This window comes from Phyllobates terribilis, unplaced genomic scaffold (genome assembly GCF_046119375.1).
Source record: "Phyllobates terribilis strain yellow unplaced genomic scaffold, ASM4611937v1 Scaffold_2__4_contigs__length_985480577, whole genome shotgun sequence".
Classification (NCBI taxonomy): Eukaryota; Metazoa; Chordata; class Amphibia; order Anura; family Dendrobatidae; genus Phyllobates; species Phyllobates terribilis.
In genome coordinates this window covers 840,209,217-840,785,932 of record NW_027362762.1, presented here as the reverse complement: position 1 = coordinate 840,785,932, position 576,716 = coordinate 840,209,217, and the positions used below count along the sequence as shown (strand labels likewise).

At 44.3% G+C, this 576,716-nt stretch overlaps 1 protein-coding gene across 2 annotated transcripts; it reads right to left on the bottom strand.

Moving 5' to 3' along the window:
• Positions 1–231,819: 231,819 nt before the first annotated feature.
• On the bottom strand, positions 231,820–560,127 carry WSCD1 (WSC domain containing 1). Of its 2 annotated transcripts, XM_073667817.1 has the most exons (10): positions 559,780–560,127; positions 455,148–455,228; positions 443,898–444,586; positions 413,635–413,749; positions 405,885–406,069; positions 349,382–349,497; positions 262,482–262,659; positions 239,409–239,573; positions 235,058–235,258; positions 231,820–232,571 (listed from the first exon to the last, which is right to left on the bottom strand). In XM_073667817.1, exons 3-10 carry the CDS (start codon positions 444,325–444,327, stop codon positions 232,219–232,221), a joined length of 1,743 nt encoding a protein of 580 aa, XP_073523918.1. In that variant the 5' UTR covers positions 444,328–444,586; positions 455,148–455,228; positions 559,780–560,127; the 3' UTR covers positions 231,820–232,218. The 2 variants fall into 2 exon arrangements, with proteins under 2 accessions (XP_073523918.1, XP_073523917.1); XM_073667816.1 differs by lacking the exon at positions 455,148–455,228.
• Between the last annotated feature and the right edge of the window lie 16,589 nt (positions 560,128–576,716).

The following is a 576,716-nucleotide window of genomic DNA, read 5'->3' as shown; positions in this document are numbered from 1 at the left end:
CATGCCCATGGCCCTGTCTGACACCTGGCACCAATGCAGAGTCAGTGTCAGTCAGGGCTGGGGGCGCCGTTACAACACTGCAGGGGGAATAAAGTTAATTTTCTCCCTGCAGTGTTCATCTAAGTGTAGGTGTTGGGCAGGTTAATAGCGCTATTAAGCTTCATATTAACCCCATATCTGCAAGTTAATAGTGTTTTTTGTGGTGACAGGTTCCCTTTAAGTTGAAAGTTTTGTATGACCTGTGAATTATGTTATAAAAGGCCCATGGCAAAAAAAAAGGTTCTACACCACTGCCTTAGAGTGTCATTGATGTCTTTTCAAGACGATTGGTTTATTTGGAGTTTTTTTTATTCAACACAAATTGATATTTCTGAACTCGTGAATTCAAATTTCAAAAGATTTGCTCATCTCTCATAACATATCATTAGATCTGTGAGCTAAACAGCCTGAATGCCATGGTAACACATTTGTGCCGCTGACGATGTATTTAGCTCACATAATCTTCTCTATAATAAATTAAAACAAACAGCAAATTGCCAAACTTTTATTAAGTAATCAAAATATATATTGCAAATAAATTCCTAGTGTTACATAGAATAGGTTTATGTAATTTTTATCGTGCAATTGACATAATAAAAACCCATAAAGAGCATAGTGCAGCATGAAAGATAAGTGGATAGATATAATACCAGAGATGCCCCCAGAATAATTAGTGTTAAACAAAAACAAAACGAACAAAAAGGTGCTAGAAAAAGTCTCACATAGAAAAAATGCTTTATTAATATAAAGACAATATTTAAATAACAAAATTTGAATAAAAAAGGCAAATTAACTCAATGGAGCGTCACATATGTAAACTAAGAAATATATATAGTTCTATACATCACTTCGTTAGAATAGCAGTGCCTGAGTAGGGATCCAGTTCGTAACATAAGTAGAGAAAAACTCACCCCTCATGGGTTGAGCAGTAAAATAGTGAAAATATTATATTTAGACAATCCAATTGCACTTTATATTTGATGTTTCGGTGTTATATTCCAGACCTTCATCAGAAAGCAGCACAGCACATTTATAAAGATCACATACATAATTTAATGGTGGTAGAACCTGGTTGTAATGTAGCTCTGGCGTCCCCAATGCGCGTTTCATCCTGGCCTCGTCAGGAGTCTTGTCCGGGCCATATTACAACTTGGTTCCATCATCTTAAGTATTTTTTATAAAAGTGCTTTGTGTTACATCATCCACTCTGATTCATATTATAGGCAATAATATACCTTATAGATATAGGGTGTAACCTGTGCTTGCATATGTGGCCCTCCATTGAGTCATTCTGCCTTTTTAATTAAAATGTTATTATTTGAATATAGTCTTTATGCTAATAAAGCATTTTTTCTATGTGAGACTTCTTGTAGCACCGTTTTGTTTGGTTTAATCAGATTTTGATCAGAGTGGCATCAGTTTCTCTCGGACATGGAGAAAAAAAAAAAGTGTCTCAATCTTTCTCCTTTCTGTCAGTCCATGAAAATCAGACTGTGCTTGTATATCAACTCAGTGTGGTCTGTTTTTTCTCACGGACCTATAGACGTGCATTGCTGATTTTGATCCAACACTTTTCAAAATTGAACATGTCTCCGATTTTTTTCTGTAACCACTCAGTCTGAGGAAAAAGTCGTACATGTGCACAGGCCTATAGAATTTTATACGTATGAGTGATATCCGTGAAAACCACGATAGCACTCATATGAGAAAATAGGACTCTCGCACAGCAGACCAAATAGTAATGAATAAAATCTATCTAAAAATGATGGTTTATTTGTTTCTATTAATAAAGATTCAGTTAAAAGCTATGTTATAAATAAGTACCCTTGATAACCTATGGGGGTATTTCTACGCATTTATTTAATATTCATTGGTTTTTATTAATTACTGTACCTTCATGGAAACATAGGTTGCATTTTATTTCACATCTGGTACTTAGTTATAAATGACTTTGGGCTTGTCCGGCCACATCCTTATTAAAACAGGATCACTTTGTGGAATCTGCCAGTGCTTATTATAAATGTGTCTTATTTTTGAGGCTTCATTATTAAGCTGAAATACGAATGGAATAATTTCCTCTAGCTCTCCCATTCCTTCCTGGAAATTAAATTGTAATATACCACCATGTTAACTTTTGCAAGAGTATTTTCCACTACATGGATTTCACACATTTAACCATCCACAGAGTTAAAAAAAAGCTCTCTATATGCAACCCGAAATGTGACTCTTGATAAAATATATAAAAAATTGGAAAATGGTATTTCCAGAATAAATTAATTAATACAAGCAATTTTTATAAATAAATGTCTGTAGCAGGCAGTAAGATTCTTCACATTCCTACAAGTGGAGCAAAAATAAATAAGTGGATATGCAGTACTTTATAGAAATAATTAGTATTAGTTATTATTATTATTATTATTATTATTACATAACCACTATCCAAAATGCTTTCTAGATATGTTTATTTAGGCTAGGAATAATGAGTCAAAGATGGTGGATAGATAGATGATGGATAGATAGATAGATAGATGGATAGAGAGGAAAAATAGAAGCAGATCCAGCAGATCATCTTGGTGCCGTGCCTCCCAGGTAAATACTAAACCTTCAATATAATGGAAAAAAATTAGGCAGCACAACAGTTTGTAGAAAGTGAAAAAGTTTGTAGAAAGTGAAAAAAGTGCAATTTAATAGCCCACAATGGCGACTTTTCAGTTATGACTGAGAACCTTTCTCAAGCAGTAAGCATATGCATAGGTCCACCATAAGTGATTAACATAATATACATAAAAATAGTACATCACACTATATAATACATGATATCCATAAAGTGTATAGCAGTGCTTTACAATGACCCATAAATATAGTGCATTACAGTCTATATAATACCGTAAAGTGCATCACATAATAATTAGGACACAGATGTGTTTTATTATCCACACAATGACTCACACCATCATGTATTTGAGAAATTGACGTCTTAACATGTCTAAAAAAGAAAAAAAGGAGATGAGCGCTTTTTCTAGCATGCGCGATGACGCAATGAAGGTTTAGACGCCATATTGGTAAAGGAAAACATAATACATTACTAGGCATGTGCAGAACACGTTAACCGCGATTGCAATTCTTTAATGGATTCAGTAGATGGCCTAGAAGATGTGCCTACCACGTGTATTCTGTCAATCAAGGCTCTAATTTATTCAGGAATTTATAACCAGCAAACTCTATTAACAAGCCACAGGCTCTAATGTATTCAATGGGGAACTATGGATATAGCTACATCTTAGATTGTTTATAAAATATTTATATGCAAATATCAACACACCCCTGCAATCTTGAGGCTGGTATATTTAATAAGAGTACCAAGAGGATATGTATAATGAACCCTATCTTGAGTATAATAATATATAGGCATATCAATTTAAAGGGGAATTACGCTTCAAAAATAAACAGGAAAAAAATTCCTCAAAGAATAAAAACATGCAAAAAATACCAAAAAATACCCTATTATGGATATCCATAAGAGATGCCATACAAATAAATTGATTTTTTTTATTGTTAGCACAAAAACAATCAATGAAATTATAGAAATAAAGTATATACTGAAAAAGAAGAGGAAGATGGGATGAGCCACGGTCCTGGATCAATCTTCACTGTTCTAAGATCTGAAAAAAATAAAATAAACTTGCTATAACACAAAGACAAAGGGTTGATCCCAAACCAGACAAACGAGGACAAGCAATAACTATAAAATGCTATTGAGTTTATAATGAACATTGAGGCCATGTGGTCTTAGGGTATTCAATCGACGTATCCACTGTAGTTCTTCAGTTTTAAGTAATTTAATCCTGTCGACACCTCTTTTAAGTGGTAATACATGATCAATGATTAGAAATTTCAAGTTCTCTAACATATGGAGATATTCTATAAAATGTTTGGGGACTGGCAAATCTAATCTCTTTTTCCTTATTATATACCTATGATGGTTGATACATGTCTTAAAGTCCCATGTGGTTTCACCCACATACCATAAATTACATGGACAATGCAGTAGATACATCATATATTCAGATGAGCAGATCAGGTAATGGTTAATGGTAATGGGTTCCTCAGTACTGGGATGTTTGAAGTAATCTCCTTCCTTGCTTGTTACCTGTCAACATGAGTATCCCTCCTTACAAATGTTCTTCGAGATAAATGGGCAAAAATTCCTAAAGACATCTGCAAAATCTTGTAGAAATCCTTCCAAGAAGAAAGGAAGCTGTTATAGCGACAAAGCAGGGAACCAACTCCATATTAATGGATTCATTGGATTTAGAAGGAAATGTGATAAAAGCTCCTTTAGGCATAATGTGTAGGAGTCTCAATATTTTAGTCCATATAGTTTATATAGAAAGAAAGATAGAAATACAGACAGAGAGACAAACAGATGGATAGATCGATAGATACTATTATTTAAGTATTACATTACCACTGACAACATTGGTGAGAGAAGAATCAAATTAAAAGCGAGATGTCTAAGTTCTTTTTAAAGTAGAGCGAACAAAACAAGCTTTCTCGTTATTACTATTTAGGTTAGTAATAATGAGTCAAAAAACACTCTAATGGGAAATTAAACTATGAAAACTCTATATTCTTTATACTGTACCAATGTTCCAAATTGAAAGGGTGAATAAGCAGGTGCGAACATATCATTGGTGCAACCTCTGCGGCCGAACAGAGTCCCAAGGGTTAAGGGGGCCCATTTCTACCTCCAATTTTCCATTTTTAGGAGCTCTTGGGCTGCAAAGGGCCCATAAATTGTGCTTGCACAATGGCCCTTTTTTGTCTGTATCCGCCAGTGTGATAAAGGTACTGTAAACTTTCTATTAAACAGAAAGAATCTGTGCTGGCTTATGACTTTGTGCGGTTACAGTGTGAGTCCAGCATATAAACATAGAAGATACGTTTTATATTTATGGAGGTTCATTGTAATTTATATTGAATAATGATGAGCGAGCATGCTCGCTACTGCTTGGTGCTTGCCCAAGCATCTCACCGCTCGAGATGCTCGGCGCTCGCCGAAAATTTCCGGGGTTGCTCGGCGGGAGCTCAGGTCCCCTCCCTGCATGTTTGGCGCTCTTTAGAGCACCAATCAACATGTAGGGATTGCCTGCCACTCACTGTAATGCCATAGCCATGTTGGTTGTGGCATTACTGTGATTGGCTGGCCGCACAGCGTTATCAGGTCTATATCAGACCAGGCGCTGCCATGCTCATCACAGTCACTCTGGAATCAGACAGTGTAGGGAGAGGTCAGGAAGAGATTTGCGTCAGGGAGAGATTTGCTTGTGTATTAGGTAGTGTAGGGAGAAAAACCGTACATTACACATATCCATCTTAACAAACATTCCTTTTGAGGACTAACTAATCCATCTGCAGAGATATCAGGCAGGCAGTGTATATAGGCAGGCAGGGTATATAGCAGACTTCAGTGCCTATAGCACAAGAGGCTCCATTCCAATTCTGCCTTCTGCTGCTGTTAGATATTTCTATACAAAGGCCCAGGTCTCAGGGGCCAGGAATACTTTTATTTGAATCTTAATCCTCATTATTTGCTTAAAGAGCAATCCAGAGAACACCGTTTTTCTGCGCCATTTGCTTGTTGGCACTGCAGAATACAGCCAGGTCCTTTCCATATTACAGCGCTAGAAATCCAGCTATTTAAAACTCTGTTTTCTCCGTCACACGGATCACATATACGTTGTCAGAAAATGCTGCCATTTCTGGCATCCATTAAAAATTTGCTTTAGTGTGTCAGTGAAGCAATTCACAGCAGTTTGCTGTTCAAACTACTTACCTACAGGCCAGATATTTAAAACTCAGTCATTTGTAGTGAGCTTGGAAGATACTGTCCTCCATTTAAAATGGGCAAGGCACGTGGTAAGGGACGGGAAACTGGACGTGATGGTGCAAGCAGAGGCCAAGGACAAGGCTGTGGGCAAGTTGAAATTGTACCACAACAAACACCCACCACATCTTCTCACCTGACCTTCCTGTCCTAATTCAGAGGGGACCGCAGCACACCACTATTGAACCCAGAGCAGTGTCAAAAGGTTGTTGGTTGGATAGCGGATAATGCTTACAGTCACTTAGCCACCACCACCACCACCCTGTTTCCACACGGTCAAGTCTCAGTAGCCATGAGTTTGGACCGCATATTCCTCACTCTGATTCTCCTTCCTCCCACCATGCCGAGTGCCCGGAGACAAATGATCCCACACTTGGACACTCTGAAGAGCTGTTCACTTTTCCATTTATAGATTCGGGCATCTTGCCCGGTCCACTTGAAGAGGGGAAAGAGGAGATCGCGCGTAGCGATGCCCAAAAATTTGAGCAGCCACGGTCACACGAAGGCGACGGTGGGAAAATGTCACAAGAGGTGGACGATGATGAATCACAATTGCCAGACAGTCAGGAGGAGGACCAGGGTGCGGAAGTAGAAGACGAGGTGGTGGATGATATAGTAACTGACCCAGGAGGACATGCAGAGCGAAGACAGCAGCACACAGGGGGAGGGAGGCAAAGCACCCCAACAGGCAGGAAGAAGCAGTGTGGTGGCCCCAGACAGAATGCAGGCATCTGTTCCCCGTAACACCAACATGAAGGAAGTTGCCAGTACAACTGTTGGGTCTTCCCGAGTCTGGTTGTCTTTTAAAGACTCTGCCGAGTACCTCAAAAAGGCCATTTGCACCACCTGCCAGGCCAGCATCAGCAGGGGTGGCAAAATGACCAGCCTGACTACCACCAGCATGATCAGGCACATGGCAGCAAAGCACACGACTTTGTGGGCCGAACCCCAGGGTCCAGAAACAGTGTCTGCAGGTGGCACCATTGCTTCTGCCGCTGTTGTGCATGCAATCCAATCCCCTGTCCATGGTGCATGTGAAGTTGTCTCCTGCCTAGCACCTGTCGCTGCGCACTCTAAAGTAGCAGTATCAGGAAGCACGTCCATGTCCTTGTCCCATCGCAGCGTTCAGTTGTCCATACCCCAGTCCATGGAACGCAAGCACAAAAATGCAGCCAACGCCCCAAAGACCACACTACTAAATTCCCACATTTCAAGACTGCTTACGATCCAAATGTTGCCTTTTAGGCTCGTGGAGACTGAAGCATTCCGCAACCTGATGGCGGCGGCCATCCCTCGGTACTCGATCGCCAGCCGCCACTATTTCTCCCTGTGTGCCGTCCCCGCATAAACAAGCACGTGTCCCAAAACATTAGCCGTGCCCTCAACAACGCAGTTACCGGGAAAGTCCACCTAACCACGGACACGTGGACAAGTGCTTGTGGGCAGGGACGGTACATCTCGCTGACGGCACACTGGGTTAACATAGTGGAAGCCAGGACCCAGTCGGACCATGGGACGGTACACGTCCTCCCAACGCCAAGGATTGCGGGCCCTAGGTCAATCAGGGTTGCCCCCACGGTCTACAGCTCCTGCACCTCATCCTCCTCAGCCTCCTCCTCCTCTTCAGCCTCCATCTCCAAAATGACCACATCAGTCACAAGCTGGAAGCACTGCAGCACTGGCTCGGCCAAGCGGCAACAGGCTGTACTGAAGCTAATATGCTTAGGTGACAAACCGCACAATGCTGAAGCGTTGTGGACAGCTCTGAAAGAGCAGGCAGATCTGTGGCTCACACTGCTGAACCTACAGCCAGGCATAGTCATGTGTGACAATGGCCGGAACCTGGTGGCTGCTCTGAGGCAAGGCGAGCTCACACGCGTACCATACCTGGACTATGTGCTTAGTCTCGTGGTTCAGCGGTTATTAAAATCCTACTCGGAGCTGCCGGATCTACTTGTTAAAGTACGCCGCTTGTATGCCCATTTAAGAAAGTCAGCTACAGTTTCCGCCGCCCTTGCAGTGGTTCAGCAGCGTTTGCAGCTTCCGGCTCACAAACTGGTGTATGATGTCCCCACCAGTAGGAACTCTACACTGCAGATATTGGGAAGGATTTGTGAGCAGAAGAGGCCAGTTGTTGAGTACCAGCATCAACAAGGCCGTCGGTATTCAGTTCAGACTCCACACATAAGAAGTCAGGAGTGGACATGGATGTCAGACATATGTACCATCCTCCAAAACTTTGAGGACTCCACCAAGATGGTGAGCGGCAAAGACCATAATTAGTGTCACCATTCCGCTTCTCTGTCTTCTGAAATGCTCTCGGCTCACAATCAAAGAGGATGCATTCCAGGCGGAGCACGATGAGATGGAGCAAGGAACCATACAGGTTGATTACATCCAACCCAGCCTCATCTCATCCCAATGTGGATTGGGTGACAATAAGGAAGAGGAGGAGGAGGAAGGACAGGAGCTATTTTCGTGCACTATAGACAGTACTACTTGCACAGCTGTCATACCATCTGTTCAGCGTGGATGGCCAGAGGACAAAGAGGAGGAGGAGGAGGAGAGCATGGTCAGTCATCCTCTTGGTGAGGACACGGAAGTCTTGCCTGTTAGTAGTCTGGAACGCATGGCTGAGTTTATGTTGCGCTGCCTTTCCCATGATCCTCGCATTCTCAAAATTTTGGGTGACAGTCATTACTGGTTGGTGACACTTCTAGACCCACACTACAAGGAGAACCTTATGTCTCTTATTCCTGAGGCGGACAGGTCTACAAAAATTGGGCTGTACCAGAAGGCACTTGTTGCGGAACTATTACAAAAATTCCCATCTGAAAACGCTGGTGGCAGAGGGCACACTTCGTTGGACAACCAAGGAGTACAGGCGAGAGAGACACAACTTCAATCCAGCAGAGGCAGGGTAACACTGTCAAAGTTCTGGGAGAGTTTTATCAGACCCTCCCATCGCACAGGCCCTGAGGCGTGGGGTACTCTCACTAGGAGTGCAAAGTTTGGGAAGATGCTGAGGGAGTACCTTGCCTATCGTACCAATGTCCTCCATGATTCCGCTGTGCCTTATAATTATTAGGTATCCAAGCTGGATACGTGGAATGAACTGGCTCTCTATACCTTGGAGGTCCTGGCCTGCCCTGCCGCCAGCATTTTATCAGAGCGGGTTTTTAGTGCTGCTGGTGGAATTATAACTGATAAGCGCATCCGCCTGTCAATTGAAAATGCTGACAGGCTGACTCTTATAAAAATGAACAAGGGCTGGATTGGGCCAGACTTCTCAACACCACCGAATGATAGCAGCGTAACATAAACTCAAATCCATTGTCTTTTCTTGGGAGGTGTATTGCTATGCACCTTTTCATATCCACACATGGGTATACGCTTCCTGATTTTGGCTATTTGCTCTTGTCCTCCTCCTTCTCCTCATCCTCCACCACCATATCACCAGGGTGACCGTGGTACGTGATGCAACACCCACATAATTTTTTTAAAGGGTGTTTATGATGCCCGTAAAAAAAAAAAAATTATACAGTATGTTCATGTATACCCCACAGGTGTAAATGTTTGTCAGCCCATACACTTTGTGCATGGGCATTACCAGAATAGGAGGCTAGCTCCTTCTAATGGGAATATTTTTTTATGAGGCCCTCCTTCACGTCTTTTCCAAGGGGCATTGAAGTGCCTCCAAATTTTTGGCAGCCCTTGCATTCACTACATAGGCCAACACTATGGGAGACTTTCTCCTTTCTAATGGGAATTTGTCGCTACTGTTGCCCTGCTCTATGTCTCTTTAAATTGTTAGTGGGGTTTTTCCTAAATTTGGTCAGCCATTGGACTCACTGCATACCCTATAACTGTATAGCAGACCCTCTCCTTTCTAATGGGAACATGTCATACCTTGTTACTGTGGCCTTGCTCTATGTGTCTTTAAATTATTAGTGGGGTTTTTCCTAAAATTGGTCTGCCGTTGGACTCACTGCATACCCTATAACTGTATAGCACACCCTCTCCTTTCTAATGGCAACATGTCGCACTTGTTACTGTGGCCCTGCTCTGTGTCTTTGAATTCTAGTGGGATTTTTCCTAACATTGGTCAGCCGTTGGACTCACTGCATACCCTATAACTGTATAGCAGACCCTCTCCTTTCTAATGGGAACATGTCGTACCTTGTTACTGTGGCCCTGCTCTATGTGTCTTTAAATTCTTAGTGAGGTTTTTCCTAAAGTTGGTCAGCCGTTGGACTCACTGCATACCCTATAACTGTATAGCAGACTCTTTCCTTTCTAATGGGAATTTGTCGTTACTGTGGCCCTGCTTTATCTGTCTTTAATTTCTTAATGGGGTTTTTCCTAAATTTGGTCAGCCGTTGGACTCCCTGCATACCCAATTACTGTACAGCAGACCCTCTCCTTTCTAATGGGAACATGTCGTACCTTGTTACTGTGGCCCTGCTCTCTGTGTCTTTAAATTCGTAGTGGTGTTTTTCCTAAAATTGGTCAGCCGTTGGACTCACTGCATACCCTATAACTGTATAGCAGACCCTCTCCTTTCTAATGGGAACATGTCGTACCTTGTTACTGTGGCCCTGCTCTGTGTGTCTTTAAATTCTTAGTGGGGTTTTTCCTAAAATTGTTCAGCCGTTGGACTCACTGAATACCCTATAACTGTATAGCAGACTCTTTCCTTTCTAATGGGAATTTGTCGTTACTGTGGCCCTGCTCTATTTGTCTTTAATTTCTTAATGGGGTTTTTCCTAAATTTGGTCAGCCGTTGGACTCCCTGCATACCCAATTACTGTACAGCAGACCCTCTCCTTTCTAATGGGAACATGTCGTACCTTGTTACTGTGGCCCTGCTCTCTGTGTCTTTAAATTCGTAGTGGGGTTTTTCCTAAAATTGGTCAGCCGTTGGACTCACTGCATACCCTATAACTGTATAGCAGACCCTCTCCTTTCTAATGGGAACATGTCGTACCTTGTTACTGTGGCCCTGCTCTGTGTGTCTTTAAATTCTTAGTGGGGTTTTTCCTAAAATTGTTCAGCCGTTGGACTCACTGCATACCCTATAACTGTATAGCAGACTCTCTCTTTTCTAATGGGAATTTGTCGTTACTGTGGGCCTGCTCTATGTGTCTTTATTTTCTTAGTGGGGTTTTTCCTAAATTTGGTCAGCCATTGGGCTCAATGCATACCCTGCAACTGTATAGCAGACCCTCTCCTTTCTAATGGGAACATGTCGTACCTTGTTACTGTGGCCCTGCTGTATGTGGCTTTAAATTCTTAGTGGAGTTTTTCTTAAAATTGGTCAGCTGTTGCACTCACTGCATACCCTATAACTGTATAGCAGACTCTCTCCTCTCTAATGGGAATTTATCGTTACTGTGGCCCTGCTCTATGTGTATTTAATTTCTTAGTGGGTTTTTCCTAAGTTTGGTCAGCCGTTGGACTCACTGCATACCCTATAACTGTATAACAGACTCTCTCCATTCTAATCGGAATTTGTCATTAATATGGCCCTGGTCTATGTGTCTTTAAATTCTTAGTGGGGTTTTTCCTAAAATTGGTCAACCGTTGGACTCACTGCATACCCTATAACTGTATAGCAGACTCTCTCCTTTCTAATGGGAATTTGTCATTACTGTGGCCCTGCTCTATGTGTCTTTAAGTTCTTAGTGTGTTTTTTCCCAAATTTAGGCAGCCCTTGGAGCCACTGCATGGGCATTACCACTATAGGAGACCCGCTCCTTTATAATGGGAACATTTTTTTTACTGAGACCCTCCTCTATATCTCTTCAAAGGGGTATTGGGTTGCGTCTAAATTTTTGGCAGCCCTTGCAGTCACTGGATACGCAATAACAGTATAGGAGACCCACTTGTTAATAATGGGAACAACAAAGCATAGCCGGCTGATGGCTCTCTGACAATAGCGAGGGCCGACTGCTGGCCTTTTAAGAATAGTAAGGGCCGTCTGATGTCCCTATAAAAATAGACTTTATGATTTTCAGAGTCCCTCCATCATAAATAAAACAGGATGTGTCTGATGATGTGTCACACACCACATTGCCAGATAAGGTTGTAAAATGTTAAAATGACATTTCCCGGTGAATGCATTGGTCTTAAAAAATAACGTAAAATAACAAATCAATAGGATATTTCTTTAGTATAAAAACAGAGTCATCAATTAAACCTCAATGTAATCACATTGTTCAGCTCCTGCACCTGCTCCTCCATCTCCGAAATGACCACATCAGTCACAAGCTGACAGCACTGCAGCACTGCCTTGGCCAAGCGGCAACAGGCTGTGCTGAAGATAACATGCTTAATGCTTAATTGACAAACTGCCCAGCACTGCAGAGTTGTTGAAAGCTGTAACACAGAAGCTTGATCTGTGGCTCTCACCGCTGAACATACAGCCAGGCATGGTCATGTGTGACAATGGGCACAACCTGGTAAAGGAGAAATGACAGCCGGAGTTGATACGGTTTCCCTCTGTGCCAGTCCTTTCACCAAGCTAAATACAACTCTCAGCAAAAAAACTTGTGGACTGGCTCCGTACCGTCCCTGGCCACATTCACCTGTCCATGTGTTTGTGGTTAGGCGGTACTTCCCAGTAAGTGCACAGGGGAGCGCACGGGTAATGCTGTGGGACCCGTGCTTGTGGAAGGCGGAGATGATACCGGGAGAAATAGTGGAGGCTGGGGACCGAGTATGGACACCCGGCCGCCGCCGGCATGAGGTTGTGAAAAGCTTCCGCCTCCACGAGCCTAAATGGCCATATTTCAAGTGCAAGCAGCTGCCCAGAAATCTGGCAGCTTAGTGTTGCGGCCTGTCTTGCATACTTGCGCTTGCATTCCAAGTAACAGAAAACTAAGCAGATGGTGGCCTCTATCATCATCATGGCCTCACCTCGGCACTATGAATTCTCCTGAAGGAGAAGCCAGGGCCCACCGGAGGTGTCTCCGGTTCTCAGGTGGGCCCATCCAACCCTGTCGAGAAACAGCCCTGGCTAAGAAAAGTATGGGGGAAGGTTCCCGGACACTCTATGGCTGCTTTTTTAATGTGGATCGGACATGCTTATGCATGTTATTTCTTAATCTGCATTGCAGATCAGGCCATTGTCCAACTCTGTATTCATGAAATGAAATGCGCAAAGAAAGATGTTTGTGTGTCAAAGCACCATCGACAAGTGCGAGTTAATGTTGGATGGGCAAACATTTCTTCTGCAACAAGCTGCATTAGAGGACTTCCTGGGAGAAATGACAACCAGGGTAGATGCGGTTTCCCTCTATGTCAGTCCTTTCACCGAGCTAAATACAACTCTCAGCAAGAAAAACTGTGGACTGGCTTCGTACCGTCCCTGGCCTTATTCTCCTGTCCACTTGTTTGTGGTTAGGCGGTCTTTCCCAGTAAGTGCACTGGGGAGGGCACGGCTAATGTTGTGGGACCCATGCTTGTGGAAGGCGGAGACTATACCGGGAGAAAAAGTGGCTGCTGGGGCCCGAGTATGGACACCCAGCCGCCGCCAGCATGAGGTTATGAAAAGCTTCCTCCTCCATGAGCCTAAAAGGCCACATTTCAAGTGAAAGCAGCTTTAGAGCACTTCCTGGGAGAAATGACAGCTGGGTAGATATGGTTTCCCAAGTCCTTTCACCAAGCTAAAGAATATGGCTGTGGTGAAATACAACTCAGCAAAAAAAGCTGTGGACTGGCTCCGTACTGTCCCTGGCCACATTCACCTGTCCACGTGTTTGTGGTTAGGCGTTCCTTCCCAGTAAGTGCACTGGGGAGGGCACGGGTAATGTTTTGGGACCCATGCTTGTGGAAGGCGGAGACGACACCGGGAGAAACAGTGGCGGCTGGGGACCGAGTATGGACACCCGGCCGCTGCCGGCTTGAGGTTATGAAAAGCTTCTGCCTCCACGAGCCTAAAAGGCCACATTTCAAGTGATAGCAGCTGTCAAAAATTTGGCAGGATAGCATTGCAGCCTGTGAGTGGGTGGGAGGCTGTCTGCATACTTGCGCTTGCATTCCAAGGAATGGGTTAGGGACAACTGAACGCTGCACTGGGACAAGGACGTGGACAGTGATTGTTGCAAGTCTGCAACGACAGGTGCATGGTGGGAGGCATCTTCGCATGCGCCAAGGATCACTTATGATGGGCACACTTTTAGGCTGTGACCTGGGAGTCAGAAATGCTTCCAGAGGTCTTCCCCATGCTGTTCCCAAGTCTTTTCAGCACTGTATGCATGTGTCTGATGATGTGTCACACACCACATGGCCAGATAACGTTGTAAAATGTTAAAATGACATTTGAAAGTGAATGGATTTGGCACAGTTGAAAGCAAACGCATCAAAAACGCTACGAGTGAACATAGCCCGAGGTGTGGAGGAGTATTTTTGGTTTTGGTTATTTATTTTGCCTTATATACAAGTAATTACCCTGGAAAGGATGTTCCTTAATATATTTCCCAGGAAATACATTTTGGTTTTGTATGTTTTATTGTGAATCCATAAAAGTGGCGTAATACTCTGACAACGTTGTTGACAGCAGTGACCTGGGAGTCAGAAGTGCTTCCAAGGGTCTTCCCCATGCTGTTCCCATGTCATTTGAGCACTGTTCCCATCGATTTGGGCAATTTTTAGGCCCTCTGCAGACCGCCGTGGGAGCCGCCTGAAAAATGCTCGAGTTTCCCATAGACTTACATTGAGCTCGTTGCTTGGGTCGAGCACCCGAGTATTCCAATTTGCTCGACTCGAGCAACGAGTACCCGAGCATTTTAGTGCTCGCTCATCACTAATGTTGAATTAACAAGATAGTTTTATGAACAGAAAGCCTTCCTAGAAGAGTGGAAGCTGTAATAGCTACTGAAAGGTATAGATGGGAATGTCAGAAAAGCTACTGTAGGTATAATGTATAGTTGTCCTGATACTTTAGGTCATATAATGTAGATAGATAGATACTGCAGATAAATTCTGTAGATAGATACCGTATTTTTCGGACTATAAGACGCACCGGACCATAAGACGCACCCTAAATTTGGGGGTGGAATATAGAAAAAATATACTGTATATTTTTATAAGATGGGGGTCCGTCTTATAGTCTTAATAGGTACAGTATCTTACCTGAGGGGAGGTGGAGCGAGGGTCACAGGAGGCAGGGTCCTTCAGGAATCCGGTGCTCCAGCAGCGGGGAGTTGCTGTGCAGAGCCCTCCATTCCCTCCCTCAGGAACCTGGCGGCTGCAGAAGAAAGGATGGCTGAGGCCCAATGCCTAGCTGGGGCCCGATGCCTGGCTGGGGGCCGTTGCCTGGCTGGGGGCCGGGGCCTGGCTGAGGCCCAGTGCTTGGCTGGGGGCCGGGCCCTGCTCCTGGCTGAGGCAGGGGCCAGTGTTTGGCGATAGGGGCCTGCCTGCTTTAGGGCCGGGACCAGGGTCTTGCTGCTTCCCACTGAGGCCTGCCTGGGGACCGGTGGAGGTGATGGTGGCGGCTGCGGCAGCAGCAAAGCAGGAGGAGGTGAGATGCTGCGGGTGTCTGGTTGGGTGCTACGGGTGTCTGGCTTGGGGCCGCAGAAGTCTGGCATTGGGCCGTGGGTGTCTGGCTGGGGTTGAACTGGATGCGGGCAGTGTCTGGCTGCGGGCTGGGGCGGTGAGCGGCCCAGGTTTCCAGTGTGCGCGGCCATCTTCCTGAAGCTGTGGTCTACAGGAAAATGGCCACCCGAGGTACAAGTCAGCGCATGCGCCGGTTCGGGCGGCCATTTTCTTGTGGATCACAGCTTCAGGAAGAGGCCACGCACACCGGAAACCTGCACCGCAAACCGCCCCAGCCCACAACCAGACACTGCCCACATCCAGTCCAACCCCAACCAGACACCCGCAGCCCCCAGCCACACACCCGCAGCATCTTGCCTCCTCCTCCTTTGCTGCCGCCACCGCCACCTTGAAGGAGGGAGATTCTGCTTCACCACCACTGCAGGTATGCAATGTTCGGACCATAAGGCGCATCCCCCATTTTCCTCCCAAATTTGGGGGAAAAAAAGTGCGTCTTATGGTCTGAAAAATATGGTAAATATATTTGAAATGATATATGAAATAATTAATGCTTTTATTATTATAACACCTTTAACATTTGTAATGTATTAACTTCTGTTGCTTATTGCAGCTTTGCAGATGTTTGATCTCTGAATATATTCATGAGAGATTTCAGGCAATAATTTGTGTTGTCCTTCACATTGAAGCAACTAGCCCATGGAGATTTTTGCCTTTTCCTTGCAGTACAACTTATCCCACAAGTGCTTAATTTGATGTATGGAATGACCTTCACTTCCCAAGGCAGCAAAAGACTGATCTGTTTCTTGAGGAAGCTGTTTATTTTGTCTTTATTTTTCTAAAATAACCAATTAGTATTTCTTGCATGACTTTTCAAAGTGCTTATAATATGAATACAACTCTGGTTATCTTGAAATTCTCTTTAATTTTTAATTGGAAGAGAACTTTGAGCACATCAGAGTCAGTAAAGATTGTCTAACTTGCTTTAATAAATTTGTTCTATTTCCGGCTGTTCCTCAAAATCCAATTTTTGTAATATAAAAATTAATTTCCAGACTAACTGCAAGGACTCCCACCAATCAAGAAAATGAAGTCTCAATTTATTTTCTCTTGTCCTTGCACTTTGCAGAAGACTTTATTTCAACCTAATTTAACCGAATCTGGCTGAGAAGCAGTATCTGCACAATACAAGCTGTGAGACCAAGAATTCGGAAGGTGCCACAGTGCTCTGGGATGCTTTCATTTTAGTGATAAGGGGGATCTCAGTGGCTGGTCCATCAAGATCAGCGACTGTTGTCATATCCTTCCAATATGCTGTCACTTGCTCTGGCAAGAATACAGTATTTAAACACAATGAGTAATGCAAGGCCATGCATATCATTTCATATTTTATCTAATGGTGACTCATTTAAGATAAAGGCTTCACAGTATGCATGCTTAGATGCCTTCAGAACAATTTCCAACTCTTCTTGTAAATAATGTATTTTTTTATGTGCTGCATCCTGCAGAAAGATCGTGAGTTATCAAAGATAAATCATTGTAGAGAAAAGAATAGCTTAAAAAATAGTCTAAATGATATTTTTTTTTTTACAATACAATAGATTTAAAGCAATTTCCAAATTTTGCCACTATGAATTAACCAAATAAGTCACTTTTAGACATTTTTTTGCAAGACTTTGTAGTATGTGTTTTTCTTAGTATAGTTTTATTGATAAGAGTAGTCAGCTATGTATTTTATACAGCTGATGCACTAAAATGGGAATGTATAGTGGTGCAACATATACCCAACAGCACTATTCTGGCAAACAGTATGTCTGGTTAATGATCTGTAATCAGAAACTATATTGTTGTATGCACAGATGATCAATCCTGCCATTAAATACCTTTCATGGAGTGCCACTAAATTTGCTAAATGTTGTACAGGCTTCTTTTGACTGAGATATGTCCATAGACATAACTAAAGAAAACTCTACATTGCACAAGGCCAAAATTGCTGTCCAAAGGCATACTGTTTTTATTTTTTCATTGTATGCCAGTGCATAAATTGCTGATGAAGTTAATGCTACTCATTATAGAAAGATATCAGGCACAGAATGTCAAATCTGGCTGCAGTTGTACTATGATATTGGATTATTTATTTTTTTCTTTATTTGGACATATAGAATAGATGTGTGTCACGTTGCTAGAGAAGAGAAGGTTCAAGGATGTTTTATGAGAAAAAGGCAAAAAGGCAAGAGTAAGGCCGGGTTACACGAGCAATGATTCTATCATACAAGAAAATTTAATTAATTATGCTAATGACAGATCAAACTCTGTCAGAGTTTGATCCGAGTGTCATCTTAGTGAGATCTGATCATATCGCATGTGAGAATCAGAGCACAGATGTGGAGGAGACGAAAAAGTTAATTTCTCCATCTTCTCCATTGTCTGTGTCCACATAAATCGGACTGCACTAGGACGATGAGTGCAGTCCGATATTTTACACTCACCTGTGACGCCCCTGCGGGTCCACTTGCCACAGAGGTACTGCATCTCAGCCAGAGGTGTGGTACCCAACTCTCAGGTAAGGTGGGAGCCCTACCCATGACCCACACACCTACATCCAACACTACACCACTGCAGACCAGCAGGCGGGGCAAGATGCACTTGATCATTGCTGAGCCCTGTCCCTGGCGGGAAGGGGGGGAACCAAAAGAGAGGGAACCATGTAGTGGGTGTGGGTGGAGAAAGAAGTTCAGGGGAGCACTGAGAGAAGCATATAAAAAGCAGGGTGGAAACATCTAGAAGGAGCTCTGGGAGTTCTGCTCAGGGGAGCAGTTGAAGACAGTTCTGCTCAAGGGAGAATTGGAGTTCTGAGGGGAGTTCTGCTCAGGAGCAGTTCAGTTCAGTCCTGCTCAGGAGAGCAGAGGAGTGGGGCCTAGTGAGAGAGGCCCAGGAGGAGAGTGAGGAGAGAAGACAGGAGCAGTGGGAAAGGCTCCAGATATAGAGGGGATCATAGGGGCACGGCGAGTGCAGGATGCCACCCGTGCGCCCGAATTCACGCTGACGTGGAGGGATCAGGCCCCAGTCTAGTGGAGTACTTTAGTTCTCAGCTAGCAAACCAGAGGTTGCAGCATTTCAGGTGCTGTAGCCACACTCCACACTTAATCGCAGAAAAGGTGCCATAGAGGACCAAGGGGACACAGAGGACGTTGCCTGACAAGGCCCCCGGCCACTGGCTTGGGACACTGGATGTGAGGCGCAGGGCTGGAGGTTAGAGCCAGGGCAGAGAGACGACATGGAGAGGTACACCGAAAGGGGTCCCGTTCAAGTGCTTCCACGATACCTAAGAGTTGGCTGGATCACTTCCCCGAAGGACACAGGACAACGTGGGCGGTTATAACCTGGCCATTGTAACTTGGAGCAGCTTAACAACTGTAAGTAAAGCCTGAAGACTGCACCCCACTGTGTCCTTGACTAATTACTGCGTCACCAGCCCTGCACTACACTGTCCCAGCCGGCAACTTCTACCTTTAAAAATCACCATCTACTGCCCTGGAGCTCAGCTCTGCCCGTGGAGAGCTTAACCATCTCTGCTGCATCACCATCAGCTCCAGTGGATCTGCACCGCAGCGGCGGCCCCATATAGCCGCATACCACGTGTGGCATCATGAACATTATCCCAAAAACTTTATTCCCCCTTTTCTTTAATTATTTGACTGCCCGGGGCCACAGACCGGGTCACTGCCACCATGACTACCCCAGAAAAGGACTGACCCGGCTACCGAGTACCCCACGGCCCCAGGGGGCGCGTCAACTTGGCGTCACGAACAGGATGAACTGACCAGTTATTACGGGTCCCGTGCACCTATAGACTGTGTATAACTCTATAAACCACAGCCATTACTGTAGCACATGCGGAGATAATAATATGTGGGGTGTCCCATCGTGTGCGGAGCCTCGGAAACGGTGCCAAAATAGGCCCCTCACACTTGCATAGACTGTACCAGAGTTGTCTGTCACTCAGGCTGAAAAGTGCCAGCCTTCCCCTTTGCATCAGACTGAGGGGGGAGATTGTCGCCTCCCCCTGCAGAGGGCTGTGTGATCCCATAGATCCATCTGCTGCAGCCCTGTGCTGTGTGATCCCATCAATCCATCTGCTGCATCCCTCCCTGTGCTGTGTAATTCATCCACTCATCCGATGATCCCAGTGGCTGCAGCTATGTGAATACAACACAAGTGTGAGAAGCTGTGCTGCAAGAGTGCGGCTGTACAGTGACCAGCAGAGCAGTCTCAGTGACCGGCTGTGTAAGGAGCAATGACATAAGCATCTGGAGCGGGGAGTCCTACCCCAGCAAGGGTGAACTAGGGGGGAAGAAAGATGCCCACCTTAGGCGAAGCTCCAACAGCGGGTGCTGCCGCAGCCCTCATGATGCCACTCTCAATGCCATACATCCCAGGAGTGGCCTGGTTACCACAATGCTCAGGAGAAAGGGGGTGGTACGCGCTTGATATGTGGAAGGCGAGCACGGAGGATATGCCCCTGACTTCTGGTGTCGCTGACCATGGCCATCCACAAGCAGCTTCTGCTCCGGCTGCTACTAAGTACCCTGGAAACAGGGTCACCTACACCCGTCACCATGGAGAACGTGGGTGGTACGCCGTACATGTGTGTAGAGAGGAGGAGAATGCACCCCTGCCATCTGAAGCTGATGACCCGGCTGGGCCATCCAGTTTTGGACAGATGTTTCCCCAGAGGGAGCACCACCACTGAACTGAACTAAGTAACCATCAGAAAAAAATGTGTATATAGTTACCCGGAAGGGTATTGATGTAATCCTTTTGTGAAAAGTTGTGGTTCATGTTATGTATATCCGGTTAAGAAAAAAAAGGACACTGTGGTTGTGGACGTTGAGCAGCCCGAACTTTAATTGTAAAAAGTTAGCACTTCTTAAGGTGCTTCTTGTTGGTTTTATAGACCACTGAACAAAAACCCATTTGGCGTGGCCGAAGATGTGGTCCGAGTGGATCAGCTACGCCCTGCAGCCACGCCAAGGGCCTATGTTGGGGGTTTGTTGAGGACGGGTCCCCCCACTTTGCACTTACACCAGTGAGATGGACACTCTGATCAGGATCTCACTACAGCCTGTTCACCTTACTTGAAGAAGCGATAGAATGTTTTATGTTTGATAAAAAGTTATTTAAAGTGATCTTATATTGATTAATATATTAAGTAGTTCTATGTAACGTTCAAGAAAAAGTGCCTCCCATAAAGGGAAGAAAAGTTATCTGTTTACTGCTTTACCTGTAAAAGCATTTTAAAATTTGCATGTCTTAAATTTTTGTTTACTCTGTTACAGCCCACGGACATGCTATGTTTAACGGGGGGAATGTGGCGCCCCTGCGGGTCCAGTTGCCACAGACATACTGCATCTCAGCCAGAGGTGTGGTACCCCACTCTCAGGAAAAGAGGGAACACTTCCCTGGGACCCACACACCTACATCCAACACTACGCTACTCCAGACCAGCAGGCGGGGCAAGATGCACTTGGTCACTGCTTAGCCCTGTCCCTGGCTGGAAGGGGGGGAACCAAAAGAGAGGGAATCATGTAGTGGGTGTGGGTGGAGGAAGAGGTTCAGGGGAGCACTGAGAGAAGCATATAAAAAGCAGGGTGGAAACATATAGAAGGAGTTCTGGGCGTTCTGCTCAGGGGAGCAGTTGAAGACAGTTCTGCTCAGGGGAGCAGTGGAGTTCTGAGGGGAGTTTTGCTCAGGAGCAGTTCAGTTCAGTCCTGCTCAGGAGAGCAGAGGCGTGTGGCCTAGTGAGAGAGGCCCAGGAGGAAAGTGAGGAGAGAAGACAGGAGCAGTGGGAAAGGCTCCAGATATAGAGGGGATCCTAGGGGCACGGCAAGTGCAGGATGTCACCCGTGCGCCCGAATTCACGATGACATGGAGGGATCAGGCCGCAGTAGGGGACCTGCCCCAGCCTAGTGGAGCACTTTAGGTCACAGCTAGCAAATCGGAGGTTGTAGCATTTCAGGTGCTGTAGCCACATTCCACACTTAATCGCCGAAAAGCTAGCCATAGAGGACCAAGGGGACACAGAGGACGTCGCCCGACAAGGCCCGCGGCCACTGGCTTGGGACACTGGGCGTGAGGCACAGGGCAGGAGGGCGAGAGCAAGCGCAGAAAGACGACTTGGAGAGGTATACAGAAAGGGGTCCCGTTCAAGTGCTTCCAAGATACCCGAGAGTTGGCTGGATCACTTCCCCGGAGGACACAGCACAACGTGGGCAGTTATAACCTGGCCATTGAAACTTGGAGCAGCTTAACAACTGTAAGTAAAGCCTGAAGACTGCATCCCAGTGTGTCCTTGACTAATTACTGCGTCACCAGCCCTGCACTACACTGTCCCAGCCGGCAACTTCTACCTTTAAAAATCACCATATACTGCCCTGGAGAGCTGAACCAACTTTGCTGCGTCACCATCAGCTCCAATGGATCTGCACCGCAGCGGCGGCCCCATATAGCCACATACCATGGGTGGTGTCATGAACATTATCCCAAAAACTTTATTCCCCTTTTTCTTTAATTATTTGACTGCCCGGGGCCACGAGCCGGGTCACTGCTGCTGTGACTACCCCAGAAAAGGACCGACCCAGCTAGCGAGTACCCCGCGGCCCCAGGGGCACGTCACACCCATAGACTTATATGGGTGCACGTGGTCTGATTTGCATAGAGCCACTTACAGCATGCTGCAATATTTTTCTTATGCCGCATCAGCATGAGAAAAAGGTGGCACTGCCCCATAGTATAACATTGGGCTGAGTGGCATCCAATGAAACATCGAATAGTACTCGGCCATGTTGTACGCTCATGTGAGAGAGCACTTAGAGTGATGCTCTAGGTAATGTTCTGCTGAGAAACCTTTGATCCTGGCATTCTCCTATTTAAACATTGATTAAGCAACTGTTATATTTTCTGGAAAACATTTCTAATCCATAAAGGTTCTACTTACAGTTCCTAACGTCTACTGGCCTGCCAATGTTTTGGTGCCAGATACCACAGGACAACTTCATATGATTTCACTTCCTCATGAATAAGGATTACAGAGACCTATGAAAGAACTCATTAAAGTTTTTGCATGGAGGACTAACTACACAACTCTCTACTGTGAAAATTCTCACTGAAGAATCAATGGTGAGCTTAGATGCTAAATCTTTTGCAACACCTTTTGCTTGGTGTCAATCACCTAATATATACCACCATATACACATATGTATAGCACTGTAATCAAAAGTTGAGCCAGCACTACCAGTCACGAATGTCAGATATGTGTTATAGCTGGCACTATGTTGCAATGGCCACTATCAGCGCTAGCTGTATTGCCCCTTAGATATCATGGTCAACAGAAGTTGCAATATCTATGTGATTAACAAAGGGAGGTTTTTTTTTCTCTATCACATCTTCCCCACACAAAATCCTATCATGGGGTGCCAATGGCTACTATGGCAGCTGATGGACAAACAATGGCCTCAGGTTTTTCCAGGTACGGAAGCATATTAGGCCTAGCTATTCCACAGGTCTAATAGGCTTTATGCCAATGTAACACTTACATGTATAATCCACTGAAACACACTTTCTGGAACACACTGAAAGTATTGCATTGCATTACACTACCAACCAGGCCACTGGATGCTCAAGGTCCTCAGTGGCAATAAGTAAACACGTAAAAAAAATGTTTTATAAAGATGAAAAAAACATTTCAGTAGAAAAATTTTACTTTTCCCCATAAATTATGCTTAACCAATAAACCATTTTTTATTATTAAAACTGTGATTTTTTTTAATCTATTTTTATTTGTTTTTGCAATACTTACTAGTGTGGCGCCCCTGGGGGTTCGACCGCCACAAAGATGCTGCACCTCTTTAATGGGGTGTGGTATCTCTCCTTCGAGGTAAGGATGGTGCAATCGTCAGGACCCCACCTCTACATCCAACACCACACTTCTCCCACAAGGAGGGGGCCAATAGGCACCAGTGTGCTGCCCCATCCGGGATAATGGGAGATTGGGGAACCAAAAGATAGGGGGAACCATGTAGTGGGTGAGGGTGGAGAATGCACATATAGGTTACACTTGATAATTCATATTTAATAAACAGTCATCTTGGGCTTATGGTCTTTTGATTGTGATCTTCATCACTGAACGTGGCTTTCTGTGTGAACCTGCAGTTGATGGGGACACGGTCCTCGTACTCTGGCCTTGAGTCGAGGAGCGGGTGTGAGTTAACGGCTGTCTCAACTCAGTCAAGGTCCCTACCCAAGAAGGCCTGGAGCTTAGGAGTCTAGCTCCACCACAAAAGGATCCCAGGGGGATGCAGACGGAGCAGTGTACGCCACCTGTCCTCGCTATTCTGGCCTAGTCAGAGGGATTCCGGCTGCAAGAGGGGTACCGGCCCCCGACACCTGACTTTGCTACTCTACGTCCTAGTCAGGGAAGCCCGGAAGGCTCAGTGGATCCCACCGGGTAACGGAGGGAGCGAAGTCGCCACCCGTACCCTTGTTCTGCGCGTAGTCCAGAGGGAGACCCGGCCTTTCTACACACACACGAACAGGAGAGGACTCAGTTTGAAGTCTAGGAACACTCTGGTGCGGGGTCCTGATTAAGCACTTGAATTACTCGGAGGTTGTCGGACCCCCGGTCCTGGTGACCGCAGAGCCCCGTGAGGAGCAGGGAGAAGCCTTGCAGCTGCATTCTCTACCGTGAGTAAAAACTCTGGAAGTCAACCCCTATGGCCTCCGGACTCTTTATTTCTGCACCGCACCGCACAGCACCAGACCTCCTCCACTACGACTTCCTCCATCCGCGTCTCTGCCCTGAGGCCCTGCTCCGCCTGTGGGGAGTAGTATCATCGTCAGCTGCCACAACATCCCGCCTCAGAGGACTGCAGCAGCGCTGCTGGCCTTCACCAGGCACCACAGGTGGCGTAGTCGATAGCAACCACTCAACCCTGAGAGCCCATTACATCCTTTTCAATGTGACGGCCCTGGGCACGGGACAGGTCCAGGCCGCGGCTACAACCCATCAAACATCTGACCCGGCTCCGAGTACCCCCCATCTTCCCAGGGTAGGGCTGCGAGCGTCACACTAGTCATACAAGGAGACTTGCACATGCAATTATTTAATTGAATTGATAATACAACCTATGTTGCATAGTGCATTACCTAACCAGTCAGTGTTTGACTGAAAAATCGCCTACCCAGTCCTGCCCCTAGCAGGATCTTATTGGCAGGGTGATATGGTAGATAAGGAAGACCATTGTCAGGCTTCTGGATGCCATAACAACCTGTTGGAACCTCACTACTGATCTTCCTTTGTCAAACTCATTAAATGCCTCTGTCACTATTGACAGCGGCATCTGAGGGCTTAAGGTGCTGGGATCAAACTAAATCTGATCTCATCACACACAGCAGGAGCTCAGCTGTATATAACAGCCGATTCCTGCTGGGATGGCACTGTTAGAACCTTGCTCTTAGTTTTTTTCCTTTGCTGGTCACATGACCTTGTTGGCCTATTTAATCCTGCTCCGCCCTTCTGGCTTTGCTGGACTTCATTGTATATCTACTTTCTAGCTAGCCTGTGCTCTGTGTCTTGCTCTGTTAGTTTGCTTGGTTTACTGACCTCTATGTTCTTTATATTTTGTTTGTTCGTCTGTCTGCTACTATTTCTGTTAGGAGGTGTCCCATATTCCTCCCAGTCCTTAGTACTTGTAGGGATTCCTCCCCCACATCTATAGGTCTTCGTACAGACTAGCTTAGGACTTTAGCAGGTCTGATCGCAGGATCAGGTTCCCTGTTACATCGTAGGGATTCAGCTGAGTTCTATCGTAGGGACAGATCTCCTCTCTTTCCTTAGCTCTGGTAGCAGAACATAACAGTAAGTCCAGCCAGCAAATTCTCTAAGGAAAGATTTTTCTGTTCCATCATGGTGTCGGTTCAGGATTTGGCTCATCGCCTGCAGGGACTCTCTCTGGAAGTGGCCGAGCTCCGTCAGCACGTGAGTAACTGTTCTGGAGCACATTTCTTGGAGCCTAAGGTATGTTTGCCGGATTTATTTTTTGGTGAACATCGAGAATTTTTTTCATTTAAAAATGCTTGCTTATTGTATTTTCGTTTGAGACCCAAGTCCTCTGGGGATGAATCCCAGCGCGTAGGGTTCATAATGTCACTTTTGCGCAAAGAGCCTCAGGAGTGGGCCTTTTCTTTGCAACCTAGTGATACATGCTTCAGATCAGTGGATAGTTTTTTTTCTGCTTTAGGACTATTATATGATGATCCTGACCGTGTCGCATCAGCTGAGACTGAGTTGAGACGTTTAAAACAAGGATCAGGTAATGTCGAAAAATATTGTACACATTTTCGTCGTTGGTCCACTCAAACAGGGTGGAACGATTCTGCTCTGAAAAGTCTATTTCTTGCTGGGCTCAGTGAAAGGGTTAAAGACCTGCTAATTGCTTATCCTACACCTGAGGATTTGCAACAGGCTATGCAATTAGCTATACGGGTGGATAGAAGACTGCGTGCTAGGGTTAATGAGAGCAAATCCTCTGCTATGTCAGTTTCTGGTTATGATAATGTGTGTACTAACAGTGGTGAACCGATGGAGATTGGATCGGTGGCACCTCGCTCTCAAGAAAAAGACCGTCGTTTTTCGAAAGGCTTGTGTTTCTATTGCGGAAAATCTGGTCATTTGATTAAAGGCTGTGAGCTTCGTATGAAGAAAGAAAAAAAAATGGTCAGTCATGCCCGTATTGCCTGTTTAAATTCCAAGGGTGTATTTTTAGCTGCTTCCACGATTGCTCAGGAAAAATTAATGGAATTTCGGGTGTTTGTTGATTGCGGGTCTACACTGAATGTAATTGATGGGGGATTCGTGGAAAAACTCAATTTAAAACCTGAACCTTTATCATCCCCCATTGCTGTGGTTTCTGTGGATGGCTCCCCTTTGAAGAATATTACTCTCAAGGTCTGTGAATTTCCTCTCACTATTAATGGTGTTCACCATGAGAAATTGGATTTGGTAGTGTTGAATAACTTGCCTTCTCCAGTAATATTGGGATTGCCCTGGTTAAAATGTCACAATCCTGTACTGGATTGGTCTACCAGTGAAATTAAATCCTGGAGCCATAAATGTTATGACAAGTGTTGTAACGGGCGTATTGCAGCTTTGGATAGGGGAGAATTGCCTGTTCCTATTCAGGATTTTTGGAGAGTTTTTTCTGAGAAGGAATCGCAGGTTTTGCCTCCCCATAGAGACTATGATTGTTCTATTGAATTTGTCCCTGGAGCGACTCTTCCTAAAAGTCGTTTATTTAACCTTACTATTCCTGAGAGGAAGGCTTTGGAGGAATACATACAGACAAGTTTGGCCGCCGGTCACATTAGGCCCTCTAAGTCTCCTGTGGCGGTTGGATTTTTTTTTGTAAAAAAAAAGGACGGCGGTTTACGTCCTTGTCTGGATTTTCGTGAGATTAACAACATTACGGTACGCAATCCTTACCCACTGCCATTGATTCCTGATCTGTTTAACCAGTTATTGGGGGCCAAGTGGTTCTCTAAAATTGACCTTAAGGGGGCATACAATCTGTTGCGCATGAAGGAGGGTGATGAATGGAAGACTGCTTTTAACACTCCTGTGGGTCATTTTGAGAATCTGGTTATGCCTTTTGGTCTTACTAATGCTCCTGCATTTTTTCAGAATCTGATTAATGACATCCTTAGACCTTTGATCGGTAAAAATGTGGTTGTGTATTTGGATGACATTTTGATTTATTCGCCAGATCTGGAGTCTCATTGGCGGAGCGTGCGTGAGGTATTACAGTTATTAATGGACAATTCGCTTTTTGCTAAGCTGGAGAAATGTGAGTTCGCTGTACAGAGAATTAGTTTTTTGGGCTACATTATCTCCAGCAAAGGTTTTGAGATGGATCCGGTTAAGGTTCAGGCTGTGCAGGAATGGCCTAGGCCTATTGGTTTGAAATCGATACAGAGGTTTTTGGGTTTCGCCAATTACTATAGAAAATTCATAAAAAAATTTTCTAGTATTGTCAAACCTCTGACTGATCTCACCAGGAAAGGTGCTGATGCGGTTCAGTGGTCTTCTGAGGCCATTGAAGCTTTTGTGTATCTCAAGGAGAGGTTCACCTCTGCTCCCATCCTTATGCAGCCTGATGTTACTAGGCCGTTTTTGGTTGAGGTTGATGCTTCCTCTGTGGGGGTTGGCGCAGTATTGTCTCAGGATAACGGGGATGGATTACATCCCTGTGCCTTTTTTTCAAAAAAATTTTCGGAGACTGAATTGAATTACGATATTGGTAATCGGGAATTATTGGCTATTAAACTCGCATTTGAACACTGGCGCCACTTCTTGGAAGGTGCGGAATTTCCCGTTCAGGTTCTTACGGATCATAAAAATCTGATATATCTTGACGCTGCCAAGCGCCTGAATGCCCGTCAGGCTAGGTGGGCACTGTTTTTCTCGCGGTTTAATTTCTCCGTTACTTACATCCCTGGTACTAAGAATGTTAAGGCGGATGCCTTGTCTCGCAGTTTTTCTCCCATAGTCGGTGCTGAGAAAGAGGAAAACATTTTACAAGAAGGTGTTGTGATAGCTGCTTTAGACTCCGTTTTGGAAGATGAGATTCTTAAAGCTCAGGAGAATGCCCCATCTAACACTCCTCATGGGAGGTTGTTTGTGCCTGGGACCTTTAGGAGAGATTTGTTTGTTGAGTGTCACGAATCTCGGTTGGCAGGTCATCCCGGAATCTCTGAGACCAAGAGACTGGTGGGTCGCAGTTTTTGGTGGCCTGGATGGCAGAAGGAAGTCATTAAGTGGGTACGCCAATGTACTGTATGTGCTAGATCTAAGTCCTCACATACTCCTGCTGCGGGGTTGCTTTGTCCTTTGGAGGTCCCCAGTGCTCCTTGGACACATTTGGCTATGGACTTTATAACTGACCTTCCCCCCTCTGAGGGTTTTACTGTCATCTGGGTGGTCGTGGACCGTTTTAGTAAGATGTGTCACTTGGTTCCCTTCATCAAACTGCCCTGCGCTAAAACTCTCGCTAAGGCCTTTGTCAAGGAAATTGTCAGACTTCATGGCGTTCCTACTGACATTGTTTCTGATAGGGGTCCTCAGTTCGTGGCTCGTTTTTGGCGTGCCTTTTGTGACAGGTTGGGAATTCATTTGTCGTTTTCGTCCGGATATCATCCTGAATCTAATGGCCAGACAGAAAGGAAAAACCAGGATGTTGAGCAGTTCTTGCGTTGTTTTGTGGCAGACAATCAAGAGGGGTGGTCTGAGTTTCTGCCACTTGCCGAATTTGCTCTGAACAATCATACATCTTCTTCTGCTGGTTGTTCGCCTTTTTTTTGTTGTTCTGGGAGACATCCGTCGTTTGGGTCGTTCTCCAAGTTGGGATCTGCCGTGCCTGAGGAGGAGAATTTTTCCGGTGATTTGGAAAGAGTTTGGACGGATGTGCGTGGTAATCTTCAGGAGGCCAACAGAAAATCTAAAGACTACTTTGATAGGAAACGACAGGAGGTTTTGTTCGCTGTTGGTGACATGGTTTGGTTGTCCTCTAGGAATCTGCGGTTGAGGATTCCTTCTAAGAAATTGGGTCCCAAGTTTGTAGGGCCCTTTAAGGTGCTTCAGGTTGTCAACCAATCTGCTGTTAGGTTGGAGGTTCCTACCTCCTGGAGAATTAATCCGGTCTTTCATGTCTCTCTGTTAAAAAAAGCTGTTGTGTCGGATGGTGACGCCTCTGCCTCTGTTCCTCCGGTGGTGGAGGACGGGGAATATGAAATTTCTCGCATCCTTGACTCTAGACGGTATAGAGGTAGTTTGCAGTATCTTGTGGCCTGGAAAGGTTTCGGACCCGAGGATAACTCTTGGGTGAGGTCAGATGATGTTTCCGCGTCCAGACTTATCAGAGCGTTTCACAGGAGATTTCCTGATAAGCCTGGTCCTAGGGGATCCGGAGGATCCTCTTAGAAGGGGGGGTACTGTTAGAACCTTGCTCTTAGGTTTTTTCCTTTGCTGGTCACATGTTGGCCTATTTAATCCTGCTCCGCCCTTCTGGCTTTGCTGGACTTCATTATATATCTACTTTCTAGCTAGCCTGTGCTCTGTGTCTTGCTCTGTTAGTTTGCTTGGTTTACTGACCTCTATGTTCTTTATATTTTGTTTGTTCGTCTGTCTGCTACTATTTCTGTTAGGAGGTGTCCCATATTCCTCCCAGTCCTTAGTACTTGTAGGGATTCCTCCCCCACATCTATAGGTCTTCGTACAGACTAGCTTAGGACTTTAGCAGGTCTGATCGCAGGATCAGGTTCCCTGTTACATCGTAGGGATTCAGCTGAGTTCTATCGTAGGGACAGATCTCCTCTCTTTCCTTAGCTCTGGTAGCAGAACATAACAGGCACAGGCACAAGTGCTGAGCCCGAGTCAGCTGTAACTGCATGCACATTTGCAGTAAATTGCTTGCATTATAGATGGATAGTCACGTGTATTTGTGGTAAGAGGTTAATATAAACTACAACATGTCATCAGAAAATAGCACCAAAAGTCACTAGGATAAGTAGACATATTCCAAATGAATTACTACATGCAGTAATACAGTCCAGATTTGAAAATGTGACAGTGTCCAAAAGGTCACAACTGGCTGCATTCTTATGGGTGGTAAAGTAGTTGCAATGGATTTTAACAACTGACCGGTTTCTAAATAGGGCATTGTCTGTCCATGGTTTGTGTCTGGAATTAAAGCTCATTTCCACTTACTGAAGCTGAACGGCAATACCAGACACAACCAATGGACATGTGTGGTTCTGTTCTTGAGGGAAGCAGCTATGTCTTTTTCGAACCCCAATAAATAATGAAATAATTTGTGTGATTTCAAGGGGAAATGACAACAATTTCCATAAATTATTCCCAAATGCCATATCTTCTTGTGGCACAGAATCCTTCAGGTTAATTTACATACAGTATATAGCTTCCTTGGTCTTTCATCTGGATCAATATGTGAGCAAATTTTTACTAAATGCTCCTCAGCCACTTTAAAAAAAAGAAGTAGGGAAAGCCATTAAGAAATTAGATTTGTAGGAAATCAATATATGTAAGTATATAAAATTCTCTTAGACACTAACATGCGGACACATATTGCTTGATGCATGACTGAATTGAATGCATTTTAAGTTCCTATTTGGAGTTTTATTCATAGTACATTTAACATTAAGAATGGGTTTTGCTATTATTATATTAATATAGAATATACCCAATAAATTATGGTTTGGCCATACTGTATCCAGATGTAGCAGAAAAACATGGATTTCTCTGGAATAAGACATCAGATCACAGATATCAAGGTGTTATTTTATTCAGCTTCCTATGACCTACATGCCATATAGACGGCTTAGGAGGGTTGATCCTACAGGCAGAGTCCCTTTAACTGGTAAAGTTATTCTATTGGTTAGTAGGGAAGAAACAGTCAGTTCTTACAGTTTAATTCAGTATGTTAAATAAGGAACTATGCTGTTACATCTCGCCAAATCATACAATATATATTACACGCAGTTTGGACAGATTTCCTTTGCCGTTTCTTCAGATTAATTTGCTTGGATTGAAATACTCTTTGCACCTCACTATACAATTTTAAAAAGAATCTAGAAAGGTGAGTGTCGATTGGAGAAAAGAGGGTATGACTCAACATGTTCTGAGATGTAAAGGAGATATATATATATATACATATATATTATATATATATACAGTACAGACCAAAAGTTTGGATACACCTTCTCATTTAAAGATTTTTCTGTATTTTCATAACTTTGAAAATTGTACATTCACACTGAAGGCATCAAAACTATGAATTAACACATGTGGAATTATATACTTAACAAAAAAGTGTGAAACAACTGAAAATATGTCTTATATTCTAGGTACTTCAAAGTAGCCACCTTTTGCTTTGATGACTGCTTTGCACTCTCTTGGCATTCTCTTGATGAGCTTCAAGAGGTAGTCACCGGAAAAGGTTTTCACTTCACAGGTGTGCCCTGTCAGGTTTAATAAGTGGGATTTCTTGCCTTATAAATGGGGTTGGGACCATCAGTTGTGTTATGCAGAAGTCTGGGGGATACACAGCTGATTGTCATACTGAATAGACTGTTAGAATTTGTATTATGGCAAGAAAAAAGCAGCTAAGTAAAGAAAAACGAGTGGCCATCATTACTTTAAGAAATGAAGGTCAGTCAGTCCGAAAAATTGGGAAAACTTTGAAAGTGTCCCCAAGTGCAGTTGCAAAAACCATCAAGTGCTACAAAGCAACTGGCTCACATGAGGACCGCCCCAGGAAAGGAAGACCAAGAGTCACCTCTGCTTCTGAGGATAAGTTTATCCGAGTCACCAGCCTCAGAAATTGCAGGTTAACAGCAGCTCAGATTAGAGACCAGGTCAATGCCACACAGAGTTCTAGCAGCAGACATATCTCTACAACAGTTGTTAAGAGGAGACTTTGTGCAGCAGGCCTTCATAGTAAAATAGCTACTAGGAAACCACTGCTATGGACAGGCAACAAGCAGAAGAGACTTGTTTGGGCTAAAGAACACAAGGAATGGACATTAGACCAGTGGAAATCTGTGCTTTGGTCTGATGAGTCCAAATTTGAGATCTTTGGTTCCAACCACCGTGTCTTTGTGCGATGCAGAAAAGGTGTACGGATGGACTCTACATGCCTGGTTCCCACCGTGAAGCATGGAGGAGGAGGTGTGATGGTGTGGGGGTGCTTTGCTTGTGACACTGTTGGGAATTTATTCAAAATTGAAGGCATACTGAACCAGCATGGCTACCACAGCATCTTGCAGCGGCATGCTATTCCATCCGGTATGCGTTTAGTTGGACCATCATTTATTTTTCAACAGGATAATGACCCCAAACACACCTCCAGGCTGTGTAAGGGCTATTTGACCAATAAGGAGAGTGATGGGGTGCTACGCCAGATGACCTGGCCTCCACAGTCACCAGACCTGAACCCAATCGAGATGGTTTGGGGTGAGCTGGACCGCAAAGCGAAGGCAAAAGGGCCAACAAGTGCTACGCATCTCTGGGAACTCCTTCAAGATTGTTGGAAGACCATTTCCGGTGACTACTTATTGAACCTCATCAAGAGAATGCCAAAAGTGTGCAAAGCAGTCATCAAAGCAAATGGTGGCTACTTTGAAGAGCCTAAAATATAAGACATATTTTCAGCTGTTTCACACTTTTTTGTTAAGTATATAATTCCACATGTGTTATTTCATAGTTTTGATGCCTTCAGTGTGAATGTACAATTTTCAAAGTCATGAGAATACAGAAAAATCTTTAAATGAGAAGGTGTGTCCAAACTTTTGGTCTGTATTGTATATATAGATAGATAGATAGATAGATATAAATATATACAGTACAGACCAAAAGTTTGGACACACCTTCTCATTTAAAGATTTTTCTATATTTTCATGACTATGAAAATTGTACATTCACACTGAAGGCATCAAAACTATGAATTAACACATGTGGAATTATATACTTAACAAAAAAGTGTGAAACAACTGAAAATATGTCTTATATTCTAGGTTCTTCAAAGTAGCCACCTTTTGCTTTGATGACTGCTTTGCACACTCTTGACATTCTCTTGATGAGCTTCAAGAGGTAGTCACTGGAAATGGTTTTCACTTCACAGGTGTGCTCTGTCAGGTTTAATAAGTGGGATTTCTTGCCTTATAAATGGGGTTGGGACCATCAGTTGTGTTGTGCAGAAGTCTGGTGGATACACAGCTGATAGTCCTACTGAATAGACTGTTAGAATTTGTATTATAGCAAGAAAAAAGCAGCTAAGTAAAGAAAAATGAGTCTCCATCAATACTTTAAGAAATGAAGGTCAGTCAGTGTGAAAAATTGGGAAAACTTTGAAAGGGTCCCCAAGTGCAGTTGCAAAAACCATCAAGCGCTACAAAGAAACTGGCTCACATGAGGACCGCCCCAGGAAAGGAAGACCAAGAGTCACCTCTGCTTCTGAGGATAAGTTTATCCGAGTCACCAGCCTCAGAAATAGCAGGTTAACAGCAGCTCAGAATAGAGACCAGGTCAATGCCACACAGAGTTCTAGCAGCAGACACATCTCTTCAACAACTGTTAAGAGGAGACTTTGTGCAGCAGGCCTTCATGGTAAAATTGCTGCTAGGAAACCACTGCTAAGGACAGGCAACAAGCAGAAGAGACTTGTTTGGGCTAAAGAACACAAGGAATGGACATTAGACAAGTGGAAAGCTGTGCTTTGGTCTGATGAGTCCAAATTTGAGATCTTTGGTTCCAACCACTGTGTCTTTGTGCGACACAGAAAAGGTGAACGGATGGACTCTACATGCCTGGTTCCCACCATGAAGCATGGAGGAGGAGGTGTGATGGTGTGGGGTGCTTTGCTGGTGACACTGTTGGGGATTTATTCAAAATTGAAGGCATACTGAACCAGCATGGCTACCACAGCATCTTGCAGCGGCATGCTATTCCATCCGGTTTGCGTTTAGTTGGACCATCATTTATTTTTCAACAGGACAATGACCCCAAACACACCTCCAGGCTGTTTAAGGGCTATTTGACCAAGAAGGAGAGTGATGGGGTGCTATGCCAGATGACCTGGCCTCCACAGTCACCAGACCTGAACCCAATTGAGATGGTTTGGGGTGAGCTGGACCGCAGAGTGAAGGCAAAAGGGCCAACAAGTGCTAAGCATCACTGGGAACTCCTTTAAGATTGTTGGAAGACAACCTATTGAAGCTCATCAAGAGAATGCCAAGAGTGTGCAAAGCAGTCATCAAAGCAAAAGGTGGCTACTTTGAAGAACCTAGAATATAAGACATATTTTACATAGTTACATAGTTTATAAGGCCGAAAAAAGACAAGCGTCCATCCAGTTCAGCCTATTTCTTGTGCACTGCAGCTATTCCGCTATTCCTATACCATGCGGTATAGGCCAATTTACATCATTGAGGAAAAATTCACTTCCTGACACCAATCTGGCAGTCAGATTAAATCCCTGGATTAATTAACTAAGCATAAGATGTAATTTTATTGTTCTCAAGAAAGGCGTCCAGGCCTCTCTTGAACTCATTAAGTGAGTTGGACATCACCACTTCCTCTCCCAGAGAGTTCCAGAGTCTCACGGCTCTGACCGTAAAGAATCCCCTTCTATGCTGGTGCAGGAACCTCCTTTCCTCCAGACGCATAGTGTGCCCCCTCATCTTTGTCACCATCCTTGGTATAAACAGGTCATGGGAGAGATCTCTGTACTGACCCCTGATGTATTTATACATGTTTATGAGGTCTCCCCTAAGCCTTCTCTTTTCCAACGTAAATATTCCTAATTTTGACAACCTCTCTGGGTATTCTAGTCCCTCCATTCCCTTTATTACCTTAGTCGCCCTCCTTTGTACCCTCTCTAGCTCCAATATGTCTTTCCTGAGCACCGGAGCCCAGAACTGTGCACAATATTCTAAGTGCGGCCTTACCAGCGCTTTATACAGAGGAAGAAAAATGTTCTTATCATATGCCCCTATTCCTCTTCTGATGCATGCCATGACTCTATTTGCCTTCGCAGCTGCTGCCTGACACTGGGCACTCCAATTTAATTTGCTATTAACCAAGACGCCCAGGTCCTTCTCCATGTCAGATTTCCCCAACGGTTTCCCATTTAATATGTATGGGTGACTGCTGTTTTTCTTTCCCATGTGCATGACCTTACATTTATCGGCATTGAACCCAAGACAGACCCTTGAGGCACCCCGCTAGTAACCCTGACAGACCCTGAGCTTACTCCATTGATAACCACCCTCTGCTTTCTATCACTCAGCCAGCTATTTACCCACTTGCACACATTATCCCCCAGACCAAGCATTCTCATTTGATATACCAACCTTTTGTGTGGCACAGTATCAAACGCTTTGGAGAAGTCAAGGTATACAACATCCACTGACTCTCCCCGGTCCAGCTGTGAGCTCACCTCCTCGTAGAAGGCCATCAGGTTTGTTTGGCAGGAGCGATCCCTCATGAATCCATGTTGATATGGAGTTAGACAGTTATTATCATTAAGATATTCTACAATAGCATCTCTAAGAAATCCTTCAAACAATTTACCCACAACAGACGTTAAGCTGACTGGTCTATAGTTCCCAGGGTCACTTTTAGACCCCTTTTTGAATATTGGTACCACATTTGCTTGGCGCCAGTCTAGTGGGACAGTCCCTGTCCATAAAGAGTGATTGAATATAAGATACAGCGGCCTGTCTATCACATTACTTAATTCTTTTAGTACCCGGGGGTGTATGTCATCTGGGCCTGGTGACTTGTCTATTTTGATATTATTTAGGCGTTTCTGAACTTCCTCCTTGGTTAGGTGGGTGATATTTAGCGGAGGGTTTACTTTATCACTCTGCATTTCCTCCGATAAATTGTTTTCTTTTGTGAAAACAGTGGAGAAGAAGCTATTGAGTAGGTTTGCTTTACCCTCATCGCCCTCTATGATTTTACCCAGGTTATTTTTCAATGGGCCAACGCCATCAGTTTTAATCCTTTTACTGTTTATATAGTTAAAGAACAGTTTGGGATTCGTTTTACTTTCCTTGGCAATTAGTCTCTCTGTCTCCTCTTTTGCTATTCTTATTTGTTTCTTACAGATTTGTTTTTTTCCCTATAAGATATTAGCGCTTCCTCGCTGCCTTCTTGTTTAAGTTTACCGAAAGCCCTTTTTTTTGTTTTTCATTGTCCTCTTGACTTCCTTATTTAGCCACATTGGCTTCCTCCTATTCCTAGCCCTTTTATTCCCATAAGGTATGTACCTTCTACAGTGACTATGTAGGACTGTTTTGAAAATTTCCCATTTTCTATCCGTGCTCCTCTTACTGAAGATACTATCCCAGTCTATAAGGTTAAGGGCATCTCTTAGCTGATGAAACTTTGCCCTCCTGAAGTTCAGTGTTTTTGTGACTCCCTTGCTGGGCACCTTACTTAAGCACATGTGGAATTGTATAATGTTGTGGTCACTATTTCCCAGGTGCCCCCCGACCTGCACCTCAGTTATTCTGTCTGGCCTGTTAGTTAATATTAAGTCTAAAAGGGCCGTCCCTCTAGTTGGTTCCTGCACAAGTTGTGACAAATAATTGTCTTTGATAATTGACAGAAACCTGTTTCCTTTCTGAGATCTACAGCATTCGGTTTCCCAGTCTATATCGGGGTAGTTGAAGTCCCCCATAATAATCACCTCGTTATTTTTTGCTACTTCGTCTATTTGTCTCATTAATAGACTTTCCGTGGCTTCTGCTATATTTGGTGGTTTATAACAGACTCCTATGATAATTTTATTATTGTTTTTTGCCCCATGTATCTCCACCCATAAGGACTCGACCTCCTCATTTCCCTCCCATACATCCTCCCATATTGTAGGCTTTAGACACGTCTTTACATATAGACAGACTCCACCCCCTTTCCGACTTCTTCGATCCCTTCTAAACAGACTGTAACCCTGTAAGTTAACTGCCCAGTCATAGCTTTCATCTAACCATGTCTCAGTTATTCCCACTATGTCATAGTTACCTGTAGATATTTCTGCTTCCAGTTCATCCATCTTGTTTGTCAGGCTTCTGGCATTTGCTAGCACGCAGTTTACATGATTTTGTTTTGTTCCAATCTTCTCATTTTTCTCATATTTTCAGTTGTTTCTCACCTTTTTGTTAAGTATATAATTCCACATGTGTTAATTCATAGTTTTGATGCCTTCAGTGTGAATGTACAATTTTCATAGTCATGAAAATACAAAAAAATCTTTAAATGAGAAGGTGTGTCCAAATTTTTGGTCTGTACTGTATATATTTTTTTTCTATTAATATGTACTACAATAATATCACTTTACTGTGATTAATTATGAGCGAGCATGCTCGTTACTCGAGATTTACGAGCATGCTCGGGTGTTTTCCGAGTATCTTCAGCGTGCTCGGGTATTATGTTTGAGTCACTACATGTGAGGAATTCCTAACAAACAGGCATTCCTCACATGTATTAAAGCTGTCAAACAGTCGCAAATCATGTTCACAGAGCGACTAAAACATAATGCCCGAGCTCGCCGAAATGATTAACCGAACATACTCGCTCATCACTAACTACTGTTCGGGCACGGACCCCGAACACGGACTTCACCAGGAAGTCCATGTTACGGTTTGGGTTTAGCACCACGAACACCGAACACCTGGTGTTCTTCTCGCTGTCATCTGCATGACAGCGCAAGAAACACCGGCGGCTCTGATTGGTGGTAATATTAAACCACCGATCAGAGTGCTGCAGTTCCCACGCTATCGGATGACAGCATGGGAACGTGGGGCCCGAACATCGGGTGTTTGCCACACTGTCATCCGCATGATAGCGCGGCAAACACTGCCTCTTTTCGGGGGTAAGATTAACACCGTGAGACCGCAGATGTGACTGGAGTTAAAACATTTACCTTCGGTCACAGGCGTCAGCAGATGGAACTACTACACCCATCAGCCTACGTCTGCTGTCACAGATAACAGCGATAGCAGGTGCGGCTAATGGGTGTATTCATTTGCCCGTGCCTGCGCTATAAATAAATTAAAAAAAAAATGGCATGGGTTACCCTGTATTTATGATAACCAGCCGGTCAAAACTGACAGCTGCGGACTGCAACCCTCAACCGTCAGCTTTAGCAAGGCTGGTTATTTAAATAATTGAACAAAAACTGTATGGGGTCCCCCCCATTTTTGACAACCAGCCAAGCTAAAGCAAACAGCTGGGTTCTGGTATTCTCAGGCTGGTAAGGGGCCATGGTTATCACCCCCCCCAGCCTAAAAATAGCAGCCCACAGCCGCCCCAGAAAAGGCATATCTTTTATCAACTTGCCCTGTGGGGTTCATGTCACCTTTGTATTGTCCGTTGACATCAAGCCTACGCCTGTAAGACACCTCTCCATTATTAATCCTATAGTTATATTGTAGATAAAGACACAGCAAGAATTAAGTATTTTAATTTAAATAAAACACACGCTTTTACTTTTTTACTTAAAAATAACAAACACAATTATACTCACCTAATACCTAATCCTCGATGGCCCTGTCTCCTGTAAGAAAACAAAAATAAAAAACAACTAAATTCCTCACCTGTCCAAAGTTCTGTCCCACCCCGTAATCCAAGTCTGGGATAAATAGTTTTCAACCTGCACAGTGCAAAGATGCGACCGTCCCGGCTGAAAGCCACTGAATAATGAGCTGCTGCGAGCCCAGCCTCAGTGACTAGCACAGTTCATCGCTGGTCATTGAGGCTGTATTCTCACCTGGGATGCTAAGAACTGTGGTAAAGGCTAATCAAACAGCTGTGAGCTGTTATTAAAAGCCAGGAAAATTTTGGGCTAATGGCCCCTTCCCTGGCTAGTAATATCAGCACCCAGTGCTCGACTTTCCCTCTGTTTATTATGAAAATGATGCGGGAGCCCACACAGTTTTTTTTTTATTCTTTATTTTCTACCTAATGTACACTGTTGGTGCTGACTACAACTCCCATCATTGTCACCTGGTTGTGCTGATCTCAGGGAGACCAGGCGACAATGATGTGAGCTGCACTCAGTACCCGGCACTCCGGCATTCAACAGCCCGGCACTAGAGCTACAGTGAGACCCAGTGGCTTGAACTCATGTAACCTTTCAGGTTACCACTGAGTTCAAAGCCACCGGGTCTCCCAGCAGCTGCAAGGCCCAGAAACTGATGGGAAACTTTGAGGGACATTTAAAGTTCACTGGAGTTTACAGCTGCTGGAACACCTGGAGGCTGCGAACTAATGTTACCTTAGGTGTGTATTATATTGTACTTGTTAATGAATAAAAAAAATAATTAAAAAAACGGCATGGGCTCCGGCATAATTTTCATAACTAGCAGAGGGAAAGCTGACGACTGGGGTCTGATATTACTGGCCAGGGAAGGGGCCATTAGTCGTTGCTTAGCGCTTACTGGCTTCATTACAGAGGGGCCCCAGAAAAAAATCAACGTGGGGGCCCCCAATAAAATCTAACCAGCAAAGGCTAGGTAGACAGCTGTGAGCCGACATTAATAGCGAGGAAAGGGATGCTGGCCCCCTCCGAGGCTAAAAATATCATCTCTCAGCAGTCCCAGAAATGGTGCATTAATAAGATGCACCAAATCTGGATCTTAGCCTCGCTCTTCCCTCTTGCCTTGTGGCAGTGGCAAGTGAGGTAATAGGGTTGGGGCTCATGTCAGTCTTGTATTGGCAGCTTACATGAAGCCCAGGTTAGTAATGGAGAGGCATCTATAAGACAACCCCATTACTAATCCCATAGTCAAATTGTAAAAGAAAAAAACAAACACCCAGAATAAAGTACTTTAATTTAAATAATGACACAGACTCCTTTATAATTCTCAATTTACCAAAAACCATTATACTTACCTAACACCCAATCCACTTAAGCCAATGTCTCCCAGTAAAAAATAAAAATAAAAAAAAACAATATTTCTCACCTGTCTGAAGTTATGTCCCATGCCGTAATTCCTGTCTGGGATAAACAGTTTTCAACCTGGACGGTGCCAAGATGCGACCATCCCGGCTGAACACCTCTGAGGAATGAGCTCAGCCTCAGTGACTAGCAGTGATGTCATAAAGTTCACAGCCAGTCATTAAGGCTGCATTCCCAGCCAGGTAGCTAGCGGTGATTCCACTGAAGTCACCGCAGTTCTTAGCCCGGCTTAGCGAGGCCAGAACCAGTCTAGTCGTGCTCTGGTTGGGAGTATACATATCACACACTCGTGGTCACATGACCGCCGTTCCCAGCACTGACAACAGAAAATCCTCACAGTACACAGAGAACGCTATGTGAGGATTCACACTCTATGTGACTGCAGACTTTTCATTTTACATTGGGCAACCCCTTTATAATATGTAAAATAGTGATTTATGAATTCCCATTCTCCATCATAACACATCTAAAGTATTATAGCAGACAAACCATGACAACGTTTTATATAAATGTAGTATAAGGATTATTTTTCCTTCTGCAGCAAAGTAACCCAGTGCTACTGACTCGCCCAGGGTGATGGGGACGACTCGGTACCCGGGCTTTTTGCCTGAGCTTGGGGATGTCGCGGTGGTCGGCTCCCGGGCCCGTACTCTGGGGTCAGCTTTTAAAAAGGGATTGGTTTGTTTATTAGTTTTATGAAAGTTCGTGACGCCACCTGTGGCTTCTGGTGAGAATCACCAGCGCTGCGGCAGTCCACTGAGGCTGGTGATAAGGCAGCTCGATGGTATAGCTCCCCACAGGTGGAGCTAGGCCTCAGGGCAGCGTACGGAGAGGGGGATGCAGGATGGGCGAGACCCAGCCGGGTCAGAGCAAGAACAGAGACAGGCACGATAGTCACTTCAGTACCTTTTACTGGTGGAAATTCAGGCACATCCCAGAGCACTGTAGGGTGAAGGGTGCATATCAGGATCCTCCCCAATGAGCAGGTGTAGGGCCTCCTGTTTCTTGCCTCTGCATAGTAAGTTTCTGACCTGCCTGGAGCTAGGCCTAACTTTGTCTCTGTCCTGCACTGACTGACCTTGCGGTAGGGCCTTTTCTTGGAATACACGCTCCTCAGCTTGCGGGGCCTAAGTGTCTCCCGGCTCTGTTACGTATCAGCACTTTAGCGATCCTGGGACCTGTAGTTCTCCAGGGATTCCAGTTATGCCTTACTGGGTCATAGAGATCCCGGTAAGCTCGGACCCGGTGTCCGGTAAAAGCTTTGGGGTGAGCTGGTTAAGTTCCTCTGCCCCCTATGTACTAACTCTCCACTCGCCTTCGGCCTACTCGGGCCCTCACTAGGCTATACACACTAACGGCAGCTTGCCACGCTTCACCGATCTTATGGCGCCAGCACACCTAAAGCTCACTATTCTGAGCTACAACTGAGTCTGGAATGTGCGCCACTGCAGGCTGACCTCTCTCAGGCTTCTCTACTGCAGGAACTCTCTCAACAGACTCGGCTCTCTGTCGACTTCAGACTCGACTGCCTGGCTCCACCTTCCCTATTTATATCCCTAACGGGCTCCCTCTGCTGGTCTGAGGTGGAAGGTGGAGATGTGTGAATGTTTATGGGGGCCTCTTGTGGAGGAATCCATCAATGCGCTCTTCTAGGATCTGTGATACCAAGCGCAGCTGGGCGTCACATTACTAAGCCTCACAGCCAATAAATGGACAGCAGCATGCTTTAGATTGCAAGTCTGCTGCTAAATTATGAGATATATTGGTAATCTGCCATCATCTGGTGCACATTTTTATCACCAGATCATTTGCATTAGCTGGCACTCTCCATGTGTTGATAAAGTGTTATTTAGTAAGCTACAATAACCATTAGCCAATGTTCAATTGCTTATTCATCACCAAAATGTCTGTCTGCTACAGCAGACGCTATTGCATTCAGATATCTGTGAAGAAGCATTGTGCACAACATCAATATATGACTTTTCCCCGGTCTCTGTTTCTAATGTATTTCCATAATAGACAAGAGAAACACAGAAGAAATTGACACAAAAGCCAATAAGGAAACATTTAAATGATGAAACGTGTTTTGCGCAATAAATAGCAATGTTTCAGTTTATCCATTGTAACATCATTATACATGGGAATTTAAAAGTGAGCTTGTTCTAAATACATTGTATGGTCTAATATGTAACTCCATGGAAAGAAACCCAAATAAGATCTAGCATATGCTGATCAGAGGTAATGTGCCCGTGACAGTGGTGATCTAGCAGTCTCAAAATGATAAGGACGAGGGCTAATTTGGAAGGCAGATTGCACTAACACCATGATTGTCGCATTGTGATCTCACAACCTCTAGAGGCAAAGATCCCAAGTGCTGGAATATGTATTCTAACACCTGTTTCACTCCAAGTTGTCTGATCGCATTAGTGTCTTTCTGATGAAGCGTGATGAACCGCTGCAGTGGAAAAGTGTTACCTGCTGAAAATAAAATTTCCCCTAAGCTGTTTTACTTGTTAACACTTTGAAGATCTCACCTATGAAATAGAACAGTAAGCATGTTTAGATTAAGATTGTCTTTTTCAGTTTTTTTGTTAGAAATATTGACAGTAGAAAAAGACAACATGATCAATTTATTCTTCCTAATTATTATTTTTTTAATCTTAGAAAACATGGATCTGTACCCCAGGTGTAACGTCTGGCTGAGGCCACAGGTTCAAAAGGCTACCTCGGACAGACTTAGCACAAGCCACTCCGTCTGGCAGACTCCAGTGCAATCCCAATACCCTTTAACCCCTGTACAGGGGATCTGGTTTTACAATAGGACCCAGTGGAATGCTACAATGGAAGGGCTGCTGTCCAGAGGTAGGAATGGTCACCAAGTAGGGTCAGAGCCAAGAGGTCACATCAAGGACAAAATCAGGATAGTCAAAATCAAGGACAAAATCAAGAATAGTTTGAAACAATCCAGGGTCAGTAGAGGAATATACTAAACCAAACAGGAGCAGAATACGCACAACTAGCTAGGGAAACACTAAGATATATCTGGCAGCTATCAGCAGCAACCTGGAAGCCTTAGTAGGGTGTGGTGCTCTCCAACTGGCTGGAGCAGGGAGATGACAACTTTAGCTGAATAGCACGCACACTCATACTGCCAGACTGGATGGCACTGCTAGTCCCATCCACCCCAACCTTAGTAGCTGGACAAAACCCACTGTCCAGAGCTTCTGGTCCTGACATCCCTGTCACCAGTAAGGCCTGTACAGTTAATACTATGACACCTGTTGACAGAAGCAGAAGTCACAGAAGTAGGTTCTGGTGGAGATGTGACACCAGGTTTCTGCAAATTCACTTATTATTGACTTTCCAACCATAAACGGGAAGTTTGTTCCAAGCATCTACTATCCTTTCAGTAAAATAATATTTTCTGACATTGTTTCTGATCTTCCCCATCTTTGTGCTTTCTTATATTTCAGTCCAGATCTTTATTTAAGCCTTTAAAACATTAAGTTTCCACAAAACTTATTTACTGCAGACCTCCCACAGCAGGAAGGCATAATTGCAAAGAAGGTGCAGGGCAATGGCACATTTCACCCTTAGCATTGATTGACATCCGCAGTATAAATTTATATGTTGCTGATCTCTTACCTGGTCTCTTATCTCTTTACTCTGCAAATATTTTTCAAAGCGTGTGTATAATTTATTTTTTAAAATCTCATGTACTGTGCTGCCATATGCAGCAGGAAATCCAATGCATTTTTGGCATGTGGGAACATACATGTTTCACAGATCAAAAAATACAATCACTCTTTAATGTCAGACACTAATTTGTTTTTCTGTCCTATAATATCATTGTCACATATCCCTAATTGATTGATGTACCCTGTATAATTCCTCACTTTTTTGTCTATATACAGTACAGACCAAAAGTTTGGACACACATTCTCATTTAAAGATTTTTCTATATTTTCATGACTATGAAAATTGTACATTAACACTGAAGGCATAAAAACTATGAATTAACACATGTGGAATTATATACTTAACAAAAAAGTGTGAAACAACTGAAAATATGTCTTATATTCTAGGTTCTTCAAAGTAGCCACCTTATGCCTTGATGACTGCTTTGCACATTCTTGGCATTCTCTTGATGAGCTTCAAGAGGTAGTCACCTGAAATGGTCTTCCAACAATCTTGAAGGAGTTCCCAGAGATGCTTAGCACTCGTTGGCCCTTTTGCTTTCACTCTGCGGTCCAGCTCACCCCAAACCATCTCGATTGGGTTCAGGTCTGCTGACTGTGGAGGCCAGGTCATCTGGCGTAGCACCCTATCACTCTCCTTCTTGGTCAAATAGCCCTTACACAGCCTGGACATGTGTTTGGGGTCATTGTACTGTTGAAAAATAAATGATGGTCCAACTAAACGCAAACCGGATGGAATAGCATGCCGCTGCAAGATGCTGTGGTGACCATACTGGTTCAGTATGCCTTCAATTTTGAATAAATCCCCAACAGTGTCACCAGCAAAGCACCCCCACACCATCACATCTCCTCCTCCATGCTTCACGGTGGGAACCAGGCACGTAGAGTCCATCCGTTCACCTTTTCTGCGTCGCACAAAGACACGGTGGTTGGAACCAAAGACCTCAAATTTGGACTCATCAGACCAAAGCACAGATTTCCACTGGTCTAATGTCCATTCCTTGGGTTTTTTAGCCCAACCAAGTCTCTTCGGCTTGTTGCCTGTCCTTAACAGTGGTTTCCTAGCAGCTATTTTACCATGAAGGCCTGCTGCACAAAATCTCCTCTTAACAGTTGTTGTAGAGAATTGTCTGCTGCTAGAACTCTGTGAAGCCAGTTTCTTTGTAGCGCTTGATGGTTTTTGCAACTGCACTTGGGGACACATTCAAAGTTTGCCCAATTTTTCAGACTGACTGACCTTCATTTCTTAAAGTAATGATGGCCACTCATTTTTCTTTACTTAGCTGCTTTTTTCTTTCCATAATACAAATTCTAACAGTCTATTCAGTAGGACTATCAGCTGTGTATCCACCTGACTTCTGCACAACACAACTGATGGTCCCAACCCCATTTATAAGGAAAGAAATCCCACTTATTAAACCTGACAGGGCACACCTGTGAAGTGAAAACCATTTCCAGTGACTACCTTTTGAAGCTCATCAAGAGAATGCCAACAGTGTGCAAAGCAGTCATCAAAGCAAAAGGTGGCTACTTTGAAGAACCTAGAATATAATACATATTTTCAGTTGTTTTACACTTTTTTGTTAAGTATATAATTCCACATGTGTTAATTCATAGTTTTGATGCCTTCAGTGTGAATGTACAATTTTCATAGTCATGAAACTACAGAAAAATCTTTAAATGAGAAGGTGTGTCCAAACTTTTGGTCTGTACTGTATTTAGTAATGTATTATATTTCTTCTTATTATGTAGATTGTGCTATAATAAGAGGCCCAAATTATTTGTCTTCATAGATTATTATTAAAGAGCCTCTATCTAGTCTTTGGCAAATAGTGTGTATTTACATCTTTTTTATCTTTATTGCATGTTCGTCATGGATATACAACAAATCAATTTATGCAACAGGTTCAACTTCCGTTGGTTGTTGTTGGTTGGAACGCAGGCAGCGAGTGCAATGACACTCATGCTATTCTATTGACTTTGAGGGGCCTATATGGCAGACAATTTTTATCAACAGATTCCCCCTAAGAGGAAAAAGACCTGATTTAAGGGATTGTATGTAAAACTTGACTTTTATTGTTGAAATTGTAATAAGATTAGAAACTAGCCCTATTATTAAAAATTCAGATGCTATATATACTATTATATATACTACTATACTATACTATTTTACTCACAAAGAGAAGCGAATGCGGCACCACCTCTATTCCAATTTGAATCACCTTCCAGAGTATATGCTCCCAGATCAACGGTGGTGCATCACCAAGTGGATAATCATACAAGTTAAAGAGGAAAATAAAGGTAGCACTCACCGACATATCTGAAGAAATCCTTTTATTGTCACCAGTAAGACATGCTGGTCAGTGGCTAGGGGTAGCAAACCCAAGGGGTATGCGGTGGAGCCATTGAAGCGCCGGAAGGCAGCGAAATGGCCGTCATCCTCAGTCACACTCCCCTGCATACCCCTTGGGTTTGCTACCCCAAGCCACTAACCAGCATGTCTTACTGGTGACAATAAAAGGATTTCTTCAGATATATCGGTGAGTGCTAAATACTTTGGTTTTGCATCTCCCTAACTGCAATGGCTGCAGTCCGTATGTTAGTATAAGGTATTAAGGTAAGTATATTAGAGGTATGTACAGTATATAGCTGCATAAGTAATTTGAAATAGCTCATAGGCTCCCCGGGGAGTGCCCGTACATTGCAGTGCCAAGTAAGTTGTAGTGCTGATACACTGTAGTGCACATACATTGTGCCCAGCTTGTGCTTCTAGAGACATACACCGTAAATTAAGCGGGCTCTCATCGCTACAGAGATACCAAATATGTGGAAGATAAATTGAGTTTAGGCAGACTTTTGGGCTCAAAAGAGAGAGGGGCATTTGGATTTTAGAGCGCATAATTCACTGGATTTCTATTGGGGGGCGTGGAGCCATTTCGCTTTTCCGGAGCCTTTTTGCTACCAGTAACTTGGAAGCCCCTATATTTTGATGGCTAGATGATGGACCTGAGTGGGGACTTTTTTTTTAGATTGAGTTGAAGCTTTTATTGTGAACATTTTGCATAATGAATTGGATCACATATATGTTGTGCTCTACGCTGAACACTTACATCGGTGTTTCCATTTAATTACCTGAATGAATCTCAGAGGTGCATCACACGCTTCAAAAGACAGACAACGTCAGATCACAGGGAATCTTCCGACGGGGGTTCTGTCTGAATCTCGTATTTCAGAGATTTACAAGGAAACCCTGGTGTAAGCACTCAGCGTAGATCGCAGGGTAAATGTGAGCCGAACTTTACTGTGATCTTTGGAAGACAGAATGAACAAATCAACAGCAGGTGAAGAATTGGTTTTATTTATTTTTCACACCGTTCATCATGTAATATAAGTGATTAGACAACTTTATTCTTCGAGTCAGTGCGATTGCAGAGATACTGGGCATATATTGCTTTTTTATGTTTGGCTGCTGTCACACACTAAAAAAATGATTTTTCTGCAAAAACAAGTTTTTCCATAGCCATATTTTGAGAGCTGTAATTGTTCTTTATTTCTGCAAACAGAGTCATGTGAAGGCTTGTTTTCGAAGGACAAGTTAACGTTTTTATTGGTTCCATTTTTGTGCGCATAACATTTTTTGATCGCTTTCTATTCCAATTTTTGGGAGGCAGGATGAACAAAAAAACAGCAATTCAGCAATATTTTTTATGCCATTCACGGAATGGTAAAAGTGATAAGGCAGCTAGATTCTTCGGGTTAGTACAATTAAAGAAATACTGTATCTTTTTTTATCACTTTAACACAATAAAAATTATTTTGTAGAAAAAATAACTGTTTTTGCATCGCTTTATTCTGAGAGCTATAGCTTTTTTATTTCTTCGCTGATGGAGCTGTATGATGGCTTGTTTTTGCAGACAAGATGTGGGCACTGCTCCTGGCAGTGACAGCCAGGGCTCGGCTATAATGCTCCTGTGCTGCACATGATCGCCATGATGTATCCATACATATGACAAATTAAGGGGTTAATGGTGTTCATTGTGGGGTAAAAATTACCTGGCAACATCCTCGTCAGTACATATATGATGATACCAAAGTTATAAGACTTTATTTAATATTTTAGAGGTTAAAAAATTCAGACCTTTGTAAAAAGAACATTTTTGTTGCTCTTTCTGAAACTGTGAAAAGTGGATATGAGTGGATCGATCCATAGAGGATCAACTTCAAATCAAATTTCCTGAAATTAGCAGGTCTCCGCACATTCAAACACTCTGAAATTTGATTTAAGAGGATGGGAAAAAAAATGCCCTTTTACATGCTAATGAAGACTCAGAATGAAGGTGAATGGCATCAGGCATGGCCGCGTAGGCTTCTCAATAATGCCCTGTAGCTATCACATCACATGGTATAGTATAACCAATCAGACGGGCTTTCACAGGCAGTATAAAAGTTGGGGGCTGGCCAAGGAATGCTGTTTTATGCTTGTACAGTGTATAAATAGGAGGTCAGGGCACCCAGAGATGGTGTCCTTCATTAGACATTTGGCTGCCTTGACAATGCCATAGTCACACCGCAATTATGTCGTTTGTCTGAAGGGGTGGGATGGGCATCAGAAGTGACAATGCCCAGATTATAAATTGGCAATGGCATCTGAGAGCTTAAACTATTGTAATCAAAGCTAGCTCTGACCACAGCAGTTACTGTCAGACCTATTGTAAAAAAAAATCACAATAACTCCCTAGCCAAATGTAGATGAAGCGCAACTAGGAATGATGGATTACAGAGTATATTTTGGGTTTTCTTCTTAACTTCTGAAGATGTATGCATATTCTCAAAATGCACATTTGCCTGAGACATCTTCTTATAGAGAGATATAAGATCAGTGGTATTCTAGCTTAACCAATTAGCTATGTCTCCCAGCTTTACCGCCTCCCATCTCCAACTAATTGTTAACAAACTGCAGCTTCATCCCCCACCTATCCCCCTCATCTTTTACTTGAAAAGTAATTCAACTTTTTTTTATGAATTTAAAGCTAGAAATATAATTTGGATACATCTGAATGAATGAAGTTGGTGTATGGATCTACCAACTTCACTGCTCTCTGGCAGTGAGAGGAGTGCAGGGCAGGGGCTCGGTTTGCACAATGCACACACTCTCTGCATATGTGATTTGCTCACAGCCATTCTTTTACATCATGTTCTGTAGTTCTAGCATCATTACAATTGCAGTGAGAGTGAGTGCCTTGTGCTCCTGCTCTCCTCTCACTGTGACTGCTAGGATGTAGATAGGGTTGCCTACCTGACTTTTTATTTTTTCTGGACAAGTTATCAAAAAATAATGGACAGATAATATTTTTTACAGACCCATTTAAAATTCGTAATAAATCATTATAATTATCGGAGATCCATGTCTACAGCTCATAACTCAAAAATAATGGACTCCTCAAATTTTTTTTCAACAGAGCAGGAAAAATATGCCTTATTTTTTCGGACTGTCCAGGAATTTTGTGATGGTTGGCAACCCTGGAGGCAGAGCGTACACATTGTGAAGATTTTGCTCATTGCTAGTAGATCTGGACACAATATATGGTGTATGGATCTAAGCATTTATTACAGCATAGTTCTGCATCTGTTTTCTGTGAGAAGTCAGCAAAATATGGTGACAGGGTTACAATATTTTTGCAAATTATTTATAAAGTATTAAAATGAAAAATTTTATGTTTTTCTCCAGATGGATTACATAGTTGAACAAGGATCCTTTTGAATGCTTAAAGAGAGTTAACAAGCAGAGACTAGAGAATTTTAAGCTGCTGAAAGTTAATATGACATGTACAGTGTTACAAATCGCAAAGTATATTTGCAATTAGGATATTTGAACAGAATAGCACATCCAGGACTATTACATTGAGATCAACAGTGACTTTTATTCTATTTTATCCATATAATGTCATTGCAAGCGTTCATGGAACTGCCAAACTACTTTGCCCTTAAAGAGGACCTGTTACAAATTCAAAAAAGGCTAGGTTTTGCTCTGATCTTATTCCTGCTAATCCCCTGAGTATTCTGTTTTTTTCTGCTTTTAAAATCCTTTTTTAAAATCTGCCATATTGTTCCAGAGACATGGGCCTTTTATTTATCACTAGTTTTTATGGCCTTTATCAAAGGCTTATGGCTCACGGGATACTCATGGGGCGTGTCTCTAGGCCACGGTGCATTACTGCCCTGTGAGCAATGCACCCTTGGTAAAGACTAGTGTTGAGCGAGCATGCTCGACACTGCTTGGTACTCGCCCGATCATCTCACTACTCGGGATGTTCGGCGAGCACCGAGCATTTCCGGGTTACTCGGGCGGGAGTTCAGGTCTCCGCCCTGCATGTTTGGCGTTCTTTACAGAGCCAATGAACATGCAGGGATTGCCAGCCAGTCACTGTAGTGCTGCAGCCATGTTGTTTGTGGGCATTACAGTGATTGGCTGGCCGCACAGGGTCACCTCGAGTATTTAAAACCGAGCGCCGCTATCTTGGAGACAGTTGCTCCGGATCAGCCAGTGTAGGGTCAGTGCTGCTGAGCTAGGGAGAGATTTATACTCCTAAATAGTTAGTGATAAACTTGAGAAACAAAGAGTTTTTTTTGTAGGCATAAAAAATTCAAATTTTATTACAACATTTAAAAGTACATATAGAAAGTACGATATAAAGTGACAGTGTATAGACGGTAGCAAAAAGATCACTGAAAAAGACAGCAAGTTGTAAGAATCTCCATGGTCCCAAAATTCAAAAGGCAGAATGATGCATACAATAAAACAGGTAATAAGACTATTTAATAATATAGGTCATATGCGTATATATTGCTGCATATCAAACATATCCATAGATACACTCCAAAATAGAAGGATAATGGCTGCCAGAGAAAGGGATTCCCAGATGGAAAAACTCTTATATATTGTTTAAGTCATCTTACCCAGTGGGAGGCCGGACATAGATCAGTGAGAATAGACGCGCAGTGGCAAGCCCCGACACGCGTTTCGCAGCCCAGAGTGGCCGCTTCCTCAAGGGGAATTCCCCCCTTGGGTAAGATGACTTAAACAATATATAAGAGTTTTTCCATCTGGGAATCCCTTTCTCTGGCAGCCATTATCCTTCTATTTTGGAGTGTATCTATGGATATGTTTGATATGCAGCAATATATACGCATATGACCTATATTATTAAATAGTCTTATTACCTGTTTTAGTGTATGCATCATTCTGCCTTTTGAATTTTGGGACCATGGAGATTCTTACAACTTGCTGTCTTTTTCAGTGATCTTTTTGCTACCGTCTATACACTGTCACTTTATATCGTACTTTCTATATGTACTTTTAAATGTTGTAATAAAATTTGAATTTTTTATGCCTACAAAAAAAACTCTTTGTTTCTCAAGTTTATCATATGTAATATGAGTTGGCATGTTTTGGCGCTCTGGGTTGGTCTCTCCTTTCCCCAGATGCGCCAACTTAGTTATAAATGGGTTAAATTGTTGATCCTAAATAGTTAGTGTAGGGTCTCTAAAGCCTGACAAATCAAACAAACAGTCCTTCTCAGGACTAATATCCATCCCAGATATCAGGCAGGCAGGCAGGCTGTATAGGAGACGCAGTTATTATACCAACAAACGCTGCATTACAGTCCTGTGTGCTCCTGCTGGTCAAATTGATAGACTTATTCCCCGGTCTCAGGGGTCAGGAAAAATCCCTTTTTTTTTCATCTAAATCCTGTATTTTTTTTCCCTCAGTCAGACTGTACAAATAAGCGTCTTATTAACCTTTTGGTATCCCCCCCCCCCCAAAAAAAAAAATGGAGTGTGTCTGTGACTGTTCAGACACAAATATATCTGTTTAAAAGAGTCTGGTGTAGGCTAGATAACTAGAAATGTGGTTTTGCAGTTCCACGGTTCAAATCTCTGTATTATCCTGCTTTTGGCATTTTTTCCGTAAAAAAAAAATAACAGTAATAGTGTCTCCCTGACTATTCAGACACAAATATATCTGTTTAGAAGAGTCTGGTGTAGGCCAGAGAAATAGAACTGTGGTTTTCCTCCTCCACAGTTCAAATCTCTGTATTATACTGCTTTTGGCAATTTTTCCATAAAAAAAAAAACAGTAATAGTGTCTCCCTGACTGTTCAGACACAAATATATCTGTTTAAGAGAGTCTGGTGTAGGCCAGAAATAGAACTGTGGTTTTCCTCTTCCACGGTTCAAATCTCTGTATAATCCTGCTTTTGGCATTTTTTTCCGTAAAAAAAACAGTAATACTATCTCCCTGACTGTTCAGACACAAATATATCTGTTTAAAAGAATCTGGTGTAGGCCAGAGAAAAAGAACTGTGGTTTTGCAGTTCCACGGTTCAAATCTCTGTATTATCCTGCTTTTTGGCATTTTTTCCGCAAAAAAAACAGTAATAGTGTCTCCCTGACTGTTCAGACACAAATATATCTGTTTAGAAGAGTCTGGTGTAGGCCAGAGAAATAGAACTGTGGTTTTCCTCTTCCACGGTTCAAATCTCTGTATTATCCTGCTTTTGTCATTTTTTCCGTAAAAAAAAACAGTAATAGTGTCTCCCTGACTGTTCAGACAAAAATATATCTGTTTAAAAGAGTCTGGTGTATGCCAGAGAAATAGAACTGTGGTTTTCCTCTTCCACGGTTCTAATCTCCTTTTTATTACCCTTTTTCCATTGATAGTGCGAGTGTAAACTATTTTACTTCATTTACAATGTGCAAGGCACGTGGCAAGGGACGTGGAACTGGACGTTCTGGTGCGTGTAGAGGATGGGGCCGTGGCCAAGGTGAAAATGTGCCACAACCAACAGCCACATCTTCTCGCTCCCACTTCATGATCGAATTACTAGGGAATCACACTACATTATTAATTGGATAGCTGCTAATACTTCCAGTTACCAGGGCACCACCACCTCCGGTCTGTCTTCCACACGGTCAAGTTTTAGTAGCCGTGAGTCTTGACCGCATACTCCTCCTTATCCTGATGCTCCTTCCTCCCACCATGCCGAGTGTCATCAGACAGCAACTGATCCCATGCTTGGACACACTGAAGAGCTGTTCACTAGTCCATTTCCATATTTGTGCCCCTTGCCTGCTCCGCTTGAAGTGGTGGAAGAGGAGATCCCATGTAGCGATGCCCAAATATTTGAACAGCCACGGCCACAGGAAGTCGAAGCTGGCAGTTTTTCACAAGAGGTGGACGATGACGAGACACAATTGCCAGGAAGTGAGGAGGAAGATCGTGGTGTGCAAGTGGAAGAGGAGGAGGTGGTGGATGATCTAGTAACTGACCCAACGTGGCAGGAGGACACGCAGAGCGAGGCCAGCAGCACACAGGGCGAGGGAGGCAGAGTACACCAACAGGCAGGAAAAAGCAGTGTGGTTGCCGCACACAGAAGGCGGGTAACAGTTCCCCGTATCACCAACACGATGGACGTTGCCAGTACAACCGGTAGGTCTTTCAGAGTCTGGAATTTTTTTAAAGACTCTGCTGATAACCCCAAAAGGCCATTTGTACCACCTGCCATGCCAGCATCAGCAGGGGTGACAAAACTACCAGCCTGACCACCACCAGCATGATCAGGCACATGTCAGCAAAGCACCCGACTTTGTGGGGCGAACCCCAGGGTCCACGACCAGTGTCAGCGGGTGTCACCACTGCTTCTTCCGCTGTTGTGCGTGTAAGAGAACACCCTGTTGTGCATTCAAGGCAATCCCCTGTCCATACTGCATGCAAAGATGCCCCCTCCTCTCAGTCTTCACTTGTTATGGCAGTTTCTCAGGAAACAGCATCAACGTCCACATCCACGTCCCACCGCAGCGTTCAATTGTTCATATACCAGACCTTTGAACGAAAGCACAAATTCGCAGCCAATGCCGCACAGGCCACAGTCCTATATTTGCACATTTCACGACTGCTTGCATTGAAAATGCTGCCTTTTAGGCTGGTGGAGACAGAATCCTTCCGCAACCTTATGGCGGGGCCGTCCCTCGGTACTCGGTCCCCAGCCGACACTATTTTGCCCGGTGTGCCATCCCTGCACTACACAAGCACGTGTCCCAAAACATCTGCCGTGCCCTCAACAACGCAGTTACTGGGAGAGTCCACGTGACAACGGACTCGTGGACAAGTGCTTGTGGCCAGGGATGGTAAATCTCCCTGACAGCACACTGGGTAAACATAGTGGAATTCGGGACCCAGTCGGACGTTGGGACGGAACACATCCTCCCCACACCAAGGTTTGCGGGCCCTATGTCTGTCAGAGTTGCCCCCATAGTGTACAGCGCATCATCCTTCTCCTCCTCTTCATGTTCAGCCTCCATCTCAGATATCACCAAATCAGTTACAAGCTGAAAGCAATGCAGTACTGCCTCAGCCAAGCGGCAACAGGCTGTGCTGAAACTCATAAGCTTAGGTGATAAACCTCACACTGCTTGTGAGTTGTGGACAGCTGTGAAAGAGCAGGCAGATCTGTGGCTGAGACCACTGAACCTACATTCAGGCATGGTCGTATGTGACAATGGCCGTAACCTGGTGGCGGCTCTGAGGTGAGGTGAGATCACACACGTACCATGCCTGGCTCATGGGCTTAACCTCGTGGTTCAGCGGTTTCTTAAATCGTACCCCGAGTTGCCAGATCTGCTCGTCAAAGTACGCCGCCTGTCAGCTCATTTTCAGAAGTCGGCTACAGCTTCCGCCGCCCTTGCTGTGTTGCAGCAGCGTTTTCAGCTTCCGGCACACCGACTGGTGTGTGATGTCCCCACACGTTGGAACTCTACCCTCCACATGTTGCAAAGGATTTGTGAGCAGAAGAGAGCAGTTGTGGAGTACCAGCTGCAACAAGGCAGTCGATATTCAGGTCAGAATCCACATATGAGATCTCAGGAGTGGACCTGAATGTCTGACATATGTACCTTCCTGACAAACTTTGAGGAGTCCACCAAGATGGTGAGTGGCGATGACGCCATCATTAGCGTCAGCATCCCACTTGTCTGTCTTTTGCAACACTCTCTGCAGAGAATTAAAGAGGAGGCATTGCAGCCAGAGTATCATGAGATGGATCAAGAAGCCGTAACGGGCGATTAAACACAGCCCAGCCTCATATCATCCCAACATGCATTGGGGGACAATGAGGGAGAGGAGGAGGAGGAGGAGGAAGAGGAAGAACATGAGCTGGTATCATGCGCTGTAGACGGTAGTACCTGTACAACTGTCATACCGTCGGTTCAGCGTGGGTGGCCTGAGGACAGGGGGGAGGAGGAGGAGGAGAGCATGGTCAGTCGTCATCTTGGTGAGGACACGAAAGTCTTGCCCGTTACCAGTCTGGCACGCATGGCTGACTTTATGTTACGCTGCCTTAACCGTGAACCTCGCGTTGTCAAAATGTTGGGTGACAGTCATTACTGGTTGGTGACACTTTTAGACCCCCGCTACAAGGAGAACTTTCACTCTCTTATTCCTGAGGTAGAGAGGTATACAAAAATGTGGCAGTACCTAAGGCCCTTGCTGCAGAACTGTTAAAAAAATTCCCATCTGAACAAGCTAGCAGCAGAGGTCACAATTCGTTGACCAACCTAGGCGTACAGGCGAGAGAGACGCAACTGCAATCCAGCAAAGGCAGGGGAACACTGTCAACATTCTGGGACAGTTTTCTGAGACCCGCCCAGATTACAGGCCCTGAGGCGCGGGGTACTCTCACAAGGAGTGGAAAGTTTCAAAATATGGTGAGGGAGTACCATGCCGACCGTACCAGCGTCCTCCGTAATTCCTCTGTGCCTTTTAATTATTGGGTATCCAAGCAGGACACTTGGAATGAACTCGCTCTGTACGCCTTGGAGGTCCTGGCCTTCCCTGCCAATAACGTGTTATCAGAGCGTGTTTTTAGTGCCGCTGGTGGAATTATAACTGATAAGCGCTCTCGCCTGTCAGCTGACAATGCTGACAAGCTGATCCTTATCAAAATGAACAAGGGCTGGATTGGGCCAGACTTGTCATCACCACCAAATGACAGCAGAGTAACATAAAGTCAAATCCACTGTGTTATTTTGGGAGGTGTATTCCCATGCACCGCTTCACACCCACACATGGATATACGCTTCCTCATTTCGACCGTATTTTGCTCTTCTTCTTATCCTCAGCCTCCACCATCACTATACCACCAGGGTGACCATGGTCCGTATTGCCAGAATTGCAAGTTCCTCCGTCCTAATTTTTGGCTGCTTATGCTTGGAAGGCATAGGCAAAGACTATGGGAGACCCTCTCCCCAATAATGGGAATAATGTTTTGAATATGCTGTACTGCATGGCTCTTGTTTGCCAGCATTGCAAGTTCCTCCATCCTAATTTTTGGCAGCTTTTGCTTCGAAGGCATAGGAAAAGACTATGGGAGACCCACTCCCCAATAATGGGAATAATGTTTTGAATATGCTGTACTGCATGGCTCTTGTTTGCCAGCATTGCAAGTTCCCCCGTCCTAATTTTTGGCAGCTTTTGCTTGGAAGGCATAGGCAAAAACTATGGGAGACCCACTCCCCATAGTGGGAATAATGTTTTGAATACGCTGTACTGCATGGCTCTTGTAAGGGGCATTAAAATAGTCTTGTTAAGAAACTCTCACCTCCACCACTCTTCCAAGGGGCATTGATAATGTATTTTTATTCCACTGTGACCCCCAGATCTCTTCCAAGGGGCTTTAAAACCGTCTTGTTAAGCTACTGTTACCTCCTCCACTCTTCCAAGGGGCATTAAAAGCGCTTTCTTAAACCACTCTGAACTCCACGCCTCTTCCAAGAGGCATTAAAACCGTCTTGTTAAACCACTCTGACCTCCACGTCTCTTCCAAGGGGCATTAAAACCGTATTGTTAATCCACTCTAACTTCATGTCTCTTCCAAGGGGCATTAAAACCATCTTGTTAAGCTACTGCGACCACCACCACTCTTCCATGGTGCATTAAAACCGTCTTGTTAAACCACTCTGATCTCCACGTCTCTTGAAGGGGCATTAAAACCGTTTAGTTAAACCACTCTGATCTCCACGTCTCTTCCAAGGGGCATTAAAACCATCTTGTTAAGCTACCGTGACCTCCACCACTTTTCCAAGGGGCATTAAAACAATCTTGTTAAGCTACTGCGACCTCCACCACTCCTCCAAGGGGCATTAAAACCATCTTGTTAAACCACTCTGAACTCCAAGTCTCTTCCAAGGGGCAATAAAACCATCTTGTTAAGCTACTGTGACCTCCACGTCTCTTTCAAGAGGCATTAAAACAGTCTTGTTAAACCATTCTGAACTCCACGTCTATTCCAACGGGCATTAAAACCGTCTTGTTAAGCTACTGCGACCTCCACCACCCTTCCAAGAGGCATTAAAACCGTCTTGTTAAACCACTCTGAACTCCACGTCTCTTCCAAGGGGCATTAAAACCATCTTGTTAAGCTACTGTGATCTCCACGTCTCTTCCAAGGGGTATTAAAACCATCTTGCTAAACCACTCTGATCTCCACGTCTCTTCCAAGGGGTATTAAAACCATCTTGTTAAGCTACTGTGACCTCCACGTCTCTTTCAATGGGCATTAAAACAGTCTTGTTAAACCATTCTGAACGCCACGTCTTTTCCAAGGGGCATTAAAACCGTCTTGTTAAACCACTCTGACCTCCAAGTCTCTTCTAAGGAGCATTAAAGCGACGTGTTAAACCGTCTTGTTAAGCTACTGTGACCTCCACCACTCTTCCAAGGGGCATGAAAACCGTCTTGCTAATCTAATGCGACTTCCACCACTCTTCCAAGAGGCATTAAAATCGTCTTATTAAGCTACTGCGGCCTCCACCACTCTTCCAAGGGGCTTTAAAACTGGCTTGTTAAGCTACTGTGACCTCCACCACTCTTCCAAGGGGCATTAAAAGCGCCTTGTTAAACCACTCTGAACTCCAAGTCTCTTCCAAGGGCCATTAAAACTGTCTTGTTAAGCTACTGTGACCTCCACCACTCTTACAAAGGGCATTAAAAGCGTTTTGTTAAACCACTCTGAACTCCACGTCTCTTCCAAGAGGCATTAAAACCATCTTGTTAAACCACTCTGACCTCCACGTCTCTTCCAAGGGGCATTAAAACCAACTTGTTAAACCACTCTGAACTCCACGTCTCTTCCAAGGGGCATTAAAACCGTCTTCTTAAGCTACTGCGACCTCCACCACTCTTCCAAGGTGCATTAAAACCGTCCTGTTAAACCACTCTGATCTCCACGTCTCTTCCAAGGGGCATTAAAACCGTTTTGTTAAACCACTCTGATCTCCACGTCTCTTCCAAGGGGTATTAAAACCATCTTGTTAAGCTACTGTGACCTCCACCACTCTTCCAAGGGGCATTAAAACAATCTTGTTAAGCTACTGCGACCTCCACCACTCTTCCAAGGGGCATTAAAACCGTCTTGTTAAACCACTCTGAACGCCACGTCTCTTCCAAGGGGCATTAAAAATGTCTTGCTAAGCTCCTGTGACCTCCACGTCTCTTCCAAGGGGCATTAAAATCGTCTTGTTAAACCACTCTGACCTCCACGTCTCTTCCAAGGGGCATTAAAACCCTCTTGTTAAGCTACTGTGACCTCCATGGCTCTTCCAAGGGGCATTAAAACCGTCTTGTTAAACCACTCTGAACTCCAAGTCTCTTCCAAGGGGCATTAAAACCGTCTTGTTAAACCACTCTGAACTCCACGTCTCTTCCAAGGGGCATTAAAACCGTCTTGTTAAGCTACTGTGACCTACACATCTCTTCCAATGGGCATTAAAACTGTCTTGTTAAACCACTCTGAACTCCACGTCTCTTCCAAGCGGCATTAAAACAGTCTTGTTAAGCTTCTGCGACCTCCACCACTCTTCCAAGAGGCATTAAAACTGTACTGTTAAGCTACTGTGACCTCCACGTCTCTTCCAAGGGGTCATTAAAACCGTCTTGCTAAACCACTCTGAACTCTACGTCTTTTCCAAGTGGCATTAAAACCGTCTTGTAAAACCACTCTGACCTCCAAGTCTCTTCCAAGGAGCATTAAAACGACTTAATAACCACTCTGAACTCCACGTCTCTTCCAATGGGCATTAAAACCGTCTTGTTAAACCACTCTGACCTCCATGTCTCTTCCATAGGGCATTAAAACATTCTTGTTAAGCTACTGTGACCTCCACCACTCTTCCAAGGGGCATGAAAAGTCTTGTTAAGCTACTGCGACTTCCACCACTCTTCCAAGAGGCATTAAAACCATCTTATTAAGCTACTGCGACCTCCACCACTCTTCCAAGGGGCATTGATTTTGTCTTTTTATTCCACTGTGACCCCCACATCTCTTCCAAGGGGCTTTAAAACCGTCTTGTTAAGGTACTGTGACCTCCTCCACTCTTCCAAGGGGCATTAAAAGCGTTTTGTTAAACCACTCTGAACTCCACGTCTCTTCCAAGAGACATTAAAACCATCTTGTTAAACCACTCTGACCTCCACGTCTCTTCCAAGGGGCATTAAAACTGTATTGTTAAACCACTCTGAACTTCATGTCTCTTCCAAGGGGCAATAAAACCGTCTTGTTTAGCTACTGCGACCACCACCACTCTTCCAAGGTGCATTAAAACCGTCTTGTTAAACCATTCTGATCTCCACATCTCTTGAAGGGGCATTAAAACCGTTTTGTTAAACCACTCTGATCTCCAAGTCTCTTCCAAGGGGCATTAAAACCATCTTGTTAAGCTACTGTGACCTCCACCACTCCTCCAAGGGGCATTGAAACCATCTTGTTAAGCTACTGTGACCTCCACCACTCTTCCAAGGGGCATTAAAACAATCTTGTTAAGCTACTGCGACCTCCACCACTCTTCCAAGGGGCATTAAAACCGTCTTGTTAAACCACTCTGAGCTCCACATCTCTTTCAATGGGCATTAAAACAGTCTTGTTAAACCATTCTGAACTCCACGTCTCTTCCAAGGGGCATTAAAACCGTCTTGTTAAGCTACTGCGACCTTCACCATTCTACCAAGAGGCATTAAAACCGTCTTGTTAAACCACTCTGAACTCCACGTCTCTTCCAAGGGGCATTAAAACCATCTTGTTAAGCTACTGTGATCTCCACGTCTCTTCCAAGGGGCATTAAAACCATCTTGCTAAACTACTCTGAACTCCACGTCTTTTCCAAGGGGCATTAAAACCATCTTGTTAAACCACTCTGACCTCCAAGTCTCTTCCAAGGAGCATTAAAACGACTTAATAACCACTCTGAACTCCACGTCTCTTCCAATGGGCATTAAAACCATCTTGTTAAACCACTCTGACCTCCATGTCTCTTCCATGGGGCATTAAAACATTCTTGTTAAGCTACTGTGACCTCCACCACTTTTCCAAGGGGCATGAAAACAGTCTTGTTAAGCTACTGCGACTTCCACTACTCTTCCAAGAGGCATTAAAACCGTCTTATTAAGCTACTGCGACCTCCACCACTCTTCCAAGGGGCATTGATTTTGTCTTTTTATTCCACTGTGACCCCAACATCTCTTCCATGGGGCTTTAAAACTGTCTTGTTAAGCTACTGTGACCTCCTCCACTCTTCCAAGGGGCATTAAAAGCGTTTTGTTAAACCACTCTGAACTCCACGTCTCTTCCAAGAGACATTAAAACCGTCTTGTTAAACCACTCTGTCCTCCACGTCTCTTCCAAGGGGCATTAAAACCGTATTGTTAAACCACTCTGAACTCATGTCTCCTCCAAGGGGCATTAAAACCGTCTTGTTTAGCTACTGCGACCACCACCACTCTTCCAAGGTGCATTAAAACCGTCTTGTTAAACCATTCTGATCTCCACGACTCTTGAAGGGGCATTTAAACCATTTTGTTAAACCACACTGATCTCCAAGTCTCTTCCAAGGGGCATTAAAACCATCTTGTTAAGCTACTGTGACCTCCACCACTCTTCCAAGGGGCATTAAAACCATCTTGTTAAGCTACTGTGACCTCCACCATTCCACCAAGGGGCATTAAAACAATCTTGTTAAGCTACTGAGACCTCCACCACTCTTCCAAGGGGCATTAAAACCGTCTTGTTAAACCACTCTGACCTCCACGTCTCTTTCAATGGGCATTAAAACAGTCTTGTTAAACCATTCTGAACTCCACGTCTCTTCCAAGGGGCATTAAAATTGTCTTGTTAAGCTACTGCGACCTTCACCATTCTTCCAAGAGGCATTAAAACCGTCTTGTTAAACCACTCTGAACTCCACGTCTCTTCCAAGGGGCATTAAAACCATCTTGTTAAGCTACTGTGATCTCCACGTCTCTTCCAAGGGGCATTAAAACCGTCTTGCTAAACTACTCTGAACTCCACGTCTTTTCCAAGGGGAATTAAAAAAATCTTGTTAAACCACTCTGACCTCCAAGTCTCTTCCAAGGAGCATTAAAACGACTTGTTAAACCACTCTGAACTCCACGTCTCTTCCAATGGGCATTAAAACAGTCTTGTTAAACCACTCTGACCTCCATGTCTCTTCCATGGGCCATTAAAACTGTCTTGTTAAGCTACTGTGACCTCCACCACTCTTCCAAGGGGCATGAAAACCATCTTGTTAAGCTACTACGACTTCTACCACTCTTACAAGAGGCATTAAAACCGTCTTATTAAGCTACTGCGACCTCCACCCCTCTTACAAGGGGCATTGATTTTGTCTTTTTATTCCACAGTGACCTCCACGTCTCTTCCAAGGGGCTTTAAAACTGGCTTGTTAAGCTATTGTGACCTCCACCACTCTTCCAAGGGGCATTAAAGGCGTCTTTTTAAACCACTCTGAACTCCAAGTGTCTTCCAAGGGCCATTAGAACTGTCTTGTTAAGCTACTGTGACCTCCACCACTCTTCCAAGGGGCATTAAAAGCGTTTTGTTAAGCCACTCTGAACTCCTCGTCTCTTCCAAGAGGCATTAAAACCGTCTTGCTAAACCACTCTGACCTTCACGTCTCTCCAAGGGGCATTAAAACCGTCTTGTTAAACCACTCTGAACTCCACGTCTCTTCCAAGGGGAATTAAAACCGTCTTGTTAAACCACTCTTATCTCCACGTCTCTTCCAAGGGGCATTAAAACCGTTTTGTTAAACCACTCTGATCACCACGTCTCTTCCAAGGGGCATTAAAACAATCTTGTTAAGCTACTGAGACCTCCACCACTCTTCCAAGGGGCATTAAAACCGTCTTGTTAAACCACTCTGACCTCCACGTCTCTTTCAATGGGCATTAAAACAGTCTTGTTAAACCATTCTGAACTCCACGTCTCTTCCAAGGGGCATTAAAATTGTCTTGTTAAGCTACTGCGACCTTCACCATTCTTCCAAGAGGCATTAAAACCGTCTTGTTAAACCACTCTGAACTCCACGTCTCTTCCAAGGGGCATTAAAACCATCTTGTTAAGCTACTGTGATCTCCACGTCTCTTCCAAGGGGCATTAAAACCGTCTTGCTAAACTACTCTGAACTCCACGTCTTTTCCAAGGGGAATTAAAACCATCTTGTTAAACCACTCTGACCTCCAAGTCTCTTCCAAGGAGCATTAAAACGACTTGTTAAACCACTCTGAACTCCACGTCTCTTCCAATGGGCATTAAAACAGTCTTGTTAAACCACTCTGACCTCCATGTCTCTTCCATGGGCCATTAAAACCGTCTTGTTAAGCTACTGCGACCTTCACCATTCTACCAAGAGGCATTAAAACCGTCTTGTTAAACCACTCTGAACTCCACGTCTCTTCCAAGGGGCATTAAAACCATCTTGTTAAGCTACTGTGATCTCCACGTCTCTTCCAAGGGGCATTAAAACCATCTTGCTAAACTACTCTGAACTCCACGTCTTTTCCAAGGGGCATTAAAACCATCTTGTTAAACCACTCTGACCTCCAAGTCTCTTCCAAGGAGCATTAAAACGACTTAATAACCACTCTGAACTCCACGTCTCTTCCAATGGGCATTAAAACCATCTTGTTAAACCACTCTGACCTCCATGTCTCTTCCATGGGGCATTAAAACATTCTTGTTAAGCTACTGTGACCTCCACCACTTTTCCAAGGGGCATGAAAACAGTCTTGTTAAGCTACTGCGACTTCCACTACTCTTCCAAGAGGCATTAAAACCGTCTTATTAAGCTACTGCGACCTCCACCACTCTTCCAAGGGGCATTGATTTTGTCTTTTTATTCCACTGTGACCCCAACATCTCTTCCATGGGGCTTTAAAACTGTCTTGTTAAGCTACTGTGACCTCCTCCACTCTTCCAAGGGGCATTAAAAGCGTTTTGTTAAACCACTCTGAACTCCACGTCTCTTCCAAGAGACATTAAAACCGTCTTGTTAAACCACTCTGTCCTCCACGTCTCTTCCAAGGGGCATTAAAACCGTATTGTTAAACCACTCTGAACTCATGTCTCCTCCAAGGGGCATTAAAACCGTCTTGTTTAGCTACTGCGACCACCACCACTCTTCCAAGGTGCATTAAAACCGTCTTGTTAAACCATTCTGATCTCCACGACTCTTGAAGGGGCATTTAAACCATTTTGTTAAACCACACTGATCTCCAAGTCTCTTCCAAGGGGCATTAAAACCATCTTGTTAAGCTACTGTGACCTCCACCACTCTTCCAAGGGGCATTAAAACCATCTTGTTAAGCTACTGTGACCTCCACCATTCCACCAAGGGGCATTAAAACAATCTTGTTAAGCTACTGAGACCTCCACCACTCTTCCAAGGGGCATTAAAACCGTCTTGTTAAACCACTCTGACCTCCACGTCTCTTTCAATGGGCATTAAAACAGTCTTGTTAAACCATTCTGAACTCCACGTCTCTTCCAAGGGGCATTAAAATTGTCTTGTTAAGCTACTGCGACCTTCACCATTCTTCCAAGAGGCATTAAAACCGTCTTGTTAAACCACTCTGAACTCCACGTCTCTTCCAAGGGGCATTAAAACCATCTTGTTAAGCTACTGTGATCTCCACGTCTCTTCCAAGGGGCATTAAAACCGTCTTGCTAAACTACTCTGAACTCCACGTCTTTTCCAAGGGGAATTAAAAAAATCTTGTTAAACCACTCTGACCTCCAAGTCTCTTCCAAGGAGCATTAAAACGACTTGTTAAACCACTCTGAACTCCACGTCTCTTCCAATGGGCATTAAAACAGTCTTGTTAAACCACTCTGACCTCCATGTCTCTTCCATGGGCCATTAAAACTGTCTTGTTAAGCTACTGTGACCTCCACCACTCTTCCAAGGGGCATGAAAACCATCTTGTTAAGCTACTACGACTTCTACCACTCTTACAAGAGGCATTAAAACCGTCTTATTAAGCTACTGCGACCTCCACCCCTCTTACAAGGGGCATTGATTTTGTCTTTTTATTCCACAGTGACCTCCACGTCTCTTCCAAGGGGCTTTAAAACTGGCTTGTTAAGCTATTGTGACCTCCACCACTCTTCCAAGGGGCATTAAAGGCGTCTTTTTAAACCACTCTGAACTCCAAGTGTCTTCCAAGGGCCATTAGAACTGTCTTGTTAAGCTACTGTGACCTCCACCACTCTTCCAAGGGGCATTAAAAGCGTTTTGTTAAGCCACTCTGAACTCCTCGTCTCTTCCAAGAGGCATTAAAACCGTCTTGCTAAACCACTCTGACCTTCACGTCTCTCCAAGGGGCATTAAAACCGTCTTGTTAAACCACTCTGAACTCCACGTCTCTTCCAAGGGGAATTAAAACCGTCTTGTTAAACCACTCTTATCTCCACGTCTCTTCCAAGGGGCATTAAAACCGTTTTGTTAAACCACTCTGATCACCACGTCTCTTCCAAGGGGCATTAAAACAATCTTGTTAAGCTACTGAGACCTCCACCACTCTTCCAAGGGGCATTAAAACCGTCTTGTTAAACCACTCTGACCTCCACGTCTCTTTCAATGGGCATTAAAACAGTCTTGTTAAACCATTCTGAACTCCACGTCTCTTCCAAGGGGCATTAAAATTGTCTTGTTAAGCTACTGCGACCTTCACCATTCTTCCAAGAGGCATTAAAACCGTCTTGTTAAACCACTCTGAACTCCACGTCTCTTCCAAGGGGCATTAAAACCATCTTGTTAAGCTACTGTGATCTCCACGTCTCTTCCAAGGGGCATTAAAACCGTCTTGCTAAACTACTCTGAACTCCACGTCTTTTCCAAGGGGAATTAAAACCATCTTGTTAAACCACTCTGACCTCCAAGTCTCTTCCAAGGAGCATTAAAACGACTTGTTAAACCACTCTGAACTCCACGTCTCTTCCAATGGGCATTAAAACAGTCTTGTTAAACCACTCTGACCTCCATGTCTCTTCCATGGGCCATTAAAACTGTCTTGTTAAGCTACTGTGACCTCCACCACTCTTCCAAGGGGCATGAAAACCATCTTGTTAAGCTACTACGACTTCTACCACTCTTACAAGAGGCATTAAAACCGTCTTATTAAGCTACTGCGACCTCCACCCCTCTTACAAGGGGCATTGATTTTGTCTTTTTATTCCACAGTGACCTCCACGTCTCTTCCAAGGGGCTTTAAAACTGGCTTGTTAAGCTATTGTGACCTCCACCACTCTTCCAAGGGGCATTAAAGGCGTCTTTTTAAACCACTCTGAACTCCAAGTGTCTTCCAAGGGCCATTAGAACTGTCTTGTTAAGCTACTGTGACCTCCACCACTCTTCCAAGGGGCATTAAAAGCGTTTTGTTAAGCCACTCTGAACTCCTCGTCTCTTCCAAGAGGCATTAAAACCGTCTTGCTAAACCACTCTGACCTTCACGTCTCTCCAAGGGGCATTAAAACCGTCTTGTTAAACCACTCTGAACTCCACGTCTCTTCCAAGGGGAATTAAAACCGTCTTGTTAAACCACTCTTATCTCCACGTCTCTTCCAAGGGGCATTAAAACCGTTTTGTTAAACCACTCTGATCACCACGTCTCTTCCAAGGGGTATTAAAACCATCTTGTTAAGCTACTGTGACCCCCACCACTCTTCCAAGGGGCATTAAAACTATCTTGTTAAGCTACTTCGACCTCCACCACTCTTCCAAGGGGCATTAAAACCGTCTTGTTAAACCACTCTGAACGCCACGTCTCTTCCAAGGGGAATTAAAAATGTCTTGCTAAGCTACTATGACCTCCACGTCTCTTCCAAGGGGCATTAAAACCATCTTGTTAAACCACTCTGACCTCCACGTCTCTTCCAAGGGGCATTAAAACTGTCTTGTTAAGCTACTGTGACCTCCACGTCTCTTCCAAGGGGCATTAAAACCGTCTTGTTAAACCACTCTGAACTCCAAGTCTCTTCCAAGGGGCTTTAAAACCGTCTTGTTAAACCACTCTGACCTCCACGTCTCTTCCAAGGGGCATTAAAACCATCTTGTTAAGCTACTGTGACCTACACATCTCTTCCAATGGGCATTAAAACTGTTTTGTTAAACCAATCTGAACTCCACGTCTAATCCAAGAGGCATTAAAACCATCTTGTTAAGCTACTGCGACCTCCACCACTCTTCCAAGAGGCATTAAAACTGTCTTGTTAAGCTACTGTGACCTCCACGTCTCTTCCAAGGGGAATTAAAACCGTCTTGCTAAACCACTCTGAACTCAACGTCTATTCTAAGGGGCATTAAAACCGTCTTGATAAACCACTCTGACCTCCAAGTCTCTTCCAAGGAGCATTAAAACGACTTAATAACCACTCTGAACTCCATGTCTCTTCCAATGGGCATTAAAACCGTCTTGTTAAACCACTCTGACCTCCATGTATCTTCCATGGGACATTAAAACCTTCTTGTTAAGCTTCTTTGACCTCCACCACTCTTCCAAGGGGCATGAAAACCGTCTTTTTAAGCTACTGCGACTTCCACCACTCTTCCAAGAGGCATTAAAACTGTCTTATTAAGCTACTGCGACCTCCACCACTCTTCCAAGGGGCATTAATTTTGTCTTTTTATTCCACTGTGACCTCCACGTCTCTTCCAAGGGGCTTTAAAACTGGCTTGTTAAGCTACTGTGACCTCCACCACTCTTCCAAGGGGCATTAAAGGCGTCTTGTTAAACCACTCTGAACTCCAAGTCTCTTCCAAGGGCCATTTAAACTGTCTTGTTAAGCTACTGTGACCTCCACTTCTCTTCCAAGGGGCATTAAATCCATCTTGTTAAACCACTCTGACCTCCACGACTTTTCCAAGGGGCATTAAAACCGTCTTGTTAAGCTACTGTGACCTCCACGTCTCTTCCAAGGGGCATTAAAACCATCTTGTTAAACCACTCTGAACTCCACGTCTCTTCCAAGGGGCATTAAAACCGTCTTGTTAAACCACTCTGACCTCCTCGTCTCTTCCAAGGGGCATTAAAACCGTCTTGTTAAGCTACTGTGACCTCCACTACTCTTCCAAGGGTCATTGAAACCATCTTATTAAGCTACTGTGACCTCCACCACTCATCCAAGGGGCATTGATATTGTCTTTTTATTCCACTGTGACCTCCTCGTCTCTTCCAAGGGGCATTAAAACCATCTTGTTAAGCTACTGTAACCTCCACCACTCTTCCAAGGGGCATTAAAAGAGTCTTGTTAAACCACTCTGACCTCCGCGTCTCTTCCAAGGGGCATTAAAACTGTCTTCTTAAGCTACTGTGACCTCCACCACTATTCCAAGGTGCATTAAAACCATCTTGTTAAGCTACTGCGACCTCCTCCACTCTTCCAAGGGGCATTAAAACCATCTTGTTAAGCTACTGCGATCTCCACCACTCTTCCAAGGGGCATTGATATTGTCTTTTTATTCCACTGTGACCTCCATGTCTCTTCCAAGGGGCATTAAAAGCGTCTTGTTAAACCACTCTGAACTCCACAGCTCTTCCAAGGGGCATTGAAATGTTGTTTTTAATTAACTCTAACCTCCATGACTCTTCCAACGGGCATTGCATTTCCTCCTAATGTTAGTCAGCTTTTGCTTTTCAATGCATAGGCGAACACTAATGGAGACCCACTCCCCAATAATGGGTAGATGGTTTTTAGAACGCTGTAAGCCACGTCTGTTTCAAGGGGCATTGCAGTTCCTCATAAGTTTTGGAAAGCCTTCCATTCACTGCTTAGGACAACAGTGTACAGGAGACCCAGCTGCTATAAATGGAAAAAATGGTTTAGTTAAGGCCCTCTGACCTCCATGTCACTTCCAAGGGTCATTGGAGTGCCTCGAAATTTTTGGCAGGCATTGCACTCACTGTATGCCCTATAACTGTGTAGCCGAGCTGCTCCTTTTGGTACAGAAACATATCCTACAAGACATGTGTGGTTGACTGGCCTAATATTGACGTGAATGGTCCCTGTTCCTCCTGCTCTTTCTCCTTTGCCACCACCTCATCCATCATTCATCACCTGAAGCTTTGTTTTAATGGGAGTCATAGAACTGGGATAGTAGCAGGAAAACATCCAGTAATCCTCGGAGGAGGTAGGATATGCACCAAAACGCTGACCACCTCAGGCCTAACCGCTACTACATACATGCGCTTGCATTCCAAGGAACAGAAAGCTAAGGAGATGGATGGCCTCATTATCATGAATAATTTACTCGTTGTGTAGGAGGCTGACCACTGCTGCTGTCTACCTTCTGAACTTTGTGTTGAAGCCTGATTGACCCAGGACCCAAAATCCTCTGTCTGGAGAACATGTTGCATCCCAGTGTCCAACTGTGTCCCGGCTTCCACAATATTAACCCAGTGTGACGGAGTCAGTCAGATGGACTATCCCTGGCCACATTCACTTGTCCGCGTGTTTGTGGTTAGGCAGTCCTTCAAATAGGGGCGGCTGGGGACCGAGTATGGACACCCGGCCGCCCCCGGGCGGCTGGGGACTGAGTATGGATACCAGGCCACCGACACAGCCATGACATGGTGGCTGGCATCTGCCTCCACATGTCTAAAAGGCCCAATTTCAAGTGCAAGCAAGCTAGCAGTATGGTATTGCAGATTGGGGGTGGGTGGATGGCAGGTTGCACACTTACGCTTGCATTAAAAGAAAACAAAGCAGATGCTAACTTCTATCATCATCATGCTCCTCAAATTGGCACTCTCAACTCCCCTGTTGGAGAAGCCAGGTCCCACCGGAGGAGTCTGGATCTCTGGTGGGCTCGTCCAATGCTGCCCTAAAGCAGGCCAGGCTAAGAAAAGTGTGGGGGAAGTTCCCAGGAGAAATAGGGGTGGCTGGGGACCGTTTATGGACACCCTGCCGCCCCCAGGTGGCTGGGGACCGTGTGTGGGCACCCGGCCGCGGGGAGGCTGGGGCCCGAGTATGGACACCCGGCTGCCCCATGGCGGCTGGGGACCGAGCGTGGACACCCGACCACCGCGCGGCTGGGGAATGAGTATGGATACCAGGCCGCCGATGCAGCCATGGCCGGCGTCTGCCTCCACATGCCTAAAAGGCCCAATTTCAAGTGCAAGCAATCTAGCAGTATGGTATTGCAGCCTGGGGGTGGGTGGGTGGCAGGCTGCATACTTACGCTTGCATTGCAAGGAATGGGGGAGGTAAAATTGAACACTGTCCAGGGACAAGGACTTGCACGGGGATAGTTGCAAGTCTGCATCTTCAGATGCGGCAAGGATCACTTCTGATGGCCACACTTTTAGGCAGTGACCTGGGTTTCAGAGATGCTTCCAGGGGCCTTCCCCATGCTGTTCCCATGTCTTTTCAGCACTGTATGCATGTGTCACACAGCCCATGGCCAGATAAGATTGTAAAATGTTAAAATGACATTTCCCGGTGAATGCATTTGTCACAGTTGAAAGCAATGCAAAAGTGCAAAAATGCATAAAAAATGCTACTTGTGAACATAGCCCAAGGTCTGGAGGAGTATTTTTGTTTGTGGTTATTTATTTTACCTTATACACAAGTCTTTACCCTGTAAAGGAAGTTCCTTAACATATTTCACAGGACAGCCGTTTCAGTTTTGTTTTTGAACGTTTTATTGTGAGCCCGTAAAAGTGTCTTAATACCTCTGACCACGTTGTTGACAGCAGTGACCTGGGGGTCAGAAATGCTTCCTTGGTCGATGCCCATCCTGTCCCCATGTCTTTTGGGCACTGTCACTATAGTTTTGGGCACTTTTTAGGCTTTCTACATACTGCCGGGGGTGCCGCCGCAAAAATGCTTGGGTCTCCCATAGACTAACATTGGGCTCGTTGCTCGGTTCGAGCACCCAAGTATCACAGTGAGCTCGGCCCGAGCTTCGAGCACTCGAGCATTTTAGTGCTCGCTCAACACTAGTAAAGACCCTAAAAAGTAGCACTAAATAGAGAGCACCATATCTCTGGAACCACAAATGGAGGAGTTAAAGAAAAAAAATCTCAATACTTAGGGGAGCAGCGGGAATTGGTTTAAAAACTGGACACTTTTGACTTGGCAGGAGGATTTCTTTAAGTGTCACTTTCTCAAGACACTATAAAGTAGTGGCTGATATGATGATTTATATGGTATGTAATTTTTGTATAACTTGAAAAACAGAGGCCTTGATTTTTGTAAGCTATTACCATAGAAAACTGGCATGAAAACCTCTGAAAAGCTTGCAAAATTTTTGCGGGACATGAGGCTTTGCAGAAATTTTGGCACTTTTGGCATTTTCACAACATTTTCAATTAGCTCCAACAAAGTAGGAGGAGATGGAAACGTGGTGAACACCATTTGTCAAACTTATGATGAGCAGTCGTATTCCTTATTCCATAAATATTACTCCTGTCCCTGACTACAGAAAGATTTGTGGCGAGGCCCACACAGTGGTGCATGTCACTTTGCATCTTGCCTGATTTATTAAGAGGTGAGCACCTCTTAATGAATCAGGTGCCTCACTCTCTACCCCTCCTCTTATCAAGACAAGCATCAAAAATGGCAGCATTGATGAATCGGTTCCCTAAAGTTTCATCATTGAGGTGCAACGTCAGCCTTGTGAAGCACAAGTCTGACATACTCACTACATGGTGGCTCTCCTACTTACTTATGCAGAAAGACCCGACACAGACAACGGCAGCCCTGGCACACAATGCAAACACGCTTTTTTTAGCGTTGCTCAAGGTGTGCTGAGCGGCAGTGGAGAAAATCTCTTTTAGCAGAGGACTTCATCCACTATAAATTCATGCTCAAAACCTATAACTCTGCCCTTCATCTGGCCAAACAATCCTACTTCACCACCCTCATCACTTCACTGTCCAACAATCAAAAACAACTTTTTAAAACCTTGAACTCCCTATTGAGCCCTAATGCACAGACCCCCATCACCAACCTCAGCGGGGAGGATCTGGCCACTTATTTCCTAGAAAAAATCAACCACATCCATCAGGACATCTCAGACCAATCTCCCCAGCACCTGGATCCACTTCCCTGCCGCACTTCAAGCTCACTAGCCATCTTTGAGCCTGTTACAGAAGAAGAAGTTACCCAGCTCCTTATTTCTTCTCGACCTACAACCTGCAACAGTGACCCCATTCCTTCACATCTCCTGCAGTCTCTCTCACCGGTGGTAACCACTCACCTGACTAAAATATTTAACCTCTTTCTTCAGGTATCTTTCCCTCCTCATTTAAACATGCCATCATAACCCCTTTACTTATAAAGCCATCCCTGGACCAGAACTGCACTTGCTAACTACAGACCTGTCTCTAACCTTCCTTTCATCTCTAAACTCCTGGAAAGCTTGGTTCACTCCCGTCTAATCTGCTATCTCTCAGATAACTCTCTCCTCAACCCTCTACAATCTGGTTTCCGCTCCTTACACTCCACTGAAACTGCCCTCACCAAAGTCTCCAATGACCTACTAACAGCCAAATCCATTGGTCATTGCTTCCTGCCCTGCTGATTCTCCTAGATCTCTCTGCCGCATTTGACACTGTGGATCACCAGCTCCTCCTCTCTATGCTCCGCTCTATAGGCCTCAAGGACACAGTTCTCTCCTGGTTCTTCTCCTGCCTCTCTGACCGATCCTTCACGGTATCTTTTGCCGGCTCCTCTTCCTCTCCTCGTCCCCTTACTATCGGAGTTCCGCAGGGCTCAGTCCTAAGCCCCCTCCTCTTCTCTCTATACACTGCCCCTTTTGGACAATCAGCCGATTTGGGTTCCAGTATCATCTCTATGCTGACAACACCCAACTATACAACTCTTCACCTGACGTCACCCCTACCCTAATACAAAATACCAAGGATTGTCCGTCTGCTGTCTCTAACATCATTTCCTCCCTTTATCTTAAACTGAATCTCTCTAAAACTGAACTTCTTGTGTTTCTCCCCTCTACTAACCCAACTCTACCTAACATCAAAATTACCTTGGAGGGTTCAACCATAACTCCCAAGCAGCACGCCCACTGCCTTGGGGTCATATTCGACACTAACCTTTCCTTTAACCCCCATCACTCACTCGCTCCTGTCACCTGCATCTTAAAAACATCTCCAGTATCCGACCTTTTCTCACATTTGAAACTGCAAAAACTCTTACTATTGCTCTTATTCACTCTCGTCTGCACTACTGCAACTCTCTTCTGATCGGTCTCCCTCTTTCCAAACTTTCTCCTCTCTAATCCGTCCTGAATGCGGCAGCCAGGGTCGTATTTCTGTCCATCCGCTTCACCGATGCCTCCATCTTGTGCCAGTCATTACACTGGTTGCCCATCCGCCTCAGGATCCAATATAAACTCATCGCTCTCACCCACAAAGCTCTCCACAGTTCTGCACCGCCTTATATCTCTTCTCTCATCTCTGTCTATCGCCCTACACATGCCCTCCGTTCTACAAATGACCTAAGACTAACATCCCCCATAATCCGAACCTCGCACCTCCGTCTCCAAGACTTCTCTCGTGCTGCGCCAGTTCTCTGGAATGCACTACCCCATGCGATCCGACTGATGCCTAGCCCCCATGTCTTCAAGCGTTCTTTAAAAACCCATCTCTTTAAACAAGCCTACTACCTTAACTACTCAGTAAATTAACTTTCCCCTGTTCCCTCTTTCTAAATATTATTCAGAATATGTTCCCTACTCTTCATCTGTCTCCACACCCTCCATACACAAGATAACTGAACTCGGTACTTGAGTATTGCACTTACACATACTGGCTGATGACCGGATCATGCAGCTTTATATGAAAATCCCTATTTATCATAATTGCCAGACATGAAATAACAAGCACTTTTCACCTATTGTGTCCACCCATTTCCTTGTAGAATGTAAGCTTGCGAGCAGGGACCTCCCTCCTAATGTAACTGTTTAAACTGTCTTAAAATGTATTGAATTTATTGTCTGTACATGTACCCGCTTAATTGTAAAGTGCTGCGGAATTTGTTGGCACTATATAAATAAAAATTATTATTATTATTAATACTTACTCTCAGATTTATCTCCATCATAATTAAACTAATGAGAGGACGAGCAGAAGACATAAATATGTGTCTACATATGTAGTTTGTAGAAAGAATTATACTCATATTAATAAATGATCTGTGATCATATTGAAATGTATGTCTGCTGGATCAATTGGATAGACCACTCGGAAAAGACTCAAACCAATAAGAAAATAACTGATTGAGTGGTCTGAACATAGAAGGATGTAATTCAAAATACTTTTATTTTTACATACAAATGGGTATGTGGTGGCAAGAGAGAGAGCGCACACACAATATATAAAAATATGAACAATACAGAGATATGTACAAGAAAAAAGACCTGTTATAGGACCAACAACCTTACTTAAGATTAACACAAATATTATATAAGATCAATTGTGACCTTCCACCTTCCTTAATATTAGCTCTAAAAAACAGTATAACCTCCCATGGGTATACAACCCCTGGCAAAAATTATGGAATCACCGGGCTTGGAGGATGTTCATTCAGTTGTTTAATGTTGTTGAAAAAAAGCAGATCACAGACATGGCACAAAACTAAAGTCGTTTCAAATGGCAACATTAGGGCTTTAAGAAACGCTAAAAGAAATCAAGATTAAAAATGTGGTACTCAGTAAGGGTAATTTTTTTTCAAACCAAGCAGAGGGAAAAAAATATAGAATCACTCAATTCTGAGGAAAAAATTATGGAATCATGAAAAACAAACACACAAAAGAACACTCCAATACATCACTAGTATTTTGTTGCACCACCTCTGGCTTTAATAACAGCTTGCAGTCTCTGAGGCATGGACTTAATGAGTGACAAACAGTACTCTTCATCAATCTGGCTCCAACTTTCTCTGATTGCTGTTGCCAGATCAGCTTTGCAGGTTGGAGCCTTGTCATGGACCATTTTCTTCAACTTCCACCAAAGATTTTCAATTAGATTGAGATCCGGACTATTTGCAGGCCATGACATTGACCTTATGTGTCTTCTTTCAAGGAATGTTTTCACAGTTTTTGCTCTATGGCAGGATGCATTATCATCTTGAAAAATGATGTCATCATCCCCAAACATCCTTTCAATTGATGGGATAAGAAAACTGTCCAAAATATCAATGTAAACATTTATTGAAGATGTAACGACAGCCATCTCCCCAGTGCCTTTACCTGACATGCAGCCCCATATCATCAATGACTGTGGAAATTTGCATGTTCGCTTCATGCAGTCATCTTTATAAATCTCATTGGAACGGCACCAAACAAAAGTTCCAGCATCATCACCTTGCCCAATACAGATTCGCGATTCATCGCTGAATATGACTTTCATCCAGTCATCCACAGTCCATGATTGCTTTTCCTTAGCCAATTGTAACCTTGATTTTTTCTGTTTAGGTGCTCATGATGCCTTTTGTTTAGCTTTTCTGTAGGTAAATCCCATTTCCTTTAGGCGGTTTCTTACCGTTCGATCACAGACATTGACTCCAGTTTCCATTTGTTTTGTTTTGCATTTCCTGTTTTGGAGACATATTGCTTTAAGTTTCCGGTCTTGACGCTTTGATGTCTTCCTTGGTCTACCAGTATGTTTGCCTTTAATAACCTTCCCATGTTGTTTGTATTTGGTCCATATATTTTAGACACAGCTGACTGTGAACAACCAACATCTTTTGCAACATTGCGTGATGATTTACCTTCTTTTAAGAGTTTGATAATCCTCTCCTTTGTTTCAATTGACATCTCTCGTGTTGGAGCCATGTTTCATGTCAGTCTAATTTGATGCAGGTGTTAGTTTTGGAAATGAAAATTTACAGGGAGATTCCATAATTTTTTCCTCAGAATTGAGTGATTCCATAATTTTTTCCCTCTGCTTGGTCTGAAAAAAATTACCCTTACTGAGTACCGCATTTTTAATCTTGATTTCTTTTAGTGTTTCTTAAAGCCCTAAAGTTGCCATTTGAAATGACTTTAGTTTTAAGCCATGTCTTGTGATCTGCTTTTTTTCAACAACATTAAACAACTGAATGAACATCAGCTGAGCCCGGTGATTCCATAATTTTTGCCAGGGGTTGTATTACAGCCAGGTAGAACATAAAGTGAAAGTAGTGTTGGAAATGATATAATGTAAACATGTATGCAAGAGAGATTATATAATTATTAACAAGTAAGAATATATCAAATACAACACAGTATATATAAATCTCTAATTGACTGCAGATTGCACATCCCCGAACATATTATTGCACAAGCCCTTCATATGCATGTATTAATACATGAGCCCATAGTTAGTATATGTAGTAATTTATCAAGGAGTGTACTAGTTTTATGGTGTAAAAATTTCTAATTTTTGCACATCTTTTTTTGTGCAAAAATGTAGTTTTTACAAATTTATGCCATTTTAAAGTGGTAATATGCGTGGGGTAGCTTTTTCAGCTAAAAGCCCGAACTTTGTAAAATAAATTGAAGATTGGGTAAACAATGAGGTGAATATTTTCTCACCATTTTACCCACTAAATCTCAGTAAAATGGCAGCCATCTAGCCGCCATTTTGCTGAATTTGTGTGAAGTGAATCACAGTATCCATGATATTTTGTATTCCCTTGTGAATTAATAGCGATATTATTACTTTATTTGTAACGCCCCTTGGAAAAAGCACTGGCTAAACAGCGTCGTCGGTGTAGTTTCTCTACTTATGGACATGAACTGATCTTTCATTCTAAGTTTACTTGACTTTATGATATGTTATTAGCATATAACAATATACAATATAACAATTGTAGTGCGGCAGTGTTCACACTGAGCGGTAATGAGGCACTGACCCAAGTACAGTTCAACTTAAATGTCTTTATTTCCAAAACTCTCAAATTGAAGGCAAATGGTATCCTCCAGTTTGCAGCTGGGTTCACAAAGAACAGTCCATTTCCAAACCCGTTGCCGTGGGTGACTACGCCACTGTGTTGCTCTGAGGTGCGTCAGAAGATTTGCCTTCTTGGGCTCTGTGTTCAGGTCACACAGGCCGGAATTGCAGGGCCTCCTGCTCTGCAGCTTGCAAGCGCAAAACTGACACACCCAAACCTTTGCTGCAGGTTTTTAAATCAAAACTGTGGACATGAGCCACATGCAAGACCCGGGCGGGAGGGAGTGGACCGAGCCACTGCCATCCTGTAGTCCACTCCAAGAATAAAAGCCCATGCCGTTTTACTAAATTTCCCTTGGTTAAATAACTTGCCCAAGTTCAAATTTACTTTTATTCTGCACTGCAACCACAGCTATGTCTGTGATTGCAATGCACTCCAGCGGGTTCAGTATGCTTCTATGCGCATTCTGGGGGATACTTATCATCCCTTGCATATACTTCCCCTCACTGCCTCACACAATATAAACAATATAAATACTAATATGCAGATGAATGCCTGTACGATTGCGCTAAACACTTTACTGGTCTAAATTATGTTCTATTTAACTTTGTTGGAACTCTATACTGGCTTTTGATTGTGGATCCAGGTCCAGGTGTTATATTTGATATTCAGATAATGGGAATGTGTTCATAATTGCATTATGCACTTTATTTGAAGCACACTGCACTTTATCTGTTAATATTTAGATATCCCTTACACTTGCATTTTTTCACCCTGATCTTTTTGCACTCTAATTGATATCCAACCATATTTATATTTGAATGGTTCCTTGTTTGTTGCCAATATTTACATAGCATAAGGTCCTTCATGCTATATACTTATACTGCTCCAAATGTTGATTGCTTATGGGTGTTCTCCCTGCTATTTTATGTAGTGATATTCTTTTATATTTCTTGAATAAACTAAATAATTTTAATCTATTTTAAGCATATATCTCTTTTTGAACCAGGGAATACCAGGATCTCGGACTGTGAGGTTATATTTAGTTTGAAGTGGTATGCAATAATCATGATATTAGGAGAAATATGTTAATTTTTTTTGTTAGGTGTGCACACTACTGTTTGTGTTGCTTTTCTAGATACGTAATTATTGCTATAATGTGAGTGTGGCACGCTAGGTGATCAAGCGGGATGTGGACAATGCGAAATCATGAGAAATACCCCTATTTTCTATCATACAATGTGCAAATTGTACACTTACTCGAATTTTTTTCAGTGTTTTCTGCAAATTTCATCTCTATTTTCACAAGGGAATACAGCATTTCAAAACTTTTCAAGTAGCCAAGCTAATACCCTTTAGAGATTCGATCCCATTTACAGATATCAAAAGCATTTATCACATTTTCAAAAACTGTTTATGAACTTGGAAGCATCAAACTGTAGCTGACAGCTGTCTGGAACACTTTGCTTCACACCATTCTTAAATTTTAAATTATTTTAATATTGTGTGAAGCATTAGAGTTTTAAGCCATATAGGCTTGATCACAAGTCTTGCAGTTACTAATAGTCTTAATAGTATTCAGGTCATCTGGATTACAGCCTCATCATGGATTCAAGAGACAAGTGCAAACAGTGCCGATCTGAATCTTTTATATCACACAGAGCACGCTTCAAGACATTCCATTAGCATGGGAGTTAATCATCCACCACTGACAGTCTCATTTCAAGCATTGACATTAAATTTTTCAGTCTTTTTTTTTCTTTGTGATGGTGAATGGGTTAAAAATGATACGTGTCGGCAATACACTTGAATATTATTTTTAAAAAAAATCTCTACTGTGAAAGGTGTTTCGCATTAACCTTCTGTAAACTATATTTACATGTTTTAGTATAATGAATAATGGATCGGGCTCAGACTATAAGGTTATTTGGAAAGTTTTGCTGGGAGAGGAGTTGCAGTAAACTCTAAATTTATGCTTCCCTTGAGTGCCTATAATGTGTAGCATTAATCTTTTGAGAAATATATGGGGACAAGAGCACTTGGAATAGTCTGAAACTTGAAATTGCTAAAAAATTACTCAGTCGTTAATTCAACACACTGATCTTCCACATACATAAAAGTGTGTAGAAATATTATTTCTCATCTAAACAATTGTGGCTGAACAGTATGACTTACTTTTAAAGAGAACATGTCACCACTCCTGACATGTTTGTTTTTGTAGATGCTAGAGATGATGACATTTTTTGAAACTCCAATTTGCCAGCTTTGAAAAATTTTTTCCAAAAAATTTAATTAGTAACAAATCAGATATAGTGCAAAACCTCCAATTGCCTTTAAAACACATGAGTAACATTTTGAGAGACTTAAGATCACTTTTACCTGTGGCATGGTACAACCATCAATCTGTAAACCTTTATTGATTGGAGGTCATTTAAATTCCTTTTTACACTGGCAGACCAAAGCAAACAGTATGCACTGAACAAACTGTAATATATTGCTTAGTGAGCATAAACTGCAATGGTTATTAGCAGTGAGAGTCCTGTTTACACAGGAGATGCATTGCAAAAAATGATAATTTTTTTTGTGCTGCGCTTTGCTTGTTCATTGGGTGATCTGTAGCCAGTTTATACGGCAAGATAATTGTGAAATGAACGTTTTTAAGAACGTTTGTTTATGATTGTCTTTCAGTGTACATGTAGCTTTATAGAACCCTTTGAGCTCTTTAATGCATACACAGCATTAGGAATGTCAAATTGACCTCGACCCATATCTAGCTTTGTGTAAACAGATAAATTAAACAATCTGTTTAATAACTAAAAAAAGGTCCAAAAATTATCCCACTTAGAGTTTTGTCATCAGCCATACCCATGCTTCCACTGCTTGTACATCCACGAAAATCGCTGAAATTTCCTGCATGGGGCCAACTAAGAATTCAATTCACCTACTTAGGTCTTTGGTAAATGCCAAACCTGATTGACCATGCATTTTATAATGTATTCATGTGCAGGTTATAACTTGATGACTGCCTTCCATTCTTGTGGAAAAGACACAGTGTATGTGGGTGCAAACCATACTGCTATTCTTATTATCTCTAATCGCCTGGCAAAGATTAATATAACCCTCTGAGGTCTCCTAGGACTGTATTGAACCACTTTTAAGTCCAAGTGATGTAAATTTATGACTACTAAAACCTGTATTGTAATCGGTGGTAACCAAAAGTTTGTTTAATAACACTGTGCAAACATACTTTTCAACAACTCAAGTTCTGAGTGAAATGTTCAGTGAATTATAGCAAGGTTCCAATCATATTTCCTTCATTAGGTTGTGTATAAGCAAAATTATAGAAACAAAAATATGCCTATTTATCATACTAGATATATAATTCATTAAACATTTTTAATTATGGCAGTCACTTTATGAAAATAAACAAAAATACATAGGCTTAGAGAAAGAGTATGGGAGAATCAGCACATTGGGTTGTGCAAAATGGAGGAACCAACATATATGGAATTGGATCCATATAGGAATTAAGTAGACGCTGAAAAAAGAGAATGGACAGCACCTTCAAAAATCATACATTGATCTAATGTCGCTAGGTAAAAATATATATAACTGAACATAAGGTTATTAGTTGAACATTCTGATCAGACTGTATGAAGCCCACTGCCACGCCAAGGTGAATCTCTCAGTGGGTCCGAACTTATGCCTTAAAGGAGCGGCGTCATACACTAACCACCACTGCAGCCACAATGCACCAGCAAGAGGGTTTCCATTGGATGCATTGCTGCTGTGATGACGGCTTGCGCACAGTGCTGCACATTTCAGGCTTAAATTAAATTTCTTATCCAGTGGAGAGGACATAACTTGTTAATTACTGGTAGTTTGATCATTGGGACCCACAGCCACACTGAAAACATGACTAAAGAACACTGAGAATGAGGCTCTGTAGAGCATGGGGAAGAGATGCACATGCTTTTTCTCTTCTCCATTCTAGATTGACTCTGCAGAGATGCGTTCTCAGGCTTAAAATGTCCTGCTCTCACATTCACTGAGGTTCCTGGTGGTCAGACTCCCAGCAATCAGCAAGTTATCCTATGGATATTGGGTAAAGTGTAATTTTGATAAAATTATTTTAATATACTGTATGTTATATAATATGTTATATTAATGTTAAATTGATGCTTGGTCTTGTCCTAGCATATATTATCTGAAAAGTTGATATTATGCATTCTGATTATGTGCTTTATTGGCTCAGGAGTAATATAAAGGGGAACTTTTTGGAAATAATATAATGGGACTGGCTCAGAGAAAGAACTGAAGCTAATTATGATCCATTTTGTTAACATTAATTATTCTTGGCTTGCTTTTTCATACTGTTTAGCAATTTAGCAAAGATCAAAGAAACCATTATTTTCCATAAATAAAATTCTGGCAGAGGTTACTATACCATTATCAATGAAGAATAAACTTAGCTTAATTCCTATTGTTTTAAACAAATAGCAGAAAAATAGGTTGCGTCTTGGCAATTCTTTATACGGGGCCTCCCTACGCCTTTCTGAATCCCAGAGGAGTCTAGATTATTTGTCCATAAATAGCAATACATAATTTTGTATGGTACATTTCTTTATACTTATGCCTTTCCATATCTAATTTGAGCTAGCTGGGGACTTCATTAGGATCTAGATATAATTATGGAGGTTTTCAACACCATTGTTTTTGTATCTCATTTATACACAACTAAATGTTTCTCCCCCAATCTAATTATACAGGATGAATTCTGCAAATTGATCCACACATGTTTTTCAGGAGACTCTGCCGTAATTCTAATTATGCAAGAAACTTTGCTGTGTTCAATTGCTCTACGGGGGTTTCTAATAATCATTTTATAGCTTAGTTTTTTCAATATGATAATATCAATAAATGTTTACTTTTCCATTGGTAGATAGAAATGAATAGATATATAAAAATAAAACATTCAGAAGAAAATCATAGCTCAGAAGAATGTTTCAGTTTTTGATAGCTTGCCTGTAGTCATTTAAAATGGTGTTATTTAAAGGGACTCTGTCAGCACAGAATGACAATTCAAACCAAGTACAGGCGCCCGGTGCTTCATGGCGGGGTCAATCATTTATAGCAAAATGTATAGCAAAAATCAAGACCTCTTATGATTCAGAATGACAGGCATGGGAGTCTTCTGCAGACCCCTGGCTGTCATGACAACCCATCGGTGCCCCACAATCTCATGACAGGGGTGCCGAAGGGCGGAATTTGGGACGCACTACTGGCTGGCGCATGTTAAATCCCACTGTCAGTGATTTACATCAGCCATCAAGTGTGGGGAAAGATTTGGTCCAGTGTCGGAGCCCGCACCAGAGGCAGGGACACGACCTTTGACGTAAATATATGTCAAAGGTTGTGAAGCAGTTAAACTAGTCCAGTATTTATTTCCTCTAAACAATTCTCTAGTACAGATAAGAAAAGCAAGCAAAATTTGAATTTGCCTATTCCAGTGGGTTTTCTTGGGAAATTTGATTCGTATTGATTCTTAGAGAAATCATTCACTGCTAATTTTATGTCCCTTACTATAATCTGTGGACTTTTCAGAACTCAGAACATAATAAATATAATATTTAAAAAAAAATCCTTATATTCAGCTTACCGCTCACCTCTATGGTTCTTTCACTCCTCACCGTCACCCATCCCCTCCTCGCCACCTTATATTACCGCTGCTCATACTGAATTTTCCATGCCTCTCATGCTGGGCTGTGAATACTGGCTTTAATGTGTCCCGGGAGGGTTCGGCGCATGTGTGTACAAGGTCATGGCACATGCCATGAAGTCAAAATGAAATGAACTTTAGCACGCTTGCACAGAAGTCCTGGCCCTGAGTGAGAGGACCATGAATTTGAGTGTGAGTGGTGGTGATCTGAAGATGCTGTGAGTAGTGATGAGTGAGCGTGCTCGTCACTGCTCGGTACTTGCCCGAGCATCTCACTGCTCGACATGCTCAGCGAGTATTTGCGGGATGCTCGGGCGGGAGCTTGAATCCCCTCCTTGCATGTTTGGCACTCTTTAGAGAGACAATGAACATGCAGGGATTGTCTGCCACTCACTGTAATGCCGTAGCCATCTTGTGGTATTACAGTGATTGGCTGGCCGCATATTGTCATCGGGTTTTTATTAGTGTTGAGCCACCCCTGTAGTGTTCGGGTTCGGTTCGGTTCGTCGAACACCGGGATGTTCGAGGAACTGTTCGTCGAACACCTTAGAACACCATCGAACACCGTTAAAACCAAAGGCAGGCAAAGAAAAACACATAGAAACACATAGAAAACACCTTCAATGGTGTCCAAAAGCTGACAAACTGCTCAGAAGACGCTCTCTTTAAAAAAGCCGGCCGGCAATTCAGCAGCGGCATACACCGGTACCCGACAATTTAGACAAGAAGGAATAGAGCATTACACATAGATTAGATAGATAGAAACATGTCAGTCACATATATATGAAGTACAGTGACAGTGTTGGTTACTGTACTTGTCATTTATTGTAAAGGATTTATTTAAAAAAATATTAGTGTTTTCATGCACCGTCTCTTTAAAAAAGCCGGCCGGCAATTCAGCCGCGGTACCCGACAATTTATAACAGAAAGAATAGAGCATCACACATAGATTAGATAGATAGAAGCATGTCAGTCACATATATAAGAAGTACAGTGACAGTGTTGGTTACTGTACTTGTCATTTAGTGGTAAAATAAAGGATATATTAAAAAAAAAATTGGCGTGGGGTTCCCCGTAATTTTAGTCTCTAGCGGAGGTTAAGCAGACGGCTGGGGCAGATGTTTGAAGTCTGGGAAGGATGTAATACCCATTGAGCTTCCCAGGCTACTAATATCAGCCCCCAGCTCAATACCTAGCCTTTACTAGCTATTAAAATGGGGGACCCCCCCAAAAAAATGATGTGGGGTCCCCCCTATTTTAGTAGCTAGCAAAGGCTAAGCAGACAGCTGGGGGCTGATATTAATAGCCCTGGAAGGGTGCCATGAATATTGGCCCCCTCCCAGGCTAGAAACACCAGCCGTCAGCCGCCCCAGAAATGGCGCATCCATAGGATGCGCCAATTCTGGCACTTAGCCTCGCTCTTCCCACTGCCCTGTAGCGGTGGCAGTGGGGTAATAGGGCTGGGGTTGATGTCAGCTTATAATGCCAGCTGACATCAAGCCCAGGTTAGTAATGGAGAGGCGTCTATAAAACGCCCCCATTACTAACCCCATAGTCAAAGTTAAAAAAAACACAAACACCCAGAATAAAGTCCTTTAATTTAAATAAACACACAATTCTTTATTGTTCTAAATTAAACCATACTTACCATCACGCCCATTCCAGCTGAAGCCAACGATCTCCTGCAATAAAAGAAAAATAATAAAGCATCCTTACCTTTCGATGGTTCCCAGGACGGCTCGAGCTCTGCTACATCGAGATGACAGGCTGGACCGCAGCAGAAAGCTGCCATCCAGCTTGCCATGCCGCAGAGACTGAGAAGCGCAGGCATGCTTGCGCTTTTCAGTGTCAGGCTGTGACGGCATCCAGATGAGCCGAGGTCATGTCCAATGAACTCAGCTCACCTCATGAACATCACTGACAGCATGGGAAAATTCTCCTGCACTCAACGCTTTAGCGTGAGAACTTTCCCACGCTGTCAGTGACGTGCATGAGGTGAGCTCATGTCCAATGAACTCAGCTCACCTCATGTATGTCACTGACAGCATGGGAGAATTCTCACGCTGAAGCGCTGAGTGCAGGAGAATTTTCCCACGCTGTCAGTGACGTGCATGAGGTGAGTCGAGTTCATTGGACATGAACTCGGCTCATCTGGATGCCGTCGCAGCGAGACACTGAGGAGCGCAAGCATGCCTGCGCTTCTCAGTGTCTGCGGGATGACACGCTGGATGGCAGCTTTCTGCTGCGGTCCAGCCTGTCATCTCGATGTAGCAGAGCTGAAGCTGTCGTGGGAACCATGGAAAGGTAAGGATGATGTTGCTTTATTATTTTTCTTTTATTGCAGGAGATCGTTGGCTTCAGCTGGATTGGGCGTGATGGTAAGTATGGTTTAATTTAGAACAATAAAGAATTGTGTGTTTATTTCAATTAAAGGACTTTATTCTGGGTGTTGTGTTTTTTTTTAAATACTTTACTAGAAATTCATGGCGGTCATGTCTAATATTGGCGTGACCCCATGAATTTCGGGCTTAGGGCCAGCTGATAATACCAAGCTGGCCCTAACCCCTTTATTACCCAGTGAGCCACCACACCAGGGCCCTGGATGAGTTGGGTACAGCACCATAAGATGGCGCTTCTATGAACGCGCCATTTTCCGGGGTGGCTGCGGACTGCAATTTGCAGCGGGGGGGCCCAGAAAGCTTGGGCCTCCCTGCGCTGCAGATTCCAGCCCCCAGCTGCCTAGTTCTACCTGGCTGGACACAAATATAGTGCGAAGCCCCACGTCAATTTTTTTAAAATTATTTCAGGAAATTCATAAAATAATTAAAAAAAAATTGACGTGGGTCTTCGCACTATATTTGTGTCCAGCCAGGTACAGCAGGCAGGAACGGGCTGCCCCCAACCACCAGCTGCCTATTTGTACCTGGCCGGACACAACAATATAGGGAAGCCCTTTTTTTCTTAATTATTTCATGAATTTCATGAAATAATTTAAAAAAAAAATACGTGGGGCTTCGCCCTATTTTTGTGTCCAGCCAGGTACAACTAGGCAGCTGGGGGCTGGAATCCGCAGCGCAGGGAGGCCCAAACTTTCTGCCCCCCCCCCCCACCGCTGCAAATTGTATTCCGCAGCCACCCCGGAAAATGGCGCGTTCATAGAAGCGCCATCTTCTGGCGCTGTAGCCAACTCATCCAGGGCCCTGGTGCGGTGGCTCACTGGGTAATAAAGGGGTTAGGGCAAGCTTGGCATTATCAGCTGGCCCTAAGCCCGAAATTCATGGGGTCACGCCAATATTAGACATGACCACCAAGAATTTCTAGTAAAGTATTTAAAAAAACACAACACCCAGAATAAAGTCCTTTAATTGAAATAAACACACAATTCTCTATTGTTCTAAATTAAACCATACTTACCATCACGCCCATTCCAGCTGAAGCCAACGATCTCCTGCAATAAAAGAAAAATAATAAAGCAACATCATCCTTACCTTTCCATGGTTCCCAGGACAGCTCCAGCTCTGCTACATCGAGATGACAGGCTGGACTGCAGCAGAAAGCTGCCATCCAGCCTGTCATCCCGCAGACACTGAGAAGCGCAGGCATGCTTGCGCTCCTCAGTGTCTCGCTGTGACGGCATCCAGATGAGCCGAGTTCATGTCCAATGAACTCGGCTCACCTCATGCACGTCACTGACAGCATCGGAAAATTCTCCTGCACTCAGCGCTTCAGCGAGAGAATTCTCCCACACTGTCAGTGACGTGCATGAGGCGAGCTCATGTCCAATGAACTCAGCTCACTTCATGCATGTCACTGACAGCGTGGGAAAATTCTCCTGCACTCAGCGCTTCAGCGTGAGAATTTTCCCACGCTGTCAGTGACGTGCATGAGGTGAGTTCATGTCCAATGATCTCAGCTCACCTCATGCACCTCACTGACAGCGTGGGAGAATTCTCACGCTGAAGCCCTGAGTGCACAAGAATTTTCCCACGCTGTCAGTGACGTGCATGAGGTGAGCCGAGTTCATTGGACATGAAATCGGCTCATCTGGATGCCGTCACAGGCAGACACTGAGGAGCGCAAGCATGCCTGCGCTTCTCAGTGTCTGCCGCATGGCAAGCGGGATGGCAGCGTTCTGCTGCGATCCAGCCTGTTATGTGAATGTAGCCGAACTGAAGCCGTTGTGGGAACCATGGAAAGGTAAGGATGATGTTGCTTCATTATTTTACTTTTATTGCAGAAGACATTGGTTTCAGCTGGAATGGGCGTGATGGTAAGTATGGTTTAATTTAGAACAATAAAGAATTGTGTCTTTATTTCAATTAAAGGACTTTATTCTGGGTGTTTGTGTTTTTTTTTAACTTTGACTATGGGGTTAGTAATGGGGGTGTCTTATAGACGCCTCTCCATTACTAACCTGGGCTTGATGTCAGCTGGCATTATAAGTAGTGCTGAGCCACCCCCGTAGTGTTCGAGTTCGGTTCGGTTCGTCGAACACCCGTGTGTTCGCCGAACTGTTCGTCGAACTGTTCGTCGAACACCTTCGAACACCGTTAAAACCAATGGCAGGCAAACAAAAACACATAGAAACACATAGAAAACACCTTCAAAGGTGTCCAAAAGCTGACAAACTGCTCAGAAGACATAACTAACACATGGAAAAGTGACAAGTACATATAGTCATGCGAAAATAAAAGAGGTGGAGGAGTAAAAGGAGGGGGAGACACAGATATTGGCATATCATGCCCTTCTAAATTCCAAAAAGTGAGAAGCCGACACGGCCAGTCCGCTCCTGCCCGTGCCACCTCCGTGTCGCCGGGTTTGTGCCAGAGCCGCGGTGAACCCTGACGGCCAGCCCCCCTCTCCCAATACTGGTGCCTGTCCGCTGGTGGGTCGAGCGAGCCCCCCTGTGGTGGAGGCAGCTCTAAGCTTTTTAATTTAAATTGTCTCTCTAATTTGAATGAATACACTTTAAATCCATTTACAAGGATCTATTGGAGGGCAAGTCTCATGCCAGCAGCCGCGGTAATTCCAGCTCCAGTAGCGTCCACTAAAGCTGCTGCAGTTAAAAAGCTTTTATAAGGATCGAGCTCGGCTGTCCACCGCAAGGCATCCTACTGCCAGTCCCAGCCCCTATGCCTTGGGGTGCCTCCTGATGCTCTTCACTAAGTATCCCATGGTCCCGAAGCATTTCCTTTGAAAAAATTAAGTGTCTAAACTACAGGTGGTGCAGCTTGCTTAACAGCCGGGATAATCCGCTGACTAGCAGACACTGCTACTAGGCACAAAGTATTTCCTGGGCTAGATGCAGTTAAAAATTTGTAATTAGATACTCTCGTTGGATGCTGAGAAAGCATTCCATAGAGTCTCCTGGCACGCCATGTATTATTCTCTTAAAAAGCTTGGGGTAGGGGTCTAGGGGACCCTTTTATAGCCAAAATCACGGCCCTGTATCGCAATACGTCACCTAGGCTGAAGATAAATGGAACTGTAGCACCCTGAGGGCTCGGTTGCTACAGACGTATTGCACCTCACCCAGAGGTGTGATATCTCACTCTCAGGTAAGGATGGAGTGTGGATCAGGACCCGACACCTGCATGCATTACACCACATTGCCGTGGGGCAGGGCGACCAATATGCCCCTGAGATGGGCACGACAGTCCCTGTCCCTGGCTGGAGTGGGGGGAGGGAACACTGAGGAAGGGGAACCCTGTAGTGCAGGAGCAGGGAGGAAGCAGTTCCTGGGTGCATTGAGAAGGGAGTATAAAAGGTGGGCACCATCTTAGTTCAGTGCAGAGAAGTCTGAGCAGAAGTGGCAGGGAACAGGGGCTCTGCATGAGCTCTGCTCCGGAGGCGGGCCTAGTAACAGAGGCCCAGGCCTGGAAGAGGGAGAAGGAAGGAAGAGGAGCGGAGAAGGCTCCAGGAACGAGGAATGAAGGGATCCCAGGGGTGCGGACGGGCGAGTCGCCACCGCACGCCCGAATCCACCTGCGTGGAGGGGTCAGGCCAAAGGGGGAGACCGGTCCCCGAACTAGTGGAGGCAGGAAACGACCCTCAGCTAGAAACCGGAGGCTCTAACATTTTATGTGGCGCAGCCCCTCGCTACACCCGCTAGGAAGGCACCACATAGGGTCAGGGAAACTGGCGCCAAGTTTACCAAGAGGAGGCCCGAGGCAGCCGGACAGAAGTGTTGGTAAGAAAGGCCAGACAAAGGACACACAAAGGGGGTCCTCTGAAGTGCTCCAAAGTTATCTGGGAGTTGTCTGAGCCCCTCACCTGGTGAGCACAGTACGACGTGGGCAGCCGTTACCTGCAGACGTGGTCTGGATAATAAGAACTGTGAGTAAAGGCCCTGAACTGCATCACTGACTCCGTGTCGTTACTGCTGCTGCCCTGCACCATCACCCCCATCCTCCGCATACACTGCCCTGAGGCTATACTCCTCCCGTGGGGAGTTATGCTACGCTCTGCTGCACCCACAACACCAGCCTCAGCGGTCTGCCCTGTAGCGGCGGTTCACTCTGACCGCAATCCACGGGTGGCGTAGTCGGACATTTAAACATCAAAACCACATAAATAGTTCCGCCACTGGTTTGACCGCCCTGAGCCACGGAACCGGGTCGCCGCCACGAAGACTACAACCACCAGCATCCACCAAAAAGGGTCCGTCTCCCGGTGTCCCAAGGCCCAGGGGGTGCGTCAGAACATTTTCATCACCTTTCACAATCACCAATGGGACAAGGCAGTGATGTCCTCTGTCCCCTCTCTTATACATCCTAGTGACGGAGCACCTGCTCTCATCAATTCGCCATAACCCCAATATTAGGTGGATTGAGGTGGGAGGCACCGAGTACAAGTGCTCTCTATTTGCTGATGATGTCCTAGTATATATCACTCAATCACATATATCCATCCATGCTGTTATGGCTGAAATAGATCACTTTGTTACATGGTAAAATTTTAAAATCAATGCAGCGAAGTCTGAGGCCCTCGATGTCTCCCTCCCCAAATCCATATAGGATTCCATCCAGTCCAACTTTCCCTTTGCCTGGCCCTCACAGGGTATCAAATACTTAGGAATTCCTATTCATAGAGACCTCTCCCATCTATGTTATCTTAATTTTGGGCCCTTTATTGAACAACTCCATACAGACCACGGTTGGCAAGTTAGAACTGTAAGATTCACTACGTGAACCACTGGTGTTTTGTGGAAAAGCACATGTACACTGCGTTCCAAATTATTATGCAAAAAGTGTTTAGGAGTGATAAGGGAAGAATTTGTTTGTCAGTTAAACTCATTGATGGTGATGTGTGTCAGGGCTCTTTATATCACTGTAAGCAATTGCAGACACTTGTGCTAATTAGTTTGGCAGGTGTGTCCAATGAAAGGCAAGACTACTTAAGAAGGCTCTCTCACATTATTAAGCAGCCTACATTTTCTGCCAAAATGGGAAAGAAAAAGGATGTGTCGGCTGCTGAGAAGCAACAAATTGTGGAGTGTTTAGGTCAAGGCATGACTACAATCAACATTGTGCGATGATCAGGATGAAGTGTCTTGGCAATCAAGAAGTATGTAGCTGATTCACAGTACACACGTGTGCGTGCTGATAAGGGCAAATTGAGGACTCTTTCCTACAGGCAATTACGTCAGGTTGAAAGAGCAGCGGCAAAAAAGCCTTGTCATAGCAGCAGACAAGTTTTTGAAGCTGCTTGTGCCTCCAACGTCCCCCGAACGACAAGATGCAGGGTCCTTCAGAGGTTTGCAGCTGTGCATGCGCCATCCTGTCGACCTCCTCTATCCACTTCACACAAGCAGAAACTGCTCCAGTGGGCCAAACATTACATGAAGACTGATTTCAAAACTGTTTTGTTCACGGATGAGTGCCGTGCAGCGCTCGATGGTCCAGATGGATGGAGTGGAGGATGGCTGGTTGATGGACACCCCACGCAAACACGGCTACAGCGCCAACAAGGAGGAGGTGGAGTAATGTTTTGGGCTGGAATCATGGGGAGAGAGATTGTCGGCCCCTTTAGGATCCCTGAAGGCGCTAAAGATGAACTCCATAATGTATGTGGATTTTCTCAAACAGCACTTCCTGCCATGGTTCAAGAAGAAGAACCGTGTATTTCACAGCAAGATCATTTTTCTGCATGATAATGCACCATCTCATGCTGCACATAAAACATCTGCATCTCTGGCTGATATGGGCATAAAAGGGGACAAACTTATGGTGTGACCCCCATGCTCCCCTGACCTCTACCCCATTCAGAACCTTTGGAGCATCATTAAAAGGAGTGTCTATGATGGCGGGAGGCAGTTCACATCTAAGCAACAGCTCTGGGAGGGTATTCTGTCCTCATGCAAAACAATTGAAGCAGAAACCATCCAAAACCTGACAAATTCAATGGACGAGAGAGTTCAGAAGCTCCTTTCGAACAAGGGGTAGTATGTGAAAATGTAACATCACCTAGAATAAAGTTTTGAGTTGAAAACTGTTTGATTTCAGTTTCTAACAACCTGCTAATGCTTATAATTTCAAAAATGACCATTTTTTTGGTCTTTATTAAAATGAAAAGGTTGATCGAAAAGTTTGGGGGATCTAAGAGTGTGGCAACCCAGTAGTCATGATTACTTCGAATTCTGACAATATGAGGGTCATGCTGCAGGTAGTGCAGCAAGAAGGCACTTATGTGCCTTGCGCATCTTGGAGCCCCAAAATTATTTTCCGGGCTAGATGCAGCTAAAAATTATTTTTAATTTTAAATCTGGTGAAGCTTTAGTATAGATGGCCTAATAGGATCAGTGCTGCACACTGCTACAAAGCCCAAATTATTTTCCAGTCAAGATACAGATAAACATGATTAGTAATTTGAAAGCTTAAAACGGTTGGTAGGGTGATTTTAACCAATCATCAAGCTTTTACTCTCCCCAGGATGACACAGGGGTAGAAAAGTCGTTTCGGATCCATGATTTGTTCATCTTTATGAACGTGAGTCTGTCTACATTATCAGTGGAGAGCCGCGTGCGCTTATCTGTCAGCACACCACCAGCAGCGCTGAACACACGTTCAGACAGAACGCTGGCTGCGGGGCATGACAAGATCTCCAAGGCGTAAGTGGCTAGCTCCGGCCATTTATCCAGATTGGAAGCCCAAAAAGAGCAAGGGTCCAGTGACACAGTCGTGGCTTCAATGTTTACTTGGAGATACTCCTGTACCATCGTCTCTAGGCGTTGACTATGTGTCAGACTTCTTGTCTCCTGTGGCCTTGCAAAGGATGGGCTAAAAAAGTGGTGAAATGATTCCGCAAAATTGATGTTACCAGCAGATACTGTGGTTCTGTTACGGTTTGAGTGCTGAACACTTGACGGTCCCACGGTTGGCAAGTTGGAACTGTGAGATTCACTACGTGCACCACTGGTATTTTGTGGAAAAGCACATGTAAGATTCTGCAACAGTCTCTGCTGATACTCCTGCATGCGTGCATCCCTTTCTATGGCAGGAATAATTTCTGCAAATTTACTTTTGTACCGGGGATCTAACAGTGTGGCAACCCAGTAGTCAGGATTATTTCTAATTCTCACAATTCGAGGGTCATGTTGCAGGTAGTGCAGCAAGAAGGCACTCATGTGTGTTGCGCATCCAGGAGCACCAAGTCCCTGTTGTGTTGGTGGCGAGGTAACAATCATGCTTCCTTCCTCTGTCCTCTCCCCCCAACCTCGCACAACAGAAATGTGATCAAGGTCTCCCTCATCTGATGAGTCTTCCATCAGTTCGTCCTCCACTTCTTCCTGGGCTCCTGCACCTTCCTCACTAGTTTGGCTGCTACCATGCGCCCTGGTAAAACCATCTCCCCCACCCTCACATGCCTGCCGCCTTGGTGCTGCTGACCGTCTGGACCTTGCAGATGTTAGCCCTTCCGCATACAACTCCTCCTCCTCTACTTCCTCCACCTCCTCTTGTGCCACCACCTGACTCCGAATTCTGTTTAACATGTGCTCCAGCATGTAAATCACCGGAATAGTCATGCTGATAATGGCATCGTCAGCACTAAACATCTTCGTCGCCATTTCAAAACTGTGCAGAAGGGTGCATAGGTCCCTGATCTGAGACCACTCCTCCAGCGTGATTTGCCCCACCTCTGAATCTCGTTGGCCCAGGCTATACTTCAGAACATATTGCACCAGGGCTTGTCGGTGCTGCCACAGTCGCTGCAACATGTGCAGAGTTGAATTCCACCGGGTAGGCACATCGCATTTTAGCCGGTGAAGTGGCAGGCCCAACGACTTCTGTAGAGATGTAAGTCGCTGAGCTGCGGGATGCGAACGGCGGAAGTGAGCACACAGCGACCGTGCCCTCTGCAGAAGGCCATCTAGTCTGGGATAGTGGGCTAAAAATTGCTGGACAACCAGGTTCAACACGTGAGCCATACAAGGCACGTGTGTGACATTGCCCCGGCGAAGGGCCGCACCCAGGTTTGCAGCATTGTCGCACACGGCCTTCCCTGGTTTCAGGTCCAGTGGAGACAACCATTCATGAAATTGGTTCTCCAGAGCTGACCACAACTCCTCAGCTGTGTGACTCACATTTCCCAGACATTTCAATGTAAAAACCGCCTGATGACGTTGAGCCCTACTGCCAGCATAGTAAGGAGGTGTGCAGGATCCCTTCTGCGCAGTTAGAAAGCTTGTGGCATGACCAGACAGGCTTTGGGTGCAGGTGGAAGACCGAGAGGAGGTTGAGGAGGCAGAAGCAGTGGAGGAACTTTGACATAAAGAGGATTGACGCACAACTCGTGGGGACGGCAAGACTTGGACAGCAGCCCCTTGTCCTGCTGTCACCATAGTTACCCAGTGCCCAGTCAGCGACATGTAACGCCCCTGTCCATGCCTACTCGTCCAAGTGTCTGTGGTGAAATGCACCCTGTCACACACAGAGTTTCTCAAAGAAGCGGTGATGTTGTGTGCGACATGCTGGTGGAGCGCAGGCACACCTTTCTTTGAGAAGTAGTGCCGACTGGGCATCTGGTACTGGGGCACTGCGACGGACATAAGGTCTCGAAAATCCTCTGTGTCCACCAGGCGGAAAGGCAGCATTTCTGTAGCCAAGAGCTTGCAGATGGTGAAATTCAACCTCTTAGCTTTCTCATGGCTAGGAGGAAATGGTCTTTTACTTGTCCACATCTGAGGGACCGAGGGCTGGCTATTGTGCTTAGACGGGGTTGATAAGGGTGTCCCCGGCAAACTGCCGGTCTGTGAGGAAGATGCAGGCGGACATGTTAGGTTGCCTTGATCCAAAGGTGGTGCTATCGATGTCGGACAGCGCTCAAGACCAGCTGGTGTTACCACCTCCAAAGAAAATGATGACCTGCCAATCACGCTGGCTGTTGCGGGTAAAGAGGTGGCAGGTCTGCGCCCCAAAACAGGTGTGACTGCTGTCCCCCCAGTCACAGAGGATGAAGAGGCCGCGGATGCACAAGATATGGCAGACGGTGGTTGGCCCGGCCGGCTAGACCGCATTGTAGCACACTGAGCTTCCCACTGCAACTTATGCTTCATGTCCATGTGCCGGTTCATGCATGAAGTACTCAAACTATGTATTTTTTGGCCTCTACTTAGCTTTTGCTGACAAATGTTACAGATAACACGAGTTGGGTCATCTTTATCGATCTGAAAAAATGCCCAGGCTATGCAAGGCTTAGCACCCATGCGACCTGAAGAGCCACCACGACTTGTGGTGAGAGGCAGAGTTGTGTTTGAGGATGCAGTTGTTGACGTGCTTCCAGTACTACGTCTCTGTCCAGGAAGGCGCAACCTGACCTCGTCGTCACTAGCATCTTCCTCCACCTCCTCTGCTGACCTCATCTCTTGGCTGACTGTGGGTTGACAGTAAGTGGGATCTCCGACCTCATCATCATCACCCTGTGCGTTATCACACCCGTCGTCCTCAGAGCCAACCTGTTCCTGCCCTGACAAAAAACTAAAGTTGTCGCTCCAATCAGGTATTTGAGTCTTATCATCGTCTTCCTCATTGTCTCCACCAACAGGAGTTACAGTTTGGGAATGAGGGTCTACATTATGGTCAGAACCTTCTGCGTCTGGTCCTGGATCCGACTCATAAAGATTCTGGGCATCAGTGCAGATCATTTCCTCGTCTGGATTCACAGAAGCGCTGGAGTCGACCTCTGATTCCCAGGCTATAGTATGAGTAAACAGCTCTGCAGACTCAACCATCTGTTCTACCTCATACTCAGACGGGCAGCTGGAGATTTGGGAGCTGTGAGGAAGCAAGTGCGATTTGGGTGACACCTTTGAGGACTGGAGTATTTGTGATGTTGAAGTTGATGTGGAGGAGAGCCCACTTAAAGGAGCACTTGATATCCGTTGAAGCACCTGCTGTTTTTGTGCCTCATCTGGAATTTGTAGCGATTGGCGTGGCCGTAAGAAAGGGATCTTATCACATTGTCCGCTAAAAGAAGTAGACATTTTAGTTTGGCTGGAAGATGGTCTTTCTTCTGCAGATGTTACTGTTGCTTTAACACCTACACCACGGACACAACCCTTTTTCCCCTTCCCAACACGCCTATTCCCCTTTCCACCAGCAGCAGGCCTTTTTCCACTCATTTTGGTGGTTAACTAATTCACAACTCTGGAGTTGTTTGCACAAAAAAACAATGGATGGTAACCGAGCAGAGCTGAGTGGCCAAACTGTGGTATTAGGCCAAAACTATTGGCTGGGTTAGATGCAGAAAAAAATTATTTTGAATTTGCAACCTGATGGAGGTCAGTATAGATGGATTAATAGAACAAGACCCACACACAGCTAGAAGCCCAATATTTTTTCAGAGGTAGATGCAGGAAAAAAATATATTCAGTTTGCAACCTGATGGAGGTCAGTATAGATGGACTAATACAACAAGTCCCACACACAGCTAGAAGCCCAATATTTTTTCAGAGGTAGATGCAGAAAAAAATATATTTAGTTTGCAACCTGATGGAGGTCAGTATAGATGGACTAATACAACAAGTCCCACACACATCTAGAAGCCCAAATATTTTTTCAGAGGTACTGTAGATGCAGATAAAAATTAGTTTTAATTTGCAACCTGATGGAGGTCAGTATAGATGGACTAATAGAGAAAGTCCGACACACTACTAGAAGGCCAAATATTTTTTCAGAGCTAGATGCAGAAAAAAATTATATTCAGTTTGCAACCTGATGGAGGTCAGTATAGATGGATTAATAGAACAAGACCCACACACAGCTAGAAGCTCAATATTTTTTCAGAGGTAGATGCAGGAAAAAAATATATTCAGTTTGCAACCTGATGGAGGTCAGTATAGATGGACTAATACAACAAGTCCCACACACAGGTAGAAGCCCAAATATTTTTTCAGAGGTACTGTAGATGCAGATAAAAATTAGTTTTAATTTGCAACCTGATGGAGGTCAGTATAGATGGACTAATAGAATGATGCTATGCCCAAAAGATTTTACTTCACTAGGTGCAGTAAAAAAATTGGTATTCTATACACAGGTGGTATATCTTGCAACACAGATAGGCTACTCCACTGACTAACACACTCTGCAATAGGCCAAAAAGGATTAGCTTTGCTAGATTCAGCCAAATGCTGTGAAAAAAACTTGCACAGCACTGGCACAGACCTGCCTGGCAAAAACTGATAGGAACTCATGTAACCTAGTCCTGAAAAGGACTCCAATTACAATTAGTCTTTACTCCCACAACCTATCTATTTAAGAGCACAGACCTCCCTGATAAAAGTCGTAGGAAATGCTGTAACCTAGTCCTTAAAAGGACTGCAATCACAACTATTCCCTACTCCCAAGCTATCTGTATATTTGTGCGAAAATTGGCTTGAAATTAACAAGGTATAGCGCACACAGCAACAGCGGTGCCGTCTAACACGCAGCTGCAGCAGTGAGAAAATGGTGGCGACGGGGAAAATGGCTTGGTCTTATAGGGCAAGGACATGTGACATACACTGCCAATGACACATGCCCTTGCTTGTGTGAAAAAAAGCACTTCGCTCCGTGTGTGCGCTGCTGATAGGCTGACAGATTGCACCTCCCCACTGCAAATGCGGGAAAGAGAAAAAAAAATGGAGATCTTCATTGTTCCTGCAGAGATCCATCCCCTGCCCCTCCCCCCACCCCGCTGTACACTCAAACTGCGTATTAACATTAATTTTCATCATTACTGAGAAAAAATCCAGTTATGATTTTGGTGCACGAACAGTTATCGAACATAACCTCGAACAGCCGAATTTTTCTCAAATTGTTCGTGTTCGCCGAACGGCTCGAACACCGCCCAAAACAGCTCGAATTTGAGATTGGCGAACAGTTCGAGTAGAACAACGCTCATCTCTAATTATAAGCTGACATCAACCCCAGCCCTATTACCCCACTGCCACTGCTGCAGGGCAGTGGGAAGAGCGAGGCTAAGTGCCAGAATTGGCACATCCTATGGATGTGCCATTTCTGGGGCGGCTGATGGCTGTTGTTTCTAGCCTGGGAGGGGGCCAATATTCATGGCACCCTTCCTGGGCTATTAATATCAGCCCCCAGCTGTCTGCCTAGCCTTTGCTAGCTATTAAAATAGGGGGGACCCCACATCATTTTTTTTGGGGGTCCCCCATTTTAATAGCTAGTAAAGGCTAGTTATTCAGCTGGGGGCTGATATTAGTTGCCTGGGAAGCTCCGTGGGTATTACCCCTTCCCAGGCTTCAAACATCTGCCCCAGCCGTCTGCTTAACCTCTGCTAGAGACTAAAATTACGGGGAACCCCACGCCAATTTTTTTTTAAATAAATCCTTTATTTTAACACTAAATGACAAGTACAGTAATCAACACTGTCACTGTACTTCATATATATGTGACTGACATGTTTCTATCTATCTAATCTATGCGTGATTCTCTATTCCTTCTATTCTATATTGTCGGGTACCGCTGCTGAATTGCCGGCCGGCTTTTTTAAAGAGACGGTGCATGAAAACACTAATATTTTTTTTAATAAATCCTTTACACTAAATGACAAGTACAGTAACCAACATTGTCACTGTACTTCATATATATGTGACTGACATGTTTCTATCTATCTAATCAATGTGTGATACTCTATTCTTTCGGTTCTAAATTGTCGGGTACCGGTGTATGCCGCTGATGAATTGCTGGCTTTTCATGTTTCACTGTGAGCACTATTCCCATCGATTTGGGCAACCACTGTAATGCCACAACCACCATGGTGAGTGGCAGACAATCCCTGCATGACTGGTGCTCTTAATAGCACCAGACATGCAGGACACGCTTTTGGTGCATGAACAGTTATAGAACATAACCTCGAACAGCCGAATTTTTTGCAAATCGTTCGGGTTCGTCGAACAACTCGAACACCGCCCAAAACAGCTCGAATTTGAGATTGGCGAACAATTCTAGTCAAACACCGCTCATCTCTAGCCTTTATAAGACCTGGTGACGCTTGTCACAGTCTAATCTAACCTTCAGACAGGCAGAGTAGGGAGACGTGTTGCTGTGTGAGGGACAGAATTGGTGGTGCAATAGTTAGGTATAGGTATTCCACACCAGGATATACAGTTGTGCTCAAAAGGTTACATACCCCGGCAGAATTTTTCCTTTCTTAGCCTTGTTTCAGAGAATATGAGTGATAACAAAAAAACTTTCTCTCCACTCATGGTTATTAGTTGGGTGAAGCCATTTACTGTCAAACTACTGATGTTTTCTCTTTTTAAATCTTAATGACAACCAAAAACATCTAAATGACCCTGATTAGTGATGAGCGAGCATGCGAGAAAAGTTCACATACCCTAGTGATTTTGGCTAGATAACATGCACAGAATTTGACACAAATGGGTTTGAATGGCTACTAAAGGTAATATCCTCACCTGTGACCGGTTTGCTTCTAATTAGTGTGTGTGCATAATAGCTGAGTGAGTTTCTGGGATCCAGACAGACTCTTGCATTTTTTATCCAGCAACTGACGTTTGTGGATTGGGAGTCATGGGGAAAGCAAAAGAATTGTTAGTGGCTCTACGGGAAAAGGTAGTTGCTCTGTATAACACAGGAAAAGGATACAAAAGATATCCAAGGAATTGATAATGCCAGTCAGCAGCGTTCAAACTGCGATTAACAAATGTCAAATCAGGGGCTCTGTATAAACCAAACCACGGTCAGGTAGACCAACAAAAATTTCGGCCACAACTGCCAGGAAAATTGTTCGGGATGCAAAAAAAAACCACAAATAACATCAGCTGTAATTCAGGACTCTCTGAAAAATAGTGGTGTGGCTGTTTCAAGATGCACAATAAGGAGGCACTTGAAGAAAAATGGGTTGCATGGTCGAGTCGCCAGAATAAAGCCATTACTACGCAAATGCCACAAAGTATCACGCCTACAATATGCCAAACAGCACAGAGACAAGCCTAAAAACTTCTGGAACAAGATAAATTGGAGTGATGAGACCAAAATTGAACTTTTTGGCCACAACCATAAACGTTACATTTGGAGAGAGGTCAACAAGGCCTATGATGAAAGGAACACCATTCCTACTGTAAAGCACAGAGGTGGATCGCTGATGTTTTGGGGAGCTACAAAGGCACAGGAAACTTGGTAAAAGTTGAAGGAAAGATGAATGCAGCACGTTATCAGCAAATACTGGAGGCAAATTTGCACTTATCAGCCCGGAAGCTGCGCATGGGACGTACTTGGACGTTTCAACATGACAATGATCCAAAACACAAGGCCAAGTCGACCTGTCATTGGCTACAGCAGAACAAAGTGAAGGTTCTGGAGTGGCCATCTCAGTCTCCTGACCTCAATATCATTGAGCCACTCTGGGGAGATCTCAAGTGCACAGTTCATGCTAGAGAGCCCAGGAATTTACAGGAACTGGAGGCTTTTTGCCAAGATGAATGGGCAGCTTTACTATCTGAGAAAATAAAGAGCCTCATCCACAACTACCACAAAAGACTTCAAGCTGTCATTGATGTTAGAGGGGGCAGTATATGATATTAAGAACTGGGATATGTGAACTTTTGATCAGGGTCATTTGGATGTTTTTGGTTGTCATTAAGATTTAAAAAGAGAAAACACAGTAGTTTGTCAATAAATGACCTCACCCACCCAATAACCAATAACCATGAGTGGAGAAAAAAGTTTTTTGTTATCATTCATAATCTCTGAAACAAGGCCAAGAAAGCAAAAATTCTGCCGCAGTATGTAAACTTTTGAGCACAACTGTATATCCATCTCAACTAACAGTCCTTCTGAGACTAATCCAGCTGCATATATTCAGTGGTGATAGCAGGAGTTAGGCAGAGAAATTTGTGAACACTATATAGCACAATAGTGTCCATTGCACATTTTGTCTGCTGCTGCTGCCTGTTACAGATAGCCATTGGACTAGATATCAGGGCTTTTTTTTTTTTGCTCTTAATCCTGATTATTTTCTAAAAAAGTAGTAGTGTCCGACATTTTACTGCTCCATTTGCTTGTTAGCACTGCAGAAAACAGCCAGATCTTTTCAATCATCAGATGTGATCCCATATTACTGCAGTACAAATCCAGCAATTTGTAGGGACCGTGCAAAATATTATCCTCCTTTTATAGTTAGGCAGCATTGTGTCGGTGAAGCTATTCACACGTGGTCGCTGCCAATAATTGTAAACTACAAGGCCGATATTTGAAACCATTGGCATCCATCAGACGCATAGCATATAACTAAGGTACAAATCCAGCCATTTGTAGGGATCGTGCAAAATATTATCCTACTTTTACAGTTAGGCAGCAGTGTTTCGGTGAAGATATTCACACGTGGTCGCTGCCAATAATAGGAAACTACAAGGCCATTATGTAAAACTATGGGCGTCCGTCAGATGTATCCCATATAACTGCGGTACAATTCCTGCCATTTGTAGGGAGGATCGTGCAAAATATTATCCTACTTTTACAGTTAGGCAGCAGTGTGTCGGTGAAGCTATTCACATGTGGTCGCTGCCAATAAAAGGAAACTACAAGGCCAGTATTTAAAACAGGTACAAATCCAGCCATTTGTAAGGATCATGCAAAATATTATCCTCCATTTAAAATGGGCAAGGCGCATGGCAAGGGACGGGGAAGTAGACGTGATGGTGCATACAGAGGCCGAGGCTGTGGGCAAGCTGAAATTGTGCCACAACAAGCACCCACATCTTGTCGCCCTACCTTCCTGTCCCAATTACTAGGGGACTGCAGCACACCACTATTAAACCCAGAGCAATGTGAAAAGGTTGCTGGATGGATAGCAGATAATGCTTCCAGTCACTTTGCTACCACCATCACCACCCTGTCTTCCACACGGTCAAGTCTCAGTAGCCGTGAGTCTGGACCGCTTATTCCTCACCCTGATCCTCCTTCCTTCCACCATGCTGAGTGCCCGGAGACAACTGATAACAAACTTGGACACTCCGAAGAGCTGTTCACTTTTCCATTTGTAGATTCGGGCCTCTTGCCCGGCCAGCTTTAAGCGGGGCAAGAGGAGATCGCATGTAGCGATGCCCAAATGTTTAAGCAGCCATGATCACACAAAGACGATGGTGGGAAAGTGCAATTACTGTCACAAGAGGTGGATGATGATGAGACACAATTGCCAGACAGTCAGGAGGAGGACCAGGGTGAGGAAGTGGAAGACGAGTTTGTGGACAAAATAGTAACTGACCCAACCTGGCAGGGGGACATACAGAACAAGGACAGCAGCACACAGAGGGAGAGAGGTGTACCACCACAACAGGCAGGAACAAGAAGTGTCAGTACAATTGTAAGGTCTTCCCGAGTTTGGTTGTTTTTTAAAGACTCTGCAGATAACCCCAAAAAGGCCATTTGCAACATCTGCCAGGCCAGCATCAGCAGGGTTAGCAAAACTAGCAGCCCTCTATGTCTCTTCAAAGGGGTACTGAGTAGTAAAATGTTAAAATGACATTTACTGGTAAATTTTTCAACGTTGAAAGCAATGCAAAAGTGTAAAAACGCATCAAAAACGTTATGTGTGAACATAGCCCAAGGTTTGGGTGATCATTTTTGTTTTTGGTTATTTATTTTGCCTTATATACAAGTCATTACCATGGAAAGGATGTTTCTTAACATTTTTTCCAGGAAAATCCATATTGGTTTCGTTTTTGTATGCTTTATTGAGAGTCCGTTAATGTGGCGTAATACTCTGACAACATTGTTCAGAGCAGTTACCTGGGAGTCAGAAATGCTTCCAGGGGTCTTCCCCATGCTGTTCTCATGTCATTTTAGCACTGTTCCCATAGATTTGGGCAATTTTTAGGCCCTCTGCAGACCTCTGGGGGGGGAATCGCCGGAAAAATGCTCGAGTTTCCCATAGACTTACATTGGGCTCATTGCTCGACCTGAGCAACGAGCACTCAAGCATTTTAATGCTCGCTCATCAGTAGCTGTGAGAACGTGACGTGATGTGGAGGGGCGAGAGAGGTGAGTATAAGGATTTTTTTTAAAAGATTTTGATGGTGTACAATTCAGTAAATTGCGTGGATGAATATTACAAAAAAATCTGCATTTTGGGAAATGTGGAGTTTTGTAAAATTTTAGAAGAATTCAATTCTGCTCAAATGTATTTGCTCATCTCGATTGTGTATCATAGGAGGATTTAGAATAAGAGTTAATAATTTAGGCAACAATTGCTAAGAACAGCATGGGTGGAGTTAGAATAAGAGTTAATAATTTAGGCAGCAATTGCTAAGAGCAGCAACAAGGAATGTTAGTGCAGTTTACAGTTTGAGTGCTGATAAATTTAAAAAAATGATGCAGGCATTTTGTGGTTAGAATGGCAAGACACAGTAATGATTGTCAGATGGATAAGGAATGAGGTACCATAAATAATAAGAAATAATCATAGAAGTCTGGGTCAGGTAACAAAGGTCAGATAGAAAGAGTAACCACGATAATGAACTACAAATCTAATGCCAGAATTAAACCAAGCCTGGACAATACAGATAACAAGCAGCAGAATACAGTACAATTTGCAATTAAAAAAAGACCATTATGGAACCCATTTATTAGAGATGAGCAGATAGGTCCATGGAAGATCGAGTTCAAGTCAAATTTCCTGAAATTCCTGATTTTGAATTTTTTGAGATTTGATTTGTGATTTCCACACGGCTGTAAAATCAGAGAGTGGGCTAAAGTCGTTTTAAGTTGCCATGTAGGTTTCCCCATAATGCCCTGCAGCTATGACATCTAGCGGATTATCATATTTGCACAGTGGGCCATCGTGATCTGGGCCATTAAAGATCAGCGGTTCCCAATAAAGCACAGTCATGTTCCATTCCCAGAGTCACTGGGAAAGGCAACGTTCATATGTCCAGTATTTGATTTCACTATTTGTAAACTGTGAGGGATATGGGGTGATTTAATGGCAGATTACAAATCTCCTTCAGCATGTGTAGTTGTTTACAAGGGGTTAATCAGAATACAGTGGGGAAAATAAGTATTTGACACACTGACGAATTTGTGTTCCGTTCCAGGGTCCGACTGGGTCCCAGCTTTCACTATATTAACCCAGTGTGCCATCAGTGAGATGTACCTTCCCTGGCCACAAGCACTTGTCCACGTGTCCATGGTTAGGTTCCCAGTAACTGCATTGTTGAGGGCATGGCTAATGTTCTGGAGCATGTGCTTGTGTAAGGCGGGGATGGCACATCGGGAAAAATAATGGCGGCTGGGGACCGAGTACCGAGGGATGGCCGCAGCCATCAGGTTGCGGAAAGCTTCCATCTCCACGAGCCTAAAAGGCAACATTTCAAGTGCAAGCAGTTGAGAAATGTGGCAGTTTAGGACTGTGGCGTTGGCTGTGTATTTGCACTTGAGTTCAAAGGACTGGGGTAGGGACAACTGAACGCTGCACTGGGACAAGGACATGGACATGGTTGCTGATGGTGGTGGTTGCAAGTGTGTCGGGTGCTATGCTGTCATGTGCCTGAGCATACTACTGGTGGTCAGGATGGTAGTTTTGCTGCCCCTGCTGATGCTGCCATGGCAGATATTGCAAATGGCCTTTTTGGGTTAACTTGACAGTCTTTAAAAAAGAGCCAGACTCAGGAAGACCTAACAGTTGGACTGGCAACTTCCCTCGTGTTTGGTGTTCTGGGGAACAGTTGCCCGCCTTGTGTCTGTGGCCACCCCATTACTTGTTCCTGCCTGTTGTGGTGCTACGCCTCCTTCCCCCTCTGTGCTATCTTCCACGTACGCTCCCTGGGACTCCTCCTGACTTGCTGGCAATTGTGTCTCATCATCATCATCCACCTCTTGCGACACTAATAGCACTTTACCACAGTCACCTTCGTGTGACCGAGGCTACTCAAATATTTGGGCATCACTACATGCAATCTCCTTTTGCCCAGCTTGAAGAGGGCCGGGCGAAAGGCTCAAATCTATAAATGGAAAAGCTTGAGATCACTTGTCTCTGGGCACTCGGCATGGTGGGAGGAAGGAGGATCAGGGTGAGAGATATGTGGTCCAGACTCATGGCTACAGAGACTGGACCGTGTGGAAGACAGGGTGGTGGTGGTGGTGGTGGCAAACTGACTGGAAGCATTATCTGCTATCCAACCAACATCCTTTACACACTGCTCTAGCTTCAATAGTGGTGTTCCGTGGCCCCCTACAAAGTGGGAAAGGAAGGTAGGGCGACATGATGCGTGTTCTTGTTGTGCTCTCTCAGAAGGCACAATTTCAGCTTGCCCACGGCCTCGGCCTCTGCATTCACCATCACGTCCACTTCCCAGTCCCTTGCCATGTTCCTTGCCTATATTAAAAGGAGTATAATATTTGCCATGCTCCCAAAAATGTCAGGATTATTACCGCAGTAATATCGGATCACGTCTGATGACCACGGTTTTAGGCAGTGGCCTTTTTGTATGATATTGTTCAGCGACCAAGTGTGAATAGATTTGAACAGCACACAACTGGCAGACTTTAAAAAGAGTATACTATTTGTCACACTGCCAAAAGTGTCAGGATGATTACCGCAGTAATATCGGATCACGTCTGATGACCACGGTTTTAGGCAGTGGCCTTATAGCATGGTATTGGCCAGCGACCAAGTGTGAATAGGTTTGAACAACACACAATTGTCAGACTTTAAATGGGGTATAATATTTGTCACACTCTCAATATTGTCAGGATTATTACTGCAGTAATATTGGATCACGTCTGATGACAACGGTTTTAGGCAGTTGCCTTTTAGTATGGTATTGTTCAGTGATCAAGTGTATATAGGTTTGAACAACACACAACTGGCAGACTTTAAATGGAGCATAATATTTGGCACGCTCCCAAAAATGTCAGGATTATTACCGCAGTAATATCGGATCACCTGAGATGATGGACAAGTTTCTCTGCTTCCACAATACAGCAATGCAAATAAAATCAAACAAATCTGGCTGTATGCTGCTAACAAGCAAATGGAGCAGTAAAAATGATGTATTATATTGCTTTTCAAGCAAATAATCAGGATTAAGAGCAAAAAGATTATAAGCCCTGATATCTAAGGCTATGGATATCAGTAACAGCAGCTGACAGAACGTGCAATGGACTCTATTCGGTTCTATACACTCTCCACAAATTATGCCTGCCTTATTCCTGCTATCAGCAGTATTACACTGTGTTCCGAATTATTAGGCAAATGAGTATTTTGATCACATGATACTTTTTATACATGTTGTCCTACTCCAAGCTGCATAGGCTTGAGAGCCAACTACCAATTAAGTAAATCTGGTGATGTGCATCTCTGTAATGAGGAGAGGTGTTGACTAATGACATCAACACCCTATATAAGGTGTGCTTAATTATTAGGCAACTTCCTTTCCTTTGGCAAAATGGGTCAGAAGAGAGATTTGACGGGCTCTGAAAAGTCCAAAATTGTGAGATGTCTTGCAGAGGGATGCAGCAGTCTTGAAATTTCCAAACTTTTGAATCGTGATCACCGAACAATCAAGCATTTCATAGCAAATAGCCAACAGGGTCGCAAGAAGCGTGTTGGCCAAAAAAGGCGCAAAATAACTGCCCACGAATTGAGGAAAATCAAGCGTGAAGCTGCCAATATGCCATTCGCCACTAGTTTTGCCACATTTCAGAGCTTCAACGTTACTGGAGTATAAAAAAGCACAAGGTGTGCGATACTCAGGGACATGGCCAAGGTAAGGAAGGCTGAAAAATGACCACCTTTGAACAAGAAACATAAGATAAAACGTCAAGAATGGGCCAAGAAATATCTTAAAACGGATTTTTTAAATGTTTTATAGACTGATGAAATGAGAGTGACTCTTGATGGACCAGATGGATGGGCCAGAGGCTGGATCAGTAAAGGGCAGAGAGCTCCACTCCGACTCAGACGCCAGCAAGGTGGAGGTGGGGTACTGGTATGGGCTGGTATCATCAAAGATGAACTTGTGGAACCTTTTCGGGTTGAGGATGGAGTGAAGCTCAACTCCCAGACCTACTGCCAGTTTCTGGAAGACAACTTCTCCAAGCAGTGGTATAGGAAGAAGTCGGTATCGTTCAAGAAAAACATGATTTTCATGCAGGACAATGCTCCATCACATGCATCCAACTACTCCACAGCGTGGCTGGCCAGTGAAGGTCTAAAAGAAGAAAAAATAATGACATGGCCCCCTTGTTCACCTGATCTGAACCCTATAGAGAACCTGTGGTCCATCATAAAATGTGAGATCTACAGGGAGAGAAAACAGTACACCTGTCGGAACAGTGTCTGGGAAGCTGTGATGGCTGCTACACGCAATGTTGATCAAAAACAGATCAAGCAACTGACAGAATCTATGGATGGAAGGCTGTTGAGTGTTATCATTAGAGATGAGCGTTGTTCTACTCGAACTGTTCGCCAATCTCAAATTCGAGCTGTTTTGGGCGGTGTTCGAGGCGGTCGGCGAACACGAACAATTTGAGAAAAATTCGGCTGTTCGAGGTTATGTTCGATAACTGTTCGTGCACCAAAATCATAACTGGATTTTTTCTCAGTAATGATGAAAATTAATGTTAATACGCAGTTTGAGTGTACAGCGGGGCGGGGGGAGGGGCAGGGGATGGATCTCTGCAGGAACAATGAAGATCTCCATTTTTTTTTCTCTTTCCCGCATTTGCAGTGGGGAGGTGCAATCTGTCAGCCTATCAGCAGCGCACACACGGAGCGAAGTGCTTTTTTTCACACAAGCAAGGGCATGTGTGATTGGCAGTGTATGTCACATGTCCTTGCCCTATAAGACCAAGCCATTTTCCCCGTCGCCACCATTTTCTCACTGCTGCAGCTGCGTGTTAGACGGCACCGCTGTTGCTGTGTGTGCTATACCTTGTTAATTTCAAGCCAATTTTCGCACAAATATACAGATAGCTTGGGAGTAGGGAATAGTTGTGATTGCAGTCCTTTTAAGGACTAGGTTACAGCATTTCCTACGACTTTTATCAGGGAGGTCTGTGCTCTTAAATAGATAGGTTGTGGGAGTAAAGACTAATTGTAATTGGAGTCCTTTTCAGGACTAGGTTACATGAGTTCCTATCAGTTTTTGCCAGGCAGGTCTGTGCCAGTGCTGTGCAAGTTTTTTTCACAGCATTTGGCTGAATCTAGCAAAGCTAATCCTTTTTGGCCTATTGCAGAGTGTGTTAGTCAGTGGAGTAGCCTATCTGCGTTGCAAGATATAACACCTGTGTATAGAATACCAATTTTTTTACTGCACCTAGTGAAGTAAAATCTTTTGGGCATAGCATCATTCTATTAGTCCATCAATACTGACCTCCATCAGGTTGCAAACTGAATATAATTTTTTTCTGCATCTAGCTCTGAAAAAATATTTGGGCTTCTAGCGGTGTGTGGGACTTGGTCTATTAGTCCATCTATACTGACCTCCATCAGGTTGCAAATTAAAAATAATTTTTTTCTGCATCTAGCTCTGAAAAAATATTTGGGCTTCTAGTGGTGTGTGGGACTTGGTCTATTAGTCCATCTATACTGACCTCCATCAGGTTGCAAATTAAAAATAATTTTTTTCTACATCTAGCTCTGAAAAAATATTTGGGCTTCTAGCAGTGTGTGGGACTTGGTCTATTAGTCCATCTATACTGACCTCCATCAGGTTGCAAATTAAAAATAATTTTTTTCTGCATCTAGCTCTGAAAAAATATTTGGGCTTCTAGCGGTGTGTGGGACTTGGTCTATTAGTCCATCTATACTGACCTCCATCAGGTTGCAAATTAAAAATAATTTTTTTCTGCATCTAGCTCTGAAAAAATATTTGGGCTTCTAGCAGTGTGTGGGACTTGGTCTATTAGTCCATCTATACTGACCTACATCAGGTTGCAAATTAAAAATAATTTTTTTCTGCATCTAGCTCTGAAAAAATATTTGGGCTTCTAGCGGTGTGTGGGACTTGGTCTATTAGTCCATCTATACTGACCTCCATCAGGTTGCAAATTGAATAAAAAAAATTTCTGCATCTAGCTCTGAAAAAATATTTGGGCTTCTAGCGGTGTGTGGGACTTGGTCTATTAGTCCATCTATACTGACCTCCATCAGGTTGCAAATTAAAAAAAAATTTTTTCTGCATCTAGCTCTGAAAAAATATTTGGGCTTCTAGCAGTGTGTGGGACTTGGTCTATTAGTCCATCTATACTGACCTCCATCAGGTTGCAAATTAAAAATAATTTTTTTCTGCATCTAGCTCTGAAAAAATATTTGGGCTTCTAGCGGTGTGTGGGACTTGGTCTATTAGTCCATCTATACTGACCTCCATCAGGTTGCAAATTAAAAATAATTTTTTTCTGCATCTAGCTCTGAAAAAATATTTGGGCTTCTAGCAGTGTGTGGGACTGGGTCTGTTAGTCCATCTATACTGACCTACATCAGGTTGCAAATTAAAAATAATTTTTTTCTGCATCTAGCTCTGAAAAAATATTTGGGCTTCTAGCGGTGTGTGGGACTTGGTCTATTAGTCCATCTATACTGACCTCCATCAGGTTGCAAATTAAAAATAATTTTTTTCTGCATCTAGCTCTGAAAAAATATTTGGGCTTCTAGCAGTGTGTGGGACTTGGTCTATTAGTCCATCTATACTGACCTACATCAGGTTGCAAATTAAAAATAATTTTTTTCTGCATCTAGCTCTGAAAAAATATTTGGGCTTCTAGCAGTGTGTGGGACTTGGTCTATTAGTCCATCTATACTGACCTCCATCAGGTTGCAAATTAAAAATAATTTTTTTCTGCATCTAGCTCTGAAAAAATATTTGGGCTTCTAGCAGTGTGTGGGACTTGGTCTATTAGTTCATCTATACTGACCTCCATCAGGTTGCAAATTGAATAAAAAAATTTTCTGCATCTAGCTCTGAAAAAATATTTGGGCTTCTAGCGGTGTGTGGGACTTGGTCTATTAGTCCATCTATACTGACCTCCATCAGGTTGCAAATTAAAAATAATTTTTTTCTGCATCTAGCTCTGAAAAAATATTTGGGCTTCTAGCAGTGTGTGGGACTTGGTCTATTAGTCCATCTATACTGACCTACATCAGGTTGCAAATTAAAAATAATTTTTTTCTGCATCTAGCTCTGAAAAAATATTTGGGCTTCTAGCAGTGTGTGGGACTTGGTCTATTAGTCCATCTATACTGACCTCCATCAGGTTGCAAATTAAAAATAATTTTTTTCTGCATCTAGCTCTGAAAAAATATTTGGGCTTCTAGCAGTGTGTGGGACGTGGTCTATTAGTCCATCTATACTGACCTCCATCAGGTTGCAAATTGAATAAAAAATTTTTCTGCATCTAGCTCTGAAAAAATATTTGGGCTTCTAGCGGTGTGTGGGACTTGGTCTATTAGTCCATCTATACTGACCTCCATCAGGTTGCAAATTAAAAATAATTTTTTTCTGCATCTAACCCAGCCAATAGTTTTGGCCTAATACCACAGTTTGGCCACTCAGCTCTGCTCGGTTACCATCCATTATTTTTTTGTGCAAACAACTCCAGAGTTGTGAATTAGTTAACCACCAAAATGAGTGGAAAAAGGCCTGCTGCTGGTGGAAAGGGGAATAGGCGTGTTGGGAAGGGGAAAAAAGGTTGTGTCCGTGGGGTAGGTGCAGAAGAAAGACCATCTTCCAGCCAAACTAAAATGTCTACTTCTTTTAGCGGACAATGTGATAAGATCCCTTTCTTACGGCCACGCCAATCGCTACAAATTCCAGATGAGGCACAAAAACAGCAGGTGCTTCAACGGATATCAAGTGCTCCTTTAAGTGGGCTCTCCTCCACATCAACTTCAACATCACAAATACTCCAGTCCTCAAAGGTGTCACCCAAATCGCACTTGCTTCCTCACAGCTCCCAAATCTCCAGCTGCCCGTCTGAGTGTGAGGTAGAACAGATGGTTGAGTCTTCAGAGCTGTTTACTCATACTATAGCCTGGGAATCAGAGGTCGACTCCAGCGCTTCTGTGAATCCAGACGAGGAAATGATCTGCACTGATGCCCAGAATCTTTATGAGTCGGATCCAGGACCAGACGCAGAAGGTTCTGACCATAATGTAGACCCTCATTCCCAAACTGTAACTCCTGTTGGTGGAGACAATGAGGAAGACGATGATAAGACTCAAATACCTGATTGGAGCGACAACTTTAGTTTTTTGTCAGGGCAGGAACAGGTTGGCTCTGAGGACGACGGGTGTGATAACGCACAGGGTGATGATGATGAGGTCGGAGATCCCACTTACTGTCAACCCACAGTCAGCCAAGAGATGAGGTCAGCAGAGGAGGTGGAGGAAGATGCTAGTGACGACGAGGTCAGGTTGCGCCTTCCTGGACAGAGACGTAGTACTGGAAGCACGTCAACAACTGCATCCTCAAACACAACTCTGCCTCTCACCACAAGTCGTGGTGGCTCTTCAGGTCGCATGGGTGCTAAGCCTTGCATAGCCTGGGCATTTTTTCAGATCGATAAAGATGACCCAACTCGTGTTATCTGTAACATTTGTCAGCAAAAGCTAAGTAGAGGCCAAAAAATACATAGTTTGAGTACTTCATGCATGAACCGGCACATGGACATGAAGCATAAGTTGCAGTGGGAAGCTCAGTGTGCTACAATGCGGCCTAGCCGGCCGGGCCAATCACCGTCTGCCATATCTTGTGCATCCGCGGCCTCTTCATCCTCTGTGACTGGGGGGACAGCAGTCACACCTGTTTTGGGGCGCAGACCTGCCACCTCTTTACCCGCAACAGCCAGCGTGATTGGCAGGTCATCATTTTCTTTGGAGGTGGTAACACCAGCTGGTGTTGAGCGCTGTCCGACATCGATAGCACCACCTTTGGATCAAGGCAACCTAACATGTCCGCCTGCATCTTCCTCACAGACCGGCAGTTTGCCGGGGACACCCTTATCAACCCCGTCTAAGCACAATAGCCAGCCCTCGGTCCCTCAGATGTGGACAAGTAAAAGACCATTTCCTCCTAGCCATGAGAAAGCTAAGAGGTTGAATTTCACCATCTGCAAGCTCTTGGCTACAGAAATGCTGCCTTTCCGCCTGGTGGACACAGAGGATTTTCGAGACCTTATGTCCGTCGCAGTGCCCCAGTACCAGATGCCCAGTCGGCACTACTTCTCAAAGAAAGGTGTGCCTGCGCTCCACCAGCATGTCGCACACAACATTACCGCTTCTTTGAGAAACTCTGTGTGTGACAGGGTGCATTTCACCACAGACACTTGGACGAGTAGGCATGGACAGGGGCGTTACATGTCGCTGACTGGGCACTGGGTAACTATGGTGACAGCAGGACAAGGGGCTGCTGTCCAAGTCTTGCCGTCCCCACGAGTTGTGCGTCAATCCTCTTTATGTCAAAGTTCCTCCACTGCTTCTGCCTCCTCAACCTCCTCTCGGTCTTCCACCTGCACCCAAAGCCTGTCTGGTCATGCCACAAGCTTTCTAACTGCGCAGAAGGGATCCTGCACACCTCCTTACTATGCTGGCAGTAGGGCTCAACGTCATCAGGCGGTTTTTACATTGAAATGTCTGGGAAATGTGAGTCACACAGCTGAGGAGTTGTGGTCAGCTCTGGAGAACCAATTTCATGAATGGTTGTCTCCACTGGACCTGAAACCAGGGAAGGCCGTGTGCGACAATGCTGCAAACCTGGGTGCGGCCCTTCGCCGGGGCAATGTCACACACGTGCCTTGTATGGCTCACGTGTTGAACCTGGTTGTCCAGCAATTTTTAGCCCACTATCCCAGACTAGATGGCCTTCTGCAGAGGGCAGGGTCGCTGTGTGCTCACTTCCGGCGTTCGCATCCCGCAGCTCAGCGACTTACATCTCTACAGAAGTCGTTAGGCCTGCCACTTCACCGGCTAAAATGCGATGTGCCTACCCGGTGGAATTCAACTCTGCACATGTTGCAGCGACTGTGGCAGCACTGACAAGCCCTGGTGCAATACGTTCTGACGTATAGCCTGGGCCAACGAGATTCAGAGGTGGGGAAAATCACGCTGGAGGAGTGGTCTCAGATCAGGGACCTATGCACCCTTCTGCACAGTTTTGAAATGGCGACGAAGATGTTTAGTGCTGACGATGCCATTATCAGCATGACTATTCCGGTGATTTACATGCTGGAGCACATGTTAAACAGAATTCGGAGTCAGGTGGTGGCACAAGAGGAGGTGGAGGAAGTAGAGGAGGAGGAGTTGTATGCGGAAGGGCTAACATCTGCAAGGTCCAGACGGTCGGCAGCACCAAGGCGGCAGGCATGTGAGGGTGGGGGAGATGGTTTTACCAGGGCGCATGGTAGCAGCCAAACTAGTGAGGAAGGTGCAGGAGCCCAGGAAGAAGTGGAGGACGAACTGATGGAAGACTCATCAGATGAGGGAGACCTTGATCACATTTCTGTTGTGCGAGGTTGGGGGGAGAGGACAGAGGAAGGAAGCATGATTGTTACCTCGCCACCAACACAACAGGGACTTGGTGCTCCTGGATGCGCAACACACATGAGTGCCTTCTTGCTGCACTACCTGCAACATGACCCTCGAATTGTGAGAATTAGAAATAATCCTGACTACTGGGTTGCCACACTGTTAGATCCCCGGTACAAAAGTAAATTTGCAGAAATTATTCCTGCCATAGAAAGGGATGCACGCATGCAGGAGTATCAGCAGAGACTGTTGCAGAATCTTACATGTGCTTTTCCACAAAATACCAGTGGTGCACGTAGTGAATCTCACAGTTCCAACTTGCCAACCGTGGGACCGTCAAGTGTTCAGCACTCAAACCGTAACAGAACCACAGTATCTGCTGGTAACATCAATTTTGCGGAATCATTTCACCACTTTTTTAGCCCATCCTTTGCAAGGCCACAGGAGACAAGAAGTCTGACACATAGTCAACGCCTAGAGACGATGGTACAGGAGTATCTCCTAGTAAACATTGAAGCCACGACTGTGTCACTGGACCCTTGCTCTTTTTGGGCTTCCAATCTGGATAAATGGCCGGAGCTAGCCACTTACGCCTGGGAGATCTTGTCATGCCCCGCAGCCAGCGTTCTGTCTGAACGTGTGTTCAGCGCTGCTGGTGGTGTGCTGACAGATAAGCGCACGCGGCTCTCCACTGATAATGTAGACAGACTCACGTTCATAAAGATGAACAAATCATGGATCCGAAACGACTTTTCTACCCCTGTGTCATCCTGGGGAGAGTAAAAGCTTGATGATTGGTTAAAATCACCCTTCCAACCGTTTTAAGCTTTCAAATTACTAATCATGTTTATCTGTATCTTGACTGGAAAATAATTTGGGCTTTGTAGCAGTGTGCAGCACTGATCCTATTAGGCCATCTATACTAAAGCTTCACCAGATTTAAAATTAAAAATAATTTTTAGCTGCATCTAGCCCGGAAAATAATTTTGGGGCTCCGAGATGCGCAAGGCACATAAGTGCCTTCTTGCTGCACTACCTGCAGCATGACCCTCATATTGTCAGAATTCGAAGTAATCATGACTACTGGGTTGCCACACTCTTAGATCCCCCAAACTTTTCGATCAACCTTTTCATTTTAATAAAGACCAAAAAAATGGTCATTTTTGAAATTATAAGCATTAGCAGGTTGTTAGAAACTGAAATCAAACAGTTTTCAACTCAAAACTTTATTCTAGGTGATGTTACATTTTCACATAGGACCCCTTGTTCGAAAGGAGCTTCTGAACTCTCTCGTCCATTGAATTTGTCAGGTTTTGGATGGTTTCTGCTTCAATTGTTTTGCATGAGGACAGAATACCCTCCCAGAGCTGTTGCTTAGATGTGAACTGCCTCCCGCCATCATAGACACTCCTTTTAATGATGCTCCAAAGGTTCTGAATGGGGTAGAGGTCAGGGGAGCATGGGGGTCACACCATAAGTTTGTCCCCTTTTATGCCCATATCAGCCAGAGATGCAGATGTTTTATGTGCATCATGAGATGGTGCATTATCATGCAGAAAAATGATCTTGCTGTGAAATACACGGTTCTTCTTCTTGAACCATGGCAGGAAGTGCTGTTTGAGAAAATCCATATACATTATGGAGTTCATCTTTAGCGCCTTCAGGGATCCTAAAGGGGCCGACAATCTCTCTCCCCATGATTCCAGCCCAGAACATTACTCCACCTCCTCCTTGTTGGCGCTGTAGCCGTGTTTGCGTGGGGTGTCCATCAACCAGCCATCCTCCACTCCATCCATCTGGACCATCGAGCGCTGCACGGCACTCATCCGTGAACAAAACAGTTTTGAAATCAGTCTTCATATAATGTTTGGCCCACTGGAGCCGTTTCTGCTTGTGTGAAGTGGATAGAGGAGGTCGACAGGATGGCGCATGCACAGCTGCAAACCTCTGAAGGACCCTGCATCTTGTTGTTCGGGGGACGTTGGAGGCACAAGCAGCTTCAAAAACTTGTCTGCTGCTATGACAAGGCTTTTTTGCCGCTGCTCTTTCAACCTGACGTAATTGCCTGTAGGAAAGAGTCCTCAATTTGCCCTTATCAGCACGCACACGTGTGTACTGTGAATCAGCTACATACTTCTTGATTGCCAGGACACTTCATCCTGATCATCGCACAATGTTGATTGTAGTCATGCCTTGACCTAAACACTCCACAATTTGTTGCTTCTCAGCAGCCGACACATCCTTTTTCTTTCCCATTTTGGCAGAAAATGTAGGCTGCTTAATAATGTGAGAGAGCCTTCTTAAGTAGTCTTGCCTTTCATTGGACACACCTGCCAAACTAATTAGCACAGGTGTCTGCAATTGCTTACAGTGATATAAAGAGCCCTGACACACATCACCATCAATGAGTTTAACTGACAAACAAACAAATTCTTCCCTTATCACTCCTAAACACTTTTTGTATAATAATTTGGAACGCAGTGTACATGTGCTTTTCCACAAAACACCAGTGGTTCACGTAGTGAATCTTACAGTTCTAACTTGCCAACCGTGGTCTGTATGGAGTTGTTCAATAAAGGGCCCAAAATTAAGATAACATAGATGGGAGAGGTCTCTATGAATAGGAATTCCTAAGTATTTGATACCCTGTGAGGGCCAGGCAAAGGGAAAGTTGGACTGGATGGAATCCTATATGGATTTGGGGAGGGAGACATCGAGGGCCTCAGACTTCGCTGCATTGATTTTAAAATTTTACCATGTAACAAAGTGATCTATTTCAGCCATAACAGCATGGATGGATATATGTGATTGAGTGATATATACTAGGACATCATCAGCAAATAGAGAGCACTTGTACTCGGTGCCTCCCACCTCAATCCACCTAATATTGGGGTTATGGCGAATTGATGAGAGCAGGTGCTCCGTCACTAGGATGTATAAGAGAGGGGACAGAGGACATCACTGCCTTGTCCCATTGGTGATTGTGAAAGGTGATGAAAATGTTCTGACGCACCCCCTGGGCCTTGGGACACCCGGAGCCGGACCCTTTTTGGTGGATGCTGGTGGTTGTAGTCTTCGTGGTGGCGACCCAGTTCCGTGGCTCAGCGCGGTCAAACCAGTGGCGGAACTATTTATGTGGTTTTCATGTTTAAATGTCCGACTACGCCACCCGTGGATTGCGGTCAGAGTGAACCGCCGCTACAGGGCAGACCACTGAGGCTGGTGTTGTGGGTGCAGCAGAGCGTAGCATAACTCCCCACGGGAGGAGTATAGCCTCAGGGCAGTGTATGCGGAGGATGGGGGTGATGGTGCAGGGCAGCAGCAGTAACGACACGGAGTCAGTGATGCAGTTCAGGGCCTTTACTCACAGTTCTTATTATCCAGACCACGTCTGCAGGTAACGGCTGCCCACGTCGTACTGTGCTCACCAGGTGAGGGGCTCAGACAACTCCCAGATAACTTTGGAGCACTTCACAGGACCCCCTTTGTGTGTCCTTTGTCTGGCCTTTCTTACCAACACTTCTGTCCGGCTGCCTCGGGCCTCCTCTTGGTAAACTTGGCGCCAGTTTCCCTGACCCTATGTGGTGCCTTCCTAGCGGGTGTAGCGAGGGGCTGCGCCACATAAAATGTCAGAGCCTCCGGTTTCTAGCTGAGGGTCGTTTCCTGCCTCCACTAGTTCGGGGACCGGTCTCCCCCTTTGGCCTGACCCCTCCACGCAGGTGGATTCGGGCGTGCGGTGGCGACTCGCCCGTCCGCACCCCTGGGATCCCTTCATTCCTCGTTCCTGGAGCCTTCTCCGCTCCTCTTCCTTCCTTCTCCCTCTTCCAGGCCTGGGCCTCTGTTACTAGGCCCGCCTCCGGAGCAGAGCTCATGCAGAGCCCCTGCTCCCTGCCACTTCTGCTCAGACTTCTCTGCACTGAACTAAGATGGTGCCCACCTTTTATACTCCCTTCTCAATGCACCCAGGAACTGCTTCCTCCCTGCTCCTGCACTACAGGGTTCCCCTTCCTCAGTGTTCCCTCCCCCCACTCCAGCCAGGGACAGGGACTGTCGTGCCCATCTCAGGGGCATATTGGTCGCCCTGCCCCACGGCAATGTGGTGTAATGCATGCAGGTGTTGGGTCCTGATCCACACTCCATCCTTACCTGAGAGTGAGATATCACACCTCTGGGTGAGGTGCAATACGTCTTTAGCAACCGAGCCCTCAGGGTGCTACAGTTCCATTTATCTTCAGCCTAGGTGACGTATTGCGATACAGGGCCGTGATTTTGGCTATAAAAGGGTCCCCTAGACCCCTACCCCAAGCTTTTTAAGAGAATCATATATGGCGTGCCAGTAGACTCTGTGGAATGCTTTCTCAGCATCCAACGAGAGTATCTAATTACAAATTTTTAACTGCATCTAGCCCAGGAAATACTTTGTGCCTAGTAGCAGTGTCTGCTAGTAAGCGGATTATCCCGGCTGTTAAGCAAGCTGCACCACCTGTAGTTTAGACACTTAATTTTTTCAAAGGAAATGCTTCGGGACCATGGGATACTTAGTGAAGAGCATCAGGAGGCACCCCAAGGCATAGGGGCTGGGACTGGCAGTAGGATGCCTTGCGGTGGACAGCCGAGCTCGATCCTTATAAAAGCTTTTTAACTGCAGCAGCTTTAGTGGACGCTTCTGGAGCTGGAATTACCGCGGCTGCTGGCATGAGACTTGCCCTCCAATAGATCCTTGTAAATGGATTTAAAGTGTATTCATTCAAATTAGAGAGACAATTTAAATTAAAAAGCTTAGAGCTGCCTCCACCACAGGGGGGCTCGCTCGACCCACCAGCGGACAGGCACCAGTATTGGGAGAGGGGGGCTGGCCGTCAGGGTTCACCGCGGCTCTGGCACAAACCCGGCGACACGGAGGTGGCACGGGCAGGAGCGGACTGGCCGTGTCGGCTTCTCACTTTTTGGATTTTAGAAGGGCATGACATGCCTATATCTGTGTCTCCCCCTCCTTTTACTCCTCCACCTCTTTTATTTTCGCATGACTATATGTACTTGTCACTTTTCCATGTGTTAGTTATGTCTTCTGAGCAGTTTGTCAGCTTTTGGACACATTTGAAGGTGTTTTCTATGTGTTTCTATGTGTTTTTGTTTGCCTGCCATTGGTTTTAACGGTGTTCGAAGGTGTTCGACGAACAGTTCGACGAACAGTTCGGCGAACACACGGGTGTTCGACGAACCGAACCGAACTCGAACACTACGGGGGTGGCTCAACACTAGTTATCATGAAGAAAGGTGGCTATATTGATCACTACTTTTTTTGTTTTTTGTTTTTGCATGTCAGAAATGTTTATCTCTAAAGTTTGTGCACTGATGTTGGTTTACCTGGTGAAAATAAACAAGTGAGATGGAATTATATTTGGTTTTTATTAAGTTGCCTAATAATTCTGCACAGTAATAGTTACCTGCACAAACAGATATCCTCCTAAGATAGCCAAATCTAAAAAAAAACACTACAACTTCCAAAAATATTAAACTTGGATATTTATGAGTCTTTTGGATTGATTGAGAACATAGATGTTGATCAATAATAAAAATAATCCTCTAAAATACAACTTGCCTAATAATTCTGCACACAGTGTAATATGCATCTGCATTAGTCCTTAGAAGGACTGTTAGTTTAGATGTATATTGCTCTTGAATACCTAAATAAACCGCCAATTCTCTCCCTCACTCAGCTGCAGCTCTCCCTACTCTGTCTGTCTGAAGGGTAGACTGTGACGAGCATAGGGTCACCGGGTCTTCTATAGACCCGATGACACTATGTAGCCAGCCAATCACTGTAATGCCACAGCCAATATGGCTGTGGCATTTCAGTGACTGGCAGGCAATCCCCGCATGTTTTTTCGCTGTCTAAACAGCGCCAAACATGTGGGGCGGGGACTCGAGCTCCCGCCCGAGCATCCAAGAAGTACTTGCTGAGTGCTGAGCAGTTGCGAGCATGCTCGCTCATCACTAATGAATATATAAATAAATATACACATATATATGTTAAACGTTTATTGAGACACAATAATAGGTTCAAAACATTCAATGTCACAGGGAAACTGTATTACACATGCAGAGCTTTCTTGTAGATGAAAAGTTACCTGGAGATGCAATGAGTATAAAATGTTCTCATATCTTGTAGATCACTCAAGGACAAGAATACAATTTCTCAAAAGCCTACAGTGATTCAACTGAGGATAAAGCTTTGACATCAGAATTACTTTGCGCTTGTTACAAGGAAATAATCCATAGTACAGAGGAGACTGCAGTCTGAACTTTAGTGACCCATAATCACAAGTATGTGGCATACTGACAGAATGATGTCACAAACCAGGGCAGAGGCTCTTTTAAAGGATATTATGTTCATTGGCTCTTGGGATGACACAATACACCAGCAGCAAACGTATTGTACATACCGTGAATCGAAAGTGGATGAATAGGGGTATGTTACTGGAAATGTTGTCTATTTTCTCCAGACCATAAAAAATTACAAAACTTTTAGAATTCAAAACCTAGAAACAAGACTTCTCTTATTATAACTGGATTAAAGATGAAGCTATAGGACGTAGCACAGAATGACACTAGGGGGGTAGCATAAAGCACTACGTGTGTACTGACAAGCATTAATGGGCATATAATGTACAGAAGAGTTTGCCTACTACTTTCATATTGATGACCTAGCCTCGGAATATTTCATCAATATCAGATCAGTAGGGTGTGACACCCGTCACACCCACTGATAAGCAGTTTCCAGATCAGGTGGCGGTTGGATGTTTTCAGTTGAAGAAATGAACAGCGCTGTCAACTGTCTAGTGGCCATGGCCAGTAATTGCACATCCACCCATACTCGAATGAAAAGGAATGGATCTGCATTACCCCGTTGCAGCCAGTTGACGGAGCTGTGGTCCATTACTGAAAACATTTGGCCATACCAGAAACAGCTGATCTGTGTGGGGGAATATTGATGGATGGGGCTGATAGGTCATACATATAAAAGTAGAGAAAACCCCTTTAATGCTGAACAAGAAATCAAGGCTTACATAGAGCGAAGTAATTAGGATATGCAGTGTCCATACAGAGAGCTAACAGAGCTGTAGATATTACACTGTGTTCCAAATTATTATGCAAATAATATTTTCTCAGATTTTCCCAAATTACCTATATGAATTGCAGTCATTGTAATTTTCCAGTCAAATAGCTATTAGAGTACAACTGAAAGGTTTTTGAGCAAACTGCCTATGATAACAGTATATTTTTAAAAAAATAAAAAACTCAAATTGCACTCAAAATGCATGTTCCAAATTATTATGCACAGCAGAGTTTTCAACCTTTTCATTTTAATAAAGAACAAAAAAATGGTCATTTTTGAAATTATAAGCATTAGCAGGTTATTACAAACTGAAATCAAACAGTTTTCAGCTCAAAACTTTATTCTAGGTGATGTTACATTTGCACATAGGACCGCTTGTTCGAAAGGAGCTTCTGAACTCTCTCGTCCATTGAATTTGTCAGGTTTTGGATGGTTTCTGCTTCAATTGTTTTGCATGAGGACAGAATACCCTCCCAGAGCTGTTGCTTAGATGTGAACTGCCTCCCGCCATCATAGACACTCCTTTTGATGATGCTCCAGAGGTTCTGAATGGGGTTGAGGTCAGGGGAGCATGGGTGCCACACCATAAGTTTGTCCCCTTTTATGCCCATAGCAGCCAGAGATGCAGATGTGTTATGTGCAGCATGAGACGGGGCATTATCATGCATGAAAATGATCTTGCTGCGGAATGCACGGTTCTTCTTCTTGAACCATGGAAGGAAGTGCTGTTTGAGAAACTCAACATACATTATGGAGTTCATCTTTACCCCTTCAGGGATCCTAAAAGGGCCGACAATCTCTCTCCCCATGATTCCAGCCCAAAACATTACTCCACCTCCTCTTTGTTAGCGCTGTAGCTGTGTTTGCATGGGGTGTCCATCAACCAGCCATCCTCCACTCCATCCATCTGGACCATCGAGATCATTTCATGCATGATAATGCCCCGTCTCATGTTGCACATAACACATCTGCATCTCTGGCTGCTATGGGCATAAAAGGGGACAAACTTATGGTGTGGCACCCATGCTCCCCTGACCTCAACCCCATTGAGAACCTCTGGAGCATCATCAAAAGGAGTGTCTATGATGGCGGGAGGCAGTTCACATCTAAGCAACAGCTCTGGGAGGGTATTCTGTCCTCATTCAAAACAATTAAAGCAGAAGCCATCCAAAACCTGACAAATTCAATGGACGAGAGAGTTCAGAATCTCTTTTCGAACAAGGGGTCCTATGTGCAAATGTAACATCACCTAGAATAAAGTTTTGAGTTGAAAACTGTTTGATTTCAGTTTGTAATAACCTGCTAATGCTTATAATTTCAAAAATGACGATTTTTTTATTCTTTATTAAAATGAAAAGGTTGAAAACTCTGCTGTGCATAATAATTTGGAACATGCATTTTGAGTGCAGTTTGAGTTTTTTATTTTTTTAAAAATATACTGTTATCATAGGCGATTTGTACAAAAACCTTTCAATTGTACTCTAATAGTTATTTGACTGGAAAATTACAATGACTGCAATTCATATAGGTAATTTGGGAAAATCTGAGAAATTATTATTTGCATAATAATTTGGAACACAGTGTATATACAATATTGCACATAAAGTTTCCAGATGTGCACAATTTCAAAAACAAGCCAGAACAATTTTGTAATAAAAATTAAATGCTATTTTGGCAAGGCTTGTACAGGTATGGTTATATATTTAATTCACTGCACAGTTAATGCGTCTAATGTGTTCATATTAGTATTCTGAATTATTAAGTATTGCTTACATTCTTTAATTATTATTGGTTTTGCAATTTTCTGTCTAAAATTTTTGGCTGTCCATGATATTTGGCTAAACTAATCATAAATACAAGGTTAGAAAGGAAACTGAATTTGGAGGATTTAGATTTTATAGAACGCTGTGTCTTGAGATCTTAGTCAATACTTACAGTAGCTGATAATATGTAAATTCCATATTCACAACACTGTACAAGTTGCTACTTTAATAATTCCATGGCAGAATCTTTTAGCCACGTGGGACTAATAGTCTCTATTGTCTTAAGCTGCATGCATTTGGGGGGTTATATCTACCACTAATGTGCTTCTGTGGTAATTAACAAATAAGGAAATTGTACTGACCTCGTAAATTCTTATAAAGATCTAAGACCTATTCAGATTCACATAAGATGGGAAAATAGCAACCATATTACACCCCCATACATATACAGTTGATAAAAAAAATAAAAACTGTTTTTCAATTGTTCTATACATACTTCTTATAAAAAGCACCAGTAACTTCATGCATATTTAAAGGGAACCTGCTAGGTCAGATAAAACTATTGACCTGCAGATATATGATTAATTTTCAGGTTAATAGCATTATGAGGGTGCTTCGCCACTGTACTGAAAGTGAGGCACCCGGGAAAAAATGAACTTTATTCCCCAAGGGAACCATCGGCTTTCAGTCATGTAAGCTACAATCACCGTGAGCATCGGATGTAAGCATACTATGGCACTTTAACTAATAGCCAGCTCAGCAGTTCATCAGTGCTGAGCTGTCTGTCAAAGTGCCGGGGCGCTCTTACAGCCGCCACTCACAATATACTGAGCAGTGACTGTAGCCACGCCGACACGCCTCAATGACTGAAAACCTGTAACTCCCAGGAGGAATAAACGTAATTTTCTCCACACTTTCAGCACAGCGACCAAGCACCTTTATGACACTAGTAACCAGCAGATTAACCCTATATCTGCAGGTTAATAGAGTTATCTGTTCCTGACAGGTTCCCTTTAGCATATAATAAAGAACTTTTGGAAGCCATGGAAGGACTCATCCATCTGTTGCATTTGTATTTCTTTATTTTAGGTAATGTACACACATAAATCAAATCTGGGAATATTGCTGATGAGATATACAGTATATGTATGTGTGGCACCCCAGGGGTCCGGTTGCCACAGTGGCATTGCCTCCCTGACAAGAGGTGATGCCATGCCTGGAAGCAAGCAGGGGTCCCCTAGTCAGGTATACTAGCATGCAACACTTTCCTGGCTCCAGACCAGCAAGGGGAGCTCGTCCCCTTAGCAACTGGAATCTGGAGGCGGGGTTAGTGAGTGTTAGTGAGAGGAGTTGAATACAGGACAGCAAAGAGGAAAGACCTGGGGAGTGGAGCTGCACGGCAGCTCACCTCAGAGAGGAGCGTCGAAGAACCGGACACCGGAGTCCAAGGTGGTGGGGCACTGAAGGCCCAGCAGCAGAAACCAGAGGGCAGAAGACTGCAGGTCTCCTGGCCCCATTCAGATGCCCGGAGGCTCCGCAGCACATAGGGCCCAGCACCGCCACGTGGGAGAAACACTCCAGGAAGGTCCGAGCTGCCTGCCACAAAGACATTTTACTCAGGGACAAGGGCCACAGCACAGCTATAAGCAGCAGGGCCAAAGAGATTAGCGCAAAGGGAAGGCCTAAAACTTCACCTGGCAAGGTGGATTCCCAACTTGCTTCCAGGCCGCCCGGACCTCTACTACAAGCTAGTACCCATGCCCCGGTCTGCCTAACCACCGCAAGTAAAGATAAGAGGAAACCGTCATTAAGTTGTGCACTGGTTATTATCTTCACCATCCCCTGCATTACACTGCACAGAAACATCAATAACATCACCTCTTCTTGCCATGGAGCTAAGCTCTGCTTGTGGAGAGCTGAACCAACTCTGCTATGTCACCATCAGCTCCAGAGGATCTGTACCACAGCGGCAGCTCCATATAGCCGCATACCACAGGTGGCGTCACGAACATTAAACTATAAAAACTATAATCCCCTTTTTATTGACTGCCCTGGGTCACGGACCAGGTCATCTCTACTGTGACATCCCCCAGAACTGACCGGCCCGGCTACCGAGTACCCCACGGCCCAGGGGGGGCACGTCAACTTGGCGTCACGAACAGGATTCACGAAGCCTGGTCCTGTGTGCCATAGACTTTACTGAACGGTGTGATCACGTCATTTGCTGTCCGCCGAGAGGAAGCAAGAGGCCCTGATCCGGAACCTCCGGATAAGCGATCCCTCCCGCCTGCAGAGCAGCATACTGGTACGTAAACTGAAACCCAGAACCTGGCTGAGGTTTACTAGGGGGGAGGAAGATGCCCAACCTGGGAGAGAATTCAGCCGCGGGCGCGGCCGTCGCCACTGTAATGCCGTTATCAATGCCGTATATACCAGGGGTGGCATGGTTGCCCCAGTACTCAGGGGAGTCGCACACCCCGAGCAACTTTGAGGAGAGACTGCACAGTTTGTTTAAAGTGTACCCCCTGACTGAGGAGCAAAAAGTCAGCATCCTTATATGCCAGCTAATCGGTGCAGCCCAGAGAGAGGTGAAGTCCTGGCCGTGCAGGGACAAAGGCACTGTTAAGGAAATACTGGCCCGGTTGAAGGATACCTTTGACACCCACACAGCAGCAGAGCTTAAAATTAAGTTCTACGGGTGCAAACAAAGGGTGCAGGACAGTGTACGGGACTATGCTCTAAACCTGCAGGAGGCGCTGCGGGCCATTAAACAGATAGACCGCGACAGTGTGCGGAACGAGGACAGATTGCTAACTGAGCAGTTTTTTGAGGGGCTCCTGTCTAACGCTCACCAGACACAGCTGTGCATTATGGCTCTGCAAAACCCTGATCTGAACTTTGTGCAGTTTAAAGACCGAGACATCCGGGTGCTGCGAGAATCAACCCCAAGTGGCACTGCACCCCTCCGTCGCCCAGCTATCACATACCACCAGGAGGTAGCGTCCTTTTACCCGGCACCTGTGAAGTCTGATGCGCAGACCCTAGATAGTGACCCCTCTGCAGACGTACGCCTTCAGGTCCAGGAGCTGACCATAAATAAGGCTACACTAACCAAAACTGTGCAGGCCATGCAAGTGTCTCCAAAGGAAAGGATCCAGCTGGATTCCAGTCCAGATGACGTCCCGTGTCGACTGCAGAGAAGAATTCCACTGACCAGAGGGAGGAACAGCGATCGCTAGGACCAGGACGGACAACCCATCTGCTGCCGCTTTCAAAAGGCGGGGCACTTTGCAAGATTCTGTGATTTAAAACGAGCAATCCCTAGGGCAGAGGGCCAACCCCCAGGAGTAAGATGACGAGGCCCACAAAGCTGGCGAGACAAGTACATGGGAGGAAGACCGGTCCTACCTCTCGTGCTTAATGGCATCCTGATGAACACATTGCTGGACACTGGTTCCCAGGTGACAACGATGCCATATATCCTTTTCAAACGATGCTGGACTGATTCAGACATTACCCGCAGTCCAGGTGAACATCTTAACATCTATGCCAGCAATGGTTAGCCCTTGCCTCAGGTGGGGTATAAAGAGGTGACCATAAAAGTTGGCCGAGTAGAATTGCCATCACAAGGAATTATTATTGTTGATATTGATTGCCGAGAAAGTCATCCTATGATAACGATAGGCACCAATGTGATAGAGAATTGTCTTGGGGAAATTATTCTTTTGTTGCAACAGGTCGCAGAGACTGCCAGTTCCAGTCAGCAGCGAGTTCTGCAGAAGGAAATCAGAGCCCTGATGAAAAGACAACAGGTAGAGCTGTCTGGAGGAGAAGTTGGCAGTGTCAGAATGAGTGATCCATTCCCCATTGCAGTGGCCCCTAGGAGTGAAATGTTAATATGGTGTCGGGCAGCAATCGGTCTCAGGGGTCAAGATTATCAGGCCCTGGTAGAACCCGTGTACTCTAATAGTAGGCCCACCATCTTGGCAGCCAGGGGGGTAGTCGAGTACCAATACGCATCCTGAATTGTGGAGAGAAAGAGGTCCATTTACCCCGGTATGCTACTCTTGCTAAGCTATTCACTGTCAGTAACAACGCAATAAAGACAGTGGAACCCTTGCCTCCATTCAAACCGGCGGAGAATAATGGTTCCAAGGTGCAGATGGAGGATTGGTGTCAGAAGCTATAAGTGGGCACTGACTCCACCACTTTGCACCAAAAGCATGGAGCACACCGGGTGGTCCAAGAATATGAACGAGTCTTCAGCAAACACCCAGTAGATTTTGGGCAGGTAAAAGGGGTCCAATATCATATCCCCACGGGAGATCATCCGCCTATTAAAGAGATGTATCGGCCTGTACCCCTATCTCACTATCAATGTGCCAAAGGAATGTTACGGGAGATGAAGGAGGCTGGGGTGATCAGAGAAAGTTGTAGCCCCTGGGCAGCTCCATTAGTTCTCGTTAGAAATAAGGATGGTACAATGAGGATGTGTGTTGATTACAGGCAGATTAACCGCATTACACATAAGGACGCCTACCCATTACCCAGGATTGAGGAATCATTAGCTGCACTAAGATCCGCTAAATATTTCTCCACTTTGGATCTCACCAGTGGGTACTGGCAGGTTCCTGTGGCAGATGCGGACAGAGAAAAGACCACGTGTACAACACCAATGGGCCTCAGCGAGTTCAACTGCATGCCATTCGGGCTCTGCAACGCCCCAGGAACCTTCCAGCGGTTAATGGAGTGTTGCCTAGGACACAAAAACTTTGAAACCGTCCTGCTGTACGTAGAAGACGTAATTGTCTACTCGAAGACATATGAAGACCACCTGGAGCACCTGGCCGAGGTGTTCGAAACCCTATCTGGTTATGGCCTGAAAGTAAAACCGTCCAAGTGCCACCTGTTGAAGCCCAAGGTGCAGTACCTAGGTCATGTGGTAAACACCGAAGGTGTAGCACCAGACCCTGAAAGAGTCACCGCGATCAAGGACTGGCCAAGACCCTCCACTATCAAGGAAGTGCGGCAGTTCCTCGGGCTGGTAGGCTACTACAGGAGATTCATCAAGGGTTTCCCCAGGATAGCGGCACCCATGCAGGACCTCCTAGTGGGGCAGTCCAAGAAGGCCAAGAACCCGAATCCTCCATTCAAGTGGAGTAAAATAGAAGAAGAATCCTTCACTTGACTGAAAGTGGCTCTTACGGGAGAGGAGTTCCTGGCCTACCCCGACTATGGCCAACCCTTTACACTGTATATGGATGCCAGCAATGTGGGATTGGGAGTGGTGCTGTCCCAGGTACAGCAGGGCAGATAGAGAGTGATTGCGTACGCCAGCAGGAAGCTCCGTCCTACGGAAAGGAACCCCAATAACTATAGTTCCTTTAAGTTGGAGATTTTAGCCATAGTCTGGGCTGGAACAGAGCACTTCAAACACTACCTCGCCTCCTCCAGATTTACAGTCTTCACGGACAACAACCCGCTGACGGACCTGGAGACTGCGAAGCTTGGTGCCCTAGACCAACTATGGATGGCTCGACTGTCCAACTACGAGTTTACCATCAAGTTTCGGGCGGGGCATAAGAACGCTAAAGCTGATGCGCTGTCCAGGATGCCCAACTTGCCAGATGGGGAAGAAGACCCGGAAGAGCTGGAGGAGATAGAGCTAACCGCTTTCCATCATCACGGGGTGACCCAGTGCTCCCACTGTGTGATGGAAAAGCGCTCCGCCAACAGAGAGGCCACATTCAACCCATTGCCCCACCATGGATAGGCAGAGACGCAGGATAGCGACCCAGCTGTCCCCCTGGTAAAGGAGTTGCTGACACAAGCTGACTCACACCCTGATCCAGATGCTCCACAGGAGACCCAAAAGCTGTGGAAGGAGAAGGGCAAGCTGCTCATCTATGAGGGAAAGCTATGTCGAAGAAGCATCAACTGCCGGGCACACAAACTGGTCTGGCAGGTGGTAGTCCCGAGGCGGGATGCGCCAATGGTCTTAGAAGCGTAACACGATGGAGCAGGACACTTCGGGTGCAAGAAGTTGGAAGTCCTGCTACGTGAGCGATTCTACTGGGTTGTCATGAGGAAAGCAATCGAGAGATGGTGTCGAGAATGTGGTCCATGCAACCTGAGATGGAAAGACCGCAATAGCCAGAGGGCTCCCCTGCAGCCCATAATCACAAACAGCCACGTGAACTGGTAGCCTTGGACCATGTGAAGCTAGCCCCAAGCTGGTCAGGCTATGTCTACGCTCTCACCATAGTAGACCACTACTCCTGGTTCTTGGTAGTAGTGCCAGTGAAAGATCAGACGGCTCAGACAGCAGCCAAAGTGTTTCAACAACACTTTTGTCGCCCGCACGGTTACCCTGAATGAGTGCTTACCGACCAAGGTCCAGTCTTTGAAGCAGAAGTGTTACAGGAATTCTGTAACTTGTACGGCTGCAAGAAAATAAAGACGATGCCATATCATCCCCAGACCAACAGGTTGTGCGAGAAGATGAACCAGGTGGTAATAGACCTGTTGAAGACGTTGCCCCTTGAAGAACGTAGCCTGTGGCCAGAGAAGTTACCAGATTTGGTGGAGCTATATAACCACATCCCGGTGAACTCCACCAACTGTACACCTGCTTACCTGATAAGAGCAAGACCCGGTAAGCTACCCATTGACTTAGACATGGGAGTTTTAACACCAGAGATGACATCACCAGATGCAGATTGGGATACAGAGCGGCAGCAACAATACCGCAAGGTGCAAGAATGTGTTGAGAGAAGTTTGTCCCAGGCGAGACAGAGGCAGGAGAAAACTTACAATCAGCACGCACCTGCAGTCCCCTTATCACCTGGAGAACAGGTACTTAAGAGGAAGAGACCAGTCCATAAATTAGACGACCAGTGGGAGGTTGAGCCATACACCGTCTTACCTTCGAATTTCGATAACACCAAGGTGTGCCTCATCAGTAAAGATGGAGGGGAAACTTCAGCGGCAGTCTCAAGAGACCACCTGAAGATATGCCCTGAACAGTTTAAACACAAAGAAGAAGACCAAGACAGCCCTCAGCCCACAGAAAAAGTGGAGGAAATGGTCCAGACAGTCCTTGGAGCATTTCCCCGGTCTTGGACGCAGGTGAACAGAGCAATTGTAATACCGGTCCTAAATTGTCTCCAAGCGGCCTCACCGGAAGCTGCAGAGGCTCCAGAGCATCTGGAAGACCAGTTGGCCCCAGAAACCGATGCTTCATCAGCAGCAGATCAGGAGAATCTACCCTCTGCTAGCAGTGAACCTGTCATACCCAGGGTGAGTCAAAGAATTCGTAGGAGATTAGCCAGCCTACCGGTGCTACCTCAGACTGTAGTTCACACTGAACCCACCACACCAGGGGTTGACACTAGGGACCAGTGTAGGTCAGTGACAATAAATGTACTACGTAGATCGACCCGGAGTACTAAAGGTCAGCCCCCTGCCCGCTGGAGGAACTAAAGTGTATGTTATATATAGTTGTAACCATTAAATAATCTTGGATATATACAGTTGTTAAATTTATGGACAAGCGGACCACAGGACTAGATGTGGTCAGGACAATATTGAAAAAAGTTAGTAAGTGGCCTTGAAAATAAACCGCAGGCGTGGCCGAAGACCAGGCCCAATGCTGATAGAGTGCCCTGAAGCCACGCCCAGGGATGATACACAAAGTGGGTTGATGCGGTTCCCACCAGCCAAATTTCAATTATCCAGAAAAAGACAATCCCCGGATTGTGGCATAAAGACTAAGCGCCGCAGTGACTGCTATAAATTTTTGGTTGAGTTTTTTGCAATTTTTGACTTTGTAAACTATTTGCAATGTGAATTGTTATTATTATTGTTAATTCAAAAAGGTATCCTCAGTCCAGGAGTACTGAATTTAACTAGGGGGGAATGTAGCACCCCAGGGGTCCGGTTGCCACAGTGGCATTGCCTCCCTCACAAGAGGTGATGCCATGCCTGGAAGCAAGTAGGGGTCCCCTAGTCAGGTATACTAGCATGCAATACTTTCCTGGCTCCAGACCAGCAAAGGGAGCGTCGAAGAACCAGACACCAGAGTCCGGGGTTGTGGGGTAATGAAGGCCCACCAGCAGAAACTGGAGGGCAGAAGACTGCAGGTCTCCTGGCCCCATCAGATGCCCGGAGGCTCCGCAGCACATAGGGCCCAGCACCGCCACGTGGGAGCGACACTCCAGGAAGGCCAGAGCTGCCTGCCATACGGGTGAGTACAAAGACATTTTACTCAGGGACGAGGGCCACAACACAACTATAAGCAGCAGGGCCAAAGAGATTAGCGCAAAGGGAAGGCCAAAAACTTCACCTGGCAAGGTGGATTCCCAACTTGCTTCCAGGCCGCCCGGACCTCTACTACAAGCTAGTACCCGTGCCCCGGTCTGCCTAACCACTGCAAGTAAAGATAAGAGGAAACCGCCATTAAGTTGTGGACTGGTTATTATCTGCGCCATCCCCTGCATTACACTGCACAGCAACATCAATAACATCACCACTTCCTGCCCTGGAGCTAAGCTCTGCTTGTGGAGAGCTGAACCAACTCTGCTGCGTCACCATCAGCTCCAGAGGATCTGTACCACAGCAGCGGCTCCATATAGCCGCATACCACAGGTGGCGTCCTGAGCATTAAACTATAAAAACTATGATCCCCTTTTTAATGACCGCCCTGGGTCACGGACCGGGTCACCACCACTGTGACATCCCCGAGCACCGACTGACCCGGCTAACGAGTACCTCACGGCCCAGGGGCCGCGTCATATGTGAATCATAAAAAAGTTGCTCCATATGTTTTAGGTTTCATTGACTTTTATTGGAAAAATGCAATACCATTACTGATAGTAAAAGAACATTGTGCTCGACTGAATAATGTATATACAGTCATGGCCAAAAGTGTTTTCACTCTTGAAATTGCTCCAAAAATGAAGTATTTCTCCCAGAAAATTATTGCAATTACACGTTTTTTGTCTTTTCATCTGGTTTCAGGTGTGATTTTCATATTGCCCACACCTATTCCTTGCCACAGGTGAGTTTGAACGAACATCACCTGCTTGATACAAAGTTGTTCACACACAATTTTGAAAAGGTGCCAACAATTTTGTTTGGTCCATTTTGGAGGTTTTGTGTGAAATTATGTTCAATTTGCCTTTTTTTCTCATTTTTTTCATATTTTCCAATACACACAAATGATTAAATATGTGTATAACAAAACAGGTGGAACTGCAATAATTTCTGGGAGAAATACTTCATTTTTTGGAACAATTTCAAGGGTGCCAACACTTTTCATTATGACTGTATATGGTTATGGGTAAATGAATGGTAACTGTTGGTAACCAATAGCCTGTTTAAAAACCTAATCCACTATTGTACTTTTTAAAATGTAAAAATTATCCAAAAATTATCCCTTAATAGGGTCCGATTCGGCCATGACTGTACATAACCATTATAAATACATCTGTGTGTATAGTAGAGTAACACACTTTTTGTTCAAGACTTTTTAAATATAAAGATGGACAGACATTTTAATATGTTGTACAAACCATTAATGCTCTACACTTGAAGGGTATGAGCACCTTTTCAATATAAGTATTTGTGTACCTTTATAAGTTGGAGCTACAGTGTGGTGTTGGTTGACTTTTTTGAAGACCTGCTTGTGGAGCTGCAGGCTTAGATGTCAGTTGGCATTCCCCCTAAAGCAAGTTCTCTGTTCCCATCCATTCTTCCAGAATTTATCCTATATTTTTATGACCCCCTATCTCATTGTGATATCTGTACTTGCTTATAAATCATCTAAGGAATGTATAATCACTAATTTGCTGTGAGCACAGATACCTCAGAAGTGCTCAGGAGTAAGTTAGCAAGAATTAGAGTGATGAACATGACAGTAGACTTTGGTAGACATAGCTAGTGTTGAGCGAGCACTAAAATGCTCGGGTGCTCGAAGCTCGGGCCGAGCTCGCCGTGATACTTTTTGCAGCGGCACCCCCGGCAGTCTTTCAAAAGCCTAACAAGTGCCCAAAATCATATTGACAGTGCTCAAATGACATGGGAACAGCATGGGGATCGCCCCAGGAAGCATTTCTGACCCCCAGGTCACTGCTGTCAACAACGTGGTCAGAGGTATTAAGCCACTTTTAAGGGCTCACAATAAAATGTTCAAAAACGAAACTGAAACTGCTTTCCTGTGAAATATGTTAAGGAAGTTCCTTTCCAGGGTAAAGACTTGTGTATAAGGTAAAATAAATAACAAAAAAAAAATACTCCTCCACACCTTAGGCTATGTTCACAAGTAGCATTTTTTATGCGTTTTTGCACTTTTGTATTGCTTTCAACCGTGACAAATGCATTCACCGGGAAATGTCATTTTAACATTTTACAACCTTATCTGGCCATGTGCTGTGTGACACATGCATACAGTGCTGAAAAGACATGGGGACAGCATGGGGAAGACCCCTGGAAGTATCTCTGACACCCAGGTCTGCCTAAAAGTGTGCCCATAAGAAGTCATCCTTGCCGCATCAGAAGATGCAGACTTGCAACTATCCCCGTGCAAGTTCTTGTCCCAGGGCACTGTTCAATTGTACCTCTCCCATTCCTTGCAATGCAAGCGCAAATATGCAGCCAACCACCCACCCACCCCAAGGCTGCAATACCATACTGCTTGCTTGCACTTGAAATTGGGCCTTTTAGGCATGTGGAGGCGTAATCTGCCCACCACGTCATGGCTGCGTTGGCTGCTAGGAATCCATACTCAGTCCCCAGCCGCCCAGCGGCCAGGTGTCCACACTCGTTCCCCAGCTGCCAGGGGGTGGCCGGGTGTCCATACTCGGTCCCCAGCCGCCTCACGGTCGGGTGGCCACCTGGGGGCAGCCTGGTGTCCATAAACGGTCCTCAGCCGCCCCTATTTCTCCTTGGAAAATACTCCCACACACTTTTCTTAGCCCGGCTTGCTTTAGCGCAGCATTGGACGAGCCCAACAGAGAACCAGACTCCTCCGGTGGGCCCTTGCTTCTCCATCAGGGGAGTTGAGAGTGCCAAGGTGAGAACCATGATGATGATGATGATAGAAGTTAGCATCTGCTTTGTTTTCTTGGAATGAAAGTGCATGAATGTAGTTGCGGGTAGTCCTGAGGTGGTCAGCGTTTTGGCGCATATCCTACCTCCTCCGAGGATTGCTGGATGTTTTCCTGCTACTATCCCAGTTCTATGACTCCTGTTAAAACAAAGCTTCAGGTGATAAATGATGGATGAGGCAGTGGCAAAGGAGAAAGAGCAGGAGGAACAGGGACCATTCACATCAATATCAGGCCAGTCAACCACATATGTCCTGTAGGATATGTTTCTGTAACAAAATGAGCGGCTCGGCTACACAGTTATAGCGCATACAGTGAGTTCAATGCCTACCAAAAATTTTGAGGCACTCCAATCCCCCTTGGAAATGACATGGAGGTCAGAGGGCCTTAACTAAACCATTTTTTCCATTTATAGCAACTGGATCTCCTGTACACTGTTGGCCTAAGCAGTGAATGGAAGGCTTTCCAAAAATTATGAGGAACTGCAATGCCCCTTGAAACAGACGTGGATTACAGCATACTAAAAACCTTCTACCCATTATTGGGGAGTGGGTCTCCCTTAGTTTTCGCCTTTTCATTGAAAAGCAAAAGCTGACTAAAATTAGGAGGAAATGCAATGCCCGTTGGAAGAATCGTGGAGGTTAGAGGTAATTAAAAACAACATTTCAATGCCCCTTGGAAGAGCTGTGGAGTTCAGAGTGACTTAAGAAGACACTTTTAATGCCCCTCGGAAAAGACGTGGAGGTCCCAGTAGCTTAACAGGATGGTTTGAATGCCCCTTGGAAGAGATGTGGAGGTCACAGTAGCTTAACAAGATGGTTTTAATGCCCCTCAGAAAAGTGGTGGAGGTCGCAGTAGCTTAACAAGACAGTTTTAATGCCCCTTTACAAGAGCCATACAGTACAGCATATTACAAATATTATTCCCATGATTGGGGAGTGGGTCTCCCATAGTATTTGCTTATGCCTTCCAAGCAAAAGCTGCCAAAAATTAGGAGGAATTGCAATGCCCGTTCGAAGAGTTGTGGTGGTTAGAGTTAATTAAAAACAACATTTCAATGCCCCTTGGAAGATCTGTCGAGTTCAGAGTGGTTTAACAAGACGCTTTTAATGCCCATCAGAAGAGATGTGGAGGTCCCAGTAGCTTAACAAGACGCTTCTAATGCCCCTCGGAAAAGTGTTGGAGGTCCCAGTAGCTTAACAAGATGCTTTTAATGCCCCTCAAAAGAGACGTGGAGGTCCCAGTAGCTTAACAAGATGCTTTTAATGCCCCTCAGAAGAGACGTGGGGGTCCCAGTAGCTTAACAAGACACTTTTAATGCCCCTCGGAAAAGTGGTGGAGTTCCCAGTAGCTTAACAAGACGCTTTAAATGCCCCTCAGAAGAGACGTGGAGGTCCCAGTAGCTTAACAAGACGGTTTTAATGCCCCTCAGAAGAGACGTGCAGGTCCCTGTAGCTTAACAAGACGGTTTTAATGCCCCTTGGAAAAGAGGTGGAGGTCGCAGTAGCTTATCAAGACGGTTTTAATGCCCCTTACAAGAGCCATACAGTACAGCATATAACAAACATTATTCCCATTATTGGGGAGTGTGTCTCCCATAGTCTTTGCTTATGCCTTCCAAGCAAAAGCTGCCAAAAATTAGGACGGAGGAACTTGCAATGCCCCTTACAAGAGCCATGCAGTAAAGCATATTACAAACATTATTCCCATCATTGGGGAGTGGGTCTCCCATAGTCTTTGCTTATGCCTTCCAAGCAATAGCTGCCAAAAATTAGGACGGAGGAACTTGCAATGCCCCTTACAAGAGCCATGCAGTACAGCATATTACAAACATTATTCCCATTATTGGGGAGTGGGTCTCCCATAGTCTTTGCTTATGCCTTCTGTAGCGCCGGCGTCCCTGCCCTCTGCTAGGCAGGGATGCTGTTTTCCTCACCTCTCTGCTGCTAACCCAGCGTCCTCCTCCCGCTCTGCTGGCAGTGCGTGCTCCTTCCCGGCCACTGTGCTTAGGGCGGGCGCGCGCGCGCTCCCTCCCTCTTAAAGGGGCCGCGCGCGCCGTCCTAAGGAGTCCCCGGCCAATGGCCAGAGGACTTCACCATATATAAGGCACCTCCTCCAAAATGGAGGTGCCCGAGCAATGTTGTTGCACTGTTCACTACTCTGCTTCAGCCCTCAGGTCCCGTTGCCAGTTACCTGCCAGTTACCTGCCAGATTCCTGCCAGCTTGCTGTCTTATTCCTGCCTGATATCCTGCTACCTGCCTGCTAGCCTGAGGTCCGACAGTCTGCCTTCCAACTCCTGTCAGTCTGTCTAAGGACTAGTGTTGAGCCACCCCCGTAGTGTTCGAGTTCGGTTCGGTTCGTCGAACACCCGTGTGTTCGCCGAACTGTTCGTCGAACTGTTCGTCGAACACCTTCGAACACCATTAAAACCAATGGCAGGCAAACAAAAACACATAGAAACACATAGAAAACACCTTCAAAGGTGTCCAAAAGCTGACAAACTGCTCAGAAGACACAACTAACACATGGAAAAGTGACAAGTACATATAGTCATGCGAAAAGAAAAGAGGTGGAGGAGTAAAAGGAGGGGGAGACACAGATATAGGCATGTCATGCCCTTCTAAAATCCAAAAAGTGAGAAGCCGAGACGGCCAGTCCGCTCCTGCCCGTGCCACCTCCGTGTCGCCGGGTTTGTGCCAGAGCCGCGGTGAACCCTGACGGCCAGCCCCCCTCTCCCAATACTGGTGCCTGTCCGCTGGTGGGTCGAGAGAGCCCCCCTGTGGTGGAGGCAGCTCTAAGCTTTTTAATTTAAATTGTCCCTCTAATTTAAATGAATACACTTTAAATCCATTTACAAGGATCTATTGGAGGGCAAGTCTCATGCCAGCAGCCGCGTAATTCCAGCTCCAGTAGCGTCCACTAAAGCTGCTGCAGTTAAAAAGCTTTTATAAGGATCGAGCTCGGCTGTCCACCGCAAGGCATCCTAGTGCCAGTCCCAGCCCCTATGCCTTGGGGTGCCTCCTGATGCTCTTCACTAAGTATCCCGTGGTCCCGAAGCATTTCCTTTGAAAAAATTAAGTGTCCAAACTACAGGTGGTGTAGCTTGCTTAACAGCCGGGATAATCCGCTGACTAGCAGACACTGCTACTAGGCACAAAGTATTTCCTGGGCTAGATGCAGTTAAAAATTTGTAAGTAGATACTCTCGTTGGATGCTGAGAAAGCATTCCATAGAGTCTCCTGGCACGCCATATATGATTCTCTTAAAAAGCTTGGGGTAGGGGTCTAGGGGACCCTTTTATAGCCAAAATCACGGCCCTGTATCACAATACGTCACATAGGCTGAAGATAAATGGAACTGTAGCACCGAGGGCTCGGTTGCTACAGACGTATTGCACCTCACCCAGAGGTGTGATATCTCACTCTCAGATAAGGATGGAGTGTGGATCAGGACCCGACACCTGCATGCATTACACCACATTGCCGTGGGGCAGGGCGACCAATATGCCCCTGAGATGGGCACGACAGTCCCTGTCCCTGGCTGGAGTGGGGGGAGGGAACACTGAGGAAGGGGAACCCTGCAGTGCAGGAGCAGGGAGGAAGCAGTTCGTGGGTGCATTGAGAAGGGAGTATAAAAGGTGGGCACCATCTTAGTTCAGTGCAGAGGAGTCTGAGCAGAAGTGGCAGGGAGCAGGGGCTCTGCATGAACTCTGCTCCGGAGGCGGGCCTAGTAACAGAGGCCCAGGCCTGCAAGAGGGAGAAGGAAGGAAGAGGAGCGGAGAAGGCTCCAGGAACGAGGAATGAAGGGATCCCAGGGGTGCGGACGGGCGAGTCGCCACCGCACGCCCGAATCCACCTGCGTGGAGGGGTCAGGCCAAAGGGGGAGACCGGTCCCCGAACTAGTGGAGGCAGGAAACGACCCTCAGCTAGAAACCGGAGGCTCTGACATTTTATGTGGCGCAGCCCCTTGCTCCACCCGCTAGGAAGGCACCACATAGGGTCAGGGAAACTGGCGCCAAGTTTACCAAGAGGAGGCCCGAGGCAGCCGGACAGAAGTGTTGGTAAGAAAGGCCAGACAAAGGACACACAAAGGGGGTCCTGTGAAGCGCTCCAAAGTTATCTGGGAGTTGTCTGAGCCCCTCACCTGGTGAGCACAGTACGACGTGGGCAGCCGTTACCTGCAGACGTGGTCTGGATAATAAGAACTGTGAGTAAAGGCCCTGAACTGCATCACTGACTCCGTGTCGTTACTGCTGCTGCCCTGCACCATCACCCCCATCCTCCGCATACACTGCCCTGAGGCTATACTCCTCCCGTGGGGAGTTATGCTACGCTCTGCTGCACCCACAACACCAGCCTTAGCGGTCTGCCCTGTAGCGGCGGTTCACTCTGACCGCAATCCACGGGTGGCGTAGTCAGACATTTAAACATCAAAACCACATAAATAGTTCCGCCACTGGTTTGACCGCCCTGAGCCATGGAACCGGATCGCCGCCACGAAGACTACAACCACCAGCATCCACCAAAAAGGGTCCGGCTCCGGGTGTCCCAAGGCCCAGGGGGTGCGTCAGAACATTTTCATCACCTTTCACAATCACCAATGGGACAAGGCAGGGATGTCCTCTGTCCCCTCTCTTATACATCCTAGTGACGGAGCACCTGCTCTCATCAATTCGCCATAACCCCAATATTAGGTGGATTGAGGTGGGAGGCACCGAGTACAAGTGCTCTCTATTTGCTGATGATGTCCTAGTATATATCACTCAATCACATATATCCATCCCTGCTGTTATGGCTGAAATAGATCACTTTGTTACATGGTAAAATTTTAAAATCAATGCAGCGAAGTCTGAGGCCCTCGATGTCTCCCTCCCTAAATCCATATAGGATTCCATCCAGTCCAACTTTCCCTTTGCCTGGCCCTCACAGGGTATCAAATACTTAGGAATTCCTATTCATAGAGACCTCTCCCATCTATGTTATCTTAATTTTGGGCCCTTTATTGAACAATTCCATACAGACCACGGTTGGCAAGTTAGAACTGTAAGATTCACTACGTGAACCACTGGTGTTTTGTGGAAAAGCACATGTACACCACGTTCCAAATTATTATGCAAAAAGTGTTTAGGAGTGATAAGGGAAGAATTTGTTTGTTTGTCAGTTAAACTCATTGATGGTGATGTGTGTCAGGGCTCTTTATATCACTGTAAGCAATTGCAGACACCTGTGCTAATTAGTTTGGCAGGTGTGTCCAATGAAAGGCAAGACTACTTAAGAAGGCTCTCTCACATTATTAAGCAGCCTACATTTTCTGCCAAAATGGGAAAGAAAAAGGATGTGTCGGCTGCTGAGAAGCAACAAATTGTGGAGTGTTTAGGTCAAGGCATGACTACAATCAACATTGTGCGATGATCAGGATGAAGTGTCTTGGCAATCAAGAAGTATGTAGCTGATTCACAGTACACACGTGTGCGTGCTGATAAGGGCAAATTGAGGACTCTTTCCTACAGGCAATTACGTCAGGTTGAAACAGCAGCGGCAAAAAAGCCTTGTCATAGCAGCAGACAAGTTTTTGAAGCTGCTTGTGCCTCCAACGTCCCCCGAACAACAAGATGCAGGGTCCTTCAGAGGTTTGCAGCTGTGCATATGCCATCCTGTCGACCTCTTCTATCCACTTCACACAAGCAGAAACGGCTCCAGTGGGCCAAACATTACATGAAGACTGATTTCAAAACTGTTTTGTTCACGGATGAGTGCCGTGCAGCGCTCGATGGTCCAGATGAATGGAGTGGAGGATGGCTGGTTGATGGACACCCCACGCAAACACGGCTACAGCGCCAACAAGGAGGAGGTGGAGTAATGTTTTGGGCTGGAATCATGGGGAGAGAGATTGTCGGCCCCTTTAGGATCCCTGAAGGCGCTAAAGATGAACTCCATAATGTATGTGGATTTTCTCAAACAGCACTTCCTGCCATGGTTCAAGAAGAAGAACCGTGTATTTCACAGCAAGATCATTTTTCTGCATGATAATGCACCATCTCATGCTGCACATAAAACATCTGCATCTCTGGCTGATATGGGCATAAAAGGGGACAAACTTATGGTGTGACCCCCATGCTCCCCTGACCTCTACCCCATTCAGAACCTTTGGAGCATCATTAAAAGGAGTGTCTATGATGGCGGGAGGCAGTTCACATCTAAGCAACAGCTCTGGGAGGGTATTCTGTCCTCATGCAAAACAATTGAAGCAGAAACCATCCAAAACCTGACAAATTCAATGGACGAGAGAGTTCAGAAGCTCCTTTCGAACAAGGGGTCCTATGTGAAAATGTAACATCACCTAGAATAAAGTTTTGAGTTGAAAACTGTTTGATTTCAGTTTCTAACAACCTGCTAATGCTTATAATTTCAAAAATGACCATTTTTTTGGTCTTTATTAAAATGAAAAGGTTGATCGAAAAGTTTGGGGGATCTAAGAGTGTGGCAACCCAGTAGTCATGATTACTTCGAATTCTGACAATATGAGGGTCATGCTGCAGGTAGTGCAGCAAGAAGGCACTTATGTGTCTTGCGCATCTCGGAGCCCCAAAATTATTTTCCGGGCTAGATGCAGCTAAAAATTATTTTTAATTTTAAATCTGGTGAAGCTTATTATAGATGGCCTAATAGGATCAGTGCTGCACACTGCTACAAAGCCCAAATTATTTTCCAGTCAAGATACAGATAAACATGATTAGTAATTTGAAAGCTTAAAACGGTTGGTAGGGTGATTTTAACCAATCATCAAGCTTTTACTCTCCCCAGGATGACACAGGGGTAGAAAAGTCGTTTCGGATCCATGATTTGTTCATCTTTATGAACGTGAGTCTGTCTACATTATCAGTGGAGAGCCGCGTGCGCTTATCTGTCAGCACACCACCAGCAGCGCTGAACACACGTTCAGACAGAACGCTGGCTGCGGGGCATGACAAGATCTCCAAGGCGTAAGTGGCTAGCTCCGGCCATTTATCCAGATTGGAAGCCCAAAAAGAGCAAGGGTCCAGTGACACAGTCGTGGCTTCAATGTTTACTTGGAGATACTCCTGTACCATCGTCTCTAGGCGTTGACTATGTGTCAGACTTCTTGTCTCCTGTGGCCTTGCAAAGGATGGGCTAAAAAAGTGGTGAAATGATTCCGCAAAATTGATGTTACCAGCAGATACTGTGGTTCTGTTACGGTTTGAGTGCTGAACACTTGACGGTCCCACGGTTGGCAAGTTGGAACTGTGAGATTCACTACGTGCACCACTGGTATTTTGTGGAAAAGCACATGTAAGATTCTGCAACAGTCTCTGCTGATACTCCTGCATGCGTGCATCCCTTTCTATGGCAGGAATAATTTCTGCAAATTTACTTTTGTACCGGGGATCTAACAGTGTGGCAACCCAGTAGTCAGGATTATTTCTAATTCTCACAATTCGAGGGTCATGTTGCAGGTAGTGCAGCAAGAAGGCACTCATGTGTGTTGCGCATCCAGGAGCACCAAGTCCCTGTTGTGTTGGTGGCGAGGTAGCAATCATGCTTCCTTCCTCTGTCCTCTCCCCCCAACCTCGCACAACAGAAATGTGATCAAGGTCTCCCTCATCTGATGAGTCTTCCATCAGTTCGTCCTCCACTTCTTCCTGGGCTCCTGCACCTTCCTCACTAGTTTGGCTGCTACCATGCGCCCTGGTAAAATCATCTCCCCCACCCTCACATGCCTGCCGCCTTGGTGCTGCCGACCGTCTGGACCTTGCAGATGTTAGCCCTTCCGCATACAACTCCTCCTCCTCTACTTCCTCCACCTCCTCTTGTGCCACCACCTGACTCCGAATTCTGTTTAACATGTGCTCCAGCATGTAAATCACCGGAATAGTCATGCTGATAATGGCATCGTCAGCACTAAACATCTTCGTCGCCATTTCAAAACTGTGCAGAAGGGTGCATAGGTCCCTGATCTGAGACCACTCCTCCAGCGTGATTTGCCCCACCTCTGAATCTCGTTGGCCCAGGCTATACGTCAGAACGTATTGCACCAGGGCTTGTCGGTGCTGCCACAGTCGCTGCAACATGTGCAGAGTTGAATTCCACCGGGTAGGCACATCGCATTTTAGCCGGTGAAGTGGCAGGCCCAACGACTTCTGTAGAGATGTAAGTCGCTGAGCTGCGGGATGCGAACGGCGGAAGTGAGCACACAGCGACCGTGCCCTCTGCAGAAGGCCATCTAGTCTGGGATAGTGGGCTAAAAATTGCTGGACAACCAGGTTCAACACGTGAGCCATACAAGGCACGTGTGTGACATTGCCCCGGCGAAGGGCCGCACCCAGGTTTGCAGCATTGTCGCACACGGCCTTCCCTGGTTTCAGGTCCAGTGGAGACAACCATTCATGAAATTGGTTCTCCAGAGCTGACCACAACTCCTCAGCTGTGTGACTCACATTTCCCAGACATTTCAATGTAAAAACCGCCTGATGACGTTGAGCCCTACTGCCAGCATAGTAAGGAGGTGTGCAGGATCCCTTCTGCGCAGTTAGAAAGCTTGTGGCATGACCAGACAGGCTTTGGGTGCAGGTGGAAGACCGAGAGGAGGTTGAGGAGGCAGAAGCAGTGGAGGAAAAATGACATAAAGAGGATTGACGCACAACTCGTGGGGACGGCAAGACTTGGACAGCAGCCCCTTGTCCTGCTGTCACCATAGTTACCCAGTGCCCAGTCAGCGACATGTAACGCCCCTGTCCATGCCTACTCGTCCAAGTGTCTGTGGTGAAATGCACCCTGTCACACACAGAGTTTCTCAAAGAAGCGGTGATGTTGTGTGCGACATGCTGGTGGAGCGCAGGCACACCTTTCTTTGAGAAGTAGTGCCGACTGGGCATCTGGTACTGGGGCACTGCGACGGACATAAGGTCTCGAAAATCCTCTGTGTCCACCAGGCGGAAAGGCAGCATTTCTGTAGCCTCTTAGCTTTCTCATGGCTAGGAGGAAATGGTCTTTTACTTGTCCACATCTGAGGGACCGAGGGCTGGCTATTGTGCTTAGACGGGGTTGATAAGGGTGTCCCCGGCAAACTGCCGGTCTGTGAGGAAGATGCAGGCGGACATGTTAGGTTGCCTTGATCCAAAGGTGGTGCTATCGATGTCGGACAGCGCTCAAGACCAGCTGGTGTTACCACCTCCAAAGAAAATGATGACCTGCCAATCACGCTGGCTGTTGCGGGTAAAGAGGTGGCAGGTCTGCGCCCCAAAACAGGTGTGACTGCTGTCCCCCCAGTCACAGAGGATGAAGAGGCCGCGGATGCACAAGATATGGCAGACGGTGGTTGGCCCGGCCGGCTAGACCGCATTGTAGCACACTGAGCTTCCCACTGCAACTTATGCTTCATGTCCATGTGCCGGTTCATGCATGAAGTACTCAAACTATGTATTTTTTGGCCTCTACTTAGCTTTTGCTGACAAATGTTACAGATAACACGAGTTGGGTCATCTTTATCGATCTGAAAAAATGCCCAGGCTATGCAAGGCTTAGCACCCATGCGACCTGAAGAGCCACCACGACTTGTGGTGAGAGGCAGAGTTGTGTTTGAGGATGCAGTTGTTGACGTGCTTCCAGTACTACGTCTCTGTCCAGGAAGGCGCAACCTGACCTCGTCGTCACTAGCATCTTCCTCCACCTCCTCTGCTGACCTCATCTCTTGGCTGACTGTGGGTTGACAGTAAGTGGGATCTCCGACCTCATCATCATCACCCTGTGCGTTATCACACCCGTCGTCCTCAGAGCCAACCTGTTCCTGCCCTGACAAAAAACTAAAGTTGTCGCTCCAATCAGGTATTTGAGTCTTATCATCGTCTTCCTCATTGTCTCCACCAACAGGAGTTACAGTTTGGGAATGAGGGTCTACATTATGGTCAGAACCTTCTGCGTCTGGTCCTGGATCCGACTCATAAAGATTCTGGGCATCAGTGCAGATCATTTCCTCGTCTGGATTCACAGAAGCGCTGGAGTCGACCTCTGATTCCCAGGCTATAGTATGAGTAAACAGCTCTGCAGACTCAACCATCTGTTCTACCTCATACTCAGACGGGCAGCTGGAGATTTGGGAGCTGTGAGGAAGCAAGTGCGATTTGGGTGACACCTTTGAGGACTGGAGTATTTGTGATGTTGAAGTTGATGTGGAGGAGAGCCCACTTAAAGGAGCACTTGATATCCGTTGAAGCACCTGCTGTTTTTGTGCCTCATCTGGAATTTGTAGCGATTGGCGTGGCCGTAAGAAAGGGATCTTATCACATTGTCCGCTAAAAGAAGTAGTTTTTTTAGTTTGGCTGGAAGATGGTCTTTCTTCTGCACCTACCCCACGGACACAACCTTTTTTCCCCTTCCCAACACGCCTATTCCCCTTTCCACCAGCAGCAGGCCTTTTTCCACTCATTTTGGTGGTTAACTAATTCACAACTCTGGAGTTGTTTGCACAAAAAAACAATGGATGGTAACCGAGCAGAGCTGAGTGGCCAAACTGTGGTATTAGGCCAAAACTATTGGCTGGGTTAGATGCAGAAAAAAATTATTTTTAATTTGCAACCTGATGGAGGTCAGTATAGATGGACTAATAGACCAAGTCCCACACACCGCTAGAAGCCCAAATATTTTTTCAGAGCTAGATGCAGAAAATTTTTTTATTCAATTTGCAACCTGATGGAGGTCAGTATAGATGGACTAATAGACCAAGTCCCACACACTGCTAGAAGCCCAAATATTTTTTCAGAGCTAGATGCAGAAAAAAATTATTTTTAATTTGCAACCTGATGGAGGTCAGTATAGATGGACTAATAGACCAAGTCCCATACACTGCTAGAAGCCCAAATATTTTTTCAGAGCTAGATGCAGAAAAAAATTATTTTTAATTTGCAACCTGATGGAGGTCAGTATAGATGGACTAATAGACCAAGTCCCACACACTGCTAGAAGCCCAAATATTTTTTCAGAGCTAGATGCAGAAAAAAATTATTTTTAATTTGCAACCTGATGGAGGTCAGTATAGATGGACTAATAGAACAAGTCCCACACGCTGCTAGAAGCCCAAATATTTTTTCAGAGATAAATGAAGAAAAAAATTATTTTTAATTTGCAACCTGATGGAGGTCAGTATAGATGGACTAATAGACCAAGTCCCACACACTGCTAGAAGCCCAAATATTTTTTCAGAGCTAGATGCAGAAAAAAATTATTTTTAATTTGCAACCTGATGGAGGTCAGTATAGATGGACTAATAGAACAAGTCCCACACGCTGCTAGAAGCCCAAATATTTTTTCAGAGATAAATGAAGAAAAAAATTATTTTTAATTTGCAACCTGATGGAGGTCAGTATAGATGGACTAATAGACCAAGTCCCACACACTGCTAGAAGCCCAAATATTTTTTCAGAGCTAGATGCAGAAAAAAATTATTTTTAATTTGCAACCTGATGGAGGTCAGTATAGATGGACTAATAGACCAAGTCCCACACACCGCTAGAAGCCCAAATATTTTTTCAGAGCTAGATGCAGAAAAAAATTATATTCAATTTGCAACCTGCTGGAGGTCAGTATAGAAGGACTAATAGAACAAGTCCCACACACTGCTAGAAGCCCAAATATTTTTTCAGAGCTAAATGAAGAAAAAAATTATTTTTAATTTGCAACCTGATGGAGGTCAGTATAGATGGACTAATAGACCAAGTCCCACACTGCTAGAAGCCCAAATATTTTTTCAGAGCTAGATGCAGAAAAAAATTATATTCAGTTTGCAACCTGATGGAGGTCAGTATAGATGGACTTATAGAATGATGCTATGCCCAAAAGATTTTACTTCACTAGGTGCAGTAAAAAAATTGGTATTCTATACACAGGTGGTATATCTTGCAACACAGATAGGCTACTCCACTGACTAACACACTCTGCAATAGGCCAAAAAGGATTAGCTTTGCTAGATTCAGCCAAATGCTGTGAAAAAAACTTGCACAGCACTGGCACAGACCTGCCTGGCAAAAACTGATAGGAACTGATGTAACCTAGTCCTGAAAAGGACTCCAATTACAATTAGTCTTTACTCCCACAATCTATCTATTTAAGAGCACAGACCTGCCTGATAAAAGTCGTAGGAAATGCTGTAACCTAGTCCTTAAAAGGACTGCAATCACAACTATTCCCTACTCCCAAGCTATCTGTATATTTGTGCGAAAATTGGCTTGAAATTAACAAGGTATAGCGCACACAGCAACAGCGGTGCCGTCTAACACGCAGCTGCAGCAGTGAGAAAATGGTGGCGACGGGGAAAATGGCTTGGTCTTATAGGGCAAGGACATGTGACATACACTGCCAATCACACATGCCCTTGCTTGTGTGAAAAAAAGCACTTCGCTCCGTGTGTGCGCTGCTGATAGGCTGACAGATTGCACCTCCCCACTGCAAATGCGGGAAAGAGAAAAAAAAATGGAGATCTTCATTGTTCCTGCAGAGATCCATCCCCTGCCCCTCCCCCCGCCCCGCTGTACACTCAAACTGCGTATTAACATTAATTTTCATCATTACTGAGAAAAAATCCAGTTATGATTTTGGTGCACGAACAGTTATCGAACATAACCTCGAACAGCCGAATTTTTCTCAAATTGTTCGTGTTCGCCGATCGGCTCGAACACCGCCCAAAACAGCTCGAATTTGAGATTGGCGAACAGTTCGAGTAGAACAACGCTCATCTCTACTAAGGACCAGCTTGCCCGCTCACCTGGGAGCGCACATCTGCTACCTGCCTGCTAGCCTGAGGTCCGACGGTCTGCCCTCCTACTCCTGTCAGTCTGTCTATGGACCAGCTTGCCCGCTCACCTGGGAGCGCACATCTGCTACCTGCCTGCTAGCCTACCTGGAGGCTCCGCCGTCACGTGCTGTGACCACCTGCCATTCCAGAGACTCCTGCCCGCTCACCTGGGAGCGCACACCTGCTACCTGCCTGCTAGCCTACCTGGAGGCTCCGCCGTCACGTGCTGTGACCACCTGCCATTCCAGAGACTCTCGCTTGCTCACCTGGGAGCACACATCTACCATCTGCCTGCTAGCCTACCTGGAGGCTCTGCCATCACAGGTCGTACCTACCCTTTACCCAGAGACTGCCCCGGTCACTTGCCGTGACCTCCTGCCCGTTAATCCAGAGACTGCCCCGGTCACTTGCCGTGACCTCCTGCCCGTTCATCCAGAGACTGCCCCGGTCACTTGCCGTGACCTCCTGCCCGTTCACTCAGAGACTGTCCCGGTCACCTGCTGTGACTGCCTGCCCGTCTTCCCTGGTCGCCACCCGCTCCCTTACAAGGACCGCCCCCTTGTATAGTAGCTCAGAGGTTCCGCCTCCCAGACCCGTTACAGTTTGCTCGGGCCATGGAACCCGGTGGCACCCAAGCTCCCTCACTCTCGGACCTGTGTCATGAACTGTCCCGTCAGAGGTCCCAACAGGAGTCCATCCTGGGTCACCTGCGGAATGTCAATTCTCACCTGGACACTCTGACTGCTCCACCAGCAAGCACCGCAAGTGCCATGACTCGCAATCCGGCAACTCCGCTGCCCACTAATACCATGGTATCCTACCCCGGACCCCGGCTTTCTGCACCTCCTCGCTTCGGAGGCGACTCCGCCCAGGCTCGGGGCTTCATAAATCAGTGCACCCTGCACTTTGAACTCCTGTCCCACCAGTTTAACTCCGACCGGGCCAAAATTGCCTTCATCATCTCACCGGGGAGGCCCTGGCCTGGCTAAATCCTCTATGGGAGAGAGGAGACCCCCTGGTGTCCGACTTGCCTGCCTTTCTCACGGCTTTCCGGAAAGTCTTCGACGAACTCGGACGGAAGACCTCATCCGCATCATCACTGTTACGCCTCCGTCAGGGAAGTCTCACCGTGGGCCAATATGCCATACGGTTCCGTACCCTTGCCTCGGAACTGGCCTGGGATAACGACGCTCTGGTATCCGTCTTCTGGGAGGGTCTGTCCGGCCGTATTAAAGATGAACTCGCCGGTCGGGACATTCCTACCACTCTCGATGACCTAATAACTCTTGCCACCCGGATTGACCTATGGTTCCAGGAGCGTGCCAAAGAGGTCACCCGTGAGAGGAGGTTTCCACGTCTAGCTCCTACTTTTCAGAAACCCGTCACTCCCTCCATCTCTCCCCAGGTACACTCTCCTGAGCCTATGCAGGTCGACCAGACCAAGATGGTCAAAACCCGTCAGGACTTACGCCGTGCCGAGGGGAGCTGCTTCTACTGTGGCAGTAAGGAGCACCGGATCCGTGCCTGCCCGGAGAGGTCGGGAAACGCCTGTGTCTAGGTTCGCTCAGAGAGGTCGACCTAGACAAGAATAAACCCTCTCCATCTCTGCTGTTGTCAGTCTCAATCGTCTGCGGGGAGAACCGTCATTTCGAACTAGCCCAACTTGACTCTGGAACAGCTGGGAATCTTATTTCACAGTCCCTGGTAGAGAAATACCGCATCCCCACCAAACCTCTGGCTGTACCCATGTCTGTTGCTGCCGTGGATGGGGGTCTCTTACCACGCCCCATCCAACTCATCACCGAATCCATTACTCTGCAGGTGGGAATGCTGCATTCTGAGAGTATCTCCTTTCATGTTCTGCCTGGACTCTCTCACGCCCTCTTGCTAGGCCTACCTTGGCTCCAGAGACATGCACCCGTGCTTGACTGGCAGACCGGAGAAGTCTTTCGCTGGGGACAGGACTGCCATAAGACCTGTCTGGTTCCCGTCCATCCCGTCCGTCCTTCTCCTACCCCAGCTAATCTACCTGGACTTCCTATTCCTTATTGGTCTTATGCTGATGTCTTTAATAAAAAGGAGGCAGAGACACTACCCCCTCATAGACCATACGACTGCCCTATCGACCTGTTACCCGGTACTACTCCTCCCCGTGGGCGTATTTATCCATTATCTGCTGCTGAGACCCGGTCGATGTCCGAATATATTGAGGAGAATCTGGCCAGGGGATTCATCCGGAAATCTACCTCCCCGGCGGGAGCAGGCTTCTTTTTCATCAAAAAGAAGGACGGCTCTCTCCGTCCCTGTATAGACTATAGAGGCCTTAACCAGATCACGGTGAAGAATAATTACCCCCTTCCGCTCATTCTGGAGTTATTTGATCGTCTGAGGGGGGCTAGAATCTTCACCAAACTGGACCTCCGTGGGGCGTACAACCTGGTCCGTATCCATCAGGGGGATGAATGGAAGACGGCATTCAACACCCGGGACGGCCACTATGAATATCTGGTAATGCCCTTTGGTCTCTGTAACGCTCCCGCCGTCTTTCAAGAGTTGGTCAATGACATCTTCCGGGACCTTCTCTGCTCCTGCGTGGTGGTGTACCTGGACAACATCTTGGTCTTCTCTCCGGATCTTCAGACTCACCGAAGGGACGTTCGTCAGGTCCTGCTCAGGCAGAATCACCTCTTCGCTAAATACGAGAAGTGCCTCTTTGAGCAGACCTCGCTTCCGTTTTTGGGCTACATTATTTCTCAGACCGGCCTACGAATGGATCCAGAGAAACTGTCTGCCATCGAGAAATGGCCTCGACCAGAGGGGTTGAAGGCGATTCAGCGGTTCCTGGGTTTCGCCAACTACTACCGCCTCTTCATACCACACTTCTCTTCCCGGACTGCCTCAACTTCCGTGCTCACCCGTAAGGGTACTAATCCCAAAGAGTGGCCGCCCGAAGCAGAGGAGGCCTTTCTTTACTTAAAACAGGCCTTCTCTTCCGCCCCGGTACTGCATCGCCCGGACGGCAACAAGCAGTTCTTCCTGGAAGTTGACGCCTCCTCCTCTGGAGCCGGAGCAGTACTTACTCAAAAATCATCTTCCGGGAGGATGGTAACTTGCGGCTTCTTCTCTAAACTCTTCTCCTCCTCAGAGCGCAATTATTCCACAGGAGACCGAGAGTTATTGGCCATCAAACTGGCATTGGAGGAGTGGCGTTACCTGCTCGAGGGGGCTCTTCACCTGGTAATAATTTACACTGACCACAAGAACTTGGCTTACCTCCAGCATGCCCAGAGACTTAACCCGCGCCAAGCCCGGTGGTCCTTGTTTTTTGCTCGCTTTGATTTTGTTCTTCATTTTCGCCCGGCTGACAAAAACGTCAAGGCGGACGCCTTGTCTCGATCCTTTCTGGTGTCTGATCTCGAGGAAGATCCGAAACACATCATCGATCCCGCCAGAGTAATGCAGGTGGCTCCCGTGAGTATAAATCGTCTCCCCCCCGGAAAGACGTTCGTATCAGTACCTGATCGGGAGAAGATCCTTCACTGGGGTCACTCGTCTAAACTGGCTGGCCACGCCGGTCAGAAAAAGACCCTCCAGCTTATTACCCGGCACTACTGGTGGCCTACCCTGCACAAGGACGTAATAGACTTTGTTTCTGCCTGTGTGTCCTGCGCCCGCAACAAGGTTCCGAGACATCTGCCAGCCGGCCGCCTCCTTCCGCTTTCTGTACCTGCTGCCCCCTGGCAGCATATAGCAATGGACTTTATAACTGACCTCCCAGTCTCTGCCGGTTGTACGGTCATTTGGGTGGTCGCTGACCGCTTCTCCAAGATGGCTCATTTCGTTCCCCTGCCAGGTCTCCCGTCTGCACCCGAGCTAGCTAAAGACTTTATTCGTCACATCTTTCGTCTTCATGGCCTGCCCCTCCACATCGTGTCGGATCGTGGGGTACAGTTCACCTCACGCTTCTGGAGAGCCACTTGTAAACTGCTAGACGTCACCCTGGACTTCTCTTCCGCTTACCACCCACAGTCTAATGGTCAAGTGGAGCGGATCAATCAAAACCTAACCAGTTACCTCCGGCACTTCGTTAATGTCCATCATTCAGACTGGGTGGATCTCCTACCATGGGCTGAGTTCTCTTACAACAATCACGAGAGCGAATCCTCCTCCAAATCCCCGTTTTTTGTAGTCTACGGTCAGCATCCTCGGATTCCTTTTCCTGTCTCCACCTCTGTGGACAAGCCGGCTGCGGAATCTCTCGTTAGCAAATTTTCCTCCATTTGGGAGAGTACCCGATCCGCACTCCTTCAGTCGTCCGAGCGGATGAAAAGACACGCTGACAAAAAACGCCTGGATCCTCCACAATTTCGTCCTGGAGATAAAGTGTGGCTCTCATCTAAATATGTCCGACTCAAGATACCTTCTTACAAGTTAGGGCCTCGGTTCATCGGTCCTCTGGAGGTCATCAGTCAGATCAACCCGGTGGCCTATAAATTGAAACTCCCGGCCAACTTACGGATCCCTAACTCCTTCCATGTATCTCTCCTCAAACCTGTGGTACTTAACTCTTTTTCCAAGTCTACAGGTACGCCTCCTGCTCCGGTTTCTGCTGAAGACGAGTTTGAGGTAGAAAACATTCTTGCCACCAAAAGGGTAAGAGGAAAGACCTTTTTTCTAGTAGATTGGAAGGGGTTTGGTCCTGAGGAGAGAACGTGGGAGCCCCGGGAGAACGTCCATGCCCATCTTATCCTTGCTAAATTTCTGTCTGGCCTAAAAAAGGGGGGGACTAAAGGGGGGGTACTGTAGCGCCGGCGTCCCTGCCCTCTGCTAGGCAGGGATGCTGTTCCCTTCACCTCTCTGCTGCTAGCCCGGCGTCCTCCTCCCGCTCTGCTGGCAGCGCGCGCTCCTTCCCGGCCACTGTGCTTAGGGCGCGCGTGCGCTCCCTCCCTCTTAAAGGGGCCGCGCGCGCCTTCCTAAGGAGTCCCCGGCCAATGGCCAGAGGACTTCACCATATATAAGGCACCTCTTCCAAAATGGAGGTGCCCGAGCAATGTTGTTGCACTGTTCACTACTCTGCTTCAGCCCTCAGGTCCCGTTGCCAGTTACCTGCCAGTTACCTGCCAGATTCCTGCCAGCTTGCTGTCTTATTCCTGCCTGATATCCTGCTACCTGCCTGCTAGCCTGAGGTCCGACGGTCTGCCTTCCAACTCCTGTCAGTCTGTCTAAGGACCAGCTTGCCCGCTCACCTGGGAGCGCACATCTGCTACCTGCCTGCTAGCCTGAGGTCCGACGGTCTGCCCTCCTACTCCTGTCAGTCTGTCTATGGACCAGCTTGCCCGCTCACCTGGGAGCGCACATCTGCTACCTGCCTGCTAGCCTACCTGGAGGCTCCGCCGTCACGTGCTGTGACCACCTGCCATTCCAGAGACTCCTGCCCGCTCACCTGGGAGCGCACACCTGCTACCTGCCTGCTAGCCTACCTGGAGGCTCCGCCGTCACGTGCTGTGACCACCTGCCATTCCAGAGACTCTCGCTTGCTCACCTGGGAGCACACATCTACCATCTGCCTGCTAGCCTACCTGGAGGCTCTGCCATCACAGGTCGTACCTACCCTTTACCCAGAGACTGCCCCGGTCACTTGCCGTGACCTCCTGCCCGTTCATCCAGAGACTGCCCCGGTCACTTGCCGTGACCTCCTGCCCGTTCATCCAGAGACTGCCCCGGTCACTTGCCGTGACCTCCAGCCCGTTCACTCAGAGACTGTCCCGGTCACCTGCTGTGACTGCCTGCCCGTCTTCCCTGGTCGCCACCCGCTCCCTTACAAGGACCGCCCCCTTGTATAGTAGCTCAGAGGTTCCGCCTCCCAGACCCGTTACACCTTCCAAGCAAAAGCTGCCAAAAATTAGGACAGAGGAACTTGCAATGCCCCTTACAAGAGCCATGCAGTACAGCATATTACAAACATTATTCCCATGATTGGGGCGTGGGTCTCCCATAGCATTTGCTCATGCCTTCCAAGCAAAAGCAGCCAAAAATTAGGACTGAGAAACTTGCAATGCCCCTTACAAGAGCCATACAGTACAGCATCTTAAAAATATTATTCCCATTATTGGGGAGTGGGTCTCCCACAGTCTTTGCTTATGCCTTCCAAGCAAAAGCTGACAAAAATCAGGATGGAGGAACTTTCAATAATGGCAACACGGACCACGGTCACCCTGGTAGTATAGTGGTGGTGGAGGCTGAGGATAAGGAGAAGAACATAAAACAGCCGAAATGAGGAAGCGTATACCCATGTGTGGGTGTGAAGCGGTGCATGGGAATACACCTCCCAAAAAAACACAGTGGATTTGACTTTATGTTACTCTGCTGTCATTTGGTGGTGATGAGAAGTCTGGCCCAATCCAGCCCTTGTTCATTTTGATAAGGGTCAGCTTGTCAGCATTGTCAGTTGACAGGCGAGTGCGCTTATCAGTTATAATTCCCCCAGTGGCACTAAAAACACGCTCCGATAACACGCTAGCGGCAGGGCAGGCCAGGAAATCCAAGGCATACAGAGAGAGTTCATTCCAAGTGTCCAGCTTGGATACCCAATAATTAAAAGGCACAGAGGAATGACGGAGGACGCTGATACGGTCAGCAAGGTACTACCTCACAATCTTTTGAAACTTTCCACTCCTTGTGAGAGTACCCCACGCCTCAGGGCCTGTAAGCTGGGCGGGTCTCAGAAAACTGTCCCAGAACTTTGACAGTGTTCCCCTGCCTCTGCTGGATTGGAGTTGCCTCTCTCTCGCTTGTACGCCTTGGTTGGTGAACGAACTGTGACCTCTGCCGCTAGCGTGTTCAGATGGAACTTTTTTAACAGTTCTGCAGCAAGGGCCTTCTGGTACTGCCCCATTTTTGTAGACCTCTCCACCTCAGGAATAAGAGAGTGAAAGTTCTCCTTGTAGGGGGGTCTAAAAGTGTCACCAACCAGTAATGACTGTCACCCAACATTTTGACAACGCGAAGGTCACGGTTAAGGCAGCGTAACATAAAGTCAGCCATGCGTGCCAGACTGGTAACGGGCAAGACTTTCGTGTCCTCACCAAGATGACGACTGACCATGCTCTCCTCCTCCTCCTCCTCCTCCTCCCCCCTGTCCTCAGGCCACCCATGCTGAACCGACGGTATGACAGTTGTACAGGTACTACCATCTACAGCGCATGATACAAGCTTCTGTTCTTCCTACTCCTCCTCCTCCTCTCCCTCATTGTCCCCCAATGCACGTTGGGATGAGATGAGGCTGGGCTGTGTGTAATCGACCGCTACGGCTTCTTGATCCATCTCATCATACTCTGTTTACAATGCCTTCTCTTTAATTCTCTGCAGAAAGCGTTGCAAAAGACAGACAAGTGGAATGCTGACGCTAATGATGGCGTCATCGCCACTCACCATCTGGGTGGACTCCTCAAAGTTTGTCAAGATGGTACAGATGTCAGACATCCAGGTCCACTCCTGAGGTCTTATGTGTGGAGTCTGACCTGAATAAAGACAGCCTTGTTGCAGCTGGTACTCCACAACTACTCTCTTCTGCTCACAAATCCTTTGCAACATGTGGAGGGTAGAGTTACAACGTGTGGGGACATCACACACCAGTCGGTGTGACGGAAGCTGCAAACACTGCTGCAACACAGCAAGGGCGGCGGAAGCTGTAGCCGACTTGCGAAAATGAGCTGACAGGCGGCGTACTTTGACTAGCAGATCTGGCAACTCGGGGTACGATTTAAGAAACCGCTGAACCACGAGGTTAAGCACATGAGCCAGGCATGGTACGTGTGTGATCTCGCCTCGCCTCAGAGCCGCCACCAGGTTACGGACATTGTCACACACGACCATGCCTGGATGTAGGTTCAGCGGTCTCAGCCACAGATCTGCCTGCTCTTTCACAGCTGTCCACAACTCACAAGCAGTGTGAGGTTTCTCACCTAAGCTTAGGAGTTTCATCACAGCCTGTTGCCGCTTGGCGGAGGCAGTACTGCAGTGCTTCCAGCTTGTAACTGATGTGGTGATATCTGAGATGGAGGCTGAACATGAGGAGGAGGAGGAGGAGGAGGATGCACAGGAGCTGTACACTGTGGGGGCAACTCTGACTGACATAGGGCCCGCAATCCTCGGTGTGGGGAGGATGTGTTCCGTCCCAAGGTCCGACTGAGTCCCGTCTTCCACTATGTTTACCCAGTGTGCCATCAGGGAGATGTACCGTCCCTGGCCACAAGTACTTGTCCATGTGTCCGTTGTCAGGTGGACTCTCCCAGTAACTGCGTTGTTGAGGGCACGGCAGATGTTTTGGGACACGTGCTTGTGTAGTGCGGGGATGGCACGGCAAAATAGTGTTGGCTGGGGACCGAATACCAAGGGACGGCCACCGCCATAAGGTTGCGGAAGTATTCCGTCTCCACGAGCCTAAAAGGCAGCATTTCCAATGCAAGCAGTCATGAAATGTGCGAATTGAGGACTGTGGCCTGTGGGGCGTTAGCTGCGAATTTCCGCTTTCCTTCAAAGGTCTAGGATATGGACAAATGAACGATGCGGTGGGACGTGGACGTGGACGTTGATGCTGTTTCTTGAGAAACTGCTGTAACAAGTGAAGACTGAGAGGAGGGGGCATCTTTGCATGCAGTATGGACAGGGGATTGCCTTGCACACACAACAGGGGGTTCTACTGCACACACAACAGTGGAAGAAGCAGTGGTGACACCCGCTGACACTGGTCGTGGACCCTGGGGTTCGCCCCACAAAGTCGGGTGCTTTGCTGCCATGTGCCTGATCATGCTGGTGGTGGTCAGGCTGGAAGTTTTGTCACCCCTGCTGATGCTTGCATGGCAGGTGGTACAAATTGCCTTTTTGGGGTTATCAGCAGAGTCTTTAAAAAAATTCCAGACTCTGGAAGACCTACCGGTTGTACTGGCAACGTCCCTCGTGTTGGTGTTACGGGGAATGGTTGCCGCCTTCTGTCTGCGGCCACCACACTGCTTCTTCCTGCCTGTTGGGGTACTCTGCCTCCCTCCCCCTGTGTGCTGCTGGCCTCACTCTGCATGTCCATCCTGCCACGTTGGGTCAGTTACTAGATCATCCACCACCTCCTCCTCTTCCACTTGCACACCACGATCCTCCTCCTCACTTCCTGGCAATTGTGTCTCGTCATCGTCCACCTCTTGTGCCAAATTGCCAGCGTCAACTTCCTGTGGCCGTGGCTGTTCAAATATTTGGGCATCGCTACATGGGATCTCCTCTTCCACCACTTCAAGCGGAGCAGGCGAGGGGCACAAATCTGGAAATGGACCAGTGAACAGCTCTTCAGAGTGTCCAAGTGTGGGATCAGTTGCTGTCTGACGACACTCGGCATGGTGGGAGGAAAGAGAATCAGGGTGAGGAGGAGTATGCGGTTGAGACTCACGGCTACTAAGAGTCGACCGTGTGGAAGACAGGCCGGAGGTAGTGGTGCCCAGGTAACTGGAAGTATTATCTGCTATCCAAGTAATAACCTGTTCACACTGATTAGTTCGCAATACTGGTGTTGTTCTGTGCTTCCCTAGTAATTCGGTCAAGAAGTGGGAGCGAGAAGATGTGGCTGTTGGTTGTGGCTACATTTTTACCTTGGCCACGGCCCCGTCCTCTACATGCACCATCACCAGAACGTCCACTTCCATGTCCCTTGCCACGCGCCTTGCCCATTGTAAAGTAAGTAAAATAGCTTACACTCGCACTATCAATGGAAAAGGGGTAATAAAATATAGATTAGAACCGTGGAAGAGGAAAACCACAGTTCTATTTCTCTGGCCTACACCCGACTCTTTTAAACAATCTGAACAATCAGGGAGAAAATATTACTGTTTTTCTTTACGGAAAAAATACCAAAAGCTGAATAATAGAGATTTCTTACCGTGGGACAGCAAAACCACAGTTATAATTTACTGGTGTATACCAAACTTTTTTAAATACATATATATTTGCGGCTGAACAGTGAGCGACACACTCAAACTTTTTTTTTTAGATACAAATGGCCCAAAAGTGGATAATACAGAGGTTTTGAACTGTGGAACTGCAAAACCACACTTGTATTTCTCGGGCCTACACCAGACTATTTTCAACAGATATATTTGTGTCTGAACAATCAGGAGATACTATTTATTTTTTACTTCAAAACATGCCAAATGCAGGATAATAGAGATTTTTTACCGTGGAACACCAAACCACAGTTATAATTTACTGGTGTATACCAGACTTTTTTAAATATATATATATTTGCGGCTGAACAGTGAGCGACACACTCAAACTGTTTTTTTTAGATACAAATGGCCCAAAAGTCGATAACACAGAGGTTTGACCCATGGAACTGCAAAACCACACTTGTATTTCTCGGGCCTACACCAGACTATTTTCAACAGATATATTTGTGTCTGAACAATCAGGAGACACTATTTATTTTTTACGGCAAAAAATGGCAAAAGCAGCATAATAGAGATTTTTTACCGTGGAACAGCAAAACCACAGTTATAATTTACTGGTGTATACCAGACTTTTTAAAATATATATATATTTGCGGCTGAACAGTGAGCGACACACTCAAACTGTTATTTTTTAGATACAAATGGCCCAAAAGTCGATAATACAGAGGGTTGAACCGTGGAACTGCAAAACCACACTTGTATTTCTCGGGGCTACACCAGACTATTTTCAACAGATATATTTGTGTCTGAAAAATCAGGGAGACACTATTATTTTTTTTTTTACGGCAAAAAATGCCAAGAGCAGGATAATAGAGATTTTTTACCGTGGAACAGCAAAAGCACACTTCTGTCTCTCTGGCCTACACCAGACTATTTTCAGCAGATATATTTGTGTCTGAAAAATCAGGGAGACACTATTATTTTTTTTTTTTATGGCAAAAAATGCCAAAAACAGGATAATAGAGATTTTTTACTGTGGAACAGCAAAACCACAGTTATAATCTACTGGTGTATACCAGACTTTTTTAAATATATATATTTGTGGCTGAACAGTGAGGTACACACTCAAACTTTTAGATACAAATGGCCCATGGAACTGCAAAACCACACTTCTATTTCTCTGGCCTACACCAGACTATTTTCAACAGATATATTTGTGTCTGAAAAATCAGAGACACACCAAAAGGTTAATAAGATGGGGAGTTGTACAGTTTGAAGGAGGAAAAAAAAAAGAGGATTTAGATGAAAAAAAAAGATTTTTCCTGGCCCCCGAGACCTGGAGCTAAGTCCAGCAATTTTAGCAACAGGAGCACACAGGACTGTAATGCAGCGTTTGCTGGTATAACCACTGCGTCTCCTATGCAACCTGCCTGCCTGCCTGCCTGATATCTGGGATGGATATCAGTCCTGAGAAGGACTGTTTGTTTGATCTGGCAGCCTTTACAGACCCTACACTAACTATTTCGAAGGATAAATCTCTCCCTAGCTCAGCAGTGCTGTCCCTACACTGTCTGATGCGGAGCGACTGTGTCCAAGATGGCAGCGCCCTGTTTTAAATACTCGAGGTGACGCTGTGCGGCCAGCCAATCACTGTAATGCCCACAAACAACATGGCTGCGGCATTACAGTGACTGGCTGGCAATCCCTGCATGTTCATTGGCTCTGTAAAGAGCGCCAAACATGCAGGGCGGAGACCCGAGCTCCCGCCTGAGTAACCCGGAAATGCTCGGTGCTCGCCGCACATCCAGAGTAGCGTGATGCTCGGGCGAGTACCAAGCAATGTCGAGCATGCTCGCTCAACACTAGACATAGCGTAGTCTAAGGCTGCAGCTACCTAAACCTAGTAAACATAGGTTTGCATAGGTGCTGCTTACATGATACTATGTACTCAGGTCTATTTACAAAGTACAAGAGCAATGGTGCATATGCCATTTTATTTCTTTGCCAAAAGATGCCATGTTAAGATCATCATTATATTAAAGAAAATGTAGACAGGTTCTATATAGGTCATATTATTTTCCCTAAAAAATGGGCATTGTAATAATGACTGCATTATTTTGCGTGGCAAAAAATGTTTTGCTCGTTCTTTTATTTATTTTAATCATTAAAAAATACATAAGGATTCTATTTTGAACTTCATCTAAACTGATCTATCGAAATATCCTGATAACACAATCTGAAGCCTCAGGTAAGGTATGACATAGTGTCAGAAAAGAGAAGGTCAGTTCATCAGATTGCTTTATATGTGGAGATTGTGCAGGTCACCTCCAGAAAGACACGGTACAACTACTACATGGCAGGATTCTGCTTCCTACTGACCAGATATGTCATGTCTGACAGTCTTTTTAATGGGTTTTCGAGGCATTAATTTGTAGCTAATAAGGGACAGATCTGGATTTAGATCTTGTAACTTTTAAGTCAGGCATTATTGTCATGGAGCATTTTAACAGCAATGGAGGATTCAGAGTCATAGGAGGAAAATTATCTTCCTGCTAGGTGTCAGAAAGTCACAAAACTTGGCACAAAATGTTGTGACTTTCTGACTTTTTGAATTAGCCTTCTTAATTTTTTTTTAAAATTGGCGGGGATGGGATCAATGTGGCATGGTCAACCATTGTGGCTGAAATCTATGGCAATTCATTGCAAGCATAGAATCATTTTCTGGTGCATAGCACGTGACAATTTCATTAAGAGCTGTTGTTCTATTAAGCTAAATGAATGATGGTGATTTCAGAATAAGGGCCCATTGAGAAGAGATGACCATGCCATGGCCTACTTAGACAGGACAACCTCACTTCATTGCACACAGAATGATTGTTAATATGATTGTTCTGTGCACTTAGCACATAATGTCATCGGCAGCACATCTTCTGTTTATACTGGATTATGTGCTGCTGAGAATGATAATTTTTAAGCTTGCAAAATAATCATCTCACCCATTGAACGAGCGGTTTACTGGTTTATTGCGTGATTTGCTTAGGTCTGGGCTAGTGAAGAGCTTAATTATGACAATGGCAGATATATATAACCCTAGTGATCTATGACAGCCCTAGTGAACTGTATAGTTAGATCTGTCAAATGTACTACAAGTTGTGTGAAAAGACCCTAAGAAGGAAACTATAGATCTGTCCTTTCTAACCTTTTCTCTTGGCTCAACATATTCTGAGAAGAGTGGTGGTAGATGATACTCTGTAGGGAGATGTTTATGTCTATGTGTGGCCACTCAGTAGTTGTGATGTCAATCGCTGTTTTTCAAAGGTTTTGTTAATAATATGATAATAATATGATAATAGATTATATTTGAAGAAATGTATGACAGATCTGTAGCTAAAGACCTATGAGCCAAGAAGTTGTCTGAATATATTATCAAAGCACCACTTGATTGCTTTTTGTTGTTTTCACTGCTGGAGTGGTGCTTTAAGCGTAATCCTCTGCCCTCGGTCACATACCTAACCTCCGGAGTCTTCACCATTTTTCGTCTTTGGTCTGGTCCTGCGGCGCCATCTTGTGAGTGCATCTTCTGACTGGCCGGAACTCAGAAGCTACGTTATAAGCTCTTAATGCAAGGCTATGAGAGGCAGAATAAGGCTCTCATGCACTTAGATTAATTAGCGACCACCGGCTTGCTCCATGAAATACTGGAGAACCCAGCAGGTCACAATCTGCAGGAGACGGACAGGAGTGGCAGCAAAAACAGATGAAAACGCTGGAAGGTGAGTATAAGACAGGGGGCAGTGGACTTGAATTTTAAGCGCCACTCCAGCAGTGAAATAAAAAAGCTGGACTGGTGCTTTAACTATATGATTTCAAGAGGAAGTCAGAGAGCAGCCACAGTCCTGACTTCCTGTTGATGTTTGATCAGTCCAAAGACAGGACACAGTGAAGCCGGAGCTGATTAGCACAGGGCTCACGTGATGTAACAACATCACATGAGGACAAGGAGAGCGAGTGTCGACACCGCTGGAACAGCCCCGGCAAGGGAGGTGTGTATAAGTGTTTTTATTTTAAGAGGAGCAAACAACCAGATTGAGAAGGGGTTGTCCGAGTAATAGACAACCCCTTTAATGTATGTTTAAAAGTAAAAGCCATAGAATCATGTAACCCACAATGATCATTTCTTTTACGCCAGTATTCTAAATCAAGAATGGACTGACTTATCTACTAGCACTATTTTGACCTATAATGTAATCACCCAGTACAATTGAAATAATTACATATGAGCAAAGATGAGTGGTTCGATCCATGAAAGATCATCTTTGAGTTGAATGTCCTGAACTTTGTAGGTCCCCATGGATTTTAAAACTTTGCAATGTGATTCATAAGGATCGCAGAAAAAAATGCTCTTCATATAAGATGTCTGGTCCCTGGAGGTATAATTTATATCAACAGCAATTCCAAACCAAATGCAGATAACCAATATAAATATTATCAATGCTTCCAGATAGATAAATATCATATAGATAGGTTAGAAAGTGAACCCTCACTAATAGCATGAAGATATTACCACACATACAGTATGTGTTATAGTGTAGCCTCATTTCTACTGCGGTCTTTCACTCTTGGTCCTGGTGGACTAGGGGTTTTCATAAAATATTACCTGAAATTGTAAACAGCTGGCAGAAAGGAAGGGAAAGATAGAATCTGCAAGGGAATATCATTTTAATATCTTTGTCTTTAATGATTTTCTTTGGGTAGATTATTTTCCACTGTGGAAAATTATTATACACACAAACTAATTGTGTTATCTCCAATTAAAACTGAAGCAATAACTAATAAAACGTACTAAAACAAGAACTTGAAAGCAATTAAACATCAGTAATTATACTATAGTGTTTCACAATATTTTTGCATAAATTATACATTGTGTCCTTGTAATGAATTGTGTAATTTTATGAAGTGTCTATGAGAGAAATGCCCAGGTGAATTTCTAAAGACTAACTTGGTGATATTTAATGTCATTGTCACAGGCATTTGAATTGCTTACAATGCACATCAAGTACCCTGTAGGAGTTCAGAATACACTGGTGTCACAGTATACATCATTCCGTAGTTGTGAAGCAAATACAGCTCAAGTAGGTAGTGTCAAATAAAGATAAGTCAGCTTTTGCAAGCTAAAAATTGTGAAGAACTACACATCTACTGCATTAACCTCATAACCTGCGTTGTGATGATTTTATGTTTCCATTAATGAATAAATCTGCATAAATTTAAATAGATTAAATTATGATTAAATAATTTATTTAAGCTCTTACTCTTCTGAGAAAAAAGTACTTACATGATACATAATATGTAATATATCTATAGTGCCAATGTATTGTACTGAGCTGCCATGCCACATCCTTCTGATGGACCTTATTCTTGTCAATGTATGTATCATACACATAATGTTCTCAGATATTAGTAAGTCTAGGTTCACATGTAGTTTTTAGGTCTACATTTTATTTAACCAAAGTCAAAATTCAACTACCAGCTGCTATGTGGCTATGTGGCAATGGGGGGCCAGTGAAGGGATTGACAGAGGGGAGAGGCCGCTGAACAGTGGGAGGAAATGTGGATTAGTCAGGCAGCAGAGTTTAGGATGGATAGAAAGGGGTGCGAGAGTGTTAGAAGGGAGGCCACAGAGCAGAAGGTTGCAATAGTCGAGGCGGGAGATGATGAGGGCGTGCACTAGTGTCTTTGCTGAGGAATGTGCAGATGCCGGATATATTTTTCAGCTGGAGTCGGCAGGAAGTGGAAAGGGCTTGGATATGTGGTTTGAAGGAGAGATCAGAGTCCATGGTTACCCCGAGGCAGTGAACGTGTGGGACTGTGGGACTGGGGAGATTGGGCAGCCATTAACTTAATGGATAGGTCAGATGGGGGGGGTTGAGTGAGGTGGGGAAAAGATGATGAATTCAGTTTTATCCATGTTAAGTTTTAGAAATCTAACAGAGAAGAAGGATGAAATAGCAGGCATAGTGGGATTCTGATTAGTAAGGAGTTGATATCGGGTCCAGAGGGTTAGATCTGTGTGTCATCAGTATAGTGGTGATACCGAAAGCAGTGAGACTCTATGAGCTGTTCAAGGCCAAAGGTGTAGATGGAGAAGAGTAGGGGCCCTAGAACTGAGCCTTGGGGTACACCGACAGATAGGGGACGAGATGAGGAAGTGGTGTGTGAGTGGGAGACTCTGAATGTTCGGTCTGTTAGGTATGAAGAGATACAAGATAGGGCCAAGTCCGTGATTCCAAGAGATGAGAGAGTCTGTAGTAAGAGGGAATGGTCCACTATGTTGAATGCAGATGACAGGTTCAAGAAGAGAAGGACGGAGTAGTGTCGCTTGGATTTATCAGTTAGTAGGTCATTGGTGACTTTAGTCAGGGCAGTTTCAGTGGAGTGATACAGTCGGAAGCCAGATTGTAAACAGTCGAAGAGTGAGCAGGAGGAGATGTGGGAGGACAGTTCAAGGTGGACGTGTTGTTCCAGTAGTTTTGAGGCTTAGGGGAAAAGTGATATGGGGCAATAGCTAGTCAGAGAGGATGGGGTCAAGGGAGGGCTTTTTGAGGATGGGTGTGATTGAAGCATGTTTGAAACGTGAGGGGAAGACATCAGTTGTTAGTGACAGGTTGAAGAGGTGGGTTAGAGTTGAGATGAAGACTGTGGTAAGGTTAGGGATGATGTGGGATGGGATTTGGTCAATTTCACAGGTGGTGAGGTGTGATTTGGAGTGTAAAGAGGAAACTTGATTTTCTGTAATGGTGAAGAAGTTGGTTTTGGAGGAGGAAGGTTGATTAGATATGAGGAGGGGCTGTGGGGACTTTAGGCAAAAGCTTTGTCTGATGTTGTCAATCTTCTGCTTGAAGAATGAGGCAAATTCTTCAGCTGAGAGGAGAGGGAGGAGGCGCTGGGGGACAGAAGAGAGAATTGAAAGTGTTAAATAGTGATGAGCGAATATGTTCAAAGTCCGATCTTAAATGTTAAGTTCGACATGAGTGTGTCACATTCGGATTCATGGTCGGAAAGGTGAGCAAAATTTGTTAAATTTGGGAAAATCTGTAATGTTCGGCGAATTTACGTGGTTATGTGATTGTGGGGCAACTACTGCGTTTTTTTACACTTTTGCTAGCATAGTGCTTGTGTATGATGAGCGGGGAGACAAGGCAGATGAGTGGGGGGGCTGGTGAAAGATCAGAACAGGTCAGATCAGCGGTGTGCTGTTTTTTATTTTCCTTCCTGTAGGCGGTAACTTTAAGTCAGGAAAGCACGGCTAGCTAATCAGAGCGCAGGAAGCATCCACAGTGTCCCAGACACAAGAGCTTCTGCAATTGGCTGCTGAAATCACATGTTCTCTCCATATAAAAACCATCCATGTTCCCTCAGTGCCATTTTAGGCATGTCACTGAAGGAGATAGATGCTGCTGAGTGTGCTGTGTCCTGTGCAATGAGAGATATTAGCTAGATAGATGGGCACTTCTGTGGAAGTCAGATAGTGTAGATAAGTCCTGTGTTGTGTACCTGTTCAATTGACCTACAATCATCTACATGCTGGAGAAGACTTTGAATAGCGTGCGGCAGGAGATGGCAGTCCAAGAAGAAGAGGATGATGCGAAAAGGATAAAAATGTCTCAAAGTTCCAGACTGTCGTCACACAGGCAGATGCTGTTAAGAACTGCAACAAGCACTAATGAAAGATAGGAAAACTGTCCCTACAATAGGACTAAGCTGATTCCCTACGATGCAGCGGGGGACCTGTTCCTTGTGAACAGACCCGCCTAAGTCCTCGGCTAGTCTGAACGCAGACCTATAGATATAAGGGAGGGGTCCCTACAAAAACTAAGGACTGGGATATAGTTGAACACCTCCTAGCAGAAATTGTAGCAGAGCAAAGACAAACAAACAAAAGTACTAGTGGTCAAAAGACCAAGCAAACTACAGAGTAAGGTACAAGGCACCTGGCTAGCTCAAGAGTAAATGTAACACTGAAGTCAAGCAAGGCCAGAAGGGCGGAGCTGGATTATATAGGCAGAAAGTCATGTGACCAACAAAATAGAAAAAAACTAACAGGAAGGTTCTAACAGATGCCAAGTGACGGTGGCTTCCTGCAATCGAGGGGGTTTGGTGATACCAGACATAATGTTAGTGAAGGTGCAAGAGTCAAGGAACAAATGGAGGAGGAAAAGATGATGGGCGAGCAACAGTCAGAAGACGAAGAGGATAATCATCCCCTCTCTGTTGAACGTGGTTGGCAGGAGGGGACGGAGGAAACATGCATCAGTGTTATGCAGCCAACAATAGAGTTTGGCTTTGGGCCACCTGGAAGAGCCCTACATATGAGTGCCTTCTTGCTGCATGTTCTGCAACATGATCCCCGTATAGTTAGGATTCAAAATAATGCTGACTACTGGGTTGCTGCTCTGTTAGATCCACGTTATAAGAGTAAATTTTGCCAGATGCTTCCCACCCTGGAAAGGGACACGCTAATGTTGGAGTATCGAAACAAGCTTTTAAGCAACCTTAACAGATCTTTTCCCCAAAATAGGAGTGAGGCACACAGTGTGCTTCGCAACTGTAGTCTTTCATCGTCTGGCATGTCAGTTTGTCAAAGCCAAAACATTAGCAGCAGCAGAGAAAGTGGCAGAAGCAATTTCTGTGAGTCCTTTCACACATTTTTTAGACAAGCTCGTGCACCAGCACAACAGAGTACAAGTCTGACACATGGAAAACAACTGGAGAGGATGGTGGACGACTATCTAAAGCTCAATACAAATACCATCAGTGAGGATTTTGACCCTTTTACATTTTGGTCTTCAAAAATGGATGAATGGCCTGAGCTCGCCTGTCACGCCTTGGAGGTTTTATCATGCCCGGCAGCCAGCATTCTCTCAGAACGTGTGTTCAGCGCTGCTGGTGGTGTCCTGATGGATAAGCGCACCCGGCTGTCCCATGAAAGTGTTGACCGCCTAACTTTCAGCAAGATGAACAAGTCATGGATCTCAAATGACTTTTGCACCCCAATTGCAGACTGTACAGAGTAGGTGATGTTGTTTTTAGTGTGCTGCATTGATCTTGCTGAATTGCTGTCTGTGATATGGCTTGTGTGCCTGCTCTTGCTGCGGCTGAAGGTTTTAGGCCCTAATTTTTGGAAATGTGGGGAATCCTGATTGGGTCTCCATCTATTGGGCTGGCTGTAGTGGAAGAGGTATCGGTCCCCATTATACTACTTATACTCTAGTGAAATTGATGCCACTTTGGTGGCTTTAGGCCCAAATTTTTCAAATTGGAACAGTCCTGATTGGGTCTCCATCTACTGTGTTGGCTGTAAGGGAAGAAGTGTCATTCCTAATTGTACAATTTCTACTGTACTGAAATTGATGCAACATTGTTTGTGTCTGCCAGGAATTTTTGGTAATGCGGGGAATCCTGATTGGGTCTCCATCTATTGGGCTGGCTATAGTGGAAGAAGTGTCAGTTCCTATTATACCTCATTGTCTAGGAGACCGACCACCACTGCTGTCTACCTTGTGAACATTGTGTTGAAGCTAGCAAGGTGTCACGGGTTTACCGTGACAGACAGGAGCCAGAAGACGGCAGCATCTGATTCCTCCCACTCCTGCAGTCATTAAAAAGCATTACGCCTTCATATTAATCGGTGCAAAGGTTAATCTTCTCAGTTGTGAGCTCCTGGAAGCTTAACGTGATTTAGGCTCTCGACAGATGTGTCTCATGCATCTCCCCTACTATGAAAACACTGTACCCCAACACATCAGACTGTCGCCTACCGTGGAAACCTTGAAAAGGAAGCTGAAGACCCACTTCTTGTGACAAGCGTACAATCTGCGGTAACCCTCGCTCCAGCATACCGTTGGACGACTTGCTGTACCCTGACCTACTGTATCCTCACCCATCCCTTGTAGATTGTTTGAGCACCCTGGCGGGCAGGGTCCTCTCTCCTCTTGTACGAGTCGGTGACCCCTTTTGACATGTAACGCGCCACGGAATAAATGTCGCTGTAATAGTAATAATAATTATATTACTTGTTCTCTGGGTCAATTGATGGCACTTTCCAGGTGTCTAACCCTAATTTGATGTGTTTTGGCAGCTTTTGGGCCGGTTTTAAGGTGTTGCGTCTGCGTTTTTCTTGTCCCCCCCATTGAATCCTATAGCGTTCGGTAACGTTTGACGAACATTTGATGAATAAATCGGTGAATATCGCAAATTTGGCGATCGTAATCCGAATTGAATATTGAAACATTCGCTCATCTCTAGTGTTGAATAGCTCTTTGGGATTGTGAGACAGGGAGCATATGAGAGATGGGAAGTAGGTTAGTTTTGCTGCTGTGAGTGGGACTTGAAAATAGTGAGGGATTGTTTGAATGTGATGAAGTGCTCGTTGGAGTGGGACCTTTTTCATCTCCGCTCAGCAACCCTGGAGGCAGTTCTTTAGTCAGGTTAGTGTGCCAGGGTTGCCTATTGATTGTGTGAGCTTTGGTATGTGTGAGAGGGGTGACCGAATCGAGAGTAGCAGCTGTTGTGGTGTTATATAAAGCAGCAGCAACATCTGCATCGAGTAAGGAAATTATGTCTGTAAGAGAGAGGAGGGATTCAGAGAGTGAGTGTAGGTCAAGGTGTTTGAGATTTCTTCGAGGGTGTGCAAGTTTGTGAAGTGGGGATTGTGGACCTGGAGAGGAGAGGGCAGAGAATATAAGTAGGTTGTGGTCAGAAAGAGATAGAGCAGAGTTAGAGAGGTTGGATTGGGAACCGAGGTGGGTGAAGACGAGGTCCAGGGTGTGGTCATCTTTGTGAGTGGCTGCGAAAGACCATTGAGCAAGGCCGAAGAAGGAAGTGAGGGATATGAGTTCAGATGAGTGGGATGTGTCAATAGGAATGTTGATGTCACCCATGATGATAGTGGGGATGTCAGTGGAAAGGAAATAAAGCAGCCAGGTGGTAAAGTGGTCGAAGAAGGTGGTGGTTGGCCCTGGGGGGAAGTAAATCATAGCCAGTTGGAGGTCGGAGGGGGAGTAGATGCGCACACCATGCACCTCAAAAGAGGGTAGAGTAACGGAGAGATGCAGGGGGATTTGGGTGAAGGCGCAGGTATCGGACAGGAGAAAAGCTCCACCTCCACCATGTTTGCCGCTGGGGCAGGGGGTGTGGGAAAGGTGGAATCCGCCGTACGAGAGTGCAGCTGGAGAGGCTGTGTCAGAGGGGGTGAGCCAGGTTTCAGTGATGGCGAGGAAGGAAAGTTTGTTAGTGACGAAAAGATCATGAATAGAGATGAGCGGTGTTCGACTCGAACTGTTCGCCAATCTCAAATTCGAGCTGTTTTGGGCGGTGTTCGAGCCGTTCGGCGAACACGAACGATTTGAAAAAAAATCGGCTGTTCGAGGTTATGTTCGATAACTGTTCGTGCACCAAAATCATAACTGGATTTTTTCTCAGTAATGCTGAAAATTAATGTTAATACGCAGTTTGAGTGTACAGCGGGCGGGGGGAGGGGCAGGGGATGGATCTCTGCAGGAATAATGAAGATCTCCATTTTTTTTTCTCTTTCCCGCATTTACAGTGGGGAGGTGCAATCTGTCAGCCTATCAGCAGCGCACACACGGAGCGAAGTGCTTTTTTTCACACAAGCAAGGGCATGTGTCATTGGCAGTGTATGTCACATGTCCTTGCCCTATAAGACCCAGCCATTTTCCCCGTCGCCACCATTTTCTCACTGCTGCAGCTGCGTGTTAGACGGCACCGCTGTTGCTGTGTGCACTATACCTTGTTAATTTCAAGCCAATTTTCGCACAAATCTACAGATAGCTTGGGAGTAGGGAAGAGTTGTGATTGCAGTCCATTTAAGGACTAGGTTACATCATTTCCTACGACTTTTATCAGGCAGGTCTGTGCTCTTAAATAGATAGGTTGGGAGTAAAGACTAATTGTAATTGCAGTCCTTTTCAGGACTAAGTTACATCAGTTCCTATCAGTTTTTGCCAGGCAGGTCTGTGCCAGTGCTGTGCAAGTTTTTTTCACAGCATTTGGCTAAATCTAGCAAAGCAAATCCTTTTTGGCCTATTGCAGACTGTGTTAGTCAGTGGAGTAGCCTATCTGTGTTGCAAGCTACACCAACTGTGTATAGAATGCCAATTTTTTTACTGCACCTAGTGAAGTAAAACCTTTTCGGCATAGCATCATTCTATTAGTCCATCTATACTAACCTCCACCAGGTTGCAAATTCAATATAATATTTTTCTGCATCGAGCTCTGAAAAAATATTTCGGCTTGTAGCAGTGTGTGGGACTTGTTCTATTAGTCCATCTATACTGACCTCCATCAGGTTGCAAATTCAATATAATTTTTTTCTGCATCTAGCTCTGAAAAAATATTTTGGCTTCTAGCAGTGTGTGGGACTTGTTCTATTTGTCCATCTATACTGACCTCCATCAGGTTGCAAATTCAATATAATTTTTTTCTGCATCTAGCTCTGAAAAAATATTTCAACTTCTAGCAATGTGTGGGACTTGGTCTATTAGTCCATCTATACTAACCTCCACCAGGTTGCAAATTAAAAATAATTTTTATCTGCGTCTAGCTCTGAAAAAATATTTGGGCTTCTAGCAGTGTGTGGGACTTAGTCTATTAGTCCATCTATACTAACCTCCACCAGGTTGCAAATTAAAAATAATTTTTATCTGCATCTAACCCAGCCAGTACTTTTGGCCTAATACCACAGTTTGGCTACTCAGCTCTGCTCGGTTCCCATCCATTGTTTTTTTGTGCAAACAACTCCAGAGTTGTGAATTAGTTAACCACCAAAATGAGTGGAAAAAGGCCTGCTGCTGGTGGAAAGGGGAATAGGCGTGTTGGGAAGGGGAAAAAAGGTTGTGTCCGTGGGGTAGGTGTTAAAGCAACAGTAACATCTGCAGAAGAAAGACCATCTTCCAGCCAAACTAAAATGTCTACTTCTTTTAGCGGACAATGTGATAAGATCCCTTTCTTACGGCCTCGCCAATCGCTACAAATTCCAGATAAGGCACAAAAACAGCAGGTGCTTCAACGGATATCAAGTGCTCCTTTAAGTGGGCTCTCTTCCACCTCAACTTCAACATCACAAATACTCCAGTGCTCAGAGGTGTCACCCCAATCGCACTTGCTTCCTCACAGCTCCCAAATCTCCAGCTGCCAATCTGAGTATGGGGTAGAACAGATGGTTGAGTCTGCAGAGCTGTTTACTCATACTATAGCCTGGGAATCAGAGGTCGGCTCCAGAGCTTCTGTGAATCCAGACGAGGAAATGATCTGCACTGATGCCCAGAATCTTTATGAGTCGGATCCAGGACCAGACGCAGAAGGTTCTGACCATAATGTGGACCATCATTCCCAAACTGTAACTCCTCTTGGTGGAGACAATGAGGAAGACGATGATGAGACTCAAATACCTGATTGGAGCGACAACTTTAGTTTTTTGTCAGGGCAGGAACAGGTTGGCTCTGAGGACGACGGGTGTGATAACACACAGGGTGATGATGATGAGGTTTGAGATCCCACTTACTGTCAACCTACAGTCAGCCAAGAGGTGAGGTCAGCAGAGGAGGTGGAGGAGGATGCTAGTGACGACGAGGTCAGGTTGCGCCTTCCTGGACAGAGACGTAGTACTGGAAGCACGTCAACAACTGCATCCTCAAACACAACTCTGCCTCTGACCACAAGTCATGGTGGCACTTCAGGTCGCATGGGTGCTAAGCCTTGCATAGCCTGGGCATTTTTTCAGATCGATAAAGATGACCCAACTCGTGTTATTTGTCATTTGTCAGCAAAAGCTAAGTAGAGGCCAAAAAATACTTGGTTTGAGTACTTCATGCATGAACCGGCACATGGACATGAACCATAAGTTGCAGTGGGAAGCTCTCTGTGCTACAATGCGGCCTAGCCGGCCGGGCCAACCACCGTCTGCCACATCTTGTGCATCCGTGGCCTCTTCATCCTCTGAGACTGGGGGGACAGCAGTCACACCTGTTTTGGGACGCAGACCTGCCACCTCTTTACCCGCAACAGCCAGCGTGATTGGCAGGTCAAAATTTTCTTTGGAGGTGGAAACACCAGCTGGTGTTGAGCGCTGTCCGACATCGATAGCACCACCTTTGAATCAAGGCAACCTAACATGTCCGCCTGCATCTTCCTCACAGACCGGCAGTTTGCCGGGGACACCCTTCTCAACCCTGTCTAAGCACAACAGCCAGCCCTCGGTCCCTCAGATGTGGACAAGTAAAAGACCATTTCCTCCTAGCCATGAGAAAGCTAAGAGGTTGAATTTCACCATCTGCAAGCTCTTGGCTACAGAAATGCTTCCTTTCCGCCTGGTGGACAAAGAGGATTTTCGAGACCTTATGTCGGTCGCAGTGCCCCAGTACCAGATGCCCAGTCGGCACTACTTCTCAAAGAAAGGTGTGCCTGCGCTCCACCAGCATGTCGCACACAACATCACCGCTTCTTTGAGAAACTCTGTGTGTGACAGGGTGCATTTCACCACAGACACTTGGACGAGTAGGCAAGGACAAGGGCATTACATGTCGCTGACTGGGCACTGGGTAACTATGGTGACAGCAGGACAAGGGGCTGCTGTCCAAGTCTTGCCATCCCCACGAGTTGTGTGTCAATCCTCTTTATCTCAAAGTTCCTCCACTGCTTCTGCCTCCTCAACCTCCTCTTGGTCCTCCACCTGCACCCAAAGCCTGTCTGGTCATGCCACAAGCTTTCTAACTGCGCAGATGGGATCCTGCACACCTCCTTACTATGCTGGCAGCAGGGCTCAACGTCATCAGGCGGTTTTTACTTTGAAATGTCTGGGAAATGTGAGTCACACAGCTGAGGAGTTGTGGTCAGCTCTGGAGAACCAATTTCATGAATGGATGTCTCCACTGAACCTGAAACCAGGGAAGGCCGTGTGCGACAATGCTGCAAACCTGGGTGCGGCCCTTCGCCGGGGCAATGTCGCACACGTGCCTTGTATGGCTCACGTGTTGAACCTGGTTGTCCAGCAATTTTTAGCCCACTATCCCGGACTAGATGGCCTTCTGCAGAGGGCACGGTCGCTGTGTGCTCACTTCCGCCGTTCGCATCCCGCAGCTCAGCGACTTACATCTCTACAGAAGTCGTTAGGCCTGCCACTTCACCGGCTAAAATGCGATGTGCCTACCCGGTGGAATTCAACTCTGCACATGTTGCAGCGACTGTGGCAGCACCGACAAGCCCTGGTGCAATACGTTCTGACGTATAGCCTGGGCCAACGAGATTCAGAGGTGGGGCAAATCACGCTGGAGGAGTGGTCTCAGATCAGGGACCTATGCACCCTTCTGCACAGTTTTGAAATGGCGACGGAGATGTTTAGTGCTGACGATGCCATTATCAGCATGACTATTCCGGTGATTTACATGCTGGAGCACATGTTAAACAGAATTCAGAGTCAGGTGGTGGCACAAGAGGAGGTGGAGGAAGTAGAGGAGGAGGAGTTGTATGCGGAAGGGCTAACATCTGCAAGGTCCAGACGGTCGGCAGCACTAAGGCGGCAGGCATGTGAGGGTGGGGGAGATGGTTTTACCAGGGCGCATGGTAGCAGCCAACTAGTGAGGAAGGTGCAGGAGCCCAGGAAGAAGTGGAGGACGAACTGATGGAAGACTCATCAGATGAGGGAGACCTTGATCACATTTCTGTTGTGCGAGGTTGGGGGGAGAGGACAGAGGAAGGAAGCATGATTGTTACCTCGCTACCAACACAACAGGGACTTGGTGCTCCTGTATGCGCAAGACACATGAGTGCCTTCTTGCTGCACTACCTGCAACATGACCCTCGAATTGTGAGAATTAGAAATAATCCTGACTACTGGGTTGCCACACTGTTAGATCCCCGGTACAAAAGTAAATTTGCAGAAATTATTCCTGCCATAGAAAGGGATGCACGCATGCAGGAGTATCAGCAGAGACTGTTGCAGAATCTTACATGTGCTTTTCCACAAAACACCAGTGGTGCACGTAGTGAATCTCACAGTTCCAACTTGCCAACTGTGGGACCGTCGAGTGTTCAGCACTCTAACCGTAACAGAAACACAGTATCTGCTGGTAACATCAATTTTGCGGAATCATTTCACCACTTTTTTAGCCCATCCTTTGCAAGGCCACAGGAGACAAGAAATCTGACACATAGTCAACGCCTAGAGACGATGGTAACTGTGTCACATGACCCATGTTCTTTTTGGGCTTCCAATCTGGATAAATGGCCGGAGCTCGCCACTTACGCTTTGGAGATCTTGTCATGCCCTGCAGCCAGCGTTCTGTTTGAACGTGTGTTCAGCGCTGCTGGTGGTGTGCTGACAGATAAGCGCACGCGGCTCTCCACTGATAATGTATACAGACTCACGTTCATAAAGATGAACAAATCATGGATCCGAAATGACTTTTCTACCCCTGTGTCATCCTGGGGAGAGTAAAAGCTTGATGATTTGTTAAAATCACCTCACCAACCGTTTTAAGCTAGTCATGTTTATCTGTATCTTGGCTGGAAAATAATTTGGGCTTTGTAGCAGTGTGCAGTACTGATTCTATTAGGCCATCTACACTAAGCTCCACCAGATTTAAAATTACTAATCATGTTTATCTGTATCTTGGCAGGAAAATAATTTGGGCTTTGTAGCAGTGTGCAGAACAGATTCTATTAGGCCATCTATACTAAGCTCCACCAGATTTAAAATTACTAATCATGTTTATCTGTATCTTGGCTGGAAAATAATTTGGGCTTTGGAGCAGTGTGCAGTACTGATTCTATTAGGCCATCTATACTAAGCTCCACCAGATTTAAAATTAATAATAATTTTTAGCTGCATCTAGCCCGGAAAATAATTTTGGGGCTCCTAGATGTGCAAGACAAATGAGTGCCTTCTTGCTGCACTACCTGCAACATGACCCTCAGATTCTAAGAATTCGAAGTAATCCAGACTACTGGGTTGCCACACTCTTACATCCCCCACACTCTTCGATCAACCTTTTCATTTTAATAAAGAACAAAAAAATGGTCATTTTTGAAATTATAAGCATTAGCAGGTTATTAGAAACTGAAATCAAACAGTTTTCAACTCAAAACTTTATTCTAGGTGATGTTACATTTGCACATAGGACTCCTTGTTCGAAAGGAGCTTCTGAACCGTCTCGTCCATTGAATTTGTCAGGTTTTGGATGGTTTCTGCTTCAATTGTTTTGCATGAGGACAGAATACCCTCCCAGAGCTGTTGCTTAGATGTGAACTGCCTCCCACCATCATAGACACTCATTTTGATGATGCTCCAGAGGTTCTGAATGGGGTAGAGGTCAGGAGAGCATGGGGGTCACACCATAAGTTTGTCCCCTTTTATGCCCATATCAGCCAGAGATGCAGATGTGTCATGTGCAGCATGAGACGGTGCATTATCATGCATGAAAATGATCTTGCTGTGGAATACACGGTTCTTCTTCTGGAACCATGGCAGGAAGTGCTGTTTGAGAAACTCCACATACATTATGGAGTTCATCTTTACCCCTTCAGGGATCCTAAAGGGACTGACAATCTCTCTCCTCATGATTCCAGCCCAAAACATTACTCCACCTCCTCCTTGTTGGCGCTGTAGAAGTGTTTGCGTGGGGTGTCCATCAACCAGCCATCCTCCACTCCATCCATCTGGACCATCGAGCGTTGCACGGCACTCATCCGTGAACAAAACAGTTTTGAAGTCAGTCTTTTGACTGTATTGTTAGGCCCACTGGAGCCGTTTTTTTTCCAACAAAAATGTTATTTTAGCCCCAATTGTTTTAACTTTCATAAGGGTAAAGGGACAAATTGCGCAATATAATTTGTTGTGCAATTTCTCCTGATTACGCTGATGCCCCATATGTGGGGGAAAACTACTAATTTGGCGCACGACAGGGCTCAGAAAGTAAGGAGTGTAGCGTCGGCGTCCCTGCCCCCTGCTAGGCAGGGACGCTGTTCCCCTCACCTCTCCGCTCCGAGCCCGGCGTCCTCCTCCCGCTCTGCTGGCAGCGCGCGCTTCTTCCCGGCCTCTGCGCTTAGGGCGTGCGCGCGCTCCTCCTCTCTTAAAGGGGCCGCGCGCGCCGTCCTAAGGAGTCCCCGGCCAATGGCCGGAGGACTTCACCATATATAAGGCACCTCCTCCAAAATGGAGGTGCCCGAGCAATGTTGTTGCACTGTTCACTACTCTGCTTCAGCCCTCAGGTCCCGTTGCCAGTTACCTGCCAGTTACCTGCCAGTTTCCTGCCAGTTTGCTGCCTGATTCCTGCCTGTCATCCGCTTTCCTGCTTGCTAGCCTGAGGTCCGACGGTCTGCCTTCCGACATCTGTCAGTCTGTCTATGGACCAGCTTGCCCGCTCACCTGGGAGCGCTCACCTGCTACCTGTCTGTTAGCCTACCTGGAGGCCCCGCCGTCACGTGCTGTGACCATCTGCCAGTCCAGAGACTCTTGCCTGCTCACCTGGGAGTGCTCATCTGCTACCTGCCAGTTAGCCTGCCTGGAGGCTCTGCCGTCACATGCTGTGACCACCTGCTTATCCAGAGACTCTCGCCTGCTCACCTGGGAGCACTCATCTGCATCCGCCTGTTAGCCTACCTGGAGGCTCCGCCGTCACATGCTGTGACCACCTGCTTATCCAGAGACTCTCGCCTGCTCACCTGGGAGCACACACCTGCCATCCGCCTGTTAGCCTACCTGGAGGCTCCGCCGTCACATGCTGTGACCACCTGCTTATCCAGAGACTCTCGCCTGCTCACCTGGCAGCACACACCTGCCATCCGCCTGCTAGCCTACCTGGAGCCTCAGCCGTCACAGGTCGTACCAACCCTATACCCAGAGACTGTCCCGGTCACTTGCTGTGACCTCCTGCCCGTTCACCCAGAGACTGCCCCGGTCACTTGCTGTGACCTCCTGCCCGTTTACCCAGAGACTGTCCCGGTCACTTGCTGTGACCTCCTGCCCGTTTACCCAGAGACTTGTGTGCAGTGGATATAGGAGGTCGACAGGATGGCTTGCGCACAGCTGCAAACCTCTGAAGAACCCTGCATCTTGTTGTTCGGGGGACGTTGGAGGCACCAGCAGCTTCAAAAACTTGTCTGCTGCTATGACAAGGCTTTTTTGCCGCTGTTCTTTTAACCTGACGTAATTGCCTGTGGGAAAGAGTCCTCAATTTTCCCTTATCAGCACGCACACGTGTGTACTGTGAATCAGCTACGTACTTTTTGATTGCCAAGACACTTCATCCTGATCATCGCACAATGTTGATTGTAGTCATGCCTTGACCTAAACACTCCACTAATTTGTTGATTCGCACCAGCCGACACATCCTTTTTCTTTCCCATTTTGGCAGAAAATGTAGGCTGCTTAATAATATGGGACAGCCTTCTTAAGTAGTCTTGCCTTTCATTGGACACACCTGCCAAACTAATTAGCACAGGTGTCTGCAATTGCTTACAGTGATATTAAGAGCCCTGACACACATCACCATCAATGAGTTTAACTGACAAACAAAAAATTCTTACCTTATCACTCTTAAACACTTTTTGCATAATAATTTGGAACACAGTGTACATGAGCTTTTCCACAAAACACCAGTGGTTCACGTAGTGAATCTTACAGTTCTAACTTGCCAACCATGGTCTGTATGGAGTTGTTCAATAAAGGGCCCAAAATTAAGATAACATAGACGGGAGAGGTCTCTATGAATAGGAATTCCTAAGTATTTGATACCCTGTGAGGGCCAGGCAAAGGGAAAGTTGGACTGGATGGAATCCAGTATGGATTTGGGGAGGGAGACATCGAGGCCCTCAGACTTCGCTGCATTGATTTTAAAATTTGACCATGTAACAAAGTGATCTATTTCAGCCATAACAGCAGGGATGGATATATGTGATTGAGTGATATATACTAGGACATCATCAGCAAATAGAGAGCACTTGTACTCGGTGCCTCCCACCTCAATCCACCTAATATTGGGGTTATGGCGAATTGATGAGAGCAGGTGCTCCATCACTAGGATGTATAAGAGAGGGGACAGAGGACATCCCTGCCTTGTCCCATTGGTGATTATGAAAGGTGATGAAAATGTTCTGACGCGCCCCCTGGGCCTTGGGACACCCGGAGCCGGACCCTTTTTGGTGGATGCTGGTGGTTGTAGTCTCCGTGGCGGCGACCCGGTTCTGTGGCTCAGGGCGGTCAAACCAGTGGCGGAACTATTTATCTGGTTTTGATGTTTAAATGTTCCACTACGCCACCCGTGGATTGCGGTCAGAGTGAACCGCCGCTGCAGGGCAGACCGCTGAGGCTGGTGTTGTGGGTGTAGCAGAGTGTAGTATAACTCCCCACGGGAGGAGTATAGCCTCAGGGCAGTGTATGCGGAGGATGGGGGTGATGGTGCAGGGCAGCAGCAGTAATGACACGGAGTCAGTGATGCAGTCCAGGGCCTTTACTCACAGTTCTTATTATCCAGACCACTTCTGCAGGTAACGGCTGCCCACGTCATACTGTGCTCACCAGGTGAGGGGCTCAGACAACTCCCAGATAACTTTGGAGCACTTCACAGGACCCCCTTTGTGTGTCCTTTGTCTGGCCTTTCTTACCAACGCTTCTGTCCTGCTGCCTCGGGCCTCCTCTTGGTAAACATGGCGCCAGTTTCCCTGACCCGATGTGGTGCCTTCCTAGCGGGTGTAGCGAGGGGCTGCGCCACATAAAATGTCACAGCCTCCGGTTTCTAGCTGAGGGTTGTTTCCCGCCTCCACTAGTTTCGGGGACCGGTCTCCCCCTTTGGCCTGACCCCTCCACGCAGGTGGATTCGGGCGTGCGGTGGCGACTCGCCCGTCCGCACCCCTGGGATCCCTTCGTTCCTCGTTCCTGGAGCCTCCTCTTCCTTCCTTCTCCCTCTTCCAGGCCTGGGCCTCTGTTACTAGGCCCGCCTCCAGAGCAGAGCTCATGCAGAGCCCCTGCTCCCTGTCACTTCTGCTCAGACTTCTCTGTACTGAACTAAGATGGTGCCCACCTTTTATATTCCCTTCTCAATGCACCCAGGAACTGCTTCCTCCCTGCTCCTGCACTACAGGGTTGCCCTTCCTCAGTGTTCCCTCCCCCCACTCCAGCCAGGGACAGGGACTGTCGTGCCTATCTCAGGGGCATATTGGTCGCCCTGCCCCACGGCAATGTGGTGTAAAGCATGCAGGTGTCGGGGTACTGATCCACACTCCATCCTTACCTGAGAGTGAGATATCACACCTCTGGGTGAGGTGCAATACCTCTGTAGCAACCGAGCCCTCGGGGTGCTACAGTTCCATTTATCTTCAGCCTAGGTGACGTATTGCGATACAGGGCCGTGATTTTGGCTATAAAAGGGTCCCCTAGACCCCTACCCCAAGCTTTTTAAGAGAGTAATATATGGCGTGCCAGGAGACTCTATGGAATGCTTTCTCAGCATCCAACGAGAGTACCTAATTACAAATTTTGAACTGCATCTAGCCCAGGAAATACTTTGTGCCTAGCAGCAGTGTCTGCTAGTCAGCGGATTATCCCAGCTGTTAAGCAAGCTACACCACCTTGTAGCGCCGGCGTCCCTGCCCTCTGCTAGGCAGGGACGCTGTTCCCCTCACCTCCCTGCTCCGTGCCCGGCGTCCTCCTCCCGCTCTGCTGGCAGCGCGCGCTCCTTCCCGGCCACTGTGCTTAGGGCGCGCGCGCGCGCTCTCCCTCCCTCTTAAAGGGGCCGCGCGCGCCGTCCTAAGGAGTCCCCGGCCAATGGCCGGAGGGCTTCACCATATATAAGGCACCTCCTCCAAAATGGAGGTGCCCGAGCAATGTTGTTGCACTGTTCACTACTCTGCTTCAGCCCTCAGGTCCCGTTGCCAGTTACCTGCCAGTTACCTGCCAGTTACCTGCCAGATTCCTGCCTGATTATCTGCTACCTGCCTGCTAGTCTGAGGTCCGACGGTCTGCCTTACTACTCCTGTCAGTCTGTCTAAGGACCAGCCTGCCCGCTCACCTGGGAGCGCACATCAGCCACCTGCCTGCTTGCCCGAGGTCCGACGGTCTGCCTTCCAACTCCTGTCAGTCTGTCTATGGACCAGCTTGTCCGCTCACCTGGGAGCACACACCTGCTACCTGCCTGCTAGTCTACCTGGAGGTTCTGCCGTCACGTGCTGTGGCCACCTGCCTGTCCAGTGACTCCTGCTCGCTCACCTGGGAGCGCTCATCTGCTGCCTGTCTGCTAGCCTACCTGGAGGCTCTGCCGTCACGTGCTGTGACCACCCGCCTGTCCAGAGACTTCTGCCCGCTCACCTGGGAGCGCTCATCTGCCGCCTGTCTGTTGGTCTTCCTGGAGGCTCCGCCGTCACATGCTGTGACCACCCGTTCATCCAGAGACTCTCGCCTGCTCACCTGGGAGCTCACGTCTATCATCAGCCGCCACGGGTCGTACCAACCCTTTACCTAGAGACTGCCCCGGTCACTTGCCGTGACCATCTGCCCGTTCATCCAGAGACTGCCCCGGTCACTTGCCGTGACCATCTGCCCGTTCATTCAGAGACTGCCCCGGTCACTTGCCGTGACCATCAGCCCGTTCATCCAGAGACTGCCCCGGTCACTTGCCGTGACCTCCAGCCCGTTCACTCAGAGACTGTCCCGGTCACCTGCTGTGACCTCCTGCCCGTCTTCCCTGGTCACCACCCGCTCCCTTACAAGGACTGCCCCCTTGTATAGTAGCTCAGAGGTTCCGCCTCCCAGACCCGTTACAGTTTGTTCGGGCCATGGAACCCGGTGGCACCCAAGCTCCCTCGCTCTCGGACCTGTGTCATGAACTGTCCCGTCAAAGGTCCCAACAGGAGTCCATCCTGGGTCACCTGCGGAATGTCAATACTCGCCTGGACACTCTGACTGTTCCACCAGCAACCTCCGCCAGTGCCATGTCTCGCAATCCGGCAGCTCCGCTGCCCACTAATACCATGGTATCTTACCCCGGACCCCGGCTTTCTGCACCTCCTCGCTTCGGAGGACTCCGCCCAGGCTCGGGGCTTCATAAATCAGTGCACCCTGCACTTTGAACTATTGTCCCACCAGTTTAACTCCGACCGGGCCAAAATTGCATTCATCATGTCCCATCTCACCGGGGAGGCCCTGGCCTGGCTAAATCCTCTATGGGAGAGAGGAGACCCCCTGGTGTCCAACTTGCCTGCTTTTCTCACGGCTTTCCGGAAAGTCTTCGACGAACCCGGACGGAAGACCTCATCCGCATCATCACTGCTACGCCTCCGTCAGGGAAGTCTCACCGTGGGCCAATATGCCATACGGTTCCGTACCCTTGCCTCGGAGCTGGCCTGGGATAACGACGCTCTGGTATCCGTCTTCTGGGAGGGTCTGTCCGGCCGTATTAAAGATGAACTTGCCGGTCGGGACATTCCTACCACTCTCGATGACCTAATAACTCTTGCCACCCGGATTGACCTACGGTTCCAGGAGCGTGCCAAAGAGGTCACCCGTGAGAGGAGGTTACCATGTCTAGCTCCTACTTTTCAGAAACCTGTCACTCCCTCCGTCTCTACCCAGGTGCACTCTCCTGAGTCTATGCAGGTCGACCAGACCAAGATGGTCAAAACCCGTCAGGACTTACGCCGTGCCGAGGGGAGCTGCTTCTACTGTGGCAGTAAGGAGCACCGGATCCGTGCCTGCCCGGAGAGGTCGGGAAACGCCTGTGTCTAGGTTCGCTCAGAGAGGTCAACCTAGACAAGAATAAATCCTCTCCATCTCTGCTGCTGTCAGTCTCAATCGTCTGCGGGGAGAACCGTTATTTCGAACTAGCCCAACTTGACTCTGGAGCAGCCGGGAATCTTATTTCACAGTCCCTGGTAGAGAAATACCGCATCCCCACCAAACCTCTGGCTGTACCCTTGTCTGTTGCTGCCGTGGATGGGGGCCTCTTACCACGCCCCATCCAACTCATCACCGAATCCATTACTCTGCAGGTGGGAATGCTGCATTCTGAGAGTATCTCCTTTCATGTTCTGCCTGGACTCTCTCACGCCCTCTTACTAGGCCTACCTTGGCTCCAGAGACATGCACCCGTGCTTGACTGGCAGACCGGAGAGGTCCTTCGCTGGGGACAGGACTGCCATAAGACCTGTCTGGTTCCCGTCCATCCCGTCCATCCTTCTCCTACCCCAGCTAATCTACCTGGACTTCCGATTCCTTATTGGTCTTATGCTGATGTCTGTAATAAAAAGGAAGCAGAGACACTACCTCCTCATAGACCATACGACTGCCCTATCGACCTGTTACCTGGTACTACTCCTCCCCGTGGGCGTATTTATCCTTTATCCGCTGCTGAGACCCGGTCGATGTCCGAATATATTGAGGAGAATCTGGCCAGGGGATTCATCCGGAAATCTACCTCCCCGGGGGGAGCAGGCTTCTTTTTCGTCAAAAAGAAGGACGGCTCTCTCCGTCCCTGTATAGACTATAGAGGCCTTAACCAGATCACGGTGAAGAATAAGTACCCCCTTCCGCTCATTCCGGAGTTATTTGATCGTCTGAGGGGGGCTAGAATCTTCACCAAACTGGACCTCCATGGGGCGTACAACCTGGTTCGTATCCGTCAGGGGGGTGAATGGAAGACGGCATTCAACACCCGGGACGGCCACTATGAATATCTGGTAATGCCCTTTGGTCTCTGTAACGCTCCTGCCGTCTTTCAAGAGTTGGTCAATGACATCTTCCGGGATCTTCTCTACTCCTGCGTAGTGGTGTACCTGGACGACATCTTGGTCTTCTCTCCGGATCTCCAGACTCACCGGAGGGACGTTCGTCAGGTCCTGCTCAGGCTCAGGCAGAATCACCTCTTCGCTAAATACGAGAAGTGCCTCTTTGAGCAGACCTCGCTTCCGTTTTTGGGCTACATTATTTCTCAGACCGGCCTACGAATGGATCCAGAGAAACTGTCTGCCATCGAGAAATGGCCTCGACCGGAGGGGTTGAAGGCCATTCAGCGATTCCTGGGCTTCGCCAACTACTACCGCCTCTTCATACCACATTTCTCTTCCCGGACTGCCCCAATTTCCGCGCTCACCCGTAAGGGTACTAATCCCAAAGAGTGGCCGCCCGAAGCAGAGGAGGCCTTTCTTTCCCTAAAACAGGCCTTCTCTTCCGCCCCGGTGCTGCATCGCCCGGACGGCAACAAGCAGTTCTTCCTGGAAGTTGACGCCTCCTCCTCTGGAGCCGGAGCGGTACTTACTCAAAAATCATCTTCCGGGAGAATGGTAACTTGTGGCTTCTTCTCCAAACTCTTCTCCTCTTCTGAGCGCAACTATTCCATAGGAGACCGAGAGTTATTGGCAATCAAACTGGCATTGGAGGAGTGGCGTTACCTACTCGAGGGGGCTCTTCACCCGGTAATAATTTACACTGACCACAAGAACTTGGCTTACCTCCAGCATGCCCAGAGACTTAACCCGCGCCAAGCCCGGTGGTCCTTGTTTTTTGCTCGCTTTGATTTTGTTCTTCATTCTCGCCCGGCTGACAAAAACGTCAAAGCAGATGCCTTGTCCCGATCCTTTCTGGTGTCCGATCTCGAGGAAGAACCTAAACATATCATCGATCCCGCCAGAGTAATGCAGGTGGCTCCAGTGAGCCTAAATCGTCTCCCTCCCGGTAAGACGTTCGTATCAGTACCTGATCGGGAGAAGATCCTACACTGGGGTCACTCTTCTAAACTAGCTGGCCACGCCGGTCAGAAAAAGACCCTCCAGCTTATTGCCCGGCACTACTGGTGGCCTACCCTGCACAAGGACGTAATAGACTTTGTTTCTGCCTGTGTGTCCTGCGCCCGCAACAAAGTCCCGAGACACCTGCCAGCCGGTCGCCTTCTTCCGCTTCCTGTGCCTGCTGCCCCCTGGCAGCATATTGCTATGGACTTCATAACTGATCTCCCCGTCTCTGACGGTTGTACGGTCATTTGGGTGGTCGCTGACCGCTTTTCCAAGATGGCTCACTTTATTCCCCTGCCTGGCCTCCCGTCTGCACCCGAGCTGGCTAAAGACTTTATCCGCCACATCTTCCGTCTTCATGGCCTGCCCCTCCACATCGTGTCGGATCGTGGGGTACAGTTCACCTCACGTTTCTGGAGAGCCACTTGTAAACTGCTAGACGTCACCCTGGACTTCTCTTCCGCTTACCACCCACAGTCCAATGGTCAAGTGGAGCGGATCAATCAGAACCTGACCAGTTACCTCCGGCACTTCGTTAATGCCCATCATTCTGACTGGGTGGATCTCCTACCATGGGCCGAGTTCTCCTATAACAATCACGAGAGCGAATCCTCCTCCAAATCCCCGTTTTTTGTAGTCTTCGGTCAGCATCCTCGGATTCCTTTTCCTGTCTCCACCTCTGTGGACAACCCGGCTGCGGAATCTCTCGTTAGCAAATTTTCCTCCATTTGGGAGAGTACCCGATCCGCACTCCTTCAGTCGTCCGAACGGATGAAAAGACACGCTGACAAAAAACGCCTGGATCCTCCACAATTTCGTCCTGGAGATATAGTCTGGCTCTCATCTAAATATGTCCTTCTTACAAGTTAGGGCCTCGGTTCATCAGTCCTCTGGAGGTCATCAGTCAGATCAACCCGGTGGCCTATAAATTAAAACTCCCGGCCAACTTACGGATCCCTAACTCCTTCCATGTATCTCTCCTCAAACCTGTGGTACTTAACTCTTTTTCCAAGTCTACAGGTACGCCTCCTGCTCCGGTTTCTGCTGAGGACGAGTTTGAGGTAGAGAACATTCTTGCCACCAAAAGGGTAAGAGGAAAGACCTTTTTTCTAGTAGATTGGAGGGGGTTTGGTCCTGAGGAGAGAACGTGGGAGCCCCGGGAGAACATCCATGCCCCTCTTATCCTAGCTAAATTTCTGTCTGGCCTAAAAAAGGGGGGGCCTAAAGGGGGGGGTACTGTAGCGCCGGCGTCCCTGCCCTCTGCTAGGCAGGGACGCTGTTCCCCTCACCTCCCTGCTCCGTGCCCGGCGTCCTCCTCCCGCTCTGCTGGCAGCGCGCGCTCCTTCCCGGCCACTGTGCTTAGGGCGCGCGCGCGCGCTCTCCCTCCCTCTTAAAGGGGCCGCGTGCGCCGTCCTAAGGAGTCCCCAGCCAATGGCCGGAGGGCTTCACCATATATAAGGCACCTCCTCCAAAATGGAGGTGCCCGAGCAATGTTGTTGCACTGTTCACTACTCTGCTTCAGCCCTCAGGTCCCGTTGCCAGTTACCTGCCAGTTACCTGCCAGTTACCTGCCAGATTCCTGCCTGATTATCTGCTACCTGCCTGCTAGTCTGAGGTCCGACGGTCTGCCTTACTACTCCTGTCAGTCTGTCTAAGGACCAGCCTGCCCGCTCACCTGGGAGCGCACATCAGCCACCTGCCTGCTTGCCCGAGGTCCGACGGTCTGCCTTCCAACTCCTGTCAGTCTGTCTATGGACCAGCTTGTCCGCTCACCTGGGAGCACACACCTGCTACCTGCCTGCTAGTCTACCTGGAGGTTCCGCCGTCACGTGCTGTGGCCACCTGCCTGTCCAGTGACTCCTGCTCGCTCACCTGGGAGCGCTCATCTGCTGCCTGTCTGCTAGCCTACCTGGAGGCTCTGCCGTCACGTGCTGTGACCACCCGCCTGTCCAGAGACTTCTGCCCGCTCACCTGGGAGCGCTCATCTGCCGCCTGTCTGTTGGTCTTCCTGGAGGCTCCGCCGTCACATGCTGTGACCACCCGTTCATCCAGAGACTCTCGCCTGCTCACCTGGGAGCTCACGTCTATCATCAGCCGCCACCGGTCGTACCAACCCTTTACCTAGAGACTGCCCCGGTCACTTGCCGTGACCATCTGCCCGTTCATCCAGAGACTGCCCCGGTCACTTGCCGTGACCATCTGCCCGTTCATTCAGAGACTGCCCCGGTCACTTGCCGTGACCATCAGCCCGTTCCTCCAGAGACTGCCCCGGTCACTTGCCGTGACCTCCAGCCCGTTCACTCAGAGACTGTCCCGGTCACCTGCTGTGACCTCCTGCCCGTCTTCCCTGGTCGCCACCCGCTCCCTTACAAGGACTGCCCCCTTGTATAGTAGCTCAGAGGTTCCGCCTCCCAGACCTGTTACACACCTGTAGTTTGGACACTTAATTTTTTCAAAGGAAATGCTTCGGGACCCCAGGATACTCAGTGAAGAGCATCAGGAGGCACCCCAAGGCATAGGGGCTGGGACTGGCGGTAGGACGCCTTGTGGTGGACCGCCGAGCTCGATCCTTATAAAAACTTTTTAACTGCAGCAGCTTTAGTGGACGCTACTGGAGCTGGAATTACGCAGCTGCTGGCATGAGACTTGCCCTCCAATAGATCCTTGTAAAAGGATTTAAAGTGTATTCATTCAAATTAGAGAGGCAATTTAAATTAAAAAGCTTAGACCTGCCTCCACCACAGGGGGGCTCGCTTGACTCACCAGCGGACAGGCACCAGTATTGGGAGAGGGGGCTGGCCGTCAGGGTCCACCACGGCTCTGGCACAAACCCGGCAACACGGAGGTCGCACGGGCAGGAACGGACTGGCCGTGTCGGCTTCTCACTTTTTGGGTTTTAGAAGGGCATGACATGCCTATATCTGTGTCTCCCCCTCCTTTTACTCCTCCACCTCTTTTCTTTTCGCATGACTATATGTACTTGTCACTTTTCCATGTGTTAGTTATGTCTTCTGAGCAGTTTGTCAGCTTTTGGACACCTTTGAAGGTATTTTCTATGTGTTTCTATGTGTTTTTGTTTGCCTGCCATTGGTTTTAACGGTGTTCGACGGTGTTCGATGAACAGTTCGACGAACAGTTCGGCGAACACACGGGTGTTCGACGAACCGAACCGAACTCGAACACTACGGGGGTGGCTCAACACTAATCATGAATGTAGAAAAGTTTGTTGCAGATGGAGCGAGCGTTCCATAGAGCTCCTGTTAGTACAACTGGGGAAGGGGGGGACTGGGTGAATGGGTATGAGATTAGAAAGGTTGCAAGAGTTTTTGGAGAGATGTCACTGGGATTGAGAAGTAGATGGGAAAGTGTTAGCAAGTGGGAGCAAGAGATGGCATGAGTTGGCTGTGTTTGGAGACACATGAGTGAATATTGAGGAATTGGTCTCTGGAGGAGGTGAGATGGATAGGGAGGATGGAGGGAGAGATGAAGAGTTCATTACTAGGTGTAGGGATTAGGGGGTTAGTAGAAAGTGGAGGACTATAGGGGAGAGAGTGAAAAGAAACAGAAACATAGTTTAAAGAGAGCAAGCAGTAAAGTGTGTGTTACCTGACTCCTGCCCTGACTGCCTCTGTAACTGCCACTAGACGCCAGATGACACTTTGCGCAAGAGGACGCGTGCATGCAACCCCACACGCGCGCACTCCTTATATATACATGTCTATTTATTGGGTTTCCTATGTCTTGATCTCCTACTCCTGACATGAGACGCTGCTGTAAATTCTTTGGTGAGCATTAATCACTCGGCATTTTACATTCTTGTGCAGGAGGGTTCCATCCCCTCATATATTGTCCAGTTTTTACAGATTTCCTCTACATGTTATGATTTTTAATGTTTAATAAAATTGATTTTGTATTTATATCATATACTCCAATTTATCCTTTGTTTGTTTATGCATAGTGATGAGCGAGCATGCTCGCTACTGCTCGGTGCTTGCCCGAGCATCTCACTGCTCGAGATGCTCAGCGAGTATTTCCAGGTTGCTCGGGCGGGAACTCGGGTCCCCTCCCTGCATGTTTGGTGCTCTTTAGAGAGCTAATGAACATGCAGGGATTGCCTGCCATGCACTGTAATGCCATAGCCATGTTGGTTGTGGGCATTACAGTGATTGGCTGGCCGCACAGCGTCATCAGGTCTATATCAGACCTGGCGCCGCCATGCTCGTCACAGTCACTCTGTATCAGATAGTGCAGGGAGAGCGGCTGCTGTGTCAGTGAGAGATTTGATCGTGTATTAGGTACTGTAGGGAGAAAAACCGTACATTACACATATCCATCTTAACAAACAGACCTTCTGAGGACTAATCCATCTGCAGAAATATCAGGCAGGCAGGGTGTATAGGCAGGCAGTGTATATAGTAGACTGCAGTGCATATAGCACAAGAGGCTCCATTCCAATTCTGCCTTCTGCTGCTGTTAGATATTTCTATACAAAGGCCCAGGTCTCAGGGGCCAGGAATACTTATCTTTGGAACTTAATCCTCATTATTTGCTTAAAAAGCAATCCAGAGAACACATTTTTTTCTGCGCCATTTGCTTGTTGGCACTGCAGTATACAGCCAGGTCCTTTCCATATTACAGTGCTAAAAATCCAGCTATTTAAAACTGTGTTTTCTCCGTCAAACGGATCACATATACGTTGTCAGAAAATACTGCCATTTCTGGCCTCCATTAAAAATTTCCTTTAGTGTGTCATTGAAGCAATTCACCGCAGTTTGCTGTTCAAATTACTTACCTACAGGCCAGGTATTTAAAACTCTGTTTTCTCTATCACACGGATCACATATAAGTTCGCTCCAAACTCAGTCATTTATAGTGAGCGTGGAAGATAATGTCCTCCATTTAAAATGGGCAAGGCACGTGGCAAGGGATGGGGAACTGGACGTGATGGTAATGGCGCATGCAGAGGCCGAGGACAAGGCCGTGGGCAAGCCGAAATTGTGCCACAATAAACACCCACATCTTCTTGCCTGACCTTCCTGTCCCAATTTCTAGGGGACCGCAGCACACAACTATTGAACACAGAGCAGTGTCAAAAGGTTGTTGGTTGTATAGCGGATAATGCTTCCAGTCACTTAGCCACCACCACCACCACCCTGTATTCCAAACGGTCAAGTCTCAGTAGCCGTGAGTCTGGACTGCATATTCCTCACCCTGATCCTCCTTCCTCCCACCATGCCGAGTACCCAGAGACAACTGATCCCACACTGGGACACTCTGAAGAGCTGTTCACTATTCCATTTATAGATTCGGGCCTCTCGCCCGGTCCACTTGAAGCGGGGAAAGAGGAGTTCGCGTGTAGCGATGCCCAAATATTTGAGCAGCCACGGTCACACGAAGGCGACGGTGGGAAAGCGTCTCAAGAGGTGGAGGATGATGAGACACAATTGCCAGAAAGTCAGGAGGAGGACCAGGGTGCGGAAGTGGAAGACGAGGTGGTGGATGATATAGTAACTGACCCAACCTGACAGGAGGACATGCAGAGCGAGGACAGAAGCACACAGGGAGAAGGAGGCAGAGCACCCCAACAGACAGGAAGAAGCAGTGTGGTGGCCGCAGACAGAAAGCAGGCAACCGTTCCCCGTAACACCAACATGAAGGAAGTTGCCAGTACAACTGTTAGGTCTTCCCGAGTCTGGTTGTTTTTTAAAGACTCTGCCAATAACCCCAAAAAGGCCATTTGCACCACCTGCCAGGCCAGCATCAGTAGGGGTTTCAAAACGACCAGCCTGACCACCACTAGCATGATCAGGCACATGGCAGCAAAGCACCCGACTTTGTGTGCCGAACCCCAGGGTCCAGGAACAGTGTCTGCAGATGGCACCATTGCTTCTTCCGCTGTTGTGCATGCAAGCCAATCCCCTGTCCATGGTGCATGCGAAGACGCCTCCTGCCCTGCACCTGTCGTTGCACACTCTCAAGTAGCAGCATCAGGAAGCACGTCCATGTCCTTGTCCCAGTGCAGCGTTCAGTTGTCCATACCCCAGTCCTTGAAACGCAAGCGCAAATATGCAGCCAACACCCCACAGGCCAAACTACTAAATTCTCACATTTCATGACTGCTTGCGCTCAAAATGTTTCCTTTTAGGCTCGTGGAGACGGAAGCATTCCGCAACCTGATGGCGGCCGCCGTCTCTCGGTACTCTGTCCCCAACCACCACTATTTCTCAACGTGTGTGCCGTCCCCGCATTACACAAGCACTTATCCCAAAACATTAGCCGTGCTCTCTACAACGCAGTTACCAGTAAAGTCCACCTAACCACGGACACGTGGACAAGTGCTTGTGGGCAGGGATGGTACATCTTGCTGACGACACACTGGGTTAACATAGTAGAAGTCGGGACCCAATCGGACCTTGGGACGGAACAAGTCCTCCCGACGCCAAGGATTGCGGGCCCTAGGTCAATCACGGTTGCCCCCACGGTTTACAGCTCCTGCACCTCATCCTCCTCAGCCTCCTGCTCCTCTTCAGCCTCCATCTCTGAAATGAGCACATCAGTCACAAGCTGGAAGCACTGCAGCACTGCCTCAGCCAAGCGGCAACAGGCTGCACTGAAGCTAATATGCTTAGGTGAAAAACCGCACAATGCTGAAGAGTTGTGGACAGCTCTGAAAGAGCAGGCAGATCTATGGCTCACACCGCTGAACCTACAGCCAGGCATGGTCATGTGTGACAATGGCCGGAGCCTGGTGGTGGCTCTGAGGCGAGGCGAGCTCACACACGTACCATGCCTGGCCCATGTGCTTAACCTCGTGGTTCTCAAATGGTACCCGAAACTGCCGGATCTGCTTGTTAAAGTACACCACCTGTGTGCCCATTTTATAAAGTGAGCTACAGCTTCCATCTCCCTTGCAGTGTTTCAGCAGTGTTTGCAGCTTCCGGCTCACAGACTGGTGTGTGATGTCCCCACGTGTTGGAACTCTACACTGCAGATGTTGGGAAGGTTTTGTGAGCAGAAGAGGGCAGTTTTTGAGTACCAGCATCAACAAGGCCATCGGTATTCAGTTCAGACTCCACACATAAGACCTCAGGAGTGGACATGGATGTCAGACATATGTAACATCCTCCAAAACTTTGAGGACTCCACCAAGATGGTGAGCGACGATGACGCCATAATTAGCGTCACAATCCCGCTTCTCTGTCTTCTGAAACACTCTCTGCTCACAATCAAAGATGATGCATTGCAGGCGGAGCACGATGAGATGGAGCAAGGAACCATACAGGGTGATTACACACAGTCAAGCCTCGTCTCATCCCAACGTGGATTGGGTGACAATGAGGAAGAGGAGGAGGAAGTACAGGAGCTAGTTTCATGCACTATAGACGGTACTACCTGCACAGCTTTCATATCATCTGTTCAGAGTAGATGGCCAGAGGACAGAGAGGAGGAGGAGGAGGAGGAGAGCATGGTCAGTCATCCTCTTGGTGAGAACACGGAAGTCTTGCCTGTTAGTAGTCTGGCACGCATGGCAGAGTTTATGTTACGCTGCCTTTCCCATGACCCTCGCGTTCTCAAAATTTGGGTGACAGTCATTACTGGTTGGTGACACTTCTAGACCCATGCTACAAGGAGAACTTCATATCTCTTATTCCTGAGGCGGACAGGCCTACAAAAATGGGGCAGTACCAGAAGGCCCTTGTTGCGGAACTATTAAAAAAATTCCCATCTGAAAACGCTGGCGGCAAAGGGCACACTTCGTTGGACAACCAAGGAGTACAGGCGAGAGAGACACAAATGCAATCCAGCAGAGTGTAACATACCTGGCGGCGTCCTTGCATGGTGGTCCATCTCCCACTGTGCAAGAGCGCGCACTTGATCTCCAGTCCAGAATGTCTCTCTGGCTTCCCTCCTTGCTGTCTGTCTGTTTTGGCTGCATAGGGCGACGCCCGCTGAACTTCCTGTTTCTTGTACCTGCTGCGGACACGCCCCTGTTGCACCTTCAGCCTATTGCTGTCCATCTTTGGGTATTTATACCACCTTCTTCCTCAAGATGGCGCCTGAGCATTGTGTCCTGTCAGTCGGCTTTTTGTCTCTGACATGCCAGGTCCTATCCTGTTTTCCTGCCTGTTTTCCAGTTCTGTGTCTGAACTGTGGTCTGTTCTTGTGAACACGCTTCTTGCCTGTTCTTTCGCCTTCTAGGGGCCGTATTCCTAGATCTGCCTGTCTGTGCCTTGCGGTATCTGTTCCCGTCTGAACAGAGTCCTGTTTGTGTCTCTGCCTTGCGGTTTCTGTTCCCGTCTGAACAGAGTCCTGTTTGTGTCCCTGCCTTGCGGTATCTGTTCCTGTCTGAACTGAGTCCTGTCTATTTCTCCTGTCTTGCAGTATCAGTTCCCGTGTCTGAACTGAGTCCTGTCTATGTCTCCTGCCTTGCGGTATCAGTTCCCGTGTCTGAACTGAGTCCTGTCTGTGTACTCTTGCCTGCTGCCTTTCCTGGAGGCTGTATTTCCAGGCCTGTCTGAACACGCTCCTAGCCTGTTCCTCCTGCCTTCTAGGGGCCGATTACCTAGATCCGTTCTTGTATCTTGTCTGTCCTGTCTGAACACGCTCCTTGCCTGTTCGTCCCGCCTCTCTGGGGGCCGTATTCCCAGACCCGCTCCTGTATCCCGCTGCAGTGTCGGTCTCTTCCGTACACTCAGTTCCAGTCTGAACTCTCTCCTATCTTTACCTGTTTTGCCTCTATGTCCGTTCCTTTCCTTTTTCTGCAGAGTCTGAACTCGTACTTAACTCCTGCTTGTTGTCTCTGTACTCCCGTTTGTGAGTTTGTGGTCCACTTGCTACTTCACTGCAAATACCCTGTGGGTATCTGGCTCTGCCTTTCCCTTCCTGTCTGTTCCGTGTGAACAGAGCCCTGTCCGTCCTGCTCTGACTCCTTGCTCACTGCTCCGGCAGCCTTGCTCCGCTCTGACCCTTTTGCTCACTGCTCCGGCAGTCCTGTCCTGCCCTGCTTCTGCCCGCTGCTCCGGCAGTCCTGTCCTGCCCTGCTTCTGCCCGCTGCTCCGGCAGTCCTGTCCTGCCCTGCTTCTGCTCGCTGCTCCTGCAGCCCCGTCCTGCTCTGTTCTTGCCCACCGCTTCGGGCGTTCCCTCTCTGCTGTGGTTGTCTACCGCATCTGCGGTTCTGTGACCCAGTCTGTACTGGGTCTTAACCTTTCTGTGCTCCAGCCCGTCCTTTCGGCCAGTACCTCCCTGCCTGCATACTCGCCTGTATCCACCCATCTGCATACCTGCCGTGTTTGCTTACATCCACCAGTCTGTGCCAGCCTAACCTGCCTGTTCCAGTAATCCCAGTGTGGGTCAACCCCCGTGTCCGGAGTTTGACCTGGAGTAGCACCTGGTCCCTCTGCCCGGTTTCTCCCTGGTGCACTGGCGTCGTATGCCGTCGTGCCACCTTGGTCGGATCGGCCAGATACTTAGTCACGCCCCTCCAGGCACTCTCCGGTCCATGGTCCAGTGGAACCACAACACCCGCACACGCCAGTCAGTCCGGGCGTGTGCATAACAGCATTCTCAGGCCATGGTTCCCGTTGAGCCCCACGGCCTTCGCTCTCTGAGAAGTTTTCCAGCGAATACATGCATTAAAAATAAATAAATAAAATTTATTTTTTTTTCTCAGCTGAGTTCCAGGCGAATTACGCACCCGTCCAGATGGATCTATCTGCTCTCGCTCCTGCGGATCCGCCACGTTACTATGGGGATCCAAGACAAAGTCGTGCATTTGTGGAGCAATGCATGCTACACTTCAAGTTCTACCCTCTATGTTTTCCCACCGATCGGGTTAAGGTGGCATTCATTATGTCTTACCTGGCGGGTGATGCCTTGGAATGGATCAACCCCCTATATGAAACACAGGATCCGATCCTCCTGGACCTAATGGCCTTCCTGGTGGCCTTTCTAATGGTCTTCGATGATCCTAACCCGGAGGCTCCTGCTGAAGCTTCACCTCCCAATATCCCGGAGCAGCCCCGATGGGTAATGTGTGTGGGTAGCGCAATAGTCCTCCAGCCCAATGAGACTACTGCCCACCCAGAATCCTCACAGGGTGACTACGCTTTCCGGAATACTTCTCCCAACCTCAAGAGGCAGTCCAGACGTGCTAGACGTAGAGGCAAGCCGTCACGCCAGGGTCTGTCCTCCCTGAGACCTCCTGACCCCAACCTTGAAGTCCCTACTGAAGCTTCATCTCCCTGTATCCCGGAGAAGCCCCAACGGGTAATGTGCGTGGGTAGTGCTCCGGTTCTCCTGCCCGAAGAGACTTCTGCCCATCCAGACTCCACACAGGAGAACTTCCTGCACCCGGCATCAGATGCTTCACCCACTTTAACCGGTGTGCATGTCCAAGGATGCTCCAAAGCTGTGGTTACCTCTGAGTCTGTGCACCTCTACTACCTGGCGGAGGACCCCCTGTTGCCTCCTGAATCCTCCGGGATACCACTCGATGACAAATGGAGAGAGACTTCTCTACACTCGGTACTCGATACTTTGTCCGCTTCGTCCTGTGGGCCTGACAATCGGTACCCCAAAGTGGTAGTTACCCCCGAGTCTCTACACCCCTCCGACCAGGCGGAGGACCTCCAGTTGTCTCCAGAACCATTCGGGGTGCTACCTGGTAGCGAAAGGACAGAGACTCTCCTATACTCTGTACCTGATACCTCGCTCGCTTCGTCCAGTGAGTCCAACCTAGTGTACTCCGAAGCAGAGGTTACTTCCGAGTCTCTACACCCCTCCGACCAGGCGGAGGACCTCCAGTTGTCTCCAGAACCCTTCGGGGTGCTACCTGGTAGCGAAAGGACAGAGACTCTCCTTTACTCTGTACCTGATACCTCGCTCGCTTCGTCCAGTGAGTCCAACCTAGTGTACTCCGAAGCAGAGGTTACTCCCGAGTCTATACACCCCTCCGACTAGGCGGAGGACCTCCAGTTGTCTCCAGAACCCTTCGGGGTGCCACCTGGTGGTGAATGGACAGAGACTTTCCTATATCCTGGATCTGATACCTCGCTTGCTTCGTCCAGTGAGTCCGACCTTGTGTACTCTGAAGCAGAGGTTACCCTTGAGTCTCTACACCCCTCTGACCAGGCGGAGGACCTCCAGTTGTCTCCAGAACCCTTCGGGGTGCTACCTGGTGGTGAATGGACAGAGACTTTCCTATACTCGGTACCCGATACCTCGCCTGCTTCCTCCAGTGAGTCCGACCTAGTGTACTCTGAAGCAGATGTTTTCTCTGAGCCTCTGCACTCTTCTGACCCGGCGGAGGACCTCCAGTTGTTTCCTGAATTCTCCGGGGTACCACCAGATAACAAAGAGACAGTGACTTTTCCTCATTATGTACCTGATAACCCGTCTATTTCTTCCTGTGAGCTTGACAAGATGTACCTCGAAGCAGAGATTACCCCCAAGTCTCTGTCCCCCTCCAACCCGGTGAAGGACTTCTAGTTGTCTCCTGTACCCTCTGGGGTGCCACCTGAAAATATGTGGAGAGAGACTTCCTTGTGTGCTGTTCCTGGTACTCCACCCGTTTCGTCTGTTGCTAAGGATGGCTGGATAGGAGGTAGCATCCTAGCTAACCAGATGAGATCAATTTTTCCTGTGGACAGTGGAAGTGATCTCCTTGAAGTGAACGACTGGTCCTCGAATTCCCTGCGGAAGATTCTGGCAGGCCTGAAGAAGAGGGGGCGTAAGGGGGGGGGTACTGTAACATACCTGGCGGCGTCCTTGCATGGTGGTCCATCTCCCACTGTGGAAGAGCGCGCACTTGATCTCCAGTCCAGAATGTCTCTCTGGCTTCCCTCCTTGCTGTCTGTTTGTCTGTTTTGGCTGCATAGGGCGACGCCCACTGAACTTCCTGTTTCTTGTACCTGCTGCGGACACGCCCCTGTTGCACCTTCAGCCTATTGCTGTTCATCTTTGGGTATTTATACCACCTTCTTCCTCAAGATGGCGCCTGAGCATTGTGTCCTGTCAGTCGGCTTTTTGTCTCTGACATGCCAGGTCCTATCCTGTTTTCCTGCCTGTTTTCCAGTTCTGTGTCTGAACTGTGGTCTGTTCTTGTGAACACGCTTCTTGCCTGTTCTTTCGCCTTCTAGGGGCCGTATTCCTAGATCTGCCTGTCTGTGCCTTGCGGTATCTGTTCCCGTCTGAACAGAGTCCTGTTTGTGTCTCTGCCTTGCGGTTTCTGTTCCCGTCTGAACAGAGTCCTGTTTGTGTCCCTGCCTTGCGGTATCTGTTCCTGTCTGAACTGAGTCCTGTCTATTTCTCCTGTCTTGCAGTATCAGTTCCCGTGTCTGAACTAAGTCCTGTCTATGTCTCCTGCCTTGCGGTATCAGTTCCCGTGTCTGAACTGAGTCCTGTCTGTGTACTCTTGCCTGCTGCCTTTCCTGGAGGCTGTATTTCCAGGCCTGTCTGAACACGCTCCTAGCCTGTTCCTCCTGCCTTCTAGGGGCCGATTACCTAGATCCGTTCTTGTATCTTGTCTGTCCTGTCTGAACACGCTCCTTGCCTGTTCGTCCCGCCTCTCTGGGGGCCGTATTCCCAGACCCGCTCCTGTATCCCGCTGCAGTGTCGGTCTCTTCCGTACACTCAGTTCCAGTCTGAACTCTCTCCTATCCTTTACCTGTTTTGCCTCTATGTCCGTTCCTTTCCTTTTTCTGCAGAGTCTGAACTCGTACCTAACTCCTGCTTGTTGTCTCTGTACTCCCGTTTGTGAGTTTGTGGTCCACTTGCTACTTCACTGCAAATACCCTGTGGGTATCTGGCTCTGCCTTTCCCTTCCTGTCTGTTCCGTGTGAACAGAGCCCTGTCCGTCCTGCTCTGACTCCTTGCTCACTGCTCCGGCAGCCTTGCTCCGCTCTGACCCTTTTGCTCACTGCTCCGGCAGTCCTGTCCTGCCCTGCTTCTGCCCGCTGCTCCGGCAGTCCTGTCCTTCCCTGCTTCTGCCCGCTGCTCCGGCAGTCCTGTCCTGCCCTGCTTCTGCCCGCTACTCCGGCAGTCCTGTCCTGCCCTGCTTCTGCTCGCTGCTCCTGCAGCCCCGTCCTGCTCTGTTCTTGCCCACCGCTTCGGGCGTTCCCTCTCTGCTGTGGTTGTCTACCGCATCTGCGGTTCTGTGACCCAGTCTGTACTGGGTCTTAACCTTTCTGTGCTCCAGCCCGTCCTTTCGGCCAGTACCTCCCTGCCTGCATACTCGCCTGTATCCACCCATCTGCATACCTGCCGTGTTTGCTTACATCCACCAGTCTGTGCCAGCCTAACCTGCCTGTTCCAGTAATCCCAGTGTGGGTCAACCCCCGTGTCCGGAGTTTGACCTGGAGTAGCACCTGGTCCCTCTGCCCGGTTTCTCCCTGGTGCACTGGCGTCGTATGCCGTCGTGCCACCTTGGTCGGATCGGCCAGATACTTAGTCACGCCCCTCCAGGCACTCTCCGGTCCATGGTCCAGTGGAACCACAACACCCGCACACGCCAGTCAGTCCGGGCGTGTGCATAACACAGAGGCAGGGGAACACTGTCAAAGTTCTGGGAGAGTTTTCTCAGACCCTCCCATCGCACAGGCCCTGAGGCGTGGGGTACTCCCACAAGGTGTACAAAGTTTGGGAAGATGCTGAGGGAGTACCTTGCCGACCGTTTCAACGTCCTGCGTGATTCCTCTGTGCCTTATAATTATTGGGTGTACAAGCTGGATACGTGGAATGAACTGGCTCTCTATGCCTTGGAGGTCCTGGCCTGCCCTGCCGCCAGCGTTTTATCAGAGCGGGTTTTTAGTGCCGCTGGTGGAATTATAACTGATAAGTGCATCCACCTGTCAACTGAAAATGCTGACAGGCTCACTCTTATAAAAATGAACAAGGGCTGGATTGGGCCAGACTTCTCAACACCACCGAATGATAGCAGCGTAACATAAACTCAAATCCGATGTCTTTTCTTGGGAGGTGTATTCCCATGCACCTTTTCACACCCACACATGGGAATACGCTTCCTGATTTCGTCTATTTGCTCTTGTCCTCCTCCTTCTCCTCACCCTCACCCTGTCCATGGTGCATGCAAAGACGCCTCCTGCCCTGCACCTGTCGTTGCACACTCTCAAGTAGCAGCATCAGGAAGCACGTCCATGCCCTTGTCCCAGTGCAGCGTTCAGTTGTCCATACCCCAGTCCTTGAAACGCAAGCGCAAATATGCAGCAAACGCCCTACAGGCCACACTACTAAATTCTCACATTTCATGACTGCTTGCACTCAAAATGTTGCCTTTTAGGCTCATGGAGACGGAAGTATTCCGCAACTTGATGGTGGCGGCAGTCCCTCGATACTCGGTCCCCAGCCGCCACTATTTCTCCCGGTGTGCCGTCCCCGCATTACACAAGCACGTGTAACAAAACATTAGCCGTGCTCTCAACAACGCAGTTACCGGTAAAGTCCACCTAACCACGGACACGTGAAAAAGTGCTAATGGGCAGGGATGGTACATCTTGCTGACGGCACACTGGGTTAACATAGTGGAAGTCGGGACCCAGTCGGACCTTGGGACGGAACACGTCCTCCCGACGCCAAGGATTGCGGGCCCTAGGTCAATCATGGTTGCCCCCACGGTCTACAGCTCCTGCACCTCATCCTCCTGCTCCTCTTATTGGGTATCCCCTTATTGGGTATCCAAGCTGGATACATGGAATGAACTGTCTCTCTATGCGTTTTATCTGAGCGGGTTTTTAGTGCCGCTGGTGGAATTATAACTGATAAGCGCATCCGCCTGTCAACTGAAAATGCTGACAGTAGTGTTGAGCGATACCTTCCGATATCAGGAAATATCGGATTGGATTGGATCGGGCCGATACCCAAAAAGTATCAGATATCGCCGATTCCGATACCGGAAACCAATGCAAGTCAATGGAACACAAATATCAGAATGAAAATAAACTCTTTCTTTCCTTGTAGGTTAATTCTACATGAAGGAAAACAACTAACAATAATGTAGAATGTATTGGGGGAGGTGGTTGCCCAAATCGATGGGAACAGTGCTCACAGTGAAACATGAAAAGCCGGCAATTCAGCAGCGGCATACACCGGTACCCGACAATTTAGAACAGAAAGAATAGAGCGTCACACATAGATTAGATAGATAGAAACATGTTAGTCACATATATATGAAGTACAGTGACAGTGTTGCTTACTGTACTTGTCATTTAGTGTAAAGGATTTATTTAAAAAAATATTTGTGTTTTCATGCACCGTCTCTTTAAAAAAGCCGGCCGGCAATTCAGCAGCGGTACCCGACAATTTATAACAGAAAGATAGAGCATCACACATAGATTAGATACATAGAAACATGTCAGTCACATATATAATAAGTACAGTGACAGTGTTGCTTACTGTACTTGTCATTTAGTGTAAAGGATTTATTTAAAAAAATATTAGAGTTTTCATGCACAATCTCTTTAATAAAGCCGGCCGGCAATTCAGCAGCGGTACCCGACAATTTACAACAGAAATAATAGAGCATCACACATAGATTAGATAGATAGAAACATGTCAGTCACATATATAATAAGTACAGTGATAGTGTTGGTTACTGTACTTGTCACTTAGTGTTAAAATAAAGGATTTATTAAAAAAATAAATTGGCGTGGGGTTCCCCGTAATTTTAGTCTCTAGCAGAGGTTAAGCAGACGGCTGGGGCAGATGTTTGAAGCCTGGGAAGAGGGTAATACCCAGGGAGCTTCCCAGGCTACTAATATCAGCCCCCAGCTGAATACCTAGCCTTTACTAGCTATTAAAATGGGGGACCCCCCCAAAAAAATGACGTGGGGTCCCCCCTATTTTAATAGCTAGCAAAGGCTAGGCAGACAGCTGGGGTCTGACATTATTAGCCCAGGAAGGTTGCCATGAATATTGGCACCCTCCCAGGCTAGAAACACCAGCCGTCAGCCACACCAGAAATGGCGCATCCATAGGATGCGCCAATTCTGGCACTTAACCTCGCCCTTCCCACTGCCCTGTAGCGGTGGCAGTGGGGTAATAGGGCTGGGGTTGATGTCAGCTTATAATGCCTGCTGACATCAAGCCCAGGTTAGTAATGGAGAGGCGTCTATAAGACACCCCCATTACTAACCCCATGGTCAAAGTTAAAAAAAAAAACACAAACACCCAGAATAAAGTCCTTTAATTGAAATAAAGACACAATTCTTTATTGTTCGAAATTAAACCATACTTACCATCACGCCCATTCCAGCTGATGCCAACGATCTCCTGCAATAAAAGAAAAATAATAAAGCAACCTCATCCTTACCTTTCCATGGTTCCCAGGACGGCTCCAGCTCTGCTACGTCGAGATGACAGGCTGGACCGCAGCAGAAAGCTGCCATCCAGCCTGTCATCCCGCGGACACTGAGAAGCGGAGGCATGCTTGCGCTCCTCAGTGTCTGGCTGTGACGGCATCCAGATGAGCCGACAATGAACTCAGCTCACCTCATGCACGTCACTGACAGCGTGGGAGAATTCTCCTGCGCATGCGGTGAGCGTGAGAGACTCGGCTCATCGGGATGCTGTCACAGCCTGACACTGAGGAGCGCAAGCATACCTGCGCTTCTCAGTGTCCGCGGGATGACAGGCTGGATGGCAGCGTTCTGCTGCGGTCCAGCCTGTCATCTCGATGTAGCAGAACTGAAGCTGTCCTGGGAACCATCGAAAGGTAAGGATGATGTTGGTTTATTATTTTTCTTTTATTGCAGGAGATCGTTGGCTTCAGCTGGAATGGGCGTGATGGTAAGTATGGTTTAATTTAGAACAATGAAGAATTGTGTCTTTCTTTCAATTAAAGGACTTTATTCTGGGTGTTTGTGTTTTTTTTTTAAATACTTTACTAGAAATTCATGGCGGTCATGTCTAATATTGGCGTGACCCCATGAATTTCGGGCTTAGGGCAAGCTGATAATGCCAAGCTGGCCCTAACCCCTTTATTACCCAGTGAGCCACAGCACCAGGGCCCTGGATGAGTTGGGAACAGCGCCAGAAGATGGCGCTTCTATGAATGTGCCATTTTCCGGGGTGGCTGCGGACTGCAATTTGCAGTGGTTGGGGCCCAGAAAGCTTGGGCCTCCCTGCGCTGCTTATTCCAGCCCCCAGCTGCCTAGATGTACCTGGCTGGACATAAAAATAGGGCGAAGCCCCACGTATTTTTTTTTTTATTATTTCATGAAATTCATGAAATAATTAAGAAAAAAAGGGCTTCCCTATATTGTTGTGTCTGGCCAGGTACAAACAGGCAGCTGGTGGTTGGGGGCAGCCCGTTACTGCCTGCTGTACCTGGCTGAACACAAATATAGTGCGAAGCCCCACGTCAATTTTTTTTTAATTATTTCATGAAATAATTTTAAAAAAAGGGCTTCCCTATATTGTTGTGTCCGGCCAGGTACAAATAGGCAGCTGGTGGTTGGGGGCAGCCCGTTCCTGCCTGCTGTACCTGGCTGGACACAAATATAGGGCGAAGCCCCACATCAATTTTTTTTTAATTATGTCATGAATTTCCTGAAATAATTAAAAAAAAATTGACGTGGGGCTTCGCACTATATTTGTGTCCAGCCAGGTAGAGCAGGCAGGAACGGGCTGCCCCAACCACCAGCTGCCTATTTGTACCTGGTTGGACACAACAATATAGGGAAGCCCTTTTTTTCTTAATTATTTCATGAATTTCATGAAGTAATTAAAAAAAAAAATACGTGGGGCTTCGCCCTATTTTTGTGTTCAGCCAGGTACAACTAGGCAGCTGGGGGCTGGAATCTGAAGTGCAGGGAGGCCCAAGCTTTCTGGGCCCCCCCCACCTGCAAATTGCAGTCCGCAGCCACCCCGGAAAATGGCACGTTCATAGAAGTGCCATCTTCTGGCGCTGTACCCAACTCATCCAGGGCCCTGGTGCGGTGGCTCACTGGGTAATAAAGGGGTTAGGGCCAGCTTGGTATTATCAGCTGGCCCTAAGCCCGAAATTCATGGGGTCACGCCAATATTAGACATGACCGCCATGAATTTCTAGTAAAGTATTTAAAAAAACACAACACCCAGAATAAAGTCCTTTAATTGAAATAAACACACAATTCTTTATTGTTCTAAATTAAACCATACCTACCATCACGCCCATTTCAGCTGAAGCCAACGATCTCCTGCAATAAAAGAAAAATAATAAACCAACATCATCCTTACCTTTCGATGGTTCCCAGGACAGCTCCAGCTCTGCTACATAGGGATGACAGGCTGGATCGCAGCAGAAAGCTGCCATCCAGCCTGACATCCCGCAGACACTGAGAAGTGCAGGCATGCTTGCGCTCCTCAGTGTCAGGCTATGACGGCATCCAGATGAGCCAAGTCTCTCAAGCTCAAATTCTCCCACGCTGTCAGTGACGTGCATGAGGTGAGCTGAGTTCATTGTCGGCTCATCGGGATGCCGTCACAGCCAGACACTGAGGAGCGCAAGCATGCCTGCGCTTCTCAGTGTCTGCGGGATGACAGGCTGGATGGCAGCTTTCTGCTGCGATCCAGCCTGTCATGTGAATGCAGCAGAGCTGAAGCTGTCCTGGGAACCATGGAAAGGTAAGGATGATGTTGCTTTATTATTTTACTTTTATTGCAGGAGATCGTTGGCTTCAGCTGGAATGGGCGTGACGGTAAGTAGAGTTTAATTTAGAACAATAAATAATTGTGTGTTTATTTCAATTAAAGGACTTTATTCTGGGTTTTGTGTTTTTTTAAATACTTTACTAGAAATTCATGAAGGTCATGTCTAATATTGGCATGACCCCATGAATTTCGGGCTTAGGGCCAGCGGATAATGCAAAGTTGGCCCTATCCCCTTTATTACCCAGTGAGCCACCGCACCAGGGCCCTGGATGAGCTGGATACAGCGCCAGAAGATGGCGCTTCTATGAACGCAACATTTTCTGGGGTGGCTGCGGACTGCAGTTCGCAGCAGGGGGGGCCCACAAAGCTTGGGCCACCCTGCGCTGTGGATTCCTGCCTCCAGCTGCTTAGTTGTACCTGGCTGGACACAAAAATTGGGCGAAGCCCCACGTATTTTTTTTTTTTTAAACTTATTTCATGAAATTCATGAAATAATAAAAAAAAGGGCTTCCCTATATTGTTGTGTCCGGCCAGGTACAAATAGGCAGCTGGAAGTTGGGGGCAGCCCGTTCCTGGATTCTGTACCTGGCTGGCATACAAAAATATGGCAAAGCCCACGTCAAAATTTTTGGGAAAAATTAATTAAAAAATAAAAAATAATTTAGGGTCTGCATCTTTATTAACCCCTCAAGTGTCATTTAGTGTTAAAATAAAGGATTTATTAAAAAAAAATTGGCGTGGGATCCCCCATAATTTTAGTCTCTAGCGGAGGTTAAGCAGACAGCTGGGGCAGATGTTTGAAGCCTGGTAAGGGGGTAATACCCACGGAGCTTCCCAGGCTACTAATATCAGCCCCCAGCTGAATACCTAGCCTTTACTAGCTATTAAAATGGGAGACCCCCCAAAAAAATTACGTGGGGTCCCCCCTATTTTAATAGCTAGCAAATGCTAGGCAGACAGCTGGGGGCTGATATTAATAGCCCAGGAAGGGTGCCATGAATATTGGCCCCCTCCCAGGCTAGAAACACCAGCCGTCAGCCGCCCCAGAAATGGCGCATCCATAGGATGCGCCAATTCTGGCACTTAGCCTCGCTCTTCCACGCTGCCCTGGTGCGGTGGCAGGGGGTAATAGGGTTGGGGTTCATGTCAGCGCCAGCTGCCATGAAGCCCAGGTTAGTAATGATGGGCGTCTATAAGACACCCCCATTACTAACCTACAAAGTGTTAAAAAGAAAAAACACACACTACACCCAGAAAAAAATAATTTATTTGAAATAAAACACACCATTTTATTTAATTCTTAGTTTACTAAAAAAAAATAGTTACCTGTCCACGTTCCCGCGCTGATCTCCCATGCACAGCTGTCACATCTGGAGATGGTGACAGCTGTGCAAGGCTGCTGTAAGCTCACACTGCCGGGAACACGTCCGCTCCCGGCAGCATGAGCCCCTGACTGAGGTCACCGGAGTGCATTCAGGCAGCGCAGCTCCCGAGACCTCCTTTACGGCACTGATGTACCGTGGGAATTTCTCACGGTACAGCAGGGCCGTAAAGGAGCTGACCGGAGCAGCGCTGCCTGAACTCCGGCGAACCCACTTATGCAATGACGGGGCTGCTTTACGGCCCCGGCATTCTAGCGGCGGCAGCGGTTCAGAGAGGTCACATTCTATGTGGCTGCTCTAAACTGGAGATTATCGTGTTACATTCGTGGACTACTACGGAGGGGTAAGGATAAGGTTGTGGTTTATTATTTTATATTTTATTACAGGAGATCGATGGCTTCGGGGAATTAGGTGTCTAGGTGAGTATAGGTGTATTTTTTATTTTTTACTTTATTTTAGGTGGCGATCGGCGGGGACAGGTAATGTATAAACCAATTTATTTTAGGTAACCACTAGCCACCAATGAAATGTATTTAAAATTTATTGGGGACACAGTAGGGCAATTTAAATAGCAGGATCAGGCTGATGGGAACTACTGCTCCCATCGAGCTGATCCTGCTGGCACGAGTGGACGGGGGACAGACATAGGCCGATGGGAGTAGTAGTGTCACATCGGCCTATGTCTGCCTGCACGCACACACACACCAATCATGATGGGCTGATGGTCTGGGAGGTGAGGCTGACCTGTGCGGCCGTGGGAAAGTTCATGTGAGTTTATGCAATAGAATAGGGCTGTGGTGAAATACAATTCCCACTGAGAAGCTGTTTCAGATTGAAAAATATTGTGCCCACCAGAGGATTTGATTCTGAGGGCTAACCTTTCTCACCCACTCAAGAGCCTCATAGCAGCTGCAAAGTTAGCGCTATCATGAACTCTCCTGTGGTAGAAGCCAAGGCACGCCAGAGGATTCTGTGGTCGGACCATCCAACCCTGCTGAGAAGCAGTCCTGGCTAAGAAAAGTGTGCGGGAAGGTTCCCGGACACTCTATGGCTGCTTTTTTACTGAGGAGGAAACACATGCAAACACGGAGAGAACATACAAAGTCCTTGCAGATGTTGTCCTTGTTGGGATTTGAACCCAGGATCAAAGGGCTGCAAGGGTGAGGAGAAGGAGGAGGACAAGAGCAAATAGACAGAATTAGGAAGCGTATACCCATGTGTGGGTGTGAAAAGGTGCATGGGAATACACCTCCCAAGAAAAGACATCGGATTTGAGTTTAGGTTACGCTGCTATCATTCGGTGGTGTTGAGAAGTCTTGCCCAATCCAGCCCTTGTTCATTTTTATAAGAGTCAGCCTGTCAGCATTTTCAGTTGACAGGCGGATGCGCTTATCAGTTATAATTCCACCAGCGGCACTAAAAACCCGCTCTGTGTGTGTGTCAAAGCATCACCGACAAGTGTGAGTTGATGTTGGACGGGCTGCCATTGCTTCTTAAACAAGCTCAATTACAAGACTTCCTGGGAGAAATGACACGCAGGGTACATACGGTTTCCCTCTATGCCAGTCATTTCACCGAGCTAAATACAACTCTTAGCAAAAAAAGTTGTGGACTGGCTCCATACAGTTCCTGGCCACATTCACCTGTCAACATGTTTGTGGTTAGGTGGTCCTTCCCAGTAAGTGCACTGGGGAGGGCACGGGTAATGTTGTGGGACCCATGCTTGTGGAAGGCGGAGGTGATACCGGGAAATACAGTGGCGGCTGGGGACCGAGTATTGACACCCGGCCGCCGCCGGCATGAGGTTATGAAAAGCTTCCGCCTTTACGAGCTTAAAAGGCCATATTTCAAGTGCAAAGAGCTGCCCAGAAATCTGGAAGTTTAGTGTTGCGGCCTGTGGGTAGGTGGGTGGCTGGCTGCATACTTGCGCTTGCATTCCTAGGAATGGGGTAGGGACAACTGAACGCTGCAGTGGGACAAGGATGTGGACGGTGATTGTTGCTAGTCTGCAACGACAGGTGCAAGGCGGGAGGCATCTTCGCATGCGCCAAGGATCACTTATGATGGGCACACTTATAGGCAGTGACCTGGGAGTCAGAGATGCTTCCAGAGGTCTTCCCCATGCTGTTCCCATGTCTTTTCAGCACTGTATCCAATGTGCTAACCACTGATCCAATGTGCTGCCGTTCACCCTCTAATATCTTACAGGCTGGAGAAACTTGCACCTACTGCCCTATATCTTCAGCTCCTTTGTGAGAAAATGTATTGGGGCAGCCACTCAGTCTACCAAATAAAATTCCTGAGAAGGAAATTGGGTATGGCTTCGCTACTGGTACAGAGGGCAGTGCTAATACCATGGCGTTGTTCCATAGTTTGCTGTAAATATTCCAGGCTGGTAGGAGGCAAGCAAATTCCCACAGAAAAGTACCAGCAGTAATGTCCAGGCCACATTTCAAGTGCAAGCAGCTTTAGGGGACTTCCTGGGAGAAATGATACGCGCCGTAGATACAGTTCCCCTCTATCCTAGTCCTTTCACCAAGCTAAATACAACTCTCAGCCAAAATAGTTGTGGACTGGCTCCGTACCGTCCCTGGCCACATTCACCTGTCCACGTGTTTGTGGTTAGGCGATCCTTCCCAGTAAGTGCACTGGGGAAGTCATGGGTAATGTTGTGGGACCCGTGCTTGTGGAAGGTGGAGGCGATGCCGGGAAATATAGTGGCGGCTGGGGACCGAGTATGGACATCGAGCCGCCGCCGGCATCAGGTTGTGAAAAGCTTCTGCCTCCACAAGCTTAAAAGACCATATTTCAAGTGCAAAGAGCTGCCCAGAAATCTGGCAGTTTAGTGTTGCGGCCTGTGGGTGGGTGGCTGGCTGCATACTTGCACTTGTATTCCAAGTAACAGAAAACTAAGCAGATGGTGGCCTCTATCATCATCATGGCCTCACTTCGGCACTATGAACTCTCCTGAAGGAGAAGCCAGGGCCCACCGGAGGAGTATCTGGTTATCTGGTGGGCCATTCCAATCCTGCCGAAAAGCAGTCCTGGCTAAGAAAAGTGTGGGGGAAGGTTGCCGGACACTCTATGGCTGCTTTTTTTAATGTGGATCGGCCATGCTTATGCATGTTATTTCTCAAAACGCATTACAGATCATGCCATTGTCCAACTCTGTATTCAAGAAATTAAATGCGCAAAGAAAGATGTGTGTGTGTCAAAGCACCACCGACAAGTGCGAGTTGATGTTGGACGGGCTGCCATTGCTTCTGCAACAAGCTCAATTACAGGACTTCCTGGGAGAAATGACACGCAGGGTACATACGGTTTCCCTCTATGCCAGTCCTTTCACCGAGCTAAATGCAACTCTTAGCAAAAAAAGTTGTGGACTGGCTCCGTACCGTCCCTGGCCACATTCACCTGTCCACGTGTTTGTGGTTAGGCGGTCATTCCCAGTGAGTGCACTGGGGAGGGCACTGGTAATGTTGTGGGATCCGTGCTTGTGGAAGGCGGAGGCGATACCAGGAAATATAGTGGCGGCTGGGGACCGAGTATTGACACCTGGCCGCCGCCGGCATGAGGTTGTGAAAAGTTTCTGCCTTCACGAGCTTAAGAGGCCATATTTCAAGTGCAATGAGCTGCCCAGAAATCTGGAAGTTTAGTGTTGTGGCCTGTGGGTAGGTGGGTGGCTGGCTGCATACTTGCGCTTGCATTCCAAGGAATGGGGTAGGGACAACTGAACGCTGCAGTGGGACAAGGATGTGGACGGTGATTGTTGCAAGTCTGCAACGACAGGTGCATGGCGGGAGGCATCTTCGCATGCGCCAAGGATCACTTATGATGGGCACACTTTTAGGCAGTGACCTGGGAGTCAGAGATGCTTCCAGAGGTCTTCCCCATGCTGTTCCCATGTCTTTTCAGCACTGTATGCATGTGTCTGATGATGTGTCACACACCACATGGCCAGATAAGGTTGTAAAATGACATTTCCCAGTGAATGCATTTGTCTTGGTTGAACGCAATTCAAAAGTGCAAAAACGCATCAAAAACGTTACGTGTGAACATAGCCCAAGTTGTGGAGGAGTATTTTTGCTTTTGGTTATTTATTTTGCCTTATATACAAGTCATTACCCTGGAAAGGATGTTCCTTAACATATTTCCAAGGAAAATCCATTTTGTTTTCGTTTTTGTATGTTTTATTGTGAGTCCGTAAAAGTGGTGTAATACTCTGACCTCTTTTCTGACAGCAGTGATCTGGGAGGCAGAGATGCTTTCAAGGGTCTTCCCCATGCTGTTCCCATGTCATTTGAGCACTGTTCCCATCGATTTGGGCAATTTTTAGGCCCTCTGCGGACCGCCGGGGGGAGCCGCCTTAAAAATGCTCGAGTTTACTATAGACTTACTTTGGGCTCATTGCTCTGGTCGAGAACCCGAGTATTCCAATTTGCTCGACCCAAGCAATGAGTACCCAAGCATTTTAGTGCTCGCTCATCACTATTCATGTATGAAGTACACAGTCTTAAAGTATACAGTATGATGTACACAGCAGAGTTTCAGTGCATCCTAAGTGATATTTACGGCAGAGTCTCAGTATATCTAGTGTGATTTAAACAGCAATTTATTAGTGTATCCTATGTGATGTACACAGCAGAGTCTCAAGGTATCATGCAATGAACAGATTCTCAATGCATTATGTGTGACATATATAGCAGTCTCAGTGTATCTTTATGATATAAACAGCAGAGTCTGGATGTATCGTGTCTAGTGTTGAGCATTCCGATACTGAAATATCGGGTATCGGCCGATATTCGCGGTATCGGAATTACGATACTTAATTCCGATACTTTTAGAATATCGAATACCGGAATCGGAAGTTCCCATAATGCCTGCACTCTGCAGTGTCTCTGAAGAATGACAAGCTGGATGGCATCCAGATGAGCCGAGTCTCTCACGCTCACCGCATGCGCAGGAGAATTCTCCCACGCTGTCAGTGACGTGCATGAGGTGAGCTGAGTTCATTGTCGGCTCATCTGGATGCCGTCACAGCCAGACACTGAGGAGCGCAAGCATGCCTGCGCTTCTCAGTGTCTGCGGGATGACAGGCTGGATGGCAGCTTTCTTCTGCGGTCCAGCCTGTCATCTCGATGTAGCAGAGCTGGCGCTGTCCTTGGAACCATGGAAAGGGAAGGATGATGTTGGTTTTTTATTATTTTTCTTTTATTGCAGGAGATCATTGGCTTCAGCTGGAATGGGCGTGATGGTAAGTATGGTTTAATTTAGAACAAAAAAGAATTGTATGTTTATTTCAATTAAAGGACTTTATTCTGGGTGTTGTGGTTTTTTTAAATACTTTACTATAAATTCATGGTGGTCATGTCTAATATTGGCGTGACCCCATAAATTTCAGGCTTAGGGCCAGCTGATAATACCAAGCTGGGCCTAACCCCTTTATTACCCAGTGAGCCACCGCACCAGGGCCCCGGCATGAGTTGGGTACAGTGCCAGAAGATGGTGCTTCTATGAACGCGCCATTTTCCGGGGTGGCTGCGGACTGCAATTTGCTGCGGGGGGGGCAGAAAGCTTGGGCCTCCCTGCGCTGCAGATTCCAGCCCCCAGCTGCCTAGTTGTACCTCACTGGACACAAAAATAGGGAGAAGCCCCACGTATTATTTTTTAAAAATTATTTCATGAAATTCATGAAATAATACAGAAAAAAAGGGCTTCCCTATATTGTTGTGTCCAACTAGGTACAAATAGGCAGCTGGTGGTTGGGGGCAGCCCGTTCCTGGCTGCTGTACCTGGCTGGACACAAATGTAGTGCGAAGCTCCACGTCAATTTTTTTTTTCATTATTTCAGGAAATTCATGAAATCATTAAAAAAAATTGATGTGGGGCTTCGTCCTATATTTGTGTCCAGCCAGGTACAGCAGGCAGGAACGGGCTGCCCCCAACCACCAGCTGCCTATTTGTACCTGGCCGGACACAACAATATAGGGAAGCCCTTTTTTTAAAAAATTATTTCATGAAATAATTTAAAAAAAATTGACGTGGGGCTTCGCACTATATTTGTGTCCAGCCAGGTACAGCAGGCAGAAACGGGCTGCCCCCAACCACCAGCTGCCTATTTGTACCTGGTTGGACACAACAATATATGGAGGCCCTTTTTTCTTAATTATTTCATGAATTTCATGAAATAATTAAAAAAAAAAATTACGTGGGGCTTCGCCCTATTTTTGTGTCCAGCCAGGTACAACTAGGCAGCTGGGGGCTGGAATCTGCAGCGCAGGGAGGCGCAAGCTTTCTGGGCCCCACCCGCTGCAAATTGAAGTCCGCAGCCACCCCGGAAAATGGCGCTTTCATAGAAGCGCCATCTTCTGGCGCTTTACCCAACTCATCCAGGGCCCTGGTGCGGTGGCTCACTGGGTAATAAAGGGGTTAGGGCCAGCTTGGCTTTATCAGCTGGCCCTAAGCCCGAAATTCATGGGGTCACACCAATATTAGACATGACCGCCATGAATTTCTAGTAAAGTATTTAAAAAAAACACAACACACAGAATAAAGTCCTTTAATTGAAATAAACACACAATTCTTTATTGTTCTAAATTAAACCATACTTACCATCACGCCCATTCCAGCTGAAGCCAACGATCTCCTGCAATAAAAGAAAAATAATAAAGCAACAGCCTTACCTTTCCATGGTTCCCAGGACAGCTTCAGCTCTGCTACATCGAGATGACAGGCTGGATCGCAGCAGAACGCTGCCATCCAGCCTGTCATCCCGCACACACTGAGAAGCGCAGGCTTGCTTGCGCTCCTCAGTGTCAGGCTGTGACGGCATCCAGATGAGCCGAGTCTCTCACGCTCACCGCATGCGCAGGAGAATTCTCCCACGCTGTCAGTGACGTGCATGAGGTGAGCTGAGTTCATTGTCGGCTCATCTGGATGCCATCACAGCCTGACACTGAGGAGCGCAAGCATGCCTGCGCTTCTCAGTGTCCGCGGGATGACAGGCTGGATGGCAGCTTTCTGCTGCGGTCCAGCCTGTCATCTCGACGTAGCAGAGCTGGAGCCATCCTGGGAACCATGGAAAGGTAAGCATGATGTTGCTTTATTATTTTTCTTTTATTGCAGGAGATTGTTGGCTTCAGCTGGAATGGGCGTGATGGTAAGTATGGTTTAATTTAGAACAATAAAGAATTGTGTCTTTATTTCAATTAAAGGACTTTATTCTGGGTGTTTGTGTTTTTTTTTAACTTTGACTGTGGGGTTAGTAATGGGGGTGTCTTATAGACGCCTCTCCATTACTAACATGGGCTTGATGTCAGCTGGCATTATAAGCTGACATCAACCCCAGCCCTATTACCCCACTGCCACCGCTACAGGGCAGTGGGAAGAGCGAGGCTAAGTGCCCTTCCTGGGCTATTAATATCAGCCCCCAGCTGTCTGCCTAGCCTTTGCTTGCTATTAAAATAGGGGGGACCCCACGTCATTTTTTTGGGGGTCCCCCATTTTAATAACTAGTAAAGGCTAGGTATTCAGCTGGGGGCTGATATTAGTAGCCTGGGGAGCTCCGTGGGTAATACCCCCTTCCCAGGCTTCAAACTTCTGCCCCAGCCGTCTGCTTAACCTCCGCTAGAGACTAAAATTACGGGGAGCCCCACGCCAATTTTTTTTTTAATAAATCCTTTATTTTAACACTAAATGACAAGTAGAGTAACCAACACTATCACTGTACTTATTATATATGTGACTGACATGTTTCTATGTATCTAATCTATTTGTGATGCTCTATTCTTTCTGTTATAAATTGTCGGGTACCGCTGCTGAATTGCCGGCCGGCTTTTTTAAAGAGACGGTGCATGAAAACACTAATATTTTTTTAAATAAATCCTTTACACTAAATGACAAGTACAGTAAGCAACACTGTCACTGTACTTATTATATATATGACTGACATGTTTCTATATATCTAATCTATGTGTGATTCTCTATTCTTTCTATTCTAAATTGTCTGGTACCGCTGCTGAATTGCCGGCCAGCTTTTTTAAAGAGACGGTGAATAAAAACACTGTTATTTTTTTAAATAAATCCTTTACACTAAATGACAAGTACAGTAAGCAACACTGTCACTGTACTTCATATATATGTGACTGACATGTTTCTATCTATCTAATCTATGTGTGAAGCTCTATTCTTTCTGTTCTAAATTGTCGGGTACTGCTGTATGCCGCTGCTGAATTGCCGGCTTTTCATGTTTCACTGTGACCACTGTTCCCGTCGATTTGGGCAACCACCTCCCCCAATACATTCTACATTATTGTTAGTTGTTTTCCTTCATGTAGAATTAACCTACAAGGAAAGAAAGGTTTATTTTCATTCCGATATTTGTGTCCCATTGACTTGTATTGGTTTCCGGTATCGGAATCGGCGATATCCGATACTTTTTGGGTATCGGCCCGATCCAATCCGATCCGATATTTCCTGATATCGGAAGGTATCGCTCAACACTAATCGTGTTTGATGTACACAACAAAGTCTCAGTTTTTCCTATGCGATGTATACAGCATAGTCTCAGTGTATCCTGCATTACATATTAAGCAGTGTGTCCTGTATGATGAACTCAGCAGAGTTTTAGGGCATCTTGTGCAATGTACACAGTAAAAGCTTAGCGTATCCTATGTGACGCATATAGCAGAAATTTGGTTCATTCTATGGAGAGCCTCGGTGTATTCTGTGTAACTCACACAACAACAGAGTGACAGTGTATTCTGTGTGATGTACACAGCAGAGTTTCTGTGTATTCTATGTGCTCTACAGAAAACCAAAGAAATGGGCAGGCACACATGTTGGTATAAGTGCAGTGTGTAGGTGCACATTCACAATATGTCACAGAGAGACAGAATCTAGGATAAAAAGAAATTAGCAAATACCCTTCAGTAAGTAAATAAATAGTAAAAGTAAATGGCATAGGGTACTTAGTTGACACTATTTTGATCAAAAGAGCAAAAACGCCATCCCACCGCAACAAGGAATACCCAATCAGGATGGTCCGTAACTCTTGCAGTTCATCTCGCTCATGCCAGCAGGCCTCCAAATAGATGAGGGCAGAGCAGGACCCAAACATGATTGTAACAACACCTGCATGTGGAAAGCTATATACTGTAGATGGAATGCACAGCCCAAAAAGGGGGAGCAACGCCCCTGTATGTTCAAAGAATAAAAAACTAAAATGGCCACAGTGTGAATATGCTCCTAAATATTGCACTTACAGTATACCAACAAGTGTGCCGTCCCATTACTTTGGTTTTGTTTGTTTCCTATGTGATGTCAACAGCAGAATCAGCGTATGGTTTGTGATGTATACAGCACTATCTCAGTGTATCTTATATGATGTGTATGGCAACGCCTTTGTGAATCCCATGTGATAAATAGAGCCGAGTCTCAGTGCCTCCCATGTGCTGTTCACAGTATAAACTCATTATTTCCCAAGTGATGTCTCCTTAGCAGAATCTCAGTGTATCCTATGTGATGTACACAGAAGAGTCTCAGAGCATCCTTTATAATGATCAGAATCTCAGTGTATCCTATGTAACATATACAGCAGTGCCAGTGCATCCTATGTAATTTATATAGTGTATCAGAGGTGAGCTGGGCTGAGGTGCAGATGTCCCCGGACCAGACCCCTAAAAACTGTTTAGGGCCACCTGGCTTTAGCAGCATGTACCTTTAAATCACCAGTGGCTGCATAATAATCTGTAACAAGCGCTGCACATCCTAAAAATTGTGATGCGACCACAGATGATTTAAAGCAAGGTACAGCACCACTAAGGCACCTAACAACCCTAAAAAGGTATTAGGCTATCAATTGTTTAGAGTTGCCTGGTGCTTTAGCAGAGCTGTACCTTTCAATCTGCAGACAAATGAGAAGCTATAGTATGTGCCAAATATCTAAAGACATGCTTTCTGCTACCCGCTGAAGTGGAGCACAGTACAAAGAAGGATGATGGAAATAACTTCAAGATTGAGGAGTATCTAGAGGGGCTGAGGAGCGATATACTGTAGGATGGAGCTAGAAAGCAATGCACTGCAGGATGGGGCTTAGAAGTGATGTACTGCAGGAGGTGGCTGAAGAGTATTGTATTACAGGATGGGGCTGAAAAGTGAATTACAGCAGGATGGAGCAGGAAAGCAAAGCACTGCCAGATGGAGCGGAGGAGTGATGTACTGTAGTACTGTGGAATGGGACTGAGAAGTGAATTCCAGCAGGATGAGGCTGGGAACCAAAGTACTGCCGGATGGGGCGGAGGAGTGATGTACTGCAGGATGAGGCTGAGAAGTGAATTACAGCATGATGGGGCTGCGAAGCAAAGTACTGCCAGATGGGACAAGGAGCGATGTACTGCAGGATTGGGTTGGAAAGCATTATACTGCAGGATGTTACTGAGGAGTGATGTAATGCAGGAGAGGGGTGAGAAATGTCATACTGCAAAAGGGGGCTGGGAAGCAATGTACTGCAGGATGGTGGTGAGGAATTATATACAGCAGCATGGGGCTGTGAAGTAAGTAGGGAGCTGAGAGGTGGTGTACAGCAGGAGGGGACTGGGAAGCACTGTACTCTGGGATGCTGTTGAGGAATGATATAATGCAGGATGGGACTATAAAGCGATATACTGCAGAATGGGGCTGAGAAGTGATGCAATACAGAAGGGTGCTGGGAAGTGATGTATTCTAGGTTGGAGCTTTGTAACAATGTACTGCAGGGTGGGTCTGGGAAGCAATGTACTACAGGAGGGAGCTTAGGAGCGATGTACAGCAGGTGGGGGCTGAAGTGAGGAGTGATGTGTTGCAGAAGGGGACTGGGAAGCAATGTGCTGCAGGAGGAGGCTGAGGAGTGATGTATTACAGGAGGGGTCTAAGAAGTGATTGACTACAGGAGGTGGCTGAGAAGAGATGTATTGCAAGATGGGACTGAGGAGCAATGTGTTGCAGAATGGGGCGGAGGAGCAATGTAATGATGAAGGGGGCTGAGGAATGCTGTACTGCAGGATGGTACTAAGGAACAATGTACTGCAGGATAGGGCTGGGAAAAAAAGTTTTGCAAGAGGGAGCTTAGGAGTGATGTACTGCAGGAGGGGGCTGAGGTTATGAGTGATGTATTGCAGAAGGAAACATGGAAGCAATATGCTACAGGAGGAGACTAATGAGTGATGTGACGCGCCCCCTGGGCCTGTGTTGTGCAGGGAATACCCGGAGTCGGATCGCTGGGGGTTGTAGTCTCCGTGGCGCTGACCCGGTCCGTGCCCAGGGTGGTCAATTCAGTGGCAGTCTTAGTATTATGATAATTGTCCGACTACGCCACCCGTGGATTGCGGTCAATGGGGACCGCCGCTGCAAGGCAGACCGCTGAGGCCAGTGTTATGTGTGCAGCTAAGAATGGGATGACTCCCCACGGGAGGAGTACAGCCTCAGGGCAGTTAGCATGGATGATGGGAGTGATGGTGGAGATAGTCCCAATACCAATAGTGCCGGAGGAGCAAGAAGTCACAGACGTGTTGCAATCCAATGTCCTTTACTCACAGTTTGTATTCTCCAGGTCACTCTCGTGAAGCAGTGACCACCCAAGCCGTGCTGCGTCCACCAGGCAAGGGACTCGGTCAACTCCCAGGTCTTTCTGGAGTATGTCTTAAAGCTCCCTTCCGTCCTTTCTCTGGCTCGTGCCCCACCAGTGACCAAGCTTATCTCCAGCTCCCGCGGGCCTTCTCTTGGGAGGGCTACGTGCCCACGTCCCTGACCCTATATGGTGCCTTCCTAGCAAGGTGTAGCGAAGGGTCGCACCAAGGGCTGGTCATGACCTCCGGTTCTTGGCTGAAGATGATTCGCTTCCACCAATTTGGGATCCGGTACCCTGTTCTGCCAACCCGTCACCCGCAGTCTCCTGGGTCCTTAGGGTTCTCTCTTCCTTCTCGTTCCTGAGCCTTTCTGTTTCACTTGTTACTTCTGTTCTGGTCTTGTTCCCTTTTCCTTTCCACTGTTCCTTCTCCTCTCTCTCTCTGGCCCTGGCCTCTGTGCTAGGCCTGCCCAGGGAGCAGAGCCCATGCAGCAGCCCTGCTCCCTGCCTTCTCCACTTCTCCTCACAGACTGAACTTCTTCTTCTTTCTCTTTCAGTGCTGGCTGGACCTCCCAGGCTAGGCCCGCCTCCAAAGCAGAGCTCCACCGAGGCCCTGCTCTGTCACTTCCTCTCTCAGACTGAACACTGATCTAAGATGGTGCCCACCTTATATACCTCCCTCTGACCATGAGCCCAGGTGACTAGCAACCAATGGGCTCCTTCCTATGCTCAGGACCCAACCCCTATCTGCCCCTACAGCACTGGGTGTTCCACCCCTCCCTCCCCACTCCAGCCAGGGACAGATGCTGTCGTGCCTGCACTTCTGTCTAGTGGGAGCACCGTTGAGCTGTCCCTCGGAAATGGGGTGTGTGTGGTGCATGCAGCCTACCGAGTCCTGGTCCACACTCCATCCTTACCCGGGAGTGGGATATCACACCTCTGGATGAGGTGCAATACCTCTGTAGAGATCAAGTCCTCGGGGCGCTACAGATGTACTGCAGGAGAAGTCTACGAAGAGATATACAGCAGGATGGGGCTGAGGAGCGAAGTACTGTAGGATGGGACTGAGGAGTAATGTGCTGCAGGCTGAGTCTGGGAAGCAAAGTACTGCAGGATAGGGTTGAGTAGTGATGTACTGTATAAGGGGGCTGAGGAATGTTGCACTGTAGGAAAATCTGGGAAGCAATGTACTGCAGGACGTGGATGAGAAGTGATACACTGCAGGATGCAGATGAGAAGCGATGAACTGCAAGAGGGAGCTGGGAAGTGATGTACTGCAGGATCAGGCTGGGAAGTGATATACTGCCAGGGGGATAGAGAACTGATGTATGCAGAATGGGGATGGGAAGCTATGTAATATAGGAGGAGTTAGAGAATTGATGAACTGCATGAGGGGGCTGTAGAGTGATGTATTGCAGGAGGGGGCGGTAGAGTGATGTATTGCAGGAGGGGGCTGTAGAGTGATGTACTGCAGGAGGGGGCTGTAGAGTGATGTACTGCAGGAGGGGGCTGTAGAGGGATGTACTGCAGCAGGGGCTGTAGAGTGATGTACTGCAGGAGGTAGCTGTAGAATGATGTACTGCAGGAGGGGGCTGTAGAGTGATGTACTGCAGGAGGTAGCTGAAGAATGATGTACTGCAGGGGGGGCTGTAGAGTGATGTACTGCAGGAGGGGGCTGTAGAGTGATGTACTGCAGGCGGGGGCTGTAGAGTGATGTATTGCAGGAGGGGGCTGTAGAGTGATGTACTGCAGGAGGGGGCTGTAGAGTGATGTACTGCAGCAGGGGGTTGTAGAGTGATGTACTGCAGGAGGGGGCTGTAGAGGGATGTACTGCAGCAGGGGCTGTAGAGTGATGTACTGCAGGAGGTAGCTGTAGAATGATGTACTGCAGGAGGGGGCTGTAGAGTGATGTACTGCAGGAGGGGGCTGTAGTGTGATGTACTGCAGCAGGGGCTGTAGAGTGATGTACTGCAGGAGGGGGCTGTAGAGTGATACACTGCAGGGGGCTGTAGAGTGATGTACTGCAGGAGGGGGCTGTAGAGTGAAGTACTGCAGCAGGGGCTGTAGAGTGATGTACTGCAGGAGGGGGCTGTAGAGTGATGTACTGCAGGAGGGGGCTGTAGAGTGATGTACTGCAGCAGGGGCTGTAGAGTGATGTACTGCAGGAGGGGCTGTAGAGTGATGTACTGCAGGAGGGGGCTGTAGTGTGATGTACTGCAGCAGGGGCTGTAGAGTGATGTACTGCAGGAGGGGGCTGTAGAGTGATACACTGCAGGGGGCTGTAGAGTGATGTACTGCAGGAGGGGGCTGTAGAGTGATGTACTGCAGGAGGGGGCTGTAGAGTGATGTACTGCAGCAGGGGCTGTAGAGTGATGTACTGCAGGAGGGGGCTGTAAAGTGATGTACTGCAGGAGGGGGCTGTAGTGTGATGTACTGCAGCAGGGGCTGTAGAGTGATGTACTGCAGGAGGGGGCTGTAGAGTGATGTACTGCAGGAGGGGGCTGTAGAGTGATGTACTGCAGGAGGGGGCTGTAGAGTCATGTATTGCAGGAGGGGGCTGTAGAGTGATGTACTGCAGGAGGGGGCTGCAGAGTGATACACTGCAGGGGGCTGTAGACTGATGCAGTGCAGCAGGAGGGGGCTGTAGAGTGATGTACTGCAGGAGGGAGCTGTAGAGTTATGTACTGCAGCAGGGGGCTGTAGAGTGATGTACTGCAGCAGGGGGCTGTAGAGTGATGTATTGCAGGAGGGGGCTGTAGAGTGATACACTGCAGGAGGGAGATGTAGAGTGATGTACTGCAGCAGGGGGCTGTAGAGTGATGTACTGCAGGAGGGGGCTGTAGAGTGATACACTGCAGGAGGGAGCTGTAGAGTGATGTACTGCAGCAGGGGGCTGTAGAGTGATGCACTGCAGGAGGGGGCTGTAGAGTGATGTACTGCAGGAGGGGGCTGTAGAGTGATGTACTGCTGGAGGAGGCTGTAGAGTGATGTACTGCAGGAGGGGCTGTAGAGTGATGTGCTGCAGGAGGGGGCTGTAGAGTGATGTACTGCAGCAGGGGGCTGTAGAGTGATGTACTGCAGGAGGGGCTGTAGAGTGATGCACTGCAGGAGGGAGCTCTAGAGTGATGTACTGCAGGAGGGAGCTGTAGAGTAATGTACTGCAGCAGGAGGCTGTAGAGTGATGTACTGCAGGAGGGAGCTGTAGAGTGATGTACTGCAGGGGGGGCTGTAGAGTGATACACTGCAGGGGGCTGTAGAGTGATGTACTGCAGGAGGGAGCTGTAGAGTGATGCACTGCAGGAGGGAGCTGTAGAGTGATGCACTGCAGCAGGAGGCTGTAGAGTGATGTACTGCAGGAGGAAGCTGTAGAGTGATGTACTTCAGGAGGGGGCTGTAGAGTGATACACTGCAGGGGGCTGTAGAGTGATGTACTGCAGGAGGGAGCTGTAGAGTGATGCACTGCAGGAGGGGGCTGTAGTGTGATGTACTGCAGCAGGGGCTGTAGAGTAATATACTGCAGGAGGGGCTGTAGAGTGATGTACTGCAGGAGGGGGCTGTAGTGTGATGTACTGCAGGAGGGGGCTGTAGTGTGATGTACTGCAGCAGGGGCTGTAGAGTGATGTACTGCAGGAGGGGGCTGTAGAGTGATACACTGCAGGGGGCTGTAGAGTGATGTACTGCAGGAGGGGGCTGTAGAGTGATGTACTGCAGGAGGGGGCTGTAGAGTGATGTACTGCAGCAGGGGCTGTAGAGTGATGTACTGCAGGAGGGGGCTGTAAAGTGATGTACTGCAGGAGGGGGCTGTAGTGTGATGTACTGCAGCAGGGGCTGTAGAGTGATGTACTGCGGGAGGGGGCTGTAGAGTGATGTACTGCAGGAGGGGGCTGTAGAGTGATGTACTGCAGGAGGGGGCTGTAGAATCATGTATTGCAGGAGGGGGCTGTAGAGTGACGTACTGCAGGAGGGGGCTGCAGAGTGATACACTGCAGGGGGCTGTAGAGTGATGCAGTGCAGCAGGAGGGGGCTGTAGAGTGATGCACTGCAGGAGGGAGCTGTAGAGTTATGTACTGCAGCAGGGGGCTGTAGAGTGATGTACTGCAGCAGGGGGCTGTAGAGTGATGTATTGCAGGAGGGGGCTGTAGAGTGATACACTGCAGGAGGGAGATGTAGAGTGATGTACTGCAGCAGGGGGCTGTAGAGTGATGTACTGCAGGAGGGGGCTGTAGAGTGATGTATTGCAGGAGGGGGCTGTAGAATGATGTACTGCAGGAGGGGGCTGTAGAGTCATGTATTGCAGGAGGGGGCTGTAGAGTGATGTACTGCAGGAGGGGGCTGTAGAGTGATGTACTGTAGGAGGGGGCTGTAGAGTGATGTACTGCAGGAGGGGGCTGTAGAGTGACACACTGCAGGAGGGAGCTGTAGAGTGATGTACTGCAGCAGGGGGCTGTAGAGTGATGCACTGCAGGAGGGGGCTGTAGAGTGATGTACTGCAGGAGGGGGCTGTAGAGTGATGTACTGCTGGAGGAGGCTGTAGAGTGATGTACTGCAGGAGGGGCTGTAGAGTGATGTGCTGCAGGAGGGGGCTGTAGAGTGATGTACTGCAGCAGGGGGCTGTAGAGTGATGTACTGCAGGAGGGGCTGTAGAGTGATGCACTGCAGGATGGAGCTCTAGAGTGATGTACTGCAGGAGGGAGCTGTAGAGTAATGTACTGCAGCAGGAGGCTGTAGAGTGATGTACTGCAGGAGGGAGCTGTAGAGTGATGTACTGCAGGGGGGCTGTAGAGTGATACACTGCAGGGGGCTGTAGAGTGATGTACTGCAGGAGGGAGCTGTAGAGTGATGCACTGCAGGAGGGAGCTGTAGAGTGATGCACTGCAGCAGGAGGCTGTAGAGTGATGTACTGCAGGAGGAAGCTGTAGAGTGATGTACTTCAGGAGGGGGCTGTAGAGTGATACACTGCAGGGGGCTGTAGAGTGATGTACTGCAGGAGGGAGCTGTAGAGTGATGCACTGCAGGAGGGGGCTGTCGAGTGATGTACTGCAGGAGGGGCTGTAGAGTGATGTACTGCAGGAGGGAGCTGTAGAGTAATGTACTGCAGCAGGAGGCTGTAGAGTGATACACTGCAGGAGGCTGTAGAGTGATGTACTGCAGGAGGGGGCTGTAGAGTGATGTACTGCAGAAGGGGGCTGTAGAGTGATACACTGCAGGAGGGAGCTGTAGAGTGATGTACTGCAGGAGGGGGCTGTAGAGTGATGTACTGCAGCTGGGGGCTGTAGAGTGATGCACTGTAGGAGGGGGCTGTAGAGTGATGTACTGCAGCAGGGGCTGTAGAGTGATGTACTGCAGGAGGGGCTGTAGAGTGATGCAGTGCAGCAGGGAGCTCTAGAGTGATGTACTGCAGGAGGGGGCTGTAGAGTGATGTATTGCAGGAGGGGGCTGTAGAGTGATGCACTGCAGAAGGGAGCTGTAGAGTGATGTACTGCAGGAGGGGCTGTAGAGTGATGTACTGCAGGAGGGGGCTGTAGAGTGATGTACTGCAGAAGGGGGCTGTAGAATGATGTACTGCAGGAGGGGGCTGTAGAGTGATGTACTGCAGGAGGGGCTGTAGAGTGATGTATTGCAGGAGGGGGCTGTAGAGTGATGCACTGCAGAAGGGAGCTCTAGAGTGATGTACTGCAGGAGGGGCTGTAGAGTGATGTACTGCAGAAGGGGCCTGTAGAGTGATACACTGCAGGAGGGAGCTGTAGAGTAATGTACTGCAGCAAGAGGCTGTAGAGTGATGTGCTGCAGGAGGGGGCTGTAGAGTGATGTACTGCAGCAGGGGGCTGTAGAGTGATGTACTGCAGGAGGGGGCTGTAGAGTGATGTACTGCAGGAGGGGGCTGTAGAGTGATGTACTGCAGGAGGGGGCTGTAGAGTGATGTACTGCAGGAGGGGCTGTAGAGTGATGTACTGCAGGAGGGGGCTGTAGAGTGACGCACTGCAGAAGGGAGCTCTAAAGTGATGTACTGCAGGAGGGGCTGTAGAGTGATGTACTGCAGAAGGGGGCTGTAGAGTGATGCATTGCAGGAGGGGGCTGTAGAGTGATGTACTGCATGAGGGGGCTGTAGAGTGATGTACTGCAGGAGGGGCTGTAGAGTGATGTACTGCAGGAGGGGGCTGTAGAGTGATGCACTGCAGAAGGGAGCTCTAGAGTGATGTACTGCAGGAGGGGCTGTAGAGTGATGTACTGCAGAAGGGGGCTGTAGAGTGATGCACTGCAGGAGGGGGCTGTAGAGTGATACACTGCAGGAGGGAACTGTAGAGTGATGTACTGCAGCAGGAGGCTGTAGAGTGATGTACTGCAGGAGGGGGCTGTAGAGTGATACACTGCAGGAGGGAGCTGTAGAGTGATGTACTGCAGGAGGGGGCTGTAGAGTGATGTACTGCAGCAGGGGGCTGTAGAGTGATGCACTGCAGGAGGGGGCTGTAGAGTGATGTACTGCAGCAGGGGCTGTAGAGTGATGTACTGCAGGAGGGGCTGTAGAGTGATGCAGTGCAGCAGGGAGCTCTAGAGTGATGTACTGCAGGAGGGGGCTGTAGAGTGATGTATTGCAGGAGGGGGCTGTAGAGTGATGCACTGCAGAAGGGAGCTGTAGAGTGATGTACTGCAGGAGGGGCTGTAGAGTGATGTACTGCAGGAGGGGGCTGTAGAGTGATGTTATGCAGGAGGGGGCTGTAGAGTGATGTACTGCAGGAGGGGGCTGTAGAGTGATGTACTGCAGGAGGGGCTGTAGAATGATGTGCTGCAGGAGGGGGCTGTAGAGTGATGTACTGCAGGAGGGGGCTGTAGAGTGATGTACTGCAGGAGGGGCTGTAGAGTGATGTACTGCAGAAGGGGGCTGTAGAGTGATGCATTGCAGGAGGGGGCTGTAGAGTGATGTACTGCATGAGGGGGCTGTAGAGTGATGTACTGCAGGAGGGGCTGTAGAGTGATGTACTGCAGGAGGGGGCTGTAGAGTGATGCACTGCAGAAGGGAGCTCTAGAGTGATGTACTGCAGGAGGGGCTGTAGAGTGATGTACTGCAGAAGGGGGCTGTAGAGTGATGCACTGCAGGAGGGGGCTGTAGAGTGATACACTGCAGGAGGGAACTGTAGAGTGATGTACTGCAGCAGGAGGCTGTAGAGTGATGTACTGCAGGAGGGGGCTGTAGAGTGATACACTGCAGGAGGGAGCTGTAGAGTGATGTACTGCAGGAGGGGGCTGTAGAGTGATGTACTGCAGCAGGGGGCTGTAGAGTGATGCACTGCAGGAGGGGGCTGTAGAGTGATGTACTGCAGCAGGGGCTGTAGAGTGATGTACTGCAGGAGGGGCTGTAGAGTGATGCAGTGCAGCAGGGAGCTCTAGAGTGATGTACTGCAGGAGGGGGCTGTAGAGTGATGTATTGCAGGAGGGGGCTGTAGAGTGATGCACTGCAGAAGGGAGCTGTAGAGTGATGTACTGCAGGAGGGGCTGTAGAGTGATGTACTGCAGGAGGGGGCTGTAGAGTGATGTTATGCAGGAGGGGGCTGTAGAGTGATGTACTGCAGGAGGGGGCTGTAGAGTGATGTACTGCAGGAGGGGCTGTAGAGTGATGTACTGCAGGAGGGGGCTGTAGAGTGATGCACTGCAGAAGGGAGCTCTAGAGTGATGTACTGCAGGAGGGGCTGTAGAGTGAAGTACTGCAGAAGGGGGCTGTAGAGTGATACACTGCAGGAGGGAGCTGTAGAGTAATGTACTGCAGCAGGAGGCTGTAGAATGATGTGCTGCAGGAGGGGGCTGTAGAGTGATGTACTGCAGGAGGGGGCTGTAGAGTGATGTACTGCAGGAGTGGGCTGTAGAGTGATGTACTGCAGGAAGGGGCTGTAGAGTGATGTACTGCAGGAGGGGCTGTAGAGTGATGTACTGCAGGAGGGGGCTGTAGAGTGATGCACTGCAGAAGGGAGCTCTAGAGTGATGTACTGCAGGAGGGGCTGTACAGTGATGTACTGCAGAAGGGGGCTGTAGAGTGATGCACTGCAGGAGGGGGCTGTAGAGTGATACACTGCAGGAGGGAGCTGTAGAGTGATGTACTGCAGCAGGAGGCTGTAGAGTGATGTGCTGCAGGAGGGGGCTGTAGAGTGATGTACTGCAGCAGGGGGTTGTAGAGTGATGTACTGCAGGAGGGGGCTGTAGAGTGATGTACTGCAGGAGGGGCTGTAGAATGATGTACAGCAGTAAGGGCTGGAAGTGATTTACTACATGATGGGATTGGGAAGCAATGTACTACAGGATGGTGCTGAGGAGCAATGAATTCAGGATGGGGCTGAGGAGCAATGTACTATTGGAAGGGCCTGGGAAGGTATGTACTTCAGGATGGTGCTGTATTAAGAGGGGTTGAGAGGAGCAATGTACTGCATGATGTTACTGTATATAGTGGGGCAGAGAGGAGTCATTTTGTGTAGGAGGGTATTGAGCCCTGCTCTTACTCAGCCCACTTTTGGATAAGCAGCTCACTGTCTATATAGAGAGCCTGGTGTGGGTGGGGTTAACTTTCTCAGCTCTGCTGCATTGCTAAATCTAAAAGCTCTGATTGTGTCAGAACGGCTGCACCTAGTAAACTAAGTGATACATCGTTTGACTCAGGGTCTGTTTGCCTACATCAGGCTGCTCTCAGATTAGGTAACAAAAACCTGCTGACAGATTCTCTTTAAATTATATCTATCATGTCCATTGTAAAGTCTGAAAACACTGTAATACAACTTGGGAAAAAAGACATGGGACTTATAAGCTAGTTCATATTAGGGATATTTTGTATGTTTTCTACCTAATTAACCCACAAACTGCATGGAAAACGTTCTTTGGCTCCTATATTCAAGATATGCACTTCATTAATACCCTTAGTAGAGACTCAAACAATACTGAAAACCCTGAACAAAAGACAAATTAACATTACTGTTCTTCCATGGGAAGGCAGTCATATCCAACACCCATCGCCTCCACCACATGACATGATTGTGCAACACCAATACATTGTCAAAGCAGCCGGGGGCCTCCTGATAGCCCCTGTGTTTGCCGTTTTACTACCATCTATGAAGTCCAGTCTGTGGCTGCAAAGCAGATCATCAAATTTACCAATGTACTGCAATTCTCCAGATTTTCAATTGCTGGAAGTAAGGAAAAATGTTTTTATCCATTGATTGCAAAGAAAAATCGGGAAGGGAAGGAAGAGTAAACTATTATAGTAAGTTGTATAATTATGTTATATATCATCAGAAATTATCTTAAATGTTTGGGGACACACGCCATACATTATTGCAGTATATTGTATAGGCGATCCACTGATCGCAGATTAAAAAACGTAAGAAACATAAAAAAAATATTTTAAACATAAAAAATTATACAAAAGGTTAAAATGATCTCTTGTTTCCTCAAAAGTAAATAGTGAAATCTAAAAAATAAAAAGTAACATATTTGCTATTGCTATGAGCCTCATTCTCTAAACTATTATAATATAAAAATACTTATCCCATACTATGAACACCGAAGTGTAAAAAAACATAATGATAGAATCAATTCGCTTTGTGATCACTTCAACTCCCCCCTAGAAATGTCTCAAAGAGATCAAACAGCTGTATGGACAGCAAAATAGTGCAACTAAAAACTACAGCTCACCTCCCACAAAACAAGCCCTATTACAATGCAATTGACCAAAAAATTTAAAAAATTATGGCTCGCAGGACATGGGAACTGAAGCCAAACTCTCTCAATTCTTTTTTTTTTTATGTTGTAAAATAAAAATCTATGAATTTATTTGGTATTATCTTTATAATCATTTTGACCTCTGGAACAAAGTTACTGTGACGCTACTCAATGTGACGCTAGTCATTACTCACAGACTTGTCGTGAGGCAGGATATTCAAGAGGTCCGGGGTCAGTTACCAAGAGGGCTTGTTGTCAAGTGTAGTCAGGTAACAGTCCGAGGTCAGAGTATCAGGAAGGTAGCAGATGTAGACAAAGGGGTAAGTCAAATGGAAGGTCAAAGGTAAATCCAAGATCGGTAACGGAGATCAGAATACAATTCAGAGCACAGAGCAAACACAAACACCACTTGAGTAAACCTTATTTGGCAATGGTCTGACCATTGTCAGAGTGCTAAATAGCCCTGTACCAATGACACCTGGAGGAGATCCCACCGACCGAGCCAGTTAGGACGGCTGAGCTGTCATTCACAATACTCACATCTCTGCCTCAGATTGGGCAGCTGAAACTACAATTTATTGTACAAAAAGACAAGTCCTCATTCGACTAAGTAGATGGAAAATTAAAGTAAGTTATGACTCGTGGAAGGCAAAAAGGAATATTAAAAAAAAGCAAAAAAGGCATTAAAGAGAACCTGTCAGAACAATTTTGCAAATTAAAGTAAAGATTTGGCAGTAATGGGGCTGATATACAAATTAAATTGATATCTTTGGTGAAAAAAATCCACTATGTTGTTGTTCAGCTTTCTAGTATGTTTGAATGAAATGTCACGCAGGTGTAGTCATTTCAGATTGATTTCCCAACTGGATTCAATAAAATGGCTCAGGGGGGCAGCGCATGTGCAGATTGAGATCTCGGCTCAATGATATCTCTAAGGTCAGCATCAGATGCGATTTGCTAATGACACTTGGCTCAAACTCTGCTGCGAGCATGAGCAGAATGTCAGTGCACTGTGCTCCGATCCTCTCACATGAGAGAATCAGAGCACAGGTGCGGAGGAGAGGGAGTAAGTAATTTCTTCATCTTCTCCTTTGCAGCGACCGTGGTAATCGGACTGCACTTGGATGCTGCAATTGTTTTCTTCTGCCGATACGGCATGAGAAAAAAATAGCTAATCTGCACTGCCCCATAGAATAACATTGGAGTGCAATGAAAGATTTTCTACCCCATAGTGCATAAACATCATTGTGCCAAGATCTCAGAGATGTCATTGAGCCAAAATAGAAATCTGTACATGTGCAGCCCACTGCGTCATTTTATTGCCGACTACCTGGTAAATCAATGTGCTCATACGCCACCCTCGGTAATAACGGTGTTGGTGTGAAACAGGAAGCAGGTCACTGAAAAATCAGTGACCTGTCATTCAAACACCTGAGGCAGGTGGAGGGGATGGGGAAGGACGAGAAGACCCAATGTACAGTCCGGGCCCTGTCCACCAAAATCTCATTATCAGAAAGCTTCTGATAATAAGATATAAGAAGAACCACATACAGTTCAGGCCAAAAGTTTGGACACACCTTCTCATTTAAAGATTTTTCTGTATTTTCATGACTGTTAAAATTGTACATTCACACTGAAGGCATCAAAACTATGAATTTACACATGTGGAAATATATACTTAACAAAAAAGTGTGAAACAACTGAAAATATGTCTTCTATTCTAGGTTCTTCAAAGTAGCCACCTTTTGCTTTGACGACTGCTTTGCACACTCTTGGCATTCTCTTGATGAGTTTCAAGAGGTAGTTACCGGAAATGGTCTTCCAACAATCTTGAAGGAGTTCCCAGAGATGCTTAGCACTTGTTGGCCCTTTTGCCTTCACTCTGCGGTCCAGCTCACCCCAAACCATCTCGATTGGGTTCAGGTCTGGTGACTGTGGAGGCCAGGTCATCTGGAGTAGCACCCCATCACTCTCCTTCTTTTTCAAATAGCCCTTACACAGCCTGGAGGTGTGTTTGGAGTCATTGTCCTGTTGAAAAATAAATGATGGTCCAACTAAACGCAAACCGGATGAAATAGCATGCCGCTGCAAGATGCTGTGGTAGCCATGCTGGTTCAGTATGCCTTCAATTTTGAATAAATACCAACAGTGTCACCAGCAAAGCACCCCCACACCATCACACCTCCTCCTCCATGCTTCACTGTGGGAACCAGGCATGTAGAGTCCATCCATTCACCTTTTCTTCGTCACACAAAGACAAGGTGGTTGGAACCAAAGATCTCAAATTTGGACTCATCAGACCAAAGCACAGATTTCCACTGGTCTAATGTCCATTCCTTGTGTTCTTTAGCCCAAACAAGTCTCTTCTGCTTGTTGCCTGTCCTTAGCAGTGGTTTCCTAGCAGCTATTTTACCATGAAGGCCTGCTGCACAAAGTCTCCTCTTAACAGTTGTTGCAGAGATGTGTCTGCTGCTAGAACTCTGTGTGGCATTGACCTGGTCTCTAAACTGAGCTGCTGTTAACGTGCGATTTCTGAGGCTGATGACTAGGATAAACTTATCCTCAGAAGCAGAGGTGACTCTTGGTCTTCCTTTCCTGGGGCGGTCCTCATGTGAGCCTGTTTCTTTGTAGCGCTTGATGGTTTTTGCAACTGCACTTGGGGACACTTTCAAAGTTTGCCCAATTTTTCAGACTGACTGACCTTCATTTCTTAAAGTAATGATGGCCACTCGTTTTTCTTTACTTAGCTGCTTTTTTCTTGCCATAATACAAATTCTAACAGTCTATTCAGTAGGACTATCAGCTGTGTATCCAACAGACTTCTGCACAACACAACTGATGGTCCCAACCCCATTTATAAGGCAAGAAATCCCACTTATTAAACCTGACAGGACACACCTGTGAAGTGAAAACCATTTCCGGTGACTACCTCTTGAAGCTCATCAAGAGAATGCCAAGAGTGTGCAAAGCAGTCATCAAAGCAAAAGGTGGCTACTTTGAAGAACCTAGAATGTAAGACATATTTTCAGTTGTTAAACACTTTTTTGTTAAGTATATAATTCCACATGTGTTAATTCATAGTTTTGGTGCCTTCAGTGTGAATGTACAATTTTCATAGCCATGAAAATACAGAAAAATCTTTAAATGAGAAGGTGTGTCCAAAATTTTGGTCTGTACTGTAGATACAATATACTGTATATATATATATATATATATATATATATATATATATATATATACACATACTGTATCTATATAAGAAGATATAAGAAGAGCAACAAAGTGGATTTCTTCACCAAAGGTATCAATTTAATCTGTATAACAGTCGCATTATGGCCATGTCATTATTTTAACTCAAAATCATGCTGACGAGTTCTATTTAAAGAGGTCAAATAGGGATGTCCCATCTCTTTCATGGTGTGGACAGCTCATTGCAAATGGATTAATTTGCTCAGATCAGTCTGGATGAAGTTCATGACTTTTTAAATTACAGTGTAAGCACAGTTTTAGTCAATTATTTTCTATTATGAAAAGCAATCTCCCCTTCTTTTAGGCCTCATTAAGATATCAGCATTTCACATACTGTAGACGTTCTTTCAAGTCTGTCTACAGTCATGGCCAAAAGTATTGAGAATGAGACAAACAGTAATTTTTCCAAAGTTTACTGCTTCATTTTTTGTAACGGCAATTTGCATATACTCCTGAATGTCAAAGAGTGATCAGCTTAACAGCAATTACTGTACTTGCAAAGTCAATATTTGCCCAGAAAATGAACTTTAACCCCCAAAACACATTTCAACATCATTGCAGTCCAGCCTTAAAAGGAGCAGCTAACATCGTTTTAGTGATTGATCCATTAACACAGGTGTGGGTGTTGATGAGGACAGGGCTGGCGATCAGTCATGATTAAGTAAGAATGACATCACTGGACACTTTAAAAAGAGGCTGGTTCTTGGTATCATGGTTTCTCTTCAGTTAACCATGGTTATCTCTAAAGAAACACGTGCAGCCATCATTGCACTACACAAAAATGGCCTAACAGGGAAGAGTATCGCAGCTACAAAGATTGCACCTCAGTCAACAATCTATCTCATCATCAAGAACTTCAAGGAGAGAGCTTCCATTGTTGTCAAAAAGGCTCCAGGGCGCCCAAGAAAGACCAGCAAGCTCCAGGACCGTATCTTAAAACTGTTTCAGCTGCGGGATCGGACTACCAGCAGTGCCGAGCTTGCTCAGGAATGGCAGCAGGCTGGTGTGAGTGCTTCTGCACGCACTGTGAGGTGGAGACTCTTTGAGCAAGGGCTGGTTTCAAGGAGGGCAGCAAAGAAGCCACTTCTCTCCAGAAAAAACATCAGGGACCGACTGATATTCTGCAAAAGGTACAGGGCGTGCACTGCTAAGGACTGGGGCAAAGTCATTTTCTCTGATGAATCCCCTTTTCGATTGTTTGGGACATCTGGAAAACAGCTTATTCGGAGAAGAAGAGGTGAGCGCTACCACCAGTCTTGTCTCATGCCAACTGTAAAGCATCCTGAAACCATTCATGTGTGGGGTTGCTTCTCAGCCAAGGGAATCGGCTCACTAACAGTCTTGCCTAAAAACACAGCCATGAATAAAGAATGGTACCAGAATGTCCTCCAAGAGCAACTTCTTCCAACCGTCCAAGAGCAGTTTGGCGCCCAACAATGCCTTTTCCAGCATGATGGAGCACCTTGCCATAAAGCAAAAGTGATAACTAAATGGCTCATGGAACAAAACATAGAGATTTTGGGTCCATGGCCTGGAAACTCCCCAGATCTTAATCCCATTGAGAACTTGTGGTCAATCATCAAGAGACGGGTGGACAAACAAAAACCAACAAATTCTGGCAAAATGCAAGCATTGATTATGCAAGAATGGACTGCTATCAGTCAGGATTTGGTCCAAAAGTTGATTGAGAGCATGCCAGGGAGAATTACAGAGGTCTTGAAGAAGAAGGGGCAACACTGCAAATATTGACCTGCTGCATTAACTCATTCTAACTGTCAATAAAACCTATTGGTACTCATAATATGATTGCAATTATATTTCTGTATGTGATATAAACATCAGACAAACACTAATAAAAACCAGAGGCCAGCAGATCATGTGACAATATAATTTTGGTGTCATTTCTCAAAACTTTTCGCCATGACTGTACTATAGTGGCTGTTTACATGTCCATGTTTTTTTTGGACCGTGTATCCTCAAAAAATAAATCACAGAGTGTTAGGCGTTGGGTGTTTGCTAGATTTGAAATGGGTTCAGAACCATCAGTGGATTCTGTGGTCTACCATTCCAGTCCAGCTGGGGTTGATGCTGCTCAGCATTGTTGTCGATCCCAACGCCTAGCTGTGGTGCACAAGATGTACAGGCTGCCTCTTGGGTCTTTGTTCCTAGCAACATGAAGGATAGGTTGCGGAGGGAAACAGGGCTGCTACAGCCTAAGTCCAGGATTCTCTGTACTGAGCATGCCCGTGACATAGCGGACCGTGATTGGTGGTTTGGGAGTCAGCTGATCCGGTGACCTGGCACCGCCTGATTGGTCGTGGGTGACGTCACCAATAGTGTGATGGTGGGCAGGGCTTAATCTTTAAATAGCCCGCCCACAAACATGGCGGCGCGCTCTGATCATTGAGCAGTGATGGTGTTATGTGGACGCTTGGTCGTTTGAGCTCCATGTGTGCTTTAGCTTGATTCAGGCTGGTTTAGCGGGGGATAGGCAGCCTTAGATGGAGGGAGGCAGGTAGCTTCGTCTGGCTCCGACAAAGGGGTCGCCATACACCCCGAGCAGTCTGCAAACGCCGTATTCCCGGCACCGCCTGTAAGCCACGTGGAGAGATACTCCTCAGTCTGGTAGCACGCCGGCTGGGAGCACATATACGCCGGCGTGTATCACACACGCATCCTACCGCCTGCTGTGTAGTCCCTGTGCTGTATCAGGACTACAGATACATTATTTATCGCACATCTCTCGTGCAGTTAATGGAGATAGTGCAAATCCCTATTCCCGTTCCGGTGTGCAGTAACACGGAAGGGATTGTTATTTAAGTTGGTTGTTTTATCTTCTCACCCGGAAGGTGTTCGGCCGCAGTCCACCAGGCTGCATCGCGGACCCTGGGTTCAGTTGCTTTCCATTATTTAATAAAGTTGTTTGCAACTGTCCCCTTAACAGTATCAGAGTGCCAGGGTCTTGCCGAACATGGCTGACAACCAGCGACTGAAGTGCTATATACAGCAACTTGAGGCCAGATTAGGACTCTAGAACAAGCTGCCCCGGTCGCTGATATCACTGCAGTAGCTACCCAGGCAGCTTCTCAAGCGGTCAATCTGGTTAACATGGCTGCGGTGAATGCTGCGGCAGCTGAAATTGCCCCATTACCCTGTTTTGCTCTCCTGGAAAATGTTTCTGGTGACAGCAAATCCTGCAGAGGTTTTATTCATCTATGCTCCATTCAGTTGGAGATGATGGAGGCACGGTTCCCCTCCAAAAGGGCCAAAGTGGGTTATTTCATCTTGTTACTCTCCCACAGGGCTCTGGAGTGGGCTACTCCTCTGTGGGAGTGGAATGACCCGGTAGTAGCTAATGCGGGTCTCTTTCTTACAGCCCTAAAAAATGTCTTCCTAGGTCTTCAGGTCACGCATGATACGGCTCTTAAGCTTCTTGTGTTGGTCCAGGGTTCGGTCACCGCCAGCCACTATGCCATCCAGTTCAGAACCTTAGTGGCTGAATTGGATTGGTCTGAGCAGTCTTTAATCCCGGTGTTCTGGAAGGGTCTGGCTGGGCATATTAAAAATGCTCTAACTACCAGAGAGATTCCAACCTCGCTGGAGGAGTTAATCTCTCTCGCTAACCGAATAGATTTGTGTCATGCAGAACACAAGTTAGAGCTGGAGGTCCGCAGACCTCAGTGTCGGTCGGCACCATCCTTCTCTAGATCCATTTCCAAACCCGCGACTCCCGAACCGGAGCCTGAGGCTATGGATATATCCCGGACTGAGTCAAGCCCCTCTCGTTCCCTACCTGCACATCTCTTGGAGTACCCCGTTAATAAGGGTTTCAAGCAGTCGGGAAAACGAGTGTGTCTAACCACCGTTGGAAGAGGTGTGTTAGATTCTGGGGCTTCTTCCTCCAAATTATTGTATAAGGTGACATTGTTCTTCGGAACAACCACGGTTACTGCCAAGACGTGGGTGGATTCTGGTGCCGATGGCAATTTTTTGTCATCTACGTTTGCCCAGAATCATGCCATCCCTGTAGAATTACTGCCAAGACCAATTAACATTAGGGTAGTCAACGGTTCACTCCTGGACACGCGAATCACCCACCAGTCGATTCCCCTCACCATCTCATTTCCTCAGGGTCACTGGGAGGTTATCTCCTTTCTTATTATTCCTGGTGGATTAGAAGAGGTGTTATTGGGTCTTCTATGGTTACGTTGTCACACTCCACACATTGACTGGAATACGGGGAGAATTTCTTCCTGGAGTGAGAATTGTGTGTCTCAGTGTATGGTTACAGTCACCCGGAGGGTAGTCTCTGACCCTTCTACCGATGTGGCCACCGGCACAGATCCTCTGTCTGTCCCCAAGACCCAGGTCTTGTCAGATTATGTCAAAAAGAACCCTCGGGTAGACCTTTATTCCCGGTCCATGGATACGGCTGAGGACGATGACGAGCCCAGGCTCACCGTTCCTTCGGGAAGTATGCGGAGGGTGGCTCCAGTGTCCTTAAACCAGGTTCCTTCGGGGAGGACGTTCGTTCCCCCTAATCTACAAAATGAGGTGCTCTCCTGGACACATGCTCCTAAGATCGGAGCTCATTTTGGGGTCATATGTACCACAAAGTTCCTTCAACGGTCCTATTGGTGGCCCCGGTGGCGCCAGGACGTTAAGGAATATGTTCTTGCGTGTGTCTCCTGTGCGAGAGATAAATCATCCCGTCAAAGTCCGGCTGGTCTTCACCACCCATTACCTGTGGCGGACTCCACAAATCTGACTCCGCTTCTTCTGAATAATGGCCAACATCCGCGCGTTCCGGTTCCTATGCCAGTTCCCTCTATGGAACCTGTGGTCAGAGATTTGGCTCTGGGGGCGCGGGAGGTTTGGGACCATACCCAGGATGCTATATTGGCCTCCAAGAATCAAATGAGAGAGTCGGCTGACACTCTTCGTCGTTCTGCTGCCGTATTCTATCCGGCGACAGAGTGTGGCTCACGGCTCGCAATAATAAAGTACGCGGGGAATCTGCTAAGTTTGCTCCCCGCTTTATTGGTCCTTTCAAAATTTTGGCCCAAGTAAATCCTGTAATGTACCGTTTACAGTTACCACGACATCTGAGGAGTCACGACACTTTCCATATGTCGCTCCTTAAACCCGTTCGCCTGACAAAACTCGCTGAACCCCAACCTGCTACAGACACCAGGGGTGATAATCTCGAGGTGCAGGCTATTATGGGGTCTAAGATGGTTCATGGAAAAAAAGGTTACCCAGTACACTGGAGGGGCCATGGATCTGAGGATCACCCCTGGGAACCTGTGGACCACATTCATGCTCCCCTACGCGTTAAGGAAAATGAGCATCAAGTGGAGGGGGATGATGTTAGGTGTTTGCTGGATTTGAAATGGGTTCAGAACCATCAGTGGATTTTGTGGTCTCTTATTTCAGTCCAGCCAGGGCTGATGTTGCTCAGTATCGTTGTCGATCCCAACGCCTAGCTGGTGCACAAGATGTACAGGTTGCCTCTTGGGTCTTTGTTCCTAGCAACATGAAGGATAGGTTGCGGAGGGAAACAGGGCTGCTACAGCCTAAGTCCAGGATTCTCTGTACTGAGCATGCCCGTGACATAGCGGACCGTGATTGGTGGTTTGGGAGTCAGCTGATCCGGTGACCTGGCACCGCCTGATTGGTCACGGGTGACGTCACCAATAGTGCAATAGTGGGCAGGGCTTAATCTTTAAATAGCCCGCCCACAAACATGGCGGCGCGCTCTGATCATTGAGCAGAGATGGTGTTGTGTGGACGCTTGGTCGTTTGAGCTCCACGTGTGCTTTAGCTTGATTCAGGCAGGTTTAGTGGGGGATAGGCAGCCTTAGATGGAGGGAGGCAGGTAGCTTCGTCTGACAGTCTGGCTCCGACAAAGGGGTCGCCATACACCCTGAGCAGTCTGCAGACGCCGTATTCCCGGCACCCCCTGTAAGCCACGTGGAGAGATACTCCTCAGTCCGGTAGCACGCCGGCTGGGAGCACTTATACACCGGCGTATATCACACACGCATCCTACCGCCTGCTGTGTAGCCCCTGTGCTGTAACAGGACTACAGATACATTATTTATCGCTCATCTCTCGTGCAGTTAACGGAGAAAGTGCGAATCCCTATTCCCGTTCTGGTGTGCAGTAACACGGAAGGGATTGTTATTTAAGTTGGTTGTTTTACCTTCTCACCCGGAAGGTGTTCGGCCACAGTCCACCAGGCTGCATCGCGGACCCTGGATTCAGTTGCTTTCCATTATGTAATAAAGTTGTTTGCAACCGTCCCCTTAACACGGAGACATATCCATTTTTTATCAACATCACAGATGAAAACGACCCATACAAGTCTATGGTTCCAGGAATATCATGGACAGCACATGGATGGCATCAGTTTGCAGCCCGTGTGATATCCGTGACTAACACTGCAATATGTAGTAGAAGATTTGTCATTTACATATTTACTTTTCCATTAGTGAAAATCACTGATGAAACACTGATGACACTTTTTTGCGTAAGTGAAAAATCACTGACGTCTGAATGAGGACTTACTCCTTATTTTCTATGTATAATACTACCACCAGTCATTTCTAATAACAAATTTTCTTCCATTAGTCCCTAATCACCCATTTTCCTCTGAAATATCTGTGCTATAGAATGTAACATTACTTTCTTGGTTCCACCATGCAGTATATCTTTATGTATGCCTTTTATTTGTGGGTATGTATAAATCATTTATAGTTAATAGTTTGTTATCCAGTGGTTTTCCAGATTCTGTGTTATCTTTTGGTCTCTTCTGCCTTACACAGCTAAATAACATATTATCTTAACTCTCTGCTCATCAGGACAAAATAGCATTTTATACAACCTCTCAACTGTGACCCCTAACTCAATTTCTGTGCCTTAGAAAAAAAATACACATAAGCCATGTTTTAATGAAAATATGCCCTTTTCCGCTTCCGACCTTTATTTTTTTCCTTTTTTTTTTGTACAGAAGGAAATTCTGACACATTGCAAGTTCTGGCTGAGCAATATTTGAAACTACTCCTTAAAGGTATTGCTAGAAGGCAGCACACATCAACAAAGGAACCAGGTCCAGAAAACACAGTGTACAAGTGTACAGTACATCTCCGAGCCATCAGTACATTGGAGGAACATATAAAGAAGATGCTAAGAGCTTCAGCCTTGGTTTACAGCCAGGTCTCTACTATTCTGTGTTTTGTTTCTACTTCATATTGAGTTTCTTAGAAGCGCGTAGAATAGTGGAGAGATTTTGCAGCTGTCAGTAGAGTATACAGTCTTACAAGCACCAAAGACTACTTATTTTCCAGATATCATCTTGGGATATATTCCTCTGGTAAGCCTGTAAAGTTTCTGGCCTTAAGTGCTTTATCTACCGTCCTAATATATCCATCTATTGTACTTTTCATGTCTTGAGTGAATGGATCCATAACTGTTTGGCTGGAGCTTATTCGCTTAAAATTCCCATCTTTGTTGTTCTCCACACAAAGGAGACGATCCTCATTTAGTGGAACACCAAGGAAAGACACCATTTCTTTAAGCTTTACAATAAGGTCATTCTTTAAGTCTTCATAGTGAACAACAAGTAGTTTCTTGCCATATTGAAGCCAATCCAGTGCATGTGATGCCCACCATGATGCATAGCTGTTAACAAATTCTGGCCATTCTAAAACGAAAAAAAAAAAACACAAAAATTTAGGTTTTGAAACTATATTTTTGTTTTTATTTTTTGCATTGATACAACTACTAATTTTCTTGGTCATTTGATATGGTTGATAGTACTCCCGTACAAATCTATACTGTTTGTTTAGCTTTGCTGCTTTAAAATGGACTTACATAGATGTTAATTTATTTTCTAAAAGATTTAGTTCAGTACATTTATATGTTAGAGAGTACATAGTAAGCAAACCCAAAGTGAGATAAATTTAAGAGGTCCTAAATTAGCAAACCAAAACAAAAAAAACCCTCTAAAATTATTCTTACATAGGGACTAATAGGAACCAAGAGGGTAAGCCAACGTTGAGCAGGGGCGCAATGTCGATTATCTAATAGGGTGCCAACCTCCGCAGATAGGCAGGGTTAAGAACAGGACTCCTACTAGGGACACTTGAGGTTTTTAAACTCCTCTGCTGACTTAATGTTTTTGTGTGTTGTGATTATTGAATTTTTTAATAAGTAAAATAATAAAGAATAATTTTAGAGAGGGTACATACTAAGCATGAGCAAATCAATTTTAAACTAATGAAATTAATTTGGAAATTCCCAAGCCAATCTTGATTTTTGGTAAATTTGATTTGCAGGAATCCAGCAAAATGTCAGCCAGCTGAGCTTTTTTTAATGGATTTATATGGGCCAAGATGAGGTTAATAAAAATATATTATAAAACTCAACTAGCCCCTCCCTTCTGCTGTAGTCCCTCCACCGATTCTCCCCTGACTTCCTAAGGCACCTGCTCTGCTTCAGTGCTGGTTTCCTCTTTACTCATTAATGGTGCTTCTGGCTAGGACTCAACGCATAATTTAATGTTGTGAAGTGAGGTGGCGCAAGTGCATTGAGACATAGCCAGTACCAGAAGCACTGGAAAGAAGAGTGAAAAGAAGAAAAGGGGCTAGAAACCTTTGGAAGTCAGCAGGAGATGGGCAGGAAGATTCAGCAACATGGTCAGGTGAGTGGCTAGAGGAATATGCTATTTTATTGTTATTTAAACTTTATGTGGACTATCCATTTATTATGCATTGGTGTTGTGAACCCACACAGAACAATAAATGACTTGCTTTTTAAATGTTTGGCCTCATTTAATTCAAATTTTCAGGTCCAATTGGGGCAAATCTGCAGAATTTTTCAAGATTCATTCATCTATAGTACATACACATTTGAATCAAATTTTTGTTGATCAAATGAAAAATTAAAGGGCTTGTCCCACCAGCAAAAGTTAATTTTAATCAATATCTCTTGGAATAATAATAAGTTCCATATCTGGATGTATTTAAAAATAATGTTCTTTTGCTGAGAAAATCTTATAAACGTGCCCCTGCTGTGTACTGTGTAATGGCTGTGTCTTACTATAGAGGGACATGGTCTGATCATACCACAGCTACTGGGCAGGGGAGGAAACAAAAGAAAATATACAGACAGAACAGCATGGGATCGAAAATGATTCTTTCTTTGAGGTAAAACATTGTTTAAAAACAGGCAGGGAAATGTTTTATCTCACAATAAGAATCAGCTGTGATCCCATACTATAATGTCTGTATACTCTTTTGCTTTCTCCCCTGTCCAGGAGATGTGGTATGATCAGACCATGTTCCAGCACGGTCAGACACAGCCATTACACAGTACACAGCAGGGGCACATTTATAAGATTATCTCAGCACAGGAACATTTTATTTAAACACATCCAATTGTAGAAGTTATTATTATTCCAAGATGTATTGATTAGAATTAACTTTTATTCGTGGGAAAACACCTTAAAGAATCTTTGATTATAGTGCCATACTATGTTTACAGTTTCTATGCAGATCTACAGTAAGAGTTTACCATGTATATACAATAGTTTAGAATGAAGTAAAATAAAAAAAATTAAAAATAAATATTTTTTTGCAAAACTGCTTTCATTGTTTATTGACTGGAGCAATAAATCCAATTTGATTGCCATTAATGTTAGAAGGGTAATCCGGGATTATTTTTTTTTATTTTTACCATGGCCTAAGAACCAATAGGAAGGTGGTTACTAACTACCTGCCTGTTGCACCGATCATTGCTGGCACAGAGCGGCACAGTCTGCTCCTGTCGGCGATTCAGTGGTTTTCGCTGAAGTTACTTAACAGAGCAGCGGCTTCTTTTCAACTCTGCTTTGCTGACGGAGAGTGACTGGCAACATCATGCTGATTGACAGACAGTTCCCCGCTGCCTAACTGCAGGAAGCCGGCTGTCAATCAGCTTGACATCGGCAGACAAGCTCCATCAACAGAGCAGCCAGAAAGAAGAATAGTTGCCTTGTTGATATAGAGCAGCTGAATCACCGCCAAGAGCGGTCACTGACCGCTTCGATCCAGCGCCGGAGAGAACAGGCAGGTTGTTGCCTCTGCTAGCAAGTACCATAGTAAAAAAAATAAAATAATCCTGGACAACCCCTTTAAGTCTTCATCTCACCTTTACTTTTCCAGTGCTTCTCCGTTGCATATCCTAGATGTCCTGCACATTTTCTGTTAAACTCTGCCATAAGTGCTTTGTACGGGTTACGAATCAGTAGAATGGAGGAATCATACATTTCAATCTCTCTCTTCCCGCTTTCATGAGTTTTTACACATATTGTCCGGCCACTCCTCCAGTGATCTTTTTCACCTTTAAAGCCTGAGAAACCAAACAGAATTCATCAGTGCCACAAACTGGCAATATTAACAAGTTAGTAACAAAATAATAGATGACATGATGCATTCTGCATTCATTAGTGAATGCAACATTTCCTTGCTTACAGGGAATCTTTAGTAAGATCAATTCCCCCCTTTCCAAGCCACATTTATGGGCATACAGGCCTTTCAAAACTAAATCCATTGACACCTTTACATCTTCTACCTGCTGCAGCTTTCCTGAGAAATCAGTGTTTTAATAAATATTATTATTATTATTTATTTATATAGCGCCATTGATTCCATGGGGCTGTACATAAGAAGAGGTTACATACAAAATACAGATATAACTTACAGTAAATGAACTAACAATGATAGACTGGTACAGAGGGAAGAGGACCCTGCCCTTGCGGGCTTACATTCTACTGAATAATGGGGAAGGTGACAGTAGGTGGTGGTTGAAGAAGCTCTGGTGATGGTGAGGCGTAGGTCTGGTGTTGGTAAAGCAGCAGCTCTGGTGGTGGTGAGGCGTCAGTGTGGTCATTGCATGTTGTAAGCTTTCTTGAAGAGATGGGTTTACAGGTTCTGTCTGAAGGATCCAAATGTGGCAGATCGGACGTGTTGAGGCATAGAATTCCAGAGAATGGGGGATATTCAGGAAAAGTCTTGAAGGCGATTGGGTGAGGAACGAATAAGTGTGGAGGAGAGGAGATGGTCTTGGGAGGACCGGAGATTACTTGAGGGAATATATCAGGAGATTAGTTCAGAGATGTATGGAGGAGAAAAGTTATGGATGGCTTTGTAGGTCACTGTTAGTAGTTTGAACTGGATACGCTGGGCAATTTGGAGCCAGTGAAGAGATTTTCAAAGGGGGGTAGCAGAGGAGTAGCGAGGACAGAGATGAACTAGTCGGGCAGCAGAGTTAAGGACAGACTGGAGAGGTGCGAGAGTGTTAGCAGGTAGGCCACAAAGGAGGATGTTGCAGTAGTCAAGGCGGTAGGTGATGAGGGCATGCACATGCAGTTTAGTAGATGGAGGGTTGAGGAAAGAATGGATTCTGGAAATATTTTTGAGCTGGAGACGACAGGAGGTGGCGAGAGCTTGGATGTGTGGTTTGAAGGACACAGCAGAGTCGAGGGTTACACAGAGGCCGCGGATTTCTGGTACAGGGGAAAGAGTGATGTAATTTATTGTGATAGATCAGATAGGCAAGATACGCGAGATGGAGGAAAGATAATGAGTTCAGATTTGTCCACATTGAGTTTGAGGTTGCAAGAGGATAAGAAGGAGGATATGGCTGCTAGACATGCTGGGATTCTGGATAGCAGAGAGGTGACGTCTGGGCCAGAGAGGTAGATCTAGGTGTCGTCAGCGTACAGGTGGTGCTGGAAATCATGGGACTTTATGAGCTGTCCCAGGCCAAAAGTATAGATGGAGAAGAGTAGGAGTCCTAGGACAGAGCCTTGAGGGACTCCAACAGAGAGAGGGCGGGATGAGGAGGTAGTGTGGGAGTCGGAGACCCTAAAAGTGCGGTTGGAAAGCTTGAGGAGATCCAGGATAGGGCAAGGTTTTTGACACCAAAGTAAGAGAGGATCTGTAGTAGGAGGCAGTGGTCAATTGTGTCAAAGGCAGAGGACAGGTCTAGAAGGAGGAGTATGGAGAATTGTCTGTTATCTTTGGCTGTAAGTAAATCATTATAGTAAAAGAAGGTGAAGCAGCTCCCCAGCCAGTAGTATAAATCTGTCCCGTTAGATACTCATTCGCACGGACACCGTCCTGTGACCAGCAATCAACATAGAAGAAAATGTTTTCCAGCGGAGTGGTATCCAATTTCCAAAATTTATTATGCAGAAAATAAAATCTTCAATCCAAACAGGGAGTTACACAGTGCTTAAGCCAACATGTTTCGACAGATGGTCTTAGTCATGGCAATAGCTGACAAATAGGGAGGGAGATAATTATATACACATGCCCTCATTAACCCAACAGCTGAATAAAAAGCAGAATCAGTGACATACAAAGTAATAAAAAAGAAAAAGAGAATTTTTTTTTTATATATAATGAATGAAAAACAAATATACAGAAAATAATACAATAGAGTAACAAAATAATATAATAAAATAAATCAGAGTCAATACTGTAAAATTACATCCTGTCTAATATTCAGACCATGGGAGACTCTCGTTCCAAGGTTATAAATCCAATAAGACTCTTTCTGTAACAAACGGCGCCTAATATCTCCACCTCTAAAAGGGGTGAAAAAATATCTACCCCTTTTAGAGGTGGAGATATTAGGCGCTGTTTGTCACAGAAAGTGTCTTATTGGATTTATAACCTTGGAACGAGAGTCCCCCATGGTCTGAATATTAGACAGGATGTAATTTTACAGTATTGACTCTGATTTATTTTATTATATTATTTTGTTACTCTATTGTATTATTTTCTGTATATTTGTTTTTCATTCATTATATATAAAAAAAAATCTCTTTTTCTTTTTTATTACTTTGTATTTCACTGATTCTGCTTTTTATTCAGCTGTTGGGTTAATGAGGGCATGTGTATATAATTATCTCCCTCCCTATTTGTCAGCTATTGCCATGACTAAGACCATCTGTCAAAACATGTTGGCTTAAGCACTGTGTAACTCCCTGTTTGGATTGAAGATTTTATTTTCTGCATAATAAATTTTGGAAATTGGATACCACTCCGCTGGAAAACTTTTTCTTCTAAGTAAATCATTAGTAATTTTGGTAAGGGCAATTTCGGTGGAATGGTAGGGACGGAAGCCAGATTGTTGGTTGTCGAAGATAGAGTTAGATGAGAAATGGGAGGAAAGTTCAGCGTGAACAGGTTGCTCAAGGAGTTTGGAAGCGAATGGGAGCAATGATATGGGGCGGTAGCTGGACAAAGCGGTTGGGTCAAGGGATGGCTTTTTGAGGATAGGAGTGATTGTGGCATGTTTGGAAGCAGAGGGGAAGGTACCAGAAGTTAGTGATAGGTTGAAGAGATGGGTTAGGGATGGGATGAGTGTGGGGGTGAGGGTGGGGAGGAGGTGGGATGGGGTCAAGTGCACAAGTGGTGAAGTGTGATTTGGAGACAAGGCAGGTAAGCTCTCATTCAGTGATGTTGGAGAGGGAGGTTATGGGGGAAGGGCAATCGTCTGGAAAACAAAGGGTTTATGGTGGTCGGACAATGAAGGCTTGCCTTGTTTGGTCAATCTTGTTTTTGAAGTGTGTGGCAAAGTCCTCAGCAGCGATAAGGGAGGTCGGAGGGGGCAGCGGAAGGCTGAGGAGGGAGTTGAAAGTGTTGAATAGTTGTTTGGGGTTGTAGTATAAGGAGGATATGAGGGTTGTGAAGTAAACCTGTTTAACGGAGGTGAGGACTGGTTTGAATGCGAGTGTTGCTTGTTTGAATGCAGTGAAGCCATCTTGCAAATGTGTTTTCTTCCAATGCCGCTCTGCAATCCCGGACGCTTGCCGAAGCTTTTTAGTGAGGTTATTGTGCCAGGGTTGTCTATTGATTCTTCACACTCTGCCATGCACAAAATGGGTGACTGAGTCAATAGCTGATGTGAGAGTGGCACTGTAGAAAGCGGTGGCGCTGTCTGTGTCATGGAGTGAAGATATAGATGTCAGTGGTAGAATAGAGTCAGAGAGTGTATGAGTGTCTAGACATGCAAGGTTTCTGCGAGGGTGTGCTAGTTGCTGAACATGGGTGACAGGTGGGGAGATACAAATGAGATTTTAAGTGCTCTGGTGCGTGACAGAGGACTTCTTGTGTCTGTTTGTTTTCCTGCCTAGTAGCTTGAAGGTTAGCTCACTGTATGATTTCTTTGCTTAGTTCCTGATGTAACACAGACAATAATCTATCAATCAAGCTAAAGAGGCTCGATCTAGACATGAACACAAGCTCGGGAGGGAGGTGTTCGGGAAGTGCTCTGTCACACCCAAAGCATTTAATATCTCATTTGCATACAAATTTACACATGGATTTCTCAAGAATTCAGCAGCAAATAGAATATATATATAGGTGATGATGGATTTAGCTTTCAAAGACTTGCATGTACATATATGTGGTTGGTGATATGGGGTTTGATCTTAATGACAGATTTCCTTTAACCAGTTATATAATAACTATTTATCGGTAATATATACCTTTATTGTACAAGGTTCCATCAAAGTAGTAGCTTCCAGTGTAGTATCCTGTGGCGTGTTCTATGAGATGCCTCACCCATGTATTCCCAGCGCCGGGAAAGCTCGACAAAGCTATAAACACTTTGGACTTTGTAGGTAGAAATCTTCTTGCTGTACAGCGAGTATCTTTTAAAGAAGAATAGGGAAATATAAAAAGTTATAAAACTGTTCTCTAAAACAGAGCTGTAGTTAAAATATTATGCTAGGTGCTACATGTCAAGACCATTCTTAACATATTGACAAAGTGGATTGAAAGTGTGAAGTGTCAAGACATTTTTATGTAAGTCACAATGAAGCAGGTGATATAGAAAGTCCACACAACAATTCTAGGGTAACAATGTAAATGACTCAATGCTCAAATATGGCTACATGAACTAGACAATACCAATGTCCTATAGGAAGTCTTACTACTACTCCACCCAGAGTAAATTCATGTGTTGGTTACTCAAGCCTCAGTACGATGGCTAAAAACAATACTCCTGCACAATGAATTCACAATCTTCTTTTCTACTGTGTTTCAACAGCACAAACTATATAACGTGATAGATTACTTCTCATAGGAATTTACATAAAGTCCAGGAAACTATATGTGTAAATTGCAGGTAAATTCCCACATAGCATAAAACCATCACAAAATTCAGTTATAATTAGTGATGAGCGAGTAAGTTTTGTTAACCCTTTCGCCGAGTATGCTCGGGCCGAGCACCGAGTAGTTACAGCTGCTCTGTGCTATGTTTAAATCACTCCCGTGTGCATGATTTGTGACTGTTTGACAGCTTTAATAGATGTGAGGAATGTGTAAGAAATAGACATTCCTCACATGTAGTGATGAGCGAGTATGTTTTGTTAACCCTTTCGCCGAGTATGCTCAGGCCGAGTACCGAGTAGTTACAGCTGCTCTGTGCTATGTTTGAATCACTCCCATGTGCATGATTTGCGACTGTTTGACAGCTTTATTACATGTGAGGAATGTGTAAGAAGCAGACATTCCTCACATGTATTAAAGTTGTCAAAAAGTCGCAAATCATGCACACGGGAGTGATTCAAACATATCACCGAGCAGCTGTAACTACTCGGTGCTTGGCCTGAGCATACTCGGCGAAAGGGTTAACAAAACATACTCGCTTATCACTAGTTATAATCAATAAGGAGAAAAACTGGAGAGAAAACAAAGCGCTAATAGGGTCTTCATCAGGTCAAACCATGGTATACAGACTCAATCAGCACAGGCAGATATACAAGCACCTTTTTTTTAATGTTTTGTCTCTTTATATCTTCCTGTGCCGATTGTGTCTATACCGTGGTTTTACCTGATAAAGAACTTTTATACTTCGAAACGCATTGACGAATAAATCGCCTGCATTTGGATCTGTATCTTTCATTCTTTCTTCAATGGCAGAACAGATTAACAAATTTTTTTTCCAGTTTATGCTTTTAAAATTCAGTTATAAAAAGTTTTTATTGTTACTCACAAATTTTCCTATAAATGTGCTCAGCAATAAATAAAACGGCACACTTTGCAGTTGACTTAGATTTCACCCTCATCATCTTCTGGGCCATTGTGAGACACTTTTTTTTTTATTGAGTGCAATTTATCTAAAAGTTTGTAAGCATAATAAAACCTTCCTTTTAATTAAACCGTGTGATGGTTTCATACTATGTTGGATTTTATGGGCTATTTACAGTTTAAGGAAACATCTGAACCCTATGTAAAGTCGGTTGAGAAGTGATCGAACATTTAGCATGTTATATCATTTGGGTCATTAAAGCCCAGAAAAAAAGGATTGGGAATTTGTTAAATAGGAGTACTATAAGAGCACATCTGCCCTACCATATTAAGACATGAGGAATCCAGCCATATACCGTACTTCTGGAGGGATTCCTATAGCTGTTTGATTTTGTCAGGTTCACCTAGCTAACATTGAGTGGTGACGAATGACATTTCTTTTAATCAAAAAGTTATTTATAGTATTAAAGGGGTTTTCCAGTCAGAGAAAACATCTGTCCTCCTGCTGAAGCTTATTTGTTTTAAAGAAAAAAAAGTGGTGAGACTTCCCCTACCCAGGTCCGGCATTAAGACTCTGCCGCTGCTCCTGGTATTTGTTATTGTTTGCAGCGCTGATGTTGTGTTGACAGTTCTGTAGCCAATCATTGGAGCTCAGGGGCTCTAAGCATCTTGTGCCATCAACTCAGACAATTATTAATTAATAAATAAACCAAATAGTATTCTAGGACTGTGTCACATTTCTGCTGTCAGATTATCCGGGGCCAGGGGCTCCTTCCCTGTCCCTAATGCTAGGGGTGCCCTAGCTATCTCTGCTCCCCAGATTACTTCTGATGGTGAAGATGCTGGGGCCACATACGTTGCTGAATTCCTGAATCAGCCATATATCTGTCCACATCCCCCACCCAGGGAAGTGGGGAGGAATAGTGTATGTATATAAACAAACCAGACAAACAAGGAAGGACATACAGGGAAAAATGAATATACTAATCATACACACGTGCACTCACAGACAACAGAGGGGAACACCGCGGAGAAAAGGTAGGGAAACTAAATAGTTAGCACACAGTGGAAACATCTAGCAACAGTCAAAGATTAACACTTCAACCTCTACCAACAATCGACACCTCTGCTCCTCACCAGGCAGTACAAGACTTAACACTGGCAATCCAGATTGCCAGAGGCGATATATAAGAGAGGGGAGTGGTCAATACTGAAGAGCTGAGATCATCCAAGTTGAGAAGCTACAGAGACTCCAAGCTGAACATATTAACCTCTGTACTGCTAACAGAAATCTGCACTATTTAATATGAAGGAGAAGTGCTTCTTTTTTTACCTCCACCTGTGTACTGTAAATATTACTGTAGTGTAGTGTCAGTGTGTTAATATAGTCACCAATCACAGTCTTCTCCGTTATCCAGTGCCATTCTGGTCGTCTTCTGAGTCATAGGATGGTGTCCAAAAAACACAGTTGATCCAAAAAAATAGATAACATGTTCAAATTTTATTCCATATATGTCAAACAATTAAAATCCACATGTTGGTGATAGATAAAAACACCCTTGCGCGTTACTGCCACAGTGTGCACCTGTGGCCACGGGCCCACTATGAGCATTTAGTCAGTATTTGGTCAGTATTTTTCAGGTTTTGATAAAAATACTGACCGAATACTGACCAAAAAGCCAGAGCCCCACTATCAGTATTTGGTCAGTATTCAGTCAGTATTTTTTCTCAGAAGTGGGAGTCAAAACCAGGAGTGGGTGATCAAGGCAGAATTGGTGCACTTGTTTCAATTATACCTTTTCTATGTTCCTCATCTGGTTTTGGCTCCAATTCTTAAGAAAAAATACTGACCGAATACTGACCGAATACTAATAGTGCGGCCGTGGCCAAATACTGATAGTGGGGCCTTGGCCTTAGTCATAGGAACTTAATGCGTAAGATTGTTTTTTCTATCACCAACATGTGGATTTTATTGTTTGATATATACAGTACAGACCAAACGTTTGGACACACCTCATTTAAAGATTTTTCTGTATTTTCATGACTATGAAAATTGTACATTCAGACTGAAGGCATCAAAACTATGAATTAACACATGTGGAATTATATACTTAGCAAAAAAGTGTGAAACAACTGAAAATATGTCTTATATTCTAGGTTCTTCAAAGTAGCCACCTTTTGCTTTGATGACTGCTTTGCACACTCTTGGCACACTGCCAAACATACCAATACCTGGTTTAAAGACAACAATATCACTGTGCTTGACTGGCCAGCAAACTTGCCTGACCTTAACCCTGTTGCACAGCTTCTGGATACCCACAGTTGTGGTAGAAACTTCACAGAGCAGATTACATTGGATAACAAGCTTTTACTTCTCAGAACATGAGGTAAAGAAAAAAAGCACAGTCACACAGTACTGCACAAGGAAGTAAGAACAAAACAGAAAGAGAGACTTTTTTCTTTTACAATACAGTAAACAAGGAAACTTTACACAACATCGCCATCTACTGTCATATCAGCATAAAGTCCTACTTCACACAAACAAAGAAGTCCACAACTGTTGCATATACCAACAAACCCATAGATTCATGGGGTATTGTCAAGAGGAAGATGAGATACACCAGAGCCAACATTGCAGACAAGCTGAAGGCTGCTATCAAAGAACCTGGGCTTCCAAAACACCTCAGCAGTGCCACAGCCTGATCGTCTCCAAGCCACGCCGCGTTGATGCAGTAATTGATGCAAAAGGAGCCCCGACCAAGTATTGAGTGCATTTACTGAACATACTTTTCAGTAGGCCAACATTTCGGATTTTAAAATCATTTTTCAAGCTGTTGTTATAAAGTATTCTAATTTACTGAGATAATGACTTTTGTGTTTTCATTGTCTGTAAGCCATCATCATCAACATTGACAGAAATAAACACTTGAAATAGATCACTGTGTTTGTAGTGACTGTATATAATATATGAGTTTCACTTTTTGGATTTAAGAACTGAAATAAATGAACTTTTTGATATTCTAATTTTGTGAGAAGCACATCTAAGTCTCTTATATAGTGTAAGAATGTTGAGTCTCATACTGGAGCTTCATAGGCTTGCACTGTAATAGCCACTTCTGGCTCACGCTTAGTCCCGTGTGTGTCTGCAAGTCAGAAGAGCAGTCACAAGTCTCAGAAGAGAGGAATAATGGAGAATGTGGTGATTGGTGAGCATATTAACACACTCACACTTTACTACATTAACATTTACACAGGTTTAGGGAAAAAAAAGTTTAAGTGCTTTTTTAAGTCCCAGATTGCTAGTAAAAACTATGTCAATACTGCAGTAATTACAAAATGAATGTGACCACATCAGTCTGTGCTGTTTTATTTTATTATTACTATTCTTATTCTTCTTATTACAAGTAGTATTATTATTATTTCTAGTATTTCTATTATTTTACATTGTAAAAGCTACTTCCAGATCACACATAGACCCCAGTGTATGTTAGCGAGTCGGAATAAAAGGCATGTGACCCAAAAGAGGAATAGAGCAGTACTGTAAACTGGGAACAATACCGATTTTAACAAACACGATATTACACACAACATTTATTGGGAGTGCTTCATTAAGGGGTTAACAGACATTTGGAATCACCTATCAGCTTTGGCTAAATTGAAGAAGAACCATTTCCATATTTATAATTTTACTATTAAAGCAGGAAACCATATAAGAGATGAACAAACAACATTGTTTCCTTTCTACATCTGTAGTTATTTTGGAATAAATTAAATCACATTCCATTAAATGATATGATAATGTATTTTCCGTGTGACACATTGCAGCTTTACTTTTATAGAAGTAGACAAGCTTTACAGAGATATAATGCATACACTGAAAATAAGATAAAAATCTGCCAGAAAAACTTTGTTTCATTAATCTTTCTAGATTCCTTGTTTCTGTTCCCTGGAGCAATGTAGCAGGAATATAACATGTTGAACTTGACAGACTTGTCAATTTCCTTTAACCTTCTTACAATAGGAATTTAATTTGCTGTATGTATAAACTAGAATACCAGCAAAGAGATCAATTGTAAAGCCATGCTGGGGCCCAAACATCCTTCTGCGCCTCAAAGACAAAGAGGCTACCAGTGGGTCCCATTAAAAATAGTTGAGACAACTGGCTGAGTACTTTCATGCTGCCTGTACCACGAACAGCAAGAATCAGACACTGGTTGCATTTTTGTCGGAGAGCATGTTTTACTCAGCATTATCGTAGCGAGTATATTTTACTCAGACATGAGGCAGGTCTCCTGTGTTTTCTCCCAGCCGTGTTCCACATGACTAACAGGTATCCTCTTATTTGTGTATAGGGAGAGAACGGTCAGTTTATGGGACCGGGGCAGGAAAAAGCCGCTGGGGACCTGCCACAGACTGATCATCCAAAACATCTAGCCGGATTTGAAAGTATGCTTTCTTTGAAACAGTGCAGAGTTTCCCAGTAAAGCATTCATGGCTGCAATAACTAAGTTTGATTCATGCCGCTCATGATTCAGGCAGCATTAATCTACTATCAGGTTCCTTTTAAATTGAATGTGGTTGGCTCATAGAATTCAGTGGATTGCTGCAAGTAAAGCTTTTTTTAAGCTGGTATCACTAGGGGTAGTTAAAGAAAGTCACTTATTTCCCCTGCAAATAAAATGTAGTACTGTATGACTATATGGATGATAATGTAATAAACTATGTTGTCATGTTGAGTCGCACAGAGGGGATACTGTCTGCTGTCCACGTCCAGGGAGATTAGCTACAGTGCAATGGGTTGTAAACTTCTTGATTATGTTGCGCACCATGGACAAAGGAACATCAAGATTTCTGGAGATGGACTTGTAACCTTGAGATTGTTGATATCTTTCAACAATTTTGGTTTTCAAATCCTCAGACAGTTCTCTTCTCCTCTTTCTGTTCTCCATGCTTACTGTGGCACACACAGACACACAATGCAAAGATTGAGTCAACTTCTCCCCTTTTTATCTGGTTTCAGGTGTGATTTTCATATTGCTCACACCGGCTCCTTGCCATAGATGAGTATGTACGAGCATCACATGCTTGAAACAAAGAGTTTTGGAAAGGTGCCAATAATTTTGTCCGGCCCATTTTTGGGGTTTTGTATGAAATTATGTCCAATATGCCTTTTTTTCTCAGTTTTTTTGTGTTGTTCAAATACACACAAAGTAAATAAACATGTGTATAACAAAACATGTGTAATTGCAATAATTTTCTTGGAGAAATACTTCATTTTGTGGAACAATTTCAAAGGTGCCAATACTTTTGGCCATGATAGATAGAGAGATAAATAGATAGATAAATAGATAGATAGATAGATAGATAGATAGATATTGTTTGGTTGTGGAGAATGAGCAGACTTTCACTGTAGTTAGAAAATGGAAAGATGAACAAGGTCCCCTGACTATTCTCAAACACTAGTAAAGCTGTATACACGGCAATTCCTTTATTCCAATATTCCAATAAGGTGTTAGATGTGAAATACTTGTGAAGCAATCATTTAATTATTAATTTTAACCCCTTTCCGACATGTTGGGTCTCTCTCTTTGGTGCGGGCTCCGGCGATGAGCTCGCACCTCTCTGGGGACATTGTGCCCTCAACAGCAGTGGGTGGAATCGCGATCCACCCGCGGCTGTTAACATGTTAACTGCCTCTGTCAGTCTCTGACAGCGGCATTTAACATGGCCATGGCAGAAGGACGTCACTAGTGTTGAGCGAGTATGTTCTATTAACCCTTTCGCCGAGTATGCTCGGGCCGAGCTCCGAATATTTATAGCTGCTCGGTGATATGGTTGAATCGCTCCCATGTGCATGATTTGCGACTGTTTGACAGCTTTATTACATGTGAAGAATGTCTATTTCTTACACATTCCTCACATGTAATAAAGCTGTCAAACAGTTGCAAATCATGCACAAGGGAGTGATTCAACCATATCACCGAGCAGCTGTAAATACTCGGAGCTCGGCCCGAGCATACTCGGAACAGAACATACTCGCTCAATCACATGACCGCAGGTCGCCGATGGGTTGGCATGACAACCCGGGGTCTGCAGGAGACCCCTGCGGTTGTCATTGCCGAGAGCCTATGAACGCCGCCCAGCGGTCGGCACTCATAGCCAGTGAGCATTTCTGCTACACACAGGCGATCAGATGATCGCAGCTTTTGGTCTCCCATGGAGCATGTGTAAAGTAAAAAAAAAGTTTTTAAAAATATTTAAAAAATTTAAAAAATATAAATATTTAAATCACCCCCATTTTGCCCCATTCAAAATAAAACAATAAAAAAAATCAAATATACACATATTTGGTATTGCTGCATTCAGAATCGCCCGATCTATCATTATATAAAAAGAATTAATCTGATCGGTAAACGACGCATTGAGAAAAAAAATCAAAACGCTAGAATTAAGGTTTTTTGGTGGCCGCAACATTGCAATAAAATGCAATAAAGGGTGATACAAACGTCGTATCTACCCCAAAGTGGTATCAATAAAAACGTCAGCTCGGTACGTAAAAAATAAGCCCTCACTTGGCCTGAGATCCCGAAAAATGGAGACACTACACGTGAACACTAGTGAACATGGTAAAAAAAAAAACCTGTGGAATTGCACTTTTTTGCAATTTCACTGCACTTGGAATTTTTTTCCCGTTTTCCAGTATATGATATAATAGAATCATAGAATGGTAGAGTTGGAAGGAACCTCCTGGGTCATCTGGTCCAACCCCCTGCTCAAAGCAGGATTCACTAAATCATCTCATACAGATGTCTGTCCAGCCTCTGTTTGAAGATGTCCATTGAAGGGGAACTCACCACTTCTCGTGGCAGCCTGTTCCATTAGTTGATCACCCTGTCATAAAGTTTTTTCTAATATCTAATCTGTGTCTCCTCGCATTCAGTTTCATCCCATTGCTTCTAGTCTTTCCTTGTGCAAATGAGAATAAAGATTATCCTTCTACAATGTGACATCCCTTGAGATATTTGTAGACAGCTATTAAGTCTCCTCTCAGTCTTCTTTTTTGCAAGCTAAACATTCCCAAATCCTATAACTGTTCCTTATAGGACATGGTTTCCAGACCGGTCACCATTCTGGTCGCTCTTCTCTGAACTTGCTCCAGTTTGTCAATGTCTTTTTTAAAATGTGGTGCCCAAGAATGAATACAGTATTCCAGATGAGGTCTGACCAAAGAGGAGTAAAGTGCGATAATGACTTCAAGTGATCTAGACTGTATGCTTCTGTTAATACATCCCAGAATTCTATTTGCCTTTTTTGCTGCTGTATCACACTGTTGACTCATGTTCAGTCTATGATCTATTAGTATACCTAAGTCTTTTTCACATGTACTGTTGCTTAGGTCTAGTCCTCCCATTCTGTATATGCTTTTTTTCATTTTTATTGCCAAGATGTAGTACTTTGCATTTTCCCTGTTAAAAACCATTCTGTTAGTTGCTGCCCACTGCTCCAGTTTATTTAGGTCTTTTTGAATCCTATCTTTCTCTTCTCTAGTGTTAGCTATCCCTCCTAACTGTGTGTCATAAGCAAATTTAATCAGTTTACCCTCAATTCCTTCATCTAAATCATTGATAAAGATGTTGAGCAATACAGGTCCCAGGACAGAGCCCTGTGGCACTTGAGACATTCATCCAACTGGATGTGAAGCCATTTACGACCACTCTTTGAGTCCGATCACTAAGCCAGTTATGAATCCACCTAACAGTTGCCTTGTCCATTCCATACTTGGTCATTTTTTTAATAGGGATGGTGTGAGATACTTTGTCAAATGCTTTGCTGAAGTCAAGATATACTATATCTACAGCATTTCCCTGATCCACCCAGTCAGTGATTCTTTCATAGAAGGAAATTAAGTTAGTCTGACATGACTTGTTAGTTACAAACCCATGCTGACTCTGGTTAATCACTTCATTCTTATCCAGGTACTTACATACATGTTGTTTAATAATTTGTTCAAAGATCTTTCCTGGTATAGAAGTCAGACTCACTGGCCTATAGTTCCCTGGGTCCACCTTCTTCCCCTTTTTGAAGATAGGAACAACATTTGCTCTTCTCCAGTCTTCTGGGACTTCTCCTGTTCTCCAAGAATTTTCAAATATTATGGAGAGTGGTTCTAAAATTTCCTCTACGATCTCCTTCAGTACTTTGGGGTGTAATTCATCTGGACCTGGAGACTTGAACTCATTTATGTTAGCTAAATATCCCCTCACAATCTTTCTGTTTACAGATAACCTGGATTCTTCTATTCCTTTAATAGGACAGTGAAGATCAGTTGATGTTACATTTTCTTTCTGAGAAAAAACAGATGCAAAATAGGAATTAAAAAGTTCTGCCTTCTCAACATCCTTTCTTACTATTTCACCATTTTCATCCTGTAAAAATCCTATAGCATCTTTGACTTTTCTTTTACTTTTGGCATAACCCCAAAATCCTTTTTTATTGCTTTTGACATCTCTTGCAAGCCTTAATTCATTGTCAGCTTTAGCTAACCTAATACGTGCCCTGCAGGTTCTGCAGACTGCATTATAATCTTCTTTAGATATGCCTCCCTCTTTCCATTTGATAAACATTTCTTTCTTTTTACCATGTGTTTAAGTTCTGTGTTCACCCATCTTGGTTTCCTTAAATGCTTCCCATTTTTCCTACTTTTTGGGATTGTTAACGATTGTGCTTTGAGAATCTCATTTTTAAAAATTTCCCATCCTTCCTGGACAGTTTTGTCTTTAAGGACATCCAGCCATTGGATCCCTCCTATTCTCTTTCTGAGTTGCTTAAAATCTGCCTTTCTGAAATCTAACCTTGAAGTTTGAGTCTTCACATTTCTTTCTCCTTTAGTTATCCAAAATTCTATAATAGCATGATCGCTGCCTCCTAGCGTCCCAGCCACGTTTACCTCCTCAACCATTTCCTCCCTGTTTATAAGGATTAGATCCAAAGTAGCAGATCCCCTTGTTTTCTCCACTACCTTTTGGATGATAAAGTTGTCAGAAAGAGAGGATAAGAATTTGCTTGACCTGTTAGTTTTACTTGAGAGAGATTCCCAACAAATGTCAGGATAGTTGAAATCTCCCATGACCACTATGTCATATTTTTTGGAGAACTTGGTCATTTGATACATAAAGAGTTCATCCATATCTTCAGTTTGCCCAGGTGGCATGTAGTAAATGCCTACAATGGTGTCCTTTCCATTCTTCTCTCCTTATATTCTTACCCAAACAGTTTCCACAGGACTCCCAGTCTCTGAAGCTTCAATCTCTGTGCAGATATACGCTTTTCTAACATACAATGCGACACCTCCTCCTCGTTTATCAAGTCTGCTCCTTGCAAATAAGTTGTATCCTTTTAGCCTTGTATTCCAATCATGTGTATCGTCCCACCAAGTTTCAGTGATTCCAATTACATGATATTTCTTTTCCTGCGTTAGTAGTTCCAATTCTCCTTGTTTGTTGCCCATGCTTTGTGCATTTGTATAAAAACATTTTAGTTTGTGATTGGTTTCTCTTCCTCCCATATTTTTATTTATTAGATTTTTTTGTCTTTGTTCTTTCTTTGCACTTCCAATAGCAGAGATCTCAATAGTATTTGTCAGCTGAATAGCTTTTTCTGGCCTTTTGCTTCCCTTCCGACATTGTTCTAGTTTAAAGCTCTCCTGATGAGTGTAGCAAGGTGACTTCCAAATACACGTTTTCCCGTCTTCGTAAGGTGCACCCCATCTCTAGCAAGTAGTCCATCATATAGGTAATTCATTCCGTGATCCAGAAATCCAAATCCTTGTTGACGGCACCACTGACATAGCCAGTTGTTCACCTGTAGAATCTTATTCCACCTCATTGTTCCATGGTCATCCACCATCCATCCATATGGTAAAACCAATGGTTTTGATCAAAAGTACAACTTGTCCCACAAAAAATAATCCCTCACATGGCCCAATCTGGGAAGAAGGGAAGCAAAAAACGAAAATGCAAAAACGGAAAATGGCCCGGCGATGAAGGGGTTTACCCTGTAATGTTGCATAAGATAAGGAGACAGGACTAGTCTGGTGGAGCATCTCTTCCCCTTGACTAGGGCTGCCTCGGATTTTCTAATCAAGTATTCCTGACTGTGATTGACAGTTTGCATAATTGTGCAACCATAAAAGTCAATGTCAATATCGCCTAAGCAAGTGTGATTAGAAGATCCAAGGCAGGACTAGTCTGGTGAAGAGACATCAAACTGGACTCCTCCTGTCTCATTAGCATATGCAACACTGCAGGAAAAAAAGTTCCTTCTTGAATGATTGATGTGTTAGTATGGCACATTAAACACCTTGTTGGAGTAAAGGAATTGCTGGTTATATAGCTATAGTAGCAGTTGGATACAGTCAGTAACCCTTTAACTGCATAATGAAGTGTCGTGCTATTGATTGAAGCACATCACCATTTTCATTGTCTTTTCAGACTTTAATATTTGTTCACTGATATTTTGGGGCAAATGTACTATTTTTTTCATCAACAAATCAAATATTCACTTTCAATTATGACTTCAATCTAGTTAGTCCTAAGCTTGAAGCAAGCGTTCGGGCTGAGGTGGAATTACAAGCACACATTTATTTTACGTGTACCACCCGTACTGCATATTTTTTTTAGTATTTTATAGTCTATGGAGAGAATTATATTCAGAGAATGGACTGCTTCATTAGGGTCATCAACACATCATTTGAAAACATGAAGCACATTTTTATGTTTCAACGTGTTAGAATAACTAGAGGCCCTGTGACCCATTCCGATTGTTTATTAGCAAATTCGTTCTTTTCCCAGAAGGACCAGAAATCCAGCTCAGGCTCAGCAGAACTCATATGATAATTCAGAGAACAAGCAGCTATGCCTAAGGATGCATGAATTATTTAATACTGGAGCTTCACGGGGAAGGACTCTTGTGTCACTGTATGAGTATTTCATCAGCTGGAAACATGAAGGTGATAATATGTCAGCTAGCCATTATTTGACAAATCAATACTTTTGATGTAATGGACAAAAGCAAAGCTGTTCTTCAAGTGCAGCGGAGCAAGCTTAATAGGGGTAACCATAATGATTTGCATGATCAAACTATTCTACGATCCTGCTGGCATGGAAAACACCCTCTATCTACTGCTTCTAGGCTAAACCCTCATAATCTAATGGTGCAGTATTGTTTCAAGAGCAGATGCCTTTCATTGGCCAACACAGCTCTATGCGTTACCACCACCTAAACCACAATTTTTTATTCAGCCTTCGAACACCACTGGCAATAAAACAAAACTATGTTCAGGAAGCCCTACCAATTATGAATAGAGAAAAAATATACTCCTTGAATATATTACAATATACACCGTGCCCTTTCAATATAAAAACATACACTGTGCCACCTGAATATTAAAAACTAATTACTCGGCCTCCTGAATGGAAAAAATAGATACTTTGCCCCTTCAATATTAAGAAAAAATATACCGTGTCCCATGAATATAAAGAAAAATTTCACTGTGCCCCTTTACCATGTATCAAAATATACACTGTGCCCCCTTAATATATATAAAATATATACATTGTGCCTTTTGAATGATTGAGGGGTTGTCTGGTCTTAACCCTAGAACGCATACCTGGGGCCTCGCAGGCCCGCCCTGTTAATTGTTTTCTATTTTCTGCAAGATTTCTTTAGTTAGAATTTTGAAACTCTAGGTATTCCTCAGGTATATAGTTGTTAGTCATTTCCAGTTGGTCATTTATTTATTATTTGCACACAGGCCTAAAAGGCCCCAGGTATGTGAAAGTGTAGATTTTTATGGTCATGCATTCTAGGGTTAAGTTACAAGTCTGCAGTCACTCTATGTGACTGCAGACTTGTGACTCCTCACATTGCGCACACTGCGTGCTGTGTGGGTTCTCCGATGCCGGTGGTAATGTGAGCGCAAGTATGCAATATGGATACTCTCGGCAACATTCCGACTTGACTGTTTTTTTCAATACTCTTGCATTGAGTGAGGCTGCACCCATCTAGTAGGAATGTGGACAGGAGTGCACATATTGCCTCCCAGTGCCGATACAGGAGAATCCTCACAGTGTGCAGTGTGTTCTAGGTAAGGATTCAAAAGTCTGCAGTCACATCGAGTGACTGTAGACTTGTAGCTAAAGACTGAACAACCCCTTTAAATATACAAATTGACTTCTAAGTATTTGAAAACACATTCTACGCCCTGGGTACAGTGACTGACAGCTATTTCCATAGCTGTCAGTCAGTGACAAAACCGCCCACTGGACCGAAAATCTCAGGAAGAGCAGAGGTTTAAATTATTAATATAGAGGTTATACTGAACCTTTTCTCACAAAACTATATGTAAATGTGCTCAACTCCTTCTGCTCTATAACATGGTGCCTGCAGATTGGACTGCATTTTCATGGAGACAGGTTCCCTTTAAAGATATTGAGGCAATGGAACAAATCAGTAGCGCTGCATGTAGTCCCGAGCGGCTTCGAGCCTAGTGCCTTGCACTGCATTCCTACCATCAACTTTAATTAATGTGTTGAGGAGTCGCTGGGGGGGGTTTAACGGCACCCCATTTGGGAAACATTGCTTTAAGCTTTAGTGATCCACCATATTTGTAATCTCCTCCAACAATATAAAGATTAATGTACATTAATGTACATTAGGCACTAAGTTGTACACTACATTAGTACACTATGTAGTACACTATTAGTACATTAGGATGTCTAAATTATATTTTGTAGTTTATAATATATATATTTTTCTTTTAGTCTGTTGCCAAGCCATATCTTGCCTCCTATAAACCTCAATACACTATAATATTGTAGGGTGAGTATCTTAGAAGAGATTGGACTATGCTACACTGTGGGCATATTATTGGAACAGAGCCTGAAGATGTTTCAACTCTAACTGTATAATGCATTATACATTGGAGCTGATCTACAATCATATTAATTAAGCTGTTGCACCCAAAATTCACTGCCAGTAAATTTCTAATAAGTCTCCTAGCATTGCTGTCAGAAAACATGTCTTGTGTCACTAAATTGAGCTATATGACTATTGTAGCTGCCTGTAATAAAAAAAATGTCAGTGGTTGCCAGTCCATCATCAACAATAGCTGTCAACAGCTGTTTATTACACAACTATAAGAGCTTTGCTCATGGACAGATTCATTAAATGGCATTTCACTAATACTTGTATATTAACAAATTGCTTAAAATTCAATTTTAGTGGACAGCTTAGCTCTGATTTGCAGTGAAATAAGAAACACTTTGACATTGCATACTGAGGCATACTGTTTTTCCCCAGTGGCGAAATGTACAAAATTGGTAAGTAAAATCAGTTAGAGCAATGAACATTAAAGAGATTCTCCAAGATTGTAATAAAATGGCCCCCGTCATTGTAAGCCAGAAAGTGTGTACTACTGTACATCTGTGTGACTGGTGCCCTATACAAGCCTTATCCATGTGCATTTCTTATATTATGCAACTACCCCCTCTTTGAATGGTAGGTGTGTGAGTGGGTGTTTCATCAGTATTTTGCACCTTTCCTGCCTCCACCTTTATCACGGGAGGGGCTGCTGCATCGAGCTGCATCGTGCAGTGCATTAGTATTGTAACCTGTGTTGGTAAATATGGCTGCCTTTTTTCTGCTATGTTTTTTTTTAACTTCTTGTGTCCTTTTGCTGTGTTTTTCCTTGTCACATAATTCAAACAACAGCCCGTCTTAGGCTGCGTGCCCACGATGCGTTTTTCATGCGTTTCCGCTGCGGAATTTCCGCAGCGGAAACACATCAAAAACGCTTGGTAATCCGCACCCCATGGTCCCCAATGGCATTCCGCAATGTCAATGCACATGCTGCAGATTTTTCCGCAGCGTTTCTGCAGCGCTCATAAATCCGCAGCATGTTCATTAATTTTGCAGAAGCGCAGCGGAATGGCCGCCATTGACTTGCATTGAGACGCATATAATCCGTGTCTGTACATTTGTACACGTGGATTATATGCGTTTCAATGTGCGGATGGTACCCAGTTCTGGAGGAGAGGAGACTCTCATCCAGACCTGGGTACCATTGTACCTGTAAAAAAAAGAATAAAATAATAAATAAAGTTTATATTTACCTTCTCGCGGTCCGGCCGGCAGCGCTTATCTTCCAGGACCTGAGATGACGTCGCGGTCATGTGACCGCAGGCCGTCTCGCGAGAGCCCGGCAACCAGGAAGAAGCCAGGACGAGCGCGAAAGCACACGCGGCGGGGCATCGGAGGTAAGTATAGCTTTATTTTTTTATTTTTCCGGTCACACTATATAAATCCATGCCGTTTGCATGGATTTATACAGTGTGACCTAGTTGTCAAGCACTTTCCAAGTGATGCTATTGCCTGGAAAGAGCTTGTCAGTCCGCATGCGGAAACACATGCGTTAACTCATGTGGATCCGCATGTGGATCCGCATGTATTCCGCATGTATTCTGCAGTAAAAACGCATGCACAATCTGCATGCGTTTTTTCTGCTTCATTTCTGCATTGTGGGCACATAGCCTTAATCACATGTCAGGATGGGCTGCAGTCTGAAGTAACACAGCTCTTGAGATCTTTGTCTCAACTGACAGAGGAGCTGTATTGTAAGAACACATAACAGTGAGCTGCGGGAAAAGGGATGTGACAGGAGAAGAAATAAATCTTCACCGTGGCTGACAGTGCAAAGTGAACTGATGCTGGAGGAAAAACCTTAGTTGTGCTCAGTCAAGCAAGAAGATTTATTTAACCTATTTCTGATGTATGTGGTAATAGTATGTCCCTGTGCCTATTGGGCCAGGGACTTACTACTACTGCATATTGTGATCAAACCCACACACAAGCGATGCGGGGCGATCGGTGCTGGGTGTCAGCTGACTGTCACAGCTGACACCCGGTACTATGTGCAAGGAGCGATCCCGCACCACTCCCTACACATTAACCCCCGAAATGCTGCGATCGAAGTCGATTGCAGCATTCCAGAAGCAAGGTGAGGTAAGCGCCGATACTTATCCTTCTCTCTGGCGTCCAGCGATGTCTGAGCCGGGTCCCGGTGGCTGTCATGGTGACCCAGATGTCGTCATGACAACATCTTGGTCACTAGACAGCAAGAAGTTACTTTGATCATGCAGTGCCAATCAAAGTAACTTTTGCCTGTGCAGTGCTGACAGGCTGTATAATGTGGCGCCCCTGAGAGCTCAGTCGCCACAGGGTTACAGCACCTCAGTAGAGGTGTGGTATCTCCTCTTCCAGGTAAGGAGCATCTCTCGGGACACCACTTCACCATTCAACACTACACCATTCCTGTCTTATAGGGGGCCTAAATGCACCAGGGTGCTGCCCCGGCCCGGGATAGAGGAGATGGGGGGAACCAAAGATAGGGGGAACAATGTAGTGGGTGAGGGTGGAGGACACACTTTTAGGAAACACTTATTCTTTCATATTTAATCTACGGCCATCGTAGGTTCACGGTCCTTTGATTGTGATCTTCTTCAGTGATTGTGGTCCTCTGCTAGAGTCTGCACGCGACTAAAGATACACGGTCCTCGTTCTCTGGCCTTGAGACGAGGAGTGGGTCAGAGTTAACCACTGTCTCTACCCGGTCAAGGTCCTTACCTAAGAAGGCGTGGAGGGGAGCAGAGGAGATACCCCTTACACCGACCTGGCTCCGAGTAACCCCATCTCCCAGGGAGGGCTGAGAGCGTCACAATAGCACAGGGAAAATACTCCATAAAAATATACTGTACCCATAAATAAGTATTATTATGAAAAGAAAACAAACAAAAAAATAAAAGTACACATATGTGGTATCGCCGCGTCCAGAACGACCTGACCTATAAAACTCTCCCACTAGTTAACCCCTTTAGTGAACACGGTAAAAAAAAAAATTTGAACCAAAAAACAATGCTTTATCATTATACCGTCAAACAAAAAATGCAATAAAACGCGATCAAAAAGACGAATGCAAATAAAAATGGTACCATTCAAAACGTCATCTTGTCATGCAAAAAAAAACAAGCTGCCACACAGCTCCATCAGCCAAAAAATAAAAAGTTATAGCTCTCAGAATAAAGCGATACAAAAAAAATATTTTTTCTATAAAATAGTTTTTATTGTGTAAAAGCGCTAAAACATAAAAAAAATATAAATGTGGTACCACTGTAAACGTACTGATCCGAAGAATAAAGCTGCCTTATCAATTTTACCACACACGGAAAGGCATAAAATAAAAAATAGAAAACAATTCTGGAATTGTTGGTTTTTGTCTATTCTGCCTCCCAAAAATCAGAATAGAAAGCAATCAAAAAATTTCACATGCTGGAAAATAGTACCAATAAAAACGTCAACTTGTCCTGCAAAGAACAAGCCATCACATGACTCTATCGGCCGAAATGTGGAAAAATTATTGCTCTCAAAATATGGCAATGCAAAAACTAGTCTTTGCAAACAAAAAGCGTGTTTTAGTATGTGACAGCTGTCAATCATAGAAAAAGATATGAATCTGGTATTGCTGTAATCGCACCGAACCAAAGAATAAAGTCATCTAATCACTTATACTGCAAAAGGAATGGCATAAAAAATAAACTCTAGGGTTAGGGTTGAGCTAGGGATAGGGTTGAGCTAGGGTTAAGGTTCTGGTTGGGCTAGGGGTAGGCTAGGTTTGGGCTAGGGTTAGGGTTGGGCTAGAGTTAGGGTTGGGTAAGGGTAGGCTAGGGTTAGGGTTGGGCTATGGTTAGTGTTGGGCTAGGGATAGGGTTGGGCTAGGGTTAGGGTTGGGCTAGGGATAGAGTTGGTCTAGGGTTAGGGTTGGGCTAGGGTTAGGGTTGGGCTAGGGTTAGGGTTGAGCTAGGGTTATGGTTGTGCTAGGGTTAGGGTTGGGCTAGGGTTAGGGTTGTGCTAGGGTTATGGTTGTGCTAGCGTTAGGGTAGGGTTAGGGTTGGGTTGGGGTTGTATTAGGGTTGGTATTTTTTCAAAAGTAAAGAAAGAAAAATGACGACGATATGGCAACTAGTGTTGAGAGCAAGTGCTCGCTACTTGAGTTTGCATTATGTGTTCGGGTATGCACCTAGTATCGCAGGTGCTCGAGTGACATGCTCGAGTCTCTGCCCCATATGTTTTGCAGATGTTATACAGCCTAAAAAACCTTGCGGGGATTGCCTGCCATGCACGAGCAATCCCCGCATGTTTTTTTTGGGTGTGTAATAACCATGAAACATGCGGGGCGGGGACTCGAGCATCTGTGATACATGAAGCATAACCGAGTACCCGATGCAAACTCAAGTAGCGAGCACTTGCGCTCAAGACTAATGACAACTTATTCAATATGATGACCTAATGTTATCAAATTCTGTGTCGTACTTCTGGGTTCAAAATGTTCATTATACCCCTTGATATAATCCTTGAGGGGTCTAGTTTCCAAAATGGTGTCACTTGTAAGGTGTTTCCACTGTTTAGGCACATCAGGGGCTTGCTCCACAAACGCAACATGGCGTTCGCTAATTATTCAAGCAAATTTAACATTCAAAAAGTCAAATGGCGCTCATTCCCTTCCGAACCCTGCCGTGCGCCCAAACAGTGGTTTTCCCCCACATATGGGGTACAGGCTTACTCAGGAGAAATTCCACAACAAAATGCATGGTGCAATTTCTCCTGTTACCGTTATGAAAATGCAAAATTGGAGGCTGAAATACATTTTTTTAAAAAAAAAATGTGAAAATTTTATTTTTACGACTCCATGTTATAAACTTCTGTGAAGCACCAGGGGCTTCAAAGTGCTCACCACACATCTAGATAAGTTCCCTGAGGGGTCTAGTTTCCAAAATGGTGTCACTTGTGGGGTGTATCTACTGCTTAGGCACATCAGGGGCTTCCGAAATGCAACATAGCATCCGCTAATTATTCAAGCAAATTTTACATTTAAAAAGTCAAATGGCATTCCTTCCCTTCTGAACCCTGCGGTGAACCCAATCAGTGGTTTTCCCCTACATATGGGGTATCGGCTTACTCAGGAACAATTGCACAACAAATTGCATGGTGCAATTTCTCCTGTTACCCTTATGAAAATGCAAAATTGGAGGCTTGAAACATTTTTGTTGGAAAAATGTGAAAATTGTATTTTTACGGCTCAATGTTATAAACTTCTGTGAAGCACCTCGGGGTTCAAGGTGCTCACCACACATCTAGGTAAGTTCCCTGAGGGGTCTAGTTTCCAAAATGGTGTCACTTGTGGGGAGTTTCCACTGTTTAGACACATCAGGGGCTCCCCAAATGCAACATGGCGTCCGCTAATTATTCAAGCAAATTTTACATTCAAAGAGTCAAATGGTTCTCCTTCCCTTCCAAACCGTGCGCCCAAACAGTGGTTTTCCCCCACATATGGTGTATCTGCGTGCTCAGGAGGAATTGCACAACAAATTTTGCCGTCCATTTTTTCCTGTTACATTTTTGTGAAAAAAGTTAAATGTTAATTTTTTTCTTCCACATCCCAAAGATTCCTGTGAAGCACCTGAAGGGTTAATAAACTTCTTGAATGTTATTTTGAGGACCTTGGGGTGCAGTTTTTAGAATGGTGTCACTTTTGGGTGTTTTCTGTCATAAAGGCGCCTCAAAGTGACATCAAATGTGATGTGGTCCCTAAAAAAAAATGGTTTTGTAAATTTTGTTGGAAAAATTAGAAATGGCTGGTCAACTTTTAAGCTTTATAACTTCCTAACAAAAAATGTTGGTTCCAAAATTGTGCTGATGTAAAGTAGACATGTGGGAAATGTTATTTATTAACTATTTTGTGTGACATATCTCTATGATTTAAGGGCATAAAAATTAAAATTTTGAAAAATGCAACATTTTCAAAATTTTCGCAAAATTTTCAGTTTTTTCACAAATAAATGCAAGTGATATCGAAGAAATTTTACCACAATCATGAAGTACAATATGTCACGAAAAAACAGTTTCAGAATCAGGGGAATCTGTTGAAGCGTTCCAGAGTAATTACCTCATAAAGTGACTTTGGTCAGAATTGTAAAAATTGGCCCGATCATTAACGTGCAAACCACCCTCGGGGGTAAAGGGGTTAATCTGTCACACACTTCTCCGGAAGCTCATTGGTATGTGTGATTACAATTCAACTCCTCTATTAATTAAAACACTTGGGAGCTGTGTTTCTACACACGGCAATCCATCCTGAAACATCACTAAAATGGGCTGCTATTTGAACTATATGATCAGGGCCATTTTACTACTTTCTTGCAGAACCCCAATAATTTTCATTGGTCTATTTCAAAACCAAGTAACAACTTGATCTCATATGATAACGTGCTAAATATGTAATCTCCAAATAACTTTTTTTTCAAAATATTGGTGTCTTTCCTCAAAAAAATTCAATGCAAAATGCTGGCCACTAGGTGGACATTCTATGAGAATGGGATTATGGACATACATTGGGGAAAATAAGTAATTGATACACTGCCCAGTTTTCCCACTTACAAAGAATGGAGAGGTCTGTAATTTTTTATCATAGTTACACTTCAACTGTGAGAGACAGCATATAAAAATAAAAAACAGAACTTTACATTGCATGATTTTTAAATATTTAAACTGCATTTTATTGCTTGAAATAAGTATTTGATCACCTACCAACCAGCAAGAATTCTGGCACTCACAAAACCTGTTAGTTTTTCTTTAAGAAGTCCTCCTACTCTTCACTTATTACTTGTATTATTTGCACCTGTTTGAACTCACATTCCAACCTCTCCACCATGGCCAAGTCCAAAGAGTTGTTTAAGGACACCAGGGAGAAAATTGTAGATCTGCACAAGGCTGGGATGGGGTACAGGATAATAGGCAAGCAGCTTGGTGAGAAGGCAACAACTTTTGGCACAATTATTAGAAAATGGGAGAAACACAAGATAACAGTCAATCTTCTTTGGTCTGGGGCTCCATGCAAGATCTCGCCTCGGGGGGGTAAGGATGATTCTGAGAAAGGTCAAGAATCAGCCCAGAACTAAATGGAAGGACCTGGTCAATGACAAAGAGAGCTGTGACCACCGTCTTAAACATTACCATTAGTAACACACTAGGGCACGGAAGGTCCCTCTGCTCAAGCCAGCACAGGTCCAAGCCCATTTTAAGTTCACCAATGACTCTCTGAATGATTCAGAGGAGGCATGGGAGAAGGTCATGTGGTGAGATAAGACCAAAATAGAACTTTTGGTATCAACTCCACTTGCCATGTTTGGAGGAAGAAGGATGAGTACAAGCTCAAGAAAACTGTCTGAACCGTGAAGCATGGTGGGAGAAACATCATACTTTGGGGGTGCTTGTCTGCAAAGGTAACCGGACGGCTGCACCATATTGAAGGGAGGATGGATGGGATCATGTATTGCAAAATTTTGGCCAACAATCTCTTTCAGTAAGAGCACTGAAGATAGGTCATGGCTAGGTTTTCCAGCATGGCAGTGACCCGAAACACACAGCCAGGTCAACTAAGCAGTGGCTCCGTAAGAAGAATTTCAAGGTCCTGTAGTGGCCTAGCCAGTCTCCAGACCTGAACCCAATAGAAAATCTTTGGAGGGAACTGAAACTCAATATTGCCCAGTGACAGCCCTGAAACCTGAAAGGTCTGGAGAAGTTCTGTATGGAGGAGTGGGCCAAAATCCCTGCTGCAGTGTGTGCAAACTTGGTCAAGAACTACAGGAAATGTCTGACCGCTGTAATAGCAAACAAAGATTTCTGTACTAAATATTAAGTTCTGTTTTTCTATTGTATCAAATACTTATTTCATGCAATAAAATGCAAATTAATTATGTAAAATCATACATTGTGATTTTCGGGATTTTTTTCTGGATCATTGTGATGATTCTGTCTCTCACAGTTGAAGTGTACCTACAATAAAAATTACAGACCTCTCCATTCTTTGTTGGTGGGAAAATATGCAAAATCGTCAGTGTATCAAATACTTATTTTCTCCACTGTATGTCTCTTTTAGCTTTACTTTTTTTAAACAAAAGTTTTTTTTACGATAAAACATTATAATCTAACCTGATAAAAGGTTATTATAAGAGGCTTTTTTATTGTAACTCTGAAAACTGACGCCTATCCCGACTGTCACTGAACACATTTTTATTCATAATGAGGCCATTGGAACATCACATGTTCCTAAGCAAGGTCAGGAGGAGATACTACATTTAGTTACAAGAGACTAGTGAAAATAAATCAAAATGTTCAATTACTATCCTTCAGCCGTGTCATTTTTATTACTAGATTTTATGGCAAAGTTGAAGTTTTATGATTAACTTAATGTTTGCATTAACCTTTTGGTCCGAATTTCTAAACATTTTAAAGTCTAAGCACACCAATGCCCATTTCATAAAATAAGTCATCTTATATTATTCCAGTGTTTGTTTCTGCTACAATAATCAGCGCTTTTCTGGAAAAATGAAGGACCTAAAATTTTGCATCCTTACCTTGCATGGGAGTTTGGTAGACTGAATAGTAATTGTCATCCCTTGCGACGTCTGATCCACTACTGTCATTCAAGGACCCAGAACAAAAAGAGGCATCCAGGCGTTCATAAAGGTTAAACTGAACTGTAGGGTAACCACAGAAGCATTCCGGCCATTGGATAATTGCTAATGGGTATTCCTATGGGGAGACAGAACAATCATACATGGTTAGACAAGAAAATATCACCTTAAAATTAAAACTATTTAACAGGAAGTCAGGAAGAGTTACATTATAGGAGGTATGGAAGGAGTGAAGTTACTGGAATTGATATTAATGTACTATATAATGTTTATATTAAATCACATCAGAGGATAAAATGAGTAGTTTGCATACATATATTATTTATTTATGACACCAGTGAGAAGTACGACAAATGATGGACTGCGAAGAAGCAGGATATTGAGAATATCTTTGTAAGACTATACAAATCTGCACAAAGAATTGGTGAGAGATCCTGCCGAGTGAGATGATGGATCTCAGTAACTTGTACATTTTTCATACTCTCACACAGAGTTGTTAATAGGCAAAGTATTGTTTGCTGCACATTAATATGCAGAAATTTCCTCCTCTATCTCTCCACGGCATCCTCTTTTAATCTTGTGACCTTCTCTTCCTTAAACTTCACAGTTAGAAAGTAGAGGAGTGTAAATGATTCTTTGGAGACTAAAATCTAAGCAAGTTCAGACCTGCTTCCGACATGAATGAAATTAGATATTTCACTTCATTTACCCTACAGATGGAACCTGACAAGAAGAAAATATTCCCTATGTATCCTTATGGACTTATTTTCACCTGAACTTATGAAGACATTTATCATTCTATGCCAATTTTTTCAACATAAGTAATTGATGCAAAGAAATGAGCAATTCCAATTCCTATGGTTGTTATTATGCTGAGATTTCTAATCTTAGTTATTGCATAAGTTGAACGGCACAGTGAATGGGTGGCCCCAAATGTGTGCTTTGGGTTGACCTAAAAAAATGCTTTATAATTATCTGCCAGGTATGGTATATGTTAGCCATTTATCACTGTGGACTTTTGAGGATTTGAAGTTCAATTATAATTTAATCATATACACTCATAGCAAAGATATCTGTGCTGCTTTAGCTCAGAGAGTATTAGACTATGAAATAACCTCTCATAATACCCATGCTAGGCAGCAATCTAGGATCTAGCTTGTAATAAAAAAATATGACTTTTCTCAAATACCTAAAAAGTTGAAAAATGATGTCTTGTAGGTGACCTTTTCTTGAGTTTTTGACCTCAATTTCCAACAAAAAAAAATCAATACAATACTGCAACATGCTAGCTAAACCCTTGAAAAATCTGGTTTTCACACACCATTCATCTAAGGAAATGTTTAATAAAGAGCAAAGGTAAAAAAGGGCACATCTGTGTCTAAGTGTTAAAGCCATTAGCCAACAATAGGTAAAGTAAGACTTCTTTAGTTAGAAAATGAGCTCTAAGGACCTTAAAATAGGTCTTTGAATATTGTAGCAGCTTAAACTCAAATACATTTTGAGCCCAAGAGTGGATTCACATAACTGAAAGTCTGTGTGATGCCCACATTTTTATCAGAGTGCATACAGATCCCTTGAGCACATATTATTCTAATTCTCAACATTGGATCAGAATAGGACATTCTCTGAGTTTCACTGATGTAATTCTCAGATCCATCATATTCATGGATGTGTGAAAGGATCTGTAATACTCTATGCTTCTGAGTGCTGTCTGATAAAATATTGGACCGCACTGGACATTTCACATGAATGTGTGAATGTACCCTAAAGGATAGCAGATACATTGTCAGTTCTTGTGCCCAGCAGGCAAAAGTACCAATCTGCAATAACAGTTAAAGCGCTTAACAGTTAACTTACCGGTAGGTAGTTGCTAACTACTTGTTTGTTCTGCCCAGAGACAATCTCTGCCAGCTCAGAGCAGTCACAAACCACTCCAGCTGTCGATTCTCCTGCTTCAGGTGATGGTTTTGTTGACAGGGCAGCTTCTTCTCTTCCTCTCTGCTCTGTCAATGGGCTATCATTGCTGATATCATGCCGGTTGAAAGCTGGCTCCCTACTGCCCTACTGCCTAACTGCGGGGACTGGTTGTCAATAAGCTCCCATGACTTATTTGTTCTATGTGCATTGCGGATCTGTCCACAATGTACAGCAGAACTATAAGATTCCTGGGACATTCACATGTTCTTCTTCCAATGCGATGTACTTAATTCTGTGCACTGTATGTCCTACTGGGGGTCTCTATGTTGGAAAACAGGACAGAAACTGGGAGACACATGATTACAGACGAAAAGAACCCATCTAACCGTGGCCAAACATTTCTGTGATCCAGGACACAACTTAAACAATATGAAAGTTGTCACATTAAAAGGCAACTTCAAATCACAAAAACACCGAAGGGTCGGGAATAAAAATTTATGGCAGCCTTTGATATCATTCACACAGGACTAAATCTGACACAATGATTTATGACTTACTACAAAATCAGATTAATCGGCTCCAGAGACAGTCACGGCATCAAGTCGCTGAACTTACATGGATATTGGAACAATAAAACTTTCAGACCACTTATCTAATCTAATTAAGGATTCACTCTCTGAGCTCAGTTTGTTTGTTTTTTAAATGTCCATTTATTATGTCTATGCTGGTTTTGTGTATATATTTGTGTTTCTTCAGATACTTTGCTATTCAAAGCTTGATGAAGCCATTAAAAGGTATCCTAACTACAAGATTATTATTTTGTTCCTTCCACTGAAAGCAATCAATCTGATATCTGTTAGTGGGACATGTGTCCACAACTCTGGTCTCTAAGAACAAGTCCATAAAGACCTAATTTTTAATAGCATGTACTATCTATAGAGCCACATGTGTACAATCTATAACAGAGGAAACGCGTTTTAATTGAAATTTTAGTCCGCCTCAATTTACAGTTTTACATGTACGGAATTCTATATTAGACTGAATAATGAAAAAAACTGTAGAAGAGAATCAGCAGAATCCAACAATAAAAAGTGTCTGACAAATATCTTGGTGCTCTTCAACACAATCATTATCTGTCAAACACATCACTACGGAAAAGCAGTTTCAGAACTGTAATGGCAAGCACTATATATTCATTAAGTGTCTGTAATTTCTGCTCCTAATTGTCCAATAAAAGTACAATAGATAAAAAGACTGCAAGCTCAATTACTAAAAATCCCACAAGAGAAACATAACAATCTTTCAAATCACCTAGTTTCACATTGATAACTTCTCTCCCTTGAAGTAGGCATTAGAGACTTCCAGCCAGTGCAGTGCAGACAGAAAGAAAACATTGCTTAATTTGATTTTAACAAGGTATAAATGCAACGCGGAATACACAACAGAAGGTCCGTGACCACTGTCCTGCCTTCCAGTCATTTTGAAAAATGATCTTAATAACATTTTTGATCCATGATGCCTTTGTTGGCCGAGACAGAGACTATGCTTGTACTTAGGGTTTCTGGGGAAATATTGAAAGTGAGAAGAAATGCTGTTCATGTATAATAGCTGTAAGAGTCTATCCTAACCCTTTCTCAACCAGAATGAGTCAGGACACTTTGTAAATTATTCTGTTACACCAATAATTACAAGAGGATTTTGAATCTAGGGAGAAAGGTGATACTTGGGGCTTGGATTACATGAAATTGTTTCTGTTATATTATGCTTGTATTTAAAAGGTACGAGAAAAATATTAAATGGGCTAGTCTCCTGCTGCTGTAAAGACTTGGAATAGTGAATCTTCTATATATATACAGTATATTCATTCCTAATAGAAGAGAAAGGGGGATATGAGCATTAGTTTGTTCCGGCCTCCCTTGAGAAAAGGGGTCACCACATGCCTGTATCCATACTGGTTGTTGTAAGCAGGCTAAGGCGTTTGTTCAAAATAATTGAACTGTCTCCAATGAAAAAATATAAAATTATTTTTAGCAAAAGAAAAGGCTTGATTACACTACTCTTAAGGGCGCTGTACACATAAGAAAAAAGTACATCAAATACACACAACTCAATGGGACTGGATTACTATTTTATGTGCTTTAGGGCCTCCAGACTCTCTTCCAACAGAAGAAGAGTTAGGTACATTAAATTTTAATGTCCAATACATTTTTTCTCAGTGGATGGAAGACAGCTATGGAAGGTGTATAGGCAGTCAGTTAACGCTATGTAAGTCTATGAGAGCCAGCAAACACTGGAGCGATCTGGCATGTCACAAACTGCTGGAGACTGACGGAAATGGCAGCAGTAGAATTACATAGTTACTTAGTTTATAAGGCCGAAAAAAGACAAGCGTCCATCCAGTTCAGCCTATTTCTTGTGCACTGCAGCTATTCCGCTATTCCTATACCATGCGGTATAGGCCAATTTACATCATTGAGGAAAAATTCACTTCCCGACACCAATCTGGCAGTCAGATTAAATCCCTGGATTAATTAACTAAGCATAAGATGTAATTTTATTGTTCTCAAGAAAGGCGTCCAGGCCTCTCTTGAACTCATTAAGTGAGTTGGACATCACCACTTCCTCTCCCAGAGAGTTCCAGAGTCTCACGGCTCTGACCGTAAAGAATCCCCTTCTATGCTGGTGCAGGAACCTCCTTTCCTCCAGACGCATAGTGTGCCCCCTCGTCTTTGTCACCATCCTTGGTATAAACAGGTCATGGGAGAGATCTCTGTACTGCCCCCTGATGTATTTATACATGTTTATGAGGTCTCCCCTAAGCCTTCTCTTTTCCAATGTAAATAGGCCTAATTTTGCCAACCTCTCTGGGTATTCTAGTCCCTCCATTCCCTTTATTACCTTAGTCGCCCTCCTTTGTACCGTCTCTAGCTCCAATATGTCTTTCCTGAGCACCGGAGCCCAGAACTGTGCACAATATTCTAAGTGCGGCCTTACCAGCGCTTTATACAGAGGAAGAACAATGTTCTCATCATATGCCCCTATTCCTCTTCTGATGCATGCCATGACTCTATTTGCCTTCGCAGCTGCTGCCTGACACTGGGCACTCCAATTTAATTGGTTATTAACCAAGACGCCCAAGTCCTTCTCCATGTCAGATTTCCCCAACGGTTTCCCATTTAATATGTATGGGTGACTGCTGTTTTTCTTTCCCATGTGCATGACCTTACATTTATCGGCATTGAACCCCATTTGCCATTTTTTGGCCCAACTCCCCAATTTATCTAAATCCTCCTGTAGCTGTGCCCTATCCTCATCTGTATTAACTACTTTACAAAGTTTAGTATCATCTGCAAATATTGCTATTTTACTATGCAACCCTTCCACTAGATCATTAATAAATATATTAAATAATATAGGGCCCAAGACAGACCCTTGAGGCACCCCGCTAGTAACCCTGACACACCCTGAGCTTACTCCATTGATAACCACCCTCTGCTTTCTATCACTCAGCCAGCTATTTACCCACTTGCACACATTATCCCCCAGACCAAGCATTCTCATTTTATATACCAACCTTTTGTGTGGCACAGTATCAAACGCTTTGGAGAAGTCAAGGTATACAACATCCACTGACTCTCCCCGGTCCAGCTGTGAGCTCACCTCCTCGTAGAAGGCGATCAGGTTTGTTTGGCAGGAGCGATTCCTCATGAATCCATGTTGATATTGAGTTAGACAGTTATTATCATTAAGATATTCTACAATAGCATCTCTAAGAAATCCTTCAAACAATTTACCCACAACAGATGTTAAGCTGACTGGTCTATAGTTCCCAGGGTCACTTTTAGACCCCTTTTTGAATATTGGTACCACATTTGCTTGGCGCCAGTCTAGTGGGACAGTCCCTGTCCATAAAGAGTGCTTGAATATAAGATACAGCGGCCTGTCTATCACATTACTTAATTCTTTTAGTACCCGGGGGTGTATGTCATCTGGGCCTGGTGACTTGTCTATTTTGATATTATTTAGGCATTTCTGAACTTCCTCCTGGGTTAGGTGGGTGATATTTAGCGGAGGGTTTACTTTATCACTCTGCATTTCCTCCGATAAATTGTTTTCTTTTGTGAAAACAGTGGAGAAGAAGCTATTGAGTAGGTTTGCTTTACCCTCATCGCCCTCTATGATTTTACCCAGGTTATTTTTCAATGGGCCAACGCCATCAGTTTTAATCCTTTTACTGTTTATATAGTTAAAGAACAGTTTGGGATTCGTTTTACTTTCCTTGGCAATTAGTCTCTCTGTCTCCTCTTTTGCTATTCTTATTTGTTTCTTACAGATTTTGTTTTTTTCCCTATAAGATATTAGCGCTTCCTCGCTGCCTTCTTGTTTAAGTTTACCGAAAGCCCTTTTTTTGTTTTTCATTGCCCTCTTGACTTCCTTATTTAGCCACATTGGCTTCCTCCGATTCCTAGCCCTTTTATTCCCATAAGGTATGTACCTTCTACAGTGACTATGTAAGACTGTTTTGAAAATTTCCCATTTTCTATCCGTGCTCCTATTACTGAAGATACTATCCCAGTCTATAAGGTTAAGGGCATCTCTTAGCTGATCAAACTTTGCCCCCCTGAAGTTCAGTGTTTTTGTGACTCCCTTGCTGGGCACCCTACTGAAGCACATGTGGAATTGTATAATGTTGTGGTCACTATTTCCCAGGTGCCCCCCGTCCTGCACCTCAGTTATTCTGTCTGGCCTGTTAGTTAATATTAAGTCTAAAAGGGCCGTCCCTCTAGTTGGTTCCTGCACAAGTTGTGACAAATAATTGTCTTTGATAATTGACAGAAACCTGTTTCCTTTCTGAGATCTACAGCTTTCGGTTTCCCAGTCTATATCGGGGTAGTTGAAGTCCCCCATAATAATCACCTCGTTATTTTTTGCTACTTCATCTATTTGTCTCATTAATAGACTTTCCGTGGCTTCTGCTATATTTGGTGGTTTATAACAGACTCCTATGATAATTTTATTATTGTTTTTTGCCCCATGTATCTCCACCCATAAGGACTCGACCTTCTCATTTCCCTCCCATACATCCTCCCGTATTGTAGGCTTTAGACACGTCTTTACATATAGACAGATTCCACCCCCTTTCCGAATTCTTCGATCCCTTCTAAACAGACTGTAACCCTGTAAGTTAACTGCCCAGTCATAGCTTTCATCTAACCATGTCTCGGTTATTCCCACTATGTCATAGTTACCTGTAGATATTTCTGCTTCCAGTTCATCCATCTTGTTTGTCAGGCTCCTGGCATTTGCTAGCATGCAGTTTACACGATTTTGTTTTGTTCCAATCATCTCCCTGTGGATTGTATTAGAAATTTTCTTACCTCCCTTCCAAGCATCTTGTCTTGGACCTTCTTTGTCGCACTTCATATCTTTCATTAGTATGTTCTCTGGTTGCATGTTCGTGTCCGGCGTTTTTCTTCCCATCCCCTCTTCTTCTAGTTTAACGCCCTCCTGATGAGTGTTGCGAGTCTCCTGGCGAATGTGTGTTTCCTGGGTTTGTTGAGGTGTAGTCCGTCTCTGGCAAGGAGTCCGTCATAGAGGTAATTCACACCGTGGTCCAGGAATCCAAATCCTTGTTGTCTGCACCATCGTCTCAGCCTGTTGTTCACATCAAGGATCCTGTTCCATCTCCTGGCGCCATGCCCGTCTACTGGAAGGATAGAAGAAAAAACTACCTGCGCATCCAGTTCTTTTACTTTCTTCCCCAATGCTTCAAAGTCCTTGCAGATTGTCGGTAGGTCCTTCTTTGCCGTGTCATTGGTGCCAACATGTATCAGAAGAAATGGGTGGACATCCTTGGAACTCATGAGCTTCGGTATCCTATCGGTAACATCCTTGATCTTCGCCCCTGGGAGGCAGCATACTTCTCTTGCGGTTATGTCCGGTCTGCAGATAGCTGCTTCTGTTCCTCTCAGTAGTGAGTCTCCCACCACCACCACTCTTCTTCCCTTCTTGGCTGTCCTTTTTCTTGTCGCTTCTGGGTGTTTCTGGGTGCTCTTTTCTTTTTTGCTTGCTGGTAGTTCCTCATCCTTAGGTGTGCCATCTTTGTCCTCCACAAGTCCTTGGAATCTGTTTCTCAGTTGTGTGGTTGGTGGTGTCTCCATGGTCTTCTTGCTTCTTTTGGTCACTTGCCTCCACTTGTCTGCCTCTGGAGGTTCTCTGATGCTTACTTGACTTTCCGTGACCAGTAGTGACGCTTCTGTTCTGTCCAGGAAGTCTTCATTTTCCTTGATGAGTTTTAATGTCACAATTCTTTCTTCTAGTCCCCGCACCTTTTCTTCTAAAAGAGCCAGTAGTCTACACTTCTGGCAGGTGAAGTTGGTTTCAGCTTCTGGTCGATCTGTGAACATGTAGCACATGTTGCAGCTCACCATGTAGGTTGTCACATCTGCCATGCTGCTCCTTGTCCCTGCTGACTTGATGTCTGTCTTCTTTCTTGTGATACCCTAGGACATCGCGGTTTGGCGATGCTTTCCAAGCAGCTGGTCATGGCTGTACCCAACGATCTTGTAGCTGAATGTGGAGGTGGTGGCGGGTAAGTATAAGACTAGGTGCAGGGAAGCACCTCTCCAGCGGAAAATAAATGCTGCCATACATAATGGCGTGCCATACATAATGCCTGTGTTATAAAATTGGGGCCAAAATCCACCATAAAAATTACTACTTTTATCCTTTTGGTCTTTGTCTTACTGGATCATGATATCTGTGATATGCATACAGAAGCATAATTAAAAAGAGAATACTATCCAGCAGCTTGTAGTATATTTTTATACTTAACAATAATCATATGAACTCATAGCAAATACCTGAAATCCTGGAATGAACGGTGTACTGAGAATCTTTATAATTTTCTTTTTTTCCAATAAGATTGGCAATTGTCCTGGGGAGGACATCTTTAAACCAGCATGACTGTTTACCCAGCTTCTACTAAGTTTATCATTATTCAGAGGCATCTGCACCAGGTAATCTGGCTTTCATGTTCTAGAGTGCTGTGATCAAATGCGCACCACGGAAATCCCACTGACACATGAATCAAGCTGATCCGCCGAGGATAAACTGGATAATTCTTACATCTCTGGTGACAACCTTGAGATTTCAATTAGACTTTCAAGATTTGCTGGTCTATCTTAAAAAGAGTAAGGCACCCCTGTCTAAAACCTTTATGCATGAGGTCGATCAAATGTATATCCTTCACAATGTTCCATTTTTATAATTAAAGAGGAATAGCAAATCTCTGGGCAACATCTCTTTCGTCACAGTTCACATTTCCTCTGTAAGGCTATGTCCACATGTTGAGTATTTGGATGCAGATATTTCTGCACCATTTCTACATCTCTTGTCATTTCTTGGCAGGAAAAACGCAGCACACAATACGCGTGTTTGTGGTATGTTTTAGATGCGTTTTTGCATGTGGTATTGCAAGTGTTTTTGGACAGCAATGAATGCTATAGAGATAATAGATATATATTAGATACTGTGCATATAGATAGACAGACATATAGACGTACTGCCATAGAAAGACAGACTGACATACATATAGACATATAATTGCACAACCCTCTGACATAGTATAAAATTGCACCCTATGGAGCTTATTGGACAGCATTTTATGATTATATAAATGAAAAAAACGACATGGGATTCCATTTTTTGTAACCAGCAAAGGTAAATCAGGCAGCTGAGAGCTGATATTATCAGGTTGGGAAGGTACATGGTTATTGGGCCCTTTCCAGACTAAAAATGCAAGCCTGCAGCCACCCTAGAAGTGGCAAATACATTAGACGTGCCAATTATGGCGCTTTAGCCTTGGCTCTTCCTGATTGCCTTGGTGCAGTGGCATTCGAGGTATTTGGATTTGGGGTTGATGTCAGCTGTGAATTGTCAAAAAACACAGCTGACATCAAGCTCTGGTGTTAGTAATGGAGAGGTGTCTTATTACCATTACTAAAACACACAAAAATACTTTATTGAAATAAACACACTCCCACGTTCTCCTTCGTTCACTCATTAAAAAAAAAGTTCCCATACAGGTCCGACGTAGTCCTGGGAATCTGACGTAGTCCAGAGCGCAGAGTGAACAGGAACATCTGAAGAACAGTGACGTCAGTAACATCACTGCTCTTCAGATTTTCTTGGTCACTGTGCTCTCTAGACTTGGACGCTGGATTCACTTGCACTATGGCAGAACAGCGTGGGAACTTTTTTTAAATTTCTGTGTGTTTATGTGTTTGTTGTTTACAGGTTTCCATTTGTGGACTACCGTACATACTCGTGTATAAGCCGACTTCTTCAGCACATTTTTATGCTGAAAAAGCCCCCCTCAGCTTATACTCGAGTGAGGGTCCCACTTATATTCCGGCTGTAGATGATGTGGTGGGGGAGAGCAGGGGCGGAAGAGCGGGGCACAAGCAGTAGCGGTAGCTGGCTGCTGCAGCGATTACATGTGCCCACTACTAAAGATAATGAATATTCACTCTTCTCCATGCCCATAGGAGTGGAGAGGGGTGAATATTCATTCTCCTTAATAGCACACAATGTCAATTGCAGCCGTCGGCTCCTGCAGCGGCTCAGCGATTCTCTGTGCCCGCTAATAGAGCATGTGAGTATTCACTTCTCTCCATTCCCATGGGCGTGGAGAGGAGTGAATATTCATTCTCTTTAGTAGGGGGCAGACAGGATCGCTGAGCAGCAGCAGGAAGCCGGCGGCTGCAACTGACAGTGTGCGCTATTAAGGACGCAGAGCTGGAGCAGAGGGAAGGAAAGAGAGTAGATTTGTTTATTTTTTTATGTGTGCAGTTATGGGGGGCTATGCATACCAGGATTGGGGAAGAGGGGGCCGTGCATACCAGGACGGGGATGAGGGGGCCATGCATACCAGGATTGGGGATGAGGGGGCCATGCATACCAGGATTGGGGGTGAGGGGTGCACGCAAACCAGGATTGGGGATGAGGGGGCCATGCATACCAGGATGCAGATGAGGGGGCTATGCATTCCAGGATTGGGGAAGAGGGGGCCGTGCATACCAGGATTGGGGATAAAGGGGCCATGCATACCAGGATTGGGGATAAATGGGCCATGCATAGCAGGATGGAGAAGATGGGCAAATGCATACCAGGATTGGGGATGAAGGGGCTATGCATACCAGGATTGGGGGTGAGGGGTCCACACAAACCAGGATTGGGGATGAGGGGGCCGTGCATACCAGGATGGGGATGAGGGGGCCATGCATACGAGGTTTGGGGATGAGGGGTCCAAACAAACCAGGATTGGGGATGAGGGGGCCGTGCATACCAGGATGGGGATGAGGGGGCCATGCATACCAGGATTGCGGATGAGGGAGCCATGCATACCAGGATTGCGGATGAGTGGGCAATGCTTATAAGGATGGGGAAATTTACCAGCAGCGGCTGCATTTTCCACCCTAGGCTTATACTCGAGTCAATAAGTTTTAACAGTTTTTTGTGGTAAAATTAGGTGCCTTGGCTTATATTCGGGTTGTCTTATACTTGAGTATATACGGTACGTCAGATTTGGTGGTCTATGTTGGACCTGTATGGGAACTTGTGATGTAGACTTGTAGTTCTAATGATGACTCATGCAGGGAAAAGAGACCTCCTGTTCCTTCATATTGCTTAGAACGATTTTTAATCATGTGATAAACCTAATGGAAAAAAAGAAGAATTAACTGGGTAGAAGGGCAAAATGAGCAATTGTAAGTACCCAATTGCCATATAATATGATGATTGCAATGCATTAAGAGGACAAAAGCTTTGATGCGAGGGCTTCTTTAACAATAGTGATTTTATAAAGTAGCAATTTATGCATCCTGGTTTAAAACAGCAAATATAGTTGGAAAGTCAGTCTGTATTACGTAATCTATAAATTTAATTATATATTAGCCGTTTCATTACTGGATGTTACTCATAAATGTAGTAATTGAGAAAACAGAAGTTTATTATGAAACTGGTGTTAGTTTCCAGCATCTCTCAGTTACATCACACTGTTGCACACACTCAATCTCCATTATTTTGTATTAGAGCAAACGACATGGGCGACTTATAACACCGCAGATCATAGTTGTACAGTGAAAAACAAAGTCACATAGACTCACAGCATGAGTTCTCCTCTGAAACTTTCATTCTATTTTCTATGGAAGATATCTAACACTGCAGACCGAGGCAAATTACCATTCTGACACAGCAACTTCAGCTGCAATGAAACAGCGTGAGAGTCATGTTGTGCTAACCTTACCCACTGAATGCATTAAAACGTAGCTACTGCATGCATAAGATATAGAATGGCTCTGACTGATACTTTTACTCAGTAGGTGTATCTAGGGCAACACAAGTGCCAATCATGTCTTTAAATTTGGGGTAATAAATGCACGTTTCCACGCATCTGAAGTTCTGTTCTTAAATAACATCCTGACATTTTCAGTATGTTTTTAGGAACTGGAGAACTGTCATTTTTAGATCGTGAACATTCCCTTAGTTTAGATTCCTGTATCATCTATCTATCTAAAAGCCTCTTCTTTCTTTCCCTCATTGAAGACATTCCAGTAGCTGCAGAGAGTTAAGATTTTTTCCCATCTGTCTGTAGAAACTCGACAGCCACATAAGATCCCTATAAACAAGTAAAAAACTGTCAAGTCAGTCAATTACCATATATAAAAAAAAACTCCTCCAACAACAAGAGCTGTCAGGTTCCTTACTGACATTGAGGACTTGTTTTAGTTCTTAATTTAGAAGCATGGTATGTTGCATTTATTATTCCGAGTGCCAATTCCCTGTACTTTTTCCAAAGGTGAATATCTGGAGCTAGACTTATAAAAAGGCTTCTTTCCCTTGCAGTCTGGAACGCAACCTCCTATAATAACACTCTAGGAAATGTGTAATGAGACACTTCTTTCAGAAAAGGAAATGGTTATTATTATGGCTTTTGGAAAATGGCCTGATAAACTGATATCGTAGTTGTCATCTTCCCAACTCGCATGATGTTTTTCTACTGGGAGGAATAAGAGATTTTTTTCTTTAATGAAATACACATATCAGCAATTTTTCAAGCATTCGGCAGCCAGCCTCTGAAAGCAATCGTCAGAGTTTCTCGATTTAAATGTTCAATAATATGCTACATTTAGCAGAAAAAATATTATTACACTTTCAACAATGGCCCTAAAATGTCAGATCTGTTAAATGGTTGCGTTTTTATTTTTAAATACATTTTGTTGACTTGGATCTTGTGAATGAAAGAATAGTTTACATTTTTTCAATCTATTTATTTTTCAACCTGTCTACAGTATGTGTATATGAAAAAAAATGAAGTACAGAACATGCTCGAGAAATGCATAGAATTCTGTTCTGGGTCAGGGCACATTCACATATTGCACAAAGAATGGATAGCCTAAACCTCCTGTCATTCCTTTATTCCATACTGTACAAGAAAAGGATATGATATTTTTGAAAAATTACAAAAGGCTCCGCATTTCATACTTAGAAAAGGTTTATCGACATTTTTTATATTATTTCCTGATGCAGTATTTCATGTAAGTATTATTATAAAATATTTCCATAAAGTAATAATACATGTATATATACAACACTATGCAATGTTAGGAGGGGTGCTCAATCTACCCCAGCACGATACCACACAAGACAACAATTACTGGAGACATCCATGCTTCAACTATGAAGGGAGTTACATGAGGCAATCAGAGAAACGCCATGTGAAGTTGTCAGCAGGTGTATTGCTGCTTCACAACAATGCGCCAGCTCACAAGTCACGAAGAACCACCCTACAGTCCACAACTGGCTACCAGTGATTATTCTAGTTTGGAACCTGAAGAAATTTCTGGGTGGGCAAAAATTTTCTGATGATAATGCAGTCAAAGAGGCAGTAACGGGATTCTTCCGGTAGCAAGAAGTCTCCTTCTATTCTGAGGGCATCCGATCAGTGGAGGTGAAGTGGAATAAGTGTGTTGAAGTCAAGGGGGATTACACTGAAAACTAATAAGTTGAATTTTGTTTTCGTATTCAGGTAGATAAATTATTGAACACCTCCCGCCCCCGTACATCATAGCTGTAAAAAAAAAGGAATGGACCACACATCCAAATATTATACTGCACCTTGATCTACTAGGACTAAGCAAAATTTTCAAAACTGAACACAAGGTTCTTAGTTAACATTTTGATTATAATGTATAAGTTTATGGCCAAGTCACGGCAAACCTCCATGTCATTTTTCCTACAGCGATTATAAATTGCTTAGTCTGTCCTCTTTTTTTTACCATTTTTTTTCCTTGGTTCCAGCACTCCATCCATTTGGTGTTTTTACCGCAAATATACCGTATTTTTCGGACAATAAGACGCACTTTTTTTTCCCCAAATTTGGGAGGAAAATGGGGGATGCGTCTTATGGTTCGAAAGTAACCTACCAGTGGTGGTGGAGCGGGATCGGCAGCGGCGACAGCGGCAGCAGGCAGCAGCAGCAGAAGAGGTATCTGCCTGGGAGCCGGGGCCTTGCCCTGTACCGGTTTCTTGATGTGAGCGGCGTGAGCTGCTTCCGGTGCACGCGGCCATCTTTCTGAAGCTGATCTACAGGAAAATGGCCACCGGAGCCGGCGCATGCGCTCTGCTATGCTGACGGCCATTTTCCTGTAGATCTCAGCTTCAGAAAGATGGTGGAGATGTATGATGTATGCTTAACAGGTTAAAGTCCTTTTGAGAGGTTTGCTGTGACATGGAAGTGGGCTCATACATTTTAATCAAAATGTTAGCCAAGAATCTCATGTTCAGTTTTGAAAATTTTGGTTTGCCAAAGTAGAAAAATATATAAAGTTTGGATGTTGGATTCATGTCTTTTTTTCTACAGCAATGGTATACTGCATATTCTATCATCGTTTTTCCTTAGTCTCTTTTCCTTAGTCTCAGCAGTCTACCCATTTGGCCAGGTGTTTTTAAATTTGCAAGAGACTGCAAAAAGTGTTTCACCTATCTTGTTCTCAACTGTTTGTTTAAGACCATATGGAATCTGAATTTTTTAGATCAGTTTTGAAAATGTTGCATAACTGCAGAAGATCAAAGAGTAATATTGTTATGAATCGTGGTTCTGTGCTCCCACCTGGCAATGGAACTGGTCCAGTATGGCGTGTCTCCAGTAGCAAGCGCCACCATTGTCCCTACCCGGAAGGAGGAGTAACCACGCGTGCAAGGAATCTGTCCCAATCTGGTATAGCGTCTAGTTCTGGTGTTGTGTGATGTGTGAGGACACAGGATGCCGTTTCCCTGATTTCTCTGTCCAGGGAAGATGTAACGCTATCTTCCCTGGTTGCCAAGCAACAAAAGACACTGCTTTGTTTGGCAATGAGCAATGGTGGGATTTTGTCCAACCTGTGGTTGAAGCTCACAGGGAGTGGCTGTTTAGGGATAATTGGGAAGTAGTCAAAACCTGATGATTAGGCCGGCTATATAATCCTGCTACCTGCTCATTCTTTTGCTGTTTATTGCAGTTTCCATGTGCTTGGTGTTTTGTGATATTAGAATTAGGTTTTGCTATTACAGCCGGGTTTTCTCATATCCTTTTTGGTTGCGCTTTCTTTGGTCCCATCAGAGGTACTAACCTGGTCCTAGACTGACTACCTGTCGAGTCACCAGATGCCAGCTGTCCGGCAACAGTAAGAGCTCTGCCAAAGTCCCCCTTCCATATTATAGGAGCAGGGTAAAGAGTATTCCCAGCCCTCGAGGGCTGGCCTAGCTGGGCAGCTTGTGTCAAGTGCATCTGTGGCTGCGCCTTTGCTGGTTTGGTGCCAGTCATTTGGGTGCCTCTTAGAAGCGCATAACAAATATTTGGATGTGTCGGTGTAGCACCCCTGAGGGTTCAGTCGTCACAGAGGTACTGCATTTCACCCAGAGTTGTGGTATCTCACTCTCAGGTAAGGATGGAGCACAGTCCCTGGTCCCTAGCTGGAGGGTGGAACCATGTAGTGAGTGTGGGTGGAAGAAGTAGTTCAGGGGAGAACTTCAGAAGGAGAGTATGAAAAGGGGAGCCATCTTGAAAGGACAGATCAGTCAGAGGAGGACAGGAGCTCTGCTCAGGAGGAGCGGGCCTGAGTGAGATAGGCGAAGGAGGTCAGACTGAAGAGAAGAGAGGAGCAGAGAGGAAGGCTCCTGAAAGAAAGCGGGGATCCTAGGGGTATGGAAAGTGCAGGAGGCCACCCATATGCCCGAATCTACCAGGACGTGGAAGGATCAGGCCGAAAAGGGGACCGGCCCCTAACTAGTGGAAATTACAATATTCAGCTAGAAACCGGAGGCTTCTACATTTTCAGGGTGTAGTCGCCACAGCCGCAATTAATCGCCAAAAAGGTAGCCGCACAGGATCCAGGGAACTCCAGGTTGCCCGCCAAGATCTGAGGTTACAGGCTTGGGACACTGGTTGCGAGGATCAGGGCAGGAGGGTGAGAGCCAGCGCAGGAAGACGACCAAGAAAGGCACACAGAACAGGGTCCCGTTAAGTACTTCTGCCATACCTGAGGGATTGCTGAACCCCTGCCTCGGTGAACACAGAACGACGTGGGTGGTTATAATTGGTCATTGTAACCAGGAGCAACGTGATAATCGTGAGTAAATCTTGAAGACTGCACCCCACTGTCTCTGTGAATTATTGCTGCGTCATCACCAGCCCCGCACTACACTGCACAACAACATCTACCTCATCATTAACCATCACAGCACCGCCCTGGAGCTTTGCTCTAACTGTGGAGAGCTGAACCAATTCTACTGCATTACCAACAGCTTCAGAGGACCTGCTCCGCAGCGACGGCTCCATATAGCCGTATACCACAGGTGGCATCATGAACATTAAATATAAAAACTATAAATCCCCTTTTATTGACCGCCCTGGGTCACGGACCGGGTCACCGCCACTGTGACATCTCCCCTAGCAACAACCGACCCGGCTACCGAGTACCCCACGGCCCAGGGGGCGCGTCATGGCCAATTTTTTTTTTTTTTTTCTAGAGATGTAATACTATGTAATGTTGGCTATGGTATTATGGTCATTTTAGTCACTGTTTCCTTGTCTAGAAAATACTTTACAAGATAAAAACACTTTATTAAAAATAATAATGGTAACTTCAAAATATCCATAAAGTGTCAAAGTACAAAGCAGAAGGAGGAAGGAAAGGAGGAAGATGCAGCTGTAGTTTCTCAGTAAGTCTCTGATATTGTATGCTGAGAGGAAACGTGATTAGCTTGGAAAATACAAGCCAGATCTGACGATAGACACAAGCACACATCCAATCATCCATTCAGCACTCATTTAAAGCAGAAATTTACAGAAACCAGAAGTTGTAAACTAAACTACCCAAAATCTGCAGGTCAGTCAATGCTGGGCTGCATTACATCTAAAGTATATCCATAAACTCATTAAGATATAGTTGCCTTTTCTGACCCTAAAGGTATTCTTTAATTATTATAAACTAGTTAGCTATTTTACTTTCTGATCATACAGTATGTGGTCTGACTGTATGGAACAATCCAAAAACTACAGTAGATGTTCTATTGTGTAAAAATGTTCTAAATGGCCAGAATAGATACTTGTTAATTCTGGAGATATTCCAGTGAATATGAACTTAATAGTAAACATGTCTGTTAGTATGTTAGTATGGTGATAATGGGATGTGTGTTGATTTTTTAGCATTTTTTATTCACTCATTCTGTATTGTAGCAAAGCAAAGTAGGACTGGTTTAAATCCTAGCACTGAAGGTCTAAATTAGATGCATGGGGCTAGCTTTAACTAAAACCAAGGCCTGTGTTCACTAGGTTTGTTAGTCTGCAGGATGGAGCAGAGTCGAGTGTGCTGAAGCTGGTGAGTGACCAGCCAAAATGTGTTTAATGACTAGGAGAGAGACATGATTTCTCTCTGAATGGAGACTGCACAGGTCAGCTTGGAAAGCTCAGCAGTCTGTGTGCTGTAGCTGCAGAGAATCGTGTGGAAGCTGCAACCTATTCAATGTGAACTGTGTATGAAGTTTACTGTGGGAGAAAGGACTGTAATCTGTTCGGGTGAGCTGCACTGACATATGTGCCCTGCTAAATGAACTGTTTTTTTGCTGTGGTACCTTTGTGCCCAGAAGAGGCCATTTTTGTTTTTTAATCCCTTGGTTATAGGAAAGCAATAAAACTGCACCTGTTTGGACCAAACTGCATTGTCTGTGTAAACGTTACCTAATGCTTACCTGAGAATGTGAATCCCTACAGTATTTACAATTAAAGTACACAGAATTCAGCATTATATATACAGTATGTACTGCATATATACAATATGGGTTATGGTGTAGGGTGGCATAATGTACGGTAGTTGGACCTATTTATTCTCTTTTTCAGGTACAATAACAGCTCACTGTTAGATTGTTTTGGTCATGGAACCCAAGGTATGGCCATTTCTCCAAAGTGCCCTAGGGAGCTGTTTTTCAACCCAACAATGTAATACTGCATGGCCTAAATGTGATACCATGGCCAGCAGCATCTTCTATTGATCACATGTGGGACTTCATTGGTAAACTGAGCGGCTAGTGCGGATCTTAATGATTTAGCAGAACATTCTTCAAACAACAATTAATAATATCATTGATAATATGGGAAGGTATTTAAGTGCATGTATTTTTACATGTGTTGCTCATTCTCGATACTGAGCAAATCAAGATATTTTGAAAATGTTGCATAATCTTTTAATGTTTTTTCTTATCTTTTTCATGTTGCAATTTCATTGTATATTATCAATTCACAAAGGATGGGTTTAAAGAGTATTAAAAGGTAAAGATATGTTGTGCGGTCTTTAGGCAGTTACAATGGTATTACTGAGAAGTTTATATCTCATCTTCATGTGCATAGGCATATTCCACTCTAAACCTATCCTTGGTTTCTTTTTTAGGGTTTATTAGCTATTGTCAATAATACATTTAATTCTTTGTGGATGTCTAGTTTAAAAAGCTCAATCTAAATCACTTTTTTCAGCCATACTAGATATTGGATAGTGTCCTTAGTTTGTAACTAAACAGAGCAAGAAATAGCAAAGTCTTTTTCTGGGAAGCTCATCACATCTGTTCATTACAGAAGCGCCCATTGACTTCAATAAGTAGCATATTATGCTTAATGTTCCCTCTGGTAACACTATAGAAAGAAATACAATTGCTACAGGGATCCGATGAAAATTACTTCTGAACCACTTCTTTTTTCTGGAGCCATCTGACAAAAGAGGCAATCCCTTTAAGTTGTCTGAGTCTGTTCATGTACAGATTTTCTTGGCGGCAATTTTTCCCTCAGACAATGTCAAATTCATATGAACTTTACCGAATTATTATTTAAAATTGCATATTGTCCCTTGGTTATTTAGGGTTCAGTACATAAGTTCATGTTATTGTGCTTAAAATAAGCAGAAAATAGTCATTTTATATTGTATAGAGGAGAAATTAATGTAAATACGTAGTGCTCTATGTACAATCGGAAAAATGCTTTATATTTCTTTGCTCCCTATGCAGCACTTTAATAATAATTTACTACTGTGGAAGCGTGGGCAACTCCAAATGCTCTAAGCAAATGTTCTGTTTATATCCTAGCTAGCTGCTCTTTAAAAAAAAAGTACTCCTACAGACTGAGATGCTTGCAGCTAAAAAAAAAAAGGTTGTCCATATGACCTATTAGTATTAGCCTATTGTCAAAGGGTCTTCTTCTAGAAAAGGGGATGCTCAGAAAGGACAACTTTTTATGGGTGCTTTCACATTGTGATCAGGCACCAGTTCAGTGGCACCATCAAAGCATATGTCCGAACCCCCCACAAAAATAAATTTGGATGTATGCGCCAACGGGGCCACTGAGTATAATGGTGTCGACAGTGAACGTGTGCGCTGCTGTGCATCATTTTCGGGAGTGTATGCCTTCTGGAGGCGGACACTCAGAAGTAGTAGACTGAGTCTTGGTGCCTGCTTCCAGTAGGCTTATACACCCAAAAATGATGCACAGCAGAGCACACATTAGCTCTTCCAGCACCATTAGTCTATGACCCATTGGCACAAACATAGGAATCCCGTTTTGAGGGGGTGTTTAGATGTAAGCCCCGACGTGGGCCACAGAACAGGTGTCTAAACTCAAAAGCACGCTTAGTTATTGAAGGATTTAATTTTGCTCTTGAACAGGAGTGCACCGCTCCCCTACCTCCAAGCTTCATGGTTGCCAGGGGGCAATGCGCTCCTGATTGACTGACCTGTGGCAGTTTTGTAACGCTGGCCCAAACTGTGCATTCTCTGCCTGAATAGCATTGGAGGAGCTCAGGGGCACTGAAACCAGCGATCTGACTGGTTTTGGAGCAGCACTTACAAGCTCTATAAAAAAAATAAAGGTAACCCCTTTTAAATAAAAGCCAATCTAGTGATTTACTGATTTCTAGCCCCACGCCACTACATAGGAGATTAAAGAATATTTTGCCGGTACTGTAAATGCATAAGTGGCTAATGAGCTTCAATAGGTCATATAGAAATGGATGGCTTTAATGGGATAAATCCCTAAAAAGTGTACATTATGCACATTTTACTAATATACTTTTTCATACTTCCATTTCATTAGCATCCAGACATGAGCTATGTGTTGTTGAGAAGAAAGGAGTTGCATTATTGTAAATGCCTTCACACTGTTGAACTCTTGTTAAAAAGTAGTTTAGCTGCAGAGTGGAAAACACATGAAAAGCAATTTATAGCAAGAAAAAAAACAACATTCTTGCCTGTGATCACAATAATAGCTATTTTATAAGACAATGATGCAGTATACAATAAAGTAAATACATAAGTACATATTTCACAAATCCAACTAGCAAATTAAATTGGTCATCAATAGTATTGAATGTAACCATTGATGTATAGAAATGATGGGAGGACTCATATCTAAGTTAAAAATTACACCTCTTACCGCCTTCGACTCAATCTCGAGCCAATGGTGACGTGATGGATGAACCATCTGTAGGAATGTCAATCTCGTGCAAGCGTAGATAGGTCCATAGGTTCTTATATATCTTAATAGTATCAAGCCATTAGGTTGCTGGTCTTCCTTTCTGCCTTGTTTCTTCTATTCTTCTGACCACGGTGTCCTTCTCAACTGATTTCTCTCTTTGTATGATGTGTCGAAATAGGCAAGTCGTAGCTTGGTGATCCTTGCTTCCAGTGACACGTCTGCATTACAACACCAATATCCTATCCACCGGCAACATCAATTTCTGCTTCTTCTAGTACATTTTTAACTTTCTTACTTGCTAAAATTTCAGAATCTGTGGAGACCTTATACCTGTCCAGGTTCTTACCACCTGTTTAAATGGGGACAGGGACAAGATGATCACCTGTTACCAGGGGACCTAAAGCAGGAGATCTAAAGGTCTGAACTTAACTCTTATTTGTGACTAAAGCAGATGGAAAAGTATCCATTTTGTACCCCAATTTTTCCTTATTATTATTTTGAATTCTACTTTTATTAGGCTTGTGTCATTTTTATTATATTCGCATCAGTGTACAATTTAATAATTCAATCTTAGTAAAAAAGTTTAATTTTATACCTGTCACATGCCCAAATTATATAAAAATATTGCACTAGAATGTCCAATGATTAGTTTGTGATCCGAGGTCGAGGCGCAATTCAGATATGCAGCAAAACAACTACCTAAAACTCAACTATTCAACCTTTGGGTTTTCTTAGATCTGATCAAAATCCTGATTTGATCACTATTGAGATAGCAAGAACATTACTGTACATAAACAAATCATGCTTGATCTGTCCCTTTATGGATAAATTAAAGACATTATACAAAACAAGAGTTGTAAAAGCCAAAATTACAGTTCTTAGAAATGTCAGTTTTGGGGGGCATTTACTTTTCAATTTGTGTTCATTTTTTTTCTTTTATTAATTAAGTAATAACTCACCTCATAGCAGATTGATTTCAACTACCTGATCATTTTCTTTCACTGGAACATAAGCAGCCACTAGAAGTATATGGCAGCGACTCACAATAAAAAGCTAATTTTACCCAGAAATGTTCTCAGTATGATTTAAACTGTTTGTACAAACCCTGCTGCTATATTTAAGGTTGTGAACACTTGGCCTAGCAAAGGCCTTCTATTAGCTCTCCCAGCAAAGCTTGGCTAACATGAAATACTTTCACTTAGAGTTTATAACCTAACCCACATAACCTTGAAGTAGTTTAGTCCTAGATTCTTTCTTGTATGTATTAAAGTGTGTTCCAAAATTACCTACAAATAGTCTCTTCAAAACTCATGAAGAATTATATGTTACACCAAAATGCTCTATGGCAGCCACCTATTCTTGCACTCACTCACACAATACAGATTAAAATATATCCATGGTTGCACAATTGGGCAGAATAGTTAAATGTGCTGTCCCATTTTCAGAGCCTAACCTATCATTATAAAATTCAGTTTTTAAACCAAAATATAATATAATATCTTCATCTAGCTAAATCTAAATAAATATATTTTGTCCATTTTTTGTTTATATTCAGAATAAAATTGTTTCAGGCTGAAATAATTATTTCTGAGAAAATATCTACTGCATTTTGCGGATTATAATAAGACGCACGCAATATTTTAGGAAAACAATGTTTTTAATAGAATGGTGGTGCGTCTTATATGGTAGATTACCTGGGGAGCGGCGGCGGTGGAGCGGGGTCCCGGGAAGCAGGTTCGCTGCTGAAGAAAGCTGGCGGCGGCAGGAGTGGGGTGATGCTGCCGCCGCCAACTTCTTGCAGCAGCGACCCTGGCTCCTGGGGCCCTGCGCCACCGCAGTCACCCCCCGGTAAGCCACATTCAGATTATAAGATGTACCCCCAAATTTGGTGAAAAATGTGCGTCTTATAGTCCAAAAAATACAGAAATTTACTACAATAATTTGTAATGTGTACATGTAATACATAGATAGTATATATTAACCCCTTAACAACATGTGACATAGAGATATGTTATATGCTGGCTCCCTGCCTTAGCATCTTTTCCAGCAGATGATGGCTGGGATAATCAGCCATCATCTGCCGCTAACAGCCACATGTAGAACGGCTGTTCCATTGCTGTTATCATGTAAAATGCTAAGGTCAATCTCTGACAGCAGCATTTGCAGCTCAACGGCAGTGGGGGCGCATCATTCCATGTGCCCATCCGTTCCTTGTGATGAGTTCCTTGTGATGAGCTGGTGAGCTGCCATGATGGCCGTGGGTCTGGTGGAGACCCCAGTGCCTGTCATGACGGTACTCCTGTGAATGCCAGCTTCTGGCTGGAGTTCATAAGAGATCATGATTTTTGTTAAATACAACAGTACTGTGGTATTGCTGTGTATCGCAGAAGCGATCGGATGATTCCAGGTACAAGAACAAATATAGTAAAAAGTAAAAAAAAGTGATTTTAAAAATATAAAAACTGAAAAAATCTAACAGTTTACATCACCCTCCTTTTGCTCTATTAAAAATAACAAAATCAAAACAAATAAAAAAATACACATATGTGGTATCGTTACGTTCATAAAAGTCCAATCTAATAAAATCTAAAATTAATTAACCTGATCTGTAAATGGCGTAATGAGAAAAAAAATCGAAAACACCAAAATTAGTTTTTCAGATGCCGCAACAGTGCAAAAAAATGTAATAAGAGGTGATCAAAATATCATATCTAGCCCAAAATGGTATCAATAAAAACGTCAGCTCAGGGGGAAGGCAAAAAATAAGCCATCACAAATCCCCATTGACCAAACACTGAAAACTTCACAGGTCTCGGAAAATGACGGCACAAGCTAATTTTTCTTTAAAGAATCATATCGCCAGATCACTTTTACCGTATAGCGAACATGGGAAATAAAAAACCTAAAAACAGTTTTAAAATTCCAAATTTTTTTGAATTTCACCCCACTTGGGATTTTTTTTCCGCTTTCCAGTGCATCAGATAATAAGATGATGAGTACAACTCATCCTGCAAAAAAACAGTTATCATATGGCTATTATATTTGGAAAAATAGAAAAATGATGGCTCTTGGAAGAAAAGTAAAAAGGAAAAGCACAAAAATGGAAAATAGCCATGTCAGGAAGAGGTTAATATACATATACTGTAGCATATAACAAACAACACTTGGCATTACATTAAAGATTGGATAAAACTTGCTTTGTCACAAAGTAGGCTTCATCATGTGTTGTAATAATAATTACATATACTCTGTAAGAAAAACAGATTTTCCAGAGTTGAAAATAATTTTATTCCGTAGGCACTTAGATACGCTGCTAGCTGGAAAATCCATATCCATATCTGAAGGGAGGCATCTGAACTTCCTTTCCTAGAGGCTAATAATTGTTGTTCGCTTCATCAGACCTATCCTGATGACATACACTATCAAAGTGACTCAATGAACACCAAAAATGGAAAACTAATTATGTTACTCCAGCAATCACTGCACTCAATCAAGTATAATGATAGCACAGAGGATATAAATCTGCATAAATCAAATACACACAAAAGCCATATACAGGAGTGATGTAAATGCACTATGGTATTTTAAAAGACACATAGGGTTCCTGTATTTCCAGTCATTACATCACACATTCCCTCAGTTGGAAGGAAAACAACTTTGCACTGACGAGGGGCAGTACCCCAAAACACAGTGTCTGTAAATTGAGTTTCTGGTCTTGGCTTTTTATCCTAAGTCATGTGATAAGGCTCATTAAAGGGTCACTATTGACTTTTAGGATTGCTACTTCCTGTAGGTGTCACTAGAGTTCTAGCCCTCTTCCTCTCTGAAGAGACAATTTGCATATTTCCCAGATGAGCATTGCGGCTTTAAAAGTCTCCTCACCGTGACGTGCTTAACATGTCGCTCTCCGCAAGGAGAAATGTTACACCTTAGATACGGTCTGACGCCTCTCATCCAGCCAAACCAGAACTCACACTTTGCACTGACGAGGGGCAGTACCCCGAAACACAGTTTCTGTAAATTGAGTTTCTGGTCTTGGCTTTTTATCCTAAGTCATGTGATAAGGCTAGTTAAAGGGTCACTATTGACTTTTAGGATTGCTACTTCCTGTAGGTGGCACTAGAGTTCTGGTCCTCTTCCTCTCTAAAGAGAGAATTTGTATAGAACATCCCAAAACATCTACTGCAGCCATTTTTCAGAATAGTTCGCTATATGATATGTTCCAATATAAAATATATACTTTTGTTTAAAGGGGTTGTCCGATCCAAATCGATAAGTCTGCAGTCACTCTATGTGACTGCACACTTATGAATGTGGGGATTCGCTTGTTTCTGAGCCAGGACTGGAGGGTATGTATGAGTTATTCATACTCCCGGCCAGTGGGTGCAGCCTCGCTTCAAGTGTAAGGAGTGAAACCATGCCCACTAGATGGGGTCTGGCCGGGAGAATGTATGACCCATACATACCCTCCGATCCCGAGTCAGTAACCGGTGAATCCCCGAAGTGCACAGTGCATGCACTGGGGGATTCATAAGTCTGCAGTCACACAGAGTGACTGCAGACTAATCGATTTGGACCGGACAACCCCTTTAACTGGGTCATCCTGTGTGCCCATTATCTAGATGAAATGTCTTTGAATGTATGAGGGTACAATAGCCAGACTGATATTTTATTAAGCTTGCTAATAATAGCACGGGTTTGCTGATAATAATTAGATTAGGATTATAATAATAAATATTACGGCTATTTATATTATCATTATTTACCTAATTATAATGAGCAAATCAGTGCTATAATCGAGCAATCTCAATAAAATATCAATTTGGCAAATAATATATCAATCTGACTAATAATAATAATTATTATTAGCATTAATTATTTTGTATATATTTTCTTGGGGTTCACGCTTCTCGGGTAGCATGCAGTTTATAATCCATCATAAACTTTACAGTTCCAAAACGAAAACAGCCTTCCTTCAGTATGAATGGATAACAAGAACAGTCCTTTTCTTCAGGCAGAATGAAACAACATAAACATAGCAGCCTCACTAATCTCAGTATTCAGTAGGCCGTAGCATCTCATGTAACTCCAAATGTGTTCATCAAACATAAACCTCTCTGTTTGTCTCCATCACACCTCTCTATGCAGAGGAGACTAACCAGCAGCTCTGCTCTTCTTCAGTCTCAACACACTCCACACTGCTGCGCTAACCCAGCTGCTGTTAATAGGCCTATAAACCCCGAATTGGATCATAGGATCAACTTTTCCCAGCCAGGTTCTTTTGGTTACTCAAAAGACACAACAGTTTTATCTCTATCCAAGAAAATAGGTCCAATTATGCTAATCGCACCCTGCTCAGAGTTTGATCACAGTGGGATCAAAGTTTCTCCACCTTTTCCATTCAGTCAGTCCGTGAAAATCGGTCTACACTCAGATGTAATTTCAGCGCGTTCCAATTTTTTTCACCGACCCATAGACTTGAATGGACGAGTGCCATTCGATTCTTGAAGGCAAATAGTGCATGGTGCTATTTTTTTCCTCAGACCGCTTTGTATAAGGAAAAAGAACTTGTGCATAGCCCCATAGATTAACATGGGCAAGAGTGCTATTCATAAAAACCACGAAATGCATTTGTCCGATTTATACGGTTGTCTGCACGAGCCCTAAAGGTAAGCACATAAAAAGACAGAGGGTCCCCATTTGCACACAAGCTTGTTATGTCTATGCGGATAATCCCTGTATTTAGAGAGGTTTTCCAGTCCCCAAGTAATATTTCTGCAGTCACTCTATATAGCTGCAGTGGGCGGAATCGTGACAGTGTTCACTGTGCACAATGTCAGGATTCCCCTCTATTTCCACTACAAACATTGAGAGAAGCAGACAAGAAGCTAGTCAGTACGTGACTTCAACCATGCAAGAAGGACCAACAAATCATGCTGGAAATATAGGAATAAAATAACAGTGTACAAATTGTATAATGTCATAATTTGGTAAACTGTAGTCACATGGAATGATTGTAGAGATTGGAATGTGGTTCTATACACAACTATGCATGTCCTGACATACACAAAATTGACATTTGTTTGATAATTGTCTGTGTCTTATTGTAATCAGGAGTGGTATTAGCACCAGGAACTAGGGATTCATGCCCAAAGTATTTGCCAGTTGTAGTTTATGATTGGATTTATGAAGACTCAATCAATTGTCATACAAGTGCAATATCCCATAACCAGGCACAATAGAAAGAAGAACCAGGATCATCAATTTCAAACTTAGAAGATTATTATTTTAAATTTAAAGCGGTTATTCCCTTTCAGAATATCATCATGCACAATTGCAGTTTGTTATAAAATAACAAGTCGTCCTTTACTTACCATCCCCGGGTCCACGGCTGGGTCTATCTCTGCTCTCAGTGTCTACTATTAGCTGCGGTACTGACATCACATCGTCAGCATTGAAGAGAATCAGAGAGGTCAGTTGCTCTGAGGGGGCGTTCCATCTACATGGGCACAGCCGATGAGCTCACCAATCGGCTTCCATGTTGTCAACGAGACATCAGCAATACAACCAAAACCAGAGACTCAAAGAGTAGCGCCAGACCCAGGGATTGTGAGTATAGAAGGGTTTGTTATTTTATAACAAACTGCAGCAGGGGACAATAATTTTCTGAATGAGGATAACAACTTTAAAGGGAATGTGTCACCAGAAAAAAAACTTTATTAACTTGCAGATATGGGGTTAATCTACAGGTTAATAGAGTTACTAACCTGTCCGATGCCTGCATGAAGCCGAACACTGTGGGTAGAAAATGACAGTCACGGGGGCGGTCCTGGCAAGGATTGAGTCACCACTCTGCAAATACAGTCAGTCAGGGCCGGCTCTGACTGACAGCCGGCCCTAATGCAGAGCGAGTGCCAGTCAGGGCACGGTTACAGCCGCCACTGTGTATACTCAGAGCAATTCAGCTCATGGATAGCGAAACAGACCCAAACAAAGATACCACCACCACCACCATCTTGTTTCACAGATGGTATTAGACTTATGCGGTGATGCAGTGTTTTTCTTTCTTCAAACTTAATGCTTCAAACTCATTTAAACCAAAAATCTCTATTTTGGTCTCACTTGTCCATAAAACATTGTTCCAATAGCCTTCTGTTTGTCTAGGTCAGCTTTACAAATTGCAGACGGGCATCAATTTTCATTTTTGAGAATGGTGACTTTCTCCTTATAGTCCTGCCATGCATCCCATTGTTGTTTATTGCCCTCTAGATGGTGGACTCATGAACGTGACAGATTTTTATACGCCTTGCTCTTGGTGTGATCTTTGTTAGTCTACCACTGCTAGGGGGTAATAAAGAACTTGAACTTCATGCATTTGTACATAATCTGACTGTTGACTGGTGGCATCCAAACTTTTTAGAGAAGATTTTGTATCCTTTTCCAGCTTGATGAGCATGGACAACTCTTCTTCTGAGGTCCTCAGAAATCTCCTTTGTTCGTGCCATGATATACTTCCACAAATTGTTGTGAATATGTTTTTGATAGATTCATGATCTTTTAAAAAATAGGTTGTCCACTCACATCTGATTGTCAATCCATTGATTAAAAACTCCAGAATTTAATTTTACCTTCAAATTATCTGCTAAACCTAAAAAATTACATTCTTTTGCCACCCCCAGATGTCATATTGGATCCTTTTCCTCATTAAAAAAAATGACAATCCAATATTTTGACTCATTTGTTTGTCTCTCTTTATATACTTGTAGGACTTGTGTGAAAATCAGTAGTTTTAGGTCAAATTTATGCAGATATATAGAAAATTCGGAAGGGTTTACAAACTTCTAAGCACAATTATATTACTTTTTTTCAACGCCTCTTAAAAAAGTATTGCTTATTCATCATTTTTTGGATAAGCTGTCTAAAACCTGGTTCAGCCTTCATCAGTGATTTGCTCAGTTTTTTTTTTTTGCAAAAAAAAAAAAAAACTGCAAAGCTTCTTTTACCCATTGCAATGTTAAAAATATACAGTACGCGGATTTTACACAGATTTCATCTGCCTGCTCTCTATGATTTTCATGGACCTTTAGGCTTGAATGTGCAATTTTTAAACATTATTCAGATCAAACTCAGATGTCTCCTTCATTTTTCTTGGACAGGTGATTCACAAAAAATCATGGCCATGCCAACAGCCAAAATTACTATGTTAAGCGTTCTATGTGAAAAATGAATGGAGAGAAGACGTATGTGAATCACGAATGACTGAATAATACTTAAGAAAAGGTGAGGATGGTGTGCCTTTTAACAAGCAGATATAACAATTCTAAGGGTCTACATCATCAGTCTAGACCAGTGTTTCACAAACTCTAGTCCTCATGGCCCCCACAGGTCATGTTTTCAGGATTTCCTTAGTGTTACACAGGTGATGGAAGTATCATCAAGGCATCATGAATTCTCTCATCTGTGCAACACTATGGAAATCCTGAAAAAGTGACCTGTGAGGGCCGTGAGGACTGAAGTTTGGGAAACACTGGTCAAGACCAAAACCCAAATCTATGAAAATCCACTAGAGATCAGCAGATCACCTAAAATTCAAATGTGGCTGTTTGCACAGATTTTCCTGGGAAATTCAATATGCAGAGAAGTTATTCTCCATGCTATTGAATGTCCATTGTTATACTCAGGGGTCTTTGTAGACCCCTGAGCATAATAAATGTAAGATTTAGGAAAAAAACAAAAATTAAATTAAATTATACTCACCTTACAGCTCACCTCTCCAGCAACTTCATTCCTCACAAACTGGTGCTTGCCATATCTTCTTACCACCGCAGTGAGCGCTGAATATTTAGGTTCCTGACAAGGCTTGAACTTCCTTCCGGCTTTGATGAGACTCAAGAGGATTCTGCTCAATCTCATGTAAGGTCACGACCTGCGCCATGACCTTGCATGCACATGCACAAAAAGAGGGATTTCTGCACTTGCAGTGGTGTGAAGAATATGTGACAAGGACTGGACGCGTGATGGTAAGGAGCAAAAGGGCCAGAAAGATGAGCAGTAAAGTGAGGATGTTTTTTTTTTTTTTTTTACGTCTTATCTTTATTATGCTTTGGGGTCTGGAGAGACCTCAGAGTATAATAAGGGATATTCAATAACCTTCTTGGAGAAAATAACTTCCCTGAAAATCTAATTTTAACCTTTGAATGGCCCTTTAGATTTCAGAAAAATGCTGGCTAGAGGCCACCATTTTGATGAATCTGCACGGAAGAAAATTACAAAAAAAATCAGCATTTCTGCAAATGCAGATCTTTGGAATATTCAAATAGAATTCAATTCCACTCCAATATATTAGCTTATATCTAATGTCCACCTTTGAGCTCATCCTAAATTATATAATTTTATATTTGTTATAGCTAATGTTATATGAAAACAAAATACTGGAAGAATTGTAACTATTAGGCTACGGTCACACTATCAGTATTTGGTCAGTATTTCCCATTATATTTGTAAGACAAAACCAAGAATGGGGCAAAAAATCAGAAGTGGTGATGTGTTTCTATTATACTTTTTCTCTGATTGTTCCACTCCTGGTTTTGGCTTACAAATTCTGATGTAAAATGCTGACCAAATATTGGTAATTTGACCTTAGCCTAAATAAGTGATCAAGGTTTTTGGCTTCTAATAAGGTTGACTTCTGCTGGACCTATTGGACCAATTAATCAAATCAGAACCCTGGACCCACCAGAAGGTCCTCTGGTAAGATAGACTACCATTGAAGACTATAACACACTCTCGATAAATAAGCAGAATGTCGGAATTACAACATTTATATTTATTTCAAGACTGTAAGAAAGCTGTCAACCATGAAACAATCTTCTACTACTCTAAAATACGCATTAAATGAAATGTGACCCAGTTGTTTTCAAAGACTGGATTAAGTCAAGATGTTTTCAGACCCAGCAAACACATGTGAATACAAGAAGAGTTACTTCATTTAGAAATGTATTCAAGGACATTTTAATCAATGCTCTGCAGGCTCACCTTGGACTAATTTTCCTAGAACTAATTAATAAAATGGGCAAGAAATATATAAGTGCTCATTAAATATTGGGCTTCGTGGAGACAATCATTAAGCATTCTAACACAATTCTTTGAAGGCATAGGGGTCTTGTAATAAATGTCTGTGTTTAGAAGACGCAGCTGCTGGTGGAGTTATCGAGCTCATTAAAAGTTAGACTGTACTTGATGTCACCTAACTGGGCATCCTAATGAGGAATGTGTAACAACGTGTGTGAAAGGTAAGCTAGACAAGCAAATCTGCGGTGTGCAATTATTAGAATGGGCAAAATAAAACATACACAAAATAAATAGATATTTCTAGACAGTTTCCAAAACTATTGGTTGGTACTTTTCTTTGTCCTTATAGAAGACTTAATCTGACAATATTTCTTTTTTAAACTGTGAGTCCTATTTTATATTCAGCTAAAGACTAAGACTAAAAAGTAAAGTTGAACATTAAAAATAAAGGGGGACATTCATCATTACTTTTGTGCCTACATTTTTGCACATATTTCCTTGTTGTATATCCGTACGCCAAACTAATCAATTAAAGAGGTTGTCCACTACATTTTCATTGATGATCTATCCTTAGGATAGATCATCAATGTCTGATTGGACGGGGTCCAACATCTGGCACCCCCGCCAGTTAGCTGTTATCGTTGTCTGCAGCCGCCGGCCAGAGATACTTCTATGACCTGGCCGTCTTCTGATAGTGGCTGCGGCAGGGTACTGTACATCCGCCTCCTATTCAAATCAATACCATGCAGCGATCACTATAAGAAGATGGCCAGCTCCGCAAGTGAGTATTTCTGTCCGGCAGCCTCTGACAACCGATAACAGCTGATCTGCGGGGATGCCAAGTGTCGGACCCGGCTGATCAGACATTGATGACTTATCCTAAGGATAGGTTATCAATGAAAAAGTAGTGGACAACCTCTTTAGCATCTACTCCACAACTTAAAAATGATGAGAAAAGGGAGTGTGATTAACTTTTTGGAGTGAAATAGGAAATTTATGAATTCATTTGTAAATAAAAAACTCAACAAGTCAAATATTCTAAACAGGTAATAGGGGTTTTATAAAAGGCATGAATCAAAGCCATTTATGAAAATAAATGAAAAGAGGAGTACTAGTAATAACAATCAAATTAATACAGTAATAAATGGAGATAAATATTACATACTGTGTGGAGGATATAGATAGGAAAAAGAGCGATGACCGTTTCACGGCTCTCAGAGCTTAGATGAAGTGCTTAGCAGTGTGAAACGGCCATTGCACTTTTTCATTCTGTCCTTCACCTAGTATGTAGTAAAGGAATATTTTTTTAGCCAAGGGGTGAGTGCCACAGTTTTTTCTCTGTTCCTATTTTTACAAATACATTTATGTTGCAACCATTTTTGACTGTCAGCAAAAAAATTCATAACTTGACCTAAATTCCACACTGGCTTGTGACATTTGACACGTTGGTCTAAGGCTCTTATCTAATATTGGGAAGTCTACTGTCAGACTTAAAAAGCTGTGCTCAAAACATATGTATCATTACATTTAATAAATATAAAGTAGGGGGTTTGAAATGAGTACATAAATGATGCCTTTTTTTTTATAAATGTGGGCCGCAGTTTCTACATCTTCAGCCTCATAAAAAATCCAAAATTAACTCTTAAAATTTTCAATAGTGAAAGTAGGCAACAAGAATGCAATTAAAATAACAGCATCTTAGTTGGGAAGAAACAAAATGATGGGAATAGTGAAAGTAATGTGAAAACAGGTAAGCTATGGGGAAGGAAGACTAAATACATTTCATAAAAGTGTGTCAAACCTGCCAATTTGATGTGTACTGGGGCCTCAAAACTCTGCCTAACACATAATGTTGGATGATGTTGCCAGATCCTTTGGTTCTTTTACAGTGGCTTAACCTGGCTGGGTCTAGTGCTAATATTTATGGGGGGAGTTGGGAGAGACACCTATCTAATGTGTATATTTTTACACCTATAACAATAGAGACAGAATACTTTGCACAATAACTTATTAAACCTATCAATATGCCTAAGTATTTTTATCCCTCCATAAACAAGATGAATATTTCTCTATTCCAAACCACCTTCTGCTGCGAAGTTAAATTTGAACCCAATAAATTCCTATAAAGAACCCTATGAATCGCAAACAATGTGATTTTTCTGCATGCTGTAGCCTAATACCAGAATTATAATATTTTAAGGAATTGTCCCATCACTGTGTATATAAACACATTATTTTAATTCAGCTATTTTTATTTCCCGCCTCAAAATGATTTTAGTTTGGTTCTCCGTGGATTTATAGTTGGAAAAATTCTGAAATGATTCTTTTTGGTCTGAATAATTTTTTTTACAAGGCAAAAACCTGACCTTTTAACGGGGGTGCGTATATCTACTTTAAATATCATAACAGAGAGGGTTATATTGTGTATTTATTTATGAATAATATAACTGCACTTTGAACATAATCCTTCATGTAAGACTATGAAGTGCGCAGAGCATTCTCTTTTACCGAGCACAAACCCCCATGTCCGGATCACAGTGTCTACTACTATCAATTAATAAGAATGTCCTTGACTGTCAAAGTAATGTATTATCAGGCGTTAAAACAGGCATTCACACTTAGCTTTTCTGAGAGCCTGTCTTGTGAATTTTACAGCTTGCAGAATTGTGGAAGAGAGGTGCAGTGCACTTTGGTGCTAAGGGACAGGTTGGCTGCGGTCCTAAGATGTGATTAAAGAAATCTCAGCAACTTCATTGGATGAGAGAACGTATAAGGTATTAATGGAAAGCTTTTATTAATGCAAGATTTATACTATAATTACTACTGTAACTCTTCCTTCAAGCAGAAATTAAAGGCAACAAATCAACCTAATACAATAGTTTTATTATAGGACTTTTGCCATCATCTCCATTTCCTACTCAATTACTGCACTAAAGAATGAACATCTACAGTTCGGTCTATGTTTTCCGGCACTAACATATGAAATTTGTAAAGCAAAGAAAGGATTTCTTTTATACACTATAAAATATATGGGTAGGTCTGCAATATATATATGCACATATATACAGTGCTTTGAAAAAGTATTCATACCTTGTGAACTTTTCCATATTTTTTCACGCTACACCCACAAACTTAAATACATTTTATTGGTATTTTATGTGATATACCAACACAAAGTAGCAAGTATTTGTGAAGTGTAAAGGGAATGATGCGTGGTTTTCCTGATTATTTAAAAATATAAATCTGAAAATTGTGTAGTGCATTTGTATTCAGCTCCCCCTGTGGTCTGATACCCCTAAATAAAATTCTGAGTAACCAATTGCCTCCAGAAGTCACATGATTGGTAAATTGAGTCCATCAGTATGTAATTTTTTTCTCAGTATAACTACAGCTGACCTGTGAAGGCCTCAGAGGTTTGAGAACATTAGAGATCAAACAGCGTCATAAAAAATTAAGAAACACATCAGACAGGTCAGGGATAAAGTTGTAGAGAAGAGTAAAGCAGGGTTAGGTTATAAAAAATAGCCCAAGGTCTGAACACTCAAGGAACATTGTTCAATCCATCATTGAAAAATGAGGCAAAATAAAAAAAAGTAAAAATTTTATTCCACTCTTGAGCCACTGTTGCTTGGAGTGTACAGGTGAAAATGAAACATTTGGGAAATTGTCCTCTTTAATACATTGTGGAGGTGGCACAATTATTTACCTACATTTTTAAGATGAAACTCTATAATTTGAGGGGTTTCCCCCCACAAACATTTATAGCATATTTACAGAGTACACCATAACTGTCTAACAGATGCTGGAGCAGCCCCTGGGGCTCACAACTATCTCCAGAAACTGTCCCCAGAGCCCCAGTCGCATGAACTGAAATGACAAAAGTTGGGACCATTATCTATTGGACATTTATCAAGTGGCCAGGGCATAAATGTTTGTTTCAAGACAATCTCTTTAACTCCCATAGATGTCAATGGAGATAGCCATGTTCAAGCACAGGATGTCTAAACTAAATGCTATTAAAAGTATGGGATTACTAAATTAAATTCTATTAACACCATAGCACAAGGGAATCAGTAGACAGGGGACATCAGACTCTGATCTCCAGCAGTATAATGCTGCCACTGCTGATGCCATGACATGTTGCCACTTGGAGATATTATTACACCTTATGGTGGATATAAAACTACAAATAGGATATAATGGCACATCCATTTGCAAGAGGTGGATCAGGCTAGTTAATGCACAGTAGAGGACCCCCATCCATGTCATAATAGGACATATGGAAATGGCATGTTCTAACTACACAAAAAGGAAAATATTGCTGGATATTATTAAGAATTCTCTAGTTTAAGGCTTATGTCATACTCTTATGTTTTGTGCTTTTAAGCCATCATATTACCATATTAGCAGCATACATGACACAGTTATAATTATAATATGTAAAATATGCAAACAAGACGCAACATAGAATCTAATTTTGTGTATTAATTAATGCAAATTCTAAAATGAATGATGTTATCGCCAGGCTAGAGAAGGCTTTTTTTTTGGTTAAAACTGCTTATCTCTATCAATTTTATGAATAAATTAAAATAATTAACTTGTCAACATGTGATGAGATTTTTATAGTTTGCTACTTTATCCTACAAAGACTGCTAATATGTGTTGTTATCAGCAAGGCTGATTAGTATTGCTAGCCATTAGCAATACTAATTCACAACGCTTTGGTCATGTATGATGGACTGTTTTTTGTATGGTAAGCTGACATTTTTTGTTACTATTGTGTGTGCATACAATGTTTTGATCACTCTTTATTGCATTTTTTTCTGGTGAGGTGCAGCAACCAAAAACCTGCAATTTTGACATTTCATTTTTTTCTCTTCACGCAGTTTACTGTAGGCATTAATTCATTTTAGATTTTGATACTTTGGACTTTTAGAGATGCGGCTAAACTGTATTTGATGTTTTTTTTTTTTTTTTTTTAAATAATATTTTTATGTGTTACATTTGAAAAAATGGGCAATTCAGATTATTTTTTTTTACAATATGTACGTTTTTTTGTTTCACTTTTTACTCACTGCCCATAGAAGAATTTAATAGATTGCTTGCTCTATCAAATGCAATACAATTGTATTGCTGTATATACCTAAAATTCTGTCCTCCTATGAAGTCCAGCCTTTTAGAAGACTTCACAGGAGTACCTACATGGAACCATCAAAACTGGTCCTTCTCTGCCCCCCGTCGATTTTGAGGCCTGCTGGCACATAGCGAGGTGAGATACTAGAGTTAGGAAATATTCTGATTGGGTACATCTTGTTGTGGTGGGATGGCTTTTACACTGTCTATTCATTGTTTTTATTCTAGGTTGAATTTCACTGTCAGTGGCTACAGTGTGAATGTGCCCCTATACATTACACTTATACCAACAGGTGTGCTGGCCTAAGTTTAGGTTTTACTTTAGCTCCTTGGACTCTGTACATATGGGGATGTGCCCCAACCCACCCACTCAACTTTGGGCTGTAAACCTTGTCTATTTAGCTTTCCACAGGCAGGTGTAAAACAGTCAGGTTTGGGTCCTTCTCTGCCCTGTCTATTCTGAGCTCTGCTGGCACATAGCGAGGTGAGATGTTAGAGTTAGGGACTATCTTGACTGGGTACACCTTTTCGCACTGGGATGGCTTTTATGCTTTCTTGATCAAAAGAGTGTTAACTGAGTACTCTATGTTTTTACATGTATTACTACTACGTACCGCAGGTTATCTATTCATTGCTTTTATTCCAGGTTGTGTCTACATGAAACCATGTGTATCTTCAGCAAGCCCCCCTGGTTCCATTGCCAATTCATGGACACTCCATGATCGGTTTAGAATGGGGGGGATGGCAAAGAGCTAGCCCCATCTGATGCCGGCTCTACACTACAGTCAGCATCTGCTGGGAATGTTGATTGCTCAGCTCCAGAGCGCTCCATACACCCGTGGCCAGTGTGTGTCGCAAATGTACATCACATGTCAGGAACAAGTTAATATTCATATATATTGAGCTACCTATTTTTCTGGTATATTAATGTCTTACCATATTAACATTACACAATTTTATTTTTTAAATTATGTGCAAATCTCCTTTGCTGTCTTTTTATATTTTGTAGTTCTTTTATCTATCAATATTTTGCCTCTCATTTTCCCTATCAAAATATATCATATCAATAACATTCCTCATAAAAGATAGTAATTTGCACTAATCCTGACTTCTAAAGTAATGGAATTGTTGACAGTACCCCCTAATAAAATCCTGATTGGCAGTGTGAAGAGAAACTTACTATTATTTTACATCTTTTATATTATACACAAATCACTTATAATTATCTGCTGTTGGCTTTCATCTGAATAATGAAAAGGTAAACTATGCAACTCTAATTTATGTTCCATATTGGTGACATTTTGGATACATATTATATATATAAAATCACACAATATAAGATAATATAATTCAAATTGAGATAGTTTATATGTATGGATCATTCTGAATTAATCTTAGTCTTTAGTTTTGTTTTTTTTGTTGCTAAACTCATATAAGCAGGTTTTTAAGACTTATCAGTTCCAAAATAATATTTGGTTTGCAAATACCTGCAAAGAAAACTGTGCGCCCATTATTTGGCAGTCATTATTTAGTCACATGCTTTTATATTTCATTAACTGTATTTTCAGTTATTGTTTCATCAGGACAACCCTTTTCTGTCTTACCAGATCATATGGACTTCATAGTGAAGGGTTCAATGCTCTTGATCTTTCACAATGATCTAGAGGAGAGAGCAGCTGCAATTCGCCTATATGTAATGCTGGATCATTAGCTGGTATGTAATCATACATTTGGCCATTCAGAGCCTACTGGAGCAAATACTGGTGATTTCTGTTTTTTTTTTTGAAGTTCAAGCAGTACCTATCAACTGATCAATAGCCTAGGTTCAGTACAAAAATAGTTATTAGAGATGAGTGGATTGATTTGCAGAGGATCTGTTAGGCGTCAGCCTGGTTCTGGATTCGAAATGGGTCCATGACCTTCTGTGGTCTCCCATTTCAGTCGAGCTGGGGCTGTTGCTGCTCGGCATCGTTGTCAGCCCCAATGCCTAGCTGGTCCACGAGACATACAGATTGTCTCCTATGTATTGGCACCTAGCAAGGTTAAGCATAGGTTGCAGATGGAGACAGGGTGCTTGGAGTTTAAGTCCAGGATTCGCCGTACTGAGCATGCCCGTGACCTGGCGGATCGTGATTGGTGGTTTGGCACCCACCGGACCCGGTGACCTGGCAACGCCTGATTGGTCCACGGGTAACGTCACCAATGGCGCGTCGGTGGGCAGGGCTTAGTCTTTAAAAGGCCCGCCCACAAACATGGCGGTGCGCTCAGATCTTTGAGCATGATGCTGTTGTGTGGACGTCTGTGCTCCACGTGTAGTTTCCGCTAGGCAGGTTAGCTCCATAGAGGCAGGTTAGCTTCGTGTTGCAGTCTGGCTCTGTCAGAGGGGGGTCACCTTACACCCCGAGCAGCCTGCAGACGTCCTACTCCCGGTAGTCACCGGTGGACCACGTGGAGAAATACTCCTCTGTCCGGTAGCACGCCGGCAGAGGGCACGTACCCGTCGGCGTGAGTCACACACGCATCTTAGCGCCAACTCCTATTGCGTAGCGCCTGTGTCGAAGACAGGGCTACTGCTTTCCCCTGGTCGCACGTCTCCCTGCGGTTCTTGGAGATTGTGCGAACCACTGAAACCCGCTCCGTGTGCTTTAACTCGGAGTGGTTTAGCATTTAAGTAGGTTCTATCCCAGACGCTCTTCTCCCGTGCAGTTAACGGAGATAGAGCGAACCGCTATACCCGTTCCTGTGTGCAGAAACACGGAAGGGTTTAACATTTAAGTTTGTCGCTTTCCTTTCCACCCGGAAAGTGTTCGGCAGCAGTCCACCAGGCTGCATTGCGGACCCCGGGGTCGGTTGCGTTCCATTAAAATAAAGTTGTTTGCAACCGCCCTCCTAACAGTATCCGAGCGCCAGGGTTTTGCCGAACATGGCCGACAATCAACAACTGCAGCGCTATATACAGCAACTGGAGACCAGACTTAGAACTCTGGAACAAACTGCTACAGTCGCTTATATCACTGCAGTAGCTTCCCAGGCGGCTACTCTAGCAGCCAATATTATTAACTCGGCTGCGGTGAATACTGCAACCACTGCAAGTGCCCCATTACCCCGGTTTGCTCTCCCGGAGAAATTTTCTGGGGATAGTAAACTCTGCAGGGGTTTTATTAATGTATGCTCCATTCATTTGGAGATGATGGAGGCACGGTTCCCCTCCGAAAGAGCCAAAGTGGGATATATCATCTCATTGCTTTCTCACAGGGCTCTGGAGTGGGCTACTCCTCTATGGGAGCGGAACGACCCGGTTGTAGTAAATGCGGGCCTTTTCCTTAAGACCCTAAAAAGTGTTTTCCTGGGTCCTCAGGTCACGCAAGATACAGCTCTTAAGCTCCTTGCGTTGGTCCAGGGTTCGGCCACCGCCAGTCACTATGCCGTCCAGTTCAGAACCTTAGCGGCTGAACTGGATTGGTCTGAGCGGTCGCTTATCCAGGTGTTCTGGAAGGGTCTGGCCGGGCAAATTAAAGATGCTTTATCTACCAGAGAGATTCCAACCTCTCTGGAGGAGTTAATATCTCTCGCTGACCGTATAGACTTGCATCATGCAGAACACAAGTTGGAGCTAGAGATTGGCAGTCCTCAGTATCTGTTGGCACCAGGCGTCTTTAGATCCAAACCCAAGACTCTTGACCCGGAGCCTGAGGCTATGGATATATCCCGGACTGAGTCTAGTCCCTCTCGTTCCCGACCTGCACATCTCTTGGAGCACCCCGTAAATAAGGGTTCCAAGCAGTCGGTAAAACGAGTAGGTCTTACCACCGTTGGTAGAGGTATATTAAATTCCGGGACTTCTTCCTCCAAGTTATCATATAATGTGATATTGTCCTTTGGTAAATCTGCAGTTTCTGCCAAGGCGTGGGTGGACTCTGGGGCTGAGGGCAATTTTTTATCATCTACGTTTGCCCAGAGGCATGCCATCCCTATGGAGCTACTCTCTAGTCCAATGAACATTAGTGTTGCCAATGGTTCACTCCTGGATGTGCAAATCACCCATCAGTCGATCCCTCTCACCATGTAATTTCCTCAGGGCTACCGGGAGGTTATCTCTTTTCTTATTATTCCCGGTGGATTAGACGAGGTGTTATTGGGTCTCCCCTGGTTACGTTGTCATACTCCACACATTGACTGGAATACAGGGAGAATTTCTTCCTGGAGTGAGAATTGTGCATCTCAGTGTTTGGTCAAAGTCACCCAGAGGGTAGTCTCTGAGCCTCCTATCATTGCGACATCCGGTACAGATTCCTTGTCTGTTTCCAGGACCCGGGTCTTGTCAGATTATGTTGCAAATAACTCTCAGGAAGAGAGGGTGGTTGCAGTGTCCTCCAACGCGGTTCCGTCGGGGAGGTCGTTTTTTTCCCCTAATCTACGGAGTATGGTGCTCTCCTGGGCTTATACCCCTAAAACCGGAGCTCACCTGGGGGTCAAACGTACCACTAAGTCCCTTCAACGTTCCTATTGGTGGCCTCGGTGGTGTCAGGATGTCAAGGACTTTGTTCTCGCGTGTTCCGTCTGTGCGAGAGAAAAATCTTTCCGCCAGAGACCGGCGGGTCCTTTCCCTCTGTCACCTGTGAAGGATCCCACACATAGAGAACCAGTTGTCACTTCTTGCCATCCTGCTTCTCGCCCTAAAAAAGGGTATCCTGTACACCGGAGGAGTCACAGTTTCGTGAATCCTCTCTGTGACCCGATGGACCACATCCTTGCCCCCCGGCTCATGGAGGAAAATGAGCGTCAAGTGGAGGGGGATAATGTTAGGTGTCGGCCTGGTTCTGGATTCGAAATGGGTCCAGGACCTTCTGTGGTCTCCCATTTCGGTCAAGCCAGGGCTGATGCTGCTCGGCATCGTCGTCAGCCCCAACACCTAGCTGGTCCACGAGACATACAGATTGTCTCCCATGTATTTGCACCTAGCAAGGTTAAGCATAGGTTGCAGAGGGAGACAGGGTGCTTGGAGTTTATGTCCAAGATTCGCCGTACTGAGCATGCCCGTGACCTGGCGGATCGTGATTGGTGGTTTGGCACCCACCGGAAGCGGTGACCTGGCACCGCCTGATTGGTACACGGGTAATGTCACAAATGGCGCGTCGGTGGGCAGGGCTTAGTCTTTAAAAGGCCCGCCCACAAACATGGCGGCGCGCTCGGATCTTTGAGCATGATGCTGTTGTGTGGACGTCTGTGCTCCACGTGTAGTTTCCGCTAGGCAGGTTAGCTCCATAGAGGCAGGTTAGCTCCATAGAGGCAGGTAGCTTCGTGTTGCAGTCTGGCTCTGTCAGAGGGGGTTGCCTTACACCCCGAGCAGCCTGCAGACGTCCTACTCCCGGTAGTCACCGGTGGACCACGTGGAGAAATACTCCTCTGTCTGGTAGCACGCCGGCAGAGGGCACGTACCCATCGTCGTGAGTCACGCACGCATCTTAGCGCCAACTCCTATTGCATAGCGCCTGTATCGAAGACAGGGCTACTGCTTTCCCCCGGGTGCACGTCTCCCTGTGGTTCTTGGAGATTGTGCGAACCGCTGAAACCCGCTCCGTGTGCTTTAACTCGGAGTGGTTTATCATTTAAGTAGGTTCTATCCCGGACGCTCTTCTCCCGTGCAGTTAACGGAGATAGAGCGAACCGCTATACCCGTCCCTGTGTGCAGAAACACGGAAGGGTTTAACATTTAAGTTTGTCGCTTTCCTTTCCACCCGGAAAGTGTTTGGCAGCAGTTCACCAGGCTGCATTGCGGACCCCGGGGTTGGTTGCGTTCCATTAAAATAAAGTTGTTTGCAACCGCCCTCCTAACAGGATCAAGTTTGAGTCGATTTTCCTGAAATTCACGGTTTCTCTCAAATTCAAACATTTTGAGATTTGGTTTCTGATTAAAAAAAAAACAACTTGCCCTACACTATTTCCCACACTGCTGAAGCAACAGAGAGCAGGCAAACTTAATTTTGCATTGCCGACTTCCCTATAATACCATGCAGCTATGACATCTTATGGATATTCATGCTTTGTACAGTGGTGGTCAGTACCGGGGCCATCACAGATCAGTGGTCCCCAGCAGAGCACAGTTTGTATTTCAGTCATTTTTCATCTCCAGAGTGACTGAGTAAGTCTCTCTCTTCTGTAGAGTGTAAGCTCTTTTGATCACTGTGGTTCTCTCTTCTGTAGAGTGCAAGCTCTTATGGTCAGTGGGGTCATCTCTCTTCTGTAGAGTGTAGGCTATTATAGTCACCAGAGTCCTGTCTCTTCTGTAGAGTATAAGCTCTTATGGTCAGCGCTGTCCCCTCTCCCTCCTGTAGAGTGTAATCTCTTATGGTCATCTGGGTCCTCTCTTTCACCTGTATAGTGTAAGCTCTTATGGTCAGCTGCTTCCTCTCTCCCCTGTAGAGTGTAAGCTCTTTTGTTCATCTGGTTCCTCCCTCTCTAATGTAGAGTGTATGCTCTTATGAACAGCGGGGTCCTCTCTCTTTCTCACCTCTGAAGTTTAAGCTCTTATGAACAGCGGGGTCCTCTCTTATGTAATGTGTAAACTCTTATAATTAGCGGGTTCCTCTCTTTCGCGCCTGTCAAGTATCAGCTCTTATGGTCAGCGGGGTGCTCTCTCTCCTGTAGAGTGTAAATTTTTATGATCAGTGGGGATCTCTCGCTCCTGATGAGTGTAAGCTCTTATTATCAGTGGCGTCCTCTCTCTTCTGTAGAGTGTAAATGCTTATGATCAGCGGTGTCCACTCTTTCTCACCTGTGAAGGGAAAGCTCTTATGATGAGTTCTCACTCTCTCTGTTTCCTCAACCATGTGTATTTTACGAGCAATTACAAGCTTTCTACTATTGATATTCACGTCATTTTATTCGCCGCGTATCAATTTTTTGTGGAAAATTAGGAGAATTTGTCATAATCAGATTTGCTCATCTCTATTTGTTATTACCTATATTATAATCTTCACCTCTAAGTAGATGATAGACAATACGTACAAGGGAGCATTGCAACTCTTGGCTGTGACAAGTAAAGCTTACAAATATCGGATCACTTATCAATGCATACACAGGTAAACCTTTACCAGTCTCTATTCACTTCAGTCATCAAGTAACCCCTCACAATTCATGTTGTCACTAATAAAATAACCTGTATAATGAAGTCTTTAATATATAATCTGCTGGGGGACAAGAAAGCAGCTGGAAGTGAGAAAACACCACCCCATGCTTCCTCCTTAGAAACCCAGAGGGCTTATTCAGTAAAAAAATTACTTATGTAATTCTGCAAAGAAGCTAATTATTCTGATTTTCTGTTTCTGTATGATTACAGGCTAATATATTCACACTTGACTTTTTCTTAGATTTTTTTTCCTAATCAAAAACTTAATTTGCTGAGACTAGTAATAACATTAGCGGGAAGAGAGAAAATAGTTTAATACAACAAAGGAAAAAAATGCAGATTCTTCCAAGATGATGGTAAATAGGTTATTAGATCATGCATTTTCTATGATCTCAAATAGACGCTCCATATTAATAATTAGCATTTTCAGCTTTCATCAGACATAAAAATACATCTACAAAGCATACATGCAGATTCAAATTACGGTGTGGAAAAGTTTATATTCTGAGCAGAATCACGGTAAAACAAAAACAAAAACAGAATAACAAAAAGTAATATAAGAACAAAAATGTTTTAGGAGTAATTAATTAATGGATTACTACAATGTGAATGCATTCTAAAAAAAAAAAAAATTAAATTATTTTTAGATATGAGCAATTTTTTTGAAATTCAAATTTGCCAGTTTCACCAAATTTTTCTCAAAAATTTGATTCAAAGCGAGTAAATCTGCTGTAAATCACAATTCTCCAGAGTCTCTAATTGCTTGGAAAATATGTGTATAACACTCGGAGGTCTCCTAGTACTCACTGAACCCTTTTTGAGTTCTTTAAAGGGGTTGAAGCCATCTGGTGGGTGCCACCTCGGTCCGTACAAGTGTATGGAGCGATGGCGCAGCCATCCAGTGGACACAGCCATCCAGTTGGGAACAGCCATCCAATCAGTATGGTTGCCTAGTTGATGCGGCCTCACTCAATACATTTGGGTGAACCGAGGCTGCGCCCACTAGACGGCTTCAAAACTGGAGTATGCATATCACATATATCACAGCCGTTCCCGACTCAGAACTGGCAAATCCTCACAATGTAAAGTACGCTAGGGGGATTCAAAAGTCTGCAGCCACACAGAGTGACTGCAGACTTATCATTTTAGACCAGACAACCCTTTTAAGACAAGCCTTATACATTCCCAAAATGGGTGTGAGTGAGATTTTGATGTTGCAGATTTTCTGCAGCATTTTTGCATTTATTAGGTAAATTAGGCTACCTGCATTTTTTCTTTGCATTTTTCAGTGCATATTTTTACAAGCGTTTTTATCGCTTTTTGGACACTGCAGTTTTTGTCTCTTTTTGGTGTGTCATGTTTTAAATAAAGAAGCTTGTTTTTGATACCTCCTGATATTTGGTTTTGGCAAAACTTCATCTGTGGATTACATGCATTTTAAGTGTTTTTTTGCAGCAAAAGTGCACTAAAAAGATATACATTTTTTCTCCTTACGGACTTTCTGCATCTAATACAATGTGTTTTCTGCTCCGCAAAAATATGCAGCGTCAAATTCTCACCAAAAACTCAATGTGGGAACTTAACCTTAATGTCTAAGTGACCATAACCTATTGAGCTAGGGAAAAACCGTAAGGTAATCAGTGGTAACCAACAGCTGTATTTGGGTTACGTGTATAGGTGTAATGTTGGACTGTTACAAGGAAGTTTTATAATATATGCCGAGGATCCAACCGCTCATGTATAGTTATTTTGAATGAAGTACAATGGGGTCTTGATTAGAGAATACTTATGTATGCCCAATTTAAGATTTGCCTTCAAGTTTCCATTCTCCTCTTCTTCCACCACTTTCTATCACTTATACTTAGATAAGGGTTTGCCTGTTGCTATACTAACGGACTATATCAGCGGACAGGAGATAACGTCTTCTATGAGAAAGGAAGAGGAATTCAGCACATCTGTCCGGCAATATATAAAAAATATTCCTCTTTATTTTTAATCCATTAAAACATGAATATCCATAGTGGCATTAAAAATTGATGTGTTTCTTGAACCCACCCTTAATCATAGCATATGTATGAAGAAATCGGCAAATAGGTGAGAGCCGTTAGGGGCCTATATACTCTCATACCGTCCTATCAGAGATACTTATGTCAAAATGTGTAATTCAGAAATACCTGTCATTCAAAAGTAGTTAGAGGATAATACTGGAGAATGGCAGGTACCCAGTGTCAGACTGAAGAACACTGGGCCCACCAGAGGATTTGATTCTGAGGGCCCACCTTTCTCCCCCATTCAAGAGCCCCATAGCAGCTGCAAGGTTTGCACTATGAACTCTACTGAAGGAGAAGCCAGGGCCCACCGGAGGATTATCCGGATTTCTGGTGGGCCAGTCCAACCCTGCAGGTACCTCTTATTCAAGAGAATAGCAGCCACAATACATTGATTGGAGCTGTACATTGCAGCTCTGGAGAAAGGGAGCCAGTGTAGATCTGGATGGGGAGCTACCGGTTGGATTGTGACATGTGAGGGGCGAGAGGAGGATAATATCCTTTTTATATTTTAAATGCCATTTCCCAGCACGCGGGGCACAATTAATTCACATTCAATGCAAATGGAGGAACCAGTCTTGCCCTTTCTTTGGTACTCACATGCCCTCATAGTAAAACATCCTCTTCAATGAAGGAACAAGAAAGTGTAATACATCGTTGAGATGCATGAAGCATCCAGCATTTGTTTACTCTAAGAAAAATAGCAATCATAGCAGTAAATTAGATTTTAAACAATTTTCATCACCCCCAGCCACATACACTTGAAAAAAATAACAACATGAAGTTCATCTGATGCAATGTATGTGAAAGAAAATAGGTTGCCTCTAGCATGAAGTTAATCTGTCTTCATTTCCTTTTAGTCTGACTTGATTTTAAGCTAATTCACGGACTCCAACACAACATTCAGGATGAGAGACAATACAGCATTTCAGCTCCATGGCCCTGTTAATAATTGATATGAAAACTTATATTGTGGGTATTTCTATTCACATCTCTCCAGGTGAGAAAACTACTTTACAGCTTTCATTTTGCTGCGCTCTTTGAAGTTATGTCCCCATGCTGAATCGCCATTGACCTACTCAAGAGACCTCCTTGGTTAAGAAAATATCACTTTTTAAATTTCCTGTAATTCAGCTGATATAATTATTCAGAGCTAGTAAAATGTACGCCTGTAGCTGGATGATACATTGTTTTCTCATTTCTAATTTCCTGTGTCTTGGACACAGCAGTAGGATTGACATAACAATATTATCTAAAATTCACTGTTTACAACTAGGAAAAACATACAAACTACTAAAAAGGCGAAACTAAAATGACAAAGTAATATATGGTAAGTGCAACCTTATAATAAAACAGATTTTTAAACAATAATGTACCGAGCTAAAAGGGGTTAAATATTGATGACCGATTTCTTAGGTCATCGATATCAGATCAGAGGGGGTCCAACACCTGGCACCTCCATCGATCTGCTTTTATAAGACTCTGCATTAAATGGCACTGCGATACACGGCTCCAGTCGATGTGCAGTGGTCGTGAATAGGTATGGGCACTGCGGAATCGCTCCTATTCTTTTGATCCCAGAAGTGGCCATACATATTGAATGGAATGGCATATTTAAGCTCCATTCAAGGATTTTACACTCGGCTACCATAGGAGCTTATAACAACTGTTAAGTAAGGGTGTTGTTATTTAATATATGCATTTTTTTTCACAAAAAAGCATACATTATTAACCCCTTAATGACAGAGCATTTTCCATTATTGCGTTTTCGTTTTTTGCTCCCCTTGTTCCCAGAGCCATCATTTTTTTTATTTTTCTGTCAATATGGCCATGTGAATGCTTATTTTTTGCGGGACGAGTTATACTTTTGAACGACATCACTGGTTTTACCCTATTATGTACTGGAAAATGGGGAAAAAAAATTCCAAGTGCAATGAAATTGCAAAAAAAGTGATATTGCACAGTTGTTGTTTTTTTTTTTTTACCATGTTCACTGAATGCTAAAACTGACCTGCCATTATTATTCTCCAGGTCACTATGAGTTAGCAGACACCAAACATATATAAGGTCTTTTTTATTTAAGTGGTGAAAAAAAAATCCAATGTTTGTTAAAAAAAAATATATATATATATGGTGCCATTTTCCGAGACCCATAGCGTTTCCATTTTTCGGCATCTGGGGCCAGGTGATGGCTTATTTTTTGCGCACTGAGCGATGTTTTTATTGATACCATATTGGGGTAGATCCGATGTTTTAATCGCCTGTTATTGCATTATATTGCAATGTTGCGGCGACCAAATATAATTCTGGCATTTAGACTTTTTTCTCGTTACAGTGTTTACCGATCGGATTAATTATTTTTTTATATTGATATATCGGGCGGTTCTGGACCAAATATGTGTATGGGTGTTTTTTTATTGTTTTAATATGAATGTGGTGAAAGGGGGGTGATTTAAACTTTTATTTATTTTTTATTTTTTAAGTATTTTTAAAAACATTTTTCACTGTTTGCTTGCTTCAATAGTCTCCATGGGAGACTAGAAGCAGCACTTATCTAATCGGCTGTGCTACATACAGGCGATGAGCAGATCACCTATATGTAGCAGATTTGCTCACTGGCTGGACGGCGCTCTTAGCAATCTGGACATGACAACCACAGGGGTCTCCTGCAGACCCCGGGTTGTCATGCTAATCCATCGGTGACCCACGATCATGTGACAGGGTCACCAATAGGCGGGGTAAGTGACACGCTTCCGGCACGGAGCTGTTAAATGCCACTGTCAGAGATTGACAGTGGCATTTAACTAGTTAACAGCCGCGGGTGGATCGTGATTCCACCCGTGGCTATTACGGGCACATGTCAACAGTATAAATAAGCTGACGCGTGCCCGGTTTAGTGCGGGCTCAGCACCAGAGCTTGCGCTGAACCGGGGTTTACGACGTGGTGCGTACTATTACCTACCACGCCATAAAGGGGTTAAAGAAGCACTCCTCCCATCAAAAATGTTATCCTCTTAAGATATTGCAGTCATCATATTATATAGCACTGTGCACAATTGCTCATTTTGTTCTACTAACCAGTTAATTCTTCTCTTTTCCATTAGATCTACGACATCATATGATTAAAAACAAACTAGCTGAATCCTTTTAAGCTATATGAATTAACAGGTCTCTTTTCCTTCAATGACTCATCACTGAAAAAGTCCTGGCAGGGGGAGGAGCGAAGAAGCTGGGTAAGGAGTTGAAGAGGGTGATGACTCATGCAAGAAAAGGAGACCTCCTGTTTCTACATAGAGCAGAGAAAAAAGAACAATTAACCTGGTTAGAAAGGCAAAATGGACAACTGTAAGTACACAGTGCTATATAATATGAGGACTGCAATATATTAAGAGGATACAAATTTTGAGGGGAGTGCTTCTTTAAATAAATCAATTAGACATGATGAGACGAGTGTACTTACTTTGGGAATCTACATAAGAATGGATGTTGTGAGGGATCAGCTCTATGGTAGACGCTGGTTCACACACACAGGAATGCAGTTCGTTGGTTCAAACAAAACAGGCGGTTTATTAAATGTCCATAAACCGGTCAAGATAACAAAATAAAACAGCTTCTTCCAGGTACAAAGGGTAGCACCGAACAAAATTAAAAATAACCAGTTCATAAAGCACGGGCTCAGCCGTTTAAATATCAGAGCTTTTCTCTGACCCCAGCAGGGTCTGAGAAGCACATGCAAGGCCTCCTCACCCTGCAAATACACAAAGTGAGACAGCACCAGCTGCCTTAAAACAGCCATTGAAAGACCTGGACTGGAGGTAAGTGAGCAGCCGATCCCGCTCAGCTCTTTCAGCTGCTCGTAAAACCCGGACCCATAATCCGGGCCCATTAAAATACCTCTCAGCAGGTCATTAAAATACTTCTGCAGGTCCTACATCACCGAGGCTTGGCACCTCGGGGACACATACCTCCCGTCCACTACAATATTCTTGATATGAAAATAAATATTGTAGTCCAACTAAAGATTGATATTGTTCCAAGTGTATTTAGTCACCCAGCATGTGCTTGTGCTGAAAGTGAGATTTCTGCAGTGGCAGAGAGGAGGGACATTGAGGAGATGTCAATCAGGTTAGCTGTGCAGAGATTGATTGTACGCTTGCAAAAAGAATTCCATAGCCATTTTGTCATGGATTTTGAACACCAGTAGATTGGCCTTTTTTGGTCTAAGAGCTCTATTTACCCGAGCTCGAAGCTACAGGTAGCCCATGGGTCCATGTGCAAAATTCAGAAGCATGTTTGAACATCGGCAATTGGTGCCACAAAATATAGATCTTGTCACTTTGATTGAAAGCATATCTTCTAGGAGATAAAAACTCTGAAATGTGCCAAGGAAAGAAGCATATAAAAGCAACTAATGATCCAGCAGCCAGACAGTCTCATTTACGCCAGATTAAAGGAATTTCACAGTACACAAACTGACGCTAATAGACTGTGATGTCTAAACAACCATAAAGTGACCACTTTTCTATTTCTATAGGCTAAACCTAGAACAACTTAGCTGGAAGGGGAGCTACATTCCCTATGCCATCATATATCATATGCATAAGCTTTTTCCCTGCTCCAACTATGTTTCTTTTCACAGATGGCTGCACCAAGCCTCTGTCCTCATGAGATAATAGACAAGCTTATAAATCTAGAAATGTCAATCATTATGACACTGAAGGCATGAGGGAATAAATTCAGAAGCCCTTTACATAAATCTGAATTCATCTATAACAATGATTCATCAAAAGGAAGTCATTTATGCTTTTTTTTGTAATCATTAATATTAATTTGTCTCTTTTTTATAGTCATGTGTATCAAATATGGAGGGATGTTCCCCTATTTGTGTCATTATCTAGTTTCTTTATTTAATAGGTTCTTATTAGGTGTAAGCCAATGTGAAGGGAAAATATTAATTCTAAGATTGATTATATATTTCAATTGAATTAAAGAATTACACATTTGTGGAACTATCAAAACTAATGCAAGAAAAAATATAGCAATTGTCCATAGAAACCAATCAGCTTCCAACTCTACTGTAAAAGAGGAATTTGAGAAATTGGTCGCCTGATTGGCTTCTATGGTAATCTACTCAATTTTTGCTAACAATAATTTTGGTAATTGTCCCATACAGTTGCAATTAGGTCTCAACCTAAGCATTGAGTTAAGGTCAAGGAATAAGGCAATTGTAGAGATTGTTTTTTCTTTTAACGATTGTGCATCAGTTAAATGGATTTCCCAAGAATTTAATAAAATGTTCCTCATCATGTAATTCAAATTGCAACAAGAACCTATTCATGTGTCAGGATGTGCTGCGGTCTGAAATAACAGTTCCCGAGACCTGTGTCTCAACTTTTAGCACTATATCATAAGCACACATACCTCTGTGAGCTGGGAAGAAGGGCTAAGACATTAGAAGAAATAAATCTTCTCCTCAGTTGACTGAGCACAAAGGTTTTTTTCTCTAGCCTCAGTACCCTATGCACAGTCAGTCAGCAGCGTAGATTTATTTATTCTGATAACACAGCTCTTTTCCTTGACTCATGGAGGTACATTACGATACAGCTCCTCTGTTAGTTGAGACACTGGTCTCAGAAGCTGTTTCTTCAGACTGCAGTGAATCCTGACACATGACTGGGATGGACTGCCATTTGAACTATGTGACTGGGGATATTTTATTATATTCTTGGAGAACCCTTCTAAGAACTTTATGCATATTCTAAAAGTAGATTCTAAAATGTCTTCACATTTGCAACTACGCATGGCTTACAAGTCAATGAAATAAGTAAAATTATACAGTACAGCAAAGGCGTTGTTATGGTTTAACTTAACATTGATTTTCTGCTTTGAGTTAACAGTTTACAAATAATAGTTTCAATCAGTGAACTATTTATAGGATTTCAGTGATTCACTATATTGGACATGACTATGTTTCTAACTGCTATTTTAGAAGAATTAAGTTAATTTAGAATACCGCATATTGTATAACAAGAATCATTTAAATTGAACATTACTGTGCAGTACACAAATAGATTTCTCAAAACTAGTGCAAAGGAAAAAAGTCCACAACAATGACTCAATTCCAACAAATTCCAATTTACCTTTAAAAAAATATTTAGATTTGAGAGCCCTCAGTGGTTGATACCTTTTAATGGCTAACTGAAAAGATGGTAACAAACTGCAAGCTTTCGAGACTACATGCATAGTATAACACATCAGGCATAGTATAACACAAATCTGAAGAGTCACATATTTAATTACAACAAGACACAGAAATAATGCAATAGATGAGACAAGTGACGTAAAGCAGAAGTATGAGCATGGGAGAAGGATAAACAGTTGTGGCCATACATATTGGAATACTTCATAGATAAGGAGTGTGAAAGTTTTATTGTCCTGTGATTGAAGTCTGGTCCGGGGACTGTGATGCCACCACAGGTCAGAGGAGCACATTCCTTAATTGATATAAAATGACAAAAATCCATGCAACACATTCATTCCTGCACTGAGTGTGTCAAATGTTGTCATTAGTTTGTATTCCCAGACTTTTCTGTCTCTCTGAGATTTGAAATTTCCTTTTAATACCAGTAATTTCATGTCCATGATTCTGTGATCAGGGATACAAAAAGGTTTAGCCACAGGTAGATCTATTCTTTTTTCTTTTATTGTATGACGATGAGAATTCATCCTTGTTCTAAGTTTTTGCCCTGTCTCCCCTACATACAGACCCCCAGCTGGACATCTTGTACATATAATTAAGTACACCACATTAGATGAGATGCAGTTGAAAGTACCTGAGAGTCCTGATGTGAGTTGTGGATCTTTATCTTGTCCATGATCATTATACATGGACAGGTTTTAATTTTTTTCTGGTTACAGGGAAAGGTTCCTGTAGCTGGTGGAGGGGACAGAGAGCTTCTGCCAATGATTCTTCTTAGATTTGGGGGCTGCCTGAAACACAGAAGTGGGGGGTCTGAAAATATGGATTGTAATTGGGCATCTTTTTGTAGTAAAGGTTAGTTTTTGTGCAGCTCCCCTTACCACCTCCAGATTTGGCTTGTAGGTGACTACTAGAGGCACCCGGTTGCTTTTTTGTTTAATTTTGTAATGTAGGAGGTGATTCCTTGATATTCTGGTGGCTCTTGAAATCTGGTTCTCAATTGTTCTTGGATGGTAGCCCTGATTCAAAAAGGTCTTTCTGAGGCCACCAAGGTGTTTGTCTCTATCCATAGGGTTGAAACATATCCAATTTTATCTGATGGTTTGGCTGTAGACAATAGAGTTTTTTATGTGTTTTGGATGGAAACTGTCCCATTTAAGGTACGCTGGATGGTCGAATGGTTTCCGATACAGGAATGTCTCTATTTTATTGTTCTTTAGCTTAATGATGGTGTCCAAAAAGTTAATTTCAGTGCAGGAGTAGTTGAGTGTTAGGTTGATGGTGGGATGAAATTGATAAAAGTGTTCATGGAACATCTTTAGCTGTTGCTCAGACTCCATCCAGATGATTAAAATATCGTCAATGTAACGATAGTAAGCCAGTGGCCTGATGGGACATGAGGACAAAAAGTCACTTTCAAGCTTAGCCATGAAAAGATTTGCGTACTGTGGAGCCATTTTACTTCCCATTGCTGTACCAGTCTCCTGTAGATATATGTTGTTATCAAATTCAAAGTGATTGTGGGTGAGGATGAATTTTGTAAGTTTCACCACAGAATCAGCATCAATTCCTGTATTTTCCATGAATACTTTGCAGGCATTTATTAGAGTACTAAGATTCCACATGCATGGTGGCCAGGATGGTTCCTTCTGGTAGAGGACCTATTGCTGCTAGTTTATTCAGTATGTCCGTCATGTCCTGAATGTAACTGGGTGTATCCTTTACTAAGGGTTTAAGAACACCCTCTACTCATCCAGAAACTTGCTCAGTAATGGTGCCCACACATTAAATAATTGATCTTTCTGCATTTCCAGATTTATGGATTTTGGGAACCATATAGAATGTCCCTATTCTTGGACTCTCTGGTATCAGGCCATTGGCTGTTATGGATTTGTCAAGCAGACAAGAGCTGATGACCTAATGCCAGAGAGTCCAATGATGCTAATTGGGCAAAAAACTTTCCTAATCTTCAGGCAGAAACCTGAACTTTACCTCAAACAGAATATTGCCATCTATTGGTCATGTAATAAGATGCCCCTATGTATTATGCAGCCCAGCTAAAGAAGGAGGTTACAGCTGTTTCTAAAAGTTTACTCTGCAAGACGAACTGCTGCGAAAGCGTTGATCTTTTAGAAGAGGACAAAGCTGCTTCTAAACTGTTAATCTGAGTCTCTCAGTACATACACACACAGACAGACAGTCAGCCACAACACAATAAGAAGGGTGTGTCAGGATTTATCTTTGTTGTTGCAGCTTTAGTCATCTGCCCCCAATTCTCCATTGATCTTCTATTATACACAATAATCTATTTTACATCTCTTCTTCCATAGCAACATCCAGTATGAAGATAATAAGTAAGTGCTTTTTGTGTTTCCATGTTGCATAATCCCAGTGGTTTCCCACATAATAGTATTCTCCAGCTCAAAAGCATGACATCTCACACAGTGGTCAAAATAGTAAGACAGCAAAATGCTCCACCTTGAGCTGACTTAGGTTTCCTTTTCCTTAAAGAGCCAAAGCTAATCTTACTAAATTTGACATGACTTTTTTTTGTTTTCCTAATTGTCTGTACTGGAGAAAGAGTTTATATTTTGGTCTCCTTCGTTAAGTTTTCCAGGAGGTTATAGATTCCCTTTAAGTACCTATTTAAAGGAAAAACATGATCAAGTACAATATATACAAAAGATTGTGACATTATATAGCCATGTGTCATGTGTGACACTAGTTGCTAATTATCTTTCCACTTTTGAAACCGGATAGGAAAGATTAATTAATAGACATGTTCACAATATCACAGAGTATTTTAGTATTGTGATATTGTGAATAGTAAAGCTAATGACTGAATTGTATGTTTATATTTGACAGTATATAAAACAAAGTGGAAATAAATACCAATTGGCTGTAGTTTAAATGTAGCCTTCATTGCAACAAAGTCTTAAGAAGAATTGTAGGAAATCCTGTGCAAGGCTTCCTACCTCACATACTAGTTTCCTACTGTAACGTTTGTATAAAGACAGTTAGTGATGAGTAAATACAATCAACTTCTCTACTTCCTAGAAAAGGAAATATTTTTGTAAACCAAGAGGATGTTTAATAAAAGCAACTCAGTAACACAGAAATCACAAAGCTGACGTTAATGCAATGGAAAAGCAAATAATGATGACTCTGTACAGCAATCCACATGGGAACGGACAAAAGGAAGAATATACGGATAGGAAAATAAGAAAAATAATAGTTTGTTTATTTTGGAATTATAATACCAATCTGTATACTTGATTAAAATGTGCTTATCATCTTTCTTAACATACCATTTTTAATTATATCATTTACTTTAATACTTAAAGGGTACACTCAGAGTACCGTATAGCATCCGATGATTCTGTCATACGAGAGAATCGGATGCTATATGCAAATGACCCTCGGCTCAAACTCTGCTTCTCGGTCTTCTGCATTCTGCAAGTCAATGTATATCAGACTGCACTCGGATTACATCCGAGTGCAGTCCGATGTTTTTCATGTACCCATAGAATTGTGAAGGTGCACGTCGTTCCATATACTCTGCCAATCGCAGGATGCAGCAATCTTTTTCACATGCCGACTCATTGTTTCTAATGAGGTCTATGTAGATGATAAATGAATGACAGGTCAGCAGTGAGGAAATGAATAGTACACCCTTCTGTGTTTTGGGACACACTGAGTGGTAATAAGACAGCACATTGGGTATTTTGTCTTTTTATTTTAAATTTATGCAGTGCAGTTTAGTTGCCATTACATAGAAGCCCTGTTACAGGGGCCACATTTGGGCATTTTCTGGGTCCCTGTGACTAACAATAAATATGCATATTCAACCAAGTGTGTTATAGAGAGTATAACTATAAAGTGGGGGCAATGCTAAACCAGTGCTGCTGTCTTTATTTTCAGGCTCATGGGGGTCCCAGCAGTTAGACCAAGTAATATGCCGCCAACTCCACCTACATTATCCATTTTTTTTGCTAATCTCTATTTAAACATTTAACAATGTTTCCCTCTTCCTTTATGCTGGGCTCGCTTTGCATTTTTTGCCATGTAAATTGAAAGAATTGTCTTATTACAGACAATCCCTTTAATATGAAAGCCATCACAATGATCCATAGACTCCTGGAAAACTTCTGATTGCCCTTTTGCTGCTCTACAATAATATTATATGTGGTTATTTAAACAGACGACTATCAAGTTCACCTGATCAATATTACTATGGCTCTAAGAGGGGAGTCTGTACTAGAATTCCCTCCTACATGAGCTCCATACACCCTAATAGGGCATATGGAAAAGTGAAATGACTCCATCAGTCTGACAAGTACTCATAAGTAAAATCTAGATTTAGTGCAATTCGCTTCGTATGACCGGTACATTGGCCACGTCACTAGAGTGGTCACTGGACGGGAGCTCGGAAACCTGCCTCCTGCTTGACGGCATCTACTGTCCTCCTTTTGATTGGCTTAGCCTGGCATGACATCATAAGTGCATCACACCGCAATAATAACATCACGCCAGGCTGGCTAATCAAAAGAAGTGCCACCCATGCAGGAAGGTAGGAGGCAGTTCTCAGGACTAGCGTCCAGTGGCCACATATTACTGATGGACTAAGTCCTGTGAATCAATTTGCAACAAGTAAAATCCCTATGCATTTTTTATAAGAACATCATCATGAGCAAAAACTGATGCTGAAAATCCCAGACCACCACAATGAATCATATTTTTATCATTACAAATGGTTCTCATTCTGCTTGTAAACTTCCATGATTATATTCAAATTTTGCACTGAAGATGGAAATGCTCCTGCCACTAACTGTATAAAATTTACACATGTTTATTACGTGCCAAAATTCATATTTCTATTATTTACTCTGCCTATTCCGGTGCTCCATATATTTATGCTTTAAGCAACCATTGCAAATACACTTTGCATATGAATATTTTTTTCTCCTTTTTGTAAAAATACGCTATGCAAATAAATAGGAAATGAAATGCAAAAATATACTTTGATATGCAGCTCCATCGCCAGAGAATGCTGCATGATTAGCAGATGGTGATATGCATCTTAATAAGAAAGCTACTGAGTGCATCAAACGCCTGGGAAAAAACTTGTTATAAAAAACGGTTACATGAACATATTGGGATCTGGTGGGAAAAAATAGTCTGCTTTTCATGAAATGACTTTAAATGTACTGCGCTCACAGAGGATCCTGCACAATGTGGTACTCCGATATCAAATTACAAGACTTTAATGCCTTATGCACCTGATTATTAATAAAAAGCGCAACACAGCAGAATGCTAAACAATCAGGGTTTTAATTATATTCCATATGAATAAACAGAGATTGCCGCGATGCAACAAGATTGCTCTGATAACATCATTCAAGACTGCTGGGAATTTTGTATTTTCCTCTGTTGCCCTTCAAATATATCGTCGCACTGATGAAGGCACACAGGAAAGCCATGAGGAATTTATTGAATTTTCCCGAATTTTTAAAAAAATGGTTAAAGTGAGAAATATGTTAATATATTTAAATATTTATATATATATACAGTACAGACCAAAAGTTTGGACACACTTTCTCATTTAAAGATTTTTCTGTATTTTCATGACTATGAAAATTGTACATTCACACTGAAGGCATCAAAACTATGAATTAACACATGTGGAATTATATACTTAACAAAAAAGTGTGAAACAACTGAAAATATCTCTTATATTCTAGGTTCTTTAAAGTAGCCACCTTTTGCTTTGATGACTGCTTTGCACACTCTTGGCATTCTCTTGATGAACTTCAAGAGGTAGTCACTGGAAATGGTTTTCACTTCACAGGTGTGCCCTGTCAGGTTTAATAAGTGGGATTTCTTGCCTTATAAATGGGGTTGGGACCATCAGTTGTGTTGTGCAGAAGTCTGGTGGAAACACAGCTGATAGTCCTACTAAATTGACTGTTAGCTGCTTTTTTCTTGCCATACTACAAATCCTAAGTAAAGAAAAACGAGTGGCCATCTTTACTTTAAGAAATGAAGGTCAGTCAGTGTGAAAAACTGGGAAAACTTTGAAAGTGTCCCCAAGTGTAGTTGCAAAAACCATCACGCGCTACAAACAAACTGGCTCACAAGAGGACCGCCCCAGGAAAGGAAGACCAAGAGTCACTTCTGCTTCTGAGGATAAGTTTATCCGAGTCACCAGCCTCAGAAATCGCAGGTTAACAGCAGCTCAGATTAGAGACCAGGTCAATGCTACACAGAGTTCTAGCAGCAGACACATTTCTTCAACAACTGTTAAGAGGAGACTTTGTGCAGCAGGCCTTCATGGTAAAATAGCTGCTAGGAAACCACTGCTAAGGACAGGCAACAAGCAGAAGAGACTTGTTTAGGCTAAAGAACACAAGGAATGGACATTAGACCAGTGGAAATCTGTGCTTTGGTCTGATGAGTCCAAATTTGAGATCTTTGGTTCCAACCACCATGTCTTTGTGCGACGCAGAAAAGGTGAACGGGTGGACTCTACATGCCTGGTTCCCACCGTGAAGCATGGAGGAGGAGGTGTGATGGTGTGGGGGTGCTTTGCTGGTGACACTGTTGGGGATTTATTCAAAATTGAAGGCATACTGAACCAGCATGGCTACCACAGCTTCTTGCAGCGGCATGCTATTCCATCCGGTTTGCGTTTAGTTGGACCATTATTTATTTTTCAACAGGATAAAGACCGCAAACACACCTCCAGGCTGTGTAAGGGCTATTGGACCAAGCAGGAGAGTGATGGGGTGCTACGCCAGATGACCTGGCCTCCACAGTCACCAAACCTGAACCCAATCGAGATGGTTTGGGGTGAGCTGGACAGCAGAGTGAAGGCAAAAGCGCCAACAAGTGCTAAGCATCTCTGGGAACTCCTTCAAGATTGTTGGAAGACCATTTCCGGTGACTACCTCTTGAAGCTCATCAAGAGAATGCCAAGAGTGTGCAAAGCAGTCATCAAAGCAAAAGGTGGCTACTTTGAAGAATCTAGAATATAAGACATATTTTCAGTTGTTTCACACTTTTTTGTTAAGTATATAATTCCACATGTGTTAATTCATAGTTTTGATGCCTTCAGTGTGAATGTACAATTTTCATAGTCATGAAAATACAGAAAAATCTTTAAATGAGAAGGTGTGTCCAAACTTTTGGTCTGGTCTGTACTGTATATATATATATATATATATATATATATATATATATATATATATATATATACACACTGTGTTCCAAATTATTATGCAAATAATATTTTCTCAGATTTTCCCAAATTACCTATATGAATTGCAGTCATTGTAATTTTCCAGTCAAATAACTATTAGAGTACAATTGAAAGGTTTTTGTACAAACTGCCTATGATGACAGTATATTTAAAAAAAAATAAAAAACTCAAACTGCACTCAAAATGCATGTTCCAAATTATTATGCACAGCAGAGTTTTCAACCTTTTCATTTTAATAAAGAACAAAAAAATTGTCATTTTTGAAATTATAAGCATTAGCAGGTTATTACAAACTGAAATCAAACAGTTTTCAACTCAAAACTTTATTCTAGGCGATGTTACATTTGCACATAGCACCCCTTGTTCGAAAGGAGCTTCTGAACTCTCTCGTCCGTTGAATTTGTCAGGTTTTGGATGGTTTCTGCTTTAATTGTTTTGCATGAGGACAGAATACCCTCCCAGAGCTGTTGCTTAGATGTGAACTGCCTCCCGTCATCATAGACACTCCTTTTGATGATGCTCCAGAGGTTCTCAATGGGGATGAGGTCAGGGGAGCATTGGTGCCACACCATAAGTTTGTCCCCTTTTATGCTCATAGCAGCCAGAGATGCAGATGTGTTATGTGCAGCATGAGACGGGGCATTATCATGCATAATTTCAAAAATGGCCATTTTTTTGTTCTTTAGTAAAATGAAAAGGTTGAAAACTCTACTGTGCATAATAATTTGGAACATGCATTTTGAGTGCAGTTTGAGTTTTTTATTTTTTTTAAAATATACTGTTATCATAGGCAGTTTGTACAAAAACCTTTCAATTGTACTCTAATAGTTATTTGACTGGAAAATTACAATGACTGCAATTCATATAGGTAATTTGGGAAAATCTGAGAAAATATTATTTGCATAATAATTTGGAACACAGTGTATATATATATATATATATATATATATAAATTTCTCTACCTATTAAATCCCTTACCTAGTCCAGCACTGCTCTACAGGTCCTGCAGAGTGCTGCGGCCGATCACTGCTGTCAGCAGTAAGGTTTGTATGTACGGTATGTGACCGATGCAGCAATTATGCGAATGAAGGACTGAGTCATCATTGCAGATCCGTCAGAGATCTCTGCAGTGGAACAGTTGGACTTGTAGGGGATTTAGTAGGTAAGTATTGATTATGTTAACACATTTTCATATAATCATTTTTTATCACATTTTTTTCTTGCACTTTGTACAAACAGAGACGTGACTCCCTCTTTTTGTGCCAGGCATTTCATCTACAGTATATAGCTTTCCATGGATAGCTGTGTGAAAAGTCCAGCCTCTGTCCTGCTGTGCTCCCATCCATATTGTGGTCGGCTGACATAAGGTGAGGTTTTAATACTAGAAAATAGGACTTTTCCAATTGGGTAAACCTTGTTGTGGTGGGATGGCTTTTACGCTTTTTAATCAAACCAGTGTTAACTAAGTACCCTATGTTATTTACATGTACTATTATTATTTACAAACTGCAGGATATATGCTCATTTTTTTTTCATCTTAGGTTTTGTCAGAATGGAAGGAGCACCGATTGACTTTTTGAAATTGTCTGGAATCGAGAACAGACACCATGTCGTGTTTGTAAAGCCTCCGTTGTGCCTAAATAGTGGAAACGCCCCACAAGTGACCCCAATTTGGAAACTAGATCTCCTCAAGGAATTTATCTAGATGTGTGATGAGCACCTTGAACCCCCAAATGCTTCACAGAAGTTTATAACGATGAACCGTTAAAAGAAAAAAAATCACATTTTTCCCATAAAAATGTTGTTTTAGCCCCAAATTTTTTAATTTCACAAGGGTAAGAGAAGAAAATGGGCCACAATATTTATTGTAAGATTTTTCCTGCATATGCTGGTACCCCATATGTGTGGGAAAACTACTGTTTTGGCGCATGGTAGGGCTCAGAATGGAAAGATAGATGATTTGGAGCTCAGACTTTCATGGAATGGTCTGTGGGCGTCATGTCACGTTTGGAGAGCCCCTGATGTGCCTAAACATTGGAAACCTCCACAAGTGACCCCATTTAAAAAACTATACACCTTAAGGAACTTATCTAGATGTGTGATGAGCACCTAGAACCTGCAGGTGCTTCACAGAATTTTATAACGTTGAACTGTAAAAATGAAAATATTTGATTTTTCCCACAGAAATGTTGTTTGAGCCCAAAAATTTTTCATTTTCACAAGATAGCAGAAGAAAATGGACCAAAAAATTTGTTGTGCAATTTCTCTTGAGTACACACATACCCAATATGTGGTCAAAAGTACTTTTGAGGCACAACACAAAGCTCAGAATTGATGAAGCTCCATATTGGAGTTCAGATTTTGCTGGAATGTTTTGAGGGTGCCATGTCACATTGGCAGAGCCCATGAGGTGCCAGAACAGCATAAATCAACATAATTGACCTCATTTTACAAACTACATTCCCCAATGAATTCATCTAGGTGTGCAGTGAGCATGTTGACACCACATGTGCCTCACAGAATTTTAAACCATTGGGCGGTGAAGAAAGAATAATTACATTTTTACCACTAAAATGTTGTTTTAACCCCAAGTTTTTAATTTCTATAAGAGCTAATAGCAAAAAAAATTGACCTCTCAGTTTGCTCTGCAATTTTTCTTGACTGCGTCAATATCCTACCATGTAATCGGGAACGGCTTTTCAAGCACAGTGCAAAGCTCAGAAGGGAAGGAGCACCATATTATAGTGCAGATTTTATTGTTATGGTTTGCGGGTGCCGTGACCCACTGAAAGAACCCCTGAGGTGCCAGAACAGCAGAATCCCCCATAAGGGACCCCATTTTACAAACTAAATCTCTCAATGAATTAATCTAAGGGAGCAGTGATCATTTAGTCACTATGGGTGTGTCAGAGAATTGTATTCCATTGGGTAGTGAAGGAAAAAAATTACATTTCTACCACAAGAATTGTGGGTAAAAATGGCACCAAAATTTGTCACACAATTTCTGCTGAATGTGGAAATACCCCATATGTGGCTGTGCAGTAATGCTTAGCTGCACTTTGAGACTTGGGAGGTATGGAGTGCTATTTGCCTCTTGGAGCACAGATTTTCCCAGAATAGTTTGCAGACTCCATGTACAGAGCCCTTTAGTGCTAGAAGAGCAGAATCCCCCCTAAAGTGACCCTATTTTGGAAATTACACCCCTCTGGGAATTTTTCTACAGGTGTAGTGACAATTTTGACTCCATGGATGTTTTCCAGAAACAAACAGCAGTGGATTTTGCTGAGTGAAAATTACAAATTTGCCATTGTAGTGCCTGTATATTGAAGTGCCCAGTATTTTGTAGTGACCAGTACATTGTAGTGCCCAGTACATTGTAGTGCCCATACATTATGCCCAGCTCGTGTCTCTGGAGACATGCACCTATAAATTAGGCAAGATCTCATCGCTACAGAAATGCCAAACATGTGGACACTAAATGCGGTTTAGGGACAGTGGGCTCAGAAGGGAGGGGGAATTTGAATTTGGGAGTGCAAAATTTTCTGAATTTCTTTTAAGGGGCGAAGAGCGATTTTGATTTTCCAGAGCCTTTGTACTACCAGTAACGTGGAAGCCCCTTATATTTCAGTCAAAAGATGACGGAGTGGGGACTGAGTTGAAGCTTTTGTTGGGAACATTTTACATAACATTTTGGATCACATTTATCCTGCACTCTACGCTAAGCATGTACTTTGGGGTTTCCATCTAAATCTCTGAGTGTCATGATTCAGATGAAACCCCCGAGGTATTCATTGACTATAATGAGGCAGCAGAGTTACTTTATACTCTGTCTGACCTCTGTTCAGCGGTGTTCTTCTTTTCAGAAGTGCACAAAACTGTGGTTAACTGGGCTTTTATGCACGCCTAAATAGACAGACACTGCCAGATCATAGGGCAGAGGGCATCCACAATGTCTCCATCAGCCTCATTCTGGGGAATCTTCTACCAGGGGTTTCATCTGAACCACGTATTTCAGAGATTTACACAGAAATTCCAGTGTAAGCATTCAGCACAGAGCACAAGATAAATGTGCGCAGAGCCTTACTGCAATCTTTAGGAGGCAGAGTGAACAAATCAACAGCAGGTGAAGAATTGGTTTTATTTTTTTTACGCCGTTCCTCATGCAGTATAAGTGATTAGATGACTTTAGTCTTTGGGTTGGTGCGATTACTGTGATACCATATTTATATCACTTTTCTATGTTTGGCTGCTGTCACACAATAAAAGACACTTTTTATTGCAAAAACTTGGCATCTCCATATTTTAAGAACTATACTTTTCTTATATATCTGCCAATAGAGTCATTTGAGGGCTTGAATTTTGCAGGATGCGTTGACATTTTTTATTGGTACCATTTTCGGTCAAATAATGTTTTTTGATTGCTTTCTATTCCAATTTTTGGGAGGGAGAATGAACAATAAACAGCAATTCAGGATTTTTGGGGTTTTGTTTTATGCAGTTCCAAGTGTGGTAAAATTGATAAGTCAGCCTTATTCTTCGTGTCAGTACGATTATAGCGATACCACATTTGTATAATTTTTAGAGGTTTTGGCTCTTTTACACAATAAAAACTATTTTATAGAAAAAATAATTATTTTTGCATCACTATATTCTGAGAGCTATAACTTTCATATTTTTCTACTCATGGAGCAAAGCTTGTTTTTGGCGGGACAAGATAGCGTTTTCAGAGATTCCATTTTTATTTACATTCATCTTTTTCATCGAGTTTTATTTCACTTTATGTTCGGCAGTATTTTATAGGAGATATAGTATTTGTCTTGTTTTTTTTTTTATTTTTTAATGGTGTTTATTGAAAGGGTTAACTAGTGTGACAGCTTTATAGGATGGGCTATACCAAATATGTGTACTTTTTTCTTTTTACATGAAAATAGGTATTTATTGGTATAATATATATTGGTATAATATATATTTTTTATTATTATTATGTGTTTTTTTACATTTTTTTTAACTTTTTCTTATTTTCTTACTTAGTCACTCTACGGAACTTTCACTTTCAGCACTTTGATCGCTGTTAGAAAGTATAAAATATTACAAACAACGAGCAGTGCAATGCTTTATAACTGTCAGTGCTACATTTAAACAAGCCCTTTAGACCATGATCTGAGCATGGTCTAAGGGGCTTGCTTGGGTCACCATGGCAGCAATAAGGCCCTCGCAATGATGTCACGGGGGAGCCGATCAGAGGGGAGAGGGAGCCCCCTCACTCTCCCTGCCTTCTAAATGCTGCAATATTTATCGCAGAATTTTGGCGGTTTAAGTTCCAGGAGCGGTGCAGGCACCGTTCCTGGCACTGAGAGCCAGGTGTCAGCTGAACACCGGGCGGCAAAGATATATTTTTTAGGATATACCATTTATAAAATTCTCCAATTTCTAGTTTAGACATTCTCAAAAGGAAGCTTACAGTGGTGGACATTTGTAGCTTAAAAGGGGAATTCTAGTGAGTAGAAGTTATCACATATTGTCACGGGGTTACCATGACAGGTTAGAGCCAGGAGACCTCTGCGCCGGAGGGCTCCTGCTCCAACTCCGAGAAGAAACACTTCTCCTTCATTTTATATAGAATCATAGAATCATAGAATGGTAGAGTTGGAAGGGACCTCCTGGGTCATCTGGTCCAACCCCCTGCTCAAAGCAGGATTCACTAGATCATCTCAGACAGATGTCTGTACAGCCTCTGTTTGAAGACGTCCATTGAAGGGGAACTCACCACCTCTCGTGGCAGCCTGTTCCACTCATTAATCATCCTGTCAAAAAGTTTTTTCTAATATCTAATCTGTGTCTCCTCCCATTTAGTTTCATCCCATTGCTTCTAGTCTTTCCTTGTGCAAATGAGAATAAAGATGATCCTTCTACAATGTGACAGCCCATGACATATTTGTAGACAGCTATTAAGTCTTCTCTCAGTCTTCTTTTTTGCAAGCTAAACATTCCCAAATCCTGCAACCGTTCCTCATAGGACATGGTTTGCAGACCAGTCACCATTCTGGTTGCTCTTCTCTGAACTTGCTCCAGTTTGTCTATGTCTTTTTTAAAATGTGGTGCCCAAAACTGTACACAGTATTCCAGATGAGGTCTGACCAAAGAGGAGTAAAGACCGATAATGACTTCACGTGATCTAGACTGTATGCTTCTGTTAATACATCCCAGAATTGTATTTGCCTTTTTTGCTGCTGCATCACACTGTTGACTCATGTTCAGTCTATGATCTATTAGTATACCTAAGTCTTTTTCACATGTACTGTTGCTTAGCTCTATTCCTCCCATTCTGTATATGCTTTTTTCATTTTTATTGCCCAGATGTAGGACTTTGCATTTTTCCCTGTTAAAAACCATTCTGTTGGTTGCTGCCCACTGCTCCAGTTTATTTAGGTCTTTTTGAATCCTCTCTCTCTCTTCTCTAGTATTAGCTATCCCTCCTAGCTTTGTGTCATCAGCAAATTTAATCAGTTTACCCTCAATTCCTTCATCTAAATCATTGATAAAGATGTTGAACAATACAGGTCCCAGGACGGAGCCCTGTGGTACCCCACTTGAGACATTCATCCAGCTGGATGTGAAGCCATTTACAACCACCCTTTGAGTCCGATCACTAAGCCAGTTATGAATCCACGTAACAGTTGCCTGGTCCATTGCATACTTGGTCATTTTTTCAATAAGGATGGTGTGAGATACTTTGTCAAATGCTTTGCTGAAGTCAAGATATACTATATCTACAGCATTTCCCTGATCCACCCAGTCAGTGATTCTGTCATAGAAGGAAATTAAGTTAGTCTGACATGACTTGTTAGTTACAAACCCATGCTGACTCTGGTTAATCACTTCATTCTTATCCATGTACTTACATACATGTTGTTTAATAATTTGTTCAAAGATCTTTCCTGGTATAGAAGTCAGACTCACCGGCCTATAGTTCCCTGGGTCCACCTTCTTCCCCTTTTTGAAGATAGGAACAACATTTGCTCTTCTCCAGTCTTCTGGGACTTCTCCTGTTCTCCAAGAATTTTCAAAGATTATGGAGAGTGGTTCTAAAATTTCTTCTACGATCTCCTTCAGTACTCTGGGGTGTAATATATTTATTTATTCCAGCAGAACAGGGGTTAAGCGGCCATGTTGGTTTTCCCTGTGCTCAAAGCTGAGCTCGGTTAGCCACTCCCTTTCCCTTTATAACCTGGGCTCTGACACTAAGCCCTTGTCAGAGCTAGCATTTGCGGCATGGCTAAGGAGAGTGAGGAGTTCTATGAGAAGGAGTTTGGGAGGAATAACCTGTGACTGTTGCCTGGTTTGTATGCGTGGTTATTCCTTATCCTTCTCCATTTTGGTTTATTCCCCCTACCTACACACCCCGGAGCTTCCCTCTATTATATGTGAGAGAATATGTTGTGTTTTCTGTTTATCCCTGTCTGTGTTGCCTTGTTTGTCGGGTGGGCGCCCCTCTTTCCCGGGTGGGTGAGGAGAACAAGCGCAGGGCTAACTCAGGAGTTAGGGCGAGGGCGGAGGCCTCAGCATCTTCACCTTCAGAGGTATCCTGGGGAGTAGGGCGAGCTAGGGCGCCCCCTAGTGTTAGGGTCAGGGTAGGAGCCCCTGATCCCTGGTCACCAAACAGCTGTGTCGTGACACATATGCTGCGCCATTAATTTTCTATGAGACTACTGGAGAAAGAGTATAGCCCTTTGGCAGTCTAATAGGGAATGAATGGGGCAGAATTGATGTGTATATCACAGGACTCGTTGGGGCGCACCAAGCGCAAAATGGCTGTGTTCCATCCAGCATCAGCATGATCCCATCGCTGCAATGTTTTAAGAACATGAAATAAAGATTTTTAAGATAATGGTGAGTGCCACCTTTTTCCTATTTTTCAGGTGTAGACATTGAGCATGTGCACTGCCACTCCTAAAGTACCTAAATCTGGCGATCGGTGAGTATTCCAGCAGTTTGACCTTCGTCAATCTAGAAATTATCACCTATTCCTAGAATGGGTGATGTCTTATTACTGTAATGCCCTTTTAATTCGTATTGTGTGTTGCTTCATGACTTATGGTAAAATTAATCCACTTTCTAGAATCAGCATCTCCTTAAAGGGGTTTTCTCATGAACAAAGTACATTTTAATTAATAAATATTGGAATAAAAATAATTTCCACAATTGAATGGCCAGGAGCTGTGGTATGATCAAACGATGTTCCTGCACAGTTAGACACAGCCATTACACAGTACACAGCAGGGGCACATTTATAAAATTATCTCGGCACAGGAACATTTTTTTTAAAAACACATTCAATTGTGCAACTTATTTTTATTCTAAGATCTATTGATTAAAATGTACTTTGTTCATGGGAAAACCCCTTTAACTCTTAGTTATATCTGATATAGAGAGGCAAAATAAGTATTGGATTTCAGGTATTGAAGCTGAACTCCATTCATTACAACGGAAAGTTCTGACAACTGTCCTGCAACTTTACTACATTATGCACCTCTGTACTCATCACTTAACCAGCAAATATTTCCATCTTCTACAAGTAAACAATTAGTTCCATTCAATGCTTGCAAAGTTTATTAAAATCCTTTTCATCCTTCAAACGCTAAGCTGTAATAAATGTAATACCCCTTTAAGTCTTGCTTAGGAAGCAATACATGCTTAATAATTAGATCATTTATTTCAGTCCATCTGATTAACTGTTTTTTTTTTCTTTGTTCCGTAGATTCAGGGCATGCAATTAAAAAGAGATATCTAATTTGTATTCTAATTACATATAGGAGAGCACATGGAACTGCAGCTTGTGCTGTAAAGGACGAGCTAAATTACTGTCCTCCTGTACTAGCAAAACATTTGTTATAATTGCCAGTCGGGTTTGCATGGTGACATTTTCTTTATTTTCTATATTTATTAGTTTTTTTTTATACAGTACAATATTACAAGCTCATAAGATGACCCGTGTAAGGAAAAGGTTGACTTTTCAGTTGACATAACGTATGAACTATACTGTCTGTACCTGGTAAATGGCTTCTGTCAGCGGACAACACTAATTAACACATGTCAGATTTACCTACATGACTGAGACTTATGGATGCTGATATCATTAACTAACTGTATTCTATAAATATGCTATAGAGTAACGATCATTCTTCAATCCAGGGATATAGCACAGCATTACCAGCTGAGATAAATCTTTGCTTTCATTAATAGGAATAGTTCTACTACAGTCGTAGTCACCAATTCGTAAAATGCCCTTGTAACGATGACATCTGTACATTGATGAATTTCTATGAAAGCAGGGAAAGAGCATATATAGGCATGCCTTTTTTTTCACAGCATAGGAAAGCACATCAGATTATGTTTTCCTATTTAAATGACCATCACAATAAAAATGTTTACTGTACAGTATACTTTTCTTACAGTAGAGCCCATAAGCAATTTTTGGAACCTTTGGTCAGAGGTATGCATCACAAAATCTTTTGTCAAAAAAGACTGCACAGAGTCTCAGTCTGTCTACTATTAGGGCTCGTACACATGACTGATTATATCGGACGAGTGCGGTCTTTGGTTTTCAAGGATAGCACTAGTACCCATGATATTCTATGGCAGTGTTTCCCAACCCCCATCCTCACGGCCCCCCACAGGTCATGTTTTCAAGATCTCCTTAGTATTACACAGGTGACTGAAGTATCATCAAGGCATCAGGAATTCTCTCACCTGTGCAATACTAAGGAGATCCTGAAAACATGACCTGTGGGGGGCCGTGAGGATGGGGTTTGGGAAACACTGTTCTATGGGGTTGTGCACATATCCAATGTTTTTTTCCTCGCATTGAGAGGTTTTTGGAAAAAAATCGGAGATATGTCCGGTTTTAATCCGAATATCGGATCAAAATCGGTAATGGGAGTATATGGGTCCGTGAAAAACATCAGACCGCACTCGGACGACATCGGAGTGCAGTTCAATTTACATAGACTGACAGAATAGAGAAGGTGGAGAAACTTTTTACCTCCCCACCTCCTAGAAAAACTGTTGACACTCAGATAAGAGTCTGATCACAATCTGATCAGAATAATTGGACCATTTTTCCAGAAGTAATGTGCACCTACCCTTAGGGGTATAATGGAAAGGGAACATATCATTAGGGATGAGCTGATAAGGGAAAATTCAAATTCATCTGTTCACACAGATTTTCCAGTAAAATTCAATTCACAGAGAACTTATTCTAAGCAAATAGAATGTCCCTTATTATGCTTTCAGGTCCCTTATTATGCTCTGTCTATCTCCAGACCCAAAACCATACTAAACATAAGATGTAAAAAATAAGATTTATCTTTATATTCTCCTTACAGCGGGTGTAAGTTCACAATGTCTTGACATCTGAATGTGCGCCATCTAGTGAACAAATTCACAGAAAAATCCCGGATCTCATCAGAGCAGGAAGTCCTGGCCTAGTGTGAAGAGGGGATTCATTTCTCCTGGTGGTGTTGAGAAGATGCGTCAAAGACCTGATGAGTGACAGTGAGGAGTGGAGTGACCTAAGAGGTGAGCAGTAAAGTGAGAGTAATATTTTTTTTACATTTTTTTGATGGCCCTTTATGGTTCAGCAAAATGGTGGCCAACAGCTGAATCCATGCAAAGGTGAATAATATAAAATTTGTATTTTGGCAAATACGGATTTTTGCAATTTTCGAATAGAATTCAATTCCAGAAAAAAATTGCTCTTCTCTACTTATAATTAGTGTTGAGCATTCCGATACTGAAATATCGGGTATCGGCCGATATTCGCGGTATCGGAATTCCGATACTTAATTCCGATACTTTTACAATATCGAATACCGGAATCTGAAGTTCCCATAATGCCTGCGCTCTGCAGTGTCTCTGAAGGATGACAAGCTGGGTGGCAGCGCTCAGCTGAGATCCAGCCTGTCATCAGAATGCCATCCCAGCATGGGAGAATTCTCCTGATTGTTTAAAAGCCGGCGGGCGGTAAAAAGCCGCCGGCTTTTAAACAATCACACGGCCCCATATTGCTTCCCCGCAGCCTCCCACCCCGATCCTCCGCTCCCCTCACCACCTCCCATCCCGATCGTAAGTTAGAACCGGGCGGGGAGCACAGCACCAAGGAGCGGGGAGCGAAGGACCCGGGCGGGGAAGCCGGCAGTGAAAAGACTTCACCGCCGGCTTTCCCGTTCTGTGCTGCGCTTTCCCGCCGGTTATTTCAAATGAACAGCTGAGGTATCAGGTGATGCCGATCAGCTGTTCATTTGAAGTCGCCGCGGTGCCCTCAGAGGTTTCATGTGAGTTCATGCTTGACTGCATTGCATGAACTCACATGAACTTTCCCACGGCCACACAGGTCAGCCACACCTCCCAGACCATCAGCCCGTCATGATTGGTGTGTGCGGGTGTGCGCGGTGTCTGTGCGATGTCTGCGAGTGTGTGCGGGTGTGCGCTGTGTCTGTGCGATGTGTGCGGGTGTGTGCGTGCAGGCAGACATAGGCCGATGTGACACTACTACTCCCATCGGCCTATGTCTGTCCCCTGTCCACTCGTGCCAGCAGGATCAGCTCGATGGGAGCAGTAGTTCCCATCAGCCTGATCCTGCTATTTAAATTGCCCTACTGTGTCCCCAATAAATTTTAAATACATGTCATTGGTGGCCAGTGGTTGCCTACAATAAATTAGTTCATACATTACCTGTCCCCGCCGATCGCCACCTAAAATAAAGTAAAAAATAAAAAACTACACCTATACTCACCTAGACACCTAATTCCCCGAAGCCATCGATCTCCTGTAATAAAATATAAAATAATAAACCACAACCTTATCCTTACCCCTCCATAGCAGTCCACGAGTGTCCCACGAAGATCTCCAGTTCAGAGCAGCCACATAGAATGTGACCGCTCTGAACCGCTGCCGCCGCTAGAATGACGGGGCCGTAAAGCAGCCCCGTCATTGCATAAGCGGGTTCACCGGAGTTCAGGCAGCGCTGCTCCGGTCAGCTCCTTTACGGTCCTGCTGTATCGTGAGAAATTCCCACGGTACAGCAGTGCCGTAAAGGAGGTCTCCGGAGCTGCGCTGCCTGAATGCACTCCGGTGACCTCAGTCAGTGGCTCCCGCTGCCGGGAGCGGACGTGTTCCCGGCAGCGTGAGCTTACAGCAGCCATGCACAGCTGTCACCATCTCCAGATGTGACAGCTGTGCATGGGAGATCAGTGCAGGAATGTGGACAGGTAACTATTTTTTTTTAGTAAACTAAGAATTAAATAAAATGGTGTGTTTTATTTCAAATAAATTATTTTTTTCTGGGTGTAGTGTGTTTTTTCTTTTTAACACTTTGTAGGTTAGTAATGGGGGTGACTTATAGACGCCCATCATTACTAACCTGGGCTTCATGGCAGCTGGCGCTGACATGAACCCCAGCCCTATTACCCCCTGCCACCGCACCAGGGCAGCGTGGAAGAGCGAGGCTAAGTGCCAGAGTTGGCGCATCCTATGGATGCGCCATTTCTGGGGCGGCTGACGGCTGGTGTTTCTAGCCTGGGAGGGGGCCAATATTCATGGCACCCTTCCTGGGCTATTAATATCAGCCCCCAGCTGTCTGCCTAGCCTTTGCTAGCTATTAAAATAGGGGGGACCCCACGTCATTTTTTTGGGGGGGTCCCCCATTTTAATAGCTAGTAAAGGCTAGGTATTCAGCTGGGGGCTGATATTAGTAGTCTGGGAAGCTCCGTGGGTATTACCCCCTTCCCAGGCTTCAAACATCTGCCCCAGCTGTCTGCTTAACCTCCGCTAGAGACTAAAATTATGGGGGATCCCACGCCAATCTTTTTTTTAAATAAATCCTTTATTTTAACACTAAATGACATTTGAGGAGTTAATAAAGATGCAGTCCCTAAATTATTATTTATTTTTGAATTAATTTTTCCCAAAAATTTTGACGTGGGCTTTGCTATATTTTTGTATGCCAGCCAGGTACAGCATCCAGCTTCTATGAACGCGCCATTTTCCGGGGTGGCTGCGGACTGCAATTTGCAGCGGGGGGGGCCCAGAAAGCTTGGGCCTCCCTGCGCTGCAGATTCCATCCCCCAGCTGCCTAGTTGTACCTGGCTGGACACAAAAATAGGGCGAAGCCCCACGTATTTTTTTTTTAGTTATTTCATGAAATTCATGAAATAATAAAGAAAAAAAGGGCTTCCCTATATTGTTGTGTCCGGCCAGGTACAAATAGGCAGCTGGTGGTTGGGGGCAGCCCGTTCCTGCCTGCTGTACCTGGCTGGACCCAAATATAGTGCGAAGCCCCACGTCAATTTTTTTTAAATTATTTCAGGAAATTCATGAAATAATTAAAAAAAAATTGATGTGGGGCTTCGCCCTATATTTGTGTCCAGCCAGGTACAGCAGGCAGGAACGGGCTGCCCCCAACCACCAGCTGCCTATTTGTACCTGGCCGGACACAACAATATAGGGAAGCCCTTTTTTTAAAAAATTATTTCATGAAATAATTTAAAAAAAATTGACGTGGAGCTTCGCACTATATTTGGGTCCAGCCAGGTACAGCAGGCAGGAACGGGCTGCCCCCAACCACCAGCTGCCTATTTGTACCTGGCCGGATACAACAATATAGGGAAGCCCTTTTTTCTTAATTATTTCATGAATTTCATGAAATAATTAAAAAAAAAAATACGTGGAGCTTCGCCCTATTTTTGTGTCCAGCCAGGTACAACTAGGCAGCTGGGGGCTGGAATCTGCAGCGCAGGGAGACCCAAGCTTTCTGGGCCCCACCCGCTGCAAATTGCAGTCCGCAGCCGCCCCGGAAAATGGCGCGTTCATAGAAGCGCCATCTTCTGGCGCTGTACCCAACTCATCCAGGGCCCTGGTGCGGTGGCTCACTGGGTAATAAAGGGGTTAAGGCCAGCTTGGCATTATCAGCTGGCCCTAAGCCCGAAATTCATGGGGTCACGCCAATATTAGACATGACCACCATGAATTTCTAGTAAAGTATTTAAAAAAAACACAACACCCAGAAAAATGTCCTTTAATTGAAATAAAGACACAATTCTTTATTGTTCTAAATTAAACTATACTTACCATCACGCCCATTCCAGCTGAAGCCAACGATCTCCTGCAATAAAAGAAAAATAATAAACCAACCTCATCCTTACCTTTCCATGGTTCCCACGACAGCTTCAGCTCTGCTACATCGAGATGACAGGCTGGACCGCAGCAGAAAGCTGCCATCCAGCCTGTCATCCCACAGACACTGAGAAGCGACACTGTCACTGTACTTCATATATATGTGACTGACATGTTTCTATCTATCTAATCTATGTGTGAAGCTCTATTCTTTCTGTTGTAAATTGTCGGGTACCGGTGTATGCCGCTGATGAATTGCCGGCTTTTCGCATAATACATTCTACATTATTCTTAGTTGTTTTACTTCATGTAGAATTAACCTACAAGGAAAGAATGGGTTTATTTTCATTCCGATATTAGTGTCCCATTGACTTGCATTGGTTTCCGGTATCGGAATCGGCGATATCCGATACTTTTTGAGTATCGGTCCGATCCAATCCAATACGATATTTCCTGATATCGGAAGGTATCGCTCAACACTACTTATAATGTATTTCATTTTGATTTCAATAATTAAATCAAAACTTTATTTCTTCTTTATAGACTTTTATCTAGTTAATGAAACTAAAATCAAGTGAATGATATGCCATTTGGAGACACGTTTCCTTTCTTTGCTGTCCTCACAGTCAGTACAGGATGTGTATTTTATTCTTTAGGATATAATAAAATAAGCCCCTTCAGATCAGAGCGTGGCAGGGGGACGCATACAGACTATTGCTTGTCTGTGTAGACCAGAGGACCTCAACCTTTCTTATTTTGAGAACCAAATTTAGCTCTAAGAGAAAGTCATGAGCAACATCCAGAGTCCCATGAACATTAAAATCCAGCTCTTGGCCTTCCCCACCCCCACAGTAGTGAAACCTATAGCTCCCAATACCAGTATAATGACCGTCAAAGCTTCCCCATAGAAATCACACCAAGGCAGAATACTTACATCCAGTGGTTCCCATTGTACCCTCCTTTGGTATTCTCTCATCAGCCATTCCAACCACATTATTGCATCCAGCTTTAAGTAACCGTCTAACTGGCTATCTCTTCCTATCTCTAGCTTACCATATTTATCTCTCCAACCCCTAGGCCTGTATGCGCGCATCCAGATCTGCTCTTCTGTGAGACTATTTACAAGTAGTGTTGAGCATTCCGCTACTGAAATATCGGGTATCGACTGATATTCGCGGTATCGGAGTTCCGATACTTTTAGAATACCGAATACCGGAATCGGAAGTTCCCATAATGCAATGAGCCAGTTTCATTTTATTCAGACAATGAGGATCCTAAGAAGTGTGGGCACATCCTGTTAGGCATGTTAGCCATGGTAACTAATGGCATGGCTGTGATTGGCTGCTGAAATGATGTCATGATGCACTATAAAAGCCGCCGCCGCCATTTTGGGTTCACTCTGCTGTGAATTCAGTTAGGGATAGGACGCAGCTGTTCTGAGGGACAGTTTTAGCTACCTATTTGCTTTATTGTGCTTTACCCAGGCTACTTTATAAAGCTTTATTTTGCCTTGCAGCGCTAGTGCACAGTTCTCTGCACTGTTCATGGCTGTCTGTGAGGTCTCTGTGTGTGAGTGCAGCTCACGCTGTAGTGTGTTCTGCAGCCACGTCCGGTTGTAGTCCGCTCAGCGTGCGTCACTGCCTCATACATTGTGCTTTTTTGCATTAGTGCTGCTCATTTTTCCTGATTTCTCCTATTAGTGTGGTTCCATCCGTATCCAGATAGATTGCTTCCAAACACACTATATAGGAGTAGATAGAGGAGCCTTTCTGCAGCCTTGTGCCCTGCAGCCCAAGCCAGATTAGTATTAGCCTATTTTTTGTAGCCTCATCTATTGCATTGTAGGTTACCTTCCTGCATTGTATTAGCTACAAAAAGTTTGTGATACTATCGGTTTTACATCTTTGGGCACATCCAGTGTCTTTTTGTGAAAAAAAACACGTAAATAAAGTTCACCAAACACTCCACTTTCCAGTTGTGTAGGCCACATTAGCTCATATTAAAGTCTAGTCCACACTTTATAAAATTAGTGTTTCTTATACCTGTTAGCAGCTGTTCAGGAATAAGCACACTAAGCCCTTAGTACTTTTCTGCCTATCTTTATCAGTCTGCCAAGATGAAGAAGGCAGGGAGTAAGGCATATGGTTGTGGTCGTGGGCGTGGAGTTTCTGCAGGGAGAGGACGTGGGGATTCTGTGCCTGCAGGGAGAGGCCGTGGGGATTCTGTGCCTGCTGCGGGCACCAGTGACTCAGCATCCCCCAGTTTTACCAGGGAACAGTCCTTTATGCGCAGCTTTGTAGGAGCTCGCCATACCCCACTGTTGCGGGAGGACTAAATTGAAGCCGTTGTCGGATGGATGGCAGCTAACGCATCGACTTCAATTAGTTCCAGATCCTCTCAGGTCCTGAGCACTGAAGAGCACCCATCTGTCTCTTCACCACCTGCCAAATTGCCCTGGCAATCAGAGAGCCCTGGACAGGAGCCATCTCTACTTCTGTTCTCTGAATCTCTTGGCTTGGAAAGAGGGGGCCAGCCAAGCAGAATTCTAGAATTTGAAGAAGAGGTAGTATGCAGTGATGCGCAACCGCTTTGTCTCTCTGAATCTGAAGAGGCGGGTTGGCCAGTGCCTATGGTCAGCACACCTCAGTACACATCTGATGATGAGACTCAGGTGCCACTTTCTGGTGCGTACTGTGCTCTCAAGACTACCCAGGAGAAGCAGTTGTTTGAAGAGGGTAGTGTAGATGATGAGGTCCTTGACCCATCATGGCGTGAGGTACAGGAAGGTGGTGGGAGCAGCTCTGAGGAAGAGATTCCCCTAACGGCCCAAAAAGGAGGGAGAGGGAGGGGGCAGACTTGGTTGCCTGTAGCCTCCACTTCGGCACCCATTAGGAGCATGCCTCTTCCAAAACCCAAAACGGGCGCTCCCAAGACTTGCAGTGACTGGTCCTTTTTTGACACAGTTGCAGATGACATTTGCTTTGTCAAATGCAAGCTGTGTAATCAGAAAGTGAAAAGAGGGAAAAGTGTCAGCAACCTCAATACCACAAATATGTGGAAACATGTGAGGACCAAGCACGTGGTGGAGTTACAAAGAAACACTGAAGACTTAGGCCAACCTACAGCGCCACCTACCACCTCTTCAGCTCGTGTTGTAGCCTCTTCCTCCAGCTCACACACAGCTGGTTCGGCTTCCTCACAGGATCGCCATGGAAGAACCTCTGGCACTGTTGTACAGAGACACAGTGCAATTCCACCCACAGCACCATGTTCCCTGTCATCCTCACACTCCCAGGCCAGTCTACAGCCATCGTTAGCACAGGCATGGGAGAAAAGGCGCCCATACTCGGCAAACCACCCCCGAGCACATGCTCTGAATGCTGGCATTGCAAAACTAATGGCCCTTGAAATGCTATCATTCAGGCTAGTGGAGACTGACACCTTCCGTAACTTGATGGCATTGGCAGTCCCACAATACAACGTGCCCAGCCGCTTTTATTTCAGCAGGCAAGCCGTCCCTGCCCTGCAACAGCATGTGGAGAGAAAAATTAAACATGCGCTACTAAACGCCGTCAGTAGCAAGGTCCACCTGACCACTGATGCGTGGACCAGTAAGCATGGACAGGGACAATACCTTTCCCTCACTGCCCATTGGGTAAATGTTGTGGAGCCGGGTACAGATCTTGGGAGTGGCGCTGTACTCCAAGGATTGCAGGAATCCAGTCTGTACACATTGACTCCTCTTCATACTCCAGTTCCTCTGAATCAGCGCTGCAGGAGCCGTCACGGTCTTCCTCCACATCGACCCGTGAACGGTTACCTGTTACGACCGATATGAGCACAGCTGTGGCCAAACGTCAACAGGCCATATTGAAATTAATTTATTTGGGGAATTGAAGCCATACAGCGCAGGAGCTCTGGAATGCCATCAAGCAGCAGAGCGACGTGTGGTTTGTGCCAGCAAATCTCCAGCCAGGCATGGTAGTGAGTGACAATGGCCGAAATATGGTGGCAGTTCTGGGCCTAGGCAACCTCACTCATATCCCATGTCTGGCACATGTGCTCAACTTGGTCGTGCAGAGTTTTTTGAGGGACCATCCGGATCTTGATGCACTGCTGCACAAGGTCCGCATAGAGTGCGCTCACTTGCGGTGTTCCAGCATCGCAAGATCGCGCATTGCAGCTCTGCAGCGTCGATTACGCCTTCCGGAACATCGCATCATATGTGACCTACCCACCAGGTGGAATTCAACGTTACATATGTTGGAGAGGTTGTGTGAGCAGCAGGCAGCAGTAATGGAGTACCAGCTGCAGCAGGCGCAAACAAGTCGCACTGCGCGCCGTTCACCACTACTGAGTGGGCCTCTATGAAGGACATCTGCCACGTTTTGCATGCCTTCGATTATTCCACGCGGATGGCGAGTGCAGATGATGCACTAGTCAGCATGACTATCCCCCTTATCTGCCTGCTTGAAAAAAACACTGCAAGCACTAAGGGAGGAGGTTTTGGAAGAGGTGGAGGATGAGGAGTCACAAATGCCATCTACAGTCTGCGCAAATTGGTTCCTCACAAAGGCCTAGGCAGGGGACACTTTGTGAGGAGGATGAGGAGGAGTCAATGGAGGAAGAAGACATCTGTCCAGAGGAGGGAGGTACACAATGCTCTTGTAGTCAGTATCTAGAGTGAGGGTGGGGTGATGCAGAGCAAGCAGAGATCACGCCTCAAGCAGGGGACAGCGTTTCTTGGCCAGTTGGCAGTCTGCAGCAAATGGTTGATTTCATGCTGCAGTGCCTGAGAAACGACCGCCGCATCGCTCACATTCTCAACACGGCTGATTATTGGGTGTCCACCCTCCTAGATCCTCGCTACCGGGACAACTTACAAAGCCTCATAACCCGGTTGAACCGGGAGCGTAAAATGCGGGAGTACCAAGACACACTGATGCATTCCATCATGTTCTCAATTCCACCCAAGAGCAGTGCTGCTAGTGCTTTACAAAGCAGCTCAGTGCGTCGAGGCAGCTCTGCACAAAGAAGGAGCAGAAGCAGCGCCTCAGCACAAGGCAAGACCTGTATGGGCCAAATGTGGCAAAGTTTTGTGTTCCCGCCACAAATGTCTACACCATCACAGACGGCTCCAGTCAGCAGGAGGCAACGTTTCTGTCAGATGGTGACAGACTACATGTCTTGCCCTGTCAGTGTACTCCCAGACGGCTCTTCCCCCATCAAGTTTTGGGTCTCTAAGCTGGATACATGGCCAGAGCTTAGCCAGTATGCATTGGAGGTGCTGGCTTGCCTTGCTGCTAGTGTATTATCGGAACGCGTCTTTAGTGCCGCAGGTGGTGTACTAAAAGACCGTCGCATCCGACTATCTTCCGATAACGTTGACTGGCTTATTTTTCTGAAAATGAACAAGGCCTGGATCTCGCATGAATTTGCCAGTCCTCTTCCAGATGAAATAATTGGTTGGCAACAGTATCCAGGTCTCCTGTTGTGTTCATGTTTCTACCACCTGAACTGTAATCCCTGGGCTCCAACACCACCAGTTGCTGCTCAGAAGTGCCATCTGCACAGTCAACACTTGATCCAGTGTTATTGGGGTTCAGTAACGTCAGCTGTTCACCTGCTGTGTGCCCGGCAATTTCTCCTGCTCTGTCCACATTCACACCACTACTGATTTTAAACTTGCTCCAATTAGGCCTCTGGCTCCTCTCTGTTTTCAGTATTTACCCTGGGCTCCAACACCACCAGTTGCTGCTCAGAATTTCCGTCTGCAGAGTCAACACTTGCTCCAGTGTTATTGGGGTTCAGTAACGTCAGCTGTTCCCCTGCTGTGTGCCCGGAAGTTTCTCCTGCTCTGTCCACATTCACACCACTACTGATTTTAAACTTGCTCCAATTAGGCCTCTGGTTCGACTCTGTTTTTAGCATTTACACTGGGCTCCAACACGGCCACTTGCTGCTCATTAGTGCCGTCTGCACAGTCAAAACTTGCTCCAGTGTTATTGGGGTTCAGTAACATCAGCTGATCCCCTGCTGTGTGTCCGGCAATTTCTCCTGCTCTGTCCACATTCACACTACTACTGATTTTAAACTTGCTCCAATTAGGCCTCTGGCTCCTCTCTGTTTTCAGTATTTACCCTGGGCTCCAACACCACCAGTTGCTGCTCAGAATTTCCGTATGCACAGTCAACACTTGCTCCAGTGTTATTGGGGTTCAGTAACGTCAGCTGTTCCCCTGCAGTGTGCCCAGCAATTTCTCCTGCTCTGTCCACATTCACACCACTACTGATTTTAATGAAAAAACAAGGGGAAAGGTAAAGGGAAAATGTATGTCAGCTCACCATGTAATAGCCAGACTCATCCAGTCCCAACGAAGTCTTGCAGCGGAGACGCCCAGGTCATGAGCTACCAAGGTTCAAGTAATAAGAAAGCAAGCAAAGATGTCTCCAGCAGGACCAGGGTTGTATATATCTTGTTAAAACTTCACTTTTAATTTCAAATTGTAAAAGCCAAGGATGAGTTACAAAATGAGCAATATAGCGGCTCTTAGGTACAGCACATTCCAACGCGTTTCGGCTAAACCTTATTCATGGAATAATGTGAGAACTAAGCCTACTAGCTGAAGTTAAATAAAACACACTTCTTGGTGATTGCTTCAGGTGTTGGACCACAGCCCAGAGAATTAACCTATTATTGGCAGCTAAAATTAACTACAGCAAAAAAGCACAAAAACGGCATAAAATTGGACATGAGATAGAATGGAATACAAAATTAGTGGAAATACAAAATGAGTGAGAGATACCTGCAGAAACAAAAACAAAAAGATCTTTTATGCCGTGGAGCAGTAAAACACATAATAATGATCATAATATTCACTAAGCATCCCTTATGTCTGGTGAGCACGACTGTTTAAACACCATTAGCGTATAAATATAGTTAGTATATGTAGTCCTATAAGAAAAAAAAAAAAAAACACAAAAAAAACCAACATTTTTTGAGAAAAAAAAAAAAAATTTTATGGAAAAAGGATGCAAAAGTCATAAATATAAGCATTGAACAATAAAGCAGTTAAACAGTTAGACAGTGCATTCTATTATGACCACAAAGGAAATATATTATCAGTACTGTCGAACATAAATACGTGAGACTAAGTGTATTGTAAAATGAGATCCTGTCTCACATTCAGACCTTGCGGAAATCTAGTACACAAGAGAAAAATCCAGAATGATTCTCGGTTCAGGATTTTTCTCCTGTGGTCACCACCTCTCTCCGGCTTTAAATCTGAAGTTATTTAGATCTCCATGGTGGACATTTGCAAAGTGTTTTGAAACTGCCGATTTGTTTAGGCCGTTAGGATTACATGCATCCGACATATGACGACGGATGCGTATTTTTAAAGGTCCTGTGGTACAGCCTACATACTGTAGCTTACAAGCAATACATTCTGCAAGGTATATAACCCCTTCTGAATTGCAGTTTAAGAAGGTGCTGATTTTGTATATTTTTTTGGTGATTTCAGACTGAAAGGAAACACTTTTGTGTGCGTATTTGAAAGAAATGCACCTACTATGGCCACAATTATAAAACCCTTTTAAAGTGAGCCAGGTTTCTGATGAAAAATGAGAATTTTTTGTACAAAAAAGGCTCGGAGAAACCAGTGAACCTATAGTGGGAGCTTTTTTAGCTATATATTTTATGGAGCAATTGTCCATGATTTTCACTAGAGTAGGGTCCTGATTTAGCATGGGTATATATTTTTTTATGATATTGACAATACTGTTGAACTGTGGGCTTAATTGTGTAGTAAACACAACCGTATTTTTCATATTTTTAAATCTGCTTGGTTCTTTTTTGGATCGATTTTTCAATAAATCCTTTCTGTCTATATTAGCTACTAATTTTTCTGCTCTGTTTAGAATGCCTTTGGAGTATCCTCTTAAAGCTAGTCTGTTTTTAGTGCTGGAGGCTGCCTCTTGATAACTCTTTTCTGTTGAGGAGTTCCTCTTTAACCTGATCATTTCTCCCACTTCGATATTTTTAATATTGTGGGGAGGATGGCAAGAGCTTGCTTGCAGGATGCTATTACCTGCCGTTTTTTTCCGAAATGGTGAGATCAAAACTCGCTTCATATCATCATCAAGTGTTACATCTAAAAAGTTAATAGATTTTTTGTCAGTGTGAGATGTGAATTTAAGATTATAATTGTTTTTATTGATATATTTGACAAAATCTGTGATAAGATGGGGAGAGCCTATCCAAACAAGAAGTAAATCATCTATATATCGCCCATACCAAGCAATATATTTCAAAAACGGGTTTGAATCTGAAAAAACATCGGTCTCCTCCCAGGTGGCCATGACAATATTAGCCAATGATGGGGAGAATTTCCCCCCCATGCTGACTCCCCGTTTTTGCAGATAATAGCGACCATCAAAGGTGAAAAAATTATTATTCAACAAAAATTCTAATGCTGAAATAAGGAAATGTTGTTATTGGTTTCATAAGAGCTATGTTTTTCAAGGAACTTATCTAAACAGCGAATGGCAATATCGTGCGGTATAGAGGGGTATAACCCCTCTACATCGCATGAAAGTCATTGAAAATCCCTGTTCCACTCAAATCCATCAAAAGTATTGGCGATAGTTTTAGAATCTCTAATATATCCTATTTTTTTTTTTTTTTTTATAGGACTACATATACTAACTATATTTATACTCTAATGGAGTTTAAACAGTCGTGTTCACCAGACATAAGGGATGCTTAGTGATTATTATGATCATTATTATGTGTTTTACTGCTCCACGGCATAAAAGATCTTTTTGTTTTTGTTTCTGCATGTATCTGTCACTCATTTTGTATTTCCACTAATTTTGTATTCCATTCTATCTCATGTCCAATTTTATGTAGTTTTTGTGCTTTTTTGCTGTAGTTAATTTTAGCTGCCAATAATGGGTTAATTCTCCTCTGGGCTGTGGTCCAACACCTGAAGCAATCACAAGAAGTGTGTTTTATTTAACTTCAGCTAGTAGGCTTAGTTCTCACATTATTCCATGAATAAGGTTTAGCCGAAACGCGTTGGAATGTGCTGTACCTAAGAGCCGCTATATTGCTCATTCTATAACTCATCCTTGGCTTTTACAATTTGAAATTAAAAGTGAAGTTTTAACAAGATATATACAACCCTGGTCCTGCTGGAGATATCTTTGCTTGCTTTCTTATTACTACTGATTTTAAACTTGCTCCAATTAGGCCTCTGGCTCCACTCTGTTTTTAGTATTTACCCTGGGCTCCAACACCGCCAGTTGCTGCTCAGAAGTGCCGTCTGCACAGTCAACACTTGCTCCAGTGTTATTGGGGTTCAGTAACGTCAGCTGTTCCCCTGCTGTGTGCCCGGCAATTTCTCCTGCTCTGTCCACATTCACACCACTACTGATTTTAAACTTGCTCCAATTAGGCCTCTGGATCCTCTCTGTTTTCAGTATTTACCCTGGGCTCCAACACCGCCAGTTGCTGCTCAGAATTTCCGTCTGCACAGTCAACACTTGCTCCAGTGTTATTGGGGTTCAGTAACGTCAACTGATCCCCTGCTGTGTGTCCTGCAATTTCTCCTGCTCTGTCCACATTCACACTACTACTGATTTTAAACTTGCTCCAATTAGGCCTCTGGCTCCACTCTGTTTTTAGTGTTTACTCTGGGTTCCAGCACCACCAGCTGTTTCCCAGCAGTGTCTTTGGCACGGGTACTCCCTCCTGCCCAGCCTGGTTCCAGCACGCCAGCTGTTTCCAGGTAGTGTCAACGTCACTTTGCCTCCTATACGTTGTCCTGTCGTGTTGCGGTCGGGTTAGCCGACTCTATGGTGCCTGCAGTTTAGGTGACTCCTATGTGGGCTGCGGGATCTGGCAATGAAGGCTGGTTCCATAGTGCCAATAGGACAAGCACCCCCTGTAGGACTGTGGGTTTCGGTAACTCCGGCCGGCTCGTGGCCTTGCAACTTTTTTTTTCATGTGTACCTTCTGCTACCCATCCGAGTTCCAGTACCGTCAGCTGGTCCTCGGCAGTGCCTTTGGCTTAGGTTCCTCCTTCTCGGTATCCGAGTTCCACCAACGTCTGCTGGTCCTTGGTAGTGCTTTCTGGCACAGGTACCTCCTGCTTAGTAACCGGGTTCCAGTACCATCAGCTGGTCCTCGGTAGTTCCATTGGCTCTTGTTCCTTCTGCTACCCATTCGGGTTCCAGTACCGTCAGCTGGTTCTCGGCAGTGCCTTTGGCTTAGGTGCCTCCTTCTCGGTATCCGAGTTCCACCAACTTCTGCTGGTCCTCGGTAGTGCTTTCTGGCACAGGTACCTCCTGCTTAGTAACCGGGTTCCAGTACCATCAGCTGGTCCTCGGTAGTTCCATTGGCTCTTGTACCTTCTGCTACCCATCCGGGTTCCAGTAAAGTCAGCTGGCTCTCGGCAGTGTCTTTGGCACGGGTATTCCCTCCTGGCAAGCCTGGTTCCAGTACGCCAGCTGTTTCCGGGTAGTGTCAACGTCACTTTGCCTCCAATACGTTGTCCTGTCGTGTTGCGGTCAGGTTAGCTGACTCTATGGTGCCTGCAGTTTAGGTGACTCCTATGTAGGCAGCGGGATCTGGCAATGAAGGCTGGTTCCATAGTACCAATAGGACAAGCACCCCCTGTAGGACTGTGGGTTTCGGTAACTCCGGCCGGCTCGCGGCCTTGCAACTTTTTTTTTCATGTGTACCTTCTGCTACCCATCCGGGTTCCAGTACCGTCAGCTGGTTCTCGGCAGTGCCTTTGGCTTAGGTGCCTTCTCGGTATCAGAGTTCCACCAACGTCTGCTGGTCCTTGGTAGTGCTTTCTGGCACAGGTACCTCCTGCTTAGTAACCAGGTTCCAGTACCATCAGCTGGTCCTCGGTAGTTCCATTGGCTCTTGTACTTTCTGCTACCCATCCGGGTTCCAGTACCATCACCTGGTTCTCGGCAGTTCCTCAGCCTTCTTGTACCTTCTGCTACATTTCCAAGTTCAAGCTTTTTGAAATAGTTTTTGGTAATCACTCTGGATCTCCCTGATGACGACCTTGAAGACGACGACCCTGAAGACCACCCCGAAGAAGACAATGACCCCGAAAACGACGACCCTGAAGACGACGACCCTGAATACCACCCCGAGGAAGACGAGGACCCCGAAGATGACGACCCTGAGGACGACGACCCTGAATACCACCCCAAAGAAGATGAGGACCCCGAAGACCCAGAAGACGACGACCCTGAAGACCACCCCGAAGAAGACGACCCCGAAGACGACGACCCTGAAGACTACCCCGAAGAAGACGACGACCCTGAAGACGACACCAAAGAAGACCAAGAAGATGACCCTGAAGAAGATAACCAAGAGGACAAAGAACAAGAAGACAACCACCAAGATACAGAAGAACAAGAGACAGAAGACCAAGAAGCAGAAGAACAAGAAGCTGCAGAACAAAAAGCAGAAGAACATTAAGCATAAGACTAAAAATCAGAGCAAAAGATATTATCTAAATTATCAGCAGAAGAAGACTAAGCAGTGTATGTGGGTGAGTCCGTTCCTCCTCGTGGTGCCCCTGGAAAATACCTGCTGCTGCAGGGCAAACTGAACGCGGACAAATCCTGTTGTAAATCTTTTGTGACAGGCAGAACGGAAGGTGTAATCTTCAAACTTTTATAGATAACAACTACAGGAATGCCTGTCACAAATAAGAATATGATGAAGAAGAAGAATATGAAGAAGATGAAAAAGTAGAATATGAAGAAGAATAATAGTTGAATAAGAAGAATATGAAGAATGTAAAAAAAAAAGAATAATACGAAGAAGGTGAAGAAGAAGAAGATGAATAAGGTGAAGAAGTTGATGAAAAAGATGCTGCTGCTGAGGATGATGAAGGAGAAAGTGTGGGAGAAGTAAAAAAGAAGGTGAAGAGCATGAAAGTAGTGAAACATAAATATCTGACCAAATATAAAAAAGCTTAACAGAGTCAATATCTTTGTAACTCCAAACGTCTTAAAAAAAAATATTAATTCCTGCTATTCCATTTGATTTGGCTAAACCTCTATGCCTTTAATGTCTCCTCCACCTTCCCCAATACATTCTACATTATTCTTAGTTGTTTTCCTTCATGTAGAATTAACCTACAAGGAAAGAAAGGGTTTATTTTCATTCCGTTATTTGTGTCCCATTGACTTGCATTGGTTTCCGGTATCGGAATCGGCGATATCCGATATTTTTTGGGTATTGGTCCGATCCAATCCGATCCAATATTTCCCGATATCGGAAGGTATCGCTCAACACTATTTACAAGTCAACATCTGGAGACCTTCTCTTCATAGCTGTATGTTATACCTGGTGCTAAAGCACCAGGTGAGCCACACTTCATGGGTCGGCAAGCCACAGTTTGCTGATGCCTGATCTAGAGCATATTGTTGATATTGTGTCTTATATTGACCACGAACAGTTTAAACGTACTTTCTTAAACTTCCCCACCCTCTGCTCTTTCTGTCCCAGTCTACAGAGTAAAGTCTACTGCACACTAGATGGCTGTCGGATGAACGATGCTTCGGCCTATTGACATCTCAGCTGACTGTCCCATACACAGGAGCGCATGAGCCATTGTTTCATGAGTCTGTCTGTTAACTCTTGTTGTATGTTAATTTGTGCAATGCCTGCTGATTATGTATTGCATCAGCACCCTGCGGGCTGCACAACGTGGATGATAAATATGCAAGCTAATTGAATAATTGAACAATAATGGATTACCTCCCTTCACCTTCCCCAAGCCTGTGGGAGAATGACCTGAATGAGAGCTGTGGAATATAAAAAGGGGGATCTACCTCTGTCTCCAGATAGACTCTATAGGACATTAGCCCAAGGAACCATGGCTCCAGCTGGTGGAATACAGATTTGCTCCACTGCCCATCACTGAACCCATGAAGATGTTTGAAGAACCAAGGTTGGGACAATCAGGTCACCTGGCCACATACCTCACTATGCTCGGTCAGCTTCCTAAGCTTGCTGCTACCTCCTTTCTGTGAGTGCCCGACAAAAGTGGCATGCTACTGTTTGGGGTCATTGGCCCTGGATGCCCCGAAGTCACAGAAGTTCTAATCCCCGGCAAGCCAGCGGAAGTGTGAGACTCTGTCATTTGCACCGTCTTGCGTACCTGCTGGGACTGTATATAGGTTGTTGCTGGCTGGAGCTGGATACAGGTTCTACGGTCGAGGTATCCGCAGTCTGGAGGAGCATAGGCTGTGACTGCAGACTATACCAGCGGGAGATACAAAAGTTGTGGGCCAACCAAAAGTTGGGAGACAGTGGGTATCGCCTAGTTATGGGGGCAGTGGAACTACCAGTCCCGGTTTGGGACCTTGTGGATTGGGGGAATCTCATGGTGGCCTTCTACCCGGAATTACTGTAAGACCATGGATGGAAGAAATAAAAATAATTGCATTGCTAACCTGCCTATGTGATTAATATAATACACAGCCTCAGATCTTCACAGACACCAAACAAGAGGCTTCAGGAAAAACGCCAGCATTTTCCTGAACCATTTTGTGCTCTAAAAAGTCAGCGGGTACGTCAGTATCTGAAAGATGAGGTGAGCACATACCATTATAAAGAAATCATTACATCCTTTTATTTGGACACAAATATAAAATTGTTCCATGGATTTTTAAAAGCCTAACACCAGCCTTGCTTGACCTTCAGTGAAAACTGCATACAGTATTGATGAGTCTTAGTGTAAACGCTTCTTATGTGATTTAATTATTGTTTAATCACCCAAAATATAAAAGCTTTGAATATCAGTAAATTTTACTTACCTTAGTAGAACAGAAATCTAAGCATAAATTTGTAGAGAGGTTGAAGAATGATGCAGGAAATATGTGACTTCCATTTTCTGGGGCTCTGAAGCATCCTCGGTAGGTAGAATTCCTTCCTATAAGAAAAATGAAAACAAAGACCTTATGAAGTTATATTGAGATGTCGAACCCGGTTAAAGTGACCTATCACCACAGAATGCAACCCTATTTAAAGGGAATCTGTCAGCAGGTTTTTGCTATTTAATCTGAGAGCAGTATAATATAGGGCAAAAGATCCTGATTTCAGTGATGTGTCACTTATTAGGCTGTGTGTTACAGTTTCAATACAGTCAGTATTTTATAAGCAGGAGATTAAAAGGGGTTGTCCGGTCAAAACTCACACTCTGTGTGATTGCAGACTTAAGAATCCCTCCAGCACACACACTTTGCGCTGCAGGGATTCGCCGGTTTCAGACCCGGGACCAGAAGGTATGTATAAGTTATACATACCCCTGGCCAAAGACTACAGATCAGAGGACCAGCAGTCAAGCTAATCTGCGTAACCCCACGCCACCACTGATTGGCAGCTTGCTGACAATTCAAAGTGTACATAGGAAGCTGACAATCAGGGGTGTGGGTGGGGGTATACACATCCCAGAAGTTTTAGCTCTGCTACATCTGCATGAACAACAAAAGGGTAGAAACCCCAAAGTAACTCAAAACCCATTAATTATTATAGGGCAGCAAGGGTATTTAAACCGTAACCTTTAATTAGTTTAATTTAAGAATATACAACACTTATGGTTTTAATAATACAACCGATCAAGGTCAATATAGAAGTATAACAATGTCCAAGACAATAGTGTATGGTAATACTCAAAGATATACAGTAACACTGTTGTACCAAAAAGGACTGAGAGTATAGTGTCATCTTTCTGACGCTCCGGGATGTGGGGCCTGCCTTCCGGTATGTGTCTCACACTGACATCCTGTCTCGGCTTGCAGCCGGATGACAGGAAATGACATGTGCGTCTCGGCATGCGTTCCAACCCGGATTTGAATGATGAAAGTCAGCGCTCTGACTAACAGCCCGGCTCACCATTAGTTCCGGATGTGACGTCACCTTTGCTACGCCCTCGGATGTGACGCTTGTGACGCGCCCCTGGGCCTGTGTCGCGCTGCGTTGCGCACGCGGGAGCTTACCCGGAGCCGGATCTCTTGAGGGTTGTAGTCTCGTGGCGGTGACCCGGTCCGTGCCCAGGGAGTCAAACTGAGCGGCGATGTAACAGCGGTAGATGCAGGACGACTACGCCACCCGTTGAATGCAGCTATGGAGCTGCCGCTGCAGGACAGTCCGCTGAGGCCGGTGGATGGATGGTGCAGCGTAGATGGTATAACCCCCAACGGGAGGGGTATGGCCTCAGGGCAGCAGATGTGGATGATGGGGGTAGCAGGAACCACTCAGAGACGGTGCGGTGTAATTCAGGGTCTTTACTGGTAACAACGATAGACCCTCCCGGAGTACTTGCTAGTGAACGGGGCCTGGTCAGTCCTTGAGCAGATGGGATCTCCCCTGGCCAGGCGGAGTTGTAGGCCTCCCAAACTGACTGTACTCTTCTGGCTACCTTGCTAGAAGCGGATATAAGTAGCCCACGTCCCTGAGTGTACCGTGTGGTGCTCACCCGTATGGCCGGTGACTCGGGGCCTTCTAATGGCTTCCGCTCCACGATGGCGGTGCTGGTCCCACGCGTGTGACCGTGCCTTCGGGTTTCTGGGCCTGAGGACCTGAAATCCCCTGCCGGTCGGCTTCTGCTGCTGGGTAAGAGTTAGTCCCCACAGCCTCGGACGCCGGGTCCGGTAAGAAAGCTTCTCAGTCAGGGCGAGCTCTGCAGCTGCCAGCCCCTGACTCGTAGTAGTATTGCTTCTGCTGTTTCTTGTCTCTACTCTCCTTGACTACTAACCCTGCTTCAGCCCCGGGTTTATATAGGGGAAGTTCTTCCCCTCCCAAGACTGGGCAGGAGGTGTGGCATGCACAGGATCCCTGACCAAAGGACCTCCCACCTGCTCTCAGACATAACATTACATTACTGTGGAAACCAGACCCCTGGGGTGCCACATTCCCCCCTAGTAAAATTTAGTACTCCGGGACTAAACACATTTTAGAAAAACATAACAAGATATAACAATAACTATACAATAAGAAACACATAAAGGTGGTCACGGCATGTCCGTAACCGGGTGCAGTCTTTGAAGAAAGCAAGGTGTCCATTTCACCAAAACAGGGAGACGTAACCAGGTAGGGGTCTGTCCTACCCCGAGTCCTTAACAGTCTCTAGTCCATCCTGGGTTACGCTCCAACTATGTACAAGGATTCCCGGTAAATCCACCAAGGATTCCTAAAAATAACTGGAAACACAAAATTATACACAAGCAACAATACACAGATAAACATAAATAAAACAATTTATACACTTCAAATCCTCCAGCGTGCGGGTAACTGGCCTCTAGTGGCCCTAGTGGACCTACGGAGCTGACTGTCTGGCCCTGAACTACAGGGTGTAGGAGCTGTCAAGGGTAAACTGGGCAGCTGTCTACCGGCTCTTTGTCTCACTAGGGGTACGGCATCCTTGTGTGTGATACGATTGATTTTCCGGTAATCTACACACATCCTCATGGTGTTGTCTTTCTTTCGGACTAAGACTAGTGGAGCTGCCCAGGGGCTACAGCTATCCCTGATCACCCCAGCCTCCTTCATGTCTCTAAGCATCCCCTTGGCGTGTTGGTAGTGGGCAGGGGGTACGGGTCGATACCTCTCTTTTATAGGAGGATGGTCTCCCGTGGGGATGTGGTGTTCTACCCCCTTGACTCGCCCGAAGTCTAACGGGTGTTTACTGAACACTCTCTCGTACTCCTGAACCACCCGATAGACTCCTTGTTTCTGGTGTGCGGGAGTGGAGTCAGTACCCAGATGTAGTTGCTGACACCAGTCCTCCATGTTTTTCTTAGAGCCGTTACCTTCCTCCGGGTGAGATGGAGGCAAGGGTTCCACAGATTGTATAGAATTTTGGTTAATGGTATATAATTTGGCTAGCGTGGCATACCGGGGCAGGTACACTTCCCTCTCCCCGATATTTATTATGCGAACGGGCACCCTCCCATGGCGTACATCAACCACCCCCCGTGCTGTCAAAATGGTGGGCCTACTGTCCGAGTAAACTGGTTCTACCATTGCCTGGTAATCTCTACCTCTCAGACCAATAGCTGCCCGGCACCAAATCATCATTTCACTTTTTGGGGGCATGGCAATAGGAAAAGGGTCACACATTCTTACGCTACCAATCTCACCGCCGGAGAGTTCCACCTGTTGCCGTCGCATCAGTGCCCGGATCTCTTTCTGGAGCACCCGCTGCTCGCCGGAGCTGGCGTTCTTGGCAACCTGCTGTAAAAGGAAAATCACCTCTGCAAGACAATTTTCAATTACATTAGTTCCTGGAGTTATTTTTGGGTGACTCTCATGTTTGTCAATATCTACAATGATCAGTCCCTGTGCTGCCAGTTCGACTCTACCGATTTTGATGGTCACCTCTTTAAATCCGATCTGTGGCACGGGCTGGCCATTGCTGGCGATGATACTCAAGTCGTCGTCAGGGTAGCGGGTAATATCCGAGTCATTCCAGTACTGCTTAAAGAGCACGTACGGGATGGTGGTGACCTGTGACCCGGTGTCCAGTAGGGCACTCATGGGAATGCCATCCAGTACCACAGGCAAGACTGGACGTCCTCCCACATATCTGTCGCGCCAGTTCGATGGGCCTGGTGATCTTTTTCCTGGGGGTTGGCCCTCTACCCCAGGTTGTGCCCGTTTAAAGAACTGTACCTTGCCATATGTCCAGGTTGATTGCAGCGGCGGCAGATGGGTCGTCCGTCCTCGCTGTATCGGTCACTGGGTCTTCCTCTGGCCGGTGGGGTCCTCCTTGGTCGACGCCACGGGATGTCCTCCGGTCCGGATGCCAGCTGGATCTTCCCTGGGGTGGAAGCCTGTAAAGACTGCACAGTTCGGGTTAGCGCAGCAACGCTCTTAGCTAGCTCTTGGACCTGATGGTGTAGGTCTGGAGCCGGGTCATTGTCCAAAGCCTGCGCATCAGCTCCCACAGGCCCTGCCGACAAGGGCGCCGCCTCCTGGTGGTAAGTGATAGCAGGGCGCTTATGGGTCACAACGCCACCCGGTGCCGGTTCTCGGAGCACCCGGATGGCTCTGTCCTTGAACTGTGCAAAGCCCAGATGGGGATCCTGTAAGGCCATTGCCCGCAACTGGGTTCGGTGGGTATTACAATACAGTCCCTCTATAAACTGTTCGGTCAACAGCCTGTCCTCATTTCCCACTCCATCAGGGTCGGTCTGCTTAATGGCCCTCAGGGCCTCTTGTAGGTTTAGTGCATAGTCCCTTATACTCTCATGCGCTCGCTGCTTGCACCCGTAGAATCTAAGCTTAATCTCGGCTGAGGTGCGGGTATCAAAGGTGTCCTTCAGCCGGGTTAGTATCCCTGCGACAGTCTTCCTCCCAGGTGGCCAGGATTTTACTTCCCTTTTGGCTGCCCCGGTTAGTTGGGCCACCAGGATGCTCACTTTTTGCTCTTCTGTGAGGGGGTACACCTGGAAGAGGCTATCCAGCTTTTCTCTAAAGTCATGCAGGGTATGTGACTCCCCTGAGTACTGGGGTAGCCAAGCTGCTCCCGGGATATAGGGCATGGTGAAGGGCATAACTGCAGCAGCGGTAGCGCTGGCGGGGGTTGAGGCAGTGAAGCTCTCCTCCGTATCCGACATCTTCCTCCCCCCTAGTGGACCGTGGCCTACCTTGCGATGATCCTCTTCCGTAGGCCGCGGCTCCGCAGTGGATCGTCAGGGTTGAGGACCTTCCGTCGCGCTCCTGTGACGTCGGTGTCTGCTGGGCTCCTTCCAGGACCTTACGCAACGTCCGGACGTGAGGCGGGGCTTCAGTTCTCGCGCGCTTTCGGAGTCCACGCCCCTCTTCTTCCCGCGCGGCGTCCTCAAGATGGCGTCCAATGGCGGGAAAACTCCACGGATGGCGGGAAGAAGGCAGAAGATGGCGCCGGATGGCGGGAAACTTCACCGATGGCGGGAAGAAGGCTGAAGATGGCGCCGGATGGCGGGAATCTTCACCACAGGAAAGTTTGAAAAGTCTCTTTTTCAGGCACGCAGTACCCGGTGGTTGCGGGCACGAAATCCTGCCGACTACGCCAAAGTTGACGCGCCCCTGGGCCTGTGTCGCGCTGCGTTGCGCACGCGGGAGCTTACCCGGAGCCGGATCTCTTGAGGGTTGTAGTCTCGTGGCGGTGACCCGGTCCGTGCCCAGGGAGTCAAACTGAGCGGCGATGTAACAGCGGTAGATGCAGGACGACTACGCCACCCGTTGAATGCAGCTATGGAGCTGCCGCTGCAGGACAGTCCGCTGAGGCCGGTGGATGGATGGTGCAGCGTAGATGGTATAACCTCCAACGGGAGGGGTATGGCCTCAGGGCAGCAGATGTGGATGATAGGGATAGCAGGAACCACTCAGAGACGGTGCGGTGTAATTCAGGGTCTTTACTGGTAACAACGATAGACCCTCCCGGAGTACTTGCTAGTGAACGGGGCCTGGTCAGTCCTTGAGCAGATGGGATCTCCCCTGGCCAGGCGGAGTTGTAGGCCTCCCAAACTGACTGTACTCTTCTGGCTACCTTGCTAGAAGCGGATATATGTAGCCCACGTCCCTGAGTGTACCGTGTGGTGCTCACCCGTATGGCCGGTGACTCGGGGCCTTCTAATGGCTTCCGCTCCACGATGGCGGTGCTGGTCCCACGCGTGTGACCGTGCCTTCGGGTTTCTGGGCCTGAGGACCTGAAATCCCCTGCCGGTCGGCTTCTGCTGCTGGGTAAGAGTTAGTCCCCACAGCCTCGGACGCCGGGTCCGGTAAGAAAGCTTCTCAGTCAGGGCGAGCTCTGCAGCTGCCAGCCCCTGACTCGTAGTAGTATTGCTTCTGCTGTTTCTTGTCTCTACTCTCCTTGACTACTAACCCTGCTTCAGCCCCGGGTTTATATAGGGGAAGTTCTTCCCCTCCCAAGACTGGGCAGGAGGTGTGGCATGCACAGGATCCCTGACCAAAGGACCTCCCACCTGCTCTCAGACATAACATTACATTACTGTGGAAACCAGACCCCTGGGGTGCCACACTTGCGTTCCAGCATGTGTTTCACATGATATCTAGCCTTGGTGTGGAGTCACAGGACCAGATATGATGTTGGTGTCTCAGACATGCATTCCAACTTAGGCAGGGACGATAGTGTCTATGCTTCTTTCCTTGATCTCCGCCTTCAGAAGTGACACGTGCGCCTCCTTTGTGGGCGTGCTGGACTGGACACACGCCGTTTGTCCACATGGCTATACTCCTCAGTTAAGGATTAAGATGGTGGACTCTTAATCTACATATATACCTGGGGAAACTTAAATTGGATCAAACACAACTAGTAGTCACCTGTTTGTGATTTCCCTTGATTAACCCTGATATATATATCCCCTCTATTGGCTCCCTCCTGCACTCCCTTTGAGCATGTAGTGGAGAACACACTGACTCCTAGTATAACAGAATAGCATAGCATCCAGCTCTGTCATGTATGTATGTCCCCTGATGATTCCTGAGAAGGATGAAATGTGTTGGGACGCATGAGAGGAATATTGAGGGCAAGTGCAGGGTCTATGTATTGCAGTGGTAGCTGTGGACTGTCCTTGTCAGGGAGGGAGCCTATGGGAACAGGGCAGAGAAGTATCCCCCTTTAGGGGCAGAATCATATGCCTTCACTGACATGCTGCTGTGTTTCCTTATGCCTATTGATGATGGCTCCTTCCACTGAGACAGTCCCAGGACTAACTACCACGGAGACTTCCACAACGGGTGAGGATGTTCCATTTTACATTTAATTTTTGTCTTATTCACCATTGGAGTGGTCTATTTGGAGTGTTTATCTTACCTAACGGTAATAGCTCACACTCTGTATACATAATTCTGTTTTTGACATGGTAAGATGCACTGAACATTGGGGTTGCTAAACACACTCCTTGTTTTGTTTTTTATAAAAACAGATACATATTGATGTTTTTTTCCAATGCCTAATGGTTTGAGATTGGTTCATATGAGTATTCATTTTTGGGACGGGGAGTCAGCTCCATAGGACTCATTACATCTACATGAAACAAACAAAGATTCTATCGAAACTACAACAAGCGGTCCAGTAAGTAATACTTTGCTCGAATCAGGCGCTCTTGCCCTATATTATACTAATAAACCTGCTGACAGATTACCTTTAAAAGGCAGGGTACAATATTGTACCAAATAGTACACAAAATATTGTGTGTTTGACCGAATGACAAGGTAAAAAAATACACTGGACTCATACTTATCAGTATGCTGTAGGTAGATGAAAACTCAACACTCAAAAAGTTGAAGTGAAGCAAGTTGCACCCACAACAGCGCTACATACATGATTCTCTCACAGCTACCCTATCAATCCACACCATTCTGATGAAGGTTCAAACACAGGGACGAAACGTTTAATTTTTTGGATTTAATTTCTGGATTTATTAGATTGTATGAATACATATTTCCTTTGCATCACTGCATCCTTTTGAGTGCAGAGTTTTCATCTACATATTATTATGGTTTGGAACTCTACTTGAGCACCAACTCGTCCATATGGAGTGAAGTATATCATCACATATTATCAGTGCGCTGTAATCATGAAGTTTGATGAAGGTATTACATTAACCATTGCTCCCATACAGACTTTTTATTCAGCATGGAGAGCAAGGCCGCGCCCACTTGCCAGGGGTATGTATAACTTATACATAACCTCCGGACCCGGGTCAGAAACCAATGAATCCCCGCAGTGCACAGTGTGTGTACGCTGGGGGAATTCATAAGAGACTGCAGCCACACTAAGTAACTGAAGACTTATCGGTTTTGACTGGACAACCCCTTTAAAATGTCCATCAAGGTTTTCCATGAGGATTCTGTGCCTTGCAGCTGCAGGGAGACCCATTTGCTTTGAAATCTGGTGAAAGATTACCTGAGTTCAAGCCACTGGGTCTCACGGTACCTGTTATACTGTAAGGGGGAGCGGTTGCAGACAACTTTATTTAATGGAACGCAACCGACCCCGGGGTCCGCGATGCAGTCTAGAGGACTGCTGCCGAACACTTCCCGGGTGGAAAGGCAAACGACAACTAAAAGATAAACCCTTCCGTGTTAACTACACACCGGACAGGGTATAGCGGTACGCTCTATCTCCGTTTACTGCACGGAGGAGAGAGCGACCGGCGATGCACCTAACAAATATCTTAGCCCTTTGTGTTAACGCACACAGAAGGGTAAGACGGTACGCACAATCTCCAAGAACCGCAGGGAGACGTGCGTCCGTGGGAACAGCAGTAGCCCTGTCTTTGATACAGGCGCTACGCTATGGGGATTGGCGCTAAAGCGGTTCACACAATCTGCAAGAACCGCAGGGAGACGTGTGACCGGACTATGAGCAGTAGCCCTGTCTTCGGTACAGGCGCTACGCTATAGGAGACGGCGCTAGCGTGCGGGTGATTCCCGCCGGGTAATCGAGCACTCAGCCGGCGTGCTACCGGACTGAGCAAACCCGCTCTATTTAGCTCACAGGCGGCTCGGGGTGTAAGGCGAACCCACTGGTTAGAGCCAGTCAGCGAGGCGAAGCTACCTGCCTACTAAAGCTATGGCACTTTGAGCTCGGCCTGCCTAGCTAAAGCTATGGCTCTTTGAGCCCGGCCTGCCTAACTAAAGCTATGGCTCTTTGAGCCCAGAGTAAGCATGCACACCACAAACAGCTAGCTCAAATGATCTGAGCGCGCCGCCATGCTTGTGGGCGGGCCTTTTAAAGACTAAGCCCTGCCCAGCGACGCGCTATTGGTGACGTTACCCGTGAACCAATCAGGGAGTGCCAGGTCACTGAGTCAGGTGGGTGCCAACCCACCAATCACGATCCGCCAGGTCACGGACATGCTCAGTGCGGCGAATCCTGGACTTAGACTCCACGAGCCCTGTCTCCCTCTGCAGCCTATGCTTAACACTGCTGGGCACAAATTCCTGGGAGAGAATCTGCAGGGCTCGTGGAACAGCTAGGCATTGGGACTGACAACAATGCTGAGCAGTATCAGCCCTGGCTGGCCTGGAATGGGAGACCACAGAAGGTCCTGGACCCATTTCAAATCCAGCCCCAGACCAACACCTAACAGTACCTCTAGTGCTGGACTGTTGAATGGCCAAGTATCAGACAGGTGCCAGGTCCTGAATGCAGCTCATATCATTGTCACCTGAGATCAGCACAACAAGGTGACAATGATGGGAGTTGTAGCCAGCACCTGCAGTGTACATTATGTGTAAAAAAAAGAATTAGATAAAAAAAAACATGGACTCTTGCCAATTATTCATAACCAGCAGAGGGAAAGCTGGTGGATTATGGCAAATAGGTAAGTATTATGGTGGTTTATTTTTTATTTTATTTTTTACAGGTGATAATGGCTTTGGGGATTAGGCGTTAAAGTGAGTATTATGGTGGTTTTTTTATTTTTGATTTTTTTTTTACAGGGGACAAGGGCTTCAGGGATTAGGTGTAGGTGAGTATAACTGTGTTAGTTTTATTTCAATATGTATTTATTTATTTAAACTTTTTTTTTTACTTTGAGCACAGGCACCTGCTGATGACTGCTCCCATCAGTGGCGCCTGCTCTCGCTGTTATCAATGACAGCAGGCGTAGGCTGATAGGAGAAGTAGTCTTTCATCAGCCGACGCCTGTAACCATCACTACTCCTGAGCAACTTTTTACCACTGTGTAAATTGTCAAGAAGGCGGTGGCATCATCTGGCTAAGCCAAGCTTTCAAACAGAGTTGTGCCATCCATTAGCACATCTATCTAAGCAGAGAGAATTCCCTATTACCACAACCAAATATGTCTACCATTTTTGTGTGGGACTACTACACTAAGGAGCATGCTGTTCTTTTATCTTTTCTCTAGGATTACCTGGCTAAATTATGACTGGAGCCACATAAGGAGAAATATACTTATTGGAAAAGAGTGCATTGAAAAAGTTATGGAATGAAAGCAATTTCCAAGTAACAGCAGAGATACAAGACCAGGAAACATGCAGGTAGGAATATTGTTCTCCTACAACAGCTATTATAAAGCAAAACAACAAGCTGTTTTTTTTTATAAATGACAACCCCATATAGAGCAGTAATGGATGTATATGATTACTGTGACAAAGAACTACAATATCTTTATACTTAGGGAGGTAATAACTTGTGTTTCAAAAACAAAACAGACTTTATGTTTAGGTAAAGGTAAGTCATCTGCACCATTCATCTTTATAATCTGCATGGCATTTCAAGCAAACATTATCTAAAGTCTATAGTCCCAGTTAAAAGGTGTTCTCCATGTTGAACAATTTCTACTTTCAACAATCTCAATACCAAAAAAGTTGGGACGCTGTGTAAAACGTAGAAAACAAAAAGCCAATAATGCAAGGAATTGGAAATGTCTTATAGCCATATTTTATTCACAATAGAGCATAGATCACTGATCAGAAGTTGAAAGTTAGATATTTTTTCATTTCATTAAGTAAAAAAATAAGTAATTTAGAAATGTATGGAAACAACACAAGTCCAAAAACTTGGCATACGGTTAACAAAAGGGAGGAAAAGTAAGAGGTACTAATGAAAAGTGAAAGTCAAGTATGTTAGAGAGACAAAGTCTCTAAAGTTGCAAAGAAGTTCAGAAGTTCACCGATCTGTCAACAGCTGCATACAATATTGCGAAACATTTTTCACAAAATGTTCCTCAATGTAAACTTGAAAAGAGGTTTCAGAACAACATATGCTCCCATCCAGAAAATGTCTATTTCAGGGAAGGTCTTGCATATTTCAAGATCATACTAATCCTCATATTGCATCCATCACAACAGCGTGGCTTTGCAGATGAAGAGTTCTTGTGATGATCTGGCAGCCTGCAATCCAGACCTTTCACCAACACAAAATATTTGGTGCAATTTGAAATTAAACATAAGGTAAAGAAGACCCAGGACTGTTGAGCATCAATAAAAATGGGACAACATTCCTCTCCCAAAACTCCAGCAATTGATCTCCTTACTTCCCATACATTTAGACTGTTGCAAGAAGAAGAGGGAAAGCTACACAATAATAAACATGGTCCAGTCTCAACTTTTTTGAGATGTTGCTGCCATCTGTTGCTTCCAAATAAGTTACTATTTTAAAATGAAAAGGAAAAATGTCTAACTTTGACCTTCTGATCTGTCTTTCATGTTCTGGTGTGAATTAAATACAGCTATAATAGATTCCCAAATCACTGCATTCTTGTTTTATTTACATCTTACACAGTGTCCCAAATGTTTGGAATTGGGCTTTAGATGGATTCCTTAAAAAAAAGCTGAACACAAAGTGGCAGTAAGCGTTCAATTTATTAAAATAAAAAAATACTCAGTTCTCTTTCAATTCATTTGGCTGCATGTTAGTGGCAGGACAGGGCAGGTAATTTAGAGCAAGATAAATTCTTTATAAGCAACCTATGGCTACTGGAAGGCATTCATGAAGAAGTACTCCCCTTATTTTGACTCCCTAATAGAGTACAGTATTTTTTGAACTATAAAACATGCTTTTGTCGTCCAAAATTTTGGAGGAAAGTGGGTGTGCGTCTTATAGTTCGGATATACCTGCTGTGGTTGTGGCTGGGGGGGGGAGCGGCGTTGGAAAAGCCGGTCACAAAGGCAGTAGCCGGCTGCTGCGGCTAATACTGTGCCAGCTGTTAAAGAAAATGAATATTCACTGCTCCCCATGCCCATGGGAGTGGTGAGTAGTGAATATTCAGTTCCTTAATAGCTGGCACTGTGTTAGCCATAGCCACCGGCTTCTGCAGCTGCTGTGCGATCATGTATACCCGCTATTAAAGAGAATGAATATTCACTACTCTCCACTCCCATGGGCGTGGAGAGATGTGAATATTCACTTACTTTAACAGCAGTCACTCGTGATCGCCGAGCAGCTGCTATTAAAGAAAATGAATATTCACTACTCTCCATGCCCATAGCTCTGGAGCAGAGGGAAGGAAGATGAGTAGAACCGTATATTTTTTACGTGTGCAGCGTGTTGGGGGTCATGTATATCAGCTTGGGGATGGGGGGCCATGCATACCAGGATGGGGATGAGGGGGCCATGCATACCAGGATAGGGATCATATATACCTTAATGGGGACATATATATACCAGGATGAGGGATATCAGTATAGAATTGGGGAAAATTACCCCTATAACAGTGTCAGCAGCAGACCCCCCATCATAACTGCATCATGACCACATTTTTTGCTTCAATTTTTTTTCTAGTTTCCTCCTCTAAAACCTAAGTGCGTCTTATAGTCCGAAAAATACGGTACATAAAAAGGGCTTTTTTAAACCTAATAACTCATTTAACCTCTTAAGGAGTAGACAATTTTTCTTTCTATGCTTTCTTTATTTCCTTTCTTTCCAAGGGCTTAATTTTTGCAGTATGAGATGACGTTTTGAATAACATGATTCATTTTACCACATAGTGTATTAGAAAATAGGAAAAAAAATCATGCGTGTTGAATTGGTGAAAAAAAATACAATTCTGCGATTTTTTCTATGTTTTTCATTTTTATGGTGTTTATTCAGTAAACGACAACATGATTTCTCGGGTGATTACGGTGATACCAAACATAAAAGTTTTTTTAATAATTAAGTAGTAAAAATAATCAGATCTTTCTAAAAAAAAAATGTAGTTGACACCCAAAAATGTCACCCCAAGACAGCTGGCATTATGCTGGGGAGTAATGGTAAAACCACACACGGAATGGCAATATTGGGTTTGGGATTTGGTGAGAAGCGTGATCACTGAAGATCTGACTTATGGGACCCTATCAGTAGCAATAACAGGTGTCTTGTGCCCATCATTTGAATGAAATAGCTGTCATATGTCCTATGCTATGTTATTTACAGTATGTTGGACTCACATATAGTCAAGTACAAGCGATGTCCACCAGTTCCATAGAAAGTGAACAGAGCTGAGGCGGCATTCCCAAACACCATTCCATTTAAACAATGGACACAGATCAATGATTTTTATGATCAGTGGGTTCCCAGTAGTCAGATCTTGAATAGTGTTGAGCCACCCCCGTAGTGTTCGGGTTCGGTTCGGTTCGTCGAACACCGGGATGTTCGAGGAACTGTTCGTCGAACTGTTCGTCGAACACCTTAGAACACCGTCGAACACCGTTAAAACCAATGGCAGGCAAACAAAAACACATAGAAACACATAGAAAACACCTGCAAAGGTGTCCAAAAGCTGACAAACTGCTCAGAAGACACTCTCTTAAAAAAAGCCGGCCGGCAAATTCAGCAGCGGCATACACCGGTACCCGACAATTTAGACAAGAAGGAATAGAGCATCACACATAGATTAGATAGATAGAAACATGTCAGTCACACATATAAGAAGCACAGTGACAGTGTTGGTTACTGCACTTGTCATTTAGTGTAAAGGATTTATTAAAAAAAATATTAGTGTTTTCATGCACCGTCTCTTTAAAAAAGCCGGCCGGCAATTCAGCATCTGTACCCGACAATTTAGAACAGAAAGAATAGAGCTTCACACATAGATTAGATAGATAGAAACATGTCAGTCACATATATAATAAGTACAGTGATAGTGTTGCTTACTGTACTTGTCATTTAGTGTAAAGGATTTATTTAAAAAAATAATAGTGTTTTCATGCACTGTCTCTTTAAAAAAGCCGGCCGGCAATTCAGCAGCGGTACCCGACAATTTAGAACAGAAAGATAGAGCATCACACATAGATTAGATAGATAGAAACATGTCAGTCACATATATATGAAGTACAGTGATAGTGTTGGTTACTGTACTTGTCATTTAGTATTAAAATAAAGGATTTATTATTAAAAAAATTGGCGTGGGGTTCCCCTTAATTTTAGGCTCTAGCGGAGGTTAAGCAGACGGCTGGGGCAGATGTTTGAAGCCTGGGAAGGGGGTAATACCCACGGAGCTTCCCAGGCTACTAATATCAGCCTCCAGCTGAATACATAGCCTTTACTAGCTATTAAAATGGGGGACCCCCAAAAAAAATGACGTGGGGTCCCCCCTAATTTAATAGCTAGCAAAGGCTAGGCAGACAGCTGGGGGCTGATATTAATAGCCCAGGAAGGGAGCCATGAATATTGGCCCCCTCCCAGGCTAGAAACACCAGCCGTCAGCCGCCCCAGAAATGGCGCATTCATAGGATGCGCCAATTCTGGCACTTAGCCTCGCTCTTCCACGCTGCCCTGGTGCGGTGGCAGGGGGTAATAGGGTTGGGGTTGATGTCAGCTTATAATGCCAGCTGACATCAAGCCCAGGTTAGTAATGGAGAGGCGTCTATAAGACACCCCCATTACTAACCCCATAGTCAAAGTTAAAAAAAACACAAACACCCAGAATAAAGTCCTTTAATTGAAATAAAGACACAATCCTTTATTGTTCTAAATTAAACCATACTTACCATCACGCCCATTCCAGCTGAAGCCAACGATCTCCTGCAATAAAAGAAAAATAATAAAGCAACCTCATCCTTACCTTTCCATGGTTCCCACGACAGCTTCAGCTCTGCTACATCGAGATGACAGGCTGGACCGCAGCAGAACGCTGCCATCCAGCCTGTCATCCCGCAGACACTGAGAAGCGCAGGCTTGCTTGCGCTGCTCAGCGTCTCTCTGTGACGACATCCAGATGAGCCGAGTTCATGTCCAATGAACTCGGCTCACCTCATGCACGTCACTGACAGCGTGGGAAAATTCTCACGCTGAAGCGCTGATTGCAGGAGAATTTTCCCACGCTGTCAGTGACGTGCAGGAGGTGAGCTGAGTTCATTGGACATGAGCTCACCTCATGCACATCACTGACAGCGTGGGAGTATTCTCCTGCACTCAGCACTTCAGCGTGAGAATTTTCCCACGCTGTCAGTGACGTGCATGAGGTGAGCCGAGTTCATTGGACATGACCTCGGCTCATCTGGATGCCGTCACAGCGAGACAGTGAGGAGCGCAAGCATGCCTGCGCTTCTCAGTGTCTGCGGGATGACAGACTGGATGGCAGCGTTCTGCTGCGGTCCAGCCAGTCATCTCGATGTAGCAGAGCTGAAGCTGTCGTGGGAACCATGGAAAGGTAAGGATGAGGTTGCTTTATTATTTTTCTTTTATTGCAGGAGATCGTTGGCTTCAGCTGGAATGGGTGTGATGGTAAGTATGGTTTAATTTAGAACAATAAAGAATTGTGTCTTTATTTCAATTAAAGGACTTTATTCTGGGTGTTGTGTTTTTTTTAAATACTTTACTAGAAATTCATGGCGGTCATGTCTAATACTGGCGTGACCCCATGAATTTTGGGCTTGGGGCCAGCTGATAATACCAAGCTGGCCCTAACCCCTTTATTACCCAGTGAGCCACCGCACCAGGGCCCTGGATGAGTTGGGTACAGCGCCAGAAGATGGCGCTTCTATGAACGCGCCATTTTCCGGGGTGGCTGCGGACTGCAATTTGTAGCGGGGGGGGGGGCCCAGAAAGCTTGGGCCTCCCTGCGCTGCAGATTCCAGCCCCCAGCTGCCTAGTTGTACCTGGCTGGACACAAAAATAGGGCGAAGCCCCACGTACTTTTTTTTTAATTATTTCATGAAATTCATGAAATAATTAAGAAAAAAAGGGCTTCCCTATATTGTTGTGTCCGGCCAGGTACAAATAGGCAGCTGGTGGATGGGGGCAGCCCGTTCCTGCCTGCTGTACCTGGCTGGACACAAATATAGTGCGAAGCCCCACTTCAATTTTTTTTAATTATTTCATGAAATTCATGAAATAATTAAGAAAAAAAGGGCTTCCCTATATTGTTGTGTCCGGCCAGGTACAAATAGGCAGCTGGTGGATGGGGGCAGCCCGTTCCTGCCTGCTGTACCTGGCTGGACACAAATATAGTGCGAAGCCCCACTTCAATTTTTTTTAATTATTTCATGAAATTCATGAAATAATTAAGAAAAAAAGGGCTTCCCTATATTGTTGTGTCCGGCCAGGTACAAATAGGCAGATGGTGGATGGGGGCAGCCCGTTCCTGCCTGCTGTACCTGGCTGGACACAAATATAGTGCGAAGCCCCACTTCAATTTTTTTAAATTATTTCAGGAAATTCATGAAATAATTTAAAAAAAATTGACGTGGGGCTTCGCACTATATTTGTGTCCAGCCAGGTACAGCAGGCAGGAACGGGCTGCCCCCAACCACCAGCTGCCTATTTGTACCTGGCCGGACACAACAATATAGGGAAGCCCTTTTTTTCTTAATTATTTCATGAAATAATTTAAAGAAAATTGACGTGGGGCTTCGCCCTGTTTTTGTGTCCAGCCAGGTACAACTAGGCAGCTGGGGGCTGGAATCCGCAGCGCAGGGAGGCCCAAGCTTTCTGGGCCACCCCCGCTGCAAATTGCAGTCCGCAGCCACCCCTGAAAATGGCGCGTTCATAGAAGCGCCATCTTCTGGCGCTGTACCCAACTCATCCAGGGCCCTGATGCGGTGGCTCACTGGGTAATAAAGGGGTTAGGGCCAGCTTGGCATTATCAGCTGGCCCTAAGCCCGAAATTCATGGGGTCACGCCAATATTAGACATGACCACCATGAATTTCTAGTAAAGTATTTAAAAAAAACACAACACCCAGAAAAAAGTCTTTTAATTGAAATAAACACACAATTCTTTATTGTTCTAAATTAAACCATACTTACCATCACGCCCATTCCAGCTGAAGCCAACGATCTCCTGAAATAAAAGAAAAATAATAAAGCAACATCATCCTTACCTTTCCATGGTTCCCATGACAGCTTCAGCTCTGCTACATTGAGATGACAGGCTGGACCGCAGCAGAACGCTGCCATCCTGCCTGTCATCCCGCAGACACTGAGAAGCGCAGGCTTGCTTGCGCTCCACAGTGTCTCTCTGTGAGGGCATCCAGATGAGCCGAGTTAATGTCCAATGAACTCGGCTCACCTCATGCACGTCACTGACAGCGTGGGAAAATTCTCCTGCACTCACCGCTTCAGCGTGGGAGAATTCTCACACTGAAGCGCTGAGTGCAGGAGAATTCTCCCACGCTGTCAGTGACGTGCAGGAGGTGAGCTGAGTTCATTGGACATGAGCTCACCTTATGCACGTCACTGACAGCGTGGGAAAATTCTCCTGCACTCAGCGCTTCAGCGGGAGAATTCTCACGCTGAAGCGCTGAGTGCAGGAGAATTTTCCCACGCTGTCAGTGACGTGCATGAGGTGAGCCGAGTTCATTGGACATGAACTCGGCTCATCTGGATGTCGTCACAGAGAGACACTGAGCAGCGCAAGTAAGCCTGCGCTTCTCAGTGTCTGCGGGATGAGAGGCTGGATGGCAGCGTTCTGCTGCGGTCCAGCCTATCATCTCGATGTAGCAGAGCTGAAGCTGTCGTGGGAACCATGGAAAGGTAAGGATGAGGTTGCTTTATTATTTTTCTTTTATTGCAGGAGATCGTTGGCTTCAGCTGGAATGGGCGTGACGGTAAGTATGGTTTAATTTAGAACAATAAAGGATTGTGTCTTTATTTCAATTAAAGGACTTTATTCTGGGTGTTTGTGTTTTTTTTAACTTTGACTATGGGGTTAGTAATGGGGGTGTCTTATAGACGCCTCTCCATTACTAACCTGGGCTTGATGTCAGCTGGCATTATAAGCTGACATCAACCCCAACCCTATTACCCCCTGCCACCGCACCAGGGCAGCGTGGAAGAGCGAGGCTAAGTGCCAGAATTGGCGCATCCTATGAATGCGCCATTTCTGGGGCGGCTGACGGCTGGTGTTTCTAGCCTGGGAGGGGGCCAATATTCATGGCTCCCTTCCTGGGCTATTAATATCAGCCCCCAGCTGTCTGCCTAGCCTTTGCTAGCTATTAAATTAGGGGGGACCCCACGTCATTTTTTTGGGGGGGTCCCCCATTTTAATAGCTAGTAAAGGCTATGTATTCAGCTGGGGGCTGATATTAGTAGCCTGGGAAGCTCCGTGGGTATTACCCCCTTCCCAGGCTTCAAACATCTGCCCCAGCCGTCTGCTTAACCTCCGCTAGAGCCTAAAATTAAGGGGAACCCCACGCCAATTTTTTTAATAATAAATCCTTTATTTTAATACTAAATGACAAGTACAGTAACCAACACTATCACTGTACTTCATATATATGTGACTGACATGTTTCTATCTATCTAATCTATGTGTGAAGCTCTATTCTGTCTGTTATAAATTGTCGGGTACAGATGCTGAATTGCCGGCCGGCTTTTTTAAAGAGACGGTGCATGAAAACACTATTATTTTTTTTGATAAATCCTTTACGCTAAATGACAAGTACAGTAAGCAACACTGTCACTGTACTTCGTATATATGTGGCTGACATGTTTATATCTATCTAATCTATGTGTGAAGCTCTATTCTGTCTGTTATAAATTGTCGGGTACAGATGCTGAATTGCCGGCCGGCTTTTTTAAAGAGACAGTGCATGAAAACACTATTATTTTTTTTGATAAATCCTTTACGCTAAATGACAAGTACAGTAAGCAACACTGTCACTGTACTTCGTATATATGTGGCTGACATGTTTCTATCTATCTAATCTATGTATGATGCTCTATTCTGTCTGTTATAAATTGTCGGGTACCGCTGCTGAATTGCCGGCCGGCTTTTTTAAAGAGACGGTGCATGAAAACACTATTATTTTTTTTGATAAATCCTTTACGCTAAATGACAAGTACAGTAAGCAGCACTTTCACTGTACTTCGTATATATGTGGCTGACATGTTTATATCTATCTAATCTATGTGTGAAGCTCTATTCTTTCGGTTCTAAATTGTCGGGTACCGGTGTATGCCGCTGCTGAATTGCCGGCTTTTCATGTTTCACTGTTGGCACTGTTCCCATCGATTTGGGCAATCACTGTAATGCCACAACCACCATGGCTGTGGCATTACAGTGAGTGGCAGACAATCCCTGCATGATTGGTGCTCTAAATAGCGCCAGACATGCAGGACACGCTTTTGGTGCACGAACAGTTATCGAACATAACCTCGAACAGCCGAATTTTTTGCAAATCGTTCGGGTTCGTCGAACAACTCGAACACCGCCCAAAACAGCTCGAATTTGAGATTGGCGAACAGTTCTAGTCGAACACCGCTCATCTCTAATCTTGAACGATCACATAATTGTAGAACAACGCCATTCAACCACATCTAGTGGCTGATTCTCAGTCATAAAATGAACTGAGTTTTTTAAGTAATATCCATACTTACTATGTTGCCAAATACTCTTTTATAAAACATTGGGCAATTTGCCAGCAAACTCTCTTACCATCAGAGGTATATCATATTAACTTGATATTTTGTAACAAACCATGGCACTGTGTCGTGAGACAATGTGGAGACGTCAGAGAGAGATCTAGGAGCTTCCTACATGTTTCCATCCTGGTAACAATGTCCTTAGGGGAACATGATATTTAAAAAAAAATGTCACTGTTCAGATGCAATCTAATCATATTTGTTTTTCTCTTGGGTGAAGGGCCAGTCTGATTAGCAATTACAACAAGCCTTATATTGTGATATTTTATTACAGGTTCAAATGTCATCTGCTGACAAATTAAGCAGAAAACTAAATTCCGAAACCCCTCATCCTACCTTTTTCTATTGATTTTTCTTCTGATCCGCATTGAAGCAGAAAAATTGGTGTTTGGAAGAAAAGGGATTAACTGTTTCAGTCACTGGTTTGTACAGCAGCAAGTATTAAAATAATATATCAGAAAAAAAGTAAAAGGAAGCTGTCTGTGCTGTACAAGCATTGATAGACTGTTTGTCTGGTCAACAGATGCTCCTGTGTACAAAGTAACGGAGTAAAGATCCATCAGGGAAATGGTGTGAAGATGTTACAATTTTTCTTCTATTGTTAATTTATGTACTGTAAATCTCAGATGTAACCGAGATGGTAAAGTGGCCCGATCCAGCTTCTCATTTCTATTCTATAGCAATGATATGGAATTGTGTTTACAGTGAAGTCTCTCAAAAAGACCATCTCTTTGTGAAAACCCACCCCTCTCCATTCAAATTATAGGGTCGATTCAGCAAAGCTTTTATGCTAGTAAACTTGCATAAAACACGTTGAAAAATGTAAAAAATGTTAGCATGAGTAGCACAACAATTGTATAACTTTTGATGTTTTCATTCCAGTTTGAAGCAGTTCTGCCAAAATGGATGTGGCTGTGGAAGAAGGCTGTGACAGGACTGAGCGTGCCTAGCCCTGCCATTAAACTCTTTAACCCCTTCGTTACCGGAGCATTTTCCATTTTTGTGTTTTCGTTTTTTTGCTCCACTTCTTTCCTGAGCCAGAACTTTTTTATTTTTTGTTCAATATGGCCATGTGAGGGCTTATTTTTTGCGGGATGAGTGTTACTTTTAAACGCCATCACTGGTTTTACCTTATTGTGTAAAAGAAAACGGGAAAAAAATTCCAAGTGCGGTGAAATTGCAAAAAAAAAATGCAATTCCACAGTTGTTGTTTTTTTTTTTTTTTTACCACGTTCACTGAATGCTAAAACTGACCTGCCATTATTATTCTCCAGGTGATTACGGGTTTGTAGACACCAAACATGTATAGGTTCTATTTTATTTAAGTGGTGAAAAAAATTCCCAAATTTTCTAAAAAAAATGGCACCATTTTCCGAGACCCATAGCGTTTCCATCTTTTTGGGATCTGGGGCCAGGTGAGAGCTTATTTATTGTGCGCCGGGCTGATGTTTTTATTGATACCATTTTGGGGTAGATCTGATGTTTTGATTGCCCGTTATTGCATTTTATTGTAATGTTTCGGCGACCAAAAAATGTAATTCTGGCGTTTGGAATTTTTTTCTCGTTACGCAGTTTACCGATCGGATTAATTCTTTTTTTATGTTGATAGATCGCGTGATTCTTAACGCGGCGATACCAAATATGTGTATGTGAGGTTTATTTTTTACTATTTTATTTTGAATGGGGCAAAAGGGGGGGGGATTTAAACTTTTATATTTTTTAAAAAAAATTTAAAAACATTTTTTTACACTTTTTGCTTGCTTCAATAGTCTCCATAGGAGACTAGAAGCAGCAATTACCTGATCGCTTCTGCTACATAGAGGCGATGAGCAGATAGCCTTTATGTAGTAGAAATGCTCCTGTGCTATGAGCGCCGACCACTATGTGGTGCTCAGAGCAATCTTTACATGACAACCACAGGGGTCTGCTGCAGACCCTGGGTTGTCATGCCCACGCATCGGTGACCCGCGATCACGTGACGGGGTAACAGGTGGGCGGGATAAGTAACGAGCTTCTGGCACGGCGCTGTTAAATGCCGCTGTCAGAGATTGACAGCGGCATTTAATTAGTTAACAGTCGCGGGTGGATCGCGATTCCACCCGTGGCTGTTGCGGGCACATGTCAGCTGTAAAAATTAGCTGACATGTACCCGGTTCAGTGAGGGTTCATCGCCGGAGCCCGCGCTAAATAGGGGGTGCCAACGTGGTGCATACTATTACATACCACGTCGGAAAGGGGTTAAAAGTGCCGTAGTTTCTGATACCAGAAATTTTACTGCAGTCACTGATTGGAGTAACATTTCTGCTGGGGTGTATGAAGGTCCAAGACAAACTGAATTTATTAACTGGTGTGTGCCTCCTAATGAATTTGGCACAACATACTCTATTGAACCCGTCATTAAGACAGGCTTGTATAACACCAATCTTAATTGATAAGCCCCTATAAGTTTTCATGATTGTTTGTTTTTAATTCTCCTTTCTTCTGTGTATATTGATTTCTTCTCTAACAAGATCACTCCTCAGAAGACCATTTTCACAATTTTTGATGGCCATCTCAGCAAAATGTTATGTTATTATTTTTTTCATATTATTTTTATATATCATATTGACATTATTTAATTTTTCATCTACTGTGGGAAATAAAAGGTACATATTAAATTATTAATAGGCACATTTTTTTAAATCACTGGCTGACCAAACTTACTATTTTTCCACCATTTATAATCAGTTGGAGTCAGGTCTCATGCATGGTGTAGAGCTACATGCAGAGGGCCTTTGTGCCACCATGCAGTGTCTCTCCTGTAGAGATGATAACTTGAAGTAACCAGGATACACCTTTAGGCTAAGTAAATTTATCATGTAAAGTTCACTTTATATACAGCTGTAACAAAGTTAAAGTGAAGGTTCAGTGTGCCATTGGGTAGTGTGGTTGCTTCATTAAAAAGTAAATGAGTGGCTTTGCTAAGCATTATATACCATAATAGCATGCTACGCTGGTCTTGTTTCATACTTGCTACATCTGTATGTCAAAATTCAATAACAGTTCTGATTAAGTGGTTAGATCTATTTTCTTGGATCACTTAGATTCCTACTTTCCATCGAATTTGAGCAAAAGAAACATTTGCATGTTGTCATAGATTGATTATAATGAGGGCAATCTGGGCTACGGCCCAGGTTCCGAGGGTCTGGGGGGGGGGGCCATGACTTGACCCCATTATAATTCACAATCGCATGTTTGTTGTCACTGCCATGACTGCAGGTGGTTTAATTAATGCTGGGCCTGCCCTGCCGCATGTTTAAAATGTCACTGCTGTGGCCAAAGGTGGTTTCAATGCTGCTGGGCCCGCCTTGCCACATGACATCACTCACAGTCTGTCAAAGAGGAGCTTAATGGTGGCGCTTGCCGGTTTCCACCTCGTACAGCAAGCAAGCATGCCTGGCCTGAGCTGGGGAGAGTGAAGACTGAATAAGCTGCCGTGCCGGCCTGTTCTCCTGAGCCCCTAGGTTCCCCTCCTCTCAACTATCTCTGGAGTCTGGCGGCACTGGGTGAGGGTCTGACTGCCACACTATTCCTAATTTTCTATAACGTATACGCAGTGGTACTAGGCAGCAGCGCTCTGTGTGAAAGGACAGGGGGCCATTATTCTAATTTTTAAAATGTATGTATATAATAAGGGGTATGAGAGTGGACAGAAAAAACATGGAGGTAAATGTCCCTGCACACTATGTGCTCCTGCACATTGGAAATTTTGCCAACATAATATCAAATGCCCCTGCCTACTATGTGCCCTTCCACCTTGGAAATGTTGTCAAATTTCTAAGATGGAGGGGCACACAGTGTGCAGAGGCATTAGGCATTATACTTGGTAAAATTTCCAAGGTGCAAGGACACATAGTATGCAGGGGCATTTGCCCCAAGTAGTTTTAGTCTACTCCCATCCCCTACATAATCCACATTTTATACACAACAAGAAAAGGTCCTTTGTCCTTAGATACAGAGCGCCACTGCAAATTCTGCTTCTATGCATTGATACTACTGTCATTATTTCATGGTCTGAGGCAAAGTGACTGCAGACTAATGTTAGGAAACCAGACAAGCCCTTTAAAGGGAACCTGTCTAGTAAAATAAATGCTATTAACCTTCAGATATGGGGTTAATCTGCAGGCTACTAGAGTTCTGAAGTTGTGCGGCCATCACACTTGAAGCCCTGCTGCCAGGAGGAAATTAACTTTAATCCTCCCGGCAGCCTTAGGCTTTCAGTCATAGAGGTGCTGTTGGGCGGCTTCTGTAACTGCTCAGTTCATAGTGAGCGGCAGCTGTAACTATGCCCTTGCACTGACTTAAAGCTGGCTCTAATGCTGAGCGGGCTGTCAATGCTGGGGCGCAGTTACAGCCAAGATCTGTCTCTCGCAGCCATGGATGGAATTGAGCTCTGCCTGCTGCTGCTAACTACTTAAAGAGGTTTTCCACTACTCAAACAACCTCATCTTAATCCGGATGTTTCCCCTTTGTAAAATACCAACACTTCTACTCACCACCATTGCTGTAACAACATTGCCGCTACTACGGCACCGGCAGTGAGTATAATTATTGTTATTTTACAAGGGCAAAACAGATGGATGGAGATGGGGTTGTCTGAGTAGTGGACAACCCCTTTAAAGGGAACCTTTTATGACGGATAACGCTACTAACTTGCAGATGTAGGGCTAATTTGCTGGTTAATAGTGTTAGAAAAGTGCCCGACTGCTGTACTGAAAGTGTAGCTCATAGGAAAAAAATTGACTTTATTTATCACAGGAAACACCAGCTTTCAGTCATACAGGTGTGTACGAAGTGTCTATAGTTGCCGCTCATTGCACTGTGAGTGGCTGCTGTAAGCACACCCTGGCACTTTGGCTGACCACTCCCAGTGCAGTGCAGCATTGTAGAGCCAGCTATCAGTCAAAGTGCCACGGTGTGCTTACAGCAGCCACTCACAGTGCTATGAGAGACAACTGTAGACGCTTCATACACACCTGTATGACTGAAAGCCGGCAGTTCCTGTGATGATTAAAGTCCATTTTTTCCCATTAGTTGCACATTCAGTACAGCGATCGTGCACCTTTCTACATTATTAACCTCCAGATTAACCCTACATCTGCAGGTTAATAGCATTTGGGGACATGAAAGGTTCTCTTTACATGCCATTGTTAATCTTGGTGGCTAGGCTTCACAGGCAATAGTGATTTTTCCTATATGCAGCAATGCAAAAGTACTGCTGTATATAGTACAAGTGATCAAACGATCGCAGGTTCAAGTCCCCTAACGGGACTAACAAAGTAAAAAAATATATACAGTTATATGAAAAAGTTTGGGCACACCTATTAATCTTAAGCTTAATATTTTATAAAAATTGGTGTTTTTGCAACAGCTATTTCAGTTTGATATATGTAATAACTGTTGGACACAGTAATGTTTCTGCCTTGAAATGAGGTTTATTGTACTAACAGAAAATGTGCAGTCTGCATTCAAACAAAATTTGACAGGTGCATAAGTATGGGCACCCTTATCATTTTCTTGTTTTAAATACTCCTACCTACTTTTTACTGACTTACTAAAGCACTTTTTTTGGTTTTGTAACCTCATTGAGCTTTGAACTTCATAGCCAGGTGTATGCAATCATGTGAAAAGCTACTTAAAGTGGCCACTTGCAAGTTGTTCTCCTGTTTGAATCTCCTCTGAAGAGTGGCATCATGGGCTCCTCAAAACAACTGTCAAATGATCTGAAAACAAAGATTATTCAACATAGTTGTTCAGGGGAAGGATACAAAAAGCTGTCTCAGAGATTTAACCTGTCAGTTTCCACTGTGAGGAACATAGTAAGGAAATGGAAGAACACAGGGACAGTTCTTGTTAAGGCCAGAAGTGGCAGGCCAAGAAAAACATCAGAAAGGCAGAGAAGAAGAATGGTGAGATCAGTAAAGGACAATCCACAGACCACCTCCAGAGAGCTGCAGCAGATGGTGTCACTGTGCATCGGTCAACTATACAATGCACTTTGCACAAGGAGAAGCTGTATGGGAGAGTGATGCGAAAGAAGCCGTTTCTGCAAGCACGCCACAAACCGAGTCGGCTGAGGTATGCAAAAGCACATTTGGAGAAGCCAATTCCTTTTTGGAAAAAGGTCCTGTGGACTGATGAAATCAAGATTGAGTTGTTTGGTCATACAAAAAGGCGTTATGCATGGCGGCAAAAAACCACAGCATTCCAAGAAAAACACTTGCTACCCACAGTAAAATTTGGCGGAGGTTCCATCATGCTTTGGGGCTGTGTGGCCAATGCCGGCAGCGGGAATCTTGTTAAAGTTGATGGACGCATGGATTCCACTCAGTATCAGCAGATTCTTGACAATAATGTTCAAGAATCAGTGACAAAGTTGAAGTTACGCAGGGGATGGATCTTTCAGCAAGACAATGATCCAAAACACCGCTCTAAATCTACTCAGGCATTCATGCAGAGGAACAATTACAATGTTCTGGAATGGCCATTCCAGTCCCAAGACCTGAATATCATTGAACATTTGTGGGATCATTTGAAGAGGGCTGTCCATGCTCGGCGACCATCAACCTTAACTGAACTGGAATTGTTTTGTAAAGAGGAATGGTCAAAAATACCTTCATCCAGGATCCAGGAAATCATTAAAAGTTACAGGAAGCGACTAGAGGCTGTTATTTTTGCAAAAGGAGGATCTACTAAATATTAATGTCACTTTTCTGGTGAGGTGCCCATACTTATGCACCTGTCAAATTTTGTTTGAATGCAGATTGCACATTTTCTGTTAGTACAATAAACCTCATTTCAAGGCAGAAACATTACTGTGTCAAACAGTTATTACATATATCAAACTGAAATAGCTGTTGCAAAAACACCAATTTTTATAAAACATTAAGCTTAAGATTAATAGGGGTGCCCACACTTTTTCATAGAACTGTACACAGCACAGACCAAAAGTTTGGACACAACTTCTCATTTAAAGATTTTTATGTATTTTCATGACTATGAAAATTGTACATTCACACTGAAGCCATCAAAACTATGAATTAACACATGTGGAATTATATACTTAACAAAAAAGTGTGAAACAACTGAAAATAGGTCTTATATTATAGGTTCTTCAAAGTAGCCACCTTTTGCTTTGATGACTGCTTTGCACACTCTTGGCATTCTCTTGATGAGCTTCAAGAGGTAGTCACTGGAAATGGTTTTCACTTCACAGGTGTTCCCTGTCAGGTTTAATAAGTGGGATTTCTTGCCTTATAAATGGGGTTGGGACCATCAGTTGTGTTGTGCAGAAGTCTGGTGGATACACAGCTGATAGTCCTACTGAATAGACTGTTAGAATTTGTATTATGGCAAGAAAAAAGCAGCTAAGTAAAGAAAAACGAGTGGCCACTATTACTTTAAGAAATGAAGGTCAGTCAGTGCGAAAAATTGGGAAAACTTTGAAATTGTCCCCAAGTGCAGTAGCAAAAACCATCAAGTGCTACAAAGAAACTGGCTCACATGAGGACCGCCCCAGAAAAGGAAGACCAAGAGTCACCTCTGCTTCTGAGGATAAGTTTATCCGAGTCACCAGCCTCAGAAATCGCAGGTTAACAGCAGCTCAGATTAGAGACCAGGTCAATGCCACACAGAGTTCTAGCAGCAGACACATCTCTTCAACAACTGTTAAGAGAAGACTTTGTGCAGCAGGCCTTCATGGTAAAATAGCTGCTAGGAAACCACTGCTAAGGACAGGCAACAAGCAGAAGAGACTTGTTTTGGCTAAAGAACACAAGGAATGGACATTAGACCAGTGGAAATCTGTGCTTTGGTCTGATGAGTCCAAATTTGAGATCTTTGGTTCCAACCACGGTGTCTTTGTGCGACTCAGAAAAGGTGAACGGATGGACTCTACATGCCTGGTTCCCACCGTGATGCATGGAGGAGGAGGTGTGATGGTGTGGGGGTGCTTTGCTGGTGACACTGTTGGGGATTTATTCAAAATTGAAGGCATACTGAACCAGCATGGCTACCACAGCATCTTGCAGCGGCATGCTATTCCATCCGGTTTGCGTTTAGTTGGACCATCATTTATTTTTCAACAGGACAATGACCCCAAACACACCTCCAGGCTGTGTAAGGGCTATCTGTCCAAGGAGTAAAGTGATGGGGTGCTACTCCAGATGACCTGGCCTCCACAGTCACCAGACCTGAACCTAATCGAGATGGTTTGGGGTGAGCTGGACCGCAGAGTGAAGGCAAAAGGGCCAACAAGTGCTAAGCATCTCTGGGAACTCCTTCAAGATTGTTGGAAGACCATTTCCGGTGACTACCTCTTGAAGCTCATCAAGAGAATGCCAAGAGTGTGCAAAGCAGTCATCAAAGCAAAAGGTGGCTACTTTGAAGAACCTAGAATATAAGACATATTTTCAGTTGTTTCGTACTTTTTTGTTAAGTATATAATTCCACATGTGTTAATTCATAGTTTTGATGCCTTCAGTGTGAATGTACAATTTTCATAGTCATGAAAATACAGAAAAATCTTTAAATGAGAAGGTGTGTCCAAACTTTTGGTCTGTACTGTATATATTTTTTTTAAAATAGAATCAATTCACCACCCTTTTCCTCCCATTAAAAATAAATATGTTAAAGGGGTTGTCCCATCTTAAACTACAAGTCTGCAGTCACTCTACATGACTGCAGACTCGTGACTCCTAATATAGAATGCATGTGCTGGCTCATACTGTATATAGGAGGCTATATGGGGGCTGTGTTATGATCCGCAAATAGTACTAAGGAAAGATAGGGGAAAGCTGACCCTACAGTAAGACTAAACTGAATCCCTACGATGAAGAGGGCTGGCTGTTCCTAGCGAACAGACCCGTCTTAGTCCTCAGCTAGTCTGAACGAAGACCTATAGCATAAGGGGAGGGGTCCCTAAAAGAACTGGGACAAAAATGGGACACCGCCTAAACAGAGAAGTTGTTGCACAACACAAAAAGACAAACTGACAAAAGGTACTAGAGGTCCCAGAAGGACCAAGCGAACTGACAGAGAAAGGAACCGAAGCACCTGGCTAGAGAAACAGTTAAACACTGAAGTCCAGCACAGCCAAAAGGGCGGAGTTGGAATATGAAGGCAGATGGTCACGTGACCGCAAAACACAAGATGGAAAAAACAAACAGTAGGGTTCTAACAGTACCCCCTCTTTTATGGGGATCCTCCAGGCCCAGGCCTATCCGGAAACCTCTTGTTGAAAGCTTTAACAAGCCTAGGAGCAGAGACATAATCCGTCCTTACCCGGGAGTTGTCTTCGGGACCGAAACCCTTCAAGGAGACAAGATACTGTAATCTCCCTCTATGCCGTCTAGAATTCAAGATACGAGAAATTTCATATTCGCTGTCTTCCACCACAGGAGGAACTGTGACAGTGGCGTCCCTATCTGATACATCAGCCTTTTTCAACAAGGAAACATGAAACACAGGATTAATCTTCCAGGAAGTAGGGACATCCAACCTAACCGCAGACGGGTTAAAAACCTGAAGCACTTTAAATGGACCCACAAACTTAGGACCCAGTTTTTTAGAGGGAATCCTCAACCGCAGGTTCTTTGAGGACAACCAAACCATGTCACCCACAGTAAACAAAACCTCCTTACGTTTCCTGTCAATATACTTCTTGGACTTCTTGTTAGCCTCTTGAAGGTTGCAACTTACATTAGTCCAAACTCTCTCCAAATCACCGGAAAAATTCCTCCGGCACCGCCGACCCCAATTTGGAGAACGAACCAAAAGACGGATGTCTCCCAGTACAACAAAAAAAGGAGAACACCCAGCAGAGGAGGATGTATGATTGTTAAGAGCAAATTCTGCGAGATGCAGAAACTCAGACCACACCTCTTGATTGTCTGCCACAAAAGAACGCAAAAACTGTTCAACATCCCGGTTCTTTCTTTCAGTCTGTCCATTAGACTCAGGATGATAACCAGATGAAAATGACAAATGGACTCCCAACCTGTCACAAAAAGCACGCCAAAAGCAAGCCACAAACTGAGGTCTTCTATCAGAAACAATATCCGTGGGAATTCCATGGAGCTTGACAATATCCTTAACAAATGCCTTAGCGAGTGTCTTGGCACAGGGCAACTTAATGAATGGAACCAAATGACACATCTTACTAAAACGGTCCACGACCACCCAGATGACAGTAAAACCCTTGGACACAGGAAGATCAGTAATAAAATCCATTGTGAGATGCGTCCAAGGTGCACTAGGAACCTCCAGAGGGCAAAGCAACCCCGCAGCAGGAGTATGTGAAGCCTTTGACTTGGCACACACAGTACATTGACGTACCCACTTGATGACTTTCTTCTGCCATCCAGGCCACCAAAAACTGCGACTGATGAGTCTCTTAGTCTCCGAAATTCTTGGATGACCTGCCAACCGAGACTCATGACACTCCACAAACAAATCTCTCCTAAAGGCTCTAGGCACGAACAACCTCCCATGGGGAGTGTTAGATGGAGCATCATCTTGAGCTTTCAGAATCCCATTCTCCAAAATGGAGTCCACTGCCGCCACCACAACTCCTTTCTGTAAAATGCTCTCCTCCTCCTCGGCACCGACTGTAGGAGAGAAGCTGCGAAATAAGCATCGGCTTTAACATTCTTAGTACCAGGGATATAGGTAACAGAAAAATGAAACCGAGAAAAAAAAAGTGCCCACCTAGCTTGACGGGCATTCAAGCGCTTGGCAGCATCCAGATAGATCAAATTCTTATGATCAGTGAAAACCTGAATAGGAAATATAGCGCCTTCCAAAAAATGACGCCAATGTTCAAACGCGAGTTTAATAGCCAGCAATTCTCGATTTCCAACATCATAATTCAGTTCGGTTTCTGAAAATTTTTTCGAAAAGAAGGCACAAGGACGTACTCCATCCTTGTTCTCCTGAGACAAAACTGCTCCGACCTCCACCGATGAAGCATCGACCTCGACCTAAAAAGACTTGGTCTCATCAGGCTGCGTAAGGATAGGGGCAGAATTGAACCTCTCTTTGAGATACTCAAATGCTTCAATGGCCTCAGTAGTCCACTGGACCGTATTCGCACCTTTCCTGGTGAGATCGGTCAGAGGCTTAACAATTATAGAAAAATTCTTAATAAATTTCCTGTTATAATTGGCAAAACCCAAAAATCTCTGTATAGATTTCAAACCAATAGGCCTAGGCCAAACTAATTTTCTGCACAGCGAACTCACATTTCTCCAGCTTAGCAAAGAGTGAATTATGACTCAATAACTGCAAAACTTCACGTACACTCTGCCAATGGGACTCTAAATCTGGTGAATGAATCAAAATGTCATCCAAATAGACAACCACATTCTTACCAATCAAAGGTCTCAGAATGTCATTAATAAGGTTCTGAAAAAAATGGAGGTGCATTGGTAAGACCAAAAGGCATAACCAGATTCTCAAAATGACCTACCGGAGTGTTAAAAGCAGTTTTCCATTCATCACCCTCCTTTACTCGTAACAAATTGTATGCCCCCCGGAGATCAATTTTAGAGAACCACTTGGCCCCCACCAACTGGTTAAACAAGTCAGGAATTAACGGCAATGGGTAGGAATTGCGTACGGTAATCTTATTAATTTCACGAAAATCCAGACATGGACGTAAACCCCCGTCCTTTTTTTTTACAAAGAAAAATCCAACTGCCACAGGCGACTTAGAAGGTCTAATGTGACCAGCAGCCAGGCTAGTCTGTATGTACTCCTTCAAGGCCTTTCTTTCAGGGATACTCAGATTAAACAAGCGACTCTTGGGAAGAGTAGCCCAAGGAACAAACTCAATGGCTCAATCATAATCCCTATGAGGAGGTAAAATTTGCGACTCCTCCTCTGAAAAAACCCTCCAAAAATCTTGAATAGGTACAGGTAATTCCCCTGTTTCCACAGCCGCAATGCGACTGTAGCATCGCCGTCTCTGCCCCCTGCTAGGCAGAGACGCCGTCCCTCTCACCTTCCTGTTCAGCGCATGGCGTCCTCCAGCGCTCCTTCCCTCGCTGCTGCCGGTGCGCTCCTTCCCGGGCAGTGTGCTTAGGGCGCGCGCGCTCCCCCTCTCTTAAAGGGGCCGCGCGCGCCATCCTAAGGAGTCCCCGGCCAATAGCCGGAAGACTTCCCATATATAAGGCACCTCCTCCAAAATGGAGGTGCCCGAGCAAAGTTGTTGCAAAGCAAACTCACCTCTGCTTCAGCCCTCAGGTCCCGTTGCCAGCCTGACTACCAGTCCTGTCTGCCTGCTTGTCTTCTCTTCAGCCCGACAGTCTGTCTCCTGCATCCGCCAGTCTGTCTATGGGCAAGTCCACCTGCGGACCAGGAAGCACCTGCCAGTTACCTGCCTGCTACCTGCCGTACCTGCTAGCCCGCTCACCTGGGAGCGCGCACCTGCTACCCGCCTGCTAGCCTACCTGGAGGCTCCACCGTCACTTGCCGTGACCACCTGCCTGCCAGCCAAGAGACTCTTACCTGCTCTGCCGTCACTTCCATGACCACCTGCCTGCCTGCCAAGAGACTCTTACCCGCTCAGCCGTCACTTGCCGTGACCACCTGCCTGCCAGCCAAGAGACTCTTACCTGCTCTTCCGTCACTTCCCGTGACCACCCGCCAGCTCACCCAGAAACTGCTTCCTACCTGTTGTGTCCACCCGCTACTCCGGTCAGTCCCAGCTATCTGACCCGTGGGAGCCACCTGCTCTATTACAAGGTCGTCCCCGAATAACACTTGCCCCTCGAGGTCCCTCCTTGTTCCTAGGCACAGAGGCTCCACCACCTGGCCCCGTTACAGTTTGCTCGGGCCATGGAATCCGGTGGCGCCCAAGCTCCCTCGCTCTCTGACCTATACCATGAAGTCTCCCGTCAGAGATCCCAACAGGAAACCATCCTGAACCATCTGCGGAATGTCAATTCCCACCTGGACACACTGACTACTCCATCGGCATCCGCCGCGAGTCGCACGACTTCCGTCCCGGCAGCGCCGATGCCCACCTATACCATGGCATCCAGCCCCAACCCCCGGCTCTCTGCACCGCCTCGTTTTGGTGGAGACCCCGCTTTTGCTCGAGGTTTCATAAACCAGTGCACCCTGCACTTTGAAATCTTGGCACATAATTTTACCTCCGACTGGGCAAAAGTGGCATTCATCATGTCCCATCTCACTGGGGAAGCACTGGCTTGGCTAAATCCCCTGTGGGAGAGAGGGGATCCCTTGGTATCCAACTTGACAGCTTTCCTCACAGCTTTCCGGAAAGTCTTCGATGAACCAGGATGAAAGACCTCATCGGCCTCCTCTCTGCTACGTCTCCGCCAAGGGAGTCTCACAGTGGGCCAATATGCCATACGGTTTCGTACCCTCGCTTCTGAGCTTGCCTGGGATAACGAGGCCCTGCTGTCCGTCTTCTGGGAGGGTCTTTCCGGTCGGATTAAAGATGAACTTGCCGGTCGGGACATCCCTACCACCCTGGACGACCTGGTGTCACTTGCTACCCGGATTGACATCCGGTTCCAGGAACGTACCAAGGAAACCACCCATGAGAGAAGGTTTCCACGCCTTGCTCCTAACTTCCAGAGACCTGTCTCTTCTTCAACCACTCCCCGGGCGCACTCACCCGAGCCCATGCAGGTCGACCAGACCAAGTTGGTCAAATCCCGCCAGGAGTCACGCCGGGCCGAGGGGAGCTGTTTCTATTGTGGCAGCAAGGAGCACCTGATCCGTTCCTGCTCGGAGAGGCCGGGAAACGCCGGTGTCTAGGATCGCTCGGAGAGGTCGTCCTAGACAAAAGTAAGTCCTCTCCCTCCCTGACTTTGTCTGTCTCTTTCTCCTGGGGAGAGGATAGGCACTTTGAAATCGCCCACCTGGACTCTGGAGCTGCTGGGAACCTCATCTCCCAGTCCTTGGTAGAGAGATACCGTATTCCCACCAAGCCTCTCACTGAACCTTTGTCAGTTGCGTCCGTGGATGGAAGACTCCTTCCAATGCCCATCCTGCTCATCACTGAACCCGTAACTCTGCAGGTGGGAATGCTGCACTCAGAGAAGATCTCCTTCCATGTGCTATCCGAACTCTCTCACTCCCTGTTGCTAGGTCTACCTTGGCTCCAAACACATGAACCCGTATTGAACTGGCGATCCGGTGAAGTACTCCGGTGGGGTCCAGACTGCAATAAGACCTGCCTGGTTCCGGTCCACCCAGCTCGCCCTCCGCCTACTCCAGCTAATCTACCCGGTCTCCCGGCTCCATACTGGCCCTATGCGGACGTCTTCGGTAAAAAGGAAGGAACCACCTCTATGCCAAATACGAGAAGTGCCTCTTCGACCAGACCTCCCTTCTATTCTTGGGCTATGTTATCTCCCAGACAGGTGTGGAAATGGATCCCGAGAAGCTCTCTACTGTCCTAAAATGGCCCCGTCCAGTGGAATTGAAGGCGATACAGCGATTCCTGGGCTTCGCCAATTACTATCGTCTTTTCATCCCACACTTCTCGTCCCGGACTGCTCCCATATCTGCACTTACCCGTAAGGGGGCAAATCCCAAGGTATGGTCGCCTGAAGCTGAGGAGTCCTTCCTTTCCTTAAAGAGAGCCTTCGCCTCTGCCCCCGTCCTGCACCATCCGGACTGCAATAAACAATTCTACCTGGAGGTTGATGCCTCCTCCTCCGGAGCCGGAGCGGTACTCACCCAAAAATCTTCTACCGGGAGAATGGTAACCTGCGGCTTCTTCTCCAAAATCTTCTCCTCGTCTGAGCGCAACTACTCCATAGGAGACCGTGAATTGCTAGCCGTCAAATTGGCACTGGGGGAGTGGCGCTATCTGCTTGAAGGGGCTCTTTACCCGGTGGTGATCTACACGGATCACAAAAACCTGGCATATCTCCAAAATGCCCAGAGACGTAATCCTCGCCAGGCCCGGTGGTCGTTGTTTTTTGCCCGCTTCGACTTCATACTTCATTTCCGCCCGGCGGACAAGAACGTCAAAGCTGATGCCTTGTCCCGGTCCTTCCTGTCCTCTGATCAAGAGGAGGAGCCTACGCACATCATTTACCCCTCCAAGGTGATGAATGTGGCCCCCTTGGATCTGACTCATCTTCCACCCGGTAAGACGTTTGTAGCAGTACCAGATCGGGAGAGGGTTCTTCGCTGGGGACATTCTTCTAAACTAGCTGGCCATGCTGGCCAGAAGAAGACCTTTCAGCTCATTACCCGGCATTACTGATGGCCTACCCTGCGTAAGGATGTTGTAGACTTCGTTGCGGCCTGTTCATCCTGTGCCCGTAACAAAGTTCCCAGACATCTACCAGCTGGCCATCTCCTGCCCCTTCCCGTACCTGCTGCTCCATGGCAGCACATTGCTATGGACTTTATCACCGATCTTCCTGTTTCTGCCGGTTGTACAGTCATTTGGGTGGTCGCTGACCGCTTTTCTAAAATGGCCCACTTCATTCCCCTGCCTGGTCTCCCATCTGCACCCGAGCTGGCTAAAGATTTTATCCGCCACATCTTCCGTCTCCATGGCCTACCCCTCCACATCGTGTCGGATCGTGGGGTTCAGTTCACCTCATGCTTCAGGAGAGCCACATGTAAGCTGCTAGACGTCACCCTGGATTTCTCCTCCGCTTACCACCCACAGTCCAATGGTCAAGTGGAGCGGATCAATCAGATCCTTACCAGCTACCTCCGGCACTTCGTTAATGCCCACCATTCTGATTGGGTGGATCTCCTACCATGGGCCGAATTCTCTTATAATAACCATGAGACCGAATCCTCTTCCAAGTCCCCGTTCTTTATAGTCGGTGGCCAACATCCCCGGATTCCAGTTCCCGTCTCCGCTTCTGTGGACAACCCTGCCGCGGAGTCTCTTGTCAGCGAATTTTCTACTATTTGGGAGAGTACCAGATCCACTCTTCTTCAGTCCTCCGAGCGGATGAAGAGATATGCTGATAAGAGACGTCTGGATTCGCCTCAATTCCGTACAGGAGACAAGGTTTGGCTCTCTTCCAAACATGTGCGGCTCAAAGTACCCTCCTAAAAGTTGGGTCCTCGATTCATCAGACCCTTCGAAGTCCTCAGGCAAATTAACCCAGTGGCCTACAAATTAAAACTCCCGGCCACCCTACGCATTCCCAATTCCTTCCACATATCCCTCCTCAAACCCGTTGTCCTTAACACTTTTTCCGACAATCCAGATACCCCTCCTACTCCGGTTTCTGCTGAGAACGTCTTTGAAGTGGAGAGTATCCTGGCCACCAAGAGGGTAAGAGGGAGAACCTTTTTTCTGGTGGATTGGAAGGGGTTTGGTCCAGAGGAAAGAACTTGGGAACCCAGGGAGAACATCAATGCTCCGCTTCTCCTTGAGAAATTTCTCTCTGGCCTAAAAAAGGGGGGCCTAAAGGGGGGAGTACTGTAGCATCGGCGTCTCTGCCCCCTGCTAGGCAGAGACGCCGTCCCTCTCACCTTCTTGTTCAGCGCACGGCGTCCTCCAGCGCTCCTTCCCTCGCTGCTGCCGGCGCGCGCTCCTTCCCGGGCACTGTGCTTAGGGCGCGCGCGCACGCTCCCCCTCTCTTAAAGGGACCGCGCGCGCCGTCCTAAGGAGTCCCCGGCCAAAAGCCGGAGGACTTCCCATATATAAGGCACCTCCTCCAAAATGGAGGTGCCCGAGCAAAGTTGTTGCAAAGCATACTTACCTCTGCTTCAGCCCTCAGGTCCCGTTGCCAGCCTGACTACCAGTCCTGTCTGCCTGCTTGTCTTCTCTTCAGCCAGACAGTCTGTCTCCTACATCCACCAGTCTGTCTATGGGCAAGTCCACCTGCGGACCAGGAAGCACCTGCCAGTTACCTGCCTGCTACCTGCCGTACCTGCTAGCCCGCTCACCTGGGAGCGCTCACCTGCTACCCGCCTGCTAGCCTACCTGGAGGCTCCGCCGTCACTTGCCGTGACCACCTGCCTGCCAGCCAAGAGACTCTTACCTGCTCTGCCGTCACTTCCGTGACCACCTGCCTGCCTGACAAGAGACTCTTACCCGCTCAGCCGTCACTTGCCGTGACCACCTGCCTGCCAGCTAAGAGACTCTTACCTGCTCTTCCGTCACTTCCCGTGACCACCCGCCAGCTCACCCAGAGACTGCTTCCTACCTGTTGTGTCCACCCGCTACTCCGGTCAGTCCCAGCTATCTGACCCGTGGGAGCCACCTGCTTTATTACAAGGTCGTCCCCGAATAACACCTGCCCCTCGGGGTCCCTCCTTGTTCCTAGGCACAGAGGTTCCACCACCCGGTCTCGTTACTGCGACTATTACAACATTTATCATAGCACTTCGGACTCCAAGACTTAATCGCATTAGTAGACCAGTCCAGCAAAGGATTGTGCAGTTTTAACCAAGGCGAACCTAAAATGACCGGAGAGGGTAAATTATCTAATAAAACCAAGTCCAAAATTTCTTGGTGAACTCCATTGATAGTGAGGGGAAATGCAGCAACCTTGTGAGTAATACATTTCAAGGGAGTGTTATCAATTGCAATCACAGAAACAGGTGATGACAAATGTTTGGATTTCAATTTAAGGTTTTCCAAAAACCCTTTATCAATCACATTACGTGTTGAACCACAATCCACAATACCTGAAATTCAATCAAATTTTCCTGCAAAGTAGTACTCCCAGAAAGAAATACTCCTGCAGAGCGTAAACAAGCTATATGGGCGTAACTGACTTTTTTTTTTTCTTTACTTAAACGAAGCTCACAATACTTAATCAAATGGTCAGCTTTACCACAATAAAAACACAATCCCTCGGCGAACCTCCGGTCTCTTTCCTGAGAGCGGAGTGACATCGCCCCAACCTCCATCAGTTCTCCACCATCAGAGCAGATTTTCTGGGGACTAGGACCTGACATTACTGGAGTCTTTACCTCATTCACCCTGGACCTTAGCCTCTTGTCCACAGCTAATTGCATGGCACCCTGCAGAGTCTCAGGTGCCGGGAATTCAATTAGCAGATCCTTAACCCTTTCACTCAGACCAGCAAGAAATAAACATTTCAGCGCAGGATCATTCCATTTGACTTCTGAAGCCCATCTCCTGAAGTGTGTGTAATAATTTTCAACATCACCTGCCCCCTGATTCAAACACCTAAGTTCTGCCTCAGCAGATGAGATTCTATCAGGATCATCATATAATAGCCCCATAGCAGAAAAAAATTCTTCTACAGACCTTAAACACGGATCATTAGGTTGGAGAGAAAAGGCCCACCCCTGTGGTTCATTGCGCAAAAGTGACATAATAAAACCAATGCGCTGTGATTCATTCCCAGAGGACATTGGTCTCAAATGAAAATATAACAAACAAGCATTTTTAAAGGAAAAAAAATCTTGCTGTTTACCATAAAAAACATCAGGCAGTCCTACCTTGGGTTCCACAAAATGTGCTCCAGAACAGCTACTCACGTGTTGCTGTAGCTCGGCCACCTCCAGAGACAATCTCTGCAAGTGTAGAGCCAAATCCTGGACGGAAACCATACTGATCCCCGAATTTCTTTCCTTTTAGTTTTTTGGGCTGGACTTACTGTTATGATCTGCAACAAGTACTAAGGAAAGATAGGGGAAAGCTGACCCTACAGTAAGACCAAGCTGAATCCCTACGATGTAGCGGGCTGACTGTTCCTAGCAAACAGACCCGCCTTAGTCCTCAGCTAGTCTGAACAAAGACTTATAGCATAAGGGGAGGTGTCCTTAAAAGAACTAAGGACTGGGACAAAAATGGGACACCGCCTAAACAGAGAAGTTGTTGCAGAACACAAAAAGACAAACTGACAAAAGGTACTAGAGGTCCAGAGAAAGGCACTGAAGCACCTGGCTAGAGAAACAGTCAAACACTGAAGTCCAGCACAGCCAAAAGGGCGGAGTTGGAATATAAAGGCAGATGGTCATGTGACCGCAAAACACAAGAAGGAAAAAAACAAACAGGAGGGTTCTAACAGGCTCATACTTTATATAGGGAGCTATGTGCGGGCTCATACTGTATATAGGAGGCTATATGGGGGCTCATACTTTATATAGGGAAATATGTTGGGGCTCATACTTTATATAGGAGGTTATATGGGGGCTCATACTTTACATAGGGAGCTATGTGCGAGCTCATACTTTATATAGGGAGCTATGTGTGGGCTCATACTGTATATAGGAGGCTACATGGGGGCTCATACGTTATATAGGGAGATATGTTGGGGCTCATACTTTATAGAGGAGGCTATCTGGGGGCTCATACTTTATATAAGGAGCTATGTGCGAGCTCATACTTTATATAGAGAGCTATGTGCGGGCTCATACTTTATATAGGGAGCCATGTGCAGGTTCAAACTCATATAGGGAGCTATGTGCTGGCTCATACTGTATATAGGAGGCTATATGGGGGCTCAAACTGAATATAGGGAGATATGTTGGGACTCATACTGTATATAGGGAGCTATGTGCGGGCTCATAATTTATATAGGGGGCTATGTGCAGGCTCAAACTGAATATAGGGAGATATGTGGGGGCTCAAACTGTATATAGGAGGCTATGTAGGGGCTCATACTGTGTATTTGGGCTGTGTGGGGGCTCATATTGTATGTAGGAGTGTATGTGGGGGCATATTGTCTGGGCCTGTGAGCTGTTATACTCATTGCAGTATGGCTTATGGTTCTCATTTTCTTGTCCTGATTGAAGGAATTCCATGATGAACCCCTGAATTACCAAAAGAGGGGGGGAATGCATCATAAGAAGATGCCATTAAGCTAAGTACACCACTGTTCAGGCCATATAGGGTCTATATATATACATATGATACTCTATGTCCATAGAAACGTTACTATGAGGTATATGGATGTTTTGTGGTTTTAATCGCACTGTACTTGACTGGCCATTTAAGGGTTATTCTTTGTTTGACAAGGACATCATTCATACATGTTTCTTCTTGGACTTTGTTAGGGTTTTTTTTCTGGTCAGATTGTTGAAAAATATTGATGATGTACCCCTCAGCCTGCTAGTATCTATATTTTATATATTTATATATGTTCATTACATATTATCTGATCACCTATTGAGCATGCCTGGTCAGTTAGAGTAGTGATAGGGCTACTTAAAGGCAATAGACAAGGATCGGGGGCACCATCAAGCTTCAAGTTAGGGTTAGGGTGCCAACCTCCACTGTGACGAAGGGAATTGTGAAGTGCAAAATTAGTCCTTATCTCCCCTCATTTATGCTCACTTTTTTATTTAATTACTGTTTTGATGTGCAACTGTGTGTGCATTTATATCTTTATGTATTCGGTTTTTAAAATAACTAAAGAGAGAATTTAGAGTTTTTTTTGTTATGGTTTACATATATAAGAGCCCCATAGGGGCTTTGGTTGTTGATTGAAAGGGCTATGTGGGGGCTCATATTGTATGGAGGAGGATGTCAGCGTACTTAATTCTGCTCAATGAGTCATACAATTAATATAAAAAAAATAAAAATAAAAATTATTATTATAAATTATTATTTGTTACAGTGAGGAGCAGAGTGGCCGGAGAGGTGAGAGGTAAGGTGAGTATAAGTAATTTTTTACATCTTACTTTTATTATGTTCTGGGGTCTGGTAAGACCCCAGAGCATAATAAGGGACATAAAATTTACAGAGAATAACAGGTGAATTTGAATTTTGCCTTATCCGCTGCTCTCTAATTCTGAGTAGTCAGTATGAAGATCCTTAAATTAGTTGTATAAGTTGCAAGTTTGTTGCTAGTATGACTGTTTATGTAGCTGGGACTATACTGGGAAGATGTACCACAATTCGGCCATCCACATCATGCTGGCTACTTCGGAGTGCAGTAGAGGAGGGTGTAATCTGCAGTATTTTTCAATGTATTTCAAAGAGGGTTTTCCAAATATTGATATCTATAGTGTTATTAAAAATAATTATATATATGCAAATATACCATGTTAAGACACTAAAAGAATAAAAAAACAAAATCAATTCTATATTCAGAAACAATGTTCTAAGGAAGAAACACAACTGAATTTTTGATAGCCGACTCCTTCCTATAAATGTATCAGTCTTTTATTCTTGACTGGCTCCGTTGTTTATTTGTTTTGAAATTGCTGACTTGCCCTCCTAGCCTCGCCTGATGTTTTCTTATCTTTTGGACTCATTACTGGCAAGAATAGAGCAAGAGCTTATTTTCCTAAATGAATAGGCAGATTACTGACACATAGATGAGCTATCATTGTAATTAATGTCTGAAAACATAAAATAATGCTGCACATGTCAAATAGATAATAAAAAGCATTTGATGCACCTAATCCCTTGTGCTACTGCGGTACTATTAACACAATGGCTTTTATGAATATATTAAATATGGAAATGCGGCAGATTTGTTAGATCAAACAAGAGCTTGTTGCGGAAAATTACATCGAAAGAATATACACAAAACAATTATATGAAATGTAGCCTTTAGGAAACACCAGCAGCGAGATTATTGATTCCGAAACACTTCCCTAATATGGGATTAAGAAACTGGATGTTTTACCTTATTTTTAAGAAGTTTAAAATTTAGTATATTAGCGTAGTAAAGATAGACATTTCCATCCAGTTTGAGCTTTCTCTGTGCCCTTGTCAGAGGAAAGTAAAACAACACTCACTGGCCTAACTATAGTCAATGTTATCATACATGGGGAAAAAATTATTTCCTGCCTACTAAATGGTAGTGGGATCATTTACCTTGATTAATTCTAACATAGTGAAATCCGTATATTAATAGTGTTATTAGGCCTGAGATAAATGTCTAATGCAAGCATCCAGCTTTACTATGTATATATTCTGTTATCTATTTTTGAATACTCTAACGGTAAAGAATCCTTTCATACAACTAAAATATCTCCCTTGAAATAAGTATATAATTTGCCACCTCTTTTGATAACCATATAAATACCTATAAACATTAATAGTATTACATCTAAGTGTTTGTTATCAAAAAAACAAATTTGCCATAGGTTTTTATTTTGCATAAATCATGGCGGAAATACTGAGCTGCCACGGACGGACTAGTAAGTGGAACAGCGTGTTCTTTAACCCAGTTGTAATTCTAGTCTGCAGATTTTAAGCAATATTGTGGTTTATGGAATACGATCATTATTCCATGTGGATATTTTTGGGTGAATGACTTATAATATACACCATTTAGATGGATTGCTGATGGATTATGTCAGGATTCTGATGCAGGAAACACATCCTAATCGGTCCAGATGGTATGAACAAACCCTAAGACATTTTTACTCTACAAGTTGAACAGACTTACTCTATCATTGTAAGGAAAATCTCCTACCCTGAAATGCTCCAAGATGTGGTGCTCATAGTAATACAAAAATTGTGAAGGCTGATTAAAGAGTATACAAGTCAACCGCTCTTACAGAAATTGGACATTCATTTACGAAAGCAAAATACTGATGAAACAACCCCTCACACACTCACCATTCATGGAGGAGGAGGTTGCCTAGAATTATAAATGTCTTGTAACATTTCCTAGTTGCTGCGACCATCCCAATACTATAACTAAACAAATTTTTCCTTTTAAAAAAAAAAAAAAAAATGTCATATTATAGTTTTTCCTTCCTAAATCTACTCATTAGAAGAGAAGTGAAGATTGGAGTGAAGTTATCAATACAATTACTATTTTCTGAAGTGATTGCAATTCAAATTATGGTACGCACCATGAGCACCATATATAAGAAAAGAAAACCTTACGCCACTTTTCTTGACATAAAGACTTCTTTCTGTGGAAATCGGAGGTATGGTTCTCCGATGATATTATGTGTTTCAGCATCCTGTAACAAGTCCAAATCAGACTTGGAGTCAGTATCACTTCCACAACAGGGGTGTACCACTTTGGCCCCTTTCACACATTGTATAAAGCCAGTACCGCAAAATACAGTACTGGTGTCATCGGTGTTTTGGATCAGTGTGTCGTCAGTGAGCTATCATTGAGCCATCCGTGTTTTTCCGTAATGGATAAAGACAGAATGAAATGACAAAGCTTCTCCTATACTTTGCAATGTTAAACACATGGATGACATCTGTGAGCTGTACGTGTTTTTCATGGACCCATAGACTTGTATTGGCCCTTGCCATCTGTGCTGCAGGTAAAGACACTGACATGTGCACAGCAGCATAGGTTATAATGGGTACATGTTGAATCCCTGAAAAAAATGGATGCCACACATACTGGAAACACGGACGTGTGAAGGAGGCCTTAACACTATGCTGTTTCCTCAGAGAGGTACAACCACATGTACTCCATATCTCTGCCCCTGTGTTACGATATGCTCCTCAAATGTTGACCTACAGAAGTATCAACCTTCAATTTTGCCAGAATTTAGTTAAGAGTCTCCAATATTTCAAAGTACAAATGCAATACAAAATAGCGATAGGTTAGAAAACCCCGTGACAGGCTGCAATGCCCATCACACCACTGGGTATCATAAACGTCTCCTGACAGAGGATCAGGAAATTATGTTTTTTCCATAGTTGGTGATCTCGCACTTTATATCTCAGGATATGTTTAACCAACAAAAAAGGAAATGAAAAACGCATATATATTTTACAGTGGGAGTAATGCAGTTTATTACAAAACCCTCTTTATCCAACTCCATATACATTTGAGAACATTCTGAGTACATTGTAATAATGGATGGAGTTTACTTGCACACTATAATAAGTTTGTGATGTAGAGCAGGAAACACCTATAATATACTAAATTGATGATTAAAGGCTACCCCAATGATGTTAGTTGTTTTCTATAGAGGGTAGGCGCTAATCACCAGATGGTAGAGTAAGCAATTGCACCACCTCCCCACTTGGTTGTTTTTTCCGTGACTCTTACATTTCCAACAGGAGATTCTGGAAATATCCTCGAGAAACATAATTTAAGGAACTTTCAGATGTGACCAATGGCCTCTAAGTATAAGACATATAAATGATTGAATAGATTTGAGTGAAATTTCATTCTACTCAAATTTTACAAAAATTCACATTCGGCAAAATGCAAAGCAGATTTTTTTAACATTGGCTTCCATGCAGATTCACTAAAATGGCTGCCGCTGGCCGCTATTTTTATGAACCATAAAAGGTCATCAAAATCTTAAAAATCTAAAATCAAAAACCATATAGTCACCTCTCCAGCTCCCCCACTACTCACCTTCACCAGTCTGGTCCTCGTCACATCTTTGGGTCAGCATTGGCGGTGGAGAAATTCAGGGGCATCAGTGTCTAGACCGAGGCTTATGATTTCTCAGGTCCAGGAGGGTTATGCGTATATAAGGCCAAAGGTTGAGGCCCACATGGAGACATGACATTAACACATGGGCTTTTCAGGCACAGAACCCTTTCCAGGCATAGCAAACCCAGAAGCCTTGGTCTGGAGGTGGTGAGGTGCTGAGGGGCTGGAGAGGTAAGCAGTGAGGTGACTATAGGGATTTTCTTCTTTTTTTTTAAACATTAAATTTATTATGCTCAGGGGTCTAGAAAGACCCCAGAGAATGATAAGGGCCATTAAATTTACAGAGAATAGCGTTTCCACAAATCAAATTTCCAGGGAAAAACAAGCGAACAGGCGAATTTTGCATGATCCGCTCATCTCTAATATGATATTTTCTTTCTTACCATTTGTACTGACTGAGGACCACCGGCAACACTGCAGATAACTTGGAAAGGGACAGTTTGGAAGTAAAAGGGTATACATATACAATGTCTTTTTCAAGCAGGTGCCTTCTTGAACCCACCTATAAAAGCATTGAAAATGACAAAAAATAATGAACATATGCATAGCAATGTCCATATCACTTGCTGTGCATTTATTCTGTCTTTTAAAGCTTCTTTTAATTGCTTAAGGCTTCTAAGGCCATGAAGCAGCTAAAGGAAATGACCTGGCCATTCTTCAGGTGGCTTCCACTTGGAAGCCCTCACTATGTTATAGATAACGTTAAAGAAAACAAAAGCTGTCGGCAAAGTTTCCAATAAAACATCCAATCAGACGTCAGAAAAAGCACTTCAGGGAAAACAAAGAGGCTGCATGCACACACCCTTACGCATGTTAGCGCTCTGGCACTACATACAGGACCATATTATTAGCAGTTGTATTAAAAGATTGATTTGTAATTTTACAGAAAAATGGAAAAGAACATTTATATTCATCTATATGTTCTCTTTTTCTCACCTCAAGGCCCTTATTGTGTTTATAGCATGAGCTTCTTAAAAACCTTCACATGTCTGCGGCTTCCTTTGGTGTCATTATATTGTTTGGAGTTTTGTCATTGCAAACTTTTAAAGAGTAGTAGGAGTAGATTTGGGCATTGTTGCTACATGCTGCTCTAATGTGAATAAAAACCACATGTAGAAAACGTTGAAAAACATTTCTTCTTGCAGAGTCCGAAATGATGCCAGCGAATGCCAGACTAGTGATTTTCCTTTATCAATCATCTGTCAGTCTCTGCTGAGAATGATTTCGCCCAGTGGGTTGGAAACCATCAAAATACAGATCCATAGAAGTAAATAGTGTCTGACAACTACCTGGACTACCAAACATAATAACACTCGCAAGTAACAATCTGCAGATGCCTTTTTCTCTTTGCAGATTGAACTACAAAACGTTTTATTTTCGAATAGACATCAAAATGGCATGAAAAATGTTCAAAAGTTGCCATTTTCATCACCAATCACTTAGAAAAATCACAGAAGAAAGCAAATGCAAATAAATCTATCACTAATAAACTGTACAAAACTGTAATCATGTCTACTAGAAATACATAGAACCAGCCAACTATCATGGCATCTGTTTTAGTTAAAGGTTGCATTCTCCAAAAAATATTTCTGGAACATATTTTCTTTGAATTCTGTGTTTTGTACAAATTACATGGAGATACAGGAATACACTGAACTGTTGGCTCTACCTTGTCCTAAGTAGTGTAACTTCAAGGTGGAGGGCAGGACCCCTCATGGGTATTTAATAATATTGGTCTCTTCAGATGGGCCAAAGCGCCCTAGGATTATAGTTACATATCTGCAGGTCCCAGAGATGCTCAATAGCGGAGGTGCATAACCTTTTTAAGTCTAAGGGCCGCATTTATATCTTTTTCTACTTTAACACCTTACCAATATATAATGTACCAGTACGTCATATGACGGCTCCCTGACTTTGAGTCGGGCTCGAACACCAAGCCCGATCTTTCCCCACATATTAAATCACGTGCCTATAAAAGCCGTGGGTGGAGCGGCTGTTAACCTGTTAAATCCCGCTGCCAGTCTCTGATAGCATTATTTAACAAGTGTCGACAGGAGAGCGTGTAATTCCACTCGCCCATCGGCACACCCATAATGTGATCACAGGGAGCCGATAGGTTGTCATGACAGCCGGGGGTCTGCTGAAGACCCCAATGCTTTTACTTACGATCATTTTCACAAATCACAGTTTACATCTACCCCAAACCCCATTACCCCGATTGCCAACACATCAGGGCAATCGGGAACAGCCGAGGTAAAGCACCGGAATCCGCACATCTAATGTGATGCGCCACTTCTGAAACGGCTGCGGGCTGGTATTTTTAGGCTGGGGAGGGACCAATAACTATGAACCTTCCCAGCCTGATAATACAGTGGTGTGAAAAAGTGTTTGCCCCCTTCCTGATTTCTTATTCTTGCATGTTTGTCACACTTAAATGTTTCAGATCACAAAACAAATTTAAATATTAGACAAAGAAATAAAAAGTAAAAACAAAATGCAGATTTTAAATGAAGGTCTTTATTATTAAGGGAAAAAGAAATCCAAACCCACAGGGCATTTGCGATAACTGACAAAGAGTCTTTTACAACGCTCTGGAGGCATTTTGGCCCACTCATCACACGGACGGTGCACATGTACACATGGATGGTATATGGATGTCACGCGAATGTCTAATTGTGTACTCAGACATGTTAGCTCGGGCATCAGTATTATACATGGCTGCTTGAATGCAGTTTTTGGACCTGGAGCAGCATTCTGTACTTGTGGTATTTTTCAGTAGGCTTCTCTATAGAAAAAAAAAAAACTATGTGTGAAGGAAGCCTAATAACTTATTCTAGGCATGGTATCCTTTGTGTCTTTTTTTTGTGTGGAAACTCAACTTGTGCAGTAATCTCTTTACATTTATGACAGCTCAAATATCACTGGCTATGTGATTAAATTACAGAGGTTTGCTTTTCATTAAGAAATATTTTATATGGCACCTAAGCCATTTCCACACATATAAAAAGTAATTTACTTCCATAGCTGTCAGAGGCGAGTATAGGAAATAAATTGTCAAAAAAGTACTTGGACTTCAATCACAGAGTAGGGAACCTCTAATCAGGTAAAAATATATTGGAAGCAGAAGTACCCTCAGGAAGTAATTTATGGTCAAGGACTCAATCCTAAAGGGTAAATTTGCAATAAATAATAAAATGTCTGTATTAACATGCTGTATGACCCAATGTAGGGAATATTGCTGAAAAGTACACAGAGCATAGATTAAATCTGGTGGGCATGATACGAGAGAACTGGTGTAGGATTCCAGGAGAGTGTTTGAAATTAATGTAGACATTTATATCAATCATAATTCTATTTATTAGTTTTATTTTATGTTGACGATGACAGAGTTCATCATAATACATGTTAATTGGTCAACTACAAATTTTCTCATTTTGCTAATTTATGAACTGAATTTCCACCATAAAGGATAATAGACGCTAAAATGTGAATCCATGTTTGAAATTGAAAAATATGATCCATAATAGCAAGTTCAAAGTTTCTTGTAAGTCTAATTTTACACATTAGTACTTTTATTAAAAAAATATAATTATTATAGTACTTCCAGTAATCCCCCATCGTATAAAGCACTATAAAATCCCTTAAATTATATATTTTTTTTACTTAAATCTATGTATATTTTTGCGGTAGGATATAAAAATAATCAGATCATTTTTCTTCTACAGCCTCTGTGTGTCACCATACATGGCAGACTTCAGAATATTATCAATGAATTTATGTGATGACAAGATTTACAGCCCATGTTTCTTTTTCCAGGAATTACAACCTGTATTTCTCTTTGAACAATTGTGGACCTAACTGGCTGATTGTTAAAAGACCGCTGATCAGCTACATGCAAGCCAATTGGCAGTCAATTAATAACTTGTTTAAACAAGTCGACCACTCTTCCATGCACACAGAATTATCGCTGATACAGCCATTTTTTGTGCACAGAATACCATTGTTCTCAGCAGCTCTTCAACCTTATACGCCTAGCAATGTGCTGCCCAGAATGATGATTTTTAAAAAAGCTTAAAAATCATTTAACCCGATGAATGAGTGTTTTTCTCGGCTCCAAGGCTTCTCCCGAGTTGCACCTATTCTTTGGAATGCTCTACTCCAAGAAATTAGGATGAACAACAACCTACACAGATTTAGGTGCTCCCTAAAACACATCTATTTAGGTCAGCCTATCATGTTCCCTAATCGAAGTCCCTTTATATAAAACCCATTCACTAGTTCTCTGAACATAATTCTTCATCAAACTCCACCACACCCAAAAGCACTACAGATACTGGCTGGTGATGAGCTCATGCAGCCTTTATCTATCCCTCATTCGCTCAAGATGGGTGGACCATCATTGTAAATAAGCCCCTGTACTTTGTGTCACCTCCACCTCATTGTAGATCGTAAGCTCTTACGAGCAGGGTCGTCATTATTTTTGCTTTAATTATTGTATTTTCTTTAGCTATGCTACCTATGACTGTTGTATATGAACCTCTGAATTGTATACACAGTCCGGAGGAGAGTCTCCTCTTCTCCAGACCCGGGTACCATCCGCACATTGAAACGCATGGAATCTGCATGTACAGATGCAGTGATGAGGATTTCATGCGTTCCAATGCAAGTCAATAGCGGCGAAAACGCCGCGCTTCCGCAAAATAATTGGTAGTGCTGTGGATTTTTCCGCAAAGTTAATCCGCAGCGGAAATTTCCGCATATGCACAGCACATGTGGATTATCATTGGGGAACATGGCAGACCTTCTACCAAGCGTTTTTTAAGCGTTTCTGCAGCGGAATTGCCGTTGCGGAAACGCTTAAAAAATGCATAGTGAGCACACAGCCTAAAAAAAATTATTATAATTAATATATTAATATTGTGCCAAATTAATTTCACGCGAACTATCACATGATCTATCACAGGGGATCATGTGACATGTGATACATCAGGTGTGTGTGTGAGGGGGGGGGGGGCACGCCTTCTAAACTGCCCGGGGCCCTTGCTACTCTTAATCCACCCCTGCATGGACCCTTATCCATCTTTCTCACACAAGGTTTTAATTGTGAGCTGTGCCTAGTTTCCTTTCATTTTCCCAATCAGATGGAGTTTGATCTGGCACATGGAGAGGTAGGACATTAGTGATAAGGACCATCCATATTTAACCCCTTCACTCCCGAGCCTGTTTTCACCTTCCTGACCAGGCCAAATGTGCCACAAACAGGAAGTTGATATCACCAACCATTCCCATTTTATTTAGGTGTATCCATATAAATGGCCCACCCTGTATTATCCCTTTAGGTGCTTCACAGGAATTAAAGCAATGTGGAAGGAAAAAAATAAAAATTTTACTTTTTCCCACAAAATTGTTAATTTAGCCCCAAAGTTTGCATTTTTACAAAGGTAACCGGTGAAAAGGAACAATACAATTTTTTACTCAATGTCTCCCGAGTACGCCGATACCCCATATGTGGAGGAAAACTACTTTTTGGGCGCATGGCAGGGCTCGGAAAGGAAGAAGAGCCATTTGACTTTTGGTGATGTGCTTAAACAGTGTATACCCCACACAATTGACTCCATTTTGGAAACTAGACCCCACAAGGAATTTATCTAGAGGTGTACTGAGCAGCTTGAACCCACAGGTGCTTAGCGAAATATTATAACTAGTGTTGAGCATTCCGATACTGTAATATCGGGTATCGGCCGATATTCGCGATATCGGAATTCCGATACTTAATTCCGATAATTTGACAATATCGGATACCGGAATCGGAAGTTCCCATAATGCCTGTGCTCTGCAGTGTCTCTGAAGGATGACAAGCTGGATGGCAGCGCTCAGCTGAGATCCAGCCTGTCATCAGAATGCCATCCCAGCGTGGGAGAATTCTCCTGATTGTTTAAAAGCCGCCGGCTTTTAAACAATCACACAGCCCCATACTGCTTCCCTGCAGCCTCCCACCCCGATCCTCCGCTCCCCTCGCCACCTCCCATCCCGATCGTAAGCTAGGACCGGGCGGGGAGCGCAGCACCAAGGAGCGGGGAGCGAAGGACCCGGGCGGGGAAGCCGGCAATGAAAAGACTTCACCGCCGGCTTTCCCGTTCTGTGCTGCGCTTTCCCGCCGGTTATTTCAAATGAACAGCTGAGGTATCAGGTGATGCCGATCAGCTGTTCATTTGAAGTCGCCGCGGTGCCCTCAGAGGGTTCATGTGAGTTCATGCTTGACTGCATGAACTCACATGAACTTTCCCACGGCCGCACAGGTCAGCCTCACCTCCCAGACCATCAGCCCGTCATGATTAGTGTGTGTGCGGGTGTGTGTGCGGGGTGTGTGTGCGGGGTGTGTGTGCGGGGTGTGTGTGCGATGTGTGCGGGTGTGCGCGGTGTCTGTGCGATGTCTGCGAGTGTGTGCGGGTGTGCGCTGTGTCTGTGCGATGTGTGCGGGTGTGTGCGTGCAGGCAGACATAGGCCGATGTGACACTACTACTCCCATCGGGCTATGTCTGTCCCCCGTCCACTCGTGCCAGCAGGATCAGCTCGATGGGAGCAGTAGTTCCCATCAGCCTGATCCTGCTATATAAATTGCCCTACTGTGTCCCCAATAAATTTTAAATACATGTCATTGGTGGCCAGTGGTTACCTACAATAAATTAGTTTATACATTACCTGTCCCCGCCGATCGCCACCTAAAATAAAGTAAAAAATAAAAAACTACACCTATACTCACCTAGACACCTAATTCCCCGAAGCCATCGATCTCCTGTAATAAAATATAAAATAATAAACCACAACCTTATCCTTACCCCTCCGTAGTAGTCCACGAGTGTCCCACGATGATCTCCAGTTCAGAGCAGCCACATAGAATGTGACCGCTCTGAACCGCTGCCGCCGCTAGAATGACGGGGCCGTAAGGGTTCACCGGAGTTCAGGCAGCGCTGCTCCGGTTAGCTCCTTTACGGCCCTGCTGTATGGTGAGAAATTCCCACGGTACAGCAGTGCCGTAAAGGGGGTCTCCGGAGCTGCGCTGACTGAATGCACTCCGGTGACCTCAGTCAGTGGCTCCCGCTGCCGGGAGCGGACGTGTTCCCGGCAGCGTGAGCTTACAGCAGCCATGACAGCTGTCACCATCTCCAGATGTGACAGCTGTGCATGGGAGATCAGCGCAGGAACGTGGACAGGTAACTATTATTTTTAGTAAACTAAGAATTAAATAAAATTGTGTGTTTTATTTCAAATAAATTATTTTTTTCTGGGTGTAGTGTGTTTTTTCTTTTTAACACTTTGTAGGTTAGTAATGGGGGTGTCTTATAGACGCCCATCATTACTAACCTGGGCTTCATGGCAGCTGGCTCTGACATGAACCCCAGCCCTATTACCCCCTGCCACCGCACCAGGGCAGCGTGGAAGAGCGAGGCTAAGTGCCAGAATTGGCGCATCCTATGGATGCGCCATTTCTGGGGCGGCTGACGGCTGGTGTTTCTAGCCTGGGAGGGGGCCAATATTCATGGCACCCTTCCTGGGCTATTAAAATCAGCCCCCAGCTGTCTGCCTAGCCTTTGCTAGCTATTAAATTAGGGGGGACCCCACGTTATTTTTTTGGGGGGGTTCCCCCATTTTAATAGCTAGTAAAGGCTAGGTATTCAGCTGGGGGCTGATATTAGTAGCCTGGGAAGCTCCGTGGGTATTACCCCCTTCCCAGGCTTCAAACATCTGCCCCAGCCGTCTGCTTAACCTCCGCTAGAGACTAAAATTACGGGGAACCCCACGCCAATTTTTTTTTTAAATAAATCCTTTATTTTAACACTAAATGACAAGTACAGTAATCAACACTGTCACTGTGCTTCTTATATGTGTGACTGACATGTTTCTATCTATCTAATCTATGTGTGATTCTCTATTCTTTCTATTCTAAATTGTCGGGTACAGATGCTGAATTGCCGGCCGGCTTTTTTAAAGAGACGGTGTATGAAAACACTAATATTTTTTTAAATAAATCCTTTACACTATATGACAAGTACAGTAACCAACACTGTCACTGTACTTCATATATGTGTGACTGACATGTTTCTATCTATCTAATCTATGTGTGAAGCTCTATTCTGTCTGTTATAAATTGTCGAGTACCGATGCTGAATTGCCGGCCGGCTTTTTTAAAGAGACGGTGCACGAAAACACTAATATTTTTTTAAATAAATCCTTTACACTAAATGACAAGTACAGTAAGCAACACTGTCACTGTACTTCTTATATATGTGACTGACATGGTTCTATCTATCTAATCTATGTGTGATTCTCTATTCTTTCTATTCTAAATTGTCGGGTACAGATGCTGAATTGCCGGCCGGCTTTCTTAAAGAGACGGTGCACGAAAACACTAATATTTTTTTAAATAAATCCTTTACACTAAATGACAAGTACAGTAATCAACACTGTCACTGTACTTCATATATATGTGACTGACATGCTTCTATCTATCTAATCTATGTATGATTCTCTATTCTTTCTATTCTAAATTGTCGGGTACAGATGCTGAATTGCCGGCCGGCTTTCTTAAAGAGACGGTGCACGAAAACACTAATATTTTTTAAAATAAATCCTTTACACTAAATGACAAGTACAGTAAGCAACACTGTCACAGTACTTCATATATATGTGACTGACATGTTTCTATCTATCTAATCTATGTGTGAAGCTCTATTCTTTCTGTTGTAAATTGTCGGGTACTGGTGTATGCCGCTGATGAATTGCCGGCTTTTCATGTCATTCTACATTATTCTTAGTTGTTTTACTTCATGTAGAATTAACCTACAAGGAAAGAAAGGGTTTATTTTCATTCCGATATTTGTGTCCCATTGACTTGCATTGGTTTCCGGTATCGGAATCGGCGATATCCGATACTTTTTGGGTATCGGCCCGATCCAATCCGATACGATATTTCCTGATATCGGAAGGTATCGCTCAACACTAATTATAACGTTGAGCTGTGAAAATGAAAAAAAAAAATTTTTCCCACAAACATGTTCCTTTTGACCCAAATTTTTCATTTTCCCAAGGGTAACAGGAGAAAATGGACCATAAAATTTGTTGTGAAATTTCTCCTGAGTATACAGAAACCCCATACGTGGTGGGCAAAATACTGTTTGGGCACATAGCACGGGAAGGTGCGCCAACTGAATTCTGGAGCTCAATTTTGGTTGGAATAGATTGCGGAGGCCATTTCACATTTGAAGAGCCCCTGATATGCTAAATCAGCAGAAATCCCCATAAGTGACCCCATTTTGGAAACTATACCTTTAGGAGATTCACAGAATTGTATAAAATTAGGCTGGGTAAATGCAAAATTACCATTATTTATGCTTTGGTCCCAAGTTTTTAATTTTAAAAAGTGATAATAGGAGAAAATGAACAGTACAATTTGTTATGCAATTTCTCCTGAGTACGCCAATTCCCCATATGTGGTCAAAAACTACTTTTGAGACACAGTGCAAAGCTCAGAAGGGAAGCAGCGCCATATTGCAGTTCAGATTTTGCTGGAATGGTTTGAGGGTGCCATGTCACATTAGCAGAGCCCCTGAGGTGCCAGAACCCCTCCATAAGTGACCCCATTTTACAAACTACACCCCAGTGAATTCATCAAGGGGCTCAGTGAGTATGTTGACACCACAAGTGCCTCACAAAATTTTATACCATTGGGCGATGAAGAAAAAATAATTACATTTTTACCATTAAAACATTGTTTAGCCAGAAGTTTTTAATTTTTATAGGGGCTAATAGGAAAAAATGGACCTCACTTTTTGTTGTGCAATTTCTCCTGAGTGCACCAATACCCTAGAAGTAATCGAGAAATACTTTTCAGGCACCGTGGAAAGCTCAGAAGGGAAGGAACGCCATATTATACTGCAGATTTTGTAGTTATGGTTTACGACAAAAATTTTGTTTTAGCCCCAAATTTTTCATTTTCATACAGGGAAATGGCAACAAAAAATTGCAACAAAATGTGACACAATTTCTGCTGAATGCAGAAATACCCCATATGTGGCTGTACAGTACTGCTTAGCCACACGTTGAGACTGGAGAGAGAAGGAGTACTATTTGACTCTTATCGAAGAATAGTTTGCAGACTCCATACAAAGATCCCTCAAGTTCCAGAAGAGCAGAATCTACTCTCATGGAACCCCATTTTGAATTCCAGCCCTCTAGGCATTTATCTACAGATGATAATTTTGACTTAATGTTTTTTTTCCAGAAACAAGCAGCAGTAGATGTTACCGAGTGAAAATTGCATTGTACTGATGTGGTTCATGAAACCCCCGATGGGTCCATTCGCTATAATGAGGTTACTATTGACTACATCTATAATGAGGTTACTATTGACTCCATCTGGCCTCTGTTCAGCGGAGCATAAAACTGTGCCCGACTGTGCTTTTATGAATGCTTAAAAAGACAGCCACAGCTGGATCATAGGCCAGGCAGAGTCCACAGTGTCGCCATCAGCCTCATTATAGGAAATGTTCCGCTGGGAGCCTCCTCCCTTTACCAGTCTTTTAAATGCTGTGATCGCTATTATTTAAGGCATTTAGGAGGTTAATTGATGCGGGCTAGTAGTGACAGCCGGGTCTCTGCTATAACTTAAGCCGAGCTCCCGGCGGCGATCATGAGGACACAGCTCCTGTGCTCACATGATTGCCATGACGTAAATGTATTTAATTTTGAAGAAACCCATTCCCAATCATGATGTAAACTTAATGTCAAATGTTGTGAAGGGGTAGAAGAACAGCATGATGGTGAGGAAAAAAGTGGCAGCAATGATGAAGATTTTGAAATTGAAGTTGTCTCAGTCCATAAGGGATTTGACCAGCATGAGTTGAATGATTCTGCACGATATTTGGGACTATCAAAAAAGGCTTCAGAACTCCTTAGTTGAAAGCAGAGCTTAAAGTGTGTCCTCCTCCACATGGGCAATTTATTTGGTGCAGTCCCAATTGGCTATTCAATTTCTCTTTGTGAAGAATATCAAGACATAAGAGAGTCATTCAGTTGTTGCAATATCACAAGCACAATTGGATCATGTTGACCATAAAATGGTATGCTTACTTCTTAGTCAGCAACGCGGATACAACAAGTATCCTTGTTTTCTGTAAATGTGGGACAGTAGGGCTCAAGAGAAGCATTGGTTGGAGAGGAATTGGCCTGGAAGATCTAATCTCAACCAGGTGACCCAAACATTCTACATGAGCCACTTGTTGGCAGAAAGAACATTATATTCCCAGCTTTGCACATGGAGCAATTTGTTAAAGCTTTGGCAACAGAAGGACACTGTTTAAAGTACCTAATTTTGGCATTTCCTAGTCTGTCATTTGAAAAAAATAAACCCCTGTGTGTTTGATGGTCCACAGATTCAGCAGCTCATCAAAGATAAACATTTCATAGGGACAATTTCAGAACGCCAAAATAATGCTTGGTTATCATTCAAAGACCTTGCCAAGGACTTTTTTGGAAATACACGAGCAATCAAGTACATCAAAATTGTCCAGAAACTCTTGGAGAGCTACAAAATGCTTGGTTGCAACATGAGCATCAAGGTGCATTTTCTGCATAGCCATCTTGCTAACTTCCCTAAAAACCTTGGTGCAGTCATCGATGAACAAGGTGAAGTATTCCACCAAGATTTGAAGGTTATGGAGGGACAGTATTAAGGTAGATGGGACGTACATATGGTGGCTGACTATTGTTGGAACATCATGCGAGATTGTCTACAGAATCAACAGCAGAGGAAAAGCTACCAGCATAAATTATTTCCTTAACTGCTACCTAACTTTACTACTTGCACACAATTTGACTTACAGCAACAATATATTCTTTGCGTGAACAAAATAGCTTTAAATAAACATTACATTCAGGTTAGGGAGACAAAGGGAGGATATCCTGCAGCTTAAAAAGTTGTGAAAGAAAAAAAACTGGGGTCATTTTTGGATTCAGAAGCAAAAAATGAGTCAAAAACAAGTGTCAGATGTAACAACAAAACTTTGTGTTCCCCACTGTTATGGTGCCCCTTTTCCTCTGAGGTCTCCCAAGCTACTAGACAGCATTGGAAGATTCATATGTCACACTGCAGTGCCTTTGATTCTTCTTAATAAATATATTTACCATAAGCCATCTAAGTGCTGTGCTACAAAAAGTACAAAATGAGGGTAATGTGTCGTCATAATAGATAGTGGATTTAAGAAGAAGTAGATGTTTCTAATAGTTTTGTGGCAAAAAATATAAGTCAGTAGATCCTATCTTGCTAATATTAGTACATATTATTAAAGATTTTGGGCCAAACAAAATTAATATTGCAAGATTTTATTTTATGTGAGAGGTGCAAAGGATTTCAGAACAGCCATTGCCTACAGCAATGAGTGGCTCAGGACAAACACTCATATCAGCTTTTACACTTCTACTAATCTGAGACTGAGAACATTTAGCCTTCTTAAATGGTATATTTTCCCGTTAACATTAATTGAAACTGACTCATCTCTTAAATGTAATGCTGTGAAGTGGTTCATGGATAGGTCAGTAAACTCACATTGCATCTATTTTCAAGTTCAACGCAACTTACTCTGCTTGACCATGTTCTGCAGTTTCTCTAGCTGGAAGACTGAGAGTCGATTAACACCTCCACATACAGAACCCTTCTCTCCTTTGCACTCATTGTTGCATTCTTCTTCTTTGGCTCGGTTTGGGGGTAGACTGTTGCCACAGTAACATTCAGATCCATAGGATAAACCGGCATAAATATATGCTCTAAAATAAAAAAATACATATATATCAATGTCATATATAATAACTGCTCAACAAATTTATGACCATTTCATCTTGTAAATTAGACTTCATTGAGTGAGGTCCTCTGTAATTGTTATCAAAGTAGATGTCTACTTTATACAACAGCTATCCCTATCTTATTGGGAAATATACTGTAGATTTCCAGATTTATCCACCCTTAATGTTCCACAAAGCTTGTTAAAGACTCACAATACACATTTCTCATCATACATATTCAATACATTATCACAACATGTCAGTATAACCCTCAAAAGTTAAGCGAAAAGATTCACTGGATTTTGGTCCAGTGCTCACATTTGTAGTCTGTTGCTGCTGGACCACAGCACTGGAAAACCTCCAACTTCTTGTTACATTAATATATTGTGTGGTGCAACATACATATGACGTTGTGGTGGCCTACTAAGGCTATGTTAACATGTGCACTAATCATCTATTAGAATGGATTCAGTAGGAATCCGTTGACAAAAAGTTGTGCAAAAACAACTTTTTTGTCTGGCAAAATAAAACTGAATTCAACTGGATCAGTTTTTTTTTTTAACATTGAAGTCTATGGAAGATAGATCCGTTAATTAGCCATCAGTTTTTCTTTCATTTGAAAATGATCTGTCTGTTGCTTACTGAATCAGTCTCAAATGGAAATATAAGGGATGGTTATTTAGCGGATCCATTTTCCATATACTTCAATGTTAAAGAAAAAAAAAGAATCCACTTGAAATCAGTTTTTTTAGCAAGATAAAAAAGTTGTGCCTACACAACTTTTCTGTCAATGGATTGCTGCTGGATCAGATGATTACTGGACATGTGAACATAGCCTAATAAGAAGAGTTGTCGGGAGTAAGGCTATGTGCCCACGATGCGGAAATGCTCAGGATTTTTTCCTGAGCGTTTCTGCATCTCCCTGGCAGAAAAAAACGCATGCGGATTGTACATGCGGATTGTACATGCGTTTTCCTGCCAGGGACATGCGGAAATGGTGCGTTATTCACTGACATTTCCGCATGCGGATTGACAAGCGCTTTCCAAGCGATTAGCATCACTTGGAAAGTGCTTGTGACAACTAGTTCACAACTAGGTCCATGCAAACAGCATGGATTTATATAGTGTGACCCGAGAGAGTGGTTAAAAATAAAAAATAAATGTATACTTACCCTCTGATGGCCCCCGGTGTCCTGCTTTACACTCCGTTCTCCCTTGCCGGCAGCAGTGGATTGAAAGACCTGCCGACATCAGCGTCGCGTGACCTGTCACATGACTCTGACGTCAGCGCAGATCCTTCAGTCCACCGCGAAGTGCCGGGAAGCAAGGAGGAGCGCAGCGCGGGCCGCCGGAAGGTAAATATACATTTATTTTTTATTTTATTTTATTTTTTACAGATTTTTTAATGGTACCTAGGTCCGGAGGAGAGTCTCCTCTCCTCTAAACCCGGGTACCATCCGCACATTAGAACGCACCAATTACGCAAGTACAGATGCAGTCTTGCGGAATTGGCGCGTTCTAATGCAAGTCAATGGCGGTGAAAACGCAGCACTTCCGCAAAATAATTGGTAGTGCTGCGTATTTTTCCGCAATGATAATCCGCAGTGGAAATTTCCGCAGCATGTGCACAGCACATGCGGATTATCATTGGGGAACATGACAGACCTTCTACCATGCGTTTTTAATGCGTTTCCGCAGCGTTTCCGCAGCTGCAAAAACGCTGCAGAAATGCATTAAAAATGCATCGTGGGCACACAGCCTTAGATGTCTTCTAGGACTGTATTGTACCCCTTTCAAGCTCTCCAATGCAAACACAGCCTTAGTAATGTCCAAATGACATCAACATATATGACTAAGGGTAAACAAATGGTAAGGGATGGAATACAACTACCAGTTTAATTACAAATGAACAGACAGACTTTTCATGTTTTTTTTATTAAATTTGCAAAAAATTATCTTAAGCCTTATTTTGTTGCCTGTAAGTACATAAAAACCACTGAAATTTCCTGCATGTGGGCCAAGCAAAAATTCACCTGCCTGTGTCTGTAGTCTACGCCAAAACACATTGATCATGGATTTTATAAAAGATGCACGCAGAGTCCTGGACTTTTTAATGGCCTTCCAATCTTGTGGTAACCGCACTTGGTTTGTGAGTCCTATCAAGTTTGGATGGTACTTTGTCTGGATAACATGGTGTTTAAACTACAGGACACAGAGAATTAGGGTTCTGTTCCTCTAGTGCTTACCATCTCCATATGTGTGATTTAAAGGGAATTAATCAGCATGTTTTGCTATGTAATCTGAGGGCAGCATGAGGTAGGGGCTTACTGTCAATATACAATGTATACAGAAACCTGTGGTGTAGTCGGGGGGACGTCGCAGCTTTCTGAGCTTTCTGCGACATCTAAAAACCAGGGCTGTGGAATCGGTAAGCCAAACCATCGACTCTGACTCCTCAATTTCCCTGACTTCCAACTCCAACTCCACAGCACAGCCTCATTACTGAGGATGTACATAAAGTGCAGCACGGATTCATCTGAACTAAAAGCCTAAATCCTTTTTTCCCCCCAAATTTAGGAGGAAAATTGGGGGTGCGTCTTATGGTGCGAACCTTACCAGATACTTGCGGTGGTGATGTAGCGGGATTGCAGGGCCGATGCAGCACAGCAGCGGTGGGTGTGGTGGCAAGGCAGAGCGGCTGTGCCGCGGCGAGGCAGAGTGGATGTGCAGAGCTGCAGCGGCGAGGTAGAGCGGCGGTGGATGCACAGTGATCTACAGGAAAATGGCCACCCGAGCCGGCACATGTGCCGTCTGGGAGCTTGGGCGGCCATTTTTCTGTGGAAAAGCTGAACTGCAGCATCCATCACTGCTCTGCCACACCACTGCACAGCCGCGGCCACCGGACAGCAGCGCATGCTGCTCACAGGCCATGACCCCATCTGGACCACAGGCCCCAGCCAGACTCTAGCCCCACCACAGGCCCCAGCCAGGCTCTAGCCCCACCACAGGCCCCAGCCAGGCCCAGGCCCCAACACAGGCCAAGGCCCCAGGCCCCACCACAGGCTCAAGCCCAAACACAGGCCCAGGTCCCAAGCCCCAACACAGGCCCAGGCCCCACCACAGGCCCTAGACCCCACCACAGGGCCTGGCCCCGCAGCATCTCACCTCTTCTGCTCCAGCTTCCTGAGGGAGGGAACTGAGGGCCCTGCGATCATGCTACACCACCACCACACCTCCCCGCTGCTGGAGCACCGGCTTCTCGCATCCAGGGTCCACAGCATTCATCCACTTCCGCCGGCTTCCTGAAGGACCCTGTCTCCTGTGACCCCCGCTCCAATGCCCGCCCCCAGGTAAGATACCTATTTAGACAATAAGACGGACCCCCATCTTATAAAAAATATTTTTTTCCTATTTTCCACCCCAAAATTTGGGGTGTGTCTTATGGTCCGGTGCGTCTTATAGTCCGAAAAATACGGTAATAACTTTCATAAATTCTTATGAAAACATTTACAGCACATCCTGCATTGCATTACTGTACCCAATTTATAAATTTTTATCCAAAATTTCGACTCAACCAAAATGGACACCGACTCCAACTCCACGACTCTCAATCTGACTCCACAGCCCGGCTAAAAACTCTGTGTCACAACTGCTGCAACCAATTTAAGTGATACATCACTGGAATCAGGGTATCTTTTCCTACGTTATACATTATGCCATTATGAGGTAGCAAAAACCTGGTGACAGATGTTGTAGCAATGGAAACTCCATTACCAAAATAATTAGCAAAATAATTACTAATATAAATAAAATTCTTTTGAACCTGAAACCCTTGAAGAAGTCATGCCTTTTCAAGAAAATTGCTTAATATTGCCATTTCTTGAAGAGGTTTTTGGCAGTGAGAAGGATCCATCTGTCTACTGCCTGAAATTTGTATCAAAATGAATGCAGGGAGTAAAAGTAAAAGTATAGATTAAACATTATCAGAGCCTTTTATATTCCCAGTCCTGGGCAGGGATGCAATCCTGCTCATAGTTCTATTGTGAAAAGATCACCAGACCCCAAAAAATCATTAAAAGGGTTGTCCCACGAATAAAGTACTTTTTAATAATAATAAAATAATAATAATTTCCACAATTGGATGTGTCAAAAAAATGTGCTGAAATCTACTATATAATCGGCTTATCCCATCTGTCTGTCCGTCCAGGAAATCCCGCATCGCTGATTGGTCCGGCCGCGGCCAATCAGCGACGCGGGATTTCAGAACAAGATGGCGGCCATTAGCAGTCATTTCCTGGCTGCTCGCAGCAGAAGTACCCCAACCGGCGACCTAGGCGGCGCCGCTCCCCGGTCCTCCCTTCACACTTGCCGTCGGGAGATCAGCGGCCCTAACCGCTGATCTCCTGACGGTAGCCGCATGGAGGTCAGCGGCGATGCAGCTAGGAGATGACCGGCGCTAGCCGGTCATCTCCTGGCTGCTCGCAGCGGAAGTACCCGCACAGGCAGCGCCGCTCCCCGGTCCTCACTAACACGGTCCGCTGATCAATCAGTGATATTGGCGCCAAATTTAAACAAAGTAGTGCACAACCCATTTAAACACTGCTTTGCTGATTAGTTGCGCCCGGTAGGCCACTTACATATTCTAGAATACCCAATGCGTTAGAATGGGGCCACCATCTAGTAATCTTATAAATGTGCCCCAGCTATGTATTGTTATTTGCTTGTGCTTTTTTTAACACATTCAATTGTGGAACTTATTATTATTACAAAATCTATTAATTATAATGTTCCTTGGACAATTCCTTTAGCTATTTATATAAGACTTGATAATTTCATTAAAGAAAATTGCATTAACAGAATACTAAGTGTTTCCATTTGCAAAGTTACAACAATTTTTATTTTTGTTCCCTTCACAAGGTCCTCCCAGCCAACTCAGTATACTGTATGCCCCACAAAATCTTCTAAGTTACATCAAATATGATGGTGAAGTTGAGACCTAAAGAAAAATGAAGTTACTGATGTCCAGCAATTGTTTTACAACAATTTTGTAATTTATGCCCATCCCTGCACAGGAGTCCAATCCTGCCCAGGGTCCTACCTGTAAAATTCAACTCAGATGTAGCATAAAAAAAAATAATTTCATAAAAAATTATCAAGAAGCGGAGATGCCCTGAAAATTCGATTCACGGAACACAATGAATTTTGTATTGAAAACATTTTTGAATTTTGTGCCCAAACCTGCATAAAGGCACAATCCTGCACATGAGGAAATTAATCTCAACTGATACCCCTAAAGTGTTAATTTCACTACAAATTATAAAGAAGCTAAGACATTCCCAAAATGTAACCCACCAAAGCCAAAGAATTTTGTTTTGAAATAATGTTTGCATCCTGTGCTCAGACCTCTTTCAAAGGTCTCAGTAAACAACACGCAGCCCTCATCGCCTACCAGTGCTGGATATCAAGGTAACACAAGCTCCAGTTTCTATGCTGCATAATACTATCCATCACCTCAACACCTGATGTTTCTCATACAGATGCTGCAAAATATACGGTGATGAATTCCATCATGTTGCAATTTCACAAACCAGCGGGTGGCTTATACCACTCTGTGGTTGGTTGCAGATCCTGTTAGCCTATCTTCACCAACATACTCTTCAGGCAAAAAAAAAAGCTTTGCTCCATGTGGTAAAAAAAATTGCACCATTGCTAGTGCTCCTACCACAATGGCTTGCAAAGTGAGCAAGACAGCAAGATGTTTGAAATGTCGCCTGCAACTCCTTCGAATCCATGTCATCCAAGTATAAAGACTGACTGTTCATCTCTTACAATAAATCAATAGGAAGTAGTAGTTCTGGTACCTTCCTTATCTCAGGAGGTTCTGTACGTTGGGGGAATAAGGGGCAGATCAGCTACAGATGTAATTGACAGAACTGAAATTCAGCTATGTAAAACATTAAGTGTTATCGTGGTGAAGGAGGGGAGTAGAACACTGATTCAAGCTGATGGTGTCGTGGTCAGAGGTAACATCATCCTGCTGTGCCTGAGATGAGTCATGTGACATATATTCCAGTGTGCCCTCTATTTCCTTCCCAGTAATACTCTTGACAGAGGTAAAGGAGACCAAATGTAACCTGTGTTTGGTACTACTATTGCAGGGATAACAGGCCAACAGTGCCAGTGTGGCTGATAGTAGTGGCTCACACATGTCGTGCCATGGTATTTTTTCTCTTTCACACTACCACGTTCATTGCCATGGGCAATTTTTCTTTTACGCTACATTTTGGACACAAATATAATATTTACAAATATTTTTAACCACATTTATCCAACCATGAAAAATATGGGATCAACCACTAAGATTAATTAGGATACACATTACCGTCAAAAAGGCTAATGCAACAAAAGCCCACCAGTAGTATTGGTATCATACTCATTATACTGGTATCCATTACTGTATACTTATCTTCTGTTGTTGTCGTCCCCATCAGCCTACATGACCCTGTTTATATACTTAATTTTACTAATGTTTCTATTTCATTACATTCAATAAAGATTGCTTAATTATAATTTAGTGCATTCAAACTCTTTCTTTTTTATTCATTACATTGTTGAATTTTACCCATTACCATATCCACGTATTATGTACAAGTACTTCCATACTTTGCCTATGTTATTGTACATTGATTTCTATCTATTGCTTCAAAAGTAAAATTTGTTTATTTTTTTAAATTACTTTGTCTTTAATTTTAAAACACTATTGTCCCCTCCTCCTGCAACAAAAAACAAGAATGCTATGCACATAAAAGGAAGACGTGGCAATAGACGGCAGTATTGTTTGGGGGTTTACATCTGTTAAAATAGACTAGTAAAACAGGCATGCAAAAAAAAAACATTGCTTTTTTTTTATTTGAAACCCTATTTTCCCCATATTTCTGACAAACCGCTGTAAATAAGAATGGTATGTTGTTTGGCACGAACATGCACAGAAAGAAGGGAAAATCTGCATAAAAATGGTGATATGGAGAAAAATACTCAATTGACTCTTTTAATATTTTTGAACACCATGAATTCCAAGCACTTTTCATAATAATTTTTACGTTTTTTTTCATTTGGTTAAGTTTGTACAAATTTGTGGAAAAACACCATCCACATCCAAAAAAGCCTCCAAAACAACAAAAAACAAAAACAATGTTTTTATAGAAATTGCTCCATTTTGTTCCACCCTTTTTTTAAAACTGTGTGCTGGGAAAAGAAGAAATGGTCGACAACCCATTTAATGACTTGAAAATATTTTTACATCCATCCCTAACTGGTACTTTTCATACCCCTTTTTCTCAGAAATGTCTTTATGGTGTCATTTTATACATTTATGTAGAATAGCTGAGTCTTGCCAAGTGACCTAGATAACAATACAGCAAAGATTTTAAGATCCAGGTTTAGTGTTCCTATCATTGCCGCCACTGCAGTTCATTAGTACAGAATGTTCAGTTTAGTGTAAAATTTACTCTGTACCCCTCCATAACCTAGTCAGTTAGCGGAGACATTACCTTTCTGCACAGGCACTCTGACAGTGACTTATAGTCATTTTCCTCAGGTCATAGAACACTGTAGCTTTCAGAGTCCTTTCTTCCACATTTTCCATAAAGCATCCAATGTATGTACCTGAAAAAAAAATGATGAAAGCTGAAATGAGTGCGCCATATGTCATAGTCACCACCTGTGTACTCTAGCATAATGTGTTGATAATGATGATGGATACACTCTGGCTTGGTTAATTTACACCTGTACTTCACATATGGCTTTACAAATCAATAGTGTGAAATCTCACGAAAACTGAATAATCTCACATTTATCTCTTCTGTCTGGAGATGACGGGCACACTTGTTATTACCACACTATGGCTTTTGGCTTTATTGTGATTTAATGGGAACGGGACATAAATTTGGACTAAGTTTAGACAAAGTCTAGATGCCAGTTTTGGCAGGTTCTCCTCTTGGCTGAGAGTTTTCAATTCGGAGGAGGGTACGAAGGCTAAAATTAAAAAGTTTGTACTATATATCCCGCTGAAAAGATAAGGGGTTTCATTTGTTCCAAGTACAATAGAAAATGAGAACGTTGCCATTCTGGCCTCTCCATCTCCTCGTTCGGCAGTCATCTGACAAAACTCAGTCATTTGCAAGTGTGTCAGGTGGCTGTAACATCAGCACTTACTGTTTTCAACTATATTTTGTGTCCTGTATTGATGACTTTTTTTCTGAAACAGATAAAATGTTTGGCCGCTTAATTTTTCTGCTAAGTGTTTTGAGGACATGATTTTGTGGCATATACAAGAATTTACAGGTCCTCCTCCTCCACATAATGCCTGCTTCTCACTAATTAGACAGAGCTCCCAACCCAAAAAATGGCGGAAGATGGAGGAACATGTGGCCAGACTTAGTTATCAGCCTCTAATCTAAAAATCAGCTTTCCCATGTGCAACGTGTTTTCTATTGGAGGAGGCTGATGAACTGGTCAGGACCCATGCTCCTCCATCAGCAGCCATGGTGAGAACCAGAGAGCTGAGCAGTCTTTAAGTAAAGCTGCACTAATTCAATAAAGGAGGAGAATCTCTTACGCTCTGGTCACATAACAGCATTTTCTCTCATCTAAAAGAATCGGGTTGATTATACTAATCACACTTTGATCAGAGTTTGATCATAGTGTGATCCAATTTTATTGGATGATAAGAAGATGGAGTTGCATTGCCGAGTGTGATACGAATATCGAATGCAAATCAAACATACTGCAATTTTTTCCTCGGATAGACTCTAAGGAGAAAAGAAAACGGACATGTGGACGGTCCCATATAATAACACTGGTCCGAGTGCAATCCAATGTTTCCTGAGTAGTTTCGAAAGCTTGCTATTTGTTACCATCTTTTCAGTTAAAACCCAGATAAAAACATAAGAAGCAAATACCTCAAAGTAAATTAATAAATAGCAATAGTGCATGAAAATAATATAGGATTCGTAGTTAACATAATTTTGATCAAAAAAATGCAAAATCCATGCTACCACACAGGGCCGGCGTCAGCACTCGGTGCACCCGGGCAAGTGTCAGGGCCCTGAGCAGGCGGGGGAGCTCACTCTCTGTCGGGCACCCGTGAGTGGAGGAGAGCGGTGCCAGCACCCGCCCCCCCGCGCTTGCTCAGGGCCCCATCAGCTGGCACAACACTACTTACCTCTCCCTGTGCCTCTGCAGCAGGTCTGGTGTCTTCTGCGGCTGCTGTACTGTGACGTCTAAGGTCAGAGGGCGCGGTGACGTCTTTCCACTGCGCTCTCTCCTGAGCTGTCACAGTGCAGAGCGGGAAGACACCGGCGACGCTGAGGAGTCCAGAGCTGAGCAGTGGCAGCAGGTGAGATGAAGTGAGGTGAGTATTTGATTTTTTTTTTTTTTTTTTTAATATATGGAGGCATGGGGCATTATAAGGGGGAGGGGGGTGACATCCTGCATGGGGCATTATAAAGGGTGACATTCTGCATGGGGAATTAAAAGGGGGGTGACATCCTGCATGGGGCATTATAAGGGGGGTGACATCTTGCATGGGGCATTATAAGGGGGTGACATGCTGCATGGGGCATTATAAAGGGGGGGGTTGGCATCCTGCATGGGGCATTATAAAGGGGGGTGACATCCTGCATGGGGCATTATAAAGGGGGGTGACATCCTGCATGGGGCATTATAAGGGGGGTGACATCCTGCATGGGGCATTATATGGGGGGGTGACATCCTGCATGGGGCATTATATGGGGGGAGGTGATATCCTGCATGGGGCATTATAAGGAGGTGACATCCTGCATGGGGCATTATAAAGGGGGTGACATCCTGCATGGGGCTTTATAAGGGGGGTTGACATCCTGAATGGGGAATTATAAAGGGGGGTGACATCTTGCATGGGGCATTATAAGGGGTGACATCCTGCATGGGATGTTATATGGGGGGTGATATCCTGCATGGGGCATTATAAGGGGGGTGACATCCTGCATGGGGCATTATATGGGGGGGGACATCCTGCATGGGGCATTATAAGGGGGTGACATCCTGCATGGGGCATTATAAAGGGGGGTGACATCCTGCATGGGGCATTATAAGGGGGGTTGACATCCTGAATGGGGCATTATAAAGGGGGGTGACATCCTGCATGGGGCATTATAAGGGGTGACATACTGCATGGGGCATTATAAGGGGGTGACATCCTGCATGGGGCATTATAAGGGGGGTGACATCCTGCTTGGAACATTATATGGTGGGAGAGGTGACATCCTGCATGGGGAACTATAAGGGGGGGTGACATCCTGCATGGTGCATTATATGTGGGGAGAGGTGAAATCCTGCATGGGGCATTATATAGGGGGAGAGGTGACATCCTGCATGGGGCATTATAAGGGGGTGACATCCTGCATGGGGCATTATAAGGGGGTGGGGGTGACATCCTGCTTGGGGAACTATAAGGGGGGGGACATCCTGCATGGGGCATTATGAGGGGGGAACAGCCTGCATGGGGCATTATAAGGGGGGATGACATCTTGCATGGGGCATTATATGGGGGAGGTGACATCCTGCATGGGGCATTATAAGGGGGTGGGGGTGACATCCTGCATGGGGCATTATAAGGGGGGGGAGATCCTGCATGGGGCATTATGTGGGGGAAAAGCCTGCATGGGACATTATGTGGGGGGAACAGCCTGCATGGGGCATTATGTGGGGGGAACTGCCTGCATGGGGCATTATGTAGGGGGAACAGGCTGCATGGGGCATTATGTGGGGGACCAGCCTGCATGGAACATTATATGGGGGTACAGCCTGCATGGAGCATAATATGGCATGGAGCATAATATGGGGGCCAGTATCCAGTATGGAGCATTTTATGGGGGCCAGTATTCTGTATGCAGTGATTCGCCGGTTTCTGAGCTGTTGTGGAATTTACAATAGATATCGCTCATGTAATGTAAGAAGTCAAATCTTTGGCATTGTACTATATATATATTTCTCTGCTGTATCTGTGCATCATGCATCGTGGTATGTGTTTAAGGGGCCCACAGAGACTCTTTCGCCCGGGGCCCACAAAAACCCGGTGCCGGCCCTGCCACCACATCTGTTAGAACCCTCCTGTTTGTTTTTTTTCCATCTTGTGTTTTGCGGTCACGTGACCATCTGCCTTTATATTCCAGCTCCGCCCTTTTGGCTGTCCTGGACTTCAGTGTTTGACTCTTTCTCTAGCCAGGTGCTTCAGTGCCTTTCTCTGTCAGTTTGCTTGGTCCTTCTGGGACCTCTAGTACCATTTTGTCAGTTTGTCTTTTTGTGTTCTGCAACAACTTCTCTGTTTAGAAGGTGTCCCATTTTTGTCCCAGTCCTTAGATCTTTTAGGGACCCCTCCCTTTATGCTATAAGTCTTCGTTCAGACTAGCTGAGGACAAAGGCGGGTCTGTTCACTAGGAACAGGCAGCCCGCTACATCGTAGGGATTCAGCTTAGTCTTACTGTAGGGACAGCTTTCCCCTATCTTTCCTTAGCACTTGTTGCAGATCATAACAGTAAGTCCAGCCCAAAAAACAAAAAGGAAAGAAATTCGGAGATCAGTATGGTTTCCATCCAGGATTTGGCTCAATGCTTGGAGGGATTGTCTCTGGATGTGGCCGAGCTACAGCAACACATGAGTAGCTGTTCTGGAGCACATTTTGTGTAACCCAAGGTAGGACTGCCTGATGTTTTTTATGGTAAACAGCAAGATTTTTTTTCCTTTAAAAATGCTTGTTAGTTATATTTTTGTTTGAGACCAAGGTCCTCTGGGAATGAATCACAGCGCATTGGTTTTATTATGTCACTTTTGCACAATGAACCACAGGTGTGGGCCTTTTCTCTCCAACCTAATGATCCATGCTTAAGGTCTGTAGAAGAATTTTTTTCTGCTATGGGTCTATTATATGACGATCCTGATAGAATCTCATCTGCTGAGGCAGAACTCAGGCGTTTGAATCAGGGGTAAGGTGATGTTGAAAATTATTGCAAACACTTCAGAAGATGGGCTTCAGAAGTATTATGGAATGATCCTGCTCTGAAATGTTTATTTCTTGCTGGTCTGAGTGAAATTGTTAAGGATCTGCTAATTGCATTCCCTGCACCTGAGTATCTGTAGGATGCCATGCAATTAGCTGTTCCTGTGGACAGGAGGCTGAGGTTCAGGCTGAATGAGGTAAAGACTCCAGTAATGTCAGGTCCTAGTCCCCAGAAAATCTGCTCAGACGGCGGAGAACCGATGGAGGTTGGGGCGATGTCACTCCGCTCTCAGGAAAGAGACCAGAGGTTCGCTGAGGGATTGTGTCTTTATTGTGGTAAAGCTGACCATTTGATTAAGTATTGTGAGCTTCCTTTAAGTAAAGAAAAAAAAAAGGTCAGGTACGCCCGTATTGCTTGTTTACGCTCTGCAGGAGTATTTCTTTCTGGGAGTACTACTTTGCAGGTAGATTTGATTGAATTTCACGTATTTGTGAATTGTGGTTCAACACTTAATGTGTTTGATAAAGGGTTTTTGGAAAAACTTAATTTGAAATCCAAACCTTTGTCATCACCTATTTCTGTGCTTGCAATTGATAACACTCCCTTGAAATGTATTACTCACAAGATTGCTGCATTTCCCTTCACTATCAATGGAGTTCACCAAGAAATTTTGGACTTGGTTGTATTAGATAATTTACCCTCTCCGGTCGTTCTAGGTTTGCCTTGGTTAAAACTGCACAATCCTTTACTGGACTAGTCTACTAATGTGATTAAGTCTTGGAGTCCGAAGTGCTATGATAAATGTTGTAACGTTCGCATTGCGGCTGTGGAAAAAGGGGAATTACCGGTACCTATTCAAGATTTTTGGAGGGTTTTTTCGGAGGAGGAGCCGCAAGTTTTACCTCCTCATAGGGATTATGATAGCGCCATTGAGTTTGTTCCGGGAGCTACTCTTCCCAAGAGTCGCTTGTTTAATCTGACTATACCTGAAAGAAAGGCCTTGGAGGAATACATACAGACTAGCCTGGCTGCTGGTCACATTAGACCTTCTAAGTCGCCTGTGGCAGTTGGATTTTTCTTTGTTAAAAAAAAGGACGGGGGTTTACGTCCATGTCTGGATTTTCGTGAAATTATTAAGATTACCGTACGCAATTCCTACCCATTGCCATTAATTCCTGACTTGTTTAACCAGTTAGTGGGGGCCAAGTGGTTCTCTAAAATTGATCTCAAGGGGGGCATACAATTTGTTACGAGTGAAGGAGGGTGATGAATGGAAAACGGCTTTTAACACTCCGGTAGGTCATTTTGAGAATCTGGTGATGCCTTTTGGTCTTACCAATGCATCTGCATTTTTTCAGAACCTTATTAATGACATCCTGAGACCTTTGATTGGTAAGAATGCGGTTGTGTATTTGGATGACATTTTGATTTATTCACCAGATCTAGAGTCCCATTGGCAGAGTGTACGTGAAGTTTTGCAGTTATTGAGTGATAATTCTCTCTTTGCTAAGCTGGAGAAAAGTGAGTTCGCTGTGCAGAAAATTAGTTTTTTTGGCTACATTGTCTCCAGCGAGGGCTTTGAGATGGAGCCTGTGAAGGTTCAGGCTGTGAAGGAATGGCCTAGGCCTATTGGTTTGAAATCTACACAGAGATTTTTGGGTTTTGCCAATTATTACAGGAAATTCACTAAGAATTTTTCGGTAATTGTTAAACCTCTAACCGATCTCACTAGGAAAAGTGCGAAAATGGTCCAGTGGACTACTGAGGTCATTGAAGCATTGAAGTATCTCAAAGAGAGGTTCAGTTCTGCCCCTATCCTTATGCAGCCTGATGAGACCAAGCCTTTTTTGGTTGAGGTCAATGCTTCATCGGTGGGGGTCGGAGCAGTTTTGTCTCAGGAGAACAGGGATGGAGTACATTCTTGTGCCTTTTCGAAAAAATTTTTGGAAACCGAACTGAATTATGATGCTGGAAATCGGGAGTTTCTGGCTATTGAACTCGCGTTTGAACATTGGCGTCATTTTTTGGAAGGCGCTAGATTTCCTATTCAGGTTTTCACAGATCATAAGAATTTGATCTATCTGGATGCTGCCAAGCGCTTGAATGCCCGTCAAGCTAGGTGGGCACTTTTTTTTTTCTCGGTTTCATTTTTCTGTTACCTATATCCCTGGTACTAAGAATGTTAAAGCCGATGCTTTATCTCGCAGCTTCTCTCCTACGGTCGGTGCCGAGGAGGAGGAGAGCATTTTACAGAAAGGAGTTGTGGTGGCAGCATTGGACTCCATTTTGGAGGATGGGATTCTGAAAGCTCAAGATGATGCCCCATCTAACACTCCCCATGGGAGGTTGTTCGTGCCTAGAACCTTTAGGAGAGATTTGTTTGTGGAGTATCATGAGTCTCGGTTGGCAGGTCATCCAGGAATTTCTGAGACTAAGAGACTTATCAGTCGCAGTTTTTGGTGGCCTGGATGGCAGAAAGAAGTCATCAAGTGGGTACGTCAGTGTACTGTGTGTGCTAGGTCAAAGGCTTCACATACTCCTGCTGCGGGGTTGCTTTGCCCTCTGGAGGTTCCTAGTGTGCCTTGGACGCATCTCACAATGGATTTTATTACTGATCTTCCTGTATCCGAGGGTTTTACTGTCATCTGGGAGGTCATGGACCGTTTTAGTAAGATGTGTCATTTGATTCCATTCATTAAGTTGCCCTGCGCCAAGACACATGCTAAGACATTTGTTAAGGAGATTGTCAAGCTTCAATGGCGTTCCCACGGATATTGTTTCTGATAGAGGACCTCAGTTTGTGGCTCGCTTTTGGCGTGCTTTTTGTCACAGGTTGGGAGTCCATTTGTAATTTTCGTCTGAGTATCATCCTGAGTCTAATGGACAGACCGAAAGAAGTAAGCAGGATGTAGAACAGTTTTTGCGTTGTTTTGTGGCGGACAATCAAGAGGTGTGGTCTGAGTTTCTGCCTCTCGCGCAATTTGCTCTTAACAATCATACATCCTCCTCTGCTGGGTGTTCTCCTTTTTTTTTGTTGTACTGGGAGACATCCGTCTTTTGGTTCGTTCTCCAAATTGAGGTTGGCGGTGCCGGAGGAGGAGAAATTTTCCGGTGATTTGGAGAGAGTTTGGACTAAAGTACGTTGCAACCTTCAAGAGGCCAACAAGAAGTCCAAGAAGTATTTTGACAGGAAACGTAAGGAGGTTTTGTTTACTGTGGGTGACATGGTTTTGTTCTCCTCAAAGAACCTGCGGTTGAGGATTCCCTCTAAAAAACTGGGTCCTAAGTTTGTGGGTCCATTTAAAGTGCTTCAGGATGTTAACCCGTCTGCTGTTAGGTTGGATGTTCCTACTTCCTGGAAGATTAATCTTGTGTTTCATGTTTCCTTGTTGAAAAAGGCTGATGTGTCAGATAGGGATGCCACTGTCACAGTTCCTCCTGTGGTGGAAGACAGCGAATATGAAATTTCTCGTATCTTGAATTCTAGATGGCATAGAGGGAGATTACAGTATCTTGTCTCCTGGAAGGGTTTCGGTCTCGAAGACAACTCCTTGGTAAGGGCGGATGATGTCTCTGCTCCTAGGCTTGTTAAAGCTTTCCACAAGAGGTTTCCAGATAGGCCTGGGCCTGGAGGATCCAGAGGATCCTCATAAAAGAGGGGGTACTGTTAGAACCCTCCTGTTTGTTTTGCGGTCCCGTGACCATCTGCCTTTATATTCCAGCTCCGCCCTTTTGGCTGTGCTGGACTTCAGTGTTTGACTGTTTCTCTAGCCAGGTGCTTCGGTGCCTTTCTCTGTCAGTTCGCTTGGTCCTTCTGGGACCTCTAGTACCTTTTTGTCAGTTTGTCTTTTTGTGTTCTGCAACAACTTCTCTGTTTAGGAGGTGTCCCATTTTTGTCCCAGTCCTTAGTTCTTTTACGGACCCCTCCCCGTATGCTATAGGTCTTCATTTAGACTAGCCGAGGACAAAGGCGGGTCTGTTCACTAGGAACAGGCAGCCCAATACATCGTAGGGATTCAGCTTAGTCTTACTGTAGGGACAGCTTTCCCCTATCTTTCCTTAGTACTTGTTGCAGATCATAACAACATCATGGTAACCCTTACCGGGACAGTCCTAACTTCTAATATTAAAAACCTTACCATTTGTCAAGTGACATGCATGTGGATAAGGGCTGAGAAGAACCAAACCTGGCCAGTAGACACGCAGCGAAGGGGAACCACATGGATATCATGCCCAGCTCAAAGAAAAGGCACACCATATCTTTATATGCACAGGGTGCAAGCAAACTAAAAAGAACCATCCCAATTAGGTTTTTATGTTTCTATCTTGGGTTTTGTCTGTTTAGTGGCCAGTTTGAACATGCACTAACATGCATGCACACCAACTTATATCCCTGTTCATTTCTTTGGGATTTGTTCACTCTGTTTGCACCCTGTGCATATAAAGGTGTGGCCTGCCTTTTTTTGAACTGGGCATTATATTCATGTGGTTCCCCATGGCTGCGTGTCTACTCACCAGGTTCGGTCCTTCTCAGCCCTTATCCGATGCATGTCACTTGAAAAATCGTAAGGTTTTTAATATTAGATTTTAGGACTGTCCCAATTAGGGTCACCGTGAAGTGGTGGTATGGCTTTTGCATTTTTTTGATCAAAATTATGTTAACTAAGTACCTTATGTTATTTTCATGTACTATTGCTGTTTATTCATTTACTGCAGGGGATTTGCTCATTATGTTTCTATCTTGGGTCTTGTCTGTTTAGTGGCCAGTGTGAACATGTACTAATATACTGCATGCACACAAACTTATATCCCAATTCATTTCTTTGTTTTCTTTTTTGTTTCATATTTTCAGTTAACGAAATGTAAAAATATAAAAAAAAATAAAGAATGTAAAAATAATGAAAAATGTTTTTAAAATAAGGGTTTGTTATGTAAAAATAAAAATGAACAAAAAGTATACATATTTGGTATCATCATATCCAGAATCACCTGATTTATAAAACTGTCACTCTACTTAACCTCTACAATGAACACGGTAAAGGAATATTAATAAAAATGCCAAAATTGCAGTTTTTTTCATAATTATGCCACACAATAAGTGGAATAAAACCAGATCTAAAAGTTGTATGAAAATAAAAGGGTATCACTGAAAACATCATCTCGTTCTGCAAAGAAAAAAAAAAACTCAGTTCTGTTGGACAAAAAATAAAAAACGTATGGCTTTCAGAATATGGCAATGCATAAACATTTTTTGTCCTACAAAATTGTTCTTTGATTGCAAAATGTAGCAAAACATAAAAAAACTACATAAATCTGGTACTAATGTAATTATACTAACATTAAGAATAAAACTGTCATCACTTGTAGTGCTTGACGCACAGCATAAAAAAAATATAAAAGTAATTCTTAAAATGCTGTTCATTTGTTCATTCTGCCTCCCGAAAATCACAATAAAGCCATGTGCACATATTGAGTATTTGGTGAGTTTTTTACCTCAGTATTTGTAAACCAAAACCTTTCCACTCCTGGTTTTGGCTTACAAATACGGAGGTAAAAATCTCACCAAATATGTAACGTGTGCACGTGGCCTAAGGCTACGTTCCCACGATGAGATTTTGCTGAGTTTTTGACGCTGTAGAATTTCTGCACATATTATTTAAATGAGTTTGCTTGTGTTTTTTCATTGCCTTTTTGCATGTGTTTTTTAAACATGCATTTTTATTGCATTTTTGACACTGCATTTTTTTTTTGTCGCTTTTTAGTATGCCATGCTTTAAATAAAGCTGCATTGTTTTTGATACTTCCTGATATTTGGCTTTGACAAAACTTTATTGATATACTTAAATACTTTTTTTTACCTGTGGAATTTCCACACCTAATGTAAGTCTATGGGAAAAATCAGCACAGAAAACTCAGCATACCCACAAAAGAAATTGACAGGTTGTGGATTTGAAACACGCACCGCAGGTCAGTTTAGGCTGAGTGAAAGAAAAGCACAGTGGGCCTGAGATTTCAATAAATCCCATCCACTTTGCTGGAACTGTAAGATGCAGCGTCAAATACGCACCAAAAGCTCATTGTAGGAATGTTGCCTTAGGCTAGATTTACATTTATTCTGTGCTCTAAACTGAACAGTTTCATTGAGGTTTCCATCAAATCTCCAAAAAAGAGGAGTCTAGGGTACCTTTGCGTGTCTCACTATAGTGAATACGTCCATTATAGTGAATGATACTGAATCATTTATTTTGAAGATGTTAGATGAAAATTGTATTGTATTCTTTGGACTATAAGATGCACCGGACCATATGACGCACCCCGTGGAAAATAGGAAAAAAATATTTTATATAAGATGGAGGTCCGTCTTATTGTCCGAATGGGTATGTGGTGGAGCGGGGGTAACAGGAGGCATGGTCCCTCAGGATGCCGGCAGTGGCAGAAGTGGAGCAATGCTGCGGGCCCTGGGTGGGAGAAGGGGGTGCCCCAGCAGCGGGGGGTTGTGGTGGTGGTCGAGAAGTTGGCCTCAGGGTAATGGTCTCCAAGATCGCAGTCTGCACATGTGCCAGCTAGGACAGTCATTTCCCTGTAGATCACTGCTTCAGGAAGATGGCTGCGGTCGCTGGAAAAGCAATGCACTCTGCTCTGCCTGACTGCCTACACCGACCCCGCAGTATCTCATAGATTCTGCCGCCACCAGGTTCCTGAGGGAGGAATCCTACTGAGGGAGGGATCCTGCTCCACCACCACCATAACTCCCCGGTAAGGTACGTTCAGACTATAAGATGCACCCCCATTTTCTTCCCAAATTTGGGGGAAGGGGAAAAAAGTGCGTTGTATGGTCTGAAAAATACAGTAAGTGCTTAGCGTAGAGCATAAGATAAATGTGAACCCAGCCTAAAAGTGGTCCGAAATATAATACACACCAAAATGGTACCAATAAAAACTTCAACACAACTCACCCAAAAACAAGCTCCTATTCAAGCCCCTTCCTCTCCTTGTCGGGGAGGAAGCAAAGGAGTATACAGACATTACAGCACGGGATCGCAGCTGATTTTTTCTCTGAGGTAAAACAAGTTTTTAGCAGACAAAGAAATGTTTTTCCTTACAGGAACCAGCAGCTGCGATCCCGTGCTGTCCTGTCTGTATACTCTTTTGCTTCCTCCCCTGCCCAGGAGCTGTGTTATGATCAGACCATGCTCCTGTACGGTCAGGCACATCTATTACACAGCACACAGCAGGGGCACATTTGTAAGATTATCTCAGCACAGGAACATTTTTCAAACGAATCCAATTGTGGAACTTATTATGCTAAGATTTATTAATTAAAATCTACATTGTTCTTGGGACAATCCCCTTAAGGAGGACCTGTCACCAGGACAAAAGTGACCAGTTTTTGCACTTATTTTATAGCCGCTGCTCCCCTTAGTATTCTGACTGTTCTCTTTTCAACCCACCATATGGTTCTAGAAATATGGGCATTTTTAATTAATGCTAATTTGAATGATCTTTTATAAGCAGTGTTGCTTCTAAAATTTTCTTGGGCATTCCTTTGGGCTGCTCTTTAAAATTAAAACTACCAGTTAAAAACAGCAAAAAATGAATAATAAAAAAAAGCAAATAATGAATATTGTGGGGAGCAGCCAGATTAATATAAGGGCACAAACTTGCCACTTTTGATCTAGTGACCAATGCTCTTTTAATGGGTTGTATGTAAGTATTAGACGGCGTTGCCATTCTTAATGTATATTTCTGTGGGAAACTAATTGATAATTGAGGGTCATTGTATCATGTAGAACCAGGGTTGTCAACTAGACTTTTTAATTTTTCTGGACAGACAATATTTTTTACAGACACAGAAAAAAACATAAACCATTATGATTATAAGTGATACAAGTCTACAGCCAATAAATCTATCAATGACATTAGCTGCATTCAATGTAAACTGTAAAATGATGATAATCAGTATAAGTTTCTTCAGCCTCAAAAAAATCATAGACATCTTAAATTTTTTTTACAGACAGGGCAAAAAAGCGACCAATTTTTACTCACAGTCCTGAATTTCTGGACAGTTTATCACCCTGTGTAGAGCTTCAAATAGAGGGTTATTCACAAGATAAGATAGTAAGTTACCCCTAATAAATAGTATAGGGAATAACTTACTGAACACTAGAGTCTGACTGCTGGGACCCCCAGCGATCCTGTGAATGGGCTTGAGAACCCAGGAACCAAGCTCTATAGAGCCTTGTCTTAAAAGGAACAGAATCATACATGTTCAACCTCCACTCCTGTCATTGTTTGTGGGACTACAGGAAATACCCAAGCGCTGTGCTGGGGATCCCGGAAATCGGACACTCAGCAGTCAGTAAATTAATTTGTATTCTATTGATAGAGGATAGCTTAATATCTCGGAAACAACCCTTTAAAGGGATTATGTCACCAAGTTTTTGATACTTAATATGAGAGCAGCATAATACAGGGGTAGAGACCCTGATTTCAGTGATGAGTCACTTACAAAGCTACTTAGTGTAGTTCTTATAAAATTACTGATTTGTCAGCAGGAGATTATCACTAGAAGACTACTTGGTCTGCTGCCAGGTAGCCCAACCACAACCCCATGCATTGACAGCTTTCTGCCTATGCACAGTGTGCACAAAAATCTGCCAATCAGTGATGTGGGTGGGGTGATACAGAGCCCAGCATTCAGAGAGCTGCTTGATCTGCAGCAAAGAAAACAATTTTATCAAAACTGCAGAAACGTGATACATTACTGTAATCATGGTCTTTGCAACTACCCGATGCTGCTCTCAGATTCGGTACAAAAAACCTGGTGACAGATTCAATTGAAGTTTTGTATCTGACAAACTCACTGCTATATTTGTAGTTCAGGGAAAAAAGTTGCTTAAAAACATTAGTAAAAGTCTACTGAAGACTGCACAGAAGACTATCACTACTCAAACATTCATCTCTTGCACTAAAGAAAATAGACATATTATTGCACCTTAACTTTCCAAATTATTTCTTGAAAGAAACTGGGAAAATAGAGCTCTACAGATAAGCTTACAATAGATGTTTTCTGGTAAGACATATACAATAGTCCTTGCTAACAATCACAAGAATAAATCAAAATGATGTGTACATGATGCCTAACTTTCATCACCTTCTGTGCGGATCCTCATTCAGCTTCTCATAGTTTAGTAACTCTTCTACGCATGAAGACGGGAATACTCTGGACTTCGTCTTCTCCCGTCTCTGCTGGCTGCATGACTTTACTAACTCCCCTCTCCCACTCTTGGACGACAACCTTCTTTCCTTCTCTGTCAAGAACTGTCTCCTCACGCAAGACAACCCCACTTATCACACTTATAGAAACACACGTACCATTAATAACCAGCAGCTTATGGACAATCTCCACCCATCTTAAGCTCCCATCTCCTCCCTCTCCTGTCCAGACTTAGCATTGTCACACTACAATAATACACTGAAGAGTGCCCTAGATGAAGCAGCACCTTCTATACGCAGAAAGACCCGACACAGACAATGGCAGCCCTGGCACACGCTGCAAACACGTTTTCTTCAGCGTTGCTCAAGGTGTGCTGAGCGTCAGTGGAGAAAATCACTTTTAGCAGAGGATTTCATCCACTAAAAGTTCATGCTCAAAACCTATAACTCTGCTCTTCATCTGGCCAAACAATATTACCTCACCACCCTCATCACTTCACTAGCTAACAATCCAAAATAATTTTTTGAAAGATTACACTTGTAACGGGTCTGGGAGGCGGAACCTCTGAGCTACTATACAAGGGGGCGGTCCTTGTAAGGGAGCAGGTGGCGACCAGGCAGGCAGTCACAGCAGATGACCGGGACAGTCTCTGGAAGAACGGGCAGGAGGTCACGGCAAGTGACCGGGGCAGTCTCTGGATGAACGGGCAGATGGTCACGGCAAGTGACAGGGGCAGTCTCTGGATGAACGGGCAGATGGTCACGGCAAGTGACCGGGGCAGTCTCTGGATGAACGGGCAGATGGTCACGGCAAGTGACCGGGGCAGTCTCTGGGTAAAGGGTTGGTACAACCTGTGGAGGCTGATGGTAGACGTGAGCTCCCAGGTGAGCAGGCGAGAGTCTCTGGATAAACGGGTGGTCACGGCATGTGACGGCGGAGCCTCCAGGAAGACCAACAGACAGGCGGCAGATGAGCGCTCCCAGGTGAGCGGGCAGAAGTCTCTGGACAGGTGGGTGGTCACAGCACGTGACGGCAGAGCCTCCAGGTAGGCTAGGAGACAGGCAGCAGATGAGCGCTCCCAGGTGAGCGGGCAGGAGTCACTGGACAGGCAGGTGGTCACAGCACGTGACGGCGGAGCCTCCAGGTAGGCTAGCAGGCAGGTAGCAGATGTGCGCTCCCAGGTGAGCGGGCAAGCTGGTCCATAGACAGACTGACAGGAGTTGGAAGGCAGACCGTCGGACCTCAGGCAAGCAGGCAGGTAGCTGATGTGCGCTCCCAGGTGAGCGGGCAAGCTGGTCCTTAGACAGAATGACAGGAGTAGTAAGGCAGACCGTCGGACCTCAGGCTAGCAGGCAGGAAGCAGAATATCAGGCAGGAATAAGACAGCAAGCTGACAGGAATCTGGCAGGTATCTGGCAGGTAACTGGCAACGGGACCTGAGGGCTGAAGCAGAGTAGTGAACAGTGCAACAACATTGCTCGGGCACCTCCATTTTGGAGGAGGTGCCTTATATATGGTGAAGTCCTCCGGCCATTGGCCGGGGACTCCTTAGGACGGCACGCGCGGCCCCTTCAAGAGGGAGGGAGAGCGCGCGCGCGCGCCCTAAGCACAGTGGCCGGGAAGGAGCGCGCGCTGCCAGCAGAGCGGGAGGAGGACGCCGGGCACGGAGCAGAGAGGTGAGGGGAACAGCGTCCCTGCCTAGCAGAGGGCAGAGACGCCGGCGCTACAGTACCCCCCCCTTTAGGCCCCCCCTTTTTTAGGCTAGACAGAAATTTAGCAAGGATAAGAGGGGCATGGATGTTCTCCCGGGGCTCCCACGTTCTCTCCTCAGGACCAAACCCCTTCCAATCTACTAGAAAAAAGGTCTTTCCTCTTACCCTTTTGGTGGCAAGAATGTTCTCTACCTCAAACTCGTCCTCAGCAGAAACCGGAGCAGGAGGCGTACCTGTAGACTTGGAAAAAGAGTTAAGTACCACAGGTTTGAGGAGAGATACATGGAAGGAGTTAGGGATCCGTAAGTTGGCCGGGAGTTTCAATTTATAGGCCACCGGGTTGATCTGACTGATGACCTCCAGCGTGTCTTTTCATCCGTTCGGACGACTGAAGGAGTGCGGATCGGGTACTCTCCCAAATGGAGGAAAATTTGCTAACGAGAGATTCACCAGCCGGGTTGTGAACAGAGGTGGAGACAGGAAAAGGAATCCGAGGATGCTGACCGAAGACTACAAAAAACGTGGATTTGGAGGAGGATTCACTCTCGTGATTGTTATAAGAGAACTCGGCCCATGGTAGGAGATCCACCCAGTCTGAATGATGGGCATTAACGAAGTGCCGGAGGTAACTGGTCAGGTTCTGATTGATCCGCTCCACTTGACCATTGAACTGTGGGTGGTAAGCGGAAGAGAAGTCCAGGGTGACGTCTAGCAGTTTACAAGTGGCTCTCCAGAAGCGTGAGGTGAACTGTACCCCACGATCTGACACGATGTGGAGGGGCAGGCCATGAAGACGAAAGATGTGACGAATAAAGTCTTTAGCTAGCTCGGGTGCAGACGGGAGGCCTGGCAGGGGAACAAAATGAGCCATCTTGGAGAAGCGGTCAGCGACTACCCAAATGACCGTACAACCGGCAGAGACTGGGAGGTCAGTTATAAAGTCCATTGCTATATGCTGCCAGGGGGCAGCAGGTACAAAAAGCGGAAGGAGGCGACCGGCTGGCAGATGTCTCGGAACCTTGTTGCGGGCGCAGGACACACAGGCAGAAACAAAGTCTATTACGTCCTTGTGCAGGGTAGGCCACCAGTAGTGCCGGGTAATAAGCTGGAGGGTCTTTTTCTGACTGACATGGCCAGCCAGTTTAGACGAGTGACCCCAGTGAAGGATCTTCTCCCGATCAGGTACTGATACGAACGTCTTTCCGGGAGGGAGACGATTTAGACTCACGGGAGCCACCTGCATTACTCTGGCGGGATCGATGATGTGTTTCGGATCTTCCTCGAGATCAGACACCAGAAAGGATCGAGACAAGGCGTCCGCGTTGACGTTTTTGTTAGCCGGGCGAAAATGAAGAACAAAATCAAAGCGAGCAAAAAACAAGGACCACCGGGCTTGGCGCGGGTTAAGTCTCTGGGCATGCTGGAGGTAAGCCAAGTTCTTGTGGTCAGTGTAAATTATTACCGGGTGAAGAACCCCCTCGAGCAGGTAACGCCACTCCTCCAATGCCAGTTTGATGGCCAATAACTCTCGGTCTCCTATGGAATAATTGCGCTCTGAGGAGGAGAAGAGTTTAGAGAAGAAGCCGCAAGTTACCATCCTCCCGGAAGATGATTTTTGAGTAAGTACCGCTCCGGCTCCAGAGGAGGAGGCGTCAACTTCCAGGAAGAACTGCTTGTTGCCGTCCGGGCGATGCAGCACCGGGGCAGAAGAGAAGGCCTGTTTTAAGGAAAGAAAGGCCTCCTCTGCTTCGGGCGGCCACTCTTTGGGATTAGTACCCTTACGGGTGAGCGCGGAAATTGGGGCAGTCCGGGAAGAGAAGTGTGGTATGAAGAGGCGGTAGTAGTTAGCGAAGCCCAGGAACCGCTGAATGGCCTTCAACCCCTCCGGTCGAGGCCATTTCTCGATGGCAGACAGTTTCTCTGGATCCATTCGTAGGCCGGTCTGAGAAATAATGTAGCCCAAAAACGGAAGCGAGGTCTGCTCAAAGAGGCACTTCTCGTATTTAGCGAAGAGGTGATTCTGCCTGAGCCTGAGCAGGACCTGACGAACGTCCCTCCGGTGAGTCTGGAGATCCGGAGAGAAGACCAAGATGTCGTCCAGGTACACCACTACGCAGGAGTAGAGAAGGTCCTGGAAGATGTCATTGATCAACTCTTGAAAGACGGCAGGAGCGTTACAGAGACCAAAGGGCATTACCAGATATTCATAGTGGCCGTCCCGGGTGTTGAATGCCGTCTTCCATTCATCCCCCTGACGGATACGAACCAGGTTGTACGCCCCACGGAGGTCCAGTTTGGTGAAGATTCTAGCCCCCCTCAGACGATCAAATAACTCCGGAATGAGCGGAAGGGGGTACTTATTCTTCACCGTGATCTGGTTAAGGCCTCTATAGTCTATACAGGGACGGAGAGAACCGTCCTTCTTTTTGACGAAAAAGAAGCCTGCTCCCGCCGGGGAGGTAGATTTCCGGATGAATCCCCTGGCCAGATTCTCCTCAATATATTCGGACATCGACCGGGTCTCAGCAGCGGATAATGGATAAATATGCCCACGGGGAGGAGTAGTACCGGGTAACAGGTCGATAGGGCAGTCGTATGGTCTATGAGGGGGTAGTGTCTCTGCCTCCTTTTTATTAAAAACATCAGCATAAGACCAATAAGGAATCGGAAGTCCAGTTAGATTAGCTGGGGTAGGAGAAGGACGGACGGGATGGACGGGAACCAGACAGGTCTTATGGCAGTCCTGTCCCCAGCGAAGGACCTCTCCGGTCTGCCAGTCAAGCACGGGTGCATGTCTCTGGAGCCAAGGTAGACCTAGCAAGAGGGCGTGAGAGAGTCCAGGCAGAACATGAAAGGAGATACTCTCAGAATGCAGCATTCCCACCTGCAGAGTAATGGATTCGGTGATGAGTTGGAAGGGGCGTGGTAAGAGACCCCCATCCACGGCAGCAACAGACAAGGGTACAGCCAGAGGTTTGGTGGGGATGCGGTATTTCTCTACCAGGGACTGTGAAATAAGATTCCCGGCTGCTCCAGAGTCAAGTTGGGCTAGTTCGAAATAACGGTTCTCCCCGCAGACGATTGAGACTGACAGCAGCAGAGATGGAGAGGATTTATTCTTGTCTAGGTCGACCTCTCTGAGCGAACCTAGACACAGGCGTTTCCCGACCTCTCCGGGCAGGCACGGATCCGGTGCTCCTTACTGCCACAGTAGAAGCAGCTCCCATCGGCACGGCGTAAGTCCTGACGGGTTTTGACCATCTTGGTCTGGTCGACCTGCATAGGCTCAGGAGAGTGTACCTGGGGAGAGACGGAGGGAGTGACGGGTTTCTGAAAAGTAGGAGCTAGACGTGGAAACCTCCTCTCACGGGTGACCTCTTTGGCACGCTCCTGGAACCGTAGGTCAATCCGGGTGGCAAGAGTTATTAGGTCATCGAGATTGGTAGGAATGTCCCGACCGGCAAGTTCATCTTTAATACGGCCTGACAGACCCTCCCAGAAGACGGATACCAGAGCGTCGTTATCCCAGGCCAGCTCCGAGGCAAGGGTACGGAACCGTATGGCATATTGGCCCACGGTGAGACCTCCCTGACGGAGGCGTAGCAGTGATGATGCGGATGAGGTCTTCCGTCCGGGTTCGTCGAAGACTTTCCGGAAAGCCGTGAGAAAGGCAGGCAAGTCGGACACCAGGGGGTCTCCTCTCTCCCATAGAGGATTTAGCCAGGCCAGGGCCTCCCCGGTGAGATGGGACATGATGAAGGCAATTTTGGCCCGGTCGGAGTTAAACTGGTGGGACAATAGTTCAAAGTGCAGGGTGCACTGATTTATGAAGCCCCGAGCCTGGGCGGAGTCGCCTCCGAAGCGAGGAGGTGCAGAAAGCCGGGGTCCGGGGTAGGATACCATGGTATTAGTGGGCAGCGGAGCTGCCGGATTGCGAGTCATGGCACTGGCGGAGGTTGCTGGCGGAGCAGTCAGAGTGTCCAGGCGAGAATTGACATTCCGCAGGTGACCCAGGATGGACTCCTGTTGGGACTTCTGACGGGACAGTTCATGACACAGGTCCGAGAGCGAGGGAGCTTGGGTGCCACCGGGTTCCATGGCCCGAGCAAACTGTAACGGGTCTGGGAGGCGGAACCTCTGAGCTACTATACAAGGGGGCGGTCCTTGTAAGGGAGCGGGTGGCGACCAGGCAGGCAGTCACAGCAGATGACCGGGACAGTCTCTGGAAGAACGGGCAGGAGGTCACGGCAAGTGACCGGGGCAGTCTCTGGATGAACGGGCAGATGGTCACGGCAAGTGACCGGGGCAGTCTCTGGATGAACGGGCAGATGGTCACGGCAAGTGACCGGGGCAGTCTCTGGATGAACGGGCAGATGGTCACGGCAAGAGAACGGGGCAGTCTCTGGGTAAAGGGTTGGTACGACCTGTGGCGGCTGATGGTAGACGTGAGCTCCCAGGTGAGCAGGCGAGAGTCTCTGGATAAACGGGTGGTCACGGCATGTGACGGCGGAGCCTCCAGGAAGACCGACAGACAGGCGGCAGATGAGCGCTCCCAGGTGAGCGGGCAGAAGTCTCTGGACAGGCGGGTGGTCACAGCACGTGACGGAAGAGCCTCCAGGTAGGCTAGGAGACAGGCAGCAGATGAGCGCTCCCAGGTGAGCGGGCAGGAGTCACTGGACAGGCAGGTGGTCACAGCACGTGACGGCGGAGCCTCCAGGTAGGCTAGCAGGCAGGTAGCAGATGTGCGCTCCCAGGTGAGCGGGCAAGCTGGTCCTTAGACAGACTGACAGGAGTTGTAAGGCAGACCGTCGGACCTCAGGCTAGCAGGCAGGTAGCAGAATATCAGGCAGGAATAAGACAGCAAGCTGACAGGAATCTGGCAGGTATCTGGCAGGTAACTGGCAACGGGACCTGAGGGCTGAAGCAGAGTAGTGAACAGTGCAACAACATTGCTCGGGCACCTCCATTTTGGAGGAGGTGCCTTATATATGGTGAAGTCCTCCGGCCATTGGCCGGGGACTCCATAGGACGGCGCGCGCGGCCCCTTTAAGAGGGAGGGAGAGCGCGCGCGCCCTAAGCACAGTGGCCGGGAAGGAGCGCGCGCTGCCAGCAGAGCGGGAGGAGGACGCCGGGCACGGAGCAGAGAGGTGAGGGGAACAGCGTCCCTGCCTAGCAGAGGGCAGGGACGCCGGCGCTACAACACTCCTCCTGATCCCTAAAGCATAGGCCCCCATCACGAACCTCAGCAGTGAGGATCTAGCCACTTATTTCCTAGAAAAAAATCAACCACATCCACCAGGAAATTTCAGTCCAGTCTCCTCAGTTCCTGGATTCTATTCTCTGCCGAACTTCAAGCTCACTTGCGATCTTTGAGGCTGTTAAAGAAGAAGAAGTTGCCAGCTTCTTCTCGGCCTACAACCTGCTACTGTGACCCTATTCCCTCACATCTCCTGCAGTCTCTCTCAACGGTGGTCACCACTCACCTACCTAAAATATTTAACCTCTCTCTTTCTTCAGGTATCTTTCACTTCTGATTTAAACACGCCATCATAACCCCTTTACTTAAAAAATTATCCCTCCATCAGTACTGCACTGCTAACTGCAGATGTCTTTAATCTTCCATTCATCTCTAAACTCCTAGAATGGTTTGTCCAATCCCATCTTATCCGCTATCTCTCACATAACTCTTTTTTCGACCCTTTACAATCTGGTTTCCACTCTTTACATTTTACTGAAGCTGCCCTTACTAAAGTCTCTAACGATCAATTAACAGCGAAATCCAAAGGTCACTGCTGCCAGCTGATTCTTCTGGATCTCTCTGCTACATTTGACACTGTGGATCACCAGCTCCTGCTCACTATGCTCAGCTCTATCAGCCTCAAGGACACCATTCTCTCCTGGTTCTCCTCTTACCTCTCTGACCACTCCTTCACTGTATTTTTTGCAAGCTCCTCTTCCTCTCCTCATCCCCTTACTATCGGGGGTTCTGCTGGGCTCAGTCCTAGGCCCCCTTCTCTTCTCTCTATATACTGCTCCTATTGGACAAACAATCAGTAGTGTTGAGCGATACCTTCCGATATCGGGAAATATCGGATCGGATTGGATCGGACCGATACCCAAAAAATATCGGATATCGCCGATTCTGATACCGGAAACCAATGCAAGTCAATGGGACACAAATATCGGAATGAAAATAAACCCTTTCTTTCCTTATAGGTTAATTCTACATGAAGGAAAACAACTAAGAATAATGTCGAATGTATTACATGAAAAGCCGGCAATTCAGCAGTGGCATACACCGGTACCAGACAATTTAGAACAGAAAGAATAGAGCATCACACATAGATTATATAGATAGAAACATGTCAGTCACATATATAAGAAGTACAGTGACAGTGTTGCTTACTGTACTTGTCATTTAGTGTTAAAGGAATTATTAAAAAAAATAATAGTGTCTTCATGCAAAGTCTCTTTAAAAAAGCCGGCCGGCAATTCAGCATCTGTACCCGACAATTTAGAACAGAAAGAATAGAGCATCACACATAGATTGGATACATAGAAACATGTCAGTCACATATATAAGAAGTACAGTGATAGTGTTGATTACTGTACTTGTCATTTAGTGTTAAAATAAAGGATTTATTAAAAAAAAAATTGGCGTTGGGTTCCCCGTAATTTTAGTCTCTAGCGGAGGTTAAGCAGACGGCTGGGGCAGATGTTTGAAGCCTGGGAAGGGGTAATACCCACGGAGATTCCCAGGCTACTAATATCAGCCCCCAGCTGAATGCCTAGCCTTTACTAGCTATTAAAATAGGGGACCCCCCAAAAAAATTATGTGGGGTCCCCCCTATTTTAATAGCTAGCAAAGGCTAGGCAGACAGCTGGGGGCTGATATTAATAGCCCAGGAAGGGTGCCATGAATATTGGCCCCCTCCCAGGCTAGAAACACCAGCCGTCAGCCACCCCAGAAATGGCGCATCCATAGGATGCACCAATTCTGGCACTTAGCTTCGCTCTTCCCACTGCCCTATAGCGGTGGCAGTGGGGTAATAGGGCTGGGGTTGATGTCAGCTTATAATGCCAGCTGACATCAAGCCCAGGTTAGTAATGGAGAGGCATCTATAAGACACCCCCATTACTAACCCCATAGTCAAAGTTAAAAAAATAACACAAACACCCAGAATAAAGTCCTTTAATTGAAATAAACACACAATTCTTTATTGTTCTAAATTAAACCATACTTACCATCACGCCCATTCCAGCTGAAGCCAATGTCTTCTGCAATAAAAGTAAAATAATAAACCAACATCATCCCTACCTTTCCATGGTTTCCACGACGGCTCCAGCTCTGCTACATTCACATGACAGGCTGGATCACAGCCGAAAGCTGCCATTCAGCTGCGATCCAACCTGTCATCTCAATGCCATCCCAGCGTGGGAGAATTCTCCTGCTCAAGCGCTGAGCGCAGGAGAATTCTCCCACGCTGTCAGTGACGTGCATGAGGTGAGCTGAGTTCATTGGACATGAGCTCACCTCATGTACGTTACTGACAGCGTGGGAAAATTCTCCTGCACTCAGCGCTTCAGCAGGAGAATTCACTCACGCTCACTGCAAGTGCAGGAGAATTTTCCCACGCTGTCAGTGACGTGCATGAGGTGAGCCGAGTTCATTGGACATGACCTTGGCTCATCTTTATGCCGTCACAGCCAGACACTGAGGAGTGCAAGCATGCCTGCGCCTCTCAGTGTCTGCGGCATGGCAAGCTGGATGGCAGCTTTCGGCTGCGATCCAGCCTGTCATGTGAATGTAGCCTTTGCTAGCTATTAAAATAGGGGGGACCGCACGTCATTTTTTTTGGGGTCCCCCATTTTAATAGCTAGTAATGGCTAGGTATTCAGCTGGGGGCTGATATTAGTAGCATGGAAAGCTCCGTGGGTATTACCCCCTTCCCAGGCTTCAAACATCTGCCCCAGCCATCTGCTTAACCTTCGCTAGAGACTAAAATTACGGGGAACCCCACGCCAATTTTTTTTTAATAAATCCTTTATTTTAACACTAAATGACAAGTACAGTAATCAACACTATCACTGTACTTATTATATATGTGACTGACATGTTTCTATGAATCTAATCTATGAAAACACTATTTTTTTTTTAATAAATCCTTTAACACTAAATGACAAGTACAGTAAGCTGAGCGCTGCCATCCAGCTTGTCATCCATCAGAGACACTGCAGAGCGCAGGCATTATGGGAAGTTCTGATTCCGGTATTCAATATTTTAAAAGTATCGGAACTCAGTATTGGAACTCCAATACCGCGAATATCGGTCGATACCCGATATTTCAGTATCGGAATGCTCAACACTAACAATCAGTAGATTTGGGTTCCAGTACCATCTCTATGCTGACAACACTCAATTATACGCCTCTTCTCCTGACATCACCCCAACGCTAATACAAAATACCAAGGGTTGTTTGTCTGCTGTCTCTAACATTATGCCCTCCCTCTATCTTAAACTGAATCTCCTCAAAATGGAACTTCTTGTGTTTCTCCCCTCTACTAACCTAACTCTAACTGACATTGAAATTACCTTGGAGGGTTCAACCATAATTCCCCAGCAGCACGCCCGCTGCCTTGGGGGTCATATTCAAGACTAACCTTTCCTTTACTCCTTATATCCGATCACTCACTCGATCTTGTCACCTGCATCTTAAAAACATCTCCAGAATCCAACCTTTTCTCACCTTTGAAACTGCTAAAACTCTTACTGTCGCTCTTATTCACTCTCGTCTGGACTACTGCAACTCTCTTCTGATCAGTCTCCCTCTCACCAAACTTTCTCCTCTCCAATCCGTCCTGAATGCGGCAGCCAGGGTCGTATTTCTGTCCAGCTGTTACCGATGCCTCCATCTTGTGCTAGTCATTACACTGGCTACACATTCGCTACAGGGTCCAAAATAAACTCATCGCTCTCACCCACAAAGCTCTCCACAGTTCTGCACCGCCTTATATCTCCTCTCTCATCTCAGTCTATCGCCCTACACGTTCTACAAATGACCTAAGACTAAAGGTACCGTCACACTTAGCGACGCTACAGCGATCCCGACAACGATATGACCTGGCAGGGATCGTTGCTGCGTCGCTGTGTGGTCGCTGGTGAGATGTCAAACAGTCAGATCTTCCCAACGACGCAGCAACGATATGGAGACCCGTAGTGACCTGTATAACGATGCAACGCAAATGCACGCCTATGTGTCTCAGTTCTGAGTCGCCAACGAGGTCATTCGTAAGGTGTCAAACACACCGATGCATGCTACCCAGCGGGACCTCAACAATCAAAAAATGGTCCAGGCCATTTCGGCACGACCAGCGATCTTACAGCTGGGGCCTGGTCACTGCTACGTGTCAAACGTAGCGAGATCGCTGCTGAGGTCGCTGTTGCGTCACAAAACTTGTGACTCAGCAGCGATCTCGCTAGCGATCTCGCTTAGTGTGACGGGGGCTTTACATCTCCCATGATCCGAACTTCGCACCTCTGTCTCCAATACTTGTATCGTGCTGCACCAGTTCTTCGGAATGTACTACCCCAGATGATCCGACTGATGCCTAACCCCCACGTCTTCAAACGTGCTTTAAAAATTAATCTCTTTAAACAAGCCTATCACCCCAACTCAGTACCCTAACTTTCCCCTGTTCCCTCTAAATATTATTCAGAATCTGCTCCCTCCTATTCATCTGTCTCCACACCCTCCCTGCACATGATAACTGCACTTGATACTTGATAATTGCACTTAAACATACTGGCCAGATTATGCAGCTTTATATGAAAACCCTTATTTATTATAATTACTGGACCTGAAATAACAAGCACTTTTCACCTACTGTTTCCCCCCTATTCCCTTGTAGATTGTAAGGACCCTCACTCCTAATGTAAGTGTTTAAACTGCCTTACCTTGTATTGAATTTATTGTCTGTGTATGTTCCCGCTTAATTGTTAGGTTCTGCAGAATATGTTGGCGCTATATAAATAAAAATTATTATTATTATCAAATTAGGTCAAATACAGATAAGCCTTGGGAAATAGGATCCTCTAACAATTAGTGTGAGGACATTTAGCAAGAGATAGCAACTAATCGAACATCTACAAAAAGCACAAATGACAACAAAATCAATTCCCCTAAAAGAATAGAAAAAAGATGTAAAAGTATACCCAGTAGAACATTGAAACACTACTTTAACAAAATGAATATTTCATAAATTTCATTTTAACAAATATATGAAATGGACCATAGCACTACTGGTTTAAAAAATAAATGGTGCTTAAATTGTTATAAACTGGTAACTGTTTTATCATCCATCTTTCTATTACACCCAATGGTTCACATAGAACTATTACTAGTTGTAGGTTTTTTGTGTATGAAAGAAAAACAGAATGTACTTAATAGACTAAACCAGATCTGATTCAGGAGAACACGAACAAGACTCAGTGCTCTGTAGCTAACCTATATGGCCTGATTGGCCCTATGAAAAAATGAAATTACTCCAATTCAAGGTCTACTCTTTTTCTAATCCATGTCTGCATAAGCAAATATTCATTTTTGCTATGTTCCAATGAATCAATCTATCCATCACAAAAACAACAAGGCCAATTGTTCATAATTATTCTAAGTGGTTTATGATACATTCAGCTAATTGGGCCTCAGTCTATCCTGTGACGCATGGTTTCTGTTTTAACAGAAAATTGTTGCAGTTTGCTAAAATGTATTGTTACAACAGAACTTTGGTGCTTCCTCTTAGTACCATACACAATTCATGTTATTGTGTTAAATTGCTCATTTTGCTTTATATACAATAGAAAAAAGCTATTGTGTAAGTGCAAAACGTTGATAAAAGCAACTGAACCCACTGTGAATATAACCTTACATACTTCTACAAAACACACAAATACATGTCACTAATGGTATTGAGGAGTATAAAAATTAAATATTACTGCTACTTTTGATATATTGGTTGCTTAGCAATTGATCACTTCCATAGCTCTAGCAGATGATCATACTATGTTTCCATGAATGAACCTTACATCTTCCATAGCTCCTATTTACTTATTTTACTCACTTTAATTCCGCAGCGCTTTACATACATTATCATCGCTGTCCCTATTGGGGCTCACAATCTAAATTCACTACCAGTATGTGTTTGATGTGTGGAAGGAAACCGGAGAACACGGAGGAAACCGACACAAACACAGGGAGAACATTCAAATTCCTTGCAGATGTTGTCCTTGGTGGGATTCAAACCCAGGACCCCAGTCACTGTGCTGCGCGTAGCGCAAAAAATGGGATCAAATTCTGTCACTAAGAAATCAGGAAAGCCTTTCCTAATACCATTCTTGTAGAAGGGCTTTACTGATCCCTAGAGATGACTGAAACTTTTGAAATTCAAATTCACCAGGTTATTCCCAAAACATTTGATTTGCGGTGAATAAATTCACTAGGAATTGCAGTTTTCCAAATTGCCCTGCAGAGGTGTGAATATCACTCTGAGATATCCTAGGACTGTATCAAACCTCTTTCAAGCTCTTTAAACACAGCCTTACAATTGTCAATATGAACTCACCATAGAAACTGATGGTAAAATGGTAGTAATCAAAACCTAATTAATAAAACATGCACTGACAGATGATGTTGTTGTTTTTTAATACAAAAAAAGTCCAAAAATTATCTCTCTGAGACCATGATCACACATTCAGTATTTGGTGAGTATTTTACATCAGTATTTGTAAGCCAAAATTAGGAGTGGGACCACTTCTGCATTTTTTACTCACTGCTGGTTTTGACTTACAATACTGAGGTAAAATACTGATCAAACACTGAACACGTGAACGTAACCTTACTCACTTTTCATCTCGTTCTGTGAAGAACATTGACTGAAACTGATGGTGTTGCTGCTAAAGGTAACATCATCCTGTTGTGACTAAGACAAGTGATGTGCCATATATTCCATAACGCCCACCACTTCCTCATTACTAATATGCTTGTTGGAGGCCAATTATGGCCTGTGTTTGGTGGTGTAGCTGTCTCTGGTGGCACTTCACTGTGGTATGTTTTTTTTCTTTTACATAACCCTGTCCATTGTCACTTAGTCTATAACCATACATTTTGTATAGCACTATAATTAACTTTTGAGAATTCGTTGAACCTTGATTATACAAGCCTTGCCAAAAAGGACTTAATAAGAAATGCTAGGTAGGTAGGTACTGTGGTAAAGCGACTTGCTCGGCTCTCCGGAGGCAGACACAGGACACACGGTTCAGGTAAAACTTCCTGTGGGTTTATTATGTGGCATAAACTCCAGCAGCGTCCCTTAAAAAATAAAAGGCCCTCTCAGGGTTAACGGGACAACAAAAGAGAAAGTACAACAAAGTCTATTAGCCAGCAAGGCTCGGCCTGCTCCAGGTAGCACAGCGAAGTCTTCAGCAACACCAGTCCTCCGGTGTTGCTCTCTGGCTTCAACCCAACACAGCCTGGAGACTTCCTTCTCCAAGCCACACACTACACAAAACAAACTACTGATTGAGTATTTAATCCTGCTCAGTCACACCCTGAGGGGAGGTAGGAGAATGGCCTCCCATCCTCTCTGCCATTCCCATAAAACCACACCCTTTAAGAGAGTTAACCCCCAGCATATAACATGCTGGTAGAAATTTAGTAGGCTTCAGTACACATAGGAGAGCAACCTGAGTGATACATACCTCCCCTCGTATATCATGCCAGTGACTCTATCACAGTACACATGCAGATATAAAAAGCGTGGCAGCAAGCAGCAGTATAGTTGTGTTGTGTACAGTTGTCAAATTGGGCTAGTAAAAAGGGTGTGCAAAGACAGACATGCACAGTTAAATGTCTATTTTTTTCTATTTTTATTTCTATTTTTTCAACAAATTTCAACCTTTTTTCCTAAAATTACAAAATATGAAATGCTAAGTAGGTACACAACCAAAAAGCCAGAAATATATCACTGTATTTCTGCAGTATGTACAGATGAAAACTTTAACTAGCAAAATGAATATGCAAAAAAGCAATAGTTAAATGTATGAATTTTAGTGAATTTTCTTTTTTAAGTCTTTCAGTCTTGCTCTCGTTTTCTTTTCTATTATTCCCAAGCTACTACTCATCTTCTTTAGTGCTGGAGTTAGAAAACATATTGTGGTCTGGAGTATTTGTCCAATGTTTTATGTCTTTCCTCTCCAGTCTTTATTGCTGAGTTTTAACTGCTGACGTATTCTAACTATCCTAAAATCAGCCTAAGGGCTCTTTCACACGTCCAGATATTTCCGGTACAGCATAGCCATAATATGACAATATGCATGGGCCATTAAAGAGAACCTGTCACCAGCAAAAACGCTATTAACTTGCAGATTAAGCCCATATCTGCAGGTCAATAGTATTACTAACCTGCCCGGTGCCCACACTTAACCTAAAGCTACAGGGAGAAAATGAACTTTATTCTCGCCGGCTGCACTCGGTTTCATTCATGGGGGCGGCGCTGGCGCAGGTTCAGTCACCATTCCGAGAATACAGAGCAGTGTCTGTAACCACACCCCCCGCCCTGACATGGACAGCTCCCTGCACATAGCACCAGGTGTCAGCTGTAACAATCAGCTGACACCCGGCGGCGATCTCGCCCGCACCGCTTGTGTGCAGGCGAAATTGCCAGGGCTTACTAATACGTATCAGGCCCATAAGACCCAGGGCACAGATACGTATTAGTACGCCCTGGGCCAGAAGGGGTTAAAGAGGTATATCCAGGACTTTAAAAAAAAAAATGCCTAAACACCATCAGGCAGGTTATTGCTACCTACCTGCCTGTTGTACCCACCACAGATCTTCCCTGGCAAAGAGTGGTCACAGACTGCTCCTGCTGGTGATTCAGCATCGACTGAGTGGTGGCTTCTTTTCTGCTCTGCTCTGTTGACAGGGCGGGATTGCCGATGTCATTCTGATTGACAGCCAGATCCCAGCTGCCTAACTGGGGGAGCCAGCTGTCAATCAGCATGACATGGACAGATATGCCCCGTCGACAGAGCAGGGTGGAAAAGAAGCTGCCACTCTGTCAACGTGACATCAACAGTGGCAGCTGAATCGCCGGCAGGAGCAGTCTGTGACCTTTCTGTGCCAGGGAAGAACCGCGCCTGGCACAACAGGCAGGTAGGTAGCATCCACCTGCCTCTTAATGTTTAGGCACTTTTTTCTTTTTACAAAGTCCCAGATATCCCCTTTAAGTTAAGGGGTCTTTGCACAAGAGAAGACACCCCTACAGGGTTTCCATTTCCACCTCATAGCTTGCCTTACTAAATTTTAATTTTTGCGAGCATATTTTTTAAACTTAAAAGGGGTATTCTCATCTCCAACAACCTATTTCAATATGTAGTAGGTGTGACAATAATAATATTAGCAAATACCTATTATTAGAAATGTAGTATACGGTAATTCTTTTGATAAGATATGTCGCTTAACACATTTGCAGGGCATTGCAGTTGCTTAGATATTCATGGTCACGACCACTAATAATAAACTGTCACTTATATGAGTGGTCATAACCATGGATACCTAAGCTACTGCATTGCTCTGCACACAGAGTAAGCGACAGAGCTAATCAGACGAACTATACTACATTACTAATTGGAGGTATTTGCCAATATTATTATGGTTACACCTACTTCATATTTGGATAGGATCTTGGAGATGGAAATACCCCTTTAAATGTTAAATTATTTTATGTCGTGATACTTTTCCTGGAAGAAAAAAGTTAAAATACAATAATAATGAAGACATTAGATGTACCTATATTTACAGTTGTGTGCTTCTGCAGTTTTGCTTTTGCTGCCTGAGCAGGTTCTCGATCATTCACAAAATTATGAAACCATCTTCTTCTCAGCTGTCGTAACTCTGAGTTTCGTGATATCAACCAAAGTGGCTGATCAAGTAAAGCATTTGTTTCTGGTTTCACTTGAATACTTCCACCTGCTAATCCTTTTGTATTCCAGTATGATGACCGAAACATCCTTTGTTCCAGATATCTATCAAGAGGCATTAAACCATCAATTGCAGAGCCCTGGACATTAGAAGTCCCTCGGTTATTTTGCTGGATGACCAAGTAAGACCTTTGTAAAAGTAACAGACTTCCAGCCATTAAGTAAGCAATAGTGAGAAAGAAGAGAAAAAACTGAGCCCGCCTTAGAAATTTCTGTAGACTGAAAAAAGGTTTGGCCATGCCCTCACCAAAAAACTAAGGTATAAAAAAAATAAAAATAAAATAAAACAAAAATAAATGGGGGGATATGGTCCCCCCCAAAAGATTCACTTGATGTTCTTAAATAATATCCTTCAGAAAATTCAACTCATGTCCACTCACAGTTCCCACAAAACACATTTTAGCTATGTATGGCAACGCCTTTGCAAATTCTGTCCAATGGTCTCAATGCTTTGCTCCATAATCTTGGATTCTTTAAATGCTGTAAGAATTCCACATTCTATGGAAAAAAAGAAAATTAAATGCAATTATAATAATTTTCATTTTAACATTCTCAATATACATCTTAATTTCAGCAAAATGAAGAACATCAAATTATATACAAATCCATATGTAAGAGAAGCCTTTATTCATTTAAACTTGTTCAAATCATTGATATGCCCCATTAGGATGCATTAATGTTATCGAAAGGTATCCTAGGAGCCAAATCGAGAAGTAGCTTATAAAGAAGTTGTCCTCCCGCAAACAACTGGACATTCATGTATTTTATGGTTGTCAAATATATATGCAAAATTCAATGCAAAATACATTTTTTATGTTATTTTATATTTTACGGAAACCCATTGTCCCATTCCGATTCTGAAGAATAAGTTATTCAAGTTCATATAAATTTACTAAAATAACAAATTTAGAAGTAGAGACAAAACTTCTCTATCTCAGTGCTTAATACTCCAATTAAGTGATTGAACAAAAAGTGTAAGCTATACCTGTTTTATGTAAATGATATTAAAATACATGGAAAAAAATGGAAACTTAGAAAATTAAAAATGTAAAAGCTTATCCAAATAAATTAGCACAGTCTTTATTTTAGTTACAAAGGTTATAGGCAATTCTTTCAGAGTATGCATACGTGCCAGAGGCAATAATAGAAACATGATTAGTAATATTTTACAAAACTTAAATTGCTTAAATTGGTTGCTAATTGTTTTAAGCCATGGAACACATTTGATGCAAGAATGGCCTTTACATAAAAATAGATTGCACCAACGGTAAATTTTTATGATACAATTGAAGTGTTACTCTGTAATTGTTTTAAAAGTTACTGAAGAGTAAGAAATGGGAATGATGAAGATATCTGAGCACTGTACACTTGTGAGCAAAGCAAAACTTGAAAACATTTTCACACGAAAGTCATTTATACCTGTAAGCATTGAGCAAAAATATTTAGATGACCCTAGTCCAGTGGTCGTATGTAGTCCATGACTACTGGACCAATGCCCTGCGAACCTCCTCCTACCATCGAGCATCCCCAGTGCCTCTCCTGATTAGTAGCCTCAGCATGTCATAGTTGAGGTATAATGCATGCCTGATGTTGCACCAGGCCAATTTATTAGATAAGGCGCCAGGGATGCTCACACCTAAGAGAGTCTCAGGGCATTGGTCTGGCAGCCACATAACAGAGTCCTTTGAATATTTTTGTTCCACTCTAATAACTTATCCATAGAAAATGTGATAAATGTCTGATTGCTGGGGGTCCTACAATTTTGACTTTCAAAGGGGTTATGATTACTGTTGAGCGAATTTGTTCGGCATTTCAAATTCGGTTCGTGTTCGGAGTTCTAACTTGTTCACACCAAAAAATCGGCTCCGCCCACGAACATCCCTGATTTGCCAAGCTGTCACGCAGATAACATCTGCGTGACAGTGTGGCAAATCGGGGATGTTAATGTACTACAATGCTAATAAGGTACAAGTTAATAACTTTCACAAAATCTAAATTTAACACATGTGCAAAGGCCATTGTTGTGCCTATATTATGTGGCACAAAATGACCATGATTTATCAAGAAAAATGTTCTCAAACATTTGCATTTACTCCTCTAAGACAAGCTAGGACCATTGTACATCTCCGAAAACACTACATTTTACCCGCTCCTTAGCTGGCCAAAGTTCAGACAATCATCTGCTTTACGATACATTGCCAAGTGAAATAAGTGCAGTAAAACCCACATGGTTTCTAAATTGAGCATCACACAGTACTATTTTTTATCCATTTAGCCCAGTAATAAGGTGTGCCTAGATTTTAATAGTCCTTTTTGATTAAAAATTTCTGTTGAATTTACAACTCTCTTGAAAAGTTGTCTATAAGTAGACCATCCACAATAGGTGGATTATAAATCTAGTCTTCAGGATGCTCAGTTTGGAAAAATCTTGATTATGGGAAAATGGTTTACTTGCCAAAAGCCTCTGTGAATTTTCTCAAAAATTTAGATTTTTGGTGAATTCTATTCAAATATTACAAAAATCAACATGCAACAAAATGGGGATTTTTGCAATTCGCTTTCATATGGATTCGGCAGAATCGTGGCGCCATTTTTGACAGCCATAAAGACCATCAAAAAGTAAAAAAAAAAACATACTTATACTCACTTCACCGCACACCTATCTGGCCCCTCCACTCTTCCTCATCACCCGTCCAGTCCTTGTTGCATCTTATCACCACGGCGCTCAAATCCCTTGGCCTTTCACGCTAGACTAAGAATTCCAGCTCCGATGAGTCCCAAAAAGGTTCTGCATATGCACGTGCAAGGTCATGGAGTACATTATGACATTACGATGTTGTGAGCTTTTATTCGAGACAGTGATAAGAAAATGCAGTGAAGACTGGACAGGTGATGGTGAGGAGCAGAGAGCCCGGAGAGGTGAATGGTAAGGTGAGTATAAGTGTTTCAATTTTGTTTTTTACATCTTATGTTTATTATGCTTTGGGTCTGAAAAGCTCCCAGAACATAACAAGGGACATTAAGTTCCCGCGAAAATTTACGCAAAAAGGTTAATTCGAATTTTGTCTCATCTACTCATCTTTAATGGTAACCATTCTTCACTTCTGTACTTTTCAGCTTCATCAGAGGTTTATGGCTTTCAGTCCTATTTTTAAACTATGAGCTGTAAAATACTCTCATTATCCAGATTCAACCCAAAACATTAAGCTGCAGAACTTGCCTTTGCTTTATTCAGACTATAACTGGCTGTGCTATACCACGTGATATGAATGCATTATAAGGAAGCACGCAACAGGGGACACGTGAGCCTTCTGTGACTAGTGAAATCTAATACAATATTTAAAATAGTGGCAGCAATTTTTGTCGATTCAAATTAATTGAATTACAAATTGTTCAAATTGGTTGAGTTCAGTAAATTCCTAAAAACGCAAATTTGTTTTGCATCAAAATGATTGGCTCTTCTCTACTTTCACAGCTTAACATTGCTCAGCTCTCACAGTTCCTAACCAGCAGCAAAACTATAGTTCCATTTACTAAATGGTTGAGTCTATTAAGAGTACAGTTCAAATACATAAAATTAAACACAACATTCCTTCTTGTAAAGAAAAAAAGGTTTGAAACTAAATAACCCCTTAACAAGTTTAGTTAATAAAAGATGTCACATTTACAGGTAAGAGTGTTTATCACAAACAAGTGATGCATTTAGCAACCTTATGGTGATGTTTCTGTAAACAGTACTTGAAATGTTCTTTAATCCTCTATTCAAGTGTTTAGAAGTAAGTAAATGTAGAACATTCTTAAAAGACTTTCATTTTGCAAACAAGTCATTTAAGTGCACGGCCTTCACCATCACTCGCACACTGTTCTTACTTGGCCTTAAAGAAGAGAAAACCGAATTCTAAAAAAATTTCGAAATCTCCAGCTCTGTCAATCATTTCAAGAAAATTCTAATTGTGGCAAATCGATTTGCATCGATAGCACAATGACTATCTCATCTCTCTACCTATGAATTCAATTTGAATTATTTTCTTCCTAACACATACTAATCTTCACTGCTGTGCTGTCACACACTATGTGTACAGTTTTTCGCCTGCTTAGCCATGCCCAAGGGCATGTGATGCTGATGCAATCTTCTGTAGTGTGTAAAGTGACAGTGGCCATTTTAGGCAATTTGTGCAAAGTCACAAATTGTTCAAATTCACACGGTTCAAAAAATTCCTAAAAATTTGACACCAATTCAACATCTTTATTTTAAACTCATTTGTAGATTTTGAAAATGTTTTCTCATAATTCTGTACAGGGGTTACAAAAAATTAGAACTAGCATTAAATCCTTGTAGATCAGCAAGTAACTGCCTCAAAGTTGTAACAGCACACCCCATATTGGGCTAGATTATTCTGTAATGGCTTGCTGTGAAGATCAGAGTCCAAATACTGAAACAGTTCTGGCTAATCACAGGCATGGGTCAGAAACAAACAGAGCTCATTGCAGCAGTAAAGGGTAGATAGAATTTGGTACACAGGTATGCATAGCACTGTAGTTAGGCAAGAGAGAAGCATTGTGAAAAATTAGCAAAATATTGGTACACCATTAAATTTTGCAATTGGCACAAAGGATGGCAACAGAGGAGCAATAAGCATTCATACGACAGTATAGCGGCTGTATTAAAGGATTCATGCTATGGCCATACTTCCTTGCCCATTGCAGACAAAAAGGCGTACTTGGCCCATGGGGGAGGGTGTCTTTTGACATGATGCCTGCATGAAGTCACTGCTCCACCTGTCATATAACACAAACTTACTTTGCAGCTGTGAGCCTCTGATAGACCTGCTGCTGTGAGCAAGTGCCGGGCATTGAGGCAACCAGCCAGGAGGAGGAGGCAGAGAACAGGGTCACTCAGCGTGGGTGAGGGGACAGGAATGAGATTTTTTTTTTTAAACTGTGGTGTGAGGAGCACTGCGGAGGCAGACCACAGTGGCACAGTGGGACATTACTTCTAGGTGGGGATCACATAAGAGTGCAATATTAATATACAGTGGTGTGAAAAAGAGTTTGCCCCCTTCCTGATGTCTTATTCTTTTATATGTTCGTCACACTTAAAGCGCACCTGTCAGCAGGATTGTGCTTATTAAACCACATACACTGTCAGGTGATCGACCTTACACTGAGTAAATGATACCTTTGATGATGAAATCCGTCTAGAGGTTCTTTTATAATCTTTATTTTCAGTTCTGCCATAATAATATGCTTGTGCTCTGGGGAGGGACTTTAGGGAGGGGCTGTAACTGGTGCTCTCATTATGTATGACTATGTCTACCTTCTGACAGGTCACTGTGCTTTCAGTGACCTGCCTACTATTTTAAATATTGCCTTTGTAATTTCTCTGCCAATCTGAAATTTACATACCCCAAAATGGCCGTTGACGCCCATGCATGCACAGTAGCATCTTTCGGTTGCTGAGAGATGCTACTGCACACACGCGGGCGCCATTTTGCTTTTGGAAAAATAATTTGGGTGCAGCAATATAGCGCTGCGCATGCGCAGTAGCATCTCTTGGCAATTGAGAGATGTTACTGTGCAAGCGTGGGCGGCAGGGGCCATATTGCTGAGCAAGTTTCTTTTTCCTGCAGCAAAATGGTGCCTGCGTGTGCGCAATAGCATCTCTCGGTAACCGAAAGATGCTACTGCGCATGCGCAGGCATCAGCGGCCATTTTGGGGATGTAAATTTCAAAATGGCAAAGAAATTACAAAGGTAATATTTAAAATAGTAGGCAGGTCACTGAAAGCACAGTGGCCTGTCAGAGGTCAGAGATAGAAGAAGAATTAGTGTCCTTAGTAAAAAGAATGCATTATGTAGGTTTATAATAAACATTACTACTTATCTTATAACCACATCTGCATTGGACCTGGTCAATTCGGAACATATATACAATACCAACCCCAAAAAGAGAACAACCGAACAAAAATAGACCAAAAGTAAACTGGTACATAAAAAACCTTTATTAAATTATGGTTTGGCCACGGGTGGCACTGCATAGAGAGGCACTCACATAAGTCTGGTACATTAATAAAAGCAAGAGAGTATCGTACATATATATATATATATATATCAGTGTAATAACTGGTCATAAAGTGCATATACAGTCAGACAAAAATATATATATATATCCTGCATATCTAAGGTGCATAGTAAATATCATAAGTAGAAAAATCATAAGTAGAAAAATATATATCTATATAGCTTTAAATAGTATAAATGTAAAAACCTTGTAATAAATCCACGATGTCGCAGATAATGGGACACAGCTTTGCCAACCCAAATAGGGGTAACACAATAAATCACTCATAAGCAAAATGCATCATACTGTATCTGACTATATGGTCATATATAGAGTAATCCACTCCTATCCACTGGCCACTCAAATAGGAATGACAAAACACCATAGGTAAAATCCCATACTAGCAGCTTGTCCAATAAAGCTCATATATAACTAACAGGAATGTCTGTAGCATGCACATGTATATCTATATACTATACCAGAACACGGTGGCGCCTACCCCGACGCGCGTTTCGGTATCGCACCTTCGTCAGGGGGTGGGGCTATGCTCGAGAGGGAAGTTTAAAACTGTTATCGCAGCCAATAGGAGGAGGGAAATAGGAGGTGTGACTCAAATGACGCACACGCTGTCAAGGATTCATCGGAGGCACATCCGGTTTCGGCGTCACGTGCGCATCGCATCAGGTCACATGACCCGATGACGTGCGCATCGTATAGACACCGGCGCCGCGGCCTCCGGATCCAAGGCAACGCATGCGTGCTAGTCAGAGCTTTGAAGGGCGGAAATACGCATGCCGCCATCTTATTAATGGGAAGACCTTATAATCTTGGAGGATAATTTAGTACGTATACATCCATATTTATGCAAAATACACCATAAGTGAATATAATTCTATCTATCCTCTCAACCATCACTTTGGACATATAGATGATCATATATTTAGACATCCTTAGTTATGTAACGGACACACAGTGGAACGTGTCATATCCCAGACAAAGTATTCATAGATCATATAGAAAAAGACTATCACCCAGAGCACTTAGCAATGTATGGGACAAAAATGTACGAATATACTTATTACATTACACCTTTCCATCAGCAAAGTATTAATAACTAATATATATCACACATATTCATGTCCCGTGGTTGTCTCCACTAAGGTGCAGCCCGGGTAACGGCCCAAAAAGAAATTTTTTATATCACATACAGTGTCCATAAGTTATTCACGTTCCATCAGGTGTCCTTTTTGGTGTTTCCACACTCAGGTACGTATCTATAGTTCAAATTTGTCCAGATGGCAGTGCAGGTCCAATGGTATTAAATCTGAAATTTACATACCCCAAAATGGCCGTTGACGCCCATGCATGCACAGTAGCATCTTTCGGTTGCTGAGAGATGCTACTGCACACACGCGGGCGCCATTTTGCTTTTGGAAAAATAATTTGGGTGCAGCAATATAGCGCTGCGCATGCGCAGTAGCATCTCTTGGCAATTGAGAGATGTTACTGTGCAAGCGTGGGCGGCAGGGGCCATATTGCTGAGCAAGTTTCTTTTTCCTGCAGCAAAATGGTGCCTGCGTGTGCGCAATAGCATCTCTCGGTAACCGAAAGATGCTACTGCGCATGCGCAGGCATCAGCGGCCATTTTGGGGATGTAAATTTCAAAATGGCAAAGAAATTACAAAGGTAATATTTAAAATAGTAGGCAGGTCACTGAAAGCACAGTGGCCTGTCAGAGGTCAGAGATAGGCATACATAATGCCCCTCCCTAAATTCCCACCCCAGAGCACGAGCATATCATTATGGCAGAACTAAAAAAAATATTGTAGAAGAACCACTGAATGGATTTCATCAACAAAGGTATCATTTTACGCAGTGTAATGTCACCCACCTGACAGTGTATGTAGGTTACTAAGCACAATCCTTATGACAGGTGCGCTTTAAATGTTTCAGATCACAAAACAAATTTAAATATTAGACAAATATAGCACAAGTAACCACAGAATGCAGTTTTTAAATAAAGGTCTTTATTATTAAGAGAAAAAAAAAATCCAAACCTCCTGGGCCCTGTATGAAAAAGTGATTGCCTCCTAATCCTATTAACTGGTTGGGCCTCCCTTAACAGCAACAACTGCAATCAAGCGTTTGCGATAACTGGCAATGAGTCTTTTACAACACTCTGGAGGAATTTTGGCTCACTCATTTTTGCAAAATTGTAATTCAGCCACATTGGAAGGTTTCTGAGCATGAACCACCCTTTTAAGGTCATGCCACAGCATCTCAATCGGATTAAAGTCAGGACTTTGACTTGGCCACTCCAAAGTCTTAATTTTGTTTTTCTTAAGCCATTCAGAGGTGGACTCGCTGGTGTGTTTTGGATCATTGTCCTGCTGCATAACACAAGTGCCCTTGAGATTGAAGTTACGAACAGATGGCCGGACATTCTCCTTCAGGATTTTTTGGTAGACAGCAGAATTCATGTTTCCATTTACCACAGCAAGTCTTCCAGGTCCTGTAGCAGCAAAACAGCCCCAGACCATCACATTACCACCATCATATTTTATTATATGATATTCCTTTTCTGAAATGCTGTGTTACTTCTATATCAGATGTAATGGAACATACACCTTCCAAAAGGTTCAACTTTTGTCTCGTCAGTCCACAGAGTATTCTCCTAAAAGTCTTGGCGATCATCAAGATGTGTTTTCTGGCAAAACTAAGATGAGCCTTTATGTTATTTTTGCCCAGCAGTGGTTTTCATCTTGGAACTCTGCCATGTATGGCACTTTTGCCCAGTCACTTTCTTATGGTAGAGTTATGAACACTGACCTTAACTGAGGCAAGTGAGGCCTGCAGTTCTTTGAATGTTGTTGTGGGGTCTTTTGTGACTTCTTGAATGAGTCGTCGCTGTGCTCTTGGGGTAATTTTGGTCAGTCAGCCACTCCTGAGAACCTGAGAAGGTTTATCACTGTTCCATGTTTTTGCCATTTGTGGTTAATGGCTCTTACTATGGTTTTCTGGAGTCACAAAGATTTGGATATGGCTTTATAACCTTTTCCAGACTGATAGATCTCAATTACTTTGTTTATCATTTGTTCCTAAATTTCTTTGGATTGCAGCATGATGTCTAGCTTTTAAGGATCTTTTGGCCTACTTTACTTTGTCAGGCAGGTCCTATTTAAGTGATTTCTTGATTGAGAACAGGTGTGGCAATAATCAGGCCTGTGTGTGGCTAGGGAAATTGAACTCAGCTTCCCAAAGATGTGATAAACCACAGTTAACTTATGTTTTAAGGGGGGGTCAGTCACTTTTTCACGCAGGGCTCTGTAGGTTGGATTTCTTTTTTCCTTACTAATACAGACCTTCATTTAAAAACAGCACTCTGTGTTATCTTTATCTAATATTTAAATTTGGTTTGGGATCTGAAACATTTAAGTGTGACAAACATGCAAAATAATAAGAAATCAGGAAGGGGAAAACGCTTTTTCACACCACTGAATATGATATATGGGGGCAACAATTACTAAATGGGGGCCATAAAGTGGGAATCTATGATCCTCATACATTAATACAGTATTACAGTATTAATACACTAATAATATATGGGGCCATATAGAGGAACCTTATTAATGTATGGGGACCACATAAAAGGGATATTTTTAATGTATGAGGGACAAAAGAGAAATACTCATACTATCTTAGGGCCTCAAAGAGGAACATTGGACAATAGCACTATATGAGTGCAATTCTTCTGAATTTGGGTATAAATTGAACATAGCCATTGCTACTGTATGGGGACACATAAGGAAACAACACTAATGTATTGTATTTTATTTTTGGAGATACTATACTTGAGGGACAAAAGTACTGTTACTGTAAAACTGGAGGAAAATGCGTGGAGGGTGCTCTAGACGTTCTCAACCATGGATGTCTATGTGTCACATTTTGCAGAGATGAGTCGTGGCTGGTAGAAATCATTGATTAGCTGTTGAGTAACTGAATTAACCTGTACAATATATATTGGTACCATCCACCATACGGCCGTTGTATGGATGTAATATTAGTGTTGGTACAGTGATATTTATTAATCAGTATGGTGGAATTATTGGGTCACTATTTGGTGGTAATATACAGTCATGGTGTGGTGGTATTTGTTTCTTATACAATATGTGATACTATTATTAATATGGGTCTCACTATATTAGAAATTGTTCAGAATTAGTCAGCTAAGTATCCCATGTTATTTACATGTACAATTACTATTCACTTATTTACTTACTACAGGGTAAGATTTTAGATTTTTCTTGGATTTTGTCTGTGAAACGGCCATGGTGTGAGCATGCTCTTACACATTGAATGTATACCAACTTAAGCTCCGGCTCATTTCTTTGGTTTGGACAGTATTATTTAGAAGTATGTCTTAGAAAATTATCTTACTGCTATGTTTTTCTGGGAATTTTATATATTGTTTTTTTATGGTCGGCTAACACACCCTATAACAACACTAATGGGGGCCATGTATCTTAGCAACTTATTGGTGGGGGAGGCCCCCAATCTAAACTTTACCCATGGGTAATAGGACTCTAGTAACGGCATGGCAAAGGCATAAATCCTAAATTTGCAAAAAGTACTAAGGCCAGACTTATTTCTGAAGTTCATGGATAGAGCTAATCAAGAAAACAAGACCTGAAAACTCAAGAGGCATGGACCAAGACAATGGATTAAAAACAGCAGCCACCATCAAAACTAGTAGCTTATTGAAAAGGGAAATGCACGGGACAGAATTTTTAAACATCAAAAAACAAATACCATATAGATGTTCAATGATTAAGGACAAGCTTGTGTCCCAAATATGCTGGTTAACGCAGTGATTTCTTTCTGCAACACTTTCTATATGATTATGTCTTCTGATTTTTAAAAATGCTAATAAAATAAAACAGTGAAGAAGTTTTGATCCATATTGACTGGACTATTGTTTGTTTATATTGTTCACACTTACAAGGAAATGCAGTCCTTGCCATGGATAAAAGTAAGCCTCTGCAATAGGTGGGCTGGCTTTCCTTTGACGGTATCAGCAAATCTGAAATAATGAGAAAGGAGGAGGATTTAAAGGGGTTGGCCAGCCTCAGGCTACAAGTCTGCAGTCACTCTTTGTGTCTGCAGAATTGTGAATCCTCACATCTCACGCACTGCGAGGATTCTTCGGTGCCGGCACGATGAGTAGACAATCGATCATGTGACCCCAAGTATGTGATTTTCCTACTTCAGGCCACATTCTGACTAGACGTGTCCGGCCTCACTCAATACACTAGCACCCATATAGTCAGCATCTGGGAAATCACATACTTGCAGTTACGAGCCTGCCACACCTGGCACCGCCACTGAAGAATCCTCATAGCGCACAACACTTTATGGACATCATCATCACTGTCACCATTGGAGTTCACAATCTAAATTTTATATGATTATGTCTTATTGGAGAGTAGAAGGAAACCCAAGCAAACACATTCAGTAGATACAAACTAAATGCCTTGCAGATGTTGTCCTTTGAGAGATTTGAACCCAAAAACCCAAGAAAGCAACAGTACAGACCACTGAGCAACTGTGCTGCCTATAGCTTAGAGACATTTTTGCATAACACAAAGCCTTTTTCCCATGGTTAATCATTATAAGTGTATTAACAGAAGCTTAGCGACTGAATTCCAAAGAAGTCTTCTTTCAATTACATAATGGAAATCTCTAGCGCGATTCGGTAAGGACAACACAGCTGTAAACATTGATGTTCTAAAAGGAGAGGGAAAGTTCGATTAATCAGCTTGGGATGTGTACTCATCTGTCTTCATCAGTAAATCTAAAGTTTATTTTAAATGATTTGGACTGGGTAATGTTTTCTTTTTAAGTTTGCTTTGCCGAGACTGTTAGCATATCTGTTCCTCACAGGGATAGAATTGTCCAAGCAAAAAAGAGCTTCTTTGTGCTCGAGGGAACCTTTCACCTCTTGTTGCAAATAAAAGCCGGCATCATGCCCGGGGTGACTGGGTCCCCTCCCTACGTCCAACTCAATTCCCTTTCTGTGAAACTGTGAAAGCTTAGAGGGAGATTTTTCAACATAAATGCAGCAGAGAAAATGGCTCCAGCTTTTGTGTAGCTCATAGAGGGCTCCTGTGTCTGTAGGCTGCAAAGAGGCTATTCATTTCATCCAGAACAAGAGCACCACAGATAACGAAAGGCTGCTTTTTCGGGCTTTAAAGCAAGGTGTATTTGTTCCCATCAGTGATAGAATATTTAATGTGGAATATCTCCAATCTCTCACAGCTGAAACACTAAAAAAAGAATGTATTGTGAACTGGAGAGTTATATTTTTTCTGCAAGAGGAGGGGCAGGAGATGAAAACTACATTTTTAAAGACATAATCAAAAACTAAAAGCGGTAACACCAAAAATGTACGATAATAAAAGTATTGATGAAAGGATGAACTAAAGTATGCAATTAATGTACTTTTTTTCCACACTTACCAGTAATGTCCAATAGGTACAGTGATATACAGCCCTATTACTAATATTTCCTGTGATGTCACATAATGCCAGACAAACATTAAACTTATGCAAGTTTCTTTTTGGGCATTTTTTAAGTTGATGTATTTTAGAACCTGCATGTTTTGCGTCTTTTTTACTAGTTAGATGTTTATCATTACAAATCATGCAATTTTTAGATCATGTAATTCTAACTGTTTAAACTACCATAAGTATGTAAAATACACAGTTGAAATAGCAGTTTTTATAGTTTGTTTATAAGAAAAAGGGAAGGGTTCTTTCGCAGCACCAGAATCTGTAGATATGCCATAAATAAATGAGATCTGAGCAAGACTTGTAATGACAAAAAAGGCCACCAAAACACAATACACAGAAGTAGAAATAATAATGATAATATTATTATTTATTTATATGGCGGTGTACTATTAATAGAGGCAGACCATGCAGCTTCTAAGGAGCCCATGAGTAAGGATGGCTGGGTGCGGTACACCACAGCTACTAGCGCTATATAGATGAAATAATAATACCCCCAATCAGCATCACACTTTCAACAGATCCAATTACAGTTGAAAACAATTATGGAAAAAGGGGCAGTCAGCTCCCTGTTCTATCATTCTCCCTGAGCATCTCAGCCCTAACGTCTCAACGCAGCGAGCACAATGATGTTACTATATCAAGCCTTCTGTACGGAGTTTCAGACCACATGCTGCAGAGACTTGAGCTAAGAGGGAATGAGTAGAACTAAGCAATTTTATTTTTTTTAGGTTAACAATGAGTATGAGGCTATAATTCCGCATGGGGGACAAACTGTGGGGCAATCATACTGTGTGTAGAGGGATGTGGAGCTTTTAACTGTCTATTGAGGGTGATCAAACTGGGTGTGGGGTTCTATGAGGGCCATTATACTGTGTAGAGGGTTGTGTGGGGGGCATTATACTATGTCGAAGGCTGTTTGGGGGCTAGTATACTGTGGAGGGCTGTGTCAGTGCTATTAATCTGTCTGGAGGGCTGTGTGGGGGTAATTATAGTGGATGGAGGGTCATCATACTGTGTTATGGGATGGGAAAGGTCATCATACGGTGTTGTGGGGGCCATCATGCTGTCTTGTGGTACTGTAGGTGCAACTTACTGTGTGTCTGGAGGGTACTGTTAGGCAACGGCCCCATTATCAGTATTTGGTCAGTATTCGATCAGTATTTTGTTTCAGGAGTGGGAGCTAAAACCAGGAGTGGGTGATAAATGCAGAATTGGTGACTTGTTTCTATTATACCATTTCTCTGACTGTTCCTCATCGGGTTTTGTCTCCCACTCCTGAGAAAAAATACTGACCGAATACTGACCAAATACTGATAGTGGGGCATTGGTCTTAAGGGATTTACTGAGGAGGCATAATTCTGTGTTTGGTTGGGGCATTTTTATTGGCATCATACTTTTTGGGGGCCATGAAAAGATTATCGTTGTGGGTGAAAACATTAAGGGGCTTCAATAGGTTCAAAATTACTTTGTAAGTGCTGCAATACATTTTCCTCTCTCTCTCTTTAAAAGTTGGGAGCTCTGCCCTTCTGTGACTGTACTTACGTGTCTTGACCTCGCCTAATCCGGAGAATATTTATGTTATTTTTGGTGGGTGGGGCACAGTTTTTTTATCTTAAAAGTTGGCCATTGCAAGCCTGGAAGAAAGGAAGTTTTTGGAGGATCATGATGAGACTTTTGCTGGAACATTGAAAGCTTTTTATTTTAAGGGTCACTGTTGTTTCAACAAACTTTCAATAAATCAGTAGCACAAGTAAATGTAGTATTCTCTTATCAGAGAATTCTTCTTCTTTCTCCACTCATAAGCCACTTCTTTCCTTCCCTCACCTCCTAAACTCACCATTCACTTTAAAAAATTAATCAAATGCAGACTGTCAGTACATTCAGATTTCAGGTTACACCTAATGTTATATGAGAATGAGTGAGGAGCAGAGTGAGAAAACAAGCCGAGGCAGACAAGTCAGGAAAATCTACTGAAGGAAGTAAATAATTTAGTTTATCACAGAGATGAATTTACAGCCACATTGCTCAGTACTGCTGTGTAATCTTCTCCATGCTGCTGCTACTGAAATGAGAGGTACATTATAAAAGGGCTTGTTTGGATTAAAAAAGGGTCTGGTTTTCAACCAGATTAATTGCATCTAACCTTAAGCTTTGGTAATCATATTTTCAATACCATACTAAGCCTTTAGAAAAAAACTATGTTTTGTTTTTGAAATTAAAAAAATTGAGGAGACATATAAAAAACACTATAGAGTAAAACGAGCCAAACTTGAGGTTGTAACATCGCGTGAGCCCTGTGCCCTATTGGCATTGGCGTCGCTGCCCCCGCCTTCAGACAAATCGATCATCAAGATGAAGAAGTCAGAACAAGCCACAGCCCTAGATTCCTGTTGATGTTCAATACATCTGAAGGTGGGGATAGTGAAGCCGACGCTGCCTGGGTCCATGGATTGCGTGACATAACAACCTCACCTGAGCCCCAGGAATGCGAGGGCCGACAATGGTAGAGCGGCACCGGAGGTGAGTATAAGTGTTTTTATTTTAATGGGGCCAAATATGAGGAATGAGAAGGGGCTGTTCTAGTAGTGGACAACCCCTTTCATAAATGTGAAAATCTATATTGTGCTGACAAAGCGAATACAAATCTTTACAAAAAATAAATACAGAAATTCCCTAGTTGCTGTAATGCATCTCTTGACCTAAACCCCTTTCTATACGTTTGAGATTCTTAATAAATAATTACATATTGCAGCTAGATTTTAGTCAATGTATGAGACTAAGAAAAAAATACTTATCAAGTGGATTTTTCCATCCTTCCTTCCAAATTCACACCAGACTGAAATGTTCTATTTGCACTGGCAACCCTTGACACTTGAGATAGCTGGTTGAGCATCGTGAGTGATTTCATTCAGCCACAGCTGAAGCCCTAAATATTACCCGTCTCTGCTCTAGAGTAAAGGATAAACTTTAAACATCAATGATGATAATATTTTTTTCTAAGTCATTGCTCACAACTAGGATAGCGCAGCCAGCAGGAGATCTTAGGAGATTTGATTTACACTCCTAAAACTCATTGTAGCTGACAGAAACAAGCCACATTTCTGATGGCCACAAGGAACAAGGAAATAACATTTGGCAGCTGCATCAGTGAGCTGAGCGGAGAAAGAAGGGAGATTTATTTTTTCCTCTCGGATGAAGCAGTAGTTGTGAAACCTGCGGCTATTACATTAATGTTGCTTTCTAAGGCTTAAGAGTTAAATAAAAAGACAGATAGAGACAGAAACCCTTTTGACTGGCAGGGCCATATTCCTTACATTTACTCCACACCTCATGATAAGCTCCTTGCTGCAGTGTCTGATTTAGATGTTCTTTAGTGCTACCTTTGACAAGTGGCCGTCATGATGTAATAATCGTGTTCTTTTATCAGTCAGGATATTTCAGCGCTCGCTAACAGTTCTACAGGCTCTACAGCCATCGCCAAATGTTACATGACTAGACTGCTATTAAAAAGCACTTTAGGCAACGTTTAGAGGTTTTTAGACATAAAAGAAGAAAAAAAAGACCAAAAATAAGTATGCTCATGTAAGTATTATTCTGAAAAAGAAAAGATTGAGCTGTGAATACATAGTTGGTTGCATTTCATAAAGTGAACTGCACTTAAGAGGCTTTGCGTGATTGTTATATTGACGGCTTATTGTATTAATAGCCTATAATTAGAATAAACCATCAAAATTTTGTACCCCCTGCAGATCACCAAAATAAGAAGGAAGAAGTGTTCCAGCCACTTAAGAAATATAACTACCAGGCACAGCCACAACCAAATACATGGCGCTATTCTCGAATAAATAATAAAAGAGATGCCTTACTTGTGGCCTCTTATTTAGTTAAAGGAACTAGAAGTTGTACCTTTCCATATCAAACAATTCTACGTACCGTCTTATTAAAAGGTTATGTGAACATGAAGCCTTTTTCAGGTGGATACCCACTGAAAAAGTGCCGCAAAAGCACAACAAAATGAGCACAATGCACAGCTATGTAAAAACTAAATGTTCAGACACACGTTCAGTCCCTTGTTACGTCATTAACCGTTTCAGAATTCGGACACTGAAGTAACGTTCATTTTTCAGGTGGCATTGTTTGGAAGTCGCTAGCTCCTGCAGTTGGGAGTAGATGAAAAAGACACCAGCAGCAGAGCAGAAAACAGCCTTCTTCCTGAAGTATCATCACTAGAGATGAGCGGTGTTCGACTAGAACTGTTCGCCAATCTCAAATTTGAGCTGTTTTGGGCGGTGTTCGAGTCGTTCGACGAACGCAAACGATTTGCAAAAAATTTGGCTGTTCGAGGTTATGTTCGATAACTGTTCGTGCACCAAAAGCGTGTCCTGCATGTCAGGCGCTATTTAGAGCACCAATCATGCAGGGATTGTCTGCCACTCACTGTAATGCCACAGCCATGGTGGTTGTGGCATTACAGTGGTTGCGCAAATCGATGGGAACAGTGCTCACAGTGAAACAAGAAAAGCCGGCAATTCAGCAGCGGCATACACCGGTACCCGACAATTTAGAACAGAAGGAATAGAGTATCACACATAGATTAGATAGATAGAAACATGTCAGTCACATATATAAGAAGTACAGTGACAGTGTTGGTTACTGTACTTGTCATTTAGTGTTAAAGGATTTATTAAAAAAAATATTAGTTTTTTCATGACCGTCTCTTTAAAAAAGCCGGCCGGCAATTCAGCACCGGTACCTGACAATTTATAACAGAAAGAATAGAGCATCACATATAGATTAGATAGATAGAAACATGTCAGTCACATATATAAGAAGTACAGTGATAGTGTTGATTACTGTACTTGTCATTTAGTGTTAAAATAAAGGATTTATTAAAAAAAAAAATTGGCGTTGGGTTCCCCGTAATTTTAGTCTCTAGCGGAGGTTAAGCAGACGGCCTTGGCAGATGTTTGAAGCCTGGGAAGGGGGTAATACCCACGGAGCTTCCCAGGATACTAATATCAGCCCCCAGCTGAATAACTAGCCTTTACTAGCTATTAAAATGGGGGACCCCCGAAAAAATGACGTGGGGTCCCCCCTATTTTAATAGCTAGCAAAGGCTAGGCAGACAGCTGGGGGCTGATATTAATAGCCCAGGAAGGGTGCCATGAATATTGGCCCCCTCCCAGGCTAGAAACACCAGCCATCAGCCGCCCCAGAAATGGCGCATCCATAGGATGCGCCAATTCTGGCACCTAGACTCGCTCTTCCCACTGCCCTGTAGCGGTGGCAGTGGGGTAATAGGGCTGGGGTTGATGTCAGCTTATAATGCCAGCTGACATCAAGCCCAGGTTAGTAATGGAGAGGCGTCTATAAGACACCCCCATTACTAACCCCATAGTGAAAGTTAAAAAAAAACACAAACACCCAGAATAAAGTCCTTTAATTGAAATAAACACACAATTCTTTATTGTTCTAAATTAAACCATACTTACCATCACTCCCATTCCAGCTGAAGCCAATGTCTTCTGCAATAAAAGTAAAATAATAAAGCAACATCATCCTTACCTATCCATGGTTCCCACGAAAGCTTCAGCTCTGCTACATTCACATGACTGGCTGGATCGCAGCCGAAAGCGGCCATCTAGCTTGCCATGCCGCAGACACTGAGAAGCGCAGCCATGCTTGTGCTCCCCAGTGTCTGGCTGTGACGGCATAAAGATGAGCCGAGGTCATGTCCAATGAACTCAGCTCACCTTATGCACGTCACTGACATGGATGCGCCATTTCTGAGGAAGCTGACGGCTGGTGTTTCTAGCCTGGGAGGGGGCTAATATTCATGGAACCCTTCCTGGGCTATTAATATCAGCCACCAGCTGTTTGCCTAGCCTTTGCTAGCTATTAAAATAGGGAGGACTGCACGTCATTTTTTTGGGGGTCTCCCATTTTAATAGCTAGTAAAGGCTAGGTATTCAGCTGGGGGCTGATATTAGTAGCCTGGGAAGCTCCGTGGGTATTACCCCCTTCCCAGGCTTCAAACATCTGCCACAGCCGTCTGCTTAACCTCCGCTAGAGACTAAAATTACGGGGAACCCCACGCCAATTTTTTTTTTAATAAATCCTTTATTTTAACACTAAATGACAAGTACAGTAATCAACACTATCAGTGTACTTCTTATATATGTGACTGACATGTTTCTATGTATCTAATCTATGTGTGATGCTCTATTCTTTGTGTTCTAAATTGTCGGGTACCGGTGTATGCCGCTGCTGAATTGCCGGCTTTTCATGTAATACATTCTACATTATTCTTAGTTGTTTTCCTTCATGTAGAATTAACCTACAAGGAAAGAAAGGGTTTATTTTCATTCCGATATTTGTGTCCCATTGACTTGCATTGGTTTCCGGTATCGGAATCGGTGATATCCGATATTTTTTGGGTATCGGTCCGATCCAATCCGATCCGATATTTCCCGATATCGGAAGGTATCACTCAACACTAGTTATAAATTGTCGGGTACCGATGCTGAATTGCCGGCCGGCTTTTTTAAAGAGACAGGTGCATGAAAACACTATTATTTTTTTTAAATAAATCCTTTAACACTAAATGACAAGTACAGTAAGCAACACTGTCACTGTACTTCTTATATATGTGACTGACATGTTTCTATCTATCTAATCTATGTGTGATGCTCTATTCTTTCTGTTCTAAATTGTCGCGTACCGGTGTATGCCGCTGCTGAATTGCCGGCCGGCTTTTTTAAAGAGAGTGTCTTCTGAGCAGTTTGTCAGCTTTTGGACACCTTTGAAGGTGTTTTCTATTTGTTTCTATGTGTTTTTGTTTGCCAGCCATTGGTTTTAACGGTGTTCGACGGTGTTCTAAGGTGTTCGAAGAACAGTTCCACGAACATCCCGGTGTTCGACGAACCGAACCGAACCCGAACACTACAGGGGTGGCTCAACACTAATCTTCACATAGGAAAAGCTTGGCGGATCCTCCGGTGTCTTAAAAACGTAGTGTGCACATACCCAAAGAGTTCACACTGAGGCTATGTGCCCACATAGCAGATTTGATGCAGAGCGTTTTTGCCTCTCTCTGGCAGAAAAAAACGCATGCAGATTTACATGCGTTTTTTCTGCCAGAGAGAAGAGGTTTTACATGCGTTTTCGCATGCGTTTTTTCAAGCAGTTTTCCAAGCGATTTTGAGCATCACTTGGAAAAGTGTTTGACAAGTTGGTCACACAATATAAATCCATGCAACCGGCATGGATTTATATACACTGTGTTCTGAATTATTAGGCAAATTGTATTTTAGAGGATTATTTTTATTATTGATCAACAACTATGTTCTCAATCAACCCAAAAGACTCATAAATATCCAAGCTTAATATTTTTGGAAGTTGGAGTGGTTTTTTCTTAGATTTGGCTATCTTAGAAGGATATCTGTTTGTGCAGGTAACTATTACTGTCCCGAATTATTAGGCAACTTAATAAAAAACAAATATAATCCCATCTCACTTGTTTATTTTCACCAGGTAAACCAATATCAGTGCACAAAATTTAGAAATAAACATTTCTGACATGCAAAAACCAAAATAATTAGTGATCAATATAGCCACCTTTCTTTATGATGACACTCAACAGCCTTCCATCCATAGATTCTGTCAGTTGCTTGATCTGTTTTCGATCAACATTGCGTGCAGCAGCCACCACAGCCTCCCAGACACTGTTCCGAGAGGTGTACTGTTTTCCCTCCCTGTAGATCTCACATTTTATGATGGACCATAGGTTCTCTATGGGGTTCAGATCAGGTGAACAAGGGGCCCATGTCATTATTTTTTCTTCTTTTAGACCTTTACTGGCCAGCCACGCTGTGGAGTAGTTGGATGCATGTGATGGCGCATTGTCCTGCATGAAAATCATGTTTTTCTTGAACGATACTGACTTCTTCCTGTATCACTGCTTGAAGAAGTTGTCTTCCAGAAACTGGCAGTAGGTCTGGGAGTTGAGCTTCACTCCATCCTCAACCCGAAAAGGTCCCACAAGTTCATCTTTGATGATACCAGCTCATACCAGTACCCCACCTCCACCTTGCTGGCTTCCGAGTCGGAGTGGAGCTCTCAGCCCTTTACTGATCCAGCCTCTGGCCCATCACGAGTCACTCTCATTTCATCAGTCCATAAAACCTTTGAGAAATCAGTCTTAAGATATTTCTTGGCACATTCTTGAAGTTTTATCTTATGTTTCTTGTTCAAAGGTGGTCGTTTTTCAGCCTTCCTAACCATGGCCATGTCCCTGAGTATTGCACACCTTGTGCTTTTTGATACTCCAGTAACGTTGCAGCTCTGAAATATGGCAAAACTGGTGGCGAATGGCATCTTGGCAGCTTCACGCTTGATTTTCCTCAATTTATGGGCAGTTATTTTGTGCCTTTTTTGCCAACACGCTTCTTGCGACCTTGTTGGCTATTTTCCATGAAACGCTTGATTGTTCGGTGATCACGCTTCAAAAGTTTGGAAATTTCAAGACTGCTGCATCCCTCTGCAAGACATCTCACAATTTTGGACTTTTCAGAGCCCGTCAAAACTCTCTTCTGACCCATTTTGCCAAAGGAAAGGAAGTTGCCTAATAATTAAGCACACCTTATATAGGGTGTTGATGTCATTAGTCAACACCCCTCCTCATTACAGAGATGCACATCACCAGATTTACTTAATTGGTAGTTGGCTCTCAAGCCTATGCAGCTTGGAGTAGGACAACATGTATAAAAAGTATCATGTGATCAAAATACTCATTTGCCTAATAATTCGGAACACAGTGTAGTGTGACCAAGTAATAGTTAAAAAAAAGAATAAGAATGGTAAAAAAAAAAAAAAAAAGATTATACTCAGCTTCCGGTGTCTTCCCGGTGTCATCTCTGCTGCGTCCTGTCTCTTGCAATGCTCGCGGTGGTGTAAAGGACCTGCGGTGACGTCATTGAGTCATGTGATGGGTCACATGACTCAATGACATCATGGCAGGTCCTTCACAACAGCGCAAGCATTGCAAGAGACCGGACGGCGTGGACAAAACACTGGGAGGACATCGGAAGGTGAGTATAAACTTTATTTTTTATTTTAAATTCTTTTTTTTACGGATTCTATGGTACCCAGGTCTGGATGAGAGTCTCCTCTCCTCCAGACTTGGGTACCATCCGCACATTAGAACGCGCCAATTACGCAAGTACAGATGCAGTCTTGCGGAATTGGCGCATTCTATTGCAAGTCAATGGCGGCGATTACGCTGCGCGTCCGCAAAATTAATGGACATGCTGCGTATTTTTGAGCGCAGCATAAACGCTGCGGAAAAATACGCAGCATGGGCATTGAAAGTGCGTAATTGCATTGGAGACCATGGGGGAAGGTTTACCAAGTGTTTCCCAAGCGTTTACGCTGCGGAAATTCTGCAGCATAAACGCTTGAAAAACGCATTGTGGGCTCACAGCCTGAAGGTTCTTTGCTGAATTTTCAGAGCAGAAAGTCTCCAACTCAAAGCTTTTGTTTTGTGAAGCATTTTGGCTCTAAAATCTCAGCTTTTGAGTATGTACATAGATTTTTTTGAGGACTTTTTGAAGCAGAAACAGAGCTCCAGCTGCTCATGTCCTTTCCTAGATGTTCTGCATGTATGAAAGCCAAAATTAGTTCATAACCCAAGACTGATTGCCAACAGTGGTATTTCTAGCCGAGTGCAACCAGGGCACAAGCCCAAATTTTTGCCCTGTTCCTCTGGATCCCAGGACAAGTACCACCTGCAATTCTATCTGCATCCGCAGGATGCAGATACAATTTAATGCAATGGTAAAAGCTGTCATCTCACTGTCCCACCATTCACATCTGTAACTCTGTGACGGCGGAAACTGGTACCATAATTGTGTGTTGGAGACAAGTACAATATAGGTGCACTAAGTTTGCACTAACACAAGGAAGGGCACAGAGAGGGGCATTGATACTATGTGGGGCAAAAATGGGCATTATTACTTTGTGGCGCACTAAGGTGACAGTATTGTAGAGAACCATCTGTTTTCTGCTATTATTGGGGATACAATCTGTGTGGTATTGTTCCAACATCAGTAGGACACTGCCAAAAGGGCTAGCATAATATGATTCTGTGAAGCTCATGTGAGTGATGAGGAATTAGTAGACATGTGCTAAAAAATAAAAGATCAAAACCTTTCTAGGCATAAAACTCTGCAATGAAGAGTTGTGGTTGGGAGAAGTCATCATGATGGTCAGTCTTGAATGAGGAGAAAAGGGAAAGTAACTGATTTCAGTCAGACAAGACTTTATCTGTGAGCCACTGTAGTTAACTGTACTATATTCATCGCATTGTATACACGGAGTCCCTAAAGTACCTAGTGTGGTACTAATATGTGACCAATGCATGGTCACAGTATATGATATTATTGGTAATATTGGACACTGTAATGCACGTGGTAGTGGAACCACTGTGCCGTGGACCGAGGAGAGCCTGGAGGGACATGACTAGGCCAACACCTGACTCTCCGCTAGAGGCCCTGATGGTGTGGTTAGACTTGGCTCCAGATGGATGTCAGGTGCTACTCCAGGACAGACATCGGACACACGGCAGCTGACTCCCAAGGGGGCATGAAGCTGGAATGGCCAGGAATGGGTGGACAAAACAGGTATTAGTGCGGACGGCTGATATACAGGAACGCACGGCTAGTACTGGCGGGCACCTCCCAAGCAAGGTGCAGGCAGGTATGGCTGGTATATAGGAAGGCACAGCATGTGCTGGTAGGCACGGCTGGTATACAGGAAAGCATGGCAGGTGCAGGCAGGTAAGACTGGTATACAGGAAGGCACGGCAGATGCTGGCGGGCACGGCTGGCACTGACGGGTACAGGCTGGTGCTGGCAGGAACAGGTGGGTACAGGCAGGAACAGGCAGGAATAAAAGGACAAGAAAGCTGACAGCTAACAAGCATGCAGAAAACTGACATAACACATTGCTCAGGCACCTCCCAACAGGTGGAGGTGCCTTAAATAAGTGTCTCTCAGCCAGTGGCTGGGGACACTTTATGATGGTGCACGGTCTCTGTATAATGGTGCCCTAAGCGCAGTGCCCGGGGATCTGTCAGACGTGCGCACACCCCGGGAGATCGCAGCAGCAAGAGGAAGTGCGGGCCGGGGAGGTAAGTCAGCATCCCTGCCAGGGAAGTGGAGGATGGGAATAACGCAGGGACACCAGCACTACAGATTTTGTGGTAGTTTTATGTGGGAACGCTTGAATTGTTCAACAGATTTGGTTTTCTCCGAATAAAATTCAGTCCAAAACAAAATTGCATTGAAAATAGACTCAACATTCCGTGAAGCGCAGGCAGCTGGTTGCCAATATATTAAAATATTTTAAAGGCTGGGAAACGGGTAAATTAAAAAAGCCATTACACTCACCTGTTCTAGGCCTTTACCTAACTCCATACATCACGCTCAGTTCTCCATCCACCACAAGGATCGTCAGTTCTTCTGGCACTGAAGCTCCATGGTCTTGGGGGAAACGAATGTCATTGAATTCAGTTTCATGCGTAACCTCCCAAGTCGGTCTCAGCACTGGAGGAACTGAAGATCTGCCCAGAGGACTGGGTAGCTTCAGTGGCAATGTATGGAAATTTGTTGAATTGGTGCAAATTGAAATTTTTGGGAAATCTGCAATAGATTTGCTTAATTACTAATTGCTTTGATAATATATAGACTGGAGGTGTCCAAACCTCATTGCTGCAAAACAGTGTTGATAGCCACTGGGCAGCATGCACAATCTGTGCTATAGTGAATTAAAAAAAATGTTACATTTATAATCAAAATAGTAATTGTAAGGAGAAAAAAATTGAGTCTTGTTTTAAATAATGATGACCTGACTATACAGCAAATATCTGCAGAAACATTTGTAAGGAAAGAAACATTGCAAGCATCATTGTTTGTCTGCTCTGTCAATACAAGACAGAATGGAGCTATGGAGAAATTGAATTGCTTAGCTATTAATGCTGAGTATCGATTAAAGTGTATGGCAGATGAAGCAAATACTTTGTATTCTTCTGTCCCATTTTACCATTCAGACTAATGATAAATAAGTTACGGGGTTAGAGTATAAATCATCAGCACCTGTCATACAAACTCTCATCTACAAGAATCTCTCTTACAAATATTTTGCTGATACTGGAAAGCAGATACATGGATCATTATCAGATTTTAACTTTATAAATCATATCATCAGAAATATATCCAGACTTGGATTACTCTGCTGAGTTCAGTTCTTCCTCTCTACAAAGCCTGTGCAGTCTATTCATCAAAATCATGAAGGCATGTGTTAGGCGTCGGTCTGGGGCTGGATTCGAAATGGGTCCAGGACCTTCTGTGGTCTCCCATTCCAGGCCAGCCAGGGCTGATACTGCTGAGCATTGTTGTCAGTCCCAACGCCTAGCTGTTCCATGAGCCCTGCAGATTGTGTCCCAGGCATTTGTGCCCAGCAGTGTTAAGCATAGGCTGCAGAAGGAGACAGGGCTCGTGGAGTCTAAGTCCAGGATTCGCCGCACTGAGCATGTCCGTGACCTGGCGGATCATGATTGGTGGGTTGGCACCCACCTGACTCGGTGATCTGGCATTCCCTGATTGGTTCACGGGTAACGGGTCACCAATAGCGCGTCGCTGGGCAGGGCTTAGTCTTTAAAAGGCCCGCCCACAAACATGGCGGCGCGCTCAGATCATTTGAGCTAGCTGTTTGGTGTGCACGCTTACTCTGGGCTCAAAGAGCCATAGCTTTAGTTAGGCAGGCCGGGCTCAAAGAGCCATAGCTTTAGTAGGCAGGTAGCTTTGCCTCGCTGACTGGCTCTAACCAGGGGGTTCGCCTTTCACCCCGAGCCGCCTGTGAACTAAATAGAGCGGGTTTTCTCAGTCCGGTAGCACGCCGGCTGAGTGCTCGATTACCCGGCGGGAATCACCCGCACGCTAGCGCCGTCTCCTATAGCGAAGCGCCTGTACCGGAGACAGGGCTACTGCTCATAGTCCAGTCACACGTCTCCCTGCGGTTATTGGAGATTGTGTGAACCGCTTTAGCGCCAATCCCCATAGCGTAGCGCCTGTATCAAAGACAGGGCTACTGCTGTTCCCATGGATGCACGTCTCCCTGCGGTTCTTGGAGATTGTGCGTACCGTCTTACCCTTCCGTGTGCGTTAACACAAAGGGCTAAGATATTTGTTAGGTGCGTCGCCGGTCGCTCTCTCCTCCGTGCAGTAAACGGAGATAGAGCGTACCGCTATACCCTGTCCGGTGTGTAGTTAACACGGAAGGGTTTATCTTTTAGTTGTCGTTTGCCTTTCCACCCGGGAAGTGTTCGGCAGCAGTACTCTAGGCTGCATCGCGCACCCCAGGGTCGGTTGCGTTCCATTAAATAAAGTTGTCTGCAACCGCTCCCCCTAACAGCGTGAGAAGATATTTACATAATCATCTTCACATTCAGGGGTTCTCTTCTAACTATGAAGTGTTCTGAAGAGATGTGAATATACATCGACAGGAAAAAAAAAGTTATTGTTTAAGAAAGAAGCATCTAACAAAACGAAAGTATGGAAAACTTTGAATAGCGCTATGAACTGATTGTAGCTTTAGGATAATCAATGGGATTCTCCACTTAAAAGGGTTATCTGGTGAAAATAATAACTGGATAGGTGACAACTTTCAGATCGGTGGAAATCCAACAGCTGGGAACCCCATGACCACCACAATGGGGCATTTTTATCCTAGTTAGAATGGAACGGCCACATTAATTTTCCATGGGACTGCTATGCACAGCACTCGGCTTTTTCTGGAAGTCCCCATAGAAAATGAATGGAGCAGCAGTAGATTATGCACACTACGCTCCATTCTATAGGGGAGAAAAGTGCCACATGCTGGCAAACAGTGCAGGTCCCCACTTATCTGTAAGTTATCACCTATCCTAGGTTATCAGTAAACCAAAATATACAGTACCTTAATCAATACAATGAGAATATAAGAAGGTGTAAGCTTCTCAACTCCTTCCACTGAGTGTATGCATATCAAATATACCATAGCTGTAGAAAAAGACTGCATATCCAAAACTCATGCATTCATCTATTGCAGTTAAGCAAAAAAATTACAAAATTGAACAGACAGTACAGCCCAAAAGTTTGGACACACCTCATTTAAAGATTTTTCTGTATTTTCATTAATATGAAAATTGCATATTCACACTGAAGGCATCAAAACTATGAATTAACACATGTGGAATTATATACTTAACAAAAAAGTGTGAAACAACTGAAAATATGTCTTATATTCTAGGTTCTTCAAAGTAGCCACCTTTTGCTTTGATGACTGCTTTGCACACTCTTGGCATTCTCTTGATGAGCTTCAAGAGGTAGTCACTGGAAATGGTCTTCCAACAATCTTGAAGGAGTTCCCAGAGATGCTTAGCACTTGTTGGCCCTTTTGCCTTCACTCTGCGGTCCAGCTCACCCCAAACTATCTCGATTGGGTTCAGGTCTGGTGACTGTGAAGGCCAGGTCATCTGGCGCAGCACCTCATCACTCCCCTTCTTGGTCAAATAGCCCTTACACAGCCTGGAGGTGTGTTTGGGGTCATTGTCCTGTTGAAAAATAAATGATGGTCCAACTAAATGCAAACCAGATGGAATAGCATGCCGCTGCAAGATGCTGTGGTAGCCATGCTGGTTCAGTATGCCTTCGATTTTGAATAAATCCCCAACAGTGTCACCAGCAAAGCCCCCCCACTCCATCACACCTCCTCCTCCATGCTTCACGGTGGGAACCAGGCATGTAGAGTCCATCCGTTCACCTTTTCTGCGTCGCACAAAGTCACGGTGGTTGGAACCAAAGATCTCAAATTTGGACTCATCAGACTAAAGCACAGATTTCCACTGGTCTAATGTCCATTCCTTGTGTTCTTTAGCCCAAACAAGTCTCTTCTGCTTGTTGCCTGACCTTAGCAGTGGTTTCCTAGCATCTATTTTACCATGAAGGCCTGCTGCACAAAGTCTCTTCGTAACAGTTGTTGTAGAGATGTGTCTGCTGCTAGAACTTTGTGTGGCATTGACCTGGTCTCTAATCTGAGCTGCTGTTAACCTGTGATTTCTGAGGCTGGTGACTCGGATAAACTTATACTCAGAAGCAGAGGTGACTCTTGGTCTTCCTTTCCTGGGGCGGTCCTCATGTGAGCCAGTTTCTTTGTAGGGCTTGATGGTCTTTTGCAACTGCACTTGGGGACACTTTCAAAGTTTGCCCAATTTTTCGGACGGAATGACCTTCATTTCTTAAAGTAATGATGCCCACTCGTTTTTCTTTACTTAGAATTTGTATTATGGCAAGAAAAAAACAGCTAACAGTCTATTCAGTAGGACTATCAGCTGTGCATCCACCTGACTTCTGCACAAGACAACTGATGGTCCCAACCCCATTTATAAGGCAAGAAATCCCACTTATTAAACCTGACAAGGCACACCTGTGAAGTGAAAACCATTTCCGGTGACTACCTCTTGAAGCTCATCAAGAGAATGGCAAGAGTGTGCAAAGCAGTCATCAAAGCAAAAGGTGGCTACTTTGAAGAACCTAGAATATAAGACATATTTTCGGTAGTTTCACACTTTTTTGTTAAGTATATAATTCCACATGTGTTAATTCATAGTTTTGATGCCTTCAGTGTGAATGTACAATTTTCAAAGTCATGAAAATACAGAAAAATCCTTAAATGAGGTGTGTCCAAACTTTTGGTCTGTACTGTATATTTCTTAGTTTAAAAGGGATCCGTGATTAGGTTTTAGCTACCTAATGGGAGAACAGCATTGACTGCTTAGTGAAGTTTTGATAAAATCACTGTTTTACCAGCAGGAGATTATCATTAAAGGACTAGTAAACCTGCTGCAGGTAGTCCTCCATATTCATAAAGTCTGTGTAACCACTGATTGGCAGCTTTCTGTGTATTCTGTAAATGGGCAGAAAAGAAGCCAATCAGTGATGTGGGTGGGGTTATACAGAGCATAGCAGCATTAAAAAAACTGTGAGATCTGCAGGAAATAAAACAATAATTTTATCAAATTTACAGAAAGCAGATAGTAAATGACACATCACTGGAATCAGGGTCTCTGCCCCTAAAATATGTTTCTCTCAGACGGGGCTACTTAAACATGGTGACAGTTTAACATTCTGATCAGACTATATAAAGCCCACTGCCACGTCATGTCAAACAACCTAGTGGGCAATAGCCTTAAAAGTCTGGCACGATGCGCAGAATCAATAATGCACCAGAAGGGGAAGCAACATGGTGCTCCACAGCACCCATGCTACAAAGCAGAGCCTCCATGGCTCCAGGTCACAACACTAACAGTTTCAGTTATGCACTGCTGTTCGAGCTGTCAATCAAAGTCCTGGCGCGTGCTTATAGTCACCATTCACAGTGCTGTGATTGGTGACAGTAGCCACGTTGGTACATCTATAAGATTGAAAGCTAGCGGCTCCTGGGAGGAATAAAGTATATTTTTTCATGGGAGCTGCGCTCTCAGTACAGCGGTCAGGCACCCATCACTATTTACCTGCAGATTAACTCTATACCTGCAGCTTAATAGCGTTATCCTATGTGACAGGTTCCCTTTAAAATGTTCAGCACAATAAACAGTATAAAATCAAAGTCGGCACAGATTAGCTTTTCATTAGAATATTCACAATAGAGATGTTTTTTTACTTGTAGGTTATTAACTTTGCCACAGAAAAAAATAAGCATTGTAAACTGACATGATTAAATCTGTGACATAGTTCCAGAGGAGAAAGCCTTCAATTTGCATTATATTACTTTAAAAATGGTAATAACAAAGAAGAAAGTGTCTTTCAGAAGGTTCTGTCACTCAGAGACAGGGCTGTAATTTTCCCTGATTTTTTCCATGGATTATGTAGAATAACTTGCACAGAACATAGGTTTAGAATACTTTATATTTGAGAAATATTTGCATATACTTTATAAATGAATAATACACTAGGAAACTGGCAGAACAATAGTCAGTCCGATTAACCGACGACATACAATCCTGATCCACTGATATGTCCCCAGAGGAGAACGTTCCAAGCTCTTTCCAACCTTCTTACCATACAGTGTAGATTCATTCACTGCTGGTAAATTTTTCTGCCTAAAGAGTGAGAACTACACCATACAGACATAATTCAGCAATTCTAATGCTAGAGAATACGGTGTGAATCATAGAATGTTAGAGTTGGAGGGGACCTCCAGGGTCATCAGTGTGACAGCCCTTGAGATATTTGTAGACAGCTATTAAGTCTCCTCTCAATCTTCTCTTCTGCAAGCTAAATATTCCCAAACCCTCTAACCGTTCCTCATAGGACATTGTTTGCAGACCGGTCACCATTCTGGTCGCTCTTCTCTTAACTTGCTCAAGTTTTTTATGTCTTATTTACAATTTGGTGCCCAGAACTGGACACAGTATTCCAGATGAGGTCTGACCAAGAAGAAGTAGAGGGGGATAATTACTTTACGTGATCTAGACTCTATGCTTCTGTTAATGCAACCTAGAATTGTGTTTCCCCTTTTTGCTGCTGCATCACACTGTTGACTCATGTTCAGTCTATGATCTATTAGCATACTCAAGTCTTTTTCACATGTTCTGTTGCTTAGCCCTATTCTTCCCATTCTGTATATGGTCATTTCTGGTTATTCTCAATTGGAGGTAAACTTGTAACAATAACAGAAGGCAACCTAAGCCATTATCATATCAATTTGACAATCTAAGTACATTAGTTCTCTTTGCAAATATCAGTGACTAATTTCTATTTACCAGTTTATGGTAAACAGCTGCAAACCCAAGATATCACATCTATCATCAATACTGAATTGATTGGTCTGTGCGCATGTATATACCTATATCCATAGGAATTTCAAGAGAAACAACTGAATAAAGCGACTAATATTTATTTAATTTTCCTTGAGGATACAAGGACTTTAGTAGTAACTCAACCTATTGAGTGTTGATGCTTTTATTTCTAAGCTATTTCACTGGAATTTAACTAATTGCAAAAAAAAATAACTTTGACAAATAGATGTGTCTACTATTCATTCAGCATGAGAAACTAATTATGGACTTAATAATTGCCACTGTTATAAAGCTCATTACACTGGCATAATGTCATGCTTTAAGCCTATTAGAATTAGGTTTGTCACTCACCAAATTTTGTGCACTTAGAAAGACTAACTAGCTACTATTCGAAAATTAAGGTAGGTATCCCATTGTGAATTAAAAAAAATTATATACTGCATAAGTCATAGTTTATCTTTGCCTGCAGATGTTTCCCACTCCTATTTCCTCATGGATTTAGTTAAAGGGGCTATCCCATTTCAATTATTATTTTCCCATAGGTTCAGTTAAGTAAAAAAAAAAAAAATGAAGAACGAAAAAGAGCGATCTTATACTCACCCTCCCAGGGTAGAGCATTGCATATCATCGCTGCTCCTGTTTTTCTTCATAAAATAATGGGGGAATAATCTTTGAAATGGGACAACATGTCTAAGGACTACAATTTTTCATGGTACAAACTGAATACATTATTGTGACGTGCTAGCAGAACTCTCTACAAGCTGTAATTTACATCACAACCCCATATAGACACATATAGCATAAACATCTCCCAACATAATATCTCAAAAGATACTTTTTTAAATCAAAACAGTCACTTTGTGATATGGTAAGCCAAGAGGAAAGGTATGGAAGGACATTACAACAAGGGTAAAATGATTGTACATCCCCAAGAGAGAAATGGTAAATGATCTGACAATTGTCAACTATGAGTCATATGAACCATTGAAAGAGTGATTCCTTGAGAGTCGATTCGAAACAAAGACTGCTTGGACACTATGCTTAAAACACAATAAATGGAGAGTGAAGAGAAACTATATATCCTGCTCGATGAAGAAGAAAACAGAGCAAGCACATCAGCACAATATGTTAGTCCACGATGTTCAGTGAGAAGAACATGATATGCTATGGACTTCTATAGCCTCCACTCTAGATGTCTTCCTCCTATGCATCATTCCCTAATTACCAAGCGGAATAATTAAAATGAGTAAGGATTTCAACAACTCTGACTGGTGCCAAATTGTGATTGCTAAATGACTGGGTCAAAGCCTCTTCAAAACGACAGCTTTTGTTGGGTGTTTCCAGTTTAAAGTTCTTGGCAAAAGTGGTCCCTGGATATTCAATTTACTAATAGCTCCAGTTGTATCTTTTATTGACATAATAAACAGCGATGCATGAAATGTTTGTTTCCTTACAAAATTCTGCAGAAATTTGCTATGTATTCTGGACATCAATATTTAAAACGAGACTCAATTTTTCCCCATAATTATACATCGTATTATAAATGAACAACAGGGTTATGAGCAAAAAAGTCTCATTAACCTTTAAAGGGGTATTTTAAAGTGTCTCTTCAGCAGCTAAGAGCAGTGCAGCTTCCTCACTTCATGGTTTCTAGCAAGGTGTGCTCTCCTCTTTGAATGAAAGATATGGTGAAGAGTAAAACTATAGAGTTAGTAGAACTATAAAGCTCAGAACAACTTCTGCTGCAACATATTCAGCTACAAATGGCTTGTTCTAAGTCTATACTGCTATCACACATACATATAACAAGGCATTTGAACAAGCACTTAGCTCCAGAGAGCGAGAGCAAAGAACCATGATTAGACCTACTCTGAAAGCTGTGGTCTAGTGACATGGCAAGAGAGAGGTTGGGAGTTGAACAGAAATTGCTATCTAGAAATCAATGTGCTGCAGAGGTGTCTGGTATGTTAAGAGTTAACCTCTCTCTTGGAGTGTAGTTACTGCACACACTCTGCCTGCTCTAGAGACCAGTTCAATGGAAAGGAGTTCTGCACTATAAAAGGTAAGCTCTCTCATTGCAGGAGAATGAAAGCAGGTAGAAAAAGAAAGTCAATTGCAAGCTTGTTTATTTTCATGCTGTCTAACTAACTAAAGCAATTTAATAACTTGAAAAATACCCCTTTAAAGGAAACCGGCCACCAGAAAAAATGATATGGGGTTAATCTGCAGGTAAATAGCGTTACTAACCTGCCCGGCGCCTGCACATAGCCGAATGCTGCAGAGAGAAAATTAACTTTATTCTTCCCGGCAGCATTCGGTTCCCGGCTCTGTATACTCATATTCTGACCTCTTCCCAGGGCATTAATTCACATCCTAATGCAGAAGAGAGCTAATGTGTGTATGGAGACAAGTCTGGAGGCTAGTTTTTATTCCAACACTAATGAATAATTTTGTGTTACAGCTAAAGTGTAAAGGGCACAAATGTTGCTCAGGCCTTAGTACTTGAGTGGCCACAAAGGATACTAGAATTTAAAAAGGTTGTCAACTACTAGACAACTCGTTAAATGATAACGTTCTCAAGATAAAATAAAAAAACACATACTCACTCCATGTGCCATTTTAGCGATGCCATGGCTGTGTCTCCCGGCAGTCAAGTGACCACTGATGGGCTGCAGTCTTCAAAGCTCTGTCCTAAAGGAAGTGTGAAAGCTACAGCCAATCAGTGGTTGTTGACTGTCTGCAGCACTCACAGGACCTAAAAATGACACAACACCAGCATTGTTGGAATGGCGCCGTCAGGAAGATGAGTATGTATGTTTTTTTATTTTTATGGGGCAATTTACTATTTAACAATGGGTTTTCCATTAGTTTTCAACCCCTTTAGTACAACGATCCAAATTATTCCATTATCTGGCACTTATCAGGTCAATTGTATGCAAAATTAGAGAGATTTTACTTTACTTAAAATTCACAGCATGCAGAAGCGAAAAATCTGAAGTAAACCTACAATTAAAATGTGACTGATGTAGAGAACAAATTGTATTTATCTGTACTTTTTATGCATTTTTATGTCTATCACTCAGAATAATGTGCCAACAATGTACTGTATGCTTTTGAAGTATTTAAAGAGTAACTAAACTTTTTTTGTTGTTGTTGTCCAAAATGGAAAGTTATCAAACTTTGCAAATCACTTTATTATGGAATTTTTCCTCATTCCTGTAAAAAAAATTGCATGTAAGCGGCTTGCATACACCTTCCCCAGACTGATGTTGTCAGTTAAAGGGTCAGAACTAGTGATGAGCGAGCATGCTCCTTATTCGAGATTTACGAGCATGCTCGGGTCTTTTCCAAGTATTTTCAGCGTGCTCACCGTTATGTTTGAATCAGTCCCATGTGCATGATTTGCAACTGATTGACAGATTTAATACATGTGGAGTGCCTGTTTCTTAGACATTCCTCACATGTATTAAAGCTGTCAAACAGTCGCAAATCATGCACACACAGAGTGACTCAAACATAGCACCCGAGCACGCTGAAGATACTCAGAATGCTCGCCGAAAGGGTTAACAGAACATGCTCGCTCATCACTAGTCAGCACCTGTGTCTCAATAACTCTGGGGACAAACCATCTGCAGGTGAGTGATCTCATAAACCGAACACTCATAGGAGTTGACTGGTACTGACCCATCACTGCCATCATCTGTACTCCAGATAAGTACGTTCTGATATCAATGCAGCTGAAGGCAAACAAATGACTGGGAAACAATCAGAGGTGTTGAAGGCACTTACATGCGTTTTTTTAACATCAATGAAGACAAACCCATTAATAAATTGATTTGCAAACTTTTAGAACTTTCCATGCCCGACAGAATTATTAAAAAAATGAAAGTGTAATTACTCTTTAACATTACTGAAGATAATTACAATCTGTTTAATACGCTCAGTGAATATATTTTACTATTTAAAAAAGAAGCCATGCTTTACTTTAATCTATTAGAATAGTGCTTTCATTTATTTCTTAAACAGCAGACAAGAAGACGTATACACGATACATTTACATTATTCTACAGAAAAGAAATAAAAACACAATACACTTTTTTTTATGAGAATAGTATGGCGATATTGCATATATTACAACATAAATAACTCTCATTGGATTTTATTAGATATATGTTGAGTTGTGTGAAGCGATCCTCCAATATCTAATCATAATAATAATTACAATATTAGTACACAGCCCACATTAGATAAAAAATGTTGGTAGTCTAATGGGTATACTCAAATTTAGTTAGTAACAATTTCCTGAAACTTTAGTCATGGATCATAATATTTTTATTCAGCCGCTATATTCAAATATAAACAGACTATGATTTTTATGCATATTGCTAAAATTTATTGCAAAGCATAATATTATGGAACTTTATATATTTGTTTTGCATCAGAATGCAGCAGAACCGGAGGAATTGTCAATTTATTATCCAATTAATGCAATATTATTATTATTATTTATTTATATAGCGCCATTGATTCCATGGCGCTGTACATAAGAAGGGGTTACATACAAAATACAGATATCACTTACAGTAAACAAACTAAAAATGATAGACTGGTACAGAGGGAAGAGGACCCTGCCCTTGCAGGCTTACATTCTACAGGAATGGGGAAGGAGACAGTAGGTTGGGGGGTTGCAGTAGCTCCGGTGTTGTTGAGGTGGCAGCAAGGTCATGGCAGGCTGTAAGCTTGTTTGAAGAGATGGGTTTTCAGGTTCCTTCTGAAGGATCCAAGTGTGGTGGATAATCGGACGTGTTGAGGCACAGAATTCCATAGGATGGGGGATATCTGGGAGAAATCTTGGAGGCGATTGCGTGACGAACGAATAAGTGTGGAGGAGAGAAGAAGGTCTTGGGAGGACCGGAGATTACGTGAGGGGAGATTACTATTCACATAATAGTTGATTTAAAAAATATATACAGTATATTTTTTAATTCTTTAATAATAAAAATCAATCATAAAAAGTCAGATATTGAAGAAAAAGCGTACAAAACAAGCTCTGCATGATGCTCAAGGATTACAGGAACGTATTAGTTAAAGGAGATCGGTAACATATGGACGGAGATGAACTGGAATGTAAATACCTTCAATCTCCAGGAATAAGTCAGAGATTACAAACTGTCATCCCAGGATCTGTTTCATCAGGACACACTGACTCTGGTTTAATACGATAACCATAAAGTGTTTGTGTAACTATAAAAGACTGTCAGGTAAATTATAACCTGAGTGAAGAAAAGGTATAATTGAAACACAAGAAGGTAACAGGGAATCATGAAAATAGCAAGGTGACAAACACTGTGATCCATTCTAAAAATGACAGAATCATGTGCACTGTTCAGTGTGACAGAATAAAGAGCAGACCCCGTTACAGTGCATTAGAGGATCTAGGAGCCTGCTCTCTATACCATGTTGCTGCAATTTCTTAGATCATCAGAAGCTCCCTGGGTGTGGAGAAGGATTTCATTGATGAAGCAGGTTCAGAACGCAGCGGGACCCGAAGATTCTTTAAGAAGCTTTACAAATATGGAATAAGTAGTTTCTATATAAGGAGGCCTTTTAAACTTTTATCCCACTATAAAGGAAAGGTAAAGCTTATCTATTTCAACAGAAGGGATTACAGCAATTGAAAGTTAAAATTCAAGGGCAATTTCAACCAAAAATTCACAGATAAATATCCTAAAGTCCAATAGTTGTGATACTTTCCATTTGTTAAACAACAGATCCATTTTTTTTTAGTGTTGGTTAGTGACAACCAACATGAATTCCAATAAAGCACCCACAATAGAGGGAGACAAGACATGTTAAAGGGGTTAGCCACTACATTTACATTGATGACCTATCCTTAAGATAGGTCATCAATAAAAGATATGAGGGAGTCCAACAGCAGGCATCCTCACAAATCAGCTGTCAGCTCCTGCAGGTAGATGTAAACAGCGTATGAAGTAGAATACCATCAAGTAATATGCGGCGTCCAGCAGAAGTGCCAATCATCTATCTATGCTATATTTCATTGTTTTCCTAAGATTGCTGCCGGAGACAAGAATAGCTAGTTGATAGGGGTGCCAGGTATCGAACCTAATCTTATATTGAAGGGGGTATCTGGTAATTTTGTTTTTTTCCATTTGGACTAGGAACTTACAGGCAGGTAATTGCTACCTACCTAGCTGTTCTGCCCTACAATGACCTCTTCCAGCTCACAGCAGTCACCAGCTCCTTCTGACGGCAATTTTCCTGTTTTCTGTGATATCACATCGACAGGCGGTTCCTTCTCTTCCACTCTGCTCTGTTGACATGGAGTCATCTGTCAATCAGCATGACATTGTCAGTGATGCCCCCTTGACAGATGCAAGCAGAGTAGAAGAGAAAGAGCTGCTCTGTCGGCTTGAGGTCAAAAGAAGGAGAATCGCCGCCTGAGGTGGGAGAGATCATTGCAGGGTAGAACAAGCAAGTAGCTAGCTACTATCTGCTGATAAGATCTTGGCCCCATTGGAAAAAGAGTAAAAAATGTCCCGGATAAACCATTTAAGTACCGTATTTTTCAGATTATAAGACACACTTTTTTCCCCCCAATTTTTGGGGAAAAATGGGGGTGCTTCTTATAATCCGAATTGTATAATCTGAACGCGCTTACTGGCGTTGGTGGAGCGGGGTCCCAGGTTCGCTGCTGCTGGGAGATCGCTGCTGCCGGGAGATAGCCGGAAGCTTCTGCCTTCTGGCAGAGGCAGGAGTCGAAAGATGGCTGCGGGCCCCATGCTGCGGGCCACTGGCTTGTAGTAGGTGTTTTTGTAAAAGCAAGAGCCTCACACCTTCAATACTTTCTTAAGTAGTGGTCTCCGGTAAAATGGCCGCCGGAGGCAGCGCATGTGCAATTGAGATCTTGGGAGCCGAGATCTCTGGAGCTGAGATCTCGGCTCCTGAGATCTCAATCTGAGCATGTGCCGCCTCCAGAGACCGCCGCATAGGAAAGTATTCAAGGTGCGGGGCTCTGGCTTTTACAAAATGTCGGCGGAGCCCCCGCACCACCGAACACCTACTACAAGAAAGGGGCCCACAGCATGGGGCCCGCAGCATGGGGCCCGCAGCCATATTCTGACTCCTGCCTCTGCCGGAAGGCGAAATCTTTGGCGATCTCCCGGCAGCAGTGATCTCCCGGCAGTAGCGATATCCCGACTCCTGCCTCCAAACACCCTGTCCTGCCCTGACCCTGTCACCTGGGACCCCGCTCCACCAACACCTCGGCCCCCCAAGGTAAGATGATTATAACATGCACCGATTTATAAAAAAAAACATTTTTTTCCTATTCTCCTCCCCAAAATTTGGGGTGTGTCTTATAAACCAGGGAGTCTTATAATCCGCAAAATACGGTATATTTGCTCTTAGGTGCCTTTAATCCAATATTTTGTCTTCAATGCCTTAAGTATATTTGTAATTGCATGCCTTTGACTCAATGAGGCAGATTATACCAAAGTGTGGAAAGATGCGTTAAATTCATCATCCAGCTGAATCACTGTCATAAATATGGAACCCCTAGTACAATTCTAAGCTGTTTAAATCTTTGACAGGATTAGTAAATTTGCCACAATTTATTTAGGGCTGGTCATTATTTGTCATGTGCTTCGGTTAAGTAGTGAACATCACATGATCACTGTCTACAGGATACAATACATATGCTTGAGAAAAGGGTTGGTCCCATCTCTATCATTCCTCAATAAAAATGTTTCCCCATGGATTTATGCCAATATTGATCAATAGAAAAGATTCCTGAATAGTGAAATATGTTGTTTTGTTAGCTGTATGCATATTTTGCAGTTCTAAAGTTGAGGAAATGAACATTTAAATTCTTTTGTTATGTGGAGTAAGAGTCATGTGTATCGGCAATAGGATCTAGACAAGCATCTCTACAGAACACAACCCTAAGTAGCTGGTCTACAGCAGCAGAAGACCACAACAAACAGGACTTCAAAGAACAAGTAATTAAGGTTGCTATGAACCCGAGCTTGCAAAGATGGATAATATTGCAAAAGTAAAGCCTAGTATTTGAAATAATGCATTTCTTTAAACTATTCTCAGTACCTGATGTAAGCCAAATGATACAAGAAAACATTGGTCTTTAGAGTCAATGAGTCAGGCAGATATTGGTTATGTAATATTTTAAGGAATGATTTATTGGCCACTAAAACCATTTATATACCACAACATACTGGAGTATTATATCCGATCATGTTCTTCTGTTCATGACCACAGTCTGTCTTTGAATAGTTTCATACTAAAGAATAACACATCATGCCACAAGCGCACATCATCTTCAGCTCATCCATAACCTTGACAGTTAGTGAAACCCTATGGACAGCTTAGTCAGCTAAGCTCAATCATCAATCAATCCTTCAGCAGTTATTTGAACCCATACATCTGCAGGAAAGTCACGATGCTCTTCCATCAACATGCATTAGAATCTCCAAGGGATCTTCCAAGGCCTCGTTGAGTCACTACTATGAAAATTCAGGTTGTTCTTGGGGGGGGAAGTCCCAAACCAGGAGGGGAAAGGTATGACAGAAACTGTAAGTGAACTTTCACTTTAAAGTGATTTATAAATAACTTGTAATTGTAGAAAATATGACATTAGTAAATTTTCATTCTTATAACAAATATCAACATTTACCATAACAGCCATTTGAAAATAATTTACAAATACTCATATATGTTAGCTTAACTCTTTACCCTTTAAATGAGCTATTTTCCCAATTCATTTTTTTTTTAGAAAACTTTCTTAAAGCGGTTGTCCAGTCTAAAGCTACAAGTTTGCAGTTACTCTATGTGACTGCAGGCTTATGAATCCTCACATTGTGCACTTTGCGCGCTTGTGAGGATTGTGTGGTGCTGGCTCTGGGAGCAAGCGGTCATGTGACCACAAGTATTTCATATGCATACGCTCGTCAACAATCCAACTAGACTGTTTCCAACCTTGCTCAATACACTTGCATTGAATGAAGACGTGCCCGTCTAGCTGGAATGTGGTCGGAAGTATGAATATCGCATTCAAAAAATAGGAGACCTATCAGCTTCCCAGAAGAGTTGACAAATCCTTTGGGCACTGCCACAGGGGTGTCAAAAGTGACAGACAGTCGCCCTGCAGTTGGTTGCAGGAGATCTCTACGTTCGCATTACAGACACCTTTTTAGAGGCTGTCTCTCTAGGACCCAGCAGCTACCTTCCTCTGGCTAATTAACACCCTGGCCTGAGTGTATAAATACCTGCTGTCTGCTAGAGGGAGGTGCCGGTGATACTCATTACCCTTTGTGAAGGCTCAGAGCAAATGCATTACTTCATCCTCTCTGGAGCTATGAGGACAGTGTTCATCTCTCAGAAGTCGACTAAAGGCTAAGCTATCTTCCCTTGATTGTTCCCCCTTGTTGTCTTTAGTGGTCAGTGGGGATACTCATCCCCCCTTCCTTCCCTAGCCAGGGCCAAATGCCAGGGAAAGACAGGGTGAGGTTCGCATGCGGCATTAGTGGAGACAGGGTTATACTAAATCAGCCTAGGAGGTCTCCACTCCCCCCTTTCCCTAGAGTCTGGGTTCCCTTTCCCTCTTCCCTTTGTGTTGCACCTTGCATGACAGGTGCAGAAGCCACTCTGAAATCTTCTGTAACGCAATCTATCATTAGATTCATGCTGCTCAATCCAAGGGGCAGCATGAAAAAGACACTGGCTGCATATTTGTAACTTGGTATGCCTTACTCTGAAACAAGGCAGCGTTTCAGAGAGAACATAATTGAACAGCTGACCAGGGACTATAGGGAGAAACCTGACTAGTCTGATGATGTCCCTGGCCGGCACTTTCCTGCTCTGTTCAAAATGACAGGTCTCTTTATATGTACACACATGGGAGAGACCTATCAACTGGAGCCGAGCAGAGAGAAGCTGGTCGGGGATGTCAGCTGAAAAGTCAGGTCTCTCCTTACAGTCCTTGGACGGCTGTTCATGCTATGGTTTCTCTGAGACGTCAAAGCATATAAGAGTAAAACATACCTGTCTGAAATCACACAACCAGGCTCGGATTCATACTGCCAGAACAATCTAATGATAGCTTCCCTTTAATGTATATTGCAGTCCTCTATTTCATTATTCTAAATTGGGGATACAGTATCTGAGTTTGTCATAAGTAATGTATATATACAGTTATAGTTTTATTGTTTCTCTGATCTCACACTGGCTTTCTTGCAAAGGCATAGGTAGAATGGCTGTCTCCAAGATCAAGAATCAGGTGAACATATATTATTGGTAAACTCCAAGAATCATCATTGATTAGCATTACTCCAGGTACGGTAACACCTCTCTGCATCTTTAATGGGAGTGAGCTCTGAGAATCTTATTCCAAACCATGGGGAATAAGTGAAGAGATAAAAGACTATGCTTTCATATTTGAAGTGAGCTTCTCTTGGATGTTTAGACTTTGTAGTATAATGTCTCAGGTTATGAAGACCTTTAGCTGGTACAGTAAATGACTTCAGTCATATCTTCTTTTTCGTTTATTTTTTTATTTAATGAAGCTTAGGTCAGATTGTTATGTAGCACCCCGAGGACTCGGCTGCTACAGGGGTATTGCACCTCAGACCAGAGGTGTGGTATTCCACTCCCGGGTAAGGATGGAGTGTGGGTGGAACTGGGCTCAGATAGCTGCATGCACCACACTCACCCCATTTCCGGGGGACAGACCAACGGTACTCCCACCAGATAGATGTGCAGGTACGACAGCTTCTGTCCCTGGCTGGAGTGGGGAGGGGGGAGGAACATCCCAGTGGTGTAGGAGCAGAGAGGGGAGGGACTCTGGGCATATGTAGGAGCCCATTGGGTGCTAGTCACCTGGGCTCGGGTGTCAGAAGGGAGTATATAAGGGGGGCACCATATTGGATCAGTGGTCAGTTCAGAGAGGAGCTCAGCCAGAGAGGGCTGACAGGGAGCTGTGGCTCAGTCTGGGCCCAGCTCCAGAGCCAGGCCTGGAGAGGAGGCCTGAAGCTGAGAGAGGGAGAGAGAGAGAAGTCAGAGGAAGAAGGAACAGAAACACCAGGAAAGGCCCAGAGACGCAAGAGAGAGGGAGCCCTAAGATCCCACGAAATAACGGGTGAAGGGTTGGCAGAACAGGGTGCCGGATCCCAAACTGGTGGAGGCCAATTATCCTTAGCCAGGAATCGGAGGTCGTGGACAAGTTTTGGCGCGACCCCTCGCCATATCTACCAGGAAGGCATACCATATAGGGTCAGGGAAACCGGGAAAGGTTTCACCACCAGAAGGCCCGAGGGAGCTGGACAAAGGTGGATCCCTGGTGGGGACGGCCAGTAGAAAGGAAGAGAGGGGAGCTCAGGACCACGCTCTGGAACTGCCTGGGAGTTGGTCGAGTCCCGCACCTGGTGGACGCAGCACGGCTCGGGTGGTCCTAGCTGTACACAAGGGACCTGATAAAGAACTGTGAGTAAAGCTGTGAAAATTGCAATTGCACGTCTCTGAGCTTCCTTGTCACACCACCACTACCACTATCATCTTTTCCTGCTTCATCAGCTGCCCTGAGGCTATACCCCTCCCGTTGGGGGTTATACCATCCACGCTGCACATCCGTACCACCGGCCTCAGAGGACTGCCCTGCAGCGGCGGCTTCATAGCCGCATTCAACGGGTGGCGTAGTCGGACACTAATACCATCATATCAATAACGCCACACATTTGACACCCTGGGCACGGACCGGGTCACCGCCACAAGGACTACTACCCCTATCGGATCCGGCTCCGGGTATTCCCCGCGTGCGCAACGCTACACAACATGGCCCAGGGGGTGCGTCAACTTTGGCGTAGTCGGCAGGATTACGTGCCCGCAACCACCGGGTACTGCGTGCCTGAAGAAAAGTTCACATTTACCGCAAAAAGGAGTCTCCCGCCAATTCCAGAGGGTTCCCGCCATCGGACGCCATCTGGGGTCGTTTCCCGCCGTTTGCCCGCCATCTGCAGTCTTTGCCCGCCATCTGCGAAGTTTCCCGCCATCGGGAGACGATTCCCGCCATCTGAGACTATTTCCCGCCCTGGCAGAGCGGACGCCATTATGGGCGTGCCAGAGGGTGGCAAGAGACGACCTCCCATCGTGGGTGCGGTCCCAGAAGGGCGCCAAAAGCGGTGACCGTCCCCACCAGCCGAGACTACCACCATGGAAATGTCCATCAAAGTGGGGGGTCTGCCCCTGAAACTGACTGTCACTAAGTTGCCCCGGGACCACTCCCAAGGGGGGCAGATAGAGAACAAAACGGAGAAGATGGGTGCGGCCTGGAGGAGTCTGGACAGATCGCACCCGGGGATGGAGGAAGAGACAAGCGGTACCGACCCCGTGGTCCGGGGCCTGCTGCAGGCCGCCACCCCAGAAGGCCTGGTGGAGATCCTGGCACAGCTCCCCAGAGATCGGGAGCGTGCACAGACCGCGCTGGAGGCCTTGGCCCGGAAGATGGCCCGAGTACAGCAAGAAGCACTGGCCGAATGGAGAAGGGAGATGGCCCAGCAGGCTGGAACCCGCCAGCAGAGGACGCCACCCGCAACATGGAGCATGTCTGCCCCTGAGGATGGTGCAGGGGGGACGAAGGCCGGAGACGACGCCGCGGAGGGAGCCGCAGGGATGGAAGCAGGTAATGGGGACGTCATCACCCCGAGCCCAGTAGCCGAAAGCCTGCCCCAGCTCCCCGTCGCAGAGCCCGAAGTCCCACTCACCGCGCCCGTTGCCGCACCGCCACTGCTCCCAACTAGGCCTCAAGCGGCCGGAGCCGCGGTCACGCCCCCTTCCGCGCCACGCCCCTTGACCCGGAGCGCGGCAAAAGAGGAAGTGCCACCGGCCTGGTCGCAAGGCCGAGTACCTCCGGGTGCCGCGGTCCCCACAGCACTCTCCTCCCGGGAGGTGCCATACTTGGACCCAGATAGGATGCCTCCGGCCTGGACGCAAGGCCGAGCACACCCGGGCGCTGCCGCCCTTACGGCGCCCTCAACCTCCACAGTGCCACCCCTGGGCGCCGATCTGTTTGAACAACATACCAGCCCGGACGGGCTGCCCTTCGTGTGGCCACCGGAGTACGTCAACCCCCGACTCCGGAAGGAACGACCCCTGTGCGAGCCTCTGATCCCGGCTCCGGCGCCCGTCAAAATTGTCCCGCTCTCGTTGGAGGACGCCCAATTTGCATTGGGATCCGACCGGTGAGGACCTCATGGGGTTCACCAAGGAAACCCGGGCGGCCGCAGCCCGGCGTGAGGAGTGCTGCCGTCAACAGCTAGAGGTCTTTGGGAGAGAACGGCGAGAGAGGCGGATCCGCGAGGAACAGCTGCAGGTCCAAAGCGCGGAGCAGAAACGCCGGGCCCGACGAAACCCCCGTGCGGCCCACGGTCCCCGCGCCAACGGGACCGTAATAAAGTTCCAGTTGGAGCATGGCTGGGGCTTTATCCGGGATCACCGAACCCCCGGCGACGTCTTTGTCACCCGCAGGGATGTCGAGAGCCACCTGCCGGAGGGACACCGCGGACGTGACCTCTACCCGGGTGATGAGGTCACCTTTACCCGGCATCAGTGTGCCAAAGGACCGTACGCCCTTCACGTACACCGGCTGACTGAGGAGGAGATACAGTATGAGGAAAGCCAAGAGGACCCGGACGGGTCTGAAGACTACCCTCAGGAAGGAGCACGAAGAGGACACCATTATTAGAGTGTGGTAAAGAAGGACTGTATATAGTTACCCGTCGGGGTACAAGAACTGTCGTAAAATTGGTGTTTGTGTGAACTGTTACCAGTGTGCCCTTAATCCCTTACCATGCTGAGGACTGTGAGCAGCCAATTCCCTATTCCCACTGGCCGAGGACTGAGAGCGGCCACCCTGTAAATAGTTGCGCTTCTTGAGGCGCCCCCTACTGGTTTTATAGAAGAACTGCTTTTCTACTTTGGAACTAGTGACTGTTGCACTTTACCTGGTCACATGTTCCACGGTGACCAGAGATCAAGAACGTGTTGGTCAAGAATGTTTTATATGACAAAGTTTTATCTGATGCTAAAAGAGTTAATGGTATTTTATAAGTATGTGAAGAAAGTCTGATAATGTTTCCGAAATGTTTTATACCTGTAACGTTAAGAGAAAGAAGAAAAGAGTACCTCCCATAAAGGGATGAGTTGTTGGTTAACGTCTTATATGTGAGTGCACTTTAAAAATTTTGTATGTTGTAATTTGCTTTTGCTCTATTCCAGCCCGAGGACGTGCTGTGGTTTACCGGGGGGAATGTAGCACCCCGAGGACTCGGCTGCTACAGGGGTATTGCACCTCAGACCAGAGGTGTGGTATTCCACTCCCGGGTAAGGATGGAGTGTGGAACTGGGCTCAGATAGCTGCATGCACCACACTCACCCCATTTCCGGGGGACAGACCAACGGTACTCCCACCAGATAGATGTGCAGGTACGACAGCTTCTGTCCCTGGCTGGAGTGGAGATGGGGGAGGAACATCCCAGTGGTGTAGGAGCAGAGAGGGGAGGGACTCGGCATAGGTAGGAGCCCATTGGGTGCTAGTCACCTGGGCTCGGGTGTCAGAAGGGAGTATATAAGGGGGGCACCATATTGGATCAGTGGTCAGTTCAGAGAGGAGCTCAGCCAGAGAGGGCTGACAGGGAGCTGTGGCTCAGTCTGGGCCCAGCTCCAGAGCCAGGCCTGGAGAGGAGGCCTGAAGCTGAGAGAGGGAGAGAGAGAGAAGTCAGAGGAAGAAGGAACAGAAACACCAGGAAAGGCCCAGAGACGCAAGAGAGAGGGAGCCCTAAGATCCCACGAAATAACGGGTGAAGGGTTGGCAGAACAGGGTGCCGGATCCCAAACTGGTGGAGGCCAATTATCCTTAGCCAGGAACCGGAGGTCGTGGACAAGTTTTGGCGCAACCCCTCGCCATATCTACCAGGAAGGCATACCATATAGGGTCAGGGAAACCGGGAAAGGTTTCACCACCAGAAGGCCCGAGGGAGCTGGACAAAGGTGGATCCCTGGTGGGGACGGCCAGTAGAAAGGAAGAGAGGGGAGCTCAGGACCACGCTCTGGAACTGCCTGGGAGTTGGCCGAGTCCCGCACCTGGTGGACGCAGCACGGCTCGGGTGGTCCTAGCTGTACACAAGGGACCTGATAAAGAACTGTGAGTAAAGCTGTGAAAATTGCAATTGCACGTCTCTGAGCTTCCTTGTCACACCACCACTACCACTATCATCTTTTCCTGCTTCATCAGCTGCCCTGAGGCTATACCCCTCCCGTTGGGGGTTATACCATCCACGCTGCACATCCGTACCACCGGCCTCAGCGGACTGCCCTGCAGCGGCAGCTTCATAGCCGCATTCAACGGGTGGCGTAGTCGGACACTAATACCATCTTATCAATAACGCCACACATTTGACACCCTGGGCACGGACCGTGTCACCGCCACAAGGACTACTACCCCTATCGGATCCGGCTCCGGGTATTCCCCGCGTGCGCAACGCTACACAACATGGCCCAGGGGGTGCGTCAGTTACACAATAGAGCACAGGAATAAAACTACATTTTTGTGCCAACAATTTTTTTTAATAAAAGTGGCAGAACACTTATATGATGTGCATCAAATTCACTATATAACATGCCGTAAGCCTGTTCCGATCCTTATTTCTCATCTCTTGAGCTAAGCCAAGCTGATTTATGACTTCAGATTAACTTTGATCTGGTTAGAAATAAGCTTAGAGAAGTTCTGCAGTCAGAATGATCTCAATGATGGATTTATAGTTAACTCACTCTGTAGTCTAATATGTACATCAACACATAGAGGATGTGCAAGCTAAAATAGTTTAAAATTATTACTGAAGCCCCAAAAATTTAGTGTCTGGAACAGCAGGGCTTTTCCACCAGGGAAGGATGACTACCTTTCCTTTTCATTGCCAGTGGACTTAAGAATGCCCATCAACTCTCTACTAACTCAGGTCTTCTCTTTTCTAAGCCACTGCAAGAGAAGTACATAATCTCCCTTTTTATTGTCCCTTACGCACTTTTAAGTCCCAGGATCATATTTGGAAAACATCCCCATACTCTAGTGGTCTTAATTCAGTTATATTTTCTCTATCAAATAGTGCTACTCATTATACACAGCTATATATATATATCCTGGAACGAAGCATGGATCAACATTTCTACCTGATCCATTTACTCTGATATGATGGAGTCTCCAAACAAAATCCTCATGCTCATGGTAGACCTTCCCACGGGTGACACATTTCAGGTCTTATGTATACAATCAAACAGATTTTCACACGGCTGCAAACTTTTCTTCTAGAAGTCTCCCATGAACCTTTAACCCAATAAACCTTTGTATAAGTGTAGGTAGTGCAGTGTCAAAGAAGTAGTATACTCACCTTCCACCGTCTTCTCCCGGATCCAGCGCCATTCTGCTGCCCTTCTCAGTGATGGCACAGCTCTACAGACTTTCTGGGTCACTCTATGATCTGTGTGACTCAAAAATGGCTTTTACAATGTAAGTCTTTGGAGCATCTTAAAGAGACTCCATAGGCTTACACTGTAAAAGAGACTTCCGACTTACGCATAGAATGATTCAAAGAGTCTGAAGAGCATTGATGTCACTGAGAAGAGGAGTGGAACAGCGCTGGAAACTGGAGAAGGCAGCAGTAAGTGAGTATACTACACATTGACACTATAGTTACACATATACACAGGTTTAGTGAAAAAAAAGTTCATGGAAGGGCTACTTTAACTATGTTAGAAAGCTCTAGACCTTAGACCTCATTGATGATCTATCATATGTATACGACAACAAAGTTTACAATTTAATTAAAAAGTTCTGTAAAGGCAGAAGGAGGAACCTCACAAAGAGTAAGACACTGGTGGCTACCACGACATTTCCCACTAAAGTTGTAACCTAGCGTTTCCATTCCACTACATAAAAAATTGTCATAGAGACATTATGTTTTACTTTAGGGCAGCGTCATATGAGATCATCCATTTAGGATAGTTGAATGACAGCATTTCTTATATTCATGCTATACAAATTTATGTGATACTTGTGTTTCTAGGATTGAACACTTCATGGGTAGTATAAATGTACAAGAATATTCAAAGGATATGATTTATGCCAGACACAAGCTCTACTGGAAACAAAGTGTTCATTGCACTCTTTAAAAAAACAAAAACTTGAATGTGATATTATTATATATCCATTTTACTGCCGTGACAACCATACATTGATATAGAATAGAACTAAGAAATTGGGTGAAATGCGACCGTGAGAAGAACTAACAAACTAATATATTTATGTATATCATAGATTTTATGTATATATTAAATGCAATGAAAGTTAAAACATCAGGAACTGCAAGATGAATTGTCATTAGAATGCCATTTTTTTTTCGTTGGGTCGTTGCGTCCATGATACAGATCAAAACCACTAAAGGAACATAATGATAGAGTCTAGAGAAAAATAAGCCTGTGTTTAGAATCTGAGAATAGAAATTTATATATAAGAAAAACACACTCTGGTAGCATGACTACGAGTTCCCTGCTGGTTTCACCCCTAGTCGTCTACAACACAGCTAAAACTGCAGCATTAAGGACATGACACCAGCCCTTCACTTGTAATGAAGGTGACACAGTAAGATCTCCGCAGGAGTAAGCAGATACAATACAGCAGTACCATCAGCTAACGGCTTTGTATGTAGCTAAACACTAGCTCAAACATATTCAGGCTGCTGCTAAACAAGCAATGGCAGTAAAAAATGTATTCATTCGTGAAAAATTAATGTGAAAAACTCATATTTCATTCAAAATTATTTCCACCTTTAGCCCAATACTTTATGACTGCATGTAAGAAAACAAAAATAGTTCCATATTTTTTTTAATACCTGCCACTGGGACCTGCACATCAATCCTGAGAACAAAGCCCTGTCTCACTCTCTGGTTGAACATGTATTACTCTTGCTAAACATTTGTTTATGTGCTCGGAAAATTGCAGAACAAGCACAACTTAGAGTATGGGGCTTACATTAAAGGCAGGCAGTGGAGAATAATCCTTCTGCAAACAGTTAACTTATAGAAAAAAAAGGTTTAGGCTTCTTCTGGAGTTTCTGAGAAATTTGTATTTCAATCTGAAACTGAAAAACATTAAAGTAGGGAATATGTAGGGAAAAGTTTGCTGTCGTTATGTACTAATGAAAAGTTAATTAAACCACAGCTTTGGCAGAACCAGAAGACTAATGTATGCGGTCTTCCAAATATCCCCCAAACCATGATGTCTAGGTAATGGAGGATATGAAATATTGAATTTAATTTCCCATGTAATTTCAGATATACACATCGATTAGATAATACTATTGTGTTATAACATAGCCAACTCCAGATATCACATCAAAGGAAAAAAACTTGGAGTCCACAAGCAATATAAAAATATTTTATACTTGATTTTTTTAAAAGCATTATTATTGTTCAAAAGAAGATCAATGGGAAATTGGTGGTTTTAGAGGGTCATGCAAGAACCATATACAGTTAGGTCCAGGAAAATTAATACAGTGACCAAATCTTTGTGATTTAGGCCCTGCATGCCACTATTTTTTATTTAAAATGAATCAACTGAGATGCAAGTGAAGTGTAGACGTTCAGGTTTAATTAAAGGGGTTGAACAAAATATCATGTGAAACGTTTAGGAATTGTAAACATTTTTCTACAAAGCCTCCTCATTTCAGGGACTCAAAAGTAATTGGACAAATTAATTTTACCATGAATAAAATAATAATATTTAATACTTTGTAGAGAATCCTTTTCAGGCAATGACTGCCTGATGTCACAATGGTGTTGGGACTATGGGCACTAACCAGGTCCTTAGAACTAGGGGCATTCTAGTCTATCCCTGCCACCCAGATTACTCCTAAAGGTGAAAACACCGGGTTCACATGCCCTGCTATGCCCCTATATCTACCCTTATCTGTCCCCTCCACCACCCAGGGTAGTGGGAAGCTGAAGTGTATAGGAACACACTAATGAAACAAACAAGGGAAGACAGACAGGGATTAAGGAAAATACCAACCATGCAAAATTCACACAGCAAACAGAATGGGATAGAGGACAGTTAACAGAAGGAGAAACCAAATAGGAGAGGCTGAGGATGTGCACACAGACAAAACTCCAAGCAACCATCTCCTGAACAAATCTCCAAACGCTAACTCCAACTACCAACCCCTCCAACTCCATAACCAGGCAGTAAGTACTAACACTGAAAATCCCTAAGTGCCAGAGGAGAGCATATATAGCAGAGAGGAGTGGCCAACACAGAACAGCTGAGACAATCCAGGTAGGAAAGCTCTAGTTGCTTCAAATGAACAGATTAACCCATGCACTGCTAGCAAGGAAAAAACCTGCGCTGTTTAATAAAATGGTGAAGTACTTCTCTGTTGGTGAAGTACTTCTGTTACGGTATCCCTGTGACACCTGAAACCCGAAAGCCATGGACATCACCAAATGCTGCCTTTCCTCCTTTGTGATGCTTTCCCAGGCTTTTACTGCAGCTGACTTTAGTTGTTGCTTGTTTGTGGGTCTTTCTGCCGTAATTTTTGGCTTAAGCATATGAAATGTAGCTTGATTGGATTGACATCTGATGATTCACTTGGTCATTGCAGAATATTCAATTTCTTTGCCTTAAAAAACTTCTGGGTTGCTCTTGCAGTATGTTTTTTGTCATTGTCTATTTGTATTGTGAATCGTCATCCAATCACCCTTGCTGCATTTGGTTCAATCTGAGCAGAAAGTATAACCCTGTACGCTTCATAATTTATCCGGCTGCTTCTGTCTTTAGTCACATCATCAATAAACACCAGTGACTCGGTGCCATTGGGAGTCATGCATGCCCATGCCATCACACTGCCTCCACCATGATCTACAGATGATGTGGTATGCTTTGGATCATGAGCTGTTCCAAGCCTTCTCCATACCTTCTTCTTTCCCTCATTCTGGTACAGGTTGATCTTAGCTTCATCTGTCCAAAGAATGATTTTCCAGGACTAGGCTGGCTTTTCTATTTTTAAGGCTGATTAATGGTTTGCACTTTCTGGTGAACCCTCTGTATTTGCTCTCATGAAGTCTTATCTTTATGTTAGACTTAAATACTGAAACACCTACTTCCTGGAGAGTGTTCTTCACTTGGGTGGATGTTGTGAAGGAGTTTTTTTCACCATGGAAGGGATTCTGGGATCATCAATCACTGTTGTCTTTTGTGGATGTCCACGCCTTTTTTGATTTCCAAGCTCATCAGTACATTCTTTTATTTTTGCAGACTGTACCAAAGTGTTGATTTGCCCACGCCTAATATTTCTGCTATCTGTCTGATAGATTTCTTTTTTGAGCCTAATGATGGTCTGTTTCTCTTCCATTGAGAGCTTCTTTGACTAAAACATCTGATTGGAGAACATAGGGAGAACAGGTGTGATCAAAACACTCACAATCCATGTTATATTCAAGAGGCACATCAACCACTACCCCAATGCGCGTTTCACATATACAGCGTTCTCATGGGGCGTAACTTTTATATAGCTTGTGGACTCCAAGTTTTCTCCTTTCTTTGATAATGAATTTTAATGCCTGATACCTTTGTTCTCAAGGGAGATAAGATATCACAAGAGGTGTGGCAGTGCCTTACTATCTTCTGCTCAATAAAAAAAAATAATTAGAATAGCCTAAGGTGCATATTTATGAAGTGAAATTCAAGAACTGGCTGGCTCAGCCAACAGTTTTTGGTGCTCCATGTCTCTTGAATCTTTAATTACAACCTTGGAGGTAAATATACAGAATATATATCTATTGTATTTGATTTTGGATTATATTTATCAGTATTTTTTTAGATGGCATATTATCTTCTTTTAGCTCATCATCAGAGACAGGGGATCTCAAACTTTTTCTTTTGCAGCTTCACCAGACAACCCAAGGTGATAGGTATTAGTTAGAGATGAGCAAATTGATTACATGCAAATCAAGTTCATGTTGATTTTTTATAAATTCGCTGAATTAGCAATTTGACTTCCACAAATCGACTAAAATGGCCATTTTACACAATGCAGATGATTTCATCAGCCCGAGAAGATTTTCAAGATCTCATGCATTACTAGACAGGCTTCTGCATAATGCCTTGCAGCCATCACATCACATGGTATAGCACAGCCAATCAGCAGTGACAATCACAGTCTGTATAAAAGTAAAGGCAGAGAATGCAGCAGACATTTTTTGGTGAATCTGGATCAAATGTGAACACCACAGGTCAGAGCCTAGACATAGAAATAGAGAGAGAAAGCCCTAAAACACTGAATAAACCTTACAGATAGTGTGTGACAACACAGAAGTGAAGAACAGCTACTATCCATTTATCCATAGGCATAACTGCGGAAGTCACTTTGATTGTACTAAACTGTTCTCATGTTAAAGAGCTTGGGTACAGTCCTAGTAGACCTCAGAGTGTAAGACATGTCTTTTCAGGGATATTAGACTACTTGAGATTTTACACAAATCAAGATTTTTCAAGAATTGAGAGTTTTACGGTAATTTCAAAAGATTCGCTCATCTATAGTATAAAGAGGAAACAAACCAGCTCAAACACTTGTCTGATGTCGAACCTGGAGAGCCAAAAATTTTGCTACTGAAGAGTTTACGTGTACTGAAGATATTGAATATTTGTCCAGCTTTATACATTTTTTTAAAAATGTATTCCTTCAGTAATAAATTATTATAAAGCCATATCAGTACGGGGGGAAGAAAAATAAAAAAATATATACAGCATATCCATCAATGTAGTGTAGACTGGGATGTAGTGTACACCAGGATTAAAAATGAAGGTAGCGTGTAAAATTCATTGGAGAATATCAAGAATATATATTATTGGGGTTTCTTTTTTGTTTTTCTGCTCCTGCACTGACATTAGATTTCTTCATAATTTATTAATATAGAGATGAGTTGTAAAAAAACATACTGAGCTAGACAAATATTCAAGGTGATGTCTGGACCTCACCATCTGCGGATGAAGATCATGCCAAAATTAGAAATACCGCGCAATCTTTCACGTGTCTGCTGAACTCCATAGAACATTATAATAAGCATAGGATGAGTCAATTACGTTGCTACACTCAATATTGCTTTAACCAAGGAAAAGACTATATATTTTTGTGAATCAAAACTAGTGGGTGCCTCAAAAGTTTGCGAAGCACTGATCTATGATATACAGCTGTCCAGACTACAGTGTGGAGAATCCAAATGTTCAATCCTACAACCTATAAAGATTCATTAAAATGAAACAAATTAATCAATAAATTTAACACAATCAATATGAAGACTACATTGTGACAGCTGGTAAAATATACAATTAATAATAAAGACAAGCTTCTGGAAATCATACTGACATTCCTGTCACTCATCAATAAATCCTTGATGGTTCTTTTAGTTATTTGTTATTCCCATGGGGAATAGGAAGGAGGAATGCATCTCCCTTTGCATTTCCATCCCATTAAGCAAAAAAAAAAAAAAACTAAATTCAAATAATGTTTCCATGGTGTCTGACTGTGCATCTTCTCTTTTATTTAACACATTTCCCACCTCTTTTCCTCAGTAATCACAATCAGTTTCCAGTTTACTATATAATATAAGTAGAGATGAGCGTTGTTTTTACTCGAACTGTTCGCCAATCTCAAATTCGAGCTGTTTTGGGCGGTGTTCGAGCCGTTCGGCGAACACGAACAATTTGAGAAAAATTCGGCTGTTCGAGGTTATGTTCGATAACTGTTTGTGCACCAAAATCATAACTGGATTTTTTCTCAGTAATGATGAAAATTAATGTTAATACGCAGTTTGAGTGTACAGCGGGGTGGGGGGAGGGGCAGGGGATGGATCTCTGCAGGAACAATGAAGATCTCCATTTTTTTTTCTCTTTCCCGCATTTGCAGTGGGGAGGTGCAATCTGTCAGCCTATCAGCAGCGCACACACGGAGCGAAATGCTTTTTTTCACACAAGCAAGGGCATGTGTCATTGGCAGTGTATGTCACATGTCCTTGCCCTATAAGACCAAGCCATTTTCCCCGTCGCCACCATTTTCTCACTGCTGCAGCTGCGTGTTAGACGGCACCGCTGTTGCTGTGTGCGCTATACCTTGTTAATTTCAAGCCAATTTTCGCACAAATATACAGATAGCTTGGGAGTAGGGAATAGTTGTGATTGCAGTCCTTTTAAGGACTAGGTTACAGCATTTCCTACGACTTTTATCAGGGAGGTCTGTGCTCTTAAATAGATAGGTTGTGGGAGTAAAGACTAATTGTAATTGGAGTCCTTTTCAGGACTAGGTTACATGAGTTCCTATCAGTTTTTGCCAGGCAGGTCTGTGCCAGTGCTGTGCAAGTTTTTTTCACAGCATTTGGCTGAATCTAGCAAAGCTAATCCTTTTTGGCCTATTGCAGAGTGTGTTAGTCAGTGGAGTAGCCTATCTGTGTTGCAAGATATAACACCTGTGTATAGAATACCAATTTTTTTACTGCACCTAGTGAAGTAAAATCTTTTGGGCATAGCATCATTCTATTAGTCCATCTATACTGACCTCCATCAGGTTGCAAACTGAATATAATTTTTTTCTGCATCTAGCTCTGAAAAAATATTTGGGCTTCTAGCAGTGTGTGGGACTTGGTCTATTAGTCCATCTATACTGACCTCCATCAGGTTGCAAATTAAAAATATTTTTTTTCTTCATTTAGCTCTGAAAAAATATTTGGGCTTCTAGCAGTGTGTGGGACTTGTTCTATTAGTCCTTCTATACTGACCTCCAGCAGGTTGCAAATTGAATATAATTTTTTTCTGCATCTAGCTCTGAAAAAATAGTTGGGCTTCTAGCGGTGTGTGGGACTTGGTCTATTAGTCCATCTATACTGACCTCCATCAGGTTGCAAATTAAAAATAATTTTTTTCTGCATCTAGCTCTGAAAAAATATTTGGGCTTCTAGCAGTGTGTGGGACTTGGTCTATTAGTCCATCTATACTGACCTCCATCAGGTTGCAAATTAAAAATATTTTTTTTCTGCATCTAGCTCTGAAAAAATATTTGGGCTTCTAGCAGTGTGTGGGACTTGGTCTATTAGTCCATCTATACTGACCTCCATCAGGTTGCAAATTAAAAATAATTTTTTTCTGCATCTAGCTCTGAAAAAATATTTGGGCTTCTAGCAGTGTGTGGGACTTGTTCTATTAGTCCTTCTATACTGACCTCCAGCAGGTTGCAAATTGAATATAATTTTTTTCTGCATCTAGCTCTGAAAAAATAGTTGGGCTTCTAGCGGTGTGTGGGACTTGGTCTATTAGTCCATCTATACTGACCTCCATCAGGTTGCAAATTAAAAATAATTTTTTTCTGCATCTAGCTCTGAAAAAATATTTGGGCTTCTAGCAGTGTGTGGGACTTGGTCTATTAGTCCATCTATACTGACCTCCATCAGGTTGCAAATTAAAAATAATTTTTTTCTGCATCTAGCTCTGAAAAAATATTTGGGCTTCTAGCGGTGTGTGGGACTTGGTCTATTAGTCCATCTATACTGACCTCCATCAGGTTGCAAATTAAAAATAATTTTTTTCTGCATCTAGCTCTGAAAAAATATTTGGGCTTCTAGCAGTGTGTGGGACTTGGTCTATTAGTCCATCTATACTGACCTCCATCAGGTTGCAAATTAAAAATAATTTTTTTCTGCATCTAGCTCTGAAAAAATATTTGGGCTTCTAGCGGTGTGTGGGACTTGGTCTATTAGTCCATCTATACTGACCTCCATCAGGTTGCAAATTAAAAATAATTTTTTTCTGCATCTAGCTCTGAAAAAATATTTGGGCTTCTAGCGGTGTGTGGGACTTGGTCTATTAGTCCATCTATACTGACCTCCATCAGGTTGCAAATTAAAAATAATTTTTTTCTGCATCTAGCTCTGAAAAAATATTTGGGCTTCTAGCGGTGTGTGGGACTTGGTCTATTAGTCCATCTATACTGACCTCCATCAGGTTGCAAATTAAAAATAATTTTTTTCTGCATCTAGCTCTGAAAAAATATTTGGGCTTCTAGCAGTGTGTGGGACTTGGTCTATTAGTCCATCTATACTGACCTCCATCAGGTTGCAAATTAAAAATAATTTTTTCTTCATTTAGCTCTGAAAAAATATTTGGGCTTCTAGCAGTGTGTGGGACTTGTTCTATTAGTCCTTCTATACTGACCTCCAGCAGGTTGCAAATTGAATATAATTTTTTTCTGCATCTAGCTCTGAAAAAATATTTGGGCTTCTAGCAGTGTGTGGGACTTGGTCTATTAGTCCATCTATACTGACCTCCATCAGGTTGCAAATTAAAAATAATTTTTTTCTTCATTTAGCTCTGAAAAAATATTTGGGCTTCTAGCAGTGTGTGGGACTTGTTCTATTAGTCCTTCTATACTGACCTCCAGCAGGTTGCAAATTGAATATAATTTTTTTCTGCATCTAGCTCTGAAAAAATATTTGGGCTTCTAGCAGTGTGTGGGACTTGTTCTATTAGTCCTTCTATACTGACCTCCAGCAGGTTGCAAATTGAATATAATTTTTTTCTGCATCTAGCTCTGAAAAAATAGTTGGGCTTCTAGCGGTGTGTGGGACTTGGTCTATTAGTCCATCTATACTGACCTCCATCAGGTTGCAAATTAAAAATAATTTTTTTCTGCATCTAGCTCTGAAAAAATAGTTGGGCTTCTAGCAGTGTGTGGGACTTGGTCTATTAGTCCATCTATACTGACCTCCATCAGGTTGCAAATTAAAAATAATTTTTTTCTGCATCTAGCTCTGAAAAAATATTTGGGCTTCTAGCGGTGTGTGGGACTTGGTCTATTAGTCCATCTATACTGACCTCCATCAGGTTGCAAATTAAAAATAATTTTTTTCTGCATCTAGCTCTGAAAAAATATTTGGGCTTCTAGCAGTGTGTGGGACTTGGTCTATTAGTCCATCTATACTGACCTCCATCAGGTTGCAAATTAAAAATAATTTTTTTCTGCATCTAGCTCTGAAAAAATATTTGGGCTTCTAGCGGTGTGTGGGACTTGGTCTATTAGTCCATCTATACTGACCTCCATCAGGTTGCAAATTAAAAATAATTTTTTTCTGCATCTAGCTCTTAAAAAATATTTGGGCTTCTAGCGGTGTGTGGGACTTGGTCTATTAGTCCATCTATACTGACCTCCATCAGGTTGCAAATTAAAAATAATTTTTTTCTGCATCTAGCTCTGAAAAAATATTTGGGCTTCTAGCGGTGTGTGGGACTTGGTCTATTAGTCCATCTATACTGACCTCCATCAGGTTGCAAATTAAAAATAATTTTTTTCTGCATCTAGCTCTGAAAAAATATTTGGGCTTCTAGCAGTGTGTGGGACTTGGTCTATTAGTCCATCTATACTGACCTCCATCAGGTTGCAAATTAAAAATAATTTTTTTCTTCATTTAGCTCTGAAAAAATATTTGGGCTTCTAGCAGTGTGTGGGACTTGTTCTATTAGTCCTTCTATACTGACCTCCAGCAGGTTGCAAATTGAATATAATTTTTTTCTGCATCTAGCTCTGAAAAAATAGTTGGGCTTCTAGCGGTGTGTGGGACTTGGTCTATTAGTCCATCTATACTGACCTCCATCAGGTTGCAAATTAAAAATAATTTTTTTCTGCATCTAGCTCTGAAAAAATATTTGGGCTTCTAGCAGTGTGTGGGACTTGGTCTATTAGTCCATCTATACTGACCTCCATCAGGTTGCAAATTAAAAATAATTTTTATCTGCATCTACAGTACCTCTGAAAAAATATTTGGGCTTCTAGCTGTGTGTGGGACTATTTGTATTAATCCATCTATACTGACCTCCATCAGGTTGCAAACTGAATATATTTTTTTCTGCATCTACCTCTGAAAAAATATTTGGCCTTCTAGTAGTGTGTCGGACTTTCTCTATTAGTCCATCTATACTGACCTCCATCAGGTTGCAAATTAAAACTAATTTTTATCTGCATCTACAGTACCTCTGAAAAAATATTTGGGCTTCTAGCTGTGTGTGGGACTATTTGTATTAGTCCATCTATACTGACCTCCATCAGGTTGCAAATTCAAAATAATTTTTTTCTGCATCTAACCCAGCCAATAGTTTTGGCCTTATACCACAGTTTGGCCACTCAGCTCTGCTCGGTTACCATCCATTGTTTTTTTGTGCAAACAACTCCAGAGTTGTGAATTAGTTAACCACCAAAATGAGTGGAAAAAGGCCTGCTGCTGGTGGAAAGGGGAATAGGCGTGTTGGGAAGGGGAAAAAAGGTTGTGTCCGTGGGGTAGGTGTTAAAGCAACAGTAACATCTGCAGAAGAAAGACCATCTTCCAGCCAAACTAAAATGTCTACTTCTTTTAGCGGACAATGTGATAAGATCCCTTTCTTACGGCCACGCCAATCGCTACAAATTCCAGATGAGGCACAAAAACAGCAGGTGCTTCAACGGATATCAAGTGCTCCTTTAAGTGGGCTCTCCTCCACATCAACTTCAACATCACAAATACTCCAGTCCTCAAAGGTGTCACCCAAATCGCACTTGCTTCCTCACAGCTCCCAAATCTCCAGCTGCCCGTCTGAGTATGAGGTAGAACAGATGGTTGAGTCTGCAGAGCTGTTTACTTATACTATAGCCTGGGAATCAGAGGTCGACTCCAGCGCTTCTGTGAATCCAGACGAGGAAATGATCTGTACTGATGCCCAGAATCTTTATGAGTCGGATCCAGGACCAGACGCAGAAGGTTCTGACCATAATGTAGACCCTCATTCCCAAACTGTAACTCCTGTTGGTGGAGACAATGAGGAAGACGATGATAAGACTCAAATACCTGATTGGAGCGACAACTTTAGTTTTTTGTCAGGGCAGGAACAGGTTGGCTCTGAGGACGACGGGTGTGATAACGCACAGGGTGATGATGAGGTCGGAGATCCCACTTACTGTCAACCCACAGTCAGCCAAGAGATGAGGTCAGCAGAGGAGGTGGAGGAAGATGCTAGTGACGACGAGGTCAGGTTGCGCCTTCCTGGACAGAGACGTAGTACTGGAAGCACGTCAACAACTGCATCCTCAAACACAACTCTGCCTCTCTAACCACAAGTCGTGGTGGCTCTTCAGGTCGCATGGGTGCTAAGCCTTGCATAGCCTGAGCATTTTTTCAGATCGATAAAGATGACCCAACTCGTGTTATCTGTAACATTTGTCAGCAAAAGCTAAGTAGAGGCCAAAAAATACATAGTTTGAGTACTTCATGCATGAACCGGCACATGGACATGAAGCATAAGTTGCAGTGGGAAGCTCAGTGTGCTACAATGCGGCCTAGCCGGCCGGGCCAATCACCGTCTGCCATATCTTGTGCATCCGCGGCCTCTTCATCCTCTGTGACTGGGGGGACAGCAGTCACACCTGTTTTGGGGCGCAGACCTGCCACCTCTTTACCCGCAACAGCCAGCGTGATTGGCAGGTCATCATTTTCTTTGGAGGTGGTAACACCAGCTGGTGTTGAGCGCTGTCCGACATCGATAGCACCACCTTTGGATCAAGGCAACCTAACATGTCCGCCTGCATCTTCCTCACAGACCGGCAGTTTGCCGGGGACACCCTTATCAACCCCGTCTAAGCACAATAGCCAGCCCTCGGTCCCTCAGATGTGGACAAGTAAAAGACCATTTCCTCCTAGCCATGAGAAAGCTAAGAGGTTGAATTTCACCATCTGCAAGCTCTTGGCTACAGAAATGCTGCCTTTCCGCCTGGTGGACACAGAGGATTTTCGAAACCTTATGTCCGTCGCAGTGCCCCAGTACCAGATGCCCAGTCGGCACTACTTCTCAAAGAAAGGTGTGCCTGCGCTCCACCAGCATGTCGCACACAACATCACCGCTTCTTTGAGAAACTCTGTGTGTGACAGGGTGCATTTCACCACAGACACTTGGACGAGTAGGCATGGACAGGGGCGTTACATGTCGCTGACTGGGCACTGGGTAACTATGGTGACAGCAGGACAAGGGGCTGCTGTCCAAGTCTTGCCGTCCCCACGAGTTGTGCGTCAATCCTCTTTATCTCAAAGTTACTCCACTGCTTCTGCCTCCTCAACCTCCTCTCGGTCTTCCACCTGCACCCAAAGCCTGTCTGGTCATGCCACAAGCTTTCTAACTGCGCAGAAGGGATCCTGCACACCTTCTTACTATGCTGGCAGTAGGGCTCAATGTCATCAGGCGGTTTTTACATTGAAATGTCTGGGAAATGTGAGTCACACAGCTGAGGAGTTGTGGTCAGCTCTGGAGAACCAATTTCATGAATGGTTGTCTCCACTGGACCTGAAACCAGGGAAGGCCGTGTGCGACAATGCTGCAAACCTGGGTGCGGCCCTTCGCCGGGGCAATGTCACACACGTGCCTTGTATGGCTCACGTGTTGAACCTGGTTGTCCAGCAATTTTTAGCCCACTATCCCAGACTAGATGGCCTTCTGCAGAGGGCACGGTCGCTGTGTGCTCACTTCCGCCGTTCGCATCCCGCAGCTCAGCGACTTACATCTCTACAGAAGTCGTTGGGCCTGCCACTTCACCAGCTAAAATGCGATGTGCCTACCCGGTGGAATTCAACTCTGCACATGTTGCAGCGACTGTGGCAGCACCGACAAGCCCTGGTGCAATACGTTCTGACGTATAGCCTGGGCCAACGAGATTCAGAGGTGGGGCAAATCACGCTGGAGGAGTGGTCTCAGATCAGGGACCTATGCACCCTTCTGCACAGTTTTGAAATGGCGACGAAGATGTTTAGTGCTGACGATGCCATTATCAGCATGACTATTCCGGTGATTTACGTGCTGGAGCACATGTTAAACAGAATTCGGAGTCAGGTGGTGGCACAAGAGGAGGTGGAGGAAGTAGAGGAGGAGTTGTATGCGGAAGGGCTAACATCTGCAAGGTCCAGACGGTCGGCAGCACCAAGGCGGCAGGCATGTGAGGGTGGGGGAGATGGTTTTACCAGGGCGCATGGTAGCAGCCAAACTAGTGAGGAAGGTGCAGGAGCCCAGGAAGAAGTGGAGGACGAACTGATGGAAGACTCATCAGATGAGGGAGACCTTGATCACATTTCTGTTGTGCGAGGTTGGGGGTAGAGGACAGAGGAAGGAAGCATGATTGTTACCTCGCCACCAACACAACAGGGACTTGGTGCTCCTGGATGCGCAACACACATGAGTGCCTTCTTGCTGCACTACCTGCAACATGACCCTCGAATTGTGAGAATTAGAAATAATCCTGACTACTGGGTTGCCACACTGTTAGATCCCCGGTACAAAAGTAAATTTGCAGAAATTATTCCTGCCATAGAAAGGGATGCACGCATGCAGGAGTATCAGCAGAGACTGTTGCAGAATCTTACATGTGCTTTTCCACAATATACCAGTGGTGCACGTAGTGAATCTCACAGTTCCAACTTGCCAACCGTGGGACCGTCAAGTGTTCAGCACTCAAACCGTAACAGAACCACAGTATCTGCTGGTAACATCAATTTTGCGGAATCATTTCACCACTTTTTTAGCCCATCCTTTGCAAGGCCACAGGAGACAAGAAGTCTGACACATAGTCAACGCCTAGAGACGATGGTACAGGAGTATCTCCAAGTAAACATTGAAGCCACGACTGTGTCACTGGACCCTTGCTCTTTTTGGGCTTCCAATCTGGATAAATGGCCGGAGCTAGCCACTTACGCCTTGGAGATCTTGTCATGCCCCGCAGCCAGCGTTCTGTCTGAACGTGTGTTCAGCGCTGCTGGTGGTGTGCTGACAGATAAGCGCACGCGGCTCTCCACTGATAATGTAGACAGACTCACGTTCATAAAGATGAACAAATCATGGATCCGAAACGACTTTTCTACCCCTGTGTCATCCTGGGGAGAGTAAAAGCTTGATGATTGGTTAAAATCACCCTACCAACCGTTTTAAGCTTTCAAATTACTAATCATGTTTATCTGTATCTTGACTGGAAAATAATTTGGGCTTTGTAGCAGTGTGCAGCACTGATCCTATTAGGCCATCTATACTAAAGCTTCAAAAGATTTAAAATTAAAAATAATTTTTAGCTGCATCTAGCCCGGAAAATAATTTTGGGGCTCCGAGATGCGCAAGGCACATAAGTGCCTTCTTGCTGCACTACCTGCAGCATGACCCTCATATTGTCAGAATTCAAAGTAATCATGACTACTGGGTTGCCACACTCTTAGATCCCCCAAACTTTTCGATCAACCTTTTCATTTTAATAAAGACCAAAAAAAATGGTCATTTTTGAAATTATAAGCATTAGCAGGTTGTTAGAAACTGAAATCAAACAGTTTTCAACTCAAAACTTTATTCTAGGTGATGTTACATTTTCACATAGGACCCCTTGTTCGAAAGGAGCTTCTGAACTCTCTCGTCCATTGAATTTGTCAGGTTTTGGATGGTTTCTGCTTCAATTGTTTTGCATGAGGACAGAATACCCTCCCAGAGCTGTTGCTTAGATGTGAACTGCCTCCCGCCATCATAGACACTCCTTTTAATGATGCTCCAAAGGTTCTGAATGGGGTAGAGGTCAGGGGAGCATGGGGGTCACACCATAAGTTTGTCCCCTTTTATGCCCATATCAGCCAGAGATGCAGATGTTTTATGTGCAGCATGAGATGGTGCATTATCATGCAGAAAAATGATCTTGCTGTGAAATACACGGTTCTTCTTCTTGAACCATGGCAGGAAGTGCTGTTTGAGAAAATCCACATACATTATGGAGTTCATCTTTAGCGCCTTCAGGGATCCTAAAGGGGCCGACAATCTCTCTCCCCATGATTCCAGCCCAAAACATTACTCCACCTCCTCCTTGTTGGCGCTGTAGCCGTGTTTGCGTGGGGTGTCCATCAACCAGCCATCCTCCACTCCATCCATCTGGACCATCGAGCGCTGCACGGCACTCATCCGTGAACAAAACAGTTTTGAAATCAGTCTTCATGTAATGTTTGGCCCACTGGAGCCGTTTCTGCTTGTGTGAAGTGGATAGAGGAGGTCGACAGGATGGCGCATGCACAGCTGCAAACCTCTGAAGGACCCTGCATCTTGTTGTTCGGGGGACGTTGGAGGCACAAGCAGCTTCAAAAACTTGTCTGCTGCTATGACAAGGCTTTTTTGCCGCTGCTCTTTCAACCTGACGTAATTGCCTGTAGGAAAGAGTCCTCAATTTGCCCTTATCAGCACGCACACGTGTGTACTGTGAATCAGCTACATACTTCTTGATTGCCAAGACACTTCATCCTGATCATCGCACAATGTTGATTGTAGTCATGCCTTGACCTAAACACTCCACAATTTGTTGCTTCTCAGCAGCCGACACATCCTTTTTCTTTCCCATTTTGGCAGAAAATGTAGGCTGCTTAATAATGTGAGAGAGCCTTCTTAAGTAGTCTTGCCTTTCATTGGACACACCTGCCAAACTAATTAGCACAGGTGTCTGCAATTGCTTACAGTGATATAAAGAGCCCTGACACACATCACCATCAATGAGTTTAACTGACAAACAAACAAATTCTTCCCTTATCACTCCTAAACACTTTTTGTATAATAATTTGGAACGCAGTGTACATGTGCTTTTCCACAAAACACCAGTGGTTCACGTAGTGAATCTTACAGTTCTAACTTGCCAACCGTGGTCTGTATGGAGTTGTTCAATAAAGGGCCCAAAATTAAGATAACATAGATGGGAGAGGTCTCTATGAATAGGAATTCCTAAGTATTTGATACCCTGTGAGGGCCAGGCAAAGGGAAAGTTGGACTGGATGGAATCCTATATGGATTTGGGGAGGGAGACATCGAGGGCCTCAGACTTCGCTGCATTGATTTTAAAATTTTACCATGTAACAAAGTGATCTATTTCAGCCATAACAGCATGGATGGATATATGTGATTGAGTGATATATACTAGGACATCATCAGCAAATAGAGAGCACTTGTACTCGGTGCCTCCCACCTCAATCCACCTAATATTGGGGTTATGGTGAATTGATGAGAGCAGGTGCTCCGTCACTAGGATGTATAAGAGAGGGGACAGAGGACATCACTGCCTTGTCCCATTGGTGATTGTGAAAGGTGATGAAAATGTTCTGACGCACCCCCTGGGCCTTGGGACACCCGGAGCCGGACCCTTTTTGGTGGATGCTGGTGGTTGTAGTCTTCGTGGCGGCGACCCGGTTCCGTGGCTCAGGGCGGTCAAACCAGTGGCGGAACTATTTATGTGGTTTTCATGTTTAAATGTCCGACTACGCCACCCGTGGATTGCGGTCAGAGTGAACCGCCGCTACAGGGCAGACCACTGAGGCTGGTGTTGTGGGTGCAACAGAGCGTAGCATAACTCCCCACGGGAGGAGTATAGCCTCAGGGCAGTGTATGCGGAGGATGGGGGTGATGGTGCAGGGCAGCAGCAGTAACGACACGGAGTCAGTGATGCAGTTCAGGGCCTTTACTCACAGTTCTTATTATCCAGACCACGTCTGCAGGTAACAGCTGCCCACGTCGTACTGTGCTCACCAGGTGAGGGGCTCAGACAACTCCCAGATAACTTTGGAGCACTTCACAGGACCCCCTTTGTGTGTCCTTTGTCTGGCCTTTCTTACCAACACTTCTGTCCGGCTGCCTCGGGCCTCCTCTTGGTAAACTTGGCGCCAGTTTCCCTGACCCTATGTGGTGCCTTCCTAGCGGGTGTAGCGAGGGGCTGCGCCACATAAAATGTCAGAGCCTCCGGTTTCTAGCTGAGGGTCGTTTCCTGCCTCCACTAGTTCGGGGACCGGTCTCCCCCTTTGGCCTGACGCCTCCACGCAGGTGGATTCGGGCGTGCGGTGGCGACTCGCCCGTCCGCACCCCTGGGATCCCTTCATTCCTCGTTCCTGGAGCCTTCTCCGCTCCTCTTCCTTCCTTCTCCCTCTTCCAGGCCTGGGCCTCTGTTACTAGGCCCGCCTCCGGAGCAGAGCTCATGCAGAGCCCCTGCTCCCTGCCACTTCTGCTCAGACTTCTCTGCACTGAACTAAGATGGTGCCCACCTTTTATACTCCCTTCTCAATGCACCCAGGAACTGCTTCCTCCCTGCTCCTGCACTACAGGGTTCCCCTTCCTCAGTGTTCCCTCCCCCCACTCCAGCCAGGGACAGGGACTGTCGTGCCCATCTCAGGGGCATATTGGTCGCCCTGCCCCACGGCAATGTGGTGTAATGCATGCAGGTGTCGCGTCCTGATCCACACTCCATCCTTACCTGAGAGTGAGATATCACACCTCTGGGTGAGGTGCAATACGTCTGTAGCAACCGAGCCCTCAGGGTGCTACAGTTCCATTTATCTTCAGCCTAGGTGACGTATTGCGATACAGGGCCGTGATTTTGGCTATAAAAGGGTCCCCTAGACCCCTACCCCAAACTTTTTAAGAGAATCATATATGGCGTGCCAGGAGACTCTATGGAATGCTTTCTCAGCATTCAACGAGAGTATCTAATTACAAATTTTTAACTGCATCTAGCCCAGGAAATACTTTGTGCCTAGTAGCAGTGTCTGCTAGTGAGCGGATTATCCCGGCTGTTAAGCAAGCTGCACCACCTGTTGTTTAGACACTTAATTTTTTCAAAGGAAATGCTTCGGGACCATGGGATACTTAGTGAAGAGCATCAAGAGGCACCCCAAGGCATAGGGGCTGGGACTGGCAGTAGGATGCCTTGCGGTGGACAGCCGAGCTCGATCCTTATAAAAGCTTTTTAACTGCAGCAGCTTTAGTGGACGCTACTGGAGCTGGAATTACCGCGGCTGCTGGCATGAGACTTGCCCTCCAATAGATCCTTGTAAATGGATTTAAAGTGTATTCATTCAAATTAGAGAGACAATTTAAATTAAAAAGCTTAGAGCTGCCTCCACCACAGGGGGGCTCGCTCGACCCACCAGCGGACAGGCACCAGTATTGGGAGAGGGGGGCTGGCCGTCAGGGTTCACCGCGGCTCTGGCACAAACCCGGCGACACGGAGGTGGCACGGGCAGGAGCGGACTGGCCGTGTCGGCTTCTCACTTTTTGGATTTTAGAAGGGCATGACATGCCTATATCTGTGTCTCCCCCTCCTTTTACTCCTCCACCTCTTTTATTTTCGCATGACTATATGTACTTGTCACTTTTCCATGTGTTAGTTATGTCTTCTGAGCAGTTTGTCAGTTTTTGGACACCTTTGAAGGTGTTTTCTATGTGTTTCTATGTGTTTTTGTTTGCTGCCATTGGTTTTAACGGTGTTCGAAGGTGTTCGACGAACAGTTCGACGAACAGTTCGGCGAACACACGGGTGTTCGACGAACCGAACCGAACTCGAACACTACGGGGGTGGCTCAACACTAAATATAAGTGATTAGACCATGTAGAAATTCCTACTGGAGGGTTTATTAATATAATACACTGCTCCAAAAAATAAAGGGAACACTCAAATAACACATCCTAGATCTGAATGAATGAAATATTCTCATTGAATACTTTGTTCTGAACGAAGTTGAATGTGCTGACAACAAAATCACACAAAAATCATCAATGGAAATCAAATTTATTAACCAATGGAGGCCTGGATTTGGAGTCACCCCCAAAATTAAAGTGGAAAAACACACTACAGGCTGATCCAACTTTGATGTAATGTCCTTAAAACAAGTCAAAATGAGGCTCAGTATTGTGTGTGGCCTCCACGTGCCTGTATGACCTCCCTACAACGCCTGGGCATGCTCCTGATGAGGTTGCGGATGGTCTCCTGTGGGATCTCCTCCCAGACCTGGACTAAAGCATCCGCCAACTCCTGGACAGTCTGTGGTGCAACGTGACGTTGGTGGATGGAGCGAGACATGATGTCCCAGATGTGCTCAATCGGATTCAGGTCTGGGGAACGGGAGGGCCAGTCCATAGCTTCAATGCCTTCATCTTGCAGGAACTGCTGACACACTCCAGCCACATGAGGTCTGGCATTGTCTTGCATTAGGAGGAACCCAGGGCAAACCGCACCAGCATATTGTCTCACAAGGGGTCTGAGGATCTCACCTCGGTACCTAATGGCAATCAGGCTACCTCTAACGAGCACATGGAGGGCTGTGCGGCCCTCCAAAGAAATGCCAAACCACACCGTTACTGACCCACTGCCAAACCGGTCATGCTGAAGGATGTTGCAGACAGCAGATTGCTCTCCATGGCGTCTCCAGACTCTGTCACATGTGCTCAGTGTGAACCTGCTCTCATCTGTGAAGAGCACAGGGCACCAGTGGTGACTTTGCCAATCCTGGTGTTCTATGGCAAATGCCAAGCGTCTTGCACGGTGTTGGGCTGTGAGCACAACCCCCATCTGTGGACATAGGGCCCTCATACCACCCTCATGGAGTCGGTTTCTAACCATTTGTGCAGACACATGCACATTTGTGGCCTGCTGGAGGTCATTTTGCAGGACTCTGGCAGTGCTCCTCTTGTTCCTCCTTGCACAAAGGCAGAGGTAGCGGTCCTGCTGCTGGGTTGTTGCCCTCCTGCGGCCCCCTCCACATCTCCTGGTGTACTGACCTGTCTCCTGGTAGCGCCTCCAGCCTCTGGACACTACGCTGACAGACACAGCAAACCTTCTTGCCACAGCTCGCATTGATGTGCCATCCTGGATGAGCTGCACTACCTGAGCAACTTCTGTGGGTTGTAGAGTCCGTCTCATGCTACCACGAATGTGAAAGCACAACCAACATTCAAAAGTGACCAAAACATCAGCCAAAAAGCATTGGTACTGAGTAGTGATGAGCGAGCACTAAAATGCTCGGGTGCTCGAAGCTCGGGTTGAGCACATTGGAATACTCGGGTGCTCGACCCGAGCAACGAGCCCAATGTAAGTCTATGGGAAACTCGAGCATTTTTATGGTGGTCCCCCCCTGCCATCTGCAGAAGGTCAAAAATTGCCCAAATCGATGGGAACAGTGCTCAATTAAAAGTCAGGCAGGCAGAATATATATTTTTTTACATTTCTTTATTTCCAGCTTGTTTTTTTTCCCCTTCCCCTTTATCTTTCCCCTCTTTCTTCTTTTTGTGATATATCTTATATGTTTAATTACTATATTGTATATACTTCTGTCTCTTGGATTGGCCAGTTTACCATATATACTGTTTATGTGCCCCGTACATGGGCCTTTAGGGGGTTGTGTACTTTTGGGGGATCCAATTGTTAGATTTGTACCCTGAGTGGGGGTCTTTCTCATATGACGATATGAGTAAATTAGGTAGTTGCTATACTTCGGAACCAACCATTATGCTATAGGGATTAGTGTGTCCCCTTTCCTCAACCTTACATGCTGTATATGTGCGAGTTGCCTCTTCACATACTCACTATTTGAGTAGTGCACATGCGCCACGGTCCCTTGCTCTCCCGTGCCCGTGCCCGGCTATCTTGATGCTCCCGGTGCGCTTCTTGGGGCGTGTCTTTTGATGCGCTCCCGGGCGCGCGCCTGGAGCATGACGGCTTGGGTGCGTGCGGTGGGGGGGCGTGGCTCCGGGCGCACGCGCCACTATACTCCAATGAGCTCCCCTGACCCTGGGATCACATGATGGGTCAGGGGCGTATATTAGTAGGTCCTGTTGGCGCTCTGAGAATGCGCCTCTTGATAAAGGTCGGCAAAACGCGCGTCGGGGCGCGTCGTCATCATCTCCACCTCTGTTGGGGGGGTTCCAGGGCTCCCAGAACTCCTTTGGTTATTTTTGTGGGTGAGTTGCATGTCTATCTTTGCTATAGGGGAATGGTCTGGGTACTAATTGGGATCATCTGTATAATTTGTTGCCATTGTGCTGTGATGTAATATTTGCAATCCCATATCTATTACCTTTTTATGCATGCACAATTGTCTTTATCTACATATTTATATGTTTATTTATTGTGTGTGTCCTGTCATTTTTTTGTATGCAATATTGTACTGTATATCCCATTCCTACCCCCTCTTTATATATTCATGTGCGACTGCCCCCACCTACATACGTATTTATATGTTGTTATATTCTGGTTGTCCTGCTATTCGTGTGACGCCCTAACATCTGGCACCATGCACTTTATATCCTCTCGTTTTGTGATGTTTCACATCTGCTATTATGTATTTTCTATCTAATAAAATTATGCCTTTTATGCCATATCACTCACTTGGTTCTCTTCTTTCAATATATTTAATATGTGAGTAGGCAATTATCGGCCCGGGGCTCGCTAATTTTGTCTAGATGCTGTGGTCCGTTCAGTTTCTATGATGGGCCACTGTTTGTTCAATAGGCAGACATGCAGGGTATATAGGAGGGTGCATGAAAAACATAGCAGGGCACTTGGAACACATTAGTGCCTTCCGATTTTCATGCACCCGTCTCTTTAAAAAAGCCGGCCGGCAATTCATCAGCGGCATACACCGGTACCCGACAATTTAGCACAGAAAGAATAGAGCATCAAACATAGAATAGATAGATAGAAACATGTCAGTCACATATATAATAAGTACAGTGACAGTGTTGGTTACTGAACTTGTCATTTAGTGTTAAAATAAAGGATTTATTAAAAAAAAAAATTGGCGTGCGGTTCCCCGTAATTTTAGTCTATAGCGGAGGTTAAGCAGACGGCTGGGGCAGATGTTTGAAGCCTGGGAAGGGGGTAATACCCACAGAGCTTCCCAGGCTACTAATATCAGCCCCCAGCTGAATATCTAGCCTTTACCAGCTATTAAAATGGGGGACCCCCCCAAAAAATGACGTGGGGTCCCCCCTATTTTAATAGCTAGCAAATGCTAGGCAGACAGCTGGGGGCTGATATTAATAGCCCAGGAAGGGTGCCATGAATATTGGCCCCCTCCCAGGCTAGAAACACCAGCCGCCAGCCGCCCCAGAAATGGCGCATCCATAGGATGCGCCAATTCTGGCACTTAGCCTCGCTCTTCCCACTGCCCTGTAGCGGTGGCAGTGGGGTAATAGGGCAGGGGTTGATGTGAGCTTATAATGCCAGCTGACATCGAGCCCAGGTTAGTAATGGAGAGGAGTCTATAAGACACCCACATTACTAACCCCATAGTGAAAGTTAAAAAAAAACACAAACACCCAGAATAAAGTCCTTTAATTGAAATAAAGACACAATTCTTTAATGTTCTAAATTAAACTCTACTTACTGCCCATTCCAGTGGAAGCCAACGATCTCCTGCAATATAAGTAAAATAAACAACCAACCTCATCCTTACCTTTCCATGGTTCCCAGGACGGCTTCAGCTCTGCTACATTGACATGACAGGCTGGATCGCAGCAGAACGCTGTCATCCAGCTTGCCGTGCCACAGACACTGAGAAGCTCCTCAGTGTCTGGCTGTGACGGCATCCAGATGAGCCGAGTTCAAGTCCAATGAGCTCAGCTCACCTCATGCATGTCACAGACAGCGTGGGAGAATTCTCCTGTGCATGAGGTGCCGGCAAATGACGTCACTGCTTTGAGATGGCACGCTGGATGGTAGCAGAATGCTGCCATCCAGCTTGTCATCCTTCAGAGACATTGCCTGCATATTCGATATTACCCACAGCAGCTTAGTTCAGGGAATGATAAGCTTGTGAATTTTGTTGTCGGACTTGCTAAAGAGTTAAAACTAACACATGCTACAGTGTACTCTTCTATTCCAGACTCATAACTAGAACCAGCATCCAACCTGGAGATTCTGTCTGGATAAAGAACCCACAACCCTGATGTTCCTTTGTCTGATGACAGTAGCTGGGGGGGAAGCCTTTGTTACGGTAACACGTGCATTCCAAGCAATTATTACTAAAGAGAATAATATTCCAGTTTTCTGGTACAACACTTCCTTGAATGTGGTGACATGAAGATTAGGATTAGATTGGAGGCCAAATAGACTGGGGAATGTGCCATAACTAAAGCAATAATGTTTGTTTACCTTATATGTGAGTTCCAGGAATCCAAAGAGGAAATAGAGGCTGCGTTTACAGGCACATACAGGGCCAAGAGAGAAGTTAATCCCAAAGGCAGTTTTGCCCCACATATATATATTGATGTTCTCGGAGTGGTTAGGGGGGTGCCAGATGAATTCAAGGCCTGAGATCAAGTGAAGGCGGGATTTGAGTCCATAATACCCATAATAACCGTTAACAAGAACGTAGATTGGATAAATTACATATATTATAACTAACAAAGATTTGTCAATTACACCAAAGATGCCTTACAAGGAATAGCTGACCAACTAGCACCCACATCTACCATGGCTTTCCAAAACAGAATAGCTCTGGATATGTTACTTGCAGAGAAAGGAGGGGTATGCAAAATGATAGGAGAGCATTGTTGTACGTATATCCCAGACAATACCGGCCCCACAGGGAAAGTTACTAAGGCTCTCAAAATCTATGAACAAACAGTTCCCCTAAGAACTAAAGTGTTGTACCAGAGAGATTACCGGAAGTAAATGAGTTTGTAAAGTTAATATCCATATTTCTGTGTTAGGGGTGACCCTCGATTACCCAGTCACTAGATCTTTTAGGGTCTCCACCCCTTTCCTGTAGGTCTTCGTACGAGTTAGATTTAGGAACGTCGGTGGGCCGTCTAAAAGGGACGGGGCGTCCGTCACATCGTAGGGTTCCAGAATAGCCTTAACATAGGGTCAATTTCTTCTCCCCCTCTGATTTTTAGCATATGGATATTAAAAGCAAATAATTGATTTTAGGGGGGTCTGTCAAGGAAAATTATATATATTATAGAAAATCAATTTTTTATGCGTTTTTGCACTTTTGTATTGCTTTCAACCGTGACAAATGCATTCACAGGGAAATGTCATTTTAACATTTTACAACCTTATCTGGCCATGTGCAGTGTGACACATGTATACAGTGCTGAAAAGACATGGGAACAGCATAGGGAAGACCCCTGGAAGCATCTACCCAGGTCACTGCCTAAAAGTGTGCCATCAGAAGTGATCCTTGCCGCATCAGAAGATGCAGACTTGCAACTATTCCCGTGCAATTCCTTGTCCCAGGGCAGTGTTCAATTATACCTCCCCCATTCCTTGCAATGCAAGCACAAATATGCAGCCAACCACCCACCCACCCGCAGGCTGCAATACTATACTGCTAGGTTACACTTGAAATGGGGCCTTTTAGTTTAGAGGAGGCCGAAGTTGGCCACTACCTCATGGCTGCGTCGGCGGCGAGGTCTCCATACGCAGTCCCCAGCCGCCACTATTTGTCCCGGGAACCTTCCCCACACTTTTCTTAGCCTGGCCTGCTTTAGGGTAGCATTAGACGAGCCCACCAGACAAACAGAGACTGGGGGCGGCCGGGTGTCCATACTCGGTCCCCAGCCATCCCTATTTGTCCCAGTGCGCCTTATACACAAGCGCGCATACCAAAACATTACCTGTGCCCTCCCCAGTGCATTTAGTGGGAAGGACAGCCTAACCACAAACACGTGGACAAGTGATTGTGGCCAGGGATGGTCCATCTCACTGAAACCTTCACACTGGGTTAATATTGTGGAAGACGGGACACAGTTGGACACTGGGATGCAACACGTCCTCCAGACATAGAGGATTGCGGGTCCTGGGTTAATCAGGCTTCAACACAAAGTTCAGAAGGTAGGCAGCAGCAGTGGTTGGCCTCCTACACAACGAGTAAATTATTCATGATCATAAGGCCATCCATCTCCTTAGCTTTCTGTTCCTTGGAATGTAAGTGCATGTATGTAGTAGCGGCTAGGCCTGAGGTGGTCAGCGTTTTGGCACATATCCTACCTCCTCCGAGGACTGCTGGATGTTTTCCGCTACTATCCCAGTTCTATGACTCCAGTTAAAACAAAGCTTCAGGTGATGAATGATGGATGAGGTGGTGGCAAAGGAGAAAGAGCAGTAGGAACAGGGACCATTCACATCAATATCAGGCCAGTCAACCACACGTCTTGTAGGATATGTTTCTGTACCAAAAGGAGCGGTTCGGCTACACAGTTATAGGGCATACAGTGAGTGCAATGCCTACCAAAAATTTCCAGGCACTCCAATGCCCCTTGGAAGTGACATGGAGGTCAGAGGGCCTTAACTAAACCGTTTTTTCCATTTATAGCAACTGGGTCTCCTGTACACTGTTGGCCTAAGCAGTGAATGGAAGGCTTTCCAAAAATTATAAGGAACTGCAATGCCCCTTGAAACAGACGTGGATTACAGCATACTAAAAACCTTCTACCCATTATTGGGGAGTGGGTCTCCCTTAGTGTTCGCCTATGAATTGAAAAGCAAAAGCTGACTAAAATTAGAAGGAAATGCAATGCCCGTTGGAAGAGTCGTGGAGGTTAGAGGTAATTAAAAACAACAGTTCAAGAGCTTGGAAGAGCTGTGGAGTTGAGAGTGGTTTAACAAGACGGTTTTAATGCCCCTTGGAAAAGACGTGGAGGTCACAGCAGCTTAACAAGACTGTTTTAATGCCCCTTGGAAGAGACGTGGAGTTCAGAGTGGTTTAAAAAGATGGTTTTAATGCCCCTTGGAAGAGACGTTGAGGTCCCAGTGGAATAAAAAGACAATATCAATGCCCCTTGGAAGAGTGGTGGAGGTCCCAGTGGAATAAAAAGACAATATCAATGACCCTTGGAAGAGACATAGAGGTCACAGTGGTTTAACAAGACGGTTTTAATGCCCCTTGGAAGAGAGGTGGAGGTCCCAGTGGAATAAAAAGACAATATCAATGACCCTTGGAAGAGACGTGGAGGTCACAGTAGCTTAACAAAACGATTTTAATGCCCCTTACAAGAGCCATGCAGTACAGCATATTAAAAACATTATTCCCATTATTGGGGAGTGGGTCTCCCATAGTCTTTTCCTATGCCTTCCAAGCAAAAGCTGCCAAAAAATAGGACGGAGGAACTTGCAATGCTGGCAACACGGACCAAGGTCACCCTGGTGGTATAGTGGTGGTGGAGGCTGAGGATAAGGAGAAGAGCAAAATACAGCCGAAATGAGGAAGTGTATACCCATGTGTGGGTGTGAAGCGGTGCATGGGAATACACCTCCCGAAATAACACAGTGGATTTGACTTTATGTTACTGTGCTGTCATTTGGTGGTGATGAGAAGTCTGGCCCAATCCAGCCCTTGTTCATTTTGATAAGGGTCAGCTTGTCAGCATTGTCAGTTGACAGGCGAGTGCGCTTATCAGTTATAATTCCCCCAGCGGCACTAAAAACACGCTCCGATAACACGCTAGCAGCAGGGCAGGCCAGGACCTCCAAGGCGTACAGAGTGAGTTCATTCTAAGTGTCCAGCTTGGATACCCAATAATTAAAAGGCACAGAGGAATCACGGAGGATGTTGGTATGTCGGCAAGGTACTCCCTCACCATCTTTTGAAACTTTCCACTCCTTGTGAGAGTACCCCGCGCCTCAGGGCCTGTAAGCTGGGCGGGTCTCAGAAAACTGTCCCAGAATGTTGACAGTGTTCTCCTGCCTCTGCTGGAATGGAGTTGCGTCTCTCTCGCCTGTACGCCTTGGTTGGGCAACGAACTGTGACCTCTGCCGCTAGCGTGTTCAGATGGGAATTTTTTTAACAGTTCTGCAGCAAGGGCCTTCTGGTACTGCCCCATTTTTGTAGACCTCTCCACCTCAGGAATAAGAGAGTGAAAGTTCTCCTTGTAGTGGGGGTCTAAAAGTGTCACCAACCAGTAATGACTGTCACCCAACATTTTGACAATGCAAGGGTCACGGTTAAGGCAGCGTAACATAAAGTCAGCCTTGCGTGCCAGACTGGTAGCGGGCAAGACTTCCGTGTCCTCACCAAGATGACAACTGACCATGCTCTCCTCCTCCTCCTCCTCCCCCCTGTCCTCAGGCCACCCACGCTGAACCGACGGTATGACAGTTGTACAGGTACTACCGTCTACAGCGCATGATACCAGCTCCTGTTCTTCCTCCTCCTCCTCCTCTCCCTCATTGTCCCCCAATGCATGTTGGGATGAGATGAGGCTGGGCTATGTGTAATCGCCCGCTACGGCTTCTTGATCCATCTCATCATACTCTGGCTGCAATGCCTCCTCTTTAATTCTCTGCAGAGAGCGTTTCAAAAGACAGACAAGTGGGATGCTGACGCTAATGATGGCGTCATCGCCACTCACCATCTTGGTGGACTCCTCAAAGTTTGTCATGATGGTACATATGTCAGACATCCCAGTCCACTCCTGAGGTCTTATGTGTGGAGTCTGACCTGAATATCGACGGCCTTGTTGCAGCTGGTACTCCACAACTGCTCTCTTCTGCTCACAAATCCTTTGCAACATGTGGAGGGTAGAGTTCCAACGTGTGGGGACATCACACACCAGTCGGTGTGCCAGAAGCTGCAAACGCTGCTGCAACACAGCAAGGGCGGCGGAAGCTGTAGCCAACTTCCGAAAATGAGCTGACAGGCAGCGTACTTTGATGAGAAGATCTGGCAACTCGGGGTACGATTTAAGAAACCGCTGAACCACGAGGTTAAGCACATGAGTCAGGCATGGTACGTGTGTGATCTTGCCTCACCTCAGAGCCGCCACCAGGTTACGGCCATTGTCACACACGACCATGCTTGGATGTAGGTTCAGCGGTCTCAGCCACAGATCTGCCTGCTCTTTCACAGCTGTCCACAACTCACAAGCAGTGTGAGGTTTATCACCTAAGCTTTTGAGTTTCAGCACAGCCTCTTGCCGCTTGGCTGGGTGGTGGTGCCCAGGTGAGAGGAAGTATTATCTGCTATCCAATTAATAACCTGCTCACACTGATCAGTTGGCAACAGCGGTGTTGTTGTGTGCTTCCCTAGTAATTCGGTCAAGAACTGGGAGCGAGAAGATGTGGCTGTTGGTTGTGGCACATTTTCACCTTGGCCACGGTCCCGTCCTCTGAACGCACCATCACCAGATTGTCCAGTTCCACGTCCCTTGCCACGCGCCTTGCTCATTGTAAATGAAGTAAAATAGCTTACACTCGCACTATCAATGGCAAAAGGGTGATAAAAAGATTAGAACCGTGGAAGAGGAAAACCACAGTTCTAGTTCTCTGGCCTACACCAGAATCTTTTAAACAGATATATTTGTGTCTGAACAGTCAGAGAGACACTCAAACTGTTTTTTTTTATGGAAAAAAGGCAAAAAGGTGGATAACACCCAGATTTGAACAGTGGAAGAGGAAAACCCCAGTTCTAGTTCTCTGGCCTACACCAGAATCTTTTAAACAGATATATTTGTGTCTGAACAGTCAGCGAGACACTCAAACTGTTTTTTTTTATGGAAAAAAGGCAAAAAGGTGGATAACAGCCAGATTTGAACCGTGGAAGAGGAAAACCACAGTTCTAATTTTCTGGCATATAACTGACTTCTTTAAATAGATATATTTGAGTCTGAACACTCACAGACACACTCAATTTTTTTTTGGGGGGGGGGAATACCAAAAGGTTAATAAGACGGGTATTTGTACAGTCTGACTGAGGAATGAGGAAAAAAAAAAAGAGGATTTAGATGAAAAAAAAAAGGATTTTCCTGGCCCCTGAGACCTGGGGCTAAGTCTAGCTATTTGAGCAGCAGCAGCACACAGGACTGTAATGCAGTGTTTGTTGGTATAACCACTGCGTCTCCTATACAGCCTGCCTGCCTGCTTGATATCGGGGATGGATATTAGTCCTCAGAAGGACTGTTTGTTTGATTTTGCAGGCTTTAGAAACCCTACACTACCTATTTCGCAGTATAAATCTCTCCCTAGCTCAGCAGCACTCTCCCTACACTGTCTGATCTGGAGCAACTGTGTCCAAGATGGCGGCGCCCAATTTTAAATACTCGAGGTGACGCTGTGCGGCCAGCCAATCACTGTAATGCCCACAACCAACATGGCTGCGGCATTATAGTGACTGGCTGGCAATCCCTGCATGTTCATTGGCTCTGTAAAGAGCGCCAAACATGCAGGGCAGAGACCCGAGCTCCCGCCCGAGTAACCCGAAAATGCTCGGTGCTCGCCGAACATCCCGAGTAGTGAGATGCTCGGGCGAGTACCGAGCAGTGTCGAGCATGCTCGCTCAACACTAGTACTGAGATGTGGTCTGTGGTCCCCACCTGCAGAACCACTCCTTTATTGAGGGTGTCTTGATAATTGACAATAATTTCCAGCTATTGTCTATTCCATTTGCCCAACAGCAAGTGAAATTGATTGTCAATCAGTGTTGCTTCCTAAGTGGACAGTTTGATTTCACAGATGTTTGATTTACTTGGAGTTATATTCTGTTGTTTAAGTGTTCCCTTATGTTTTTGAGCAGTGTATAAAACTGATAATTAGAAATCACATTATCTTTTAAAGTAACACAGAACCGAGAAGTGAATTATTGAATAAAACAAAAAATGTAGTCCCCTACAACGTTTATAAGCTTTGTTTTTTTTGTTTTCTTGGGGAGGGCTGTTTTTTCATGATCGTTAAACTGTCAGTCCTGATGGTAGTAACATAGGGGTTACTCACATGTTGATAAATTCCATCTACCATGTTGATCAATTTTCTTTGACAAAGGGGTTGGGCTTAGTAATATTTTGCCCTTCTACAGGGCACAAAAAGAGCTTGTGCTACAGCTAGTTTTCTCACAGCCACACACAGAACCGTGAGAAGTATTCAGCATAGAGAGCAGTATAAATGTGATCCAGAATATTATTTAAAATGTTCCCAATAAAAGCTTCAACTTCATCCACAAAAAAAACAAATCCCCACTAAGGTCATTCATCTGTCAATGGAAATATAGTGGGCTTCCATTTCACTAGCAGCAAAGGCTCTGAAAAAGCGCTACGCCCCCACCCCCCCCCCCCAAAAAAAAAAATCCAGCAAAATCTGCACTTCCAATCCAAATATGCCCCTGTCCCCTACATTACAACATACTGGGCAAGCATGACAGATTTGCAATTTTCACTCAGCAACATCCAATGCTGCCTGTTTCTGGAAGACACCCAATGGAGTCAAAATTGTCACTACACTTGTAGATAAATTCCAAGAGGGGTATAATTTCCAAAATGGGGTCACTTCAGGGGGATTCTGTTCTTCTAGCACTTAAGGGCTCTGTACTCTGTGGAGTCTGCAAACTATGCTACGGAAATTTGTTCTCCAAGAGGCAAATAGCACTCCTTCCTTCCAGCCGGGTGAATAAGCAGTACTTTACAGCCACATATGGGGTACTGCCATATTCAGCAGAAATTGTGTGACTTATTTTGTATCCATTTTCTTACAGTTATATGAAAAAGTTTGGGCACCCCTATTAATCTTAAGCTTAATGTTTTATAAAAATTGGTGTTTTTGCAACAGCTATTTCAGTTTGATATATGTAATAACTGTTGGACACAGTAATGTTTCTGCCTTGAAATGAGGTTTATTGTACTAACAGAAAATGTGCAATCTGCATTCAAACAAAATTTGACAGGTGCATAAGTATGGGCACCCTTATCATTTTCTTGTTTTAAATACTCCTACCTACTTTTTACTGACTTACTAAAGCACTTTTTTGGTTTTGTAACCTCACTGAGCTTTGAACTTCATAGCCAGGTGTATGCAATCATGAGAAAAGCTACTTAAAGTGGCCACTTGCAAGTTGTTCTCCTGTTTGAATCTCCTCTGAAGAGTGGCATCATGGGCTCCTCAAAACAACTGTCGAATGATCTGAAAACAAAGATTATTCAACATAGTTGTTCAGGGGAAGGATACAAAAAGCTGTCTCAGAGATTAAACCTGTCAGTTTCCACTGTGAGGAACATAGTAAGGAAATGGAAGAACACAGGGACAGTTCTTGTTAAGGCCAGAAGTGGCAGGCCAAGAAAAACATCAGAAAGGCAGAGAAGAAGAATGGTGAGATCAGTCAAGGACAATCCTCAGACCACCTCCAGAGAGCTGCAGCATCAACTTGCTGCAGATGGTGTCACTGTGCATTGGTCAACTATACAATGCACTTTGCACAAGGAGAAGCTGTATGGGAGAGTGATGCGAAAGAAGCCGTTTCTGCAAGCACGCCACAAACAGAGTCGGCTGAGGTATGCAAAAGCACATTTGGAGAAGCCAATTTCTTTTTGGAAGAAGGTCCTGTGGACTGATGAAACCAAGATTGAGTTGTTTGGTCATACAAAAAGGCGTTATGCATGGCGGCAAAAAAACACAGCATTCCAAGAAAAACACTTGCTACCCACAGTAAAATTTGGTGGAGGTTCCATCATGCTTTGGGGCTGTGTGGCCAATGCCGGCACCGGGAATCTTGTTAAAGTTGAGGGATGCATGGATTCCACTCAGTATCAGCAGATTCTTCACAATAATGTTCAAGAATCAGTGATAAAGTTGAAGTTACGCAGGGGATGGATCTTTCAGTAAGACAATGATCCAAAACACTGCTCCAAATCTACTCAGGCATTCATGCAGAGGAACAATTGCAATGTTCTGGAATGGCCATCCCAGTCCCCAGACCTGAATATCATTGAACATCTGTGGGATCATTTGAAGACGGCTGTCCATGCTAGGCGACCATCAAACTTAACTGAACTGGAATTGTTTTGTAAAGAGGAATGGTCAAAATACCTTCATCCAGGATCCAGGAACTCATTAAATGCTACAGGAAGCGACTAGAGGCTGTTATTTTTGCAAAAGGAGGATCTACTAAATATTAATGTTACTTTTCTGGTGAGGTGCCCATACTTATGCACCTGTCAAATTTTGTTTGAATGCAGATTGCACATTTTCTGTTAGTACAATAAACCTCATTTCAAGGCAGAAACATTACTGTGTCCAACAGTTATTACATATATCAAACTGAAATAGCTGTTGCAAAAACACCAATTTTTATAAAACAATAAGCTTAAGATTAATAGGGGTGCCCAAACTTTTTCATATAACTGTATGTGAGAATGTAAAATCTGGGGCCAAAACAAAATTTTGTTGTAAAAATAGAACTATTTTTTTCTGTTCACAAAGAAGAATTGTTTAGCTCAACTGATGAAAAAAGCTTTGAACTTCCAAGATGTGCACAGACACTGAATCCCAATTGGAAGGATGATGGAACACATGAGAAAAAAACGGTAATCTAGTCCAGCATTTGATTATCACATTTTTTCAAGTAAAAAAGAGCTTTATTAATCCATTAAAAAGATATAAAAAGCACACAAGTTTACAAACTGGGCACCCTGAAAAAAAAATCCAATTACTTTTTCTTCACCGTCCAATGGTATAACATTCTATGACACACCTGTGGTGCCAATCTGATCACTGCACCCTTAGATGATTTCCTTGAGAGGTATAGTTTGTAAAATGGGGTCACTTATGTGGGGATCCATCTGTTCTGGCACCTCAGGGGTTCTGCCAATACAACATGCCAACAAATTTTAATATAATATTACTATACTATACTATATTTACTATAATATGGTGCTCTTTCCCCTCTGAACTTTGCACTGTGCCTGAAAAGTAATTCCCAATTTGTATATGTAGGGTATTGGCACACTCATGTGAAATTGCACAAATTGTGTACTTTTTCCATTTAACCTTTATAAAAATTAAAAGCTAAAACAACATTTTAGTTGCAAAATTATAATTATTCTTTCTTTACCACCTAATGGTATAAAACTCTCTGAAGCATGTGGTGTCAATATGCTGACTGCACCCCTAGATGAATTCATTGAGGGGTGTAGTTTGTAAAGTGGCGTCACTTCTGGGGGGGTTCTGCTATTCTAGCACCTCAGGGGCTCTGCCAATGTGACACTCTCAAACCATTCCAGCAAAATGTGCATTACAATATGGCGCTCCTTCCCTTCTGAGCTTTGCACTGTGCTTCAAAAGTAGTTTTCAATAACATATGGGGTATTAATTTCTCAGTAAAAATGGCATAATAAATTTTACCATTCATTTTCTATTACCTCTTTTGAAAATTAAAAAAATAGGGCTAAAGCAACATTTTAGTGGAAGAAAAAGGGTAGTTTTCCATTGACTCAGCCCAATGTTATACAATTCTGTGAATCACCTGAGGTTTAAAAATGCTCACTACATACCAAGATGAATTCCTCAAAAGGTGTGGTTTTCAAAAATGGGGTCACTTGTGGGGGGAAGTTTCAACTGTTTAGGTATATCAGGGGCTCTGCAAGAGCGACATGGTGACCATTACCTATTCCAGCCAATTTTGCGCTACAGAAGTCAAATGGTGCTCTTTCACTTTTGAGCACTGCCGTGCACCCAAACAGTAGTTTTCCACCACATATGGGGTATTTGTGTACTAAGGGGAAATTGCTCAACAAATTATGCAGTCTAGTTACTCTTGTGAAAATGAAAACTTTTGGCCAAAAGCAACATTTTTGTGGGAAAAAATAAAATGTTTATTCTTTTCCTTCCTCATTGTTTTAATTCCTGTTAAGCACCTAAACGTCTTGAATGAGGTTTTGAGAAGTTTGAGGGGTGCAGTTTTTAAAATAGTGACACTTTTGGGTATTTTCTGTTAAGTGACAGTGACCCCCCCGGCGCCTGCGCAATAGAAACCTGCGGCGCAGAGCATAGGTAGACGGGGCCGGGATGAAGCAAAGCGCGCACTATGTGAGCGGCGCTTTGCGCATGCCAGGAAGTCAGGGAGCACAGTGCACGTCACAGGGCCCTGTGATGTGCAGGGGAGGGGGGGGAATATGATAATTAAGCAGAGAGGCGGGTATTTGGAGGAATAATAAGCACATAGGCGGGGATTGCTTGGCATCCCCCAGACACCAAGCCTGTGGAAAAAAAATTGATTAAAGCGCTTTTCTCTGCAATCAGACCTCTACTATGGGCCATACAGGTATGTATAGATTTACTTTTCTATACCCTGTATGGCCATAGAAGAGGTCTGACATCGCCCAGGGGGGGTGACAGATTCCCTTTAACTATTTTGCGTGACATATTTCTCTGATTTAAGAGCATAACAATGAAAAGTTTGAAAACTGCGAAATGTTAACAACTTTTGTCAACTTTTCGATATTTTCATAATTAAATGAAAATCATAATCGGCCAAAATTTACCACTAACATGAAGTATGTGTCACGGAAAAATAATCTCAGAATCACTGGAATATGTTGAAGTGTTCCAGAGTCATTACGTTATAAAATGACGCTGGTCAGAATTGTAAAATGTGGCCTGGTCAGAAAGGTGAAAACAGGGTTTGGGTGATTTAACACCGCAAACTATTTATATGCTCATGTAGCTCTTTCAAAGACAAGTGCAGCAATAACTTTACATGGCTAGTCGACTGAACTGATGTGCAAATAAGGCTGAAGAGTTTAATAAATCTGAAGCCTCAAACACTCTAACTCTATCCCTTTCCCATCTCCACCTTCTCTTGCTTGACTAACAGCTTCTATGCTGTGTGATTTCAGGCAAAAGAGACATCAGTCAAGCAGGAGGGGTCAGCACTGGGCGTGGAATAGAGCTGGAGTGACAGAGACTTCAGATCTTCAGCCTCATTTGCATGCCAATATATATGTTGATTTCTCAGTAACTAAGGAACAGACAGGCCATGCAAAGGTATTGCTGGAATTGTCTTTGAAAGAGCTACATGCACATATAGATAGTTTGGGGTGTGAAAATATGCTAACAGATTCCCTTTAAGACTAGTATAGAAGACTGTAGTTATGTATCATATATCATTCTATCTCAAATTGTTTTTTATTCCTTTAAGAAAATCAGAAATAAATCTGAGCTGATAAAAGAGGTCTTATTAAAAAAGACACACGTTCATATTCCTTAGACAAGAACATAGGTAAACCTCTTCTGTAATTAATCAAGTATGCAATGTGGCTAGTCATAACATAATGAACATCATTAAAGTGTCAGAAGATGGGGCAATCAGAACTACTTCAGTCTATGCAAATCAGTTACTGGAGAGCAAAAGGTTCACCTGTCTTCAGTTTATAATATGGATTACCCATTGCTTGAAAAGAATGAAATCAGGATGACAAAGTGAATAAGATGCAGAGGATTCAGTGACAAGCTTCTGCATTGGTGCCACTGTTAGAAGCCTCTTTTGTATAATTCATCAAATTGCATCATGGAGCACTATTTTTTCCAGTAACATGATGATCCTCATCAACCACATGCTCTTATTTTACTTCCTTTTAAATTGTATCTGAGTATAACTATATATACACACACAATAGCTTTCTGTAGACTTGCTGAAATGCACTTAGGCTATGTTCCTACACATTGTGTTTTTCAGTGTATTTTGCTGCAGATTTTTATGTAAATTTTCAGCTGCGTTTTGCAGTACCAGCAAAGTCTATGAGACACCAGAATTCTCTGTTCACACATCTTACTTTTTTTTGCTGCATATTTTGTGCCTTGGTTGTGTTCTTGAAAAATAGAGCATGTCACTTCTTTCAGCGTTTTTTCAGCCATAAGAAGTAATGGGTGGTGAAAAAAACGCTGAAAAAACACACCAAAAAACGCAGGTAAATTTTTTCAGCGTTTGTTCAGCGTCTCTGATGGCAAAATAGAATGGGGCTCTTTTTTTCACAGAACTTTATATACATGCATAAATAGAGACAGAAAGACTGTGAAAAAAAAGCTGAAAAAAACGCATTAAAAACGCATCAAAAAAGCAGCAAAACCTGCATATTTAAAAAAAAAACACAACATGTGGGAACATAGCCTTACAGTTGAGTTTGATTTTTCAACCAAATCTGCTGGAATTTTGATCCAAGCTAGTTTTAGTTTGTGCCATCACGCTCCTGTATTTAGTATCCTATTAAAATAACTTCCTCCTAAACGTTAATAAAATTTTAATATATTTAAAAGGCTTCACTCATCTCCTTCAGGCTATACATATTAAAGGGAATCTGTCACCAGGTTCTCCCCATATAAAGTATGGCCAGCATCTTTAAGCCCTCTTTTACAGCAAACTAATATGAGGTCTGTGTGTCCCCAAAACCCTATGCAAGGCACAAAAAGACCTTTAATTTTACTCACAAACAGCGCGGTTTGATCTTATGGGTGTCTCTGGTCTTGATCCAGCAGCTCCTCTCTTCTTATGGTCGCCGTCCTCCTTCTCTGCTTCATGTGAATGACGCATCCTACGTCAACCACACAGTGTCCCCGTCGTGCTCCTGTGCAGGTGCAGAGCAAAGTACTGTAGTGCGCATGGCCAAAGAGCGCCAATAACCCATAGTTAAAGCCGGCCCATGCGCACTACAGTGCTGTGCTCTGCCCACAGCAGGACAGGGGGGCAGGGCCGGCGTCAGCACCCGGGCAAATGCCGGGGCCCTGAGCAGGCAGAGGGGCCCACTGGCGGTCGCGCACCCCGCTGGGCTATGGGCGGAGGAGAGCGGTGTCAGCGCCCGCCCTTTTCCGCCGCTTGCTCAGGGCCCCGGCAGGCGGATACTTACCTCTCCCCGTGCCTCTGCAGATCCGCTGTCTTCCTGCTCTGCGCTCCCTGTGACGTCTCAGGTCAGAGCCGTCACAGGGAGCGCTGAACGGGAAGACGCCGACAACGCTGGAGTTCGGAGCTGAGCAGCGAGCAGCGGGCAGCGGGCAGCGGGCAGAGGCAGCAGATGAGGAGAAGGGAGGTGAGTATTTGATTTTTTTTTTTTAATGTATGGAGGCATGGGGCATTATAGAGAGGGGGGGGCAGCCTGCATGGGGCATTATATAGAGGGGGGGGCAGCCTGCATGGGACATTATATAGAGGGGGGGGCAGCCTGCATGGGGCATTATATAGAGGGGGGGGCAGCCTGCATGGGGCATTATATAGAGGGGGGGGGGCAGCCTGCATGGGGCATTATATAGAGGGGGGGGGACAGCCTGCATGGGGCATTATAAAGAGAAGGGGGGGGGCATCCTGCATGGGGCATTATAAAGGGAGGGGGGGACATCCTGCATGGGGCATTATATAGAGGAGGGGGGGCGGGACAGCCTGCATGGGGCATTATAAAGAGAAGGGGGGGCATCCTGCATGGGGCATTATAAAGGGGGGGACGACATCCTGCATGGGGCATTATAAAGGGGGGGCAGCCTGCATAGTGCATTATGTGGGGGGGAACAGCCTGCATGGAGCATTATAAGGGGGGGCAGCCTGTATGGGGCATTATGTGGGGGGTAACAGCCTGCATGGAGCATTAAAAGGGGGGGGGGGCCTGTATGGGGCATTATGTGGGGGGTAACAGCCTGCATGGAGCATTATAAGGGGGAGACAGCCTGTATGGGGCATTATGTGGGGGGTAACAGCCTGCATGCAGCATTATATGGGGGCCAGTATCCTGTATGGAGAGTTATAAGGGGACCGGTATCCTGTATGGAGCATTATAAGGGGACCGGTATCCTGTATGGAGCGTTATATGGGGGCCAGTATCCTGTATGGAGTTTTATAAGGGGACCAGTATCCTGTATGGAGCGTTATATGGGGGCCAGTATCCTGTATGGAGCTTTATAAGGGGACCAGTATCCTGTATGGAGCGTTATATGGGGGCCAGTATTCTGTGTGGAGCGTTATATGGGGGCCAGTATCCTGTATGAAGCGTTATATGAGGGCCAGTATTCCGTATGGAGCCTTATATGGGGGCCAGTATTCTGTGTGGAGCGATTCACAGGATTCTGAGCTATTGTGGAATTTACAATAGATATCACTCATGTAATGTAAGAAGTGAAATCTTTGCATTGTACTATATATATATATATTTCTCCGCTGTATCTCTGCATCATGAATCGTGGTATGTGTTAAAGGGGCCCACTGAGACTCTTTCGCCCGGGGCCCAGAAAAACCTGGAGCCGGCCCTGCAGGGGGGAGTGCACCTGCGTAGAAGTGCGGTGGGGATACTGTGTGGTTGATGTAGGACACAACATCCACATGAAGCAAGGAAGTAGGACAGCAATCGTAAGAAGAGAGGAGGTGTTGGATCAAGACCAGAGATGTTCATCGTACCGGACCGCACCGTCTGTATGTATAATCAAAGGTTCAACCTTGCACCTTGCACAGGGTGATGGGGGACGTACATACATCATACTAGAATGCTGTAAAAGAGGGGATTAAAGGTACTACTGGCCATATTTTATATGTCAGGTTCCCATTAAGCTCTTGTTTACCCCTCCTCCAGGCTCAGCATAAGGCCACGTTCACACGTTCAGTACTTGGTCAGTATTTTACATCAGTATTTGTAACCCAAAATCTGGAGATGAAAAATCATGAGAAAACTATAATAGAAACATGTGCACCATTTCTGTATTTATCACCCACTCCTGGCTTTGGCTTACAAATATTGATGTAAAATACTGACCAAATATTGAACGTGTGAACGTGACCTTAAGCATAGTGTAGTATGTGTTTTGTGAGTGTTACTTTAAGAATCCAGCAATGACAAGAGAAGATCAGATCCTACATAATACTATACAATTTTACTGGCTGACATGATACATTCTTTTTGTATTTCCACATTATAATGCTGTCTAAAGGGAAATCACAAAGATTAACATAAACCATAACAAACTATGTAGTCTGGACAGCTGTGTAGTTTGACAAGCCGACATCGTGTTATTGGAGCTGTAACGGAGCAAATACATTTTTTAGGTGGTGAATAATTTAAAGAACAGTCAACATAAATCACTTGCAACCTACATCAAATTCTCCACTGCACAACTTTATCTTTCAGTACAATGGCAACATAGCAGTTGAAGCCATAATGACTTTTACCATAGTGATCCAAGATAACAAGGCTTAAATAGCTGCAATGAATCCTTGAGGAGCAGGCTAAAATATAACTCTCCTTTCAAAGGGCAGAACAGGTAACTGTTGGATCCTATGATCTATGAACTAATCCTGAGGCCACACTTCCCCATGATCAGCTTCAGACTATGAAAAGTTTATGATTATTTTGGTCTCCCTAAGGCTTCATTCAGACGTCAGGTTGTTTTTTTGAAGTACGAGAAGAACAGACCAAGTTTCGGCAGTGATTTTCATCAGTGTTATCAAAGTTTGGTCAGAAGTCACCGATTTATCAATAGAGAAAGTGTATACAAATACTATTATAATCACAGATCATTCACCTAAAGTTACTGTTTATTAGGATCAATTAAAAAGCAATAAAAAATTCCCTCAAAAAATTTACACCATATCCAAAGAAATGATAAAACCACAGCAATCAAATAGTTCAAGGCAAAGGGGCAATCACCCTACAATCGCCACTAACCTGGTCCCTACCTGTCAGCGGAGGTTGGCACCCTCTTGTAATCCAAATGGTGCCCCCGTTCCACGGCTGGTCTCATCCATACTGCTTGGTGGGGGGTCAGATTGTATATTCCTATTGGGCATTGTCTCCACCCGGATCTGGACACTGATCTATGACTTGCACGTGGCACTTTATCAATAGTGCCATCACTATCTTCAGCATGAACGAGACACCTTATCATTAATGCCATCGCTATCTTCACAAGCTAAGTGACCCAATGGTTACATATATTCACTGTCGAGAAACGTGTCGAGCTAATATACTCGACTTATCTACTTTGTACTCTGTTTGTGCGCTTAGCTCCTTTTGTTTTCTATGTGGGTCTGATATACCATGTTACACAACAAGATACCCTTTATATAAACTATATGAGATATTGTCACCACAGTATACCGTATTTTTCGCTTTAAAAGACGCACTCCCCCCCCCCCCCCAGATTTAGGGGGAAAATAGGGGTGCGTCTTAGAAAGCAAAATCACCTTACCGGTGCTGAGATCTCAATCTGAGCGTGCACCGCCTCCAGCGGTCATTTTCCCGGAGTCCATCTCATAGGACAGCATGGAAAGTGCGGGGCTCCGGCTGCCACAAGATGTCGGTGGAGCCCCTGCACCACCGGACACATCCAACACAGAACATGGCAGACAGCATGGGGCCCACAGCCGCCTCCGAACACCTCGTCCTGACCCCGCAGCATCCCTGGCACCATGTCCGCATCTTCGGCACCCCATCCGCATCTCCGGCACCCCATCCACATCTCCGGCACCCCACTGCATCTTCAGCACCCCGTCCGCATCTCCGGCACCCCGCAGCATCTTTGGCACCCTGTGCAGATCTCTGGCACCCCATCCACATCTCCGGCACCCCGTCCGCATCTCCGGCACCCCGCAGCATCTTCGGCACCCCGTCCGCATCTCCGGGACCCTGCAGTATCTCCGACACACCACAGCATCAGCAGCCTCAGTCAGCGGCAACCCGGGGACCTCGCTCTACCAATGCTGCCTCCCCAGGTAAGCTGATTATAATTCGCACCGGTTTATAAAAAAAAAAAAATTCCTATTTTCCTCCCCAAAATTTGGGGTGCGTCTTATAAACCGGTGCGTCTTATAATCCACAAAATACAAGGCAATTTCGAGGTGTAATACTTTTCTGTACATTCAGTTTATTCATTTTTGCCTTTTTTGTCTTGCTGCTAGTTACATGGATAGATCTGTATACTGTTGCCATAGTGGAAGGTGCCAGACTGAGGTTATATAGCAGACATATTAAGATAAAGGATATTTTAAATATGCCATATTTATCTTCTGTGTACTTACTTCATGCCTACTACAATACAGCTTTGCCACACTACATATCTATTTAGCTACCATCTAGTGGTGATATGTATTGAGCCTAATCTGTATCTGTCGCGGATCATTGTTTATAACTAGTGTTGGTTACCAGTTATCCCTGTTTCATGATTTCTTTTTAGTATTTTCTTCTCCCTTGATTCATCACTTTCATTAAGGTCTTATAAGGATTATTATGGAGCGGGGGTGCCATTTGCGTTACAAGAGGGTGCATACTTCCGCTGACAGGTAGGGACCAGGCTAGTGATAATTATAGGGTGATTGCCCCTTTAATCAAATAGTTCAAGACACTGTGGTTTTATCATTTCTTTGGAAACGGTTTTAATTTTTTGAGGGATTTTTTTCTTGCTTTTTAACCGATACTAATAAACAGTGATTTTAGGTATATGATCTGTGATTATAAAGTTTGGTCAAAATTTCATCCGTTTTTCCACTGATGAGAAAAAAAAAAGTTTCTCCATCTACTCCTGGCAGTCAGTGAAAAACAGGCAGCACAATGATGGCATCTGAGTGCTGTCCGATTTTTTCACAGACCCATAGATTTCCATGGGTCATGTCTCCATGATTTTGCATTGACCACTAGGACTGCAAAAAGATTCTCTAAATTCAGGGTGTTTGATAGGGGTTTTAAAAAAATATATTTCTTATACTGTCCATTCCTCCATGCTCATTTCATTGCTACAGGTTTTTTGATGGGCTCCTGTGTCTTCTAATTTCTGTTTTTTTTATTTGGCACCATGCTGTTACATGGGGAGTGACGCACATAATCAGGGATACTCTTCATATGGGCAGGGGAGTATAAGACTTTTTTAAACCTCCCATTAGCCGTCAGAACTATCCAAAATAGCAGTCAACTGATTGAAATTTTGATGAAATTTGTGCAAATCGAATCGCAAAAAATGTGATTTGCTCATGTTTTCTGAGTAGTAATGGGCTTCCATAGTTGTTGGGTCCACTGACAGCTGTTATGTCTGCGGCACCTATCCTCCAATCCTGTCTTACAGTGGTGGGAACAATAAATGCAAGTCTATTAAGAAACCTTTGTAGATGTTGACAAAGAACTGGTTAACTAAAAGACGTGTCTAGACTTAGGATTTGAAATCTCTGCAAAATAACTCAATTTCAGCTCAAAGTAGATTTTGTAAGCAATTGTTTCTCCATGAAGGTCTTAATTTAATTTGTGTAATTTGTTTGGGCATTCTGAAAGGCAAATCAATTACAATTGGTTTGTCCTTTGGTAGATGTGCCAGCCATAACCACATCTGTGCATTCAACAGCATGAAAAACAACTGAGAAGAAAAAGAAGCCTCAAAAGACACTGAAGGAGAAGCGTTAGATATTTTTTGTATCTATAGTTTCTTATTTTAAAGCAGCATATATTAGCAGGCCATATCTTCTATATTAGAAGTATTTCATATTTTTTTTCCAAATACATATGCCATAATGAAACAGTTCTATAATGGGAATAATACAAGAAGACTGCCTTTGTAACGATAAAACCAGGTTCAATCTGCAAAGACCTAGACCTGGTTAAGATTTCGGGAGATCTAATTTACCCAGAAGCTACTTTGTAACTATACTGTACTATATCTAAACTATACCTAAGATGGAAAATATATAAATTTTAGAGAATATGTTTACATAAAGGCATTTTTCATTACAACACTGTGATTGTCGTTTTAATTTTTATCTCATAAATGAATAGTACACATGAAAATAAGCAACTTTGTCATATATCTTATCGTACAAATTAGCTTTTTTCTCCTGCTTGACTGATCATTCATTCTCTATTCAAGGGTAAAATGTACAGTGGCTAGCAAAAGTTTCCCCACCCTGGCTTTTTACCCATTTTGTCACATTACAACCTGTGTTAAAGTATTTTTGTAATCCGAATTGTGTTTGATGCATCAGCACTAAATAGTCTAAGTTGGTCAAGTGAAGTGAGAAGAATATAGGCAGAAATTAAATTTATGGGATCAAATAACTAAAAATTGCCATTTGCATATGAATTCATCCCTTTTGCGCCCCTGGTGCAAGCAATTACCTTCAAAACACACATGCTTAGTGAAAGGAAGTCCACCTGTGTGCAATCTAAGTGTTACATGGTCTGTCAGTATATACACTCCTTTTCTGAAAGACCATAGATGCTGCAACACCATTAAGCAAGAGGCATCACTAACCAAACAACACCATGAAGACCAAGGAGATCTCCAAACAAGTCAGGCACAAAGCTGTTGAAAAGTACAAGTCAGGGTTGAGCAAGGAAGGCATCAGAGAGGCAGCATAGAGACTAAAGGTAACCCTGAAGGAGCTGCAGAGTTCCCAAGCAGAGACTGGAGCATCTGTCCATATGATCACAATAAGCCGTACAATCCATAGAGGTGGCCTTTATGGAAGAGTGGCCAGAAAGAGCCTTTACTTACAGATAAAAATTGTAAGGTTCATTTTGAGTTTGCCAAAAGATGTGGGAGACTTCCCAAACGTATGGGGGAAGTTGCTGTGGTCAGATGAGACCAAAATGTAACTTTGTGGCCACTAAGGTAAACGTTATGTCTGGCACCAAACCAAACCAACCAAGAACACCAACCCTAGAGTGAACAAAAGCAGTGGCAGCATCTTGCTGTGGAGTTGTTTTCGGCAGCAGAGACAGGGAAAATGGTACGAGTCGTGCGGAAGATTGTTGGTGTGAAATACAGGGATATTCTTCAGCAAAACCTGCTTCAGTCTCTCAGTAATTTGAGACAGGGACTGAGGTTCACCTTCCCAGAAGACAATCACCCAAAGGATACTGCTAAAGCAACACTCGAGTGATTTAATGGGTAATGTATAAATGTTTTTAAGTGGCCTAGTAAAAGCCCAGACCCAATTGAGTATCTGTGGTCAGACTTGAAGATTGCTGTTCACCAGAGGAAACCAACTAACGTGAAGTAGCTGGAGCAGTTTTGCCTTGAGGAAAGGGCAAAAATCTCAGTGGTAAGATGTGGAAAGGTCATAGAGACTTATCCAAAGTGACTTGTAGCTGTAATTACAGCAAAAAGAGGTTCTACAAAGTACTGACTTTAGGGGAGTGAATAGTTATGCACACTCAAGTTGTCAATTATTTTGTCCTATTTGTTGATTGCTTCATGAAAAAAAAGAAAAACAAATGTTCACAGTTGTAGGCATGCTCTTTACATGAACTGATGCAATCCCTCAAAAAACAGTGAAATTCCAGATGGTGAGGTAGCAAAACACGAAGAATGCCAAGGAAGGTGGGTTGAATACTTTCTCAAGCCACTGTAAATTAGAGGAAGATTTCCCAATTTCTGAGATAGGAGATGACACTTAATGTTGTTAACCTTCTATAGAGAGAGGGGCTGGGGAGCTAGATGAAGGCACAAATTTTGCTGGAAGTTCTCCTGAAATGACAGTTATAGGTTTCCATAGGACACCTTATGAGCCCCAAATGGATTAAAGTAAAAAATTGTATTCACTGAAGACAGGATTTTTTTTACTGGTGAATTGAGAATTTTGAGAATGCAAGATCAGTCCAGAAGGAGGAAGAAGCAGATTTTTCTGATTATATATATTAGAAAAGTTTCTTATTTTTACGTGTACTATGTTTATTAAAAAAAAAATGACGATTACTCGTTAAGTGGTTAGTAAAGAAGGAGGAAAAACAAATTTTGATTAGTGACTTTTTGTCATTACAAAATTGTGCTATACAGAAGACTAATGGTAAATATTCACCAAATGAGGAAGACGCTTGATAGCAAAAAATAAGAATAACTGTTTACAAGTAGTTAATAAAATGCTAGAAGCTACCAAGGCTGCAAAAGCACTGTATACCAACATTATATTTATGGATAAGGAAAAAATCCAGCTTAGGAAATCCCATAAAAATAAGAAATTTATTGAAACATGTTGACATTTTTTTAGATAAGTATAAGCATAATAGTTACAGCCCCGGGTGGGGAAACAACCGGGCAGACACTCGGGGCTGTGACTATTATGCCTATACTTATCTAAAAAAAATGTAACATGTTTCAATAATTTTTTTATTTTTATGGGATTTCCTTAGCTGGAAGTTTTCCTTACCCATTGCTTTTCCTGCGGCTCTGCTGGTTTTCTGAGCCCTGGAATCCTTGATGGGTGGGTCGACTTGTTTCTTTCCTATATCTTTAAACATTATATTTAAAACCAAAGATGATGAAGAATACATTGATTTAATCTATTAAATGATCTACTTGTCTCAATCAACTCTTAATGTTTACTTAGCATGTGGATTACCCAAGCAATACACAATTTACTTCTCCAATGTTTCCCTTTCCAGCTCATACTACCTTAAGCTTTAAAATTCACAAGAATTTATTCTACACTTCAACATCCATTGTCTTAAATTTTGGCTGGTGTAAAAAAAACTCTAAATAAACACATCTGGAATAAATGTATTGAATTTTGAGCTTTTTTTAAGCGCAGTGACTTGATCATAAGTCAGAGATATTGTGTAACGAATTAAGGATTTTTTTTATTTAGCAACTAATTATTAAAAAACTTTTTTAATTAAGTGAACCTACACCTTAACCCCTTCCCGACATGTGATGTCAAGTCCCTATGTGTGGAACAGGCTCAGGAGCTGGGTCCGCACCATACCAGGGAAATGTCAGTTGTTTACATAACGGACAACTTCCTACAACACCAGTGGTCAGAGAGAGCGTCTGCTTAACTATATAAATTCTGCTGTCAATCTCTGACACTGGCAATGAAATAAGATAATTGCAAGTACACGCATGCGCTGACTCACATCAGCACCCACAACGTGATAGTGGGTGAACTGACTGATTGTCATGGCAAGGACCTGCTATCGGCCCCCACAACTGCCACCTTTGTCCTCCTGTGAAGCCCAGCCTATGGCTGAGCTTCAGAGAAGAACATAATTTAACTATATACTGCAATAGTGTTTAATTGCAGTATACAGTATAAGCAATCAAATGATCGAAGCCTCAAGTCCCTAAGGGGACTAAAAAATAAGCTAAAAAAATAAATAAAACTTCAAAATGACCCCCTTTTCCCTAATTACAAAAAAAAACGACGCAAATTGCATTTTTTTTTATTGTTGCAGCAACTCCATAACAAAAATGCAATAATAAGTGATCAATACAGTTTATTTACCTGAAAATTGTATGAATAAAAATGTCCGCACACCACACAAAAAAAATCAAGTCCTCACACAGCTCCATTGACGGAAAATGAAACTTGATACAGTTGTCGGAAAAATTGCACACAGACACATTTTTTACAAATGTCTGAATTTTTTTATCGTTTTCTAGTACATTGATTGGTAAAATAAATGGTATCATTCAAAACTGCAACTCACTCTACAAAAACATACCATCATATTATTATGTGGACAGAAAAAAGTTATGACTCCTGAAAGAGGGGGTGTTAAAAATCAAAGAGCAAAAATGAAGAGAAAAAAAAAAAAATCACCTGGTCGGGAAGAGTTTAAACTCCAATCTGTCAATATTCAATCATACATATAAAGCCAAATGCATACACTATGATCAGTTAAAGGGAAAGTCCATGATTAGTAAATCATGGCTATTTTCTTTCAGAAATACACTTCGTTCCAAATTATTATGCAAATTGGATTTAAGTGTCGTGAAGATCCAATTTTTTGTTTGTCAAAGAAATTCATGGATGGTATTGAGACAGAGGGCTCCTCAGATCACTGAAATGTATCTAAAACACCTGTGATAATTAGTTTGTAAGGTGAATCCAGTTAAAGGAAAACTGCTTAAGAAGGACGTTCACATTCTTAAGCAGACCACAAATTTCAAACAATATGGGGAAAAAAAAGGATCTCTCTGCTGCCAAAAAGTGTCAAAACGTGCAATCCCTTGGACAATGTATGGAAAATGTAGATATTTCACGAAGAAGAGAGATGTGTGGCTGATACAGTGTACAGACGAGTTAGTGCAGATAAAGGCATAATGTGGAAAGTTTCTGCCAGACAAATTTATCAGATTAAGAAAGTAGCTACTAGAATACCATTACAAAGCAGCAAACAGGTATTTGAAGCTGCTGGTGTCTTTGGAGTCCCAAGAACTTCAATATGTAGAGGCTTGCTATTGTGCATAAACATAGTCGGCTACCCCTAAACTGTGCTCACAAGCAGAAACAGTTGCAGTGGCCCAGACATACATGAAGATTAATTTTAAAACAGTCTTGTTTACTGATGAGTGCTGTGCAACCCTGAATGGTCCATATGGTTGGAGTAGTGGATGACCACCATGTCCCAACAAGGTTGCAACATCAGCAATGAGGTGGTAAAGTTATGTTTTGTGCTGGAATCATGGGGAGAGAGCTGGTAGGCCCCTTTAGGGTCCCTGAAAGTGGAAAAAATGATCTTGCAAAGTATATAGCATTTCTGACTGATCACTTTTTACCATGTCACAAAAAGAAGAACCATGCCATCCCTTCATCTTCATGCATGACACTGCACAATCTCAAGCTGCAAAGAATACCTCTGAGTCATTAGCTACTATGTGCATAAAATAAGTGAAACTCATGGTGTGGCCACCATCCTCCCCTGACTTTAACATTATTGAGAACCTCTGGAGTATCCCATCCTCAAGCAAAAGATCTATGAGGGTGGGAGGCAGTTCACATCAAAACAGCAGCTCTGGAATGCTTTTCTGACATCCTGCAAAGAAATTCAAGCAGAAACTATCCAAAAACTCAGAAGTTCAATGAATGCAAGAATTGCGAAGATGATCTCAAAGAAGGGTCCTATGTTAGTGACGCGCCCCTGGGCCTGTGTCGCGCTGCGTTGCGCACGCGGGAGCTTACCCGGAGCCGGATCTGTTGAGGGTTGTAGTCTCGTGGCGGTGATCCGGTCCGTGCCCAGGGAGTCAGACTAAGTGGCGCTGTTTTAGCGGTAGATGTTGGACGACTACGCCACCCGTTGAGTGCAGCCAGGGAGCTGCTGCTGCAGGGCAGACCGCTGAGGCCGGTGGTAGGATTGTGCAGCGTGATAGTATAACCCCCAACGGGAGGGGTATGGCCTCAGGGCAGCCGACGTGGATGATGGGGGTAGCAGGAACCACTCGGAGACGGTACTGTGTAGTTCAGGGTCTTTACTGGTGACAAAGATAGACCCTCCCGGAGTACTGGCTAGCGATTGGGGCCTGGTCAGTCCTTGAGCAGATGGGATCTCCCCTGGCCAGGCGGAGTTGTAGGCCTCCCAAACTAACGATACTCTTCTGGCTACCTTGCTAGAGGCGGGTATAAGTAGCCCACGTCCCTGAGTGTACAGTGTGGTGCTCACCCGTATGGCCGGTGACTCGGGGCCTTCGGGTTTCTGGGCCAGAGGACCTGCAATCCCCTGCCGGTCGGTTTCTGCTGCTGGATAGGAGTTAGTCCCCACAGCCTCGGACTCCGGGTCCGGTGATAACTTCTCAGTCAGGGCGAGCTCTGCAGCTGCCAGCCCCTGACTCCTTGTAACACTGCTCCCACAGAGCTCCTGTTGTTTCTTCCTATATTTGCTTCTTTTCTCTGCTTCTTCTCTACTCACTCACCCTGCCTCAGCCCTAGGTTTATCTAGGGGAAGTTCTTCCCCTCCCAGGACTGGGCAGGAGGTGTGGCATGCATAGGATCCCTGACCAAGAGACCTCCCACCTGCTCTCAGACATAACATTGCTGTTACTGTGGAAAACCAGACCCCTGGGGTGCCACATTCCCCCCTAGTGAAATTTAGTACTCCGGGACTAAACATATTTTAGAAAAACATAACAAGATATAACAATAACAATAAAGAAACACATAAAGGTGGTCACGGCATGTCCGTAACCGGGTGCAGTCTTTGAAGAAAGCAAGGTGTCCATTCCACCAAAACAGGGAGACGTAACCAGGTAGGGGTCTGTCCTGCCCCGAGTCCTTAACAGTCTTTAGTCCGTCCTGGGTTACGCTCCAACTATGTACAAAGGATTCCCGGTAAATCCACCAAAGGACTCCTAAAAATAACTAGAAACACATAATTATACACAAGCAACAATAAACAGGTAACCACAAATAAAACAATTTATACACTTCAAATCCTCCAACGTGCGGGTAACTGGCCCCTAGTGGCCCTAGTGGACCTACGGAGCTGACTGTCTGGCCCTGAACTACAGGGTGTAGGAGCTGTTAAGGGTAAACTGGGCAGCGGTCTACGGGCCCTTTGGCTCACTAGGGATATGGCAGGCTCACTGCAAGCAGAGGGTTGATCCTCCTGGTCTGCTGGTGTGGGGTCTTCTGCCTCCTGGACCGGCTGTTCTTCCAGCTCTACCTGTTGCTCCGTAGGTGCTTGGGATGCTGGTTGGAGGAAGGTGAGTACGGGTACCACAACTGCACCACTGACTTGAGTCCAAGACCGAGGGAAGTCTCCGAGCACAGTATTAACCATGTCTTCCCTTTCCTCTACGGGTCGAGGGTCTTCTTGTTCCTCTTCAGGGTTCCGTAGCTGTTCGGGACACTTCTTCAGGTGATCCCGGGATACAATGGTTGTGGTTTCCCCTCCGTCTTTACTGATGGTACAGACCTTTGGGTTGTCGTGGCTTGAGGGCAGTACGGTGTACGGGTCCTTCTCCCACTGGTCGTCCAACTTGTGGAGCCGTCATTTTCTCTTCAAGACCTGCTCTCCGGGTACCAGGGGAACAGCGGGAGCATACTGGTTGTAAGTTTTCTCTTGTCTCTCCCTAGCCTGACAGAGACTTCGCTCCACGCTCTCCTGTACTCTCCGGTACTGCTGCTGCCTCTCTGTGTCCCAGTCTGCTTCTGGTGAAGTGTCCTCAGGTGTCAGGACTCCCATTTCCAGGTCAACAGGTAACTTACCAGGTCTCGCCCTCATTAGGTAAGCCGGGGTACAGTTGGTGGAACCTACCGGGATGTGGTTGTATAGGTCCACCAGATCGGGCAGCTTCTCAGGCCACAGACTGCGTTCTTCCAGGGGCAACGTTTTCAGAAGATCCATTACCACCTGGTTCATTTTCTCACAAAGTCCATTAGTTTGCGGATGATAGGGTGTCGTCCTTATCTTCCGGCAGCCATACAGAGTGCAGAATTCTTGGAAGACCTCCGCTTCAAAGGCAGGTCCCTGGTCTGTCAACACTTGGTCCGGGTACCCGTGTGGACGGCAGAAATGCTGCTGGAAGGCTCTCGCTGCTGTTCGAGCTGTTAAGTCCTTGACGGGGACGACAACCAAGAACCGGGAGTAGTGATCCACGATGGTTAGTGCGTAGACGTAGCCACTTCTGCTTGGGGTCAGTTTTACATGATCCAAGGCTACCAGTTCCAACGGCTGCCGGGTGACGATGGACTGCAGGGGAGTCTTCTGGCTGGCACGGTCCTTCCTTCTTAGGTTGCACGGGCCACAGTCTCTGCACCACCTCTCGATGGTTCCCCTCATGCCTACCCAGTGGAACCGCTCGCGCAGCAGGAACTCCAGCTTCTTCCATCCGAAGTGTCCAGCCCCGTCGTGGTATGCCTCCATCACCATGGCTGCGTCTCTTCGTGGCACCACTACTTGCCAGATTAGTTCATGCGTCCGGGAGTTAACCATTCTGCGGCACAACTTCCCCTTATAAAGGAACAGTCGACTCTTCTCAGCCCACAGTTGCTAGGCTTCCTCCGGAGCGTCTGGGTCAAGGCGAGCCTCTGGCCGAGTCAGCATCTCCTTCACCAGTCGGACGGCAGGGTCACTGTCTTGCGTTTCCTCCCAGTTGTAGTGAGGCAAGGGGTTAAACGTAGCGGCTTGCTTACTCCTTACCCGGTGGGAATACTGGATAGTCCCATGCCGGTGGAACGCAGGGAGTTCGACTTCTTCCAGTCCCTCTGGATCTTCTCCTACGTCCGGTACGTTTGGCATCCTGGACAGGGCGTCCGCGTTGGTATTGGAGCGTCCTGCCCGGTATTTGATTGTGAACTCATAGTTGGACAGACGGGCCATCCATCTCTGCTCTAGGGCACCGAGTCTTGCTGTGTCCAGGTGTGTCAACGGGTTGTTATCCGTGTACACGACGAACCGGGAAGAAGCGAGGTAGTGCTTAAAGCGTTCGGTGACTGCCCACACCACTGCCAGGAACTCTAGCTTAAATGAGCTGTAATTCTCAGGGTTTCTCTCGGTGGGTCGCAGTTTTCGGCTGGCGTAAGCGATTACTCGTTCTTTCCCCTGCTGGATCTGGGACAGCACGGCTCCTAGCCCGATGTTACTTGCGTCGGTGTAGAGGATAAAGGGCTGGCTGTAATCCGGGTACGCCAGGATTTCATCCCCCGTGAGGGCCATCTTCAGCTGGCGGAAGGACTCCTCTTCCAACTTCTCCCATCTGAAGGGCGGCTTCTGGTTCTTGGCCTTCCGGGACTGGCCTATCAGGAGGTCCTGCATAGGAGCTGCCTTTTTGGTGAAACCGGGGATGAACCTGCGGTAGTAGCCTACCAACCCGAGGAACTGCCGCACTTCCTTTACACTGGAGGGACTTGGCCATTCCTTAATTGCGGTGATCTTATCAGGGTCGGGAGCCACTCCGTCAGCGCTCACCACGTGTCCCAGGTACTGCACCTTTGGTTTCAGGAGGTGACACTTGGAGGGTTTCACCTTTAGGCCGTAGCTTGCCAGAGCTTCGAACACTTCCGCCAGGTGTTTCAGGTGGTCCTCATAAGTCTTAGAATATACGATGACATCGTCCAGGTACAACAGGACCGTCTCAAAGTTTCTATGGCCCAGACAGCACTCCATTAATCGTTGGAAGGTTCCTGGTGCGTTGCAGAGTTCGAACGGCATGCAGGTAAACTCGCTAAGTCCCATCGGGGTGGTGAATGCGGTCTTCTCCCGGTCCGCCTCTGCTACAGGAACCTGCCAGTACCCACTAGTGAGATCCAAGGTAGAGAAGAAGTTAGCAGATCTTAAAGCAGCCAAAGACTCCTCTATCCTTGGTAAGGGGTACGCATCCTTGTGTGTGATACGGTTGATTTTCCGGTAATCTACACACATCCTCATGGTGTTGTCTTTCTTTTTGACTAAGACTAGTGGAGCTGCCCAGGGGCTACAGCTATCCCTGATCACCCCAGCCTCCTTCATGTCTCTAAGCATCCCCTTGGCGTGTTGGTAGTGTGCAGGGGGTACGGGTCGATACCTCTCTTTTATGGGAGGATGTTCTCCCGTGGGGATGTGGTGTTCTACCCCCTTGACTCGCCCGAAGTCTAACGGGTGTTTACTAAACACTCTCTCGTACTCTTGAACCACCCGATAGACTCCCTGTTTCTGATGTGAGGGAGTGGAGTCAGTACCCAAATGTAGTTGCTGACACCAGTCCTCCATTGTTTTCTTAGAGCCGTTACCTTCCTCCGGGTGAGATGGAGGCAAGGGTTCCACAGATTGTATAGCATTTTGGTTAATGGTATATAATTTGGCTAGCGTGGCATACCGGGGCAGGTACACTTCCCTCTTCCCGATATTGATTATGCGAACGGGCACCCTCCCATGGCGTACATTAACCACCCCCCGTGCTGTCAAGATGGTGGGCCTACTGTCTGAGTAAACTGGTTCTACCATTGCCTGGTAATCTCTACCTCTCAGACCAATAGCTGCCCGGCACCAAATCATCATTTCACTTTTTGGGGGCATGGCAATAGGGAAAGGGTCACACATTCTCACGCTACCAATCTCACCGCCGGAGAGTTCCACCTGTTGCCGTCGCATCAGTGCCCGGATCTCTTTTTGGAGCACTCGCTGCTCGCCGGAGCTGGCGTTCTTGGCAACCTGCTGTAAAAGGAAAATCACCTCTGCAAGACAATTTTCAATTACATTAGTTCCTAGAGTTATCTTTGGGTGACTCTCGTGTTTGTCAATGTCTACAATGATCAGTCCCTGTGCTGCCAGTTCAACTCTACCAATTTTAATGGTCACCTCTTTAAATCCGATCTGTGGCACGGGCTGACCATTGCTGGCGATGATACTCAAGTCGTCGTCAGGGTAGCGGGTAATATCCGAGTCATTCCAGTACTGCTTGAAGAGCACGTACGGGATGGTGGTGACCTGTGACCCGGTGTCCAGTAGGGCACTCATAGGAATGCCATCCAGTACCACAGGCAAGACTGGACGTCCTCCCACATATTTGTCGCGCCAGTTTGATGGGCCTGATGATCTTTGGTTGGCCCTCTACCCTAGGTTGTGCCAGTTTAAAGGACAGTACCTTGCCATATGTCCGGGTTGATTACAGCGGCGGCAGATGGGTCGTCCGTCCTCGTTGTATCGGTCGCTGGGTCTTCCTCTGGCCGGTGGGGTCCTCCTTGGTCGACGCCACGGGATGTCCTCCGGTCCGGATGCCAGCTGGATCTTCCCTGGAGTGGAAACCTGTAAAGACTGCACAGTTCGGGTTAGCGCAGCAACGCTTTTAGCTAGCTCTTGGACCTGATGGTGCAGGTCTGGAGCCGAGTCATTGTTCAAAGCCTGCGCATCAGCTCCCACAGGCCCTGCCGACAAGGGTGCCGCCTCCTGGTGGTAAGTGGTAATGGGGCGTCTGTGGGTCACAACGCCACCTGGTGCCGGTTCTCGGAGCACCCGGATGGCTCTGTCCTTGAACTGTGCAAATCCCAGATGAGGGTCCTGTAAGGCCATTGCCCGCAACTGGGTTCGGTGGGCATTGCAATATAAACCCTCTATAAATTGTTCAGTTAACAGCCTGTCCTCGTCTCCCACGCCGTCAGGGTCGGTCTGCTTAATGGCTCTCAGGGCCTCTTGTAGGTTCAGGGCATAGTCCCTTATACTCTCATGTGCCCGCTGTTTGCACCCGTAGAATCTAAGCTTGATCTCGGCTGAGGTGCGGGTATCAAAGGTGTCCCTCAGCCGGGTTAGTATCCCTGCGACAGTCCTCCCCCCAGGTGGCCAGGACTTTACCTCCCTTTGGGCTGCCCCGGTTAATTGGGCCACCAGGATGCTTACTTTTTGCTCTTCTGTGAGGGGGTACACCTGGAAGAGGCTATCCAGTTTTTCTCTAAAGTCCTGCAGGGTATGTGACTCCCCTGAGTACTGGGGTAGCCAGGCTGCCCCCGGGATATAGGGCATGATGAAAGGCATGACCGCAACAGCGGTGGCGCTGGCGGGGGTTGGAGCGGTGAAGCTCTCCTCCGTATCCGACATCCTTCTCCCCCCTAGTGGACCGTGGCCTACCTTGCGATGATCCTCTTCCGTAGGCCGCGGCTCCGCAGTGGATCGTCAGGGTTGAGGACCTTCCGTCGCGCTCCTGTGACGTCGGCGTCTGCTGGGCTCCTTCCAGGACCTTACGCAACGTCCGGACGTGAGGCGGGGCTTCAGTTCTCGCGCGTTTTCGGAGTCCACGCCCCTCTTCTTCCCGCGCGGCGTCCTCAAGATGGCGTCCAATGGCGGGAAAACTCCACGGATGGCGGGAAGAAGCGGAAGATGGCGCCGGATGGCGGGAATCTTCACCACGGGTAAGTTTTCGCAGTCTTTTTCAGGCACGCAGTACCCGGTGGTTGCGGGCACGAAATCCTGCCGACTACGCCAAAAGTTGACGCGCCCCTGGGCCTGTGTCGCGCTGCGTTGCGCACGCGGGAGCTTACCCGGAGCCGGATCTGTTGAGGGTTGTAGTCTCGTGGCGGTGATCCGGTCCGTGCCCAGGGAGTCAGACTAAGTGGCGCTGTTTTAGCGGTAGATGTTGGACGACTACGCCACCCGTTGAGTGCAGCCAGGGAGCTGCTGCTGCAGGGCAGACCGCTGAGGCCGGTGGTAGGATTGTGCAGCGTGATAGTATAACCCCCAACGGGAGGGGTATGGCCTCAGGGCAGCCGACGTGGATGATGGGGGTAGCAGGAACCACTCGGAGACGGTACTGTGTAGTTCAGGGTCTTTACTGGTGACAAAGATAGACCCTCCCGGAGTACTGGCTAGCGATTGGGGCCTGGTCAGTCCTTGAGCAGATGGGATCTCCCCTGGCCAGGCGGAGTTGTAGGCCTCCCAAACTAACGATACTCTTCTGGCTACCTTGCTAGAGGCGGGTATAAGTAGCCCACGTCCCTGAGTGTACCGTGTGGTGCTCACCCGTATGGCCGGTGACTCGGGGCCTTCGGGTTTCTGGGCCAGAGGACCTGCAATCCCCTGCCGGTCGGTTTCTGCTGCTGGATAGGAGTTAGTCCCCACAGCCTCGGACTCCGGGTCCGGTGATAACTTCTCAGTCAGGGCGAGCTCTGCAGCTGCCAGCCCCTGACTCCTTGTAACACTGCTCCCACAGAGCTCCTGTTGTTTCTTCCTATATTTGCTTCTTTTCTCTGCTTCTTCTCTACTCACTCACCCTGCCTCAGCCCTAGGTTTATCTAGGGGAAGTTCTTCCCCTCCCAGGACTGGGCAGGAGGTGTGGCATGCATAGGATCCCTGACCAAGAGACCTCCCACCTGCTCTCAGACATAACATTGCTGTTACTGTGGAAAACCAGACCCCTGGGGTGCCACATTAGCATATAACTTGGCCTATTAAAATGTTTTGATTTCAGTAAATGTGACCTGTTAATGCTGAAAATTTAATTAATGACCATTTTCAGTTATGTACAACCTATAAAATATATGGAAGCTCTATAGTAGTTAACAATTTCGAACAGCATAGTTGGAGGTTTTTTTTTAGTTTTGATGATTTTAGTTTATTTATACTCTAATGGTTGATGATTTGAACATTATAATCACTCATTTGCGTCAATCATTTAGGAAAATCAGAGAAAAATAGCATTTGAATAATAATTTGGAATGCGGTATAGTGCTGAGCCTGTCATATGGTTGTCTGGTATTGTAGCTCAACTCCGTTCACTACAGTGAAACTAAACTGCAATACCTGACAAAACCTGTGGGTAGGTGTGGAGCTGCTTCCAAAAGACATTTCTTATGTGGTGAAAACCTTTAATAATATCACTTGGGGATGATTTGAAAAAATTAATAATTTTTTTTATGTGGAAAACGTAAAAATTTAATTATGATTGATTTGTCAACCTGATTTTCTCTATGAAAATCAGGTCTATGTTCATTATACAGCTTACTATAAGCCTTGAGTCATAATACATAATCCATAAAACTCCCCTGGACCATACTGTGCTGGAAGGTTCTGCAATATAGAGTTTAGTGATTTTATGCGCTACTGAACAGGTCCATAAGTACTGGTCAGCCATGTGCAATAGCCCTAAAGGTGATTTATTCTCATAACATCTAATCGGTCAATAATTCTGGCCAAAACCCCATTAAACTGATTGTCTCCAGCTCTTCTTGATGGATTGGCCTGTAAGTCAATATGGATATATCAAAATCAATATAAACAGCAATAATCTCTGTTGCCGGGTAAAGGACTTTGTGCAGGCTAGTTAGGTTTCTGCTGACCACTACAGTCAATCAAATGCAAAATAATCTGCAATGATGAGATGTCCGTGTATGCATCTACTTGTACAAATAATAAATCTACCTTCCATATCAAAGCTAATTTTTGTTGTTATCCAACACCTACAAAGTCACATTGTGAATCCTTAAGAAAAAAAACAAAACATTTGATGGATTTCACTATAGGAGGATCTAAGGGGTAATGTTTCTCCTCGTGGAGACTGGCAAGCCAAGCCTGGCATGTCAGAGTATCTTATACACCATGCATGCTCATCTGGGAAATTAAATATGCAAACTGAGATTCTGGTTTGGCATAAGGCAAGGCTTGTTAAAGAGTCGATATTGACTTTTAGTGTTACTACTTCCAATAGGTGGCACTAGAGTTCAAGTCCTCTTCCTCTTTGAAGATGCAATTTACATATTAATTTCCCAGAGGAGCATCGGATGGCGTATAAAATGAATAAGTGAATAGCGCCACTCGGGCCTGAAATTCCCATGGGTGACAGCTGTACATTACAGCTGACACCCTGTGGTTTCAGCCCTAGCCAGTTTTGAAAATGATCGAGGCCGATTAACCCCTTAAATACTGCTGTCAATTGAGATAGTGGTATCTAAGTGGTTGAAAGGGGGTTAAAAGACCCTATTTGGCAAGATCAACCCTCGCAATAGTAATCATGGATCGTTGCCATGGTATCCTGAGGTCATCTGATGAACCCAGGGTATGGTGGCCTGTAAGATCCTGCTATAAGCAGGGTCTCACAGGCTGTGTCAGTGAGTCACTGACAGGTCTCATGCACTGCAGTACAAAATCACTGCAGTGCATGAGACCAAAGATCAAAAAATATCCATGTTCCACAGTAGGACTAAGTGGAAAAGTAAAAAAAAGTTACATAAAATATGTAATAAAGTAAAAAAAAAGGATACATAATTGGTATTTTTGAGTCAAAAACAATTTTCATTTTTACATCCACATTTTAAAATAGTTCTGTGAATCACCTACGTGTTCAACCAACTCAAAAAAACCCTAGATGAATTTCTTGATGGGTCTAGTTTCCAAAATAAGGTCATATGTGGGGGTTTCTGCTTTTTTGGTACCTCAGGGGCTCTGCAAATGAGACATGGAGTCTGGTATGTATTCCAGCCAAATTTTTTCTACCAAATGTCTCTTCTTCCTTTCTGAGCCCTGCCATTGACAGAACTTTTTGATTACATGTGGGATATTGCCACGCTCAAAGGAAAGTGGGTAACAAACTGTGGGGTCCACTTTTTCAAGTTACCTTCTGCATAAGTGAAAGATTTAGGGCTAAAGCAACATTTTCGTGAAAAAATGATAATTTTCAATATGACGTCCTAATGTTATCAAATTCTGTGTAGTACCTGTGAGTTCAAAATGCTCACTATACCCCTGGATAAAATCCATGATGGGTGTAGTTTCCAAAACAGGGTCACTCGTGGGGGGTTTCTGCTGTTTGAGTACATCAGGAGCTCTGCAAATGTGACATGGCGCCCCCAATCTATTTCAGACAAATTTGCATTCCAAAATTTAAATGGTGCTCCTTCCCTTCTGAACCCTGTTCTTTGTCTAAACTGTTTCTGACTACATGTGGGGTAGCAGTGCGCTCAGAAGAAACTGGGTAACAAAGTTTGGGGTCCATTCTTTCTCGTGCTATCCCTTGTAAAAGTTAAAAAGTTGGAACTAAAGCAACATTTTAGAGCTAAAATTTAATTTAATTTTTTTTTCATTCTACTTTGCATTATTTCCTCTGTAGCACCTGAAGGTTTAAAACATTTCTTGACAGCAGTTTTGAAGTATTTGAGGAGTGCAGTTTTTAAAATGGCATCACTTTTGGGAATTTTCCAATATATAGGCCCCTCAAAGTCCATTTAAATCTGAATAAGTCCCTAAAGAAACAGGTTTTGTAAAATTCTTGAAAAAAACAAAATAGAAATTGCTGCTGATTCAGGGGTTCTCCCTGGTTCGGTGGAACAGTTTGTTAAAATTCCAGGCAGTTCCCCGAACCGGCACGGCAAGAAGTGGCGCCCGAGCTGGTTCCCTGGCCCGCAGTTTTCAACTGAATGTGCGTCCTTGGACACACATTCAGTAGAAATATATTGCAATACAGAAAGCCATTGGCTTCCTGCACTGCAATAGTTAACAGCCACCAGCTGCCGTCGGCACGCACATAGCTAGCATATGACATCATTGCCATGCGCCCGCCCGTCTGCGCCGCATATGAAGAAGGAAAAGGATGTCGCTGAAACGCGGCCAGGTAAGGAGAAACTTTTTTTTTTTTTTTGCTTTTTTTCTGAAAAGTCACAATATGGGGGACAGAAAAAGACAAATGGGAAAAGGAAAGACACATATGGGGCCAGCATGGAGACAGGATAGTGGGCATTATAACTATAAAGGCTAATTAAGGGATATTAATACTGCGCATGATGTACGCCTTCAACAACACAATAAGCTGTGCTGCTTACATAAGGATGCAAGATTTCAAGATGATTCTGTAGATAACGTTTCCATGACTTTCTTAATAAAATCTCAGGAGTGAACCTTACAGTTCGTTTGGTACAATCTACTCATGTTCAAGAGAACACCAAGTGGAAGGCGTCTCCATGACAACAGAATATTTACTTTCAGTAGATTTTTAACAAAAAGTTTATAGTAGTTCTGCGCGCTACAATGGCTGTTACGCTGTAGGTTGAGAAAGCCGATTTCTTTTACACTGTGTTCCAAATTATTATGCAAATAATATTTTCTCAGATTTTCCCAAATTACCTATACGAATTGCAGTCATTGTAATTTTCCAGTCAAATAACTATTAGAGTACAATTGAAAGGTTTTTGTACAAACTGCCTATGATAACAGTATATTTTTAAAAAAATAAAACACTCAAACTGCACTCAAAATGCATGTTCCAAATTATTATGCACAGCAGAGTTTTCAACCTTTTCATTTTAATAAAGAACAAAAAAATTGTCATTTTTGAAATTATAAGCATTAGCAGGTTATTGCAAACTGAAATCAAACAGTTTTCAACTCAAAACTTTATTCTAGGTGATGTTACATTTGCACATAGTACCCCTTGTTCGAAAGGAGCTTCTGAACTCTCTCGTCCATTCAATTTGTCAGGTTTTGGATGGTTTCTGCTTTAATTGTTTTGCATGAGGACAGAATACCCTCCCACAGCTGTTGCTTAGATGTGAACTGCCTCCTGCCATCATAGACACTCCTTTTGATGATGCTCCAGAGGTTCTCAATGGGGTTGAGGTCAGGGGAGCATGGGTGCCACACCATAAGTTTGTCCCCTTTTATGCCCATAGCAGCCAGAGATGCAGATGTGTTATGTGCAGCATGAGATGGGGCATTATCATGCATGAAAATGATCTTGCTGCGGAATGCACTGTTCTTCTTCTTGAACCATGGAAGGAAGTGCTGTTTGAGAAACTCAACATACATTATGGAGTTCATCTTTACCCCTTCAGGGATCCTAAAAGGGCCGACAATCTCTCTCCCCATGATTCCAGCCCAAAACATTACTCCACCTCCTCCCTGTTAGCGCTGAAGCCGTGTTTGCATGGGGTGTCCATCAACCAGCCATCCTCCACTTCATCCATCTGGACCATCGAGATCATTTCATGCATGATAATGCCCCGTCTCATGCTGCACATAACACATCTGCATCTCTGGCTACTATGGGCATAAAAGGGGACAAACTTATGGTGTGGCACCCATGCTCCCCTGACCTCAACCCAATTGAGAACCTCTGGAGCATCATCAAAAGGAGTGTCTATGATGGCGGGAGGCAGTTCACATCTAAGCAACAGCTCTGGGAGGGTATTCTGTCCTCATGCAAAACAATTGAAGCAGAAACCATCCAAAACCTGACAGATTCAATGGACGAGAGAGTTCAGAAGCTCCTTTCAAACAAGGGGTCCTATGTGCAAATGTAACATCACCTAGAATAAAGTTTTGAGTTGAAAACTGTTTGATTTCAGTTTGTAATAACCTGCTAATGCTTAGAATTTCGAAAATGACCATTTTGTTCTTTATTAAAATGAAAAGGTTGAAAACTCTGCTGTGCATAATAATTTGGAACATGCATTTTGAGTGCAGTTTGAGTTTTTGATTTTTTTAAAAATATACTGTTATCATAGGCAGTTTGTACAAAAACCTTTCAATTGTACTCTAATAGTTATTTGACTGGAAAATTACAATGACTGCAATTCATATAGGTAATTTGGGAAAATCTGAGAAAATATTATTTGCATAATAATTTGGAACACAGTGTATTTACTCATATAATACCATTGATTCCACAGAACTTGACAGACATCATTCTGAACTAATCTTTGGTCGTAGTCCTTGTCTTGCCTTAGGCTACAAGTATGCACTCAGTCTATGGGACTTTAGACTCGTGAATCCTCACATCACGCGCACTGAGCACTTTGAGGATTCCTCGGTGCCGACGCTGAGAATGGGCGGTCATGTGACCGCAAGTAAGCGATTTACATACTTTTCAACTAGACGTGTTCGGCCTCGCTCAATTCACTTGCTGTCACGGGTGTGTCAGAGGTGACAGACAGTCGCCCTGCAGTGGTTTGCAGGAGGTCTCCACGTTTGGCAATGCAGACAGCTGCCTAGACAGGAGGCTGTGTTTAGGACCCAGCGACTACCTCCCTTTAGTCTGGGTGTATACAGTATATACCTGGTGTGTCTAGGTGGGTGTCGCCGGTTATACTCATTTCTACTTGGAACGTGGCTGAAGCAGAATCACGTCCTCTCTGGAGTCTTGAGGCCGAGTGCCCTGTTGGAGTTCTTCTAAAGCTAAGTTATTATTTCCCTGTGTTGTCTTCTCCTTTCATCTTTAGAGTGCTAGCGGAGGTTGACTAGTGCTCATCTCCTTCCACCCCTAGCTTTAGCCTTACGCCAGGGATAGTAGGGCGAGGCATGTGATCGGCAACAGCTGCTGAGGCTGTCTGCTCTTTGTATCCGATCCTGTCCGACCTGTTACCTGACCCTATCCGCTCTGTCTGCACCTGATCCAGTCCATCCTGACGTACCCATACCCGAACCTGTCCTGCCTGTGCCTAGTCCTGATCCATCTGGTCTGCATCTGTCCCACTAACCTCACCTGCCCAGTCTGAATCAACACCTGTGATCCTTCACCCGAGTCAGCCCAGTCTACCTGATCCAGTACCTGTGCTGTCTACTAGTTGCACGTTCCACGGTTATCCAGTACCTGTCCGTTCCTGCTTTCCTGCCCCTTTGGGGGTCAGCTGCCGTGGCCCTGGGGTCTTTACTGGAGTCACACCTGGTGTCCACCTGGCCTCAAGTCTAACCACACCATCAAGGGCTCTAGTGAAGAACCAGGTGCGTAACAGAATGTGATGCAATAAGAGTTCTTGTAGGTGTAATATGTGGGTATTCCAACACTTTTGTCTATATAGCGTATGTAACAATGCAAGTTTTTAACCACCCAAATAGCATTTTGGGAGGACTGCTCAGTAGGCACCACATCACTTTCTAGTCCACTGTTATTAGAGTATAATTAAAATGTCCTAAGTTAAACTGACCTGGTGATGATACTGCCAGATAATAGCATTAGTAAAAAATGCTATTTCTTGATTGTGTCCACCACTTTGCATTCATGGACTAAACTTCTGTTATGGTGTCAGATATAGCATTCTTTGGGTACATCATTATTTTTATTATCATTTTCATTGTATGCTACTACTACTATATAATAATCATTTTTATTTCTATAGCGCCAAGATATTTATGCAGCACTTTACATTTTAGAGGGGACTTGGACAATATCAGACATTACAGAATAACACATAATTCAAAAGATACCAAGAGGAGTGAGGGTCGTGCTCGCAAGCTTACAATCTATAGGGAAATAGAAAGGTGAATGGTAAAAAGTGCTTGTATTGTATGGTCCAGTCAGCAATATAATAAATATAGTATTCACATAACGCTGCATGAACCGGTCACCAGCCAGTCTGTGTACAAATACAGACACAGAGCGCTATTAAAGGAGTTGTCCAGTACTTTTTTTAAGTTGCCCAATGTATTCAGCATGTGAGCATAAGTATCTCTGTAAATACCTTGCGTTGCAGATAATGCCTGTGAGTGGCGCTATCACTGGCCGCTCACAGGCATCACATGACCCCCGGCAGCCAAGGGTCCCTTTTCCACGTTCCACCAGTGGCTGCTGGCTTGTGGGCGGGGTTATTCCCCTGCATCACACCGGGCATCCACTGCGCACTCTCCCTCTCCACATTCATGCTACTGTACATGTGACGTGGAGAATAACCCCGCCCACAACCCAGCATCCACCTTGGGGACCCCAGCGCTGAGTCACGCCTCACTTGTCGTGACATCAGCGCAGGGTCACGTGATGGCTGTGAGCGGCCACCGATAGCGCCTCTCACAGGCATTATCAGCAACACAAGGTATTTACAAATATACTTATGCCCACATGCTGAATACATTTGGCAATTTAAAACAGTACCGGACAACTTCTTTAAGTGCCTGGGGGTGTGTGAACAGATGCTACAAGGAACCAGATTCAGAGGAAAATTTTGGAAGGGCAAAAAGGGAATAGCTAGATAAGTGAGGTGAGGCAACAGGTCAGTCTAAAGAAATATGTTTTAGGCCACGCTTAAAACTGTGGGTATTAGGAATTAACCAGATTGTCTGCACTAGTGCATTCCAGAAAATTGACTCAGCTTGTGAGAAGTCTTGGAGACGGGAGTAGGAAGTTTGGATTATTCAGGATGTTAGTCTTAGGTCATTAGTGGATTCGAGGGCACGAGTAGGGTGATAGACAGATGAGGGAGGAGATGTAGGGTGGTACAGAACTGTGGAGAGCTTTGTGGGTGAGAGAGATACGTTTATATTGTACTGTATAGCGGATGGGCAACCAGTGCAATGACTGGCACAGGGTATTTCTTTGCCAGTGTATACTACTGTTTGTCGCTTTTATATAGCTACAATGAAGACAGTATTATGTAAGTATTCCTCTCTAATTTCTATTATACAAATTTTCCTAGCTTTCTCCATAGACCTTAATTTATATCTTCTAGTCATAGGGTCTTTTTAAAGAGGACATGTCAACAGGCAGAAGCGCTGAGCTCCTACATGAGTGCTCTTCCATAGTGGTGCTCAATAAAAAGTCTATGAGCCCATACTCCATACTGTGAACAAGAGCATAAACTTTCTATTGATCAGGTCTTATGGGTGTCGTTGGTCTTAATCCAGCACCTTATTTCTTCCTACAATTGCTGTACTCCTGCTAATTTCATATGGATGACACATCCTATGTCACCAACAGTGTCACCCAATTGCGCTCCTGCGCAGGCGCACTTCTCTCTGCTCTGTCAAAGGCCGGCTTTAATCCTTGTCGTAGGCAATCTTTGAGCTTTCCTGGTGCATATGCATTACAGTGAGCCTGCACAGGAGCACGATGGAGGACACTGAGTGGATGACGTAGGATTCATGAAGCAGGGAAGCAGGACGGCGGTTATAGGAAGAGAGGAGGTGCAAGATCAAGACTAGCAATGCCCATTGGACCTTACTGGGCCATCTGTGGGTATAATAAAATATTTTTTGTGGATCTGAAGAGGTAATTGGGTTATTACATACAGCATTCTAGTATGCTGTAAAAGAAGGCTTAAAGGGGTTGTCCGGTCAAAAGTGATAAGTCTGCAGTCACTTTGTGTGACTTATGAATCCCCCCAGCGCAGTCACTGTGCACTGCAGGGATTCGCCGGTATGAGACCCGGTAACGGAGGGTTTGTATGTGTCATACATACCCTCGGCCAGTGGGCATGGCCTCGCTCTCCATACACTTCTATAGAGCGAGGCCGCACCTTCTAGTCGGAAGCGCCAACTGGCCATCTACATTACTAGATGAGGCGTGGCCTCGCTCCATACAAGTGAATGGAGAGAGGCGGCGCTGAATGGTGGGGGGTATGTATAACATATACATAGCCTCCGGTCACGGGTGTCATACCGATGAATCCCCGCAGCACACAGTGTCTGCACTGGGGGGATTCATTAGTCTGCAGTCACACTCTTATGACTCTTGACTGGACTACCCCTTTAATGGTGATGGGCTCTACTTTATATGGGGAAAACATGGTGACAGGTTTCCTTTAAGAACAAGCTGCTATCCGCCTCTGCTGAAGAAGCAATTGTCCTTCTATATCTCTGGTCTATTTTCAAGTAATAAAACAAGGACATCTTATTGTAAAGTCTTGGGAGAATGGTTAGTGAGGATTGTGACTAATGGACATGTATGAAAGCGTGTGAAAGACATAGACTTCAATGCAAAAACTTGTTCTAAGTATTTTTTTTAAATTTCTTGGAATTACAAAGTTTTTAAAAGGCACAGTTACTGAAATGTGCACAAATTAAAAATAAAAAGGGACAGGTCCTGTTTAAGCTTTCAATAGTCCACTAGAATAACTATTCACATACAGAGAAAGGAATTCTTGGGAATGTGTGAAGAACACAAGGCCTCTCAGTAGAATCCATAGTAAAAATCTCAAAGCATGGCAGAAAAATCATTCGGTTGGTAAGAAAAGAAGGAAATTAGATCTGGAATGTAAACCTTATTCTAAGCAATGAAAGCAATACAATTCTATTAAGGTAACGTAGAGTAATGTGAACACACTACACTAAACGACTGCCTGCATAAATATTTTTCGGAGCTCATGGGCTGCCATCTACCATTGGACTAAGGGTGTTACACTGAACGCCTGATTGATCTTTCCAAACAATAAGCCTACTATGTACAGCTCCTAAGGAAACCTACAGCAAAACAAAGCACTGAAAAGATAGGCTGGGAATACTTCTCACAAGACGATCCCAGGAACTTAAGGACACAGTATAAATCACATCTCCAGAGACTAGCTGACCCTCTCTGCTACTGTGAAGTAGACATGACAAGGGCAAAAATAAAGTACCACCTAGCTGGAAAATAACAGGAGCGGTCAAAAATAAAGATGTACATGCACTAAGAATTCATTGAAATAGACTACATGGGCGTATAAAAAAAAAATCATCCTTATTTCATCTAGAAAAAAAACTGTTGATTTTTATCCGTATGACATCCCTTTTTACACATCAGCAGATGTTAAAATTTACAAGACCCAATACAGTTTAAAGAATTGCAATGAATCTGTTAAAACAGGAATCCGATTTTTTTGCGCACCCGTTGACTTGAATAGGTGTCAGGACGGAAAAAACTAGAGCAAGCTTTTATTCACACGCAAATTTGGTCTGTGAAAAAACAAATGCACATCCAAATGGAGAACGTTGGTCCGAGTGCCGACAGTTTTTTCATGGACAGCACTAGGACCAAAAATACAGTCGTGTGAACTTGGCCTAGGAGTGGCCGAACCTTTCGCTTGGCGACATTGCAAATGATTGTTTGCAATTGCAGAAGTTAGTTATTGTAACTCTCGAGCTTCTATACAGAAAGATATAGTAAAGTCAAACTTATCTTAAGTTTTTGGAGGACTATATTCTTTGTTTATGCTGAGTTTATACAATGAAGTAAGTTTACTTGTAGAATGTTCATATAATATTATATATAAATAAATGCAAATCTTACACGATAATAAACAAATATGTCAAATAAAGTCAGTTCATGCAAGAAAAAAAAAAAAGCAGTTTCCCAGAATTCCAGTCAAGTTCTTTGTCACTGTCACGCCATAATATTCTGTTTTCTCAGGGCAAGAAGCAAATTAATGCATATTATTATCATTTCTCATTTTAGAACTTTCCGTAAGGCAATTTCAAACTGGCACTTTCAGCTCATTATATATTGGTAATATATATTTTTTTATGCTATAATTCACATTGCCGGATCATTTTTTACATATACTGTTTAAGAAGGTTAATTTACAGTCTTGCCCAGAAACACTAAATCAAAATCTACACGTAATGAAGGGATTAAATATGATTTAGAACAATGACTTAATGGATGCCCTCTCTGCTAGTCAATGTTTTTTTTTTTTAAACAATTTCATGGGTTATGGATTTTTTTTTTTATGAATTTTTACAAGTATGGCACAGGAGTCTACTTGGGTTTGGATGATATATTACATTTGTCTTGATTATTCAGCATTGACAAAGCCTCAGTCAAATGAAGAAAAGTTTGGCTACTCCGAATTGTGCTACAATGCATAAAATGAGATATAAACACACTTCTGATTGAAAAAGTAAATGAATTTGGCAGCGGAGAGGCTTGATGGCGGCCGGCATCTCTTCCTTGGACATTATGGGTTAAATAACCATTCAGGATGTGTTACATTCAGGACATTCACATGTATTATTGTGCTGCTCCCTGAAGCCTAGGCTCCTTAAAGAAACAGAACTCCCACAACACAAATGATGAAAAAAGATAAAAAGATAAATTGTACCCTGTGAAGCATAAAAATAACAGCATTTAACCAATTTCTTTTCCCAAGCCACAGTTATTTTCCTGGTGCGCTCATGATCTGCAATTACCATTTGCATTCTATTTATATAGTATCAGCCCTGTACTGTATATAGCCTCTTTTTGCATAATCAACAGTCACACATTAGAAAACGGGGAAGGTAATAAGTGCAATGGATGGGAATGGGAAACACAAGGAGCTAACTGTGCCGCCACTGAGTGGGAACAATCTGCATACTCTATGACGGTGATGAGTTGGAATAGACTTGCAATGTGTCATTAGCTGATTCAACAGGAAAAGGCAGAGCATGGAGTATATTCACCATCACTACTGACAGGAACACATACAGAACTTCAATCAGATCAATAGAGAAGATCTGCCAATCTTATTCTGTATAAAAAGTGGAGGCAGAGAAATATTGCAGATCAGTCCTTTAGACCTGGAACAACTCATCCTGTAAAGCAGTTTGAGACTTTCTGATGTTGTTTGGGACACTTATGGCTACAACCATTTAGGGCCACATACACGTGAGTCAATATGTGACGTTTTCAAGTACACAAAATAAATTGGAAATATTTGAGCACAAATCATTGTTGGGACTGGGGCATATTCACACTCAGGAAGACTTTAATCACAGCTGAAATATTTAAAAGGCATTTCTTATACATAATCCTGAATATGTTTAGAAGACCCAGTGTGACGATTTTATGTAATATACACATTGTGACCATTTCAAGTAATATACACATTGTGACCATTCAATGTAATATTCACATTGTGACCATGTCATATAATATCCACATGGTGACCATGTCATATAATATCCACATGGTGACCATGTTATATAATATCCACATGGTGACCATGTCATATAATATCCACATGGTGACCATGTCATATAATATCCACATGGTGACCATGTCATATAATATCCACATGGTGACCATGTTATATAATATCCACATGGTGACCATGTCATATAATATCCACATGGTGACCATGTCATATAATATCCACATGGTGACCATGTCATATAATATCCACATGGTGACCATGTTATATAATATCCACATGGTGACCATGTCATATAATATCCACATGGTGACCATGTCATATAATATCCACAAGGTGACCATGTCACATAATATCCACATGGTGACCATGTCATATAATATCCACATGGTGACCATGTCATATAATATCCACATGGTGACCACTTAATGCAATATCCACATTTATGACCATTCCATATAATATCCACATTTATGCCCACTCCATATAGTATTCACCTTGTGATCATTTCATATAATAAGCACTGTGTGATCATGTCCCATAATATCCACCTTCTGATAATGCCCCTATACTATCCACATTGTGATCCTGTGATATTTTGCACAGTGACAGGACTATGGGCTCATCACAATGACACATTGCTGTAGCTGTCACTCATCCTTCCTATACAGAATAGTCAGCTTCTTATACATCACTATATAGATACTATGTGCAACAGTCAGTGCATTCTCTGCAAGTTCACAGAGAAGAGTCTGCAGATCTCCCCAGATGGACAGGAGACACATAAAACTTACCTGTGAGATCTAGGAGGAGGAAAAAGTAACAGTCCAATAGGCTGTGCAGACTGAGAGGAGAAATCCAGCTCCCTGTGGCATCCCCTGCAGCCTCCGGTGCCCATCCACAGGGTGAGCGGTACTCAGCAGCCCCTCAGTGCTCGGCGCCTGCCTGCATTCTGTGAGCTCCACTACCTCCAGCTGTTTATATCAGTAACTAACCGAGCAGCAAGCAAGAAGCCCAATCCGCGCATGCTCAGTGCTGCCCGTCACTGCTGCTGCTACAGACATCTGCGGGGTCCTAGCGACTACTGCTGACCACAGCGCCCGGGATGCACGGAGGGGACACAGGCTCTGGTACAGCTGCGCTCCAGCTGCGTCTCCTCCTGCACCTGCGCCCGGAGCTGCTGGTCCTGTGCAAATGCTGCATCTCTCCAACTGGATGCGACTGATGGGATTTCTACTGTATGGGATGAGATGTGCAGGGTTAGCTGGCTTCTACAGAGACTGGAGTCAGTAGATAAAATTGTCAAGTAAATATATTTATTAATAATTTATTTATTTTTACTATTCATTAAATGTAAAGTATGCTTAAAAAAATATAGGCATTCTTAGAAATAAAATTGAATTAATTACCTTAAATGGACATATACAATTTTTCATTTTATTTTCTTATTATTTATTTTATTATTTTATTGATTTATTTTATTATGTATTATTATTTATTTTAAAACTTCATATTATTTTTATATCATATCTTATATAATATCTTATATTTTTTTTCAATTTAAAGTATGCTAAAAGCTAGGAATTATGGTGAGAATAAATGGATTTTTAGAAATAAAATGAGAATAAATGAATGAAATTCATATGTGCTATTCTTTTTTTTTTCTTTAAAAGTCAAAGGCTTCGTTCTCAAGACGAGCGCTTATCACGTTTTTGACGCTGCGTATTTTCCCCTTCTTATTTAATCAGCGTAAACTGACAAGACTTACATTAGATGCGAAAAATCCGCAAGTAAAAAACGCAAGTGCGTTTTTAAGGCGTTTTCCGCACTGGAAACTCATCAAAAACTCATGTAATCCGCACCTAAGTATATCAATTAAGTTCAGTGAAATCAAAATACCAGAAAGTTTCAAAAACAAGGCAGCTTTATTTAAAGCATGACACACCAAACAGAGACAAAAAACGCACACAAAAAACGCGATAAAACGCATGTTAAAAAACGCAAGTAACCTACTTTAAATAATAGGTGTAGAAATGGTGCAGAAATTCTGCAACATTGAAAACTCACCAAGCTCATCGTGAGAACAGAGCCTAAAAGTCCAAGGGCTCATTCAGACATCAGTTCTTTCACGAAAAAAAACGGACACAGTTTTATCAGTTGTTTTCGTCAGTTTCACCAGATTTTCATGAGTTTGGTCAGTCTAGTATGTGAGAAAATAAGTTTCTCCATCATCCACTATGTAACAGTCTGTGAAAATAGAGCCACACTCAGATGGCATCTGATTTTTTCACAGACCCATAGACTTGCATTGACGATTTTGATCCCACACTCGGATCAATATCAGACATGTCTCCGCTATTTTGCATAGATCGCATTGTCTGCAAAAAATCACAGACCTATGAACAGCTCCATAGACTGTCATAGGTACAGGTGCTATCCGTGAAAAACGTGGCAAGAACTCATACACGAAAAACGGGTGTGTAAATGAGTCCTTAGAGGGTTCAGCGACCTTCGTCACTCCAACTGTTTTACAACTGAGCATAATCTTTTATTATATTTTAACCCCTTTCCTGGCTATATGCTTATTATGCATTAGGACTTGGGGGTGACATCTTTTCTGAACAGATCGGATTAGGCCTGAATCGACTCTGCTTGCTGCTTTAATAAGTTTTGGGAGGTTCGCTCATCTTTAAGTAATATTACTGTTAATACCATTTTATGTTTTAGCTTGCTGTTAGGGATGGGCGGACCCGTGGATGTTCGGGTTTGGCCGAACTTTAAAAAAAAGTTTGGTTTGAGTACCAGAATGGTATCCGAACTCAATCCTGAACCTGGACCACATTCAAATGAATGGGGAGTCCGAACATCCTGCGGTTCCCATGCTGTCATCTGTGTGACAGCGCGGGAAACACCGGCTCTGATTGGCGGTAACCTTACTGACGTTATCGCTGGTCACAGTGCTGTGGTTCCCACGCTGTCATCTGTTTGACAACGTGGGAACCACAGCACTGTGACCAGCGATAACGTCAGTAAGGTTACCGCCAATCAGAGCCGGTGTGACCATTGGCTGATTACTACTAATATCATGTTCATCTATTACATTTTTCAGAGACCAATCTGTTTTAGTCCATAGGGTACAAAGTGGCCTCTAAAAAAGCAGAGCACTGCAGCCACTTAAATGCCTAATTTTGCCAACAGGAACCATATCTGGCCCATTTATTTCTCCTGCATCATTGGATATGTACTATTACTTGGCGGCCAGTCATTGGAATTCACATTAGTGTAATATATGGATGGATAAAGTCCTTCAGAGCAAATCAAGTACAGAGAACACAAAACTAGAGAGTCAAAAACTAAGACAGATAATGGTAAAGAGGCAATTGGTAGGATAACTGTGTGACACTTCTGGTAGCTCAAGTGCCCTCATAGGATTCCTTTCCTTTTTCGCGATCTATAGAAGTTAGCTCCTATTAGGTCAAGTACCTCATTGTCTCGATTTTTGGGTACCAAACAACTTTCTTTTGGTCCACAGAATTTGGGCACAGAATAGCAATTAATACCTGGAGGAGGTGTATTTCCTGAGTAGCCTTACTCTTTAAAAGGGCTCTGTCAACACAGATTCATGGTAAACCAAGTACAGATGCTCGGGTGCACTGTGGCGTGGCCAAACATTTAGGCCTCGGTCACATGTTGGGTATTTGGTGAGTTTTTTATCTCAGTATTTGTAATCCAAAACCAAGAGTGGGTGATAAATGGTGACGTGTTTCTATTATACTTTTCCTCTGATTGTCCCACTCCTGATTTTGGCTTACAAATACTGATGTAAAAAACTCACCAAATACTCAACGTGTGAACGTTGCCTCAAGTGCAATTGCCCACCTGCTTGTTTTCCATCTATCTCTGCCCTTCTTTGGCTCTATAAAGCCAGAGCTGGCAATCAAAGAAGAAGTGGAGGGGTGGGTGAAGATAGGATAATTGGATGGTGCACTTAACCCTCCGTCACATACAATATCGGTTCTAACGAGTTCACATACAATGTGACTGTCAGGCGCAGGCTAGATAAATACCTATAATATCTAATGTTTGCAATTTCAGTGCTCTAAAAGTGATCAGTGACCTTCATAGGGAAATAATAAAAGAGACTACACATAATCAGGTGCAAAAAAAACCCATTTACTTAACATAAAACTAATAACTCTGAAATACAAACATTTCAAAACTCCCGCCAAATAGTCCCCAGTTCGACTCTGTCCAAAAACTCTACAAAGAAAATTTATGGAAACAAACTTAATTTTAAGGTACCTTAAGTACTATTAAACACATATTCAATCAGAATTAGATCCTGAAGTTTCCCCAGAAAAATTACACTTGCAGAGCAAAGAGCAAGAATTACGCATCATTTTTGCATGTGTCAGGCAGATTGCATTATGACATTTGTGACATTTATAATTAGAAAGCCTTCTGATTCCGCTTTCCGTGGTGCAGGTGGTGCATCTCCTTCTTTTGGGAGGTGGTGCAGGTGGTGAATTTTCACTATCATCTTCTGGGCGGAATATTTTGAGCTGAACTTGAAGGCGAGAGGGGATACCGATTGTTTTCATACTTCTCCTGCGTAGCTCTCCAAGCACTAGTTCATGGGCCAATTTTTTCAGATAGAATCGTCTACGGAGTGGTTCAAGCTTGTTTTCAAGGTAAATGACTTGTGAATTTATACCACCCAAATTCAACATAGCAAAAAATATGACCATTGGCCAGCGTTTGGTGATTCTGCTGACGTTGAAAGTTGAGCACATCTGATCAGCTGTATCAACACCCCCTTTGGTTGCATTATAAAATGTAATTATCTCCGGGTTTTTTTGTGCCTCAGTCCCAGGATCGATGGCATCATCATCATGAAGTGTTGATAGAAGAAGTACAATTTTTTTTGCTTGTGGTACATAGGAAACCAAAACCTTTCCATTATGGAATGCAAACATACTGCTGCACTGTTGTCTCCCTTTCCCACTTACAAACTGTGTAGGCAATTATTTTTCATTTTTTCTTACAGTTCCGACATATGAAACCTTCTGCATTTTCAGATAATCAATCAGATCACAATTTGAAAACCAATTGTCAGCTGTTATATTGCGACCCGATCCAAATAAGGGCTCAGCCAGTCTTTTTACAACATCACTGGGTTTGTTGCTGACACAGTAAGGACCTTCTGGTTATTTTCCTGCATAAACTTCCAGGTTGTAAGTGTAGGTCTTACTGGCATCAACAAGGGCATACATTTTTATTCCATATTTGTTAGGCTTTGATGGAATATATTGACGAAAGGCACATCTACCACGAAAACCAGGGAGCATTTCGTCAATAGTGAGATTCTCCCCAGGGCAATAGCTTTTTTTACAGTTTTCAACAAATTTTTGGAATATATCACGAATTGGAGCAAGTCGGTCATGTGTTTTACGTTCGGTTCGAGTAGTTCTGTCATCAAACCGAAGGCAACGAATTAGAAGCTTGAATCTGTTTATGGACATAACAAGGCCAAATTTTTCAACTCCATCCCCATCTTTACTCCAAAGTTCCTCCAAACTTTGTCTATTTGCCCTATAAGCTCCTGCAAGGTATAATAATCCAAAAAAGCATGCAGTTCTATTTCATCTGTGGCCTTGATGGTTCTGTTGCAGATGAACTTGTCCTTTATAATGTCTATATATTGGTTGGTATATGTGACAATAGAGTCCAGAATATCATCTGTGAATAAACTATTCCAGCATTCAACTGCAGTTTTTGCATTACTTGCAGTTCCTATAACTGCAGGAAGGTGAGTAATAATGTTTTGAGGTTCCCTACTTTTTTTCTGGAGTGGCTTCTTGTTCCATTGTTTTTTTTTATCTTTTCCCATATAATAAGATTCTACATCTTCATCCTCATCACTGTCACCATCTTGCTCTGTTTCAGAATCCACTTCACATACTTCCACCTCATCATGAGAATCAATCTCACTTTCCTCTCCTAAATCCTCATTCAGTGTGGGGTCTACATCATCTAACAGCATGTTTGTTACTTCCTCAACATCAAGGTTTTTTGATAAATTGTACATTTCCCTCTCCATTTCAGCAGATAATCTGAAGCAAGAGAAGGAATATGTGTTAGGGAACTACTGTATATGCCTGAGCAGCACACTTTCTTTTTTAATCTGCCTTATTTCTATGAAATATCCTCACACTTTGTGCTATACTTTCATAAAACAAGCTAAATAAACAATTGTGATGAATAAAAACATAAAATACCAACCTTATTGAGTGTGATGTGTTCACATACAATGAGCCTGAGAGATTAGCGCAGTTATATCTGTCCTCCTGAAGCTCTGCAATCCAGCTGTGGTATGAGGTTTCACAGAGCTGCTAGAGACAGGAGACTACCTGGAGGGAGGGGATTTTCTCACAATCTGGTGAGGAAGGAGAAATGAAAGTAAAAGAGATGTGCTTGTCAGGCCTATTGTATGTGACGGAGGGTTAAATGCAGTAAGAAGTATGGTGCACCGAGTGCCTGTACTTGGTTTGAACAGGGCAAACAGTCCCTTCAAAACAGTGAACGTTTTCAACTCAATGATTGCTTTTAGGTTACGGTCACATAGGGTAGTTTGATGCAATTTTTTATGTCGTTTTTTATTTAACTGATCAGAAATTATATTAAAAACACTTTACCAATGCCACAATTTATTTTTACTTGATTTGGCCTTATACATTCAGCAAAGAATGACTGGACATTTTGCTTGCCAGTCCATCAAGGACAGTACTTTGGCTCCCTGCTTCTTCATCATATACTTTTTGCACAGCGTACAAGTACTATACGCTTTGGATCATTATGTTTCTGCAACTCAGTGGTAAACTTTCTGACTCATTATTCCTTCCATCCCCATACTGTGAGATTTCCTTCCCCGTGCCTGAGAGAATCGCTCCTCCAGTATCTTTTCCTCTGCTGTACATCACACATACAGCATTACACTAATCCAAACATTTCAATTTTTGACTCATGCATTCATTTTGGTATCATTAATAAGGCTTTTCTCACAGTACATTTTTTCCTTCTGTTATGGCTCGTGCCCACGGTCGTATAAATCGGTCAAGTGCTATCCATGGTTTTGACGGATAGCACTTGTAGCCATGTTATTCTCTGGGGCTGTGCACATGTCCGAGGAAACAAATTGCAGCCTGCATGATTTTCCTCCGAGAATTGGATCGACCTCGCCCATATAAGTCTATAGGTCCGTGAAAAGATTCAAACCGCACTTTGAAGATATCCGAGTTCATTCCGATTCTCGCAGACATGTTGGCAAAGGTGGTGAAACTTTTTTTCCTCTCCACCTTTTGGATCCCACTCTGATCATGCTCTGATCAGAGTCTGATTAGCATAATAGGACCGAATTTCTCGGATGGAGAGAAAACAGTCATCTGTACCTGCCCTTAGGCTCATGCTGGGAGAATCTTCAGATCAGCGATGAGCAAATCGTTCTACTGCAAATTGAAATCATTATGATTTTCCCCAAAACTTAACATTTTGGCAAATTAAACATTTTAAGGATTTGATTCACTCGAATCCATCAAAATGGCAGCCAGCGTGTCGCCAATTTGCTGGATTTTTTGCAGAGCTAGGAAATTTAAAAAAACAAACAAATTTTTCTCACCTGTCCTAGGACCTCACCCAACTTTTTATGCTGCCTCAGCTGCTGCAGTTTCCTGGTCCTCCTCATGTGGAAGAACCGAAGAACAGTAGACTCAAGCGGAGAAGCTGCGGAGATGGCACAACCAGTCAGGTTTCGGTTTAGGACAGGTGAGTATTATCTTTTTGTTTTTTTTTAACTCTTTCCTTCCCCTCTGTTCATTATGATCTAGGTTCTAGAGAGAACTCATAGCATATTAGATATCTTTTCACAGAATTAAATCTGCTGGATATTTAGAATGAATCTGCTAAAGATGAATTCCTTGATCTCCCAACGTATCTATATACCAACAGACTGTGCCCAATGCTATACAGTGCCATATATCACTGCACATAAAAAAATTAGGTACACAGTGTGTCTTCGTTACTGTGGCCTCTGAAGGGTGAATGGGGGTCAAATACTTGTCAATGTCATAACTTATTTTTACTCAATATAACTGTTTTTTTCATTTCATATTCAAAAAAGAATGACTGCACTTTTTCCCTACTAATCTTGGGGGTCTATGGATGCATTTAATGTAAGTGTTGTGATTTTTTTGGTTGAAAACATTGCAAAACACAATGTGAAAAGATCCAAATTCACTACCGTACTTCTGTGTTATTCTATCTATTGAAGCTTTCTGTCCTCCATTAATCATTTTCACAGAGTACTTTTCTTACTATTACACATCAAACAGATATTGTATTTATTTACTTTTTAAAGGGACTGTCTTTAAATAAGCTACACTAGTAAAATCGGAAGGGTAGGTGAGAATGCTCATCCATGTCTGTCATCATCTTCAAAAAGGGGCTTTGAACTTTGCAATGCATCATTTTCGTGCTCTGAAACCTGAACAATTGTTGAAAGTTCTCCTTTCAGTCTTTTACTGGGATCTTAACAGCGGAACACCCTGTCATCTGCTTATTTTCTGAGGTCCCGTCTAACAAATAAGAATGACACTTTTCCTTCTGAGAGATTACTTCCCCCTCATCTTCTGGCACATGAAGACATTTGGGTGTGATGGAGACTGGTAATGGAACACTACTCAGGAGTTACACAAATTGGGGGTTACAACAACAGTATAGCTTGCTTTGCTATGCTTTTTATGTAACTTCCATTTATTTCTATTGTGTTGTGGTGATGAGCTCAGTTGTATTTGTAACCATACCTCTAGTGGCCATGACCACCTATCTCAGCCATGAAAGGGAAAAATCTTTTAAATGTCTGTATTTTGGGCTAAAAATATTTTTTGCAATTGGGTTTTATTAAAAATTTTGCACCATTTGACTTTTATAGCTCTTTGTTTCCTTGCAATCTGTTGGCCTAAGGATGAGTTAACTAAAAGTCTCTACACACATTAGGTAAAAGTCAGCCAAACCCACCAATTTTGGTTCTACTGGCTAACCTTCTCATGTGTATGGGACCCCTCTATCTCTCCTCCGACAGATGATGTTGGGACAGAGGGTTATAGGAAGTTTCGCCCCCAGCAGTTCGCCCCCAGCAATTTGCCCCCAGCAGTTCACCCCCATCAGTTCGCCCCCAGGTACATTTCGCCCCCGCACATTTCGCCCCTATCATTTTGCCCCCAGGAAGATTCGCCCCTGCACATTTCGCCCCCGCACGTTTCGCCCCTGGACTGAGACGTACTGGGGGCGATATGTGCGGGGGTGAAATGTGCGGGGGCAAAATATCCTGGGGGCCAAATGCTGGGGACGAAATGTGCAGGGGCGAAATGTACCCGTAGGCGAACTGCTGGGGGCGAAACATCCAATTCCCGGGATAGAGAAGGATCAGTAGTTTGAATGTTAATGCCAAATCCTTTTGTTATCATGGAAGATAAGTCATAAATAGTGTTGAGCGAGCATGCTCGACACTGCTCGGGATGTTCGGCAAGCACCGAGCATTTCTGGGTTACTCGGGCGGGAGCTCGGGTCTCCGCCCTGCATGTTTGGAGCTCTTTTCAGAGCCAATAAACATGCAGGGATTGCCAGCCAGTCACTGTAATACCGCAGCCATGTTGATTGTGGGCATTACAGTGATTGGCTGGCCGCACAGCGTCACCTCGAGTATTTAAAACCTGGCGCCGCCATCTTGGACACAGTCGCTCCGGATCAGACAGTGTAGGGAGAGTGCTGCTGAGCTAGGGAGAGATTTATACTGCGAAATAGGTAGTGTAGGGTCTCTAAAGCCTGCAAAATCAAACAAACAGTCCTTCTCAGGACTAATATCCATCCCAGATATCAGGAAGACTGGCAGGCTGTATAGGAGACGCAATGGTTATACCAACAAACACTGCATTACAGTCCTGTGTGCTGCATTTCAAATTGCTAGACGTAGCCCCTGGTCTCAGGGGCCAGGAAAAATCTTTTTTTTTCATCTAAATCCTCTTTTTTTTTTTTTCCTCAGTCAGACTGTACAAATACCCATCTTATTAACCTTTTGGTATTCCCACCCCCCCAAAAAAAAAATTGAGTGGATCTGTGAGTGTTCAGTCACAAATATATCTGTTTAAAAGAGTCTGGTGTAGGCCAGATAACTAGAACTGTGGTTTTGCAGTTCCACGGTTCAAATCTCTGTATTATACACTTTTTTGCCTTTTTTACATAAAAAAAACAGTTTCAGTGTCTCGCTGACTGTTCAGACACAAATATATCTATTTAAAAGATGGACGGGGACCGTGGCCAAGGTGAAAATGTGCCACAACCAACAGGCACATCTTCTCGCTCCCAGTTCTTGACCGAATTACTAGGGAAGCACACAACAACACCACTATTGCGAACTGATCAGTGTGAACAGGTTATTAATTGGATAGCAGATAATACTTCCAGCCACCTGGGCACCACCACCTCCGGTCTGTCTTCCACACGGTCAAGTGTTAGTAGCCGTGAGTCTCGACCGCATGCTCCTCCTCACCCTGATGCTCCTTCCTCCCACCATGCCGAGTGTCATCAGAGAGCAACTGATCCCACAGTTGGACACTCTGAAGAGCTGTTCACTGGTCCATTTCCATATTTCGGCCTCTCGCCTGCTCCGCTTGAAGTGGTGGAAGAGGAGATCCCATGTAACAATGGCCAAATATTTGAACAGCCATGGCCACAGGAAGTCAACGCTGGCAATTTGTCACAAGAGGTGGACGATGACGAGACACAATTGCCAGGAAGTGAGGAGGAGGACCGTGGTGTGGAAGTGGAAGGGGAGGAGGTGGTGGATGATCTAGTAACTGACCCAACGTGGCAGGAGGACAGGCAGAGCGAGGCCAGCAGCACACAGGTGGAGGGAGGCAGAGTACCCCAACAGGCAGGAAGAAGCAGTGTGGTGGCCGCAGACAGAAGGCGGGCAACCGTTCCCCGTAACACCAACACGAGGGACGATGACAGTACAACCGGTAGGTCTTCCAAAGTCTGAAATTTTTTTAAAGACTCTGCTGATAACCCCAAAAAGGCCATTTGTATCACCTGCCAGGCCAGCATCAGCAGGGGTGACAAAACTACCAGCCTGACTACCACTAGCGTGATCAGGCACATGTCAGCAAAGCACCCGACTTTGTGGGGCGAACCCAAGAGTCCACGACCAGTGTCAGCGGGTGTCACCACTGTTTCTTCCACTGTTGTGCATGTAAGAGAACCCACTGTTGTGTGTGCAAGGCAATCCCCTGTCCATACTGCATGCAAAGATGCCCGCTCCTCTCAGTCTTCACTTGTTATGGCAGTTTCTCAAGAAACAGCATCAACGTCCACGTCCACATCCCACCGCAGCGTTCAGTTGTCCATATCCCAGACCTTTGAACGAAAGCGCAAATTCGCAGCCAACGCCCCACAGGCCACAGTCCTAAATTCGCACATTTCACGACTGCTTGAGTTGGAAATGCTGCCTTTTAGGCTGGTGGAGATGGAATCCTTCCGCAACCTTATGGCGGTGGCCGTCCCTCGGTACTCAGTCCCCAGCAGACACTGTTTTGCCTGGTGTGCCATCCCCGCACTACACAAGCACGTGTCCCAAAACATCTGCCGTGCCCTCAACAACGCAGTTACTGGGAGAGTCCACCTGACAACGGACACGTGGACAAGTGCTTGTGGCCAGGGAAGGTACATCTCCCTGACGGCACACTGGGTAAACATAGTGGAAACCGGGACCCAGTCGGACCTTGGGATGGAACACATCCTCCCCACACTGAGGATTGCGGGTCCTATGTCAGTCAGAGTGCCCCCACAGTGTACAGCTCCTGCGCTTCATCCTCCTCCTTCTCATGTTCAGCCTCCATCTCAGATATCACCACATCAGTTACAAGCTGGAAGCACTGCAGTACTGCCTCAGCCAAGCGGCAACAGGCTGTGCTGAAACTCAAAAGCTTAGGTGATAAGCTTGTGAGTTGTGGACAGCTGTGAAAGAGCAGGCAGATCTGTGGCTGAGACTGCTGAACCTACATCCAGGCATGATCGTGTGTGATAATGGCCGCAACCTGGTGGCAGCTCTGAGGCGATGAGAGATCACACACGTACCATGCCTGTCTCATGTGCTTAACCGCGTGGTTCAGCGGTTTCTTAAATTGTACCCCGAGTTGCCAGATCGGCTCGTCAAAGTGCGCCGCCTGTCAGCTCATTTTCGCAAGTCGGCTACAGCTTCCGCGCCCTTGCTGTGTTGCAGCAGCGTTTGCAGCTTCCGGCACACCAACTGGTGTGTGATGTCCCCACACTTTGGAACTCTACTCTCCACATGTTGCAAAGGATTTGTGAGCAGAAGAAAGCAGTTGTGGAGTACCAGCTGCAACAAGGCCGTCGATAATCAGGTCAGACTCCACACATAAGACCTCAGGAGTGGACCGGGATGTCTGACATATGTACCATCCTTGACAAACTTTGAGGAGTCCACCAAGATGGTGAGTGGCGATGACGCCATCATTAGCGTCAGCATTAGTGTTGAGCCACCCCCGTAGTGTTCGAGTTCGGTTCGGTTCGTCGAACACCCGTGTGTTCGCCGAACTGTTCGTCGAACTGTTCATCGAACACCGTTAAAACCAATGTCAGGCAAACAAAAACACATAGAAACACATAGAAAACACCTTCAAAGGTGTCCAAAAGCTGACAAACTGCTCAGAAGACACAACTAACACATGGAAAAATGACAAGCACATATAGTCATGCGAAAATAAAAGAGGTGGAGGAGTAAAAGGAGGGGGAGACACAGATATAGGCATGTCATGCTCTTCTAAAATCCAAAAAGTGAGAAGCTGACACGGTCAGTCCGCTCCTGCCCATGCCACCTCCGTGTCGCCGGGTTTGTGCCAGAGCCGCGGTGAACCCTGACGGCCAGCCCCCCTCTCCCAATACTGGTGCCTGTCCGCTGGTGGGTCGAGAGAGCCCCCCTGTGGTGGAGGCAGCTCTAAGCTTTTTAATTTAAATTGTCTCTCTAATTTGAATGAATACACTTTAAATCCATTTACAAGGATCTATTGGAGGGCAAGTCTCATGCCAGCAGCCGCGTAATTCCAGCTCCAGTAGCGTCCACTAAAGCTGCTGCAGTTAAAAAGCTTTTATAAGGATTGAGCTCGGCTGTCCACCGCAAGGCATCCTACTGCCAGTCCCAGCTTCTATGCCTTGGGGTGCCTCCTGATGCTCTTCACTGAGTACCCCGTGGTCCCGAAGCATTTCCTTTGAAAAAATTAAGTGTCCAAACTACAGGTGGTGTAGCTTGCTTAACAGCCGGATAATCCGCTGACTAGCAGACACTGCTACTAGGCACAAAGTATTTCCTGGGCTAGATGCAGTTAAAAATTTGTAATTAGATACTCTCGTTGGATGCTGAGAAAGCATTCCATAGAGTCTCCTGGCACGCCATATATGATTCTCTTAAAAGGCTTGGGGTAGGGGTCTAGGGGACCCTTTTATAGCCAAAATCACGGCCCTGTATCGCAATACGTCACCTAGGCTGAAGATAAATGGAACTGTAGCACCCTGAGGGCTCGGTTGCTACAGAGGTATTGCACCTCACCCAGAGGTGTGATATCTCACTCTCAGGTAAGGATGGAGTGTGGATCAGGACCCTACACCTGCATGCATTACACCACATTGCCGTGGGGCAGGGCGACCAATATGCCCCTGAGATGGGCACGACAGTCCCTGTCCCTGGCTGGAGTGGGGGGAGGGAACACTGAGGAAGGGAACCCTGTAGTGCAGGAGCAGGGAGGAAGCAGTTCCTGGGTGCATTGAGAAGGGAGTATAAAAGGTGGGCACCATCTTAGTTCAGTGCAGAGAAGTCTGAGCAGAAGTGACAGGGAGCAGGGGCTCTACATGAGCTCTGCTCCGGAGGCGGGCCTAGTAACAGAGGCCCAGGCCTGGAAGAGGGAGAAGGAAGGAAGAGGAGCGGAGAAGGCTCCAGGAACGAGGAACAAAGGGATCCCAGGGGTGCGGACGGACGAGTCACCACCGCACGCCCGAATCCACCTGCGTGGAGGGGTCAGGCCAAAGGGGGAGACCGGTCCCCGAAACTAGTGGAGGCAGGAAACGACCCTCAGCTAGAAACCGGAGGCTGTGACATTTTATGTGGCGCAGCCCCTCGCTACACCCGCTAGGAAGGCACCACATAGGGTCAGGGAAACTGGCGCCAAGTTTACCAAGAGGAGGCCTGAGGCAGCCGGACAGAAGGGTTGGTAAGAAAGGCCAGACAAAGGACACACAAAGGGGGTCCTGTGAAGTGCTCCAAAGTTATCTGGGAGTTGTCTGAGCCCCTCACGTGGTGAGCACAGTACGACGTGGGCAGCCGTTACCTGCAGACGTGGTCTGGATAATAAGAACTGTGAGTAAAGGCCCTGGACTGCATCACTGACTCCGTGTCGCTACTGCTGCTGCCCTGCACCATCACCCCCATCCTCCGCATACACTGCCCTGGGGCTATACTCCTCCTGTGGGGAGTTATGCTACGCTCTGCTGCACCCACAACACCAGCCTCAGCGGTCTGCCCTGCAGCGGCGGTTCACTCTGACCGCAATCCATGGGTGGCGTAGTCGGACATTTAAACATCAAAACCACATAAATAGTTCCGCCACTGGTTTGACCGCCCTGAGCCACGGAACCGGGTCGCCGCCACGGAGACTACAACCACCAGCATCCACCAAAAAGGGTCCGGCTCCGGGTGTCCCAAGGCCCAGGGGGTGCGTCAGAACATTTTCATCACCTTTCACAATCACCAATGGGACAAGGCAGGGATGTCCTCTGTCCCCTCTCTTATACATCCTAGTGACGGAGCACCTGCTCTCATCAATTCGCCATAACCCCAATATTAGGTGGATTGAGGTGGGAGGCACCGAGTACAAGTGCTCTCTATTTGCTGATGATGTCCTAGTATATATCACTCAATCACATATATCAATCCATGCTGTTATGGCTGAAATAGATCACTTTGTTACATGGTCAAATTTTAAAATCAATGCAGCGAAGTCTGAGGCCCTCGATGTCTTCCTCCCCAAATCCATACAGGATTCCATCCAGTTCAACTTTCTCTTTGCCTGGCCTTCACAGGGTATCAAATACTTAGGAATTCCTATTCATAGAGACCTCTCCCATCTATGTTATCTTAATTTTGGTCCCTTTATTGAACAACTCCATACAGACCACAGTTGGCAAGTTAGAACTGTAAGATTCACTACGTGAACCACTGGTGTTTTGTGGAAAAGCACATGTACACTGTGTTCCAAATTATTATGCAAAAAATGTTTAGGAGTGATAAGGGAAGAATTTGTTTGTTTGTCAGTTAAACTCATTGATGGTGATGTGTGTCAGGGCTCTTTATATCACTGTAAGCAATTGCAAACACCTGTGCTAATTAGTTTGGCAGGTGTGTCCAATGAAAGGCAAGACTACTTAAGAAGGCTGTCCCACATTATTAAGCAGCCTACATTTTCTGCCAAAATGGGAAAGAAAAAGGATGTGTCGGCTGCTGAGAAGCAACAAATTGTGGAGTGTTTAGGTCAAGGCATGACTACAATCAACATTGTGCGATGATCAGGATGAAGTGTCTTGGCAATCAAGAAGAATGTAGCTGATTCACAGTACACACGTGTGCGTGCTGATAAGGGCAAATTGAGGACTCTTTCCTACAGGCAATTACGTCAGGTTAAAAGAGCAGCGGCAAAAAAGCTTTGTCATAGCAGCAGACAAGTTTTTGAAGCTGCTGGTGCCTCCAAAGTCCCCCGAACAACAAGATGCAGGGTCCTTCAGAGGTTTGCAGCTGTGCATACGCCATCCTGTCGACCTCCTCTATCCACTTCACACAAGCATAAACGGCTCCAGTGGGCCAAACATTACATGAAGACTGATTTCAAAACTGTTTTGTTCACGGATGAGTGCCGTGCAACGCTCGATGGTCCAGATGGATGGAGTGGAGGATGGCTGGTTGATGGACACCCCACGCAAACACGGCTACAGCGCCAACAAGGAGGAGGTGGAGTAATTAGGATCCCTGAAGGGGTAAAGATGAACTCCGTAATGTATGTGGAGTTTCTCAAACAGCACTTCCTGCCATGGTTCAAGAAGAAGAACCGTGTATTCCACAGCAAGATCATTTTTATGCATGATAATGCACCATCTCATGCTGCACATAAAATATCTGCATCTCTGGCTGATATGGGCATAAAAGGGGACAAACTTATGGTGTGACGCCCATGCTCCCCTGACCTCTACCCCATTCAGAACCTCTGGAGCATCATCAAAAGGAGTGTCTATGATGGCGGGAGGCAGTTCACATCTAAGCAACAGCTCTGGGAGGGTATTCTGTCCTCATGCAAAACAATTGAAGCAGAAACCATCCAAAACCTGACAAATTCAATGGACGAGAGAGTTCAGAAGCTCCTTTCGAACAAGGGGTCCTATGTGAAAATGTAACATCACCTAGAATAAAGTTTTGAGTTGAAAACTGTTTGATTTCAGTTTCTAATAACCTGCTAATGCTTATAATTTCAAAAATGACCATTTTTTTGGTCTTTATTAAAATGAAAAGGTTGATCGAAAAGTTTGGGGGATCTAAGAGTGTGGCAACCCAGTAGTCAGGATTACTTCGAATTCTGACAATATGAGGGTCATGTTGCAGGTAGTGCAGCAAGAAGGCACTTATGTGTCTTGCGCATCTCGGAGCCCCAAAATTATTTTCCGGGCTAGATGCAGCTAAAAATTATTATTAATTTTAAATCTGGTGGAGCTTAGTATAGATGGCCTAATAGAATCAGTGCTGCACACTGCAACAAAGCCCAAATTATTTTCCAGCCAAGGTACAGATAAACATGATTAGTAATTTTAAATCTGGTGGAGCTTAGTATAGATAGCCTAATAGAATCAGTACTGCACACTGCTACAAAGTCCAAATTATTTTCCAGCCAAGATACAGATAAACATGATTAGTAATTTTAAATCTGGTGGAGCTTATTATAGATGGCCTAATAGAATCAGTGCTGCACACTGCTGCAAAGCCCAAATTATTTTCCAGCCAAGATACAGATAAACATGATTAGTAATTTGAAAGCTTAAAACGGTTGGTGAGGTGATTTTAACCAATCATCAAGCTTTTACTCTCCCCAGGATGACACAGGGGTAGAAAAGTCGTTTCGGATCCATGATTTGTTCATCTTTATGAACGTGAGTCTGTCTACATTATCAGTGGAGAGCCGCGTGCGCTTATCTGTCAGCACACCACCAGTAGCGCTGAACACACGTTCAGACAGAACGCTGGCTGCGGGGTATGACAAGATCTCCAAGGAGTAAGTGGCTAGCTCCGGCCATTTATCCAGATTGGAAGCCCAAAAAGAGCAAGGGTCCAGTGACACAGTCATCGCTTCAATGTTTACTTGGAGATACTCCTGTACCATCGTCTCTAGGCGTTGACTATGTGTCAGACTTCTTGTCTCCTGTGGCCTTGCAAAGGATGGGCTAAAAAAGTGGTGAAATGATTCTGCAAAATTGATGTTACCAGCAGATACTGTGGTTCTGTTACGGTTTGAGTGCTGAACACTCGACGGTTCCACGGTTGGCAAGTTGGAACTGTGAGATTCACTAC

Coding starts and splice junctions, on each gene's coding strand:
- WSCD1 (XM_073667817.1), bottom strand. CDS start 444,327: ATGGCCAAACCTTTTTTCAGTCTACAGAAATTTCTAAGGCGGGCTCAG. Junction 406,070..413,634: donor CAGAGTGCCTGTGCAGAAAG/GTAATGTCTCCG, acceptor TTTTTATTTTAG/AGCATATATTTATGCCGGTT. Junction 235,259..239,408: donor TGGAACCTTGTACAATAAAG/GTATATATTACC, acceptor TTGGTTTCTCAG/GCTTTAAAGGTGAAAAAGAT.